This window comes from Myodes glareolus, chromosome 19, assembly GCF_982192425.1.
Source record: "Myodes glareolus chromosome 19, mMyoGla1.1, whole genome shotgun sequence".
Classification (NCBI taxonomy): domain Eukaryota; kingdom Metazoa; phylum Chordata; class Mammalia; order Rodentia; family Cricetidae; genus Myodes; species Myodes glareolus.
In genome coordinates, this window is record NC_142044.1 from 40,022,037 (window position 1) to 40,598,752 (window position 576,716).

The following is a 576,716-nucleotide window of genomic DNA, read 5'->3' on the forward strand; positions in this document are numbered from 1 at the left end:
CAAGGCCTGCCTCCAACTCCCAAGTGCTGAAATTAAAGGCGTGTGCCACCGGTGCCCAGGGACCACCTGCTTTTTATGTTGATTAGTTTACAGTTCTCTATGTGAAGTTGAAGTCAGTCTCTTCATGGCAGGCAAAGCAAACTCAGTCAGCCTTGCTTCTCGCTGATCACACCGAAAGGCTGGTAAGCCCTGCTGAGCTTGGGAAGAAATATGGTATTTCTTTTATTCTCACCTTGTGTGTATGCATGTGTGTGTGTGGTGATGGGCATGTGTGCAGGTGTGAGCATCTATGTATACACATGGCAGGCTAGACGAGGTTAGCATGAGTCTTAATCTATTCTCCATTTTAGTCCTCTGGGAAAAGCCTCTCACTGAACCCATGGATCCTCCTGTCTGTTCCCCACAGTGCTGGGGTTACAACCACATGTGGCCGCACTCAGCTTTTTAAAAATGAGGTACTGTCTGAGCAATGGTGGCACGTGCCTTTAATCCCAGCACTTGGAAAGCAGAGGCAGTCAGATCTCTGAATTCGAGGCCAGCATCATCCACAGAGGAAGTCCCATGACAGCCAGGGAGAGAAAGAAACCTTGTCTTAAAAAACAAAAACAAAACAAAAAGTGCATACTGGGATCTGAACCAGGATCCTCATGCTTGAACAGGACATGTTCACCCATGACCCACCTCTCCCGCCCCAGGACATGGTGTTTTCTGGTATCTTTTGTGACAGATCCCTGTGTACAGCTCCAGATCACTTGATCCCGCAGATGCTCAGGATCTATGCCAGTTTAGACTCTGCTACCATGTTTCCACTTAAGGATATATTTGCAAATAACAGAGATGAGCTTTGATATCAACAAGCTCCCAGCTGTTTGCAGCTGGACAGGAAGCCTGTGTCCTTTGATCTGCCCAACCTCTGGTGTCCGGTGTGATTCTGATCAGGGCTTTCAACACACGCTGATCGTAAATCCGATTTTAGAGAAAGTACAAGTTTTTCTCTTCCGGCAAACCTGTAGCTCCAATTAGACGTCACAGGGGAAAGACTGAGGGCACCTAAGAGTCTAAGCACAAGTGTGTAGTATGTAAACATGGGGAACAAGAGCTCAGGGACACGCAAACCCACCCAAAGTACTCAAGAGAAACAGGCCAAACCAGCCGTCACCACACAAGTCTAACTGAGCAAGCCGATCCTGTTTCCTTATCTTCTGTGAAGAAATTAGCTCAAATCCCTGGCATTTAAGGTCCCCAGAGTGCCTGGTGTATTCCTTGGAGCAGCTTTCAGGGCAGAGTGCCAAAATCAGAGCAGAGATCAAGTTCTTTCTGTAGACACTGTAGTTCAAATGTCAGACAGGGGACTCAACAGGGGCTTCCAGTTTGTAACTGAAGTGCCCCTCCCCCTTATCCCTGATTTCTCAAAATCTCCCTCTCTCTTTTTTTGTTTTTTTTTAAAATATTTATTTATTTTGTATATCATATTCTGTCTGTGTATATGTCTGCAAGCCAGAAGAGGGCACCACACCTCATTACAGATGACTGTGAGCCACCATGTGGTTGCTGGGAATTGAACTCAGGACCTTTGGAAGAGCAGGCAATGCTCTTAACCATTGAGCCAGGTTCTCAATGTATCCTGGGTGACCTGGAATCACTATGTAGATTAGGCTGGCCTTGAATTTACAGAGATCCACCCACCTCTGCTTCCCTAGTTCTGGGTTAAAGTTCTGGACCATGGCTGATCCCCTAATCTTTTTCTATTTTAATTATATTTTACCTATTTTTGTGCTGTGATATGTTTATGTATGTTTATGTGTGCCAAGGTATTCATGTCCAAATCTTCCTCCATGTGGATCCTGGGGATTGAACTTAGGTTGCCAGGCTTGGTAGCAAGTTTCTTCACCCCTGAGCTACCTCACATGCCCCCCACCCCTACTCCTTTTTGAGACAAAGCCCCTTGTATCACAGGCTGATAGTTAGGATTGCAAATGTGTCCCACCATGCCCGGTTTACGCTGTGCTGAGAATCAAACCAAGGCTTCTGGTATGCTAGACGAGTGCGCTATCAACTGAGCGACATCCTGTTTCCCAGGCTGGCTTTAAACCTGTAGCCCAAGCAGGCTCTCAATGCCCATCCTTCTGAGTGGCTAAAATGCAGGGCTCCTTCAGTATCTTTTCAAGAGGAAGCCCTGAGTGGTAGTGTACACAAAAAGTCCCAACTACTGAGGAAGCTGGGTCAGGATTACGGAGCATAAGACTTGGAGACCTGCCGGGGCACCACAGAGACCTTCAAGAGGGAGGCGGAGCAAAAGAAGACACAGCTGCGGTGTTCAAGAGGCTGACAAATGCATATTCTAGGCCAGCGAGACAGATGCTTAACATACAGACACAAGGACCCAAGTTTGAGCCCCCAAACCCACATGAAAAGACAAGCATGGTGGTGGGTTCCTATAATCCAGTGGGGAGAAGACATAAGGAGGGGGGACCCTTGGGCTTGTTGGGCAGACAGTCACTCTAGCCTGATCAGTGAGTTCAAAAAATAAAACGGAAAGTTGGTGACAGCCCAGTAGTTAAAAGCACTTACCACTCTGCAGGGGACAGAAGTCCTTGTGCTCACAGACAAGCACTGGGGAAGCCAGAAATGTTAAATACACAGGGTTGTCTCTTTGAAGATGTCTGTTTTCTGCCCTGAAGACTGGGAATGGACTGGCTAACAGACTGAGAGCCCTGCACACCTGGCTCCCCCAGACCCCTGCGTGTATCTCAGGCATCCTCCCCAGACCCTCATCTTGAGCACTGTTCTCCAGGCAATACAGAGAACCCATCTCTATGGCAGAAGTCACATGAACTTTACAAATAGGACCAGAGGTGGTTCATGGCCTGATGACCTTTGCTCTACTTAAATGATGAAGATCATGCCAGAGACTCCCTAAGACCTTAACATTGAAAAAGAGCCCATTATGTACTTTGTAAAGGTTTTTGTTGTTGTTGTTTTTAATTTACTATTTATTATGTATACAGTGTTCTGCCTGAATGTATGTCCACAGGCCAGAAGAGGGCACCGGATCTCATTACTGAAGGTTGTGAGCCACCATGTGGCTGTTGGGGATAGAACTCAGGACTTCTGGAAAAGCAGCCAATGCTCTTAACCCGAGTCATCTCTCCTGACCTAAAGACTTCTGATGTTGCCATGCTTTAAACTTTATCGTGCACACGGGGCTGAGTTATCGCCAGGAAACTTTTCTAAGCTGTGCTGTACTTAAATATGCCTACGATAAATGGCCCAGGGTCAGACTCGAAGTCTGAACCAACACAGGCTACTGAGTCGTGTTGAAGCGATTTCCTTCTTGCTTCACAGACTGACACTTTGCTGGCCGTGGCGTTTACAGACCCTCCCACACTGTGCGAGCGTGAAGACCTGAATTTGGACCCTCGGCTCTCACAAAAGAGCCAGGCACAGTAGTGTGTACTCGGCAATGACAGGTAGTTCCCAAGCAGACTCTGGGAACTTGCTAGACGGTCAATCAGGGAAAGAGGACAAGCATTAGGTTCAATAAGGCTCTGTCTCAAAAACAGGTGGGGAGAGACAGACACCCAGTGCCAATCACTGACCTCCACACACATGCGCAGCCCCACACCCAGCGCACACAAACAAATCCATTTTCCTGGACGAGCTGAGCATAACTCTGTGGCTCATGCTTGTTGCTCTGAAGCTGTATGGAGACGTCGGTTTGGTGGTTTGACAGCTGCCCCTTTCCTTTCCAATAGAAGCTCTTCACTTCTGGCTTTTATTGTGGGGAACCAAGTCTAGGACCCTGTGCATACTAAGGATCACTGAGCCACCCCAACCAATTTCTGTTTTATTTATTTAATTTTGGCTTTTTGAGACCAGCTGTCTCTGTAGCTCTGGAGCCTGTCCTGAAACCAGTTCTTGTAGACCAGGCTGACCCTGAACTCATAGGTATCCGCCTGCCTTTGCCTCCCAAGTGCTGGGATTAAAGGTGTGCACCACTACCACCCGGTCCCAATCAATTTCTGGCTCCATTTAAAAAAACAAAAACTAAAAACCAAAAAAAACCCTACTGTCTCGCTCTGTATATCATCCAGCCTGAAACTGTCCCCACGACAATCACCCTGCCTCAGTCTCCCAAGTGCTGGATGACAAGGCTGAGTGAGGCAGCATGTCCAGATTCTGGATACTTACAAGCACAACTGGAACGGCCCAGACTTCCCTCCCTCAAACACCCTTGACAACAAGGCTGTCCTCCAGTTCCTTCCTGGACAGCAGGTGGGCTGTGGGCCACTCTCACACAGGTGACAATACTGACCTCAGGGTTTCTTGTTGGACAACAGATCACGATGTCATTCTTCTACTACACAGTATCTAAAGTGTTGATAGCTGGGGTTGTGGCGTGTGGTGCAGCACACTTGCCATCCCCACACCCTGGAGGCTGGGGCACAAGCTCACGGCCAACCTGGAGATGTCCACACACACTGAATCTCGGACTCCAGCGCTCCTCATGAGACGCTGGGGTCTAGAGGCTGGATGTTTCTCTTTAGACATATTTAAGACTGAACATAATACTGAGTGTGGCGTAGGATCTGGTGACCTTTCTGGACACCATTACCACAATGTATCCCAGAACTTAGTTCTGGCTCTTACAGAATTTAAGATCGATTTGTTTACATTTACTTTACCAGATGAAATCTCGGTTATTACCAAGTTGGTTAATTATCCTAGTTTTTGTCAACTAAAAATCTGATAAACAAAATCTTCACGTTTGTTTTGTAGGCAGGGTTCCTCTGTGTAGCCAGGACTGGCCTGACCCTCACTGTCTAACCGTGTAGACCAGGCTGGCTTTTCCTAGCTGAGCATCTCTCTAGCCCTTTGTTTTCATCTACACCAAAACATGCAGCCTGAAGCAAGGCTGCACATAACATTCCCCTTCCGGCCGGGCAACTAAGACCTCAGTCTTTGACTAGCCTGTCTAAACAGCTACCAATCTTCTTAACAAAGATCAAAGACTGGCACATGCCATGACGCAATCCATTTATTCATTAGCACATCCCTGATAAGCAAGCCTCTCCAAAAACTGAAATAGGCACAACCTGAGCTGAAGGGCCCAACAGCACCCATTCTTTCCTGTTCTTTAGCTACAAACATCATGACTTAATCTCAGTAAAAAAAGAACTGAAATCAAGGTATCTGATAATTCTGAACCACTGGGTCCAGGTGATTTTTCTATTTAAACCCATTTTCACGGGACCAGGATTCCTTGCTCCTTTACAATCCACTGAACACCTGAAAAGGACTATAGAAGAAGAGTGTGTAGCTAAGTGTGCCCGCACAGGACTCAGGACACTACACCAGACATCTGACTGTATTACTAATAGGACTTGTGATAGACAATCTTCTCTGACTAAAAGCGACTGTCAGTGTTATGAGCATGTAACAATATTTGATTGGTGAACTAGACTCATGTTTTTACTTAGAAGTTTTTACTTATGGGGACATAGTCTCACAGTAAGTCAGAAAACACTGCAACTGGGAACTATGTGAGTCTAAATTACATTACTCTGCAAGATTATGCTGCTGTAAAGAATGAAGAAAACATTCAAGCATGGTGGTGCACACCTTTAATCCCTACTGGGGAGACAGAGGTAGGGGGATCTCTGTTCCAGGCCAGTCAGGGATACATAATGAGACACGGTCTCAGGAAAAACAAAAACAAAAACAAAAAAACCAACAAAAATGTACACCTGTCTATTGTGAACCCTGGGCAACAACAAATTTAATGTGTGTGTGTGTGTGTGTATATTTTTTTGAGACAGAGTTTTCTCTGTGTAGTCCTGGCTGTCCTGGAACTAGCTCTATAGATCAAACTGGCTTTGAACTCAAAGATCTACCTATTTCTGCTTCCTGAGTGCAGGGATTAAAGGCATGTGCTACCACTGTCCTGCTCTCAATGTATATTCTTGAGGTAAAGGAGGCACTTCAGAATTCAATTTCTCCACAATACAATTAGCGAAGTCCCAATAATCTTTGCATGTCTTCTACAGACTCAGCTCTGCTTTCACCTCCATCACACTCCCGTAGGGCTTTAGCAGGGGATGTACCTCCTCTTCTAGAAATCTGTGGACCTGCCAGGAGACAAAAGGAAACGTTAAACCTTCCTCAAACCAGTCCAAGCCCTAAGGCTGAGCCTGCTAAAGTTGCCTCCACTGAGCATGTGCTGTCCTCAGCTGCCTATTGGCTAGGTCTCCCAGACACAAGCGTGTCTCTCTAAAGTCTGCCAGGCAATCAGATTTCCCCATCCTCTGCCCGAGTCCCATCTGACCGGTTCCCAAAGGATTAACTCTCTTCCCCTTGCCTACACTGACCATTACCTTGGCTGAAGTCCTCCGAGAAATGATTTTGTTTGCATTTAATCACTTGGCTCTCTGTATTGCATGTGGGTGTGGCTGCCCTGCCCATGGAAGCTAAAAATGCACTGAATCCTGTGGAGTTGGACGGGAAAGAATTTGGGCTTTTGTGACATAAGCCCTTGTGGCCTAAATATTCCCACCTTGTTAAACAAAAAAAGCATGGTTCTGATCTTTGAGAAAAACAAAACAAAAACTAACTCTTCATTTCAAACAGCTGGATGGGAGTGTTCTGTTCATGCTTACGGACTGGCTGCCATGCACCGTGAGACAGAATTCTGAGATCCTTGGGGTGGGGAGGTCTCTACTTTTTTTGTTTGTTTGTTTTGAGGCAGGGTCTCTTTACACATCTATGCAACCCCTAGAGCTTCTAGAACTCACTATGTTCCCCAGGCTGGAATTAAAGGCCCAACCTCTACTATACTTTTTAGCCTCTCTAGGTGGCCCCTCTCGCATTCCTCCCACAGCCCCAGAGGCCCAGACTCTGCAACCAGCACTGTAGAGACAGTAGTACTGAGAGTGCCCAACCGAACAGTTACCTGCTGGGGTGCTCGGCCAGTGAAAGAAGAGGGGTCCAACAGACGCTCCAACTGGGAGTGGATGGGGCTGAAGTAGGCATCTGCCCGAATGCGCTCTATGAGGTCATTGTCGCCCCCTTCCTGCTTAACCACGGCAGCTGCTTGCTGGGAGAGCACTCTGATCTTCTCATGGCAATCCTGGGGAGAGAGTGAGGTGGTATCAGCACATCATCCCCGGGTGTTTAGACCTCAGTCGGACTCTTCGCAATAGGACCTCTCCGCCTGCTGAGGTGGCTATTCCAGAGTGATTCCTCCATGGCCTCTACTGTGACCCCAGCTGAAGGACACTCTTGAGACGGGTGCTCCTCCTCTCCACAACCTTGTGAGCCACTGGTTCTTGCTTCCACCTCAGTCCCAACAGATTTAGATCCAATGACAACTTTTTTTCTGAATCACTTCTTTTTCTTTTGAGGGGAGGGGAGTCTATCTATGTAGCCCTGGCTATCCCTGAACTCTCAGAGATCCACCTGCCTCTGCCGCCTGAGCGCTGGGATCAGAGGTGTGTGCCACTGTACCCAGCTTGATTCACCTGTTAGCATACCTGTCGGCTGCCCCCAGCTTTGACCATTGCCATGATGATGTTCTCTGTGGCCATGAAAGGCAGCTCTTGCCGAATGCGCCGTTCAATAACCTAGAAGGGGCAAGACAGATGTTTAACATTATGAAGCCACAGAGTATGCCCAGTAGGTCAGAAAATGCACAGGAGGGCTACGAACTGCCACTGTTTACAGAGATGGGGGGTGCAATGCTTTACTCAGGATCGCATTTCTCAATTTTCTTACAAATTTAGATTTTGCCCCCCCTCTTCTTTAAAAAAATGAAAAAGTCTTTAAGTAAACTCTCAGAAGCAGCTTCATGGGAGACTACCAATCTGGGTGGCGAGCTGGCCCAGGAGTACTTCTTGCTCCTGCACAGGACCTGGGCTGGGCTCCCAGTGGTGACTGGCTGCTCACGACCACCCTCCCTCCACTTGCTGAATTTCAACGAGCATGTGATGGAGAAGACCCCACCTGGTCAGGTACCTAGAACAAAGCAAACGGCCAGGTGTGGAGCTGCATGCCTTTAACCCCAGCATCCAGGAGGCAGAGGCAGGACACTCTATGTGAGTTTAAGGCCAACCTGGACTACATAGTGAGCCCCAATCTCAAAAAATAAAAGCCAACCAACCAACCACGACAAAAAGCACATAAAACAAAACAACAAAAACAAGGTGACTAGTGCCACTGTCTCTGCCTGGCTGCCGCTGCTCAAGTCAAGACAAGCCAGTGTTTTCTCGGTCTGTATGCGTGTCTATGAACTAAACAGATCTGCTTCCCTCTGCTGTTTTGGACTCAAGAACGAGGTCTGGTAGAAGAGCTCCCCTGGGCCAGAGTATAGCACCCCAGTACATTCCTTCCGGAGCACTCCCCTTCCCATTTCCAATGCCTCTTACTTTGGGGTATACCACCAGTCCTTCAGAAATGTTCTGCAGGGTATTTAACACAGTATCTGCAGTGAGAAACGCTTCCGCCAAACAGAGCCGTCTACAAAACAAACGCATTCAGTTAATCAAACGTCAGAGACACACAAGGCGTGTCCAAGAAGCTGCCCTATTGACTTCTCATGCCTTATGTACGCTGGGCAGTTTCCTTCAGTCTCATGATGTCGCTCACCCCAGTGTCCTCACAACGCTCTTATCTTCACTTCGAGTCCATACCGTCTGCACAAGCAGCAGACCTTACACGTGAGGCTCTACCTCAGACTCCAGCATCAACCTAGCCATCCCCTCACTGGCTCTTGCTCACCACTACCAAGCTGCTCCCCGCTGCAGCGGGTCTTTTCTCAGTAGCTATCAGGAGCACCCCACTCACCAAGTTCTCACCTAGGCTGGCCTGTTGGCTGCCTCCACTCGTATCCTTCTTTTCCACCCGCATGGCCACTGGGCCCGGGTGGGCTTGGACCCCTGCAGTGGTCTACCTCGTTCAGTGCCTCCTGCACACAAGACTCGCTAACTGACACTGGGGAATTTCAGCAGGCAATCTGAATTCGGTTTTACCTTCTACCACGGCCTTCTGTATCTGAGAGCTTAACACCCACGCCTTCTCTTAGCCACAGGTTGATAACGTTTGGAAAAATAAACTGCTGGGCAGTCAGTTTCTTTCCCTCCCCAACTACCACAGTAACAGCAATTATTCACCCCGCATTTACACAGGATCAGGTATGAGGTGCAGTCTACTGATCATTTACAGTATACAGGAGATGGTTTAGCTGTTAAGAGTGCTTGCTGCAGGTGCTGGAGAGATGGATCAGTGGTTAAGAGCACTGGCTGCTTTTCCAGAGGACCACAGTTGAATTCCCAGCACCCACATGGCAGCTTAAAACTGTCTGTAACCCCAAGATTTGATACCCTCACACCGACATACATGCAGGCAAAGTACTGATGCACATAAAATAAAATAAATAAATTATAAATTTTTTTTTTAAGAAGTGCTTGTTGCTCTTACAAGAACCTGGGTTCAGTTCCCAGCACCACATGCCCAGCTTCCAACCACACATAACTCCCGCACCAGGGAATCCAGTAGCCTTGTCTGAACTCTGTGGGCACCAGACATGCATGGTGCACACATAACACATATACATGTATGCAAAATACTCATACACATAAAATAACCTAAATTTAAAAAATATAAAATAGACAGGAGGACATGAACAAACAGGTTTTCACAGCAAAGCTAAGACTTCTCTTGGGGCTTTTAGACTCTCCATAGACTAGCTGCTACCTGTGCTCATACCTTAGCCAAAAGGGCTCCGTATAACCTCCTGCTGTGTCTGTGTGTGCTCCTGATCACCCTTTAAGTGCTCATGTCTCCTTTCCTTTGAGACAGGGTCTCCAGGCCAGGGTGTGGTGTGGGAGGTCCTTCTGTCTATGTGTTGCTTTTATTGGTTAATGAATAAAGAACTGCTCTGAGCCTATGGCAGGGAAGACCAGAACTAGGCAGGGAAAGCTAGGCTGTATGCTGGGAGAAAGAAAGGCGGAGTCAGAGAGAAGCCATGGAGCTGCTGGAGATAGACGCTGGGAACTTTATTTGGTAAGCCACAGCCACGTGGCAATATACAGATTAATAGAAATGGGTTAAATTAATATAAGAGTTAGCCAATAAGAAGCTAGAGCTAATGGGCCAAGGAATGATTTAAATAATACAGTTTCTGTGTGATTATTTTGGGTCTAAGCTAGCCGGGCAGCTGCGAACCAACAAGTGGGCAGCTGGGAACCAACAAGCAACCTCCCTCCAACAAGGGTGGACGCTGACTCCCTAGGAGAATGGCGTTCCTTGAATTTCTAATGTTCTTGCTTCCAACCCTGTCCCCACAGAGAGCTGGATCTACAGGTGTGTGCCACCATGTCTAGGTGGTGATGGGAATCGAATCATAGGCTTTGTGCATACTGGGCAAGCACTCTACCAATGAGCTACATCTTAACACTTTCTTCCTAAGTTGTAAGCCACCGCCTCCTTTAGGAAGGCTGCCTGCAGTCTTCAATCACCGCACTAGGGGTGGAGCATCAAGCAAACAGCTCCAGTCGAGGCTTCTTGAGGATACGGAAGAAAGCAGACATGTTCAAATCTGCGTTTTGCTTCTTTCCTCTAGTCTTCCTCCCACTGTGCTGCGAGTGTTGTCCCAGGCACTGACCTGTTGGCACTGTCATCCAGTGTGCGCTCGAACCACTGCACAGCAGCTGTCTGTAGCGGGTCCATGACAAGGGCCATTAGGTGACGGGCCAGGCTGCAGCAACGCTCGGAGCGCATGGGGTTCCGCTTGTATGGCATCGCACTCGAGCCTGCCCAGAGAAGAGGACAGGATGCAAAGGCAGAAAGGCATCTAGGAATAGCAAATGCACAAGCATCTGCTACGTGCACCTGAGAAGTCATGGAGATACCCACACGCCTCTCCGGCAGGGGATACCCACACGCCTCTCCGGCAGGGGAGACCCACACGTCTCTCCAGCAGGGGAGACCCGCACATCTCTCCAGCAGCCGCTACTTCACACTCACCAATCTGCTGTTTCTCAAAGGGCTCCTCCATCTCCTTCAGGTTCGCCAGGAGACGTATGTCAGTGCAAATCTGGGGAGGCAGACCAGGCACCATTCCATGCTTGCTACACAGGGGACCTGGGGTCAGGCCAGGCGCCACACACGTGCTAAGCTCTTTCTCGGTTTGCTTGTTTCTGAGACAGGGTTTCTCTGTGTAGCCCTGGCTGTTCTAGAACTCACTCTGTAGACCAGGCTGGCCTTGAAATCAGAGATCAGCACCTGCCTCTGCCTCCTGGGTGCTGGGATTGAATGCGTGCCACCACTGCCAGGCAGGTAATAAACTCTTAGCATGTGCTGTTGCTGAGTTCAAAGCCAGCCCTACCCACCTAGAAGCCCAGAGTTTCTACTCAGGCTTTGCGCCTAAAAAACAGAGACGACAAATACAAAGAGCAGACTAGGGAAGTGGCTCTGCGCTGCAGCACTTGCCTGGAATACACAGGGTCCCAGGTTCTAAGTACCAGAGAACTGAAACAGAGACATTCTTAGCCAAAAACTGTCAGGTGTCAGGAAGTCGAGTGTGGTGGTGGTTATAACCTCAGTGGCTGGGTCATCTTAGGCTAGCCTGGGCTACACAGCAGCACCCTGACTTGAGTGCAAAAGAGAAAGAAACATGGACAGATCATGGAAAAGCAAGCCGATTATGTGGGGTTTTTTTCTCTTTAAGACAGGGTCTCATAGTAGCTCAGGATGGCTTTCAACTTGCTATGTAGCCAAGGAAGACCTTGAACCAACTCTGCCTCTCCCTCTAAAGTGATGGAATCACAGGCCCATGCTACTATTTGCCTGGCTGAAGAATTTTAATTTTAACATATCCTTCAACAGATGACCATGCTGTAGATGTAGGAGTAATTTCCTTCTCTTTGGCACATCTCAATTTAAAGGCTTTCCTTATAGGTCCCAAATTATCATGACTAATGTACTGAGATACGATTAACTAAAAGTTTGTGTTGTGGAATATTTCTTTATACTGTGTGACTATGTCGCTGGAATTGGTTTAATAAATAAGTGGATAGGCCAATAGCTGAACAGGATAGCTAGGTGGGACACAGGGAGAAGCAAGATGAGCATGCCATACTGAGAAAAGGTACCAAGCCACATGGCAGAGCACAGATAAGAAATATGGGTTAATTTAAATGTAAGAGTTAGCTAGGAACAAGCCTGAGCTATTGGCCAAGCATTTGTAATTAACATTAAGACTCCACATTGGTTATTTGGGAACTGGCAAGTGGGAAAGAAACTTCTGCCTACAAGCCTAGGGCTACTTTGGTCTGTCTGAGGGTCCCTACAAGCTGCCGCCCTTACCTTGTGCACTGATGCCCCTAAGCTGGCCAGCACAGATAGCACTTCAATGTCCACTTTTCGTGTATAGGTCTGTCCTGTGATGATGAAAGCTCTGAAATAAAAAAAGAGATCTATGTTAAAATATGTGACTATCAGGCTGGAGAAAAGGCTCAGAGGCTCAGACCTCTTCCAGAGGTCCTGAGTTCAATTCCCAGAAACCACATGGTGGCTCACACCCATCTATAATGGGATCTGGTGCCCTCTTCTGGTATGTAAGCAGAACACTGTATACATAATAAATAAATAAATAAATCTTTTAAAAAATATATATGTGACTAACACTGGGTGGTAGTGGCACCAACCTTTAATCCCAGTACTTGGGAGGCAGAGGCAGATGGATCTCTGTGAGTTCAAGGCCAACCTGGTCTAGAAAGCTAGTTCCAGAGTAGCCAGGGTCACACAGAGAAACAGTGTCTTGAACAAAAAAGAAAAAATGACTGTCAGTTGGGTATGGTGGTGCACACCTTTAATTCCAGCACTCTGGAGGCAGAGGCAGGCAGGCAGACAGATCTCTGTGTTTGAGACCAGTCTGGTCTACATAGCAAGCAACAGAACAGCCAAGACTACTTATCTAAACAAAAAACAAAAAACAAAAAAAAAACCAAACCAAAACAAAACAAAACAAAAAAAGAAAGAAAGATATTGTGATGTAGACAAACCAAAAATAACCCAAAGTGACGGCTTGGCTTTCCAGGAATCCTCAGGTTGCCCCAAGAGGCAACTGGCTTCTGAATAAAGTTCTTTCTCCTGTTTAATAATCCCCAGCTATGCAGAGGAGGCAGAACCTAGAACATCATGTCCCCTGCAGCTCCATGAGGTGCCCAGGAAAAGGAATCATGGAGGAGCCTGGTAGAGCTCAACATAGGTGGCCAGAGTCACAGCTACTCACTGAGTGTCCCAGGAAAGACAGAACCACTGACACATCCGGGCATGGGGACTGAGGACTGTAGTCCTCACAGCTGAGGCTGGAGGACTTCGGTGAATTCAAGTTCAGTCTGGGCTTTACAAAGAGAGACTTTATCTCAAACAAACAAACCCGCAACAGAAGACCAATATGTGCAAAGCTGCTATAAGGAAACCTAGGGGTTGGAAAGATGGCTCAGCGGTTAAGAGCACCTACTGACTTTTCTTTCCTTCCTTCTTTCTGTTTTTTTTGAGAAAGGATCTTATGTATGTAAGATAACTATGTAGCCATTGTTGTCTTGGAACTCAGAGGTCTGTCCACCTCTGTCTCTTGAGTATTAGGATTAAAGGTGTGTACCATTATGCCCAGTTTCAGTTGCTGTTTTTGAAGGGGACTGGGGTTTGATACCCAGCACCTACACAGCAGTTCACAACTGTCTGTAATGCCAAGTCCCAAGGGATCTGACACTCCCTTCTGACCTCCATGAGCACTGCATACACATGCTATACAGACATAAACACAGACAAAACATCCAGATAAATAAAATAGCTAAGTAAGGGACAGGAGAGATGTCTTGGCAGTAAGTATACTGTTGTACTCACAGAGGATCTGGGCTTGATTCACAGACGATCTGGGTTTGATTCACAGACATACACAGTGGCTCACAACCATCCCTAACTCCAGTTCCAGGGATTCCAAAGCCCTCTTCTGACCTCTGCAGGCACCAGCCACAAGTGCAAATGTGATACACAGACATACATGCAGGTAAAACTTTCATTCACACACACACACACACACACACACACACACAAGCAGTTGAATCTAGAGACCCAGCATTGCCCCAGGAATGTACCTCTTAAACCCTGCCTTCTCTGTCACCATCTTGTCCAGCTGCTCCACCTTTAAGAAAGACAGGACACATCCTGTTAGAAATGCAGCTGTTCAAAAGCTGAACACTGGTCCACGATTTAACCCAGCTCTCGGGGGGCAGAGGCAGGAGGGTCTCTGAGTTTGAGGCCAGCTTGGTGTACAAGGAGTTCCAGGACAGCCAAAGCTACACACAGAAACACTGTCTTGAAAAACTCAAAATAAAAAAAGAGCACTGGTTCCTCTTCCAGAGGACCCAGGTTAAATCCCAGCACCCACATGGCAGCTCACAACTGTACTTAACTCCAGTTTCAGGGAATCTAACACCCTTACAACAATGTACATAAAAGTAAAATTAAATGGAAGGAAGAAGAAAAAAAATGTAGGTGTGCAGCCTGAGTCTACCTGGACTGGTCATCTAGCCGGGCCTTGGGCCGCTTCTGACACATTCTGAATCAGTCCTATCAAGCCAGAGGCAGCCTTGTCTTGTGGGCTGGCACCACGGAGTTAAGCTGTCCCTCAGGTCACTTTCGGACATTAAGAAATGAATGCAGTATGGGTATATTTTTATTATACTGTTTAAATACGTTTATTTTGTGTGTACATAAACACGCACTCACGACACGAGCACGGAAGCAGGCCAGCTTGCAGGAGCTGGTTCTCTCCTCCCACCACGTGGGTCCTGGAGCTGGCTCAACTGTCAGAATACCTTCTGGTGGTCCCCCTCGAAGAGCTGCAGGAAGCTGGCCTGGGTGCCGGTAGTGCCCTTCACTCCCCGGAAGCGGAGCTCATCACGGACACGCTTCAAGTTCTGGAGGTCCACGCAGAGGTCTTGGATCCAAAGGCAGCAGCGTTTCCCAACCGTGGTCAGCTGAGCAGGCCTGAAAGGAGGACAGAAAGAACAGAGGTCCCACATCGAGGCCACCACTACCAGCTGGAGAGGGAGCGAAGTGAAAGCTGGAGAAACTAGTAAAGACAGCAACGGCTAAAAGCCTGAGCAAAGAGGGTGCAGGCAGCGGTGCTACCGCAAACCAGACACCAAGGGCGGCTGGCACACTCCTTCACCAAGACCTTGTCACAGCTGGTGAAACGGTAGGGTGGTACACACCTGGAATCCCAGCACTTGGAGGCTAAAGGCGGCAGGTATAAGGCCAGTATGTCTAACTCAGGGAAACACTGTCTTTAAACAAAACAAAACCATAAACTGAAAAAAAAGGAAGAAAACAACAACCACCACCAAAAACAAACCATGGACTGGTAAGATGGCTCAATGGGCAAAGGTGCTTGCCTCCAAGCCTGACAACACGAATTTGGTCTCTGGGACTCACATGGAGGAAGGAGAGAATCAAGAGTCCTACAAATTGTCCTCTTTCCCCCATCTACATGCCCCAATACAAATGAAAAGAATATGGATTTTTTAGCAGGGTGGTGGTGGCGCACACCTTTAATCCCAGCACCTGGGAGGCAGAGGCAGGGCTCTGTAAGTTGGAGGCCACCTTGGTTTACAGAGTGAGTTGTAGGACAGTCAAGGTTACACAGAGAAACCCTACCTCGAAAAAAAAATTGTTTGGAAGAGGCTATTTTCCTTCTAGGTTCTGGGGATGGAAGCCAGAGCCTCACACAGCGTAAAGAGACAAGATTACTGACTTAAGACTGCGGCGCCTAAAGGTGTTTTAATCAAAGGCTAGGGACAAAGTACATTGTGTAGACGCCCAGATGTTGATAAGAAATGCTTACAACAGCCACTGACACCCAGTCACAGGGAAACCCTAACCAAGACTTCCTGGCTCACTCCTGCAGACTGACCTGTGTGGACATGCCCGTGGCAGCACTATTCATGGCAGTTGTAAAACGCCAACCCAAACCGATGCTCACAACTGATGAAGGGGCAAACAAAAAAAGGGAGATCTATGGATGGGATGCTGCCTAGTCATAAGAAAAAATGAATTCCAGACACATACTACACTATGATTAGATAAATTTTACACAAAATAGTCATCTATGGAAGGTCATAACACTGTACATGATTCCATTTAGATGCAATCTCTGAGGTAAGCAAATCTACAGACAAAAAACAGGGTTGTGTTTGCCAGGGTGGGGAGGGGTGGCAGAAGAGATTGCTGATGGAGATATTATAAAATTAAGGTGTTAATTATCATATACTGTAAATATACTAAAAATAATTTTGGTGCGGGAGAATTATCTGTATTCTGTCAATCATATTTTAATAAAACGCTGATTGGCCAGGCAGGCAGTATAGGCGGGAAAGCCAGACAGGAAGTAGGGGTGGAGCAAAGAGACTGGGAGTATTCTGGAAGCAGAAGCGCTCTCTCAGCCATTCCTGTCCAGACCACCGAAGAGGCAACATGTAAGCTGTCACACTGAGAAAGGTACTGAGCCCATGTGGCTAACATAGATAAGAATAATGGGGTAACATAAGTTATAAGAGTTAACAAGAAGCCTGACCTAATGGACCAATCAGTTTATAATCTTATGGAGTCTTGTGCATGATTTTCTTTGGGCTTGCCAGTTGTGGGGTACTGGGCAGGACAGAAACCCCAACAAGCCGGCCGTCATGTTACATAATTTAACATTCCAAAGGTGATACGGTTTTTAGGGCTGTATTTAGTGATTATAGAAATGTTTGCATATTCTAAAAATAAAAACTACGCAGCTGGGGCTGAGCTCGCCATGCATCACTGGGAGGCAGAGGCAGGCACAGGTCTTCGAGTTTGAGGTTAGCCTGATCTACACAGGAGTTTCAAGCTAGCCAGAGCTACACAGCGAGCCCTGTCAGAAACAAAACAAAGTAAGAAAAGCAGAAAGAACAGGATTCGGAGTGCAGCGCTAGGATAGAGCTTCTGTCAACATACACACAGGCCAAAAGGGGAATTTAAAAGAAGGAAAGAAAAAGATTTCTTGTGTATACAATATTCTGCCAAGAGAGGGCACCAGATCTCATCACAGGTGATTGTGAGCCACCATGCGGTTGCTGGGAATTGAACTCAGGATCTTTGGAAGAGCAGTTAGTGCTCTTAAACTCTGAGCCATCTCTCCAACCCCAAAAGGGGGAAATTTTTAATTATTATGATTTCCCTAAACCAGAGTAATCAAATTAACAAGGTGGTAATTTTTCTACAACATTTTTTTTTCTTTTGAGAAAAGATCTATGTATCCGTGGCTAGCCTCGAACCTGTTATATAGACCAGATTGGACTTGAGCTCACATAACTCCCTGCTTCCCGAGTTCTGAGATTAAAGGCATATATCATGATACCTGGTCTTTGTGTTATTTAAACTTTCTTGTCCCCATAACATAAACCTAAACATACTTTCACAGTGTCATTTTTCTTTTTTTTTTTTTTGAGACAGGGTTTCTCTGTGTAGCCTTGGCTGTCCTGGAACTAACTCTGTAGACCAGGCTGGCCTCGAACTCAGAGATCCACCTGCCTCTGCCTCCAAGTGCTGGGATTAAAGGTGTGTGCCACCACCACCTTTACACTGTCTTTTTTTAAAAAAATTATTTATTTATTTTGTATACAATGTTCTGTCTGCATGTATGCCTGCCCACCAGGAGAGGGCACCAGATCTCATTACAGGTGGTTGTGAGCCACCATGTGATTGCTGGGTATTGAACTCAGGACCTCTGGAAGAGCAGCCTCTTAGCCGCTGAGCCATCTCTCCTGCCCCTTCACACTGTCTTATAAACAACATTCTGCTGGGTATTACTCCAACCTCTGGGCATACTGTACCTTATTTAATTATTTATTCTTTTATACTCTTTTATCTGTCAAGTCATCTAGACTTTTTTCAATGATACCATAAATGACATTCTCACATAATGCTTTCCTCTGAGTCTGGATTACTGCCCTGGGCTAGACACTTAAGAAAATAAAAAATAATAACTAAAAATAAAAAAAACTGGATGGTGGTGGTGCAGGCCTTTAATCCCAGCACTTGGATCTCTGTGAGTTCAAGGCCAGCCTGGTCTACAGAGAGAGTTCCAGGATAGGATCCAAAGCTACACAGAGAAACCCTGTCTCAAAACCCCTCCCCCCAAAAAAACTCCCAAACAAACAAACAAACAAAAATCCCAAACAAACAAAAAAAAAAACCAAAAAAGGAAAGAAAAATAAAAGGAAAAGAATAAAAAGGAATGTGAGTGACTGGAGAGATGGCTCGGAGTTACAGCACTGGCCACTCCTCCAGAGGACCCAGGCTCCATTCCACATAGGGATTCATAACCTGTAACTCTAGCTTCAGGGGGTCTGATGCCTTTTTCTGGTCTCTCAGACATCAGACATGCAAGTGGTAGAGAAACACGCATACATGCAGACAAAACATACACAGACATTAAAAAAGAAGATAAGTTTATGAATGATTCTTTGCTTTTGATAACTACAAACTGCTAATTCTTGGGTCAGTGAAGTAGTTCAGTTGGTAAGGAGTCTACTCCCAGTCTGATGGCCTGAGTTCAATCCCATCATGGAAGGAAAGAACAAACTCTTACATGTTGTCCTCTGTCCCCCACATGTGCACTGTCATGACTGCACACAAATAAATAAATAAATTTAAATAAACGTAGTCATTAAAAAGTTATACTTTTCATTGTTGAGACGGTCTTATTTTGTTGTCTGTCTAGCTTAGACCTTATGGGCTAAGCTATCTTCCCACTCAGGCCATCAGTAGCTGGGACTGCACTCGTGTGCCTCCATGCAAGGTGTCAATGTAGCTTATTTACTCTTTCTTGTCATTCTGGATGCGGACTTAAGAGTTCAATCATGCCGGACAATCACATTCCCATGAGGCAACAGCCCCAGTCCCCAGAAAAAGCTTCTAATCAAAGCTTCAGACACATTTCTAACAGTGTCCCGAGTTATCTGCTTACACTTTGAGATTCTGGCCTCAACAGCACACAGTAAGTTCAATTCTCCGGCAGTCATCTTATCACTTACTGAAAATGTGTGAAACCCAAGGTGGGCAGAGCAGCGTGTTCCTTAGCAAAATCAGCAAGTCTCGAGATCACTCTAGCAAGCTACAAGAAAGAGCATGTGGGGGAAAGAGCGTGAATTCAACTGAGTTCTTTATGTAACTTCAGCTAAATGTTCACAAAATTTAACATAAAATTACACCTCAGCTCAATGAAGAGAGTGCTCACGTCATTTCAGCTTTGTATCCTGAAGTGCCCCGGGCAAGGACCACAGGATCCAACATCTGAAAACTGAGTCGAGTCCCTAACATTTCTCGAGCTATTTTAAGACCATTGCAGAAGAACAGGACCAAGTCATGGCCTAACCCGACACACTCCGGCAATGCGTCTCTGGTTGCACCGACTACATTTAAAAGGTTATGCTTTAAAGCAATCAATCACTTCTACTCTTCCAGGTTGGCCTTTAACTCTGAAATCCACCCGCCTCTGCTTTCCCACTGCAGAGATTAAGGACACGTGAACACCATATTTATGTTTTAATGCAAGAAGAAACAATTAACTCCACAGATGACGTACAGAATTCCTGACCTGACAACATTAGGTACTGACTGCCTGAATTCACACAGTTTCAGGTCATTCCTATTATGAGGCATCTAAACTGGTAGGAAACTCCTGTCAGCATCTTACCTTTGGCAAAAGCAGGTCAAATGCATTTCTCAGAATAATGAGGTCCTGAAAAAGAAAATTCAAAGATTTCACATTAAACAGTCAAACAAGCAGTATTATAGTTTTAATACTTTCTGCCATTACAGCTGGTGTCTCAGCTAGCAAGCAACCCATCTCATCATCAGCAAAAAATGTGCTCCAAAAGATGTCAAGAGGCGGTTTTTCCCTCATCACCATTTAAAAACATAGAAGCTGGGGTGGGGATGTAGCCCGTGGGCAGAATATTCACCTAGCGCATGCAGGCCATGGGCTCCATCCCCAGCATCACTAACCTGGAAAGGTGGCAACACCTGTAACCTCAGCACTTGAGAAGCACAAGCAGGAGGATCGTATATTCAAGGTTATCCTTGCCAACACAGCAGGCTCAAGCTAAAGATTAGGTAGTGTTGGCTACAGGAGATGCTCTTGGGGTGGGGAGCAACATACAGAGCAGCAGGACTACTGGGGTGCGGGGACTTTTATTGGCCACACTGACTCATTTCTTCTTTCTTATATGAGACATTCCATCACTATTCTCCCTACTTTTTCTCACCTGTTTGTTTGCTTGCTCATTCATTCATTCAAGGTGAGGTCTCTCTATGTATCTCTGGTTGTCCTAGAACTCACTCTGTAGACCAGGCTGGTCTTGTCCCTGCCTCTGCCTCCCAAGTGCTGGGATTACAAGTTGAAGCCACCCTGCCCTGGTCATCTATACTTGTTAGCACAGGAAGGCATGATCTAGAACATCAAGGTTTAAGAAGCTGCAATTTCCCAGGGAAGAACCTCGTGTCGCATGTGACTAGACAAGTGACCACCCACTGAGCTCCACCTGCAGGCCCCAAACCGCTCTCACGGGAGTAAGAGAACATATTCTGGGTGACTCCACAGCAGGCCCCTATGTCACAAGGATACAAAGACAAAGCATCACTGCGAACTTTAAAAAAAAAAAGGTTTTCCGAATCAACAAGATGGCTCAGCAGGCAGAGGTGCTTGTCGCCAAGCCTGCCAGACCCGAGCTGCACCTCAAGGGCCTACGCTGGAAAGGGAATGCCAGCTGCCTATGTTGTTCTGACCCCCATGCTTACACCATGGTACACATAGCCCCCCAATAAGTAAGTACACGCAACTAAAGAATATTTTCCAAGTAAGAGGATTATTCTTCCTCATCTGACCCTTACACAGATATCTTTAATTATACATTATTTAACACTAAAGAGGAGCTGGCCCCAGTGGCTCCCACCTGTACTCAACTACTCAGATGGCTGAGGCAGAAAGTAGAGCGAGCGTTCCAGCTGAGGACCAGGCTAGGTAACACAAACATATACTGAGACCCCCATCACAAAAATAAAAGTTGGGGTGATGCACACCCTTAACCCCTGCGCTTGGGAGTCAGAAACAGTGGATCTCTGAGTTTGACGCCAGCCTGGTCCACAGAGTGAGACCCTGTCTCAAAAATATGTCATCTTCAACTGAAATTTATTTGGAATCTAATTTCAGGTCTCAGAGGGGCAGAGTGACAAGTATTAAAGTACTGGGCAGTGTCACTAATGTTTCAAATGGCCCTCCTATTCGGGGTCTCAAGCTGTTTATAGGAATGCGCCACTGCACCCAGCCTACAGAGCGCTGGTTCTCTACTTATGTAATCACAGGTTGCTTCTTACAACTTTCTTTATACACTTTCTCATGTGCAGAAATGGAGATATCAAAGTCACACTCAAATGACTAAATGCTCTGTGAACGCAGGTACGGGTCAGCTTTCTGGAACTAGAGGCAGAAACAGTGGCTGAAGACAGAGATGGTTCACTGGTTAAATGCACTGGTTGCTCTTCCAGAAGACCCGGGTTCAAGTCTCAGCACCTACACGACAGCTAACCCCAGTTCCAAGGGATCCCACACTTTCTTCTCACTGGACAGGCATGACACACACATAGTACACAGACATTCATGCAGACAAAGCACCCAAACACACGGAGTAAATAATAATTAAAAAAAGAACAATTGCAATACTATTCTTTCTTTTCAGAAGCCAACAGTGGTTAGAAAGGCCCTTGCTCAGTTTGGAAAATTAAGAACACACAAATATATTAGAAAGGCTGAATCCCCAGCACAAGCTGCACAGGCCCCTACTGTATTGTCTCCGACGTAACAGGAGGTGGCGCCCAGGTGAATGATGCCCGCAGCTTTCGGACAGCAGTGGCCGAATGTGTGCACGTGAGCCATCACGTCGTGCCGCAGGCGCTTCTCCTCCGCAGCCGCCATCTGGAAGTCAATGTTGCTCAGGTTGGACCTCATCTCCTGGATCTGCTCATCTGTGATCGGCAAACCCAGGGTCTGCAGAGTAGGCAAAATAAAGCTCAGTAACCTTTATGTTCAAGTACGTGAAATGAATTAACTCTTAAATTAAAACCTGGGGCGACAAGTTCAAGTGTACGGGTTCCAGGAGGCGGCATGGAGGAATCTTCTAAGAAAACTCTTGAACAGGAAGCAACAGAGTCTTGGTGTTGACTGTTAACTCCTCCCTCTCTCCTTCTAGTCTTTGGGCTCACGTGTCATTCAAAGAAAAGCCTTCTCTAGTGTCCCTGTCAATGCTGTTCCTTAGCCTGGCTTTACTGAGCACATCGCCGCTGTATGACACTGCCACACTTTAATTAACCTGTTCAGCTCTCTTGAAAGCACACTGCATGAGAAGAGAGCTTTGCTCTATTTATTACTAAATCCTTACGGAACCTAAGTGTACAAAGTGTGGCGGCCTTCCACCTGACTCAGCTGTACTTACAGCAACTAAAATAGCCATTCCACAATGCTGGGCTTAGTGCGGTTCCTGCCATAGTCCCAGCACTTTGGAGGGAGAAGCAGAAGGACCCCGACTTCATGTCAAACACCGTCTCCAGGGACTGGAGAGATGGCTCAGTGGTTAAGAGCATTGCCTGCTCTTCCAGAGGTCCTGAGTTCAAATCCCAGCAACCACATGGTGGCTCACAACCACCTGTAATGAGATCTGGTGCCCTCTTCTGGCCTGCAGACATACACACAGACAGAATATTGTATACATAATAAATAAATAAATATTTAAAAAAAAATAAAACACCGTCTCCAGAGGAAAGCAAGCCCGGCTTAGCCGGTAAAACACTTGCCAGGAAAGCCGCAACTTGTGCACAGGTGGAAGGAGAGAACCTATTCCACAAAGATTGGTCATGTAACTTCCACATGTGTGCCCCCCCACACCCATACAAAGTCATACTATGTATTTCTCCTAATCTTTCATTTCTCTCTCTTGTTTTGTTTTTTCAGACAGAGTTTCTGTATAGTCCTGGCTGTCTTGGAACTCTGTAGAACATGCTGTCCTCAAACTCATAGATACTTGTCTGTCTTTATCTTTAATCCAATGCTGGGATTAAAGGTAGGCACCACCACTGGGTCATTTCTCATTTTTTTTAATTTATTTTATTTTATGTAGATGGGTGCAGTGGTGGTACGAATTTCTCAGTGGTAACCAACAGCTCTAAAACTAGACTTAAGGCCTGCTCAAACAGAAGGGAAATCATGCCCAGTTCTGGAAACTACCTGGGCTAATGAAGTCACGGATCTTGGAGAACCTGCAATGGATTACCTGTAAACTACATTCTAAATATTTGTCTTTAAACCCACAGTTAAGTGTAGGTCTCACTCCCATCAAAGACGCTTCCTGAGTCCACTACAGAGAACCATAACCTATCAGGACAGGATTGTGAAGCCCAGTCCCAACTGATACATTTATAGCGCCACTGCGTATAAGGCTCAGAGATCCTGGCAGAAGGAAGGTCAGAAAGACTGTGAGAGATAGAGGAAAAAGGGATTTGTGGTGAAATTGTGTCTCCTAGAAATGCCAGAAGTTATACCCATGAAGTCTCACCAACACAGCTGCCTAAATGTGAGCAAAACAAGATGACACCAATCACAGACACGCCAACAAGGAAGGGGTGAAGCTCAGGATGCCACAACTCTAGACAAAAAACGACAGCCAACTAAGGAATGCTGAGAGCAGAATAGTTTTCCTCTAGGTTATCCAACACCAAATGGTCAGCCTGGGAAACAGACATGCAAGCAACATTTTACGGACTGAGCAGGTTGTTTGTATATACTTGGAACACACACACCAACAACTATTAAAGAAAAAGAGGCTGTGCATTTTGGGAAAGAACAAGGCGCGCGCATGTGCGCGTACCTGTGTGTGTGTGTGTGTGTGTGTGTGTGTGTGTGTGAGGTTACATGGGAAAGGCTGGAAGGAGGAAACGGAAGGGAGAGAAGCAATTGTAATCTCAAAAAGTAATTAAAATAAAACTTATGTATATACGCGTATGTGCGTGCATGTGGCCTTTCACGTGAGTGTAGGTTCAGTAGGATCTAGAAAGGATGTTGGATCCCCTGGAACTGGTGTTACAGGCAGTTGGGAGCTGCCTGATATCAGTGCTGGGAACTCAAGCCAGGTCCTCTGCAAGAGCAGCACAAGCCCTTGGCAGCTGTGCTGAGCCACCGCTCCATCACCATAGCTTCTCTTTTCCTTTAAATGAGGGGAAGAGTACATGACATTTATACATATTTAAGGACTATTAGACTATCATAGAAGGCCTTAAAGCAGGCTTGGGACCAGAAGGCACTGGAGAAATTGCTGCCATCCTTTCAGTGATGTCTGGAAGCACAGTGGAGGGGTTGGACAGGGAATGCAGGATAAAAGTTTGTGTCCTAGGCACTGAGTTCTTGGTGAGCACACTGCTAACCTGCTCTTAAACTTGAGAAGCATTACAGCTCTCTGGATCACCTTCAGCTTCTATCCCTTCTCTGGAAAACCTCTCCTTCAATACATTTTTTAAAAATACTGGGCTGAGGCCAGACAGTGGTGGCGCACGCCTTTAATCCCAGCACTTAGGAGGATCTCTGGGTTTAAGGCCAACCTGGTCTACAGAGCAAGTAAGTCTACAAAGAGAAACCCTGTCTTGGGGGAGGGCGGGGTGTGTGTGTGTGTGTGTGTGTGTATGTATGTATGTATACATGCATGCATGTATATACTGGGATGAATATATGCAGCCCATGTAAGAGAAACTATTAAAGTGACTGTGTTGTCGAAACCTTTAACCTCACACTTAGGAGGCAGAGGTAGGCCGATCTCTGAATTTGAGGCCAGCCATTGCTGCAAGAGTATCTTCTGCTGCTTCAGCCAATAGTCGCTGAAGCACGAGCCCACGGTGCTGCGGGAGGGCATTCCGCTCAGTCAGCTGCTGAAATACCAGCCCACTGGGGCGGCGTGATATATTTCTCTTTTAAAAAGAGCCACAGATCTCGGCTCGGCCTCTTGGTTCCGGCGCTTGGTCCCGGCTCCTGCTCCCGGCTCCTGCTCCAGCGACTAGGCTCCCTTTCTGACGGTTTATGGTGTATGTAAGTTTTACCCCCCAAAATAAATAACCCCTTAAAACATAACTGGTGTGGGATTGATTCGCCGTTAAGCCATGCTACACAGTGAGACATCATCTCCAAAGACAGACAAACCAACCTCCCCACCACTTAAAAATCAAACCACTACCAAAAAACAATCCTGCATACCCACAAATCCTCTGCAATAAACACTTGCCCAGATCCTCCCTTCTCAGAACAAAATACACACAAAGAAGAAGCGATAGCAGCGCAGAAACAGATTCCAAAGCTGTCACTAACTTCAAGGGCACCGAGGAAGATGGAGAGGCTAAGGGCTCAGCTTAGGCTCTGCAAAGATCCAGGTTCAAATCCCAGCTCTGCTGTCAGGAGCCAGCTCGGCAACCGAGGGCAAGCCTTGCTCCCTACAGACTTGGTTTTGTCCCTCACAAGAAAAAAAAAATCGTGGACTGCAGATATGGCTCAGTGGTTAAAAGCACTTGCAGAGGACCCAGGTTCGGTTCCCAGGACCCACATGGCAGCTTACAACAGGCTGTCAACTAGTTCCCTCTCCAGGCAACCAGGTATGTGTGTGTGGAACATGCATACATGGAGGCAAAACATTTATACACAAAAAATTAAATATATAAATAACGTCTTTTTAAAAAAGGTGGGGGAAATCGTCAAGTTTGCAACGCAGATAAAACAAACTTTTTTTTTAACCATTTATTTTTTGGTTCGTGTGCGTGTATATGTGTTTGCCTGTGTATGTGTGTGCGCGCGTAGAGGTTGGAAGGCAAATAGTATCCACCATGTCAACCGGGGCTCGAACCCCTGTCTGCAAGCTTGGCAGCAAGCGCATTTCCCCCCTGAGCCTGCAAGGATTAAATGACATGTGCCATGAGCTGTGCTGTGGAAGGAAGCTTATTCCCAAAGCCTTGGCCAAACTGAAGTCCTCCAAAGGATGCGCAGGACTCTGGGACTGTTGCCGAGGCAACAGGTGCTCGGGTTGTGACCTTCCTCGCGACACGGGGCACGGCCACTTACCTGCTCAGCCTCCGCCAGCCACAGCCACAGCTGCCGCCACGTCTGGAACTTGTACTTGTCGCTGAATAAGAAGCACATCTCGTGGCTGGCATAGCGGGACGCCAGCGGAGAACGGTAGCTTTCAGGACCGCCGGAGTCCCCGGCTGCAGCCATTTTTAGCACGCGACCGCGGCAGCGACAGACACAAGCAGCATGGCCAAAAGCGGAAGCCTGGGCGCGCGTTGGGCGGGACTTCCTCTCTCGGCTCCGCCCCAGGCGTAGCGTTGACAGGGTGGTGGAAGTACCAGTTTCTCCCATCCCTGCTGCGTCAAGGTGTTTAGCTTGGTTTGTACGAAACACGATTAAAACTTCTTAATCGATGCCCACCTGGTGCCTCCTCAGTGCTCTCCATCTGAGGAACACACATTAGGACCAGCCTTTAATACAGAAAGAGAGGTTCCGGAGGCATTCGCAGGGACGCCGGGAAGGAGCCCCAACGGAGCCTGGAAGTTCTGCAGCCCGCAGGAACCAGACTCCGCGGGGGGGGGGGGGGGGGGGGGGGGGACAAAATCCTAATCGCCCTGCGGGTTTGGTGCTCCCAGAGCTGCCTCTCAAAACTAGTCAACAGTCAACGCGTAACCGCTCTGGAACAAATCCAACCCGAAATTCAATTTTTCTGTGGCAGAATAAAAATGAAAATCATATACATTAAGAAAAAAAAAAAAGAACTAATACTTAATCGGGTGGTGGTAGCACACGCCTTTAATCCCAGCACTCAGGAGACAGAGGCAGGCGGATCTCTGTGAGTTCTAGGCCATCCTAGTCTACAGAGTGAGTTCCAGGACAGACTCCAAAGCTACACAGAGAAATCCTGTCTCAAAATCCCCCTCCAGAAAAAAAAAAAAACAAACAAAACCCTAAAAACTTGATACATTAAAATTCGATTGACTTCTATATTTGCACAGGAAAGGGCAAAGCAATATAAATTGACTTTCAGCAGAAAACAAAAGAATCAAAAAATAACAACAAAAAAGACCTGCCTTTGGGGCTGGAGAGATGGCTCAGCAGTTAAGAGCACTGGCTGCTCTTTCAGAGGACTGGGGTTCAATTCCCAGCACCCACATGACAACTCACAACTGTTTGTAACTCCAGTTCCAGGGGATGTGACAGTCTCACACAGACAGTCATGCATGCAAAACATCGATGCATGCATTAAAACAAATCATTAAAAAAAAAAAGGCCTGCCTTTAAGATTGCTCTGAGACTGAGAGGAAGAGGCTCCTAGGGAGCAGCGTGTGGGGGGAGATGGGGGTAATCACTAAAGTCACTTTATTAGAAAGTGTCATAATGTCTAACACTTTATATGACAATTAAGTACAAGCGTTAGAAATAAAAACCATTAGTAAAAAAGTAAATAAATTTGAAAAAAAAATTGTTTTGAGAAGCCAGGCATGGCAGTACACATTTGTAAACCCAGCACTTGGAAGATGCAGGCAGGAAGATCAGGAGCTCGGTCATTCTTAGCTGCATAGTAAGTTAAGACCCCCTAAGACTCCGGGGGCTACTTGAGACACTGTCTCAAACAACTACATCCCACCCAAACAAAACAAAACAAAACAAACTCGAGTAGATAAAAGGGGCTGCTGCAGGTTGCTGCAGTATGAAGTGAAGCTCCTGATTTGCCCACTTAACACTATTGCTGACAGTTACTTTAATAAAAAATTTTGAGACAGTGTCTCACTGTGCAGCTGTCACTCCCTGGAATTCTCTATGTAGATCAGGCTGACTTCTGACTCACAGAGAGACTCTGTCACCCTAAGTGTTAGGGTTAAAGTTGTGTCCCATGCCAAACTCCAATGACAGCAATGTTTTCGTTTTTATTTTCTGAGACAGGGTTTCTCTGCGTATCCCCGGCTATTCTAGAGCTTCCTTTGTAGACGAGGCTGGCCTAGAACTCACAGAGATATGCCCGCCTCAGCCTCCTGAGAGCTGGAATTAAAGGCTTACTCCCTCACCCCTCAGCTATTTTTTTTTTTGTCTTTTTGAAAGATCTCAGTATGTAGCCCTGGCTCTCCTGGAACTGTTACATAGACCAAGTCAGTCTCTAAGTCACAGACAGCCACCTGCCTCTGCTTCCCAAGTGCTGTAATTAGAGGCGTATGCTACCATGCCTGCCAATTGACAGCTATCTTGACAGAGCTGTCTTTCTTAACCTTCCTAATGCTGCGACCATTTAATACAGTTTCTCATGTTATGGTGACCCTGACCGTAAAACTCACAGATAGGGACAGAGATCCCTTCTGTTTGCTTTGGTCACCTCTACCCAGCACCACAGGTGGCAGAGTACGTACTCATTAAACAATGGGTAGATGAGTAAATACCCACTCAGAGAAGCATAGTTCAGCAACAGAAATAGGCATGATACATTAGATCCGAACACAGTTCCATCTGCCCCAGCCTCTCTCAGAGCCACCTCCTCAAGGCTTCTGTCCATGACTCCTTGGTGTTCTCCCAGAACAGCAGAAGGCTGGACTGGGGTTCTTGGGACAGTGCGCTCTGAATTGGTCTGGGGGTATAGCTGCTTTGATGCACTGTTCTCTTTCTGCAGCGATCCTTGCAAAATCAACTATTCTCGGCCTTCCCAGCCCTCCCTCTGCTTCACTTGGGCTCCTGTTACTTTTCCCTCATCTAACTATAATTTTAGCCTTTAGTTTTCTACTGGTCCTGTTTCCTTCTCTTAGGACTTTTTGAGAGAGTGTCATTTTGTTACCTTAACTGGCCTGGGAACCACTATGCAAATCAGGCTGGCCTTGAATGCATCATAGAGATCCACCTGCCTTATAGGTGACCAGCTGTTTGGCATTTGTTTATTTGAGACAGGGTTTCTCTGTGTAGCCCTGGCTGTCCTGGAATTCAGAGATTTATAGACCAGATTGGCCTTGAACTCAGAGATTCACCTGCCTCTGCCTCCCAAGTGCTGGGGTTAAAGGCGTGCTTCCAACACCCATATTCTCATTTTTCTTTTTGTTATCTTGCTAAAAAGACTGTGTCCTATAATATGTGTTTGTATTTGCATAAAGCATAGGAAGGTGTGGAGGGAGTGCAGGGGCTACAATAGACAGGCTAGGTCTGTAGAAATTCCTAACATACATCTTTATGTTATTTTGATTTTTGTGACAAACAGCTTTTCTTTTCCTATTTCCTGTACTCATTCACCCCTCCAGACTGGTGCAAGCGTTTGGCACTTCCTTCCTGTCTCTCCTTTCTGCAACTCTCCTCCCTTCCCTCAGCCTCCTCCTACTACACACACACACACTACCCCTGGAACAGTGATGGGGGTTGCCCAAGATTCAACCCACCCTTCCTCTCTACTTCCATTGAAAGGCTTACCTTCTGAGTCCATGAGGCCTCCAAAGTGTTGTGTTTGATCAGTGCCTAGATAGGTCCATCTGGCTGCAGCTGTTACCTGAAGTAGCATCTCTTGATTAGTTTTGGCCTTTTATTGTGTGGGGGTCTTATGCCTGTATGTGCATCACATGCATGCAGTGCTCAAGGAAGCCAGAAGAGGGCGTGAGCCACCAGTGGGTACTGGGACTAGAACCCACGTCCTCTGGAAGAGCAGCCAGTTTCTTAATTGTTGCGCCATCTCTCCAGACCAGGATTTTTTTTTTTATTCCCTCCTCCCCCTTTCTTGTAGCTGGGTCTTCAAAATTTAATTAGATTTATTCACGTTTTATGTGTGTTTTGCTTGCATATATGTATGTATATCACATGCATGCATGCCTGATGCCCACAGAGATCAAAAGAGGGCATTGTATCCCCTGGAACTGGAGTTAGGGATGGCTGTGAACCACCATGTGGGTGCTGAGAATTGAACCAAGGTCCTCTGCAAGAGCAGCAAGTGCTCCTAACCCAAGCCATCTCTCTAATCTCTTTTGATTTCTGTTGAAATTGAGACAGGATCTCAAGTAGCCTAGTCTGGCCTCAAATTTGTTGTGTAGCCAAGGATGACCTTTAACTTCTATCTTCCTGTCTCCATTTTCCCAGCGCCATGATTCCAAGGGTGAGTCACTAGCCATGCCTACCTCTGAATGCTAAGTACCTACATCTCCAGCTTTTATAACTGTCTCCTTCCTGGACACTAGACATCAGTCTAGGCCCTGGAATACTATGCAGGAGTCTAACCACTGATCTGCATCTCTAGCTTATAGTTTCCCACTTAAGGTCCTTGTTTTTTCAGCCTGGTTCTCAAGAAACAAAAAAAACCTTGGGTTAGAGAAATGGCTCGGTGGATGAAGGGGTTTCTGATAACTGGAGTTCGATTTCCAGAACCTACATGGTAAAGAGATCGGAGTCCTGAAAAATCTTTTCTTGACACTCCCAATTCAAATGCATAAACGTATAAAAATGTAGACAAAAACTTTTCTGGATATTTGAGGCCCAGGCTGGCCTCAAGCCTGAGGGTATCCTTCGGCCTTTCAGTCTCAGTGGTGGAATTACAAATGTAGATCATTCCTTTTTTTTTTTTTGCTACAACATCCTATCACCCATAAGGATCGTCCATCTTCTCTACACAAAGTAGAGGCCTTGCAACTCAACAGTGAGATGTTACTAGGCTGGAGTGTGGAAAGGACAGGTAGTGGGTCTTGGGGTACAAGTACAGGTACATGAAAGTCATGTGAAAACCTCACTAGAAATAAGGCTAGATGTGGTATTATTCTAATGGGATGTCCCTAAAGGTTGGAACATAACTATCAGATTTGTATTGTGACATGTATCCTATTACATATAAACTGGAAGGGGGACAGGGAACTGAACATGAGAAATCAGTGGGGCCAATGTGGTGGTAAAACCAGGTGTGGTGGTTTGTCCCTGTAATTCTAGCATTTGAGAGGCTGAGACAGGAGGGCTAGTGTATTTGAGGCTAGCCTGGGCTACATTAAAGCATTTCAAGCTAGCCTGGAAGCAGAGTGAGGTCCTGTCTAAAAAAAGAAACCAAAGAGAGGGAGACATTCATGCTGTGTTGCCCAAGCTAGCATCCACCTCCTGGGCTCAAGGAATCCTCCTGCCTCAACCTCCTGAGCAGCAGCAACTTTTCAAAGGTTTCAAATTGAGAACGCAGTGGCAAAATGCGTGGCTCAGAGAAATGCAAGAAGTTGAGCAGTCGGGGCTGGAGAGATGGCTCAGAGGTTAAGAGCATTGCCTGCTCTTCCAAAGGTCCTGAGTTCAATTCCCAGTAACCACATGGTGGCTCACAACCATCTGAAATGGGGTCTGGTGCCCTCTTCAGGCCTGCAGACATACACACAGACAGAATATTGTATAGGTAATAAATAAATAAATATTTAAAAAAAAAAAAAAGAAGTTGAGCAGTGTCTAGGTCTTGTGGCAGGGAGTTAAGGGTACATCTATAGGTTCCATATTTGCCCCCTTTACCCAACAGAAACTGCTTGAAGTGTCAGGCAAAGAGGAGCAGTGGAGCTCACAAACATTGAACAGCATGCTCCTAACATTACGGGATGTAACTTCTGCAAAGCACAGCATCGAAGAACAGGAGCCCGACAGCAGGACAGGAAGTCATGCCATGGTCAAAGATGCGTATCTGGAATCCTGGGAACAAAGTTTCCAGAGTATAGCTGGGAGACAGAAGGAAGGAGTGGAGGTGCCCTGAGATAGGACATGTAAGAGAGAAGGCTCTGTTTGAGCCAGGGTCTCACATAGCCTAGGTCTGCTAAAACTTGCTGTAGAGTCAAAGATCCTGAGAGCTGGGACTACAACCGGCACATCCATCCTGCTGGTTGAAATTTAAAGCTTTTGGCAATGAAGGTTTTCGTAGTCCCCCCCCCCCATCTCTATTTGTCAAGCCAAAACCTAAACAAAATCTGGGGTTGGCATAGGCAGGCCCTCAAGATGTGTAGTTTGGGGCTAGAGAGATGGCTCAGGGGTTAAGAGCAGTGGCTGCTGTTGCAGAGGTCCTGAGTTCAATTCCCAGGAATCGCACATGGTGGCTCACAACCACCCATGATGTGATCTGGTGCCCTCTTCTGGCCTGCAGGCAGACATACAGGCAGAACACTGTAGACATAATAAATAAATAAATATTTTTAAAAAAAGATATGCACTTCATCCCACATTTCCCAATGTTTATATACATTTTCTCCGGTGTTGAAAGTAAGGATTAAAGGCAGGATCTAATACACTCTATCAATGAGCCACATCCACAGGCTTTTTCTTATCTTTGTGAGATAAGGTTTCACCAAAGTTCCAGGCTGGCTTTGAACTTTCAGTCCTACTCGAGATTAAGGTGTGAGGCATAATATCTGGTCAATGTTTACAATCTTCATGAAGAACAAACTGGGCAGTATGTAAGAGGATTTCTTGGCACAGGTAGTTCTGAGTAGCTTTCGTGGTACTTGGTTTTGAACTCTGCCTTGCACATGCCAAGCATGTATGTTACCACTGAGTGGATCCCACCCCACTCAAGTGTTCATGTGACCTGACCACCACCTGAGTTGCTAGTATGATTTTACCAGCGGAAGAGGTGAATGTCCCTGAGTGGGTGCATGCATGTAGGTAGCATGCTCATAGCAGCACACAATTTCTCTGGGCTTCATGCAATGCCACCACCCACTGTCAGCTAACTGGACTATGTCAAGCATGGTTTTGCTGAAGAGTTGGTTGCTGTCTGTGAAAGAGCTCAGTCTCCTTTTTAGCAGCTAAGAGCAGCAGAGGGACATCTTCTCTCCTCTTCTACCCCAGTGTTTAGGCAAACATAAACAAGACACTGGGCAACAGCAAAAGATGACACATAGTGCACCATGGCAGACAACACCAGCTCTGGAACAGGCAGCAAGCAGCAGAAACAGTCTGATCAGCCTAGTTTAGAAGAAGGCTCAATTCAAATAGTGAATTTCTGACATGCTTTTGTGTGGACCCAGAAGGGGATGGGAAGGAAAAGTTGGGGGAGAAAAAGAGGGATATTGAAGAAGTCAGCAAATAAAGCAAACTGTCAGAATAAAGTCAGAAACCACAAAAGTAAATGCTTAGCAGCCAAACACATTTATTAGTCTTTTTTCTTTTTTTCCAGGAACTCAAAAATATTTTGTAGTTATAATGAAGCAACTGAGTTGCACATAATACAATCATATCTTTCCAAAATAAAATAAAAACTAAACAAAAACAAAATAAGCTGTTTAAAAGCCCAAAAAAACCCTTCAGAAACTTTTATATATGCGTTACATCATCTCTCAGTTTTAATGAAATGACTACGACTTTATTCCTTATTATTCAACCTGTCACAATCCAATAAAACACCACCCTTCAGTTTTGTTTGTTTTTGACATATATATATATATATGCTTTTGATATATATATATATATATGTGTATTTTGAAATCCAGCATGAAAAATACAGTACCTGCTATGGCAAAAAATACACATAAAATGCAACTTTTCAGCTTATTTGTACATTAGTAGAGTTTAACTTTTTTTTTTTAAGTGAACCAGTGATTTTAAGTACCACTATACTAAAAAAGTAAAATAAAATATAGAAAGGGGGCCGGCCTGCCGTGCAAGTGAACCACCAAAGTGCCTAGTTTCTGTGTCCACATTAAACCAGTAAGATAAGCAACTTTACCATATGGGAGTCTGACTGAACCTCTATGTTAAAAAAGACAATGCCACATCCTTTTCTCCCCTCAAATATCCTTAAAACTTATCACCTGCATCTTCTATTGCCCATCAGAAGAGAGAAAAGAAAGTCACCAAAATAATATTGTGTAAAAGCGATTTCAAGTATAAAGAAAACAAAACACTTATAGGTAACTTGCAGAGAGCATCAACATGTGCAGCGATTTAGTCCTTTTGACAGGTTGTTTTGCTGAGTGTTTCAAATGAGAGGATTTTCACGGTACCTTCCGTTCATGTGCAAAGATGGAAAGCTGCCTCTTAAAACTTCAGCCTCCTTCTGGTGCCTTTCTCTGAACCTTTTTGATTAAAGGGGCAAAGAGGGCCACTGAGAGCAGAGAGGAAGGAGTGAACCAGGTATCACAATGAGTTAAACAGGATTTCTCTCCTCCTCTGCCACAGCCCCAGGTCCTCTCACCTCTGGTTCAGCCTCAGTGACCAATTACTGAAGGGTCTCTCACTCACTGTTTCCTGATTTGGTAGAATGAATTTCACTATGTAAACATAGCCCCCTAGGATTACAGAACCCAAAGCAGCATTTGTATCTCCATCTAAAGGGAGAAAGATAAAACAGTCCAGAAACCTCTCCTCAGGTTGCTTTTTGTTGGTGGTTTTGGTTGCGCAGAACAGGGCTGGGGCGGATGCAGAATGAGCTGTAAGCAGATGGTTGGGAGTTAGGGAGTGGGCATGGTTGAGCGGTTGGATCTGCTTTATTTTCCCTCCCAGAAGTTTTTTTTTTTTTTTAAACCTGTTAAAAATGTTCCTGCACCTTAAGTCGTGCTGAAATTAAGGCCAAGGGTGCAGAATCTTGTGCACATGTCTGTGAGCACACTAGAGGTGCGTGCACCATTTTGATGTGTTGAGACCACTGCATACACTTTGGTCACTGGTGTGTGCAAAGGGTGTAGTAAGGGGATGCCCAGGAAAGAGGTGCAGACATCAGCGAAGCCCTTTGGGAACATCAGAGAGAAAAACAAGGGCAGGCAGAACCCCAGCGACAAGAGGAAGCACACTGATAGGCAAGGGCCTCCAAACAAACTACAGAAGTAAAATCCCAGGGGACGGTGCCACTCAGAAGATGGGCAGGGGATGGCCATGTACTTTCATCAAGATTCTTCCCTCAAAGGAAGTCGTCATTGAACAAGATCAGGGGGGACACTTAATGAGCTTGACAGATAGGGGTTTGAGTTAAAGTGGGATAAAAGAGGGAGTCTTCTAACCTTGTCTTGTGGGAGCCCAAAGTCTAGGAGGGCAGCAGCAGTCAAGGCCCTCACAAGCAGCATGTGTCAATGTGTTTCCTCTAAGAATGTAGACTGTAAGCAGCATAGAGGAAGATCTTAGTATGCACAGGGCTTTAAGGTTTGTTTGCAGTCCCCTCAGCTGAGTTTCCTTCTAAGTAAGAAACACATTTCCAGAGCATTGCTGAAAAAGCCATAGGATAGACTGCAGTACCAAGGACTAACTCTACTGGGAACTAAAGAACCACACTAAAGGGAAAGAAGTTTGTGCATGTGAACAAAAAGGGGCGGAGAACTCAAGGTCCTGGGTACAAACCTTCTCAAGTCCCTGGAGGGGATGGAACATGTCAAAGAGCCTTGGTGCTGGACTAGATGCACCTAGTTAGGGCACACATCGCCAGTGGTCTGCTGTCCTGTATTGTGGGGAGGAGCAACACTGCGAGAAAACAGCCACAGCCGTCCCACAAACCCAAAGCTACCCCACCGACCTGTTTTGCTTTTTCTTCTTCAACAAGAAAAGAATTCAGATCTGAAACTTCTGATGGCTTAAAATGCAAATATCATATTTTAGGGTTATTTTCACAGCAAAGAAAGTGTTTCAAAGACTTATCTGGTTATTTACACATCCGTATTTTATAAAGAGTAGCTCACTGATGTCAAGAAAGGAGAGAGGAGTGAAGGGGTTACATTGCAGGGGAAATATACCTTGAGGTATCATTTTGTGTCAGACACTTGAAACACCAGGATTTTCTTGTTGTTGTTTTGCTTTTGTTTAAAGGCAATCGAGCAGATTTGGAACCCTGATAAGATCATGCCTGTGCAGCCTTGCACAGACACAAAGAGACTGTGATCAAGTCTGTCACTCATTACAGTACTGTGAACATAACAGAGATTGCTGTGTGGAAAACACTGGATACAGGCTGAACGGCTCTTGCTTCTGATACTGTGTGTTGTAATAATGCCTAGACCAGGGCAATGCAGGTGCCATGATTTATCACAGTCCAACTCCACAAAAGAATTGTTATAACAAAAAAGAGGAAGTACAAAGGCCTTCTAGTGCCCCACACCTCACCGCACCACCAGTTCAGTACAGGAAGCAGAGACAGGGATAGAGAACAGGGAAGGGAAGCTTTTTTTTTTTTTTTTTTTTTTTTGCCTGTCAGTCAACAGCAGGCAACAGCCCTCTTTCTTAGCTCATAATTAGGAATGGTTCCATTCACAATGATTGACAACAAAGAAATGTACAAGAGGAGTTTTCAGAATGATGTAAAAATGAACTCTCAGGTCAGCAGAGTGTGGCATGGTTTCCTGAGCTTGAAAGTGTTCTGAGTTCAGAGAACACTGGAGCATGTAAGCTTCCACGCTGCCCTGGGTTAACACTGCATGGCCAGTATCAAGAGTCCTGCACCAAAATGGTGGACAGGCATGGCAGACCCCTCAGCATTTGCTTTGCAATTAGACCTGCCAAAGAGCAGGATCTGGGAGGTCCCTTTTGCCCTCACTATGCTGACCTGGCGAGCCTCTCCTCCCCTTCCCTCTCAGACATAAGGATACCATGGACACAGAAACTGGAAAAAACATAAAGATGCTAATCGACTTCTTTCCCTTCTTCCCGCCTTTCCCCTTTTCAGAAAATGCATAGTTACAAATTTCGGTTACAAAATGGAGCAAGGATGACCACATATGGACTTTTTGTTGTTTTTGTTGACAAAACAAACAAACAAACCCCCACAAGAACCCAACAGCCTCTAGTGAAAATCACATTTGCATAACAATACATCCCAAGGCAACCAGGAGAGAGCACAGTCTCCCTCTGTCTTCCTGAATGAAGCTGACGGAACTTAGGAGAGTGCTTTCCTCTGGAGAAACTCTGAGGATGATGGACAGGGCCCTTGGCATCTACTGGATAGGGAGTGGGAGAGGTGGGGTTGTTGAAAACCAACATGAAACACACGAAGAAACTACACATCTCTAGATTTAACTACAACAGATCTCAAGAACTACAATATGATTTCAGAGTTTTTTCTATTTTAAACACTGGTCTCAATTCTTTTAAAACCTTTTTTCTTGCATGCAATATATACCCTGTTCACATAAATAACAACATTGCTGTGACTTGCATTTGAGAAAACTGTGGCCTCCTAAGACAGAGGGTGAAAAATGCACCTTCTGCAGCGCAAAGCCAGAAACGCCTTCTTTACATGCATGAACTGGTCACCAAAATAACCTCATTCCAATTGCTCCAGTGCTTACAGAAACTCTCTCTCTCTCTCTCTCTCTCTCTCTCTCTCTCTCTCTCTCTCTCTCACACACACACACACACACACACACACACACACACACACGAAACTAGGGAATGCAGATGTAGACAGCTGACCTGCACTGGACTAACCTGAGCCTTGCTCAAAACCTCCAGGCCCAAGACCCAGAATCCCTTTAGCATGACCACACTATGCAAAATGGACGCTCATAAAAATGCAACAGCTGTCCCTGGGCTGCCAGGAGACTGACAGACCACGGTTGGTCTCTGGACTGACAAAGGCACATTCAGAAGTACTACACTTAGGAGATTCCTTGGAAAGAATTAAAGGGGTAGTGTTTTAAACACAATTATTGTAACATAACCCCAAACTTCTGGCAAAAAGAAGTTTCAAGCTAAAACCTATCACTTGGTGAATGACCATCCTACCTTTACAAGGTATGTGACCTCTCTTGAAGGATTCCCGAGGATTTGTTTAGTTTTGCATAAAGATTCCCCCTTTTGTTTTGGCATACACACTCAGCATCTACCACCTTTTCCTGCCAGTCACGAAAGTAAGGCTGTTCCATCTGCCTCCAGTCCCTTTACAACCCCCAGGAGTGGGGCACCCTTTTGGTGGCCCAAGAAGAACTGAATAACCCACCAGAAGGTCCAGGAAGTCAGGAAGGGAAAGAAATGTAGGAAGGGAGGATTTTCCTTTTGGAAGAAGTCATCCGAATTTACTGATACTGGGTCAACTGCAACTGGGAGTTTATTTCCCAAGTACTGATTACTTATAGTGTGAAAACTAAGCTGACCATACAGCGCTCTTGGGAAACATTTATTTTTTATTTAAAATAGAACACTTGTTTATGAAAGTGTACCTGGACTGTCCCCTACCATAGAAAGGTAAATCTGTCACCATGAGGAACAATGCTCAGCTCTGCAGAGCCACTGGTCCTTTTCCTGCCATGGGCCCACCTTATCAGAAAAAGCTATTTAAATGCCAAGAGGCAAACATCAGCAGTTTCTGTCACTTTGCTACTATCTTAAAAACCATTCAGCAGGGCGGTGGTGGCTCATGTCTTTAAATTGCAGCACGCCAGAGCCAGAAGCAGGTGAGTATCTGTGAGTTTGAGGCCAGTCTAGTCTACAGAGTGAGTTTCAGGTCAGGCTCCAAAGCTTCAGAGAAACGCTGTCTCAAAAAACAAAACAAAACAAAAACAAAACAATGACAAAAAGCCCCAAGTCATTAAATTGATGAAAAATACTTCCTGACTGCTCAGGACCCAGTCAGGATGGCCATACACAAGGGGCAGAGTAGATGCTGACCTGGCAGGAGCTAGCACTCCACTGACTAGTGCCTCTCTGTCAACTTCTTTTATCTTGTTCATGTCCTCCTATGGCAGTGTGGACTGGGGAAGATGTTGGCAGTTTAGTGAGGATTGATATTCAATTTTTGCTTTATGAGACAGAGTCTCTCTGAGACGTGTTATGTAGACCAGGCTGCCCTTGAACTCAAAGAGATCCACTTGCTTCTGCCTCTCAAATGCTGGGATTAAAGTGTGTGTCATCAAACTTGGACCACTATTCAGTTTTTATTATTACTGTATTTTTAGATTCTTGGAGTTGATAATTTCAAATCTAAAGAAGGTATGGTATCCCCTGTGTCAAATTTAAGATTGAGAATAAAAATACTATTGTTGACAATAATCATCTCCGATGACAGCGTAACTTTGGCACTGGCAATAAGCCTATAGGGCATTGTTACATGGAGTATACAAACTCTGGGAACATTCTTGTAGATAAAGAGCGAAGGTTCTCTGCATGGCCATTGGAATCTAAAGATGGACAGTCACTTGCACACGGGCTAGAATAACCCTAGCTGCAGACAGACACGATCATGGAACAAGGTTTCTCTTTGCAGTGACACTGGAAGTGTAGCTAATGCACTGACACAGGCTGTAACTTGGCAGAAACACTGGAGAATAAAGTCTCTTAAACAAACAACCAACCACAGCTAAGACCGTGTCTCTCTCTACTCCTAGTTGAAAACCTTATATGTACAATAAAAAACTCTAATCCAAAGCAACAAATGGCAGGGCTGGATAGGCTGAATTTTAACTCAAAAGAGGGTAGGGAAGAATGGGACCTTCTTTATACAAAGACTCACTTGTGCCTCATCTTAGAGATGGCTATCGTAGCCAGGCCTGCTGAAAATGCCCTATGAAACTGGACAGGAGAGCAGGCTTGGTGCACACGTTTTGTTCAGCATAGAGACACTAAGAGTCAAAATGGCAGAATATGAGAAAATAATTTAGAAAGTACACAGCATCTGAGGTCGAAGTAGAATCTGGCTATTAACCCTACACAAACCACATCCCTTCTAAGAAGAGGGTAACAGTGATAGTAGGGCTGGAGGAACTGTGTGGCTCAGGCATAGAGTGTGCTCGCCTAGCGAAGGCAAAGTCCTGGGTTCTCTCCCAGCACCACACTTTGAGAAGGGAGACATGTTTGCAGGAAGTTGATGTTCAGTCTCTGGTAGGTACACTGGGAAAGCCCTTTTGAGTTCTTAGCAGGAATTCTTCTCCCTCCCTTCTCCCCCCCTCACATTTTATCTTCTAGATCACATTCAATTTTGAACATGCTACATTCACAACAAAGTGGGAAAATTCTTAGAACACAAGTCATTGCAATACAAACCCTGTTGGCTGTAAATAACTAACTGAATGGTGATGTTTTACCAGGGACACTGAGGGAGAATACAGTTTGGAGTCTGTTGTTTTATGAACCAGCACTGCTGTACTGCTAAGTTCATTCCTATGAATGTTGGAAATGAAAAGGTTCAAGGATTAAGGGCTGAGAGAAGAGACTGACTATTCTTTTTTCCTTTTTTTTTTTTTTTCCCCTAAACAGGGTATCAGAGACCTGTTTCTCAACCCTTAAATGGGGTCATGGCACTGGGTCTCATCGGCAGCAGAGGTTCTCCCGAGGGATGGAAGACAACTCTTTCCCCAACTTGTGCTTTTCTTTTGGCTACTCATATGGGAGACAGAAACAAGTCTATGATGCTCATGAGACAAATATATGTCTACCTACCACGAACCAATAATTTAAAAGAAAGCCAGCTGGTGGATCTCTGTGAGTTTGGGGCCAGCATGGTCTACAGAGCGAGATCCAGGACAGCCAGGGCTAAAAGAAACCATCAGGGTGTGGGTGTGGGTATTCATTTAAAACAAGATCAAAACAAAACAAAAACCCAACAAAACCAAAAACACCTAGTATAAAACAGAAAGCTCACACTTACATGCTTAAAATGTGTACAAAACAAATCTAAATAGTGGTGACTAGCAAGCCTCTGTATATATGCCAGAACGTGCTGGAAGGGTATGCTCACTGAATTTTTTCATGTATAACGAAGTCACCTAAAGTCTTGGTAGACAGGATTTTTGCTAAAGAATACCATGGGAAGGGAAGGGCTTTCTGTCTTCCAGACACCCTCACCACATCCTCTTCTTAGCTCACTGCCAATCACTAACAAAAGCTTCCAGAAAGGTGACAAATGGAAGAAGGGAGGGGCAGGAAGAAGACAGGAAAACAGAAGCCGAGAAGCAGGAGCCTTCTTCCACTGGCCCGGCACAAAAAGACTTTCCCCATCACTGGAACTGTCACCCTTCTACACACGGAAAAGTCAGCACCTATGGAGGGCACACAACATAGGAAAGAACTTGGCATCCCACATTATCAGACAAAAAAATGTATTTAACTTCCTCAATTTTTTTTTTTTTTTGATTTAGCCCACTGCCTTTGGGGCCTGTCCAGAAACACTCCAATTTCCTTTACAGGCAGGCATCTTACTAACCGTGGAGTGACTGGACCACGTGCACATACACACTCGTCCCCTACTTAGGATGTCTGGGTGTATGTAAGAAGGCACTAAAGCGGTTTCAGAGAATGCAGGCAGCAACCCCACCCACTCACTTTACCTGTGGAGCTGGAGTTTCTTTCCCACTGGGAAGCTTAAAGTTTGAAAGAAGCTGTGGCCAAGACTTCTGGCCCCAGGAGGGAATACAAAAGGAGAATTCAGTATCACCGAAACAGAAAGGAAACACTCCACATCTCTGCCACCCAGGATGGGGACAGTAAGCAGCAGATCTTCAAAACAGCATTTAAAACAAGCACAACAGTAGCTGGGAGCTAAAGCAAAGTAAAACCACTTGTTCCTTATTAGATTCTTCTGTTTTCTCCTCCTGTAACAGATGGAGGTGAAACAGACATTCTTCATGAACAAAAGAGTCCCTAGGTAATTTTCCTTTAGTAATGCTTATATTTAAGATTTGTTTAAAATATTTCCTAACTCTTTGCACAGATTCTCAGCAACCCAAGAACTGCACTACTTACACAGTTTAAGAGCCAATTCTTTTTTCTTAAGCTGGTTTTTCTTCCTTTATTCCTTTCTTTTGTTGATGGGGCTGGAGAGACAGGGAGAAGGGCTGCATCGGAGAATACAAACAGGACTGGGGAGATGTCAGTCCAGCCTTATAAGAAGTTATAGTGTGGCGGCAATCCTACTCATGTACACCAAACACCCTCCCATTCAGTTATACACAATCTCAAGTGAGGCCATGACAGTGCTCACAAAACCTGATTCTTCTCCCACAGTTGTTAAGAAAATGAATTTACCTGTTGCTGCTAAATTGGTTAATTTTTAAAAAATATTTCTATGTATCTTAAAATGTGTGATCCCCTGTATGATAATTACATTTGGAGACTTTTCTTTTTACATTTTTGTAAGTAAAAATCATTTAAACTTTTCGAAGTTTCAGGAACTTGTAAAAGTTTACTAACGGGAAAGAAACAGCTGTCTATCTAGGATAAGGTATGGTTAAATAAACCATCTTCAAAAAACTGGCTGCCTACCCTAGAATTCCTGAGAATGCTCGCAAATTTTAAAGCAGGAAAATAAATGTTAAAAACAAAACAAAAACACTGTTAAATGCTCCCAGAGTTAGTCTTCATCTAAAATATATATTTATGTGTGTGTGTGTGTATATATATATATATATATATATATATGTATATATATATATCTACACACGCGCACTTTTTGGTCTTTTTTTTAAAGTTTTTAGGTTTTTTTTTCCCTTTAAGCTTATGATGGAAGAACATTTTAGCTTCTCGTGTTTATTTTTACATATTTCAAATCCCTCATTATGTCTTGTAAACAAGAGGGGCTCTAGCACCCGGCTTTCACCGTAGTATCGTAAGGAACTCAACTAAGCCATAGTGCAGGTCAAGGACCCAACAGGCAGAAAGAGGAGGTGGGGGAGGAGGAGAGGGCAGGCAGGGCCATGAACGAACCAAGAGCGGCAGTGGACAATCCCCATAGGCTCTTGGAGTCTGGGGATGCTGAGATTTAGCCTTCAGTCTGCAGATAATCTGAATATAAGCTGCACTTCACTTGGAAATCACCATTCACAACAGAGCTCTGTCCCAACACTAAGCGTCAGTGGGGCTGGAAAGAGACATTTTGTAGGGGCAGAGGTGGGAAGGGGATGGTGGTGATAGAAACCAGAAAGCAGGAGGAAGGCAGAGTCCCTGTGAACAAGGTGTTGCAGGAACAAAGCAGAACTGCAAACTCATTTGCCCACCCTCCTGCCAAGGGCTCCTAGACTGGCAAGCACAAGTGCACAGGAACAAAGCCTGTCAGCCTCTTCTGAAGCCAGGTTTATATTCAACAGGGTAAGCCAAGATGACTACAGAATTTCCCACTCATTGTCTCACAAGGCCACTTACACGCAATTTTGTTTTTTGTTTGTTTGTTTTTTGTTGCTTTTCATTTTTCTATCCATATCACCCTACCCACCTATACAAATACACAAGCTGAAAGTCAAATACATTAGGCATTGTTGTATCCTTCACTGAAGATGCTAAAGAAAGAAAAACTCCCTTGTCCTCAATAGCAGCAAGTCACAAGAGGACAGCAGAGGTCTGCTCCCACCAGGGGTTGGAATGGGCAGGTAATTGCTGGTACAGAATGTCGGCACTTCATGTTGAACAAACAGTACGATGCAGACTGGGATATCCACACAAGTGCTAGCATGTTACCCGCACACATCTCCCCCACCCACCCCCCGCCCACCGTCTATTTTGTATGTAAGGATTCCCCTTCAGGTTTGCTTTCACTCTCTTCACAATAAGCAGTTTGATATATTTTGTTTCCAACATAGTACATACATGTTGTTGATAACTGTGAATTAAACATTGCCTCCTGTTCGGCCCAGAGAACTACTACATTGATGCTTTTTTAAAAAAGTCTTTAAATACCAAAATTAAAAAAAAAAAAAACCAACATTACAAGAAAGAAAGAAAAAAAAAAGAGGTCAAAACCAAAACAAGGTGCAAAATACTTAAGTCTTTGCTAAGTTATTTCTGCCTAAGCAAACCACATACACAGGAAACACAACACAGAGAAACAAGGGGAGAAGCCTGAAGTACACACTGGTTTAAGAACATTCGTTAAGTAAACGTTTCTGTCAGTGATGGCCTGGTGCTGTAACACGCCACGGCCTGGCACAGGTAATGCTCAGCGAGAGAGGAGCAGAGAGGGAGGAGCTGCGATGCTTCCAGGAGGCTGCTCACAATTTGCCGGTTTCCTCAAATGATAACGAGAACCAATAAGAATATTTAATTTGCATTACCTGATTCCTTATAAAAAATTCTCACACTTGATCACTTGTAAAGTGGGAACACAGCTTTTTTGCTTTTGAAACATCACATGATTTAAAAATTACTGAATCTTCTGTTCTCATTCAAAGTAGCAAAAAATGCCTGCTTGGGACTTAAAACTCCCGTGTGCTCAGTGGCCGCTTATTTCACAGCACAGAAGTGAGCAACAGGTGCTCTGAGAGGTACCCCCCACCGACTGCTGGACTTGGCAGTGCTTTGCTCTGCTGCTAGGTCAAGGGAAGGCTGGGGAACCTCACGCTCTGGCTACTGCTCTCATTGAAAAGCACCCTTCGTCTCAGTGCAGCCCGAAGAAGTGGCTTGAGCTGCAGCAGCCCCCTGTGCTCCTGTGTTCTCATAGTTAAAAAAAATTAAAAGCAGATGGCCGGCCAGCCAGCCTGCGAACTGTCAGCAATGCAGCTTTCTGGGAAATCAGGGTTGGGGTGAGATGAGGAGGGCAGGACGCAGGCACACATAGAGACAGAGGAGGATGCACACAAATGCACATGAACACACGTGCACACACATACCAGAACGAGCATGCCTGGGCAGTTACATGTGCCAGAACACACTGGTATTTATCAACCAGCCAATCACAAAATTTTTCCTTTTTTTTTTTTAAAGTTTTTTTGTTTTTGTTTTTAAAGTGAGGCTCCGTCAAGTCTTCCCTCCCCCCTCCCTCAACAATTCTTTTGAATTTCCCTCCCACCCAAACATGGTAGACCTAAGGACGGAAACACACCCAGTGCAAACAAAGTTAAAAAGCTATTTTTTTTCAGTATATATGTTTCTTAGCAACAACTTCCATATAACATGAAAAAAGTGAAAAACTAGAAACTAATTTTTTTAATTTTTTTGTGTTTAAATTTAAATGGTATGTGTACTTGCTTCACATTGTCTTTCTAGGTTGGCGTTCATGATTCAAGTATTTCAAGAGTGATATGTTCTCTTTTTGGATTCATATTCCAAACGAAAAAACTGAAGTTTTAAGGGAGGCAACTATGTGCTCAGACAGTCTGTCAATGACCCACCTTTCTTCTCTCTCCGTTTTCTTTTTTCCTTTTAAAAATGTATTTATTGCAAGTTGAAAAAAAAAACGAAAAGGTCAAGTTAGTGCTGCTGCTGTTCCAAAAAAAGGTCACGAGGTCAGAGTTGAAAGTTCTAAGTTCAGATTGAATCCGACCCTCCTCCTAGAAGGTCACCAGGTAGTAAAGGAGCAGGGCTGCCCATCCTATGGGGATCTTCCACCGTCGGAACTCCCCACAAGCTAGAAGAATAGTTTGGGGGACCCCACAAGGAAGTGCCAGCAAGATCGGCCCCACTGCTGCCACCAGTGCTGCTGCTCCACTGCCCGAGCCCGGTGGACCCACCGAAAAGGTTCAGCGCAGGTCCAACGGGGTCTGCCTGGTTCTGGCTGGTCTCCAGTGACTGCCATCCTGTGGCAGGCGCGCTTGGGGTTGCTGCAGGTGTAGGCGGCTGAGCTTGAGCCAGGAAGCGGCTAACTTCATCTTCAGTGGCAAACTCGGCCAAGATGGTAGTGTTTCCCAACACACACCTGGAGGAAGGAGGAAGAGAGCAATGTGATGTCTGAGACCAGAAGAACACAAGGCATCACTGCTGCCAGCCCTCTGCCACTGCATGGACTACATGCTTGCTTGCTTACTGACTGATTGAGATGGGGGGTCTCACATAGTCCAGGCTGGCCTTCTGTGTCTACCTCCTAAATGCAGACATTACAGGTACGCACCATCATGTTTGGTTTATGTAGTACTGGAGACTGAACCTAGGGATTTATGCATGCTAAGCAAGAACAACTGAGCTACATCTCCAGTCCACCTGTATGAGGTGAGGAAAAAAGAGAGAGAGAGGGAGGGAAGGAGGGAGAGAGAGAAAATCTAGACCATAGAGCATATTTTGGGCACTACTCTGAATGTCATAAAAGTTGTGATGTTGGATATATCAGCATATATTTGTTCATACTAACCACCATCAGTGAGTGACTCAGAAAGTAAACTTAACCCTAATGTGAGCTGTGGACTCTGGTGGATTAGGTACCAATGAATGTTCACAAACTGTAACAAATGGGCCATTCTAGTAAGTGGTGCTCATAAGGGGGAAAGGCATCATTGAGTGACTGGTCAGGATTAATATGGGAAGTTGTTGTCCCATTTTCTCAATTTTGTTGTGAATCTAAAGTATTTTCAAAAAATTTCAAGCTTTACAAAAGCAAAAAGAATGTCAGTTTTTTTTTTTTAAACTCCACATGAGGTAAAGAATGCCACCCATTAATATCAGGCAAGCCAGTGCCAGCACCTGGAGCACCATTCCATCTTAGGGGATGGACTGGCTGCTGGGGCCTCACTATCACTTGTTTATGTTCTCTGGGGATTTTTGTCACAGTGTCTATTGCCCAAGGGAGTCAACACTTTTCTGTCCACCAGGGTAAGAGAATGGTCAGACCCTGATCCACTTCATGCAAAAGTCCTGCTACAAATAATTTCTTTTTTGGGCTGGGTGTGGTAGCGCACACCTTTAACCACAGCACTTGGGAGCCAGAGGCAGGTAGATAGATCTCTATGAGTCCAAGGCCAGCCTGGTTTCTACAATGAGATTCAGGACAGCCAGGGCTACACAGAGAAACCCTGTCTCAAAAAGTTAAACAAAGCCAGGTAGTCCAGGTAGTGGTAGAATTTTCATAAACATTGGCTTTGTTTGCAGTACAATTTACTTACTATACAAATTATTTGCATTTGAAGTTCAGAGTCTGAGCCTATGATATACACTAGACAAAGCAAACAAAGTTAGGAAGAAGGACTGCCACCTCAGCATCTGCAGATGTATACATGACTGAGGTTCTTGTGTGTATGCTTCTGTCATTATTCTATTAAGCAGGGCCAGAGCACTCCTGTGTGCATCATGTGTGCTGTCTGAAGGCACGCAGGGTGCAGTACTCACATGTGCAGTGCAGTCTGGGCCTTGGCTGCCTCTTGTTTGGTGCTGTACCGGATCAGGGCAGTGCCCTGGGTTAGATTCAGATGGAATGTCAGCAGTGGACCATGCTGCATGCAGATCGTTCTCAAGGTTGACCCATCAATCTAAGAGGTAACAACACGTGTGAGCTAAGATGTGGAGCAGGCATGGAAAAGGCAAATTTGAAGACATTTAAAGAAGGAGATTGAGGTTCATTATTCCTATTTTTTGAATAAGATGCTTCTTTATAAAAATAACTAAAAATAAAAACATAAGAGCCATAAAACAAGCCTGTTTTTTAAAAAGAGAGCAACAAACAAGTGTATGCTTGTTTGTAGATCTCAAAAGGCAGAAATAAGAATTAAAGTCAGCATGCAAAGTTATCAATATCATTACTAACATTTTATTTTTTTCTGCCTCCTCATTTAATAACCCCACAGAGACAGACAAGAAAGGCACTGAAGGGGCTGGAGAGATGGCTCAGTGGTTAAGAGCACTGACTGCTCTTCCAGAGGACCTGGGTTCAATTCCCAGAACCCACATGGCAGCTCACAACTGTCTGAAGATCCAGTTGCAGGGGGTCTGGCACCTTCACACTAATGCACATAAAATAAAGTTAAATAAACCATCTCTACCTACCTACCTACCTACCTACCTATCTACTGAAGTTAAAACTGGTCTAGTGCAAAAACAAATCACTCCAACACTGCCATATTCCTCTGGCCAAATAAAGAGGGGAATACTTCCACCTTCTTTTTTACTAAGTTCATTGGACCAAATGCTGTAGGGATTATAGATAACTTCCCCAACACAGGAGTTATATGAGCAAACCTATTTACTGTATGGATTAATTTTGCAACACTATCTTAAATATATTTATTTAAGCCTTAATTCCAATACTTCAGTTCACTTCATTGGAAAATGAATGCTACACCTGGGGATGCCTTAAAGAGCTGTGTAATGTGGTAAACAACGGCCTAACATACGTAAGAACCCAGGTGCCATTTTCAGCACCAGTGAGAAGCCTGAAGAGTAAAACTCAGCAAACCATGTTAGTTCTTCACAGAAAACAACCATGGGTATGTCAGTATATGGCACAAATTGCTTTCCAGGAGACAGATGTTCTTTAAACACATTTTTGGTGATGAAAAGTCAACTGGCCCATGCATCAACTTTGCTCTACCAACAACTTAAACTAGGAATGACATTAATCTGCTTACTAGGCAGCTCTAATGTTAAAAAAAATCAATTCTTTCTGATACAAACACAGCCAATATCACATTCATTTACATATATACATAATGATGCACACTTACTATTTTTTAGTGGCTACAAGCAGTGAAGGATTAGCTAGCATGTCCAAGTTCTTTTCAAAACTAGATACTTCTTATTGACTCTCTCATCCTATCCACATTATAACCACTACAAATTGTGACAACTTTTATAAGCCCTTTGTTTTTTCAAGACAGGGTTTTTTTGTGTAACTACACTCATCCTAAAGACCAGGATGGCTTCAGACTCACCTGCCTCTGCCTCTCAATTGCTGGAATTAAAGGCATGTGCCACTACTGCTTGGCATAAACGCTTAATGCATACATAGTTTTTTTTGAGCATCACCATGCTTGATTTTTTTTTTTTTATATTGGGGCTGTAGTTACAGGTAGAACTCCTGCTTACTGTGTGTGAGCCCCAGGTTTGACCTGCAGTCTCTACCCCTTATAGTTGGGTCAGATATTAGATGAGGGAATGAACTGAGACTGTGATTGATTTTTGAGAGACTAGGGAACCCTGGACCTAGAATTCCCTATGTAGACCATGGGGGACTCAAACTCAAGAGATCTGCTTGTCTCTGCCTCCCAGATGGCATGCACCACCACACCTGGCCTTAAATTGGGACTTCTGAGTTGATTAGACATCGTGGTAAAGAATGCCTTTCTTAAATATGCCTACAAATAGGAGCCTTGTGATTTACTTTCCACAAATAGGTTCACTGGGCAAATAAGTTTACAATGAAATGTATTTCCCCATACAGAATCCTAACAGACACTAGCATGTTAAAGAGTCTAAGAAATTTCACAGTGGCACTTTATCAACTGAGCTTTTTCCAAGCCCGTTCTGTAATATGTTTTTGTATGTGGTTAAAACACATCATCTCATTTGGTTTCAAATTCCAGCTGGCATATCTACACAACATATTTCCTTACCAGTAGGTCAGACGTTTTTACTCTCACCACTTTGTAGAATCTGCTCATCTCTAGCACTACTGAGGGTGAGGGTGAGCCTAGAAGACAGCACCCTATCCTGTCAATAGGACTCCTGTAGTGGCCATGGAACAAATGTGCTTTCTTTATAGGCTAGAAGAGGGCATCAGACCTCCTACATTTGGAGTTACAGGCATCTGATGTGGGTGCTAGGAACCAAAACTTGGGTGTTCTGCATAAGCAGCAAGCTTTCTTAGCTGCTGGGCCATCTCTCCAGTACCATAAATGAGCTTTCATATCTGCCAACCTCTTCCACTGTTTCTCCCCCCTTTTTTGAAATAAGAGCTCCCATGTATCCCTAGAACTTGTTAAGCAGACCAGGTTGGCTTTGAACTCACAGACATCTAGTATCTCGGCCTCCCAAGTGCTGGGGACTAAAGGTATGTGCCACCAGGTCTGGCTCCTCTCTCCTTAAATAAAACCAAGCCCTATCTAGAAAACCGTAAGAAAATAAGGTTACCTGTGGAGTGAGATTGTGAAGAACCAGCCAGTAACTAGGACGGACAGAGCCACCATCACTCCAGGTAGAGGCTGCAAACAGAAAAATGATGAGGAAGACTGATAAAAACAACAAAAAGCACTCAATGAAAGGCAGATCTCCCCCCCCCCACTTCCCCTTTCTCCCTCCCCCTCCCAACCCTGACCTTTCTGGTCTCTTCTGGTCCTTGAACCCAGTGAATTCACTTGCTTTTGTGTGAGCCAGTCTTCCCTCCCACTGGCCGCCCTCTACAGTTGTTCATTTTTATTTCATGTGCCCTAGAGAGGTCCTGGGTCTCTTCATCTGTACTGAGCACAACTTTTCAATCAAAAGATGCCTTTTCTTCTACCAGATAGCTATGCTCTCCTCCATGTTCAGCCCTCCCCATAGTGCTAAATAGCCATTTCTGCTTGGCTGATCCTCCTCACCCGAGGCAATCCGAGAGTCTTGGGTTCCCCACCCCCTGACTGATCTGGGTGCTGTGCTGCTCCAGGGAGATGCCGGTTTGGGGTTGGTCAGGCCAGGAGGTGGGCGGGGCAACGGTGTAGTGTTCCTGGAGGAGATGTGGTTTTTCCACATCTTGTTGGAGAGATGAGTGGGGTTGTGTCCTATGGGATCTGGGGACCACGTGGATTTGTAATCAGGGAACTTTGCTGTGAGAAGAAAAAAGTCAAGAAGCAGCCACATCAGATGGGCACCTGCCCAGAAACAGACACAAATTTTATTTGCACATAAACACAAATATATTTTTATTCTATAACTCTGTTGAAATCTGTCTCAAAAACATCGAAAAGTAGCAGGAAGCATATATTTTAAGAGCAGCAGTATGAGCTGGGCAGTGGTGGCGCATGCCTTTAATCCCAGCATTAGGGAGGCAGAGGCAGGCGGATCTATTAAGTTCGAAACCAGCCTGGTCTACAGAGCAAGTTTCAGAACAGCCAGGGCTACACAGAGAAATCCTGTCTCAGGAAAAATATGGGGAAGGGGAGCAAACAGCATGAGAATAATTGTTGAGTGTGCTAAATTTTAAAATGATTCTAAACTGACAAAGATTTAATAAGGCAACTAATCTCCGACTACTTTCTTGGGTAAACACAACTTGAAAGAGAAGACAAACTCATGAAGAAAATTATTTCTGAGGAGGACAGACAGGGTTAGACTGTTAATACAAACAGAACTAGAGTACTCACTAAATGCTCACTAACTACCATGAAAATCAAAACAAAACTAGAAAATTATGCATTGCTTGTGACTTGATACATGTTAGACACCAACACTGATTTTAAAAATAGTCAATACGGCTGGAGCAATGGCTTAGTGGTTTGGATTACTTGTTGCTCTTGTAAAGGATCTGGGTTCAATTTCCATCATGGTGGCTCATAATTATTGCAATTCCAGGGGATCCCACAACCTCTTTTAACATCTGTGGGCACTAGGCAAATACTCATACACATCCAATAAAATAAAAATATCTAAAAGAAAGTCATCAAATAACCACCACTGCTTACTAGGCTTAAGGTACCTGACAGTAGTGTGGGTAACACAATTATCTTGCAGAGCCTCTGATTCAGATGCGAGACAGAAAAACAGAACTGGTATCCTTGGCAACAGCACATATATTCAATACACAGAAGACAGAAAACATTAGGCTGTCAGCAAAAACTCTACAAAGATAAATCTGAAGTGTTTACATCAAGGGATGGGCTCAGAAAAGCAGGGAAAAGAAAATCTAGGTTCAGCAGAAGTTCTTTTCAGTTTTCATGGGGCAGAGGGATAAGAGGCCATAGGCACACTGTGGCTATGTAAGCTGCAGTAGAGTTTCCATATGACACAGCATAAACCAGAGTGAGAATAGAATGAACCAAAGGGAGTGGAGATGAAAACTATGACTGTCAAATGTATTCCGAGGGACAGGGCTTGGGGTCCAGGGAATGAAGGAGGAAAGGCTGTTCTAAGGATAGGCAAGATAACTCTTAGGGAAGTCTCAGGTCAATGTCCAACTGCAAGAAGATAATTCCTGAGATCTGGGCATTTTTTTTTTATTATTATTATTATTTTTTTTAATAGGAACAAAGGAAAGAGAAGAGTGCCAGAGAAGGCAGCCATGTGGGCAAGCTGCTGGGGAGACTGAGGCTGAGGACTGCTTCAGCCCAAGGAAACAGAGAGCAACCCAGGTAACTGAGATGTCTCAAAACTTTAGCCAGTTGTGGCGGCACAGTCCTATAAGGGCACATGAGAGTGAAGGCAGGAGGAGCAAAGCAAATGTGAGGCTATCCTGAGCTACATGAGACCCCGTGTCAAAAGAAAAACAGTCAAACACATTCCTTAATCCAAAAAAGGGAAGAGTCAGACAAGTTTGTTTTGTTATTCTATTATGGTGTACATGCACAGGTGTGACTGTGGGTATTGGTATGCACAGCACGGAGCATGTGTGGATCTCTCCTACTGTGGGATCTGGGCACCACAGCAGTCCTCAGGTTTATGAATAAACACTTGTACCCACTGTGCCAGCTTGTGCAAGTTTTAAGTAAATGAAGTCCTATCAAGAAAAATATGGGGAAGGTGTTAGGAACACTGACCACTAAGGTGCTTCCTTTAAAATTTAGGCTCAGTCAGTTCTGAGGCAAAATAGCTATTTTTGTTTGGTATATTGACACAGGGTCTTAACCCAGGCCAGACTGTAGGAATTCATTCACAATCGTCTCAATTTATCTACTAAGTGAGGGTAACCCATTCCACAGTAGGAGAAAGACAAAAGGGAGTTTATGCTCAGGCTGACTATGATGCTGGCCTACAGGAGCACTCAGCAAGTGTGCAGCTCACTGTGGCACTGTTTGTGTGATACAACTGCCCCCCTTATTTTTTTTTTCTCCTCGAGACAGGGTTTCTCTGTAGCTTTGGAACCTGTCCTGGAACTCACTCTGTAGACCAGGCTGGCCTCGAACTCACAGAGATCCACCTACCTCTGCCTCCTGAGTGTTGGGATTAAAGGCATGTGTCACCACCACACAGCTAAATTTTTTTTGTACCTTGGTTTTTAAGATAATGACCCTCCCTTAACCTGTAGCACACTGAATTGGCTAGACTGGCTACTAGCAAAGCCCCAGTATTTTTCCCGTCTTTGCGCCCCAGCACTGGGATTACAGATGTATGCATCACACCTGAGTGTCTTCTTTTAAGATAGGATTCACTATGAATGGCTGTCTTGGAAATTGCTATGTAGAACAAGTTAGCCCCCAACTCATAGACCAACACCTGTCTCCATCTCCTAAATGCTAGGATTAAAAGTGTGCTGAGTTGAGCCTGATTTTATTTTTTAAGTTTATGTGCATGGTGTTTTGTCGGCATGTACATCTGTGAAGGTGCCAGATCCCCTGGAACTGGAGCTACAGACAGTTAGTTGTGCGTTGCCATGTGGGTGTTGGGAATTGAACCCAGATCCTCTGGAAGAGCAGTTAGTGCTCTTAACCAGTGAGCCATTGCTCAGCTCTGCCTGATTTTTTATGTGGGTTCAGGGGACTGAATTCAGGTTTCCATACTTGCACAGCAAGCATTTTGCCCACTGAACCATCTTTCCAACTGCTGCTATCTGCTCTATTCTTCATAAGTCTCAACAAACTAACGACAAAACCCAACCAGCCTTCCCTGCCACGCCAAGTAATGAGGAACTCAACAAGTAGTACTGGCAAATTAATCAAGGTCTTCTTTTTGACTCTGGCCATCTATTTTTCATTATGTCTCTAAGTCAGATTTTGGGGGAAGAGTAGGCTATCGCTGGTTGCTTCAACACTAATCTGAATTAAACTGTCTCTTCCTATGCCTTGGCAGGCTGGCTAACAGAAACATATGGTCATCAGGTCATGAACTCTGCCCTCTGAATACCCCAGCTATATGACATTCTGTTCCCATTAGCTTTGACCAATGTAGTCCTATGAGGGACCTACCCAATCTCTGTGAGACTAGGAGCTCCCTGAGTGGATAGTGAAGGCAAAGAAAGGTTGCACCCCCATCTGTGCTGACTAGCACTTCTTAAGAAGTAAACGCCAGTGGAAAAGAAGAACCTCTCAGTCAACTGCCAGACAAGAGGGGAAAAGCCACCAAGTACCTGAAGTGCTATGAACGTTGGTAAAGGAGTTGTCAGAGGCACTGTAGGGCCAGGCACCAGGTGAAGGCAGCGAGGTGTTGAGGGAAGAATTAGACCCTTGAGGGTACAAATGAAGAAGAAATATTAGAAACAAATGTCAGTAGAACAAGGGAAACCTTGTGAGCGTTTTATTTAAACTTAAATACAAGGGAAAACAAAATGCAACCAAACAATAAAGATGTAAAAAGCAGTATTATTCTATTTTCTGTTTAAATTATCGGGTACTACAAACAGAACTAAAGCCATGGTGGACAACTGTAAAAATGCTGGTGTCTGTAGCACTCACTTACCTGTGGTGTTATCCCGCAGCAGTTGATGGTCAGTATCTACAATGGGAGATGTAGCTGTACCCCCCAACACACTTCCTGGAGTTACATAGGGGTCAGATTCAGGGTCAATATTTTGGATACCTTTCCATGGCACTCCTGGTTGGAATTCTGAGACATGAAGAAATGTTAGAGATGGGAGATAGTTAAAAAAAAGAAGTTTACTTTACACAGTTCCTATTTTATTTATTACTATTGTTTTTTGTTTTGAGATTAGAGTCTTACTATGTAACTTTGGCTGTCCTGGAATTCAGAGATCTGCCTGCCTCTGCATTCTGAGGGCTGGGATTAAAGTAAAGGCCACTATGCCTGATTTTTATTTGTTATTATGCTAAAATAACTGTTTAGTAGAAAAAAACATGATCCTGTGAAAAGTCTAAATAATGAATCTATTGTACATCAGATTGTCAACATGAGGTAAAAATACCCTGAGCAAATGCTTTTGCTGATAGCAAGTCTATTAGTATAGTGAACTGGATCATACTCATAAAGGCCTGGCTCCATATATGATTTTTACAGCTACTAGAGCTGTAAAAGATTTTTTCCTTTAAAATCTTAAAGGAAAGTAAGAACCCATGCCTAATGAAGTGAGAGGCCAAGAACTGGGAAAAAAATCTGGGCTTGAGACCAATGACCTTTCCCATTTTTCTTAATTAGGTACTGGCCAAAATGAACTTAATAAAATGAAATATAAGTGATCACTGCTTCACAGATGGTTCAGGAATAGTTGGAAAGAAGTTAACTGATTGTGAGAAAACCTAGACTATATATGGAAGCTTATCATGTTTGTATTGATCCAGTTAAGCTGTACTTAAAGATATGTGATATCATTAACAAACTGGTATTTCCCTAACTGTGTTGAGAAGAGCAATATTTATTGTATAGGAACAGGAGGCATTATTTCATCTCACTCTAATAAAATGTAATTATATACATTTATGTCTGCACTATATAAGGACAGAAGGACAATTACTAATTTGTACTTTTGCTTTATTAAACTACAATGAAAACAGAATACAGAGACAAAAGAAAGGAGAGGGAGGAAGAGAGAGACACGAATCTTACTGAACTCATCACCATGTACCTGGAGCATATTAATGACACATCTGACTAATAAATATATCAATTGATTCAACACATACTTTAAAATAGCTTATGTTATATGGCATCCTACATACAGAACAAATGCCAAGTCCCAGCTTCAAGGCCACTCACTATCACTAACTACCCATTTCTCGAAGATCTTTTATTTTCCTATGGCACAGGTTTCAGGGTGTATGCCTTGCCTTTATCAGACAATGAAGCATGGGGCTTTCTCAGTAAAGCAAGCTAAACAAGCTTGTTCAGAACCTAAATTCAAGAGAAGTACTATTCTAGAAAAAGCATTTTATGAACAATACCTGGAGGCCAACTGGCATTGCTGGATTTACTTCCGATTTTATTAGTCGGTGGAGATTTGGCAGGTAACCAGCTATCACCAGCAGGACCCGTATGGCCACCCAGTGTGTCACCTGGGATTATATCAAACTGGTTGTAAGGTGACCCTCCTCGGGTCTTACCAGGGGCCACTATAGCGCCTGAGAAAAGAGAGAAATAACTGTTTAAGAAAGAGCTCTAGGGGGCTGGAGAGATGGCTCAGAGGTTAAGAGCACTGGCTGTTCTTCAGATGGTCCAGGGTTGATTCCCAGAACCCACAGCGCAGCTTGCAACTGCCTGTAACTCCAGTTCCAGGGACTCTAACACACTCCTATGACCTCTGTGGGGAACAGGCATGAACATGCACATAGCGCACAGACACACAAGCAGACCAAACATCTATACACATAAAAGAGTAAAAACCTAACAAACAGAACTTTCTAAAGACAGGGTTTCTCTGTGTAGCCTTGGCTGTCCTGGAACTCACTTTGTAGACCAGGATGACCTCGAACTCAAAGAGATTTGCCAGGCTCTGCCTCCTGACAGCTGGGATTAAAGGTATGCACCGCCATGGCCTGGCTCAAAGACAGGTTTTTAAAGCTTATAGAATAAAGACTTTGGGCTAATACTTCTAGCAGTATGACCATAATGACTCATCTCACTTCTCTGAGTCTCTCCATTTTTCAACTAAATCCACAGGAGCCTTCTCATTCTACAACAGTCCTTTCAATCTGGAAACCCCATAGTGTTAAATGTCAGAGAATCATACACACTATGAAACATAGTATCTACATGACTGCTACACTAACTCCTCAAAAGTACAGATGGGAAAAACTGGACAACTTTAGCACCTTGGAGAGTATTAAGTGATCTTTGTATTGATGCTTTCTACCTCTGCTCTTAAGGGCTGGTTAAGCTTGGGTTATCTGGAATCTGCAATATTCAGAGTCCATTGGAGAAAAAGCCATCTGCGATTGCTTTAAATTCCAAGGCAGTGAGGTGGAATTCCCATCCAAGGTCTTTGCCAACACACCAGCAATGAACTCTACATTTCGGAGCCCAGGGCCGCCTCACATACAGAGAACAGCAAATCCTTTGTCACTGTATTCCCAGAGATATTCTTGGAGCTTTGTTAGTGCTTCCTTCAAGCATTTTTATGCAGTAAAAGTTGAAAGCTTAAATTCACTAAGTTAACAACAATAACAATAAATTTTTACTTTAAATAAAAATTCAAGAGCATATGGGAGATTATTTCCTTATTTCCCAAATGAAGTTCATATAGTCCGTCACTTATCTGACATAGTCTTAGAGTGGTGGTCATGAACACATAAAATGATTTGCAGGATAATGTATTAAAATGCTTGGATAAATATCGAATAAAGCAATCTGTTTGGTTTGGAATAAAAGGAGTATGATTAAAATTGTCTTCATTCTCTGCTAAGAGGGCATTTACTTTTCTAAGGACAGTGACACTAATCAGGTTCAGAGGCACAGCACAGTGAGGTAGTGGAAAATGAAAGGAACAATTATCTTGGGGATTGCTAAGAAATGGGGAAAACATTATCTATATTAGTTGATGAGGAGAGAGGATACTGTAACTCTGAGCTATCTTCTCACATGCCATTTTATATTTATTATCCAGACCTGGTAAATCACTGGCCTAAGGGAACTGTGAAAGTGCTTGGAGCGACGGAAGACACAGGACTAGGGTTGCTCAGTCCATAAAACAGATTTTAAAATTTCAGTAAATTATTCTTGATTTTGATCCTACTTAACAGGGTAGGAGACCTGGGTGGCTCCTTTCCCAGTCTCTGGATGGGATTACTAAAGAGGTTTTATAATGGGCTTATTAAAGAGGGTTTATAATGGGAACCTGGAAGGCTGCAGGCTGAATGAGTTGACTGGTTAAGCCTGCCGGGGCTCTGCCACAAAAGACCAGATACTTGTTTATATTGACTCTCACAGAGACAACTCTGAGTCCAAGTGAAATACTGACAAATGAAACAAACAATTCATTGAAGGCCAAAAGAAGATCCAGACCTTTTATCTTTCTTCTAGGGAAATAGAGACTCCTTAACGAAAATTATGGACAGGCAAGGTTAATCCACAATCAAAATACAACGTCAATGCTGTCCTGGCGGGACACTAATTCACAAAAAACAAGAGGCGCTGGAAAAAAAAAAAAGTCCAATCTTTATGAATTCTCTTCTACTAGTTAGTAGAACATTTTCTTCTTTTTCTGAGACAGGGTTTCACTATGTGTCCTAGTGTAGCCTTGAACTATGTAGATCAAACTGGTCTTTAATTTACACCACAACTATACCCAGGTTAGGGCAGGAGTTTGAGAGAGGAATGGACTACAAATTCTTAGCAAGAGCTTGTCTCAGAAAACAAAACCAATCAATCAACCAAAACCTCAACACGAGGATTCTGTTTTCTCACCCACTTTAATGGGTTTTAATCTTATGGGTGCCCAAGTTTGTAACTATTATCTCAATCCCATGACAAGTGGGACATTATGCAATCCTTATCTAGAACCATTTAAATACCATAAAATATGAATTGCAAGCCTAATCTCCCTCTGATAGATGATCATAAACTTTGGAAAAATAGCAAGAGATTCATTAACAAAAGCTAAAGATCTGTACTTCAAAAAATTACCAAAGGAGGGCTAGAGAGATGGTTCAGTAGTTAAGAGAACTGGCTGCTCTTCTACAGGACATGGTTTTGATTCCCAGCATCCATATGGTAGCTTACAGCCAGCACCTCCCCCAAGACAGGGTTTCTCTATGTTGTCCTGGCTGTCCTGGAACCCATTATGTAGACCAGGCTGGCCTCAAAATCACAGAGAACCACCTGCCTCTGCCTCTAAAGTGCTGGAATTCAAGGCAAGTGCCATCACAGCCTGAAGGCTTACAACCATCCTAACTCCAGTCCCCAGTAATCCAATGCCCTTTCTTGGTCTCTGAGGTCACTGCATACATGTGGTGCATAGAAATACATGCAGCGAAAATATGTATTTACAAGAGCTTAAAAAAGGGCTGGAGGGGCTGAAGAGATGGTTCAGTGATTAAGAGCCCTGTTCTCCCAGAAGACCTGGGTTTAATTCCCAGTACCCACACGGCAGCTCACAATTGTCTATAATTCCAATGCTGGGGAATCCAACATCCATGGCAAAACACCAATGTTCATAAAATAAAAATAAATTAAAAAAATTGTTTTGTTTTGTCTTTTTTAAAATAAATCACAGCTGGGCGGTGGTGGTACCTCCCAGCACTTGGGAGGCAGAAGCAGGATTACAGTGAATTTGAGACCAGCATGATCTACAAAGTGAGTTCCAGGATAACCAGGACTGTCACACAGAGAAACCCTGTCTCGAAAAAACCAAAACCAAAACCAACCAACCAACCTACCAAACAAACAAAAAGGGAGCAGGACTTGTATGAGTTAATTGCAATTAATCATTTATTTAACTAAAGAATTCTTTTTGAAACAAGGTCTTATAAATCTTATGTAAGTTGGCCCGGTACTTGCTTGACTAGAACTCACAGAGATCCACCTGGTTCTGACTCCTGAGTGATGGGATTACATACTAAACCCCCCTGAGATACTGCCTTAAAGTGTGGTTGGAAATATCTTCAATATCAGCACTGTGAAGGCAGAGGCAGGCAGATTTCTGAGAGTTTTAGGTCAGCCTAGGATACAAAGAAAGACCCACTCTTAAAAAAGAAAACACAAGCACACCCATGAAGCCAACAAAACATGCAGGATACTTGGTCAAGGACTGAGTAATCACCAGAAGATTCTGCTAGCAACATGGGACTGCTTGCTCTCTCACCATTTTTGTGCATGGTGGCTTCTTGTGTGGCCACAGAAGGCAGCCCTTCCATCATGGAGGTCCACTGTTTGAAGCGAGACTCAGTCCCAGCCTCCTTGCCACTAACCATGCCATAGTCCATGCCGCCAGAGCTGAAGCCTGGAAAGAGATCACAGTTATGTCTATATGCTTCTTGAATCAGAAATTGAGTACCCAAAGCCAGGGGGTGGTGGTGCACAACTTTAATTCCAGTGCTTGGGAGGCAGAGGCAGGTGGATCTCTAAGTTTGAGGCTAGCCTGGTCTACAGAGGGAATTCTTCAGTCCTGCTTGAAAGAACTGTGCTGTCTCGTTTTCATGGTATGAAAATGGGTGTCACTGTCATCTAATTAGGTACATGTCAGTGCCTACCTACACCCACATTTTTACTGAGCAAACAAACATTTGTGCCTGACAGCTGGCCAGATTCAACCACTCTCCAGCCATATCTGATACCAACATGGAAGAGCAAGTTGTCTTAAGGCTGCCAGGGGAGGAGAAGAGCTGCACAATCTAGGGTTTAGGAAACTGGTACAAGGTCTGACTCATGACATTCAGGTATGCTTAGAAAATGGCAAGAAGCCCAATGCAGTGTGTCCCTGTCTGCCAAGCAGTTAGAGTCTTTTAATTTCTTCCTCTAAAACAGAAAAGAATTTTGGGAGAAAGGGGGGAAGAGGGGAGGAGGAAGAAGGAAGACGATGACGATGGGAAAGGAAGAGAAAGAAAAAGAGAAGGGGAGGGAGAGAGGGAGAGAGGGGGAGAGAGAGAGAGAGAGAAAGAGAGAGAGAGAGAAAGAGAGAGAAAGAGAGAGAGAATGCCCCAGAAAGAGTGAGAGCGTATGTATGAGAGCACTGTTTTAGAATAATTAAGACAGATGCAGGTAGATCTCTGCGAGTTCAAGGACAGTATGAGCTATGTAACAAGTTTCAGGACCCAATTTCAAACAAACATTCCACAAAACAAAAATAACAACAACAACAAAAAAAAAACCCTCAAGAAAATACTATGAAGGATTCTAAGAAACATTATTCTTGTTACCCTTTCATCCTGAAGTATTTTATATATTATTTGATATATTCAGCATTAGAAAAACCCAAAACATTTGTTATTATTTTTTGGTTTGTTCTTTATGTAGTCCTGGAACTCCCTATGTGGACCAAGCAGGCATTAAAGGCATGTACTATCATGCCCCGCACATTTTTGCTATCTTTACCTTTGGTACTTCTTCTTTTTTTTTTTGGGGGGGGGGTGTCTAGAAACAGGGCCATCCTGGAACTTGCTTCATAGACCAGGCTGGCCTTAAACTCACAGAGATCCACCTGATTCTGTCTCCTGAATGCTGGAATTAAAGGCATGTGCCACCACTGCCCAGATGACACTTAATATTTTTGCAAAAACTCAAACCCTATATTCTGTTTTTTGTTTTTTTTTTTTTGATTTTTCGAGACAGGGTTTCTCTGTAGTTTTTGGTGCCTGTCCTGGAACTAGCTCTTGTAGACCAGGCTGGCCTTGAACTCACAGGGATTTGCCTGCCTCTGCCTACCGAGTGCTGGGATTAAAGGCGTGCGCCACCACCGCCCGGCTCCTATATTCTGTTTTAAAGACATTTTTTAGGAAAATCTTACTGCTCTAGGCTTAGCACAGTACTCGGAACAGTTAGGCACCCAAATATAGAGATAACATGCCAACATTTGTGGCATTGAGGCAGAATCAAGTTCAAGGCCAGTTGGTTATAGAAAAGTTCCAGGTTAAGTAGCAAGGCTTGTCATAAAACACATTCATTATTTAAAAAACAGAAATAGGTCAGGTGTGGTAGAGCAGACTTTTAATCCCACGTGTAAAACTGCACTCTACTACTGAGCTACATACTCAACACTACTGTACTTTTTGACAAGAAGGTATGAGAATAAGTTCAGCATCACAGACTACTCTAGCCAGGACTTCACACAGACAATGCACTTTCCCATTACACAGAGACTGAACAACAAATGATACAGCTAGCTTTCCAAGGACTTGTTCATTATCTCAATTTTCTCAGGGTCTCCTAAAGATGCTGTTGCCACCAAGACAGCAGGAAGTAACTTTAAGAATATGACACCCACATTTTCAAGAGGTGGGATGAGTAGTTTTTGGTTATTCGGTGGGATACGGCTGTTTGTCATCATTTAGGGGGGCTGGTTGCAAATTGCTGCTGGTCATGTTAAGGGAGGAAACTAAATAAGGGAGGCTGGATTCAAGGATCTCTGTCTGAGAAGAAAAAGGAGGGATATAGGAATGATAAGATAAAAGGGTAGATTATTGAATCTACTTTTAAACTAAAAACGAACTATTAATCCCAAATATTTTACATTAGTATGAATTTTTTATATTGTTACAAATTTAAAGGTTATTTTTGTTAGAACATACTGTATATGTGTTTCTAGACTTATTTAAGGTACTGTACCTATGCAGTGCATTTAAAAATGCAATAAGTAGTTCGAGTCCTTGAAAATTATTATTACAAACTATTTAGGCTACTGAAGAAATGCAGGTTAGTAGTTAAGTCATCTATAACAATCAAACTTGTAGTCATATTAGATATGTTTTCAAGGTTAAAAATATTTTAGATAGGTAGTCTTCAAACACTTCAGAGATCTACAGAATATGAGCATTCATTTAAGATGTTTTAATAACAAGGTTTTTCATGACAGTGAGACAGATATGTTTCTGGCAGCATCAATCTACTTCAAAAAAACAAATAAATAAAAAGGAGGGGGGATGATGGGTAGCAAAGATCTTCCATATGGAATTTGTTTTCAATGTGGCAAAGCTAGCCACTGGGCAAGAAACTGTACTTGCTTTGACTGCTGACAATATGCTGTACAAACTGGACAAGCAGGACACAAAAGAAGGTGACTGCTGAACTTTCTGCAAAGACAAGGTAGGATAGTCCTTTAAAATTGCTTCACAGAAAAGTCTGTCAGATATTCTAGGCCTATAGGTCAAAGATGGATGCCCCAATGTTGTAGAGGAAACTTGAGCAACTGTCCAGGCAGCCAGCTGCTTCTGTCATTTCTATAGTTTTGGAAGTTGCTTGCTCTTCATTTCCTGCTTATTCTGGTAGCATTATATCCTTCTCCAGCCTCTGATGGGGTTGAAGAATAGTTATAGTTTTACAATTTTCCTTGTTACCAAATTAAGAAAGGGAACTTAAGTAAGAGATGTAAAGTTTATAAGAAACATAAAAGTTTAAGTTGTTTATCTAAGAAGACATTATAAGGTCTAAAAAGATATTTTTAGGATGGTAATACAACTTATGATAGAAAGTGGCATAGATATAAAATTTTAGACTCACTAGGATAGGACAGATAATACAGGACTTTCTCTGAATTTGCAAAATACATATGGACTAGACATTGTGAGTGTAATTCTTACCTGATAATTATCCTTACTGTACACAGTTTTACTGTTCAAGTTAAAACCTTTCCTTTTTATTTAGATAATACCTGACAATTGTTCTCATTGTATATAGTTTTACTACGTTTGAGTTAATACCTTTCCCTTTTGTTTAGACAAAAATGGGGGAAATGCTAAAGGATAATCTTTTGTACACTGTGACTGTGCCATGTGTCTTTGCTAAGGCATCTTCTGATTGGTTTAATAAAGAGCTGAATAGTCAACAGCTAGGCAGGAGAGGATAGGTGGAACTTCCAGGGAAAGAGAGGAAGAGGAGAAGGAATGTAGGTTTGTGGAGAGCCACTAAGATACAGAGCAAGTTAGACATATGATACAGAGGAAAGATAATTGAGCCATGCAGCAAAATGTAGATTATTTATTTTTTAAAATATTTATTTATTATGTATACAATATTCTTTATGCGTGTATGTCTGCAGACCAGAAGAGGGCACCAGACCTTATTACAGATGATTGTGAGCCACCATGTGGTTGCTGGGAATTGAACTCAAGACCTTTGGAAGAATAGGCAATGCTCTTAACCACTGAGCCATCTCTCCAGCCCCCAAAATGTAGATTATTAAAAGCAGGTTAATTAAATTATAAGAGCTAGTTGGGAAAAAGCCTAAGCTAAAGGCTAAGCTTTCATAATTAATATTAAGTCTCTATGTCATTATTTGTGATCTGGTGGCCCAAAGAAAAGTCTGACTACAGAAAAGAAGTCCTTTCTCGAGTTTAAAGTCTAAAGTCAGAAGCACCTCCACATCTACTTACCCAGCCTCATCCCTCAAGCTCACCCTTTATAAAAAACAAGACTGAGAAGGTAACAAAGTTACCACTGTACTTTACTAAGTTATTAAGGGAGGCCCTCTTGACAGGCCACACTGACCAAGAGAGGAAGGCAAACACAGGAAAGCACAGGAAAGGGCCTGTCATATGTCAAGTAGAAAAAAGGTATTTTTCCTCCCAGCACGGAGAACAAAAGCCAGGCTTTACACTTATTAAGAATTCACTCTACTACATATAGCCCCAGAGAGGCTATTCTGAGTTTAAGTCAGTTCTCAGATCACATGTAGAAGACAGCTAGGGCTGGGATATGGTGGAGCACACCTTTAATCCCAGCACATGGGAGGAAGAAGCAGGCGGATCTCTGTGAGTTTGAGGTTAGCCAGGTCTACAAAGGGAGTTCCAGGATAGTTAGGACTGTTACACAGAGAAAACCTGTCTCAGAGGGGAAACAAAAATAAAAATAAATAAAAGAAGACAGCAGACAAAAGCTGGGACTCCCAGGGTCAAAGACACCCTACTATTTCCTAGCTCCAGCTGGAATTCCTAGTAGGTGGGGGCAAAAAGCAGCCGTCTGTCCAATCAGGGGTTGGTAAAGGAACAGAGATTTCAGGTCTCCTCACTCATTTTTTCTTTTTTTAAAACACAGATTGGTATCTTCTTTACCAAAACAAATTCTAAATGCCATTAAAGAAACAATCAAACCAACAAACCTAGCATCCTGTAATGTAGCTCAGGCTGGCCTTGAACTTGCAATGCTCATGGCTTAGTTTCCAAAGCACTGAAGTAACAGGCATGTGTCACTGTATACAGCCATTAATTTTATTTTTTTAATCAGTATTGTCTCACTGCCTGGACTCTGCTTACAGCATGTTGCCCATTTCTAAAGAGATAAAAGTCTCAATTAATCTCAAAAATTATCCTTATTTGTGCTATACCCTACCTTAAAAAAAACTGCCTTAATGGGGGCTGGAGAGAGATGATGGCTCAGTGGTTAAGAGCACTGACCAACTCTTCCAGAAGTCCTGAGTTCAATTCCCAGAAGTCACACAGTGGCTTACAACTCCAGTCTGACACCCTTACATGCAGGCAAAACACCATTTTGAGAAGGTAGCCTTATCAGTGAAGTGAAACACTCAAACTTATGCATACTTTCACAGATACAACTTCAGTCATGTGCAGCATTCAGAGGATATATAAATACTTAATTGGTTTATATGTGTACACATGAATATATGGATGCTCAAGTCTGAGGGACAGGGGTCAACCTCTAGTATGCTCCTCAGGACATACTCATTTTTTTTGTTGTTTGTTTGTTTGTTTTTTCGAGACAGGGTTTCTATTTGTAGCCCTGGTTGTCCTGAAACTTGCTCTGTAGACTAGGCTGGTCTTGAACTCACAAAGATCCGGCTGCCTCTGTTCCCTGAGTGCTGGGATTAAAGGTTTGCACTGCTGCTACCAACTATCTTCAAAATAAATTTTTTTTTAAAGAAAATAAATAACATTAAAAGAAAAAAGCAAAGGAGAGTAATGCAAAGTCAACCCTTACTACTAGATAGGATTAGCAGATTTAAAATTAAGTACTTTTCACAACATAGAACATACCAGAACCATATCCAGGGATTGGCCCTTTGGTCTGAAGGTCTGGGAGCCCCACATTCAGCGCATTGGGTACCATGTTGTCCAAATGTGGCTTAGGCCCAACAGGATGAGATGGCGAATGCTTCATGCTAGGCTGCCGCTGCTGCTGCTGTTGCTGCTGCTGCTGCTGCTGCTGGAGAGCACTCACCATTCTTGCCAGCTGCAGGTCAGCATCCATTAAGGAAGGACCCAAGAGAAATGGACAGATGATCATAAGCCAGTATCCCAAATCAGCAGTTAAGTCAAAGGTGTTCCTTGCCCAGAACACTAGGGGACCTCCCCACCCACACACCTGCTGTTCTTGTTGCTGGCGCACTGCTTGAGAAATCTTTCTCTGGTTCTGCAGCAACTGCTGCTGTTGCTGCTGCTGCTGCAGGAGAAGCTGACATGCCTACAAAACAATGAGGAGGGAATCAGAGTTTCCTGAGATTGACATGGAGTGTCTGCATGCAAAGCACCCATAACTAAATTCCTAGTCTATACTTAAGGTCACCTTCATGAAAATTGATATATCAATTTTAATTGTAATCGTCTATATAAAAGTTTGAACACAAAGACGTTAATGCAAAGGAGATAAGAAAAGCAAACAACCTTTTTAGCAACAGGAGCAAAACATGCTACTTACCAACTGAAACTGGGGAATCTGTGGAAGCTGGCTCAGCATGGCAATTTGTTGAGGAGATAACTGGGGCCCCACATTAAAGAGACCTGGATTCAGGCCGCTGTTGGGGAACTGCTTGAGCATTGAGGCAGAAACCTGATCAGAAGACAGAGAAAATCCTTAGAATTTATCAAAATAAAAACTTTTGCTTTTTAAAAACAAACAAAAAAAAGACCTGATACCACTAAAGCAAGCATTGTCAGCTTCTTAAAAACCATCTGCAGGATACTCCGCAGGGTTAACAATTGTTATCACTGGACTGCGAGGCTGTTAACTTTTTAGTTCTCCTAAGACTCTCTAATTTCCTGAAGTAAAAATGATGAAATTTTAAGTCAGAAAAAAAGATCTTTAGAAAAAAAAATGATGACAATACGGCTTTTCTCTAACTGAGAAATTAGTATTGGAAACATGCCATATAGCAAAACATGATAAACTGCTTAGAGCTAATAAATGTTTACCAGAAGCCAGAAGTGGTGGCACACACCTTCAATCCCAGCACTTGGGAGACAGAGGCAGGAGGATCTCTGTGAGTTCAAGACCAGCCTGGTAGAGCGAATACCAGAAGAGCCAAGGCTGCACAGAGAAATCCTACCTATCTCAACACCTCCCTCCATCAAAACCAAACCAAACAAAATATGATACTTATCAGAAAGCACTTAATCATACAAATAAGAATATATATATAAATATATATGAATATTTTTTTCATATATTCCAACCAGGGCTACAAAGAGAAATCCTATCTCTAGAAACAAAAATAAATAAAATAAAATAAAATAAATAAATAAAAAACAAAACTGATTTTAAGGCTTGAGACAGTCTACCTTGGCATGTATTCCATTCTCTATCATTTCTAAGCCAAGTGTCTCAGAACAGAACTTTTTTGAATTTTATTTGCCTATCCCCAAAACAGGAATAGAAAGTAATTAATCAACTAAACCAGCCAATAAAAACCTCCATGTGTTGTTCGAGACATTTGAGTTAATCTATGCCAAAGATTTAGAAATGAGCTTCGGAGTATCCATTCTTACATCACAGGATGGTTCTTCAGGAAACAAGACCACAATTCCCTAGTTCCTTGCCTTCCAGCTAACACATCTGCTTCTTTCATCTCTATCTGTTTCTCAGCGCAGAACCAAGTACAGAAAAGTCATGTTCTAGGTACAGTCTAACACCAAGTAGATGTGGCCACCCCTAACACTCTGCTCAAAGTCATACTTTCTTTAACAAGGCCTCAGGTCTCTAATGGTCACATCCCAACTCTCTATCTAACCGTCAGCTCAGTATCAATTATAACCAACGGTATTTTAGGTGTTTTGCTTCCCTGAGTTCTCTTTACCTTTGCAGTGACGAGAAACAAACCCAAAGCCTGAATCAGTGAAAGGCAAGCAAGCAAGCAAGCACTCTATCAGAGTCACAATCCTAGCTCCACCCCCCACAACACTGAACCCATGTGAATGGGTCTCTAATTTTTATTAACTGCATTTATTTTTATGCAGATACTCTAAATGCTTATTAAATGAACACACTGTCATTATTATTCTAACTTAAGAGTCATTTACCAAGTTATTTTCAAATAATTTTTGTCTACTTATTGCTACTCTGCTGCCCCATGGGACTATAGACGGAAATGCTAGGTAGAGCTGAGAATAATCTAGGAGAATGCAACTAAAACTTTTGCCCAGCCTGAAGCTGATCAGTCTGAGAAGAGCCCCTTACTTACTAAGCCAAACAAATGTCTTAGCATTTATCTTTCTTTTTATAAATTCATTCTCTGCTGTAAGATTTGTTAAAGCTCCCAATTGTTAGCTGTCCTCCCATCCTGCCTCAGTGCTAAGGATGAAACACTCTATCACTGAACTACATCTCCTCTCACTCCTTCTTTCTTTTATAAAGCAGGGACTAACTTTATTGACTTGGCTGTCCTTGAATGTTATGTAGACCAGAATGGCCCTTTTTATGTTTGGTTTTTTTTTTTTTTTTTTTTTAAAATAAAGAAGGCTCTTTGGGTTGATCCTGGTAGTGTACACCTTTAATTCGAACACACGGGAGGCTATTTTATTTGAATGTGTGTGTACCTGTGTGTGTATGTATATGCACCATGAGCATGCAGGAGCTCAAGAAGGTTTGAAGGTGGCAGATTTCCATGAAAGCCAAGTACAGGCACCTGTGAACCACCATATGAGTGCAGTGCTGCTGAGCCATCTTTCCAGGCCCACCCCTACATCCTACTTAAGACAAAAGAATAGAAGAAGCACTACTTAGTCACCAGTAGGTGCTACACATTAGTGTAAGAACTAAGTCATGGCTGAGTGGTGGTGGAACATGCCTTTAATCTCAGCACTTGGGAGGCAGAGGCAGAGGCAGAGGCAGAGGCAGGTGGATCTCTGTAAGTTCAAGATCAACCTGGTCTCAAAAGATTTCTAGGATGGCCAGAGTTATACAGAGAAACCCAGTCTCAAAAAACCAAAAAGGACAAAAAACAAAACAAAACAAACAGACAAAAAAAGGGGGGGTCACAAACAAAAATGAAAAAAAAAGAAGAAAAAAAAGGCCTTTTTAGTATCTCCTTACTTTTCCCCTATTGTGTTCTAATCTTAGTGTCTCTGACTTTCTTCACCACATCTACCATTCTATACCCCATCCATTGCTTTTCTATTAAGTGTTCTGATCTTACCTTTCCTTAGCACCTTGATTGAAGTCAAATTGCTCAGTTCCCTATTAATTTCTTGTTTTGTGTTGAGACAGGGTTTCTCCTCACAGACCCGGCTATATTGGAACTCACTATGTAGACCAGGCCTGTAGATCACTATGTAGATCTACCTGTCTCTGCCTCCCGAGTGCTGGGATTAAAGGCATGTATTACCACGCCTGGCAGTCCCCTATTAATTTCAAGTCACCACCTCTGAACATTCTCAAGAATGAATTTTTTTCCTATTTTTTAAATGCTCTCTAGTATACAAATATCTGATGAAGTCCAGACTTGCTATATATATGGTCCATCAACTCATTTTTTAAAAAACTTTTTATGATTTATTTATCTTTTATTTTATGTGCATTGGTGTGAAGTTCAGATCTCCTGGAAATGGATTTTCAGACAGTTGTGAGCTGTCATGTGGGTGCTGGGAATTGAACCCAGGTCCTCTGGAAAAGCAGTCAGTGCTCTTAAATGCTGAGCCATTTCTCAAGCCCCCATCAACTCATTTTTTTCAAGATCTCAAACATATCCGGTTACTCAACCAATTCTGCTGTGAGGTTGGTTGCTTCCTCTCCATCCTCTAAGAGACACTGGTGATGTTGAGTATTACGAACCAACTTAAAACACTTATTTGACCTCTTTTTGGAATGCTGAATTTACAGCACAGCAAGAACATGCCTGTGGGATTTGACTCCTACCCCAGTCTTATAATAAGTATGTTGAACACACTTTCTAAAATTTCCCAATATACTTCATATATACTACATATATACAGGATTTGTGTAGCCCTGACTGTCCTGGAACTCAATCTGTAGACCAGGCTGGCCTCAGTGCTGCGATTAAAGGCATGTGCCACCACCGCCTGGCTTTGTATATTCTTTCACATATACTATATGGTTTCACTGCCCAAAATAAAAAAAGACAAAATTAACACACCACTATTTAAAGATGTCCAAATATAGAAAAGCACACCAATATAAGGTATCCCTTTTTAAAAAAAAGTAAATTAATTCTTTTATTTTTTATTTTTTTGTTTTTTTGAGGCAGGGTTTCTGTCATGGAACTCACTCTGTAGACCAGGATGGCCTTGAACTCACAGAGATCTGCTTACCTCTGCCTCCCAAGAGCTGGGATAAAAGGTGTGTGCTACCACCCAGTCATAAGGCATTCTTATATTTACATTGCACCACCGCACATGCTCCTTAAATTGAAAGTCTTAGACTTTAAAGAGTTATACTCAGGCTGGGTGGTGTGGCACATGCTTTAATCCCAGTACTTGGAAGGCAGAGACAGGTGGATCTCTGTGAGTTGGAGGTCAGCTTGGTCTACAGAGTGAGTTTCAGGACAGCCAAGGCTACACTGAGAAACTCTGCCTTGAAAATTTGCAAAAAAAAAAAAAAAAAAAAAAAAAAAAAAGCTATACTCAGGAGGAGAAGGTCGTTCTATTTACCCTTGCCTCTGCAGGTTGTAGATACAGTGCCTCCTTCCAAGAATTACTAAGGGACCTGAAAGCATCACTACTATGCTCTTGGCAAATGGCTGTTCAAACCTAGGATGCAAAGTAATTAAAGTGCAGGCTTGCATATTCCCATTGTGGGGAGTTAATTATGCTGGCTTAAAAGCCCTCGGTCTCCAGCTGGGCCGGAGAAAGTGAAAATCTTGCTGCAATCAATATGGCTTTTAACAAACCACTGCAGGTGCAAAATGGCAGAAATGTAAAAAGGCACACAAAAGCCACCAGAATGTTACTTTCTGAATAGCCCAGTCAGGAGGGAAAGGCAACTGTAGTAACAAAGGCTGTAACAATTCTTTCTTTTTTTTTTTCCTGGCTATGTTGGGAAAAGAACCTAGGGCCTCACACAAGCCACATGAACTTTTTACTAGTGTAGCCTTGTAATAAATATTAAAAGTTAGGTTTCTTGTCTATGCTTAATAAAACAAACAAACAAACAAACAAATAAAAAAAAAACCCTCAAAAACTGCATTCGGGACAGCTAAGTTTAGAAATAATGTAGGCCCATACCTGTGATCCTAGCAATAGGGAGGCTAAGGCAGAAGGATCAGGAGTTCAAGGCTAGAATGAACTACATAGAAAGAAGCTAATATGGATGAAGGTTTTTGTTTAAGAATTTCTTTGCGGATGATTTACAATAGTAAAAATTTAGAAACAACTTAATATCCAATAAAATGGGAAAGAGAGTGATAAGTACATTAAGGTAAATATATCTAATGAAACATTCATTAATAGTGATTAAGATTGCCAAAGTATGGTGGCCCATGCTTTTAATTCCAGCACTGGAGAGGTAGAGGCAAGAGGATCTCTATGATTTTAAGGCCAGTCAGGGTTATAGTGAGACCCTATCTCAAAAATACAAAACCAAAACCAAAAGAACAAAACAAAAACAAAAACCAAACCAACAACAACAAAAAAAGCCCAAAGAATGATCAATATGGGCTGGGGTATAGCTCAGTTGTAGGTTATTTACTTAGCATGCCCTGGGGTCCATTACAAGACTGGAAAGAGCGAGGGTAAGTGGGGAACCAACGTGGAGACATTTGGTGACAGGAGACAACACTAAGACACGACGTTAACAACAGCAGGTGAGAGTGACCTGCAGTGAGTACATATATGAACAGCATGCCTGCTCATGCACGAAGTCAACAGGCTACATCACAATTGTTGTGATCCTGCCACTGTGAAGCTTGACTCAAGAAGCAGAGAGGCAGAAAGACAAAGACAGATGAAACCTCTGGAGGGTAAGGAAACGAGCAGTCTGGAGGTACCATGAGGTTCAGAGCTGAGCGTGAGAAAGTACCTTGGATCAAGTAGAGAGTCAAGGAAGTAAAGACTGAGCTGACTGGCAACCTGAGACAAGAGTGTGACCGGTGTTTTGGGGTTATTTGGCTGGAGAGACATAAGTAAACAGCAGGTATAGGTTGGGTAAGATCACCAAGAACCTTAAACATGGCAGTAAATACTGCATTCTAGGTGAGTGAGCAAGCCAGGAGAGGAACTGCAGCCAAGGGACAGCATGATGTACCCTATGTTGTACAGCAAGGCTGCACATAGCTTTCTAAGCTAGGTGTAGCTACTTAAACGTAATGTTGATGAATAGCTACATTTCAAGTGCTCCCCTCTTAACAACTACCAGAGTGGACAATGTGGCTGTAGAAGTGGACTAGTGTGACTCAGACTACAGAAAGCAACAACTGAACGAAGCAGAATGGGACAGACAGGCAAAAAGACCCTAGACTATGATGGCATCCTGCTGGGGACTGCATAGTAGAGGCGGTAAACAGACAGAGCCTGGATCAAGGTGGTTGTTTCTTTGTGAATATTTATTTGTGTGTATCTGTGAATGTGCACAGGTAAATGTGTGCCTACATGTTTTCGTGAAGGCCAAAGAGGGCACTGGGGTTCTTGGAGCTAGAATTGTAGGACATCAACTCATTATGTCATTATTATCATAGCATCTGAACCTTGGTCCTCACTGTTATGCAAGATGCCATATCTAGATCAAGGTTTTTATTTGTTTGTTTTACTTGAAACAGGGTTTCTATGTGTAGCCCTGGTGTGTCACTCTCTCTGTAGACCAGGTTGGCCTCAAATTCAGAGATCCACTTGCCTCTGCCTCCCAAGTGCTGAATTTAAAGGTGTATGCCACCATTGCCAGGCTTGGATCAGGTTTTGAAGGGGAAAATTTACTGAACAGAATGTGGGGTGTGATGTGGGGAAGAATCACAATTTACCTGGGGATCTTTGGTGCAAGCAACTGTAGAATAGGAACACATCTAGCTATAACAGGGGATTTTTTTTTAAAATTTGGATATATCTAACAGTTTGTGGAACTGAAAAAAATGTTCACAGCAGGCACAATTTTGGCACTCAGTATCAAGGTCACTGGAATAGATGAAGTCACCTACTGGTGACTGTATGATGTAGGATGCCTCTCTGCATGCTGTGAATATGTTTTATTATCATTGGTTGATAAAGAAGCTGCCTTGGCCTATGGCAGAACAGAATATAGCTAGGCAGGAAATCTAAACAGAGATACAGGGATAAAGAAGGTGGAGTCTGGGAGATACTGGCAGTTGCTGGAGAAGCAAGATGTGAGGTAACAAGCCACAAATTTTGTAGTAAAATATAGAATAATAGAAATGGGTTAATTTATATGTAAGAGCTAACCAGAAAGAAGCCTGTGCGAATAGGCCAAATGGTTTGTAATTATTATTAAGCCTCTGAGTGGTTATTTTAAAAGTGGCTGCAGGACCAGATGGAAAGAGAAACCTTCAGTTATAATGAGAAGTTTGAGAATCAAGCACCAAGACAGTATGATGATGCAGTATTGGGAGGTGAAGGAGAGGCAGAGACCCATCGTTAAGGTGCTTGAGAGAAAAGTGATCTCAGTGTTTCAGGAGGAGGAAGGGATAGGCCACATAAAGATAGGTGGTCTGGCTTCCACTGTCACTACTTTGCTTGTGCCCTTGTGCCAGCCCTGCTCCCTGCAGTTCCGGTAACTCTATATGTAAACACACCCTGTCTTACTGCCAGTGTCATCCCCAGACCATGCACTTTCCTATCATCTCTGGAAAACCATGTTTAACGTTCCATTGTCTGCAACACCACCACACAAAAACAACCAGCCAAGTGGGGGAGGGGAGATAGGACATAACAGAGATGGACTCATATACCTGGGGTTTGGTTCTCAGAACATAGGTCGTGGCTAACTGTTTATTACTCAAGTTCCAGAGAATTTAATGCTCTTTTCTGGCCTCCATAAACACTGTACACATGCATGCACACACAAGCAAAAATCTGTGTATTTGTTTTTTTATTATATTTAAACAGTGCATATATACTAAAATAAACAAAACAAAACAAAACAAAAACTACCTAGGGGGAGCAGGCCCCAAATTCCAAGAATTCTGTCTTAATGGAGTGAGTGAGGGAGACCTTTAGTAGTAGCCCAGATCCTGGTTATGAACAAGCTGACAAAGACTGGCCTACAGAACAAGATCCAAACTCCTGAGTAGTGCAAACATAGCTTTGCCACATTCTGTCCCCAATCCCTTGTCTAGTTTCTCCCCATCCCACTGAGGAATGCATCCATCTCTATTAACTGTTCACACCAACCATTCAAACCAACTCCCTTTCCTTAACACACCAACTACCAGCTATTATTGAACTGCCACGAGGCTTCTGGGCTTGGAAAATCTTTTTTTTTTTTGTGGCTAAACCTAGAATTTTGAACTTATACTTCAAGGTTTGAACTTATACTTAAATTTCACTGCTAGTGATGCTAGTAACATTTAATCAAGTGAAGCATCACCCTCGCCTCCAAACTTTGCTGACCATCTATGACATGTATCACACCAACTGCTGCCTCTGTACAGTCCAATCAGACTGGCCTCTTCACCAGCTCAGGGCTCTCTGAGTAGGAAGACAGTATTTAGCATACAGCTCCTTAGAGTTATATAGAAAAATGAAGAATCTTATAATTCTGTTTATCTTCAAGCAAACTTTCTGAATACTGTTACCTTAGAACTTATAAATTGTTCTTTAATTAGGAACAAAAAAACACAAACCAAACCAAACTAATACAGTATTAGGCAGTTAGCAGTTGCAAAGCACCTACTTTGTATGTGTGATGTAATTTATAAAGGGGGGCTGATACTATGTTCTAACAACCTTGCACTCGGCATCTGGATTTGCCAAATGGCCAACTGTAACCACTCTCCCTTTCATGTTCACCAACCAGGAAGTAACAATGGGCCACCACCTGAATGCTCTCTAACTCCAAAAGGTGGGAACACAAAACTTACCTGGGGGGAGATAAACTGGGGAGGCACTTGCGCCCGGAGACCAGGAGAAGAACTCAGTGGCTGCACTGGAGTGTGCAGGCCTCTCGATTGTGCTGTGCTGTTTCCAAACAAACCGTGACTGCCGCCCTGCAGAGGGAACAGTACCAGTCAGGATGTTTCTATCGATTCAAGAAAACAGTCAAACAGCAGTTCTAGTTCTAGTTTCTATTCCTAGAGAAACAAGATCTCTAGTCCATGGAATGACAGCATTCACTTTAGAACTGAAGGGCTCTTCATGTTAGGATGCCGGGGGAAAGTTACTCAAACTGAGTCACGGGCACATCATTCACCACAGGTGGTCAGGTAAATTCTATAAACTGAAAGAGTTAAATTTAGTCACATTTAGAAGTAGTACTACATTCTTTGTGGCTAAAAGGAACAGGCTGTGTAAAACTTCAAGACTGCTTTTTTGAGACAAAGTCTTACTATGTAGTCAAGGTGAGCCTCCTAAGTGTTGGGATTACAGATGTGTGCCATCACAAAAATCTGGGTTTATCAAATTTAATTCTCAAACTCCATAATCTGAGACCCATCTTAAAAGGCACCTGGGTAAAAATATACACTATAACCAAACTATCAGTTGTAAAGTAACACTCTGATATCACTTCCCTCAATCATTTGGCGTAAGTAATCATAGCTATCCACAGGGACCCCGCTCTAGCTCTGAGCACATGTTCCTGTCCTGAATCTGCTGGCTTTCTTTGCTACATGCTAAATGCTAATCAATCTTACATCGACGTAAGAAGAAAAAGATATATGGAATATCATTCCAGGTCATGGGAATAAACATTACTCACCTGTAACTTATTAAAAAACATAAATATTGCCTAGTCTACAGAAAAAAAAGCTCCAATTTCATGATTTCCAAGCAAACACTTCACTGAGCTCATCTCTAATCTTCCAACAAGAGCAAGAGGAAATTGGGCTCCCGGGACCCTACCTTTCTTATTTGTTTCTAGCTAAGGAAAATTTTTTCAGGAAAGGAACTGCATCTGATGACTTGCTGCCTGAGGGCTGCTCCCCCACCCCAATAGTGTTTCACTAAGCAGTTCAGGCTGATCTTGAACTGTTTTTGTCTCCAAAGTACTGGCCTCCTGAGAGTCTCTACATTATGCACTTTTTGTCTGTTTAAGGCCTGAGTTAAAGGACCCATTAAGGGTATTGTCCGCAAAGCCTCCTTCCTTGTTCCACAAACAAAGTAACTGAATTTCCTTCCATGCTAACAAAACACTAAAGCTCTCTAATGATGTTCACTGAAACCATGATAAAGTCACTGTCTATGTTTTCTGTTTTGTTTTTTTCTTTACCAGTTGAATCCTTCCTTTTGGCATTCTCAGAATTTCATAAAGCCTTAGTCTATAGGAGGCACACACCATTTGCAAATATCCATGTCCCATCAATCATTCATTTGAGAACACCCCACTGAGTATTTGAGAAAAAGACAGCTAATAATGTTGTAAACTGAGGTTGCTACTTTCAGTCTAACATAGGGATAAGATAATCTTAAAGAATTTAAATAGCATCATTAAGTTCCAGGAACACTAAAGAGACCATGATGGCATTAATGATTCAAAATTAGATTAAGAGACTGCTACAGGCAAATAAATGAACTTAAAAAGCACTAAAATGAAAAATGATTACAAACATAAAGTAGAAATGGCATTTAAAATCTGAATATATCATAAAAAGATCAATGATCTACCACAAACTTTATTTTCCCAAGGGTGTTTAACTCACATCAATGCACCTAGTTTAGAGTCATTTAGTTTTAGTTTAGTTTTGTTTTGGCTTTTTAAGACAGGGTTTCTCTGTGTTGCCCTGGCTGTCCTGGAACTCACTCAGTAGACCAGACTGGTCTGGAACTCCACCTGCTTCTGTCTCCTCAGTGCTGGGATTAAAGGTGAGAGTCATCGCGCCCAGCTAGAGTCATCTTAAATTTCAGTCTTTCCTTTTATAAGAAGATTCTCAGCTTTCTGAGAAGCTTCAATACTGAAGGGTGTCTGAAGCCACACACAACATTCTAATGTTTTTAAAGTGGGTACAAGCAAGCCAATAGCAGTCTATAAAAATGCTGCTATCTTACTATGGCACTTAAACTCATTTTCTTGGCTCAGTTTTGCTGATTTTCAGGGATTTGCTGAAGACAAATATATGTGGCCTTCAAAAACATTAAATCTAGGAATTAAGAAGACAGTGATTCAAAGGCTGTATACATGCAAATGGTGGTTTATCTGACTATTGTTCAAGCTTTTCAGGTATACGTGGAAGCTCTAGGATGACCTATTTCTATGTCTTCTTAATTGGAGTTATTTGCCTCAACCCAAGGCTTATTTCAGAAAGGTATATAAATTAAAAATAAAACCAGCAAATTGAGTGAAATGCTCTGTGATTCAGGAAAATATTATTACTATTTATTATTATTAGAGACAGAATCTTACACTGTAGTCCAAGCTGGCTTTAAACTCCTGCCTCCTGATCCTTCCACCTTGGCCTCCCAAGTACTGGGATTAAAAGTGTGTTACCATGACTGCCTTAAGTTTTATCTTTTAATTATGAAGTAAATGTGATGAACTCCGCATGACAGCAGTTTGAAACAGAACTGGATTTGGGTAGGACATATGCACCAACCCAATACTGGTAGACTTTGCAGTAATCCACCCAAGACAAGGAATTCCCTTTTTAAAAAGTCTAATGCCAAGCTTGTGGCTGGTCTATTAAACTTGAGTTCACCTACTAGTAGCATTAGATACTTATGTGAGCCCGAAACCACATTTTGTATTTTATATTTTCTATATCTCAATATAAAATAAAAATTCTCAAAACATTGTTCTTCTCTGTTCATGTAAGCAATATAGAGCATTCCCCTTTAGGAAACTATAAAACAAACAAACAGGCAAAACACTGAAATTAAAGGAAGAAAACAGAAAAACAGTCTGAGTCCCCCAATCCAGAACTAACTAATCTGAATACATGGGCACAGCATAATCTCCTTTACGTCTGCACGACTGGCTGTGCACAACTTGACTATGGTGAGTGATCCTGCTTTTAATGCCCATGTAAAAGTCATCACATGAAACAGAATGGACTGAACCACACATTGTATAATTCATGCTTTTGGGCTCCATCCTGACGTGAAAGGCACAGTGACAAGTGTGGGGGCACAGAACTTTGGTTGGGGAAATACTACTGTTGGGAGTTGCTGCTGTAATAGCATTGGTAGCCCCAGATTCCTGTTTTTTTTTTTAACATAAAACTACAAGATCCCCTGGTAGCCTTGCTGCGTGCCCTGCAGGTCTTTGAGTGAGAACGCATCATCTCAGATGGCCCTGTTAGCTCAGAAGCTACTATGCGGCCCTTGCTGGGGGACTAGTTTTGGTGACTGCCAATGCTTGAGCAGAGCCACTCTTCAAAGTTTCACTCCTAAGGCTCTCCTTCTCTATGTGAGTACTGTGGTTTAAGATGGCCACAAGAACCTAGATTTTCTTAAGATACTGTAACCCTCAAATATTTACTCTTATTCTTACTAATTTTGCTACCCCAGGAATAGTACTTATATCTTCTAATGGCTTTTAAAACATTTACTTTTATTTTATGTATGAGCATTCTGCCTGCATGAATGTCCGTGTATCATGTGCATGCACGGTAACTGCAGAAGCTAAAAGAGGGTATCTGATCCCCTGAACAGAAATTATAGGAGGCTGTGAGTTGCCATATGGGTGCTGGAAACAAAACCCAGATCCTCTACAAGAACAGCAAGTGCTCTTAACTGCTGTGCCACCTCTCTGGCCAAATATATAATCTAATATTAAAAAGTATATAAAAGTATCTTATATATCACTAGATTATATAAGGTCCCTATAGAATCTCATTCGTATTTTCCTAAACCAGTTATAACCAAAAATAAAAAAGATAAAAGAAACAGATTTAAAGTAAAATCCATGTTGAGAAACATGAAGAGAGATGGTTTCTATGGGCTAGAAGATGTACAACCTATACTTAGTATCATTCTGTGCATTCAGTAATCAACAAGTTTCCCAAGACAGACAAATGATGAAATAAACTGAAGACCAGGGCCAAGGTGAGGCCACAGCCAAAAAATTACAAATCTGAGAGGCCTCCTTACTTGTCTAGCAGCGAAGTTTTGGGGGTTGAGCCCTGTGCCGATTGCTCCAAGGCTGACGTTGGGTAGTGTGGAACCAGAGGGAGACAGCTTGTAGCTGGGAGAAGGGGAGAAGGGAGAGCAGGGAGCCTCATCCCCAAGGCACCCATCTTGATTGGAGAAAGGCAAAGTCAGCTGAAAGGTAGTAGGAGTTAGCCAATCACAATGAGTGTTGGTTAGTGAAGCAACAGAATGCAAGAAGGGAAAGAGAGACACACTAGGAATAAACAAAGTAGAGTGGATTAGCAATAACCCAGGATGAAATTTGGATCTGATAATAACCATTGCACTTTGCCCAGCAGACATCACCTGTCATCCTCTTCCACAGAGACTTCCTCTTCCTCTAAGTCAGTAACCCAGTCGGCCCACTGCACCAGGAAAAGGGTTGCTACTTTATTTTTATGAGTCTATTACTGATTACTCTGGTGGTAGGGCTCCTGAAGCAGAAGTCAGGCAATCGTCTTGTGAATACGATGTCACCTAGACCGGCAACAATATGGGCCTAGATCTCCATGTTTTGGTTTTAAATGTCTTAAGGGGACCAGGAACACTATAAAACAATATTCTGAATCAAGGAATAATTTCATTTGAAATATTAAAAATCAGAACAAGTGAGTAAAACTTACTTGTTTCAATCAGGAGTGAGAATTTGAAGAATATACCATTTACCTAAAAACAAGCAACTAGGGAAGTGGGAAAGATGGAGAGTTTTTCCAGACAAGACTCCAAGCTCATAGGAGATACATGTGTTCGTACAAAGCCCAGATTTCATCTGTCGCTGGCACAGCAGCAGGAACAAGAGTGCACAGTAAGCTTATCTCTAAGTGTCCATAACCTCCCTCGGAACTCCACGAATATCTCAAAACTTAGAGCTTTGTCACAAAAACAGTACGGACAGAGGGCTCTCGTTCCTGCCCAATCACCTGTTGACATCAGCTATTTTCATGTCACCACATTAGCGCAGGTGATATTCATGTTCTACCTGCTGAGTTCAGTAAGCTTATGCTTTGTCTAGAATTAGCTATCAGAAGACAATAAGAACATAGCAATTCTCATAAACTTAAACAAAGCACGCAGCTCACCTTCTCAAAGTAAGGCCCACTGTCTGCAGTGCCCAAGTCTTTGGAATTAGGTGGACGGAAGCCAGGTCGATCTTTCCTCATGATATCATTGAAATCCCCGAGATTCATTGTTCGTTTGTCCACATCAAATTTCTTATCTGAAAGGACATAAACAAGAACTTAAATAAAGAGAATCAATGTCTCCCACGAGAGCCACATGTGACCTGGCCACTTGTTCTTTGGGGTCCTGGGGACAAATTCTCTCTATTCTTTGGAATGAGACCAGAATTCTCACTTGTTCAAGGCTTGTTCTACCCCTGGAGCACATACGTGTCCACTTTTAGAAATTAAATATAAACCTGCTACACTTGTCTGCCTTGGAAGACTGGAAAAGAGCCTTGAGGCAAAACTGACTAAACAATATTCAGATCACGACTGATGTGTTGGATGAATACATCTTAATCATGAAGCCAGGTGTTCTCAGTGAAAAAAGCTGCCTGTTTTGCTTGCTAGCACCTGCTAGAAATACACAGTAGGAGTTTTGAAGTAGTTATAGGAAATAGAAAGATCATAGAGGCACACCTGTTCCCCCAAAATTCAAAGTTTAAGAATTTAACACAGTGGATCATGTCAACAGTGTCTGCTCAGTCAGGGCTGCATGTGCAATCACTGTTTCCTCCTTTCTTTCTCAGTCCTAGAGATCTGTTCTAGGACATCATCAGGTCACAACTTAAACACTATTTATCACTGCTATCCATGATTATTTTCTTACTTTTAGTTTGACTCTTTTTTTATGTTCCCTGGGGTGAACAAAAGCATTACTGAGAAAATTTCTACAGATGAAGGGCTGTCCCTCCATTTGCTCCAGTCACAATGGAGAAGTATGTCAATGATGAAACCCTGGGGTACAGAGAGTCAACTTAAGGGTCTAGACTAGCAGTACCACAGACATATTAAAAATAATCCGAATTTAGTTTTCAGTACTTAAAAAAGAATCTGAGCCGTGTGGTGATAGCACATACCTCTAATCCCAGCACTCAGGAGGCAAAGGCAGGTGGATTTCTTGAGTTCAAGGTCAGCCTGGTCTAGAGAGGGAGTTCCAGGACAGCCAAAGCTACACAGAAAAACCCTGTCTGAGAAAAAGAACAAAACAAACAAAACCCAAAGCAGTGAAAAACAATCTGGATGCTAATAAGTTATAGTCCAGTCAAGTTTCGATTTTATGCAACAATTGCTTCAGGTAGAGCAAGGTTGGCTTTTAAGGCACATAGGCCTTCTTCACAGTTAACCAGTTCACCTAGAACACAACATTCCTTTACATTCTTTCCTGGCTGTCCAGTTATCTGAATTTTCAACCTTCATATTGTGTCTGGCATGAAATCGTATATAGAGTTAAGCGTTCAGTAAATATCTATCCATCTGGTTGCCTGAACTCAAGCAGGGCAGGAGAGCCTAAGGGCCTATCATAGCCGTGACTACAAACCGAATCCTATTTGTGATCTGATACACACCTACAGACAAATCCATTTTGCTGCTTGGGTTATCTTCTGTTTGACTCTGAATAAAACAAAGCACACAAAGTGAGAAACAATTATCAATCAGAGAAGAGGAGCCATTTTTCATGTGAAAGCCATATTAACCACAAGCACCAGACAAGACTTTCTGCAGTAAATATTAAAACTGGAGCAAAAGACTGTAATATTTCTGCTATCATAATCTGATGGCCATTCATGCTTAATTAAATGTCTAGCATTTAATTCCACATGCAATCAGTCTCAGTACAACTATGGACAGAGGACTAGTTTACCAACTCATTCTTAAGTACACAGGACCAAATTCCGCAAGTGCTAGCCAAATGATGACAGCTTCTTCTTGTGACTTGTCAAGTCATCAGTCTTTTTTCTTAAAGATTTATTTATTTATTATGTATACAACATTCCTTCCATGTATGCTTGCAGGCCAGAGGAGGGCACCAGATCTCATTACAGATGGTCGTGAGCTACCATGTGGTTGCTGGGAATTGAACTCAGGACCTCTGGAAGAGCAGTCGGTGCTCTTAACCTCTGAGCCATCTCTCCAGCCCCTCAAGCCATCAATCTTGAACTGTGTAGCCATGCTAAATCATTTGTCTTTTGGCAACCAGGACAGGATGTCCCCACAGTGTTCCCAAGAGACAAGAAAATTAGAGATTCTGCAAGAATTATTCTTTAGATAGTGAACCCTAGCAGAGTTTCTCTGGCAGTTTTCTTTTTGGAAACAAGGATGCAAAGACTGGTACAAATGTCATTTAAGTGTCTTCTTTATCCCTACCTTTCCAAGGAAAAGGACACAAAGACAATTCACTTTTAATGTTGTCATATAATTACTTAATAAAATAGAGAATAATATTAAATTGCTTACCCCGTATTTAAATCTGTAATTTTGTAGTGGTCCTTAAATTTATACTAAGCCTGAAATTTGGTATATGTTTACACATGAGAAAAATGAAACTTACCAGCAGTCCCATATTTGAAAACTGTTTGGCAAGAGGATTCATCCAGGAATCATTGTTTCCTCCTTTTAGCGAGCACTACAGGAATGAAAACGTAATCTCAGTCATAGAGCTTATCACAGCCTCCCAAGATACACCTACACTGAAAATGCAGAGCCAAGAGTCAACCTTTCTGAACCTAATGCTTGTCATTTTGATATCTTACCTGTTACTGTAATGGTTAATAAACTCTAGGTTCAGCCATTTTACTTTTCAGTTCAGCTTGTACTCCTACTCATCAATGAACTGGAAAACGAAGTTTATTCTTTACATGGAAAGAGTCAGCATCAAACTGTGTACAATGTTAACCTCTGCATGCCACCATGGCCACTTCCAGGAAGATGCTCTCTTGTAAACCCCAGCAGGACTCTATTGTGGAAAAAACTACTACTGGTGAATGCTGTTTGAAAGTCTGTTTCAGCTGAATATCACTCTCCGTGTGGAAGTTCTAGGGAGTTCTTTATCTCGTTCACAGTATAATAAGGGTCACAGGTTCTTAGTGGGAAAGAGGCCTGGACAAAGACACTGTCCTTGAGCTCCAGGCATAATGGAAGGCATGGTAAGTCTATATGACTCTTAGGATGCTCTGGTTTCTCCATCTGCTCCATTCCCACCCCTGTGAAGGCAGGGATTTGTGGGATGGGGTTTAGGCTTTGTGTAGCTGTGCATTCTATAGGTAAAACATGTGCTATGTATATTATCATAATGTGTATTATTGTTGCTGTTATTTGAAACAGGATGTCCTTAAACTCACTATGTAACCTAGGATAACCTTGAACTACAGCATCTGTCTTCAGGGGCTTTGATTACAGATAAGTGCCACCACATCGGGTTCAAGCTATATATTTTTAAAGTAATGAGATACTTATATTTAGCCAAGATATTTTTCTTAAAAAAAAAATCCCTCTGAAGGAAGGAGGCAGTGAATTTACAAGTGCAGAGATTTCAGCTTTAAGAAGGAAACAATTCTGTGAGAATTGACTTAATGTCACTGAACTGCATACTTAAAAATGGTTAAGATGACAATTTTACATTATGTTTATTTTATGACACTTAAAAACTATCCTTAGTAAGAATCACTGGCATCAGAGCCGAAACATTCAATTCCCAAGTAAATCTTGGTTGCCACCTGAGTGGGAGGATTTAATCAGGATCTTTCACTCAGTCTGGATCCACTGTTAATTTGTAAGAAGACTGACAAGGCAGACCAGACAACAGGAGAGTACCAAGATGCTGAGCAGCATAGTGCAAATTCTTTAGTGACTAGAGTAAGGAAAGTAAAGGGAAACCCAGGAAGAACTGCTTCAACCAATGTCTCCAACAGAAACCAACTGCTCCATGCTACAGAAGAAAGTTAGGGTACTGAAATCCCCAGCTTCAGTCCAAGGGGTGAAGGCTACCAGAAGGGAGTATGAGGATCTGAAGCCCAAGAGGATATTGACTAGGAAGCATAGTCACAGGGTAGCAAGGGGTTTCAGGGTGAAATTAAGCATATGGGTGTGTGTTCCTTATTTCTAGTGTGTGTGTGTGTGTATAAAAGAGAAGGTTACAGTGAAAAGAGGTATCTATCAAGAGAGTGGCTCAGGTGCAAAGATCATGGCTGCATCTGCAATTCCAGTGTCCTATACAAAAGCAACAGCTGAGTGCTTGCCTAGCACTAGCAGGTCTCTGGGCTCCATTGCCAGGACTGTAAGATAATAATAAAATCATGATAATACAAGAGGAAAACTGGTTGTTATATGGAAAGTGAGGTGTTTGGAAGGCACAGAATATGAGGAACGCATTTAGTTATGGCAGTGCTAAAAATTGGGCTGGCTTACATTTTACTGAAAGAAAGGCTCTGGGCCTTGGGATGAATCAGGTAAAATCAAGACCCACTGATCACCATGGGAAAGCCATTATTATATCTTCCTTTGGTGTCTTTTCTACATTTTCAAGGAGATTTACCCATAGGACTTCTTTGTCGTTAATTGTAAAAGCACAAAACATTTTTAAAGCAGCCTCAGGAACTTAAATTATAACATGGAAACCAAAACTCAATTACCTTTACCTTACAAAGTTTATTTTACCCACAGTGCCAACTCTATAGTTCAAGATTTCAAGGCCATGGGATAGGAAGGTGAGGGACACCAGGGAAGTAGTTATTAATTTATAAAGAAATACTTTCCCCTTTCTTTAGGATCTCAGTGACTCCAACTGCCTCGTACCCTCCATCAACAATTCTAGGAATGAATAAGCAAGCTGAAGCATTTCTGAAGCACTACCTTCATTTGTTTCTTTCCTCCTTGTCCCCAGCTTGCTGAGTTGTGGGAGGAAGTGCTTCCCTGAGAGCCGGCGGTGTTCCAGACTCCTCCGTCATCCTCCTCTTCCCAGCTAGGATGGCGAGTTCCTGTGACCGGACCATCACTCTCACCCCAGCCGTCTTGCATAGATTTGGAATCTTAAGGAAAGAGTGAGTCAATTCTTTGAAGTAAGTACATGTGACAAAACTAGAGCCATTCCTTGCAATGCAGCACTGTCTGCTCTATCTACATGGTAAGACAAATGCATTATACTTAAAGAAAGCAGACAACAAACCTTAGATCTTTTGACTACTTCTATGGATCTTCCTGAAACCAGGGAGACGGTAATTTCAAAACTAAAAAGAACTCATCACTATTATAAGAAATTTCAGAACTGGGAGGTGGTGCATACTTGCAACCCCACCACTTGGGTAGCTGAGGCAGGAAGATTACCAGGAGTTTGAGGACAACATGAACTACTTCAGACACTATCCTAAACAAATCAGCAGAAGGTGTGTGTGTGTAGAGAGTGAACATGAATATGAATTTCACACCTCACTGAGAAGAAACTGGTCTCTCTTAATGAGCATGGCTGCGGAAGTCTAGTACTTCTTTGTTTTACACTACCAAACATAGGCATTTCAAATAGGCATGGCCAAATAAACAGTTGTCTACCTTGTTTGGGATGAGGCCAAAATAAGAATGGGAATAAAAAACACAAGGCCATGAAAACTTACAGCTTATTAGGTTCATAACTGTAACTGAAATGCATTAGCCAAGGAGGATCCTAGATGTGGCTTCAGTTAGAAATGAGAAAATGTAGAAGACAGAACGGGAGGAGAAAAAAAAAAGATGGGATAGCCAGAGAGGAGGGCACTGGACACCAGTCTCCAGTCTGTTCTACTACCATACCCTTTTTTGTTAATTGTTAATTAACCAAATATTGTTAATATGAAGCTTGTAAGAAAACATTCATTTCCCTCCAAAACTACTGTATAGAACTGGATTTGCCTTCTTCAAGTGAAGTAGGGAGTTGGGAAATGGCTCCTTTTTTTTGTACTTTTTCCAGAGATAGCTGCTATCCTTGAGACCAGGCCTATCAGAGTCAAGTTCCCACTTGCAAAGCACATGGCGCTGGCTCTTATAACTGTGGCATGCCATGCTAAAGCAGGTCCAAGTGAATGTTATAACTCTCTCATGGAGTTCATCCTAGCCACACAAAGTGACCTTCTAGTGGAAGAGCAATTGGTAGGACTGTTATTCAAAGTATTGACAGTCAGATGGTATAAGGGGTTACAATTTTATAACACACACACACACACACATTAAACTTAGGATTTATATCACCTACTGATAAGCAATAGGAATTTAAAACCAAATATATATAGCATATTGATGATCTCTTTATAAAAATGGGTTGTGAGAGATGGCACTGACTGCTATTTCAGCAGACCCATGTTCAATTCCTAGTTCACAGCTGTCTATAAACTCCAGTCCTAGGGAACACAATGCCTCTGAGGGCACTGCATGCTGTGCAGCACATATATACATGTAGGCAAAACACTCATACAAATAAATAAATAATAAAAGTTAAGAAAATGGGAAGCCAAGTGATCGATTCTTTCAGAAAAGAGGGGAACATTTAACAAATGTTTTGCATAAAAAAAGGGACTGGGGCCAGGCGATGGTGGCGCATGCCTTTAATCCCAGCACTGGCGAGGGAGAGGCAGGCGGATCTCTGTGAGTTCGAGGCCAGCCTGGTCTACAAGAGCTAGGTCCAGGACTGGCTCCAAAGCAAAACAGAGAAACCCTGTCTCAAACAAACAAACAAACAAACAAAAGCAAAAAACAAAACAACAACAAAAAACAACAACAAAAAAAGGGACTGGGAGGCAATGTGGACATAACACCTTTAATTCCAGCACTTGGGAGCTCTAAGTTCCAGGCTAGGCTGAGCTACACAGGGAGACCTTGTACAACAAAACAACAACTTAAAAAAACATATATAAATATATAAAAAGCAGGGTCAGTCGTAAAGGTGCTTGCTACTAAGGCTGGCAATCTGATTTGTTCCCTGGAATCGCAATGATTTTTAATCGTTTTTTTTCTTTTTCGAAACAGGGTTTATCTGTGTAGCTTTGGAGTCTGTCCTGGCACTAGCTCTGTAGACCAGGCCTGAGTCACCACAGCCCGGCTCAATGTTTTTTTAAAAGTAGAGAATCCACTTGCTTCTGCCTCCCAAGTGCTGGGATTACAGGCGTTTGCCACCACCATCTGGCTAAGCATCTGATTCTTAATTATGGGACTCAGTACCAAGTATAAGGGATTTTTGGCTGTGGAAGATCACACCTTGCCAGAGTCAGCTGAATGATTTACTCCTTCCTCTGAGCATTAGACATTCAAGCCATCCAAAAAAAGGACATGAGCTACAAATGATCCTGCCAACAGAACATATTACAGAACACAGGAGGGAAAATGACAGATTTGTGGTAGAGGATAGTGATTCTTAAGCTGAGAAAGGCCCATAAAAATCCTTCATTCCTGCTAAACAATCTGTGTCAGGCCTCGTAAGCAATCTGGATCTATTTCAAGTTAACTAGATCCTATTTCCCATGATAACAAAACTGACTTCACAATGGAAATCTGAGAACAAGGTCTTCAGAAAACTCCAGAAGTCTATGAAGTGGAGTAGACTTTTAAAATATAACAAAGTCCCATAGGCAGGGTTGTGAATTCTAGATTAAATCTAATATATTCCTCACAGAATCCTCGGTATCATGGATATACTTATCCTTTTTCTTACCTTGAGCATTCCATAAAATTACAGTATTTAAACAAAAAACCTTAACCTTTAAGCCTGTTATACCGTAGGAAAGAGATGTTGTTACATGTTTATTTGATCAGAACTAATACTGAACTTTTGTCTTTTGTTTTGTTTTTCATTTGAGACAAGGTTTCTCTCTGTAGCCTGGCTGTCCTTGAATTCTTTGTAGACCAGGCTGGTCCCGAACTCACAGAGATCCTCCTTTCTCTGTCTCCTGAGGGCTATGATTAATGCATGTGCCACCACTGCCTGGCTGTAACATGTTTAAGAAAGTTACAGTAAAGTAGAATGTGCACCTGATACTAAATTCTCAATTTAATCAAAGAACAGCTTGCAGATTACAGTGACTACAAATTGCCAGTTACATCAAGTGTAGCTTATTTTTCATTTAAAAACCTGAAGACATTTTTGTCAGATTAAAAAAAAAATCCAATACAACCAACCAAACATAAAAACCAACAAACCAACCAATCTCCCCACCTAAAATTCTCCTATGTAAGCAGATGACTGATAAATCATGTCTTAATTATATGAAAAAAAAAAGGAGGAGAAACAAAGTAGTTACAATGACCATATTTACTTTCTGGGTAAAAATACACAATATTCAAATTATAGTTCTAGATACTAAATCCATCCTGTTTCTTTTTCCTTACATTCATTTACTGTTTGTGGGTCATGTGCATAAAGATGTTGTCAAAGAACAACTTGTTTAAGTTGGTCTCTTCTTCTACAATGTGGGTTTAGGGAACAAACTTAATTACACATGAGGACAAGTGCTTGAAGAGCCTGCATTTGTTTTTATTGTGTTATATTTTATTTTTTGAGACAGGGTCTCACCATGAGCCCTGCTGTCCTGGGACTCACAATGTAGACCAGGTTGGGCTTGAACTCACTCACAGAAACCAATCTGCTTCTGCCTTCTGAATGCTAGCATTAAAGGCATTAAAGGTGTGTACCATTATGCCTGGCCATTCATTTGCTTTTAAGTCAACAACATAAATGACTTTTAGCTCACTGTAAACATCTGAACACATGCCAGCAACGTTCACTATTTGCTATTTAATATTACAGGTTATGAATTGCATTGACTCAGCACTTGAAATAAAACAGCCCTCACCAAAATGCCTTATTTCCTAATTAATAAGGAATTCCTCAAATTACTTACTGGGTTTCATGGCATTGGGAGCGCTGGCAGGTGTGTTTCCCCAGCCTGTGGTCGATGCTCCTGCATCATCCATCTCACCCCACCCAGGACTGCTTTCATTTGGCTCACCCCAGGCTGAAGTCCCGTTATCTGGAGCTGGTGGTGTGCTTTTGCTCCAGACTGAAAAAAAAAATGTGTGTCTCTAAGTATCCATTGAATACTTAAATCCAGTGGAGGTGAAGTGAGTATCTCTTGGCAGAGATAAATTCAAACTTAATGGAGGGCATCTGGCAAAGTCACTTTTTTCAAAGGTCTAATATAAATGACTCCTGACCCAGTAACTCCACTGCCAGAAAAATTTGCCCTAGATATATGTACTAAAGTGATGAAATTACATGTACAACAATGCTCACTGTATTAACTCTAGAAAAAAAATGGAAGCAATTTAAATATTAGAAGGAGATAGGTTATATCAAATGTGGGTAGTATGGTACTAAAATATCTACCAGAGGGGACAGGTTAGACAAATACTGGGCTCATAAAATGAGCACTACATATAAAGCAATTAAGAGAAAGAACTGTATTGCTTTATATAGGACATAGCTACAGGAATATTGCCTGCCTACCCAGGATCCAATCTCAGGATTCCTGCCTCTTCCCTTCAAAAAGCCCACATAAAAAACAAAAACAAACAAACAAAAAACAAAAAAAAACAAAAAAAAGATGAATACTACAGAGATGTAATTCCTTCCCTGTTTAAAAAAAATTAAAGCTTAGGTATATTTGTAATAGTTAAGAGCAAGATTTATGAATGAAAGAAATTCTAAGAGATTACAGTGAGAAACCCAAGAGGCTAAGAGTCTCTCATTTATGGTGTCTTTTGCTTTTCTGTACAGCAAGTGTGATTCTAGAGAAAAAGTTAAAGAGTAATCTTTTATTTCTGTCCTCATTTTTAATTCTTAAAAAAGAGCTAGTTAAAAGCAGTCACTTTGAATGGTAATTAGTGTTACTAATGACATTTACTTAAAAACTAGGTTTACTTTGAATACTGGGAAACTAAACATGGTTGATTTTAACTAAAAACAAAAACAAACAAGGTGCATTTTCTAAATTGGTAAGTTTTTTAAAGTGATATTCAGGCCAAACTGAGAACAGAATTAAGAGTTGTTGGAACAGTTTAATATCTGATTGTCCTGAGATCATCTTTTAAGTATATTACAGCCAACCATTAAGTCACCTGGAAGGAAGTGAGAATTTCACTTAGGATAGAGTGCTTGCTTAGGATGCAAAAATATCAGGTTCTGAGCCCCAGCACCATAAAAATTAATAAATTTGGAGACTCCAGCTGTCCAGATACCAGCTGTGATACAGCATTGTGAAGGCTCCTGGGAGAACACCACACAGTACTCTCCTTTGCTGGGGGAAAAGAAGCACACAGGGTGGGTTCAAGTACAGTCAGGAAGGAAAGAAATAAGGTAACTTTCTTCATTAGTTCTTAAATGGGGACTTAGCCAGGTAGTGGTGGCATAAGCTTTTAATCCCAGCACTTATGAGGCAGAGGCAGGCGTATCTCTGTGAGTTTGATGCCAGCCTGGTCTATAGGCTAGTTCCCGGACAGCCAGGGCTACACAGAAAACCCTGTCAGAAAAAAACCCAATAATAATTGCTATCTTTTTCTTGTACCAAGAAAGACCACTGTAATGTACTAGAGCAGATGCCATCTCTAGTGCCCTACAGAAAGAGTCTCAGAACAACAAAGCTGGAACTGAAGGAATAATCCTCAGAGTAAGTTAAATAGATGTACCTTAACAGATAGTGGACTAGGATTTCTTTTCTTTACTAAAACCTTTGAGAAAAGAGTGGGTGCCTACCTGATGCTGATTTTCCGGTCATTGGGGTAGGCAAGTTTGGTTCTCGAGGCGGTGGGCCCCCTTGGGAATTCTTATCCCATAGGTTCACATTCTTGTAGTTATAGCTGTTAGGGTCTCCCCAAGCTGAAGTGCCATCATCGATGTCCATTTTTCGACTAATTGACTGCGGGGATGGCTCCTCCCAACCACTGGGTTCATCATCCTTAGGGGTTGCAGGCTGGGGCCCACTGCTCCAGTTGGAATTAGAAGGTCGAACACTGCCTGAAGGTGGTGGGGGTGGGCCTCCCCATGAACCAGAAGCCTCTGGTTGTGGTGGTGGCGGAGGCTGCTGCTGCTGCTGTTGGTGTTGTTTACTCCAGGAATTGGGCTGTCTGCCTGTTTCATTCCACGCAGGCGATCTTTTGCAATCTTCCCACCCACCTTTTGAAGCTAGGTTTGCATTCCCACCATTACCCCAAGTTCCAATTTCATTCTGCCCTCCTTCACCCCACCCAGGCACAGGTTTACTTGTAGAACTTTCCCAATTGTTATTCTTCACTTGATCAACCTCCTCGCCCCAACCATTCTTCCCAGAAGTCCATCCTTGGTTGGGCTGACGCCCACCTCCCCACCCCTGATCCTTGCAGGAACTCTCATTCCAAGAGGAAGGTGTCTTTTCATCTGCTCGTCCTCCTCCCCAGTTAGAAGAGTTGTTGTTCTTATAGTCATTCCAGCTTCCTGTGCTCTTGGGGTCCTTCCACTCGGTCGAGGCTGAGAGCTCCCCCCATCCAGACTTCATTTGATTGCTTTGGCTGGGTGCATCTCCCCAGCCCCCTGAGTTCTTGGTCTGTGTGGCAGCGCTCTCCCACCCCTCAGTTCCTTTGTCAGATTTCCCCTCAGGCCTTGGCACCTCTTCAATATCCCACACTGTGTCCTGCTTGATTTGAGTTTGGCCCCAGCCAGTGTTTGAGAGCACCCTAGGGTCCAAATCAGTTCGGCTCAAAAGAGTCTGCAAGACAGCCTGGCAATCAGGATGTGTGGGCCTGTATGACCGACGACCAGAATTATGACTGTCGCTACTTCCTGCTTTGTGGTTGCTTCCAGTGCTTTGACCTCCAACTTCACTTCCTGCGGAGCTGGAAGACCTTCCCCAACAGGGAGCCTGGGCATTGCCTTGGTTTTCAGGGAGGGGGTGGCCCTTTTGATTGTCCCATGCTCCAGTGCTAGAATTTGGTTGGTTTGGACCACTCCATTCTCCAATTTTCAACTCTTCAGACCCAGTCGGCTGTTTCCATTCTCCCTGAGAGACCCCAGATGTCATTTTGTTCCCTTCACCCCATTTGTTGTCATTAGAGTCCTGAGGGCCAAAGTTCCAGGACCCACCCGTAGACCTGTTATTGTTGTCCCAAGAGTCATTTTTTGACCCAGTTGATTTTGGAACAGAAGCTCCTTTCCAGGAGTCCTCTCTGTCTTTTCCATTGTTCCCATTATTTCCAGAATTGCTTTGTCCAGAGACTGTGTCAGTTCCAGAAGGCCCCCTAGCTGCACCCCAAGACCCAACACTCCCAGTCTTTCGATCTCCAGTGCTTTGTGAAGGGGCATCAGTGCTCCTGGAGGTGTTCCCCAAGCCCATCCCAAAGGGCATTCCCTTATTTTCCATGGGGTTTGGTGAACTTAAGTTCAAGGAGTTAGTGTTTCCATTTTTTGGTCCATCAGTGTTATGAATTTGAGCCTGTTCTCTGCCAGAGACAACAAAATTAACACCCGCATTTTCCATCTTTGACTGCTGTTCCCTGGATGCCTGACCTACTGTGCTCACTTGTGCACCGGAATTACTATTTTCTGCTTCCAACGTCCCTTTCCTAGAAGTTCCTTCTTGGACCAATGCTGGCCAGGCAGATGGGTTGCTATTTGGGTTAAAGTTGCTGAAGCCAGAGCCAGGTCCAATTCTATCTTGACCACTCACATTCCTCCAGTTTCCTAGTCCATTGTTGCTGTCTGAAGTAGAGTTGGAAGATTGAACAGATTTAGCCTTAGGGTCAGACTTCCAGACCCCAAGATTACATTCGTTCCCAGAACTTGTAGACTGGCACTGGCTCCCTTTGCCTTTGTTACTAGTGGTGCTTCCTGGCAGAGCACTCTTCTCAGAGCCAGGGTTCGAGGCACTGTTGTTATCGGTGGTGTTTTCGGAAGAAGATTCAGTGTCTTTGCTGGCAATGCAAGGCCACTCTTCCATGTCAGACCCGTCTACAATCACCTTGTCCCAGATGTGAATTGGGTTGGGGGAGGTGCCGTTGTTGGAGGAGGCTCCCGGACCCCAAGTGGAATTTGCATAATTTGAAGCAGCAGCACCTCCAAGGGTTGACTCTGGGAAAGAGATCATCTGTCATCCATAAGCTGTACATACATCACCATCAATACCCCAAGAGAGCTCCCTGCATCTTTCCTAGACTGGCTTGTTCACCTGGTCAGTCTTCCTATATGATTTTAACACAGCATCTAGAGTCACCTTTTTATCAAAGTATGGGTGTGTGCATAATATGTAAACATGGCATGGTGCCAGTGTGGAAGTCAGAGGACAAATAAGTTGGGATTGGTTTTCTCCTTTTACCATGTTCTAGGAACGGAACTCAGATCACTGGGTCTTTCTGCGCTGAGCTATGAGAATATACTGGAGTTTCCTGTTACTGGCTATTGCTGTATGTACTAGTCCATACCACCTCTCAAAGTTACCTACTTGCCACTTCTGCTAACACAGAAGGACCTTCTTGTATCCTAAGAAAATGCGACAGACCTTAAGCGTGCTGTATTTCTTCAATCTGTTCTAACACTTGTGGCTGGAGTGGTTTTCTAAAACACCCTTTTGGTTCTCTCAGTGCTCTCTGAGAGCTTTGAACAATTACTTAATACACAGAAAAGTAAAACCCCTCAGATGGCTTCACCAAGATAGATGTTTTAAGGCCAATCAGTCCTACTGGTTATATCCTTTACAACATCCCACAAAGATGCCAACAGTGCATAAACACACCTCTGACCCCAGCACCACTCTAAGCTGGACCTACTGTTTTCTCCTCCCAGATCTGTACAGTGAGACTAATTCATCTTTATGGATATTCTTCAAGTGCCACTCCATCTGTGGAGCTCCTTCCCAAGCTTGCCAACTGAAAAATCATCTTTCTTCAGCAAGGGACATTTTCCTCAGTGTGGTAACCCTCTGTTTACATCTTTGCTTTCCTACACTAGTGTTTCCATGAAAGCCTATGTTGCTAACGTGGAAATTCTATACAGTGTGGCCTGTGTGTTCTGTTCTATAAGCCTCTGCTGAATGACGACTGTCCCCAAGCTAGCCGTTGAGATACAGGACAGGTTTAGACTCCCAAGGAGAGTAATCTGATGGATCAGATTACTGCTCAGCTCATATTTCAGTAGAATGTACCATATTTAGTAGGGTGGGGGGAAATAATGCTTACAATGAATTTTTTTCTAAACTAATTTTTCCATTAACCAAGCAGTTTTCAATTACTATGAACTAAAAATAACACTACCTAAAACATTTTAGCCCAGTGGCAGTATTGCACACCTTTTATCCTAGCACTCGGGAGGCAGAGGCAGGTGGATCTCTGAGTTTGAGGTCGGCTTGGTCTACAAAGTAAATTTTAGGACAGCTAAGGCTACAGAGAAAACCTGTCACTGTGTTGTGTGTGTATAAGTCTGTGTGTGCATCTGTGTATATGTATATAAAATTTTAATTATTTATATGTGTATATATAATTTTAATTATTTATAATTATAATAATCATATACACAAATATACTAAAATGAGGACGCACAGAATCTTAACACCTTGAGACTGTGCTGGTCTTGCCTATGCTTAATAATATTCAAAGTTTAGGGTTTTTTTCTTCAAAATTTGTTTTTAAAGTTACCTTTATTTACTTATTTGTATGTGTGCTAAGATGCACATATGGAGGTCAGAGGACAGTCTTTGGGAGTCAGTTCTTTTCACTATGTGGGTAGAGCCTCAAGATGGAACTCAGGCTACTGAGTTTGGTGGTAACCATCTTTACCTGTTGTGTTCTCTCTCTCTAGCTCAAACACTAAATTTTAATATAATCTAAAAAGACACATTAATTTTTTTAAAAAGGGACTGGAAACGCTTTACTATTTATTGACACAATATTTATTAAAAACTCTTGGTGGAACATGTTCTAATGAAGCTGAGGCAGGAGGATCATGAGTCTGGTACCAACCTGGGCTATATCAGAGATCCTTAAAACTTCTAATGGAACTCTTGAAGGAAAGATCTCTCACATCAATATTACAGTCTTAACAAAGCTCAAAATCCAGAGTTCTAAAATTAAACACTGTTTTAACAGGAAAAAAAAAATACTACTTAAAAACTATGTAACTGTATATCTGGTGTTCTCTCCAGATTCTATACAACAACCTACGTGATCATTCTGGAATATTTAGAAGAAGTCCCATGTAAGTCTCACTTCCTGAACATAGCTGGGGAACTACAGACCCTAGGAGATAAAGCATGATCTTATTCTTTCATGCCAAGACACCACAACCCAATTTATGTTGTGTTCGTGCACATTTTATGCTGGGATCCTCTCCCATCTTTTGCATAATACAATCTGTATCAACAATGACTTTCACGGAATTGCTATCAGGAAATAAGCACAGAAAATGCTTTCCCTCTCTCTGAAGCTGGCCCCAGTGTCCATCTTACCTGGTGCAGTCCCACTTTCGTTCTGCAGCAGCGTTCCTGTCACTTGTGCGTTGTTTGGGCTTGCTCCAGGTGCTGTGCAGGGAGGAGGCCCTGCTCCACCCCCGAGGAGCATGCAGGACGGTGGAGGGGGCTGCCCACGTTTTAGTAACACTTTGTGGTCCTGCTGGCAACGGAATCGCGGCGGCACCTCCCGAGGCATGTAGCGGGCGGCGCTTGGCGGTTGTCCGTTCGGCACTGCCACCCTTTTGGCATTGTTGCCACCATTGACTGGTGGCGATGGAGAGCTGCCAATTGGGCTGGCGGCCGTTGGTTGGCTTAAACTTGGTTTCGTCACTTCGGGCACTGAAAGACAGGAGTTGGGAAAGTCTTTGAAATTAAATCTATTTTTCTAAAGTCTGTTTTTAAGAAAGTTCACAGAAAACTATTTTAACAAGGCAAATTGCTCTGTTCTGAAGGGACTGCCTTTTCAAATTCCTGTCAGGATGTTTACTTTACTAAGTAGGAGTGGTGACAGCAGGTGACAGAAACAAAGAATCAAAAACAGTACATTCTATCAATTAAGAGGAGAATCACTCACCTAACCAAATCCTGGAAAGTAGAAATGATTGTGCCTAAGTCCTCAGTAGCCCAAGACCTTCCCTTCCTCCAATTTCTCAAGGAAAGGAAATTTATTATTTACATTTACTTATTCTGTGTGTACACATGCTATGGTAAGCAAGTGGAAGCCAAAGGACAATTAGAGGGAGGTGGGTCTTTCTATCATATGGGTTCCAGGACTGGAACTTAGGTTGTCAGGTTTGGCAGCAACTCCTTGAGCTACCTTGAGGACAATCAACTCACTTCTTTGAAGACCTCTGTGAACTTTTCTGAAGCTCCCGACTGGACAAGTGGAGCACGCTTTACCCATGTTCCTGCAATATAGTGATTACATCTGGTCTCTCTCTCACTGGCCGTAAGTCCCTCAAGAATACAAACAGGCACCTACAGAGAACTACAGACCTAGAGAATCACAAAATTCCACTTGCCTTTGGTTCCTACAGCCACCTGGATGCAAAGGCTTTTTGGTGGTGACTGTTTATATAACAGTAACATTACAAATCTTTTAGCTTTTATTTTAGAAAATCTATTTCAGCTTTTTCATTGACATAAAATGTTAAACAGCATAGAAATATGCACAGCAACCATGAAATTACTACCCCTGCTGGACCTGCTGAGGTAGGACCTGCTGCTTCCTACCTCAACCCTGCCTACGGAGGTTCCTAACTCTATGCCTGTCTTTATACTAGTAAAAGACCACAACTCTGTATTTCTTCTTTTTCTTTTTATAAACCCAGTGCTTATTCTTGAACAATAGTGTCAAATACCTTCTTGAAAAAAAGATCATTCACTTTCTCCCAAGAAAATCTGCCCCCCCACAAAGAGGTTAACAGTATTACAGAAATTAATCTGAGGTCCAAACCCCTGCTAACCATCTCTGGTAGCAGTATTGCTTTGACTGCTGAAATGATGCTGGGCTAGCATGTTGCCATTTAGCTGGCTCCTTTATAAGAAGAGAGATACATCATCAGAAAACAGGGGCCCAGATTAGCCACCACTGGACATTACTGAATACTGTGAGTGACAGGAGAAAAGAATAGTTGGCTAAAGTAAGTTCCAGGCAACTCATATATCTATTCTTAGCCAATCACAAGATAGTACTGGCCTCTTAGTAAAAGGGTGGTGGCAGTAATGTGATGAGCAGAATAAAAAACTAAACCAGTCATTGTCTAATATTAACATAGTGCTCTCTGCAGAACCTATAGGAGACATTGGACAAATAACTATTAAATGAAATATTTGTTTCTGGAATATTCCACATGCCGTACTAATCTTTGTTGCTCTCACGGGAATAAAGCTAGGTGGATTTTCCAGCTAGTTTGTGAGGCTCCTCTTCTACAATTGGGTTAGGATCTCTACTCTAAGTTAACCAGGTTGCCCACATGCCTTAACTTGTTCTCTTAAATAAGACAACGACAGAGCAGCCTCAGCCTAGAAGGGTCTGACTAACTTTATAGTACACACAGTTGCTTGAACCCAAAACCCTGGTGCTGTATACTGTATAAAAGTCCTTATACAACCCCCTTGTGGCATTTTCTTCCAGTTATACTAAAGACAGAATAGATGTGATGAGAACACAGCTCCATTATTTCTCCTCTGACACGGTGCTGTCTCTGGAGTCCAGCTGCTGAAAATTCCAGGACATAGCTAGAAAAGCTAACTGTGCTGGAAGGCATGGCCAGATTTTTCTTCTTTCTCTTTTCTTTTCTTTTCTTTTCTTCTCTCCTCCTCTCTCTTCCTCTCCTCTTCTCCCCTCTCCTCCCCTCCCCTCCTCCCTCCCTCCCTCTCTCTCTCTCTCTCTCTCTCTCTCTCTCTCTCTCTCTCTTTGGTTCAAGACATGGTTTCTCTATGTACCCCTGGCTGTCCTGGAACTCACAGAGCTTCACCTGTCTCTGCTGTTGTAGACTATTATTTTAAGGTGTGTTACTTTTGTTTATGCTATGGGACGTTCCTGTAAGGGTACAAAGATATGTTTGATTAAATAAAATTCACCTGCGGTCAGGAGTCTGCGTCAGCAACTAGCTGACTAGAAGTTGTAGGGAGGAGCCAGGTGGAGAAGGGTTTATAAGGTGAGGAGAAGCATGAGAACTTCTGGTGAGACACAAGGAGATGAGTTGCTTCCTATTCAGCCTCTCTGGGGAGCAGAATTCTACCTCAACCTCTGAATCTTGAGTTCTTTTTTTTTTTTATAAATATTCTCATGGTTTATTTAACTTTATTTTATGTGCATTGGTGTGAAGATGTCAGATCCCCTGAAACTGGATCTTCAGACAGTTGTGAGCTGCCATGTGGGTTCTGGGAATTGAACCCGGGTTCTCTGGAAGAGCAGTCAGTGCTCTTAACCACTGAGTCATATCTCCAGCCCCAAATATTGAGTTCTTTAGGACAGAGATTTAGGTAAGTTCCTATTGTAGCTTTGAAAGAGTCGGTACCCGAGGAAACAGAATTTTCTCAGGCTGAGGCTCTTGTGTGGTAGCGAGGGGTTGCAGCTGCTGACTAGGATAGCCTTAGCTTAAAAGGCAGCAATAATTAAAAAAGAGAGCAACACTCTGCTTCCTTAGTGCTGGGATTAAAGGCATGCACCACCACCGCCTAGCTGATTTTTTCTTTATGAATTTTAAATAAATAAGGGACAGGAAGATGGCTTAATGGGTAGGGGTGTTTGCAACCAAGCCTAAAATACATGGAGCCCACACACTGGAATGAGATGACTCCTGCAAGCTATCCTCTGACCGCACATACACACATGATAAATTAAGTTTGAAAGGCAAGCAAAACCCTTGACATCTACTGGAGGAACTGTTAGGTGGAACACAAACATTTTTACAGATTCTTCCAAGTTCAAAGCTAAGACATCAGAACCTAGTGTACCTCCGGAGTGTCAGGTCTCAGTCAGAGAGGTGCCCGCCAGGTCTCTCTTCTCAATGTCAATGACTTGTAGGCTGAAGCATAAATAGTTCTAAAATGAGCTACTCTAGCCTCTGAACCAGGTTTATTTGGTGCTGGGGTTCAAAAGCCTCAAGGTCTCAGTTTCTTTGCCAGAGAAAGTCTACATATGCTTTAGGGGCTGATGTGGCTGCCTAGCTCAACTCTGGTTGGTTCAATCCCACCAAAATAACCACCAAAGGTCTATGCTTCAAATAAACACTGTAGAATACTGTGTCCTATTTTCTAATTTCTATCATGTACTTTAGAAATTACATACTCTATTGACTGAATCATCCCCCTTTCTACTCTCTTAACTTAGAACATTCTTGGTTTGCAGTTTTAGCCTCATTAGCCTCATTTCTGAAAGCATCAGCAAGGTGCCATTTTTTTCTAGGAAGAGTTCTTTAAAAAAATGTTTGAACTTGACAAGCTTCTGAATTGTCTATTTACACAACAGACCCAGCAAGTGCACAGAACCAATACAAGTTACTACTTCCTTCATCTTAACAGGACCAAACACACACACACAGACCTCACCTAGAAATGTTTGTAAAAGGGCTAGGGATGTAGTTCTGTGGTGAGCAAGAGACTCTAGATGCAATACCCAATAAAACAAAAATTAAAAATAAAATTAAAACTAAACAAAAGCATTTAAAGTCATAGAAAATATTCTATTTTAGGTTAAACAATTTAAAACCTCGAAGACTGTCTCATGCACAGGTGACCTAACCCACACCATGTGATTCTCAGTGACCTCCACATTTATCTCTACTTCTTCACTTTCCACTAACACACACTGGCTTCTGTATCCAACATCTTCCTCCTCCAGTCACCAGGGTCTTCACTGCCAGTCTAGAGGGCACTGGGCACTTGTCATCATGCCTGCGGCTCCTGACTACTGGTTCTTTTGAATTTACTCTGGTAGCTCTTCAATTCTTCCTCATTTCCCTTTGGGGTCCTCCATATTGTGGAACAAGGGTTAAACAGTAAATATTTAGGTTTCACTGGGCATAAGGTTTTAGCTTCAGCAACTCAAGTGTGTACTAGAAGAGTGAAAGCAGCCATAGATTATGGCTGTGCTTTAGTAAGGATTTATTCGACAGTGAGCCAGGAATTTTACATTCTCACAGACATTGTACTTTGAATCAACTTAAGAATTTAAAGAACTCTCTTTGCTCACAGGCAGTATAAAAATAAGCAGGTCAGATTTGGCTTGTAGGACACAGGAGCAGCCCCTGCTTTTGACCATTCTTTTAGTTATAATTACAAAAGGGCATTTACTTTGGCCATTAGCTATGCGTGCATGTATAGACACACACTCCCTCACTTGGGAATTCTGCAGTTTTATTCAGACTAGCCTCCAGCTCATGACGATCTTCCTGACTCAGTCTCAAGTCTGGGTGAGATTACAGGTATAAATCACACCAAACACTGAGATTACATCTTTTAAGTTTTTTTAATTACATATATTTGTGTGTGTGTGCACACACGCTTGCACATAAGCGTGTGCACGTTCAGGTCACTGTATGAGTGACCTGAGGACACTTGCAGTGGTCAATTGTCTCCATCTACCCATAACAAACAGGTGGGGCTGCCTACTTCTCACACTGAGTTGTTGAGAATTAAACTCTTCTGCAGAGGCTTTAATTATCACTGTGTAACTTTGTTTCCTTTATCTCCAACTTAGGTCTCTTTTATTCTCTCTGCTCCCCTCAAACTTGACCCCCAGCCCTAAGCTCCATTAACTCCTAGCATTGTGAAGTTATCACCAAACCTGCGTTTCAGCCTAGAGGTGTTTAAGACTCATTATGTCCTCATCCCAAACACACACCATTACCTAGGAACCGACGCTGAACTCTACTTCCTTCCTCTTTTTCACCACTGTTTTACCCAGGTACTGTCCACCCTCATTCCCTCCCACATGAGAATTTGGCTCACTTATCTGAGTGCATGTTTTGTAACAGCTCATAATCACTCATCTTAGAGACAGCTAATTCTCTCCGTCTCCCTATTTATTCATTTATTTATGTGTGTATAATATCTATGCGTGAGAGATAATACAGGTGTATACATGCTACAAAATGTGTAGAGATCAGAGGACAATTTCTGAGTGTTTTTCTTTTTTCCACTATGGACCTAGGGATTGAACCCGATCATCAGGCTTGAATGGCAAACAATTTCACCCAATGATCTCACTGGCCCTATTTCCATTCCTAAACAAATGCTACCACCTATTAGAGCACACAGGTGCCTCTACAATGTGGGGACCTTGTTGGTAGTCTATTTGAGCGACTGACATGCACACACTATAATATGTTTCCTAGAATAAACTCAGAAGTCAATGTAGTAAATGACCCACAATCCCAGATATGGTTATGGGAAATGCTTTCCTTCAGATGTGTGCCAATGGGGTATGGGGCAAGGTTATAATTTAGTACTTTGAACCACAACATTTAAAAACTGATCCACTTTCTCCCACTTCTTTGACTCACCCTAAGCCTCACTAGAAAAAAAGCAGATAGTTACTGTGGACATGTTCAATCTTAGCAACCAGAGCCCTACCTGAGGGTCCTCAGTTAGGAAGACATGAAAACTAAACAACCCCACATTATTTAAATCTGCCTGAAGTGATAAATTCCTGGCCAACCTGACCCAAACTGTGCATGGTCCATGGAGGCTTCCCCTTCCATACTGATGTCTACAGACCTGCAATTCCCACTCTGGATACTTTCTAGCAGCTAAAGGTCATGCTAGTGTTTAGAAATCAGTCATTTCATTCTATACTGATAGCTCTCATTAAGGCAATCATCATCCTATAGCACACTTCAGCAAGGCTAAATTGTTAAGGCCAAATTCTGCTATTATGTAGTTTGTATAATTGGGCTCTTAACCCTAGCCTTACCCTTTTCCCTGTGAAATTTCACTTAGTTAAATCTGACCTGGTGCTGATTTTACAAACTGTTTTGTGTTTATTTAATATACACAAAAGAGTATCTAAATTTTTGCCTAAGTGCTTTTTCTTCTTTTTAGCTGAGTAGGCACAGCTAGCACATGTCCTCAGAGGACTGGCTGAAGTCCCTGTCCTACCCTCCTTTCCGGGATTCTCACCATACGATTTTTAATGGTGGAAGATGAAGGAAGAACATACAACCGATACACTGTTTTTCTGAAATACAGAAAAATCTTACTTCAGTCCTTGTACAACCCAGACTTGGCACCAACACAGTCTTTTCTTTTTTTCTCTGCTGGGAAAAGAGTAGATTCAGAGTTAAGGGCAGATTGCTTAAGAAGATAACTGTCATTGGGGAGAGGAACAGGAACCAGAAATGTCAGCTCAGACAAAAGAATGAGGTGGAGGGTGCTCAACAAAGACAAAGACTTGATCACGAAATGGAACAAACCTAGCAAGGCTAGTGAGTCTGACACACCTCAAAAAGAAATAGGAATATACATATTACATATGTGTATGCGTATTTAAACTTCCTGTCTTCTCTCTGGTTCTAAGAATTAAATCCCTTGGAGACCCAAGCTAGGCCCTCATCTCCCTTTAGGGATTATCTGACTTGATTTTCCAATTGAGGGAGCAGGAAGAGTAAGGAGACAGGGAAGTACGATTCATCTACAGTAGGTATGAAAAAGATCCAAGTAGAAGGGTACATAGGAAGGAAAGTTTGATTTTTAAGACTTTGGCAGAAGAGAGAACATAGTGTGTGTGAACAGACCTGGTATTGTTATTACCATTTGGAGAAAGAATGCCTAGTGGATTTTGCTTTTCTATAGGATAGAAGCAGAAGCTGGCTTCTACCATATTCTTTATGTTCTACTAACACAGAGTCTGGCTTGTCAGGAAAACACCAATTTTCTCACCTGATAACCACTGCAAAAGTCCTTTCATAAAGCCAATAGCACACGCCTGTAATTAAAGCACCCAGGAGGCAGAGGCAGGAGGAGCATTGCAAGGTCAAGGCCAGCTTGGTCAACATCATGAGGTCCAGTTTAGCTATCGCTATACAGTGAGACTTCCTGCCCTGCCCTGCAAAGTCTGATAAATGTTTTGTTCCCCAAATTCATTCACAAAGTATACTTCTAAATAGGCTTAGGAAAAATACATATTGGATGGATATTTCTAGAAGAAAGCCTACTTGTGGGTTCGGAAATGGCTGAATTGGACAAGGGAAAGAACACTATTCTCCTAACCAATTAAGATAATAATAATAGCATTTAATAATAATAGATATAATAATAGCAGTGTCTCACAATTTACTTTCTAAATCACAACAAAGGCCCAGGACATAGTCTCCTTTGATATGCCTTTGATTAGAAATATAATAGATTAATATGTATTTATTTGAGAATTTATTTTTCATAATTATGTTTTCTAAGAAAACTATCTTTAGATAAAACATCTATGAAAATCAATCATTAAATTCATTAAATGGCATGTTTTTGCCTGTTAGTCATCAAACTGACCATACTGACCAACTAAACCAAAGTGAACTCAAACTACCTCACCATTAAAGGGACTCTTATCAAATCCAAATCTCCAACCCTTATATGATTTTTTTTTTTAATCCAGGTTGATGGTTTTCATGTTCTGAGGCTGCACAGACACTTCAAGGTACATCTCTAAGAGCTTCAGCCTAGATAAGACAAGGTCTAGCAGCAGCCTGGGTGCATATAATTTGACGACTAGGTCAACTGTTTTAATATACACTTAAATGAGAACCACATGTTTAAGTGCTCAAAATAAGCATTATCTCAAGGAATTCTCTCTCCCACTATTAAGGCCTGCTATCCAACAATGACCATTATCAAACAAAATTACATAATTAGAATCAGGAGAGCAGAAAGAACCACAGAAAAGGATAGTATCAGACTGAGAATGACCTAAGGGTCATTTGCATCTGTTTGCAACACATCAGATTTTTTTTTCAAGCAGAGTTAACTTATTCAAAATTTGGTATCTTAAAAATCACAGTCCAGGCTCCAGTTCAGAAGGCTGTTGAACATTCTAGATGTGACATTCCAGTTCCAGACACAATGCATTCCATGCACCAAGATGGGTAAGGGCTCTCAGCAACTGTCATCTAAAACTAGGAGTTGGCAGTTTGTCACTGTCTACTAAAAGTTCTGAAAGAGGTTAGTTCAAAATCATGATTCACACACTTTTAAACAAAGTATTTACTCTTTTGCTCCCTAAAAATGTAAGGCCAAACTAGAAACACAATTCTGAGTGCTTTTTGTTTGTCATTACTGCTCTTCAGTGACTGCAAACAACCCACCTTAATTATTGTACCTACTCTCTGCTGAATGGATTGAAGGCTGAGTCAGCAGCATCGTGAAATCTAAACACAAAAAGAGAATAAAAATCTTACCTTTGGTTTTTTGTTCCGTGACCTGCAAAATAAATAACAGATATAAGTAAATAAAATTTGCTTTTTAAATTCAGTACTGTGTTGTAAGACCATTTTAACTCTTTTAATGCAGGCAATTCAAATTGTCAGAACACATAGTATCCAGGCTTAGTTGAAATCCAAAACAGCTGTGAGTCAATTTGGACATCTTTCTAGAAGTTATGTCCATATGTTTAGTCATACTGACACAACTAGAATTTGAAGGAAATCTAAATTTAAAACAAACAAACAAAAATCAAAAACCAAACAACAACTTTAAAAAAAAAACTTTCTACTTGTTGAATGATGTACTGGGAATAGTTAGCTATTCTGATTGCTCTAATTCCAGAAAATCCAACAGATGTGGCCAGAAACTAAATTACCGCAAAAAGATTCTACCTGAGTATGAACTCACATACCTTTGAGCTCAAACTTAAGAAGCACAAGAGGCACCCATCCTGAATTAGGAATCATGGTTGCAAGGAAGATTTGATACCAAGCCTGTATGATCTCAATTAACCATTTACCTGGGGAAATAGTCATTTTCCCTACCAGGGTTTTGGTAAGAATTACATCAGATAATCATGCCAATGTTCAACTGATATCTGCTATCATCATCAAAGTTATAAAGGAGAACATAAGACTGAATTATGCAAATTTTGAGCAAAATTTATGAGTGCTTTGTTAAAAGTATTTCAATAAGTAAGAGTCTATGAAAAAGCCTAAAATGATGGGTAGTTAAATATAGCAATGGACTTGTGGGGTCGTGCTGGAAATCTTTCTAAGACAGAGGTAAACTACTTCTGATATTGCTACAAAGCAGTGTGGAGTGGGGGCACAATGACACAGCGATATTCATCATATACTTCCTGTAATATAAAAGCAAAACCACAAAAGGGCCACCAAAAGAAAAACATCCCAAAGCAAGTAAGCCAGAATCCTAGCCACAGATAAATCACATTGTTAATACCATATCTGACCTACTTTTCCAAACTGTCAATTTGCTAAAGCACTTTCACACTGACTATCTGACTTTGAAAGAAGTTATTAAAAAATGAATGCTATGCTTCAAGGCTCAGGGACCACAGAGGAAGAGGGGGCAGGAAGACAGTACGAGCTAGAAGGTAGGACCAAAAAAGGTCTGGACCAGACAGAACCATCGCACTCATGAATTCATAGCAGTTAGAAAAGACCTGTACACAATCAATCCAGCTAACAATCCTGCACAAAGGGGGGAGGGGTCTTGAAGCCCCACCTCTAACTGAGGATGACAGCTGATGGCTTCTGAGGCAGAAAAAGCTTTCTTTAAGGGTTAGGCCCCTGGTTCGGCTTTACTGGGCATAGTAGTAGAAGGCCCCACACCCTGGACTACATGAGCAGCACAAATTAAAATCAGTAGGCTATTTAAAAAAAAATGTACAGAGAAACCCTGTCTCAAAAAACAAAACAAACAAACAAACAAAAAAACGAAGATGACAGGATATTGGGAGTTGCTGATGGGGTAGATCTGGGAGGAGTTGGGAGAAGAATGGGAGTAGTAAATATAGTTAAAATATATATTGTATGCAAGTCTGAAATTCCCCAAACCAAAAATATATTAAACAAAATTATGGTGGGAGATAAACTCATATATAAAAGGAAATATATTTTCATTTAGGCACTGTTTTATATACTTTCAAATATTACCCAAAATGTCATTAAATGAATGGTTAATTAATTTAAAAATGAATGTTACAATCGTCTTTAAAAGACATGTGTGGCTGATAATCATTCCAGTTTACTGCTATTCATGAAAACATGGACATCTTTGAAGTGCATGTCCGGTAGCTAACCGGCCCACAAATAGATCCTAGCACACTTAGACTCTGAATCTGACCTAAACGCTCTATTCTTAGGACTCCCTGGAGCTCTTCTTACATCTTTGTATTAAAGGACAGGCTAATTGTACTACACTGAAATCTGTGGAAAAGTGTCTTAAAATGAACCTGCTCTACACTACTAATTGCTCAGGTTCAATTCTAGTGAAAAGTCCTTGTACATTTTTCTACAATCCCCAATTATCCAAGAATGAATGGTTTGATTCACACACCAATTCCTGATGGCAATTTAGGTTTTATTCCATTGTAACTATTTCTTGGAATGCCACTTTGAAGATTAGTTGAATAAAAGTCAATACTTCCCCCAGTTGTAAGCAACAAATCTAAATCATGTTGAATATGTCTTATAATGTGGGTGCTGTTACAACAGCCAATTCTCAGATGTTGGAAAGCTGGACAGTCAGAGTCCATGTCCTGCCAACATTACACAATGCTCCTTTCGCAGCATCAGCCTAATGAATGAATGGAGTCCTTCTTTACACCTCTCTCGTGAATGGGAATTCAACATGGTTTACACAGGGATGGTTCTGGAAAGGGCAAACTGCCACTGAACACGGTGGAAAGAGGTTCATGTTTAATTTCTGTGTGGAAGAAATTTAATTTTAGCCCTAAATGAAAGTCAATGTTTTAATAACATTACACTGGCATCATTCATTCTTCTTCTCCCTGCAGGGCTGAGGATGGAACCCAGAACACTCTTCCACCAAGTTACACAGTCAGCCTACTACCACCCATTCTTGAGCATTCCATCACTCAACAAACATTCTGAGCAACTACTGGGTCCCAGACACGTGAATGGTTAAGAGCACAGACTGCTCTTCCAGAGTTCCTGAGTTCAATTCCCAACAACCACATGGTGGCTCACAGCCATCTATAATGAGATCTGAGTGCTCCCTGCTGGCACGCAAGCATACATGGAAGGAATGTTGTATATGTAATAAATAAATAAATCTTAAAAAAAATAAATGTAAATTTTAAGAAATGTATACCTTGTTTAAAGAGGAAGACAGACACAAAGAGGTGGTTACAAAATTATGAGGAAAACAAGAAAGATGTGGAAGCCAACTAACAACCACAGAATAGAATTTCTGGCATATTCTCTACAATTCTTTCTTCCAGAGCACATTTTATGACTTTGAGCTGTCTTTACAATAATGCTGGAACCACTAAAGCAATCTTTTGTGCTCTTTCCTTAAAACTGCTAAATTGGAATTTAATTATAAAATTATACAGTGGTTCAGCATAATAAAATGTTGTCAAAGACAAAGTGTCAGCCTAGACTTTGTTAGCTGATCTGAAATGTTTTTTTTCTTTCTTTTTGGCAGCCCTGGCTTGAACTTCTTTCTAATACTTTTGCCTAGACCCAAGAATTGGGGTTACAGGCAGGCATCACCATGACCAACAAAAATTTTTATATTAGTCATGATTAATCCCTTCAAATTTAAGGTTATTATTATCTTTATCATTATTTCTTTTTAAATTTATTTTTATTTTATGTACATTGGTGTTTTGCCTGTATGTATGTCTGTATGAGGGCACTGGATCCTCTGAAACAGAAGTTACAAACAGTTGGGAGTTGCCATATGGGTGCTGGGAATTGAATCCGACTCCTCTGGAAGAGCAGACAGTGTTCCTAACCACTGAGCCATCTCCAGCCCCTGTCAATATTTCTTAATTGGTCTTCAATGTAGATGCACACACATGGGGAAGATTGCCTAGCTGTACAGACTATACACTTTTTGTAAATAATCACTTTCCAATGTAACCAGATTCTCCTTTATTTCAAATAAATTTTCTATTTGTACAATACATAATAAAAGTCTGCAGGTGCATATTTGATTTACAAACAAACATTTATGTTAAGAATGAAGACAGAATATATACTTTCTGAAACAATCACTGTCTACTTGTCATCTAGTCAACAACCCCTATTCAGATCCTTGGTGTCCAGCCTATTAACTCCATTCCCAAACTGTGAAATTCTGGATCAATTTAGTAGATGAAATGTGTGAAAAAGACAAGATCTCCTGAGTAAATTGTGAGCATGGGGATCATGGGAGAGGGTAGAAGGGGAGGGGAGCAGAAAAAAAAATATAGCCCAATTAAAAAAAAAATGTGTGGACGTAGGGGGAGAAAGTTCTCTCTAAGTTCAATCTAATTATTCCACTTGAGTTCTTTTTTTCATTTTGGGCGGTGGTGGAGTGTCAGCAAGGTCCAGGGCAGGAGTTCAAAGGCCACAGGGCAACAGAACCAATATGCTAACACCAGTGCACCTGCATACTTCAGCCTCACTGACAGGGAAGGCGGCTCTACATTCAAAGTGCTCTCTCGCTCTTTTGTGAGACAGTTTTACATAAACCCACTTGGCACAGAACTCTTTATGTAGCTGAGGAACACCTTCAATTTCTAATAATTTTGCCTCCACCTCTGAAATAGTGGGATTATAGGGGTACATCACCACACCAAGCTCATTATCTGCTTTTTAAAATTCATACTCCTTATTCTAGAATTGCAGGTAATTCTGATAGGCTAAGATTGGCAGCAAGTACTCTGACAGCATGAAGATATGATAAAAGATGTACCACTATCAACATGACAGAAATACCATTAAAAGCAGACAAAAATTTAAATCACACAGCAGTCTGATGCAGTACTAAATAATAACTGCCTGTTCCTTTTAATTAAGTCATAAAGAATGAATTACATTCATACACTTGACACACCAAGGTTATCTGCAACCCAATTCACAAAGTCTTTCCAAGATTTTTCAAATGCTGTTCCTCACAAATGTTCTATTTAAATATGACTTCAAATAATAAAATTTTAGGACATGCATCCTCAGTGATGCTGGGAAAACTTGCAACGTGGCCCTTCTGCTTCCCATTAGGTCTGATAGCCTTTTACTGTTCTTTGTGAACAGTTCTCTCTGAAGCTCTAACAGTTTATAATACCTCTACAAACTTAGCTTTAGAACCAGTAGGGACCCTCATGCTGACTGACCTCAGTGAGGCTCCGCTTTCCAAATCTCCATGTAATCATACAAGACCTGGCCAGCAAATCTTGTCTTCAGAAAAAGAACCACAGCAACCCTCAAGAGCCAGAGCCCATGACCCACGTTACTACAGGAATAGTGAAGAAGGGAAAAGCCCGGCCAGGCAGGGATAGTCTGTGTGCTGGGGTAGGAGCAATGCTCTGAAGTAAAAGGCTGCACCTGTCAGGACGTTCTCACCACTCTCAGCTTCCAACAGTCCCATCAGACAAACGTTTTCAGCGGAGACCTGACAGCTGTCAGCTCTGTCTTTTCTCTCCAAGCACATTCCTTGCAGCTATGTAATGCTCTATTCTCCAAGGGACTGTGCAAGATACCATTTCTTTTTCAGTGTTTCTGAGACAGGGTCACAATATGCAGCTCTCACTGGTCTGAAACTTACTATGTAGCCCAGGATAACCTCAAACTGAGCATCTTCCTGCTTCTCAACACATGCCCCTAGGGCAGTTCACTGATGGGATCATTATAAAATAAAATTTCCTAAACTATAGTGCCAGGGACAGGAAAAAATAAATAAATAAAATAAAAATAGGGCATACTCAAGCAAGTTTTAAAAAGTTTGTCTGGTTGGATGGTGGTGGCACTGCGTTTAGTCCCAGCACTTGAGAAGCAGAGGCAGCAGATTTCTGTGAGTTCAAAGCCAGTCTGATCTACAAAGCAAGTTCCAGGACATGCCCTAAAGCTACACAGAGAACCTGAGAGAGAGAGAGAGAGAGAGAGAGAGAGAGAGTTTATCTATAAACTTGGAGAGAAGATGGATACTAAATTGTGATTCAGCTATTGAAGCACAAGTAGGGACTTTAATATTCTTTACTAATGTTTTCATGCAATAAGCTGAAGCACTATTAATCATTCACTGTATAGTAATATATATATATATATATATAAACTTCAAACATTTTTCTACTTTCAAATAAACTAGTATCTTGGGTAGGTATTCAAGTAAGGCAGTCATTAATTAGGGAGGACCGGCAAATGATAGACCTAAATGCCTAACTCACCTTCTGAGTGGCTTCTTTTTTCTTTTTATCCTCTTTCTTCCTTTTCTTGTCTTCCATTAACTGTTCTTCCCTTTCTTGCTCCTTCTCTCTGTAAAAGAAATAACACCAGAAAGGTTACACAGTACACCCACACCCCATAGAGCTATGGGTTTCTTCCTCCATCACTCTGCCTTTTCTTTTTTTAAAATTTCATTTTATTTTAGGGATATAGATATTTTGCCTGTACTATCTGTGTGCATGGTACCTGAGGAGGCCAGAAGAGACAGATGGCTATGAGGCATCACTGAGCGCTAGGAACTGACTTGGGTCCTCTGGGAGAACAGCACACACTCTTAACTACTGAGCCATCCTTTAAGCCCTTCCACCTCATTTTTTTTTTTTTGGTTTTTTTTGTTTTGTTTTGTTTTGAGACTGAACCTACAGCTTGCTGTTTCTAGTAGACTGAGTGGTTGATACGCTCCAGGGATTCACCTGACTCTGATCCCTAACCCCCTGCCCTAGAGCTGGGATTATAGGTGTATACCACTAACCTGGCTTGTTTGCTTGCTTGCTTGCTTTCTTTTTTTTTGAAAAAACAGAAACATAAATGAGCCAGATGGTGGTGACAGTGGTGCATGCCTTGAATGCCAGCACTTGGTAAGTAGATTCCTGTGAATTTGAGGCCAGTTTGGTCTACAGAGTGAGTTCCAGGACAGCCAGAGCTATACAGACAAACCCTGTCTCACCTCAAACTCCAACAAAATAAACCACAAGTGCTGGGGATCTGAACTCCTCAGCTATCTCCTCAACCCCACTATTTGTGTTTTTAAGGAAGGTACTAAGAGTCCTAGAAATCAAAGTGGTCTCTGTTGGGTGGACTCATAACTGCATCCTTTTCCTACAAACACAAATCAGGTCAATAAATCTGCTTCACTCAGCAGAAAAAAAAATACACACTAATAGTCCTCTAGTTGAGGAACTGTGCTAAATCTTAAGATTATACAATTTATATTACTAATTCAAAGTAACTCTGAAATGTACCATTTATTCTAACTATGAGAGTTAGGATCTTAGGTAATGACACATTGGTGCGGGAGAACTGTCTGTATTCTGTCAATCATGTATTTTAATAAAACGCTGATTGGCCAGGCAGAAAGTATAGGTGGGTCAACCAGACAGGAAGTAGAGGCAGGGCGATGAGAACAGGAATAGTCTGGGAAGCAGGAAGCTCCCTCCCTCCGCCACTCCTGCGCAGATCACTGAAGCAGCAACATGTGAGCTGACAACTGAAAAAGGTACCAAGCCACGTGGCTAACATAGATCAGAATAATGGGTTAATATAAGCCTGAGCTAATGGGCCAATCAGCTTTATAACTTATAGAGATCTCTGTGTGATTGATTCTCTGGGACTTGCTGGCTGTGGGGTACTGGGCGGGAAGCAGCAACATGTGAGCTGACAACTGAAAAAGGTACCAAGCCACGTGGCTAACATAGATCAGAATAATGGGTTAATATAAGCCTGAGCTAATGGGCCAATCAGCTTTATAACTTATAGAGATCTCTGTGTGATTGATTCTCTGGGACTTGCTGGCTGTGGGGTACTGGGCGGGATGGAAACCCCAACAAGCCGGCCCTCCTGCTATAACACATCAATTCATGGCTTCACAGACATCATCTACAAAATGACTAAGAGAAAAAAACAAGATTAAAGAAACAACTAAGGAACTAACAAGTTTGCAAATGGCAACCCCACAAAAAAAGAGTTCCAGAGGGACTCGGGACTAGGGAAGAAGGCAGATCTAGTCAAATGCAATCAGTTTCTTTGGTTTTGTTTTTGTTTTTTCAAGACAGGGTTTTTCTGTAGCTTTGGAGCCTATCCTGGAACTTGCTCTGCAGACCAGGTTGACACCAAACTAACAGAGATCTGCCTGTCTCTGCTGGGATTAAAGGCGTGCACTATTTTTACCCATAGAAAACAAGAATTTTCTACATCAGACATGGCAGTGGGCAATCCCACCATGTGGGATGCTTTGGGAAGTGGAGTGAGGGGGATTGCTGAGTTATAAGCTACCACTGGCTACATAGTGACACTTCATCAAAAACAACCCACAAAGCAAAATAGTATTTTAAAAAAACTATCTACTTTACTGTAAACTATCACTAAATCCACATACACAAATATTAGACTTTTTCTCCTACACGCCTGGGCATAAATACACAAGTTTTATATGCAAAACTCAAACTCCAAATTTAGCTTTCATATAAAGAAAATACAACCAAAGGCAAACTTTTCTTGAGCTCCTTTAGGTCCAATGACGGTTTTCCCCAGCTGGCACTGTGTGTGCTGTGTATATGAATCTGCAGCAGTACAGTTCAGTCAATGCTGGACAGAGGGTTCAGGGCTTAAGAGCACTAACTTCTTTTTTGAAGAGGACATGAGTTTGATTCCCAGCACCCATACAACAGCTCACAACCAATGCCCTTTTCTGGCCTTCCTGGGCACCAGGTACTACTCATATAATACACATATATATACACAGACAAGACATCTGTATGCACCAAATTATAATAAATTTTTGAAAAAGAAACTGGGACGGATGGGTGTGGCCATCTAAAGGAGTTGCCCAGTCCCTGTTACAGTTGGCTTTAGCGATGCCATTCTTCCTCTCATCAAGCGGAAGGAGAGGATGAGATTCCCTGTCACCACAACTTAGTTCCCACATTTTATAGTGAAAACTGGCTACAGAAGAGGAACAGCCATAGTCTGAACATCTTCTGCTTAAATATTTGGTGCTTTGAAGAAGCAAGTTACCATTTATCCTAAATATAAAACTTTCAAAATTAAATTTATATTAAAAATGCCACACTAAAATAAAAAGGTTTTAATGAGATACATTCTCAAAAACACAACTAACCTTTTTGAATTCTTTCCTATAAACAGGTAATTCAGGGAAAAGAGTGAAATTCATGCTCAAATAGAAGGATACTTCTTTCCAAAGCAAATACTTTCAAAGTTTTCTAGGACTCAAGGTTTGCTTTCTCCATTTTTCTTTTCTTTTTGTTTTTCAACAGCATCTTGGCAGAATTTAAGTCTTCTTACTTTTCACCTTCTTAGGGAATTTTTACTTTGCCAAATTGTATTTAAAAGCCCACCAGACTTGCTTGTAGCACAAGGGGCCGGCTTGTTGGGGTTTCTGTCCCACCCAGTACCCCAACAAGCCGGCAAGTCCCAAGGAAAATCAATCACACAGAGATCTCTATAAGTTATAAAGCTGATTGGCCCATTAGCTCAGGCTTCTTGTTAACTCTTATAGCTTATATTAACCCATTATTCTGATCTATATTAGCCATATGGCTTGGTACCTTTTCTCAGCATGGCAGCTCACATGTTGCCTCTTTGGTGATCTGGGCAGGAGTGGCGGAGGGAGCTTCCTGCTTCCCAGAATACTCCCAGTTTCTTTGCTCCACCCCTACTTCCTGTCTGGCTTTCCCGCCTATACTGCCTGCCCGGTCAATCAGCGTTTTATTAAAATATGATCGACAGAATACAGACAATTCTCCCATACCATTTCCCTCTTTTTTTTTTTTTAAACAAAGGAAAATATCCATAGTCCATTTGTTGGGAATGTGGGCATAGTATTTCAGGCTACTTCCTGCTGGTTGGGGGCGCTGATGATCTTATGGGGACCTAAAGAAAATTTAGAGTTATAATCAAGTCCTGATTGGAGTATTCTGTGAGTCTTGATCATCTCAGGCAGCAGTCTTGAATCTGTTCTGGATGTAGAACTCTGTCATCTGGGCCATCTGTTCCTATCGGAGATTTCTCAGGTGGTCTTCGTTTTTCGAACCTGATTTTTCGCTTGAGTCAAACGGTGTAGGAATTGCCTCTTAATTCAGGTATTTCCCATCTAAGCTGCACAGAAATGTCATTTTGGGAGCTCTAAAAGATCCCTGTGCTGACTCAGAGCCCAAGCAGAGTGAAGAGGACACCCACTCTGGCGGCAATGGAAAGGCACTTACATGCCGAAGGGCAACAATAAAGAAGGGCAGTAAGACAACATCAGCCAGATTTCTCAGCCTCAACAAAAAGGAGCTACAAAAATACAGTGGGGGAAGAACAAACACATGGAGTTGGATCTAAATTGGTTATCAGCAAGTACTCATTTTCAATAAATATAGACATAACATATACATGTACCTATTCTCTCCTTTCTCACACCCTCCCTCTGTGTATCTGAAACTATGAGGCTACAAAACAAGGAATACTCAAATAGTGATGAGCCTACTTAGCACACAGATTTGCAGCTTTTAATTACCATTCTTTACTAAAAGAACCACAGTTATTTGTGGGGAGGAACTAAAATGCTAATTGGAGGGGTTAGGTCCAGGGAAGCTTACTATGAAAACAAACTGCCTGCCACAAAGTAGAAATCCTTACATTAGAAGACAGATTGAAGGGGATTCTAATATATGGGATGGCATAAGATCACTGTAAGTATTGCTAAAAGAGGTTATAAATCATTATGTAAATTTGTAAAACACAAAGGAGAAATAAGAAATAAATAAATTATGAGAGGTGAATGGAACATTCAAAGAGTTTAAAAGCACCTACCCACAAAATACTTTTCAGTTTTGAAGGGGAAGAGTAATAGTAGGCGGGGAGACACAACCTTAACCAAGTACTCTATCACCTGTTATCACCTATCATCATGGGGACTTACCTATCAGACAACTGCACCGTGAAAGCTAAGAGGCAAACTACAAAACAAAAGGCTGGAAAGCTTCCCAGGGTCAAAGTCAAGGAAAACTTAAAAACCTGCTGTGAGTAAAGGGAAACTGAGGAGCTAACACCAAAACCATCAGGCAGTCCTTTTGCTACAAAAGCTCAAAAGCTGCATTTAGGAGGCAATAATGGGAGGGATACGCCTTCAATGGGGGCTGAAGAGTCAATGGCAGCAAGGAACCAATATTGACTTTGCGTTTTGTTTTCGTTTATTTGAAGCAGAGTCTCACTGTAGCAGCCCAGCCTGTCTTGGACTCACTATGTAGTCCAGACTGGCCTCAAATTCAAGGCAATTCTCTGGAGGACTGCAATTACAGGTGTGAAGCACTGTGCAGGATTAGACCTTTGCTTCTGGCGGTCATACTGCAGGAGTACAGGAGAATGTTGTTTGCCAAAAAAACTCTACAGCACTGGTGAAAGAGCTGCATGTGCCTGGGAACTCAGGAAAAAGAAAAAAAGGCTTTTCAAAACCATACAGACTTGAACTCTAAATTCAAGACTGTTACCCTAAACAACAAACACAAAACTACTGCCCAGGCAGCATTCCAGCTCAGTGACGTAAGATCGCTAGGGATTTCTTTAAACCACCCCCTCCCAAGTGTTCTAACACGTAGCCAGACTTGAAAACTGCTGATACAAATGTACTCATTAAAATCGACATATTAAAACTTTACCAAATGTTGGGGCAGTTAAGAGCACTGGTTGCTTTCTCAGAGGACTCAAGTTTATGTCTCAGCACCTATACAGCAGTTCACAAATGTCTCTAACTCCGGTTCAAAGGAATCTGACACTCTCACACAGACACACATGCAGGCAAAACACTCACACACATTAAAAAAAAATAGTGGGCAGTGGTGGCACATGCCTTTAATCACAGTAATTGGGAGGCAGAGACAGGTGGATCTCTGAGGGTTCGAGGTCAGCCTGGTCTACATAGTAAGTTCCAGGAGTATTGCAGAGAAACCCTGTCTCGAAAAACCAAAAAAAAAAAAAAAAAAAGAGTAATAATACAAACTTTATCAAGTGTGCAAACTAACAAAGGAAGGAAGGAAGGAAAACAGAGAGAGAGAGAGAGAGAGAGAGAGAGAGAGAGAGAGAGAGAGAGAGAGAGAGGTAGATGCCAAGTGAGGAGGTGAGCTACCCTTAACCATCCACAGTTTCTAAATATGAAGGCCAGGTGGATGTTTTTTTTGTACCTACCTCTTCCCTTCCAAACTGCTATCGAATCAATTCAGCAGACTGTATTTACTGAGTTCCTATGACTTGCTAGGCAATAGTGTCCACAGGTGACTCACTTTCCAAATATATATGGACTCGAGGGCCCTTCAAATCCCTCACAGCCCCCAGGGACTCTCATCTGTTTACCCCAATGTTCTGCACACATCTCTTTCATGTGGGTCTGGACATAAAAGGTGAACGGCCATTGTCTAGGAGCTGGATTTACTAGTAGGCAGCAGCACTTGCCTCTGTAGGAGGCTAATCTGTGTTATTTCTGCTTTCATTTGTCAGTACTGAAAGAACTGAAGTATAGTTGTTTGAAGTAGGCAAACAAGAAGATACAACAGGGAATAGACATTTTAATCTAAAATAAATCTAGAAAGGTAAGAAGTCAAACTATATTCCCTCTGGCCCCTCTTGTCACACTGAGCATAGAATTCAAGGCCTCCTGCATGCCAAGCACAGGTTCTACACTGAGTTACAACTATAGCCCCAAACTACAAGAGACCCCAAAGGGAAAACCAGTATTGTTCATCATTTTTGTAATAGTTATCAGTTGAAAGAAAACTTTTGAGAATGGTAATTCTGGTCGGTAAGCTGTCTTAGTGTGTAAAAGGCACAGTTGTCAAATGTGACAAGCTGAGGCTGATCCCTGGGAGCACACTGTGAAAGTAGAGACCCCACCCTTGCAAGCTGTCCTCTAATCTACACACCTTTGCACACAAACACACAAAATAAAATGTATTATTTGTTCTAAAAGACACAAACAAGGTCGTGCATGGTGGTATATGCCTTTAATCCCAGCACTTGGAGATCTCTGTGAGTTTGAGGACAGTCTGGTCTACAAAGTTCCAGGACAGTTAGGGCTACACAGAGAAAACTTGTCTCAGGAAGAAATAAAGAAGAGGAGGAGGAGAAAGGGAAGAGGAGGGGAGGAGAGGAGGAGGAAAAATGCCAAGTGTGGTGACATGTACTTCAAATCTCCATGTGTATTCCTAGGACTGGCTAGAAACAGCCTAGCCTAATTGGCAAGCTCAAGGTTTCAAAGGGAAACTGTCTCAAAACCAAATTGGATGGCTCCTGAGGAATGAATGACTCCTGAGCTGACCTCTGGCTTCTAGCTACATGCACATTAGCATATACGCCCCCCCCCCAATTGGTACTTGAATAAAAATGAAAACATCCAATAATGTCTGAGTTGCAGCACAGGAAGAATCCTGCTCTACAAGAAAGTTCACAATACTGAAGAGCAATGGAGCAGACATTCCTGAAAACCTGCCCAAAGGCTCCTGTAGCCTGACACCAAACAGAAGAAAGCTAACAACAGCTGGTCTGGACTACAACTCCCCAGTGATGGCACTCAGGGAGCAAATACAACCTTTACTTCCCTACTCATCCATTCTGCACACTTTACCACCACCAAACAACAACAACAACAACAACAACAACCCCTCCCTTTTATTGTTCACTGTCAAATTCTAGCTCTCATACCCACTTGCTTCAATGAAATCTTCCTTACCAACTCAAATTCCAGAGAAATTTGCTCTCTTCTGTACACAATACAACTGTTGTCCTGCATGTGTTAAGGCAGACACTATATCATCATTAGCCTCAGGGCCAACACAATAGCCTTCTGTAGTGTACCTGGTCTTGTTAGGGATGTCGCTTAGGAATTCCTCTCTGTGTTTTACACATGAGGCCTGGAAATGGATCTTGTTCTTTAACAAACATTAGGTGTCTCTAGCATGAGCCAGGCACCTTCTGAAGCACTGGGATAAGGCAGAAACAAAGCCAAACTTCAGTTTGCTGAGGGAACAGGGAATAGTGTCTACAACAAATAAGAGCCGAAAATAAATGTTTCAGGTGGCGACAGGGCAGGGTGAACTGACAGAGAATGGTATGGCTGTGAAGGGCCTCGGATAAGGTGGCCTAAGAATGGAGATCATTGAGGCAAGACATCCTTTGGTCCCTGTGGATAGCAAGAGAGCACTCTACACAGGGAATAACAAGTATCAAGGGGCAAGATAAGAAAGGAGTGCTCTCAGAATAAAAGCATTGTAAAATCAGATGGCATATACATCTTCCTACACTGGACACAGAATCATGCTCACAAAACCCTGTAGTATCCCCACTTCCAACCAAAAGGCTGCCTCTCCCAGTGAGTATCAATATTGAGATCTCCTATAGCAGGCCTTATCCAGAGCATCCTGCACACTTCAGTACATGGATGGGTATGGAGAAGCTATCAGCCTGATTGTTCTTGTCACTTGCCTCATACAGGTACTGAGAACATAAAAGGGGTTCCATGTAAATACCTTTCAATGAAAGAATAAGCACTAGAGGTGTGTGTGTGTGTGTGTGTGTGTGTGTGTGTATAATTCAGTGATAGAGCACTTGCCTGGCACATGCAAACCCTGGGTTCAAGCTGAAAAAAAAAACAACAACAAGGAGTGAACAATGCTTTCTGTCCTTTAGATGGGAGACATGTTTAAAGAAAAGTCTCAAAGCCAACAGTGGTGGCACATACCTTTAATTCCAGCACTCAGAGAGGCAAAGGCAGCCAGCCTGGTCTACAGAACAGATTCTGGGACAGCCAGGGCTACAAAGAAACCCTGTCTTGGGGTGGGATAGGGGGAAGCTTCAAAAGTACAGGATAAAATCTAATAAGTACACTTCATAACTGTGACGCACAGTTACTGACCCATAACAGTAAGCAAAAGAGACAGTCCGTGTCTTTAGAGTGTTGACATCCTAGACCAAGGACAGGAAACACAATGCCAGGAAGTCATGACAAATGCCATGAATAAAGCTGGTGAAGGGACAGGCAATGTGATCTAAATGGAGAATCCTATGGGAGAGCACGATGGTGTGCTAACAGTCTAGCCATTTGGGGAGCAGGAACAGGAGCACATTGGGGTCCTGGAGTTTGAGAGGAGCCTGGGCAACACTGTGAGCTTAGGAGGGAAGGGAAAAGAGGAGTAGAGAAGGAAGAAAGAAAAGGAGAAGGGAGAAGTGACAAGATTAGTAAAGTGCCTGGTGTTTGTTTATAGGCTTACTTTGTTGGAGGGAGGGAGAGAGCCAGAGCCAGCATCCTGTTGATATTCTCACACTTTCCTGTGCTTACTATGCGACACTTCAAAAGTCCCAGACTGCTATTAAAAATACTCTCTTCTGCCTCATTCATTTATTCCCATAGTACCTGCTCGATGTTGAGCACTATGCAGAGGCCAAGCTTCTTCTGGCCTTCTTGGAGCTCTGGGCCAGACTTGTTAATCATAGAGGCAACACAGGGGAGGAGCCTATGTACTTTATGTTCAGTTCTCCATCTCCAATGATACTCCTGAGTACTCTGAGGAGAGCTTGGCAGTGCCTTTGGTGTTTCAAAGTATGAGCAGAAAGTACAACCACCACCTAGATAAATTGCCAGGGAGTTATGCTGAGTGACAAAGTCAATGCCAAAGGCTGTGTACTGTATGAAGGTACATGTGTAACATGCTGTGTTAAGCCAGTTAAAGAGATCGCCCATGAAGGACAGGAGAGGAAGGACTGTCAATATCTTGGCTAGTACAGTAAAATGAACTGTTTAAATGAAGGACCAAGGCTCAGTTGGACAGGAAATGGCTGCAGATATTCAGGAGAATCTTCCCTTTCTTAAAGGTCTGGATAATTGCTCACCAGTAGCTTCCAAGACTGCCCACACCATGGCTATCTAAGTGGCAGCTCTTCTACTCCCAGAGTTTACAAGCAACTCCACAGACTAGTAGACAGACTTGAACAGATACAGTCACATATCCAACACGGAAAATGTACCAGAGGCAAACTGCTATTAATGTGTATCCAGGGAATCCTGACAAGTGAAAAAGTCAAATTCTGTACTGTTGATGGCATTTCTGACAGGACAAGTGGTTGGTGCCACAGGCTGCAGGTGAGGACATGACAGATGAGGTTATAAATGTGCTCTTGTCTCCAAAGTGATGGAGATGTGACAGAACTGTGTAGAATTATTTATGCACATACACATAAATGCAAGTAAAAAAAAAACCTTGTAAATCCATGGGTTATATTGATGTTACAATCTCGGCTGTGATTCTGTACTGTGTACAGTTTTACAAGCAGTTACCATTGGTGGAAACTGGGTTAAAGAGTATGTGGAATTCTTTTGTACTGTTTCTTACAACTCCACATGAAATCTACAATTATCACCACAAAAAATTCAATTAAAAAAAAAAACAGCTTCAAACACTGACTCATCTTTTTGTCTCCTAATTAACACATTTCCAAGGACCCATACTTTAAAATTTTTATTCACCTTATTTCGTGTGTACTGTTTTGCAAGCAAGTATGTATGTGTTCCACGAGTGTGCTTTGGTTCTTGCAAAGATCCAAAGAGGGCACTGGACCTCATGAAACTGGAGTCACAGATGGATTGTTAGGAATTGTCTCTGCATGAACAACAAGTGCTCTTAACTACTGAGCCATATCTCCAGTCCATACTTTAAACCATTTTGAAACTAGCTATTTATAAAAGTCATATCTCAGAACTTTAGAAAAATTTTAGTCGACAGTCCTAGACAATTCCAAAATATTCTAGAATCTGCACTTCACCCTGCTACATTTCAATCATTACAGTTTTCTGCTAACCAACTGTTTCTTATCTTAAGCAGATCAGATGCCACAAGGTCATTTAGAATGCTTATCTACCACACTGTTCACAGTAATTCCTTTAGCTGTTACTCCATTTTCTGGTAGTATGTACCTCAGCTCTGTTATTACCAATGCTAATTCCAAATCCCATCAGGCCTATTTCCCAGACTTCCTTATGACCAAAGACAAAGTCATTTATGTTGTCATAAAGAGTACCTATGAGCAATTTCAATGGGGAACACACAAGGTTCTCATCCTGTCAGAGAGTAGGACAGGGATGATGTGGTCCTGAAGCCTACAAAGGTGACAGCAGTTTCCTGACTGTGCAAGAGGAGCCTGGCTCTCAGATCCTCACAGACCCCTAAGATGGCATCACAGTTTAATTATCTCTGTCCATCAAAGAAGTGCATGCCACTCACTGTCTGCCCACTGAGAACTCTCTTCAACAGATTTAGACAGAATTTCCAAACCACATCTAATACCTGTGATTTGTCAAGTACGTATGTCCTTAAAAGACAAAAGGTAATCCTTGCAATTTATGAAACAGAAAGAAAATAACTAGGCACAAACCATTACCAATCAAAACCAATTAAGGATTAATGATACCACATGAATACTTAGGAAGAGAAAAAGTAACAAAAGGGTGCAGTGAAGAGTTAAACAGACGTTCCAAGTACTCATTGAAAGTGTTTTTCATTTCAAATGCATAAGAAAAGGAGTCTGCTGGAATACACCAATTTAGACAGAGGAAATTATATAGTAGGGCACTCCAAATATCTGTGTTGGATTTGTTCTTAACATTATTTCATTTGTTGAATCTGATTGAGGGAATTTAATGGGATGTTAATGCAATTTGTACATGATATTAAATTAGAAGACACGGCCAAACACTAGAGATAGAAATCATTTTTGAGACTGAGTGGCTCACAGGAAGAAAACATAACATTACAACTACAAAACTTTAGTAATACATTTCTTTATTCCAGAAGGGTACAGACATTTCTCCTGTCTTCAGCTGCATCTTGTGACATGATAGGCAATATGTCAGTTATATACAGTATCTTCAAACTTCCTTTGGAAATGGTGTAAAATAATGCACAATGTTGCATGTATCAAACATCAGCAGCACTCCACTAATACACTCTGGTCATGCTAAGCATTAGCAACTGGACTGTCTCATTGTGGTGCTATGGAACAGTAAGATCACTCTGCAAAGCACTTTGGCTCTGAAAGAGTGAAACATACACTTGCCTATGACCCAGCCACTGAACTAACAAAATGTGTGCCTCCAACAAAGACTTTCAAATAAACATTCACAACAGTTTTCTTAGTAATTGCTGGAAACTAGAAATGTCCAAAAAGTGAATGGATAAAGTAGAATACAGAACATAACAAACTGTTGCTCAGCAATAAAAGGAATGAAGTACTGATGTACACAACACAAATAAACCTCAAAATAATAACGATAGGTAAAAGAGGCCAGACTAGAGGAGCTGCTGAATTATTCCATTTGCCTAAAATTATCAGGAAATGCAAATTAATCTATAGCGACAGAAGGTAGACAGATAGGTTTGGGGAAAGGTGGGAAAAGATGGGCAGGAGGGTGGCAAGTGGGCAAAAGGAGATTTTGGTGGTAAAGAACATATTATCTTTTGTATACATATCAAGATGTATCAAATTGTACAGCTTAAATACAAGCAGTATATTATATGTCAATTTTATCTTAAATACAAGAAAAACAAAAAGTCTCTTTAAAAAGTTCTATGGGTAGTGGTGGCACACACCTTTAATCCCAGTACTTGGGAGGCAGAGACAGGTGTATCTCTGTGAGTTTGAGACCAGTCCGGTCTATAGAGCAATTTCCAGCACAGGCTACAAAACTAGAGAAACCTTGTCTTGAAAAACCAAAGCAGTTCTAGATGAAAATCCTAGATGACTTTCGCTTTCATGACAGTACAATACTCCTTAGTCCTGTGAACAAGTTCTCATTTTAACAAGTGAGATCCCACCTTCAGTGTGCATGATATTTGCCAAGATCACAGACTTCTAACATGGAGTTTCTGCACCAGCAGCAACCCTCTGATGGGTAGGCATTCTCATCTTTCAATACAAATTCAATTCTTTCTCTAGTTTTACCTTCCTATCTCTGGATTCTTAACTTGCATTTGATCAGTAATGCCTACATGAAGTTATCAAGGCTGTTTATTTTTCATCCTTGTGAATTTGGCTGTTTTAAAATACAAAGGTTCTTCATATTCAAAAGGTCTCTTATGACAGGCGTTGTGGCACATGTCTTTAATTCCAGCACTCATGGGAGACAGAGGCAGGCAGATTGCTAAGAGTTAAAGGCCAGCTTGATCTACATACATAGTGACACACCAAGTTCTGAGCTAGCCAGAAAAAGGGGATTGCGAGGGAGAAAATAAGGGCAGGATGGAGGGAAAGATAAACATGGAGTGGGGATATCTAACCTTAGATTTTAACGTAAAATTTGATAAGTGAAACTTTGCTAACATTACTTCCTATTATACTCCCCAAAGTTATTTTCCATATATAATGAATACGGCAGGCACCTAAAGGCAGCCTAATAGTAGCAATGCTACTGATATCCAAGTAGGCTAACAAACAGCACTATGATAAGAGCTATACCACATACTCCAATATTTATAATATGGAACCACTCAGGGACTAGAAAAACCCACAAACAAAACCTCACAAACAAAATCTCACAATTCAGCAAACACTCTACCCTCCATATTTGACAGCAAGAAGCTGAAAAAAGGAAGCTTTGGGAAGAACTACTCACTACAAGAGTGATAACTATGTTCCTACCCAGGCAAGAAAATAAACTTGTCATTAAAACCCACAGCACCAAGGCACACATACCTAGAAGAACCTGAACACATTAACAGTAGATGGAGGATGCTGTCACAAACACTCAGGTGTGACCATTTGGGGCTCTTTGTTGCCTCTGGGCATGGCCTGATGCACTTTTTAAACAGGGCTGATGAGGTGACTTAGTAAGTAATTAACCTACATTACATATAGTGAAAGGAAAGGCAGGCTCCCAAAAGCTGTCTTCTGACTTCCAAATCCACTCTGTGGCAACCACATGCCCACAAACACAATAATAACAAAATAATTAATTAAAAAAGACTAAATAGCTGGGTGTAGTGACTCATGCTCATAATCTCAGCACTTCAGAGGCTAACGAAGGAAGACTACCCCAAGTTCAAAGTCAGCCTGGGCCACAGAGCAAGATCTCATTTCAAATAACACCACTAGTAATAACTGACTTTTGAAATACATTAAGACTGTCAGCAATTTTATTCATACCAAAATTAAGTTGGAACTCCCCTCTGTGGTAACTGTAAAGCAATTCAAGAGTGGAGTCTGACTAAATTCATGGTATTCAACAGCATCAGTGGCCAAGACCTGGAAAAAAGAGTGCTTTACCATGGCCACACACACAGGGCCTCTTCTCTTCAGGTGCTGATTGGAAGCTAAAAGCTGAGCACACCCAAGGCGGAAGGAGGTCTGTGGTTCTAGGGCACTTCTTGCCGCAGCATCAGGAGTCTTGGCCCTCCTCTACATCTCCCAAGGGCTACACTTGCACACAGAAGAAATGAGGCTTACTGATGTCATAAGATTCTTTTAAAGCACCAATAAAGTTTATGGAATCCATGTGAAGTAAATGATTCGAATAGTACACTGCACTCCTCTCGAAACTCTAAGTTCTCAATCCAGCCCTGAGAGGTACCATGGAACAGACACAGGGAGGATCAGAAGAGTCCAGTTATGTTTGGCCTTTAAGTAACTTAATTTACACATTCCTCTAGGTTTGTACCTTAAGGAGAAACAAGCAAACAAACATAAGCTTTATGCTAGATATTGAACAGAAGAGATTTGAACTTTATGAAGGTTCATGGCAAGTGAGCTAGGCAGACAGACAACAGAGCACAAACTTCTTTGGTAACCTTGGAAAGTGCATTGTGAATGATCTACCCTTGTAACTTTCCGAAGACAATCTCAGTCACAGCTCATTTCCTGGTGGTACTGCACTATTCCCATTTAGTTTATATCTGCTATTCTAATTCGGGAAATGCTACGAGAAAGGGTGCTATTTGTGACACTTATCTTGGTATGAAAAAAAATTAGCACAGAAGAAAAGCAACCCTGAATTCAAGATTCCACAGGTGACAGTTGTACCCTACTTCTCAATGCTTATAATTTGTTCTCTATTTTCAGAATGGTAAAAATGGAAAGTCATGTTCTTGCGCGCCAGTAGTTGTTATGTAAATTTAGAAAGCAGAATAATTGAATTACTCTGAAGGAAATGTATATTTCTGAAAGATAAGCATGTTTAGTAGTAATAAGTAATGAACTACAGAATAAGGCTGACTTGTGAACTCATATGACCCAGTTCTTCAACCAAAATTACATACCAGGAAAATGACTTAAAAATCTAAAATACGAATTCTATATATAATATAGTCTTTTGTAACAGTCATAGCAACACTTAAGCTGTGAGATCAGATAGAGGATGTCTAACCCATTCAAAATGACACCCAAGTCTCCACAAAGACACAGTGCAGCACCTAATTTCTACTTAGGTAACTGAACTATGTTTAAAAAGAATGAGAGAAGGCTGGGGAGATGGCTCAGAGGTTGAGAGCATTGCCTGCTCTTCCAAAGGTCCTGAGTTCAATTCCCAGTAACCACATGGTGGCTCACAACCATCTGTAATGGGGTCTGGTGCCCATTTCTGGCCTGCAGGCATACACACAGACAGAATATTGCATACATAATAAATAAATAAATAAATATTAAAAATAAATTCTTTTTAAAAAATGAATGAGAGAACCTTGTTAATTGTCCACAATCTCAGTAACAGCTATGTATACACTTTATGTTTTTCTGAGAGATACTTTTATACTACTAAGAAGGACTTTTCCCTCTTTTGAGGAAAATATTCTTTCTATGAGTATTAGTTACACTTTACTGCTATGATAAACACGTGACCAAAAGCAGGAACTTAAGGCAAGTACCTGGAGGCAGGAGCTGATGTAAAGACCATGGGGGAGTGATTCTTACTGGCTTGCTTCTCATGGCTTGCTCAGCCCGCTTTCTTGCACACCCCAGAATCATCTACCCCAAGGGCAGTACTGCCCACAGTGGGCTGAGCCTTTCCACAACAATCATCAATCAAAAAAGTACCCCAAAGGCATTTTCTTAATTGAGATCCCTTCTTCTTAGATGACCCTAAGCTGTGTCAAGCTGACATAAAGACACACTATGTATTACTTGAATCTAAAGATTCTATTAATGAATACACACAGTAATTCTTTAATTCTGAAGTGTTTCAGGACTCCAAGGGTCTTCTAAAGTCTCTTGAATTTCTAATACCCCTATACCCAAATATAGCCAATCAAGACAAGCATTTCTTCTCCCAGGTGCCCTCCCCTCTTCAATACCGTAGTCAGGGGCGAGGAAGAGAAACTCAGTTTAAGATAACATTATAGGCACTGGAGAGATGGCTTGGTGGTTTAAGAGCACTTATTCTTGTAAAGGACCTGGGTTTGATTCCTAGCACTCAAATGGCTCACAGCTATCCATAATTCCAATTCCAGGGAATCCAACTCCCTATTCTGATTTCCTAGGACACCAGGAATGAATGTGGCACACAGACATACATGCAAACAAAACATACATATAAATCTTAAAAAAAAAAATCACAGACTTGTCTCAGTGGATAAATGGTGCTTATGCTAAGCCTGATGATCTGCATTTAACCTCCAAGATCCACACTGATGGAAAGGAGAACCAACTCCTGCAAGTTGTCCTATGACATGTGTACCATGATATTATACACGTGTGTGCACTCATACACACTCACCACAAATAAATGGATAAGTAAAATGTGATATAAAAAGACTACTACATTATATTTTGGACATTAATGGCAAGAATTCTGGCAAGTTATCCACCTTTTAAATCAGTTTTGTATCTACGAAGTACTGACTGTGAAAACAGCTGTGCTGAGCTAGTACGCTATCACCACCCAGCACAGGAGTTGTCCCTTAGGCCTCTCCCACATCACAAACTCACCTGCAGAAATCAAAAAAAAAAGCAGTTATCAAAGGTACTCCACTACCAAAGAAAGCACTTGTATCTATAAAATGAGATCTATACATCGCACTCTTTACACCAAAGAACAAATTCCAGATGGGGAAAGAGGGAAGAGAAAAAAAGAAAAAGGAGGAAGAAAATCACACTAGGAAACAGTGCATAATTTAAAAAATATAATTTGGAAATAAATAAACTTTTTAACTATGATACAAACTCAGCAGCCATAACAAACGACAACATATCTGACCACGGAAATTTTAGCACAATTATCAGCTATAAAATTCTCCGTGAACAAAGTCAGTATTTTGAGAAAACACCAGTACTTTATATTGCTAAGAGCTAGATTCCACATTCTTATGTATCAATGAGTAGACAACCCAGTGGGGAAATGAAGAAAGCACACCCGAAAAAGGGAACATATAGAAATAACGGTGCTGTCAACAGTGAAAGCAAGCATTCACAGACACCACTGTTGGTGAGAATGTAACCTGGTAAAATCTCTATGCAAAACAACCTGGCAGTTATTTATCAAAATTAAAGTACATACTTTGACCCAGCTATCTTATTTTTTGGAATTTATCACAGGAAAATAATTGTTCATGATTATACATGTGGGGAAGTGTATATGTAAAGAATACACATTGCAACATTGTGTGTAATATCAAAGATTAGGGGACCAGTTAAATAAATTATATCTTATCTACTCAGGGAATACTATGTCATTGTATAAATAAAGAAGCTCTTTCTGCACTTCTGCACTAACAAAGCTAGTCTCCAAGATATATTGCTCAATTTAAAAGGCAAGATCCAAAACATAGTTTATGCTGTGGTATATATAAGTAAAAGGGAGTTGATACATAATCTTTAAATAGGGATAGATACCTTTGGAAGGAAACAAAACTACTACTTCTACAGCTACTGCTACCACTGTAGACAATTATACAGTCTTAAAAAGTTTGTGTGACTGCTTAGGCATGTGGGGAGGTCAAAGATCAAGTCTCCAGAGTCAGTTCTCTTCTGTTTTCTTGAGAGATCCTGGGGTCCAGCTCAGGTTTCTCTACTAGATGAGAAATATTGCCAGTGCCAGTCTGTACAACCTTGGTATGTTTGACTTTTATTTTTAAATTTTATTCTTAAAAATATTTTTCTCAAAAAGATCAAAATATTTATTTTTATTTTATGTGCACTTTGTCTGCATGTATGCATGTGCACCATTTATGTGCCTGGTACCTGTGAGTCACAAGAGAATATTAGATTTCCTTGAACCGCATTTAAAGATGGCCATAAGCCACCATGTGGGTGCTGGGAATATTAGATTTCCTTGAACCGCATTTAAAGATGGCCAATAGCCACCATGTGGGTGCTGGGAATTGAACAAAGGTCCTCTGCAAGAGCAGCCAGTGTTCTTAACCTACCACTGAGCCGGCGGGCAGTGGTGGCACACACCTCTAATACCAGCACTTGGAAGGCAGGGGCAGGCGGATCTCTGTGAGTTGGAGGCCAGCCTGATCTACAAGAGCTGGTTCCAAGACAGGCTCCAGCTACAGAGAAACCCTGTTTTGAAAAAACAAACAAAAAACAAAATAGAAAAAAATAACCTCTGAGCCAGCTCTCCAGACTCCTAAATATTAAATACCATAGGACAGAGGTCAGAGGACAACTTGCAGAGCTCCTGTTCACTCCCTCCACCACACCGCAGACTGAACTCAGGTTGTTGGGCCTGGCAGCAGGAGCTTTTACTACTGAGTCATCTTGCCAGCCTAAGTTCAAGTTTTAAAAAGATAAATTAAAAGAAGACACCACTAGAGACACTAGGTAAAAGGCATATAAGATTCTTACCACTGCATGCAAGCATACAATTCTCTCAAAGTAAAACTGTAGACAAAGATAATTTGCTTCATTCAAGTTAAATTAACTCAAAAGCTGGAAGTCAAAGGAGTGGTCAGGATAGAAACTCCACGTTCATAAGACCCCTGAGGTTACACCACAGAAGATGTTAGGTTCCTGAAGAGACAGGTCTAGGCCCTATTCAATACCCACACCTCTTGTACTCTCCTGGCTCATGCAGACACCATCCAGGCAACTTCATTCCTCCTTTATTCTCACCACAGTCAAAGTATCAGATAACTAAGAAGGCTCCCATTCATCTACCCACAGCTCAGCACTCTGTCTAGTGAGTGATTCACAGGGGTAAATGAAAGTGCTTCAAACATGAAAATGCAGACTGTTCACTCAATCAGCCAGGAGAGAATGAAATCCTCTTCTGCAACAAGCTGCCAGTAGAACACTAAGAGGTTCCACTGACTCTCTAAATCACCTGCAGGAGGGGTATGAGGAAGTGTAAGAATAAAACATCACAAACAAGCAGACAAAGGTTGAAGGCATCTCTTAAGAGCAAGACTCCTGAGGCTGTCTCCGTTCTTCCCAGGGCAAAAAGTGCCTCTATTACTTGGCATAAATCACTGGTCTCCTGAATATACCTTAAAATGGAAAGAGTTGGCTGGGCCAGGACACTATTAAGAAACCAGCCCATAAAAGGCTATCCTGCTCACCAGGCAACATCTAATTCTCAAGCACAGTACACCTGGGCTAAGGCAGAACGTCCAGTGGGACACTGAGCAGGGGACAGCAGGAAGGCAGAGAGAGAGAGAGCTGTCAAGAAAAAACTCTAAACAAGGTAAGTCTGCATGTACCTGCCTTCTTAGCGCTCTGCTAAGGCACAATACTGTTCCTGAAACACCAGCTGGACCCTCACACTGTACACTTGCGGTTTATTTAGGATGGAGACTAGGTGTTTACTAGACAAATAAGTAAACAGGGCCTCTGTCAGAAAAGAAATCTCTTATCATGTTTATCATGTATCACAGAAAACAGCAAAAGAACTACTGTCTTCCACGTGTTAGCTTGGCCTACATTCTGGTAGAATGGAGAGTGGGAAGGTCCCAGGCACTCGAGGCTGCTCATCAGGTAACCCAGGGCCTTCCAGAAAGCTTCCCCTGGAGATCCAGAAGATGGGAGGAATATCCAAGGCTTTGCTCCCTCCCAGCATGCCTGCTTCAGCGCTAACTTTTCTATTCATTCCATTCGCAACTCTAGGTCCTTACCAAATTAGACTAACAAGTCTTGTCATGAAAGCCAACAACTGATCTCCAAATACACCAATTTCCTTTTGCCTAAAACAAAGGCTTTAAAAGGGAAGGGAAAGTGAAGAAAGAAGGTGTGTTTGCCCTACCAATTCTGGCCAACTTAGGGCTTCCACAACACTGCTTTCCACTTCTAGGTGTGCACTTTTTGCTATTTATAGAAATCTTTAAATTTTTAAAAAAAGGTTAACAAGAAATTTGGCAGAAAGCACTAAAACCAAGCCATAAAGGGGCAGCCAAAAAGGCTAAGCAATTTCTAAGAGTGTAGCTCGCTTGCTCATACACTAAGCAGCATCAGGCCGTCCTCCTCCCAACCCCACTAGCCTCCCACTAATCTCAAGCTGACAGTGACAGAGGTTTCTCACTCAGGGTGAGATGGAGAGAGCCAGAAGAACATAATGTCCCTCACCCCCAAGTAAAAACTGCATCTGATACACTCGATGGTGTGCCTTCAACCTTGGCTCTGGGTCACACTGTTATTTTGGACCATGGTTCAGACAGCAACCTGTGTGTAGTAGCTACCAGCAATGGGATCCTCCAGTGAGCATTCCTACTAAAAACCCTGGAACGCTCACAATTAGAAAAGTTCAAATTCTTAAAATCCTTTACATTTGTGATATCTTTTTGCCTGAGACATACCAAGCAACCCTGGGTACATAAATAAATAAAATAGGCATACTAATCAAACATTTACCAGTAATAAATCACAGTAAAATGTATTTAAAAGCAATTCTTTGAACGTTTTTCAAACATTTTTTTTATTTATTGGGATAGGGACACACAAGCCATGGCAAGTGTGTGGTGGTCAGAGGACAGCTTGCATGACTCTGTTCTCTTCCCCTACTCTGAGTTCTAGGGATCAAACTCAAGTTGTCATGCACCTTTATCAAAGAACAATCTTTCTGGTCCTTTGTAATACTTTTTAAAGACAGGAAGCAAACTTGCATACTTATGACATGGGGTGTGCGTATTTATTTTTACAAAATGAATTAAATCTTGGCTGTATTTGATCTTCAATGTTTTTCAGCACTGACTGACATCTTGACTCTACAACCAATAATGCTGAGAATGCCGCTTTGCACAAATACATATTCAATATGGCAGAGGAATATTTAGGGTCATTTTAGAAATTGTAGGAGGCGGTCTTAGTTATAAGACAAAATTCACTTGGCAAATTCAAGTTGTGTATATGAATGTGGTGTATTATGTATACGGTGTATTGCACACATGTGTGAATATGCATGTCCACCTACACACTCAAGAGGTCAGGTGAGCACATCATGTGTCCTACTCTGTCACTCTCCAACTTTTTCCAATGGGACAGGAGCTATCACTGAGCCTGGGGCTAAGCTGTCAGGCCAGCAAGCTACAGCAAAACTGATTGTCCTCAGAATTTTTTTTTGTTGTTGTTGTTGTTTGTTTTTGAAGACAGGGCTTCTTTGTAGCTTTGGAGCCTGTCCTGGAACTAGTTCTGGTAGACCAGGCTGGCCTCGAGCTCACAGAGATCCGCCTGCTCTGCCTCCTGAGTGCTGAGACTAAAGGCGTGCGCCACTGTCTTGTCCTCAGCATTCTTAAGTATGCATGGCTATGCCCTACATTTTACACAGATGCTAGGACTCAAACAAGTCCTCATGCTTACAGAAGAAGCACTCGTCACTGAGAAGCTTTTTTTTTGGGGGGGGGTGTTGAGACAGGGTCTCTCTGTGTTGTCTCTGGCTGTCTGAAATTTACTTTATAGGCCACATTGGCCTGAACTCACAGAAATTCACCTGTCTTTGCCTCCCTAGTACTAGGATATATAGGCGTGTGTTACCACCCACTGCTCAGCTAAGAAATTCTTATAAAACCCCAGTTAGAGATTCAAACAGTAATTTTGGGAAGGGGAGGGACTGAAACATGGCTTACACTGTATCCCAGGCTGCCCAGAACTCATAACAATCCTCTTGTTTTAGCCTTCTGAGTGCTGAGATTACAGCTGTATTCTATTCTTTCCAGCTTTCAAACAGCAAATTTTTAAAATCAAAAATATTTTAAAATATTGCAATTCAAATATATACTAATTTGACAGTTACTGAGAGAAGATGGTAAGGAAAACACTAAAAGTCTTTGTTTTCTGCAATTAAGCCATTATGTTTCTGTAAGAACAGGAGACTCTACATAGTAAAAATACTGTAATTCATAGCATAAACAGTCTCAAATAGGAGTTGAGGTGTTTTAGGCAGCATCTGAAGGTCTGATGGCATGCCCAGTACAAAGTGAACATGTTGTGTGTTCAGGACCAAGGCTGAAGTCCGCAGTCAAGTTGTATAAATGTAACACTGATGAACACTGCCAGAAACACTTGAAATATGTTATGTGTTTGATTCTGGGCTAATTTTTGGTCACTGCAACTTCAGAAACCTTCCTACTGCCAAGCTTTTCACAACACCCATATTCTATTACATGAATCCTATGTGGGGTCATGACCCACAGTTTAGAAAGGCCCCTTAGCAGTACAGCTGTCCTCAAGAACATCAGTTGTGAACAAGATCTTAATCTATTGCTCAGAAGGTTCCCGGAGTGATTAAAACAAAGGTAGTAACTGTTTCGTCACCATCCCTGCCCTGACACTCTCAGGTCTCCTGCAGCTCCCAGGCCACAACTTGGACACAGATAGAGTAGAACATGACAGAAACTGGGCTTACATTCCAGAAAAAGAAAACAGGCAAAACTGACAGTTTCAGCAGGCATTGATATTGTGGCGAAATGCACTAGGCAAGGCAGAATGTAGGCGGGGCAGAAATCTTTTCAGGTAAGCAGTGAAAAAAAGGGCTTTGGTGGAGGCTCATATGAGAGCGGAAAGACAAGGACAGTCCTCTGGGGAAAGACAGCTGAGAAAGAAGGAAGAACCAGACCAAGGACACAAAGAGTAAGTCTGGGTAACTGTTGAGGACACCAGCTTTCCCAGATAAGTCTGAAGTAGAAGTTGCTGGTTAGAGAAGCTAGTGGTGTGGGAGGTCACAGTCACGCCTCAACAATACAAATGGGTAGAGCATCCTCCTGTATTTTCACTTTCCTGGAAGCAACAGTGGAAGAAGTCTCTGGCCTCCTGCTAGATTACTTCATCTTCATTCCCCAGCCCTCTATGCTGGAGTTCCTCCCATCCAAACCTGCTTCTCTTCAAAAAGTGCACCGGAGGACCATTGTGCTTAATCCTCTGGCTCTGGGGAAAGAGAGGTGAACCACACACAGCCTGTCTTTCAGAGGCTCAGCCTGGTCTCCCTGGAAGGACAGGTGTCCAAACACATCTCTACAATTGGGGACCCTAACAGCATAGGTGCACTGATTTTTCTGCCTTTGACAACTGAAGCACGATTAATAAAAGCTCAGGGTCAGAAATTGGGGTTCAACTTGAAGATCTGAAAAGCAAAACAGCCAGCCACTGGCTCTTACCTCGACCTCAGTCTGAAACGGGGATCCCACCTCCCGGTGGGACTCTTCTACTCTCAGATCTCAGGCAGTCTTTATTTATTAAAATACAATTGAAATGCCACTACAAACAACTTCACTCAAGCATGATGTCACCTGTCCAGATCAGTCTAAAGACTCAAAAGGCAGGCTAGACTACTTCCCAGAATGCCTTCCAAGATCAGACTTATGCCTGTGACTCCCCCAAAATATCTAGGGGTCAATAGTAACACTGTCTTCCCTATCTAAACCAAGCCTTCACTCCCGAGCCCAACTCCTGAAAGCCTGTCATTCATGTGGCGTCTTACTGCTATCTCCTCTAATATGTCTCCCTGAAAATAAAAAAAAAAACAAAACCCTTCAACTACTATTACCAAAACCCAACTATAATTTCCTACCCTCTTCCAGTCACAAACACAAGTTTGGGCCAAGAAAGGTACTTAATAAATACCTTTGCTTCTTAAAGGAAAAGAAAAAAGGGCACTGTCCATTCAAGTGCACTTGGGATAGAACTCTCTCACCTACAATACTCAGCCAGCAATGCTTCCTCTTTATATCACTACCGCTTAGAAACTACTCAAAAAATAAGGTGCTGTATTACAGGAGCTAAAAATCATTTCTAGGGTTGGGGCGTATCTCAACAGTAAAATGCTTGCCTACCATGCAAAAGGTCCTGAGTTTGATCCCCAGTATGGATGGTATTGAAGGCAGAGGTGGTTCTAATGTGTGAAGTCACACTGTCCTGGAATATTACAAACAGCCTCAAAACAGCTGTAGTCTGTACACTAATATACAGAAATAACTCTACTAAGATATGCAACAGGCAATAACTTGGGTAAAACTTGCAGACATGATGCTAAATGAAATAAGCTCAACACAGAAAAACACCTGGCATGATTCCAGTGTCACAGGCAAATCCATGTCAACCACCAAAGTGGGACAGTGGGTGTCAGGAACTGGGGTAGAAACGCAGGGGAGATAAGTTCTAGAGATCTGTTATCTGCACTGCATACTAAATGCTGGCTGACAGTAACTATAGAAGAATTTATTGAGGTGAGTTTGGTTTCTTTCTATCAGTTGTCTTGCAAACTTACTCCTGTAACATTTTCCTGGCTCAGTCCCTGGCACCCCCTTAGACTATACGGTGCTAGAACACCTTTTTTAGTAATCTGGAAGCGGGTGCAAGTTCTAGAACTTAGATCTAGAAAGAATGATCTCACATGCATCCTCTCTTAGCACTGTCTCACACGTGATGGGTTTGTGGTCTTTATAATCATCAACAAACACAAGGGAGGTGTTGCCACTTCTGGCTCTTCTTGGACACCCTCACAGGATAAGGCCACCCAGATAAGGCTCTCATTCACCAAGCTTTCTCCAAGGTAATTAAGATATATGCCACTCCACTTAGAGAAAAGGAACAGAGCTTTTGGCCACAACATGAGAGTCTGAAAGAATTTAGCGTAAAAGGGAAGCAGCAGTTGCTCCAGGAGTAAAAGTTCTGGATGATCAAAGAAGAACCTGTACACTGTGTTCACGCTGCAGTAAAATGTCACATTTGGGACTAATGGCAACTCCCAAGAAGCAAGCCAGGCAACTCTGTGTCCGTTATTTAAAGAAGACAGTAATACAGCCTCAGAGGGTGTGTATGTAGAGCTTTATAGTTCTTTTCACGTAATTATTACAGAAGGCAGCAAATTGACATACCATGACTTCCTTAATAAGTGGTCTCTTTCTCATGGTGAGATGAGACAGGTCCAGTAGATCTAGCAGATGGGGCTGGACAACTCATGGTTCTGTGGGCCTCATTAAGAATGTTCTTTTGCTGTCAGCACAGGAGCCTACTGATGGTTAACTGGGTGACTCTCACGTTTACATTTCAAAAAGTCACTGGCAGCAGGGAACAGAGAACCTGTGAGAGATGCACAAATGCAGGGCAAGTTCAAACTGGTGGCCCACGGAGCAGCTACCAGTCAAGGTCCACCCAGGAGACAGAAACCACACTCATTATTTTAGCAGAGAAATTTTAACATAAGGGATAATATAAAGAATTTATAAGTAGGTATAAAGTTATTAACTAGTCACTGACAGGGATGGGGAGAGGTAAGTCAGAACTTCCTGGGGTGCACAAGGGGGGCGCACATGAGGAAAGGCCATGTGCCTTTCAGTAGGGGATTTTGGTTCAGTGCCATCACTGCAGAGGGTGCCATGGTACTGATCCTGCAAGCCCAGGAAACTAGAAACTGATTCAGGAATGCTGCTGTTAGAGCAAAGAAATGTCACCCAAGTAGCCCTCATGGGCTTAGGAAACAGCGAGGGCCTTTTTTCTTCTCTAGCCATGCCCCTTCTCAGTACTGCACAGCCAAGAGCCAGGTGATAAACTGGCTCACCTGATAAGAGTAGAGAGGTGGGTCTGGAGCTGAGAAGTCAACTCCTGATAACTGGCAAACCAGAAAGCATTGCTAATACTCGTTTTGCCAGTTACTCTTCTTTTCCAATGGAACCAACAACTCACTAACCAAATGTATCATGAGACCTCAGTATTTTACACATCACTGAGAAAAAAAAAAAAGATACCAATCACACTGACTCGATGCTATGTCCCCATGAACTATAAGGTATATCCCTATTTCAAAATTGCTAAAAGGTTAAAGGTCTAAACAACCACACATTCTGCAACAAAATAACAAAGAAAACATAATTTCTAGAGCTGGGGATGGAACTGTCAATAGAGTGAACGCTTAGCACACGCACAGCCTAGGTTGGATACCCATTACCCCACTACCACATAAACTTCCAGTTGAAGGACAGAAGGCCAGGGGTTGAAGGTCATCCTCAGCTATCTAGTGAGTTCAAAGGACAGCCCATCATATATAAGACCTTCTTAAAGCTTATGAACAAAACCCAACACCCCTTCTATGTAAAATTCTATTAAAGAAACAAGTGGGAGAAAAATACTTGAAATGAGTGTATCACTCAAAAGTATTAACATGTGCTAGTTAATTAGTATGTGTGAAGTTCAACCCCCAGTAGAAAAGGAAAAAACAAAAAAGAGAAAAATATTTAAAAATAGGAGCTCCAGATAAAATTCCTTTGTTTGTTTACCTTTTTATTTTTGAGAAAACTGATATACATGTGGAATTTTAAGAAATACCAGAAAACGAGCACATGAATGACTGCCTAGTCTCTCTCCCAAGTATCACAGACAGAATACCAGAGTACATCAAAATCTAGCAGTGTTCATATTTCATATGTACACACACTCATTGGTGTGCTGTTCTTCTGAACTACATTCTGCACATTTCCTCTTGTTCACACTCACACACGCAGTCACCCACAACAGTGTCATCACATGCTGCTATTCATACTAGTCACCTCTTTCCAAGACTTGCCCACCCCACCCCCACCCCCAGGAAAAGTTTATCTTATTCTGCCATTATTTGTCATATGATCCCAGCATCCTTTTCTCAATATAAAGAGTGATTAATGACCAAGGTATCTTACCCAGCTTTGGGGATAACTATTTCTATGTAGCAATGCAATGCAATGGAAAGAATTCTCCAAACGAGAAAACCTCTCAGAGACCCCTATTTCCTAACGACCACAGTCTGCATGGTAGCTGCTGCTGCTGCTATCACTGTGACTTATTAGCCTGTCTGTCTGTCCTGTTCCAGAGAAGTCACTGCCTGACAGATTTTCCACAGAGTAGTCAGTGACCTTTATAAGATGAAGTAATGTGCTTACTTAAGATCCTTTATGGCCTTTCATGGCTTTCCCAATCAAGCCTCCTACATTTGGCCTGCAATAGCAGGTTCTTCATGATCTTTCAGGCCTGCTCTCTCTCAGTTCCCCTCAGTCCCACCCAGGAAGCTATAAACTACCTGTTTTCCTGGGTATTTGCTGGTTACTACCAGACTTAGGATACTGCCTCCTCTGAAAAAGCCTCTCTGATGGCCTTTCACCACAGATTTCATTTCCTTATCATATGTACACACTACCATTTTGACAAAATGGAAGATAAAAACTTTATCATTTAATTGTTTCGGTGTATACTTCAAAGCCACCAAGAGTCATTTCTTTTAGGCTAAATTTGAACTTTATCTTACGTATGAAACACAGAGAATCTACTGAAAAAGTAATTACAATTTACACTTTAGAAAGTGAAGAAAAGCTATGTGGCAAAAGAGGAACTCAAAGGCAAGAGAGCAATGGAAAGAATTTAAGACTTTGGAGTCAGAATCTACTCTATTCATTCTAATAAAACCTGGGCACAGGGTCCCCCTCCAAGAGCCTTAGTTTCCTTCCATGTTAAATGAAGTATGTGGCCAAACATTTCTTTCTGTTGGTGATGAAAGACTGGCCAAGCAAATCTGGTTGTGTTCTGGTGTATCCTCCTGTTGTACCTTTCTAGGATGAAGGACTGGTAAGGAAAAGCCAGCTTGGAGCAAAACAGATTGAGCACAACCACCAAGTATGGTTTTTAAGAGCTCAGACACCTTCTGTTAAGTAAACTTTACAACAAACCAAAGCTGTTGGTTTGGCCTGAGTTCTGTTCTCAGTCCACCTGACCACCAACATCAAGTTAGTTTCGCCACAGTTCAAAACCCTAATTAGTCTGTTTTGGGACCTGAGAAGCCAGAGAGTAAGAGGTTAGTAGCCAAATCTCCACATGGGCTAGTACTGGCTGGAAGGGTAAGAAATTTCCTCTACTATTTTGGATACAAGGCTTCACTGTTGCCCAGTCTGGCCTCTTAACAATCAGAAATCCTCATGCCTCAGCCTCTTGTCCTTCCAATTTAACCTTTACAGGAAAAGTAACTTTGAAACAACCAATATGCCCTTTGCTCTACTTCTGCCTTCAGATCATGAACCAACCTCTGCTCAACTTATCAGACACATTCTATTTGTTGGAATGAGGTATTGCTTGGTATGGGAGGTCCTTCTGTTTTGTTTTGCTTTTACTGGTTAATGAATAAAGAACTGCTTTGAGCCTATGGCAAGGGCAGAACAGAACTAGGCAGGAAAAGCTAGGTTGTATGCTGGGAGAAAGAGGTCAGAGTCAGAGAGACACCAAGGAGTAGCCGCCAGAGTCAGACCTGCTAAAACTTTAGCTGGTAAACCACTGCCACGTGGCAATATATAGATTAATGGAGATGGATTAAATTTATATGTAAGAATTAGCCAATAAGAATCTAGAGCTAATGGGCCAAGCAGTGATTTAATTAATATAGTTTCTGTGTGATTATTTCAGGTCCAAGCTAGCTGGGAGGCTGGAAACCAACAACTGCTGATTCTAGAATCAGACATGTGCTCAACTATGTCCATAGCAGTATTATTTGTAATGGTCAGACAACCTAAATGCCCCTTGATCAAAGAATGGGTACAGACAATATGGTACATTTATACAATGGAGTACTACACAACAGAAAAAAATAATGACATCTTGAAATTTGCAGGCAAATGGATGGATCTAGAAAACATCATATTGAGTGAGGTAACCCAGACCCAGAAGGACAAATATAATATGTGCTAACTCATAATTGGCTTTTAGACATAAAGCAAAGAAAAACCAGCCTATAATTCACAACCCCAGAGAATCTAGATAACAAAGAGGATCCTAAGAGAGACATACATGAGATCTCCTGAGTAAACTGAGTGCATGGGAGCCGTGGGAGAGGTCAAAAGGGGTGGTGGGGAAGAAGGGAGGGGAGCGAAGAGAAAATACAGCTCAAAACAAACAAACAAGTTAACAAAGATCTTTAAATCTGATGCAATTACTCTTTCTCTTCTCTTCTGATTAGGGTCTTGCTGTGTAGTGGCCAGGCTAGTCTCAAAATCATTATCCTTCTACTTCCGCCTTCCAAGGGCTGGAATTACAGGTGTACAGACACACCATCATCTCTATTATCAAAGCTTAATCTTATCTTTTGATAGTTCTGACAGAGCAATCAGTACAGATGGGACTTGAAGGAAGGTAATGTTGAGACTACCTCTGAAAAGGTATTCCTGGGGTTAGCCCTGCAGGGAGCAAGATCTAGCTAACCTTTCAAAATTCCCAAGAATTTTGACTCTATCTTTGTTGTTTCTTTTTCTTGCCTGCTTAGGTAAAAAAAGCCTTAGACATATGGCTTAGGGAACTGGGATATTATTGGTCAAAGGAATTTCAGAGCGAAAACTACAACTTGAGAATACGCAGTTTAAGTATGTAGCTATTAGAGCACTCACCACTAAAAATACATACCTGAACACAAATAATTAAGACTTGGTGTTAGGACAAGCTTGGCAATAAAATGTGCTAGTTTACATAGTACCATCTAACAGCCATGAAGAAGTGCCCATGTAAAAACATGAAAGCATGCCACCACCCAGCCCTGTGGTATCTGATCTTTAGGTTCCAATTGGAGAGTGACCCTTCAAATTTCTAAAAAAACTATGTTTCATCTTCTGGCTATGTCTGCTCCCCACCTCCTTTCTTAAAATGTGTAAGCACGTTAGGTCCCCAATGCTACAAATACTTACAAAAGTGACAAAAATGTTACTGTAGTGATTTAATCTTACTTAAATCACTGAATTACAACGATTATTATTATGTATTCTAAATGAACATCTCTGTAGTGATTCTCTCATACAGACTGATACTGCTTCCCTGTCTTCCCTGTTTGTCCTGGTTTTTTTTTTTTTGTTTGTTTGTTTCTTTTTGGTTTGGTTTTATTTTTTGCTCTGAAAACTTTGTCTGCTTAGGGCAGACAGTTTATCAGGCCTTCATGTGTAGATTGACTAATCAAAAGACTGGGGACCCAAGAACATGGCTAGGTGGTAATTGACAGTTATACTGGTGGTTACTTTTAATTATCTAGAATCATGTGGGTCTGTGAGCATGCTTGTGAGGGATTTTCTCATCTAAGTTGAGGTGGGAACAATCATTCTAGTTTGGTACCATTTCTCGGGCTGGTCCCTAGATTTTGATGAAAAGGAGAGAGCAAGCCAAGGCTCAAGCTGGTACGTATTCATTTTCATTCTGCTCTGGACTGTGAATATGACTAGCTGTTTCAAATTTCTGCTGCTGGCTCTCATCTCCACAACGACAGGCTGTAACCTGGAATTGTGAACTAGAACAGACCCTTTCTCCCTTAAGTTGCTTTGGTCATGGTGTTTTTTCACACCCAACAGATAATGAAACTTAATACCTCATTTGTGGTAATGTCCAGACAAAATGGACATTGTAAACCTTTCCCCCCTTTCTTTTCTAAGATTTATTTATTTTATGTGTATCAGTGTTTTGATTTCATGAATGTCTGGGTACCTGGTGCCCACAGAAGTCAGAAAAAGGTGTTGAATCCCCTAATACCTGAACTACAGACAGTTGTAAGCAGCTATGTGGATACTGGGAGCTGAACCTGGGTCCTGTAAGAGACAGTGCTTAACCACTGAAACATCTCTCTGGTCTTTGATAGCACTCCCCCTGCCTTTTAAAAAAATCATATCAACTCTTTTTTTTCTGGGATGGGGAAGACACAGTGTCTCATGTATTCCAGGCTGGCTTCTAACTTTCTACATGGTGGACCCTGAATTTCTGATCCTCTTGCCTCCATTTCTTTCTTTCTTTTTTGGTTTTGCAAACAAGGTTTCTCTGTAGTCCTGGCTGTCCTGGAACTCACTCTTTGGACCAGGTTGACCAACCTCAAACTCAGAGAGATCCACGTGCCTTTGTCTCCCAAGTGCTGAGACTAAAGGCATGCACTAGCACCACCCAGCTTGCCTCCATTTCTTAATTGCTAGGACTACATACAGGCACCATGTCCAGTTTACTCAGTGAAAGGGACTGAACCCAGGGCTTCATGCATATTACACAAGCACTCTTACCAACCGAACTACATTTCAGCCTAACATAAACTCCTACCAGTTCTCAAAATACTTTTTCTCTTAGTTGTCTTTGGAAGTGATTCTGGGTCACTGAAAGGCTGGCATGGATTGACTCAAACCACCCTCATTCTTCGCCATTTTGTTTTAACTAGGACTCACTGTGATTTTTCCATGCTGTTTTCTTTGATAAAGGTTTGGGGCTTTTCAACTACGAACTAGATGAATACCATCCTCAGATAGGCTTGGATGAAACAGAAACTGGTTTTATTTATTTCAATCTTTTTAATAACTATGTGACTTTAATAGGAATGGGCAAGTATAAGGTATTATTAAGAGAATTTCATGGAAAGTCAATGCTGTAAAGCAAGACTGCCCTGAGAATGGCCTAAAATCAACTTTGACTGGAATAAATTGGAATTTTAGTAAACTACTCACATTCTGAAGTCTTAAATTAAAAGGCTGACATGTTGCAAGAGAATCTAATGTTGGACCATTTTCCATCTGGTTCAAATACTTAAGATGCCAAGGAAACAAAATGAACAAGAGATGGGCATATTGTTGCTCTGATGAAAATGTGACTAAGCTTTGAATTCAGCTAACCTCCTACAACTGGCTTTTGGACGTGTCAGTTCTACAGTGGCAGAAACTACTTCAATGCTGAAGGATGGAAGAACTGTGATCACCAGACCTTTCTTCTTCCTGTTATGTTTCTCTCATCCTTAAAGAATGCAAAACATATTTTAAATTAAGTATTCAGCACTTGAATTACTTCTGGACTGAGAGGACATTTCTGTTATTCTTCCACTCTTGAAAACAATTTCTAAACATATTTGTTATTAAGTATTTAATATATACAAGAGAAATTTGTGCACCTTCCACTCAGCTTAAGGAACAGAATGATTCCAGTATATAGAAGCCCCATAATCTACCTTTTCAGGCTAGAGAGATGGTTCAATGGTTAAGAATACTGACTGTTCTTCTAGAGGTCCTGAGTTCAAACCCCAGCAACCATATGGGATGGCTCACAACCATCTATAATGGGATCTGATGCTCTCTTCTGGCATGTGGGGATAGATGCAGATGGAGCACTCATACCTTAGAAAATACATAAATAAACCTTTAATCTACCTTTTCATATCTCACTCAAGTTGCATACCCTTTGATTTACCATATAATATTCTGTATTTTCATTTTATATTTTATTCTAATATTTTCATTCTATAAATGGAATTATATTACTTTGTTCTTCTACAATTAACTCTTCTCAATCAGCTCTAGATCATTCATGTAAATGCCACAATAAGGATACCACAGTGAAGATGAGCATGGAGGTGTAATCCTAATACTTGGGAGATGGAGTCAGAAGTATCAACTGTTCAAAGTCATTCTCGGCTGCATAGCTAGCTCAAAGCCTACATGTGCTACAGTACAGCATGAGACACCTGTCTGTCTCATTCCCTTGATGGGCATCTAGGTTTTTAGTTTTTACCACTACAAGTTATGCTGCCATGAACAACTTAGTCCATGCCCTTTGTATATATATATATATGCAGGGCAGTTCATTTCTTGGGGGACAGGTACATGCCCAAAACTGAAAATGCTGGACACAAGGTACCCACACTGTCCTACTTTGCTTCCTATCTAATATAGTCTATGCTGTTTTTCAAAGTGATTATGTTTTATACTCCTGCTAGAGAGTTTAAGTTTTCATTGCTTCACAGGCTCAAGCAAAACTTGCTATTTTAACACTTTTCAATTTTTGCGAGATTGGTGAGCATAAAGGCATTCATTGTGGTTTAATTTACAATTCTTTGGTTACTAATTAAGTTGACTTCCCCTAACCCCCAGTTTATTTGGCCATTTGGAGTTTCTTTACTTTGAAATTACTATTTGTTTAACTTTGTGTTTCCTACGAGCTCTTTTTAATCATTAATTTGGAGTTCTTTACTACAGTATATAGATTGCACAGATATAAATCCTTTGTTAATCATATGTGCTGAACTTTAATTTTCTAATTTCTCTATTACTTTCATCAGTATTATTTAGTGACTCTTAAGTCTTAATTATTATTATTTTTGTTATGTTTTTGTTTGTTTTGGTTTTTTGAGATAGGCTTTTTTCTATGCTGCTTTGCAGCCTGTCCTGGACCTTGCTATGTAGACCAGGTTGGCCTTGAACTCACAGAGATCTGCCTGCCTCTGCCTCCCGTGTGCCACCACCACCACCAAGTCTTAATTATAATGAGCATAAGTGGATCACTTTTTCACTGTTTGCTTCTTATTATATTTAAATAATTCCTGCTTTAAATTATAAATATCCCTTCCATACATATTCGTTTCCTAGGACTAACAAAAAATTTCCTATTTACCTCCATCCAGTTGGCATTTATTTTGTATATAGAAGGCATTGTTGTCAATGGGGGCAGAAACTGAAGTGATCCAGTTATACGGCAAGGACATCAGAAGCACCAGACAAAGACTAGATGCAAGGAAGAGAAGAGGACCAATTCCCCCCTGGACTTCATAGGGAACAGAATTTTCGACTGCTAGCCTGCACTTTGAGAGTATAAACTTGGGATGCTTTAAGCCACCCAGTTTGTGATATATTGTATGAAAGCTCTGACAGACTAATGCAACTCATATTTCCACCATTTGTGGGAAAGTCTGTTGTTCCTTACTCCCTAATCTTTGTTGTCAACTGTTACCTTTTCCCAGGGAACAGCAGGCAGGGGTAGATCTGTTATGAGGCAAGATTGCACACACACATGGAGGTCCAGAGTCTACACTGATTTACCTCTGCCTTCCTCACTAGAGCTTTGACACACAGTGGTCTCGGTCCTCCTACCTTTATTCCTTTTCCTTTCTCTCTTCCATTTAAATTTTAAATCACCTCATCAAGTTTCAAAAAGGTTACCGGAATTACTGAAATGGGTTTGAGTTTATGTACCATTTCAAGGAAAAGTGACACCTTTAAATCATTGATTCTTTTTGTTCATGAACTGATAGATTTCTGTTATTATTTAGGTCGAAATTTAGTACTTTTACACATTCTCCATGGATGTTCCATTAAGTTTAATCCCAAATGTATTTCTCAGATTCCTCAGAATAATATTCTGTTGGTTATTATCATTATTGTATCTGTGCAGCTATGCATATATGCCACAGCGTGTGTGTGTCTGCACTCACACCTGTGTGTGTGTGTAGGTGGGGTGTCAGAGGACAACTCACACTATAAGTTCTAAGCATACAATCAGATATTCATCAGACTTTTGTGGCAAACGCTTTTACCTGCTGAGCCATCTCACTAACACACATATACTGCATACTTGAATGGGAAATTGTTTAAAAAAGATAAATTTGCTGACTTTTAGAAATAGTTCATGGTCAATACATTCCTGAGTGTGCAACTTATATGGAAGTTTTGCTTTTTTGAGATGAGGGCTCACTATGTAGCTCAGGCTGGCCTCAAGCATCTGATCCTCTGACTCTACCAGTACCTAAGTACTGGTATTTTAAGTATGTGCCAGCATGCTGTGCCTCTAAAATTCAAACCTAAAAAATTATTTTTATTTATGTGTATGTGCACTTGTATACAAATACAAGGGAGCATTGGATCCCCTGGAGCTTGACTTTCATGCAGTTTTGAATCACCCAAGAGGTTTTGGCATCTGAACTCCAGCTACCTCTTAATGAGTAGTAAGTACTTCTAATCACAGACTCCTGATACGGGTGCTAGAAACTGACCTTCAGAGGGACTGCAGAGATATCTCTCCAACCCTAATAATTATGACACAATATAGTAAATGGAGATCATCTCAAGACTAGTATTTCTGAGATGGGGTATAGTTCCATGGTAAAGTATGTGCCTACAAGTACCACAAAACAAAACAAAAAAACCCATTTATTTCTGTTCCTAACAGTGATTGTTTTCAAATCATCTACAATTAATCTTTAAAAATTACCCAAAGCTTGCGGAGTAGCTGTGGTGAGTGCCTTTAATCCCAGTACTCAAGAGGCAGAGGAAGGTGGATATCTGAATTTGAGGTCAGTATGGTCTACAGAGTGAGTTCCAGGACAGCCAGTCTTGGCAAAATAAAACAAAATCTCAATGCTTAGCTGTTAATTCTTGGACTAATGATTCTTCAATAGAACTCACCCAGTCTCGGGCTCCTGGGCTGATGACGCTGCTTCTTTTATGAGGAACTATCATCACTTGATTGTGCTTGTGATCTTTCAGGGATTATATTACTGTACCTCAATTCTTTGTAGTGCATGTCAGAATCAGCACTCTGGAGTACCAGCAACTGCCTTTTAATCAGCATCATCAAGCAACCCTCTTCCATATTTAGTACAAATTGGTACAAAACTATGGACTGTTCACAGACACTAAGTACATTTGTTTTCTTGCTACAACATTATAAACCCACTCTACTACTAAGGACATGGGCCACATGAGTGAACAAAATAGCTAAATTCTAACAGTGTGTCCTATAACAAAATACTCAGCAGTCAGAACAGGCAGCCTATTCAAGGAGGATACCTAAAATCAACATTACTGTTAAAATACATGAAGAGGGCTGGGGAGCTGGCTCAGTTGGTAAAGCGCTTGCCATGTAAGCATGAAGACCTGCATTTGGATCCTCAGCACCCATGCAAAAGTCAGGCACATATCTGTAATCCCAATGCTGGAGAAGCAAGAGAAGGGCAGCTTCCTGGAGCTTGTTGGCCAGCCAGCCCAGTCAAACAAATGAGCTCCAGGTTCAGTGAGACCCTGCCACAAGAAACAAGGTGAATAGCAACTATTTAAGACATCCAATACTAACCCTCAGACCTCTACATGCACACATGTGCACACACACAATGATCCGTGCACACCTAAAAGAACATGTGTATGTACCACATACAAAACTGCATGCCGAGCAAAACTACACATTTTCACAATCCTTTCAAATTAGTGATGAAAATGGAACTGAAGATCATGTGAAATAAATTAGACAAAATTTTCTGTCATAGATTTAAATATGAATATGATTACATATATATACATATATACACATATACATACACATATATGTGACATAAAAGTAAAATGGGGATTGAGTGGAGAAGTGCTGGTCTAAAGGTAAAAGCAAGAGAAAGAAAGGGGAAAACATAAAATACTGCATGTTCTATCTCACATGCGAAAACTAGATTTGATTATATAGAGACATATATTTCAGATATACACATGAAAGCAGAAAGGGTACTCTTGGGGGGCGAAGAGGACAGAGAAGGGTAGTAAGAGTAAAGGGTATGACATACATATGAAAATGTCATAATGAAACTCATTATTTTGGGTTGGAGAGATGGCTCAGTGGTTAAGAGCTCTTCCACAGGTCCTGAGTTCAATTCCCAGCAACCACATGGTGGCTCACAACCATCTATAGTGGGGTCTGAAGCCCAGTTCTGGCATTCAAGCATACATGAAGATAGAATAGTCATGCATAAAATACATAAATAAATAATATTTTAAAAAAGAAACCCCATTATTTTGTATGCTAACTAAAAAAATTTAAATGATGCTGAAAGAAATGAAAAAAATGCAATAAACTCAATACTGCTGTTTAATAATGTAAAAATGCATCATATTTTCAAAATAATAACTGTTGAAAATTTTTTGTGTTAATTGCTCTGGTAAATGAGAACAAAGGTTAGGAACCAATTATTTTTTTCCTGTGCTATTTCAGTGAACTACTTGCATCACTATAGGAATCAAGTAATTAGCAAAATAGAAAAAGCAGCAGCAGCCATAAATGACTGGGTACAAGAGCAGGTTGTGTCAGTATGGCTGAGCTTCTTGATAGCCGCATGCAACTCAGCAGTCACCAAAGTCAATTATTCTCACAGTAGAGTATCAAGGAGGCCTTGCAGTCCCTCCCCCCATTATACAGCCAGAGAGGTGTTTCTCAACCTGTGGGTCACAATCCCTTTCACAGAGGTAACCTAAGACCACTGGAAAACAGATATTTACATTACAATTCATAACAGCAAAATTACAGTTATGAAGTAGCAATGATATTAATTTTATGGTTGGGAGTCACCACAACATGAGGAAGTGCACTGAAGGGTTGTAGTACTAGGAAGGTTGGGAACCACTACTCTAGAGACACACACACTTACAATCACTGTTGCAAACATTAAAACCCAAATTCCACAAACAGCTCTGAGCTGTGGAGTATTAGTTGAAGATGTGTTACATTTGTTTATGCTGTAGAACATTTGTTTAACAATGCAAAGATGTGTTGCATGCTTTTTATGTTACATTTGTTTAACTCTGTGAAGCTCTTCCGGTGCCTGCCTAAACACCGGAATGGTCTAAAAAATGAGCTTGACCAGCCAATAGCTAGGCTGGAGAGGGATGGGGGTGGGGGGAGCTGCCAGGCAGAGAGAATAAATAGGAGAAATCTAGAAGAGTGAGGAACAAGAAAAGGAGGTGAGCAGGATGCCAGAGGCCAGTCACCCAGCCAGTCAGAGAGTAAGAAGTAAAGAAAGATAGACAGAATAAAGAAAGGTAAAAAGCCCAGAGGCAAAACATACTTAAAAAGAAACAGGATAATTTAAATTAGAAAAGTTGGCTAGAAACAAGCCAAGGCCAGACATTCATAATTAAGAATAAGATTCCATGTACTTATTTGGGAGCTAGGTGGTGGGCTCCCAAAGAGTACAAAAACCAACTACATTTCTATAACACAGAAAATCTACTCTAGCTAGTCACTTCTTAGCACCTTCTGAATACAGTAAGATACAGGAATCAAAACACCAGGTTGTGCCAGGAAAACACACTGCTTGGGCTCTGCCAATCTCTGGTAAGCAATGTGGCTGTGGAATGACTGGCTTGGCTACTGGCCACAGCATCCTCATATGTGTGTGGGCGTGCGTGCGTGCACGTGTGTAGGGGGGTTTCAACTTGCATGCCTACGACCCATGAATAAATAGTAAATGGCAACATTTCATAAGATTAACTGGATTTGCAGGTAAAGCTTGCATATGAAAGTTCCCATCCCTTTATCTACTTCTTATGATTAAAAAACAAAGCCACCAGTCGATGGCTTATGAAATATGAAAGTATCCAAGAATTCTGAGACTTTAAGAAAGATGTGGCAACACAAAGATAGTAAGGTACCAGAGAGATAGTTCTACTGGCCAAGTGCTTTCCGTGTAAGCATAAAGACCAGCACTGACTGCATGCCTGTGATTCAAGTGCTGTGGAAGCAGAGACAGGAACTTGCTGCAAACCATTCTAGCTGCAATCAGTGAACTCTGGCTTCAGTGAGAGACCTTGTCTCAAAAAACATGAGGTGGACAGTGAGGAGGACACCTGGATCAATCTCTGGTCTCCACATGCACAGGCAAGTGCTCTCAAAACCCCAAACCAAGCAAAACCATCAAAACCAAACAAAAACCAAACCAAACCAAACAACAACACAGTTAGGTTAAACCTGAAATCAGGAAGATAGTGAACTCAAGGTCCTGGGGCTGGGCTACGTAACACAGCAAGACCTTGTCTTGGGCTGGAGAAACAGAATAGTCACCCAATGATCCAAGTCTAGTAAAATGAGTTGATACTCAGAACCCACATAAAGGTGGAAGAACCAACTCCAACCTCTACATGGGTGCCCACACACAGATCACACACAAAATTAATTTTCAAAGGACCCTGTCTCAAAACAAAACAAAGTATTTGCTAAAAGCATTACATGATAAAATGTCTCTCCTGCCAGGAATGGCTGTGCTCGCCTATTTTATACTAGCACCTGGGAGGATGATGTAGGAGGACCTTGCTTGAGTTTGAGGTCAGCCAGAAATATAAAGCAAGGCCCCATCTCCAAAAGTAAATAAAGTATAGTCTCTCTTCTCTGTTATTTCCTTTCTTTTTTTCTTTAGATTCTCCTTTATTTATAGAAAGACAAATAGAGGTGAGAAGTAGAAGATGTTAGAGAAAGAACTCTAGATAGAAAACTAGAAAGAAGCAAGCCTGAGGAAGGAAAAGAGAAAAACGAGACACACAGAGCAGTAAAAGAAAAGCATGGGGGCTGCAGGTGATGTAGCACCGTCCTCCCACCCTGTGACTAATAACTCTTCTGGATTCTAGATCACTGAACCCACACAAAGATAGACAAGGCTGGATTTTTCACAATTTCTAATGGTACGTCTCAGTTGCTCCCGCCACGTGCAAAGAAATCAAAATAAAACAAAACAGCAGCAGCAGAAGACTTCATACTATACACTAATCTGCTGACTGAACCTAAGGCTAAAAAAATGAAGAAACCGAGTCTCAAATTTTCTTAAATATGGAACTTTCTGGAACTGAAGACCGGGGGGGGGGGCCTCAGTGGCACAGTGATTTGCCTAGCATGTTTCAGCCAGGTTCATTCTTAACTCCCAGAACTAAGAAAAATAAAAACGAAAGAGCAAAGAACTGCTAGAGCTATAAGGGGCGCCATAAGTGGCATTTCTCAAAGTAATCAAAGACGGTCTTCCCAATTCTATTTTACCAAACGACTGTACATATTTGCATTTCCACGACATACCTGAAATGACAAATGGTAAGACATGGGTGACGCAAAGAGGAAGATGGGTTATACAGCCCAGAGGACCCTGGTGGGAATCCATTAAGGGGGCAAGTCAGGCACGGGGTGGATGAGAAACCTGGCCTGCTGTGTGACATGTGAGGTCTTTGTGATGTGCTAGAGTACCTGGGCACCTGGTTCAAGAGCATTAATAGTCCAGGACTAAAAATGTATTTTGTTTTGAGCTGCTTGTCAATCCAGAAAAAAATGTTTTTATACTCATATATTTTACATTATATTTATTGTGTGAGAAATGTAGAGATCAGAGGATAATTTATGAAACTCAATCTACCACATGAATACTGGGGATTGAACTAAGACAGTCAAGCTTGGTGGCAAATGGTATTACCAATGAAACATCTCACTGGCTCTTTTTGTTTGCTTTTGAAATATGGTCTCATTTATCCTAGACTGCCCTTCAACTTGACATACAACCAGAGATGATCTTAAATTTCTGATCTTCCCGCATCTAACTCCCCAACTGCTACAACAGGTATGAACCAACATGCCTCATTTATACAGTTCTAGGAATCAAACCCAGGGCTTCATCCATCCATACTACCACCTGAGTTTTGGCCTCAGCCTAGTGGTTGTAGGTCAGTGACAGCCTCAAAACTGAAGCCCATTCAGCATATAACTTGACCTCATCACAGTCTAAGTCCTCACCAAAAGACTAACTCATGGGGAATCGGGGACGGAAGCTTGTTACAGGCTGTGATTTTTGAGACACACAGTAGATCCTCAGACCTGTGATTAGACGGCCTAGGACTGCAATTACCCTCTCCATTCAGGTCTCCTGCCCCTACGTTAGCACTCACTGAATAGAAGGACCATGTTAGTGTCTTTAAGGATTAGGGGTCATATGAACCAAGGATACAAAGAAAACATTTTGGCTTTTACAAAGCTACAAGAGTTAGTATTTTATACTAGGCTAAGATATGTCAGTCACTACTTTGATGAAATACCTCAATCAGACTCAACCAAAAGAAATGGCTTCTTTCTTTGACAGACTTCTTCACCTGGTGATTTTCTGGTACATCTCCTATTGCACCTGTCTTACATAGCCACAATACAACGGCTTACTTCTAACTCTCCACTGGGCACAGGCAAAGCAGTCTATCTGCAATTATAATACTCTAAAATAGTTTATTTTTTCATGTAAAAGGTAATAAGACACAAGATTCTTGCTAAAAGCTCAAAAATAAAAAGTTGGTCATTTGCAATTTTGCGATAGCGTCTTATGTAAATATCTCAGGTTAGCCTGTACTTCTTATAGTCTAACTTTTAGTTACTTTGGGGGGTTGGATGTACTGGCACACACCGCTAGTCTCAGCAATCAGAAGTCAAAGTTCTGGACTAGTCAGTGCTACATAATGAGAGTCCCTCTTTCTTAAAAACAAAAACACCACTTTAAAAATTCTTTTAAAGTTTTTTAATAATCACAAATTTATATAAAAGTTGCAAGAAAAGTACAAAGCAAACAAACAAAAACTTTCTCAGACTGCTATGGCAAGTTGTCAGTTTGATGCCTTTCCATTCCAAATATTTTAGTAGATGTTTTCCACTGTCCTATATGTCTGCAATACATCTGTCAGGTTCAGAAATTAACACACACTCTACCATTTATTCTTCAAGCTCCATTCAATTTTTGCTACAAATGTGGCCCTCATTCTAAAGTCCTGGGGTCAGATTCCTGTGCAACATTTCATTACCTCTTTAGTTCAAAACAGTCTGCAAACTTGCTATGACATTTGCACTCTAGAAACAGTTTTGAAGATTATACTCAGTTATTGCACAACAACCCTCAAACTAGGGTTTCTTCATGATTTGATTCAGGTCATGCACCTTGGCAAAAGTATCAGACGTAATGTTGCTTGTCTTTGCAACCAAACAGATGACACAGTTCCAACCTGTACGCCATTGGTAATGAGGCGCTCAGTGGAAAGGTAACTTCCAACTTGAAGTCTATTCCTCAAGCTGAGTCTATTCCTGAGTTCACACGTAAGACTTCTTGCAAATGTATATGTGACATTCTATGAGAACTCTTAGTTTTCTCTTATTCAACAGGTTTTAATTCATTAACTGTCATTTCTTAAATTGAAAATCAAGTTATATCAAAGTTAATCACTGAGAGCACCTTCAAACTGGATTCCACATTCTCCTGCCAGGTTCCTATTACTCTTCACAAACTTTACTTGCTTTTTAGTATAGGATGTCCCAGATTCTCTTTAAATATAATCACAAAGCCATAACTAACCATTTTTCCAAGAAGCCAAGGTTCTTTTAGGTGGAAGTGGTGAACAGAAGTCAAGATTCTCACTGCTACTAGATGACTGCTGCTTTTAGGAAGTATTCCCACCCCCCGATGACAGGGACAGGGCACAGATATAGGTGTGTATGTGCGTGCACATAGATACCCATCACAGAGATGCATGTTCACACCAATATTATTCTGTCTTCAGTGATGCTTATTAAAAACCATGGACCCGCTCTTCCGTCCGGACGCGGGGCGGCGAGCGGCCGGCGTGCTCCGAGCGCTCGGAGCGAAGCGCTGCCTGGCGGCCCTCGGTGGCCCCGGCCCCGGCCCCGGCCCGCGCGCGCCCCCGCCGTGCGAGCGAGCGAGCGGACGAGCGAAGATGGTGGGCCGCAACAGTGCCATCGCTGCGGGCGTGTGCGGCGCCCTCTTCATCGGCTACTGCATCTACTTCGACCGCAAAAGGCGGAGCGACCCCAACTTCAAGAACAGGCTGCGAGAACGAAGAAAGAAACAGAAGCTTGCTAAGGAGAGAGCTGGGCTTTCAAAGTTACCAGATTTAAAGGATGCTGAAGCTGTTCAGAAGTTCTTCCTTGAAGAGATACAACTTGGTGAAGAGTTATTAGCACAAGGTGAGAACGGTGTAGACCACCTGACAAATGCGATTGCTGTGTGTGGGCAGCCTCAGCAGCTGCTGCAAGTGTTACAGCAGACTCTTCCACCACCAGTGTTCCAGATGCTTCTGACCAAGCTTCCAACCATTAGTCAGAGAATTGTAAGTGCTCAGAGCTTGGCTGAAGATGATGTGGAATGAGCCAGATATCAACACTATAAAATCTGTTAAAAATGATTTAACCATTAGCTTGGAAACTGCTCGGCTCTGGGGGAATAAGGGCAAATGTGCTTGTCATGAACTGTCCTACACTGAAGTCTACCAAAGTGAATGTGTGCTTTGAGTAGATCCATTGTCTGTTCTATTTATTTTTTCCAGTGAAAAGTATTTTGATAGGACTTTTCATTTTATAAATACACTGAGTTAACCAAAATATCATGGATTTCGTTTATTCTTATGACATGGAATTCAAATGTAAATACAGTAAGTGGAGTATTACTGAGATAAAAACGCCCGGTGATGAATTTTGAACGATTGGAAGAGAACATGAAGGATAGTTGGATAATACCTGTTTTTAAAGACTAGTGCATTTTACTGTACGTCATAAAATTGGATCGAAACGTGTTTGTGAAAACTGAGCATTAAAATCTTACAGAGACCGTCAAAAAAAAAATAAAAAATAAAAATAAAAACCATGGACCCACCAGTTCTTTTTTCTTATTACTAAGGATCTAACTCAGGGCCTTGTGTATGAAAGGCAAATGCTCTACCTCCGAGAAACATCCCCATTCTCCCATACAAGCATTTCTGATTGCTATTTAACATTATAGGATCCATTCAAGTTGTCTTTTTGTGGTTTCTGTAATACCCTTCACCACAGTGAAAGCTGCTGGCTCATGTTAACTTATATTTAACCAGTCTTTTACTGTCTCCACCTCTCTTAGGTTCTGATATGCCATACCACATTCTTCTATGTGAAAGCTTCCTCAGTCTACCTGAGCTCTGACTAGGCCTCCTACATCTTGCTCTTCTTTCTTAGTAGCATTTAGGACTGAACTACTCAGGAAGGAAAAAAAGGGAAGAGAAGAACACTTTTAAAATTAAAAGAAAAACTCTCTAAAAGTGCAAAAGAAAAAATTAAAGAACACCCATTAAACTTGTGATTGTTTAGAGCCAAGCTGAAGTTCACATTTACATCATCTATGAAGAACAGGTTTGCTAAGTAAATTAACAGTATTAACAAGCTAGTAACCCAGATGTTTAACCTACTTAAGGAAACTAATTGTTTTTCAAGTACTTTAAAAATCACTGGGCATATACTGGCCTTTAATTATTGTCTAATTACAAATGATTTTTATTTTCTTCATTATAGCTTTGACAAACCCTATTTGATTAAATCTTTTTTTAATTTTTTTTCCTCAGAAACATGTTTTTTCCACATCCCAGAATTACTTATAGCACTGGAACTTTATTTTTTTAATTGATATTTATTGAGCTCTACATTTTTCTCTGCTCCCCTCCCTGCCTCTCCCCTTCAACCTTCCCCCCCAAAGGTCCCCATGCTCCCAATTTACTCAAAAGATTTTGTCTTTTTATACTTTCTACTTCCCATGTAGATTAGATCTATGTAAGTCTCTTTTAGTGTCCGCATTGTTGTCTAAGTTCTCTGGGATTGTGATTTGTAGGCTGGTTTTCTTTGCTTTATGTTTAAAAACCACCTATGAGTGAGTACATATGATAATTGTCTTTCTGTGTCTGGGTTACCTCATTCAAAATAATGTTTTCTAGCTCCACCCATTTGCCCGCAAATTTCAAGATGTCATTATTTTTTTCTGCTGTGTAGTACTTCACTGTGTAAATGTACCACATTTTCCTTATCCATTCTTTGGTAGAGGGGCATTTAGGTTGTTTTCAGTTTCTGGCTATGACAAACAATGCTGCTATGAACATAGTTGAGCACATGTCCTTGTGGCACGATTGAGCATCCTTTGGATATATACCTAAAAGTGGTATTGCTGGGTCTTGAGGAAGGTTGTTTCCTAATTTTCTGAGAAATTGCCACACTGACATCCAAAGGGGTTGTACCAGCTAGCATTCCCACCAGCAATACAGAAGTGTTCCCTTTTCCCCACAACCTCTTCAGCATAAGTTGTCATCTGTGTTTTTGATCTTGGCCATTCTTACAGGTGTAAGATGGAATCTCAGTTGTTTTGATTTGCACTTCTCTGATGACTAAGGATGTTGAACATTTTCTTAAGTGTCTTTCAGCCATTTTAGATTCCTCTGTTGAGAGTTCTCTGTTTACGTATGTACTCCATTTTTTTTATTGGATTATGTGTTCTTTTGGTGTCCAATTTCTTGAGTTCTTTGTATATTTTGGAGATCAGACTTCTGTCTGATGTGGGGTTAGTGAAGATCTTTTCCCATTCTGTAGGCTGTCATTTTGTCTTGTTGACCGTGTCCTTTGCTTTACAGAAGCTTTTCAGTTTCAGAAGGTCCCACTTATTAATTGTTTCTCTCAGTGTCTGTGCTGCTGGGATTATATTTAGGAAATGGTTTCCTGTGCCAATGCGTTCAAGTGTACTTCCCACTTTCTCTTCTATGAGGTTCAGTGTGGCTGGCTTTATGTTGAGGTCTTTGATCCATTTAGACTTGAGTTTTGTGCATGGTGACAGATATGGGTCTATTTTCATTTATCTACATGTTGATATCCAGTTATGCCAGCACCACTTGTTAAATATGATTTCTTTTTCTTCATCTGGTATTTTTTGCTTCCTTGTCAAAGATCAGGTGTTCGAAGATGTGTGGATTGATATCCGGGTCATCCATTAGGTTCCATTGGTCCTCCTGTCTGTTCTTATGCCAATACCAGGCTGTTTTCAGTACTGTAGCTCTGTAGTAGAGTTTGAAGTCAGGGATTGTGATGCCTCTAGAAGTTCTTTTGTTGTATAGGATTGTTTTGGCCATCCTGGGTTTTTTGCTTTTCCATATGAAGTTGAGTACCGTTTTTTTGAGGTCTTGACGAATTTTGCTGGGATTCTGATGGGCATTGCATTGAATCTGTTATTTGATTACATCTTAAGAGAGGCAACTTAAGCCCAATACTGTTAAAATTCTTTTAAAAATGTTCATTAATCAGTTTGATTTTATAATTAATCCTCTAAAATCAAGTTTTGTTTTTACCCACCAGTGATTTCTCTTTTTTTGTTAACCTGATATGCAGCTAGAAACAAAAACTTTCAATGACCACACACTTGACACCTCTTGCATGGAAGAGCCTCCTTTCAATGAAGCCTCCTTTCAATGAAGAGGGCACCCATAAAGCATCAGTACTCAGAAGGTTTATGGGTTCCTACCACTGCACCCTTATTTTATCTAAGATGTTCCATTTTACAAAGCAGGATTTTCTCCAATCAATTAATATATTTTTTACTAAGAAGGGCTCAGAAAAAGTGCATACCTTGGAGTTACAGCACCCAGTTTCCCCATTTTCTTGTTTGTGGGGCCTTGGCCTGATTACTTGGCTTCAGCACTCCATTTTCCTTAGGAAGATAAAATCTTCCTGAAAGGTTTTCAGGAGGACTAAGAGGTGAGGGAAAGTACCTTCTCTAAGAATGAATAATTCATATTACTCAGTGTCCTTTCATCAACAGAACTTCATGAAAACAACATGATTCAGAAATGGAGAAACAGTCCATAACTACCAGCATTAGCCCTCATCGCTGATGAAGGCAAGAGAAGACTATAGAAAGTGCCATGAAAGGCTCCATGACCTATAATGAACCAAGAGGACAGCATCAGTACTGTGGGGGAGGAAGAAAAGAGCAATAAACATGTTACACTGTCTACCTTGACTTTCACATGGAGATGCCAAATGGTCCCAGAGACCCATTGAGAGCATGAGCCTCCAGACCACCTGATGCAATCTCAGGGATGGTTTTTAACCTCTTAGCTCTTTCAACTTCTAGTGAAGAAATTATTAGTATTTTTTATCTGGCTGAGATCACACTTAAAACCCGCCAAAGGCAAGCAATTTAAAAACCAAAGATATTAAGAATGTAATGTACCACAAACCATTCAAGAACCATAAAACATTGAGGCCCATGACTATAATCTTAGCACTTTTACACAGGCAGTACAATTGTAAGTTTGAGGTGAGCACGGCCTACACAGTAAGTTTTGGGTCAGTTTGAACTACAGAGTTAATAAACTGTCTCAAAAAACAAAAATATCTGATTAAAAAATAAAAACAGCTGGGCAGTGAACAGCACTCAGGGAAGCAGGGGCAGGTGGATCTCTGTTGAGTTCAAGGCCATCCTGGTTTACAAAGTTCCAGGACAGCCAAGACTACACAAAGAAACCCTATCTCGAAAAACAAAACAAAACAACAACAACAACAACAACAACAAAACCACAAAATGGGACAGGGACAATCCAAGCAGCTATTTCAAGCACATAACCTCAACAAAAACCACTAGAATCTGGAGTGAATCTGAAAACTGTAAGCATAATGCTACATGATCTATTTGCACTATATTTCCAATATTTAACTAAAGTTTCTTGGAAAGAGTAAGAGATTATGTAGTTTCTGTTTGTTATTTCTTTTAAAGCCATGTAGTCAGGTATGGTGGCTCATGCCTGCAATTTCTAGGAGGTAGAAACAGTATGGTAGTTTCAAGTTCAAGGCTAATGTGGTCTACAAGAGAAGTTGTGGGCCAGCCAATGCTACATAGCAATAGAAGACCCTGTCCCCAGAAAAGGGAACAACACACAATGCAAAACTTTTATGTTGAAGGCCGGCCGGTGGTGGAGTACGCCTTTAATCCTAGCACTCGGGAGGCAGAGGCAGGCCTCTGTGAGTTCGAGGCCAGCCTGGTCTACAAGAGCTAGTTCCAGGACAGGCTCCAAAGTTACAGAGAACACCTGTCTCAAAAAACCAAAAAAAAAAAAAAAAAAAAAGAAAAAGAAAAAAAAGAAAAGAAAAGAAAGAAAGAAAAGAAAACCTTTTATGTTGAAAAGACAGAAGAATGACATTCCTTCAAAATGTCACAGGAGTAAACTCGAGGATTAAAAGAATGCAAACAGCCAGGCAGTGGTGGCTCACACCTTTAATCACAGCACTCTGGGAGGCAGTGCCAGAGTTGTTACACAGAGAAAACCTGGGGGAGGGGAAGGTGAGGAGATGGGGAGCGAGACACACAAGATGGGGAAGGACAACAACAAAAAAGAATGCAAATAAAATACAGAGGGTACCAAGAATATCCATTGTTGGCTACTGGTATCTGTGGGAATTGGTTCCTGTGCCAAAATTCAAGGACTCTCAAACTAAAATTTGGTGTAATATTTGTATGTAACCTATGATGTAGTAGTACTTACACGTAACCTATGTTCAGTACGTCTTCCTAACAACCATCTCTAGATTATTTAGACACAATGTAACTACTATGTAAACTGAGAATAGTTGTTATATCATATTGTTTAGGAAATAATGATAAAGAATAAAAAATTCGGTACATGTTCAATACAGCTGTTAATTAATTTCCATGGCTAAACAGGGCCACATATGCACTGTTGTCTAAAGTGCAGACCGTGAGCCTGGAGTGGTGGTGCAGGCCTTTAATACTAGTACTCCCCAGGAAAAGGCAGGCGTATTTCTGAGTTTCAGGCCAGTTTGGTCTACATAGTGTGCTCCAAGCCAGTCAAGGCTACATACTAATGATCCTGTATCAGAAAAAAGAAAAAAAGATATTGATACATGTTTCAAAATACAGAGGGGAACAGTCTATGGTCCCGTTCCACATCCTTCTAAATATTTCTTTTAGAAGAAAAGCTGGCCTGGAAATTTTAAGCCACTAAAAAGTTACTTGGCCTGGCATAGTCCTCTCCAACTGCCTTCCTCTATCACAGAATATCAACGCTTAAGCATCCAAACTCAAAAGCTAATGTTGGGGTCATTTCCTACCTAGCCACTTGGAAGGGTAGCTCACCAGATCTTCAGGAAAAGCACAGGAGTTGTGGTACATAAAGGCCTGTTAGAAACAGCTTGCCTGGTTCACACAGTAATCACTGGGGGAAGCTCTTGAGCTTATCCTTTCAGTATATGAAGTTCCACCTCCTGCAGCCCAGCCTTCTTTCCTAGTCCTTCAGGTTATTGCCTACTCCTGGTTTCCAGTTTATTCCTAACTTGTCCTAAGCACCCATGAACACACTCACACACCCCAGCTGCCTATGCTACTTTTCCAAGCAGATCTTCATTGGGATTCAGATAATCCCAAGTGTTTTTCACCTTGACACATCAGCAGAGAACAATCTACACGTCCACAGCAATTACCAGTAGAGCATCTCCTCCTCAGTGGGGCTTTGAAGCTGGCAGATTGTTCTTACTGTAGTCTTTTTCTTGGCAGGGAGAGGGGCAATCCCAAATGTCATCTTTCCTCTGCCTCCCTTTTCCACTGAACAGGTAACCTTCTATTTAACAGAACTAGTGAATGTTCTGAGGGAACTCTCAATATCTCTCCCTGGTTCCAAATTTACATTCTTCTCTGGGGCTAACTGGTCCCATGACTACATCTCTCCTCTGACTCATTCTCTCCTAGGCACAGGTTAATAGCTTCACATCCATTTTTTTTTTACGTGATCATTTGTGTGTGTGTGTGTGTGTGTGTGTGTACATGCAGAATCCAGAAGAAGGCATCAGATCTGCTGGAATTACAGGTGGTTGTGAACCACCCAATGTGAGTGGTGGGAACCAAACTCATGCCCTCTGGAAGAGTAGCAAGCCTGATTAGTAACTTTAACAAGTGCCTTTTGGGGGATGCAGGTTCAGTTCATGGATGAAAACAGGTATCTTTAGTGCCTTCAGACTTTCTTTTGGTGTCTGTCTACTTTCTTTCTGACAGCTTTTCCATTCATAAAAATTAAAGTCCTATTTTAATTATTTAAAGGGCAGGGACTTTTCTTTATTTGTTTTTTGAAACAGGGTTTCTCTGTAACAGCCCTGGCTGTTCCAGAACTCATTCAGTAGACCAGGCTAGCCTCAAAGTCACAAAGATCTGCCTGTCTCTGCCTTCCTAGTGCTGGGATTAAAGATGTGTGCCACCATGCCTGGCTTGGGCAGGGATTTTTAAAAACCTATTTTTGCCCACTGTTTTATCCTTAGATACTAGTGTAGTTCTTGGCATATATGTAACAATAAACACAGATGAGTGTAAGTCATCCTTGATTTGCTTACCCACACAACAACACTGAGAACTCACTGGGTGTCTGAGGCTGCGTAGGTGCTAAGGTAGCAGAACAAGTTCTAGTTCTGAACTTGCTCAAAGTACTGACAGGGAAGCAACGAGAATGTGCTGTGACAGACAATCAGCAAGCATGGTGCACTGTGTGTTTGGACTGTTGGATCCCCAGGTGCACTCAGAGCTTAGCTTGGCCTGCTCCTAGGCACTGGCCTTGAAAGTTTTACTTCCTTAAACCCCTTCCTACCTGGGCTTCTCTTAAACTAGTCTTTTTCCTTTTCCCATCTGTCTGTCTCACCTAAACTGAGAGTTCCTAAATTTGCTCCAGCTCCAGCGCCTTCCTCAGTCTCCCGAGGCTACATGCACCAGACAACAAATATAAACCACGTCCAAAGCACAATGTTCATCTCTTTCCCCAGATCACAACTTGATTCCTTCCTTGGCCTGGAGGATGCAGATCCCACCCTTGTCCCCACTCTACCCCACAGACTGCGCTCCCCAAGCGCCTCCAGAACCTGGTCTTTTCCATCGTTCTAGTCGCTGCTCAGTCACTCCTCTAGCTTTCTCACTTGTCTTTCCACAATCCAATTCTCAACAGGGACATCAGTTTAGGCAAGCTAATTAAAAAAAAAAATCTAAAATCTGCTTTAAAAATCTATTTTTTAAAAAAATTGATTTATTTATATTTTTATATGTGTTGTTTTGCATATGTACATGTCTGTGTGAGGGTGTCAGATCCCCTGGAACTAAAACTACAGACAGTTGTGAGCTGCCATGTGGGTGCTGGGTCCTCTGGAAGGGCAGCCAGTGCTCTTAACCACTGAGCCCTCTCTCCAGCACCAAAATCTAGTTTTTGAAAATGATAAAACACATCAAGACACAATGTTAGCTGGATGGGGTGGTGTATACTTGCAATTTCAGCACTCAAGAGTCACAAGTTCTAGGTAGCTTGGGCTACAGTGTGTTCTAGGGCAGCCTGAGCCATAGTGTTAAGATCCTGTCTCAAAAAAAAAAAAAAATGGGGGCAGGGAAGATAAACACGACTCTAAACTATTGTGCTATCCTCCAGATAGCCAATGCTGTCCCACAAAGCTTACTATTCCCCACTCACTACCTTAACTTCGTTCCTTGTTTTTAGTACTTCCTCTCTGCCTGATAAGCTACCAATACACAGAAAAGAGAGCCAACAATGTGCAAAGCACTTTAAAACAAGCTCTTATGCAGCTCCTGGAGCAACTTCCTGAGGAAAGTATTATTGCCCCAGTACCTTAAGAAAGCTGAGACAGGCAGCAACATGACCTGCACATACAGCAGCCCTGACTTCAGAACTCATTTCTGTTCATCAGTTGGAAAGGCTGAGGCAGGAAGATTCTAAGTTTAAGGCCTTGCTGAGAAGCAACCCCACAAATGGCTAGCAATATCAGCATGGTAGCACAGGCAAGTGAGCTGCTGGCTAGGGCCTCAGTTACTGGAGTGAAGTGTATCTAAGAAAGAGTTTATCCTTCAGAGGGATACAATTACAACTGATGTGGAGTTGCCAGAATTAAGGTCTTTGTCATTAAAAATGCAACAGTGGAGGATGAAAATTACAACTAAGATGTAATATATTAGAAACTCTGTCGTGCCATTACGCATACTCATTCAGAGCTGACAAGCAGGCTGGCTAAACCATACATAGGTACAGTTAGTCTTTCATGCTAGCACTAAGGAAGCTGAAGCAGGAGGAACTTGGGAGACTAACCTATGATACAGAGCGAAACCCTGTCCCCAAAACAAAAAAAACTTAAGCAGGTGAAAGGCTTGGTAGTTAAAAGCACTTGCTATAACACCTCACTGACTAAGTTGGATCCCCAGCGCCAACAAGATGGAAGATAAGAATTTACTCCTGCAAGTTGTTCTCTGACCCCACATGCATGCCATAGCTGGAATATGTTTGCCTGTGTGCACACACACAAACAAAATAAAGGAAAGCTTTTAATTGGGACTGGCTTACAGCTTCAGAGGTTTAGTCAATTATCATAATGACCAGGAGCATGGCAGCATGCAGGCAGACATGGTGTTGGGAGAAGAAGCTGACAGTTCTACATCTTGATCTGCAGGTAGCAGAAGTGAAGACTGAATCCCACACAGGGTATAGCTTGAGCATACGAGACCTCAAAGTCAGTCAACCCCAGCAACACACTTCCTCCAACTAGGCCACACCTCCTAACAGCGTCACTCCCTATGAGCCATGTATTCAAAAAAAAATAATCACAAACTCTGTCTCCAAACTAAGGAAAAAAGAGAGAAAGAAAGTAGTTCTAGAGAACTTGAAAAAAGATGTATTCCTATGAGTGAGGTTAATAAAACTATCAAGCACATAGTTAACTGTGATACACCTTGAGATCATTAGTGATTAAGATGCAGTTTCCAAATACTTTAGCTCCTATGCTAATCAATAGAGGGAAGGAAGAAAAAAAACAATACAAAGATTTCTTTACATTACTACATCACAAAGTTATATTTAGTTTAATGACATGCCTCTTAATCTGAGATTATCCACACCTTTTTGTTGTTGTGATTATTACTGTTTATTTTTAGATGATGGTAATAGTGGTTTTACTTGGAAACTTCAATACCAGTGACTCATGTTGCAGTTTAGCATAGTCGTTTCCCCTCTCCCCCGCTTTCTTCGCTAGAGACAAGGTCATATGCCAATCCAACAGCAGTGGTGGCATGTGCCTTTAAATCCAGACCTCTTGAGCTTGAAGCCAGCACGGTCTACAGAGTGAGTTTCAGGATAGCCAGGGCTACACAGAGAAACCCTGTCTGAAACATCAGACAACAAACAAAATTCCAGTTCAAGTACACTAAAGCTAGGAAGTATCAAATTAAAATATTTAGGGTAGCTCAGAAACTACCAAATACAGCTTGTTTCAGAACAATGTAATTTTAGAAAAGAGTACTAGAAATGGAATGTTCCAGGCTGGAGAAGGCTCAGTGACTAAGAGCACTACTGCTCTTGCAGAGCACCATTAGGGCAGCTCACAACCATTTGTAACTTCAGTTCCAAGGTATCTGATGCCTTTTTCCGGCCTCCAAGAGCTCCTGCATACACGTGGTACACATATACTTGTGAGAATTACACATATACACATAAAAAAAATTTAATAGAATAATGCTAGTCACACCTTTTTCCAACTAAACGTCCCCCCACAAACACACACACACACACATACACACAAAAAAATGTGAGCACTTTAAATACCACTTCACTTACACACTGCCTATACACTGTCATGGACACTTCAGCAACCATAGGCTACTTTAATTCAGCTTAATTGAGAGCCCCTTGGGGAAGGCTCAGCAGATCTCTAAGTAGCAATGACAACAAAAATAAACTAGTGGAGAAAAATGAAGAGTCAACCTGAATGGATCTGAAGACAGACTGTCTTCTGAGAGATGTGTTCTCATAAAGTCTGGGAAAGGTAGCAATAGTGTCTTCTCTCTTCCCAAAACCACTGCTTTCTGCAAGGTTTTCCAAGAAAATACATGAGTAGTATTTCCTACCTAAATTTCTTTTAAAAATAAGGCTGGGAGATATAGGATCCCTTTCAGCTACTATGGATATTTTGTATTACTCATATAAAATGATGCACTTGTATATAACCCACATACATGCTCACGCATTTCTGTAAATCACCTCTAAATTACAAACTTGCTTGAATGCAATTTCTTTAAAAAATTATTTTTGATGCACAGATTACTGAATCCAAAGGCGTACAGTCCACAGCTCCAGAGGACTATCTATATGTATTTGTGTTTGTGTGTGTGTGTGTGTGTGTGTAACTGGCCTGCCTGGCAAGAATGACGGTATTTTAAAGAGACACTGTGACTTTCCCTTCAATTATTCCTTTAGAAAAAGGCACTCTAAGAAACAGAGGTTTCCACCAGAAACTTCATGTTGAGAGAAGGGGAAAGCTAAAGTCTGGTGCTCACTAGATGAGGAATTTATCTCTAGAATGGATTTCACACAACACTTGCATACAGACTCACAACAGACACTGAGGTGCCATGCATGGTTAAAGCCTGGCCAAGTCTGCTTAGCTATGCATGTTTCTGTCTCTCTACCTAGACCTAAAACTTCAAGTAAAGCCCTGGAAGAGGAAGGGGCTGAGGATGGGAGAGGTTTCCAGATCTCTCTGTCCCTCTTTTCAAAGTATGCACATTGAATGTGTCTACTTTTTTTGGCTTTTCAATATTAATTTGGCTCTTTCAAGTGGCTTACTGAGGACAGGTGATCAAATTTGGCTTGTGAGAGTCACCAGGGCATCTGCTAATGTTAAAATGTATGTGTAACTATCCATCTCAATATAGGAAAAAAAAATAGTTGATGCCCCTGACCTGGACACAATAGACAATATTCTGGCCATCAAATATATCCCTCTTTCATAAGTTGAGGTAAAAAATTAGCACCTTTAAAAAGTTACTTATGAATTTGGTTGGTGTGGTAATTGAGTGAACTAGTCAATCTGATTGTCTAGAATAGCAAATACAGGGATGCTACCCCAGAAAACGGTAACCTAAAAATGGTTCCCGCAAAAACTTTTTCAAACTGCAGTGATGATTATTTATTAATAGTCAATCTGATAGGAAGGAGTTTCTAGTTTTTGCAAACTGTAGTACTTGTATAATAATATATTTAAGTACATTATATATTATATTTAAAAGCAAATACCCTCCTGCTGTCTCGGAGAGGGGTGTTTTTCAGACAGGGTCTTTCTTTCTGTTTGTTTTTTTTTTGGGGGGGGTGCGTGTGTGACAGGGTTTCTCTGTGTAGCCCTGGCTGCCTTAAAACTTACTCTGTAGACCAGGCTAGTTTTGAACTCAGAGATTCACCTGCCTCTGTTCCCAAGTGCTGGGATTAAAGGTGGGCTCCACTGTGACCAGCCAGCCAGGGTCTTTCCATGTGGCTCAGGCTATCCAGGAACTCACAATGTAGAGAAGGTTGGCCTTGAATTTGTGGCAACCTTGCTATCTCTCCTGGGATTCCAGAAGTGTCACCAGGCACAAGAGAACAACTACTTTTGTGTAATATATGTATTCATTTTTAACACCTCAATGGATGTAAATTGTGTCACCTTACAATACATCCAACCAAAAAGCTTAAAAGCCACTACTCTAAGCTGCCCAATTATCTACCTTCAACTTATAAACACCATGGCATAAAAGAACAGAAATTACTTCTGTAAGTAAAACAGTAGACGAAACAATGACATGGAGAGACAACTATTAAGCACAAGTCTACTGCTTTTGACTCCTGGAAGGTAGCAATCATGAGCTAGCTCTCCAGATCTTATGGCGGCAGAAGGCTTTATTTAAGCCCACCACTATACAGTCTACTTTTTAAATTTATTTTGATTTTATGTGCATAGGTGTCTCATCTGAATGCATGTCTGTGTGAGGGTGTTGGGTCCCCTGGAACTGGAGTTACAGACAGATGTGAGCTGCCAATTGGGTACTGGGAATAGAACCTGGGTCCTCTGGAAGAGCAGTCAGTGCTTCCAACTGCTGAGTCATCTCTCCAGCCCCCCACTATAGAATCTTAACAAAAGCATGAATGGATGAATGGGTATAGAGCCCTTGTGGGTAATTCAGGAACCTAAAGGCTAAGGTAACAGGGTATCTCACGCTAAGGAATTCAAGGCCAACATGGACAACAGGAGAAGATTCTGTCTTTTAAGAAAAAAATTAGCTTGCTGTATATTGCCTTTATTACGTTTAGGTATGTTCCTTGTATCCCTGCTCTCTTCAAGACCTTTATCATAACAACATTATTTGTCATAGCCAGAATCTGGAAACAACCTAAATGCCCCTCAACCGAAGAATGGATAAGGAAAATGTGGTACATTTACACAATGGAGTACTACACAGCAGAAAAAAAAATAATGACATCTTGAAATCTGCAGGCAAATGGATGGAGCTAGAAAACATCATATTGACTGAGGTAACCCAGACCCAGAAAGACAAATATCGTATGTACTCACTCATAAGTGGTTTTTAGACATAAAGCAAAAAAAAAAAAAAAAGCATACAAACCACAATCCCAGAGAACCTAGACAACAATGAGGACCCTAAGAGAGACATGCATGGATCTAATCTACAAGGGAAGTAAAAAAAGACAAGATCTCCTGAGTAAATTGGGAGCATGGGGACCACGGGAGAGGGTTGAAGGGGAGGGGAGAGAAAAAGAGGGGAGCAGAGATAAATGTATAGCTCAGTAAAATCAATTAAAAAAGAAATTCATAAAGAAAAAAGGAAAAAAAGCTGGGTGGTGGTGTTGCATGCCTTTAATCCCAGCACTCAGGAGGCGGAGGCAGAGGCAGAGGCAGGGAGATCTCTATGAGTTCGAGGCCAGCCTATGCGAGTGAGTTCCAGGACTGGCTCCATAGCTACTGAGAATCCCTGCCTCAAAAAAAAAAAAAAAAAAAAAAGATTAAAAATAAAACTAATAACTGATACCCCAAACTTTTAGGGTACTCGGTAAAAAAGTAAGCTCTTTGTGTCAACTGGTAAGAAAATTCTGTATGGCTAGGCATGGTAGCGTAAGTCTTTAAACCCAGCACTCAGAAGGAGGAGGCTGGAGAAGAACCTCTGTAAGTTCAAGGCTGGCCTGATCCACCCACCAAATTATAGAACATTTAGTGTTATATAGAGACACTCCCACTCCCTGTGTCTCAAGGAAACAAACAACATACAGACACAAAGAGACAGACACACAGAGAATTGTGAAGAGTAACCAAGGAACAATAACTTTCCAGTGTTATTGTACAAAATAAGGCTCCAAACAGAATTCACGACCATTTCTGTCCTTACTGATCGTTATTTAGAAGCTCTCCATAGTTAACAACTACGAAGCAGCCTAAGCCGACGATGATGAATTTGGTCTCCGAACCTGCTTTGTATAAACTCTTTTTTTTAATATTTATTTATTCATGTATTTATTTATTATGTATACAATATTCTGTCTGCGTGTATGCCTGCAGGCCAGAAGAGGGCACCAAACCTCATTGCAGATGGTTGTGAGCCACCATGTGGTTGCTGGGAATTGAGCTCAGGACCTTTGGAAGAGCAGGCAATGCTCTTAACCACTGAGCCATCTCTCCAGCCCCTTTGTATAAACTCTTAAGAACCACCATCTCCAGTAAATATTAGATCTACTGATGTAGGAGGGCAAAGAACACAAAACACAATCTGCATGATACTCAAGGGAAGTGAGGCACAAGTACAAATTAAGCCTGTAGTACCTTCCTCCCTCATATGGATCATGTCTCTTTCCCCACATGCAGCTGCCATCTCATCTAGGCTCAAAGGAAGCTTAAGGAAAGGGGCTGTTCTCACCTTCTCAAGTTTGTTTCAATGTAGGCCTCCATATGGCATTTCAGAACTACCATACAACTGGTGTGTTTAGGTACTTCTACCAATGTAACTGTGTTAACCTTAACTAGAGCAGCATTTTAAAATGTGAAATTTGTATACTTTGATAAAAAGTTTGCTTTTTTACATGTAAAATTAAGATTGGACCCCCACCATTCTAAGTCTCCTGATAGGTTAAGCCAACAAGTGTCAGGGTAGTACTTACCCTGTGAAAGGCTCTCTGCCAGGTGAAGCCATTTTGGGTATTTTCAAAGTGCACAGTACCACAAACAACCTGGTTTTACTTTGCAGAGCCTTGAAGTAACTACTATGGTATCCACGGCAGTAGTAGTAACATATGGCTAGAGCCACTCAAACACTGACAGTTATCTACATTACTGAAAAAAACTTGGTATGCTTGGAAAAGTCTTGGGCATGTGAATTTACTTTTTCATGAGAAAGTAGTGAATTTTATGGAATCTAAATAGAGACCAAGTATTTCCAATGAAAATGCTACGTTCAAATTGTAATGTGTTCTAACTGTAAAGCACACACCCAGATATCAGACTCAGTATGAAAGGAAGTAAAACATTCCACTAGCTTTAGCTCAATTATACATTAAACTGATAATATTTTTTCAATAAAACACTATTCAAATTAATTTCACTTTTAGATGGCTTGTTTTCTATTTCCCCTGAACTGTGCTGGCATTATCTAATGGTTCCCCAAGTGTTTCAGCCAGAGAATATCTTCTTTCAGGACCAGCATCTCAAACTGCTGGACACACCTGCAATGAACTGAAAAGTCCTTCCCTCATCCCTTGGTGCCTGTAACTGACTGTCTACCTTTCTTTTAATTCTTCCCAGGTCCTCTTTCTCTTCCTGTCCTCTTTCTCATTTTCTTTTCTATTGTTCAGACTCCAGGGTGACCTCATCTACTCCTAGGCATCCACTATCACTTCAACACGGAAGCTATCCAACTCATCTCCATTCTGACCTCATTCCCAGGCTGCAGCTCCACAAGGCCAGTTTTCTGCTCAACCGTTCCACCTGAAGTTCCACTTCTTCAACTCCCTATGTGTGAGGAGGAATTCACTGTACAGAGGACTCCTCCTCACCTCAACAATCTTTTATCAATCTTCCTGGACAGTCCTGTTCCTGCTAATTTAAATTCTGCCTAATTTAAAGGGTCTGCTCATATGCAAAGTCTTCACAAGTCCTTCCTTGTTCAATCCAGGTCAAATCAATGTTTCTCCTCTCTCGAAAGTCCTTGGGCACTAGATGTGGTGTGTGCATTGGATCCCCAGCACTGGGAGGCAGAGGCAGGTAGATCTGAGTTCAAGGCCAGTTTGCTCTACAAAGTGAGTTCCAGAACAGCCAGGGCTACACAGAGAAACGCAGTCTTGAAAAACAAAACAAATAAAAAACCAAAACCACACACACACAAACAAAAAACTTGACATTACTATTACCATTATGACTTTCTCCTTCCTCCTCTTCTTCTTTTTGGTTTTTCAAAACAAAACCTAGAACTCCCTCTGTAGATCAGGCTAGCCTCAAACTCAGAGATCCACCTGCCTGATTCCCGAGTGCTGGAATTAAAGGCGTGTGCCACCACTGCCCAGCTGGCTTCTCATTTTATTAAGGCCATGCCATCTTTGAGTAGCTTACCATGGAAACCAATTTAAGAAGAATTTTGAAAATACAAAGGATTCTTAAATTTTTACCTCAGAAACTAGATCTCTAACTTCTGCAAATATTTAAAAATCGCAAAGTTTAATAACTCCAAAACTAAACTCATGACCTCAACCTACATCCTCTTGTATCATGTATGCAGGTACAAGCTTCCTTCCATTTGAGTTGGGTGATCTTCCTTTGTAATCAAACAAGATCCTGAACCGGTCAGCCTCCTCACGTTTATATTCTAATTCAGCAATAGTGCCTAGAGGAGAATCAAATATTACTTTCTTTTTTGTTGTTTTCTTTTTATTAGTACATACTATTATATAAACTAATGGGTTTCATAATGACATTTCACACATGTTCATGACATATTTAGTTCATACTCATCACCCCCTCTCATCTTGCTCCTACTATGTACATAATTTCCTTCTTCTTCTCAACCATCTCTCCATCTACTTTCACAGGCTGTTCTATTTTGAAACTCAATGGATTTGATTTGGATTGCTCACAGGAACAAGTGTGAGGGTTTGTTTACAGACATATGGGCAGCTTATTAGTGGCTCCACCCCCCCAACATACACACACTCGCACAGGTACACATATCTATATATCAGAATGTGTGTGTGTGCACATAAGTCTTCAGGGAGGGATGGGGCCCCCAAAAGTCTCTCCCTAGTCCATATCAGGGTATCCTCAGATCCAACCTTGTTCAGGTATTCACATGTTCATACACTCTGGGAGTTCAACAGGTAGCCAGTTATGTCACACCCGGAAGTCAGCATTCCGCACTCTCCCTGCTTCCTCTTCAACTCTTTTTGACTATTTTTCCAAGATGTTCACATGTTGGAGGGTGGGATATAAATGTCCTATTTATGTTTCTGCATTCAACAGTCATTTCTTCTCAGGACTCTCACCCGTTATGCATCTCTGCAATCACTACAGACTGCTGTACAAAAGTAGCTTTCCTACCAGAGCTGCAAGCAGCACTCATCTACAAGGATAAGCCGTTATTAGAAGGCAGGTTTGCTAGGCATACCATGTCTACTTAGCAAGCAACAGCAGTGGCGATGACCTCCTCAACCACATTCTTTTGACCTAGTTTTGATCAGATATGAATTCCTCCCCTGTGGACCAGAGCAGGCATCATATCAATCAAAAAGCAACTGGTTATCCCATATGTTTTATGATGCTAATATTTAACACTTGGCATGTACTCACTAATTTGCTGTTTTATTGCTGTATTTGTTGTATTAATGATTAAAACAGGCAATAACATTCTCAAGTTTAAAAAAAATCAAAGATCAAAGAGTGAAGGCCATTTCTATGTCATTTGTATAAATTCAACAGTATTCTGCAGAGTGGACAATTGACCTGTATTTAACACATCTTTTACTTCATTCTTTGAGTTAAAAAAGTTAATAATGTGATTAAACATAATTTCTACGTATGGGCCCAGAACATTAAAAATGAGAGGAAATACTGTATGTATTTGTATATGTATATATATGTATATGTATGTATACTCTTCCTTTGTCTTGTTAACTTTAATTCATGTAAAATTACCTAGAAACTTTTGATAAAAAAATATGAAAAGCAGCCAAAAAATATTTGCAGGCCAGAGCTGGAAGAAAACTAGTATGGAACTGAATTGGGCAAGTAAGTTGGCACACACCCATAATCCCAGCAATCCTGAAGAGGAAGGCAGACCTCTGAGTTTAAGGACAGACTGGTCTATATAGCAAGTTCCAGGTCAGCCAGAGGTACATAGTGAGACCCTGTCTCTAAATATATAAATTCAACCATCAATAAAATATAAATAACAGATTACGTTAAAAAAAAAGGAGGGGAAAAAAATCAAAACACAACACTGTGGACACTTTATTAAAGAGAAATGCCTCCAGACCATTTTTGATCTCATCCACACCCTAAACAAGCTCAATGACCCTGGTGGCCATAAGAAAGAATAGAAGAAGCCTTCACCAGGCCATAAGAGCTTTCTTGGTTTATCTGAGGGCATGGTATCTCACACTTGTAATTCCCACACTGTGGAGGCTATGGCAGGAAGACAGTCACAAGCTTCAGGTCAATCTGGGCCACAGATTGTGACCCTGTCTTTATTTAAAAAACAAAAAGAAAAAGAAAAAGATTTTCTGGTTTCTCAACTAAGTCTCTGTGAAGATGAAAGAAACAAGACTTGGTAACTGCTGTCATACAGCATTTTCTTGTACTTCATCACCTCCCTCACTCCCTGCCCTTTTCCCCTTCCTTCCTTCCTTCCTTCCTTCCTTCCTTCCTTCCTTCCTTCCTTCCTCCCTCCCTCCCTCCCTCCCTCCCTCCCTCCCTCCTTCCTTCCTTCCTTCCTTCCTTCCTGTAGCTTTGGAGCCTGTCCTGGAACTCAGATCTGTAGACCAGGCTGGCCTCTAACTCACAGAGATCCCCATTCCTCTGCCTCTGCTAAAATTAAAGGTGTGTGTTATCACGACTGGGTTCTTCTCCCCATTTTTATACAGAAGGAAGCACACTTCGGTCCTAGGTTAGACTGAACTCAAATAATTACAACAAACAAACAACAACAAAAACACACACCAAACAGTCTACCTAAGAAGCTACAGCTGCCTGTAAGTTTTTAATCCTCCTGCCTTCCCTCTGGGGTGCTGAAATCATGAATATGTGCCATTATGCCTGCACTCAAATATGTTTAACCATGAGCACTTACATCCTCTTGGTCTAGGCCCTGGGAACAGAATAGTAAGCAGGTAACGTCTCTACTTACTGTTCTGGCAAAGGTTATTGTGTGTAGAGAGTATTCCATACACAAATAGTATATAATTTCACAGTGAAACGATTAAGGGGGATTTAAAAAGTAAAAGGGATATTACAGAGTAACTAGGAAGGCAACTGATGTCAGAAGGTTCTCAGATTCTCAAAACGTAAGTTTAAAGAGTTTTTGCAAAAGTGGAAAGCTTACCACGGCAAACCTTAAATTTAAATTTCTAAAACAGTGATTCTCAACCTGTGGGTCAAAAACCCTCTGGGGTGGGTGGTGGTGTAAAATGTCCCTTTCACAGGGGTCACCTAAGACCATTAGAAAAATAAAGATACTTCTATTATGACTCACAACAGTAGCAAAATTACAGCTATGAAGTAGGACCAAAAACACTTTTATGATTGGAGGTCATCACAACTTGAGGAACTGTATTAAAAGTTCAAAGCATTAGGAAGCATTGTTATAGAACTACCAGAAACAAAAATCACCATTCATTCCCAGATTATCAGTAAAGAAAATTACAGAATTTTATTCTACACATAACCCAAGGTTATTAGTCCCTACTGAGTACTTCCACAGCAACCAAGAGGATGGCTATTCAGGGTGAATAGCAGGTTGAAATTCATAGATTTTTTTTTTCTTTAGCATGTACATCATGATACAGTGAACGATTGCTGAAAAAATATATAAAGGAAGGAAAAGCGTCCTGGGTTAAATCCTTCTTTAGGCCAAGTGACTTCAATTCACTCCAGCCACTCTGTGGTCTTAATCATAAGAAGCAGGTGAGATAAGGGGGATTAGAATAAATCCAGGAACAATACTATACCAGGAAACAATTAGCATATGGTGCTAGCTCTCCAGGCAATGCTTAAAGACCCCCATGTTGAAATAGCCAATTCCATTTAAAGTCTAATATCTAAATGACTAAATATTATCAAAGGGACAATTATTTAAGTTCTCCAAATAAGGGTTTTCAACAAAAATACTCAGGATACTTCTTGCTGTCACGTACTTGGTTCTGAATGCCGCATGTATATAACCAAGCTGAGATGATGTGTTTAATAACCTTACTGGTGGAGACGGACCAAGTATATTCTATATTCACCCATGTCACTTAACCAGAACAAATTAAACCCTTATAAAAAAATAAATTTCTCTCATCTTTTCAGTTATGTTACTATTCAACCTGCTCTGTAAGTCCTGAGTGGCTCACATTTCAGTCTGGTAAAGTCCAAGAGTGCTTGGTTCAGTCTGCTTCAATTTTCAGAAGTTTCTTTTTAAAGGACTGTCCTAGCAGTGACAGCAAACAGAAAAAGGGCCTCTCAGAGCTGAAGAGCAGCGTATTTGTACCATCTATCAAAGATGCCAATGCTTTGTGCAGACCAGATGGAAGGCCAGAGAAACTTCAGATAAATATTATCAAATGCTGTGATGGTTCAGCGGGGAACCCAAGCTTCCTGGAGAGCAGTGCTGAGAATAATGACTTAGAGCTACAAGCAACAAGTAGCACACAGAAAAAGAAATGGGGGCTGCAGCTTAAGTTATGTTTACTCTCCAGTAAGACACTTCCTCTGCGCACATTGTCATTTTAAAACAGAAAACCACAACATTCCAGTTCTAATACGACTGACTGGGGTTTGCTCCTTATAGCACCAACCACATCTTTACAGTTTTTAACCCAACAATTCATACTACAACAAAAAACCTTAAGCAGGACACAGTTAAATACTATTATCTGTACACTGATATGTTATTCATTTTTATTTGCTCTGAATTCTTACACTTTCTTTGGTGAGAATAATGTTTGGCTCTACAGGAACTTAGACCCAAAATGGCAGCTGAGTTTCAAAACCTCAGCAGAGCCATCATGCTTCCACTCATGAGACCAGGTCTTGTTCATTTCAGGCCTCCACTGTCTCTCGGAAAGAGTACTTTTAAAAACACGCCAGCAACTGTGATGGCATTCTGCTAATGTGCTTAGCACCATTCTCCCTTTTGCCCAGGAGATCGGGCACTGCTCTGCTTCCTCTCTGCAAGCGAAATAAACCTGCCATTCACATGTTTACAGTCCACAAAAACAAGCTGGAGGCAAAACATGGAAAGCTGAGTATTTTTTTTCTCTCTCATCCTCTTCAGCCACAACTTAGGAAACAGGAGTAAAATGAATCACCCAACAAGTGAAGCTCTGAATAATTGCTTTCATTTTCAGAGACAACAACAAAAACCAGTTCTAATTCTCCTCAGACCCAGGACAATGTAACCCTTCCTATCATTGAGGTGATTTCTACTAATTCAAACTGTAAAGATAATTCCAAGTGAAATTTGTGTCCCTCTTTAATGTAATGTTTCCAATTCCTCTCACACAAAAGTGGAATTTATATCACCATAAAATTTCCATGGAAGCCTTTAGCACTTCAGGCACTTCTCTGCTTAGAACCATTACTAATATAACAACAACATTACTTTAAAAAATAATAAAATGATTGCTCTTCTGAGACAGAAGACTAATTATCCTTATGTATTCAAATGGAAAGTCTTTTGTTAAATTAGCGTGAAAAGTCCCTTCATCTACACACAATTGGCCCAAAGAAACAGGCCATTTTCAGCACGAGAGGCCAACCCATTTTAACAGTGAATAAAAAGCTTTTGAAAGCACTACACACCCTCTTCCACATTGTCAAATTTTCAAAATGGTCCAGCAATTTTCCCATTTTATTTTTTAACACTTTAAGCCCCAGCTGGTTAGCATCTCATAATTAGATTAATTAAAAAGGAAACAACCAAAAACAAAAACCCAAAACCAAAAAAATCCTGTTCCCTTTTGATCAAAATTATTCCATTCACGCTTAATTAGCTTTAATCCAAGTCTATATATTTAATGATGGGATATGACAAGTCAATCATTTGCATATTTAAAACGTCTTTTCTAAACTATGTAACAGATTTAGAAGAACGGTATCTTTCTCTTGCCAATATGCCACAGCACAAATCAAGAGGACACAAAATTAGGAGAAAAGAGGTAAGAAAACAAGGCTTCTCAGAGCCAAGGATATGCTTGGGGGAGGGGGAGGGATTTTGTCGGGGTGGAGGTAATTTACCCGCCACATCACAAACTACAGTCCTTTCAGCACACCAGACCGAGAGGCATTACATCACACTCTCACAATGATAGGGGGAGGTGGCCCTGAGAAAGCAAGTTTTCGGCTTTCTTTCCAGCCTCCTCAGGCTTCTAGAATCCTGCATTAGGAGTAAAGGAATTTAACTTGAGGCACTGCACTTTCAGGGTTACTAACAAACTCAGACATTCATTTATATGATCCTAAATGACCACTTTACTAACAAATACATGTCCAAAAAGACACACATCACGCACACTCAACTGGCACTGAATACCTAACATTAAACAAGATATTTTATTTCATGTGAAATGAAGACCAATATACACTGAGAACTGGAAAAGAAACGATTTCTAAACGGAGTAAAGAGCCATTTATATCTTTAAAATAATCGTGTTTACAAGACAGACCCACCATTTGGTTGAAGACACGATCAAAATAAAAGCGCATCTGGCTGCACATTTGAGAACACACACTGGGACCCAGTGCAAAGGAGCGCGCGCAGAGGAGAGGGTGAGCCACATTTTGCTTGCAAGCAGGGGAATCTATAACCCCAAATCTGGTGAATTCGATCACCCCCAGCACCTAGTATCTGGTCTCACTTTAGGCTTGCACATCTCCAAGAAGCACAGCCCGGTGTGAGACGGAGAGAGAGAAAAAAGCTTTCCCATTCCAGGGCTAGTCCTCCCGGATCCTTTGTCGGCCTTAGCAGTCGAAAGAATGCAAACCCATTTATATTTATGCAAATTTTTGCAGCAGATTTAAAGGGGGGGAGGGAGAGGTTTGTGTTTTTTTTTTTTAAAAAAAACCTCTTCCTAAATATCAAATTCCAATTACTCACAGCGTCGTTTATTTGCATGACAGAAATGATGAAAAGGTACATATAAACTAAAAGTGCAATTAAATCACTTCAAAATTTAAATATTTTACCAAGTCTTTTCCATTTCTAAAATGCTGAGCCAAAAGTACATCACGGGTCTGATTTACAGATTCGCGAAATGTCTGAAGCCAGGCTCCATGCTAGAGAAATGTCGATTTGCGACACGACTAGTGAAAACGGTTAGACACGATCCATATAAATCAATTGGTTTTTAAAAATTGAAAATATTTACCAACCTCATAAAGTGCAGCAGTGCTTAAATCCAGCAAATTGAGGCATACAAGGTAGAAATGGAAATGAAAAAAGGTCCAAAAAATGAATTCTTTTTGTCTATCTGTATTTTGTATTTTAAATATTCAGAAACCAGCAGAGACTCTGTCGGCCATTTTGGCTAGAACTAACTCTCTCACTCACTCTCCCTCCTGCTCTCTCTCTCCCCCTGTCTCTAAAGGAAGCAGCTTTTTGTGACCTTCAAATAGAGGCGGATCACGTGACTTCGGGTAGCTTTGTCAATCAGGAAAAGGGGAGGGAGCTGAAGTTGAAGCTGCCTTAAAGGGAAAGCAGTCCTTTTTCACCGGCTTTCATTTGTGCAATGCTGTTATCTTATACTCCCGCCTACAGTCACTGCATGTGAAAGTGGCAACACCATAAGGGTAACAGATGAACAAAATAGAAAAACCTTTATTGGTTTATAGAAATATGCTCAGTTGCTAACGATGCTTGCAGATCCTGGATCTGATCTTGGCTCCTTTGCTAGTTATTCTCTAGATGTTTGGGCAAGAACAGACTGGCAAACTGCTCTTTAAAAGGGGGCTTAAACAAAGCTTTACCTAAACAAAAAGAGAATTTATTTTTTAGATTAAGATGAAACACAGGACACGACCGATTTCTAGCTACCTCACAAACACACTAAAAGCCCTGTAATCACTCTTAAACTGACTGGCAATTCAGAGCAGCACACCAAATCACGCAGCTCAACAGGGGGCAGAACGGGCTGCTTTCTGCCCTTGAACTTGGTGCCTATTGTGTGAGCACAGCACTCACTCTTCCCAAAACTAAGTGAAAACTAAGAAAGGGCTTCGCAAACTGATCCCTCCAGGCTGGGCAGCACTGAGTCATCTTTAATACCCACCCACCGCAGAAGTAGCTCCGAGTCTAGGCACTCAATTAAAACCTACAAAGCTTCCTTGCAGCCCCAGTCCCTCTTCCTGTGACATCTTGACTCCTCCTGCCTAGAAAACCCACCTTTGGCAGACACCGTGTGGAGATCAGGAAGTGAGGATACCTTGATCTCTCTCTCTCTCTCTCTCTCTCTCTCTCTCTCTCTCTCTCTCTCTCTCTCCCCCTCCCTCCCTCCCTCTCCCTCCCTCCCCTCCCTTCCTCTCTTTTCTTCTTCTCCTCTTCCTCCTTATCCTCATTCTCTTCCTCTTTCTTTTTATTAATTTTTATTTTATGTGCATTTATATTTGTTTTTGTGTGATGGTGCCAGATTCCCTAGAACTGGAGTTACAGGGAGTTGTAAGCTGCCCATGTGGGTGCTGGGAACTGAATCAGGTTCTCTGCAAAAGTAGTCAGTGCTCTTAACTACCAAGCTATCTCTCCCGGACCTGGTTTCTTTCTCTTATCCTGATCAAGTTAGTCCCAGGCCAGGAGTGGTGGTGTGTGTCACTAATCCCAGTGCAGGGGCAGGTGGATGGTGCTCTACATAGTTCCAGGTCAGCCTGAGATGCAGTGGGACCTGTCTCAAAAAGTCAGTCACTACCCAAAGCAAACATCTTGAGCCTCCTACTTCAATCCAGGCACAACTAGGACACACTTGACTACTTCAGAGCTGTTTGTTTTATGACAGAAACTGCTTATTAATATTGGTCTTTCTCTATAACTGTCAACTGTCTGTGGGCAAACACCACCATCTTCCTCATCTTCAGTGAGGTATCAAAATACTGAACTCCAAACAGCAGCTAAATCAATCAAATCATCTGGAGCTCTGCTTAGAACGGCAGGCCTCAACACAAGGTTACAAACAGATATAAGTAATTTAAGGGAATGGATGTCACAGATATCCAGAAACCCCATCCATTCTATCTATTTTAAGGATTCTTTTTGTTTTTTGAGACAAGGTTACACTGTATAGCCCTGGCTGTGTTTTAAGGATTCTTTAAGGACAAAAAGAAAGAGTAGGCTGGCCAAGGTGGCTTTCCCAAATTAACAAGGCTGACTGGCCAGTCAGCAGAGAACCAAGGACTCTGCAGACCAGGCTTTCTTTACAGAAGAACCTGTTAATTCAGCCTAAAGCCTACGTGTTTGTCTTTCTGGCTTTCTAGGCCTTTACACTGTCTGCCTCTGATTTTCCACTTAGAAAAGGACAGGCAAGGAACTGCTTGGGGCAGCAGAGGCCACTGTCCTGTCAATGTGGCCGCTTCAATTCTCTGGTGTAAACTGCATCCACTGCACTGCACCGAGAATGGCCAACCCTTGAACTGACAATTGATATGTAGGCAAAAGTAGAAAACTCCTAGGCTGGAAATTCTGAACATTAATCTATTTTTATCCTTTCAATACCTTCCAGATGAGTTACGGAAACCTTATGTGAAAATATGGAGACTGACTACACAGTCACCTTGTTTCAATTTGTGATGGTTGAAAATTTTTATTCTGCTGTCGCTGTTCTCCAAGACACACTATTACTGTATAGATGTTTAAATCTATTTCCTGTCTTATTCAAGACTACACAGAGCTTCTTACACCTTTTTTCCAGTTATAACCTTTCTTCACCTAACCAATTTTTATACAACCTAGGTCTATAGATATAGTTACATAAAATGTGGTGGTGGTGGTGAACACCTATAATTCCTATATTCTGGAGTTCAAGGCCAGCATCAAGCAACAAGGTGACTTTGTGGCCAGCTTGAATTACCTGAGACTCTGTCTCAAAAAATCAAAAATGGGCTACGAAGAGAGCTCTGGCAGTAAAGCATTTGCCATACAAGCCTAAGTGAGTTCAGGCACCCATGGGGAAAAGGGCACTTGAGCACCAGAGGTTAGCTTCAGCCCTCAACATTCACAGGCACATATGTAAATGCACATACAAGAACTAAAATAGGTATGCAAATAAAATATTTATTGATACTAAATCATGAAAAATATTTAAAAATAACTCTGTGGAATATTTGTAATATCACCATTTATTAAAGACCAAAAGAAATAGTCATGCTGATGAGGTAGACATGCTTATTTTATTTTTACATGAATTAAATCTTGGTCAAATATTTGATGCTGCAGGGCATGACAAATCACATTTTCTAAGCTGATCAATATTTTGATTTTATAATCATCAACTCTGAGAATATCACTTCATATAAATACATAGTACAAAGTGGCAGAAATATATTAAGGGTCATTTCAGAAATTCTTAAAATTCTCTCCTAATCACAAGTCAAAATTTACCCAAAGATACATATTATCAACAGCAATTTAAGCAGCAATCTTTAAAAATCAAACATTCTGACACAGAACAATCTAGAGATACACTAATTTATAGTTAATGCTGAAAAACAACAACAAGGAAATATATTAAGTCTTTATTTTCCATAATTAAAACTATTATGTTCCTGTAAGAGGAAAACAGTTTGTATAAAATGGAGGACACAGCAACTAGAACATACAATAGTCTGGCATCTGAGCTAAGGTGTTTCGGGCAGCATCTTCTGGCATTGAGAAAGCAGTGCAAAGTGCAAGGTTACAGTGAAGGTTCACAATGTAACATTGGTGATCACTGCTGCAAATACTTCAGACTAATTATGTATTTCATTTTTTAATCAATTTTTAGTCATTGTGCATTCAGAAACGTTTTACTGCTGCCCAGTATTTATGCAACCCCTGTAGCATTCAGTTTTACAATCCCACATAGGCTCAGAACCCACAGTTTGAAGGAGCTAGGGCTTGGAAGTGAAGAAATGGCTTGGCAGTTACCGGTAGTTGCTACTTTTCCAGAGGACCTAGGTTTGATTCCTATCACCCACATGACAGCTCACAACCTTGTGTAACTCCAGTTCCAGGAGTAACATAATAATAATTATAAAAAGTAACATAATAATAATTTTAAAGAACAAAGGGCCATGCCGGATGAGCATATGTTTAATCCCAGCTCTCAGGAGGCAGAGACAGGTGAATCTCTGTGAGTTTGAGGCCAGCCTGGTCTACAAAGTGAGTTCCAGAACAGATAGGCTACACAGAGAGCCTACCATAGTAAGACCCTGGGTTCAAAAACCATTACCAATGGAACACACCTGCAGCAGAGACAAATAAAAATGCATCTATGATCATTAAAGTCAGGCCAGCCAGGTTAGCCAGCCTGACATTAAGGTGCCTTCAAAACTAGGACTCTTAGCTTTTTATACATAGATTCTGGGAACTTAACTCAGATCCCAAGCATTACTTGCTAAGCTATCTTCTCAGATCAATTATTAATTTAAAAAAAAATTTAAAATTTGTGCGTACTTTTAAAAAAGTTTTATGTGTATGAATGTTTTTCTTGTATGCATATCTGTGTACCATGTCTGTGCCTGATGTCCTCAGAAGCCAGAACAGGGTGTCATATCCCGTGTATCTAAAGTTATGAACAGTTATGAATTGCAAAGTGGTTACTGGAAATCAAACCTGGGTCCTCTGGAAGAGCAGCAAATGCTTTTAACTGCTGAGCCATCTCTTCAGTGTCTGGACCCCCCCCCACACACACACTTTAAGAAAACCAAATTCTTCAGATCCAAATTTCAAAAGTTAAATTCCAATATTTTCCTCTATCTCCATGGTACCATATAAAAACTTCCATGGCAGTATCTTCATACTCACATTGTGGTATTTATCAAATTTTTTGCTTTTGTTTTGAGTCTGAGTCATGTTAAAAAACCTAGGCGAGTTCCAAACTCACAATCCTCTTAAACTATCAAGATCTGGGATTACAGAAGTATACTAAGAAGCCCACTTTGTCAACTTTTAACTAACTAAGTTGGCATTGCTTGATTTATACCCTCAATTTAAATAAATATTCATTGATATGCATACCATAAAAAGAAATTCTGTCATTTGCAACATGAGTAAATCTTGGAAGACATGTTAAATTAAGTAAGCCAGTGTGGTGGTTTGAATGAGAATGGCCCCTATGAGATCATATAGTTGAATGGTTGGCTCAAAGTTGGCATAATCCTGTTTGGTAAGGATTAGGAGATGTGACCTTGTTGGAGGAGATGTGCCACTGGGGTGAGTGTTGACTCCCAGTTAGTTATACTCTGTTTCCTACCTGAGGATAAGAATGTGAATTCTCAGTTACTGCTCTAGCACCATTCCTGCCTGCGGGCTGACATGGTCACCACCATAATGGTAATGGACTCAAACTCTCTGAAACTCTAAGCTCTGATAAGGTCTGCCTTCTATAAGTTTTCTTGGTCATGGTATCTTTTCATGGCAATAAAAAGTAGCTAAGGCAGCCAGGCACAGAAAGAACAAATACCAAACATACTCAATGGTAGAATCTAAAAAACTGTTTAGAGTACAACAGCAGTTACTAGAGGCTAGAAGACCTACAGGGAGTGGGAGATGGGAACAAGCTAGCCAACAGGTAGTGTTTCCAGTTACACAAGAAGACTACTTCTGATGTTCTACTATATAGTAGTTTAGCTATAGATTCAGTAGTAATATATATATATATATATATATATATATATATATATATATAAATAATATACAGTCAGTGCTGGCAATCAAACCTAGGGCCTTGTACATCCAACAAGTTCTCTATCACTGAATATCCCCAGCCCTTGATTTTTAGAAACATTGACTCCCCACCCCCTCGGTATTTCAAGACAGGGTTTTTTTGTCTTTAATAGCCCTAGCTGTTCTGTAATTCTCTCGGTAAACCAGGCTAAGTTCAAACTCAGAGATCCTCTTGACTCTGCCTTCTAGGAGCTGGAATCAAAAACATGCACCACCATGACATGCAACTCTGAACTTTTGATCCTCCTGTTTGAGCCTTTAGAGTGCTGATATTATAGGTATATATCATGTTCAGCTGTACTTTATGTTTCAAATATCTGAAACAAAGGATATTTAATGGTCTTATAACAACAACAATAAATGTTTAAGGTGATAAGTATACTATTTATCATGATTTGATCACTACATAATTTATCAAAACATACCGCACCCATAAATACAACAATTTTAAAGTAAGCATTTAACTTTTGAACCCAGTTATTTATTTGAAACTAATTATCCTTTCTTAAAGAGCATCTTTATAAAACCTGACTTATTACTGGCAAGAAAGCATCATGTTTTTACCTCAACAGAGGCAATGGGAGGTGTACCAACTGTGCAAGGGGCAGCACAGGTCCTAAAACTGCAGTGCAGATCTGTGGGCAGACTAGATATGTCTGAAAGAGGCCATTAGAAACCAAGAAATAAGGAATCAATTCCTTAAAAAAAAGAGGCAGCCAAGAGGCTAGACAAACATTTTCTGCAAAGTAAACAATAAGCAATGATGGGCTTACCAGTAGGAACACTTGAAAATAGTAGTGCTGAGCTAATCTATCTGCTGGAACAGTCAAGAAAGCTCTGGATATAAATGCCAGCTTGGAGGTGGTTAACACACATCTTTGGTCCCTTGATCCCAGCACTTGGGAGGCAGAGACAGGTGGATCTCTGAGTTAGAGGCTATCTGGTCTACAGAGTGAGTTCTAGGACAGCCATGACAACACAGAGAAACATCATCTTGAAAACAAAACAAAGGGGAGGGGGAGTCAAGCTCTGGTTATCAAGTCAAACAGCATGTTATCTGCTACTTTTCTTTTGCCATCAACAAATAATATGTTAGAATTCCAGGGTTCTTGTCAACTTCCCACCTTAGATTTTCGAAGTGGATGTGTGGAACAGGGGTGGAAACTTAGAGTCATCTTCATCCATTAAGTATGTATTTATTGGTGCTTTTCGTGTGGTAGGTACTTCTTAGGTAGAGTCCAAAGCAACCAAAATCTCCATCCTTGCTTGCAGAGCTAAGGTCTAACATAAAGCCTCACTGAACTGAACCTTTTGGCTACATATCCTCAGGCTGTATCTTCCTTGCATCCCTACATCATCTACAGATTCCTAGAGGGGAGAGGAATCCAAGAAAAGTGCTGAGGGCAGAAGTGGGTACCCACCCCATACAGTGATCAAAACCATGTACTCCTCTAATCCCAGCACTCAGGGGGCAGAGGTAGGAGGATTTATCTCTATGTGTTTGAGGCCAGCCTGGTCTACATAACGAGTTTAAGGCTATCCCTGACTACATAGTGAGACCCTGTCTCAAAAAAAGCAAAATAAAGTGCAACTTCTGTTAAACTAATCACAATTCTCTGTAAGCTATCTGAGTCACTGTATCTAACTGTTGGTTAATGTCATTACCTGAGTGTCACAGGTATCCGATGAGAAACTTAAAAAACAAAATCCAGAGTTTATTCATTTTTAAGAGACATTTGGACAAAAAGATATTTTTTTGATATCTGGGAAGTCATTTTTTTAAGCAATTTCAATGCAAATTAGAAAATTTACTAGCATTTGAATGTTTCCCACAGACAATACACAGGTATTGATGGTTTCAGTCAAATTTTTAAAAGCAAAACTTTCACGATTATAAAATAGCTATTAAACTACTATGGCACTTAAAAATACCAATCAACTTGTAAACAAAATTCATAATTTTCCACAAATATGAATAGATTATCTAGAAAAGCACACTAATCTGTTGTCCAGCTCCTGGGTAATTACTGAGTCTACAGAGAGTTCAACTTCGTATTTCTTTTTTTTTTAGATTTTTATTTATTTATTATGTACATAGTGTTTGTTTGCATGTTTGCCTGCAGGGGTGGGAGAGGGCAACAGATATCATTACGGATGGCTGTGAGCCACCATGTGGTAGCTGGGAATTGAACTCAGGATCTCCAGAAGAGCAGCCAGTGCCCTTAACCTCTGAGCCATCTCTCCAGCCCCTACTCTGTATTTCTTAACACAGTTATTTCAACATTCTCATGTTCTTACGGCTCAAAGAAGGGGAAGAGTGGGGGTAGAGGAGGTAGAGGCAGAAGCAACAGTTTATGAATACCTGGTTATACAATACACAAAACAGGCTTGGTTTGATGGTGCACATCTTTAATCCCATCATTTGAGAGGCAGAGGCAGGCAGATCTCTCTGAGTTGGAGGCCAGGCTAGTCTACAAAGTTCCAGGTCAGCTAGGGCTGCACAATGAGACCGTCTCAAGCAAGCAAGCAAGCAAACAAACACAAAATGAAAAATTAAAAAGACAAAAAAAAAAAACCTCCCTATGGGGCTGGAAAGTTGGCTCAGCAGTTAAGAGCACTTGTTGCTAGAGAACTTGGATTCATTTCCCAACATCCACATAGTGGTTTTCAACTGCCAATAACTCCAGTTTTGGGGGGAGTCCGATAATTTCTTCTGTCCTTTGCAGGCACCAAGCACACATGATGCATACAAATACATAATTCTTCTGTAAGTAAACAGGCATACATATAAGATGAGAATAAATAAAATTTTAAAAAGCTGTCTGGGTTCAATTACCAGCACCCACATGGCAGTCAGTAACTATCTATATAACTCATCCAGTTCCAGAGGATCTGATACCTTCACACCAATGCACATAAAAATAAAGTTAAATAAACTATTTTTAAAAAGCTGTCTGTTAACAGTATATACATTTAACCTCAGCAGAGGCAGGTAGATCTCTGTGAGTTCCAGGCCAGCCAGGGTTAGTTACAAAGTGTGACCTTGTCACCAAAAAACCAACCAAAAACAAACAAACAATTAAAAAAAGAAAAGACCTTCCTATGGCTAACTAACAAGTTTAGCATCTGAAGATGAATTAACTGTTAATTTTGTGATTTGGGAATATTTTCATTGTTTCTATATTAGGAGGTGTCATATAGTTGTTCAAGGCTTTTAAACAACCACCAAAACAATTCTAAAAGGCAGTGTTGTTGGGTCTGCACAGACCTGGACTGAAGCTACTCCAGAGACTGAGGCTGAAGAATCACAAATTCAAGGCCATCCTGGACTACACAGTTAGTTCTTAAGACAAGCCCATGCAATTTAATGAGTCCTTGACTCAATATTTAAAAGGTAAAAAACTGCAGAAACAGTTTCGATGACAGAGTGCATGGCTAGCATGTGTGAGGTCCTAAATTCAATCCCTAGTACTATAGGTTAAAAAAAAAAAAGCAGCAGCAGCAGCAAACAAAGAAAGAAAACAAAAAGGCAAAGTTTTAAAGAGAGTGGCCAAAAATAAAACAAGGAATACCACAGCAAAAGAAATCTTCTTCTCCCTTAAGCATACTGAAGACTGAGCTGAGGACGCTGTGTGTGCTAGGCAAGTGCTCTACTAGTGTGCTCACGGCCACCCTAGGGATCTATAGTCTGACCCAGGGTAAACTTCTAAATTTTTATCTATTTATTAAAATGTGTACAGTATGTGAGTGAATGTGGATGTGCACAGAACACAACTCCACGTGAGGGTTAAAGGACAATACTTGGGAGGTCATTCATTCCTTCCTCTTACCTCTGCATGGGTTTCAGGGATCATACTCAGGTTACGGGAATTGTGTGGCAATTGCTTTTACCTACTGGGCTCCCTTGTAGGAAACATACATACGTTTTTATGAGTTGTTCTGTGTTATAAGATAAATACATTCATAAGCTAATAAGATACTTTTTTGTTATTAGAGACAGGACTGTCTATATGCCAGAATGGCTGTGAACTCAGCATATACTTGAGGATGACCTTGAACTTCAAATAATTTGTCTTCATCTTTGAGTGCTGGGATTCAGGTGTGAGATGCATTATCCTACCCAGTTTATACTATGTGTGACCAAATCCAAGGCTCTGGTGAATACTAGGCAAGCACTCTACTTACTAAGTGCCATCCTTGCTGTTTTGACCATTGTAATACAGCAATCTGCAGTGAACAGTAGACTGTTCTTTCAGACATGTGGTCTCTCACAAAATCAAATGATCCAATCAATAAAGTTTGCTAGAAAAACAATCACTTTAGTAGATTAAAGATATGTATCATATATCTTTTGAGAATGGGAGTCAATTTCAGCATAGAGGTTCAAAGTATCGATTTATTATAAAGTAATAATAAAAGAGGAAGCCGGGAAGTGGTGGCACATATCTTTAATCCCAGCACTTGGGAGGCAGAGGCAGGTGGATTTCTGTGAGTTAGAGGTCAGCTTGGTCTACAGAATAAATTCTGGGACAGGCACCAAAGCTACACAGAGAAACCTGCTCTTAGAAAAAAAATACTGAAAGAGGAAAAGGAAAGGACAGAATGAAAGAAGCCAAGCTCATCACCACATTTAAAACTAGTATTCAGCTTGAAAATCACTTATAATAAATCTTTTCCCCAAGGGTGTCAAGGAAAATAGTATCAAGCCAGATGGTAGTGGCACACACCTTTAGTCCCAGCACTCAGGAGGCAGAGGAAGGTGAATTTCTGAGTTTGAGGCCAACTTGGTCTATAGAGTAAGTTTCAGGACAGTCAGGGATACAGAAAGAAATCCTGTCTCAAAAGGTCAAAAAAAGAAGTATCAAAACTCAATCAAAAGTCTTTCTGAATGAAGTATTTTATCTGAAATGAGCTCTCCAAAAGCACGGTATGGTGAAACTTCATCAACTTGACTTGGTTTATATTACCTAGGAGTGAACTTCTGGGAGTACTGGAGGTGTTCCCAGAGATGTTTAGCTGAGGGAAAACCCATGCTAAGCCATGGGACAGGGTCTTACACCAGATGAAAATGAAAACAGGTGACAACACGAGCACTGGCATTCATTTACTGAGTGTGACACAATGCGGCCAGCTGCCTCACACTCCCCCACCACACACCATGATGGATTCCCTCACACTATGAGCCTAAATAAACCCTTCCTTCCTTAAGTTGCTTCCGACAAGTATTTGATCACAAAAGTAGGTAAAGTAACTACTACACAAGGTATAGCACAGTATATGAACAAGTATCTATCTGCTACTTTGAAAAGCCATCACACAAGGCATAGTGGTTCATGTCTTTAATCCCAGCAGAGACAGGGTGGGGTGTGAGAGGGGAGTCCTGAGTTTGAGGCCAGCCTGGTCTACAGAGTGAGTTCCAGGACAGCCAGGACTACACAGAGAAACCCTGTCTCAAAAATTAAAACAAAATACAAAACAAAGAACAAACAAAAAACAAAGCATCATAGTTTTTATTTATTGTTTTTAGTTTTATTAGGTATATGAATGCTTTAACTACATGTACAACTTTATGCCAAAATAGGGAATCAGATCCCACTATAGCCACTATGTGACTGCTGGGAACTGAACTCAGGATCTCTGGAAGAGCAGCCAGTGCTCTTAACCTTTGAGCCATCTATTCAGCCCCCTTGGTTTTTATTTTTACTCAACCATTAAACATATTGTGCAACTAAAGTTGTGTGATTTAAATGTAGCAATTAAAACAATAAACTTGGCTTATCTGATCTGCTATAGTAACTTGCTTAAAGTGGATATTATTTAAAAAACCTATCATACTAGACATACTAATAACAAAACTACACTGAAAAGAGATAGAGAGAGGGTTCGGTGGGTAAGAACATTTGCTACTTTTCTAAAGGACTTGAGTTTGATTCCTAGCACCTACATTAGGTGGCTCATAACCACCTCTAATCTGGCTCCTGGGACTCTGACATTCTCTCCTGTCTTCTAGATATCCACAGACATGTGGCATACAAATATGCAGATACACATATAAATAAAAGTGAAACAAACCTTTTAAAAAGCAGTATTGAAATATATATAGTATTTATTAATCTAAATATTTATATAGTTATAAATATTAAACAATAAACTAATAATTTATAGATATTTAATAATAAACTAATATTAATAGTTTAGCACAAAAATTCCTCAATATCAGAAGTCTTTTTTTAATTTTGCTTTGTTTGTTTTCAGGTGTTTGGAGTGTTTTGTTGTTGTTTTGAGACAAGATTTTAAACAACCCGGGCTAGGGGGCTCGAGAGATGGCTCAGCGGTTAAGAGCATTGCCTGCCCTTCCAAAGGTCCTGAGTTCAATTTCCAGCAACCACATGGTGGCTCACAACCATCTGTAATGAGGTCTGGTGCCCTCTTCTGGTCTGCAGGCATACAAGCAGAAAGAATATTGTATACATAATAAATAAATAAATAAATAAATAAATAAATAAATAAATAACCCAGGCTAGCCTAGACCTTCACTATGTAGCTGAAGGTAACCCTGAATGATTATCCTGACTTCATCTCCTAAGTGTTGAGATTACAGACATAAATCATCACATTCAATAAAGTCCATCTTTTTTCCTTTCTTGAAGCCATGGGGAACTCACACCCATAATCTTACACACGATAGGAAGCAACCTACCACTAAGCTAAAACCCCAGCATCAGAGTCCATTTTTCTTAACAGTGTATAGAAACCTAAGTCTTCCTGTTAATAAAACCTAGCTGTATTGAAACATGCATCACAGAATATAATGCTGTATTGAGTAATTGTTGTCAATAAATTAAATGGGAAACAAATAGACCAGTAAGTTTAGTCCTCATTCTTACAAGAATTTTCTCTGTAATCTTGAGTAAATTTTATAACTTTTGTGCTTCATGTGCCCTTCTTCTATAAGTAACATAAGGTGTTTTATCCAATAAATGAGGGGAAAATGTTAAGTTAGAGTCTGTCCAGGAGCTGAGTATTATTGTGGGAGTATCTTCCGCTGCCTCAGCCAATAGTCGCTGAAGCACGAGCCCACAGGGGAGCGCCTTCCACTCTGTCAGCCAATAGCCGCTGAAATACCAGCCCACTGTGGCGTGGTATATTTCTCTTTTAAAAAGAGACACAGATCCTGGATCAGGCTCTCTTGGTTACGGCGCTTGGTCCTGGCTCCTGCTCCAGCGACTAGGCTCCCTTCCTGACGGTTTATGTTGTATGTAAGTTTTACCCCCCAAAATAAATAACCCCTTAAAACATAACTGGTGTGGGATTGATTCGCCAATAGGGTATAAACCACAGTGGCAGAGCATTTACCTGAGTCCAATCACCAGTATCACGGGATGGACAGACAGTCAGACAGACAGACACACACACACATGACAGGGGACTACAAGACAGAGACTATAAAACAAACAAATAAATGAAAACTTATTTGCTCCTGATTCTCACAGAGGGTAAACAGATTTTCAGGAAGAAAAGATATATTTCTTCTTAATTACTTCAATATAGGATAACAGAGCAGACCCAGAATGAATGAATCAACTAATGAATGAATGAGCAAAAAAACAAAACAAAAGTGGGCTGGGACTATATGTTAGTGCTTATCTAGCAAGCTGCAAGGGCTTTGATTCCATCCTTAGTGCCAAAACCAAACTACAACAACACCTCAGGGTTTAGGTGGCTTCTAGAGAATGGTAAATATATCACACAAGATACTCCAATTTATGAAACTCTGTAAAAGCAGAACACACTTGTGTAGTAACTGGCCATCCCGTCCCCCGCCCTCTTCCTCCCTGCCTCCCCCCTCCAGGGCCCTGAAGGATTCCTGAGTTCTAGAAGAAGCCAACTCAGGGCAGGTGTTACCAGAGAGGGCCTCTGAAGATAAAGACAGGTTTGTTTAGGAAATGGGAGCCCTCTAAAGAGCAGAACTTTCATTGGTGTCTAGGAAATATCCTTAAAGCCCTTTCATTGTTTTCCCCAACTTCCTATTACTCTAGAGACTCTGACTTCTGTTACTGTGTAAACCATAGTTCCTTTCAGGAGCACTGCTTCAGGGAGAGCAAAAGAAAGCAGAGAATAACACTATAAACACCTCAAACTCAGCAAGACCGGGGATCAAATCTTAAACTCTACTTTGAGTTGTATGGACATGGGCTGATCTCTGAGTAATGGAGACAAAATGCTACAAGTGGACATGGCACTGGGGCTGAGGAGATGACTCGGTGATAAAAAGAGGATCAAGGTTTGATCTCCAGCATTCACAAAGCAGTTCACAACCATCTGTAACTCCAATTCCAAGGGCTCTGATGCCTTCTTCTGCAGCCATGGGAATCTGGTATGTACATACATGCAGGCAAAATCCATACACATAAAATAAAAATAAGTAAATCTTAAAAAAAACACACACCCATAACCTAGACATGTACCTACCTTGAATACAGAAAGCCCTTGACAAATGCAACTGTGATTTTTATAGAACAAGACTGCGGGGTAGGAGAGTGGGTGGAGGCCATGGAGAAAACTGCCTGAAGTACTTCTCCTGCCTTTTCACCGAGACCAAATAGATGTCTGGCATTCTAATTCCCTAGAGAGGAATGGATGCCATCAACCCATCTAAAATGAAAGTGCATTAGACAGATCAGAGCAAAGTTAGAATTTATACTGTGAGCTATTTTTAAAACTGCCAGCTTAGCAAATTAAATGGCTGCGAAGATCTCCTGGTTTCCATTCACAACAAACACAAGACAAGGCACTCTCCTTTAATGAGTCTGGCCTCCTGGCAGCACAGTCTAGTCTGCATAATTCATTCCTAAGGGTTTAGGAAACATCGTTTTCTTAAGATATACCAAAATATTTTCTAGGAAAAAAAAAAGGAGAGAGAAAGACGAAGAAGAGGAGTTTTTCTTTAGAGATTTTTGGTAAATCCTATGAATCACCTTCCCATTCAATTTAGGAAACTACTGTCTAAATAAAAATGGAGTTAGGTCAGTGCTTTAAGCCTGTCTTAAGAGTTTTTCCTTTAAAAGGGCGTATGAAAAAAACTGGTCTACTTTAAAACACAATTTTCTAAATCCTACAACAGATTAAGGGAAATAAAATCTATTCATCCCCACTAAAAAGCCACACCATAGGTGCCAAATGGAAGTTTAAAACCAGTCACCTTTTCAGAAGTTAGAAGAGATAAATCCTGAACTACTGAGAATGTTGGCTAAGTTATGGTATTTACAGCCCCGGTTCCATTAGATTAAAACGTTAAAATGTTAAATAATGATAGATGTTTCAATTACCACTGGAATTGAATTTCAGGAAGTACTATGCACATACTTGGGGTGTGCAAGCAGCCCATTAATTGAGCCTCCTTCATGAAGACACTGCTAAGGAAAGGAAGCACCATTTCATACTTTTTTTGGAAAACACCCAAACTTAATTAGTTCAATTTGGAACATCCTGAGCCTTAAAGCCTTTACTCAAGCATAACATAAATTTTGATTAGCCAAGTGTGAAAAACAACAAAGCCAACTTTCTTGTCCCTCTAGTTGGTCTATAAATAGAAGCAATGAACCAACAAAGCAATTGGTATGCTCTACTGTATCTCAGCAAACTGTAGCCCAGCAAACTTGCTCTCAGCACACTGAACCAAGTGCTTCTGAGGATCTGTGATAGGACCCTTTTAATAAACTGTGACTCACTGTTTGTTTTCTTCTCCAGGAGGTGGAGTCTTGCCATGCCCTTCCATTACAAAATCCTCCTGTTCCACCTGCAAAAGCAAGCACCATGGGTCAGCAGTAGTCAGTACTATGATGAGACTTACTCCAGTGCCAGGCCCTGCTCTGTGCACACCCAGAGGGCCATGTCACTACAGTGTCTAGAACAGAAGTGAGACTTTTGTTCTCCAGGTGTGCTCAGGATGAAAAAGGAAAAGTGTTGATAAGCAACTCACACAACTGTGACAAGTGATTAGTATCAGGAACATAACAGATTGTCTAAGAGTCAATGAGAAAATACCAGCCCATGAAAACCCTGCAAAACTATTGGGTGGGAGTGTCACTGAAGAGAAGACGTGAATTGTCCCTAAACACATGAAAAGCTGCTTAATTTCATGTCAATCAGAAAAATGCAAATTAAAACCACAAAGAGATACCTTTTCACAACCACCAGATTGGGTAAAATGGCAAAGCCCAGCAGCATGGAGTGTTAGCAGAGACGAGGAATATGGCAACTCTCCACTCATAGTGGGAGGGAAAACTGGTACGACGACTTTAAGAAAGTTTGCCCTTACTTGGTACATTTGAATACACACTCATCATACAAACTTCAAATACATATTTCTAGGTGTATGCTCTAAAGGATCTTTTATACATATACAAAAGTATCTATTTGGTATTATATTCTCTGTCCCCCCCCCCCCCACCCTTCAGTCTCAGTCTCTCTCTCCCTTATACAGGGTTTCCTCTTCATAAACTAGGCTGGCCTTGAACTCACAAAGGATCACATGCTGGGATTAAAGGCATGCCCAGAAGGCAGTAACATTTTTAACAGAAGAAAATGCAGAAATAAATATCCACTGACAATAAAATAGGTTATGACATTTTTTGCGACATATTCAACCAAGCTAAGTTACAAATATCTAATCTTTGTTGAGAGAAGCAAATCATAAAAGAGTACCTTCATCCCTTGGTATCAACAGAAGACAGGCTCCAAAATTATCAAGGAAACCAAAATCCAAGGAGGCTCAGTACAAAGTGGTACAGAATTTGCATACAACCTATGTTAAAATTATATGTGTATGTATGTATGCATACACATGTACACATACCGCTTGGCCCAGAAAGTTTTTTTTTAATTTAAAAATTTTAGTATTTGTTTGTATATCTATATACATACAGACATATATGAAAAGGTCAGAGGACAACCTGTGAGAGTTGGTTATCTCCTTCTACTATGTGGATCCTGGGGATTGAACTTGGTGGTCAGGCTTGGCAGCAAGAGATTTTACATACCGAGTCTTCTCACCAGACCAAGATATTTTTGTTTAGAATAGATTTTCAAGTAGTCCTGGTTAGAACTGAAGATACTATGAACCTGAGAGTGACCTTGAACTTCTAATTCTGCCTCTACTCTCAAGTGATGGGAAACATGATGCAATCACACATGCATCAATATTTAGATGCATTATATTGAGTTAGAGCCCTACCTATTTCCTCTCACCCCAAGTATTTTCTTCCTTTCTCTATTTTTTTTTTTTAAAAAACAACTTGGTTTCTTGAGACAGGATTTCTCAGTGTAGTCTTGGCTATTCTGGAATTCACTCTGTAGACCAGGCAGGCTCTGCCCCCTGAGTGCTGGGATTAAAGGCATACACTACCACTGCCTGACCCCAAGTATTTTCTAATTATATTGGCTGAGTGTTTAAATGAGGATCTCATACAGAGAGAATGGTCTATATGCATTTGCTATTACTATTTATGAATACATACAAACACATATGTATATACAAACTCTTATTATATGTAGCCCAGGCTGGCTTCAAACTCACAATCCTCCTTTCTCAGCTTATATACAACTATTTTAAAATTCATTTATTTTTATTTTATGAGCATTAGTGTTTTGTGATGGAGGAGGGTTAACTGTCTATGTGTTACTTTCATTGGTTAATAAAGAAATTGCCTTGGCTTTTGATAGGACAGCAGCTTAGATAGGTGGAGGAGACAGAACAGAATGCTGGGAGGAAGAAGGCAGTGAGGCAGTCGCCATGACTCTCCTATCCGAGACAGCTGCAGGTTAGAACCCTCCTGGTAAGCCACCACCTCGTGGTGCTACACAGATTATTAGAAATGGGTTAGATCAATATGTAAGAGTTAGCTAATAAGAGGCTACAGATAATGGGCCAAGCAGTGTTTAAAAGAATACAGTTTCCGTGTAATTATTTTGGCGTAAGCTAGCCGGGATCCGGGTGGGAACGCAGCCCGCCTTTCCGCTGCTCCTCACCACTACAGTTTTGCCTGCACATATGTCTGTTGAGGGTGCTGGATCCCCTGGAACTGGAGTTACAGACAGTTATGAGCTGCCATGTGAGTGTTAGGAACTGAACCGAGGTCCTTTGGAAGAACAGTTGGTGCTCTTAACCACTGAGCCATTTCTCCAGACACAAACTATTTATTTAAAGATTTATTTATATTTTACGTGTATGGGTGTTGTGCCTACATTTATATCTGTATACCACACGTTGCCTGGTGTTCATGGAGTCCAAAGGTGCTATATCTCCTGGAACTGGAGTTACAGATGGTCTTAAGTTGCCATGTAGGTGCTGGGAATCAAACCTCGGTTCTCTGGAAGAGTAGCCTGTGAGCTTAACCTCTAAGACATTTCTCCAGCCCTGTTATACACAGTTTTAGACGCTGAGAGCTTGAATATCCCCAATCTGAAAATTTCATTATGCTGAAACTTGTCAGTGTTGAAAGCACTCCAGATTTCTAGATTAGGGATGCATGATCTGTAAACTATATACATATCTCAAAACCCCAAAGCTCAAAATCTCAAATACTTCTGGTCCTAAGCATTTAAAGACAAAGGAAATTCAACCTGTATATTTGTAGATATATTTACATAAATAAATATTAAGAAAGGTAATGATTAATATAAAATCTAGGGCAGTGGTTATTTTAGATAGGGAGAGATGATCAGGGAGGGGATTCATTCAAGGAAGAAACATGGGGTTATCTAGGGTATCTAGGTATCTTCTATTTCTTGGCTTAATTCCAGCACTCAGGAATCATAGTCATGTGAATCTGAGTTTGAGGCCAGCTAGAGTCTCAGGAGGATTCTAGGCATCACACAAAGAGACAGGCTGAGCAGCAACGATGACATTAAGAAACATCTCCATCTAGAGAAGGAAATAAACTACAGGATACAGCAACAGTGCTTGAGATACTTCGGCCATGTTATGAAAATAAACCATGTCAAATACCCAAAGATAGTATTTGAGGAGTGCATGGGATAAGGCGAAGAGGAAGGTCCTAAAGACTCTGGATAGACAGCGTAAAAGAAGACTGTGGAACCTTGGTGACAATAACACAAGTATCTAGGACTGCCCAGGATAGGAACAACTGGAGAACCACAAGAAACAAGCTGCCCATGCATGCTTAAGCTTTGCAGGGGCATAAATGATGATGAGAACTACGGTATGGGGGGTTCTTTGTAAATATTCTTTCAACTATATATACTTATATATACTTGATATAGTTTCTATAAATTTCAAAGAATTTCTTCCAGTAAACATCTGGATCAGGCATTTTTACTGCTCTATTTGTTTACTGGTAAACAAAGAAAGAGATAGAGATACTCTATTAATGGGCTTATCCGTCCTGCGAAAACTATCTCCCAAAAGCATAATTTAAAAACAGCAGAAACAAAACTAAGGGGCAGGGTGATTGCTCAGTGGTTAGAGCACTTGCTGTTTCTATAGAGGATCTGTGTTTCTTCCCAAGTTCCCACATGGTGGCTCACAACCATTCCAGGGTATCTGATACCCTCTTCTGGCCTCTGCAAGCACAATGAACTCACATTGTATACATGTAGATAGACATCCAGGCAAAAATTCATATAAAAATTAATAAATCTTTGAAAACAAACAGATATGTCCAGAGATAGGGGATATGGGATGTCCTTCGGTATGTGTTGCTTTTACTGGATAATGAATAAAGCTGTTTTGGCCAATGGCTTAGCAAAGCAAAGCCAGGCAGGAAATCTGGACAGAGATATATAGAGAGAGTGTGTGGAGTCAAAGAGATGCTATGTAGCTGCTGAAAGAGAGTAACACCAGAACAGAACCTTACCCAGTAAGCCACAGCCTCGTGGCAACACAAAGATTAATAGAAATGGATTAATTTAAGATGTAAAAGTTAGTTAATAAGAATCCTGAGCTAATAGGACAAACAGTGTTGTAATTAATACAGTTTCTGTGTGATTATGCATGCCTGGGAGGCCAGAAAATGAAAGAGCAGTCTCCTACAGATGGGATCACTCCCAATTTGGAAAAAAGAGAATCCATTTCTTAAGGGATCTGGTAATGTGGAAGACAGACAAGTATTATGGAGTGCTCAGGGTTAGGGCACTTGCCACAAAGCCTGACAATATGACTTTAATTCCTGGAACCTACATAGTAGAAGGAGAGAACTGACCAGCAAGTTGTCTGATTTTCACATACACACTGTGGCATGCATGTAACCACACCACACACTACATAAAAACAAACAAACATAAATGCTTTTAAAAATCACTAGCCAGGTATGGTGGCTCATGGATGTAATCACGATACAAACTCAGGAGTGTCACTGCAAGTTCGAGACTAGCTTGGTCTATACAATGAATTCCAGGACAGCCATGGCTATAGAGTAAGACCTGATCTCAAAAAATAAACAAAAAGTACTAAGCTGTGTATTTTGTGCATTTAACCATTCAAATGTCATCTTTTAATCAGGTGGGAAAATGGTGTTTTACTGCTAATTAATACTATAATATCACAATGATACTAAGCAACAATAATGGAAATATCTCACAAACCCTGTATCAGATCCAGATCTTTACTTCCAGCCCTCATGTTCAAGCTTGTTGGCCCAATTCAAAATGAAACACTACCTTAGTTTCTAAATTTCTTCTATTTATATCCTTCAATTTTCTTTGTCCATTTGTGCATGCTATCATGTGTATGGTGTGCACAAGAGTGTGGTATTTGCACATGTGGGTACATATGCAACACTGTATATTCATGTGAAGGCCCAAGATCAATGACAGGAATCTTCCTTGGTCACTCTTCCACCTAATTCACTGAGGAAGGGTTTCTCTCCATCAAACCCAGAATCTGCTGAAAGGACCTGTCTCACTAGCCAGCTTCCTATGAGGATACGTCTTTTTTTGTTTGTTTGTTTGTTTGTTTTTGTTTTTTGAGACAGGGTTGTGTTGCTTTGGAGCCTATTGTGGAACTAGCTCTTGTAGACCTCAAACTCAAAGAGATCTGCCTGCCTCTGCCTCCTGAGTGCTGGGATTAAAGGCGTGCACCACCACTGACTGGCAAGGATCCGTCTTTACCTTCCAAGGCTGGAATCACAAACAGGGTGCCATGCCCACCTGGCATGTATGTGTGTGCTGGGAACCCAATCTCCTGTTCTTATGCTTGTGCAGCAAGCACTTCAGCCACTGAACCATCTCCCTAGCCTCCTTTATTTCCTAGTTCTTATGTGAACAGTATCACAATTTACTATGATCCCTTAACAAGAAACCTTTAGTTATATAAGATCCTTAATTTCTCTTCCTTAATCTCACATTCAATGAGACTCCAAGACTTACCTATCCCTGGGGCACTGAGCAGGTGTTATGCAATGTTAAAGCACTTTTAAAATGATTAAAATCACTTAGTGTTGCTAAGTTCTTTCAAGTTCTTCTGAAAAGCACTCCATCTGAAGTTCATTTTCTTGTAATAAACAAATATGGGGGGGGGGTCGTGTGACTCACAATTGTTGAGCTATTGTAGTCTCCCTTGCTGCCCCATCTTCTTTGAGCAAAAGGATTGTCAGTCAAACAGTCAAATGCCTGCTCTTATTCTAGCACCAGCTGTTTTAAACACTCCTCTGACACATTCAGGCAAACACATGATAATCCAGCTGCTTGCTTTGGCTCCTGAAAGTAAAAGGCCCAGCGAGGAGTGTTTCAAACAGTTTGTACCAGATGTTTGCTATCAGAAATCTCAATGTACCGGAGATGACTCTGCAGCCAGAGAAGGTGCACTTTCCTTAGTGACCTACTAGAGGGAATTGAGTGATTGGTGGGAAAGGGACACTGCTGACTAGTGCAAACACAAACCCTCATTTGCACAAGAGGTTTGCTATGATGGGTACAAATACCCCTTCTCTGGTTATATAAGCAAGCAAGCTTGGCTGTAACATTATGCTCAAAAAAAGGCTTTTCTCAAGCAGTTTTTCTTTTGCCTTTTCAGGCTCAGTTGGAAATGAGAAAAACAACAGACAGTGAAGCAATGGCAGAGACAGTAGAGGACAGCAATAGCAGAGCAGCTGGAATGCAGAGCTAAGAAGCCACAAGTAGCTAGATGCTTGAAGATGAACAAAAGACAGAGCTGAGCAGTGGGTAGGCTGACCTACTCACACAGGAAATACATGCACATGCATACACCACACACATGCACAAAACAACAACAAAAAGTAGTTGTCGTCTGAAGAATGACAGCTGAAGTTATTCCTTTGCTTTTCACATGTACTCACACATATGTTCCTGTACACACAAAAATAAGACACTGCAATTCATAAAACAGTTTCCACCTCAGGTAAGGTGTTTCAGTAAGTACCTGTAGGTGTTACATGCTGTGACAGCATCTGTGATTCAAAGCACGCACAATGTGTGTGAGAATCCAGGCTGCCCTGAATCTGGGCAATCTAACACTGGCAAGCACTGCCCAAAACACCTTGTGTTCATTTTACATTTGACTTTGCATTAATTTTGTTTGATACATGTCCAGAAATCTTTTATTGTCAAACTTTCACAACCCTCACATTCTCAACCTGTCTCAAACAGGTAGCCTATCTCTCTTTTACCACAGCTAGGAGACAGGTAGACTGGGCTCTGGGCCTCACAAACAAATCAGACTACTTCACCCCAACATCCACTTTGAAAATAAAAAAAAAAAAATCCTAAAATTTGACTTTGCCCATAAAAATTCCCCTACTTTTACCTTCTGATGAAACCTGCAAGACATCTCCAAAATTTCTGTTTTCAGGGTGCTCGTTTCCAAAATCCCTTTGGATCTTTACACACAGGAACACAAAATATTTCCTTCTCAATATCCCGAATTTGCTCCTCAGTTGACTTGCTCTTCAAAGATTCCAGTTTTGCCAACCCCCTTGCTTCATCTGCAACATCTGTCCCTGGGTTGCAGAGCAATGCTCTGGAAAGTGACAAAGTTGGTCCTTTACCGGGAATATATAAGCTACTTCTTCCTCTTCCCATTTCGGTGCTGCCTCCCTCTCTGAAGCCTACTCACCTGTCATTTTCATTTTCTAGGAAGTGGCTGCTGACATCTAGCACTTCCTTCTCTGTCCTCCACCTACTCCTGTACCTCTACCTGTAGAGTCTCCTAGAGGGTCTTCTATGACCCTTTGTTCTATTCCCCTTTAGGTGAGCCTGGGATGGGCAGAAACAATGTAATCTTTGTGGACAGAACACTGCTCTCCAACATGGCATTCATTCATTCATTCAATACACTTTCCAAAGCCCTTTTTCCAAAAGGAAGACACTGGGTTGAAGGAATGAATGAATGTCCCATCTATACAAAAACATCTCTCCTACACAGTCAGAATTACTTTTCTGTAATTCCCACCTACTAGGCAGCTATTCTTGAGAACTTATTCCACACAAAGCCTCTTTTATTCCTCTGACCATAACTGTAAACCTGTGTCTTTTACTCATCCCCCTCCCCCTCCTCTATTGCTTTGCCAGGTCAACTTCATTCACTGTATCCTAAACCCTTGATCTACACTAACTTCTCCACTCTCTCTGGGTCTTCCTTCCTATCTAAGGAATTCTTCTTTCTCTTGCACCCATTCCCCATTTTCAGGAAGTCTGTCTCTTCACTCGACATATATTTTGCAATCTCTCTTAATCTGAAAATGTATTGTGGCCTTTGTAGACGCCTCAAATATCCCTCTATTAATTAAAAATAAAAAACCTATTCCATCTTTTAAAACCTGCAACTCAAAATCTTCCAGCCTCCCAAGTGCTGGAATTATAGGTGAGTGTTATCCCAGCCAGTTTTTGTTCTTTTTGAGATTTATTTATTTTAGTCAGCCATGGTGATATACACCTTCAATCCCAGCACTTGGGAGGCAAAGGCAGGTGGATCTCTGTGAGTTCAAGGCCAGCCTGGTCTACAAAATGAGTCTAGCACAGCCAGTGCTGTTATTCAGAAAAACACTGTCTCAAAAAAGACAAAATATTAAAAAATATTTTTTATGTGTATGACTGTTTTGCTCACATGTATCTAAGCATACCACATGTATGCAGTGCCTGCAGAAGCCAGAAGGAGGGAGTCTCTGGAACCTGAGTTAGTCAGTCAGCTGTGAACTGCCATAGTGCTGGGAACCAAATGCCCATACTACAGTCAGTATTTCCATTTCTTACTAGTAACCTGATTTTTTTAAATTATCTAAATTTGCAATGAAGACTTCATGATTGCCTGATTGATTTCTACAATTCTAGGCAAGTGTTCTACCACTTAGCTACACTCTAACACTTATACACGTTTTTAAATATCAAATAAAAAAATTCTCCCCAATCTTTACCTCCCTTCCTTTTCTGTCCTACCAATGTTAAGTCACAGTTTCTCTTTAAATCAGTATTCACTTCAAACATTGTTACTAGCAAGTAAATAACACACAGAGCTGAATCACATGGAATGGTAGAACTCAATTCTTTCTGTACAAGCCTCCCTCCCCCAAAAGCAGCACAGAAAGCTTGTATACTCCCATAGTTGCTATCCAGAAGTTACATGTCATTCTAAATTCTGTTTAGGGGGTACACTGTTGTTTCTCTAAAGCCTTCTGCAATTTTCCATTGTGCTTAGTTTTCTTAGCCTGCAAACCACTAAGTACAGCTCTTTTCACTGGTTGAACTTGTACTGGGCAGGTACTGCAATCTAGAACCTAGCTCTTTTAGGTGCAGGACATTTTCTCTACTTGACAATTTCCTCTCCTCCAATTTCTGTTCTCTATTCTTAGAAATCCTGTCATTTAGTGTTCAGTTCTGGGGGTTGATCTACTTTCTTTTTACTTCTCCATGTATACTTTGCCAATATTTTTCATCTTTCTTTCTGAGGAATTCTCCCACCCTTATCTCCCAACACATAGTAACTGTATTTTTCCCAGAATCTGCTACAGGCTAGTTAGGCACTCTAGTACTACAGTCGTGCACTCTCAGCCCTCATAACCATGAACTGTACAGCTGATTGGCATTAAGTATATTTACACTGCTGTTAACCACCACTACCATCACCAGAAATCAAAAAATGTTTCTCATCTGAAACCCAGTACTATTTAGTAACAGGGTCTCATTCTCCACTCTTGGTCCCTGGCAGCAGCCATCTACTATGCTTTGTGTTTCTATGAATAAACAACTCCAGGTTATGTAGGATGATGCATTTGTCTTTCTGGAATTCCTTATTTCACTGTATCACCAAGCTCACCTATATTGCAACACATGTTGGGATTTTCTTCTTTTTTAAGGATAAATCGTGTCCCATATGTATATGCCATATCTTTATCCATTCACCCATTAATAAACATTTTGATTACTTTCCATCTTTTGAACCTTGTGAATGATACTGTTACAAACACAGGTAGACAAATATTGTTTGCATCCCCCTTTTCCAATTCCCAATAAATTTATAAGACAATGATTACTTTGTTTGTGTGCATATGTGCACACCATGGTGTGTATGGACAGGTCAAAGACTATCCTGTTGAGTCAGTTTTCTATTTTTACCTTTCTGTGGGTTGCCAGGTATGGTGGGAAGCACCTTTACTCACTGAGCTGGCTCCCCAGTGAATTTTTATTACTCCTATTATTCCCTGACCTCTCCTAACATTTAACAGAGGAGCCACTACCATTTGAAATTCTTTTCTGCCCTGTACTCCCATATAGACTTCCATTCTATTGCCTTTTGTCTCCCTCATCCAATATTGGGGCCTGTGAATTTACTATTCAGACTCGGAATGCTTTTTCTCCTAATATTGTTACTTGAAAGCTTTCATCCCATCATTTAGAGATCCACTCCAGTACCATCTCTTTGACTGAAGCTGAAGTACTTTCCACAGTCAGCCACTCTCTTGAGTAACACAGATCACTCAGAAGGACCTCTTTTGCTGTCTGGCTCTGCATCAACAATGCAAATTCCTGAGTCAGACACTCTGAATATCTTCTTCATTGTAAGCCTGACACAAATAAGATATCTGATAAAGCTATGCTGACTGAATTCTGTTTCTTGTTTTCCTATTCCATAAGCATGCATTTCTCCCAACATCTGCCCTTGAACTTTTCTCTCCACATTCTGTCACTGCAATTTAACGTAATCTCACAAGCTCAACTATTACATTTGGGCCATTCCTAATTATGTCTTGTATCCTGAACTATCCTGTGTTTAAGCCAAGTATCTTTACCTGGAATGCAGATTCAGCAATAAGGATAGTATAAGACATCTCAAATACCATGCAATCTCCATACATTCTCTTCATTTCCAAACTTGATTTTCTTATGGGTCTTATTGTTATTGGAGGTGTTAGGGACAGAGCTGGGGCCTTGTCAGCCCTACTAAGTGAGGCTCTGCTACCAGTCCTCAATAAGCCAATCAAACAGGTTAAATAATGGTGAAAAGCAGAGAAAAGAGATTTAGAGAATACAGTTCTCTAATGGAAAGAGAAGCAAAGAGGTTTAGTGACCTGATTCATCCAACTCCAGTGCATCTTTGGGGTACTGACATGAGACAAGAGTTTAAATAGAAGGTCTCAAAGTTCTACCTCTGGCTGGAATTAGAGGCATATGCCACCATGAAAGTTGAAAAATTGATGAAATTCAATTTAATAATTGTTCTGCTGCTTGTTGCATCCTACTGAGGAACTTTCATAACCTCACAGGGCCATCAAGACATGCGCTATGTGTCTTTCAAAGGCTTTTTATGCTTTTGGTGCCAGACTCAGATCTTTGAACCACCTCAAATTAGGTTTTATGTATGGTATGTAATATGAAGACCCATGCATTCACACATGGTTACCTACTTGCTCTAGCAATCTTCCCTCTCCTGTTTTAGTTGCTGTTGAGAAATGGTTTCACTATGTAGCTCAGGTCAACTTCAAACTCATTACCCTCCTATCTCAGCTTCTTGAGTTCTGAGATTACAGTTATAAATCACTACATTTTGCTTTCTTTTCTCTTATTGAATCACATTAGTCTTTGGGGTAATTTTTTTTCATTATGAGGTCTTATACTTTAGTTCAATGAATCAATAGTACAACTACCTGAGAGACAAGGCCAGTATAAAAGCAGTGTGTTGGACAAAGCAACTGGCTTCTTAGACAAAGAAGCATTACTGTGGTAGTCTGAATGAGAATAGCCCCCATTAGGCTCGTATATTTGAATGCTTAGTCACCTCATAGAAATTTTGAAAGGATTAAAAGGATAAGGAGGTGTGGTCTTGTTGGAGGAAGGCTTTTGAGGTTTCAAAAGTTCATGCCAGGTGCAGTAGTTGTCTACTACAGACAGTTACCTGTCTGTCTCTCTTCTCCCTCCCTCCCATTCTCCTCACCTCTTTCTCTCTGCCTGCAGATCAGGATGTGAAGCTCTCAGATAATTCTTCAGCACTGTGTGTGCCACCATATTTCTTACCATGATGATGATGAAATAACCTCTGAAACTGTAAGCAAGCCTCCAACTAAACACTTTCTTTTGTATGAGCTGTCTTTCTCATGGTACTCTTTACAACATTAGAACACTGACTTGTGTTTCTCAGTGCTGGGAATAAACCCAGGGTATCTTGTAAATGCTTAGCTCATGTTCTATCACCAAGCTATACTCCAGCCCAAGAAGTAAATTTAGATAAGAAACACAAATTTCAGTGAAATAGCCATTTAAGATCACTTTGACATTTCTTCTTAGAAAGAGGAAAGAAGCTTCTAATACTTAGGAAGTAAAGTAAATTAACCCTGAGCTTCTCAGGAAGCTCCTGGAATGTACACTATGAACAAGCTCATTTCCCAAGATCATGTAAGTAATAACTAGTGGAGAAGAACACACTCTTACATAGAAGCCGCCTGTAGGTTGCCAAAGAAGCTCCACGGATGCGGTTTCATGAGCTGTCACCAGGCTTGGCTTTTTGGTGATGTAGGGACCAGCAAGTCACCCATGCTCTTGTAAACAACCCCAATAAACTAATGGTTCACTAAGAAGGACTTGGATGAGCTCATTTACTTGGTCCATTGCTTGTGCCCTATTTGTGGTAAACAGGTGTTTGTTTACATTTCCCCAGGAAGTCACAACAACAAATTTACTCATTCTTCTTCCATTGACTGCTTCCCTAGCCCAGTTGCAGTTTACCTATAACTTGTATGACATTAAGTACAGGATGACAGGCAGTCACCTTCATTAAAAAAAGAAAAAAAAAGCATGCATGGAGTTGTGGAAATGGCTAAATGGTTACATGGTTAAAGCACTTGCAGAGCAAGCATGAGGACTAGAATATGGAACCCACGTAAAGCTGCTATAACATCAGCATGCCTACAGCAAAATAAAGGCTTGGACAGGAGAATTCCTAGAAGTACATTGGCCAGTAAGGATGGCATTCTCAGTGATGAACAAGAGAGTATTTCTCAAACAAATTAGTAGGCAGGGACTGACACTGTAAGTTGTCCTCTGTCCTCTACACGTATCCCATGGCATGTACATGTATATAAATGGGATACACACACACACACACACACAGGTATGCAAAGTGTAAATCAAAATTACAAACCCTCACACATTTGTAGTAGAATATAAAATTTAGAAGATAGGCTATTCCTAAAAAAAAGATAAATGTAAGCCACACAGCTAAAGATCCTACTTCTAGATATAAAACTAAGCTAAAAGAAACTGTTTACATAAAAGCTTGTACATAAATGCTCACTGAAACAGTATTCATAACAGTAATAAAGTGGGAATAATCATCTGATTAATACATAAAGAAATTTGTGTGTATAAATTATTCAAGCAAAAAAGTAAAATACTAATAATATGCCACAATATGAAGGACTACTTAAAGCATGTATACTAAGTGAAAGAAGTTTTACCCAGAGGAAAAAAAAAGATTTTATGTATATAAAATATCCAGCCAGGTAGTGGTGCATGCCTTTAATCCCAGCACTTGGGAGGCAGAGACAAGATAAGTCTCTATGAATTTAAGGACAGCCTGGTGAGTTCGTCAGGGTTACACACAAAAAAACCTGGCCAGTAAAATAGAAAAATTCCAAAACACACAATTCCATTTAGTCAGGAAGTTGAATAATAGTTGCCTTAGGCCAGAGAAAATGAATGGGGAAGGATGGCTAATGGACCTAGAATTTCTTTTGGGAGTAATAAAAATGTTCTGAAATTGTACTAGTTGTTTCTCTTGGTTTTTTCCTTCATTGTGTTTTTCTTTTAAAATTTTATTATTTAATTTCCTGGTTAATTTTAACTGTTAACTTCATATAACCTATAATCACCTGGGAAGAGAATCTTAATTTAGGAAATGCCTATATCATATTTGTCTCTGAGTCTGTCTGTGGGAGATTGTCTTCACCGTTAACTGATGTTCACTGTGGGCAACAGTATTCACTAGGCAGGAAGTCCTGAACTGTGTGAGAAAGTTATCTGAGCATAAATTTGCCTGCCACACAGCAAGCAGCATCCTCCTTTTTTCCTGCCTTGCTTCTTTGCCTCTGAAGTGAATCTCTTGGTCAGAAACAATAATATATGGACTAGCAAGGAGGTCTACTTTCAGGATCCTGCCTTGGTTTCCCTCAATGATGGATAGTGAATTGGAGTTATAAGTCAGAAAGTTTTATCACAGCAAGATAAATGAAACTAGAAAGTGTCTGTGTAATTCTGTGAACATAGTAAAAACTACTAAACTAATACTTTAAAATAGGTGAGGTTTGTATGTGTGTCTGTCATTGGCATGCAATAAGAACTGAACTCAGGGCTTTCTTTACACAGATAAGTACATGCTTTACCATAGCCTCAACAAGTGGGTAAACTTAATGACTTATGGAATAGACTTCAAAAAAGTTGCTTTAAAAATTACAGAAAGCCACCCAAGGTAATTCTTGCCTATGCCAAAGTTTGACACAGTCTGAAATAGTTCCTATAGTTCTACACTTGGAGCCTGACACCCATCTGTTCCGACAGGCTGAGAATGCCCAATATACCACATATAATTGCCCTCCTTCCCTTCCTCTTTGCTCTCTGTTCCTATCTCTACTGAAGACACATATATCTACCAAATATTTTCTCTGGAGTGCCTTCAAGCACCCCAATATCTCAAATTCAGAACCCACCCATACACACTTAAAGAAAACTAAACAAAACAAACAACTGGATGGTGCTACAGCTTAGTGGCAGCCACCTGACTAGCACACAGAAGGCCTGGATTCAAGCCCAGAATCAAAAAGAACAAACCAACCCAAAGCACAGTAACAGCAAGAGTAACAACAACACAATCCTCTCATCTATTACTTCTTACCAGTCAAGCCATCCTTTCTACATTTGTCCTAGCTGCTCCCATCCTACTCCTGAACATGTTTCTGTGTCCCCTCAGTCTTCAGACCCACAATTATCACCTGATTTCAAGACCCATAAAGTCTTATTATAATTTGCTAATTAATACAGACTCAGCCTAAGGCAGAGACAACCAAACTTATAAAAAGCAGAGGAGTTCTATTAAGGTGTCTGAACTTTTTAAAAGACACTAATAATGTGTATTTATGTCCATATCATCTTGATTAACTGTCATTAATGATAAGCAAATCAATAGGTCACTGTATTCACTGTAGAAAAAGACTAAATTTACGTTGGGAACTCTCTATGTAGACCAGGCTGGCCTTGAACTCACAGAGATTCACCTGCTTTGCCTCTGCCTCTCAAATGCTGGGATTAAAGGTTAAGTCACCATTCATGAGACTAAATGCTTTTATTTGTAGTAAATAGTGAGATGCATAGCTATTTAAATCAATAGTTATAACTTTCAGTTTTATTTTCATTGTTTTTTTCTTTTTTATTGATATTTATTGAGCTCTACATTTTTCTCTGCTCCTCTCCCTGCCTTTCCCCTCCCCTCTTCAATCCTCCCCCAAGGTCCCCATGCTCCCAATTTACTCAGGAGATCTTGTCTTTTTATACTTTCTACTTCCCATGTAGATTAGATCTATGTAAGTCTCTCTTAGTGTCCGCATTGTTGTCTAAGTTCTCTGGGATTGTGGTTTGTAAGCTGGCTTTCTTTGCTTTATGTTTAAAAACCATCTATGAGTGAATATATGTGATAATTGTCTTTCTGTGTCTGGGTTACCTCACTCAAAATAATGTTTTCTAGCTCCATCCATTTTCCTGCAAAATTCAAGCTGTCATTATTTTTTCTGCTGTGTAGTACTCCATTGTGTTAATATACCACATTTTCCTTATCCATTCTTCGGTTGAGGGGCATTTAGGTTGTTTCCAGGTTCTGGTTATGACAAACAATGCTGCTATGAACACAGTTGAGCACATGTCCTTGTGGCACGATTGAGCATCCTTTGGATATATACCCAAAAGTGGTATTGCTGGGTCTTGAGGAAGGTTGTTTCCTATTTTTTTCATTATTTTATTATAAACATTTAAACAAAAAAAAATCTCAGACATAAGTACTCAGTGCTATAGTGATTTTTTTTCTATATTCACTTTAGATTTCACTCAAAGAAACCAACATTCCAAATCACACATATATTTTTATAATCACTAAGCTAACATCAACTTCTTTTGAATCTCAACCTAAATTATATTAAACTTAAATAAGAAATGAAGGTTGGGCCTGGTGGCAAAGGCCTATGACCATGCACTTGGGAGACTGACAGAGAATCACTGAGGCAGGAGGATTGCAAATTCAAGGTCTGCCTGGGTAACTATGAGGCTGTCTCAAAAAAAAAAAAAAAGTAAGAAGTAGTTTGGGGACATAACTCAGTGGTCAAGCGTTTGTCTGGCATGCATGAGAGCCAGACTTCCAGTCCCTAGTATAAGAGATGAAGGAAGATATGATTTATAAAAAAAATACCCACAGAGTTGAAAATGATCATCATAGTCCATTCTTCAAAAGAAACATAAGGAGGAGGCCCTCATGGTAGCACATACCTTTAATCCCAGCCCTCAGAGAGCACAGGCCAGTCTGGTCTACATAGTGAGTTCCAGGCCATCCAAAGCTACGTAGTGAGGCCTTTTCTCAAAAATAAATAAGTAAATGGAAGAGCATAATGACATGTACCTGTAGTAGCAATTATTCAGGAGGCTGAAACAGGAGTATTATGTGAGCGCAGGAGTTCCAGGCCAGATTGCGTAATATATCAATATCTCTAAACAAAGAGTGGCAGGTTTGGTGATACACACCTTAAATCCCAGCACTTGGGAGGCAGATCTCTGAGTTCCAGGACATCCTGGTCTACATTCCAGGATAGCTGGGGCTACACAGAGCAACCCTATCTCAAAAAGTCAGAGAGAGAGAGAGAGAGAGAGAGAGAGAGAGAGAGAGAGAGAGAGAGAGAGAAAGGGATGGAGGGAGAAAAAATATAGGGTTGGTGAAATGGTTCAGCTAGTAAAGGCATTTGCAACCTAGCCTGACGATATGATGGCCTGAGTTTCAGCCCTTGAACACTAATGGCTGAAAGAGAGAAATGACTCTGGTAAGATATCCTCTGACCTCCACAAGCATGCTATGGGGCACACAGGAGAGACACACAGAGACACGCACCAGGAGACTACCACAGACACCAGACTACCTCCCCAACAGACAGGCAGACAGACACACAGACACAGACACACACACAGACCACACACACACAACCAGGGAACTACACCCCAGAAAGATGATAGCTGTTTTCTAATCATGTGCACCCTCCTCATACCTCATATTAGGACCAACTTTGAAAGCTCAAGACCCAAATGAACTCAGTATGCAAGTTAAGTTGGGTCAGTTATTCTCCCTTACTTCCTGTCTTTCTGAAATAGAGTCTTACTGTATTGACCAGGTAGACCTTGAATTTACAATTGTCCTGTCTTAGTCTGAGTGCCGAGATTATGGTTTTATGCTACCATGTGGGGCTCAGAGTCTTTTTCTTTGGAAACCTCAAGGTCAAGATACAAATATTTTAGTCTATCTCCTCCATCAAGACTAGTCAAAGCAAACTGTAAAGTAAAATGAGGATTTCATTTCCCTTTCAAAATGTGCTGTCTATTCTGGAAACTGCAGTCTAAATACAGTCTCTGGTCACCCCGTTTCTTCAATCTGGCATCTAGCACTCTAATCACTGTGTAGTAGATTAACAATAGCCTTGAGTATTTTGTCAGTCTTCTCAGTGAGAGATAGAAATGCTGCCCTTGCCCTTTAAATCTGGAGTCATTCTGTGACTTAGTTTAATTTGACAGAACATGGAGGACTTCTGAGGCTGGGCCTTAAGGTATCTGTGGCTTCTGCATTCTTGGATCATACCCTGGTGGATCCCAGCCACCCTAAGGCAAGTAGAGAGGTCACATGGAGATGCACCTCAAAGCTCAGTCAACAGCTTCAAGCTGAGCTCCCAGCTGGCAGCTGACACTGGCTGTCAGCCATGGGTTGAGTTGTTCTGGACATTTCTGGACAACTGGGCATCCAGCTGATTGCAGAGCCAGCCAATACAATATTGGAGCAGAAGAACTGCCCTACTCAGCTCAGCCAACCACCAAGTAACTAAAAACAGCACAAGGTTGTTGGGCTAGAGTTTTAAAATATGCAAAGAAATTTCATAGTTTTTAAGAGCAAATTAGAGCTTCAAGAAAGCTGCAAAGACGGAGAATTCCTATATATACCCTGAACTTAGCCTATGCTCATCATTATCCTGCTCCTAACCTGGTCCATTTGTTACAGCTAAAGTACAATAATGGCACATTATCATTTACCAAAGTGCATATTCCACTGAGATCTCACTAGGATTTACACACATCCCTGGAACCCACTTAGGACAACACACTGTATATAGTCATTGTGTCGCCTTGAGCTCCTCTTGGCTGTTTCTTGGCTGTTTCATTTTCCTTGGTAACTGCGGTCAGGTATTTTGTAGAACACTTTTGCAATGGGATCACTCTTGTATTTTTTGAGTAGAGTGAGGCAGCAACAGGTTTAAAGGAAGTGCTACTTTTCACTACTTGAAGAGTGAAAACATGACGTCACTGATGATGTTGAACTTGATCCTCTGGCTGAACGGTGTTTACCAGGTTTCTCCAGTAGGTTAAGCCACATTAAATGAGTGGGAAGTTACTATCCACATTCTTTAGCATGGAGTATCTACATAAATCATACGGGATTCTTATGTTCTAGAGACTGAATTGATTTAAAATGTTCTGGTGTAGATTTAACACATAGTAGGATACCTGAAACACTCTATTCGGCACCTTCTGCCATATTTTACTATTTACATGCCACACAGTTATGTCTACTTACAACATTGTTCCACCTCTGTCTACCTACACACAAACAAGCAAAACAAAATCCTTTTATTCTTCATCAAAAGCCAAGTCCAAGTATTCCCTCTTCACCATTGGAACTTCCTTCCAGGATGAATTCAATGCTTTAAGAAAGATACACTTTTAATAACAGTACCATGGCCCATGTATGACTCTCAAGTAGACTAAAAGTTCTCAGCATACAAAGATCATGTCTTATATAACTTGATGCACCTATAGCTAGGATACAACAAATAGTGAGTATTCAATAAGTGCTTCTAAACTTAATTAACTAGATGCCTATAAAGTGCATTATTTTTGATAGAATCTTAATAAAAGGAAGGATAACACCAAACAAGTAAGGTCCAAGATATGGAAGCAAATATACAACAGAGTTTAACCTCTATTAATACACAGTTCTACTGTTGTAGCCAGATAAGGCATGAAAAAAAAAGACCATTACATTCCATGAGTAAGAGCCACATATGACAGATAAAATATATTTCAAGTCAACAGACACATAAATGTCAAATGAAGTAGGTCAAATGCGCCTCTAAGGGAATAGGGAATCAAGCACATACCTCCTACCTTTAATATTTTCAGATGTGCTATTAAAGACTTTACAGAGCATAATTCTCATAATTCTCATGCTTAACCTCTGCAAGTGTAGAACAAGACTGACTCATGGTAACTGTTAGCTGTATTCAGTATTATCTCTTGTATACAGCAGGGAAATTCACTAAGAAGTGGTCCTGGGGAAAAATATAAGAAATAATCACTGTGCATCTGAAAGAAATATTTAGGGGCTTCTAGAATTTTACTATAACAACTCTGCTGATATGTATACTTTGAGCATTTATAACAGACACTTTCACTAAAAAAAAGCATAATTTCAAGAATGTAGATTGCCATATAAAATTTCATACCAGTCAGGGTAAAGATAGGCAATAGTCATAAACTAATGTGAAATTAACATTGTTCTTGTTTCCACTTCAAAAACTAGAGCATCAATCACTAAAAAACAAATCATGCCAGGCAGTGGTGGCACATCTTTAATATCCCAGCACTTGGGAGGCAGAGAAAGGGCAGATCTCTTATGAGTTCAAGGCCAGCCTAGTCTACAGAGATAGTTCCAGGACAGTTAGGGCTATAACACAGAGAAAACCCGCTTTAAAACACCAAAAATAAACAAAGAAATAGACATCACTATTTATAACCTGTCAGCACCCAGACAGTTCCTGGCACACAACAGTTGATCAGTAAATATTTGCTGAATCAATGAGAGAACGAGAGAGGAGGAGCAAGGAAAAGAGGTAAAAGTAAAAAAGTAAAGAAGTTAAAAAAAGAGAGACGGAGGTGTGGCATGTGCCTATATTTTATCATTTAGAGGCTGAGAAATGAGAACTGATTTTGAGGCCAGACTGGACTGCCCAGTGAGTTTAAAATAACCTGGGTACAATAGCAAGATGATACCTAAAAAGAAAAGAAAAAGAAAAAAAGGTAGTAGTAGGATGGGTGAGAGAGATCAGCAGGTTAATGTGCTTTCTGTGTAGACTTGCTGACCTGATTTCAAACCCCAGGAACCCATAACAAAGTGGCTGCTATAAAGTTGTGCTCTGAGTAGTGTGTGTCCACATACACATCCTGTGATGAGAAAATAATAATTTTTTAAAAATTCAAAAATACAGCAAGCAATAATGGAAGGAATACATTTTCATAATTTAAAAATTATCTATGATTTACCTACCATGGGTCTTTAAAACTATTGTCTGTTTTATCTTTTTGGCAGAAAAAAAGAATCTTCCTTAAACTCAAGCAATCAAAATCTACAGTTCCCAACAAATATATAATCTCTAAACATAAGCATCTGTCTCCAGGAAAAAAAAGTCTAGAAGATACGGCACAGTTCTAGAGTCTTTCTTCATGAGGAACAACCATGCTCCAAGAAGCTGTCCTGCCTTAGGCCCACACTAAAACATCTTTGTTTCCATTTGCACAGACTCTTGGTATCTTGTAAATATATCTGGCCATCATACTCATATATAAATACTCTTAACATCTGCTCCATAATTTCAACTCCAAACCTTTCCCCTCAAGAAATCTTGTCATTTCAAGTCCTCGATTAACGTATTCCACTCTCTGGATCAGTGATTCCATTTCCAAGGCAATACAAAGAAAAGCTAAACTCACTTTCCTTCCTCTAGATATATGCAGCCCCACCCCCAGCAAGCAGCAGCAGGATCTGGCCTGAACTCAGATATGATAGCACACTGATTCCTAGTTTCCATCAAGCTTGCAGATCTGATGGCCCTTTAATATTTCTGCTGTTTCTTCCATGTTGGGAGCTGTGAACCCCCAGATCCTGAATTTCTTGTAAACAGCTTGTTTTCCCCTGCCCTGAGACAGCTTGTAGCTGCTCTGAGCAGGAGACCCTCAGGAGTTCCTGATGGCAGGGAGGAGGGAGGCAGAGAGGGAAGAAGATAGGGAGGGAGGGAGGAAGGGCACAAAAACAAACACAAAGTTTTAAAGCTTTAAAGTTTTTGTTACAGTAATTTTTATATAAGTATAAAGTAAATATGAATGAACCTCTACACAGCCATCCTCAAGCTTCAACAGCTGTCCACAGTCTGCTATTCTTTGCTCATATATACCTCAACTCATCTGTCACCATATTCAATGACTACTTTAGTGGGGGGGGGAGGTTGTTTTGTTTTTTGAGACAAAATTTCTCTGTGTAGCACTGCTACACTATTTTTGTTTGTCTTCTGAGACAAGGTCCTGCTATTTAGCTGAGACTGACAGAACTCCTACGTAGTCAGGCTGACCTCAAAGGCACAATCAATCCTACCTCAGCCTCCCAAGTGCTGGGATTACAGGTGTAAGCCATTATACTAGCTTTAATAAAAAAAAAAAGTAATAACTTCCTTAAAAAATTATCCAGGACTGGGGATGTAGCTCAATTTCTGGGTGCTTGTCTAGCATGAATGAAGCTCCAGTACCACAGAAACCAAATGTACCTATGATTCCAGCACTTAAAAAAGGTTTGGAGACAAGAGAACCATGGCTCTCCAGCAGTCTCCAGGTGATCAGATTGACCTCTCAAACACTCATTGGATCTTGCTCTTCCCAGAGGCAACACTTGCATTAGGCTGCCCAGTACAAAGAATATGCCTTTGAGGAGCACAGTCTCTACATCCTTTTCTAACCTGTTATCACACCAGGCCACCTGGGCATGTGATAGTTCCTGGAACAGGCTGGGGCCACCACAGCCCTTTCTTCTGTCTAGAACACTGTTCCCCTCACTTTTCCCACAGCTGGCCTCCTGGTCCTTTGGCTAAGATCTCGTCATAGAGGTCTTCCTCAATAGTCTAAGCTCCTCTTTTCCTAGTCCCCTTTTAATCTATGCTTTATTTTCCATTCTTCACAGTACTTACAGTGTTTCTAACTATTATCTTTATATTTATTTGTTTCTCTTTAGAATGTGGTCATCTTGAGAATAATCTCTCCCTGTTACATCACCATTTAACATATGATTAAAAATTATTTATTGAGACCTGAAGAGATGGCTCTGTGGTTAAGAGCACTCACTACTCTTGTGGAGAACTCAGGACTGGTTCCTAGCACCCACATGTGGTTCACAACCAGTTTCAGGATGTCATACACCTTCTTCTGACCTGTTTATGTACCAGGCACATTAGGGATGCACATACATGCTTGCAAGCAAAAGTATACTTATTGAAAAAAGAAACAAAAGCCGGTGGTGATGACACACACTTTTAATCTCAGCACTTCGGAGGCAGAGGCAGTTGGGTCTCTGTGAATTTGAGACCAGCCTGGTCTACAGAGTGAGTTCCAGGACTACACAGAGAAATCCTGTCTCAAAAACCCAAAAGAAAAAAAAAAAAGAAATAGATTAGCTCAAACCACATATAAAGAAAATGCTACATTTCTCCCCGGAACCAGCTTTCTATTCACAGATATCCCTAAGTTAAGTTAACATAAATAAAGTCCTACATTAACAAAAAATCATTACAAATATAAGATTTTATATAAAAAAGACAAGGAGATAAATTTTTTAATTAAAAAGACTGACGAAAATAAAGTTAAAATCCAATTTCTTTTTTTGTTTGTCTGAGGCAAGGACTTGCTATGTAGGCATGGATGGCTTGCTAGTCACTTGATAGCCCAGGCTGGCCTCAAATTCAAGGCAATCCTCCTGTCTCAGCATCCCAAATAGATTACAGACATGTGTCGCCATGTCCAGCTTTGTCCCCTTATTTTTAGTCTGATTTTGAAATAATAATCAAGCAACTACAAACCAAGAAAGCCAATCTTTCCTTCCATCCTACAAAATTTGCTTCATATATTTCTGGTTTGTTTCAAATTTCACAAGTATAAACAACTTTCATAACAGAATTTACAATACTAGTATTTTAAGAATGAATTGTAACTATTACCCAGTCTCGTACGAGGCTGAGGCTTTAGGATCGCAAATTCAAGGCTTGTCTAGACTGTCGAGTCCAAGGCCTGCCTAGGTGGCTTAGGCAAACACTGTCTCAAAATAAAAATTTAAAAAGGGATAGGAGTATAGTTTAAGGCAGAGCATTTGCCTAACATGAGCCAGGCCTTGGGTTTAATCCACAGTACCACATATACACACACGCACAACCAACCAATCCATCAATCTGGTAAAATTTGTTTTTAAATTGTCATGTAGCATAATGAGGAAGTATACTGAGAAGAAAGATATCATCAATCTAATTTCTAAATTCACCCACAACAAAACACCCACTCAATCCATCCACTGGCACTAACTGTTCAGTTGCTACTCCAGGACTCCTCTGTTGAGTGAAGTACTGACCTTGGAACTGCTTTCTTCCTCTACTTCTCCCTCATTGGTTTGCATGGGAACAGACTCTGTGCAAAACTCTGCAGAAACACAGACACTGCCTGGAAGGTAAAAGAGAAAAACATGTGCAAATGAAAAACTTTGTTTTTTTCAAATATTTAGATGAAAATCTGTCACGTAGATCCTGGATGCTGTGATGCAATGGTTTTAATCAGGTGTACCTCTTGATGTGTATGTGTGTATGGTGAGGCATCTGAGAGAAGATGAGAAAGAGGTGGAGTGGCATCTTCCCCATCTCGAAGGACAGATGGAAAAGGTTTGAGACACTGGGGTATTAATAGCTTTACATTTCTTGACCTATTTGTTTGGTTTTTAGCAAAGGTGATATAGAAATCTTCAATGACTCTTACAGTGGACACCTGCCAGAAAGGATGCCGATGAGCAAAGAGGAGAAACCTGTACAAGGTCTTGTTTCCCGGGTATTAGGCTATGCTACCTTTCTTGTATTTATAGCCATGTTGAACATTGTAGGCTTTTGTAACTGAGACACTCTATCAAGAAAATATGCCTAAGAAACTAAATGTCAGCTCACTGATTTTTACACAAATTGGTTATCTATAGAATAATACAATAAAAGTGGTTTATTGTTTCCTACAATATTATTTTTTTTACAAATAACTGAAAGTACTTTAAAAATTTCCTCTACTTTAATCCCAGCACTCGGGAGGCAGAGGCAGGCGGATCTCTGTGAGTTCGAGGCCAGCCTGGTCTACAAGAGCTAGCTCCAGGGCAGGCAACAAAGCAACACAGAGAAACCCTGTCTTGAAAAAAGCAAAAAAAAAAATTCCTCTAATAGTAAGAGCCAAGGCCTGTGACATGAACTGTCATACATGTGCTGAGAACAGATCTAAGTCCCCTGTAAGAGCTAAGTATAACTGCTGAGTAAGCTCAAGCCCTCAAAGCTAACTTTTAAAGTTTCCTTTTAACATTTTTTATTTTTCAATTTTCCTCAAAACTAACTGCCATTCATCCTAGCCCCATTCTTCTTCTTTTTCTTTTCTTTTCTTTTTTTTTTGTTTTGTTTTGTTTTGCTTCTTCAGACATGATTTCTCTACGTAACAGCCCTGGCTGTCCTGGATCTCACTCTGTAAAACAGGCTGACCTCAAACTCACAGAGATCTGCCTGCCTCTGCTAGGACGTGTGCCAGCACTGCCCAGTTTAGTATTTTTTTTAAATCTAGATTTCCCATATGAAAGAATATATGCAACATTTATCTTAAAATCTGGCTTATATTTTAATGAATTCAAATATATATTTATTTAGGAATAATTAGTCAAACCAACTGAAAAGAACCACTATGTCTGACCATCACAAGGGACACTATAAGTGACCATGACATTGACTACAACAGTGACTATAATTGACAATCAGAACAAACACTACAAATGATCATCACAGTGACCATGGCTATAACCAATATGACTAACCACATCAATGATCACCACAGCAACCACTACAATTAGCCACCACAGTGAGCACTAAGATGACCATCACAGTGAAAAATACAAGTGACCACCATAGTGATGACAGTGACTACTACAGCTGACCACACCAATGATCACCACAGTGTCCATGACAGTTACCATCACATGTGACGATGGTTGACCATCACAGTGAATACTACAACTGACCACCACAGTAATTATGGCAGTGACCACTTACAATTGACCACATCAAGGACCATCAGTGTCCACTATGACCAACCCACAGAGGATACTATCATAATGACCACCACAATGACTACTATGATTTACCAGTGAACACTACAACTGACCACCAAAGTGCCCATGACCATTACCATTATGGCTGACAAATACAGTGGACACAACTGATTAGCACAGTGATCACTAAGTAACAGTTAAAAAGATGCTTATAATGCATGCTTGTATGCAGGAAAACTCTTTGGGAATGTACCCAACCCTGGATATCTGCTCTGGTGCAGGCATCTCTCTACCCAAGCCATAAGACCTGAGGCCAAGAAGGAACTTCTACATTTCCACGTTGGTTATGTGGCAAAGGGGTATCAAAATATCTATTGTACTCACTAATAAACTTTTAAAGGAAAAATATATGTTGATGTAATGAGAAATGTAAAACTGACATAGTAATAGCTGTCACTCACCCTCTTCTCACTCAGGTCCAGATGAGCCACCATTGCTCAGGCTCTCTGTGCTCACAAGTGAAACAAGCTTCTTGGAGTTGATCATGTCCTTCACTTTTTATGGCAATTAATGCAGAAATGGAATTGTTTTTTCTATGCCAATTAAGTTGGTGGAGCTGGGATTTCAGCTCAGTTGGTACAGTGCTTGCCTAGCATGTTTGAAGCTCTGAGTTCAGCCCTAGTATCCTATAAAATTAGATGTTGTGTGCACACCCATAAAATCCAAGCACTTGAAAGATTGAGCAGGAGGATGCTTTAAATCTGAAGTTAACCTCAGAGACAGAGTGAAGCCCTGCCTCAAAAGCAAAATAGAAAGGGGAGGAGGAAGAGAAGACAACACTGGAAAAATTCAATAACCTATCCAGAAAGATGTGGCATGCACAGTGCTTCACAACTGTCTCCTCTTGGTTAAAGTGAAGATTACAGTCAGACCATGTGTCAGCACACTCACCCCTTGTTCCTACTCCCAGGCCTCTGCAGCTCACAGTTGGATGCTGTTTCTCCCCAAGAGTCTCTAGGATGCTTGCTTCCTCGGCAAGGGGCTCTATCCCTGGCCTTTCTTTAAAAAAAAATTTACATATATGGGTATTTTGTTTCCATATGTCTATGTAGCATGCATGTGTCTGGTGTCCAAAGAAGCCAGAATAGTATCAGATTCCCTTGAATTAGAATTACAGATGTTTGTCAGCTGCCATGTGGGTGCTGAGAACTGAACTCTGGTCCTCCAGAAAGAATAGCAAATGCTCTTAACTGCTGAGATATCTCTCCAGCCCTATCTAGGAGGTATTATCCTCACCTCTCTTTGTTTTTGTCCCCATCCCCAGACAGGGTTTCTCTGTGTAGCCCTGGCTGTCCTAGAATTCCTTCTGTAGACCAGGCTGGCCTCCAACTCAAGAGATCCGCTTGCCTCTGACTCTCTAGTGCTGGGATTAACGGCATCTGCCACCACCACCTAGCTCTTCACATCTTTTTAAAAGATGTGCATAAATGTTTTGCCTGAATACATGTATATGCACCACATGTGTGCCTGTTGTAGCCCTTGGATTTGAAGTCATAGATAGTTATGAATGACCATGTGGGTCCTTTGCAGTGTTCTTAACCACTGAGCCATCACTCTAGCCCCTCCCTGGCCCCTCATATCTTCTGGCCACTGACTAAATTCATGACATGAACTAGGTTCACGCTCACTGACAAAAGACAGAGACTGGAAGTTGCTGAGCAGCTATGACCACTAGCTCTTGTCAGGTGAACTTCAGCTACAACTTTACTTCCTTCACCCTTCAGATCCACCTACTAGATTTTTTTTTCTTTCTTTCTTTCTCTTTTTTTTTTTGTTTATTCAAGTATCCGAAAACACTCTTTCCACTTCCTCCCCTCCTCCCAATACTCTCCCGCTCCCCCCACTCACTCTCCTCCTCCCTCACCATTCCCAAGAGCAGTCAGGGTTTCCTGTCCTGTGGGGAATCCAAGTTCCTCCCCCCTCCCTCAGGGTCCAGGAAAGGTGAGCATCCAAACAGGCCAGGATCCCAAAAAGCCAGTCCATGCAGACGAAATAAGACCCAGTGCCATTGTCAATGGCTTCTCAGTCTTCATTTGGACCTCGGGGGCTCAGTCAGCCCCCATGTCAGCCACATTCAGAGAATCCGGTTTGATCAAATGCTCGTTCAGTCCCAGTCCAGCTGGCCTTGGTGAGCTCTCATTCGATCAGTACCCTTGTTATCAGTGGGTGAACGGACCCTTCGCGGTCCTTTGTGTATAGGAGGGCAACTGATTTTTTGGAGTTGATCTTGTATCCTGCCACATTACTAAAGGTGTTTATCAGCTGTAGGAGTTCTTTGGTAGAGTTTTAGGGTCGCTTATGTACACTATCATATCGTCAGCAAATAACGAAAGTTTAACTTCATCCTTTCCAATTCGAATCACCCTGATCTCCTTATGTTGTCTTATTGCTATTGCTAGAACTTCAAGCACTATATTGAAGAGGTATTCAACTCCAAAAAATCAGTTGCCCTCCTATACACAAAGGATAAAGAAGCAGAGAGGGATATCAGAGAAACATCACCTTTCACGATAGCCATAAATAGCATAAAATATCCTGGGGTTACTCTAACCAAGGAAGTGAAAGACCCATTTGACAAGAACTTTAAGTCTTTGAAGAAAGAAATTGAGGAGGATACCAGAAAATGGAAAGACCTCCCCTGCTCTTGGATTGGAAGAATCAACATAGTAAAAATGGCAATTCTACCAAAAGCAATCTATAGATTCAATGCAATCCCCATCAAAATCCCATCAAACTTCTTCACAGACCTTGAGAGAACAATAATCAAGTTTATATGGCAAAACAAAAAACCCAGGATAGCCAAAACAATCTTACAGATTTTTTTTTTTTAAGCATCTTGTTCTAGCCTGACTTGCTTGACTCTTATCAGTCCCCGGTCTGTCAGTCATTGCTCCTCCCCTTCAATGATTGCTCTTCCCATCCCCAGAAACAAACATTCATCTGTCTTCCACCCTTCTTCTACCTTCAAGGCTTTAACTCCAACTTCTGCCCCTGTACTCACTGCTCAATCCATTATCTCTTCACAAGCTCTTGCCCAGTCATCATGGTCTAATTGGGTCTGGCCTGTTCTATTCCAAACCTCAATTTGCTAATGTGTAAGAGTAGAAATGGTTAAAGCAGACCAATAAAGGATACCGAATTACCCAGCAGCTGGGGTGGCAGCAGACAACCTTACCATTGCTAAGCATGAAGGGGCAAGAAGCAGTGACAAACATGCAAAGATTGCTGTGGCTTTAAGCACAGACTCAAACACTAATGCTTATTTATGTGTGACCTTGAGAAAATTACTGCTTGTCTCAAGCTTGATGTCCCTAAGGAGATTTGGGAAGAATCATTTTCTTCTCAGAATTAGTGGCAAAACATTCGCACTTAGTACACAATACTGACAGCCACTGAGGAAGCCCCTCTACTCTAAATCCCCACTTGCCCACGGATTTCCACTCTCGATTACCTCTTGGCCTTTCCCTGTGACTGCGCACCTGGACAGGAAGGCTTCCTCATCTTTCTGCACCCCTTCACTTCTAGCTGCTCACTGTCCCAGAGAAGGCATAGAAGCTTGCCTGAGAGCTCAGAAAGACAAGATATGTGATTCTCGACCCTTTTTCTTCAACTAGTAGCTGCCCAGGAAGCAGGCGTACTCCTCGATTCCTCAGAAATGTGGGACACCTTCAGAATGCCCCTCAAGGCAAGTCTGGCCTCGAACTCACAAGAGATTCACCCACCTCTGCCTCCTGAGTGCTAGGACTAAAGACATGTGCCACTATCAGCCGACTAGTTATTTGTTTTAATTATGTAGCTGAGGTTGGTCTTGAACTGCTGATCCACTTGCCTTCATCTTCTAAAGGTATTATGACTATAGGCATACACCAACACACCTACAAAGTCTGTTGAATTCTGTGGTTTTGTGCTAAGAAACTCACTGCTCTGTATATAGGTGTAGTAACAGAAGCATCACCATGGCCCCTTCCCCTTGGATGACAACATCTTTTATTTCATTTTCCATCAGAAGGACCGTGTCATTTCTGTGCCCCAACCACCCTAACCTTTGGTGTATTGAACTAAAATTTATTTTTTTGTCTGATGTTCTCAGAGGTCAGAGCATCAGATCCCGAGACTGGAGTTACAGATGGCTATAAATTGCCATGTGAGTGCTGAGAGCCAAACCTGTGTCCTCTGCAAGAGCAACAAATGTTCTGAACCATTGAGCCAACTTCTCAGCCCTGAGATTGAAATCTCGATAAAAGACATGGATTAAAATTTTAGGGCATTTTACATGTGGGATTTTTGAGGTTTCTGTTAAACTGGACTTTAGGGAGGGACAAAGTGTTTTCCTTTACATTGGGCAAAGCGAGTGTTTGTAGCTGTACACTAACTTTTAGCTACTGAGTATTATAAACTATAGGCCACCCAGCATTTTGACCTCAGCAGTGACTGTAGTTATGGCAACTTTGTTGTTAGGTAAGTGGCTGTTTCTATAGAGACAGGGCTGCATGCATTAGGCTCAGAGCCTCAGCAAAAGCTTAGGGGTTTTTAGGTCTCACCAAAAATAAGCCACAGCTTGTCACAGTGGTTGGTAGCATTAAAAGCTTATGTAAACTAAATGTCAGCTGTGCAGGTAGTCTCAGCATATACTGACCACTCTGGCCTAGCAGGTAAATGCCAGCTCTGCTGGCCTCAGCAAAGAGAACAGGGCATTAGCAGGCTTGGGTGGCTTCAGTGTACAGAGATTGCTGCCTGACCTTGAATTATGCCTGCCCAGCTTTTCCTAAGCCGGCTGGGCTGAGGCAAAGATTATATGGTGGACAAGAGACTTCCTTCACACACGTCCTTTAGACATCAGAAAGTGAGACAATTATTTGGTGCCTATATGCTACAAGACAGTTGAACTTCAAACAACACAAGCATTACAAAGCCGGCGAAATTCTATGTTTAAACTGTTTGTGCTAGACACACATGGGTGTTTCAAAGAGGAAATGGAAATGAAGAGGTTTCTGACTGTAACTCATGGGAGATAGGAAGGAAGGGTCTGGGCATACCTTGGCAGACCCAGACCTATTGGTTAAGACTGAGAGACAAAGAGCATGAAAGAGAAAGAAATATCCCCGACCAATACTCTTGATATTTCCTTCCTCACGATACAATATCAACGTTTTATTATTAGGGATGTAAATTCCTGACTCATGTTGTCAGGGTGAAGTGCTTATCTGATTAGTGTGTCTAGAAGAAACTCAGCCTCAACTTGCGCAATCCAGCTCTTCTGCTACTCCTTTACCTCGCAGACACCCATTCTGCTCTGTTCCCACTCTTCTAAGAGGCAGGCTTACCTCAGACTAGGGTTGCCATCTCAATATACCTGTGAGGTCCTAGAGTTAAGAATAAGAGGCCTACTTGTCCTCAGAGAGAAGCCAGTTCTCTAAAGCCAATTGTACTCATAATGGAAGGGAAATTTTGATCCCTACTTGTCTTACTCCTTGGTCCTATGCCTCTATTGATTCAAGACTTGGTAGGTGGAGTATTATTTATTGAGTCCTCTTCTGTCCTAACTTATGTAAACTTATTTTCCAAATTAAGTTCACTATTCTGTATCAACCTTCCCTTCCTCATATCCCCATTCCCATGATTCTAGTAGCAATTTTTACCTTCTCAAACTCTTCACTAACCTCCTTTCTTCCCATACAAACCCTTTTCTGCAAGTCACACAGGGAAATGTCCCTATTCTCTCCACATAACACACTATCTCTCTGTGCATCTCCAGGTCACACCTGCCTGTTTGGATCTCACATGCCCCCAGGGGTCTATATAGTAAGAGACTGTTTCTGAGACAGACTTGGAAGGTGTTTGGGTCTAGAAACCTTTGGGTCTGTGAGAACATGCTTTTAGAGTGGAATGGGGGAATACTGGTCTCTTCCTTCTTTTGTTAACACAAAGTAAACAGTTTTGTTCTGACAGGAGGTATTGCCACAATATACTGCCTTACTCAGAATTCATGGGCTAAAAATTCAAAAACCCTGCATCAAGACAAATCTTTTTCCTTTCCATGTTAATTACCTTGTGTATTTGTATGGTGACAGAAATCGAACTGTGAGGGCCCACATGTGTGAACCTGTTCCACCTTGACTGGAGGTCAGAGAGTTTGAGGTTATTTTTGCTCTTTCAAAGTTGTTGAGAACAGATGTGGTTACAAACGAGAGATTCTGACCTAGGGTGTGGTTAATTAGTAATCTGGGTATGGAGGTAGATCTGTTCTACCTGGACCAAATTCAAGTCTATTCCTTACATCATGTTAATAAAGTCTGTTACTTCTCCTTCCCCTTTTGAAGTAAAGTATATAAGCATGTGGAGAATAAATGAGGACAAATTCAGGATTCAGTAGCTATTTTCTTTCCCTCCTGATGATGTTCTGTGTTTCTGCCTTCCATTTCTATTATATCTCTGTTCCTTTTACTTAATAATTCTAATCCTCACACTCCTACCCTGGAATGTATGGGTTTCATAAAGGCTGGTCTTCGACAGACTCAACATGGTGATTTCGACATCGAACAATACCCTTGCATTTACCCACATCCTTTTCTTCTAATATCCTTAAATTTTATTTCTAAAACTCTTTCCTGATTTTTCCATTAGTGTACTTACTTATTGTATCTCATCTACAATCTGTCTTCCTCTTTGTTGTAGCGACACTGTATTTGTATTTTAATAAATAAACCTTGCCTGAAGATCAGAGTGCAAAGCTAAGACACTAGAAGCCAGGGAGAGGTGACACATCTTTAATCCCAGGATTTGGGAGACAGAGACAGCTCTCTGTTAGTTCAAGGCTACCCTGGGCTACACAAGATCGATCCAGAAACAGATCTAGGTGGCGGCTGCTCACATTTTTAATCCCAGCACTAGGGAGGTGGAGACAGGAGCGGTATGATTGGGCAGAGAAAGAAATACAAAGGGGGAAAAGACAGAAACTCACTGAAGTATGGAGTCTGAGGTTTGGTGGAGACAGTGCAGTCTAGACAGTCTAAGGATCACCCTTCGGTCTGAGCACTGGTAGACTCTTTAATGGCTTATTGCTCTGTTTTGTTTCTCTAATCTTTAGCATTAACCCTATATCCATCTCTGGGTTTTTAATATTTGTGCTACACTGTGTCCCTTATTTTCACTCAACTTTTGTTGCTCTTTTGGAATTAATCTTACTAGTTTTAAATGTGTTTCCTTTAGTCAGGTGTGGTGTTCAGGAAGCAGAGGAATACTAATCTCTATGAGTTGTAGGTCAGCCTGGTCTACATAGCTAGTTCCAGAGCACCTAGGACAAATGATGAGTCCCTGCCTCAAAAAACAAAACAAAACAAAAATGTGTTTTTTCTTTTAAGTCTTGACAGATTAGGGGTACAACTCAAAAGGAGAGTGTGTGTTTAGTAGTCACTAGTGTCTGAGTTCAACTGCAGAACCCAAACAAAATCCCACACCTAAAAATCCTATACATTGAGAGATGGTTGCAGAAAACCTGAATCTGACTCCCTGCACCAGAATTGGGTTGCTGACAACCACCTACTGCAGCTGCAAGCAATCCTACACATCTACACTTCTGGTTTCTGTACACACATGCACACCCCCACACAGGCATGCACACACACATTCATTATTAAAAAGAAAAAATAAATATTTAGAAAAAAATCTACCTGCAAACTTTGATGACATTCTTGCTTCAAAATGTAACTTAAATCATTCTTAAGGATCCAAATCAGTTTTACTGTCATTTTGACAAAACAGAATGCAATACTTAAAAGTACATAGTGAACTAGGGCTGTCATCTGTGGACTACTGAAGGGTGTGTAAGGTATCAGTGGCTGAAAAATCAATATAAAAATTCACCGGAAGGGATAACCAGAGGTAGCAAAGTTGTCCTGAGAACTTGCTTCAGCAGAACATTCCATCTTTTTATCATACATTTAAATAATGGATAGTCTTGAACTGGCACTATGCTCAGTACTCACAGAACAGCAGCTTAGTAACTGATAATTACTATGTGAGTAATGTTATACACATTCTGTGAATGTCTTCTATAAAAGTAAGCAAGTATGCTGGAGTTGTCAAAGCTTTTTAGGCTTCAGCCTCCACTCTCTCCAGCCTTACCTGCTCGCTTTGTTCCAGCATAGTGACCTAAATCCTCCATCACCAATATGCCAGCTACATTAGGCTTCCATATTTCTGTTCATATTCTTTCCTCTGTCTCTCTCCCCCATCTTGTCACCAATACTTATCATCCAAAGGCCAACTTATGTAAAGTATTTCCTGACCCATCTCTGGGTAGAAAAGATGGTTGCCTCAGTAGGGCCTGTCTGAATTCTTTATTTGTTTTTCGAGACAGGGTTTCTCTGTGTAGCCTTGGCTGTTCTGGAACTCACTCTGTAGATCAGGCTGGCCTCTGCCACCTAAGTGCTGCAATTAAAAGCATGCAAAACCACTAGCCAGCCTGTATGAATTCTATTATCAACCTTTAATACCGTTTTAGATTTTTTTGCTCATAGAGATTCTCTATGTAACAGGGATGTTTCTAAACCCTTAAAATCAAATATTAGAACTTGTTAATCTCTGTACTAAGTTTACTTAAAACTGTACAACTGCAGCTAGACAAAGTGGTGCACACTTTGATCCCAGCACTTGGGAGGCAAAGGCAGGCAAATCTCTAAATTCAAGGTCAGCCTGGTCTACACAGAATGAGTTCCAACTAGGGTTACATAGAGAAACCCTGTCTCAAAAAACCAACAAAACAAAACACCAAAACCAACAACTAACAAAAACTGTACATTTGATAGATATTCAGTGAGTTTCTATGTAGGCACAAATGAATTAACCAACTGAAGTACTTTTTATTTAAAATGTTAATATATAGGGCTAGAGATAGGGTCCAACAGTTAAGAGCAACCATGTGGATATTCACAATCAGCAATATCTAGTTTCAGAGGATCCAATTCCCTCTTCTGGGCTCTGTGAAAGCAAGGCATACACATGACATATTTGCAAGCATGACACTCATACACAAAGAATAAAAATTCAGTTTTAAAATGTTATTTCCTAGCTCTGGTGTGCTTTTGTGTAGCAGGGTAATTGCAGATGATGATTATACACTGTATATTAAAAAGCTAGATGGGGGCTACAAAGATGACTCAGAAGTTAAGAGTGCACACTGCTCTTGCAGAAGACAGGAGTTAAGTTCCCAACTCCCACGTGGGCTCATGAGCACTTGTAACTCCAGCATTTGCCTCAGACCTCTAAGAGTACCTGCATCACCAGATACCCCCCAACTCATAATTAAAAATAAAAACAAATCTAAAAAGGAAAAAGCTAAAGAGAAAGATTTCCAATGTTTTCACCATAAAGATGAGAACTATTTGAGGAGGTAGATTTATTTATCCCGACTTAAACAGTGTACAATGCAAATATATATCAAAACAGCATGTGTACCCCTTAAGTATGTATGATTTTTTCCATTTTTATATTATCTGTTAAAAAACATCCAAAGTTTGTAAGAAGTTTATAGACAAGACTGTAGCTGCTGAATAACATCAGTAAGACAATGGATGACTACTAGTGCAGTGACAGCAGGCTTTCTCAGTTCAGATGAGAAAAGACCCTGGAGAGGACACAGGAGAAAGGACAACAGGGGAGGTAAAGCATCTGTGTCTCCTTCCTCGTCTAAATGCTGAAAGAAGAGAAAAAAAAAAGCAGCAACAAAGACATAAAATCACAAAAACCACTGTATCCAGGAAACAAAAACAGTCTTCTACAGTGGTGGCACAGACCTTTAATCCCAGCACTCGGGAGGCAGAGAGGCTGGCAGATCTCTGTGAGTTCGAGGCCAGTCTGGTCTACAAGAGCTAGTGCCAGGACAGGCTCCAAAGCTACAGCGAAACCCTGTCTTGAAAAAAACAAAAAACAGTCTTCTAGAAGAGCAGCGGCAAAGTTGATACAGGGTTTGCCTAGTATGTGCCTAGTTTGCCTTGGGTTTAATGCCAGCACCACCAAATAAGATAACTCAAGACGAGACTTACACAGGGATTTACTATGGGACAATGGTCTTTATAGGTCTACCCTATAAAGATGTGTCACTTGTATGATTGGCCAGTATCCAGGCAGGAAGTATAGGTGGAGCAATCAGAACAGGAGAATTCTGGGAAGAGAAAAGACTCAGTCTACAGTCATCACCCAGATGCAGAGGAAGCAAGATGAGAATGCTTCACTGATATAAGGTACCAAGCTACATGGCTAACATAGACAAGAATTATGGGTTAATTTAAAATGTAAGAGTTAGTTAATAAGAAGCCTGAGCTAATAGGCCAACCAGTTTATAATTAATGTAGACCTCTGTGTGTTTCTTTGGGACTGAATGGCTGAACCAGGCAGGACAGAAACGTCTGCCAACAGTAATTCTGTATTAAACAATACTGACTGAAAGACTGAAATTAAGCTGTGTTTTATTTATCCATTTATCTATCTATCTATCTATCTATCTATCTATCTATCTATCTATCACTTACTTATTTATTTATTTATTTATTATACACATGCCATAAGAGGGCACCAGGATGTCATTACAGATGGTTGATAGCCACCATGTGGTTGCTGGAAATAGAACTCAGGTCATCTGGAAGAACAGCCAGTGTTCTTAACCTCTGAGCCATCTCTCCAGTCCCCTGAAATTAAGTTTTGAAGGGGTCTATAGTTCACTAGATGCCACAGGAGCAGATTCAGCAAAGTGACTTGTTAAATTAGAACACAAATGTGGGCTGGAGCAGTAAGGACTGCCCACTTAAATCTTCAGTTGCTAATCCTAATAACTAACTTCACACAAAATGAATCAAATATCAGTATCAATCTGAATGCCAGTGCATTTTATGAGTGTATATGTGTATGGTATTAGGGACCAACTTGGGCATCAAGCATTGAAGGCAAGCACTCTACAACTGAGCTACGTCCCAGTCTCAGTACTAGTGTATTTTAAAAGAAATAGCTAAAACAAGAATGCAAAAAAATGTTATTATGAACATATTTGCGTTTCTAAAAGGATGTAGAAAATTCGGGGTTGCAGAGATGGCTCGGTATTAAAAGAGGACATAGGTTTGGTTCCCAGAACCCATCTAGCAGCTAATAGCCATCTTTAACTCCAGTTCCAGAGGATTAGACAGCCTCCACCGGCACTACATACATCAGCACAACAGACACATATGCAGGTGAAACACCCATATACAAGAAATAAAAATGAATTGTCAGGCATGGTAGCAAATGTCTTTAATATGAGCACTTAGGAGGCAGAGCTAGACAAGTACTTGTGAGTTCGAGGCCAGCCTAGTTTACATAGTGAGTTCCAGGACACCCAGATTTATGTAGAGAGACTCTTGTCTCAAAAAACAAAACAAAAACACAACACAATTAAGTCTATTTTTAAAAGAAATGCTGAATTATAAAATTTATTTTTTAATCCCCCCCCACCCAATCTGTAAGAGTGTTTGCCTACATGTTCATATCTATACCACATATGTCTCTGGTGCCAGAGGGGATGAGAAGAGGGCATCAGGTCCCCTGCAACTTGAGTTACAGACAGTTATGAGTCAGACTGTGGGTGCAAGAAACTGAAGCCAGGTCCTCTCGAAGAGCAGCCAGGGCTCTTAAACACTGAAGCATCTCTCCAGCCCTTAAATAAATCTTCTTTTAAAAAAAGAATTCAAGAAAGAAGTCTTCCCATATACTTTAAAAAAAAATGAAATGAATTACTAAAGATAAAACTTACCTTTGACAGTGTTCTGGGGCAACACAAGCCCGAGACGATCAGTCTAGGTTACATTCAGTGCAAAGAGCCAAAACCCTGAAAAGAAAAAACTGGAAATGAACCATACAGACAACGTAAGCTGCCTAGAGTAGTAGCAGAGTAGGCAATTTCCTATGAATCCACTCTTCCGTTTACAGTTTGTGGGCAGTGGCCTAACTCTGCAAACGTCTTCCTCAAGGCTTCTTTCAAAGTTAAGTAAAAAAAAAAAAAAAAAAAAAAAAAAAAAAAAGTAAACTGTAAACTGTACATGTAACACAAAATGCTGAACACTCATTCAATAAAGGGCAAATTGTGATTAGAAACGCAAAGGCTGGGGAGAATCTCCCTGGTGCAGCACTTGCCTAAGGTGTGAGGTTCTGGTGCCATCCTATCAACGCATGAAACAGAACAGTTTCTGAAATGGCAACAAAATCTGTGTTCACTCTTTACTATTTTCTTTTTAAACAGACTAAGTTTTTGATTATGTGTTTACATGAATGAGAAAAAGCATGTTTACATGAATGAAAAAAGTGCTCATGTGGAGGTAAGAGGATAATTTTCAGAGTTAGTTCTCTCCTTCTATCTTGATGTAGGTTCCAATTAAACTCAGCTTGTTAGGTGAGCACCTTTATGTGCTGAGCATCTCTTTTTTGGTTTGTTTGTTTACTGATAGCATTTCCCCATATGAACCACAATAATGACCATCATGGCATAATAACCTGAGGGTTCAATAGTAGCATGCATACCTTGGCAGTAACCAATAGCCTGTTAATTTTAAGGCATGGCCAACAAAAGGAAAAGTCATACCTGGTACTGAAAACGAAGCCAACTACCTGGAGTTACTAAAGTCATGGATCTTGGAGAACCTACAACTGCCATTTTACTAAACAAGCATAAACCCTCCTACATTCTAAATATTTATCCTATACCCACAAGTAAATATACTTCTCACTCCTCATCAAAGAAACTTTTCTTTGCAACTGATGGAAACCATTATAAAAAAAACACAACTAATCAAAATGTAGAGAACAAGACAAGTGATGCCCATTCCCAACTGATACAGTTACAACACAATTCTTGTACCTAAGGCTCAGGTCTCATTTCAGAAGAGGGGTTGGAAAGATTGTAAGAACCAGAAGAACAGGAAATTTGCTTTGAGAGTGCTTCTTCTAGAAATGTCAGAGAGGCTACACCCCTTAAGTCTCATCAACATGAATGCCTAAAGATCTGCACCATGATGGCACCAATGGTCACACTAACAGGGAGTGGGGAAAGCTTTGGGAGTCTCAACTCTAGACAAAGAGTTATGGGCAACTGGGGAATGCTGAGCGTAGGAGAAATGATCTTCCCCTAGGAAGAGCTCCATATAATACCAAGTGACCACCCTGAGATCATATACATATACAGATAGCATTATATGTACTAAGCAGATTGTATTTATGTATTTAAGAACACATACATACACACATGCAGTAATAATTAAAGATACAGAAGTCATAAATTTGAGAGCAGGGGGCATGCACAGATTGAGGGGGAAAAAGAGAAGGTGGGAAATAATGGAACTGTGTTATAATTTCAAAGAATAAAAAATGATTTTAAAAAGACAGTGCTTCCCTATACAGCCCTGGCTGGCCAAGAATTCACAATCCTGTTTCAGTCTGTCTAATGCTAAGATTACAGGCATACCACAATGCACAAATCATTACTATTTCCTATTTTATTTGTCCTATCTCCCTCAAAAATTGTCCTTTCAATGTCTTCATCTGAATGTCTCATAATCACCAGACTCAACTGGACGCAAACTCTACCTTCACCCTGTCTAGACTATTCCTCTCCTTCTTCACTGTCTTTACCAAGACCCAGATGAGAACCTACATTCATTTCAAGTAATCTCACCCTTCCCAAGGCCTTCATACAAGTCCATCAATAAGTTCTGCTTTCAATTTTGCACTTCAGATCCACCCACAATTCTTCATTTTCACTGTCATTACCTCTTCTCAAAGACTCTGTTCCACTCTTGCTCCTCCCCAATACACTGCCAAATAATGGTTGGCATGGTCTCTTCAGTTTAGTTCATTACTAGGAGCTAGTAAATGCAGTGGTGACTATTTCATGATGACAAGTCTTTCTCCTACTCAGAATGCAACTATTGTGTGTGTGGAGAAGGGCAAAACAAGGGCTAATCCAGGCTATCAGAAAACTGTCTTCACCTGGAAGTTGTCCACTTTGTTTCACAACCAACCATATGCTCTGTCTATGAGAAGACAGCCATTCCCCATGGTTATACACTATAAGGGGTCGCTTTAGGACCCCAGTATATCACAGTGGTTGAAGTAGTACTTTACCGAATGACCGTATCTAACGTCACCTCTTTTTACTGTACTTAACAACTGTTTGAATCAATGCACCAATAAATTATTACTCTCACACTTCTGTTATACACACTGTTGTTACAACAATCTCAAAAGCAAATTTGACCTGTGTGTATGCTATGGCTTAAAATGAGTAAGTAAGTATCTATTACCTTTAGTGCAGATTTTTAAAAGAGAACTGGCTAGATCCATTTCTCCACTGTGCAATCCAATTTGCATCTGTCCACCACACACAAACTAATTGCTGCTGAAGCCTTTTGCTGATTCTCTTCCTCTCCTTTGCCACTGGTGTCCCCTCCAGAACTTTCCTAGATTTTCCTCTGAGATAGATATATTGTATTATACTGGTAATATACAGGAGTCTGCTTTCTTTTCCCAACATGAGCTCCCTGACAGCAAGGATTAAGTTTTATACATCTTTTAACTTGGTGAGCAGACATCCAACAAATGTGCTGAAGTGAACTCCAAGAATTTAATGTTGGCAGTTCCCCATCAAATGGCACTAAAGAAAGTTAAAGCAGATGGCTGCACCTCTCCAGACAGATTTGGTCTTCCTGGGAGACTCAGGGCTACATAGTTACATGTGACCCTTGCCACTTCAGAGAAGGGTCAGATTCTTAAGTTTGTTGTCACCCTTTAATTCTCAAAAGAACAACACTGTCTCATTTTAACTCTCTATTCTGATTTAAGTTTCACCCAGACTGACTCATTACTTCTCTCTAGATCAGTCCAAACTCTACACCAGTGTCACAGTGTTATCTCTCAACAGACAACTTTAGGTGGAGATGGTAACCAACAAGGTCCTTTGCCTGTTTTGCTGTCATCTTGGATACTTGCTGACACTTGGTGAGGACAAAAAAGACACTGTGTGTGACAGAGAACAGACGAGCAAGGGAAACAGGTAATTTTCCAGGTACATTCTTTTTCTTATAAGGGATAGGGCATCTTTGCACTCCTAGGCTCAAGTGACTGTGCCACCTCGGCCTCCCAAATAGCTGAGATTACCTGTACGTTCTGCCATGCCTAGAGTGCAGGTATTCTCCAACTGGGTTTCTTAAAAAAGCTTCTTTACTTGATCAAAATCAAGCATATGTAATGATTCTAAAACCAACAGTGTAATTTACCTACAGCAGTATTTCCCTTCTCGGAGATGAATACCAGGAAGATTCCTTCAAATGACTTATTTTAAAATGTTCAGAAGTAATCTAATTCTACCACCTGGTCACACACTGTCATGGTGGCAAGTTACCAACCACTGCAGTTTCCTCTCTCTTAAGGAGCAACTAGAGTAATCTTGGGACCTATAATGACAATCTGTAAACCTCAGACTAATCCATTTTCAGGTCTTATTAAACTGAAATAGACTATAGTCAAGTATTTAACTAAACTTGCACGATATAATTACAGCTAAGTGTTTCCTAGAGAATATGGCAAGGTGAAAGACATATATATTCAACAAATGACACTTTTCTACTACCACCACTAATATGACAGGGTTTTAATTTTCAAACTTACCTATTCAGTGTGATTCAATTTAATTTTCATTAAAAAAATTCAAGCAGCATAGAAAAAGTCCTTCATCACTCCAGTACAGCCTCTCTCCTCACCACCCTTCTTAGTTCTCACTGCTGTCACCAGCATATTTATCTAGTAATCTGGAAATGCAACCTGCTAAGGAATATACTATACTCCAGCACTGTCAAAACAGAGCAATAAAAGCACCCAAACAAAAATGCCAAAACAACAAAACACTACACATTTTTGTTACTATATATTAGTTTATTTTCTGAGACAGGGTCTCACATAGCCCAGGCTGGCCCCACCTCCCTCTATCGGGGAAAATGACTTGAATTTCTGATCCTTCTGGTTCTACCTCCAAGGTGCTAGGGATTGAACCCAAGACTTCATTTTGTTTTCAGAAGCAGGGTTTCTCTGTGTAACCCTGACTGTACTGGAACTTGCTCTGTAGACCAGGCTGGCCTCAAACTCCATCCACATGCCTCTGCCTCCCAAGTACTGGAATAAAGGTATGTACCACCACCACCTGGCTGAATCCAGGACTTTGTATGTACTAGGCAAGCATTTTACTGAGTGAGCGATATCTGAAACGCCTTATTTTTGCGGGTTGCTTTTGTTTGTTTGGTTTTTGTAGGGATAGGGGTATGAAAGACAGAGAGTCTTCCTATGTAGCTCAGACTAACCTCAAATATCCCTGCTTCATCCTCCCAATTACCAGGATTACGGGCCTGTGAAACAAAACACTTTAATTGAGACATAGATGAACAATGAAAACCCTGACTGCCTACATTGACAGCAACTGGCTATCAAGCTGTCCAGGGGGCCGGTCTGTGGCTTCGTAGGCCTTTAATCCCAGCACTCAGGAGACAAAAGTTGATCTAGTGCAGGTCTTACAGAGGCAGCCAGAGTCGCTATGATTTATGAGTGCAGTGGTATTGTAATGTCCACAAGGCATCATTTTGCACCAGTCTCTTAAAAATTTATCAACTCGCCTGATGGTGGTGGTGCACACCTTTAATCCCAACACTTGGAGGCAGAGGCAGATGGATCTCTTTGAGTTCAAGGCCAGCCTAGTATAAAGAGAGAGTTCCAGGAAACCTAGAGATACACAGAGAAAGCCTGTATTGAAAAACAAAAACAAACGCACAAAAAAAGATGTCCAGAGGTGGTATCTAAGGTGAAGCTGTACATAAGGGAAGTACAGAACACTAGCAAGGAGGATGGAAAGCTCTTTTCAGGCCAATTTGTGAGACCATACCTAGTCAAGGTAGAAAAAAGGTTACCTGCTAACTTAAATTCAACAAATAATAACAGAAGCCAAGGAACACAGGTGCAAGCAGGCAGAATGTTCAGCTACCCAGACACAGGGTTTACTTTACCCCAAGATTTGGAAATGCCACCTTCACAGCTTCAATTTAGGTCAAAATTTCAGAAATGTTCAGGTCTGTTCATTCCCAAACACATATCTGGTGTAGAATATTAGTTGAAGATGTGTTACGTTTATGTTGTGGAATATTTATTTAATGATGCACAGATGTGTTGCATTCTTTTATGTTGCATTTGTTTAACTCTGTGAAGCTGTGTTACTGTGCCTGCCTGACATACCTGATTGAGCTAATAAAGAGATAAACAGCCAATAGCAAGGCAGGAGAGGGATAGGCAGGGGCTGCCAGGCAGAAAGAATAAATAGAAAGAGAGAAAGAGAAGAGGGAGGAGTGAGAAAAGAAGAAGAATAAGAAGGAAATAAAAGATATACAGAAATAGAGAAAAGTAAAAGCCCAGAGGCAAAAGGTAGACAGGATAATTTAAGAAAAGCTGGCTAGAAATAAGCCAAGATAAGGCCAGACATTCATAAGTAAGAATAAGACTCCATGTATTTATTTGGGAGCTCAGAGGCAGCCCCCATAAGACTAAAGACAAAGGAATAAAAACAAGCCGGGCAGTAGTAGCACACGCCTTTACTCCCAGCACTCGGGAGGCAGAGGCAGGTGGATCTCTGTGAGTTTGAGACCAGCCTTGATCTACAGAGCAAGTTCCAGAATTGGCTCCAAAGCTGCAGAGAAACCCTGTCTCAAAAAAAAAAAGAAAGAAAAAACAAAACAAAACAAAACAAACAAAACAAAAAAACAAAAAAGGGGGGAAGTAAAAACAAATAAAACAAAACAAAAAAACCTTATACATATTCCTTTAATCCTAAATTCTGTGCCTGTGTCCCTCTTTCTCTGCTATTTATATTTGCTGAAAAATGTTTATCTTTTAATTATAGTCTCATATAATCTAGGCTGGCCTTGAACTCGTGATCCTCCTGCCTCAACTTCCTGATGCACCACTAAATCCACCTCTGAAAAACCAGCTCCTGTTTGTAGTTCCAATGTCCTTATGTCTTTTCACAGATAAAACCAACTCTGTGCTGACCTTTCTTACCAACCTCTAGAACTAGATAGGTCACTACCTACTGCCAATAGACTTCTCTATCTCCTATGCCACAGATCCCTCAAACTCAATACAACTACAACTCAGACAGCCTGTCCCCAACATGTCTTCTCCCTTCTGCCTCATCCCATTTGAAATGCTGTCATCCCACTCAGATAAGAACCCTGGCAACATTATCAGCTCCTTCCTAGCACCAAATTCTAATTCTAATCTCTAACATTCCAGTGTGCTTTTTCTTACCTGTGTCTATTTCATGGACTTTATCTATCTGGTTTTACTAGCTTTATTCCTTTTTAAAAATTAGTTTTCTTATCCTCAATACCCACCTACATCCAATATTAGATGACATTTAGAAAGTACAAAATCTTGACTAAGAAAATATAATTTCTCAATACCAAACAGCCCTGAAAAAAATGTAATTTCTACTCCATGTTACACCAGGTCCAGTACTTGCTCACCTCTCTAGCCTCATCTTACAAAGCTACATTGTATTCTGTTTCTCTAGAGCACCAGTGGTTTCATGTGCCTTTGTACAAGGTATTTCCTCTTACAAGCACCCAGAGGCCAAACTTCTCAACTTACAGACAGATTCAAGCTTAGGCAAGCTTTGACACAATCTCATCTCATAAGTAATCTGGATGTGCCCTTCCTCTAATATAACTGTTCAGGCAATACTCCCTAAGCTTGCTTATATATGGACTACAAGGTTATAAGCTTTCTGAAAGTATGGTCTGTGTGGTGGTTTGAATAAGAATGGCCCATGGTTCATATATTTGAATGCTTAGTCATTAGGGAGTGGCACTATTTGAGAAGGATCAGGAAATGTGACTTTGCTGGAGTAGGTGTGGCCTTGTAGGTGAAACACTGGGGATGACCTTTGTAGTTTTAAAGGCCCAAGCCACAGTGTAGCTCTTTCCTGCTGCCTGCAGCTCTAAGTAAAACTCTCAGCTACTTCTCCCGCACTATATCTGCATATGTACATACCATCATGCTCCCTGCCCATGATGATAATGAAGTAAACCTCTGAAACTGTAAACAATTCCTTTATAATATGTAAATATATGTAACTCTGATTGGTTTAATAAAGAAGCTGACTGGTCAATAGTTGGACAGAATAAGGTTATAGGGGGAGACTCAAACAGAAAATGCTGGTAAGAAGGGTGAAGTTAGGAATCACAAACAGGCACAGAGAGAAGCCAGATGGGCAAGCTATACTGAGGAAAGGTACCAAGCCACATGGCAAAGTACAGATCAAAAATATAGGTTAATTTAAAATATAAGAGTTAGCTATTAACAAGTCTGATTTATTGACCATTCATTTATAATTTATATTAAGCCTAAATAGTTATTTGGGAAGTTGCTGCTGAGACACAGAAAAATTCTGCCTACAAAAGATGCCTAATGTGTAGGCCACAATTTCCATGTGTAACCTGACAAGTCTTGAGGGAAGATTCTAAAAACACATAAAGCCAAACACAACTTTCTAGTCTTGTGCCTCTGATGCCAGCTGCAGTATAAAGATGCTGGCATCTGCCTGTGGGCTTGAGCTGCCAGTGTGAGCCATGCCAACAGACCAAGAGTTAAGTTGTATTGTGGGTTCCTGCAGGAAGAACCAGCTGCCATGTACTATCTTAAACTTCACTGGTGGCAGTTAACATAGCTGTTTAAAATTTGTCTCATGCGATCAAAAAACAATATAGATGCTGTGTAAAAACAGATCTAGACCTCCCCCACCCCCCTGCCAAAAAGCCTCTGAATGGATTACGGTGTGTTTAAAGATAAAAAATAGACAGTCAGTCTGGATACTGTATGTTATTGTGCTGACCTTGAAGTTTTTTGACTGCTAAGAAAGAAGAGATAGCTGCTAAGAGACACTGGATTATAAAAGCTTTTGGATTAAATCAACCTATATATTAGATAAATGTCTTGACTTCAAAATGGAAGTCAAAAGATGTGTTACTTTGGGGAAGAATTTATGCTCTTATTTCCACAGGAAATAAAAGGCTATGGATTTAAGGATGATGATGTTTGAACGAGGAAGACCCTCTAAGAACTCTGGCTACAAACAATAAACCTAGAAGAACTACAAGACTCATTATATATATTTTATCTGCTCAAACATAAAACAAAAAAATCATATTTGGATGACTTGAGTACAATGGACAGTCTGTACTGTCCATGGACATGTTAGGTATGTTTTCAGGGACATGAAAAGATATATTTAGATAGGTAGATAGTCTTCAAACACTTGAAAGCCTACAGAATATGACATTTAATATGTTTAATAACCTAAGGCTTTTCATGACAGTATGACACGTATGTTCCTGGCAGCACCAATCTACTTCAGAGACTATGACAGGACTCTATATGGAGTTTGTTTTCTTTATGGAAAAAAAACTGTCCTTGTCTCAATTGCTGACAGCATACTGTCCAAACTGGACCAGGGTACCATAAAAAGGTGACTGCAAATTTTTTCCAAGACAAGATAGGACAGTTTATCAAAATCCCGTTTCTCAGAAATGTCTGTCAGAAATACTAGGCCTGCCTATAGGCCAAAGTTAGATGCCTCACTTTTAAAGAAGAACCTGTAGTGACTATTCAGGCAACCAAATGTCCCTGTCATTAGTTAACATTTTACCCTTCTGGGGTCTTTGATGGAAGTGAAAACTAGATGGTCATAATTAAAGTTTTCCTTAGTTATGATAAAAAGTAAATTAGATATAAAACTTTAGAGTCACAAAGATAAATAATAGAGTATTTTCTCTTAATTTGCCAAATTTACTATATACAAGTGGACTGGATATTGTTAACTGTAATTCTTAATAACCGTTCTGTTGTATAAATTTTACTATATTTTTAATTAAACAAAAAGGGAGAAATGTCCAATATTCCTTTATACTGGTGAGTATATTTCACTATGACTGGTTTATTAAGAAGCTGACTGGTTAATAGCTGGACAGGATAAGGTTACGGGGAGAGCCAAACAGAAAATGCTGGGAAGAAGAAGGGAGGAGTCAGGAGTCACAAGCAGATGCAGAGAAAAGCAAGATATGCATGATGTAATGAGGAAAGGTACCAAGCTATCTGACAAAGTGTAGATAAAAAATATGTGTTAATTTAAAATGTAAGAGTTTGATATTAACAAGTGCTGTATGATAATGCTCTTGTACCCTGTAAAGATCTGTCACGTGTACTAGTTTAATAAAATGTTGATTGGCCACTAGCCAGGCCGGAAGTATAGGCAGGGAGATCAGACTAGGAGAATTCTGGGAAGAGGAAAAGCTCAGTCTGCAGTCATTACCCAGATGAGAGTAAGCAAGATGAGAATGCCTTGAGTGAGTAAGGTCCAATCCACATGGCTAAACATAGATAATAATCATGGGTTAATTTAAGTCATAAGAGCTAGTTAATAATAAGCATGAGCTAATAGCCAAACTGTTTATAATTAATATAAGCCTCTGTGTGTTTTATTGGGACTGAACCACTGAGGAACCAGGCCAGACAGAAAACTTCTGTCTACAAAAAAGCCTGAGCTAATGGCTGAGCATTTATAATTTATATTAAGTCTCTAAATGGATATTTGGGAAGTATCTGCCAAGACACAGGAAAATTCTACCTATACCCCAATTAAATGCTTTGTTTTATATGATTTGCTCTGGTCATGGTATCTCTTCACAGAAATAGAATGCTAAGACAGTCTGCATCAAAGGGGTCACTTAGCACTTCATCAGCATCATTAAATACCATGCCAGCCCAAGTGACATTCTCAATGAACCCTTTTGTGGGTTAAGCACACATTTTTAGGAAAAAATAAAGTCAGCTCAATACAATATTATGAACTTACTCATATAAGGATTCTACTCGCTCATTTCAGCAGGGAAGCATGCTATTCCTCCATGGTACTTGCAGCAGTAGAAACCTTGGGACCGGTTTGGTAAAAATCTAGAACTTACTATGTAGATCAAACTGTCCTAGACTCATAGAGATCCAAATGCTTCTGCCTCCCACACCTGCCTAAAAATATTTTGACTTTCAAGTGTTACATTTACTCTTTTGTCTGGGAAATCAGGGACGGCTAACTGGTATAGAAGGGCAGTCTAAACAAGGAATGATGAGAAAAATAAGTATCCCACCTTGGGCTACTAAGCCAGTTTGTTCAATTGTTAGATCCTCCAGCCTGCCTCCAGGACAAGTGGTCAATTCTTTAACAAAAAGGCTTCAGAAAATAAGGCTGTCTTCTGAACACCTAAATACAAGTCACTGTAAGTCTCTTTGAAGTAGGGGCAGCATGGGTGGGGGATATAAGTACTGCACATAAGGAAGAGTAGTAATTCAGCTTTTCAGAGTATTTGTGAAGTACAGCACACTGTGCTCATCAAGCTTCTGAGAAGCCAGGTTTCACTGTAACTGTTGGTCACATAAGAATGTTTTATTTATCTGTCATGCCTGTTTTGGGGAAATGTATGAGTGTGTGTGAGAGTCTGCGTGTGCACGTGCACGCACGCGCATGTAAGTTAGAAGACAACCTTAGGTATCATCTTCAGGACCACAGTCTACTTTTTTTGAGACAGGGGACTTCACTTAATCTGGAGCTCATCAATTAGCCTAGACTAGCTGGACAGTGAGCCTCAGAGATTGTCTGTCCTCTACTTCCTAATGCTAGAATTACAAGCACACAGTACCCTACCCAGCCTTAGGTTCCAGGGATTGAACTCAGGTCTTCTTGCAAAGACTTTACTGACTGAGTCAATCCCCTAACCCTGACATTTTTTATGTTTTGTTTTGTTTAGAGGAAGAGTTTCATTATATACCCTAACCTCTTACCTCACACTGTGTAGCCCAGGCTGACCTAGAACCTGCAATTCTCTTGCCTTAGTTTCCCAAGCGCTGATTACAGGTGTCTACATCCATATCTGGCTCAGTAGAATGTTTTTGTAACCAATTTATAATGAATATAATTCATTTAAAATGAATTAAGAAAAGTCTTTACTCTCCTTTCACATGGCACATTAATTCTGTTTACTTGAGTACTTTGAGACAAGGTTTGCTATGTGAACCAGGATGACCTTCAAGGTTACAGTATTCTCTTACCATTGCTTTCCAACGCTGAGATTATGACATGACCCATTATACCAGGCCCCCTCTTTTTTGGTGCAATGTATCAGACCTAGGGCTTTGTTCATGATAGGTAAATACTCTACCAACTGGGACACATCCTAATCCGTTTGTTTTTTTGAGAGTCACACAGTCCAGGCTAGCCTCTAACTCATGGTGATCCTCCTGCCTCCGCCTTCAGAGTACTTGGATTGAAGGTTTATTCCAACAAGTCCAACTGTTGCCAAGTTTCTAAATGTACACTGCTTTTCAGATAAACCAGTGAGCTGGACATTGATATTGATAACAATGATGCAAATAACTGTGAACAACTGTTATACTACACTGGGCAGAGTATACCCTGGAAGTCTTAAAGAACTCTTACCTAATATAAAGCCTGTCACTTACATCATATATAAAGAAAACTAAGAACTAAGCTGTATGACACAGAAGTTTACAGAATGTACAGAAAGTGGAGGTGTGTCTTAGCTAGGATTTCTATTGCTGTAAAGAGACACCATGACTACAGCAATTCTTTTAAGGAAAACAATTAATTGGGGCTGACTTACAGTTTCAGAGATTTACCCTATTATCATCATGGAGGGTAGCATGGTGGCATGTAGGCAGACATGGTGCTGGAGAAAGAACTGAGAGTTTTACATTTTGATCCACAGGCAGCAGAAGAAGGCTAGGCGCCACACTGGGTGTAGTTTAAGCGGATGAGACCTCAAGGCCCACCTCTATAGTGACACACTTCCTCCAACAAGGCCACACCTACTCCCAGAAGGCCACACCTCCTAAGAGTGCCACTCCCTATTGAGTGCCAAGCATTCAAACACTTGAGTCTATGGAGGTCATACCTATTCAAACTACCACAATGAGAAATCTATGCCTCCTTCAGGAAGATGAACTGTGATTCCATCTTAAGTTGATAGAATTTAAAGCAATGGTCATCAAACCTATTCATCTGAGGATCTCATTTCATCAAAAAAAAAAAAATCACAGAGGACTCCAAAGAATGGTTTTGTGTTACTACAATATATCACTCTAAACAGCTAAAAGTATGAAACATTTACATATTTGTTAGTTTATTAAAAGTTACCAACTACAAAGCCAAGTGTGCAGTCCACACCTTTGATTCCAGCACTCAGGCAACAGAAGCAGACAAATCTCTGTGAATTCCAGGTCAGTCTGGTATATATAGTGAGTTCTTGTCCAGCCAGGGCTACATTTTGAGATTCCTGCCTCAAAAAAAAAAGAAAGAAAGAAAAGAAAAAAGCTACCAACAGTAAGTCATAACGTTTTCAAAATTCAAATTATCATATTTCAAAGGATTAATAATATGAGGAAGAGTCAGTGTCTTACATTTTGGCAAGGTTCTTTAAAGACTGGCTTAAGAGATGACAGTTGAAAACTAATGTGTACTTTTACTCTTAGTCTTGGGTGGTAGCGAATGTCCTGGATCCCCTGGAAAATTCTACAGTGTTCCCAGGAAAGAATGACTTAAAAAGCACATTACAGCCCAGTAGAAAATAAATTAGTTGAGTCCTAGAGACCCCTTGAAAGACTCTGATGTTAAATATGCTGACTAGTTATATGTGAACTTGATATAAGCCTGAGTCATTTGGGAAGAGGGAATGTCAAATGAGAAAATGTACTTACTAAATAAAATAAGCCCAAGGGCAAGCCATTGGTCTCTTTACTTAGTGATTGATATGGGAGAGCCCAGTCTATTGTAGGATGTGCCAACCCTGGTCATGTGGTGTATAAGAAAGAAGGCTACAAACACCATGAGGAGCAGGCCAGTGACAGTACTCCTCCATGGCCTCTGCTTCAGTCCCTGCTTTGGGGTCGTCACTCCCTTCGATGGTGGACTATAAACTGTAAGATGAGATAAAATCTTTCTTCTCAAGGTTGCTTTTGGTCACGATATTTACCACAGTAACAGGAACCCTAACTGAGACAGTGAGCAAGGGGATATCCCTGGACCACACTTTGAAAATCATGTAAAAGGTAATGAGTATCGTCTAAGCAGCTGTGCAAGAAGGAAGTGTGTGGCCATGGTACAGCCTAACATCTAAGGGCAGCTCAAGATCAACAAAGCTAACTCTGTTCCTGGTAAATCTTATAGTCCAAGAACACCAAGGCAAAGCAGGGTCACACTGACAGCACCATGGGCCAGCAAGAAAAGTCTCTAGCATGGCAGCCTCTCTGCCTTCACTGCCTTGAGTAACATCCCCTGAAGGCCATGTCAAGTTTTCCTCTCTAGAGTCTCTCAATTCTGTTGCTCGGAGCTGCAAATGGCTTACCAGCAAACTGCCTTGCCACAGCTTCCTGCAGTTGTTTACTAACTGCACAATCCTCTCCCTGCTGCAGCCTCACAGTCTTCAGACATCTCTTGATCTGACTGCCTTCAAAAGCAAATTTAACATCAGTCACGTAGCCAGCTTTTCCTTTGCCAAAAGATCATGTGAGTTACTATTCTGTCCTTGTGCATCGTGAATGCTGTAAAAAAAAAAAAAAAAAAAAAAAAAGCCAAACCAAAACAAAACCAAAAAACAGTTCCTGGAGCATCGTATGTCACTGATCTAGCTGCCATCAACTGAAAACATTTTCTTCATATTTTGCAGTACAAACTAAAATCCTTTTGGATGTGGTTTGCATACAGTCCATCTTTGGGGAAAATAAAGGTTTAAATTCCAGACAAACAGAGAAATGGGGGTGACCACTGTGCCACTGTGGATACCATAAAGGTTAAACTGCTGTACTAGCAAAAGTTCATGTTTGAAGGTATGTATTTAAATTGATTAGAGTTCTGAAATTATTCTACCATAAAAACAGTCCTGCTCAGTTAATGTAGCAAGTTCTCTGCTAAGAGAATTTTAAGCCCAGGAAAAATTCTGAAGAAACAGAAGCCTCTTTTGGGCTCATAAATGAAAGAGTAATATACAAAAATAGAAACTGGCATCAATCTATAAAATAGTTTTTCGGGCCTTTAAAATTGTTTTAGTAAACACATTCAGTGAGGCTCCGTAACAAGGCAGAGCAGAATTTTTGTTTTGTTTTGCTTTGCTGTTGCTGTTTTCTGTATATGCTTCAGAGTGAGCCCAGTGTCTTGCACAGAACAGATCACTTTTAAGTCAAAATGAAACTAAAACTTCAAAAGATATTTCTGATACTGAGAATGTAAACTAGATGATACAGACCAACTGCCCTGCTAAGGACAGCCAGAAAATATAGATAAAACATTTTTTTTAAAAAGCCCTGAAATAAGAGAAGCACTAATAAATCAGTCCAGAATTACCAACTACAAATAGCCAATTCCAGGAGCTGGAGATGGCTCAGTCATTAAGAGAGTATGTCACTCTTGCATAGAACCTGAGTTAGATTCCCAGCACCCACATCAGGCAGCTCACAGCAGTCTGATTTCCAGCCCTAGGGGATCCAATACTCTCTTTTAGACGCAACGGGCATCTGCACTCACAGCACATACTCACACACACACACACACACACACACACACACACACACGTAATTTAAAAGTAGTAATAAAAAGATTTTTTAAAAACCAATACTAGATAAGTTACATACTCAAATATAAAATATAAATAATTTTTTCAGAAGATATTATGGAAAAATGCTTTTTAAATTTAGAGACAAGAAAGAAACATTCAAAACAAAATAAAAGCTACTGGTTGAGTATTAAAAACAGATATGGCCTGGAAATACAGATCAGTTAATATAGATCAGTTGTACTGGGGTGTAGCTTACCTAGCATTCATGAAGCTCTGGGCTACATTCTTAGCATCAAAGGAAAATTAAAAAAGGCAAAATACAATAAAGCTTATTATTATCTTTGTATTAAATTGATGTTTTTTTTCCCCTTTGACACTCTCAGCTGTGACTATCCCAAATATTCCCAATAGCAGAACAGTAAAAACACCATGGACTGTTCACCCCACGAACAACCACACAGTTTAAACATAAATCTTGAAAGCACAATGGTTAGATAAAAGGAATTCAGCATATGGTTCCATGCATTCAAATCAGAAGTGTTTGTTTAGAGGTACATAGGTGATGAAAGTAGAAAGGAAAATAAAACAGGAGAAAATAGTTAACCTGCAGGGAGGAGCCCAGACACTGTGATTGACAAAGGTTACAAAGGAGCTGCTGGGTTACCACAACGTCAAAACAGTGATTATCTTAAAATAATTCACTAAATTTTACATTTGCATTTTACACACTTTGGGTGGAGGGTGCCTCCTGCATGTCATGAAAGCCCTCTACCACTGAGTCATACCCCATATCCTTTTGCAATTTCTGATTGTGTGATATACTTTACAATTTAAAAAAAAAGATAAAAATCAAAACAAAACTTCTTGAAGTCTGAGGCAGTCGGATGACAAGTTTAAGGACTGCCTGGACAATATGGTGAGACTCTGCCTCAAAACAGAAATGAATAAACAAATGAAGGGTAAGTGGGATGTGTGGTAAAACTCTACAATTAAATCACAGAACCCAAATTCTCCACCAGCTGGCTGAGCTCGTCCTTCAGGTGCCCAGACTGTCTCCACTCACCTTTTTCACAACTAGTCTGCCACACTCACTCCCACCCATGTGCTTCTTCACTTTCGGTCATGTAGGCCTAGCAATTATGCTCTGGTCCGTGTCTTTCCTATGAAAAATCTTTCCAGGAGAGACTGAATCAGACTGCCTGTCCAAATTCCAGATCTGCCATTTTACTAGTTGTGTGACTATGGTAAGGGGCATGGTGGTGAACACCTTTAGTCCAAACACTCAGAAGGCAGAAGATCTCTGAGTTCAAGGCTACCTTGGTCTATTGATCAAGTCCCAGAACTACACAAAGAAACACTGAGGTCAAGTATTCCCCGTCTCAAATAGTAGTGGTGAAGGTTAAATAGGTAAATATAAGTAAAGTTCTGGAACTGTACCTGGGTCAGAGGAAGCACTTGGGTATTGTGGAACCCTATCGCCAAGTATAACAGTCACCGCCGTCTTAATCAGAGCAGCTGTGATCACCTCAGCGGCCAGTTCCTGTGCCCTGATCCACCCCAGCTGCACCTGGTCTTGGGAGGTGCTAGAGTACAGTGGGCTGAAGGTTAACTGAGGAAAGGCTCCATCTATGCAATTGTGGGGAAGTTGCCATCTTTGGTAGGGTGAGACATTTTGGTGATAGAGCTATTCTGGAGAGCCATTCATTCTCTCATAAGCAAACCCAATAAACTAGCTTGTTCACTAAGCTAGACTTCGGTAGACTCCTTATTTTACTTTTGTTTTTTGAGATAGGGTCTCACTATGTGGCTCACAACTCTCTATAACTCCAGTTTCAGAGATTCTGACACGCCCTTCTGGCCTCCAGGGCACTGCATGAACAAAGTGCACAGACATATATACAGGCAAATACCCATAATACATAAAATAATAAATAAAATCTCAAAAAAATTTTAAGAAGAAAATAAATCTAAAATTTCTGTCTGGTATGGTCTACAATAAGACACAATTTTTAGTTAAAAATGTCTTACCATAAAACTTTCTAATTTTTACTTTTAAACATTTCTCATTTGGCTAATTAGTGATTTATATAATGTTAAGCAAATCCTTATAAATACATTAAAGTTCAAGCAATATTATTCATGACAGTCTAGGAATGTAGTCAGTTTAAACGTCCATCAGCTGGTGAAAGGACAAACCCTGTTCTTACTGACACAAACTCTCACATACTTTTGAGGCTAAACCTCAAAAATATGCTGAGTAAAAGAAGGCTTGAAATATTACATATTATACAATTCCATTTATGTGACTATAAAATCAGAACATGAACTAGAAGTTTCTTGGAGCAGGGAGTGGGAACTAAGACAGACAATGATGGGACAAAAGAAATCAATTTTGGGCAGACAGAAATATTCTAAAGTTGAGCTGTGATGATTACATCTGTGCAGATTTACTAAAAATCAAGGTGGGGTTTTGTTTATTTGTTTTCTTTTGTTTATGATAGAGTTTTGCTATGTAGTTATGGCTGGCTTGGTACTATGTAACCAAGACTACCCTGAACTTATATGGCAGTCTGTCTCCGCCTCCCTCATGCTAGGATTATAGGTTTGTACCATGATACTCAGCTCTTAAAAAAAATTTTTTTAGTGTATAGCTCAATAAAAACAATTTAAATATCTACTAATTAAAAAACAAAGTTTTGGGGGGTGGGGTGTTCAAGTGTGAGGGAGTCCATGTGTGCCATTCCTCGGGAGTTCCCACTTTGTATCTTTGGAAACACAGTTTCCTTATTAGGAGGTGGGGCTAGCAGGCCTGAGAGCCCCTCAGAGCAATCTGAGCCTTCCTGGCCCTGGGATTACAGATGGATGAAGAATACCTGGCTATTTTACACGAGTCTGAGCATGGTACTCACTCAGTTCCTGGTGTTTTACTGGGACAGCTTTATAAACCATGCTTTCCAAACTGTTCATAATTTTACACCTAAATGGGTGAATTTTACAGTATGTAAATTACATCTCAATGAAGTAGCTTTTAGAAGCTCCAAATAGTTGATATTCTTTCAAAACCTCCCTTAAGTCTGATATCCTCATAATCTCACCAACACATAAGGATAAAGTACAAGTACTCAGCTTTTAAAGTAAGTTAAAATGGCATGTATTAAATACCTTAACAACCCCCAGCTGAAGCTGAAGCTGTACCTCAGTGGTGAATCATATGCCCTGAGGGTTCAAGCCTCAGCACCAAAAAACAGAAAGTGAAAATAAATATAAGCCCTCAGACTTCCTCCTAGCAATTAACAACAAAGTTGATAAACAGGCTTTCATTGTCCTTCATTTCATCCTCTTGTAAAGACACACACTCTATCTTCATCTTTATAAAGAAATGCAAGAGTGGAAAAAGTTTTTAAAGGTATGATTTCAAATATATGTCACACAATGCCCTCTTCTCTTGGGTTTTTCCCAAACAGAAAGCAGGAAAAAAAAAAGTTAAGATTCCTGGTTGTCCTTTGCACAGGTTCTGGGTTCTATTCCCAGCTCCCAGGGATCTGATGCCTTCTGACCTCTGTGGACACCATGCATACAAATGGTATACAGACACGCACACATGCAAGCAAAATACTCATATATATAAAATAAATAAAGATTTTAATTTAAAAAGGATAAATAAACTGGGCAGTGGTGGCGCACGCCTTTAATCCCAGCACTCAGGAGGCAGAGGCAGGTGTATCTCTGTGAGTTCGAGGCCAGCCTGGTCAACAAGAGCTAGTTCCAGGACAGGCTTCAAAGCTACAGAGAAACCCTGTCTCAAAAAACCAAAATAAATAAATAAATAAAAATAAAGTGTAATCTCACTTCTTTCATGTTCAGAAAACACCTGGCCTGTGTCCTGCCTTTGGACTGCTTATTTACTGTTGTGCTGTCAAAAGCCCACTAGTAATCATTCTCTGTCTGTCTGTCTCTGTCTCTGTGTCTCTTGTCTGAGAAGATGCAAGAAGAGAGGGCATGGATCTCCTAGAGCTGGAGTTAGTTGAGCCACCTAACATGGATGCTTGGAACTGAACTTGGATCCTTTGCAAGAGCAGTAAGTGCTCTTTAACTGCTGAGCCATCTCTCCAGCACTGACATGAGTTTTTCTGTTTGTTTTGTTTGACAGGTATCTTTAGAAATGGGTTAGAGCTGAGGTGATACAGTGGAAGGAATTCTCAGCAGACCCCCAAATTTTCTCATCTTGGTATATGTCTTCTACTGCTTTCCCAGAGCACAATTATGATAACATCTACTAAAACTACACATTTATTCTCACGGCTGAAGATAGTTCAGTGGTTAAGAACACCAGTTGGTCTTCCAGAGAGCCTGGGTTCAATTCCCAGAACCTACATGCTGACTCAGAACTGTCTGTAACTCCAGTTTCATGGTATCTGATGCCATCTTCTGGCCTCCTCAGGCACCAGGCATGCACATGGTACCCGTGGTACATGGAGACAAAACGCTCGTGCACATAAAATAACAAATGAAAAAAATTTTAAAGTAGTCTGGTCATTTTATATATTTTTCTAAGACAAGTCATCAAAGTATAAATACTTAGTTTAACATGAGAGGGGTACAAGGGGGCTGTTATGTACAGAAGGCCTTGGCTAGAATTACCTAGGGATGACAAGGATGAGCCCCTGAAATCATCAATGGCATCTGCTTGGAACATGAGGGTTAGAGGTTAGTTCTTGCAACCTTTGTTACTGTATTATGTAGTTTTGTTGTTTGTTTGTTTGTTTGTAACTCAGAAAATCACTGTATAGTCTAGGTGGGCCTTGAATCTGCTATGTAGTCCACCCAGTCTTAAATTTACAATCCTCCTGTCTCAGTCTCCCAAGCGCAGGGAGTATACGTATGTGTCACTAGATCCAGCTTGTAATCTTTGTTTTTAATTTTCATCTCCCCATCAAGTGGGATGTCTGGTACTCATAGAAGGCACTCTGTAAGTGTTTGTTTAAAAAAGGAAGTGTGTGTGTGCACATGATAAATGGGCACAAGGAAAACTGGTACTCACAGATACCTCCTACTGGGATCCAGACTTGGTTAGGGTAACTTTGTGTTCAGTCAGAACCTTTCACATTTCACGATCTTTCTTATGAATAGGGTTAACCACAAGACATAGCTTTGGCCAGTGAGAGATGCACATTTAACAAGCCACATTGAGAAGGTGAGACAGATTGAGACTGAAGAAGAGAAACTGCCTTGCCACTATCAAGAGATGTAACCTAAGAATGAATTAAAGGAACACAGGCAGCAACAAACTGTGGAGTTTCTACATCTGCCTTTCCTTTACTACTTACTTCTCAGTTTTCTTATGTGCAAGAGAAAATAAATCTTAATTAGGCTAAAGCAAAGTTACATTTCCATTATAAATTGTCTTAATTTATTCCTCCTTGGTAAAAGCACATGCAAGTGGGAAAAAAGAGTTTGAGGCTGCTGTAATAAGCCAAAGAAGATTTCTTTTTCACTAACAACACAGTAGTCATCTGCCTTTGTGGTAGCGTAAGTGGGAAGGACTTCTGGAGTATATGATATCATTAACTGACAACACTCTAGCTAGCAGTTCAGCAATGATTTAAGATATTCTAACTAAATCAAAATGTTTGGAAAGAGTGTTTATGCTTATAAACACTCCAAAACGTATTTCAGTATCATCAGCAATAAGACCAACTAAAACAGATCAACATCTATGCTCACATAGTTAGCAAAAATTTCTTAACTACATGGAAGTGTTAATCAAAACTGAGTGAGAAGGAAAATGTGAAACATTTCAGAAGGCACCTGCAGAAAGCAGCTATTCAAACTGCATATTAAACTTCTGTCTTGTCAACTGGGTTCCACGTTTACAATCTGGCTTTGCACGAGCTGCTTTCTAATGTGATATTTTGGATTTTTGTTTTTCATTTTCTTAATGTTGTATGTATGGATGAAAGTGGGTGGAAGATGGAGGTCCACTGGGTGTTTTCTCTCTATCATTCTCTACCGTATTTTTGAGACAATATCTGTCACCGAGCCAGGAGCTCACGGACTTAGCCAGACTGATGGGACAGCGAGCCTCTCCAGAACCCACCTGTCTCTCCCATGCACCCAAACACTGAAATTACAGATGCACGTGGCCACACCTGGTTTTTATATGGGTACTAGGGACCTGAACGTGGGTCCTTTAGCTTGTACAACAAGCACTTTACTCCAAGCCCCTACAAATGTGATACTATAAAGATGCTTTAAGTAACAGTGGCTGGGAAATTTTAACTCAATAAAAGGAAGTTTAGTTGTAGCTTAGATTCACTACAAAAAATGAAAGCGAAGCAGCTGTTTAATCCCCTTTTCTACCTCCATAGTCTGCTGTTTGACTTTCTAGCTGACTTACTCAAATGTCCCTTGTAATTGCCATGACACTAGCTATTCCTTGGCCCCATTTTCTCTTCCTTCACTTAATAGTTTTCTTAAACTTGTATTTCAGTTAATCAAATAACCATTCCCATAAAGAAACTCCCAACTCTCTTCCAGGGTTCCTCCTCTCAAATATCACAATTCTGGACTCAGCAAAGTAGGGTTACTTTTTCTTTTCTGTCCCAATGCTGAGATCAAACATGCTGGCAAGCACTCTGCTTTGCTACACCCCCAGTTCTATAACCCCAGGCTTAGGAAACTGCTTTTTCTATGCCAAGGGCAGCGATAAGCACTCAGTTCAGTTTACTATATACTTTACTGTATAATTCAGTGTTTACTATATACTCAAGGTTCCTAAAAGGATACTCAATCTTAATCTGTAGTCTTATCAGATTTCTCTAGCAAGGTGGCTTTTCAGTTCCTTTATTCCCTATCCTTTCCCCTGTACCACACCACCCTCCTTGGCCTTTCAGCTGATATTGATCCTTCACTGTGAACTAAAAAGCTGTAACACAACTAGTGTGGTCTGTCTTCTACTCCTGACCAGTTCTGTGACCTCACCAAACAGGTATCCTTTCTTCCCTTTTTATCTTCCTCCTTCTGAAGACCATGGATACTCCTGGCCCTCTCTCATGAACTCCAATGTTGTAATCAACGAAACACTCTCCTCTGCAACTCTGAAGCTGAAGAATGTCTCCTCTATACAGACATGGTACACATCCCTGTAATCCAAGCAGTCAGGAGGCAGAAGCAGGATTGAGAATTTGAGGTCAGACTGGGCTACAAAGTTAGATCCTGTTAAGAAAAAGAAGCAGGAAGTATAAAAGGAAAAAGAAAGGAAGAGTGGTACCTATAAGAGAGAGGGTGAATATGAATTAATGAGAATACCTACTTGGGGAAAATTCTTTAGCCCTGTGTCACCCTATATCACCTTCAGCTAAAACTCTTTCTCTGTTCCCTTCACAGCCAAACTGTCACGTCAGAAGTCTACTGCTACCTGCACTTTCTCACCTCCCATGCATACTCTGTTCAATGCATTCTACAGCAAGAATTCTGCCTCTATCTCTAGCAACATTTAATCCAATAACTAGCTCATGACCTCATCTAGAAGCATTGTTCCCTCTTCTTTAAATGATCATTCTTTAATTCACTCAACCAAAAAAAGTACAAACAACAGTCCTGACCAGGCATCGACTGAGAATGCAGTGGCCTCTATGATCCTTCATTCTCTTGATTTTTTTTGTCGTTTTTTTTCTCTTTTCTTTTTCACTCTCCTCTGACTTTATCCCTAAACTTTAACAATAATTCAGAACTCAGTTCCAAGCCCCTTTTTACTTACTTCCTCATTAAAATGGCACCATCCACTCCTGTGTTTTAACTGTGACTTTTCCATAGTGAAAACTTTCACATTTGTACCTGTAGCTAGAAACTTTTTAGCTCCAGTTCTCCTATGCTCAATTAGTTATCTGACATCTTCACCAGGTGCCTCAGAGCATCTCGGACTTAACATGATCAAATTTTAACTCTGATTTTCCCCACAGTTAATCTCAGTAAACAATACAATGTGTAGCTTTTCAAGTCAGAAATCTTGATTATTTGTTTCTGGGTTTGAAGCAGGGTCTTCTTTAGCATAGACTGGCCTTGAATCCACTATGTAATCAATGATGACCTTGAAATTCTGATATTTACCTGTGATTATGGGCATACACCACCACACAAGACTTTCAGGCAAGATAATTTATTCCTATCCCCTCTTATCTTATTTACAATCTATCAGTAAGTTTCACTGAGTCTATTCTCAAAATATGTTTATCTCTCTCGATATTATCATTTCTTCCCCAAACTACTCTAAGTTTCTCACTGGCCACTCAATTTCCACCTTTGTATCCCTCGAGTCTTTTTGATACATACTTTACAAAATATAAACTGGTTTATTCTCTATTTAAAGTTCTTCAACAGAACTGGGGTATAGTTCTATGGTACACTGAGCTCTTAACATGCTCAAGGTCCTGGGTCCATTCCCAAGACCAAAAGAAAGAAGAAATCTTGCAGCATCCCGAAACTGAATCACCCTGTCAGCCCCTCCTTTTTGTCTCCCAGGTCCTGGTTGGCACAGATGCCGCTTACCTGTTCTTCAGAACCAGTTCTCCACCCTTTTTCACTTCCTAGACTAGCAGCACTGGAGTTTCTTGACTCAGCCAAGGCTCTCTCCCATGGCATAGTACTTGCTACTACCTCTGCTGAAAACATCCTCTCCTATGGTTGCTGCTTCTCAATTTCCAGTCTCAGCTTAAAGGTAAACTCCCAGGGTTTCCCTGACCACTCTCTGATGTGGCTCCCTGATAGTACCAAACACAGACTTTATTTACTTTCTTCACAATATACAATATTTTCTAGGAACTTACTTAAAACTTATTTTGAGATCTTACAAATATGCACAGAAGTAGAACCATGAGTGTTCCTACTTTCTTTTAAATGACTTTCCCCTTTCTACTGTAAGGTCCAGTGGGTAAAGATTACATGTTTCTCTTTACAGAGCAAGGGCCTGACGCAGTGCCTAGTTCATGATAAACTCAATTTTTGTTTTGACGGAGAAGAAAAGTCAAGGACGGCACTGAAAAGGATGGTACCACCAAGAAAGTGAAACAGGATGGGGGGAGTTTTGAGGACAACTGGTAATTTATTCATCAGTCTATTCCCTGCCAGACTCTGGGTGAAGGATTAAGTTTCAGAGATAAATAAAAGCAAGTCTTATACAAAGTTTGGTGGCAGCAGATATAATATGCAGTGCTTACTAAGGGCCCTTGGTGTGTTGAAAGAGGGCTAAGCATTTCAGAGATTCTGTCTTATTCTCACAACAACCTTATAAAGAGGGAATCACAATTATTATCCCCATTTTGTACCTATAGAAACTGAGGCTTAGAAATATTAAATAATGGTTGCAGGCCACAAAGTGTGATGAAATAAAGCCAGGTTGTACACTTAGGTAATATAATTTGAATGCCAAGGCTTAAGATATCTGTACCTCCAGATGTTCGCTGTACACTATACTGCAGACCACTATGAAAACAACGCACTAACATGAGCACACACACAAGGGGAAGAAACAGGGAAGTCTAAAGAGGAGACAAGGAAGGAAGGCTCCTCCACAGGACACCCTGGAGCTGAGCCTCAGAAGTCAATTCAGGGACACAGGATGAGCAAAACAACATGCAGGCCCTGAAGGAGGATCAAGAAACCAGGCACTTGGAACTATTCCAGACTAATTTATTTTAGTTTATTATTTTATGTATATGGGTGCTTTGCCTGCATGTACATCTGTGCACCACTTGCATGCCTGACACTTGTGAAGGCCAGAAGAAGGCATCAGATACCCTGAAACTAGAGTTACAGACAGCTGTGAGCTACTATATGGGTGTTGGGAATGAAACCTGGGTTGTCTGGAAGAGAAGAACTGCTGAGCCATCTCTCCTGTCCTTCAGCCTAAGTTCTGAAAGGTGAGCATGGCTGTATACTCCTGTAGTCCCAGCACTGGAAAGCCTGAGGCAGTATTGATGTGGGTTCCAGGCAAACCTGGGCTACATCATGGGACCCTGCCTCAACCCTCAAGTCCCCCAAACTGAGTGATAAATAACACTGTGTCAAGTGCTAAACATGCCATGTGGTGGTGGCATGCACCTTTAATACCAGCATTCAGGAGGCAGAGGCAGGTGTGAGTTCAAGGCCAGTCTAGTCTATGGAGTGAGTTCCAGGACAGCCAAGGCTACAATGAGAAATCCTGTCTCACCTTCCCCCCCCCCCCCAATATTTTTAAGGGAAGCCTCGTGTAGTTCAGACTAGCCTGGAACTCTGTTACACAGTAGCTCTACCCAAGTGTGCAGAGACTGCACTACACTTGCCCTCTTCTGTAAGGTATGTTATAGACCAGCAGAAAGGAGACAAATCCACTGTGTCTGTGTCAGTCTTACTTCACGGTTTTATTTCTCCTAAATTAATTTTAGCTGAGGGTGTAGCTCAGTGGTAGAACATATGTTTAGCATGTAATAAAGTCCTGGGTCTACAGCACCAAAAATAAAAACTAGCTGGGTGCTGGTGGTGCACACCCTTAATCCCAGCACTTGGGAGGCAGAGGCAGGCAGATCTCTGTGAGTTTGAGGCCAGCCTGCTCTACAGAATGAGTTCAGGACAGGCACACAGAGTTCAGAGGTACACAGAGAAACCCTGTCTTGACAAAAAAAATGAATAAATAAAGAAATTAATTAAATGAAAGGATTATGGTAAAGTTTTACATCATCAATGAAGAAGAGGTTTTTTGTTCTGTTTTTTTTCTGGTAATGTTAAAGGTTATCTCCATAGTTTAATCTACAGAATGAACACAAAGCCAATCAAGAGGATTACAATCCCCAATCAGACTACTTGGGGCTGAGAAGATGGCTCAGCGGGTAAAAACACTTGCTACTAAGCCTGAGGACCCGAGTTCCACTTACAAGATTCACATAGTACAAAGAGAGAACTGACACCCTTTCTCCAACTGTACACTGTGGCACATGTGTACCCATTCTTTCTTCCTTTCACTCTCTCCCTCTCTGCCTGTCTCTCTCTCTGTATCACACACACACATAAAATGAATGAATGAAATGAAATGAAATGAAAAAATATTGTGGCCAGCACAGGGCAGGAAACCCTGACTGCCCTTAGGGACGAAGAGGGAGGAGGAGAGGGAGTGGGGGGAGTGGGAGGGTGTTGGGAAGAGGGGTGTAAATGGAAACTTTTATAATTTAATAAAATTACTTTCAAAAAAAATATTGTGGCCAGGAGGTGGTGGCACGCCTTTAATCCCAGTACTTGGGAGACAGAGACAATCTGATCTCTGAGTTCAAGACCAGCCTGGTCTACAAAGTGAGTTCCAGGATAGCTAGGGCTGTTACATAGAGAAACCGCCATTTTGAAAAGGTAAAAAAAAAAAAAAATTCTTCGGGGCTGGAGAACTGGCCCACCAGTTAAGATATTTGGTGCTCATGCAGTAGACCCAGGTTTGATGGAAGATTTTACATACTCTTCTGACCTCCGAAGGCCCTAGGCACACACAAAGTACACACACATATATACATATGCAGGCAAAACAGTTAAACACATAAGATAAATAAATCTTAAAATTGTTTTTTCCCTCAAACTGTCCCCTACAAAGTCTGAACAAAAGAAGAAAGAATTGGTTAAAAAAAATCCTACCTGGTGCAAAAATAAATGGTCCAAAATGAATGGGGTAAAGCCAAGCATGGTGATACATGATTTACTCTCAGCACTTAGGAGGCAGAAGCACACAGCACTGAGTTCTGGGACAGCCAGGACTACATAGAGAAACTCTGTCTTGAAAAACAACAAAAAGATGTGGGATTTTTATTATATTTCTATACTACTTAGAATTTTACCCCAGCATGAATTTCTTTTACAAACATTTATTTGCAGTGCTATACCCAGAGCCCACAAATATTTATTTTTAAGCTACTACATGGACTGACAATAGGAAAGGTAAGTCCAGAGAAAGTCGGCCACTCCTGCATGAGAAAGAAAAGCTATTAGGTGATGCATGGGTGCTGAAAATCTTATTTTCTACTATTTATTATTTCAAAGCACCTCTAAAAGAAGTATGCAGGAGAGTGAACCAGGAGTTCTTGCACAAATCAGCCATGCACAAGAAGGAGCCGGGAAGGTGCCGCATGCCTAAGGTATCAAGCTTTGTGAAGAGGTTTCCTAACTCCTATTAACTTCACTGTAGAGAACAGATTTAATCTCATATCCTACCGAAGAAAAAAAGAGATGCAAGCTTCACTTTCTAAAGGTGACAAAAGTAACCAAATATGAGAGCTAAGAAGATAAACACAGTCCACATAATTCCCCTTATATTAACAATCCCAAAAGCTAAAAACCTGTAGAAACAAAAAGTTTTCTGTAAATTTACTTATTGGCAAAACTCAATGTGAATTTGACTAGCAGCACAATCTGACCTGAACTGACATGAAACTATTTATAGTCTACCCAGTTTATTAAGAAAAGCTACACTGTGACTGCCAAAATATTAACATATTTGAGTGGAAAGACCCGACCTGACCCTGTAGGGCACACAGTATTATGTATGGTCCAGGCTTTTGATTTCCTCTCCTGGGGAGCAAACCCAGGGCCTTACATATGGTAGGCATGTGCTCTACCATGAGGCTGCAGCATCTCCAATCCTAAATGGAGGATTATTAGCTTTCCAAAGTTAAAAAGACAAATTCTGAATTCTAAATACATAGAGATTTTAGTTTCCAATAAGGGACTACTGACCTGAATAAGGTTTTAGTAAAATGGGCAAGAGATATAAGTGGTTAGAAGCATGTATTGCTCTTGCAGAGGACCAAGTTAAGTTCCCAGCACAAATGTCAGGGGGCTCGCAAACACTAGCGTGTTTAGTATCCTCTGATCTCTATGGGTATTGCACGCACATGGTGCACATAAACGTATCCAGGCATACACCCACACACATAAAAATTTTAAAATCTTTAAACCTTTGTGCCTACAATTGGTTAATTTTTAAAACTATCTCTCACTCCTCTCCTTCCCCTACACTAACATGCCAGAAATGACGAAGCCAAATGTGAGTCTCACATCACCACAGCAAACATGAGGACAGTGAACATCTCTGGGATGGAAGAGAGACCCAAACTACGTATGTTTAAAAGCAGTCATAAACAAACAAATAAAAAAGGGCTGGAGAGATGGCACAGAGATGAAGAGCACTCACTGGCTGTTCTTCCAGAGGTCCTGAATTCAATTCCCATCAACCACATGGTGGCTCACAACCATCTGTAATGAGATCTGGTGTGCAAGCAAAATAGGCAGACAGACAGACAATAGATAAAATAAAAGTAGTCATGATGAATGGGCAGTGGTGACACACACCTTTAAACCCAGTACTTGGGAAGCAGAGGCGGGCGAATCTCTGAGTTCAAGGCCAGTCTAGTCTACAGAGTGAGTTCTAGGATAGCTGGGACTACACAAAGACACCAAGTCTTGAAAAACCAACCAACCAAACAAACAAACACAAAATTTATCAAACCAAATAAACAAACACTCAAAACATAGCCAGGCCTTGTGGAACAACCTGCAATTCTAGCTACTTGAGAAGTTCTGGCAGGAGGATCACAAGTTCAAGGTCTGCCTGGGCTATGGAACAAGTTCAAGACCAAAGGCCTTCTTAACTTACTGAGACCAGGACTTGAAATAAAAAATAAATAGCACTAATGATACAGCCCAGTGGCACAGCACTTGCCTAACACTGAATGTCAGTGTACCTCATTTTATTTTAACATTATTATTACTTTATGTTTTTTAGAGATGGGTTATCACTGTATAGCCCTGCCTGTCCCGGAACTGGCTCTATAGACCAGGTTGGCCTCAAACTCAGAGATCTCCCTGCCTCTGCTTCTGGGAGCTGGGATTAAAAGCATGCACTATTACATCCAGCTCCCCAGTACCTCATTTTAAAGAAAAGCAATACACTAAAGCTTTAGTCCAGAAGCAGAACATTTTCTTACCATGTAGAGACTGTGAATTTGGACTGCTGGGAAAAATATCAGACTTCATATACAAGAACTGAATACATAGTTAATTTTTTTTTAACTGAGACAGGATCTCGACCGGCAGTAATAGTGCATGCTTTTAATCCCAGCACTTGGGAAGTAGAGGCAGGCAGCTCTCTGAGTTTGAGGTAAGCCTGGTCTACAGAGTGAGTTCTGGGATTACATGGAGAAACCCTGTCTTAAAAAATCAAAAAATAAAAAAAAGGAAAAAAAGAGGCAGGGATCTCAACTCTATAATCTACGTTGGCCTCAAACTTTGATACACATTAGGTAGATTATGTCTACCTGACAAGATTGCTAATAAAAAATCTGTGGGTTATTTTTATTTTTTGGGCATAAGGCAAGCTCCCCAGGTAGATCATACCTCACACAATCTGATCCTAGAAGAACTATATATGCTTTATCTGAATCCACTCTTGGAAGCCTTTGCTGATTGTGCTTTCCACCTTTGACCTAATTAAATCTTAGTAAGTGTAGCTGCAGGCTTAGACTTGTGAGTTCTTCCAGAAGGCATCAAATCTGGAGGTACACTAGGAAGACTGCACACAGACACAGAATGTTTTCTAACCACAACAGAATTAAAACACAAGTCAACAGTAGAGCCAGGCGCAGTGGCACACATCTTTGATCCCAGCATTGGGAGGGCAGAGGCATGTGGATCTATGAATTTGAGGCCAGCCTGGTCTACAAAGTCAACTATTCCAGGACAGTCAGAGCTGTTGCACAGGGAAACCCTGTCTCGAACAACAAAAACAAAACAAACAACCCCCAAAACAAATAAAAAATCAATAGTAGGAAAATATGTAGAAACCTCCATATAGTCTCAAAATCAAACAACTTGTCGGGGAGAGAAAGGTTAGGAAGTATTTTAAACTAATGAAAATCAAAACTCATTAAAATTTTGGGAATAAAACTAAAGTAAAATTTAAGAGTGATTTACAGCACATCCAATGTGAGTTCTCAATTAAGTTCAGCATCTACCCAGAAAAATGAGAAACAAACAAAACTCAACCCAATCACAAAATGAAGATATTAAATATCAGAGTGGAAATAAAATAGGAAAAAGTTAACCAAGTTCTAAGTCCACTAATCTGATGCCATGTGTAACAAAGTCACACTGCTAAGTTAAATACTCCTAGATAAGAAGTTCACATTAACGCTGGGCAGTGGGGGTGCACGCCTTTAATCCCAGCACTTGGAAGGCAGAGATAGGTGAATCTCTGTGAGTTTGAGGTCAACCTGGTCTACAGAATGAGTTCCAGGATAGGCTCCAAAGCTAGAGAAATCCTGTCTCAAAAAATTAGAAAAAAAAGTCACACTAAAGCTGGCCTCGTTTCACAAGTGTACAATTCCAGCTACTTGGGAGGCCTATGAAGGAACATCACAAATTAAAGGCTGCCTACTAAGGGAGTTAAAGGATACTCCAGATTAATGAGATCGTCTCAAAATAAAAATTAAAGAAGGGGCTGGAGATATGACTCAAGTGATTAAGAGCACTTGCTGCTTTTCCAAGAGCTAAAGTTCAGATCCCAGAACCCACACTGGTGGCTCACAAACACCTTACCTCCAGCTTCAGAGGACAGGACACTCAATTCTGGCATTCCTGGGCACCTGCACATACATGGTATCCACTCACAAAAACACAGACAGACACACACTAATAAAAATAATCTTTTTTTGGTTTTTTTTCAAGACAGGATTTCTCTGTGTGTAGCTTTGGTTGTCCTGGATCTTTCTCTAAAGACCTAAAACTCAGAGATCAGCCTGCCTTTGCCTCCTATGTTCTGGGATTAAAGAGGTGCACCACCACCACATGGCAATAAAAATATCTTTTTTTTTTGTGGTTTTTTGAGACAGGGTTTCTCTGTGGCTTTGGAGCCTGTCCTGGAACTAGCTCTGGTAGACCAGGCTGGCCTCAAACTCACAAAGATCCGCCTGTCTCTGCCTCCCGAGTGCTGGGATTAAAGGTGTGTGCCACCACTGCCCGGTAAAAAATCTTAATAAAAAAAAAAAAAAACGACTGGAAATTTAACTTAGAGTACTTACCTAACAATCCCCAGTATAAATAAAAACAAGTGATGACAAAAAAATTATCAATGAAATTAAGTAGTGGCAGGCATGCTCAATGAATAGTACAGAGACCTGTTCTTTATGGAATCTTTGGTGTATGATTGCATGGAGATGACAGCTATGGGCAACAGAACACTACTGGAATGCAGTGAGAAAATAGTAGCACATTGGAAATCTTGGAATGAGACTATAAATGGCTGTGTTCAGCAGAAAAATCAATTGCTTCCACATGTCCTCTCCTCAGTGCATCTGTTTTATTATGATATAAAATTCATGTCATGTAGATTTTCATACTGAATCTCTGGTCAAATAAAAAATTTAACCAAGTGTTGGGGGGCACACCAGAGGTAGAGGCAGGAAAATGCTGAGTTCAGGGTTCATCTGGACTATACAGTAAGAACCTGTCTCACAAAAACCAAAACTAACTAAATAAGCATTTAATAAATTAAGTCAATGAAAACAAAATCTGGTTCTTTGTGAAAGGCAATAAAATTAATGCACATCCAGTTAAATAAAGTGTGCTATGCCTATACAAATTGTACTGATCTATTAAAAGACTGATAAGGTAGTCTAGAGAGATGGCTCTGCGGTTAAGAATGCATAGCATGCTTGCAGAGGACCTGAGTTCAGTCTCTAACATTAAGGTTGGGTGGCTCACAACTGCCTGTAACTCTAGTTCCAAGGAATCAGATATTCTCTTGATGTGGGATTCCCTCTGTATGCTGTGACTATGTTTTATTACCATTGGTAATAAAGAAGTTGTTTCAGCCAACGGCTTAGCAGAGTTCAAAGCCAGGTGGGAAATCCTAATCCGAATAGAGATATAAAGAAAGAGCAGGCAGATTCAGAGACACCACGTAGTTGTCAAAGAAGAAAGGCGCTGCCAGAACCTTTAAGGTAAATCACAGCCTCCTGGCGATACACAGATTAATAGAAATGGGTTAATTTAAGATGTAAGAGTAGTGGTGGCACACACCTTTAATCCCAGCACTCGGGAGGCAGGGGCAGGCGGATTTCTATGAGTTCGAGGCCAGCCCGGTCTACAAGAGCTAGATCCAGGACAGGCTCCAAAGCTACAGAGAAACCCTATCTCGAAAAAAAATAACAACAACAAAAAAAGATGTAAGAGTTACTTAATAAGAAGCCTAAGCTAATTGGCCAAACAGTGTTGTAATTAATACAGTTTCTGTGTGATTATTCGGGTCTAGGCACCTGGGATGCAAACGAGCAGTCTCCACTTACCTTCTCTTCTGGCCTCTGTGAGTACCTGCATCCAAAAGCAGGAACAAAGCCACACATAATCATAAATAAAATAAACCTCAAAGGGAAAAAAAGACTGGTACGAGAATGTTGTAAATAGCGTCACAGCAATAAACTTAAGCAAAACAGAGAAATACCAAGGCTCACGTAAGATGGAGAATATGAACACTATTTTTTTTTTCTTTTTCCGAGACAGGGTTTCTCTGTAGCCTTGGAGCCTGTCCGGGAACTAGCTCTTGTAGACCTGCCTGGCCTCGAACTCACAGAGATCCGCCTGCCTCTGCCTCCTGAGTGCTGGGATTAAAGGCGTGCGCCACCACCGCCCACCCTATGAACACTATTATAATTACTAGATAATCTAAATTTGGACTAAAGCATTACCACAAAGAAACAATCATGTCAAGATGGCCTTAATGGGAATCTCTCAAAAACCTAAGAAAAAAAATAGAGAAAGAGAAAAGAGAGTTAAAGAAAGAGGCAGAGGGAATGACTTGTGGGAGGAAGCGGTTAATTAATTCTGTGGGGCATAGTGGCCAGTGCCTTTACTTCTAGGAGTCAGGCAGTAGTGGCAGGGGACAGGCAGGTAGGAAGAACTCAAGTCCAGCCTTGACTATACAGTGGGTTCAAGGCAGCCTGGGCTTGACTAAATGATCTTCACCAAAGACTGAGAAAGAATGTTCAATCTCACCACTTCTGCTCAGCATAATACCTCAAGTCTAAGCTAGTATAATAAGAAATGAAATCAGACTTGACGAATGGAAAATAAAACCATCTTCCTTTGGTGTATATAAATGGTGTATTTATATTTTTAAAAATTTTTATTACATTTATTATATTAGGTCCCTGTGTGTAGGGCAAACTATGGGATTCAATCCTCTCCTTCCACCCTGTGGCACTCAGAGATTCCTTGAGATCATCAGCCTTGATGAGTACCTTGACCTACCATCTTGCTGGCCCAGTATTTATATTTATAAATATAAAATCTGTAGGGGCTGGGAAGATGGCTTCATAATTAAAAGCTCAGGTTGCTCTTCCAGACAACCTGTGTTTGATTCCCAGCACCCACATGGCGCAGCTCACAACCATCTGTAACCCTGTATATGGCACACAGACATACATGCAGGCACTCACAAACACACATAAAATGTATCTTTTAAATATATATTAAATAAAATGTCATTAATAACAATGAATTAAATTAACAAAGTTTGCCTAGTTCATTATACTCTCATTATATCAATTAAAAAACAGACAAAAAAGCTGAATTAATGGCTCAGAAGTTAAGAGCCCATAATACTCTTGCAGAGAACCAAGTGTGGTTTTAAGTACTCACCTGGGGCAGCTCACACCACCATCTTCTGGTCTCCACCAGGCATTGCATTCAATGATTCAATGTACACACACACACACACACACACACACACACACACACACACACACGGTCTTTTTAAAAGCCTATGGATACTTCTCAGCATAGAGTCCTTGTTGTGGTAACCCTTGGGTTCAAACCTCAGTACCACAGAAAAGAGTTAGAATTCAAATACTCAGTTCTGAGCAAAACTATGTTTTGTCACATGCTCATTTCTTTTTTTACTATTCTTTGGAGTGCCTAAACTGTCTTCTCACCTGACATCAAACAGGCTCTTCATATTAGTCTAATGTGACCTCTAATAGTGACCACAACATATAATATCTATCACTTTGTATTATCTTATAAAATCGTATTTTTTCTTTTACATATATATGGAATAATAAACTGCACCTATTATCTTGCCCCCCCAAGAAAGTGCCTCTGGATGCAAAATGAAGAAGGCCTTTGGTTAAGAAATATTTCAAGCTAAGAGGCAGTAGCACATGCCTTTAATCTCAGCACTCAGGAAGCAGAGGCAGGCAGATCTCTGAGTTCAAGACCAGCCTGGTCTACAGAGTGAGTTTCAAGACAGCCAGGGCTACACAGAGAAACCCTGTCTCAAAAAACCAAAGAAATATTTCAAAAGGAAGACAAAGTTTACAGAAAATTTTGCATATGTGTGTATGCATGCTTACACTAGCCCATATGTGCACATATAGAGGCCAGAGATCGATACTGGCTATCTTCCTCCATTGCTCTCCACTGTTCTTTTTGAGACAGGCTCTCCCATTGAACCTAGAGCTTGCTATTTCTGCTAGACTGGCTGGCTCATTAGGCACGGGACCTACCTGTCTCTGACTGCTCAGTCTTGCAGTTACAGGTGTGTGCTATGCAGCTGAACTCAGGTCCTAATGTTTGCACAGCAAGCACTTTACCCACTGAGCCATCTCTTCAGTCCCGGAAAACTTGAGAGTAAGAGAAAAAAAAGAGACTGGTAGCAGACGCGGGGAAAATATTTTACATAAATCAAGCCTTCAAAAGAAAGAGAGCCAAAAGGGAAAAAAATATCATATGGAAAATAGAGCGAAGACTGTATCATAAGTCAGGGATGGAAAACTAGAGAACGAGAATTGGTATATTTGGAAAAGTAAAGGCATCTGGCTCAGATAGGTGTTGATTTCCTAGAATGAGAAAGTATACAGTTTTGAATGAGAGAAAAGAAAACAGAGGGTAGGAAATGTTTTCTGAAAAAAGGAATGGGACAACAGGCAGACAGCTACTTGAATAATCCAGACATAGCCTGAAGATGATGGCTTGAAAACAGAAACCAGAGGTCCGCACCAAAGCTACTAGAGTGCAGTGGTGGAATCCTAGCCACCTTGAGGCTGAGGCAGGAAGACCTCAAGTACAAAGCCAACCTTGGCAACACAGTGAAACCCAGTCTCAAAAAACAAAGCAAAACAAACACAAAAACAGCCTAAAGCCACAGGAAAATGAACTAAAGGACGGGACACCATTTCAAGATCAGTATCAGCAGATTTCAGGATCCTGATACTGAGAAGACTGATGACCAGTGAGGGCACCTAAGAGAGTCAACAATTCGCAAGAGGATGTACTCTAGTCTCTGGAGTTACCTTTCTGAGAGCAACCCGAATGAGTCTTCAGACTCAAGGATGGGAAAAAGGGTAAAGGCAAACAAGAAAGTGCCATACACATTCCTCAGTACAGTAAATATGCTGAGTGCATCAACTTTCAAAGCAAGCATGGCATCAGTGCAGGCCCTAGCACAAAGTGCTGAGGCAGAATCACAAGCCATGCAGGGAGCACAGGGTCCCATTTAAACATTTCAAATCAGACCTCACTGATTTGAAATATGTCTTTCATTTTCATTCTTGTTTTGTTTTTGTTAGTCCTACAAAGAGTCTTTCACTGTGTTTTGGGGAGAAAGAGAGAGAGGAAATGTGGTGTGTGTGTGTGTGTGTGTGTGTGTGTGTGTTTTACAAATAGCATTTCCCCTTGACCAGCCAGCCATGTATTAGGTGCACAGAATACACACAGACCTCTCTGTAGTGACTTGTGGCTCCCAGTTCCCCAGACTGTTTAAGTATAATAATGAATGTACTGTTTTTTTAAGGGGACTGGGACTGAGCCAAAATGCAAATAAAACATCATAAATGTTAAGCATATTGCTGTAAAAATACAAAACTTTTGGAGTGAAACACAAAAATGTAGGTGGTGAACGAGTATTTTAAAGTGTGTAATCCATGGTTCATCTAACCAGAGACTATATTTAGAAACTCGACAGAGACATACTCCTGGGTAAAACATCTCATGGAAAGGATATCACTGAACCCGATGCACCATCAGCAGGATTTGTACAGGAGGCGAAAGGCAGTTCCTTCAGAATAGCAGTCTCGTTTCTTACTTGGATTTCTTTCTCCAGATTAGAACCATGTGCCTAGCAGTTGCTTTAGACATGTTTCCTGATCTGCTGTGAATGTTAGCCAGGGTTACTTTCTACTTTTATACACTAGTGGTGCATACATATATGCACATGTGAGGCGTGTACGTGCATGTGGAGGCCAAAGGTCAACTATGGGTATCCTTCTCCATCACACACCACCTTATGTTGTGATAAGGTCTCTCACCTTTTGGTTAGATTGGCGGGCAGTAAGCCCTGGGACCTCCTGTTTCCTCCTCCCAGTTCTGGGTTAAAGGCACATTCTGTCAGGCATGCTCTTATATGGGTGCTTGTGATCTGAACTCAGGTCCTCATGGTTGCACAGGAAGCACTGACCTATTGAGCCATCTCTTTAGCCCCACTTCTAATTTTTTTTTTGAGACAGGGTTTCTCTGTAGCTTTGGAGTCTGTCCTGGTACTAGCTCTTGTAGACCAGGCTGGCCTCCAACTCACAGAGATCCACCTGCCTCTGCCTCCCAAGTGCTGAGATTAAAGGCATGCACCACTACCGTCCAGCCCCCACTTCTAATTTTTTTTCTAATTTATTTTTATTTTATGTACATTGATGTTTTGCCTGCATGTATGTCTGTGTGAGGGTGTCAGATCTTGCACTTATAAACAGTTGTGAGCTGCCATGTGGGTGCTGGGAATTGAACCCGGGTCCTCTGAAAGGACGGTCAGTGCTCTTACAGCTGAGCCATCTCTCCAGCCCCCCACTTCTAATTTTTAAGTTCCCAGATTATCTATTTTTTTTTAAATAAAGACACTATAGAACAGTGTTACAGAATAAACTACACTCATTGCCAATATTCTCCTTACCTAGTATCTCTTCCACCCTTTTCAATCTGGGTCAATAAATGAGTACACAGACTACATAGAAATTTACGTTAACATCAGCCAACTACCATCTTTTGAGTGTAATCAGCACTACCTTAGTCACCTACCATTCTGAAAATAACTGTTATTCCACAAATGCTAAGATTACACATGTGTGCACCACATCCCACACCATGGTTGTTCCTTTAAAAAATGTAGTGATTATAAAATGAAAGAAGCAAAAGATGGTGTGAGCGGGGTGGGAGCAGTACCTTCCCCCAGTGGGAGAGTAAGATAGTCAGAATGTACTGTAGATTGGCTTGTTGAAGGCTGTCTCTAACCCACAACACTATTAATAGGTGAGCAGTAAGTTAGGTCATGGGGAATGTCCCCTGGAAGGGTACACTGTGGTCCTGGCCCTCTTCTTCCTCTACTTTCTATTTTCAGCCCTCATGTAGTGAAGGCTCCTTCTACCATAGGCTCCCTCCATAATGTGCAGCTTTGTTTCAGGACAACTGATCAAGGACTAAAACTATGAGACTGTGAGATAAAACAAACATTTTATTTACCTTCAGTACTATTTATCTAACCCAGGACTTTACACATCCTAGGTTAAGTGCCCCCCAGTCCAAACCTTTCCTTTTTTTTTAAGTTGATTTATCTCCCAATCTTTGGATCTTGTTGAGGTGATTTGTTAACAATAATTTAAAGCTGATGAGCACAGAAGGACCAGAAAAAAAGCTGTTGAAATTGAACAGGAATTATTGAAGGAAATAAACTAACTTTCTAGTATTACCTCCATTTCTTCAACTCTACTTGGGAAAGGAATCAGACTAAAACAGCTTGGGAGACTTAGGAGATATGCAAAGACCTTCAAGCTGGGAATCATCTTCCCCAAGACATGTGCCCAGAGGCCCTTCTGGATAGTCCTTTCTGCTCAACCTTTCACCGCTTCCCTGTTCAGTGGCTGGCCCTTCAGAGATGGCATCAGTACTCAAACAGATAACCTAGAGGTCACTTCTGTGCACAGCTCCGACAGATAGGCTGATGTGAGTCACCACGTTCTAACTCCACCTGACACTCGGCATGCTTTATAGGCCCTCACTTCAACTGCATTAATAAGAAGAGACCAGCATCCTTCTCACTTGTGATGATTATCTTCCCTGAAGAGGATTTCAGAAAGTCTTTCAGAATTCTTATATGGGGAAGGGGGCTAGAGGAATGGATCACCAGTTGGCACTTGCTGCTCCTATGGAGGACTGAGCTCAGGTCCCAGCAACCACATCAAGTCTCCAAGGGATCTAACACCCCTTCTGGCCTCCATGGGAATCCACATTCACATACATACCCACACACAACTATATGTACATACACACACACACACACACACACACACACACACATGCACACACACACATAGGTTTTTCAAGACAGGGTTTCTCTGTGTAGCTCTGGTTGTCCTGGATCTTGGATCGCACTCTCTAGACCAGGCTGGCCTCTCAGCGATCCACCTGTTTCTGCCTCTTGAGTGCTGGGACTAATAGTGTGCACCACCATCACTGCCTAGTAAAATATTTTTTTTAAAAAAAAGGTAAAAGTTGGTTATGGGTAGAGTTTAGTGGTAGATGCTTGCTTTGCAGGTATAATGCTGAGTTTGATCCCAGCATTGAAGAAGTAATGAAGTACTGGTTCAGTGGTTAAAAGCACTTGTTGCTTTTGCAAAGGACTTAGGTTCCGTACCCAGAACCCACATGGTGTCTTGTAACCATTTATAATTTCAGTTTCAGGAGGCCTGATGCCTTCAGCTGACCTCTGTGAGTACTAGGAACATACTTGATGCACAAACATTCATGTAGGCAAAACATTCACACACATAAATTAATATTTACACTTTATTTTAAAAGGAGTAATAATAAAAGAACCTGGGACCTGGGTGTGGTGGCAAATGCCCATACTCCCAGCATTTGAAAGGTGAAAATAGGAAAGTCACCAGTCTGAAGCTGGCCTGGGCTCTGTAGTCAGACCCTGATCAAAACCAAAGAGGAGTTAGAGATGGCTCAACAGCTGAAGGCTCTTGCCACCAAACCTCACAACCTGAGTTCCATCTCTGGGATCCACAGGGTGGAAGAAGAGAAACCAACTTCTACAGGTTGTCCTCTGACTTCCACATGCATCAATACCAAAAAGGTATACATGTAACGAAGTGGGGAGGAGGGAGGGAGAAAAGTGGAAAGTACTTTCAGCTGCCTGGAGAGGTTTAGACCAACTCTCCAACCCGAAGAAGTGCCTGCAGGTTGTACAGTGTGCTCCGGGTTTTCCACCTTTCGTGAGCTGTCACTCATGCTGGTGGGGAGTGATGGTGATGCAATTGCTATTGAGTCATTTCTGCCCCTGTAAACCCAATAAAACCCATTGGTTCACCAAGCTGGATTTGTGTAGTAGCCACACTTTGGTCAGTGGTGGAATCTTTATTCGGGGTGATATGTGTGTGCTGCATTTCTCCAGGAAAGTTTTATCATACAAGCATGCACTCCTCCTCCTGACTATACTTGATTTTCTAGGTAAATGTTTTCTGTTGATTGAAAACACATTCAGAATAGATGTGTAGTTTTAAAAGATTATTCTTACTACATCTACCTAGTACAAAATTCTCTAGCTGGTGCCAAAATAAATGAGGGCATTATAAAACTAAGCAATTTGGTTATTGGTTTTGTTTTTGAAATAGGGTCTCCAAGTTTCCTAGGCTAATCTTAAACTTACCTCATAGCTGAGGATGACCTTGAACTTGTAATCTTTCTGCTTCTACCTCTGAATTCTGGGGTTACAAGCATAAACCACCACATAAGACTTTTATTTTTTTTAATTTGTGTGTATGTCTGTGTGGGTTGCACATATGTATGCATTGCTGGCAGAGGCAAGAAGGTCATGTTTGATCCTATGAAACTGGAGTTACACACAACTGTGAACCACCATGTTTGTGTTGGAAATTGAACTCAGATCCTTTAGAAGAGCAACCAGCACTCTTAACCACTGTGACATCTCTTCAACCCCCACACCTGATTCTAGGAAGTGCTAAGAATCAAACCCAGGGTTTTGTGTATGCTAGGCAAGCGCCCTACCAACTAAGCTACATCTAGCCTCCAAACTCAATCATTTGTTTGAGGCATCCACTAGATCTCTGAATGCCTATAACACGAGAGGCACAGTGCAATGTGGACTTGGAAACATAGAGATAAATGGTCTTGGTCTTCGGAAGCTTAAACTGGGCTGGCATGATGGGTCAGTGGGTAAAAATGCTTGCTGCACAAGCTGAACAAACTGAGTTCAATCCCTAGAACAGACATAAAGGCAGAAGGAAAGAACTGACTCTACAAGGTTGTCCTCTGACCTCCTCTCGAATGCTACGGCAAAGGTACACCCAAAAACACAAAATAAGCTTTATTTTTTTAATTTAAAGCTTACAATCTAGTAGGACAGACAGACCTAGAAACATGGTATGATATACCCTAAGGTATAAACGAGTAAAGAAAGTATAATGGTACAGTGAGAAATGAAATCTTCCTCAGAAGAATAATCACCTCACCTCTGTGTGAAGGGGGCTTCTAAAAGACTTTTTATACTTCGTTCACTCTAGTTTTTGAATTCTCAGACATTTCTGTGCTTGGAACCCAGCTGGCACTGAAGCAAGTATCAGCACCACAAACAAACCCAGGACTTCTGACTTCTAGTTCAGACTTTGCATCTTGGCTGTGGCTCTTGATAGGCATGTGCACGGATGCCAATACTCATGGAACTACTCTGGAGCTCTGTCTCTGAAACTGCTTTCACAGCCAGTTTACAAACCACAAGGGAACTAAGTCTCAGGAAAGTTAAACATCTTTTGGGGGGGGATGGGCAGTTAGACAAGGCCTCCTTATAAAGCCCAGAGCAACTTGTAACCCTCCTGCCTCTACCTCAGAGTGCTGGGATTATAGGTGTAGACCATCACACCAGAATGCAAATAACAACTTCTTCTACTACTTTATCATTCATTCATTTTGAGACAGGGTTTCACTATGTTGCTCTGGCTGGAATGGAACTTGCTAGGCAAACCAAGCTAGCCTAGAATTCGAAGATCCTCCTGCCTCTGCCTCGTGAGTGCTGGGATTTAAGACACACCACACCCACTTGCTAACTTTCTGATCAACATGAAAACTGTAATATATATAAACAGTAGCTTGTGTGTTTTATTATTTTGTGTGAGGGAACTGTGTATACATGTGGTATATATGTACAATATATACAAGTCGACATCAACATGTGACACGTGTGTGTACTCATCTGTGCGAGTATACACAGCATGTGAGCACATGTGTAAGCCTAAGGTCACTGTCAGGTACCTTTCCTATCTTGCCCGCCTTTGCTTTTTCTGATAGGGTCTCTACTGAACCCGAAGCTTACTGATTCAGTTAACCTGGCTGGTTGGCCAATGACCAGTGATCCCTTTTTTCAATCTCTCTCCAAGGTTGGCGTTACAAGCATGCACAGCCAAGCCCAATTTTTTACATGGGTTCTGGGAATCCAAACTCAGGTCCTTATGCTTGTAAAGCAGGTACCTTTCTAAATGAGCTGTCTCCCCAGTCCTGCACAGTTTTTTGTTTTTGTTTTTCTTTTTGTTTTGTTTTGATTTGGTTTTTGGGTTTTCAAGACAAGGTTTCTCTGTGTAACCCTGGCTGTCCCGGAACTTGTTGAATTCAGAGATCCACCTGTCTCTGCCTCCCAAGGGTTGGGATTAAAGGTGTGAGCCCCTATGCCCAGCTGAGTTATTTTTAATTTTTTTGAGTATTGTATATCCCAATGTTCTAGAACTCACTATGTAGACCAGGCTGGCCTCAGACTTACAGAGATCCATCTGCTTCAACCTGAGTGCTGGGATTAAAGGCATCCATCACCATGCCCAATATAAACTTACTTTCTTAAAAAAAGCAAATCTACTTCAAATATACCAAGTTGTATACATTAAATATCTTAGCTTTCAAAATGTCAGTAATACTTCAGTGGGGCAAGAGACACAAATATACACTTAAAGAAGGAGAAATATAAAAGCATGGCAGAGAACTGGAGATTTAGCTCAAGGGTAGAATGCCAGTGCTCAGCATTTACAAAATCCCAGGTTCAACAAACTTTGAATTTGAGGTTAACACCGGCCTCAAAATCCATATGACCTTTCACAATTCATGATCTGTTGTCTTCAAAGGACACAGTATTAACTACTACCTAAAGATTTCAAAAGTACATGTAGACCAGGTATAGTGGTGCACACCTTTAATTCCAGCACTCAGGTTGAAGCAGATGTATCTCTGTAAGTCTGAGGCCAGCCTGGTCTACATAGAGAGTTCTAGAATAGCCAAGTCTACACAGATACACCCTGTCTAAAAATAATAATAAATTAATAAGGTGGCATTTGTTCAAAATAAGTAGATTTTCTAGCACATGCCAAGTCAGGAACAAAAATTCCTGTGTTTTTTTTTTTTTTTTGTTCTCAAAAAAAAACTCGGTTCTTAAGACATGTAACGGGGGAAGATGTCAACACATACACAGTCCAGGGTAATCACGCTGTTACTCAGCAGGTACACAGGAATGAAAAGAGGGAGGCTATGTGCTGCTGGCACTGGTTCTAATTCATCAAGTAATCATGAGTTAGTGCTTGTGCCTTATCACTTGTGATTACACACAAATTGATTATAAACAGTTGCATTCTAAAAAATAGCATGAAAAGAAGACATTAAATCAGATATGGTGATGTATTATGTGTAGTCCTAGCTATGCTGCAGGCTGAGGGAGGAGAATCATTTGAGCCCAGGGGTTCCAGGCCAGCCTGGACAACAAAGGAGACCTCATCTCAAAAAAAGAAAAACAATAATGTTAAAAACTTCCATATAAGGGGCTGGAGAGATGGCTGAAAGATTCAAGCACTCACAGCCTTCCCAGAGTTCAGATCCCTGCATCCACATGGATAGTTCACAACCACCTGTGTCTAGCTCCCAGCTCCAGTGCTCTCTTCTGGACTAGGTGGGTATATACTACATACATTCAAATACACATCTACACATCTGTACACATGTGCACAACTAGAGATGTTAAGAATTAAAGTCTAGAGTTCTCAGGTTTCCCTATGTTTCTCAGCAAGGAAATTTAGCATGTTTAGATAACGAAGCTGTTTCTAGGTGGGGGGGATCTAGTATGCAAAGGATGGTGGCTGGCACTACCTAGGTCTGAATAATGATGCTGAAGGCATAGTTTAGATCTATTCTGTTCAATGAGGTAACCACTACATGTGGTTATAGAGCACCTGAAATGTGATTAATGTGAATTGAGATGTAATAAGTGAAAAATACATTCTAGGTTTAAAACATTAAACATGAAAAAAAAGACTGTTAAAATATCCCAGTACTAGTTTTTTGAACTTTTCTTTTTTTGTAATTACATATTTAAATACTAAGATTTTGGATGTTTTAAAGTGAATAAAGTGTTACAAAAATCAATTTTACCAGTTCTTTTTACTTTTTAATGTGGCTACTAGAAAAATTTAAATTATATATGTGATCTACATCTGTGGCTTGCTTTCTATTTCTATTGGACAGTAGTAGTCCAAAGATCTGTAAATAGCAGGCTAAAGCACTTAAACCCTTTAAGCAATCAAACACCATTGAGGATTTCCAATCTAAGTGTCTGTGGTGGATTTGGGAGGGAGCAGAAAACATAAAGCAATGTTTCAGGAAGATTAGTGTGGGGGCAATGTGTAGGGGTGAAACACTAGAGGCAATTGTCAATGTCAAAGGCAGCAAATGTCAAAGGGCAAGTAGGCTACTCGGCTGGAACCTATACGAGGACTCTAGAAACAACATGCTGAAGAGAGAAAGAAATCAAAAGCAGCTGAGACAAGGGAAGAGTAACAGGTGCAGTGCTGACCCAGGCTGAAGGACCAGGATGCAATGCTCACTCAACAGGTGCAGTACTGACCCAGCATGAAGGACCAGGATGCAATGCTCACTGAATGCAGCAAGATCAACACAGGATTCTCACATCTATCTTTACGTGGCAAGCTCTCTTAAGAGTGGCATTAAGGCAGTGGTGGTGCACACCTTTGATCCCAGCAGGTTAAAGCAGAAGAGACAGGTGGATCACTGACTTCGAGGCCAGCCAGATCTACAGCATGAGTAGGTCTACAGGGCTACAAAGAGAAATCATGTCTCAAAAAAACAAAACAGCAAAACAAAACAAACCACAGCAACAGAAAGAGTGCTATCAAATCCCAGACACTACCAGGAGGAGGTAGGCAGACAAGGCTATAAGAAATCAAAATATAACAATAAACAATAAGCGTAAAAGCCAAAATCATAACATAACCAAGAAATACTTCCAGGACTCTGCTGTATGCCTGACACTTGGACAGGCTCTGGTGACGGGGCAAACAAAACAGACATGGCCCTGAATCACAAGTTGCTAACAACAAAAATGAACAGGAGCTCTCAGAGATCTGAGCAGGAATAAGGAATCAGTGGACAGAGACAGGAAGAAAAGGTCTTCAGAAGCTGGGCATGGTGGTTTACACCTATAATCCCAGCATTCAGAAGGCTAAACCAGGACAGTGGCCAAGAGTTCAAGACCAGCCTGGCCAACAGAGTAAACTCCAGGACATCTTGGGATATAGAAAGAGAAATTTAAAAAACAAACAAACAAACAAACCACCAACACCACGCAGAGGGGAAAGAAGACGATGAACTAGCTCTTGAGACATGGTAGTAAAGGTCTGTAATTCAGGCACTGGGGAAGTTGAGGCAAAAGGAGCATTAGTCTGAGGCCAGTAAGACCACATAGCAAGACCTAAGGAAATAAATTCTTAAAAAAAAAATGAAAGAAAAAAAGAGCTTCGAAGAAACAAAAGTTAGATGTACTTCTGTTTTTTTTTTAAAGGTGCTTAATTCTAAAACAAATGGTCTCAATTTAACATTAAATTCTTAAGCCAGGTACAGGCAACTTTATATTACCAGTGGATTCTCCTTTCCTATCTTTCTCTGCTTCTCAGTGCTCCTTTTGCCATTTTCCCTCTGGATAATTTAGGAGGCAAAAATAAAACAAGCAAAAAACAAACAAACATATAAAAACCAAACAGACCAAAGAGTAACCCTAGCTGTATAGCTCTTGTCCTCATCCCTGTAACAGTGAAAGTGTCTGCCCCTACGTCCAAGGTAAGGATTTCAAAAGTAACAGAGAAGGTGGAACATTGTAAGCATGCAACAAATGTTAGCCAATTCTGACATTCGAACAAAAGTATTGCTCTGATTTTAAAACATTTAAGAACTTCTATTTGAGGGTAAGATTTCAAGGGTATGATGGTTTAACACACATTCAGCGTAGACCATTTCCTTACTCCTTTAAGTACCATCAGAAACTACTGCTCAAATAATCAAGTTACGACATCCCTTAAAAATTGGTAAAGATCTAAGCCGGGCCTCTTTAATTCAGCACTCAGATGGCAGAAGCACACGGATCTCTGTGTTCCAGGCTAGCCTGGTCTACGTAGCAGTTCCAGGCCAGCCAAGGCTACACAGTGAAACCTTGTCTCAAGAAACGAACCAAACAAAACAGGAAAACACAGGCAGGCATCCCAACCCTCACCGCGGCATACCAAGTGGGACAGAACCGTCTCACCTGTATTCTGGATACTGGTAAATGTGCTTACCTGGAGGGCCAACTACACTGATAGCCCTCCCACCTACTACAGCGATGCCTCGCACTGCACAAGTGCAAGACAACGTCCACTGTCCACGTCCTCTCTCTTTACGACTCGCCATAAACACATACAGTTTTAAAGTCAAGAACTGAACTCTCACAAATGGAGAGAAACGGTATTAAACCTTGACAAAGGGCTAGGATGTGCGACTTTTGCTTGCTGCTGTGTTTAACTGTTAAGAACATACTCATGATGTTTTATTCACGGCGTTTTGGTTGGTACTCTTTACTCACTGAGTCAAAAGACACATGAGAAAGCATGGAGCTAAAAGTCCCAGATGCACCGGTGAGTTGTGTTCAAGGCTGCTGTTACTGGGGGTCGTTAGCCACTGCAGTGAATTTCGCTGGAGCAGATAGCCATTGGGGACTAAGAAATCCGTTAGTTTGAAATTAAAGGGCGCTGGAGCAGCGGAAGGTGGCAAACCCTCCCCGGTGCTGTTTCCAACCCTGTCATCCCTCCGCCACTCATTTGTTTCTTCCTCCAAAGTGAGCTTGGCCTTTCCCTGCAGCCCCTCGCGCAGCTCTCGCGGGATGGTCATGGGACCCCGCCATCAGGTCCCGCACACTAGCCTGCGCGCCCGCTGCGCGGGGACACCGGATGCTCGCGCCCCACAGCCTGGCAGACTCAGCTCCCGAGGGCCCCAGGCGACGCGAAGCGGTCGGACCGCCGCTGGCCCACCCGGAAGCCCTTCCTCGGCTCACACCTGCCGGCGCGTGACGCCGGTCTGTCCCTGCCCCGCTACACAGGACGCCCGGGCCGCCGCGACCGACGTGACCGCGCGTCCCTCACACACCCCTCCCCCGCCTCGCGTCTACACTACACACGTCGCGATCCCCACAGCGCGGCCGGGGCGAGCGTCCTGGCCCGCCGCGGCCCACCCCGGCCCTGCTCGCTCCTGCCTCATCCTCCCCCCCCCCCCCCCGCCTCCCGCCGCCCGGCTCGCTCCCGTCGCGCGCGTTCGCGAGGACACGCACGCGCTGCGCCTCACCGGGCCCCGCCGCGTCGCGCGCTCCCGAAGGCGTCCTCGGTCGCCCACCCTGGGCAGCCCCGCGCGGCCCGGCGGCTCGCGAGGAAGAGGAAGGCCCGCGCGGCCCACAGTCCTCACTCACCGCTGAGCCGCGCCGGCTCCGAGTGTGCGTCGTTCCGCTGTGGAGCCCAACGGTGACCGCGGTCTCCGCTTCTCCGCAAGCTGTGGAGGCGACGTCGCGGGGAGGCTGAAAGGCGAGGGGTGTCACGGTCGCTCGCTTCACCTTCTCGAAGCTCGGGGACCCCAGAAACTAAAAACAAAATAAACAAACTTTCCCCTCCGCCTCCCTCCCCCAAAACCACAACACAAACACTCGGGGGCCCGCCCACAGTCCCACCTCATTGGCCACAGGCAGGATGCCTCTATCGTTCACTGGCTAACTTTCGTGCCCATCAAACTGCTGTTCCTCCTCTCTTAAGTCCTCGCCGCTGCCATCTCCCCTCATTGGCTAAGTGCTTCCCGTTTGCCGAGCTGGGGTTGGCTGAGCGGCCTGCGCCAATCATGAGGGGACACACCCCCTCAGCATCCCAGAGGCCGCTTCCTCGGTCGCCGACCCAGAGAGACGAAGGGGAAAGTAGAGCATGATGGCGGCCGAGCTCGCCCAGGGCAGTCATCATCTTTTCCGTTTTTTAGCTCATTAGTGCCTCTCTCCGGAGCTATTTCTCGCAAGCTCCTTTCTCCATTCGAGACTGCACTAATAACGGAATCTATACGTGCCGGCTCCTTGATTTATCCCCTCCGAAGAGCTGAAGTGGGTTGGTTGTGCGTCATTGGACTGTCAGGATGTCGCTCCCAAGCCACATCTTTAAACTATTGGTGGAACAGCCAGAAAGCGGCCAACAACAAGGGCCCATGCCATTGGTTTGATTCCACTGTTTGTTTGTTGTTGTTTTTTTTTTCCTGGCATCTTATTGGGCACTTCGGTGTTGTCCGTCAGATCCGGATTCGCCGCCCTACTGTTTAGCTGGGGTGTGGGGGTGTCTTTGGTCCTTGGTAGCTGACAGTAATAACTACTATCATTTATTGTGGATGTATTTTATGCCAAAAACGGTGCTGAATTCTTTACAGAAACTATCTGATTACACCCAAATTTTTACAAAAAGCAAAGCCAAAGGAGGTTAAAAAACGTACCCAAGGTCACTCATTTAGAAAGGAGTTGTTGGGCCATACATTGATGCCTGTCTGACTCAACAATCTTCACTCGTTTAGCTATGCATTAGTGCCTCTGAATAGTACCTGCTAGTCAACCCAACATCATAAAACTGTTTCTTTCAGAACGCAAGGTCCTTATGCAGTTCCTGGCAATAACATTAATGGAAACTAACAATGGAACGGTTGTCATAAACATTATCGGAGACTGTAACTTTGGAGAGATTGTCATTTTCTCTGTGACATCTTCTCCTAGGATCTATTCTTCCTCTTCTCAGTTAAACAATAAGTATTTCCCGACAAGAAGCACATGTAAATTTATTTTCAGTTTCTTTGGCTTTGTAAATGACGATTTTTACCATTCTTATGTGCCAAAGCAATCCTCACACCCATCGCTGACCATCTTTAGCATGTTTCTTTGGGAAAAAAAAATCCAAGAGTTGGAAATGATGAGAAATTAAGTCTAGAGTGAGATACAGAATAAATCCCTTTAGAAATAATTCATTGCATGCAAATGGAAGAATCCTCTGACTCCTGGAGAGCTTCCAGAGTTGCTGATGTCGAGCAAGCCATGCGTGCACTCCTGGCTTCTGGCCACTGGATTCTTTCTCTGTGACAGCTTTTATGGAAGTGAATCCACATTTCGACAAGGGGAGGGCAGGATGCTCAGGACCCACACACTACGAGAGTGTCAGCCCCAAGCCTCCGAGACTGAATGATCTCCACGAGCACACTGATGGACTCTGGCCCACATTTCTTCTTGGGTAATTAACATTTTACCATCCCAAATCCCTGTCCCTTGTAGCTGAAGGGGGATCACAGCCCTTGTTTCCCTTTCCTATCCAAGCTGTTGTGTAATCTCATTGGCACTATTTAGCAATAAAACAGCCATGTAACACAGTAATAAACTCAACACTTACAGCCTTTCGGCAGAGAAAGACAAGGTATTTCACAAACATCAATTAAGAGTAAATGGCAGGTTTTCCTAGGATAATTCGAGGACAGGATGGAGATCATAAGTCACATTCTAAGAAAGGACTTAAAGACATGAAACCTGATAACTCCGCACACAAAATGGGGATTAAGAACCAGAAAACAGAATGAGAAATGTCGAGGGTTCAGAACCTTCTAAGCCCTCCAAGTCGATTTGTTTTTGTATCACTTGAAAATATTTATTTCTTAGCCAGTGGGGAGGGTGGCAGAGGCAAGTGGGTCTCTGTGAGGTCAGCCTGGTCTACAGAGCGAGTTCCAGGATAGTTAGAACTGTCACACAGAGAAACCCTGTCTCGAAAAAACAAAAATAAAATAAAATATTTACTTCTAGGGGCTGGAGAGATGGCTTGGTGGTTGTGATCACCGACTGCTCTTCCAGAGGACCCAGGTTCAATTCTCAGCACTTATATAGCAGTTCACAATTGTTTGTAACTTATGCATGTGGGGTACAGATATTTTCAGGCAAAACACTAATATACATAAATAAAAATATTCATTCACATGTATGTAGATCTGTATCTGTGTGAGAGTATGTCATCATGTGTGCATTGCCCATGGAGTTTAGAAGAGGACTCCAGGTCCCCTGGTACTGGAGTTAGAGGTCACTATGGACTGCTCCCAGCATTGGTGCTGGGAGTCAAAATCAGGCCGCAAATGTTTTTAACCACTGAGTTGCTATTGCCATCCCCTGTACCTCTGTCTTAACCCTCAAGATAATGTTTGGTTTTATATGAGTTATTGGGCAAATCTCAGCTCTAAGTTCCTTGAAATAGTTTTATTTCATCTTTGTGTCCCTTATATCGAACTGTCTATAAAAGATTCCCCAATAAATGATTGTTCAGAAATTACTTAGTGAGTTTATTAAGAACTTTCCTAAGGCCAAAGGATTGCTCCACAGAAAAAAACACCTTGTTTGCTGTCAGGGACCTCAGTGTTGTAGGGTAAATAACAGAAACACAGTGTAGTGCTGTGATACAGTGCCCTGAAAGAACACTGGAGGGATTGGGGACCCAATCTTGGAAGGATAGACATGACAACTATAAGAACTACAGGACAGTTAGGCAATGGTGGCACACACCTTTAATCCCAGCATTTGGGAGGCAGAGGCAGGCAGATATCTGAGAGTTTGAGGCCAGCCTGGTCCACAGAGCGAGTTCCAGGACAGGCTCCAAAGCTACAGTAAAACTCTGTCTCAGAAAAAAGAAAACAAAACAAAAAACTACAGGACAAATGTGCTTAGCCAGGAAGAGACTGGTGACAGGTGGTGACCTACTATATCTGCGTGGGGAGGGTGAAGGTAAAGAGAACTATTGGAACATTCAGGAGTGGCCCAAGTCTGTTCTTCCTATAATCTTTGTCTTTGTCATTTCTAAGTAAGATTTTTTTCTGATTATAGAATTAATGTTAAAAAGCTGACTATAAAGGCACATACCTGTAATCCCAGCATTTGGAAGGCTGAGGCAGGAGAGTAGAGAGTTCAAGGACAGCCTAGACTGCATAGTAAGACTCTTGTCTCAAAAAAAGTCTGAAAAGTAACACTGAATAAATGGAACATTTGCTCTACACAATATGGAATGTTTTAAAGTAAGAAAAAACCACTTCCCATAATCCTATCCTATCCTATAGCCACCCACCCACAGAGGAGCATGCCTTCCTGTGATCTTTCAGGAACAGAGGCACACATAATTTTCCTTTGAGCAAAGAGCGGGATATGATGCAGTCTAGTCTGGGTGCTGAGACCCCTCATTCCTCCAAACTACAGCTTTGGCCAGAATTTGTCCTTGCTTTCTATACAGATAGGAAGGAAGCCAGTAAATCAATAAAATATTTATGATGGAAGACGAGGGTTTCAAATTCCTGCTGGAGTCAATATCAGGATTTTTGGGCTTGCTGAGCCTGGTGTGAAGGTAGAGTTAATGAATTGGTCCAAGGTGTTTCCTGAGCTCACTGTTATCGCCAGAGGACTTCCCAGCATGCTTTGGTGACTGTGGAATCAACTGGAGCCCAGAAAAGCAGTCCAGGCTAGCATATTCTATGTTCTCTTCATTTCCTCTCAGCATGCCACTTGGAGAAAATAATTTTTGTTTGTTCCAACCCACCCAGATTTGAAGGCAAAAAGAATCCTTAGCCTTGCATATTTGTATGCTGGCCATGTGCACTGTGCTCTTGGAACCCTGTACTATTCTGGGAGCTTTTGTATATGGTGTTCTATAAGTTGGCTTTCTGCTGGAGGAGAAGGCAGATTTAATGAGTGATAGTTTCCTTGGATGGCTACCAAAAGTATTCCCAGCCACCCCAAGCAACAGACTTCCTTTATGTCCCTTGAGAGACTGTGCTGTGGTCTCTGCCCTTAATCTGGACAAGATCCAAGCCAATAGGAACTTTTGCAAATGATTCTGCAATGACCCGCAGGCTTGGGACAGTTATGGCCAGCTGGATGTACTCCAGTTCTGGCTTCTGCGGCACAGGCAAACACCCTCCAATACTTTGGCCTTTCAATGCTCTGAGACATTTGGCAAAGTTTGCAAAGCATTCCCAATTCTCAAATCTCATAACAATGAGGTGATCTCTGTAAAGGAACCTAATCCAAAAGTCAAGGGGACAGCTGACAGCTGAGGCTGATTACTAGAGCACAGGAGTGTGGTAACCAATAACCAGGAGCAATGGGGGAGGGGAACATGCTGGAGGGTGTGGATGACAGAGGACATGCTCGAAGGTATTTATTACATGCCTAGTAGCATCTATTATGCAACAAAAGCCCTCAAGGTAGACGCCGCGCAGCTTCCAAATCAGCTGTAGATTTTATGACTGCATTTCTTGAAAAGCTGCTCAGCCAAGAAGGGGACAGTGAACCCTTCCGGTGTGTTGGTCAGTTCTAGACACAGAGTAGTTCACAGAGAACCTGAAGATATAGTTATTCATAACACCCTCGGCATCGACACATGCCGCGAGTTAGTCGTTGTACTAAGGGCTTCACTTGGATTACAGCAGTTAATCATCCCCTACAACAATAGTTCTCATTTTCCAAATAGGAAAACAGAGGTACTGGAGGGCTAAGTAACTTGTTCTAGTTTACCGCAGGCAGTAACTGAAGCCAGGCAGTCTGACTCAGATAGTGCGCTCTTGCCCATAATGCTATGGTGATCTGAGGACTCACAGTGCAGCTGGAGAGATTTCCTACTGGAATAGTTGACTACCTACTCCCCAGCCCCTGCCCCCCACCAGGCCCCAACTCTCAGCCAACCTGTTGTTTCCCCATCTGTAAAAGTCTTGCCGCTTCCTGGCTAAGTTACGCCCTCTGGTGCCCTTTTCTTGCATTTCAACTGGGACCCGGCTTTCCTTTACAAAGACTCTTCCTGCCTTCCTCTGTGTCTTTATCCCAGCTTCTTAGTACCTTGTGACCCTCTCCACCTCCACTGCCGTTCCTTTCTTCTCTATCCCTGGCTTTCCCTAACTCTGCTGAAGCCAGTTTTTCTAAGCCCATCTATAACCTGTTCCGTGGCCAAGATCCAAGAGACTTTCCCAGTCCCGTTTCCATGGCTTCGCCACTATGTTTTACTCTGAGAATTCGCTCTTTCTTCACTTCCCAAAATAGCCAGCTTTCCTCCCACCTCTACAACTGTTCATGCTCTTTTTTTTCTGCCATCTCTTTCTGTAGGCTCTTTCAAAGGACCTGCATGTTCTTCAGGCTTTCTGTGGGCAAGTGCTTGGTCCTTATCCTCCCCTCCCCTCTAAGGTCATCAGCCTCCTTGTGCAGGAGTATATTAAATCCAATTTGTTATTCTTGACTCTAAGATAATGATATGACCTAACTTTTAAAACTTTTAAATACAGGGTCTCATATATCCCAAGCTGCACTCTGATTGCCCGTATAGTAACTAACTGAGAATGACCTTGAACTTCCGAGCTTCTTGTTTATTTCCTGAATGCTGAGATTATAGGTGAAAGCCATCACGCCCGGTTTATAAAGTGCTGGGGATCAAGCCCAAGGTTCCATGCTTGCTGGGCAAACACTTCACCAAGCTCCATCTCTAATCCCAAACATAGCATTTGAAAACGAAGATTTTGCCAGACAGGGCTGCCTACATAATTTATAAGGAAATTTCATAATTTATAATTATAATTTCATAATTTATAATGAAAACTCAAGGATTTCTTTTTGAAAATTAAGAAGTTTTTCAAGATAGCGATGGCAGGATATTAAAGAGGAACACATCACTTTCTGAGTGTGGGGCTGTGGGGGACATGAAGCTGGCCATCATGACAAGCATGGGTCACATGAGTTTGTCCATTTGAAGAAAGAAAGACAACAAAGAGAGATTAAATAATTGTCAAGGACACATTGCTTTTAATTAATGAAGGTGGAAAACAACCATCACCACCACCACCACCACCAAAACAAAACACACTAACCATGTCTGCTTGTCCAGGTTGTGTGAGACTCATGAGAAAGCATCCGCCCCAGAAGTCCTCAGCCTGGTCATGGCATCCTTTCCTCTAGTGTGGTGTCTGTGTTTTCCCATAGTTCATCATGTTTTAGCCTCCTTGTCCTGTGAATCTGGACTTCTTTTGTTGTTGTTGCTGCTGTTTTGTTTGCTTTTCAAGACATGATTTCTCTGTAGTTTTGGAACTTGTCCTGGAACTAGCTCTTGTAGACCAGGCTGGCTGTGAACTCACAGAGATCTGCCTGTCTCTGCCTCCCAAGTGCTGGAATTAAAGGCCTGCGCTACCACCTCCTGGCTTGTTTCTTTCTTTCTTTTTTTTTTTTTTTTTTTTGTAAATGTGGACTTTCTTAAGGCTTTGTCTAAACAACCCCACCCCCATCATTATAAGGGGCTCCCCACCTCACTCCAGCTTCGCCCTGCACATTCTTTGTATCCCTGGGTGGAAACAACCCCATCCACAGGCTGGCCACAAGGGTTAGTTAAACCCAAAAAGCACTCAGCCTTCATTGCTCACTTGAGGCAATCACTTGAGGGAAATGGCTTCATATCCCTTCTACCCAAAGCAGCTTGCTGTCAGGAACAGAGAAGTCTTGGGGATATATACTGTGTCTGAGTCTTCAACTGTGCTTCCAATTCTAAAAGATTTTCTCTAGGCTTTTCATGGTTCCCTCGGGAGTATTTCAGGAACCACTTCCTCCTTCACAGATTCTCCTCTGAACTCTACACCCAGGTCAAACACCTTCTCTGTCTTCTACACTCCTTCAGTTTCCCATTGTAACACTGGTCCTCCTTTGTCCTTGGGTCCAGACCAGTTTGGTCTTAACAGTGCCTGAGATATAATGAGTTCTTGGTGAGTTGTTTTTATTTTAAACAAATCAAAGTAAATATTACAGCTCTAGGCTCTTGAATGCCCCTTAGCACAGGGCAATGGGCATATCTGCAAACATATGAAATGAAGAAAAACCAACAACAGCTCTTGAGTTTTCTTTTAGAGAGGAAACTAGGGAATTCCTCTCAAGAGAACAATGGCACAGACTTCAAAGGTGGTGACTGAGAGTCAATGGGGACGGGGTGTGCAGGAGTGCCCTGGGTTAGGTGCCAGCAAAGTAGAGTTTGTGGTCCCAATCCAGCCTGCCGCCTGTCACCACAGCCTATGACATCAGGATGGTTTGAACATTTTTATTATTATATTTCTGGTGCTGGAATTGGGCCCAAGACCTGTAGAATGTCAGGCTCATGGTCTACGGTTTAGTTTTATATCCTCAGCTTGCGTTTTTACATTTTAATTAAATTTTTAAAATTTTTAATTACATATATGTATATGTTTGTACAAGTGTGTGTGCAGGTGCCCGCAGAGGCCAGAAGAAGAAGTCCAGTCCCCTGGAACTCTAGTTACAGGTGATTGTGAGCCACCTGATGTGGGGCTGGAACTCAATCTTGACTCCTCTGGACGGACAGCGAATGCTCTTAACCAACAAGCCATCTCTCCAGCGCTGAACTTCTACATTTTTAAATGACTAAACGAATTACTGTAATGATCTATTTCATGGCAATGTGACAATTGTGTGACATTTTCAGTTTCCATAGTTGTACAGAAACTGTTGTGTCCATTTTGTTTGTGTAGCAGCTTTAGTGCTACTCTGGAGCCAAGACAGGCACAATGTCTGAAAAGCCTAAAGCTTTGTGTGTGCGCGCGCGCGTGTGTGTTGGGGCACAGTCTCACTGTGCAGGCCAGGCTTGCTTAGGACTTGCAGCGATCCTCTCAGCCGCGGCCTCATGAGTGCTGGGATTAGAAATGTGTGCCATCAGGCTCAGTCAAAGCCCAGAGTATTTACTCTGACCCTTTACAGAAAGAGCCTGGCCATCTGCGCTAGAGAGGCAGGATGCAAGCTGCCAGTTGGCCACAAGGTGTCAGCCGTTCTCCACCAGTGCTGCCATCCACATGGCTCCTTAGGAGTCACCCAGGGCTCTTGGGGAAGGCTGGAGGCTCCTCCCTGTATAGTAGTTGTGGGGCAGTCTGGCAGCCACTGGCAGAGAAGCTCGGCAAGTAGATAGATGCCTGAGAGTTTGGAGTTTATGGGGGAGGGGTGAATGCAGGGCTGGTATGGTTCTGAGTGGGCAGGCTTCTTGAGTACAGAATACTGTCTTGGGTTCAAGCTTTATTTGTATTTTGTATATTTACAGTATTCTCCAGACAAGTTAAAATTGTCCGTTTCACCCACAACTATTAGTCAAGAGAAATGAGATTTTCCTGAACCCGCTGCCTTCTGAGGTGGGAGCGTGGTACACTCGGGTCCTTGTCCAACAGTGCACAAACAGAAGCTTTGGCAGTTTTCTCCACCCCTGGGCCTTGAAACTTCCTCCAGGTGAACTAGTACTCAGCCCAATGTGTCAATCAAGCACCCTGAGTTTAAATATTTGCCAGGGTAGGGGAAAAGGAAGACGTCACAAAATCCTTCTGGAAGTTCCAAGCCTGCACCTTCTCCTGCTAGATGTTTTATCTTGGTGGGTGTCCTCCATGCAACATATAAGGAAACCCAAATTCTAGAAGTAAGCCTGCTGGGCACCTAGCCATGTAGTGGAAGAGCCAGGATTCTGTCTGGGACAACCTAGTCACACCCTCATTAAAGTCACCGCAAGCAGCATGCATTCACTCTGCTTTCTTTTCTTGTTGGTTTTTGGTTTTATTTTATTTTTTTAAGACAGGTTCTCACTACGTAGCTCTAGCTGTCCTAGAGTCCTAGAACTTGCTCTGTAGACCAGGCTGGCTCTCAAACTCGCCGAGATTCACTTGCCTCTGCCTCCCAATTGCTGGGATTAAAGGTGTGCGCCACCACCTCCTGACTTCATGCACTCTGCTTTCAAACCTTGCCTTCCTCAGTCACTGTGTGTCACTAGGCCTGGCACCCAGTAACTATCCACTTACTACATAGCTCACTGCAGACAAGCAGTGAGTTGCCCTTCCCTATTCAGTCGCCTAACTGCCAAGCTGCCAGTGTGGAAATGTAAACCACAAAGCAAGGTCTTTGGCATACAATGGATTCCTTTAGGACCATGGGCACTGTGGACATGCCGGTCTTTGCTTTTTGTGCTTTTCCTTCTGCAGGCTCCCACATGCTTGCTGGCTTTCATGGCAGGCCCTAGCTCACTTCCTATGCCATAGGCATCTGTTCCTGAAGCTGCTTTTGGGCGTCTTCAGACTGCCTCAGCTTCTAACCACTTTCCTGGATAAAAACTTGTTTCTGAACGGGTATCACGGAAAGGTATAGAGACAGGACGTCACTATAACTGGACTCCAGTCTTCCCCACGGCGTGGGGGTAGATTTGGATTAATCTGCCAATTTCAAGGTCTTTCTTAGTTTCTCTCGGAAAGGACTCAGATATGTAATGTGAATGATGATCATACACATGTCACCACAGAGCATATACATATGGAGGTCTGAGAGCAACTTTAGTAGTCGGTTCTTTCCTTCTACCTTTAGTTCTGGGATTGAGTCCAGGCCACCACCCTGTACAGTGAGTGCTTTCTCTGATCAATCTTACTGGCCTTGGCCCTCCAATTTTCAACCATTTAACCAACAGATATTAAGAAGATACTACGAGCATGACATTGAGCCAGACAGATGTGGCCTTTGTGACTAGAGCCTGGCCAAGGAATAGGCACCTATCATACCAGATGGTAGAGTGTGTTATCTGGAAGCAGCGCCTTCCCTGCTCCACAGCTGGGCAAGCGGTGGGAAGCATGGGGCCAAATCCCATGAGGCCTCCGGGTCTGCCCGGGATTTCTTGGCCTGTGAACACTTGCTCGTCTGCACCTGCCACCTCTTGCTTTTCTCTGGCGTGCATTTTTCCTACCGTAGTCAGGTTCAACTCACTGAAGCAAACTCTGAAGCAAATCTTGTGTCTTTGGAAAAGCAGCACATGATTCATGACACTCACTACTGGGCCCTGTGGGGAAGAAAACATGACGGCAGGGAAGTGCCAGGTGATACGCTGCAGCCATGGCACAGACAGGGCTCGCTGGCTGCACACGGGCTTTGTGATGTCTCCTCAGACTGTCTGCCTCTCTCGGGTCTGGAGGTTCTTTTGCTGTCAGCGCTAGCTCTTTTTGGAGGGGGCCATTCCTGGGCACACGTAGGTATGTCCCATGTTGCTTATCATGGCTGAGACTGAAGGAAGGGGAACAGATTGGGAGGAAATCTGACAGAGAGCGGAATGGAAGGCAGATGTGTGTATACAAACACACCTGTTCTTGGGAGAACAAGGCAGTGAAGTGTTAAACAAGGTAACTAGGACAAAGGTGGAAGACGTAGCAGAACGGAAAATCTTAGGCAAGTCAGCCAACCTCAGAGTCAAAATTCTATGCCAAAGCCACACAAGGTAAAGTTGGGTGCAATGTTACACACCTGTAACTCAGCATTCAGGAGAACTGGAGCGGCTGTTGGAAGCCAGCCCGGGCCACATCCTATGTTCCCAACAGGTTCTGCAGCGCTGGCCACGAGTACGCTTGTGACACGGACTTGGGGATGGTGGTGAGCCTGCACGAGAGACTCTATCTTCAGCCAGCCTCTGTAAGGCTCATGACCAAAGCACGCGGTGAGTGGCTCAGTGACAGCAAAGCGGTATGGTAGGGAAGAGCACTCTCCCTTCAGCTGCCTGTCCAGAAGGGCTGGCTCAGGGGACAGGAGTGAAATAGGCTAGCTCCCCTCACTGGGAAAAGAGAAGATGGCCTCAACAGAATTGCTTAGGAGCAGGTCTCTTTCCTGGTCTTACACGACCACTCTCTACACGGTCATTTCTTATCCCCAATGTCATTTAGGTGCCTTGCATTCCATGTCTTCAAGGTGACAAGCACAACAGAGGTGTAACGGGCTACTTCTTATGTCACCTGATTCCCCTCCCCCGATTTCCTCTAGAATAAGCACATGACACACTGCCAGCCTTGTGTCAGAAAGCACTTACCAGAAGTGTTTAATTCTCACCAAAGCTTGGGAAGCCATGGTGGGGCCCATTGCCCACTCCCGGAAGCTAACCTCATGAACAGAGTGGACACTGGGCTGAGACCATCCATATTTTCTGCTTTATTCCCCACCGGCGAACAGAGTGGACACTGGGCTGAGACTATCCATATTTTCTGCTTTATTCCCCACCGGCGAACAGAGTGGACACTGGGCTGAGACCATCCATATTTTCTGCTTTATTCCCCACTGGCCAGGAGGCCAGACACAGGCATAGGTCACCATGTATTGTCCCACTTCTACAGCCACAGTGCCCCCTCCCTGCCTCTCACTGACTGTCTTTGCAGATGCCTGTGTCCTTTCCCAGTACTAGTGGTACCCAAGGGCTTTTCAGAAAGAAAAGGGGACATAAGCTTGGTCTAGAGGAATGGAAAGGTTTCTGTGTGGCCCTTTGTCCCTCTGTCATTCTGTCTGCAGTTAGATAGTGTCTTCTGTGTCAATGTTCACTCTCCCTCAGCCTAGACGGTTCACTGTGTGGGGAGGTGGCAGTGGGGTTGGTTGTCCTGGCCTAGTACTGTGGCAAATTAGGCCACCCTGTTTTAGAGAAATCGAGGCGTCTAAGAACAGTCTGACATTTCGCAGGAGGCTAAGGCTAGTCTTTGGCTGAAATTTCTCTGAGGAAGCCCTAGTGTGTGAAGGCCACACAAATGCTCAGGGAGGATCCGTCACAAAACACAAATGCTCTTGTCTCCTGGGTCCAGCCTCCTCCCCTGCACCCCCATCCTTCACACGGCCTGTAAACAAAAGCCAGTTGAAAGGCGCAGGCATGGGGAAAGGCACTCTATGGAGCCCCAGTTTTCCACAGCACCAGCCAGGGAGGCCCAGGGCACTCAGGCCAGGCTGGCTATGACAGTGCAGGAGGGAAGGGGCTCTTCACCACCATCAGATCCTGCCACTACCAAAGGAGGCCAAAATAGCACCATCCCCAGCCCATTCCACTCAGAGACTAGTTCAGGAGCCAGCAGGAATAAGTGTCCCTAAGGTCGCAATAGCCAATGTCCCCACTGTTCCAGCTGCATCTGGAACACGGCTAGAGCAAAACTGGCTCTGAGTCCTGTCTTCTTCCCTTTTCCACCAACCTCTGGGGTATGGGGAACTGGACAGCACCAGAAGTCCAAGAAAAAGTCAAGTGGCTGGGGCTGCCTTGGACATCCTGTCCTCCTAGGTAGGAAGAATGGCAGTTGTCCTACCAGGGGACCTGTAGGACAGGGCTGGCCCAGTGGAGGGGAGGTTGGCATAAAGGAGAACAGATGCTAGCCAGGCTTCTACTTCATATAAACAAGGTAGCAGTGTTTCTTTTCCGGCCATAGCAGTCTGCTGGAGATGGTGATGGTTGAGATCCTGACATCTGGGATTCAGATCTTAAGACCAGGGTGGAGACTGCAGGGTAGGAGACCTGGTTAGGTTCTGATGTGTGAACCAGTGCAAGGTATAGGCCATGCTCTCCCCAGCATAGGACAGGATGGGTGGGCATCTGCAGGTTCCACCCACCACTACCCTGCAGCTCAGGAGATCACACAGTTGTTGGACTTGGTCATCCTGGGAGTCACTTTACCTGTGGAAATAGGGCACAGATGTGGAAGGCATAAGTAACAAGTTCAGTGAATTTGCCACAAGCCCAACCTTGAGCCACCCCAATAAGCAAGCTGGGAGCCAAGGACTAATGCCTCTCTGCCAAGCTGCTGGTCCAGGTCAACAAGGCACCCAGGAAAGCAAAGGTACTCTCTGTTTCAGCAGCCTTGCCATGACTGGAGGATCCCCATGACTGGAGACATTAAGTGGTCTGTGTCTTCTGACCAACGATGACAGAGACTCTGGAGTCAGTCAGCATGACTTAAGGAGTCCTATCACTAGCAGCTGAATGCTGTAGGCAGCTTCAGACTCTCAAAGTGAAACCAAGGGCACATGCAGGGGTCCTAAGTAGAGGACATAGGGGCAGCAATGATGAGAGCTGGAACCACTTGCCTTATTGCAGAGCTGAAGCAGTAGCCCTGTCCCTGAAGTGGTCAGTGACAGTGCCAGCCCCTGGCCTTCCTGTCCAGTGTCAGCTCCTTCTGCCACTCAGGTAGCTGAGTTAGAGAAGGAAAGTTATGCCAGGGGAGGGCCAGCTGCCCTGGTGGGCAGTGTGGTCACATGCTGTGGGGCGACCAAGGCAGAGGATGGAGCAGCACAGTCCTGGGCTGCAGAGGCTGCCTTTCTCTAGGCTGCCCCTTCCTCCTCTCCCAGGCCTCTACAACTACTTCTACCTCCTTCGCGATTCCAGGAAAAGGTGCCAGCCATTTTCACAACTGAATCCTGCTCTAGACTCTGGGGCAGGGGGGAAGGGGAGCTGTTAGGTCAACCTGACACCTCTGACTGGCCCTGGAGCACTGGGTAGTTGAAGGTAGAGTCCACATCTTCAGAATGCAGGCTGGCTGCTTTCTCCCAGGTGGAAAGCACTGTGTTACTTCCTGCCTACTCCCCTTATACAACAAAGACAATTTCCCCGGTGCTCTCACCACCGTCCCTATCACTTCAGCTGTGAACTTAATTAAGGTGACTACTGCCTCTTGTGCGTTGTAGTAGCAGAGAGACACTGGGCAGGGCTAGACCTGGAACTCTGGTGCTGCAGCCCCTCCGTGAGTCCCCACACCTGCTGAAGGCCACACTGTCCAGGCACACTGTCCCTGATCTACTAGCCACTGCCTCACTGGGGCGACAATGAACTCACTCCTCAGGACTTACTGCAAAACCAGCTAAGCCCCTCCTGGGTATGCCTAGAACAAGGGAGAACAGGAAACCAGTGGCCTTCTGTGGTGGTGTGGAGGCTGTGTCTGGTGCGGGTCTGTGAAGGTCATTAAATTCTACCACCCCTCACTGCTGTAGCAAGAATGGATGCATGACTTCCATTTGCTCTCCTCAGTGGCCTTTTCTGTTTGGTTGGCCTGCTAAGTGGATACCCAGTGCCTCCCCAGAGACAGCAGCACTTGGGGGCAGGTAAGTCAAATCAAGCTCCAGATTCAGAAGCAGGGCAGGAGTATGGGAGCACCCCCAGAGCCTGTGCCTGCCAGGTTCTTCCTAGAGGAAGCGGTCTTTAGCAGGCCCTGGCCCTTCCATTTGTACGGTTGGATGCCAGTCTGGAGCTACTTGTTGTCCTCAGGATTCATTTCTAGGACTCTGACAGAGAAACAGGCTTGAAGGGAAATTCTTATTGTTTCATCCTTCCTTCCATGCTCATTCATCAGAAAACTGCCAAAGGCAGATGCCTTGGACCCACTCAGATTAATGTGGAAGAATTACACCAAACGCCCAATTTCTTTTTATAAAGTATGTGTGGCAGGGAAGCGAGTGGCCCAAAGAAGACTTATGTGAGAAAGCCAACTGCAAGGAGGATTAGCCCTGAAGACCGGAACAGGAGTGAAGAGCGGTAGGAATGGGCCATGGCATGCAGGAGAGTGGCGCAATAGAGGGACTGGAATGTGACAGCCTGGGCAGGTGGCACAGCAGAGGGCAGGCAAGGTGCTTCAAGAGAAGGGGAAAGTCCCAACAGGACTGTGAGGACAGTCCTTTCCCCGACGTCCATGTGCCCATCTGAGGCTTTGCTCCAGTGCTCCTCAACCAGTGAGGCCTCCTCCGTTCACCCTGTATAACAGTCACGATACTCCCTGCCTCAACCGTCTCCAGGGTAATGGGCGCCACAAGAAAGGGCTTTCGTTCATTCCATTCCCTGATTAATTTAGGATGGTGCCCCACAGAGCAAACATTTCAATACCATATTCTTACTGGACAAAACAAGTAAGCAGAAGATGGTTAGCTCTTTGGTGCTCACAGCAATACAAACACTGGGTGATGCACGCTCACTTAGTACCATTCTGAGAGAGCGACCAGAGGCTCAGACAACCTTGGATGAACTGGGAAGACAGACAAATTGTTTGGTCTTCTAAGAACAGCACAATCCAGATAGAGAGCTAAGAACCCTTTTTCTTTCAGAGAACCGGAGTTTGGTTCCCAGCACCACATGATGGGTCACAAACATCTGTAAATCCAGTTCCAGAGGATCCAGTGCCCCTCCTTTGACCTATGCAGGTGCCAGGCACACATGCATCTATACACACAGACAAAACAGTCATACACACAAAATGAAATAAATCATACATATATGAACTGTACAGCTGCCTCATCTTTGAAGCAGAGTAGCTTATCTCATCCATGTGACCAGAACCCACTGTTGGTCCCAGGACCCAAGATAATCACATCTGACTATAAAGTCCACACACCAGCTGGGGCCTGACCCATGCTCCTCAGGAGCAACACTTGATAGTTGCAACAACTTGATAGTTGCAAGAGCAGGCCACAGGTCCACAGCCTGAGAGCAATTCCCCACTAGTCCACCCCCGGTGAGGACTCAGATTTCAAGGTAAGCCAGCCAAGATCACCTGCTCCACAGGCAACATAGAGGAGCCTGAAGTCCCCATATCCAGGAGCCTTGCAGCCACAGGTCTAAAATCCGAGATGGCATCACAGGCCTTTCAGTCTCCACAGAAGCAGGAAATGATACCAGCACTAAATGTTAGAGGCAGCTGCAGCCGCTTTGAAGCGGCGCTGGGAGGAAGAGACCCTGCTGCCCCCTTTCCTCCCAGCCTGTCTGTGGACATGAGGTTGGCCCTTCTGGAGTTCAAGGATCTTGTAGGTGGGTCGCCACCATCAGGCAAACACTTGCAAAAACCTTCTGAGTTCTGAGTGAGAGCATTTCACTCCATGTCTCCTTTAACACTTGAAAACCATTATCCATTTTCCAAGTATGTCTCAGGAGTTCAAGAACAGCACCTAGAACCTCCCCTCAGCCTAGTGACTCCCCAAGGGCAGGGCTTTGCCTGAGTCTCCTGTAACTAACTGCATTGGTGCTGGTCTGGAGACCCCTCTGCATTGGAGAGCTTTGTGGGAAAATCAATGCTCCTGTTCAAAATGCAATTATCTACATTCAGTGCTTCATGACCTGAATCATGAACACATCGTTACCATGTGTTGTATGAAGCAAACACTGAGCCGCTGCTGCCACCATATTCTAATCTAACGAGAATGTGTTCATGTGTTGAAGATTCTGAAACCCACTATTTTGTTACATGAATTTCTTTGATACTGGCATTCCTATGTTATGCTTCTGATTTAATTTAGTGTTTAATTTTAAATTCTTGGCAGTGGGGATTGGTTAAAAGATGAAATGGATCTTCATGGCAACAGCTGTGATAAAAGCTTTCGTTTCCAAAGCTGTTTTTTTACTGTCAGCACCACTAGCACTCCACATTTCCTGAACGTCATCAGTTCCTTAGTCTTTACCAATATGGTGAACGCCATCCAGAGAATGATCCATTTAGTTGACTAAATCCTGTTTCATAGTGGTTTTTTAAAAAATGCAGATTTCTGAGCCCAGCCCAGTAGCACAGACTCTATATCCCAGCTGTGCTCTCCTGAGACTGGGACATCTCTGCTCCCAGAGAGCCTGCCCAGAGGTCCTATATGGGCTCAGGTGGCAAGTGGCCGGAAGGCAGGAGCTCATAACCCAGTGCGGATTCGGTTTAGAGAAAAAAAAAAAAAAAAAAAACAAATGGCAAAGGACACCCAGCTTCAGCCACTAGAGGGGGCTCTGGGTCTTCAAACTGCCAGGCTGATTCCATTGTGCACCCTCCCACCCGAGCCCCAAAGGAGGCGATTCTGTGAGATTCTCCCCAGGGCCACACCTGGGTTTGCAAAACTTTGCATGCTGTTTGACAACTATATACTTCTTATCAAGCAATTTTACAGGCTGTCAGCTCTTGGCTTTTCCTATCTTCCTCTCTCTCACCCACCCTGTCATCCACCCACGTTCTCTCTGACAAGACGGAGCAGAGACAGATAGGACAGTCAGCATCAACTCAAAGGGACCTCAGAAAGCCCTCCCTAGTTTACCCCTCCTCCTCTAGAAGAGGAGACAGCCCTGGAGAGGGAAGGGCAATGTGTCAAGAGCTAAGATCATGCTACCACTGTCTGTTACAGCTTGAGTGCTCCCTGTGGGAAGGGGATTCCTTCCCTGGATGGGTTCCTTCTCTGAGGAGAAAGCTGAAGTGGTTCCAGCCCATCGCAAGCTCCAGCTGGCCCAGGGTGGGGGCCCATGCTGCGTTGTTAGGTGTACAGTCAGCAGCTCAGTGGCTGCCACCTTGAGGGAAGGCACCAGAGGTCCATGAGCCTAGGGCTTGGGAGGTGTAGGTGTAGAAGGGTCTTTGGGAGAAGAAACTCAGCTTCTCAGCTCTGCCTTTGAGCAAGAAAGAAGCAGGGGCCAGAAGTCTCAGTAGAGAGCTAGAATTTCAGGGCCTTGGTGGGGGTGGCAGGATGTGAGGGTGTGTGTGTGTGTGTGTGCTGCCTCTGCGTTCTTCCCCAGGATGGAGGAGGGGATGACACAGTTCAGACTTTCCTATGTGTGCTAGCCACTCTTACCCTAGTCCTTCTGCTCAGGGGGCTGGTGCACTGGAGCAGGCGCTCCCAAAGGCACAATGGGGTCTGCTTGTTGGCTCCAGGGCACCGTGTACAAATGCTCAGAGATAAGGAGCTGTGGCAAACACTAACTGCCCAAGTCATCTAAGCAGGGGAATCTGGCACCAGAGGCAGTAGGAAGGGACAAGACAATGGTCTTTTTGTTTCTATGGAAACAGCACCTAATGGTAAGGGGCAGGAAGAGAAAGCCTCCACCTCACTTCCAGTCAGGAGTTGGGAAACAGCCCCTTTGTGCTTGGGCTCACCCCCTCCTCTTCACTGCCAGGTGTTCACCATGGCAACCTCCTTCCAAACAAGAGGCACAGAGCACATCAGCATCTGGTGTTGGGGAGCCAGGGAAGCCCAAAGGGAATGGGAATGGGGACCAGCCACTCCTCCCTTGACAGGACAAGGCCCAGGCCTGGCTTTGACTCAGGTTTACAGTCACTTTCCACGCCCAGCACTTAGTGCACTTTCCATGCGCATCTGGACTCGTGAGGGTCATCACAAGGATGAAGGGAAAGAAAGTGGCCATATGGAACCTGGCCTGCCAAGCTGCTCAATCAGTGTGGGTCCACTGGAGGCAGCAGGGTTGGAGGGTGGTCCTGGTGTTCATACTGTGCCTCACTACAGAGACCTCCAGACCTGTTCTATGAGGGAGTGACAGCCCTGGGTTCAACAGGACATGAAGTGCTTCTGATCAGGAGAAAAGTAGTAATTTCCCTGCCCTAGGTCATTGATTGGGTACAAAGCCAGGTCTATAGGATACTGGAGTCCTGGAGCCGTTGTGCTTCTCGGGACAGATATTTCACAATCAGCTTTCATATAGTGAGCCAGTCAGGAAGCTCAGTTCTCATCACTGCAAAGCCCTGCAACTGCACAGGGAAAAATCCCAGCACAGAAGTCCTTCCAAATCAGAGAAGCTGAGATGAGAACGGCCCCACAGCAGCCTGTTCATGTCACTACCAGACTCCTGAAAGGTCATATCGGAGACCGCTCTGGAGAAGGAGGAAAAAGACTTAAAAAAAAAAAAAAGAAGGAAAAATATAAAAAAGAAAAAAAAAGGGGCTTCAAGGAGATCTCCGAGAGATGGTTAGAAAAGATGCTCCTGCTCCACATCACCAGTCTCTCCCAGAGGGCAAATCTGGCTACAAACAGACATGGGGGAAACAATCTAATTATTATCACAGAAACCAGGAAGCTGGTCAGGGCATCAGTGGGACAGGGTATGTCTGACCAGGTGAGTGCTGGAAGACAGCAAGGAGCAGGATGGCCAGATGGAGGCCTAGACTCACAGCCAGTGCTGTGCACTGTTCATTTATAAAAGGAAAACTTGGGGCTAGAGAGATGCTCAGCAGTTAAGAGCATCGCCTGATCTTCCAAAGGATCTGGGTTCAATTCTCAGCACCCACATGGCAGCTCACAGGAGACCTGACACCCATGACAAAACACCAGTGCACATAAAATAAAAAAGTAGAACTTGTCACACTTTCTTCTTTGATTAGAGCTACTATAGTGGTGACCTGAGCACCATGGAGGAGACGGAGTCCTCACAGGTCATCCCGTGCTGAGCTAGACACCAAGTTACTATAACGGTGACCTGAACACCATGGAGGAGTAAGAGAATTCTTACAGACGATCCCATGCCTACTGTTGTGCTAAACACCAAGCAAGGTGTGTATCCCTCAGAGATGAGGACTCTGAAACTCGGACCTGAGTGACTTGCCCAGGTCACCAGTTAGTTCACCGGCAGGAGCTCACCTGATATGTTGGCACTGGAACCCTCGTTGGGCCTCTTCCCCAGAGGAAACTCCCCATCAGCAAAAATGTCTGTGGAGGGGATGTTCGGCTCCACAGGCCTCTTCACTCGTCGGCTGAAGAACCTGCTGCTGAAGCGTTTGCCCTCCTTGGCTGGGATGGCATCTCCATTAGCAGCTTCTCCCTTGCCATTCTGGGATTTGTGCTTCAGGTCTCCGTGCACCTGAGAGACCGTCCTGCCATCATTTGATCCCTGCAATCTTGAGGGAATGGGCTCCACGGCGGGCAGTATCTGTTCTACCGTAGCCAGATCATTGAGAAAGCTCTCCAGACGCCGGGCAGACTCACCGCCACCACTGCCCTCCTGTCCCTCTGTGTTGCCATCAGTTTCCCGCTGCTGTCGCGCCGCCCAGCGCATCATTTCTCCTGGAGGAGGGCGGCTGCCTGCCACTAAGGAGTACTTGGGGTTGATAAGTTTTCGAGCTACAGTGGAGGAGTAGTTGAGGCCAAGCCTGCCTGCCAGACCCAGGTGCTTGTGCAAGTTCACCTCCTCAGAAATGGCATACAGCTCCCGGAACTCAACGTCAAAGGGCTCCACGTTCTGCCCTGTCAGGAGCAAAAGAAGATTCCTGTCCACATATGAGGAGCTCCAGGTAAAGCTGGGGACAGAAAGCAGAGACATGGATGGGCCCAAACTTCTCCAGTGTCCTACTAGTAGCTCCTTTAAACCCTTCAACCTGCTTCAACCTGCTCTGTCACTATGGCCAAACTGCCTGAAGCCTGGCAAAAGATGCCTCATGCCCTCACACTGGATTGCTCTCCTTTCAACCAGGTCAAATTCTCCCCCTCTCCCTTTCCTTCCCATGGGGCTTGAGAAGTCAAACCTGGATCCATGTCTACCCTTCCTGTGTGCCTTGTACACACAATGCAGCTTACAGGGCTTAAGGTAGAACATTCCATAGGGAGATGGCAGGTCTTAACGCAAGGCTTTGAGGTTCAAATGAAATAAGCAGCCCAGTACCTGGTACAACACACACAATACGTAGGAAATAAGTTGTGCCATTTCTAGCATTGTTCCACCCCTGCTGAGTCTTCCCAGAGTGCACAGGTCTGCAAAATCCCACACTTTAACTGCAGAAGAGGACTCAGATAATCTATTTATTGTTACATCTGCTCAGGTCTCACTTAGACTTCCACTTTTTCAAAGAAAAAGGAGGTTCTCATGTACCTAGTACTTTACTTTCAGTTAAAATTCTGGAGAGCACATCTGTGGTGGTTTGAATGAGAACGGCCCCCACAGACTCATATGTCTGAATGCTTAGGCCCCAGTTGGTGGAACTATTTGCAAGGATTAGCAGTGCACTCTTGTTCCAGGGGGTGTGTCATTGGAGGTGGGCTTTGAAGTTTCCAAAACCCATGTCATTCCCAGGTAGTTCTCTTTGCCTTGTGCTTAGGGATAAGATGTGACCTCTCAGCTACTGCTCCAGCATCATGCCTACTGTCACCATGCTTCCTACCACCATGGTCATGAACCTTCTGGAACCACGAGTCCCCAGATGAAATGCTTTCTTTTATAAGTTGCCTTGGTCATGGTTCTTTTGTTACAGGAATAAAAAAGTAATTAGATAATATTTCCCATTGCTTCCCCAGATCTTCTCCCTTTTACTTCTTGCTTATTCCACCCAAAAACCAGCCTTAAGATACAGCCGGCTGCTGAGGACCATTACAAGCAGGCAATGTTTAATGCCTACAAAGGGTTGATCTTCTCTCTAGAATACTCCATCTGTCAATAGAAAGTCTGAGGAAAAAAACTGGGCAGGAGGCTGTTTCTGACCTGGACAGACCACGCCTCTCAAAATCATGATTGTTGGGCCTGGAGAGATGGCTCAGTGGTTAGGAGCACTGGCTATTTTTTCAGTGGTTTTGAGCTCAATTTCCAGCAAGCTCACAAGTATCTATGGTTGGATCCAATGCCCTCTTCTAGCCTGCAGGCATACATGCAGATAGAGTACTCATAGTCCCCCCCCCCCCCAAAAAAAATTAAAAAACCAAAAAAATAACAACCATGATTGTGGAAGCTCCAGGCTAGCACATCCCTGAATAATTACCAATTACCATGAATACAGGTCTCCTGGGCCCTCCCCTGTCCTGGTCCAACACACCTGTAAGATCCAGTGGCTACTTTGTCTCCATCCACCATCAGGAACCTGGATGAGAGAGTCCCCTTGATCTTCCCCATGGGCATGTAGAAGCCAACTCCTGTCACAGAGCGGACACGGATGTTCTGTAGAGAAGAGAAAGACACCATTGCCCTGTCTGGGGAGGCCTCGAGACTCTGTACCAAGGTCTTGCTTTGGGAGAGGTCCACAGATCCTGACTGCTGCCCAAGGCTTTCCAAAATTCTCTGCTTCCTTCAGCCTTACATGTTTTACTTTCAAAAGTTCAGGAGAGTACTTGCTCAAAGTTCCCAACCCTATGCTGAACCTGACCGTGAAGCCGGTGGTTCCACAACCTGACCACCCCAGGACTCAGCAGCTCTAGGACAACAAAAAGTATTAACAATATGTAAGTAAGCAGTTACAAGTTCCTGACTCATGACTTTACATAGAAGGAAAAATATTGGGATCTTGAAGTCAGTATGAGCCCTTGGGCTTGGGAGGAGGAAGTGGAAGGAGCCCGAGGAAAGGGCAGGAGTCTCCCATTTCATCTTAGGCCCATAGCCTGTCCCAGTGGTGCAACTCACCCGAATGCGGAAGTCAGCAAGTTCCAGGCCCTGACACATCTCCAAAAAGTACTCCACTCCTGCTTCATCCAGGATGATGTATACAGGGACCCGGCGCTTAGAGGCAGCATCTACGATGTCTTGGAATATATCCCCATCAGTGAACAGATCCATGACGATGGCAATGACCTGGACAGAGAAGGTGCTGCTGAGACATGCTGTGACTGATACATGTTCTGAGACAACCTGCCCAGGGAGGACCACCTTGCCTTGGGGCAACTGATGACCAAGAGTAAAAAACACTACCTGACACCACTCCTGGGTTCTCCAGGCACCCACATTTTAAAGCACACTGAATTCAGGTAAAGGGTCCAGGGGTGCAGGCTCTGCTGCTGGTACTTCAGCCCACTCTGGAAATTTCTAGAACTCTTCAGAAGCCATAACAGGAGAGGGCTGGAAACCTACAGAGAGCTGCCCCTGCTGCCCCAAGGAAAGGCAGGTGTAAGGAGACACTAAGGCAAGGGTGTATTTCCATCAGCCACAGGTCTATAGAAACACCATTCTCTCAGCAGGTCTGCGCTCTCTGTCTCCCTGCAGCTGTCCCTGATGCTGATGTTGACAGAGCTAGAGTTGGCCAGGTACTCCTGACCTCTGATGCTTAGCCTTTTCCCTACCTCATCATCAAATTAAGAGCAGTGCTCAGGAGCCCTCACTGGTCCTGATTGTGTTCCCTTAGAAGCAGAGGCCTTTTCACCCCAGGGAAGACCAAGTTTTCTTTTTTTCTTTTCTTAAGATTTATTTATTTATTTTATGAATATGAGTGCTCTGTCTGCAAGAACAACTTTATGCCATGTGGTTACTGAGAATTGAACTCAGAACCTCTGAAAAAGCATCCAGTGCTCTAACCTCTGAGTCATCTTTCCAGTTCCCCAGTTTTGCTTTTTTTTTAAACATTTATTCTTCTCTCATATATTACATCCAGACCACAGTTTCCCCTCCTTCCACTCCTCCCAGTCCTTTTCTTACCTCCCCTCTCCCCCAGATCCACTCCTTTACTGTTTCAAAAAAAAAATAGAGCATGCCTCCCAGGGATATCCATTAAACAACATAGCCTAACAAGATACAAGAATAGGCACAAGCCCTCACATCAAGGCTAGACAAGGTAACCCAATAGGAAGAAGGGTCCTAAGCACAGGTAAGAGTCAGAGATACCCTGCCTCTCATTGTTGGGAGTCCCACAAGAACACCAAGCTACACGGTCATAAGGTATATGCAGAGGACCTAGCTCAGACATATATGGGATCCATGTTTGTCTTTTTGGTCTCTGTGAACCCCTATGAGCCATGATTTTGTGGGTCATGTTCTCGTGGTGTCCTTGGCCCCTTGGCTCCTACAGTCCTTCCTCCCTATCTTCTGCAGGGTTCCCCTGACTCCGCCAAGTGTTCAGCTGTGAAGACCCAGTTTTCTAATTTGAGCTACTTCCATTTTCCTGCACAAAATAGAAACCATCCCATCTTGAAGGGTTTTCTTATGAACCCCAAACACTGTAGACCCCACTTCCTACTTATATGACCTTAGGCAAGATATTTGACTTCAGGGAGCCTGCGTCCTCCTCTGCAAAGTGGAGATGCCCTGTACTTTATCATTTGCCATGAGGAGTAGAGATAAGGCCACACATACCCAGTACACAGTGAGTCCTCAGTTAACAGTAGTTGAAAATACAGACTCTACAGTCAAGTCAACTCCAGCACCCTGGATTCCTTGGCAGGAACATAGAGCTAATAATGGCGCCTAACCCAATGTGTGGAGGACTCAATGGCACACATTGACACAGAGCAGTGCTGGGGAGTGTTACGCTCAGCAAACCTCTGTCACCTATGACACCATCACTTCACATTCCACTCCACCACAATCCAGCCTCTGCGGGCTCCTACTTCCTCACTTCCCACAATATCACTTATTGCTCTCTCTAGTTCTTTTCTTCTTTCTTCTTCCTCCTTCCTCTTCCTCCTACTCTTTCTCCTCCTCCTTCTTCTTCTTTGACAGGGTTCTTTGTGTAGCCTTGACTGTCCTGGAACTTACTCTGTAGACCAGGCTGGCCTCGAACTCACAGAAATCTACCTCTGCCTCCTCGGACTCCTAACTGCCGGGATTAAAGCTGTGCACCACCACCACCTGGCTTTCTAGCTCTTCCCTTTGCCAATCATTAACATCCACGTGATGATTACTGGGCCCTCATAGGCACAGTGAGGATCTAAAGACAGATAAGTTACAATTGCCACACGGATGATAAGCCACTTACATGAAATAACTAAGGCGTAAGGTGAAGGAGATAAACGTCTTAAGAGTTATACAAGTGACATGTGATGTGCGGCGGAGATAGACAAGCACTGCTTTTAGCCAGGAACGGGAAGAATAAAACAAGCCTTACAATGAATAGGGTGTTTTGGGGGCCTGAGAAAGGAATGAGGAAAAGAAAGGGGCAGGGCAAGAATTGAGCAGGGAACTTGGCTGGGCTGATATGTGTGAGTGTGCCCTAGCCAGGGGAATTGGGCTGAGACAGGGGGATTGTGCCTTCCTTGCTTTGAGGGACCTACAAAGTGAGCATTTCTGACAAAAGGCACAGCTCCAGCAAAGACACTCTGAGGCACTATGGTTTTTAATTTCACATTAACTTGGCTGGGCCACAGAATCCAGATATTTAGTGAAATACCATTCTGGATGTTTCTGTGAAGGTATATTTTGGGCTTCAAATAAAGCAGACTCCCCTCTCTTGTGTGTGTGTGTGTGTGTGTGTGTGTGTGTGTGTGTGTGTGTTGACTTTCTCCAATCAGTTAAAAGCCTTCATAGACAAAGACTGACTTCTCCTGAATAAGAAGAAATTCAGCAGGTCATATGCTTTTGAACTTGGACTACAGTTCTCCCATAGGTCTCTAGCTTGTTGGCTTACCCTGAGGTTTTAGACTTTCATCTAAAAAGTAATCTCTCTAGCCAGGTGTAGCGATGCATACCTGGATTCCTAGCATTTGGAAGGCGGAGGCAAGAGAAACAGGAGTTCATGACCATCTTTGTATGTACAGAAAGTTTATAACAAACTGGCATTATCACCATCAACATTCAATCATACCACCAAAAGCCAAGAAAATCAACCTTTTTTTTTCCTTTCTCCCATCACTGTTCACACACACACACACACACACACACACACACACACACACGACTGATTCTATTTCTCTGGGGAATCCTGACTAGTGCAGGCTGAGGATGGGTGTGGACATGCACTAAATAGTCCCCAAATACTCATGCATTTTGGGTTACTTTTCTAATCTGATTCTTCACAATTGCTCTACTGGGAAGGACCATTATTCCCATTTCACAATTGAGGAAGTGAATACATAGGTCCAAATAATATGTCCAAGGTTACACAGCTAGTACACAGCAAAACAAGAAACAGGTATACCCGACCCAAGAGCACATCTCACTGCTGCATGATGGTTTAGAAACATCAAATTAAAAAACTTATTCTTGGAAAGGACTAAAATCAGACAAATATCTAGAAAGACTGACAGAAAGAGGAGACACAAATAAAATACAGAATGAAAAGGAGAATTAATTACAGATGCAGTAGAAATTTAAGGAAGAGTAAAATAAGAGCTAGGTGTGGTAGTGGAACTTACTAGAGTAAGTGTGATTCAAGTGTGTGCTATGGGACAGCAGAAGCACTCCTAGCCAACCACCAGGGAACCGCTTGGATCTTGGCACAAGTCTATAAGAGACAAGGGAAAGAGACACTCACTACAGTTTCCCTTGGGAAAACAAAGAATTGGCAACAATTTCAATAGCTTTCTCTGGAAGAGGAGGATGCTCCATAGCAGACGAAAGCAATGAATGAGTTTTATGCCTGGTTCTTAGTTCTTAGAGCTTTTCCAAGACTTATTTTATTTGTATATGTGTGGATTTAAATGTGTGTCACATACATGTGAGTGCTGAGGAGGTCAGAGAGGACACGGTTTCTTCAGGTGGTTGTGAGTTGCCTGATGTGGGTTCTGAGAACAAAACCCAGGTCCTCTGCAAGAGCAGCAAGTGTTCTTACCTGCAGAGCCATCCTTTCAGATAGTTGGCTTGCTTCTGTAATTCCAGCATTAGGATATACAGAAGGAGGATCAGGAATTCAAGGTTCTCCTTGGCTACAAAGCAAGTTCCAGGCCAGCCTAGCGTACAAGAGAAGCTGTCTTAGCAGGGCGGTGGTGGTGCATGCTTTTAATCTCAGCACTTGGGAGGCAGAGGCAGGCAGATCTCTGTGGGTTTGAGGCCAGCCTGGTCTACAAGAGCTAGTTCCAGGACATTCAGAGCTGTTACACAGAGAAACCTTGTCTCAAAAAAGAAAGAAAGAAAGAGAGAGAGAGAGAGAGAGAGAGAGAGAGAGAAAGAGAGAGAAAGAAAGAAAGGAGAGCTCTTTCTCTCTACATATATATATATATTGTATACACACACACACATATATACACACACACACAATGTTGTAGTGAACTCTATAGTCTAATACTAGTTACATAAAATAGTTGTATGATACTATATATTTTTCTACAATACAAACATGTCCAAGGACTTACATTGAGCATAGGAGAAAGGAATGGGAAAATACGAGAAAGAGAAGATGAGGGGGTCTTTTGGTAGATTGATGACACCAGGGGATTGTGAACTATGGACAATGTCAGGTCTTTTGTACTTGAGGCCAACTAATCAAACAGAACACATGCTCAAGTCCCCCAGTGGGACTGGCACAGTCCGCTGTAGGTATGGAGGGTACAGTGACCTTTAGCGGGGGGTGAGGTGCATGGCAACATGGTCCTACAGAGTACTCTTCATTTCAGGGGGATACAAGCTTCCCCACACCCATGCAAAGGTTGACAGAGAGAACATTTGACCACCACATCTGTGCCGTAACTAAGCACTTTCTCATCCCACACTGACTGAAACCACAGTCCACTGCCCTCTCTCATTTCTTTTTTCTTTTTTTTAAATATTTATTTATTTATTATGTATACAATATTCTTGCCTGTGTGTCTGCCTGCAGGCCAGAAGAGGGCATCAGATCTCATTACAGATGGTTGTGAGCCACCATGTGGCTGCTGGGAATTGAACTCAGGACCTTTGGAAGAGCAGGCAATGCTCTTAACCGCTGAGCCATCTCTCCAGCCCCCTCCCTCTCTCATTTCTAAACTCTCCCCAGTGTCTGGCTCAGCGTCATTGCACGTCACCTAGGACAGCCTGGCCAGTTTCCAGGTGACTTCTTGGATCCCCATTTTTACTAATTTTGTACCTGGAAAAGCAAGCAGAGAAGTTAAGACTTGCCCTGGCCCCCACCTAAGAATGTGAGAGGCAGAAAGTTCCCAGGACTATCTCATAGGAGGCCTAGACACCCTGGTGAGAGTCAGCCATCTGTGTCACTACCAATTAAACAAGGAAATATCTGTAGTAGGAAGAAAATCAATTGTACACTGGCTCTTGCAATCTAGCTGGGGAGCGGTGATAAGCACCCTGTGCTTTGGTCTCTGAGGGTTCCTGCTTGACATTCATCTTCAGCATCAGGCCCAAGGAAACCAGCTCCATACCTCATGCTGCAGCACTGAGCGTGCTCATGATTCTCCATGCCGAGTCTGACTTCAAGGCTCCTGGTGAAGATGGAGGCTTGAAGCTTACCAATAAGAAAGTAAGTAAATAAATAATAAGAAATAAAATAAGACTTTACAGGCTCAGAATCCAGGGAAACAGATTTGATCAGGCGAGAAAAACACTGCCCCTTCTGGCTGGCTCTATACCCAGCACCCTTCACCTGGTTACCTACTGAGGCGTGACGCAGAGAGAGAGGTTAATGTGAGCTGGCAGTTGTTTAGGAACTGTTGCGGGCACACTGGCAAAGAGGCTCTGATGCTGTAGGACTCCTCATGGGGTGTTTCCTTAGCTCATCATCTCTCCTTTGATAGCCTGCCCAGGCAGTAGGGGCAGCTGCCCAGGCAACGGGTGGGGGAGTGAGAAGGAGGTGCTGGGAAGCCCTAGAATGCCCTTCTATCTGCCATTCAACTTTAATGACTCTTCTAGCTTTCCCTAATTGCCATTTGCGAGTGGAGATGAGGAGGGCTCTGCCTTGCCCTGCAGTCCTGTATGTTTAGATGACCCAGACTGCAGAAGGCTCTGACAGATGTCCACACCCACAGAGCTGCTGGCTTCTGGGACAGATTCCCCTAGCCTGCCCCATATCCTTCCGATCACAGGCAAAGCCAGAGTCTGTTGGGTTTTCCTCCTCACTGAAGAAATCTTATCAGTCCTCACACCTCACTGTGCCCCATGAACCCTCTCTGGGTCATTACCCCTTGCTGTTCTCACAAACACTACCACCCTAGCACAGGGGCCCCTAACTTCTGGGATAGCTTTGTGGTCCCTCCTGTCACCTCTGCCCTCTGATTTCTTCTCCATAGCCTAAGACAAGGCTGATGAACCAGTTGGTCCCACGGCCCTCAAAAGGTCCAAACTCTTAGAGACCTGGCATAGGCAGGGCCAACGAGTGGGGCAAGCCTCACCTCTGCCCTTCTGGGTCATTCAGAATGATCTACAATAACCTTAACCCTGGGTTTCTCTGTTGAAGCACTAGTGACCTCTGTCACTGTAGGGAATTTAACAGCATCTGAGTCTCTACTTACTGGGTACTAGCAGCATCACCCCCAGGGTTAAAAACCAAGTATTGCTATTTACGAACAAGTAAATGTCTCCTTGAGTATGTAATATTGAGTGGTTCATCCTTCTGTTTCTGAACCTTCTATAACCTGATGAAGCATCCCTGCACTTTTAAAACTCGAAGAACTTTCTGAGTTCCTTCTCTGAGAAATGTTACCCACATTCTGCTTCCTGACCGTCTGTACTCTAAGCAAATGACAGAGGCTCTGGACACTCCAGTGTCCACTTCCCCCAGGCTGTGGGCTTCTGATGGCTGACACAGGCAGATTCCTTTCAGAATCTGTCCTTGGCAAAGAGCTCAGGACAGGCCATTCTCTGTATCTAAACAGAGATGTGTGCGTGTGTTGGATATGGCTATGACTTTGCAGTTTCCTTTACGTCATTAATGACTAGGCAATGGGTTAAGGGTGGAAACAGACATGGAATAAGAGTTTTGGTGAGGTAGTTTTGCTAGAAGGCAGAGTTGAAGTTCTTCCTCAAGGGCATGGAGAATGGTGCTGTTGCCTAAGCGACAGCTCACAGGTCTGTGGCTCTGCTTTCAGTCTGCTTACTGAAGATCCTGAAGGAGCAGCCAGCCCTGACTGAGAACAATACTTAACCAAGGGGGAGAGCTCCTACACCAAGGAACCCAGGCCAGAATGCAGGGCCTTCCCCAGCACACACAGCAAGAGCCTTTGTGCAACTACAAAGAGGCAGCCTCCTCCCTATGACCGAGTGCACAGCTGGGGAGCAGAGAGCATCTGCATGCCAGCCCCCACAAAGCCGCTTGACCGCATCCACATGCAGGCTGCCTTTGTATTCGGCCCCTACGTTCAGAAATATCTCAAACTCAAGAACTCTCTCACAGTCAGAGAGAGACTTAGACAGCAATTAGCCCAATTCCAATCTTCAAGTCATCCAGTGGGGTTCTGGGACAGCTGAGACTAGAGCTCAGGGTTTTGACTCCAGACCTGGACTTTTCTGCATCAGGAGTGGTACAGTTTCCCCAGGCAATATGGACATAACAAGCTACAGAACCCCAGGCCAGCCGAGGGCACACAAAACCAGGATGCCAGTGGAGACTGTGGGTAGAGACAGACAACACAATTGTCCCCACAAGCCCACCCAGTTCACGTGACATGGAACCAAAGGCTCTGTGGGCAGGTACGGCTGCAAGGGCTGTAAGATCACAATCTGCACCACTTCTCTGTGGAAGGAAAACCAAAGGCATGGGACCAGCCTGTTGACCTCAGATGTATGTTGAAAGAGAAGTGAAAGCCACTTCTCTTGCTGGAGGAAGGAAAAAGAGCTGGGGGGTGGGTACTTTGCTGCTAGCTCCCTATTTAAGCCTGGGGCCCAACTTTCAGCCCACATGACTGCCTTGCAGGGATGTTGAGAGGTTTGGATAAGGTCATGACTGTGAAATTCCAAGATCACTTGTGTAGTTATGAGGACTCATTAAATTCACTAGCTATCAAGCTAACTCCCCATATCTTTAGCCTTCTGGTTAAGGAAGGCAGAAGCTGGGCAAACAGGTCCAGCTGCTGCCTCCCAGAATAGCCACCAATCTGGTTATTCTACACAAGGTGGAAGGTTGGTTTGCCTGGGTTCACAGAGCAGCCCTACCCTTTCCACTGCCGAGGGCCATGCTAGCTGGGTCTGATCAAATAGCCTGTACTCAGATACCCCTGACAGTGGAATCCTATTCTATGCTATCCCCTGAGAGGTCAAGGTTAGCAGGGCAGCACCCACAGTTATCAGCTTTTAGTGTGTAAAGAATCACTGGGAGACACACCAGGGATGGAGGGGGGGCGGGTCCAGAATGTGGATCCCACGCCCCAAAGATTCTGATACATGGGTCCTAGAAAATGCCCTGGATCGGCATTCCTATCCTCCCCATATAGTTTGAGTGTAGAGTGAGTTGGTCACCTTGACTGAAGGCTAGCTAGTGTTTGGAAAATAATACAGAACCTGGAGACAGAAAACTTTTTTGCTTGTGTGGTTTGGGCCATTTACTCACTGTTAAATGGGGAATGGGACATCTTCGCAGGGCTCTTGTGGTATGTAAGTGACATATGCACATGAGTATGTGCATGCCCAGAGCCTGTCAAACTCACCACACAGTTTAGGAGACTTCCCGTATATGGAAACGATTCTCCTGGGCACGGAAAGCACTTTGGGTCCATAGCAGGGACTTTCCTTTGTCATCCACGCTGCAACAGGCCCCATCTGAATGACATTTCAAATTTCCAGTTTATGTAACCCAGGGCAGCCTGGTATAAAAGAGGTAAAACAGACTGAGAGAGCCCCAGGAGGGAAGGACTCAAGTTGCAGGACCTCACACAAGAACACTCCCTGATCTGAACCATAACCTTTGCTTCCTTCCACCCTAGCCCTAAGTCTTTATAGTCCAAAAGCATAGTAGGGAAAACAGACTTTGAAGCTGGGGGTTCCACACTGGCTGTGAGATAGAGACAAGTTGCTTAATTTCTCTGATGTCCGTCTAGAAAATGTGGCTATTTCATGGTCATTAGAAAAGAAATATGATACCTGGACAGAACTGTCTGATCTGCTACAGAGGGCCCCTTCCTACCTTTCCTCCATGGTGGAGTATGGCACGTGCAGTTCTCAGCACTAACTGGTTACTAGCTTACCCTGTCCCTGCTGTTCTTCCTTCCTGCATATGGATCCCATGACACAAACCAAAATATGCTGTCTCTACCCAACACTCCATAGCTCCCAACTGCCTACAGCAGCAAGCCATAGCCCCTCAGACTGACTGAAGGTGTTCCACATTCCCAAAGTTTGTTCTTCTACTTCCCCCCAACAATGAATTCACCGAGATGATCTGCCTTCCAGACAGTTGAGCAGGCTAGAGGCCCTACACCTCAACTCACACTGTCGGCACCCTGTCCGTGTGGTGAGGGGACTGTTGTATCTCCATTCAGGCCCTTATTTTAACCTTACAGAGGCTGTTTCAGGATCATTCTCTGTCCCTTGTCCCCAGTGCAATATGCACCCTCCCTAGGATGCATGTCTGCTCAGATCTACCCATTATGGTCATGCTGGTGTCTCTCCTTGTGCACACAGCGTGTGCCTAAGCAGGATTCCCTCTGGAGCTGATGATGTGGTTTGGACCTGAATTCTGCCCACCAAGAAGACAGAACCAAAGCCAGGATTTCAACAAGATCCTTTTCCTTGTGTGGCTGTCAGGCTGTCTCCACCCTACCAGTGGGACATCTGAGCTTTGTTGAGCCTTAGCTTCCCAGCTGTCTGGAGCCATGTTACGTTGCTTTGGACTCACTAATTAGACATTATTAAACACGAGGCTCCCTGGTTACATTGGCAGTCACTGGAAGCCAACTATGCCCAGGCAGGCCACTTCCTCTCCAGACACCTCAGCTTCAGTTCAGAGCCCTGTCTCTGAACCTGCAGGGTGGGGCTCATTGCTTGCATGCTGGAGATCACTTCCTACTGATCTGATCCTGTAACATCTGTACTGACACAAGGCTGAATGAAGGGGGCATACAAGGGAGGCCTGACCCAAGCTGTTGCTCCAGAGAAAGAGGACATACAGACTCACATGACCAAGATCACCTCATTCAACCTCCAAGAAGCACACGTGACCTGCTGGGGAATAAGCACAGCAATTTTCTTTTTTTTTCCTTCTTCTTCTTCTTCTTCTTCTTTTTTTTTTTTTTTTGAGACAGGATTTCTCTGTGTAACCCTGGTTGTCCTGAAACTTCCTCTGTAGAGCAGGCTGACCTCGAACTCACAGAGATCTGCATGTCTCTGCCTCGTGAGTGCTGGAATTAAAGGCATGTGCCACTACCACCCAGCACAACAGTTCTTTTTAAGATCCTAGGCCAGCTTTTCTCTGCCCCAAGACATGCTTTTGGGATGACTTCCCCTGCACTAAGTTGGTGTTAATTAGTGAAAATTATCTAATGCAAGCTCATTTTAACATTAGCTTAAAGCCAAACATAATTAGGAAGATAAATCAGCCACTTTTAAAAAAAATCCAAGGAAGATACACAAACGAGTTTTTGGATCATCCACTAGTTTGGGCAGAGCAAGGCACTGCAGAGTAAGGCAGGTCTCAAGAAATGCTTGACTAGGTGTTTGCTGATGGACCTGCTTGAGTGGGACAACAGGTTGGCAGCTTGCCTGGAAGGTTCTAAGGAGTAGCAGGAGTGATTGAGGCCATTGAGAGTTGATATGGCCTTGGGAGGGCTTCCCCAGAGGGGTGTGTGTGTGTGTGTGTGTGTGTGTGTGTGTGTGTGTGTGTAGATGTCTGACTAAGGGGGTTAGGTGAGGGAGGGGCTGGTGGCTGAAGGCAGTCAGGCTATACATTTGGGGGAGGGGAACTGTGAACTCACAGAGCTCAGGCCTTCAGCCTTACACAGCCCACCCACTGTCTGCCCTGCCTTAGGCTCCTTGGGAGCTCAGCATACACGGGCAAGCCTAGGTCTCAGGCTCATCTCAGCTCCATCCAGTTCCACCACTGACCAGCAGAGTGACTTCATCCTCTCTGATCCGCAGTTCCCTCATCTATAAAATGATGAATTGCTGTGGTATTATAGTCTGAAGAGCTGTTGGGGCTGGAGATGTAGTTTGGTGAATTAATCACTTCTATAGCACACACATACAGACCTGGGTTGGATCTCCAGCACACACAGGGTCCTGGTTGGATCTCCAGCACACACAGGGTCCTGGTTGGATCTCCAGCACACACAGGGTCCTGGTTGGATCTCCAGCACACACAGGGTCCTGGTTGGATCTCCAGCACACACAGGGTCCTGGCTGGATCTCCAGCACACACAGGGTCCTGGCTGGATCTCCAGCACACACAGGGTCCTGGTTGGATCTCCAGCACACACAGGGTCCTGGTTGGATCTCCAGCACACACAGGGTCCTGGTTGGATCTCCAGCACACACAGGGTCCTGGTTGGATCTCCAGCACACACAGGGTCCTGGTTGGATCTCCAGCACACACAGGGTCCTGGTTGGATCTCCAGCACACACAGGGTCCTGGCTGGATCTCCAGCACACACAGGGTCCTGGCTGGATCTCCAGCACACACAGGGTCCTGGCTGGATCTCCAGCACACACAGGGTCCTGGCTGGATCTCCAGCACACACAGGGTCCTGGTTGGATCTCCAGCACACACAGGGTCCTGGCTGGATCTCCATCATTACAAAAACCTAGCTTAAGTACCCAGTATACAATAGCTATCAACACCATCTCCCAGTTCTCACTGCACTGAAATGGGTTTTCTTTTTGCCTCGGCCATTAGACCTAGGAAAGGCTCGCATTTAATTCACCTGTCAATTTCTTGAAGCGGGCGTACAGTATGTTCTTGGTAAGACAGGCTGAGTGACCACACAGATGGAGGATTCTCTGGACAATTTTAAAACCCCTTGGGGGGAGAAGTTAAAGTCTTTCACAGTCTGTCTTCCAGAAGCCACAGAAAGGAAGAGCCCTGGGTCCTACCTGCAACCCACCATCTTCTGACTTATTAAGAAGAGACAGAGACAGAGAGAAAGGAGAAAGAGGGAGAGAGAGAGAGAGAGAGAGAGAGAGAGAGAGAGAGAGAGAGAAAGAGAAAGAGAGAGAGAGAGAGAGAGAGAGAGAGAGAGAGAGAAACCATTTTCCCGGAGCCTCCCACGTGTCCGGCACAATGATGACCAGCCTACAAACTGTTCCCAGGATGAATACAGATCATCAGGAAGCTGGGCCAGAGACTAATCATTAGAAAGCCATCGGCTCTCTTCCAGGGCTAAGATTCTGGGATCATTAGCAAGAGTGGACTCCATGGATTTCGGGAGGGAAAGGGAAAGCTGGAGAAAGCAGGAACTCCAGCTTAGCCTGGCTGCTCAGAGCACCTGCGGGGGGAGGGGGTTACCTAAGTGCCAGTTAGTGCCAGGAGCCATGGCAGGCAGGCAGCCCTCAGGACCTCTGTTTTCTGCCTTGCTTCCTCCCAGCTCAGATTGGAGGCTGGCCCCAGAACAGGCTCTGTTTGTATATTCTATGAGGGAGGCAGGGCTGGCCAGCAGCCAAAGGGAGGCAGCATCCTGAGGGCTGAGAACATCGAGGGGGAAGGGTATTAGTATGGGAATCCCTAAAAGGGTCCTCACCTTCTAGGGAAAACACAAGTCTAGGAGCTATGGCCTCAAAGAGGACAATCTAGGGAATCTACCCACACCCCTATGTCTGTGGTACCTGCCCCAACACTGATCAGGGCAGCTAACAGCCATGGACTTGTCTGTCTCCAGAGCCAGTTTACAAGCCTCCAGGGTTGAACTGGCAAAGCATACTGATGACAAATACATTCTGAATGTTTCTGGAAGTTTCAGAGGGAAGAGATGGCCCCAAAGTACAATTTCTAAGAATAACATACATTTGCCCAAGGACACGAAAGAGTTTGATCAGGGTGGGATTTTAATCAGTCTTGCCCAAGTCCTAGAGCCTCATACCTCCATGAGCCTCAGGATGTTAAAGGAAACGGGCACTCTCCTTTCTCAATAGTTTTAAGCCGGCCTCACAGAAATCCTGTCTGCCCGCATTACTCCCTCTTTTCAAGGCACAGTCCTTGTGATTCTTAGCACCATCTTGTAACTGTAAACAACACAGTAAAAATCACCCCCATGTTACAGAAGCAGAAATAGGGGCCAGGCTAAATCGAATAACTTGCCCAGGGACAACCAGTAAGCAAGGAAAAGAGACAGCCAGAGTAGGCAAGAATTAGGACTCTTCCGATCCCGGCTTCCAGCTTTGGATGCCTTTCTCTGGTAGAGGCTTGGACCATCTGAGATCTCTGCCCAACAGACCCTGCTTTACAACCACGAATCCTAGAGAAAATCGTGAACAAGCTTACCAAGGCCCCACTTTCTGTGTTCTGCTCTGGGGTTAGTGGAGGGGTACACATCTCTGCCAGAATTTCAGGAACCCGTAGTGTAAGATTTTTGACTCCCCCTCCCCCCCCACACACACAACAAAGAAAGAAATGGTCCAAAGCTGCATTCAGCTCAGAAGTCTAGCTCACTCATGGCTGGTGACTCCTCCCCAAAGGAAGCTCTAGGTCTCCGCCCTCAAAGGATGTGGGGAATATTTCTAGCTAGTCCAGGGACCGTGGCTGAGCCCATGCAGGTAGCCAGGCCTTCCGGGGACGGTCCTCAAGCGTGCCTTCCCTTCTTAGTTTAGGAGGAGGGATGAGAGTGGGGTCTTTCCATGCTTTTCCTTCTTATTCCTCTTTGCCCATAGCAGAGTCCAAAGAGATCCCAGCCTAAGGGTTTGGATGCCACAGGATGGAGTCGGGCAAACTGCTGGCTTTCCATACTTCCACCAAAGCATGGCCAACAGATGAACAAAAAGGGGGATGTGAGTAGCTCTCTGTAGGGAAACAGGAAACACACCTGCCGCTGCGAGCCTCAGGCCCCCCAGTCTCCCAACTCTAGCTGCAGTTTCCCTCTCCCTCAGAGAAAGGAACATTAATTGTTCCAGAACAATTAATACGTCTGCTTCCGGTGACCTTAACTTCCACAGATAACCCCTCCATTTCTAAAGCCCCTATACACATTGTCCCCTCTATTTTATTGGTCAGCAGACTCAAGTGGGAAGACATTTGTCCAAAAGATCCCAGCTTGGAAGAAGAAGAATGGATCAAGACAGAAGCTAAGACCCTTCAACTCTAAAGCCTGGTTCCTGTTACTGTCATGGAAGTTGGGTTTTCATTACTCAAAGAGATCCCAGTTCTCAGGAACAAAACAATGACTGAGCAGAAAGACAGACTTAGAACTCCACAGCTAAGATTGCAGATATTGCCCAGAGATTGCAGGAGAAACCCAGACAAGCTGGGGCAAGAATCAGCAGGGTTGTGGAGCTGGGACTGGAACTGCAGCTGGGCCACTAGCTACCAGCCCTCATGGGACAAGGACCCCAGAACTGCCCAAGGGTGTCCGAGACAAAAATCGTGCAGAATAGTCACTTGTGAAAGGGCAGAAGAGTTGGTAGAGGGGACAATGTGGAAGGCCTGGAGATCCCTGGACTGTTCAGAGGCTGTCTTTGGCTCTTGTATTTAACTTAGCTTCTAAGAGCAGCTCAAGCTGGGGCATGGTGGCACATGCCTATAATCCTAGTACTTAGGAGGCTGATGTGGAGGATCATTGCAGGCTCAAGAACAGTTTGTACTATGTAGTAAACTCCAGGCCAACCTAGGCTACATAGGGAGACCTGGTTGTCTTGAGGGTGGGCAGGGGGACATTTCAGAATCTCCTATCAACTGCCCTGCTGAGGTGGAAAGGGAACAGAATGAGACAAAGGAAGCTAGAAATAGAATCATCTCTTCGCAAGATGGGTATGGTATCAGTGAGCATTATTACCTGACTCTACAATTTTATCAGCCAGTAAGAGTTGAAAACATTATGTAAACCTTTCCCCTCTTTTCAAGAATGTGGTATGATGTACATGTATACTGACACGTGTGTGGGTGCACATGCGTGTGGCAGTTGATGTTGAGGATCATTCTTGACAGCTCTTCCACCTTATTCATTGAGGCAAGGTCTCTCAAATGAACCTAGAGCTTGTCAATATGTTAGTCTCGCTAACCATCATGTTCTGGGGATCACCTGTCTCTACTGTCTTTGGTTGAAATTACAGGTAGGTCACCACAGTCACCCAGCTTTTACAGGGGTTCTGGTCATCTGAACTCTGGTCTTCATAATTGCCTGGCAAGTGCTTTAACCACAGTCCTAACTCCTCGAGGGAGTGACAACATCTCCTTCTCTGTGTGCCGATGGCTAGCACAGGACCTGGACAGAGAAGGCACTGGACTTGGTATAATTTGCTGGATGTGGCTGGCGACTGATGTTCATGGGAAAAGACAGGGAGCCTTAGAATACAGACTGCCACCTGAAAAACCAGGTCTCTTGGTGACATGAACTGGTGGCTCCAAGACTTACTATATTCCTTGGGCACTGCACCCCAGCTCTTCACCTTTGCCTCCCACCACTTGCCCAGATGTCTGGTCAAAGCTGCTGTATCTATCACACTTTGTGCTTTGGAACCTCTCTCCAAATCCCCTCGGCCTTGGTCTAAAAATGTTACTTCATTTTTGGGACCTTAGGGTTCCCCTTTGACATGAGGACAATGGCCAGCCTTACAGTGCCAAGGAAATCAAGCAGCTCACGGAGAAGAGGGGAGAGCTGCATAGCTGGTGTGTTTGGAATGCAGGACCCGGGGAATACAGGAGTCAGGAGTCAAATGGATGCCACTGGTCATAAGGACAGGCAGAGACTTGGTACCTTCTCACCCTTCCTGCTAGGTCAGATGTTCAGACAGCTTCAAAGAGCCTTCCCTAACCTGGCTTATGGGCGGGACTAGTGTCTCTCCGGCCACACCTTCTCTCAAGCATTTGTCATACTGAATTATAAGGATGGATTAGCATGCTATTAGGCTACTGAAGAGTGGTGGAGTGTCTCACTCATCCCTCCATGATCAAAGGGATGCAGGCCCAGGGGGACCAAGGTGCTTGCTCCTCTTCCTCTGGCTTCCCAGCTTCCAGAGGGGTCTTGCTGACAGATGCTCCCTGGCAGTTCCACAGGTCTGAGCTGCCCAAGCCCAGCAGCTGGCCCTGGTCATCCTTGTTGGCGTGGCACAGGCCAGGGTTTCTAAAAGGCTTGGATTTCAAGTAGACAAAGAAAATCATTAAGGACCCTAATATAAGCAGATCTCTCAAGGTGGGAAAAAAAAACAACAACAGAAAACCCCACCCCACAAGCAAGCATGGCTGGATCTTTGAATGCTGGGTACTAGCGTAACTTGCGAAGGAGTTTCTGCCGTTTGCAGAAGCTCAGAGGGTGACTACTTAACACGTAACTCCTCAGAGGTTTTTCTTCTATGACCGGGTACCACCTCCAAACTGACCCAAGTCCTCACTGGCTTCCTTCCACACCTCCCCAAGCCAAAATTGTGTTTTCAAAGTGTTCCCTAATTAGGCTCCTTCTCTTTCCCTGAGGAAAAGTTACAGCAGCTCGCTTGTTCCTATTTGTCTTAGGGAACAAAATAATAGCATCGTATAAGATTATTCTAAAGATTAAATGAAATGAAATAAAACCCCCAAACCCTGGCACCCAGGAAGATGCCTTCCCTCCAAGGCCATGGGATTTCAGCAGTCTAATCCAGCCTCAAGGCAACCAGACACTCCCTGGAAACCAGGGAAACTCCCTCCCTCAGGGTGAACAGGGAGGAGAATCTCATTTGATTGCCAGGGAAATGTGCTCACCAGCGGGATGAGCCAGAGGCAGAGCCAGGCAGTGGCCAAGATGTGCCATAACTTGAATAAAAAGTAGAGATCTCGGTCTTTCTATAACTAAATTTCTTTTCTGCTCCGTGCCTGTTTCCTTATCTGTAAAAGAGGGCGCTGTACACACCCCTATCAAGCCACACAGTCTACTTCAGCTCCCTCCAATCAAACTTTTGCATTAAAGCAAAAGTAACCTCTCATTTCCGGCTCAGTCACCCCCTCTAAACCTGCAACCTACCTTCCACAGGCGCCTTCCTAAGTACAACCTCAAAACTCCCTTTTCTTTCCAGCACAGCCTTGGCATTTAAGCAAATGCTTGAAGGGCAGAAAAATCCACAGCTTGGCTATTTAAGGCTAGTGCCTGGCACACAGCAGATATCCTGGAAATAAGTATCAGGTCAATCTGCACACACAGGACTGGTTCACAACGGCAAAAGATTCTGCTAAATATTTATTTAAAGAGCTAAGAAAGCCCCACAATACTGGACGGACCTGTCATAGAGGTTGCAGTGGAGCAGGGAGGGCCTTGTGTCTGCCATCTTCTAAGAGGGGCACATGATGGATACCACAGCTTGCGACCATACTAGATCCACTCAAACTCCTCGCAGAATCCTGCCACAGCATGACAAAGGATAGCAGGTCAGGGAGGCACATTGGTTCAGAGCCAGGGCTTCAGCGTATGGATTCTAGCTCCGCTATTTACTAAGTGAGGCAACGAACTTAACTGTCCTGCATCTTGATTTCTTTTTCTCCAAAGACAAGGAAAACATCTGTCCCATCTAGGGGTGGTGAAAAACAAGGGGTCAGAGTGTGAGATGACTTAGGAGGAAACAGTGTTTGCTGACAACCTCAGTGCTACCCTTGCTCTGTGCCTCAGTTTCCTTACTGTGAAAGAAGGTGCTGACACAAGCCTACTAAGCCTCAAAGACTCTTCAGCTCCCAGCAGTCAAACTTCTTTGCATTCTGACGCCAAAATGATAATAATAAAAAAAACCACTCTCACTTCCTGCTCCAACCAAGAGACTGCCCATCCCAGGTTTTTCTCCCCCTCTGCCATTCCAAACCTACAACTCACCTCCCACAGAGAGGTAGAAACAAATTCCTTCAAGTTATCCCCCCCCTCTCTCTCTCTGTGTGTGTGTGTGTGTGTGTGTGTGTGGACACACACACAAATAATAAATGGATATTTTTTAAGCAAATGAGAAAGTCACTAACACAATGGGTGATGTGTCACAAACACTAAGTAAATAAATTTGGTGAATATTACAGCTCCCTCCAGCTGTAATCCTGACCTTTGACCCCAGCTACAGTCTGTTGCCCAGCACTGCCACCCACTTCTTTTTCCTTTTCTTTTTTTTTTCTTTGTATCCAGCCTTGCCGTTTTCTTCAGCACAGTGTAGTATACAAAGAAAGCTTAGTTGGACAAGGAACAATAATTCTAGAAGGAAGGTGGAAGTCCCGGCCCTGAAGAGCTAGCTTCCCCTCTGGCAACCCACCTTAGCCCACAGCCTAGGTCACTCCCACGAAGAAGAGTCCCTCACTGCCCTTCTAGTATCTTTTGTCCTGTTCGGCCTCCAAGAAAAAGATGACTCTAATTACACTCGTGAAGTTGAATTCAAACAGTGAACCCAAGCCTCTGGACAGCAAGGGCTATTGATGTGGCTTAAGAAATCCCCGTGAAGGGTTGACTAAGCAGCTCAGGGGGCGAAAGGACTTGCCACCAAGCCTGAGTACCTGAATCCAACTTCTAGAACCCACATGGCAGAAGAAGAGAACCAACTCCCCAAAGATATCCTTTGACATCCCTATGTGCCATATACCCTAACACGATAAACACCCATGATCAAAGTATATCACCGCACAGTGTTTGGCAAGTAAAAGCATAGGCTGTCCTATTAAATCTGAATTCAGGCAAACAAAGAGCCACTTTCGGCATCAATGTACCCCATGCAGTATTTGGGATAAACTGATACTAAAGAACTAACTGAAGTTCAGATTTAATGCAATAGCCCACATTTTACCTGGAAACTACCCAAGTACCCGAGGGCACAGAGGAAAAGACTGGTCTTTCACCTACCCTACAGCCAGTTGTCCAACTTGTATGCTAACCAGGCTCCTTGGAAACATCTTTTAACACCCAGGCAAAGCAGACGGGCTTCCTGAGCGGCTGAGTCCAGTGCCTGCCTTGTGGGAACTCCCAGCTCCGGGCCAAGCCACAGCGAGCCCAAAATAACTTTTCTCATTCATTCGAGCCTGCTTGGGCTCTAGTACGAAGCCCAGGAAAGGGTGAGAATGTGAGAATGGGATCGTTCTGGGGAGAGGGGCTCCCAAGACAAGTTCACCTGGCGCGGAGGTTAAGAGAGATCAATACCAACCACCCACTTCGTGAGGCTGGGAAGATCAAATAGGGAAATGGCCAAAGATAAACCTTGTAAATAAATCCCTGGGCACAGGTCATGATCAAGCCCTTTGAGAGACCAGTTTAACACAGGGCCTCACAACCTCTTCACTGCCCAAGAGAGAAAGATGGGACAGAGGTGCATGAACACAACGCCGGCGCCTCCGGACACGGTAGGAAGAATGACTAACATCCGTCCAACGCTTTGAGATTTGCCACAAACGTTCACATCCATCTTTCAAAAGGTCTCAGCCCAGCTCCACGAGGTGAGGGTGAGCTGGGGACCATTTCCTGGACAATAGTGAGAGCGGCCAGGAAGCGAGACCAGGTGTACGTGTGGGGTTGGGAGGTGCGGGTGTCCCACTGGTGCAGGATTAGGGCCGAGGCCTACCTTCTGCGCCTGCTGGATCATCTGTCTGACCACCTGTTTCAGGTGCGGCGCCTTCTCCTCTTTGGGCGGGTGGGTGAAGAGCGTGACACGGCTCACGCCGCGGTAGAAGCTGGAATCCGTCCATCCCAGGTCCAGCGGGGGCACTTCGGTGTCCGAGCGGTCTGGCCAATAGGCGAGGGACTCGCTGGGCTCAGCCGGGGCCTTGGACTTGGCCTTGCCACCGGCCTTGGAGACGACTTCCTCGTAGGGGCTCCAGGCGGCGCGGAGGGCCTGGCGCTCCCGACTGGAGAGGAAGTCCCGCAACCGCTCCTTCTTGACCCGCTCGCGGTAGGCCTGCTCGCCTCCACCCAGCAGTGCCTCCAGCGCGGCCCGCCGCCGCTCGCAGTAGTAGAAGGCGGCCTGCGCCTCGGTCACCTTCTCGTTCACGTGCGCGTCGTCTAGGCAGCTCAGCTGGGACTCGGCCATGGCGCCCCAGCCCTGTCGGGGGACCCCGGGCTTTGGATCCTGCCGTCCCCACCGCTGCACCTGGAGCGGTCGAGGGGCGGGGCGCCTCACCTGGCGGCGAGGTCCGCGTTGGCCCGCCCAGCGACCGCCAGCCGGCCAATCGGCGCGGGCCCCGGTGCGGGCGCGGCCGTCGGGCGGAGAGGGCCCGCCGCCTCTGTTAGGCTTGCGGGGACCTCCGGGCAACCCCGTCGACGCCGTGCGATTCTGGCCTACCTAGCTTGGTTGGGACACCAGCCCCTGAGTGGAAGTGAACTTGGAGCCGGGCCGCAGTCGGAGCCACGTGCGAGCCACGCCCACTTCCCAGCCACGACACCTTGGTGCAAGAAAGGTCTGCGACTTGACCCTTTACGCAGCCAGCACCCTCCGGACTCAGTTCCGCTGGTTCGAGCTCATCTTTCCTCAGGCAGGGCCCAGAGCACACGTTCTGGCCCGGATGCCTGCGGGGTTTAGCAATCTGACCCCTCCGGCCTTCAGGGTTCGGGTGCGTATGCTATTGGGTGAGATCGTGTCGACTGTGTAGGGGGCAGTTGGTGTGGGAAAGGAAAGATGCTAATGAAATCCCTATTCCTCCGCCCACACGTCCCAGTTCTGAGACCAGAGGCCTCCAAGGGCTGTCAGTTCAACACCGTCACTACAAAATTTTTCTTCTAAAAGAATCACCCAAACAAAAAAGATGTAAGCAGGCAGCAGTGAATTTACGCCTCATTTTAATTTGAAGTGGTGTGTGCGTGTGTTTGGTCCTGATAGGCTGCCAGAGACCTGATTACTATATTAGCGATTAAAAATATATGTTTGAGCTCAAGGAAGGAAGCTGAGCACAGACACACGCGTGCACAGCACCACCAGAGGCTCTGCTGTTTCCCATTGGATTAAATACAATCTTCTTAGTCATTAACATATTATTTTGTTCGTGTGCTGCTGTACAATTTTGATTCTCCACACTCAAAATATTTTCAGATCATAGCAACCAAAGGTTCACATTTCTCTGATTTTGTAGCACAGCGTCTCGGAGCTGGAAGGAGCTTTAGAAATGAATCCAACCCCCTCATTTCACAAACGAGGAAATTGAGGCCTAGAAATAAATGCTTTTCTATATCTCCGGAGAAAAGGGAGATTAAGCTGGGGAACGACTAGGCTCTCTGCAGTCTAGGAGGCCCCTCTCCTACATGTGGCCTCCCTTGCGCTTTCTGTTCCTGTGAAAGGACCCGGGTTGTTGGGGACCTGGTTTTAACCTGGGGGGATGTGTGTGTGAGGAGGTCAAGGACTCCCTTGCTCTCACTCCCTCCGTCTCTCTCTGTCTGTGTCTCTGTGTCTCTATGTCTCTCTGTCTCTGACTCTGTCTTCTCTCTCCCCTCACTCCCTTCTCTGTACTTGAGATAAAATTCAGTACTTTGCCAAGCTAGGCAAGGGCTTTCATTGATCTACATCCCACAGCTCCACTGATGGTCTGGGGAGAAAGGGGGTGACTAGATTGTCTTCAGGGGCTAGAGAGATAAGTGCCCTGGATGCTCTTCCAGAGGACCTGGGTTTAATTTCCAGCACCTACACAGTGGCACCCAACTGTCAATAACCCCAGTCCCAGGGGATCTGACACCCTCTTTTGGCCTCTGTGGGCGCTAGGTATGCAGGCCATGCACAGACATAAATGCAGGAAAAACACCCATACATGTAAAATAATTTTTTAATTAAAAAATAGATTTTATTAAAAAATAGATTGCAGAGTTTTTGACAATAGTCACTGTCTAAGATCAGGGATGGTGAGCAGCAAAGGTGGCTGTCACCTCACTTGTTCCTCTCCACTCTTGACAATCAGAAGGCTTTACTTCTGGTAACACCCCACTATAAAAGTACTATAGTCATAGTCTACTTTTAGCTGGGACAGCATTTGCTTTGCTTTGGAGGCCCTGTGAGATGCCAGACCCTATGCTTAGAGAATACAGAGGAGCTTGAGGCAGTGAAAGGAAGGGACAGACAGTTGAGAATAATACAACTGAACGAAGACAACCTGAGTGTGCCAGATTGCTTTAATAAATGCAGTCAAGCCAGGTGTGGTGCCATACACTGCCATCCCAGCACCGGAGAAGTTGAGGTAGGAGGGTGGTGAGTTAGAAGTCAGCCTGGGCAATGTAATAAGACCCTGTTTCAAAAAGCAAACCACCAGCCCCACAAAAAGCAGTCACATGCTCGAAGAAAAACTGATTCAATAAACATTTACTCGGTGCTTACTGTGCACCTGGCACAATTTATACTCAGTGTTTTATTTCATTTTTTTTCTTTTTTGAGACAGAGTCTCAGATAGCACAGGGTCTCAAATGCATTGTAGGTAGAAGAGACTTGCCTTAAATTCCTGATTCTCCTGCCTCTACCTCCCAGATGTTAGGGTTGTAGGCATATGCCACCGTGCCAAGCTCAGTGTATATTTCCTAAGAGAATGAACCAGAGATCTGGGCATGGTGGCTTATGTCTGTGTTTTCAGTACTTGCTGAGGCAGGAAGATTGTTATGAATTGAAGGCAAATCTTGGACTTCTGTGGTTGTTTGAATGAGAAATGCCCCCTATATATAAATATTCAAATGCTTGGTTCTCAGTTGGTGGCACTGTTTAGGGAGGCTATAGAACCTTTAGGAGGTATGATCTATCGTTACTTTCCTATTGCTGCAACAAAGGACACCATGTCCAAGACAACTTATAGAAGAGTTTATTTGAAACTTGTGGTTCCAGAGGTGAGTGTCCGTGAGGCAGAGCAAAGGCGTGGCAGCAGCAGCGGGAAGCCGAGGGCTCATATCTTTAACTGCAAATGTGAAACAGAAAGCAAGCTAAAAATGATGGCAGTCTAAATTCTCAAAGCTTGCCCCAGTGGCATATTTCCTCCAGCAAGGCCACACCTCCTAAGCCTCCCTATCAACTGAGGACAAAGTCTTCAAGTGTCCAAGGCTCTGGGGGACATCTCAGTCTAAGCACACATAGAGCCTTGCTGGAGGAAGTATATTCCTGTGGGTGGACTTTGAGAATTAAGAGCCTCTCCCTACCTCCAGTTGGCTCTCTCTGCTCTGTGGTGGTGGCTGAGATGAGATCTCTCAGCTTCCTGCTCAGGCTGCCAGACCTGCTAGTTGCTGCCCCATATCCCTGCCACAGTGGATTCTTGTCCCTCGGAACCTTTAACTGAATACCTGAAACAGAAAATAAACTCTTTTTTTTTTCCTGTAAATTGTCTGTGTCACGGCATTTTATCAAACAGACAGGAAAGTAAGTAATGCGGAAAGTGGGCGGTGGCTGCCAAGAACCTGGCCATGTTAATTTTTGGAGGAATGTGGAAGACTTGTCAACTTTGGCTAGAAAAGCAATTGAATGCTGTAAGCAGAGTTCAGTGGTCTGTTCTAGTAAGAGCCTGGAAGACAAGAGGGCTGAGAGGTTTAGGGATGGCAGAGGCCCAGCTCAAGAGATTTCAGACGGTAACACTAGCAACAGGCTATAGCCCATTTCTGTAATACTTAGGCAGAGAATCTGACTACCATCTACCCTGTCATAAGAACTTGTCTGAACCTAAACTTTGAAGTAATAGCTAATTTATTTGTCACGGGAAATTTCTTAAAAAATATTTGTAAAATTATATTATTACTTTGTGGCTACGGGTATTTTTGCCTGCTTGTATGTCTGTGTACCATGTGCATGCATGCCTATGGAGGTCAGGAAAGGGTATTGGACCCCTTGTTAATGGAGTTACAGATAGTTATGAACTGCCATGTGCCTGTCCTCTGTCCTCTGGAAGAGCAATCAGTGCTCTTAACCACTGAGCCATCTCTCCAGCCCAGAATGGAAGAAATTTCACGACAACATAATGTTGAGTCTATGGAATGGTTGTTACTGATAACATTCATATAAGTCCGTAATGACAAAAAGCAAAGGACGGGAAGAAATACAAAAGGTAAGGTTTGGAGGAAAAAGAGCGCAGTAGGAAATTTCATGCTCCAACCAAAGGGACGTGTTGGAAGAGAGGCTGTAATTGTTAAGGAGAGCTGCAGCATTAAAGAGAGGCCTGCCCTGCATGGAACAGGGTAATGGTGCTGACCTTTCTTGACCTGGGGATTAAACAAGGTCACACTTTGACTGACAGGCAGTGATTTATAGTGATGCTCAAAGACTTCAGCATGTCCAATGATCACAGAGGCAAGGAGTATCTGGTTGGAATACGGGTTGAGATTCGGTCGGTCTTGGATCTGCACTTCTAACTCCCACGCTGCCTGACAGGTGGAGCCTTTTGCAGTTAGGGTTTCAGAGGGGGGTGAATAAGAACATGGATGGAACCCAGCTTTCCTGTGTGTCCCGGGGAAAGTGTTTTCTCCTTGCTGAGCCTTGGTCTCATCATTAGGTAAATCTGGGCAAGAAGTCCTAGCTCGCAGGAATCCTAGAGAAGGCAAACAAGTTAGCGGAGATGCAGCGCTTAGAAGAGCCGGAGTACAGAGAAGCTGGTGAAGGGAGTTAGCATGAGAGCATAGGAAGAGGAGGCTAGAAAGAGAGGGACACTGGGCCCAAACTGAGGAGACAGAAGCTTTATTTCTTCATTTATTTATTTGAAACAGGGACTTGCTAAGTGGCCCCAGCTGGCCTTGAACCCAAGGTCCTCCTGACTCAGCCTCTAGATTGATTAGATTGATTAGGTTACAGGTAAGCCACCTCACCTCGTCCATCTGGGATTTGAGTTTAGTAGACTCTATGCTATAGCTACAACGGAGCCACTGAGAGTTGAGACTGACAGGGTTATAACAATATAGCAGTAATTGCTATGCCAGGCACCATACTAAGCATTTAATGTTTACTTCAAATGAACTGCAAATCCTATTGGAAAAAATCCTATCCTCATTTTCCATGTGAGTTAATGGAACACATAGATGTTCAGCGTTCACTTCAGGCCATGCATCTAGTAAGGAAAAGAGTCAGATTCAAACCCAGACTGCTCGACTTCAAAGCCCGCCCACCTCCTCAGGTTACTACACTGCTCTTGTTGAAGATAGTAGAAAAGGACAGTAGAAGGGGAAAGTGTTTGCCTTGTTTGGCAGTTTACCTATCCGATAGAAACTCGCTAAGGGCTTAGCTTTGTGCTTAGAGTTAGAAGCCATTCTTACCAGCTCTTTATTGAGCCTTACTGAACATCAAACCCTTGTCCACCTAGAACAGGGAAGCAGCTGTGAGTCAAACTAAACTTACTTGGGGCTTACATTGAAGTAGAATGATCAAAATATCCCCCCCACTCCTGTTCAGGAGGTACAAACATTATGGTATAGGACTCAGGATTGGACAGAAGGTTAGAGCAGAGTAGAATATTTTAGAAACAGCTCTCATTGGAAAAGATCTTTCTACATCTGATGGGAAACACACTGGTTATTTAGTAACACTCACGTTTACATACATACCAAAGACTTGCTTATTCCGTCAACATTTTTGAGAGTTTCTAAGCGCTAGAAAACATACTTACCACTGGGAATAGGAAAGATGAGTGGGACATCACAGGTGGCTTCTCTGGTGGCTCCTGTATATGGTTCAGACAGATGTCAAATATTCACGACAATGAAGATTGTTCATTGATGAAGGCTGTAGCTAAGTGGTAGGTTGCTTGCCTGGGATGTGTGAGGCCTCAAGTTCTATCCCCAGCGCCAGACTTTACAAGGCAGGGTGTCAAGGGGACACAGTGGCAGAGAAGTTGTGGGTAGGGAGGCAGAACGTACAATTATGTAATTGCATTTGACCTCGTTAAAGTTGGTTCCGGATGGGGTTGTTATGAGAGGCTACTGGTGAATAAAGCTAGGCTCCTAGCCGGGTGGCCGTGGTGCATGACCTTAGTCCCAGCACTTGGGAAGCAGAGGCAGGCAGATCTCTGAGTTTGAGACCCACCTGGTCTTCAGAGTGAGTTCCAGGACAGTCAGGACTATACAGGGAAACCCTGTTTCAAAAAACTAAAACAACAATAACCAGTACCCCCCCCCCAAATGGTTTCTAGGAGTGAGATGTTTCTTTCAAGGTCATTACTGCCAACTGGAAATATTGGGACACTTATTCGTATGGCCTCACCCCCAGACTTTCCACCCTACTCTATAGCTAAACACTGCAGGCTATTACATATATAAAATAAAACAAATATACACCTTGCTGTCCTTTAGGTACCTACAGATTAAGCTATATAATTTAGGTTCCTCTAGGCCCAAGAACACCCTGGGAAAACCCTTCACTCTCTATTGGTCCCCCTAGTTCTGGGTCTGGAGTTTCCCTGAGTTAGCTGGGATCTACTCTGGTTGCATTTTCAGCTCCACAGGCCACCTTGCCCAAGGTGACTGCTGCCTTCTGAGAACTGTGCATCCCCCTAACAAGTCCCTTCCCGCTGACTCCCTCCTCCTTCCTCTGAAGGACTATCCCCCTCCTGCCTAGATACTTGGCTCCACTTTGCCTTCCTCTCACCCTCCACAGCACTTGCTACAGGCTGTGCTTTCTGCATTTTGTAAAGATATGACACCTTATAGTTAACATTAATTGTAGCTGTGTTCAGCCCCATGCCTGCCTATTTTCCTAGGCCCTCCTGTGTAATTTGAGTCCCAAAATAACCCATCTCATGATATATTCTTAGATAAGTTTCCCAGGGGTGACTCTTTTTTCCTCTGTAGCAATTTGTGTCACGAACGGCTGCTATAAAACTTTGGAGACTCACTCACACCTTGCTAACATTTTTCCCTTGCTGCATTCCCAGAGAAGGTGAGAGAAGGAGGGGAAGAGGTTCCACTTGCTTCTGGAGGAGCACAGATCCCAGGACCCCCGTGGAGGGGCCTTCTCCTCCACCCACTCTGCGGCTCCAAGGAACAAACACATGGAGACCTCTCACCTGTCCCTAAAGTTTTGACTGTCCATTTGGAAAAAGAATGTTTTTATGTGTATGGGTGTACGTGAATCCATGGAGCCAGGATCCCATTTACCAGTTATCTCGTTACCTGCCATGTCAGTCCGCTTCCTTGCCCCTTCACCAGCCCCCAGGTGATGCCCTTGGTCTTCGATCTGCAATAATCCTGTTAGGCTGATTTTCTCCAGGGCACCACAGCCTCCACACACACCACCTAATCATTTCCTCTTAGTTGTTTTCACCCCCCACCCCATTACTTCCCATCCTCCCCACCTTCCTAGTCTGTTTGGAGTTCGGTCCAATCCCTCCACCCTTGTACTTACTTTTGCTTCCCGAACTTTTCTCTGTGCATATACCCTCCCTTAGCATGCTTTAACTAGTATCTGGGAATGATGTTTTCTTCAGCAGATGTCAGCCAAGTGAGGGGATTGCTCTCAAAGGGAAAGCACCATGCTGGGTCACCAGTAACTCTATGATTTTACAGAGTGTCCCACCCAGACCAGGCACCTTCTTGTCTAAGCAGCTTTCCCCCTGTTATCCCCGTGGGCCACTTTCTAGAGACTGGACTGGGTGGAGGTGGGTCATTGGGATGACTCTTGACCCCTGAACTTCGCCATGTATTATCCTTCTTTAGTGACTGGTTTGACACGGGTCCCCCCAGCTGGAGGGGGCATTCCTTTCTTTTTACTTCCATCCGCATCCTAGCCAGCTCCCGAGGCTTCGAAAAGTCATCCTTGATCGTATCCTCACCCTAGGGCAGCCCTTCTATCTGAGCCGACTTCCGGAGCATACTCTGCTGGTCCTAACCTACAGGTTGTGCGCTCAGGGCCTCTACCGTGTGACATCCAGGTTCCAGGCCACCAGGACAGGGATCAACAAGCACTAAGGAAGTAATAATTCTGGCATAGGATCTTTGGTTGGTGCAATGGTTAATCTTCAGTGTACCCAAGAGTCACATCTCTAGGCGTGCCTGTGAGGACATTTCCAAAGAGGTTTAACTGAGAAAAGAAGACAACTGAATGTGGGTGCCACCATTCAATGGGTTGGTGTCCAAGAAAAGAAAAAGGAAAGAAAGAAAGAAGAAAGAAAGAAGGAAAGGAAGGAAGGAAGGAAGGAAGGAAGGAAGGAAGGAAGGAAGGAAGGGAGAAAGAGAAAGAACAATATTCCCTGCTCTCTGCTTCCTGAGTGTAGATGCAAAGTGACCAGCTGCCCCATGCTCCTTCTGCCATGTCTTCCCTGCCGTGACAGACTATACCCTTAAACTGGGTGTTAAAATAAATTCTTCCTTTTGTAAGTTGCTTTCCTCGGGTGTTTGGTCACAGCCACAAGATAAGTAACTAATGCAGCTGGGAGCCACAGCTGTTTTAGAAATTGTCTCCAGATGTGCTCATGCCCACCAGCTTTCAGGGAGGGAGACGCTCCAGGACAGCAGCTCTCCGCCAGGTCAGGGTAAGGGCTGGTCTCCACCTGAGCCTCTTGTTTTTGTGTTCCTGCCTATGGGAGGGAAGAGAAGACCCTTCCCCTCCTGGGGATTCCATCTTAACCACTGCCCCCTAATCTCAGAAATGGAGACACCCTCATTTTGTACCAGTAAAGTTGTCAGGGTCTACCTTTGACTCCCCTGCTTCTGTTCCTAAGCGCCATTATTGTTGTTGTTGTTTTGGGCTAAGATCTCACTATGCAAACCAGGCTGGCCTTGAACTTATAGTGAGCCTCCTGTCTTCGCCTCGCAAGTTCTGGGATTACCAATGAATGTTACTACACCCAGTTCCAAGCACCATTTAAAAAGAATTACTTTCTCTCCTCTCTTCTCTCTCTCTCTCTCTCTCTGTCTCTCTCTCTCTCTCTGTCTCTGTCTCTGTCTCTCTCTCTCTTTCTCCCCTCTGTCTCTGTCTCTCTCTCTGTCTCTGTCTCTCTCTCTCTTTCTCCCCTCTGTCTCTCTCTCTCTCTGTCTCTCTCTGTGTATGTGTGCGCTTGCATGCACATGTGTGCACACAGGTACCTGAAGAGGTCAGAAGAGGGCATCAAGTTCTCCAGAGCTAGAGTTACAGGCAATTGTGAGTCACTGGACATGACATGGGTGCTGGGAACTGAACTCAGGTCTTCTGGAAGAGCCGCAAGTACTCCTAACTGCTGAGTCACTTCTCCAGCACCTCCAAGCACCATTTTTATCCTGCCATTCGGTTCCTAGCTCTCAAACAGCCTGCAATTTAAATGCAGAAGCTTTCACGAGGCCAAACAATTTTCTTGACCATGTCTTCTCTCTGTCATTTCCCATCCCTGAGACACACAGTGTGCCTATTTAGACACATGTGCATACGAACACATAAATTTTACATACACAAACACTGTCATGAACTGTACTAGACGGTGTGGAGTTCCATTTGTTCACACATTCACCTGTTTGACACCCTCTTAGTAGCCTGTCTATTTTGGAACTGAGCAGAATTTTCCTGCTTCCTCATCATCAGCTACCTCTAGAATGACTTCCACTTATTTTCCAAATCTCCAAGCCCTTTAAGAACTAGCTTGAGCCAGGCAGTAGTGGCACACACCTTTAATCTCAACACTTGAAAGGCAGAGGCTGGTGGATCTCTGCGAGTTCAAGGCAAACCTGGTCTACAGAGCAAGGTCCAGGACAGTCAGGGCTGATACACAGAGAAACTCTGTCTTTAAAACAAAACAAAACAAAACAAAACAAAACAAAACAACAATGAAAAACAAAACCTAAAACAAAACCAAAAAGAACTAGCTTGAGATGGGGTTGGGGTCTGCGAGTTGGTGGGGCTGTACACCGTTAATGCCAGTATTTGGGAGGCAAGTGGATCTCTGAGTTAAGGCCAGCCTAGTCTACAAAAGTGAGCTCCAAGGACAGTCAGGGCTACACAGAGAAACCTGTCTTGAAAAAAAAATACATACATAATATATACTACGTACATACATACATGCATACATACATACATACAATAACTAACTTGAGGGCCGCCTCCTTGGAAAAGCCTTCCCAGTTCCCTCTTCTTCGGAGTTTCTGTAACGGTCAGTGCTCTCTAAAAGAACTTTCTGTGACAATCACATGTTCACCATCTGGAGCCTCCCGATACTCAGCCAAGCAGCAGTACCCATGCAAGAAGCCCTGAAGCCCAGGGGTTGAAGTTCAGGCTAATAACTTATTCCTTTTTAGCGAGTCCACCCTGACTTAGGGTCCTGCATTCAAGAGTTCATGGTGGGCTGACTCCCGACAAATAACTGGAACTGACTGAGGAAGAGGCAGAGGCAGGGGACCTATAGAAGGGCTACACTCCGTCCTTTTCTGATCCTGGTCCTCCTCTTCCAACTGTGGGAAGAAAGGCCTCCTTTGCTCTGTGCTTTCCACGTGCTTACTGCCTTTCTTTTCTTTTCTTTTCTTTTCTTTTCTCTTCTTTTCTTTTCTTTTCTTTTCTTTTCTTTTCTTTTCTTTTCTTTTTTTGTTTCTTGCTCTGGTTTAGACAAAGTCTCGCTAGGTCACTCTACCTGGGCTTAAACTCACGGCCATTCTTCTTCCTTCTCCCAAGTGCTGAGATTACAGATGGGAGCCACCCTGCTCAGCACTTGTTTTATTTCTTTTTTGTTTGCTTGTATTTTGTTTTTTCGAGACAGGGTTTCTCTGTGTAACAGCCCTGGCTGTCCTGGAACTAGCACTTATAGGCCAGGCCAGCCTTGAACTCACAGAGATCTGCCTGCCTCTGCCCCCCAAGTGCTGGGATTAAAGGTGGGTGCCACCACCGCCCGGCATCAGTACTTGTTTTCTATAAAGATAATTAAAAATGTGCACCATGTTGTATTCCTAACAACATAGCCTTTCTAAATGTGCATGTGCAGGTATGTATGTGCATGCACACGCGCACACACAGACACACTGTTCACCCAAATGGCTGAAAACACATATTCAGTTGAGTTGTTTGCCTTCCATGTCCTCATTATGATAAGCATGCACTCTGGTACTACATCCCAGTCCCCTAGGTTGACAGGAGAGAGTGGTGATGGCAGGGATGGATAGGACACTGTTCCAATGGATAGGGAATGAGACATCACTTGCTGCCTCCCCTGGGGAACATGACAGACTAAGTCTCTTTTGGTCCAGTGACTGTGAGGGGGGAAACATGGCAGAAAGGAGATGCTTATGTCATTTTGGATGTAGGAAACCTAGAAGAACCAGGAAAGGAGTCAGGAGATCCGTCTAGAACATGCAATACTGGATACTGCAGATATCCATGGGATATCTGAAGGGGCCTCACCCTGATACACTGGTATGGGGTTGAGAAAGGTGTCCTGGGAGTATAAGAGTCAATGAAGCAGCTGGACAGTGGTGGCTCACACCTTTAATCCCAGCACTCAGGAGGCAGAGGCAGGAACTCTGTGAATTCGAGGCCAGCCTGGTCTACAGCATGAGTTCCAGGGCAGTCGGGGCTACACAGAGAAACAAAGCAAAACAAACAAAAGAGTGAATGAAGCAGCTGAGGATGTGGCTCAGTAGTAGAGCACGAACCTGGTCTGCACCAGGTCCTGAGTTCCATACCCAGCACAAAGAGACAGAATAAAATACATAAAGAAAGGAAGAGAAAGAAAAAGGAAGTCTAGGTTCAGAAATAGAGCCACAGAGCCCCAAGGTCTTATGAATATAAATCCTTGAAGTTAGGAGAGCACAGTGGTGCACTCCTTTAATCCTGGAACACGAGAGGCAGAGGTGTGGATCTCTTTGAGAATTTGAAGGCAGTCTGGTCTATCTCTACATAAAGAGTTCTAGGACAGTCAGGGCTACATGATGAGACCCTGCCTGAAAATAAGCAAACCAATAAAAACATTCAAAAAATTAAATTACCAATAGAAGGCAGAATTTCCCCAAGTTCTGTTTGTCGTAATGGAGATACACACTTACTAACTCCTCTATTTGCTTTTTAAAATGACACACTTCATCCTGTCTGCATCTTCCCTAAGTTGAACCCTGCCAAAGAGGGACTGTGCACCAGTTGTTCACTGAGCATATGCTATCTGCATGCACTAAGTGTTTAGAGCAAGAAGTGTCTTGCCTTTTGTTTACTGATAAAGACATTGAGGTTCCGAGAGACTGAAGCATTGCCCTGAGCTTCAGTACCTCTGGAGAGAGTGAAGACAGTCAAGGCTGCTGTTCATTCCCCTCCCTTTCTTTTGCACCCCCCCAACAACCCATCTGGACTTGCCATGGTAACTAAGCCTCCTCCAGCGTGGGAAGCAGTTACCTAGCAACTCCCCATAACCAGGTCAGAGCTGGGGAATGAGACACCACTTGCTGCCTCCCCTGGGGAATTCAGAGGTAGAGAAATGGGATGGCCACAAATGACCTGCATAGAGGCCTAACTGGGAGCACCTAGGTATAGGAATCTCACATCAGGACCAGCAAATGCTGGGACTATAGCACAGCTCAGAGCTAGCCTGGGCTTCGTCCACAATGCAAACATAAATCCTTCTCCCTGTGTGCAGCACTGATTCTTTTGCACAACATGGAGCCCATCCCCATTGACTTGCTGGCCTACTCTGGATGGGGGAGTCCGCCAACAAAGGCTGGCAGAAGGCTACACACATACATCTGTGTAGACATTTCATTTGTGGAGGGAGCAGAGGATTATTCATTCAGCCTCCTTCTTGTCCCTTTTTTATGCCAAGATAAGTTTATGGAATGACCTGTTGGTCATAAACAAGCTGGTTCTTCCTCTAATATTCCTTGTAGACCTGGTCTTAACACTCATCCACATCTACTCCTTCCTGTGGATGGAACCCCACCTGCCCGGCCCAGTTCTACCTCCTATAGGTTTCTTCCTCAAGGGTTTAGCCAATGGTGGTTGGCTCATTCTTTTGGATGTGGCAGGTTGAGGAGTGACATATGATCCTATCTTGGCCATGGAATCTGGGATGGGGGTGACTGCTGAGAATTTCACTAGCTAAACTTGTGTGTGTGGGGGAACTCATCTTCCTCAGACATTGCCATGTCTGCATGTCATGCTGGGAATTGCAACAACCCCTGAGAGGAGGCACTGATGTTGCTCAGGGGGGTAGGGGATGACATTGTTGCCTCCATGAAGCAAGCAAGCTAGGCACTGCCCACTTTTGCACCCCTCTTTCTGGTAGACCATGACACCCTGTTAAGGTACGTCTGGTCAAGCCTCCGTCTTCACATCTCAGGTCCAGGCTGAATGAGCAACTCAGGAGATGCCCGGGGCAATTCTTGATACAAACAAACAAATAAAATACCAAACATATTTCTTTCGGAATAAATCAAAGATCTGCCAGACTCCCCAATCTTTAACTCCAGGCTAGGACCATGATCTACCTGTAGTTGCATGCCCGGCCTCTTGCAGGTCTGACTACCCCTCCACGCCTTCCCACGCCCAGGATGCTCCATTTGTACAGGAATGAGGTCATCCTGGAGTGGGTTTCCATCTGTTCCCTAGAGCCAACCACACAAGTCTCTTTCCCACTGCAAGTTCCGTAAGTCAGACATGGTGGCAGTCAGGTTGTTATTATTATTATTTCTAACTGGAACTTTCTTTTCAGCAATTTTAGGCTCACAACAAAACAGGAGATACAGAACTCCCCAGAGACATGCACAGCCTTTCCTACTGTCAACATCCAGTGACAGAGTGATGTGTCTGCAACAGTTGATGAATCTATACCGAAGCATTGTCACCCGAAGTCCACACTCATCCTGACGGCTGCACTTTCCATGGTCTCAGCAGACAGACTTGCACCAGCTCTGTGTAGCACACAGAGTATCTGGCCTGTCCTAAACAGTCTCCATGCTTGGTCTATCCATTCCTCCATCCCTCAGAAATTTTTACTTTATTAATTAAAACATTTGGGCTGTTGTTTGTTATGAGAACAAGTCTTTCTATGTAGCCCGAGAAGGAGTGGAACTCACTATGTAGACCAGGCTGGGCCTCAAGCCTGTGGCAATCCACTCACCTCTGCCTCCTAAGTCATTTTGTTTTATTTAAAACAAAACACAACGAAGGCTGTTTGGGGGGATGAAGATGTGGCTAAATTGGCAAAGTGCTTGCAGTGGGCTCAAGGCCTTGGATCCTAACCTCAGTGTGCCATAAATGGAACACAGTAGTTAAATCCTGCAATCCCAGCACTCGGGAGGTAGAAACAGAAGGACCAGAAGTTCAAGTCATCCTCCACTACATTCTAAGTTGGAGGCAAAGCCAAAAGGCCTAAGACCCTATCTCAAATGAAACAATAAAAATTTGCTTTTGAGATGTAGTTGTACTTTGCAGCTCTGGCTAGTCTTGAATTCATGGACATCCCGTCTCCCAAGTTCTGGACTTACTTGTGCCCAGCATCATACCTGGATGTGACCCTCGTCTTTATATTCTTTCCAACATCTTAGCTTGTTGAAGATGTAAGGTTGCAATCAGACAGTATGCAGTCTTTCAGAGAGGGTTTTTTGTTTTTTTCCCCCTTAGTAATATGCATGTGATTTTGGTTTTTTTAAGCCAGGTTTTTACACTGTCCAGTCTGGCCTGAAACTCACTCCTGAGGACTGGGCTTACAAGTATGAGCCCCTCACCTAGCAATTGCTCACTTAAAAACAAAGCACTGAAATAAAGTTTCTTTTCTGTACCTAACCCATTTACTTACTGAAGGGCTTTGTACTTACTTCCATTTTGGAAATTCTGAATACAGCTGCTAAAATGTATAAGATTTTGAGTTTATAAGTTTCAGCAACCACAAGCAATGTGGGTGCTGGGTCCCATGGTAAGAGGCCACCAGTCTGTCTTTGAATGTGACCTTGCATGTTGCATTTCTACCAGTGCCAAGTGCTCCGATGATTTCACATCTTTACCAGCGATCGCCGTCTGCAGTGTTTTGAACTGGGTAGTGTTAGTTCACTGCTGTTTTATACTGTAACTCCCTAAAGGCATATGATCTCAGGCATCTCAAAAGGATGCTTGTTGCCCTCTGGACTTGTCTTCAGTGAGGTCTGTTCAGGTCTTTTGACTAGTTTTTAACTAAGTTGCTAAGTTCTTCTAATAAAGTTTCAAGAGTGACAATCCTGGGGACTGGAGAGATGACTCAGCGGTTAAGAGCACTGGCTGCTCTTCCAGAGGACCCCAGTCTGAGTGCCAGTGCTCATGTGACTCACGGCTGCCCATAACTCCAGTTCCAGGGGATCCAGTGCCCTCTTCTGGTCTCCATGGACACCAGGCACCCACACGGTACACAGACATTCATGCAGGCAAAAACTCATACAGACGAAAACATAGCAAAATAGTTTTTAAAAATTATATTAAAAAGTGGCAATTCTCTCTCTGCACTGAGCTCTCTTAGGTAAAATTTGTGTAGTAATGCCATATCAGATCTTTCTTTCTTTCTCTCAGTCTCTCTCTTTCTTTTAAGGCTGGGCCTCACATAGTCCCAGGCTGTCCTCACACCGACCATAGTTGAAGATAACCTTGGATGGTTCACTCTCCTGCATCTATTTTCCAAGATAACCTTGGATGGTTCATTCTCCTGCATCTGTTTCCCAAGTGCTGCGATTACGATCACGTATCACCACTCCTGTTTATGTGGTGCTGGGGATTGAAGCCAAGGCTCAAGTATGCTAGACAAGCACTCTAACAACTTAACCTCAGTCCCAGCCTAGACTTGCCCTTTTTTTAAACATAATTTTTGGTTAACTTACAAAGAAATTGGTTTCATTGTGACACCCTCATACATAGATACTACCCTTTGCTCTTAGTTCCTTCTCCACACCCCTCCCCTTTTCCCTCTCTGCCCCTCTTGCTGGTCATCCTGCCTCCCCACACATAGTTCCCCCTTTAGCCTTCATTGTATATATAAACATGATATTGAAATTTATATAAGATATTTTATATAAAATTATAAGTTTATTAACTGCCTTTTCTTGTTCCTCACTCCCCTAAATATATTAACTGCCTTTTCTTGTCCTCACTCCCCTAAGATTTGTCTTTGGCAAAGGTTTTCTTGAAGGCTGGGGCTTGTCTTCTCATTCCTTTAGCATGCAGAGTCTACATCACAGAATGGGAAAAGAACGCTAATCAGGGCTTTTCTCTCAGAGCCTCTTGTTAAGCCCTCACCAGCACAGCCAGCCTTCATGTATCAACCGCTCGCTGAGTGAGCTGTTTGCCTTGAGCCATCCAATCTAGGTGTGGAGCAGAGCAACAAATCACTCAATACCGTACAGTGTTTTCAGTGTTGGAACAGAATTGGAGCGATGATGCTTTAGGCATGTATATTAGGGAGGGGCATGTGTATTAGCCATGGCAATGAGGCAGTTCCTAGAGGGTAACTTAAATTTTGAGCTAAGAATTCGTGTCTGGATCCATGCTACCAAGTAAGGTAGCACTAGCGACATACGAATCACTTGTTTTAGCCATATTTTAAGTATCCAGTTGCAAACTGGGTGTGGAGGCACATGGGTATAATTCCAGCACCCAAGAGGTGGAGGATCAGAATTTCAAGTTCATCTCCTGCTATGTATCCAATTCAGTGCCTACCAGGGCTACATGAGACCCTCTTCAGACAATTAAATAAAAAATTCAAAATGTAAGTGGGTAGTGGTGGCGCACACCTTTAATCCCAGCTCTTGGGAGGCAGAGGCGGATGGATCTCTGAGTTCAAGGCCAGCTTGATCTACAGAGTGAGTTCCAGGATAGCCAGGCCTACACAGAGAAACTCTGCCTCTGAAAAAAAAAAGTAATAATCAAGTATTTAATAGCTACACACGGTGAATGGCCGCCACACTGAACAAAATAGCTGCAGAACTAATCCGGCATCACTCTAGTCTAAAACACAACAACAACAACAACAACAATGTTGGAAGAAAGGCATTCCAAGCGAAAGGAACCGAAGGTAGGAGAGGTGGAGGTTGAAGACAGTATGAGTCACTCTGGGACCACAGTGGGGCTGACTGAGAAGGCTCAGGAGAGGAAAGCTGGGGACGTGACTGAACAAATACGCAGCAGGCAGATCACAAATGCCTGGAGTGGAATGCTAAGGACTTGAAGCTGAGAGCTATGGGAGCCCCTGAAGGATTTGAATAAGAGCCTAATGTCATCTGCTTTACATGTTCATAAGATCTGTCTGGCAGCCATTCGGGGCTAGATCAAAGGAAGCCTACGGCGGAAAGGAAGCAAGGGAACAGTGCAGAGGCCGGTGCGGTCACTGGGGAAAAAGTGACAACGAGACAGTAGCTGTGGTGTGGGCATGGATTGGGCAAAGCAGGAGATGTGAGTGAGGAACCTCGTGACTGATCTTACCAGACCCGTAAGAGCTGCTATGCAAACACTTGCTGATTTAATGACCTAATTGTAGCCAAGCTCCAGCATAGAACTGTGTGCCACGCATTGGTCCCTATGTGTTATTTGCTGCACAAATAAAGCAGTGTGGTGTGGCTCTCTTTACTCGAAGAAGAGACATGCACCAAGGAGAGAGGAGACAACATGGGGGGAGGGGAAGGCTGTCATTCCCATTTTGTCTGATGGAGAGAGAGCTCAGGTGAGAAGGTACAAGCAGAGCTCATGGGAGACTGTGAGGGACCCTGGGCCCAACTGTGGCATGTTTTTAGCACTGGGCACTGGCCATCCTCCAGCCCATTCCCTCCCCCTTTCTCCTTGACACATGGATCCCGGGGCAGATTCCATAGCCTGAAGAGTCAGACCATTTCACCAGTTGACACACGTGATTCAGAGCAATCCAAAACACAATGAGCGGAGCATGTTGGGCACAATGGGCATGAGTAGACAGAGTTTCCCAGAAAAACCCAGCGGAGTATCTGAGGGCAGAGGCAGAAGCCTCAGTCACATGAACATCACAGAGAAAATCCCCTACTTTACACCCGTAGGTCTGGAATGCTTGAGGCATTTGGGATGAATGAATAGACGAGATGGGGCAGCTGGTACTTGTTTATTGCGGTGTGACTATTCCTGAGAAGACATGAAGAAATGTCTTCTCACCCCAGGCAGGGAACCAGCGGCAGGCCAAAGTACGGATACCACTGAAGTCCCATGTGGCAAATCAATGAGGTTACTTACAAGGGTTTGGGAAGGGGTAACTTACGGGAGCAAATGACTCAAAGATAGCTGTGTCACCAAAGCCCACCCCAGTGTGGGTGACATGAGAAACTAGAAACCTGGAGCTCACTGCACAACTGGCAGGCAGCTCACCAGGTTGGGGAGTGTCCTTACTGGTGGCTTGATTGGTCTGAGTCTCTTCCTGGCAGTTCAGCAGGTCTCTGCTTTTTCCAGGTTTCTCTGAGTCTCTTCTAAGAACCTTGGCAGTCTTTACTGCTTACATATGATTGAGGAGAAAGGGGCCCCATTAATCTAGTCAATTTCAGGAACTTCCAGAAGCTATTTTGAGTTGTTTACTTCCCATCTTAATGAGTGTTCTAGGAAGCGAGAGCGTTTCACCTCTCTCTTCTCATCCTATACCTGAAAGAGTTTCCTTACAAGATGAAGGTTTTAAGCATGGAGCAATAACATCATTCATTAGACATGTATTTCTGACACTCCTCCCCATGTACCATGAACAGCGTGAGATGCTTGGCATACAAGGATCCACAAAACACAATGATCCCTGCCCCGAGGAGCATACAGCCTAACAGCCACACCACACTCTAGTGTCCCCATCTCTGTGCACGCTGTTCAGGAAAAGCATGGGACTCATGAGGTAATCTAGAGGGATAGATTATTTCAGATGAGGGAGTCTGAGAGGAAGTGATATGTAAACCCATATCTGAACAGCAGTTAGCCACAAAAAAAAAAAAAAAAAAGAATGTGCATTCTGCAGGGTACCCACAATTACGAAAGCCCTGGGAATAGTTCTTAGCCAGTTGGAGGCTGAAATAAGAACAGTGGAGAAGGGACATGAAAACAAGAGGCGGTTAGAGAGAAGATCCTGCAGGGTCAGATCTTGCAGGATCAAGTGCGGAGAAAAGTGGTGTGATTGGATTTGTCTGTCCAAAGATTGCCTTGGTGTCAGTGTAGAGTGTGTACCAGGGATAGGAGGGAATGCAGGGCCACAAGTACAGAGGATGGTGCAGTTGCTATGGGAGACAGAAGAGTACCATGGAGGGAGATGAAGTAGAAAGACTTGAAAAACATTAACGAAAATAAATTTGTTTTTAAAAAATTGCCATGGTAGATTTTAATCACACTCCTGTCTTACAGACAGACACGCAACTAGACAAAGAGTCCTGCAATTATTTTGACCAGGCCAGTCTGCCCCTGGTATGAGCTGTTAGCTGAGATCTAGTGACGACCCTGCCTTGCCCATAGCCCAAAGTGATGGACATTGATTTTTCTCTTTAAGGATTTTCTGAGAAATCTTCTGTACCTTCCACAACTTCTGCTCTTGTTTCAAGTGGTTTCTATTAGGGGATTCCTGTTCGTGTCTCAGCTAAGTGCCTATCACTTGGACATTTTCTGATTCCCGATGAAGATGCAGAAATATGACACCAGGCCGTGAAACAGAAAGGATGTCATAATGACAGTAACGAGTCGCGCCTGTCCCAAAGTCAAAGTGACTTGTTCGTTAGCAACAAAGAACAGTGACTGAATAGCTCCACACAAAGAATCCAGTTAGATCTGTGTGCCTGATGCCCTTGCGGATGAAAGCACCTGGGAGCTTGTTAGGGATGGAAGGCTGAGTCAGAACCCCACGTTTTAACACGGTCCCTAGACAACGCTCGGATTCTTAAGACTTCGAGAAGGGCTTCCTTCAATCACCCTGAGACCAGCTGAAGGTGAGTGGGCCACGGCAGCTTCTGGATATTAGAAATGACGTAATTTCCAGTAAGTGGGGAGGAAACCACAACTGGTTCGACAGGAACTGGCTTTTCTCTGGAAGTTCTCTGTTCAGATGTCACGAAGTCACCTAGGGTGTGGCAGTCAAAATCAGAGGCAGTGTGTTGGCTGCTGGCTGTTCTGCTGGTGAGAAACACTAGGTAGATATACTGCCTTGGCTCTGAGAAGCTGGCATGTAGAATGTAGATAAGGGATAGAATAGATAGGGATCCTCGTGCCCGTCCCCCACCTCCCAGACAAGAGCAGCAGAGGCCAAGGAGATTTGAGCCCCAAGTGAACAGTTTGGTCTTAATCTTCCTGGCCTAGTCTCCATGAGTCCCTGTTCTCCCTTAGGGTTTTGGGTGACTCCCCTGTTCCCTTCTGAATTGAGCCCTGCTGATGGGCACAGCAATGCACCTCAATAAAAATCCCTCACAATGGCTACTAGAACAGGATGCCCATTCCAGGTGTTTTAGGAGCTCTGTCATTCCAGGCCTAGCATCCCTGCCTCCCGCAGAGAGGGAGTACCCACTCCTCCTAGGGCCAGCCACAGACACCAGCTCTAGACCTGCAAGACTATGACTGTCTACTTGTACAGTGCTTCAAGGCATAGCATCTAGACCAGAACCAAGCTAGTCATCTCTGCCTCAGCCGGGGCTGCTCCTCCCACGGAATCAGCCAAATGGATGAAGTTTGTGGGCTGTTTAAAGCATATGGTTTGCAAATACTGTAAAACCAAACATCACTTTTGGCTTTTATTTACTGTAATGTTTCACATCTCCCACTACCAAGCTTGCTGATCGGGCCCACTTGGCCTGGGCTTCCGTTCTCATGCGGAAGGCAGGAGGAAGACCTCCTTGGGCCCTTCTCTGCTCTGAGTCCCTTTCTGATGTGGTCCCACTTGACAACCCCCCCCTTGTCTCCGCTCTGCCGCTCATCTGCTCGCCATCTTCTGACCCCTCCCCTGCTTCCCCTTCCCGAGGCTGCAGCTGCTCCTCAGGCATGCTCTGTTTCCCTGCCCTTCCTGGCTATTTTCTCTTCCCTCTTAGTCTCTTTCTTCCTCTCTTTCTCTAAAGGGAACCCGGGGATCAGAGAATTGTTGAATCAGAGTCACAAGAGACCGAGTGTATGCCACACGGCAATGACTTGTGAGTCACACTGTTCTTTTATCGCTTCAGTAGCAGATGCCCTCCAGTCCCTCCTTTAAGCAGGAGGGGACACAGGGGAGAAGGCCCCTTGTCACATACACCCGCCATCACTTGCACCCCAGTGCTTCTTTTCCTGCCTCAGAACACACATCCACACGTGACTACACCAACACCCTTGTAAGTGCCTTCTGTTGTGACATGTTTGCTTCCAGGCTCCACAAAGGCACTGAGCTTCTTCTTCTCCAGTGTCCCTCCCCTCAGCCCGCCTTCTCTGAGCTTTCTTCTCCAGGGTAGGCACCAGGACACACAATTCGAGTTTGAGGTGACAAAGAAGGACAGTGGCAGTGGGGTTCCTCCTTCTAGAAGGGAGGCCCCCAGAGGCCGACCATGCAGACGGAAGAGGAAACTCATTTTCATGAAGCTCCTGTCCAGGGTTAGAGTCAATATGTCAATCTGTTTATTGATCTGCAGTCTTGGCTTCCCTCTGGTCCATTGGCAAAGACACCCCTCAGCCACAGAAAATCAAGAGCAAAAAACAAGAGCGCTCCACAGACACAACCCTTGTAACCACAAAACGAGGCTGCTGACACATCCCACATTCTCAGCCAGGGCTTCTCCATGCACTTCGCAGAATCTAGGCTACAGCTTTCTTTGCAGCTGGGAAAGCAGAAGTTACATTCAAGCAAGCCACAGGGGCTGTGGAGAAACCCTGTGTTCCCTAGCACTTGTCTCTGTGGTGTCTCCATGTTAGAGACACTATCTCTCATCCGCTACAGGGGAAGGGGATCACAAAGTGGGCAGTCACTGGTGGAAAAGTATAAGTTTCTGTCAGGCATTAACTAGGCCTGAGGTTTGCAAGGCTCTCCCACACCAAGCTGAGCAGACTGACCACGCCCTTGCCAGCTACCTGATCAGACTTGCTTGGTGCCTGTGGCCCTGGATCTGCTAAACTTTGGTTCTCAGGGTGCAGTGCCTGCCCTGTGGAGAACAGGAGGGAAGCTCCCCTGTAGATGGACGGGGCCAGGTGAGCTACTTAGCATGCCTCGCCAAGCCCAGCCCCGCCCTGTGCGTCCATTGCTGGGGTGTGACCTCTGCTTAGCTGCTTGCTCTCTTGGAAAGTTCCCAAGGCAGGAAAGAAGCTGTGAAAGTTCAAGGGTTGGGAGAAGTTCATTTTCCTGCCCTACTCTCAGCCCCCTGCTGCCCTCTTGCACAGAGAAGAGCTGGAAAAGCATTCTTCCCTCGAGTTCCTTCTCATGCCAGTCAATGGACCAACCCAGCTGCCAATAAATTACTATTAGAAAATGTTGTGTGTAGCCATCAGCATACATATATGTGTTTTGTGTACACACGGGCACATGTGTACATCATATGCATGCATGTGTAGTTTATAAAGTCCAACTTTTTCCCCCTTGTTCGTATTTTGCAGGCAGCTTCAGACAAAAAGTCTCTAGTCTCCCAGCGGGACTCATCGCATCATGGGAGCCACATAGTTGGCAGGGAAGAGACCCAGTTTGTTGTGTAGACGGCCGGTCCACCAAGATGGGTTGGAGCTATCCAGGACTTCAACCACTTCCCCGCTTCGGAATCCCAGCTCATCCTCTTCCAGAGCCTCGAAGTCATACAGTGCCCGGGCCCAGCGCACTCGCTAGAGGGGAACAAGAGACAAGCTGATGAGCTCAGTAGGCTGGTCTCTGGAGCAGCTGTCACACAGGGGAAACATGACTCTATCCTGAGTCCCCTGAGTCCTTCCCAAAAAGCTGACCTTGAAGCAATCTAAAGTAGAGTTGTGCACAGCCCTGGGCCCTAAGGTGCTGGGACACTCACCAGCTTTGTTCCTGATATGGTCTTGGTTTGCTTTGGTGGAAGCTGGGCCCTCACATATGTCAGGCAAGTGCCCTAATACTGAGCCTGTCCTGAGGCCAAGTGCACTGGGTCACAGGGACAAAGCTCACCCATCTCCCGCTGCCAGAAGAGCAAGAACAGGGGCAAAGTTCAACAGTCCGACTGAAAACGGCAGCCTGAATGAGCCAGGCTGAACCCTCTCCTGAGATGCCACCTTGCACTCTCCGCTCACTCACCCCTGCCACCTGGAGTTGCACAGGGTCCGTATGTCTCCGGTGCATCAGGGTGGCATTCATCTCACTGCCGATGCTACAGTGTCCATCATTTATGTCCAGGCTGCCTCCACGGCGGTCCTAGAGACATGCAACAGAGGGTTGTTATATTGCCAACAGGGGCGTCTCTCACAGCCTGTCCCACCCTTGTGCCTTGCTTGGGTGCTGTCTACAGAACTCACACCCAAGAACTAACTCGCTGACCCTCACCCTTCATCTTGGAAAATGGACAGGAAGGAATCTGAAGGGATCTTAGATTTTAAAGGCAAGAATGATGGATTTTATTTATCCAATCAAACAGCAGTTATTTGGGGAGTTGTGCACCCCATGCTTCAGGAATTCAGTCAATTGTCATCATCATCATTTGTGTGTATATATGTGTGAGTGTAGAGGCATGAGGTTGACATTGGGCGTCTTCCTCTGTCACTCTCTATCCACCTAAGGGACGTTACTGGACCTGGGACTCACTGATTCAGCTAGACTGGCAGGCCAATGATCCTCCGGGATCTGCTGTTTGTACCTACTCACTTCAGCAGTGCCGGGTGGTGGAGCTACCCACCTTTAATTCCAGCCCTTGGGAGGCGGAGGGAGAGGCAGGCGGATCTCTGTGAGTTCGAGGCCAGCCCGGGTTACAAAGTGAGTTTCAGGACAGGCTCCAAAACTACACCGAGAAACCCTGTCTTGAAAAACAAAGAAGCAAACAAAAGTGTGTTCCCCTATGCTGGCATTTATGTGGGTGATGGGAATCTGACTTCAGGCCCTCTTGTTTGCCTAGCAAACCCTTTACTCTCACCCCCTTCTTTTCTTTGATTTTGAGACAGGGTCTTGCTTTGTAGCTCAAGCTGACTTTGGATTCACTAGGTAGCCCAGGCTAGAGCTGGGTTCTTAATCCACCTGCCTTAGCCTCCTAAATGTTGGGGTTATAGACAGGCACCACCACAGCTAGCTTGTATGGCTCTTGTCTTAGTTAAAAACAAAAATCAGGAGGAAGGATGGATATGGGATCAGGGGAGAATATATTTCAACTAAGGGAGTCATTTTAGGGTTTACAGGAGACTTGATTATATATGGGATCCCAGGTCCAAGGAGAGATCCCCCAGATTGTTCTCTGGACAGAGGAGAGAGTGCCTGAATCGGCCGTGGCCCATAACCATACTGATGTATATTTTGCTTATCACCATAGATCCTTCATCTGGCGAAGGACGGCGATACAGTCGGAGACCCACATTGGAGCACCGGACTGAGCCCCCCGAGGTCCAAATGAGGAGCAGAAGGAGGAAGAACATGAAAAACGAAATCAGTACTGAGAGGGATGCTATCACCCACTGATACAAGGGAACGGATCTAATGAGAGTTTACCAAGGCCAGTTGGACTGGGACTGAACGAGGAGGTGATCTAACCAGATTCTCGGAATTTGGCCGGATTCTCTGAATGTGGCTGGCCCGAAGTCTTTCTGAAAAGCCATTGACTATGATACTGGGACCTGTTTCCTCTGCATATACTGGATTTTGGGGATCCAGTCTGTTTGGACACTCACCTTCCTGGACCTGGAGGGAGGGGGGAGGAACTGGAACTTCCCACAGGGCAGAAAACCCTGACTGCCCTAAGGGACAAAGAGGGAGGAGGAGAGGGAGTGGGGGGAGTGGGAGGGTGTTGGGAAGAGGGGCGGAAATGGAAACTTTTATAATTTAATAAAATTTACTTTAAAAAAAATCAGGAACATTTACTAGCTTAGAGGAAGAACCATATACAGTAATGTGCTAAGAGAACAGAGGGGGAAGTGCCCAGGCATGCCTGGGTAGGTCAGGGAAGGAGTCTGGGAAGAGGTGACGCCTGGGCTCCAGCTTGAAGGAGGAGTGGGACTGACCAGGAAAGATCCATCAGGCAGACAGACGGCTTATAAAACGTCAAAAAGAGAAAAAATGCACTGAACCATGCCAATGACAAGATGTGGTGCCAGTTGCTGGATTATGTGTTTGCATGGTAATGGGGGTGATAGCAGAATATGGACCTGGGGAAGTAGATACAGGCAGCTCACACAGAACCCTGTGCCCTGTAGGGGAATGTAGGACCAATGTTGTCTTATTGCATTGTCCATCTCCATAAACCAGCTGCAATCCCATCTGGAACAGGCAAAGGGAGATAAACAAGGCTGCCGCAGGTTTTAATCCAGTTTTCTTTTTACGGGTTAACGAGAAAGAATTGGAATTCTGCTGACAGAATCAGTCGTGTGTGTGTGTGTGTGTGTGTGTGTTGTGTGTTGTGTGTGTGTGCGCCCGCATGCACACACGCTGATGGTTTGTGGGCAGTTTCCATCGTGGAGCCTAGAATCTTTCAGGAGGCTGGGCTGGCCTGGGCCATGGGGTAGGCAGGTCCTCCTTCACTCCTTGCCCTGCCCCTTCCTTCTCTTCAGATACCTGGTGAAAATGGTGATGCTGCAGATACCGCTGCTGTGGAGGAGGCTGTGACCCCGGTGGAAACGGAGGAGGTGGCTGCTGGTGCTGGGGGTACTGCTGGGGACGGGAAGGAGGGTTGTCTGACAGCTTCCGGTTCATCAAAGGTCGGATTTCTTCTCCTACATTTCCACTTGGGTGAGGGCCTCCCTGGGACCTCCTATCCAGACTGTTGCTCCGGTGACCCTGGAAAAGAGAACAGAGGCTCCAGATTTGTTATTCCCCTAGACTTTCCGTCCCTGTCCCTGTTCTGGCAGGAACTGTGTGGTGGTGGTAAGCCTGGAAGGAAACCTAAGGTTTGGACCTCCACATTATCAAAGGGGGTCTCTGCATTCTCAAGTCTTCCCTAGTTCGTGAGTTCGGGCCTCTGGTTGGCAATTTCCATTTGGTCTAACCATTTCCGTGTGGTCTCCACTCAATCCATTCCTACTGGGTTTGTTTTTCTCTCTGTAATTAAGTTTAAATATTCTACTGCACAGGCAGAAAGGGAGAGGTGACTTGAAAAGGACCCGTGTGCTTTGGGGAAGTCAACGCTCCCTTCTGAGCCACCAGCTGATTTGAAGGTTGGATTCTACAATTATCAGAGCAGAGTGTGTTCCCATCCAGAGCACACAAAAGTGCAGAAGAAAAAAACCCCAAAGGTCAACTGAGATCCTGTGGATTATTTATCCACAAGACAAACAACCGGCATGTTGCCAAACTGCGGGATACCCTGCCCTCCGGATGGCCCTACTCTTGACTTTGCATAGTCTGGAGCTGTCCTTTCCAGCCTGGCAGCAACATTCTGGCAGAGCTATGAAAAACAGGCCTGATGCCCCGTGAACCAGGAAGGAACAAGGCCTCTCTGCTTCATATTGTGACAGCTCTATGTGAACCAGAAATACTTTATTGTTATTTTTATTTAACAAACAATTACATAGAAACTTGGGCTCAGTATATGCTCGCACTGTACAAATATTAACTCATTCAATCCGGTTTAAAGGAAACTTTATACTGTCTCTCTTATCTCTGAGCCCTGAATCCTAGAGAGTGAATACTTCTTTCCATTTCCTGGTTAAAATAAGCCACGAGAGCTCCGCTGACCTTTGTTTTCTGAACTTCTGTGTGCTCTGGATGGGAACACCCTCCTCTCTGATGATTGTTGCATCCCAGCCTTGAAAACAGCTGGTGGCTTAGAAGGGCAGGTTGACGCCCCCAAAGCACACGTGTCCTTTTCAATCACCTTTCCCCAGGGTTCCAGCTATGCTAGTGCATGGTTTTTCCTTTATTACACCTCTCTCTCTCTCTCTCTCTCTCTCTCTCTCTCTCTCTCTCTCTCTCTCTCTCTCTCTCTCTCAAGATATGGTTTCAAGACAGCCCTGGCTGTCCTGGAACTCATTCTGTAGACCAGGCTGGCCTCAAACTCACAGAGATCTGCCTGTCTCTGCCTCCTGAGTGCTGGGATTAAGGAACTGTGCCACCACCGCCCTGCTTATTACACCTAACTCTTACAACCATGCTCTTTTCCTTGAGAAGCAGTTTGTACTTTGTAGGTGTGCCCATGTGCACACGTGTGTGTGGGTTCCCTTGTGGGAAGCTGATTATCGCGTCTTTGGTGCCTGTCTGCCATGCACCAGACTCTGTGGCAGGGGCTGTGATTATGCCACTCAGTCGTCACAAGGGTCCAGTGAGGGAGCGACTCCATGCCAAGATGAGAAAACACATTTTAAAAAGCATCTTTTTTTTTTTATGTTTGTACGTTTGATTTGGCAGGGGTGGGGGTGGGGAGCAGCGTCTTGCTTGCCCTAGCTGTCCTAGCATTTGCTATGTAGCCCAGGCTGGCCTTGAACTTGCAATCCTCTTGCTTCTACCTCTTAAGTGCTGGGTGCTGCCATGTGCTACCATACCCAGCTTAAAAAATGCTCTTTGGGGGAAAAAAGTTATTTTATTTGGGGCATATGCCTGAGTATGCCACATGGGTTCAAGTGCTCAAGGAGACCTGAAGAGGGCATCAGATCCCCTGAACCTAAAGTTAGTGGTGGTTGTGAGGCACCTGACATGAGACTGGGAACTAAACTCAGGTCCTCTGGAAGAGCAGTAAGTGTGCTTAACTCCAGAGCCACCTCTACAGGCCTCAGAAAGTGTTCTGTACTTGCTTAGGTGACACAGGTAGTTAGGAATGAAGTGGGATTAAACCTGTGCAGTCCCTGGGCTCCTGGAGGCCATCAGGAAACTGCCTGGTGCTTTAGTCCTGGCCTCTAGGCTATTCTCCAGTACTGCTGCTGTCTGTTACCCTGACCCCTGAGCAGCTCCTGAGCTGGGCTGAAAACAGTGATGTAAGATCCACGAATCACTGATCAACAGCCCCTCCAATGTGAGCTAACATATATAGTACATTTGTAGTGTGGTTAGGAGTGAGGGAAGAGATGGGGAACATTAGATTATCTTACGCTCACGACCCCCTCTCTATGCTATCTCAAGGGATGAGGAAGCACAATCTGGGAGTCTTCCAAAGCCGCCCAGCTAGAAGTGATCAGCTGGATTAAAAGTGAGATCTGATTTCGGATCAGAATATCATTCTTTTGGGAGGGGGTGACTTACACAGGAATTCAGGCTGCCTGAAGTCCCTGACCTGGAGTCCTGTGGCCCTGAGGCGTACCTGATCTTCTTTGGTTCCATCCCGAAGGAAGATCTGCTTCTGTCTGGAGATGGAAGTCGTCCTGTAGTAGTCCACCAGCTTATTTAGGGATGGAAACTTCTCAGTCCACAGGAAGTAATTGCCCTTGCTGTCTCGCATGACTTTGAAGTGCTGAACATCGTCCTCGTGCCTGGGGATCAAGCAAACTCAGTGGTGACCATGCCCCTGCTGGGTGGTTGTTTGCAGCCAGAGATGACATTTGTTTGAGCAGGCATTGTATGAACATTTTGGCAGGGGCAGGGGGAGACAGAAACAAACATCTGTCCTACCCAGGTAGGGAACCAATGACAAAAGAAAGTAAAGATTCCACGCAAGTGGTGAACAAGTGAGTTTAACTGTGGCAACTTATGGTACCACGGACGACGTTCAAGCAGCTCTGCCACTGAAAGTGTTTCTTTCCCCCAGTCACTGTTAACTGCCTCCACATCTTGGGGTGGACCTTGTGATCTCCTCCCCATTGCATGATGAAACCTTACTGGGCCTATCTTGTGTGGGTCTCACATGGGTAATCAGAACTGTTGGAAGCTCAAGAGGGCCGTGGCCATGGTAAGCCCTACAATAGCTGCTCATTCTACAGCAGCAGGAGAAGCAGATATGGGCAACCTGAACCAAGCTCTAGTAGCAGGCCTGTGGGAGGGATTATCCACAGAAGACTGGGTAAGTATGCTGACTGCTTCAAGAACAATGCCTTCACTACCATTCTGGATCAGGTGACCAGGCATGTCTGTGCTGGGTTTGCAGAAATTGAATTTTAGCCATCCGAAAACAAGGGGAGGGGGAGCTTTTACCCTCAGCTCTGGACTTACTCCATAGCCAAGTCATCTTTCTTGGTTATAAAGCTTTGGTTTCAGGGGTGGCATACGCCTTGAATACGCCCAGGAGGCAGAGGCAGGTAGATCTCTGTGAGTTCAAGGCCAGCCTGGTCTACAGAGTGAGTTCCAAGACAGCTCTCAACTACTTCTCCAGCACCCTGTCTACCTGTACCTGCTGTGCTTCCTGCCATGACAATAAAGGACTAAGCTGCTGAAACTGTAAGCAACCCTCTATTAAATGCTTCCTTTTATAAGAGTTTCCTAGGTCATGGTGTCTCTTCACAGCAATAGAACAGTGACTAAGATAGCAGGTAAGGGTGCCTGCCATCGAACTTGGTGCCCTAAGTTCAGTCCCTGAGACCCACGTGGTGGAAGAAGTTCTGACTGTCACATATGCGTAGACAGCCCTCAGCCACCACATGCATACACGTGCATACACGTGCACACACGATAAATAAATACGTTCTTTACATTTTAGCAAGGAGTCACGGTAGGTGATATTTGCAAGCATGCTTGAGGTGCACATGTCTACAGATGACTGGCCCATCATTTATTAGTCCCTCCTACCTACTTGTTAAAGATCTTTCCTCTCTAAATAACAAAGCAGCTATGGTTTATCACCAGAGATTAGATTTCTGCACAGGAAGCAATAAAGCCTCACACCTTTTGAAACCCATCAGCGAACGCAGGGCAGTGCTGCCTATCAAGTCACTGGGCAGGAGGTGTGTCCTGCGCAGGCTCCAGCCTCCTCCCCTGCTAGGAGCTGCATTTCATGCACTTTAGTCGGGCGGTCATCAAGTCTGACCTGCAGCCTTTGACACGCTGACCACACTCACTGGGTTCAGATCTGGGGTTTCTCAGTGTAAGTCTGTGTCATATCTTTGCCTGGATTGAGTCACTTCCTGTAAGAGTTACAGTGTCACAGTTCTTTCTGATTCCCCTCACCAGGGGCCTCCCTCAACTCGGCCCTGCTCTTCTCAGTTTTGCTTTGCCAGGACCTTGCTGTGTGAAAGCAACCTGGCTCTGCCCAGCGGCTTCCCACAGCAGTAACTGGGGATTTCTGCTTTTCTCTCTCCTCTCTTCAGCCCTCTATTGACAAGGTTTGAACTTCCAGACAGACAGTTAAGTGGGCGTTCCGTTCCCTTCCCCCTTCCTTCCTTCCTTCCACAGATCCTCCTTGACATCTATAGACTGTGCTCTGTTCAGGGCACGCATATAAAGCAGAATGACTTGCTTTCTGGAAATATCTGGGCCAGACAAGGAAGCACATGAAGCACATAAATACCTTTTTTTTTCCCCCTTCTCCAAATAATTCTTAATATGTAGCTCTGGCTGTCCAGGAACTCACTCTGTAGACCAGGCTGGCCTTGAACTCACAGAGATCCGCCTGCCTCTGCCTCCTGAGTGCTGGGATCAAAGGTGTGTGCCACCACTGCTACTACACTACTACATCACTCTGAACAGAAATCAGATTATGGAGGAGTTGAGAACACACGTTCTGGGGAGGAAATAGTAACATAGTTAAAGGGATGCCACCAGGCTTCTGATCACCGGGTAACCTCCCAACTTCAGTAGGGGCAGACTGAGAAGGGTCAAGGTGGGCTTCGGAGTAGCCAGTACCTGACCGAGATGGAGAAGTCTCCTGGGGAGCTCTGGCTGGCCCTGATGATGAAGAACCCGATTTCCTTGCCCATGAGTAAGTTCTCTGCTTGATGTCGAGAGAGGCCTTCATGGAACCACCTGCAGCAAGAGGGCAAAAGAGTTCTCTGAGACACATGCTGGTGGTGGGGAAGGAGAAGGGACATGGAAAAGAGGTAACTCAAGGGGCCTTGACTCAGAGTTTGCAGCACTCGTTCTAAAACCTAGCAAAGGCACTCCTCAGCTCTCGGGGAAGCAATGAGCCACTCTGCTGGACTTGCTCTCCTTCCTTTCTTCCTTCCTTCCTTCCTTCCTTCCTTCCTTCCTTCCTTCCTTCCTTCCTTCCTTCCTTTCTTCCTTCCAGAAATTTCTCTCTAGCTTGCAAAACTTGAATCCTGGAAGTCTGATGCTGCAGAGCAAAATGGGGCCACATGGGAGTAACTCCCCACGGAATGCAGCCACCTGCCACTAAGAAATATGAGCAGAGGAGTGGATGTATGGGAAAGAGAAGGGCCGCTGCAGGTCTGAAGGCAGGGCTCCAGGCTAAGCTAGTAGACAAGACCTGAGCACCCACTCCTTTCCTGAGATGGCAGAGGCAGGGCACTTTCTGGAACCAGGCGCATTCAGACAGTTCCAGCTCAGGGGTTCAGGCTCTTTGGGCTAACATGGGAGCTTCAGGGGCTTTGACTGCTGTGTCCAGCAGAAGCTGCCAAGTGTCCAGGAAATCTTGCCTACACTTGGAGATGAGAAAGTCTAACAGCAGCTCCAGACAGCTTCTTAGACTCTTTGGCGAGCCAATCCCTGTGCTCTTGAGGTCATCCCCTACAAAAATCCAGGCTGGAAACGTCTTTACTGAGGAAACAGAAAAGGAAGAGAAACCAAATTTCCCAGAGCACAGTTAGGGTGGCAGTGGTTGGAATGTCAAAAAAAAAAAAAAATCAAACACACCAGGTAAGGGGAACAGCGGCTGCAGTTGCTGGCAGGAGATCACAAACTCCTCTCCACGCTAGAACGAGGGTTTCCATCACAGCTGGCAGAGGTGGGACCCCATCAAACTGCTTCTACTCTAATTACTGCCATCAGAGGGCTAATTAATGTCCAAGTCCCTTCAGGACACATGTACGGCAGGCCTCAGCTTCCAACTCCTTTGTGCGTTATAGAATTTGAGATCCTTGACTCCGGACCCAGCTAGCAGGAGGGACACTCTTCTGCCAGACCTGAGCAACGGCAGATGGTTGGTGGTGCTCAGAGGGCCTGAAGCCTGGGGTTTCTGGTGTCTTCTACCTCTTTAGGGCTGAACAGCTGACTGTCACATGTAGAAGACACACACTGACGGGAGGTGGAGGCCAGTGCGCTCCGCGGTAGGAAAGATTTTAGCAGAGGCAACAAGCAGGTAGGAATGTTTAAGAAAGCTACATTCTCTGACTAGAATTAGCATGGAATTTTTTTTAAAAGATTTCCAAAATTTTACATACATTTTGTATCAGACACAGGAGGCCAGGGTTTCAAGCTTCCTTGTTATTCAAAAGCTACCCTTTCACTCATTTGATATTTCTTATTATTTGTTTTATGTTTTTCTTCTGGTTTGAATTGGTTAATTAATTACTTTGAAATAGGGTATCTCTATACACCCTGGATATTCTGGAATAAACTAGGCTGCCTTTGAATTTAGAGATCTGCCTGCCTCTGCCTCCTAGAGTGCTGGGATTAAAGACGCGCGCCACCACAGTCCCGCAGTCTGACAGCTTTTATTGACCATCTTGGAACTCATGGGACCGTTTTCTTGGTGCTAGGAAAACAGTGGTGAACAGAACAGACAAGCGACTTCACTCTCAGGGAACTGACATTCTAGGTGACTCCGGAGACACAGGATAAATAACAGAATAATCAAAGCAGCAAGCCTGGGGATTGTGAGCCAGGAGAGAAAACAATAGAAACAAAGTGGACAGGACACTGGGGTGGGAAGTCCTTTAAAATGGTCAGGGGAGACAGCCCCATCAGCAAAGTGCTTGCTTTGAAAGGGCGACAACCTGACTCTGATCTCCAGCACCCACATAAAAGCCCAGTGTCATGATGTGCCCCCGTCATTCCAGAACTGGGGAGGCTGATACGCGATGTCCCTGGGGCTCACTGGCTAGACAGCCTAATCTAACTGTCCTGCCTCAAAAGAAATTAATGATATTCCTACAGGTGACACATAAGGTTGTCCTCTGGCATCCACATGCATCCATAATCACACACACACACACACACACACACACACACACACACACACACACACACACACCTATTGGGAAAAAAATGGTAGTAAGAAAGGCTTACTGGAGAAGGATGGGGGTGAGGAGGACCTAGCAAAGGAGACTGAAGAGAAGCAGCTAGGACACTGGAGGACCAAGAGGAGGGGGCCAGACCAAGAGGAACTGCGGATGTCACAGAAGATGCATGGGTGGGAAGGAAGTCCCATCGTGCAGAGAAGATGGCTGAGAAAGTACTGCAGCTGGCTGGGGCCTTGCTGACAGGAGGCCTGGGGGATGGACAGGTGGAGTTGGAAACAGGGAACCCAAACGCTTTTGAAGAAACGAAAGGAAACCTGGAAGGGGTTGGAACCTGCTGTTCCTTGGTTTTGTTCCTCATTTGTATATCTCACTGAAGACATGCGCGATGGCCGCAAGCCTGTTGGTTGACAGGAACGCTCCAGCAGAGGGACAGAAAATAGATGGGAGGAAAGGGGATGTCTCTGCTGGAGGCCGGACAGCTGCATCCGAATGTGGCTGCAGGAGGCGCTGGTCCAGCAAACGAGGTCCCGAGGGAGGGGCAGGGACCCAAGGAACTTCTCTTTTGGTGCTCCTCTCCCCCTACACACACACCTGGGAGGAAGGTGGCAGAGCTGAGAGGTAGGGAGAGAGTCACTGGCGTGCAGGGGCCACCTAGCAGATTATAGAGGCACTAAGGGCCCATTGGAGGTCAGTGGTCAAACTTTTGGTTCAACGGTCTCTCCTGGGTCACGGAAAGTGACACCCGGTTAGAGTCATCAATATTACTACGATGTTTTATAAAGGCTATACTCTTGAGACTAGACCCTGGCTCTAAGACAAGATTAGATTTCTATCTAACCCTTGTGGTCAATTCTCGAGACAAACACAGCCCAATCTCAGTGTTTCACTTCCTCTTTCTGGAGGGAATCTCCCTTCCCCCTCCCCCCTCTCTGACTGGGGTGAGCAAGCAGAGACTGTTTGGGATCCCTGCTTAGGGTGGAACACAACGTTAGGCAATCATGGAGAAGAGCTATGCAAGAATGGCTTTTGAAATGGGATGTCCAACAGCGCCCCCTGTGGAATTCTTGGAGGTTCTGTCACTGCGTTCATTATAGGTGATGTTTAACTTAGAAGTTCATTTTTTTTATATAATTTTTTTAAATAGGCGATCCATGCACGCGGTGTAAACCTCAGAAGGGACTGTGATGCCATGCAGATAAACCTTCCTCCCACCCTGGCCTTCCGCTGTGAGGTTCTGGAGGCTGGGGAGGGAGATCTCCAGGGGCAGCCGTTTCTGACAGTTCCTTGGGTATGCATGGATAATTTTAGTGAAGACTGAAAAAGTAAGGGGAGCATGTGTGGGTAGACCCAGCTTGGCAGGCTGGAAATACTTACTCAGGAAACTGGATATCTATAAAATTCTTAGGCACATATCCTTCTTGGCTTCCGAGCTCCGCCTTGAGCCACTCCTCTTGGTTACTTAGTATCTGGGGGGGGGGGGGGGGGGAGACAAAGGACAATGGTGATGAGAGGACACAAAGGGACAGCAGGGCAAAGAGGAATGAGCCTAAGGGACCGGATAGGACATCCGCTCTAGGACTTAGTGGGGAAGGAGGGAGCACCACGGGTTAATTTAGCCTTTTTTTTTTTTTACTCCATTATTTTTCTCCGTTCAAGGCCACTTACATAGGTCACTCCATCATAGCGCAGACCAAGCACTCAGACCACACCCTGAATCCTTTCTTACAATTTTAGTTTTTTTGCATTTATTTTTTTATGTGTGTGCACGTATCTCTGTGTGTGTCCACAGCTTGTCTACTGGAGTCAGAAGACAGCTTTTGGCGGCCTTCTCCTTTCTTGTGGGTCCCAGGGAATGGATTCGGACTCTTGATTGTCCTGCTTCTACCTTTCAAGTACTAGGATTATAGAGGTAGACTACCATGCCCGACCAAAGATTTATTTTTAACAAGGGGATTAAAACTTAGATATCTAAGCGAGACCAGCTTTCTAAACTATAATGCTTATATTCCCATTTTGAATTTTGAAAATGGTTGGGATAGGACTCACCATACTTGGGATGACAGTACAGGTGTGGTGTCCTGTGCCTGTCATCTCAACACACAGGAAGGTGAGGCTGGAGGATTCCTGTCACTTGGAGGCAAGCCTGAGCTATGTAATAGTGCGTTCCAGGTCACAGAGTGAGAACTTGAGTGGGTGGGGGGGTTCTCCACAGAGACACTTTTGGGATGCTTTCTATAAACTCAGACTCAGATCCTGAACAAAGCCAAGACAAGAGTTCTGTCTCCTCGACCGCTACCCACATGTGGTCACCTGCCTTGGTCACTCAGATTACTCAGCAGACGTGACTGTCTGTGTATTCATTGATTTCAGAAAACGAGACACCCTTGAAAATATTTGCTATCTTCACTGGGAATGTTTCTAAAGGATGTGGGCCTAGACTGGACCAGTGGCTCTACCCAAGGGTGGCCACGTAAGAGACTGGGAAACCCAGGTGGTGCCACCAAGACGCTGAGTCTCTAACAGCCCCTCTCCCGTTCCTGACCTGAAGGAACATTAACTCTTTGCTATGGCTTAAGTCATAGTCCTGTTCTTGTAGTTGAACATGTTCTTTTTCATGGGTGGAGATGCCAGGGTGGGGGTCGGGGGGAGAGCAGAGGGAAGACGGGAAAGATGGGAGAGGCCTCTCCAGACAATGCAATGAGCTGACTAGATCAAACGTGATGGCTGAGGAACCACTTCTTGGAGTTCAGCATCTTCATTCGAGCTGGGGTTTAGCTGGAGGAAGTTAGAAGAAATACAGGGCCTTGCGGTTCATGGTTGAAGATTCTGGATTTTCATCTTCAGATTTATAGAGAACCCCCAAACGATTTTAAGCCAGGAAATGACAGTAAGAATGAGAGTGAAGGAGGACTTTTTAAGATGAGATGGGGGTGGGGTAAAACCAGGGGAGGAACAGAAGGAAGATGGGTGTCGCCCACCAGGTAAGGGATAATGGGGTCTGAGCTAAGAAGAGTCAAGGACCTAGTTCGGAGGATTCGAGGAAGTAAAATCAGGCAGGGTTTTGTAACCATTTGGGGTAGCTGAGAGAGAAGGGGATTCTGGGAAAACTTTGGATTTCTAGCTTGGGAGACTGAGTGGGTGGTGATGTCTTTACTGAAATAGAGAGGAGAAGGAGGAGCGGGAGGGACTTGTGGGCTTCAGCTTGTAGTGGGTGAATTCCAGTTGAATTCTTCAACTGAGAAGAAAACCTCAGTGAGCTGTGGATGCATTTACTGGGCATAGGAGAGTCATCCAGAAGGGGTAGGACTGGAAGTCCTGAGTCCCTTGGATTTCTCTCTCCCATAGCAAAAGCCAATTTTTCCTCCCTCCCTCCCTCCCTCCCTCCCTCCCTCCCTCCCTCCCTCCCTCCCTCCCTCCCTCCCTCCCTCTCTCTCTCCCTCCCTTTCTTCCTTTCTTCGTTCTGTTGACAAGGTTTCTTATACCCTAAGCTGACCTCCTGATCCCTATGTAGCTGATGGTGGTCCTGAATTTCTAATCTTTCTGCCTCTATCCTCAGCATTCTGAGATTATAGGCAAACATCACCACACCCAGCTTCTGCAGTGCTGGGAATAGTCTCCAGGGCTCCCTGCATGCTAGGTAAGCTCCCTACCAGTTGAGCCACACCCCCAGGCCTAGGGTCTGCTTATTTTATTTTATTTTTCTCTTTTGAAACAGGGGCTTACTGTGTAGCCCTGGATGCCCTGGAATTCACTATGGAGACCAGACTGGTCTTGAGCTCACAGAGATCATCTTGCCTTTGCCTTCCAAGAGCTGGCATTCAAACTGTGTACCAACATGCATGGCATTGCATTACTGCTAAAGTGGAAGGAAAGGGACCGTGCCATCAGGTTTGGAACAAGAAAGCCTAGTTTTGCCAGGGGGTGGGGGTGCAGACCTTTAATCCCAACACTCGGGAGGCAGAGGCAGGTGGATCTCTGTGAGCTTTGAGGCCAGCCTGGTCTACAAGAGCTAGTTCCAGGAGAGCTAGGACTATTACACAGAGAAAGCCTGTCTCGAAAAGCTAAAAAGAAAAGAAAAAGAAAGAAAGAAAACCTGGTTTCTAGCTCCAATTTTGTCACTAGCTGTGTAGCTGTGTGACACAGGACAAAACAATTAGCCATTTGAAAAGTGGGGGTAATAGCAACCCACTTATGCTCACAGAGCTGAGGTGGGGACAGACCGAGTTCTGGCACGTGATCATCCTTCTGAAGGTATATATTCTTTTTTTTTTTTTTGGTATATATTCTTTTGATGTTGTTTTTGTTTGTTTGTTTCAAGACAGACAGAGTTTTTCTGTGTAGCTCTAACTGTCTTGGAACTGGCTCTGTAGACCTGGCTGGCCTTGAACTCAGGGATCTGCCTGTCTCTGTCTCCTGAGTTCTGGGATTAAAGGCAGGTGTCACCACCACCTGACTGGTATATATTCTTTTAAAAACTATATATGTACATGCATATATACATACATACACACACATATTATTTTGCTCAGCACAGTATCTTTATGAGGGAGAATTCCAGTTCTGAAAGACATGAAAGGGTCTGTAATTCTTGCAAGCATTGTACTTGAATGTTTGGGCTACAATCATTTTCTGTAGCAGTAAAAGCATGGCCCATATTTGAGCTTGAGAATTGCTGAGAACAGAGAACTTTCTAACATCAAATGGCTCTGGGCTTTGCCGAGGATGGGTGTGGGTCTGTGTATGCTGAGGGGAGTGAGGGGGAGGGGAAATGCACAATCTAGGTCAGGGGAAGGCGAGGAGGCACAGCAGTGGCGTCTTCTATCCACTTAAATGGTACAAGAATGCTTCTCTCCGTACACTGCTCCCGAATTGACAGCTTTGGAATTCGTTTCTGTTATCACAAGGGATAGTGGAGGCAGGGAGGTGGGGAAGCGGGAGAAGAGAGGTGGCTTGGCGGGGGTAACCAATGTCAGATCCAAAGTGAGCAGGGGTGAGGTGAAAGACGCCATTTGGAAATTGGCTTATCACAGTGCGAATCACACCCCGTACTTCGCTCTCTGACCCGAAACAAGCCGCAATCTGAGTAATCAGGCCTGGTGCTCATCTACCTCCTCTAGAAACTAAAGATTGTCCCTGACAGCCAGCCAGCCATTTGTCTCCACCACCTGGGGCTTGATCTGCCTGAGACTGTGTTTCCAGAGAGGTGATTTACAGGCATTTTATGGTATATATAAGGTTTTTTTTTTCTTAATCTCATTTTTCTGCAAAGAAAAGTGGTGGCTTTTATTTTATTTATTTATTTTTTTTTTGAGGGGTGGTGGCTTCCTTCTGCTGCTGCGGGCCCTGAGCCCCAAAGCTTCCTGTTCTCATCTCTCCATCGATTCAGTTCCCCCTATCTCTTGTACCCATCACGTAAACCCGCACAAGGAGTTCAGCCCAAACACACGAAGTTCTACACTTAAATGGCTGTATCGTCTTTCTTAAAATGTTCCCTAAGAGAGTAATTTTCTAGGTTACATGGTCTGAGCGTAAGCTAGATGTGGGAAGAGAAAGGCCAAAAGACCAGCTGGGAACAAAGGTAAAATTGGAGGGAAGTAGAGCTCAGGGGCGCGGCGGGAAGCTGAAGCCTTGCGGGAGTTAATTGTGTGGGATTAGGCTGGCGCTTTTAGGCCTCTTAGTCAAAAGAAATGGGGTCGACTTGGACACACTACAGAAACAGGGACAAACTGGTATGAGCATGAAAAGTGTGACTCCCAGCGTCCTTTCCAACTGTTTATTTCCCTGAAGAGCACAGATCAAGCCTCTCGGCCGAGCTTCCTCCTCCACCATCTTGTCTGCCAGTCCATGAAGATCAGCATCCAGGAAGTGCCTACTGTGCTAACCAGGAGTCCAGGGGATAAACTGGAGAGACTCACTGGTAACCTACCCATGTGCTTCTTTGTACTTCTCTAATGAGGAAGTTTGTTTAATCTTGAGCACCAAAGGCCAATCAAGAAACTTGAGCACCTCAAAGTGAACTTTGAGGGCACTCAAGAGCTGTCCTTGAGATGGTTTGCAGTAATCCCTGGGCGTGTTTTTCCTGCCTCAGGATGGGAGTGACTGACTTGGTCACTCACGGCCACCATTCAAAATGAGAGCTCTCTGTCACAGGCTCTCTGTGCTTTGTTCTCTACCACTATAGCTGCGACGGGCGGAATCTGAAAGGGTGGGCAGGGTTGGCTTTCTGAGGGAATTCTAAATGGTCACATAGATGCCATTTCCCAGGTCAAGACGTATATACTGGGGTCCCTGTTTGGGGATGTGACTTGTGCTAGCTACTGAGAAGCCACAAAGTTGAGCTGGAGTCTTTCTGCTCTCAGGGAGCTCACCAATGGAAGAACCCACCATCCATCCATCCATCCGTCCATCCATCCATCCATCCATCCATCAAACATTAGTAAGAAGTAACTTTCTGCTCCTAGAGATGCAGAAGTATGTGTGACCCTCATCCCTCCAAAACTTTGGCTAGTGGGGTAGCTAACAGGGAAATGGACAACTAAGACTGCATGTGGTAGGTAACGGTGGCAGTATAAGATGACCCTGGAAGTACAGCCTGCCTGGGGCGAGAAGAGGGCTTAGTTTTGCTTGGGACAGGGGTGGTAAGGAAGGGAGAGGATCAGCGAGGGGGTCTCTTGAAAGATGGTCATATATAAAAGGACACTTGGAGAATGATGAGGAGCCTGAGACAGGCTGATGTATACTATAAGGGGGTGGGGCAGGGGCAGTGTGTCCTCAAAGATGTGCGTGTGTGTGCACACATGTGCTTGTGGGTGAGGGTGATGAGACTAGGAGGAAGTGTGTTGGATCAAATGGTTTAGATTTCAATCCACTGTTAATAGGAACTCCTGGGTACTTTTGAGCCAGGAAATGACACAGTTTGATTCATCTTCTAGGAAAGTCCTTCTGGGACCAGTATGCAGAATGATTGAACAAGGAAGAGGCAGGAGGCAATGAGGTCAGGCAAGGGGCTGTGCGATCATCTGTGCAGGCAGAGAGAGAAGGAAGGCAGGGACTGGTGATAATATGGCCATCACTTGCTCAGTATCTGTTTTGGGCCAGGGCCTTACCTTTAATTACTTTCCTGGACTCTGCAGGATAGGTAATGTCTCCATAGATAGAGGCAAGCACTGATGCTCAAATCGGCAGGTGCCTAGGCCCAAGCCACATAACTCACAGGCTGGAAATTGAATCCATATTTATATGGTTACAAAACCTGTGTTTCTTTTTTCCAGCATCACACCTTCTTTTTTTCCCCTAATGGAGAAGCTCCTTCCTTAGGGGACTTGGAGAAAGAAATGTATTTAGAACAGAGATTGTGCATAGGGAACAGAGAGTCCCACCCAGCTGCTGGAGCAGTCACTGTCTGCCTGTGTGATCTTGACACATGGTTTAATCCCTCAGCCTTGGTTTCACACCTCCAGAGTGGAGAAAGCAACCTCCTAGGTTTGCTGAGGTGCTGCAGGGTACATGCAGCCCCTGTGCCAGTTCTGGCTTGCGGCAGGAACCCAGCTGGTGACAGCCCTGACTGCCCAGATTTGGCAAGGGGATTGTATATTGACTGACCTGTCATGATACTTTGATCACAGGCAGAGGGATAGCTTGGATGGAAGTTGGGGTGAGGTTGGTATAGGGGTTGTACGAGCCTGGTGCCAGGGGCTGGAGTCCATCAGGTAGCAGCCAGCAGATCACTGGTTCTGAGGTTCAAAGCAGAGGTTAGTGAGGGAGCAAGGTACAAACTGGAGGATCCTTAGCAGAGAGCCAGAGAAGGGGTGAGGTGCTTCAAAGTAAGAAGAAGAATCAGGAGGTCAAGAGCTGAGCTTCAGGGAGCTGAATATATCAGCTTAGAGAAGGGGCGGGAGTGCTCATGAACAAGACCCATAAGAGAACTCAGGAGAAGAGAGGGAGAGGAAGTGGGAGAGGGATTGGGAGAGAGAGGGAGAGAGATAGGAGTGCCTCTGAGCAAGGGGAAAGAGCTCCAGGAGAGGGGCAGCCAGTAGAGTCTCTTTCCATAGGTGTCTTGGAAGAACATTTTAGCCGCATGAAGGGGGTTGCAGCATGTGCTGGGAGGTGTTTTGTTAAACTGACACAAGTTAGAGTCATTTGGGAAGAGGGGATGTCTCCATCAGACTGGCCCATAGGCAAGTCTGTGGGGGCATTTTCTTGACTAGTGATTGATGGGGGGGGGGATCCAGCCCAGTGTGGGCGGGGCCATCCCTGAGCTTGTGGGTTGTATAACAACAGTAGCTGAGTAAGCCATGAATCAGAAAGCGGCATTCCTCCATGATCTCTGTTTCAGTTCCTGCCTTGAGTTCTTGTCCTGGTTTCCCTCAGTGATGGACTTTGGTATGGAAGTGTGAGCCAAACAAAGCCTTTCCTCCCCAAGTGCCTTTTGGTCCTGGTGTTTGTTACAGCAACAGGAAGCAGATCAGGACACAAATAAGGGCAGACTTCAAAGGGCCCTGGAGCAAAGAGAGAAGTGGGGGGCATCCAGGGCAGGGAACCGCTTCCATCTGAGCAACAGAGGAGAGGAGATACGTAAGGATCTGGACTGGGAAGGAGAGCTGAGGGGATGGCCATTTGCTTGTCTTTCCTTCCACTCTTCCGTATGACAGAAGATAACAGGGGAGCCTGAGCAAGGCTTCGGGTTCTAGGCGTGAGCAGCATAAGGCTGGGAGCTGGTTGGCATCTGAATAATCACGATGCCCCACAAAGGAGAGAGGGAGGAACTTTTCATCACATGACATATATCTCTGTGACCTCTGTAAAAGCCACCTTTTCTTCAATGAGTAGCCCAGACATATTTTAGCTTATAAAACTTCAAACTTGGGACACTGCGGGTCCACCACGTCATTGAATCTTTCAAGCTGAAAGCAGTTAGGAGGTTACGCACTGTGTGCAGGAGGCCTGGGGCATTAAGTGGCAATTGAAGCCATTCTATTCTACATGCATGTGCTCTGGGAACAGTTTCCAAGTTGTCCTCTAACACCCCAACGAGGGCCTTTGTATAGCCCATAATTCTCTGTGGCGAGATACAACAGTGGTCTTGGTGACAGTGGACATGTGAGAGGGTCAGGGGGAGACTGAGGACGAGAGCAGAGGGATGCTCCTGGAGGGTGCCCGAGGTCAGACTGGGGTACACCACCACCATGGGCTCCTGAATATCCTATGGAGAGGTTCATGTTCTTTTACGAATCACAGGGGAGTATGCAGATGGACGCCCGAAACACAGGAAGAAGTCCAAGGTCACTTCAGCTCCGCAAGTGGCCACTACACCTCAAGCAGGGCTTGGAAACAATTTTTAAGGAGCCTCTTAGTGGCTGGGTGTGCACAGCCGCTGTCGGGTAGCCTCAGGTCTGCTGCCTCTCTCTCTGGCTACCTCCACCTGCGCCCTTATCATCTGAACCAGCCTTGCCCTTCTGTGAGCTCGATGACTCCTGGCGTTCACATTGCCGCTCTTTCCCATTCTCTACCCTTCAAGGCAGAATCTCATGCTCCCCACCTGTGTTCCCGAGTGCTGAGCTGACGGCATCTAGGATAGCCCGTCAGAGGCTTGTGTTGCCCACTCCATGCCACAACTATGGTGGGAGAAGGAGCGTGACTTATACCAACTCTGAATTTCTGTCACCTAACCCGGTGTCTAGCACTTAGGTGCCTTAGAAGGAATGCTTGGTGGGGATGTGAACTTCTGTTTTTACGGAACTGCATCATGCTGTGCTCAAAGCCAGACTTCTTCAGAATGGCTGCTCTGGGGCTGGCAGAGGGTGCAGGCAGTAAATAGCCCACCGTGCCAGAGCAAAGAAGAAAGACACCCGATGCCAACTCCTGGACTCTACACGTATGTGCATACATGTACATGGGCAAGCATATACATGTGCACATGTACACATATGCATGTACACCTGTGTGCGTATGTGCAATGCACACGCAATGCACATATACACAACGACTCTTTCACTTGCCCAATGGGAATCTGGGATGCTATTGTGTCCTCTATAGCGAAGGCCCTACACGTGTCTCTCCTGTTCCTCTGAATGTCTTCCAGGGCTAAGACTTGATATCGGCTAAAAAGCTGTCTATGTATGGGTGGTTAGTAGGTGACCCTGGAAATAAGCTTTGAGACTTCCTCTTCTTCTCCTTTCCCTCTCCTTCTCTCCTTTCTCTATTTCGTTTTTGTTTTGAGATAGGGTCTCATGTAGCCCAGACTGACCTCAAACTTCCAATGTAGTCAAAGCTACATTGAACTCCTAATCCTCCTGCCTCCACACCCTGAGTGCTAGGGTTGCAGGCTCTTTTAAAGAAAACATGAAGAGTAAAAAAAGAAAAAGAACAAGAACTGTGCACATTCTTTCAGAGACAAAGGCACAGGTTGTTAAAGAGCCTCATGGGTCAGACTCAGGAACCTCAGCCCCTTCTCAGTCCCCTGGGTCCCCGCATCACCTACCTTCAGAATATCTCCAGTGTGAAAGCTCAGTTCATCTTCCCCAGAGGCCATGAAATCAAACTTGGCAATAGCTTCCATGTCTTGACAAGAAGCTGGAAGAGAAACAATGTGGTCATTGTGCCTTTCCACCAGGGACCGGTTGCAAAGCAGATGGCACTGCCTGGCAGGCTCAGCAGTGGGCAGGAGGGTGGCCCAGTGAATGTCTGCAGGCTGGAGAGCTAGGCTCAGGCAGCCGAGAGGGCCGTGCAGGGCCAGAGCTCATGATTGCAGCAAGAGCGGCTGCAGCCTTCCAGATCTGGTTCCCAGACTCATTCTCTGAACCTCTAGACACCAGGAGTGGGAACTGCAGCCAGCCCCTCTCCCTCCAGCTCCCTTGGCCTGCTGTGGCTGCGGCTGCTTCTGGGGGGCATCTCTGTTTCTCGCTGATAAGGACAGAAGGCTTGCTATCAACTGGACCTTGAGGCCCGGGGGGCTAGAAAGCCTGCTCAGTAAACACTGTCCCTCGGCTGTCCCTTGGCAGCTATATTTAACCAGGCAGTGTTAATTAGACAGATGCCATTTTCCCTTTTACATCTGAATCATTTAAGAGAATTAGACAGTATTGGCCAATGGGGACTCAGCGTCCTTCTGCCCAGTTTGACAGTAGGAAGCATTTCGGTTTTTGAGCTGGGAAACTCAGTCTGTCCAATAGCTTATCTTAACATCATGATGGAACTCGAGTACATTTCAGAAAATTCAATTTTGATATTAAATTACCAAATTTAATATCAAGTTAACTTTCCTCTCAATAACACTCATGTACTGATCACTGTTCCCACCTATATATACTACATTAAATATGGAAAAAAATTGAAGGAGCTGTAAGGGAATGTCACAAAGAACAGAGTGGAATACTGGTGGGATGTGTGTGTGTGTGTGTGTGTGTGTGTGTGTGTGTGCACGCATGTGATCTTGGCCAAGTAACTAAATCTCTGGAAATCTATTTCCACATCTTTACAATGAAAAACCTTAATATTCAGTGGATCAAATTATGAAATGGAATTAAATGATAGTTGCAGATACTATACACAGTACAGCTAGAGAATATTTATGTTTTTAAATGATTTATTTATTCCTATTTTATGTGCATTGGTGTTTTACTGGCATGCATGTCCATGTACGGGTGTTGGATCCCCTGGAACTGGAGTTACAGACAACTGTAAACTGCCACGTGGGTTCTGGGAATTGAACTCGGGTCCTTTGAAAGAGCAGTCAGTGCTCTTAACCACTGAGCCATTTCTCCAGACCTTCAAGCATGTTTCAAAACAATTTTATTGGCTAGAGAGGTGGTTCTATTGATGGAGTACTTGTCAGGCATGCATGAGAAATTTGATCCTCAGTCTTACATAAACCATCTATGGCAATACACCCCCCGTAATCCCAGTGCTCTAGAGGCAGAGGCAGAAGGATGAGAAGTTCAAGGTCATCCTTGAACTTGGCTACTAGAGAGTTGGAGGCCAGCCTGGGCTATACGGCATCCTGTAGCAAGATAATGACAACCCTAATTTTAGGGGACAAATCTCTCCCCAGCTAAGGCAGTCTGAAGTAGAAAAAAAAAAAAGAAAGAAAGAAAATAAGACAATGTCACCTGTCTCCTATAAACTATTCTCACCGACTGTGGCACTTAATCAGCAGGACTGTCACATTCTCTGATCCTCTGCTAAGACAGCTTACTGTCGGGGCAGCTGTCTGGAAAGCTGTGGTTTGGCATTTATGCTTTACAAATTTTCACTAATTCTCAAGCCCTTTGGGTGAGCGAAAAAGCCAGCCCTCAGACCTAGTGGGCTCTCAGTAATCAGGAAACTGGGACTACAAATAGTTTTCTCAGAAAGTCTGTCCCTCTCAAGATCTGGGGATGTCAGGAAGGTGGCAGCAGGTAGCAGGGTGCAGCAGGGAGCCCTTAGCAGATTAGAGCCACTGGCAGGGTGATAGGGAGGGGCCCAGGACGCTGACTTCCTAGTCTGCTTTGTCCCCCCCACCCCCCCCCCCCCGCTCCCCAAGGCAATTTGTGAGATGACTATTTCCAATCTCCAAAGACACAGAGCAAGGGAAGCATTGCTCAGGAGCCAAATAAAACACCATCTTCGACTCTCTGTGCGCTCCCTCCAGTCACAACTTATCTCCACACAGCGACAACACAGAAACGTTCTTTTTCGTACACTTTCTTCAGCATCCGTCCATCGGAGGCAAATTAACTTGGTGGTCTAGGTCAACCCACTGAACAGGGAGGAGTATTCTGCCCTTCTTCCTTAAGACAAATGCTGTTTGCCGAATTGATTCATCCCATTACCTCACCACTCAAACCTTTCCTATTTAAAGCCTTGCCTCTGGTTTGCAGGGGGACGGGACTTTTGTGGGTCACCCTCATGGTATTCACAGTAGACACTGGTCACCTTAAGAGATCAGGTGTCGGGTGAATGGTCCTGAAAACCACGGTCCCATTTCCATGGAAATTTATCTTAATAAGCAGAATGAAAACAAGTGTGTGTGGGGAGGAGGCAAATACTAAATATATTAGAAAGTCACGTAGATTGGTGGTGAGAAAAGCATGCTCTAGGTGTGACCTTGAGCTTGTGAAGATCAAGTCTGTGTGCTTGGTTCCTGACAGCTGCAAATCACTTGGGTGAGAAGGCCCAGACAGAAGTAAAATTGCTACTGAATAGAGTCACTTTCCTGCCTTCCCCCAGGGAAGGCTGGCAGTGTGGTGGAGCCAGAGGCACAAGCAGATCACACAGCTCCCCAGTTTGTAATATTAATTCTGGCTCTGAAAACCCAATTAAACAAGCCTGCTCCTCAGGAGATCCACTTCCACTTCCATTTGTGAAATAGAGTCTGTTTGGCTGCTATTTGGTAGGAGGGAGATGTTCAAAGTGGGGAGGAGGGGCTTTGGTTGGGGTCAAAGGGCCCTGCACACCCTCTCATCCCTTGTGAAGAAGAGGACAGTAATATGTCATCGTCAGACATGTGGTTCTTCTATGTTTGTTAGTGTTGGTTTGTAAAAGTTTAACAGGGGACCACTAGGGAAGAAGAAAATTGAACTATCAATATAGTTTATTCAGTAAATATCGATTTGTTTTTTATTTATTTATTTTTTTGTTGAATAATCTGCACCTGCCACCACTACATGTTACATCTGGGAAACAAATATATATGGATTAAAAATTGGGTAGCAATGATGAAGGAAATGAGGGTTAGAAGGAAGGGAAGGAGGAGGGGAGATCACGGTCCTGAACATACCTTCAGGCTGTTCTTTGCCATTTCTGTGCTCCTGACCTCTGGGACCCCTTTCCAGACTCCTCCCTCTTCACAGATGGACTCGGCGTGCCTTCCCTGCCAGGGACCGGCTTTAGAAATGGCTGAAATGCCACCTGCCACACAGCATGAGAAGCTGCAGCCTCCAGGGGCAGCCAGCCGCCTCCAGCAGCCTTCCCCACAAGCTGTACCCCACAGATGATGCCATTTGTGGGGGGTCTAATGCCAGTCTGCTTCCCACAGCCCTTTGCGGCTCTCTCACGCATAATCCATTAGCAGCTCTGAGACACAGATCAGCCTCACCCCAGGGTGACGCCACACAGGAATGCCTGGGCTGATCTTCTCTGTCCTTGAATTTCCCTGTAAGCTGCTTTTACTAGGGGAAAAAAAATCACCCTGGAAAATAGTCAAGTTATATACAAGGAACGTTTGCCTACTTTTAAAACATCATCACCGTAAGATAAAAGCAAAAGGCACGAGGCAGTTCTTTAACATGATTCCGTGTAGAAGTCAGTTGAAATAGATTTGTTCAGAAAACCAGTTATCACCAAAATGGCAGCAGGCAAGAAACTTCTTGAACAATTTCAGCTCCTCCTAAGTTGGCTATGAATAGCCAAGACTTCCATTTTATGTCTTTCTTAAAAGGAGCAATTGCATAACAGCACAAAACTAAGCGAGACACGGGCTCAGGACCTAACGAAAGAGGAAGCCGGGTCCTAAATTGAATCAGCCATACCACTTCCTATTTTGCTGGGGACAGCGCTAATCTGAATGCCTGCCCCAGTTTGTGTTGTAATTCAGACAGCATAATGTCCTGCAATGAAAGAGAGAGAGAGAGAGAAAGAGAGAGAGAGAGAGAGAGAGAGAGAGAGAGAGAGATTGCTTTTATGAGTATTGCTGACTACACATTTATCAGAACATTAGCCACAAATATAATTTTATTTGTTTATTTATGTAGGAAAAGAGAACAGTGAAAAGTTAGCCATTTTGAACTTTGGGTTCGGGTTCAAAAAAAAAAGCTAGAAAACCTGTAAAATTATCACACACACACCCCCATTCCACGTAATACAGACACTTGAAAAACTATAAAATTATACCCCCATGCCACATAATACACACTTAAAAAATTATAAAATTATATCCCGAATGCCACATAATACAGACACTTGGAGGCCACAGCCTTCACACTGTTGTTGCTATTATTATGTTACGATACAGACCCTGAAGTCTTGCTGTGATCATCAGACCAGTGTGGAACACCTGGGCTCAAGCAATGCCCCTGCCTCAACCTTCTGAAGGCTGGGACTACACGTCAAAGCCCCTCTTGGAGACACTCAAAGGTCAGCTCAGTTACTTTCCAGAAGAAGGAAGCCTTCTGGTGCTGTAGGGCATGGGGTGATTACAGCTAATTCGCACCGTACACAATAGGAAGGTTCTTAGAAAGTTATTCTGAAAAGAGTGTTTGTAAATGGAATCGTGTTAGCATGTATTATAGAGAGCCACTCCACAAAGGAGCCCTGCGGTGAAGCCCTTAGGAAGTGAAAAGGAAACTTTGTTATGCAAATAACTACCTTTTAATTGATCCATTTTCAAGTCTGCGTTTGCAGGCCTGATATCTTAAAAAGAACACACCTGTACATCACCTCTAGTTCCCACACTGGGGGCCAAGTAAATACTGCTCTCCACTGTGCTCAACTCTGACAGTGCTTTAAAAAGCCACTAATTTAAAAAGCCAGACCATTCTGCCTGGGAGTGTAGACCGGGGTCAGGAGGCCCTTTCTGGAGAGGGCCCTGTCGTAAATACCTTTGGCTTTGGGGGTGGTAGGGCCCCTGTACTGTACCATTGTGGCCCCTAGGACAGCCACAGAGGACAAACGAATGGGTCCATTCATACTTTATTCATGCACACTGGCATTCCTTTTTCTTCGTTGTGTTTTTGAGACCGGGTCTCCTGTATCCTAAGCTGGTCTCAAACTGGCTACGTAGATGAAGGTGACCTTGAACTCCTGATTCTCCTGCACGGACCTCGTGAGTGCTGACGGTACAGGCTTGTGCCACCACGACGGGCTTGGATGCAGACTTCCTGAAGGGAGGATTTAGAGCTGAGGGAATGAGGATTAGGACTCACAGACACGAACTGGAATCTGAAATAGGCCGTTTGCCTCCTGGGTGTCCTGTTGTCTCAGCAACCACAGATCCTTTGTGTGTAGACCCTAACCAACATGAGTGTTATTCTTAGAGTCTCCACAATCCCCAGGCAATGCTTCGTGGATATTTCATAAATGTTTGTGGCATGCACAAAAGTATAACAAATGACCTGCCACCAGAGTTACAACTACATTTGATTCCATCGAGGTAAGGGACCTAAGTATCTAAGTTTACAAGGCCTAATTAATTTCCCACTCCAAGGTGCCATGACTTTTCAGCAAACCTAGCCAGAGACAGAAAAAAAAAAAGTCTGCCTTATTTGATCCAACAGAGGGCAATGGTGCACCCCAAACTATAGCTTGTTCTTGGAAATTTTTATTTTTTTCTTTTTCTTTTCCTTTTTCTTTTTCTTCCTTCTTTTGTTCCTCCCTTCCTCCATTTCCCTCCCCCTTCCTCCTCCTCTTCCTCCTCCTCCTTCTCCTGCTCCTTCTCCTGCTCCTCCTCCTCCTCCTCCTCCTCCTCTTCTTCTTCTTCTTCTTCTTCTTCTTTTGTATTATAATCTTATAATCTTTATCCAGGCAGGTTTGGTAACTGTCCTCATTGTCCGTTGTGAGTTGTGAGCCTTATAAGCATTAAAGTATTAACCTTTCAGAGTCTAGCACCTATACAACACAGGCTTGCTTAGATGGAAGAGAATTAGGTGCCATCTTCTCCCACACTTTCTGGGCTTTAAATTTCTTCTGAACAAGATGGTCCCTTTTGTCTCTGGGTCCGCTTTCTCTGTCTTTTTTTTTCTTCACTTTAGAGACAGCGTCTTACTTTGTAACCCAAGCTGGTCTCACACTTGCACAGTCCTCCTGCTGCAGTCTCGGGAATTCTGGGATTCACTCTGCTTTTGAGTACAAGGTAAGGATCTTCTGTTGAAATCGACCCTGTGTCATTTCCCCCCTCTCTTTTCCATGTGTTCATGTGGGTGTGTGTGTGTGTGGGGGTGCACGCATGTGCATGTTGATAGGTATTTAGGCACGTTTATGTGCTTGTGGAGGCTTGAAAACAACCCTGGATGTCACTCTCTTGCAGAACCCAGAGCTCACCAATTCTGGCCAGTCTTGTAGGCCAGCAAGCCTGCCCCAGGGAGCATATATCTCTTCCTTCCTAGAATTAGTGGCAGCAATGGTGCCTGTCTGGTATTTCAGTGGGTTCGGGGATTCAAACTGTTTCTCATGGTAAGTGCCTTCTCCCGTGAGCCATCTCCCCAGTTCCTTCTGAGTGAATTTCTTTACTCTGACTGCTACAGCTGTGTCTGGGACCCTTCTGCCTTTGTGGGCATTGGGCATATCAGGAGAGAACAAAAAGGCAAAGATAAATGGTTCCTGAAAATCTGTAATCATTGGCTGGACAATGGCCGCTCAGCTCGCCTGTCAGCTTCTGTTTCAATATTCTTCTTGAGGCACAAACCAATTTATTCTGGAAGAACATGTGAGATGTGGAAGGCTTCTCTACATTTTGGGCTCTCCGATAAGAGAAATGTTAACCTGCTTGCCAAATGTCTAACAAGACATACACGTTTCTTTACTGTGTCTGTTCTCGGATTGTCTCTAACACATCCTCTGTAGCCTTTAAAGCAGCGACCCGTGAATCCCTTTCTAGTAAGATTCCATTTCTGTTTCGTCAAAGATCTGCATCTAAGTCAGGTCCAGGGCATGGAGCGGGAAGTAGAATAGGAGCAGCTCTAATCAGTTCATGGAGGGCTCCCTGGTACTCCTCCCTGCTCCATCTGTCATCATCAGAACCGGGCTGCAAGTGGCCCTGCATCTAGGGGTGGCCCTCCTTCATTAGATTTGCAGCCAATGGTTCCTCTAGATATTGGTCCTCCTAAGTGAGATTCTCCATCATTTCTTTTGGCTCAGGATTTTAGGTGAATAAACAACTCAAAATAAATAAACAGTGGAGACAGGTGATCTCTCTCCAGGGACTAGAAAACATTTCTGATTTTACTGCAACCAAAAAAAGCAAAGACTAGCAAAGGACATCCCACCAAAACCACTTCTATCTGGGAGGCTGAGATTTCCCCTCCTTCTAAAGTGACTCTGTGCACACGGGAACATTGGAACATTCTTATTTTCCCCTGCCCTCAGGTGACTTGTTTATTTTCTATGCCCCAGGAAAGCACAAATCCCCCATAACGACTGGCAGGGGTGAACACATGGAACTCAAGGGGGCCCTCTGCAGCTTATCTGAGAACAATAATTTATCAGCCTGGAGCAGCTGCTGCTAGACTTGGAGACCCTGTGGAAGTGGCTTATGAAATAGAAGCCTCCCGGCCCCGCCCCCACCTCCCATCCATTTCTGTCCTGTGCGCAGGTGTGTTCCCCGAATAACAGTTCATCTTCTCATTGCCTCTCTTCTACAGGAAGTCACCAACAGAGCTGTCTCTAATGACAGGCGACAAAGGGGCTGCTGGTTCAGCAGCGAGGTGCTGAGGGGGCAGGCAGAGAAGCTGTTGCTCTCCTCATCTGGAGAAGCCTGGGGCTCTCTGCCCACCACCGTCCTGGCAATCATTACCTTACATTTCACTGCTCCCTATTACCAGGGCGGGCCCCTCCTGGAGACTCTTCCCAACCTGATATTGGGGAGCCTCTCTGGATTTGCTGACCTCTCTTGTGATTTCCTAATTTCCAGGTGGGAAGCTTCTCTGGTTCCAAGGTATTTGGTGTTCAGGTTTGTGGGAAACATATAAGTAGGATTTTTTTTTTCCAGACTTACACACGGGGAGAGTCCCTAAAATCCCCGATATCCTTATTTAATCAAGTTGCAGTTCTGCAGGTCCCTGTCACTGCGGATTATGGCAGCTGCATTACTCTCAGGGATGCTGCATTCCTTTCATTTCTGTTTTTTAAATTAGCTCCCCCACCTCACTCCTCAAGCCTTTTTTTTTTTTTTTTGGTTTTAGAGGAAGGAGTGGGAAGAGCAGGAAGTAAAAGGAGAGATGTGTGAGTGAGGACACTGTCCCCAGGCAGGTCCCCTCCCCTCTTCTTCCCAAGTCCCAGTTTCATCGTTCCATCGCTTTAATCTGTTCAGCCTGTCTTACATAATAAACTATTTTTTATGCTTATCACATAAAATCTCACACACCCCCAAACTTTATCGAAGAAAACTACCCTTTTCTTCTCTCTCTAACTGTAACACGCATGTTCTATTAAACTCAGATGACTCCCACCCCGTTTTCCTACCCTGTCAAACTGTCAGGCGAAGCTGCCTCAGTGGAATGGGGGCTCATGGAGGGTTGAGGGCCAGGGTTCGGACAAACCTGCGTTCAAACCCCTGTTTGCTCACTTGATGGTCAAGGAATGTTAGGTCTCCATGCCTCAGTTTTCCCTCCGAGAATTCAGATGGCAGTCCTCGCTCCATCCCCTTCCAGCGAGAGCAAGTGCAGAGAACTCCACCCAGCCCTGGCATTTGCTTGCATACCACACCGTCTTTCCCCCAAAGCGTTTTGGCATCTGAGTATGCTACCAACATTCCTTGTAGAGAAAAACAAATGTCAAAACTGCTTTTAAAAGTGTAAATCCACCAAACATATGCTCCTTTTTTCCCCTCTCGTTTGAAGCCTCCATTTCCCCTGGGCAGGTGCTAACTTCTTTCTCCTGGCCATGAGCCCCGGCTGTGGTGTTAGCCAAAGATACAGCCGTGGCGTGGGATGAAGACCACTCAGTAGAGAATAAGAAAAGGCCGACTAACCAAGCAGAAAGGGGGAAACCGATTTGACTTCTACACTCTGCTCAACCACCCAGAGTGAGACCGTGGTGTGGCTGGCTTAAAACAGGAAGCCCCAGGACAGTCAGAAAGGGAAAACACCACCCAAGTTTCACCACTGCCTAGAGACCAGAGCTGGTCAAGACTAAGCTACCTTTGCATGCTGTGGTCTGTGATGTGCCAAGGCCTTTACCTTTGTAATCTTGGGGGAGGGGACTGTGCTGGGAACTGAATCTTCTGCTTTCAGGCATGTAAGGCAAGCTCTCAACCACTGAGCTACACCCCCAGGGTCAACATTTATAATTGTTGTTAGCACCCAGACTGGGAGAAGGAAGCAAGATGTCAGAGTCTGTGTCTGGTAATTCCTAAGGATCTATATGCTCTCTGCTTGGTTTCTGAGTCTTCATTGGTACTAGCAAAAACCACAGGTCCTCCGCCTACCAGATCAGAGTAATTGCTAACTAGCTTAGGCCTGTCGAACCTTCCTGGGTGACTGTCTGTCAGTCAAGAAATTGACAGCAGCAATTCTCACATACCATGGAAATTCAAGCCCATTACTTCTTGGTCAAAGAGGCAATGACTGCAATAAACTGGGCTGACCTCAGAATGGGCAATCATGGGCTCTAAGGCAATTTCGGAAATGAGAACCATACCGCCTCACATACTCACAAATGGCAGTTCCTTCCCCGTCCATCCCCTGCTCTCCCTCCCCTCCTCTCCCTTTTCTTTCTTCTCCTCCTGCCTTTCCCCTCCAACCCCCTACAATATATTCTCCCTCTGAAATATATTCAAGGGTTTCTAAATTCACTTTCTCCTTTGAGTATAGTATAGTCACTTACCAAGGCTATACTTAGGATGTATGTTTTTAATTTCTCCTATTGTTTTATTAAAACAACACCATGAAAACCTTGAAACAACATCAGAATGCCAAGAGCCCACCGTCTCCACTAGAGAGATCCCCCAAGAGCCCACAGGCCCTACTAGAGAGGTCCCTGACAGCTCCGCTGTGCTGTGAAGCTGACTTCAGATCCTGTGCTTCAAAGCAACTACAGGAATGGGAGAGAAAGGCCGCTGCATCTCCGGCCAACCGTTCATTTTATCCTTAGTGTTTCCTAAAGTCATAGCAATTGTCTATGGACACAATGAATGTTGCGGGCAAATCCACATGGGAATGAAGCATGTCAAACACCACCCTGACTCAGAAGGGCATGGGGAGCGCCTGCGTAGACGAGAGTAAAGGACAAGAAAGGGGCAGACAGATTTTTACACAAGCCAGGCTTTTTTATCCTTCCTCTCCCATTCTCTACTCACATCACGATTTCCCTTCCAATTCATCACTAGGATTTTATGGGGCCTTCATGCTCTTTTCTCTTCTCCCCTTCTGTTCACTTCATGCTTGCTTTTATTGATCTGGGCTCTGAAAATTCGCCATATTTATCTTGTATTTGAAAGCTTCCATCTCCTTGTTCTGTGGTCACCCGGGCGGTAACAATGCTGGCACACATAACAAACACACTCCCTGGTGCCCCCTCTCTCTTCCCTCACTCTCTGTGCCTGAAGTGCTTGTCAACCTTATTTGACCAACACACACACACACACACACACACACGTGCACACACACAGACACACACACACGTGTGGCTCAGAAGACTCCGTGATCATAGCCACCTTAATCTTTTTGTCACTTTTACTTGTGTCATCAAATCCCCATTTATCATCAGAACGCTGGCCAGTGTTTAGCTCGCTGGTTTCCAAGCATGCAAAAGTGAACATTAACTCAGACGGACGGTCACTTATTTGCCTTCCGTCCATAAGTCTATCCCCGGAAATCTAGAGGAACTGACAGCTTCATGCAACAAGTCACCCAGGAAAAATATTAAAAGTCATCAATCAAAGGGATATTAATGGGGTGTGGTGGAGGCACATGCCTGTAATTCCAACACTTCGGAGTCTGAGGCAGGGGGATCACAGTTTGCTATTACTTTGGAATACACAGTGAGTCTCTGTCTCAAAAAAAAAATTAGAAAACAGAACAAGCAAAAATCAAGCAAAACCCCAGACTTAGGGATGATATTTTGAATTTTGCTTGTAAAGTAAATAATTAGAATTTTCTCATTTAGGAAAACACAGACTGTTACAGTAGGTCTTTCTAAATTGAGTTTGGTTAAAGAAAGCCACACCTGCATTTGTCTTGTAGCTCGCTTTCTCTCTCTCTCTCTCTCTCTGTCTCTGTCTCTCTCTCCAGGCAGCCCACACTGCCTCGAATGGGATACATAATCAAGACTGTCCTGAAACTCCCCAGTGGTGAGATTACCGGTGAGCACCACCACAAGCAGCCAGTTCTCTGTCTTGTCGGTTTTGATCAAGGAGGGCCCCTCAACCCTGGGCCCACCGAGATGGAAGCGTTCACAAAGTTATTGGGTTTTTCCTCTGAGAGTCCGTGGGTATAAGGATAGTGGCCTGGTTGGAAAGAGTAAGCGAAGCACTAGGCAAGTCTGTTATGCTGAATGAAAGTGTCTCTCCTCATTTTAAATATTGCTCAAAGAAGAAGAAAACCAAACCACCATAAATCCCGGATTCTTGTTCCTAAACCCGACTGTTCCCAGGGTCCTTCGTCACCGTCCTTGATCTCCAAAGGACACATCCCAGTCACCGTCTAGCTTCAGACTAGCCCTCTCAACCCATGCTCAGTATTCAGGACGTGGCCTGAGCGGACTGTGTGGAATAGGATGATCAAATTACTTTCTCTGCCTGCCAGTGTTTGGTAATTGTGTTATATGTTGCTGCTGGCTGTTCCGGAGGTAAAGCCCTCTAAGAACTCAGGTGTTTTAACAGGAAGATGGCAGAGCTAGGCCTCTCCATCTCTTCTGTGGGGGTTGTGAAGCAGAACACTGGGCTTCACATGACCCCTGAAACTTTATTTTGTTTCTCTCAGTTCCTTTGGCTAACTGCCAGCCCATCTGGCATGCAGGCGGTTTGATTTCTTTCGAGTTGCTTCCTTCAAGTTTTTCTTCCTCCTCCTCTCCCTCCTCTTCCCTGTGCCTCATTTCATGACACAGTCCTTTGCGGGGTTGGAGGCCATCAATTAAGTAGGCTGGTTAACCAGAAAACCAAGGCACACACAACCACACTTGACTTTTGACTTTTTAATGCAGATTCTGGGGCTCAAACTCACGCCCTTGTACTTACAAGGCAAGCACTTTACCTACTGCCCCCAGGCCCAACTCTTTCTTCTTAGTGAACTGCATGACTTTGGGTCTTTATTCTGTAAAAAATGGATATGATCTGTAATAAATAGATGTGGACTTTGGAGCTAGGCACAGTGGGATTCAAGTCCTTGGTCCTTCCTTTGCCAGCTGTGTGACTGCAGCCAACTGGCCATCCCTGAACTCAGTTTCCTCACCTAAAACAGCTTTCTGTTGATAGGAACCCATTAATTGAGATTATCTGAGTATCAGGGACAAACACACTAGAGAAAGTTCTCTCTCTCTCTCTCTCTCTCTCTCTCTCTCTCTCTCTTCCTTTCTTAACAGGATCCCAGGTAGCCCAGGATAACCTCAAGGTCGTGATGTAGTCAAGGATAATCCTGAACTTCTGATCCCCTTGGCTCTATCACTTGAGTGCTGGCAATAGAGGCATGCGCCACCATACCCAATTTTATTATCATTTTTAAAGTTTATTCTTCTCTCAAGCATTACATCCCAACCACAGTTTCCCTTCCCTTCACTGCTCTGGTCCCTCCCACCTTCCTCCCCCCACCACCACTCCTCTTCTGTTTCCCTTAAGAGCAGGCTTCCTGGGGAGAGCAACCAAGCACGGCATAACAAGTTACACTAAGACTAGGCACAAACTCTCATCTCAAGGCTGGACAAGGCAACCCAATAGGAGGAAAAGGTTCCCAAAAGCAAAAGGGTCAGAGACAGCTTCACAGCCACTGTGAGGATTCCCTCAAGAACACCAAGCTACACAAACCATAGCATATATGCAGAGGACCTAGCTCAGACCCATATAGGCTCTGTGATTGTCGCTTCAGTCTCTGGGAGCCCCTATGAGCCCTGCTTAGCTGATTCTGTGGGTCGTGTGCTCGTGGACCACACCCAAGCACTGAGAACCAAACCCAGGGTGCATGCTAGATAAGTCCTTTACCAACCAAACTATACCCTCTACTTTTTCATCCTTCCCTACTCCTTAGACTAGAGCAGCTACAAGCCTATCTTCATTTTGTCCTCTAGAATCTTGTGTCAGGTACAATCTAACCAAAGTCCAAGCAGACCATGCCTATGACCAGTATATGCCATGACACCCCTGGCCCCTGGGAAGAAGCACATGGCCACACTGGGGGGGATCCCAAGTGGCAGACGCTCATCTGCTTTCTCATCTGTCCTCCCATTGGGCCGTTTTGTTTCCCTGTCCTTGTGTTTCTTTGCAAACTGCATGTTTACTTTTCTGGCGTCCGAGAGGGCAGCTGCAGCCTTCCATCCCCCTACATTCCATTCTTCTGGCCAGAGGGTCCAAAGACCTCCGTGTGCTGACACTTTCTGACGTGAGCTCTCTGAGGATCATTTTCCCATTCAGATCCTGTCAATGTCACGCTGTCATGTGACCTCTCCTAGCCACTCAAGCGTCTCAAGCCTTCGGTCCTCTCTCCCCATCCTATCTTTCACAATTGACTTCAGAATTCCAACTGCCTGAAGCAAACATGTCTTGGCAAGCAGTTTCTCATTCCCCAGGCACCCTATCTACCCATAGCCTCTTCCCCCATCATCCTTCTGCAGTTTAGCACAGACCACCATGTAAGGTTGTGCAGGCTGTGCAGGCTGTGTACCACGGCACAATGGCCCCAGGCTCAATGTGCACCACGGCACAATGGCCCCAGGCTCAGACTATCATCCATGCATCCCTCTTTTAAGTAAGCTGGAAGTTCTGGCATGGATGTGCCTGTCTAAAGTTAACAGTGCTTTCTCTATCTGGGCGTGGTGGCACATGCCTTTAATTCCAGCACTCAGGAGGCAGAGGCAGGTGGATCTCTGAGTTCAAGGCCAACTTGGTGTGCAGAGTGAGTTTTAGGACAGCCTGGACTGTACAGAGAAGGCCTGTCTTGAAAAAAATCAAACAAAACAAACAAAAATGTGCATTTTCTTAAGGATATCAAGGCTCCTAGTCTAAGATCAGCTGTCTTGGGGCCTGTCCCTGTCACATCAAGTGTCCTTACTCTCTGACTCTTCTGTGAGACTTTGGTGTGTCTACCCTTCGCCGGATGCTATGCAAACCTGGGCTCTTCCAGTAGTTCTCTGAGTGATATGACCCCAAGATAGTTATCCGAGTGCAGTGAGCCTCAGCTCCTTCCTGTCAGGGCCGTGCTGGGTCATACAAGCTGACTCCAAGTTCACAACTGTCCTGACTTTGCTTCTCAACTCAACACGTGGGTTACATTTGTGTGCCATGGAGCCTAGAGGTTTCTTGGTCTTAAAAGTGTGCCTAAAGTCAGACATGGTGGCTCACATCTGAAATACTAGCATTTGAGAATATTTAGTAGAAAGATTGCCATGAGATTGAGTCAGAATGGGCTACATAGTGAGTTCTAGGCCAGTCTGGGTTATAGTGTAAGACTCTTAAAAAACAAAAACAAAAAACAAACAAAAAAAAAAAGGAAAGAAGGAAAGAAAAACAAAACAGGACTAACAGTGCCATCTTCATGGTGTTTTGGTCGATAAAACATAAAATGTTCTTCTCAACCATTTAGAGAAGTGCCTGGTACAGAATAGGCTAACAGTGAGTGAATAGTTATGGGACTTTGAAAACATTAACATATTCATTTTTCTCAGCAGCTAATAAGGAGGTAAGAGTGTGAAATGTACCTCCTTCAGCCAGGTTTCCAGGTAAGACACAAAGTGCCCAATTAAACTCCCATTTCAGATAAATAAGTTGTTAGTACGCACACACATTGCAAATGTTTACCTTCGCCACAGGAGTCTCTTAAGTGGTAGACTGGAGTCCCGCTGGGAATAATGGCTAGGAGCCCTTTGCTCCTGTCTCCCTCTCAGCTCCACTTGCCTGCTATTCTCCCCAAATACAGAGTCTGCCCCTGAAGCCTGGGGAGAATGCCAGCAATCAGAGCAGCAGCTGTGGAGGGAAGTCTCTGGGATTCTTATTATAAAATATTCTGCATCCTTGGGACAGAACTCAGGGTCTTGTGCACACTAGGCACATGGTCTGTCACTGAGTGACATCTCCAGGTGCGTGGGGAGGGTTGTATGCAGAGGTCTATATCCTCATCCATGATCCTGTGAGCCACAGAAGGTCATACCTCCTAATGTCCCCACCTTTGGTGATTTGCTACTTTTAATACTTGTGGGTCAAAGTTGAGCGTTAGCCATTCTTGGTAGGTTTCCTGTATTCGAATTCCTGCTTTCTAAGTGACTCCTCTCGTAACCCATCGTGGGCAGAGCAGGAATCCTTCAGACCCTCTCCAGCATTCCGATGCTTCCGCTGTGATTATTCTGGCATTTCATATCATCATTTCAGGATCACCACTCGCTCTTTCACACCTATAACTTGTTGCAACAAGTTTCCCACTTGGCATTTGCATCACAGCCACCATGAATGTCGTCCTGGTGACAAAGACCCCTTGAATGGCTGATGATACCGCATCCTTTCTGTACGTGATTTGGGCCTTCCTAGAACCTCACTTCTTCCTGGAACTGTCTCAGAGGAAGTTACAAAACCACCAACAGTCCCAAATGTGCCACTGGTCGCTCCCTTTGTCTCGGTCTCGGTCTCTCTCTCAGTCTCTCGTTCTCCCTCCCGCCCCACCTCTCTTGACCCCACTCCCTGCGATATTCTTCTTTTTATATCCTCTCATTTCAAATCTCCTGTCCCTGACCCCTGCCCAGACTTCTCCCTTCAATTGAGAAAGTGGCCTTTTCTTCCCAGGTTGTCTTCAGTGTCTCGGTTTCACTAAACTTCCACTCACTTTCTGTCTCTCCAGGGCATCCTCACTGTTATTGTTATTAATTTTGGTTTTGGGGGAAGTTTGATACAAAGTCTCACACAATCACCCTCTCCGAACCCAGCACTCACTCTATAGCTCAGGCTGACCTCAAACTTGCTATTCTACTGCTTCCTGAGTGTCTGAATTACAGACACCCCCAAGTCCAACTCTGGGGTGTCTGGGAATTCAGGCCTGTGCGCCTCCACACCTTACTTTAGGTGGTGCTGGGAATCACAACCCAGGGTCTCTGAGCAAAGACAAGCTGGGGACCCAGTCTCTTCATTGCAGGTCTCTGACCAACCCTAAGCTATATCCCCAGCACAGGGGCATCTGTCTCAACACCTTATGCATCTATTTGGCAACCCCTTCCCAGCCTTACTCTGCACCAGACTCTTTGTTGAGCATGGAGACTCAGAATGGACTAGAACTGCGGGGGAGGGGCTGCCAGAAGGAGAGATTAGTCAACCAAAGATGTGGGTCATGTTGACAAAGGAACCAAACTGCAAGTCGTCAGGTTCAAAGGAGACTCTTTCTCAGTCAAGCAGCAATTGAGCCCAGTCTTGCAAAACAGAAGGTAGGCAGAATAGAGAACCCAGCAGTGTGACGTATGCACAGAGCATGCCGTGAGCAAAGGCAAGGTGGGGACCCAGTCTTTCCGTCACAGTTCCTGTGGAGTGGCAGAGGATGGGATGAGTGACTCGGATGGAGGCAGCTCACAGAGTGTCTCATCTGGCTGTCAGGGACTTCGGACTTCATGGAAAATGTGCTGCAGACACACTGAGATTCCATTTAATGCCGTCGGGGGCGTTACGGAGATCAGAAGGCAAGGGCAGCTGGAGATGGAGAAACTATTCAAGCAATTGTGCCTGGACATGGTGACATGGTAACACCACCATGGGGACATTTCAGTAGATGGCCCTGGTACTTCCCGGGTCAAGGATTACAGACAGGAAGTGATCCGAGAGAAATCCGAAATGTGAGACGCCAGTCAAAAGTTAGGTGGGTAGGTGCATCTCTCAATAACAAACTGTATAGAGGGGGAAATTTGGGGACTATTCCAAAATAGATGAGTGTTGTTAAAAATCTGAGTAAGTGGGGTTTCGTTACTGTTCTTTCTCTGCCATGGAGAACTCTATCCCCCATAACTGTAGTCCAAAACAAACCCCCTTTCCTGAGCTGCTTCTCGCCAGGCAAGGAGAAGAGTAATGAGCACACCTGTCCTTTCCAGCTTCTTCCAAAGGTGACATCTTGCCCCAACAGTGCAGTATCAAAACTAGAAAACTGCCACGGGTACGCATCATCTCTGTACCTCCATCTGCTCATTTATTCCTCGATAGCCAGAGTATCATGACTAACAAGAACCAAAATGCTGTAACCTGTAAGTAAGGTTTAAGGGTCAAGAGTTTAGTGTGTATTCAGGAGGTTTTCTGGTTCTTAAACCCTTAGGCCAAAAGTCTTTTCTGACCACATATTGTCTGCACTAACATTTGTGATCAGACCAAGCTCTTCACTGTTCACTTGGCTTTCTTCTTGTCAGGGAGAATGGTGAAGGTGTGCAGGCTGCTCTCTCTACTGTTCCCATCAGTGTCATGGTTAGGAGGCAAGGAACAGAAAAAGGAGGCAATGTATTATTGGTCACACCGCCTACCATCCTATGTCTTGCTGACTTCAAACCCAAGCTCCTGTTGGGACATTACTTTTGTGATAGGTAGTTCTTGCCTTTGGTTACACAACAGAAAGTCAACAGGTTAGGAAGGAATTGGCATTCCCATCAATAACTTCATTTAACTTGGACGTAGAGAGAATTTCAGAGGGATGGAGAACCCCCAATACAGTAGATCCTTCATAAATGCCAGGGATGCAGTCAGACCAATTTCCAGCCAGCTACATTTCTCAAAAGCATAATCACACAAAACTGGTACCCGGAAGGCTCTTTGCTTCTAGGAAACAAAATGCCAGCATAGAAATTGACGCCAACTTGTTGGTAACAATGGCTGTTCATCCACCATGGTTCAACCAAGGAAAATAACCCACTGTTAAGGAGGGAGAGAGAGAGAGAGAGTTCCCTGTGTTTCACCTTTAAGTGGCAATATGTTAACGGGTAAACATAGAATGACTTTCTTTCTCCCTTGGAGACAAATGAGTTCTGGTTCTCAAGAACCAATACATCTGGTAAAAAGAAGATAAGAAACAAATAAACTAGGTATTTCACTTGTTAAGATTTGCTAAGAAAAGGGAACATTTATTTTGGACAACTTGGAGAGAAGGGTTGGCCTGGGCAGTTTCTGAACTGCCAAAGGAGGAGGCTAGACATGGGCAGCAAGATGTTTTTAGGTATAGTGAACCGCATCAGTGAAATCTCTGCTATTCAAGCTCCTAATTGGTTGATTGATTGAATATTGATTTTAAGTTTTTATTTACTTATTTATTTTGTGCATATGTGTGTATGTATGTGCGTGTGTGCCTGCTTGTCTGTTTGTGCACCACATGTGTGCACTGCTCAAGAAGCCAGAAAAAGGTGCTGGACCCCTTAGAGCTGGAGGCACAGGTAGTCCTGATGTGGGCATCATGAATGAACCCTGGGTCCCTGTCAAGAATAGTAAGAGTTCCTAACTGCTGCGTCACCTGCCCAGCCCCTAAATATGAGTTTGTTTGTTTTTGTTTTTGTTTTTTGAGACGGTAGTTCCAGGTTGACCTCAGACTTAATATGAGGCTGAGGATAATCTTGAACTTCTGTTCCTCCTGCCTCCACTTCTCAAATGTTAGGATCACAGACATGCACCACCATGCCTGGTAAGGTGGGGCTAGGGAACTCCCAGAAAGAAGCTGTGTCTGCAGAGGCTGATTGGCTGTTGAGGACTGCAGTACTGTGGAGACTTTGGAATGCCACGGGCCCAGAGACCAATTCCTTTATCTTGGCTAATTCTAGCCCTCTGCAATAACCATTCCTTGCCCATCCCTCTGTCGGAACTAACACCTTGTGACTAGTAGATAAAAACTTTTTAGAATCCATTAATTTAGCAGACCTCTAGTTTCCACCAGTTCAAAAGCTCAGCTAGCATCATGGGCCAATAGAAAAGTTTTCCCCATGTCTGTGTGCCCACCTCTCTCTGATGTACCCATCAATTCATTTTATATCTATTTGTCTTGATTTGTGACTTTCTCTGTCCTGTAAAACAGTAAGACTTCATGAAACTGCTTCCTTGTTAGAACTTGGATTTGGGGTAATCTAAATCTGTGTCCCCAGGCATGCTCACTCAAAATGGTTCCAAAATAAACTGTCTCTTGTTTCCTTTAAGGCGAAAGCTGTGGTTTTTGCATCCAAGTAGGCAAGCACCCTGCCAACTGGACCAATTTACTTGGTGTGCCTACACCTTCCCACTGCTGTCCTCACACAGAGGACACAAAATTCAGGAAGACAGGCCTGAGAGCAATTGTAAGGACAAACTTCAGGCCAAACATGACAGGTCTGAGTCGTGGGGTCTCCTTACACTGGTGGTACCACTGCAGAGAGACATCAGCTATCAAAGGGCGAGAAAGAACGGTGCACTTGTGACAAAGGTAAAGAAAATAGCTGAAACTAAAGGGAGAGGAAAAAAGTCACGCCTTTGATTGACTGCATTGCGGTACCAGGGCTCTGTCCCTGCTGTCCTTCCCAACAATGCAACTGCGACATTTGCATCTGACCCCAGCCATTGGTTGGGGGAGGGAGAGACACAGCCTGAACTTGGAAGTGTGTGTAGTGGTCTATCCAGAACCCACTTTCCAGGCTGACAGGAATGCCACCAGATGTGGCAAAAACGAGCCTCCTTTCATGAGCCCTTTAAATTCTGGAAACCCCTCCTGAATTTAGACTACTGCAGGGGGTACTATTTTTATCAGGGTCAGTCAACCCCAACTCTAAGATGCACCAGAGGTATCCCCACAGAAGTCTCACAGCACTGAAAATCTTCAGCAGTGCCAGAAGCCCAAGGCCACATGGTGGCTGAAAGAGTGGGGCTTCCTGCGTGACCATGTTCCCCCGCCCTCCCTTGAACTGCGGAGAAGCTAAACAAGCAGCGGGGTCAACAGGGCAGAATGAAAATGTGCTCAACTTGTCATCTGCTTTCTCTTCTCCTTCCAGCTTTCATGGGGGGGGGGAGGAGAAAGAGAGAGAGAGAGAGAGAGAGAGAGAGAGAGAGAGAGAGAGAGAGAGGTAAGAAGGAAAAAAAATGACAAGAAGGAAAAAGGAAAAAAATGTATTTGTCCTGAATTCTCCCTGTGCCTTCTACCTCTGGAAGCCAGTGCCTGCCTTTGCTGAACCGTGGGTGACACACTGGGCTTGATTCTGGCTGGGGCCAGACACGGGGTGGCAGCCTCTGCTTTAATCTTTCTGCACCCTCCCTTCTCCATTCCAATCACAATAAATATATTTATACTCACTTGATTATGTCAGCCAGACAATGCTACCCTAATTGGCAGTGATCAGGGTTCCAGAATTGCTGGGGTGAACCTGCTGTCTCTCTATCAGGCAGAGCACTAAGGGGCCGCTAACGCAGTTCCCATTAACGATTTCCCGCGGCATGAGAAGCAATCCCCGACTCATGCATGGCAATGCATTTTCCAAGCAGCTCCTAAGAGCCAGCCTGTGAGGGACTCGGAGTCACAAGGATCCGCCATCTCCCCTCACTCCACCTCTCCCCACTCCCCACTGCACCCCCTTCAACCCCCCTTTACCTGCTTCCTACCCCCCTTCTCACCACCTCCGCTGGTGCACTTAGGATAGAAAAACAAACCCAGAGCAACTTCCTTTGCTGGAGGTTCTTTTGTTCTTGGTCTTTTTCATTTTTTTTTCTCCCCTTTTTACTGGGCTTCTGGAGCTAACTGTCATTTTTTGGTTCTTGGGTCTTTGCAGATTTCAGGGACATCTGGCACACACTTTACTGTTTGCTAGCTCTGGTATCCGCAGCTCTGTGCGCCGTGCTCCATGCGCTTGTTACTGTGCTACGTACATAATTTATACATGCATAATTTGGAACTTGAGTGCCTAGGTTTATTTTGACACTTGAGGAACTTCGCAGTGCCCATCATAGGTAATGATGCAATACAGAGCCATGGGAATGAATGAAACACCAAGGAGGCACAGCCAGCCAACCATCATTCGTTCATTCACCGGACACTAATAGGTACCAAGCACTGTGGTAGACACCGAGAATTTAATCACACATGCCCAGGGTCATACCCCTCAGGGAGTTAGTTCATTACTGAGGCATGGCTGGCAGACATATACGTAGGTAATGTTATTTTATTGTTACAGATGGATCCAGGCATAGGGGCACACTTGGACTGGTAGCATTTAGGAGGCAGAGGCAGAAAGATTCTGGGTTAGCTTGGGCTACACAGTAAGATGCTATCTTAAAAAAAAAAAAGACAAAATAAAGTAATAACACAGTTCTTGGGAAGTGGAGGCAGGAGGATCAGGAGCTCAAAGCCAGCCTCAGCCTCACTCTTCAGAAGCAGCCCCAACTATGTAGTGAATTAAAAGCCTGGGCTACATAATGAGGCCTTGCCCCAAACAAACAAGACATCAGTAAAAGCCATCATAGGGACACAGTGACAGCACCCTGTGCGGGTATTTTGGATGCCAACAAGGGAGGCCTCAGTTTGCTTACCTAAGGAGGAAGGAGGCTGAGATGATGGAGGGTGTTCTAGAGGCAGTGAGGCTTAGAGGAGGGACATGAAGGCTTCCCAGGAGGACAACACAATCGAGAGCAGGACATAAAAAAAAAAATCAAAGAGTGTTTTGAAAAAGCTGTTAGGAAAGGAATTGGCATGCTGGGATGGGAGATTCGGGCCAAAGCGTCACCAGGGGAGTCCAGGGTGACAGAAAGGGGAGGAGCTTTAGTTACTTCTGTTAGGTCAGGAGGATGAACAGCTGCTTGTCCAAAGTGACCCTGGGTTTGTACTCAAAGGAGGATTTGGACAGACCACTGGGAAGCTGCTGGGATGGATGTGCATTGTAGAGAGGAGGTCCGAGCCGCGACTTGGGTCAGTCTAACGGCCACGCATCTGAGCACAGGCTGGCTTCTCTATCAGTAAAAGAAAGTGGAGTTCAGGGCCCCAAGGTGGCTTGGAGATTTTACAACCCCAGTTGCTTGGATTCTCTGAGGTCTGTGGATAGCTCATCCTGGTACCTTTGCTATGTCAGAAGCTCAAAAAATGAGATTGGTCCCCAGCAGCACACAGTATCCCAACATGACAGGGAAGAGGCAGAGAGATACCTGTATGTGCATATATATATGTGCTCTTGCCTATGTGTGTGTGCTTGCTGGGTACATGTGTACGTATGTACAGAGGGCAACCTTGAGTGTTGTTTCTTGGAAGCAGTTCACCTTGCTTCCTTTTTGAGACAGGTTCCCTTGCTGGCCTAGGTAGACTGGTTTGACTGCCAGAGAGCCCCAGAGATCCTCTTGTCTCCAGGACACAGTACCATGCCCAGCATTCCTATGGGGTTTTAGATTTGAAACTCAGGTCCTACTGACTGAGCCATCTCCCCAGCTCAGATAGATACTTCAAGGCACAACTCTACGTGAATCCTTAAGGTGTATTCCCAGGGACTTACAAATGATGGCAATGCTCCACTGTTCCCAGCCCAGGTCAGGGTCTCAATTATATAACACCCCTCCACAGTCAACTCCTTCATCCTGTTAGATTTACATTCTATAAAGCATTGCTCAGCTTACACCCATTCTGCTAAAAACATCAGTTTACGTGTAGACCTACATCCAATGTCCTCATGGTGGCATCGTAGATCACACCCAGTCTACTCCAACCCTGCCTGGCATAACCCTTACTTAGTCGGTTGGGACAATGTACATGAATGATCCCTCCATCCTGCCTTGTCTCACTAGGTGCCTCCACTAAAGAGCCGACTCAGATTCAAGGTTATCTCCCTTAGGACTGCCGTCTAGGCAGCCTGCCTCCTTCTGAGCCCTGTGTTGCATTTATTGACCATGCTGTTTATGAATAGCTTGTTCATTTTACTTTGGAATTTATTTTGTTTCTTCCACTAACTTGTAAGAGGACAGAAAGCAAGGCATACCCCTCCCCATAGTCATGGCCCCGCACAGCATCCCATTCAAGGTATATGGTTGACACTGAACTTGTTTATAATGGGATAATTATCATTTTCTTAGTATCATAGAGTTGCAGCCCAGAGTTCTCTTTTTCCTCTTCTTGGAGAAAAAAGGAGGTTTGGAGAGAGTGTGGCTGGGTGCAACCATTTTGGCATAATGACAATCTGAGACATCCCTCCCACGATTCATAAACAGTATTTCACACGTGTTTCTGGGGAGCTTCACGTCCTCTCAGGAATGAGCTATTTCACAGATCAAAAGGAGCATATGTGCAGCCCGCCATGGGGGATAATCACGCTGCTATGTTTGAAGGGAGAATGATCGAACATGCCAGCCTGAGAGTAGAAATGGCTTCGTAGCACGTGGCTAGAGAGAAACATGAGCGACTTAATTCCTGGTCTCGGGGCACATGTGCTGGTGAGCGGCACACCGGGTTTTCACAAGGAGGAACTGGCAAGAAATCAATACAGAGAAGCAGCGTTTCTTCACAGATCTAAGGATGTTTAAGGAAGCTAGCTCTGCCAAGGTGCATAACTCTCTGGAATTTGTAACTGGGCAGTTAAAACCACCATCTAAGGTGGCAGCTGGGATTTTCTCAGAAGAACTTGGGGTGCGGGTGAGGGTGGAAGTAGCTCATCGTTTCCATTTGTGGTGTGTGTGTGTGTGTGTGTGTGTGTGTGTGTAAAAGCTGTGTTCATGTTTGCTGCTATTGGTTTTCTATTGCTTTCCCTCATGGTCAAAACAAATGATTGCTTCTTTTCAACTATGTGGAAATCTACCAATAAATGTTATTGATTATCCATCAGAAGTCAAACGTGGGTTCGGACCCAGGTATGGCACCACGGGTGTGATTCTAGCACTTGAGAGGCAGAAGCAGAGTTATGAGTTTGAGGCAATCGTGGGCTGCCAAGCAAGATCTTGTCTTTTTTTCTTTTTGTGAGGTATGGTCGCTAGCTCAGGTTAGCCTCAAATTTGCTATATAGACAAGAATGACATTGAACCTCTAAGCTTCTTGTCCCCACCTCCTGAGTAGAATTATGGATATTACCATCATGCCAGATTTTATGTGGTGCAGGGGATCAAACCTAAAACTTTGTGTATGCTAGGCAAGCACTCTATCAGTTGAGCTACATTCTCACCTTGAGACCTTGTCTTAAAAAGCCAAAAACAACACCCCCACCAACACCTCTATGGTTGTCTGTATTAGGAATGCAGATCGAGGCAAGAGAGACAAAGTCACTGACCTCAAGAAGTTCATGTTATAGAGTGTGTAGGCATATTCATGGCTGTATGGGAAATCCCATGCTGGGCACCGACAACCAAGGTACTGCTAACATCTTACTGTATTTGAAAATGTAACTCCAGGAAATCAAAATGCCTGCATGCGATTATCTGAGCTCATGCATGCTACAAATAGTGAAGGGTGTTCAAAAGGAATGGCTAGTAGAGACACAGCCCTGCTACCGCGTGCTCCCTGACTGCCGGCAGGAGCAGTGGCTTTGAGTGCTTCTCTAAGGAGATGAGCTTTTGCCAACTCGTGTTTGTTTACTTCTGTGGCACTATATGGCAGAATCACCGACACTGGAAGTCTGAAATTCCTTCTGGATTCGTCTGTCTTTTCTTTCTGTCACCCAGATCTGGCACTCAACTGTAGTAGGTTCCTAGACACTGTTGTATGTATTTATTTTGTCTCTCTGTGTGTTTGTTTAGGCTGAGATCAACCTCGGGTGTTATTCCTCAGGTGTCATTTACCTTGTGTTTTGAGACAGGGTCTCTCATTGACTTGGAACTCATTGAGTAGGTTACATTAACTGTCTCCCCTAGTTGGGAACGTCTATGCCACTAAGCTAGCTTAGAAGTCACTTAGTAGTCCAGATTGTCACTAAACTATGTCTTCCTGGGACTGTAGCAACTAGTGGCTAAATATTGTGATGTCATTCATTGTCCCCTACCACTGACTCCTATTCAGGGGTTTGAACCAATAGCCTTGTACATTCTGGGCAAGCACTGACTGTATCCCCAGACTTAACACTGTCTTTTAGGCTAGCTATTTGTCTCACGGTGTAGCCCTGGCTGGCCTGGACTTGCTTTCTAGAGATCTACCTGTCTCTGCCTCCTAAGTGCTGGGATTAAAGGTGTATGTCACCATGCCTGGCTTTATTCTACTTTAAATCAATTGTTTTCTGTTCTCTCGCTCTTCAAGTCCCCGATTCCACTCCCTGATCTCCCGTTTCTCCTCTATGACATTTCCCATCTTGCTTGTCATCACATCCAGAGTGACTTGTGTAAGGCGTGCATCACATCAAGCCATGGCTCTGCCATGCTTCTGCTTCCCCATGTTTCTGTAGCTCCACACTTGCAGGATGAAGCTTATGCTTCTTGGCTCAGAGTCAGCTGAGATGAACAGCTGCATGCATCTGCTCCCTTCCTAGACCCGAGGCCCCAATCATACCAGACCCAGTCACAGGACACATCAAGGCCAGAGGTCATACATATCAACCCTCGGCTTTTCTCCCTCCCATACTTTCTTCGTTCTCCTTAATTCTTTCCATCCTTTAGGTAACTCAGCTGTCAGTTCCCTGCTCAAGATTGCTTAATCCACACCCGCTTTGGCCTGAGAGAATCCTGGCCTTACTTTCCTACCTCATGAACAGTCTAATGGACAGGCAGTGTAATGCTTTGCTTTCTTGTGTGTCTCCCCAACAAAGGGCTCCCTTGTGAGTACCTCTGAGTAGAGAGTAACTGATTTGTGGTCTGAGAGCCTAAGTACAGAGCCTGGCACATAGTAGGCACTCAATAAACAGTGAATAAATAAATCACCCAGTCTTTTCTGGTTTGGCTGCGGACCTACATGTTTGTGAATCAGTTGACTTTGACAGCACAACCATGGCCAGCGTGACAAAGAATTCAACTTTGTCTTTAAGAACAGTGAGTTTTAAACATTTGAACTAATGGACTGCAGATTAAGATATTTTAAGACCACGTTTTCCTTGACAATGTTTCTGTGTGTTCTGCATCTTGGAGACGGTTGGGAAGTTCAAATAAATGATTAGCGCTTGTAAAACAGACCCATTAAGAAACCTGGATCATTTCCTGCAGGAGAGAAACTCGAAGAGACTTAGCAATGGTTCTCAAGGAAAGGAAAGGATGTGCGCTGAGGACGGCTGAGTCTCTCCATGGAGACAAGGGAAGGCCAAGACTGAGTGCTTGCAAGGCACAAATTAAAGCTTAAACAAAATAAGTCAAAACAGCAGCAGCAACAACAATAACAAACAAGCATCCCCTTTCCCCCCCAAAAAAACCAGAAGGCTGTAGAGATGGCTCAGCGTTGGCTGCTCTTCCAGAGGTCCTGAGTTCAAGTCCCAGAAGCCAAATGGCAGTTCACACCTGTCTGTAACTCCAATCTCAAGGTTTGTGACACCCTTAGACAGACATACATGTGAGCAAAACATCAATGAACATTATATACATATATATATATATATATATGTATATGAATATAAACCCTCACTGGTTTTCTGTTGGGTTATGTAGCCATTTCAGCTTACTATTATAAATTACTCCCATAGGACCAGCAAGATGGCCTGGCAGGTAAAACTACTTGCTACCAAGCCTAATAACCTGAATTTGATCCCTGGGACCTACATGGTGGAAGGAGAGAACCAATCTCTTGAGCTGTCCTCTGTTTATATGCATGTATATTCATTCTCTCTCTCTCTCTCTCTCTCTCTCTCTCTCTCTCTCTCTCTCTCACACACACACACACACACACATACACACACACACACAAAATACCATTTTAAATGAAATAAGAATAAGTAAATAAGGCTAGTGAGATAGGTCAGTGAGAGAAAGCACTTGCTGCCAAGCCTGACACCCTAAGTTCAATCCCCGAGACCTACACAGTAGGAGAGAATGGATTCCTGCAAGCTGCTGTCTGTGCTCCACATGTGTACTGTGACACACATGTACAAAGAAACATCAACACACACAAAAATGGATGACTAAGTAAATAAATCCTCACTACACTGCAGGCTGGCGCTGACTGCTCCCCATGACATCATCTGATCTGTCAGTGGACCCACAACAGCGCTTCTTTTATTATCTCCATTTCCTAGGGACGGGAATGCGAGCCCAGATTGGCCAAGCAGCTCACTCGGGTCACAAGTCTTAAGGTGGGTATTGCAGCTTGACTCTGTGTTTTTCTTTATTGCCTTGCTAGAGGCCGAAATGGATGTCATTTCCACTGATGGGAGCCTGAAGTTAAGCTCCAGAAAACTCAGCAAGTCCATGTGGCTATTTTAAGTCCACCTTCCTTCCCTCTCTTTTTCTCTTTGTTCTTGTTTAGATTTATGATCTCTCACCATGTAGCCCAGGCTGGCCTCAAACCTGCAGTGAAGCTTAGGTTAGCCTTGGACTCTTGATTGGGAGCATGTACCACAGCAGTTGGCTTAGCTTAAATTAAACAAGGAAATCCAAGAGTCTGTCATTGCTAGAGTAATTATCTCTTTTCTGGTATTCATTGTGTGTGTGTGTGTGTGTAAAAATAAGAACAGGCATTCTTCTACTTTCTGTTGGATTCCCCATAGTTTGACTCAAACTCCTGGACTCCAGTGGTCCTCCTGCTTCAGTGCCTCAGTCTTCTGAGTAGCCACGCCTAGAGATGCATGTATGTGCTCTCTTCATGGAACTCTATGTCGCCCTGCGCCTTTTCCCTTTCTTTATCCTGGAGAGTTGGCTTTACCAATTCTCATTTTTCTAATAAGACAGAAGTTTCCTTTCTGTTTTGCTTTGTGCTGTCAGGGCCTATATGTTTCAGCATCCACGTGCATGCATGTGTTTATAAGACTTGACATCGATCGGGTCCTATTTCGTTATTCTGACTTTCCCTCCAGAGTGATAGTACTTACTGCAGGGGCCGAAGAGCCAGCATCTTCTTCCCTGTTATCTGTTTTTTTTTTTTTTTTTATTTGCAAGGCAACCTTGTTTATCCTGCCTTGGGAATACACACAGGGGTGGGGGGGTCACAGTCAGTACAGAACAGGGCAGCTTGTCACATAACTCACAGGCAACTCCGAAGTCTATGCCAAAAAAGTAAGCATTTATCAGCTGGGTGGAAGCCAGAGTGATGGAGCGCTGAGCTGCACCGAGCTGCAGAGGCCTGGGGCCAGTTCTGGAGAACTGCAGCAGCCCACAGGAGCCCCTCCAGGAGGCTGTGAATGAGTCACCCGACTTCTCAGGTTGACTGAGACAACTTCTGTCGATTTTCTTTGAATCAAGTCTCCTCATCAGCACTTGCATATTGGGCTTAACGGGAAGAAGTGGTGTGGTGGAGGAGACCGCCTTCTTGACAGTGTCTGGACCTCAGCAGGGTGGTGATAGGGTTAGATGTGACTTTGCAAAAATAGTTCAAGCAGTAGTGCATGGGACCCTTGTGTGGGCTGCAGGTGCGGTGGCAAGTGGGTCTTCGCGGGAGCAAACAGTGTTCGTGGAGCATGTGTCTTTTGATAGCCCCACTGGGACCTCAGCAGGCCACACTAACTTATCACACTTTGACCTTACGTTCTGGGGAAAGCACTGAGTCCCTAGGCTAATCGCATGAATTACCGAGTTTAAAGCCTTGAGTTTTAGGAGTTCACATAATTTCTCTGACCTCAGTTTCTCTCTCGCTCTCTTTCCCTCCGGATTCTCATTATGTAGTCTATGTTGGCCTCAGTTCACAGAGATCCGCCTGCCTTTGCCTCCCGAGAGCTGGGATTAAAGGTGTGCACCACACTGCGCGATTGTTTTCTCCTCTTTAAAATGGCTGTAATAGCAGTACTGTTCTGTAGGAAAGATTAAAAAGGTCAATGCACGGGAAGGGCCTGGATGGTATCTGATAGTCAGCCTTAAACTTGTGTTTATGTTAATGTGCACGTTGTGAAGGGAAGGCAGTTGATAAGAGCTTCGGGGGGGGGGGGGAAGAGCTGGTTCTCCATTAGGGTATTTTCATAATCATGGTCCTAAGCAATCCTAAATTGACAGCCAGGAAATTCAGAACCCGACACTACAAAACTAGTGATCGAAGTCCACAAGCAGAACTTAACTTTAATCAGCCAAGACTGCCTTATTTTCATGGTTCTGACTTGCATGCCAGAGATTATGTAACAAGAAATTAGGAGCCCAGCTCATCTAACCTTCTAGAACTGTCACCAGTCAATGTGGAGTGTTTTCTTTCACATGGCACAGGCTGCATGCCAGGGAACAATGCAAAAGAGACGCTGACTTAAAGGACTTTTCTCACATGGAGACCCCATGGCCCATCACCCTGTTTTAACATAATCCGTTTCCTATAACCTGACCCTCGCAGAGCACTCAAGGGAGTTTTGATTCACTACTATACGATTCTTCCCTAGTTGCTGTAGTAGTTGCTCTCAGCTGGATGGATATATTTTTTAATGAGATAATCTAATATTTGCTAGGGGGAACATCCCCAAACCTACTAAAAACAGATGCTTGGCACTAAAGTCTCCAGTAACCCTTGAAGGAGCTGAGAGGGTGCACTTAGCAGAATACAGGGTTTAATCTCTGAAGAGAGGCCTTTCAGGAAGAGCATCTCTGCACACTGGGTGGAAGGGGGATGAAGGTTATGTGTGACAGCAGCATTAGCAATGTCACTGGAGAGTCAGGTTGGGGAGTGCCACCCGGAAGGCAGGTAGTAGGAGCAATAACTCTTAAATAGAATCAAGAGATGGGTCTAATGTAATCAGAAACTTTAAAACTACATAATGTATGCTATTAGTGACTCAGTACTGAATAAATATAAAAAGACATGAGCCAAATCCCTGACCTGTGATCACCTTCTAGCCACGGCTGTTCTTACAATGGTGGCTTCAACCAATAATGAACCATTTAGTATAAAGATATATAAGGAAAATAAAAAGAGCTTAATGCTTTCGGCACTGGGACAGTGTGTCGAAATATCTTTGTATAAGGTTGAATCCTGGCAAATAGCTACTTTGGGGGGGTGTTAAAAATTAGTCAGATTTTTATCAATTTCATACAGTTCAACCCAATACATTGAACTTAATTGACACTAAATCAAAACACTTATATGACCTCATCTTTTATTGCCTTTTAACTATGACCATAAAATTAAATTGGCCAATTTTATGTCTTAGCCTCTTTGACCTTCCAGAATTTTTCCACACTAGATGCTAAATAAGTGTTTTGTTAATTGCGTGATATTTTCCGTTATCTCCTCTCAAAAGCTAAGTCTGAATTTTGCTGTGCTATTTAAATTCCGAGACTGTCCCTAAACTATAATTAATAAAGTGTTGGCTTTATTTCAGTTTCCATGATTTAGAAAAATCTTTCCTGTTCCTTGTTTGGGCAGCTCTGGGAAGCTAATTAATATATTATTAATATATTTTACAGGCAAACAAGACTCTGCTTGCTCACATAGCCATGACAAGAATAAATTCAGGTCAGAAATATTTTTGCAATTATGGGAAAATGTTATTATAATAATGAAAAATTATTGTTTATATAACACAACTCTGCATATTAAGACACATTATAGACTGACTAACCAACAAGGTGAATGGCGACCAGGCAAGCTCTTTCCCAAAGGTGCCAATTACTCAGAGCCCAGCGGGAGCATCAACGTGCCTGGCAGTGAACCCAGTAAGAGAACTTTTGGGCATCTCAGAAGTACTTCATTATTATCATCTGTTATTATTTGCAGAAGGTTTCATAAGAGTTGTGGTTGACTGCAAACTTAGCAGAAAATTCTGAGATAACTGAGGTGATAGTATGGATTCATTCTCCACTCACAAAACGAGCTGCTCCAGGGGCTGGGGAATGTAACTCAGTGGGTACAGCGCTTGCCTGGCAGGCATGAAGCCTTTGGCTTGACCCCTAACACCATAAAACTGTGTGATGGTGCAGAAGGATCAGAAGTTTGAGGTTATCTTCAGCTATATAGTGACTTCCAGGCTAGCCTAGGCTACACGAGACCTAGTCTCAAAAAGCAGGGGTGGGCTGGGTGGTAGTGGTGCACACCTCTAATCCCAGCACTTGGGAGGCAGAGGCAGGTGGATCTCTGAGTTTGAGGACAGCCTGCTCTATAGAGCGAGTTCCAGGACAGCCAGGGCTATGCAGAGAAACCCTGCCTTAAAAAAAAATGGGGGTGTACTGGGAATACACAGTGAGTATCTCAGCGGTAGTATGCTTGCTAGTATGTGTGAGGCCCTAACTCCAGTTCTCAGCTCCAGGGGGTAGTCTAAGAGATGGGGGCTAGTCAAGGAAGGCTGAACACCCCATGAGTGATATGTAGTACCTCTCCTAGACTCCAGTTCCCCCTTATTTGTTAAGTACCTCCTAGAGAATATTCATTCTTTGTAGCATTTGCTGTAGTGTGGATGAATAGACAGCTTAAATGCTGTGGGAGCCTGAGACAGAAAGGAGATTCTTGGGGTTTGGTTGGCTGAGAGCTGGGACAGCAGCCATGCCGCACATGCAATTCTGAGAAAACAGAATTGCTTTCAGTTTTGAAGAGAACCACAAACCCCTCTATGTCTGAAACCCATATATGCATCAAACCTGTGAGCAAGGGAGGAGTGGAGATACCATCAATCTACCCATCTGAGCTTTTTCCTCAAAGTCAAGGGTGTTCCTTGGAGTTCTCTGTTCTTTTTTTGGGCCGGGCATTCACAATTCTGCCTGATTTGTGCCTTCCCATGAGATCACAATCTCAGGCGGTGAGCTCTACAGCCACAGGGCAATGAGGACAGCTTAGACTATCTAGGGCAAGAACAGCTCCAAACCCACCTAGAGGTGAACAGTGAGAAAAAAATTAACATATCTCAAGAAGCAAGTTCCAGTGGTTTGCACGTCACAGGAAGCAAATTCCAGCGGTTTTGTTCAAGAGTCCTGATTCAAGTCAGCAAAACTATGGAAAATACTGAGAGAACTAGGTAATTCTGCATTTCCCTTTTTAACTCACTAAAAGCTCCCTGATTTGAGGAGTTTGGGGGAGTGTCAGAGAACAAGAAGCTGCTGGCAGATGGTGGGGAGAAGGTGTGTTGTTAGGAAAATTGGCTGGGGTTTGCGGTTAGGGGTGCATGCCAGGACTGTATTACATGGAATTATTGAGGGTTGGGGATGCTGCTGAAAGGGCAGGAGCCGTGCTTCAGAAGCTGGCTCAGGATGAGGGCTCTGGGCCAATCCTTTATTACAGTAGCGACACAGTTCTAATCCAGTATAACGATAAATCCCTCACGTGAGTGTGCAGCCCATCGCTACCAACGTAATGACAATCTGCTCTCAACAATGCCGGTACGATGATACTTCTAGATCTTTTCTCCAACTTCCCATTTCTAAAAATGATTTCTAATGTGCAGCAAAAGAGAAGCAATCAGAAGCCATTCTTGCCGATGGCTGTTTTAAGTAACTGAGGTTATCCTTTGTTTGGGAGTACGCAGGCATGGAGCACGCATCAGGTACTTGGCAGTCACTCTATGATTAATCTTTTAAAAGAGGGTTCCTTCAAAAGTCACCTGGCCAAAATAAAACATCTGCTTTATCAATGCATTAAAATAACAAAATAGGGACCGGGGACGCGGCTTAGTCCCTAAAGCGTTTGCTACACAAACATAATGCCCAGCACCCATGTTAAATCCAAGTGTGCCAGTGATCCACCAGTTGGGGAGGTGGAGAGACAGGAGTCTCCTTATGTCTTACTGACCCTCAGGCTAGCTCAGTCAATGAGTGCCAGGCTTAATTAAGGACTCTGCCTCAAAAATAAGGTGAAGAGCCACTGAGGAAGACTCTCACCATCTTCTGCTGGCCTCTACTTATACCTGCATATACACACTTACACACTAACGACCAACTCCGGGATTTACTCTCACGTGTGCGTGGAGAGAATCTTGTTATTTAGTCCAGGCTGGCCTGGATTTGTGATCCTCCTGCCTCTGCCTCTCAAGTGCTGAGAGTACAGGGGTGTACACCCAGGTAAGGGGTGTGTGTATGTGGTGTGTGTGTGTGTGCGTGTGGTGTGGTTGTGTGTGTTGTGTTGTGTGTGTGTGTGTGTGTGGTGTGGTTGTGTGTGGTGTGTTGTGTGTGTGTGTGCATGTGTGTGGTGTGGTTGTGTGTGTGTGTGGTGTGTGTGTGTGCATGTGTGTGGTGTGGTTGTGTGTGGTGTGGTGTGTGTGTGGTGTGGTGTGTGTGTGTGTGTGTGTGTGTGTGTGTGCATGTGTGTGGTGTGGTGTGTGTGAGAGTAGGAGACAGCAAGACACGGAGACAGAGAGTATAGGTCCCCCTCAGAGGCCAGAGTTGTCAGACTCCTTAGAGCTGGACTTAAGTGACTGTGAGTTGTCTGACGAGGGTGCTGGGAACTGAACTTGGGTCCTCTGAAAGAGCAGTCCATGCTTTTAACTGCTAAGTTGTTTCTCTAGCAACAGGATTTTTTTTATGTGCTAAAAAGTATTGTTTTTTTTTTCCCCCACATTCTGCACAAGTTCCTTTCGATAAGGCTGCAGTGCAGCCTCAGAGCCCATGATCCCACGGGGTGCCATGTTCAGTTAGCTAAACCAGCCTGGGAGGCAAAGAATGACATTTACAATTCAAACTTGGGGAACTTTTAAGCTGAGAATCAAATAGCAATAAAAAAGAAAAACAGCAACAAAACAAACAAACAAACAAAAACATGCACAACTTTGACTTTTAGATCTGATATGGTCTTTTTATGCTCAGTCCAAAAATAGAAAATGTACAGACAAGCACAAAGATACATTTTTGTCCATGATATTTTTGTTTGGTTTTGAGACAGGGTCTTGCTTTATAACCTAGGCTGGCTTGGAACTCACTACATAGCACAGGTTGACCTTGAATCGATGTGATCTTTATGTTTCTGTCTCTCAAATGCTAGGATTCCAGGTATGCACACCACCACATCTAGCTTGTTTTTTTTTTTTTTCCCAGACAGTCTTCCTGTATAGCCTGGATTGGCCTGTCTCACCTTCCCTAGTGCTGGGATTAAGGTATACACCACCATGCCCCACTATTCATAGGGTTGTAGGGATCTATTTCATAGACCCAGCTTGTTTCAGAGGTGGGGTAAAGGTAAAGGCTTTCAAATCTAGGACCAACTCTTGGGGACAAGCCCTTTAGTAGGACCTTTTTGGTCACACAGGTTTCTCCTTTTACTGATTTGGGCTGTTGTCTCTACCCCCATTGGAGGTGGCACAGCAGCCCTGGGGGGGTGGGGTTAAGGGCTGTGGCAGACGCAGAGACCTCTGTGAGCATCAGTAGTTCACAGCTGATTCAGAAGTGGCACGTATATGCTCACCTGCCACCTAAGACTGACAAGACCATCAGGACAGAGAATCTTTCCATCTTGGAGAGAATTGGGAAGAGGGCTTGAGGCTAGCTAGCCCTGAAAGACTGGCAAGGATTGGGGGAGGAAGGGCTGGGGGAGTTCAAGCAGGAGCAGAGGTCCTTTGTTCTGCCCATGAGTTTCTTGGGACCGTGTGTCCTCAGCTCCGTGGGTGTACCTTCACTGTAAAAACTGTTGAGAAGCCTGCAGCTTATGGATGGAAAGGTCAGTGTCCCAAATTCCATAATTTTCTATTTCAATTGGGCTATGGAGGGAGCCTTGCTGAATTTTATATATCATCCAGTGCCCTTCTAAACCGTAAAGTTGTATAATACAGCAATAATTTTTTTTTTGGAGCTCATGTTGCAGTTTTACAAATTGCTTTTTTATACCCATTATTACATTTGCTCCATCTAACAGCGCCGCGCCGCGCCATCCCAGGCGCACCCTCACAAGCTCTACCCTTCGACAGCACTGCTGGTTATAAACGAAAGCAGCAGTTGCATTGCACTAGAAACATGAGCTGGTAGAGCCAGCAATTCAGGAGAAATGGAAGGAGAGCACTCAACACAGACACTGCAAGTCCCCTGAGCTGACTGAGCTTACTACCTCAGGCTGAACTTGAACTCCTGATCCTCCTTGCCTGTACCTCCCAAGTGCTGAGATTACAGGCGCATACCTCCACTAAAAAACTCTAAAAAATAACAACTTTTTTTTTTTAAATCCTATTAGGGGCCCAAGGACTGGACCTCAGGATCTGCCCAGAGAGGTGTGTTCATCTGTTTGATGTATCTGCCTTCTGTCTTATTTCAGAACATTTCATCTGTCATTAAAAGCCCATCCTAAAGTGGTGCACTTTGGCAAGTGCCTTGTGGAAGGGAAGACAATCAGGACACTGTTAGAGTTGCAATTTAGCCAGGATAAATCTGATGGATGCTGGCAGCATCAACATACCATTTAGACTGCTGAAATCAGTTTACTTTCCCACTTAGAGACATGATATGAAATGAGATTAATCCAGTTGCCGTAGAGTGAATTCAGTCGAACAAATCCCTCTGCAGCTCATTTGAATCAAAACCCACATGGTAGTGAGCCGGAGTGTTGTCTCCTGAGCCTGAGCAAATGCATTGATCTCGGTTTATTTACAGCGAAATTCACATCAGAGCCTTTGTTGAAGACAGCGAACTCTTCCATCCTTAGAGGAGGGTCACAGGGAAACATTTGCAGGACAATCGAGATGTTGCAGTGGAGTTTAGCCTAAGGATGACTGTACCGGCTAGACTATAAACTCAGCCAGGAGCCACAGCTCCCTGGAGGAAGACTACAGAATAAAACCCAGCAAAACTGTGAATGCTCCTTTCCTTTTTCCCTTCACTTTCCACGGCCGAAGGGGCGGTCTGCACACAGGATGCTTTTATTAAGTATGTTGTGGTGGTAACATTCATACGCAGGCAAAACTCCGAGGGGGCCCAGAGGGTCACGAAGGGGTGCAAAGGTTGCCGAGAGACGCTTGGGGCAGCAAGGAAATGGCACTGTGATTCTGTAACGTGAGGAACGGGCTAGGGGCTGCTGGGTGGGGCGTAGTGGAGGTGGTGTTGGCAAAGATGAAAGAAAGCTGTTCTGGTGAGGGGAATGTGGGGGTTGGAAATGGGAACATCGTGGTGACTTGGATGGATTCTAAGGAACCCACGGGTCCTTGAGAAATCATTCTCAGCAAAGTTAAAGGCTGAAGGGGAGACCATCTTTGTGAAATGTCTTAGCTTCCCTGTTGAAGGGAAACGCCCTGGGGGACCAGTTCTCTCTGGGCTCTCATCCCGTGGTTTTGCAGTAGCCAGGGTCGGGATTCAGCTTGCGTCCTGGCTGCCTTTCTCCATAGCTGGGAGCACTCGACCACTTCCTGCAAGTCACCAGTACTGTGGACTCAGCAGAAGCCTCTCGTTGATGGGGAGGGATTTAAGAAGCTCACTGGAGCTGAACGCGTTGACCCTGCCACAGGTCACTCTCTGCAGCTGGTGTGGCTTTGAGGTAGCCCAGTTTTAGCCAGTGGATTCTGCCCTCTCCTTGTCTTTTCTTACTGGATTTATCTGAAATCCCTCCTGCTGTTCCCTGCTAATGCTCAACACACTCTCTTGTCTTGCAGGCCTTACAAGTCGTTGGGATCATAAGAAAGTATCCGCTTTACTACCTGCACCCTCTCCATCTCTCCAGCTCACCCCACCCCCAGCCCTTCTGTAGCAATCCCCTGGCATCTAGTCCCTGAACCCCAGCCCTGCTGCCTAAACTGATTGTGCATAGAACACTGGGTACCACCTGTCCTAGCCGCCTCTTACCTGGAGTAGGATTCTCCACTCTCCGCCTCCTCCCCAGGCCCCCAGCATTACTCTGGCCACTGCCAGTTTGTTTTTCTTTACCTGGTCACAGCATGCACCCAGGAGTGCCCTAGAAACCACACACTTCTACAGAAGGGTTTCTCAACCTTGTTGCCATTGACATCTAAGCCAGCAACTGGGGTGGGGGGACCATTTTGTGCAGTGCAGCTTCACAACATCCCCAGCTTCCACCCACCAGCGGTGTCCCACGTCCGGATGACAACAACCAGAAGGTATCTCCTGTCATTGCCAAGCGTCCCTTCCAGGGCTGCGCTGTGCGAACAGGTGATCTGCACAGACCTAGTAGGGCAAGGAGATTTGAAAGCCAGTGATAGACACCCTGAGAAAAGGCTGTGTGCACTGGAAACATTTAAATCTGGTAACATTGTATGACTAATGACTCTGTATACTCTCAAAAATGCCCAAACTGTGTCAGAATGCAGTGTGGGCAAACCCAGATGAAAATCTCTTCTCCCTACCTCAGGCCTTCCAGACGCTACTGTGCGCAGGAGTCAAGGCGAAAAGGTTTTTGAAACTCAAAGTCAAATTCAGGAGGTTTAGAAAAGAGACGGAGAGCCTCTCTTTTTATTTATCTTTTTATTCATTTATTTATTTTCTGGTTCATTGGCAGGAACTAACTTCAGATCTTTTCCCTCTGGCTCACGGGTAACTAATGCTGCATCAAACACAAAGGTTCTGGGTCCCATCTCCTGTGAGATCTGAAGGTGACTGTCGAGCTCTTCAAGGACACAAGACCAAGGTTAAAGTGTGCAGAATGACAGGCTAGAGAAGTGGGGGTGTTCCCTGCACCTTTCTGCCGTGAAGTCAACTGTTCACGGGACGTTTTGCAATTGACACTTGCATTAGCTTGAATGTATATTGTATAAGTTACCCATGAGCTCTGTGTTTCAGCCTAAAATGAGGATCTTCAAATTCCTAGTTTGCTAAGATTTTCAGAGGTTTCCGGGAGTCTGACAGTTCCTGAAGCTCAAGGTGTTTGTTGTCCATGTGTTGAAACTCACAGAAGATGGCAGGCTTAGGATGGGCCAAGAGGGAAAGGAATGGAGAGAGCCACTCAGTTTAAAGTTTGTATTATTTAGTCCATTTTTCTGTATTGGTGTTTGGGTGTTTTTTTTTTCTTTATCCTTTTCAGCACTGAGGATGGAATCCTAGGGCCTTGAACATGCTAGGGTGGTGCTCTGCCATGGAACCACATACTAGCCCAAGGAAAGAGCATACATACCATACATACATACATACATATGTGTGTGTACATATGTTTTATGTGTATGAGTGTTTTGTTTGCATATATGTCTGTGTGTATGCCTAGCGCCTACAGTAGCCAGAAGAAGGCACTGCATCCCCCTGAAACTGGAGTTCCAGATGGTTGTGAGCTGCTATGTGGGTGCTGGGAATTGAGCCTGGGTCCTCTGGAAGACCAACCTCTTGACTGTTGAGCCCTCTCTCTAGCCCAAGTCTAGATGTTTCATTGCTTAAAGTATTACAGTTGTTGGTTAGAGCCAAGTCTGTGAAGCCCTTGCTGCACAAGAGTGAGGACCTTCGGTGGGTCTCTCAGAACCCATGCAAAGGACTGGGCATGGCGGCCTGTACTTGAAATCCCAGCATTAGGGAGGTAGAAACAAAAGAACTCCAAGGGTATGATGGCCAGCCAGTCTAGCCAAGTTGGTAAGTCCAATTCAGCAAGAAACTGTCTGAAACTATAAGGGGGAGAAGTCAACTCAGGAAGCCATCTGCCATCAACCTCCAGCCTCCATAAACACATGCACATCTGCAAATACCTGGACACTATGTACGTATACCTGGACACCCATGTACGTACACCCGGACACCCATGTACACACATCTGGACACTTGGACACCCATGTATGCATACCTGGACACCCATGCATGCACACCTGGACACCCATGTATGTACATCTGGACACCCATGTATGCAACACCTAAACACCCACATATGCACACTTAGACACCCATGTATGCACACCTGGGATACTCACATATGCACACTTGGACACCTATATATGCACACCTGAACACCCACGTATGCACACTTTGACACCCATGTATGCACACATATGAGAAAGAGATTGCAGTTCTCTTACTTTTCACACAAATCCAACCCCATCTTTCTTTCCTTAAATACAGGGTCTCACTGTGTAGCCCTGGCTGGTGTGAACTTGCTATGTGGACCATCATGCCTCTCCTTTCTGGCTGCTGCCCATTTTCTTGTAAGTCTAGAATCCTCAGTAATGTGGGAGAGAGTCTCCAGGAGCCTGACAAAGAAATTCATCATGGAAATTAAAGAATAGAGAGCTTGTGCTTTTGGCCCTGGTTCAGTGAAAGTCATTCCTGATTCACGTGTTCTTTCAACTATTCAAGAGTCACCTCCAAACGATCTGGTAAAGAAGAAAGGCCTTATGGCCTTTAGTCAGACAGCAGGTGATTTTACTCAGAAACAGTATTAACCCCACACAATGTTATTGCAACACCAAGTCGGATAACCCAGTCATCTCTTTAAAATGGTCACACAAATCAGTGCCCACTAGCTGTAATACGTCATGATAAGGGTACACGATTTTTCCTCCTATCATACCGTGCTGCCTGAGTTAACATTGACTTAGGGTTTTGTACACACCTAAGTCTTTGCGTAACCTCGGGAAGGAAATGGCCCCTCACATTTTGTACTGTTTTCCAGTGAGGTCCCAGCATGTCTAAAGGTAGCTATTTCTCCAGGGCTGCAGACGATTTACGGAGAGGAAAGAGAATACAGTTTTAACGCCTTTGAGGCCAGGGATCAGCATGAGATTAACCGTGCTGCTACACTAGCTGGTGAGTGTTCTCCTCCCTCGAGGGAGGGAGGGCTAATCTACCCATTCTGGAATGTTCTGACAGGCTGCTATCACTATGATCAAATGTAATAAGGATAAATGTCACTTTTAAACCTCTGTGCCTAGTGTTCATTCTCTTTATCTCTCTCTCTCTCTCTCACACACACACACACACACACTCAAAGGGAGAGGGGGAAGCGGGGACAAGGAAGATCACAGCAGCAGCACACGAGAACTCGGGGCTTCTAACTGACCACAGTTTCAGTATGAGTCAGCAGTGTGACATAATTGCCACCGAGGCCAATGCCGTCATGGGCCGTATTAATAGAAGTAGAGGGAGAAGGTTCAGGGAAGGATCACCCTGGGCTATTTGTACTGTCAGAGCTCCATTCCATTTTGGGCACCTTGGCTAAAGGAGGGTTCTAAATTGGAATCCTTGTGGAGAGGACCACTTCAAATGACGGCAGCATGCAAAACTGCATCCCAGGCGTTAGAAGAACCAAGGATATTTCTGTCTGAAAAAGAAGGCTCCGAGGGACACGATGGAGCGGGAAAGAGAGGCTTCTCTGCGAAAGAGCTCCAGGTTGTTTACAGGCGCGGAAACCTAATTTCTGGATCCCCAATGCAAAACACCTCATGAAGGCCTTCTCATATTTTGCTTGCAAAACAAACATTTTCAGCAAATTGCACTGTATTTTCCTCATAAATCCCTTGATATGTAAAAAGTTCTGGGTGAGGCCAGGGCAATGGCTCAGGCAGTAAAGTGCTTGTCTCTCAAGCATGAGGACCTGAGTTCGGATCCGCAAAAAAGCCAGGCCATGGAGTCTGTAATTCCAGCACTGGGTGGAGCAGAGGCAGGGGGATGCCTCGAGCTAGCTGGACTAGTCAGTGAGCTCCAGGGATCTTATTTCAAGAAATAAGGTAAAGTGGGTCATAGAGATGATGACTCCGCGGCTAAGGGTGCCTTGTTGCTCTTGCAGAGGCGTGGGGTTCTGTTCCCAGCACCCATGTTGGGTGGCTCACAAGTGCCTGTAACTTCAACTCCAGGGCTCCTCTTTTGATTTCTGTGAGCACTATATACATGTGTGCACACCTGGAGACACACACACTTATGTAAATAATTAATAAAATTTTAAAAAATGTAGAGAGCAACTGAGGAAGACATCCAATGTCAACCCCTGACCTACATGCATGCACATGCACACATACAGACACACAGACACACACACGTGCATGCACGCACACACATACACACACACACACACTCACACACACACACACTCTTCTAGATACATCAGTGCCTCCTTCTGCCCTCAGGTATGCCTCCTAGAAACCTTCCCTAAAAATCCCCACTTCAGCCATTTTCTCTGGTCTCCTTGTCAGGGACTTTGCCCTATGATAGCGGTTTCTTCCACTTCTGCCTTCTTGGGGATTATTCGTTCTTCAGTGAAGAGGACTCTTTCATGGTTTTGATTTTTATCCTCCTAAATTGTCTCAGTTCATCTGGGTCCTGTGCAACAAGAGACTGAGGGAATTTCTGCAGACAGCAGCCAAAAGATGAATTGAAGTACCTGGACAGGCATCTTTTATGACATCTACATGACAAAGCATCGCAGCTACTCTCTTGATGCTAATAACCAAACCAGCCCTTCGGTTTGTGGTCTAATGTGAGCTGACAAAGTTGGCTGTGGCGTACATCTTACTCCCTTACATCTTCATTTTCAGATAGAAGTTGCCCATCCATGCTACAGAGAACTAGTCTGTCTAAAAGTTGCCTCTCTCTTCTTCCAGGCCCCAGGCAGGGACTTCTCTCTAGCTAGGAGGCTACTTCACTTCACGGTTGCCTTTATTTATTTGGATATTTGTGGGGTACTGAGTGTTAAAGTGCTATATGATCCTTGGGTCATAAAATGTATTGTGGTCTATTTATAAATATTGATCTAAGAAATCAAAATGCCACAGAATGAGTTTGTTTAAATAGGAAAGTAACGTCTGAGGCATTTTTCCAATGAGATGTTTCTTGTTTTGCAGTCTAGAAAAGATACATAAAAGCTTTTGGGAGGTCATGCATGAATTTGAATCTTCCAGAATCTCCCATGTGTTGGGCTAAATAACAGTGTCACTTCGTCCAAGGACCGAGAGCAATGGATGAGGCACCCTGAGCCATCTGAGAGGCTGAGAAAAGAGCACAACGTCCAGGAGCTTCATTCCGGCTCCGCCGCTCTCATTGTAGGGTGTAGTGTCTCTCCCATAGGCCAAGGGCCTGATACGGAACAAATTACACACCTTTTTATTTGGAAGGTGTGGACATGACCCCACGGCCTAAAGCCACGTTAGAAACTTTGAAAAGCAGGAAGACTGAGAAACACAACCTCGACTTCTCACCATCAATGGCAAATCACAAATATAGGCAGTCACCTCTGTGGTCAATCAGGCTGTCTGTTCCAATGGCCCTTCCTTGGGGAAGGGATCTCTAGGGATTTTTATGTCCTTTCTTGTCTCGGGGCTTTTAAGATGAGAGTTCATGACTCTCCAACTGCCTAGAACATTTCAGAGATATTAAAGGATATATGTGTGTTGGGGGAGCATGAACATGTCCAGGTTTGAGCATGTGCGTGTGTGTGTATGTGTGTGTGTGTGTAGGCCAGAGGTCATTGTCAGTGTCTTTTTCTTCACCTTACTTTTTGAGGCAGGGTCTCTCAGTGTGTCTAGAGACCATTAATTCAGCAAAACCAACTAACCAGTGAGCTCCATGGCTTCTTTATCTCTCCTTCCCCAGAACCAGGATTATAGGCACAGGCATCTACACTTAACCTTTTTCAGTGGGTCCTATGGATCCGAGCTCAGGTCCAGAGGCTTAGCGTGGTGAGTACTTTACCAACTTGAGCCATCGTCACAGCCCCAAGGATATATATCTTAATGAAAAATCATGTGGAAGGCACTGTGTCCTTCTAGAGGAACAACCTCTTTATCAGGACAGGGTCTATTGGCTCTAAATAAGTCCATCAGCATTACTTATGTCCATGTTGCCCTCTGAACCGCCCATGAGGGATAGCAAAATAGTATGCTACAGAGCACGGGGTCAGAAGATAATTGCTGGAAAATAGCCCTGTAGCAAATGAGGTGCCCGGCAGAATGACACACAGTGGCCTGCAAAGGCACTACTGATATTTATTGTTCCTAATAAGATCCAGATCTTGCAAAGGAATCCATCAAGACAGAAACAGACAACAGCTCTCAGGACTCACATGGAAGGGTTGAGGGATCTTACCGTGTAGAGCAGAAAGAGTCATTTACTATCTCTTCCCAGTGGAATACTTAATTCTCTATGGAAAATCAGAGGGTGCCAGAGACCACATGCTATGCCCTCTCCCTTGACTAGAGGGGAAACTAAGGCCCAGAGAGGGGAGGTGTGACCTGCTGAAGGTCAAATAGCTGGTTCTCTTAGGTAGAGCCAGTTCAGATCTGCAGAAGCTGGGCAACGGCTCCTGCAACAGGAGAATGACATGACCAGAACAATGATGGGGAAGAGTGTAAGTCCCTGTAGATGTCGGCCAAATCACCTTGAGCAAGACGCTTAAACTTTGCTTTTCCGTCTCTGCAAAGTTAGAGGTAAGACATGTGTTTTATCTGCCTCGAAGACCTCACCTAGATCAAGTGAGATAGTGTTCAGAAAGCTGTTTTTAAAATCCTGTTTGGCTCAGAGTAAAATAAATCCAGAGTTTTCTTGTTGGGCTTCTACGGGTGGACACTAGGGAAAAATCTGTGTGAGCCAGCAGGAGGCTGAGTGCAACATGGAACCCCACCATGACATGTTGCTTCCCTGCCTCTCACACCACCAAGAAGCTGGTGCTGTGGGTATCAGAGTTATTTACAGGCAATTAAAAAATTTGATACATAAGGTGTTGAAATTCGTTAGTTTTCCTAGTCTTAATGTATGTTTGAGTTCTGCTTGCTGCAACCACTTACTGTTTAAATAAAACGCCTTTTGGTAATAGTTTTATGCAAAGGAAGAGAGACTTTTCAGTTGAGTGTGTGTGTGTGTGTGTGTGTGTGTGTGTGTGTGCGTGCGTGTGTACAAACATATGTGTGGTTTACAGAAGTTAACATCAGGTGCCTTTTTTTAATCAACTGCTTTTCTTTTTCCTTTTTATATTATTTATTTTGAGACGGGGGTCTCTCACTGAACCTGAAGTTTGATTCTGATAGGTTGGCTAGCCAGCAAGCCCCAGGGATTTTCCTGCCTTGGCCACCCTAACCAGGCATGCTGGGAATCCAAACTCGGGGCCTTAGGCTTCTCTAGCAAGCAGTTTACCCACCAAGCCATCTCCCTCACGTTGACTTCACACTTTACCCCTTTACCGAGGACTAAATCTCCCACTTATAAATGATGAACAGAAATCTCCAGCTACAAATCAACCAGATTCTCCCCCCCCCCATTCGTGTTCTCCCCTGAAAATACATCTTGGTTATTGAGGTTCTTCCTGAAATTCAGATTTAAGAAGAGCATGATCTCCTCATTATTGACTGAGCTCTCACACAGTTCTCAGCAGTTGTGTCTATGATTTTCCCATAAAGCACTAGACAAAAAGACTCAAATCATAAACCATTTCTACGCTGACACATTTAACCTGTGGTCCTGGAAGGCTGAGGGGTGGGGGTGGGGATTGCAAAGCCCAAAACAAATGGAAAAGTATTCTTTGTGACCAATTGATCAATTAGGCTGCTTTTCATTTAAAAAACATGAAAATGCAGAGGCAGCTTAGCAACGATGGTCCTAGGAACGCAGAAAAGCTTTAATAATGCTGGATTCCATCTACTCGCTTATTTTTGGTTCTCTGTAGAAAATTACACTTGAGAGCCTTCTGTAACAGCAATTAAGGGGCAGATAAGACTGACACAGCCCTGGAGCCGCTCGTAATGCTAATGAAGGACTGGGACCATTCCCTAGCCAGGGAAGCTTTTTCTGGATAAAACTGCGTGTTTCTGAAGTCACAGACTGTCGTAGGCAAAGTCTGAGTGCCTGAGATAACCAGCCGCCGGCACTACTACCAACAGCAGACATCCATCTTCCTCCGAGGAAACTCAGTGTGGCCTTTATGAATTGGACAAGGCTTTTACATCAGTGTTTCAGGGGTAAACTCGTTTACAGTACAGCAATGTGAAAAGTGAGAAGGACTCCCCCCTCCTGACTTTATCAAAATACCATGTTCTGCCCGGCGGCTCCGAGGTTTCATAACTCCTCTGCTGTATTGGTCTTTTCATCCTTGCCCCTGCCCTTTGAGGTCTCCCTTCCTCACCTCCAACTCTTCCATGGTCTCAAGTTTCTTGAAGAAGTTCCTAAGCGATGGAAGAATACAAATCTATGCTTCCTAGAATGCTATTCTTATTAAAACAAAACAAAACAAAACAAAACAAAACAAAACAAAACAAAAACCCAAACTTGCAATGTGTTTAGGTAGCCATGCTAGATTTTCAACTTCAACCCTGAGTACGGGCGGCCCTTTTGGCTGATTTCCATTTAATTCTGTACTGTCATTCCTCTTTCCGCATGCCAGGCTTCGCAGAGAATGCTCTGGAATCAGACTGCTTGGGATCAAACCCCGGCTCTGCTGCGAGTGGCCTCCTGTGAGGTACTTTGACCTCTTTGTACCTTCATTGTCTTGCATGTGAAGATATGATATTGCTAGGGCTGTCTTGACCGTCACAGGAGAAGTTAGCGATTCCATGCCTGTGAAGGGCTAGACTGGCACATGGGTTCCTGAGGTGGAGTTTACAAGCAATGTGAGTGGTGGGGTAGCCGATCAGCCATGAGGCAGTAGCGGCAACAGCACCAACGACACACTGGAAACGTGGCTAAATTATCCAGTCCTCAGACAACTCCATAGCATCCTCATTACAGCTCAAGAAACCAAAACAGAGAGACCGAATTTTGCTCAGTTCACTCAGCACGTGGCAGCCTGGCTCAGGTTTAGGCTGTTCGGCTCTGCAGCAAGCATTCGGCCAGTGTAACTTATTATTATTACTGCTGTGTGAATTTATGCACGCAGCAGCTCTACAGCCTCTGTCAGGAGTGTTAACTGCTCACGTCTTACGCATATTCAAAGTATATTAAAAATAGATATGAACACTGATGGAATATTGATTTAGGCAAAGACTAGGACCTAAATCATCGGAAGGAAGCAGTCGGGACTAGGATGTCAGCACAGCACCAGAGAGTCAAGCCCTCTTGATTCCTTGTTAATTGTCAGATGGAACAGGCACTTTTATAATGAGAGAGAGAGAGATCCCTAGAGCAAAATCAATGCCCAGAGCCAGGATCAGATTTGGCATTGTAAATGGTGAAACAATTCAGAATTATGTGCCTCCTGATACGATGCAATAGGAGCACCTCGTGGCACCTTATGAAAAAATGTCCAACCAGAATCTCGCCATGAGCCGGCTAGAGCAGGTAAAGACGCTTGTTGCCAGACCTGACAGCCTGAGCTCGATGCCCGAATCCCACTTGCTAGGAAAAGAGATCTGACTCTCGCAAGTTACCCTTCGGCTTCCACCTGTGTGCTGTTACACGCGCATCCACACATGTACACATGGAGTAAATGAGTACATGTAAACACCGGTCTCACTGTGCTTTTAGTCCTAAGATGGAGATTATGTGAAAAGCAAGAAGCCAAGAAGCACAGTGCCAGACGAGCCGTGAGGCAACAGCCAATTCAAAATGTGGGGTATTTCTGCAAGATCGCTGGCCTAACTCAGAAAACAAAGTCCAGTGCTGAGTCGAGAGATATAAAGGATGGATACTGGTTTTTGGAAATAATGTTATAGGTATCAGCTGGGGGCATAATGGGAGGGGTACTATGGACCAGTCTTTAGGTAGTAGATATTAAGAATGTCTACTTTGTAGCCATAGTGATGGCACTGTGGTTATATAGGAGAATGTTCGTGTTTTGGGTGTAAACTAAATTATTCAGCAGGGAACTGTCATCCATCTGCAGCTTACCAGAAATTCAGAGAGCATCACAGCAGACAGAACAAGTGTGGAAAAGGTTATGTTAGTAAACCTAAGTGGGGCGTGTTTAGAATTTTAGCTTTTTGTTAATTTTGTAAATTTTCTTGATAGGATCTTGCTGTGTAGCTCTAGCTGACCTGGTGGCCTTGAACTTGCACCAAGCCTCCTGTCTCTGCTTCCCAAGTGCTGGGACTGTAGGCACATGCCACCATGCCCAGCTTAACTCTGTACGAAAATTCACTTGCCTCATGAGTCATGTGCCTAACGTCTTTGGACAGCAAAGGAGGTTTCCATCCTTGTGTATGCTGTTGCGGTTTCATTAAATTCTCTAAAACTTTGGACTATGCTTATATACTTAAAAAAGAAAACTACGTTTAAAAATTATTTACTGAATCCTTATTGGCCCAAGAGTATTGAAACCCAATGTGAACTTTTTAGATATCTTGGCACCAGAGTGCAGTACTAGTACCGACCCAAAACAATTGCTCAATAAATGCTAGTGAAATGTTTGCTGAATGAAGCTGTGATTTCCTGAAAATTCTCAAACAGTATGAAAATACAAAATGAAAAGAAAAAAAACCAGACACACGAGATTGAGACCCTTCTATACAAGGAGATAAGAGGAGCAAAGATTTTAGTGATACAAAATGGGGCTAAACCTTTTGATTCAAATAGTTACACTAAGTGATTACTCTTGGACTTTTAAAAATATCTGTTTATTATTATTTTACACTATTATTTACACGTGCCCCACGTGTCAATTCATTGCATGAATGTAGCATTGGAGGACAACTTGTGGAACGGGCTCTCTTCTTCCTCCATGGGTGTCTGAACTCAGGGTGTTAGATTTGGTGGCAAGCATCTTTGCTTGCTGAGCCTCCTGGCTGCCTCCCTTCAACAAATTTTGAGCTTGCCTTATGGGAGCCTGAAGATTCTGTCCCTTGAATTGACCCAGCAGCAACTGTGACTTAGTAAAGAAACCCCAATGGGATCACACTTAATGACATATTTGTGAACAATTATAGTCTTTTCTAGAGCCAGGAAAAGGGACAAGTTTGGCTCAAGTTCAGGCATGAGCCCTTTAAACCCCCAGCGCCAGCAGGTGTTACTCTCTGGGAATCAATAAATACATGGAAATCAGGGTCACCAGCCAATGGTTTCAAAAGAGATGGCTCTGGGCAGCAAAAGAGATGCGTTTTGTACAAGAGAGAGAGGAAGAAAAGTGACCAAGATTTAGAGAAATAATAATGCTCCCATTATGCATTTTCATAGTGCCTTTCCCTGAGGTACATGGTATTTACGCTAACTCTTTGATTTTTATGGTGCCCCTATGTGGTAGATATAAAACAACTGAAGGTCTCAGACAGGGAAGCTATTGTTAGCACCAAAGAATACTTCTTCATATTGAGTAGATCAATCACCTCCTTCCCTCGGCTTCAGTAAAGTCATTTATAAAGATGAAAGCTATTACAATCTTGGGAGAATCAGATTACAGCTTACTGTGTGGGAGACTGTCCGAGTTGAGTCTCATAGGGCGGCTTTCTTCAGTGATGTGGGGCTGCCTCCTTTTTACAGAAAACCATAACAAAAATTCTCAAAACTGCCTCAAGTCAGAAGTGTAAAAGCTTGGCATGGAAAAGACACAATTTAATAGTGACTGCTCTATGTAAGAGGCCTCTCTAAAAGTATCCCGTGAATATCAAGCTTTATAGGCCATGTTGAGACACTGAAGGAGACCACGTTAAACTAAATTCTCTTTCCGAAATCAAAAATGAAGAGAAAAATAAAGCAAAGGGACTCACTAGAGAACCAGCAGTTTATGATAAATGTCCCCAGATGTGGGACTCTTCCACTGATGTTTCCCACCTTCTGACACTGTGGGCTCATGATTGCTTTATTCCTATGGTGTTTTAGAGCCTCAGTAGTCCCTTTTAATTTGACTATGGATATGGACTTTTACTAATATGCAAATCGTTACATATGCTTTATTAACGAGGTCGCATTTGAGGTAAGTAGATGCGGTCATTTTTTAGGTTAGTGGAAACCTGGTCTTTGCATCCCTTCCTCGTATTCTGGAACAGATGGGGACAGGAGCAGAAACTAGAGATGGCCGTAAAGATGCCACAAAACTATTAATGAAGAGACAAAGATAGACAACATCTTGTCCTTATAGCTTCCCACGGGAAGTTTTCTTTCATTAAAGGAATCCAAACCAGTGTTCTTCATAAAGAGAGCGAACACCACCAGAACTAGGATTGGAACTGGTGGAGAAATTGAGCAAGAGGCAGCTCATGCCCTCAGACTCTGGGCTCCAGCCACTGATGCTCACTCCTCTGCCACCTCCCACTCCGCAATTTGGATTAAACGCCGATCCTTTACCATCGGAGGACGAGTTTGCTTCTGTGACTCCAGCATCCAAAGTCTTTTCAAGACTTGTTTTTAATTGCTGCGAGCCGAGTAAATACCGAGTTTTCTCTAGTTCATTTGCCAGAAGCTGAGTCCTATCACTACCAGCATAGCCACCTGGACGAGACCTGGGCTGACCCACTGAAGTATTAACAGCAAAGTTTAGAAAACCAGTGAGACTAGCTCTCGCTTGATTCGTTTGGCTCGTAGAGAACAGAACCTTACAAGCACTCAAGGTTTCTAGAGGGTGTGCACCCGCGCCGCATGACATACCTTTTGGAAACGAAGAGGTTGAGTGTGTATCTTCCTGGCTTTGACAACAAGTTATTAGAATCGCCTTTTGCCAGTGGGAAGATGCATTCAAATGCCAGGATTACTGCACCTCAGTGTACAGCTTGCCTCGGGCTGGCTCCTGAGCACCACACTGAAGCAGGGCGCAAGCCCCAGATCCATCAGTACAGCTTCCTCCTCCCGACCTCTTGCTCTCCCTCCGAGCTACCCCCAGCCAGTCTGTAGGCAAACCACACAGGAACTAGCAGACACCCAGCTGCACAGAGTTGGGCGTGAGTCTTAGATTATGTGGTTTTGTTTTCTTGCTGCTAGAGTCGCACCAAAACGCAAGTGGTTCACCGAAACGCGCCTGCTCCTCCATGTTTCGGTTTTAACAATACCCGTCTGCCCCCAACGCTCATATTCACATAAGAAAGCTTCTCATCCTGGATATGGCCCCTTAGCAGGCTGCCGCTCGCTTCACAGAAAGCCCTAGTTTGACATCCCTCCATCCAGAGAAACACAAAGGCCACTGGGAAAAAGTTAAAGTCACCCTGGTCAATGGCAATGTTAAAACCTCAGAGAAATCGCTTGCTAAGTGTATGCAGTCTGTCACATAACTCTTAGCTTGTGATAAAAATCTCAACCCAAGAAAGAAGAAAAAAAGGGGGAGGGAGGCTCTCAGAGCCAGGAGTTTTGTTAGCAACATGCACTAACCAACTGAGTTAACCAGCCTGTGAGTTAGAAGTTCTAAGCTCGGGTTTGCCACTGTCCTTAGCAAGGGTGTTTCCTTAGACCCATGGGACTTCACATTGAGCAAGGTGGAGCCAAAGTGTCTGGCAGTTTCAGACTCTTCTCCCTCAGCTTCCCTAGTTCTTACCTTTGTAGTTCTAACCTGCCCTTCCCCCACACCACCTGCAGCCTGGGCTGGCTTCCTTTCTCTGTGTTCTTGTATCTTCTGCATAAAAACGAGACATATGTCAACGGGGTGAGCAACACCGTTAGAGTTTGGAGGCTGGAACCAAGGTGACGAGGGAGATATTGGGATTTCGCTGGCATTAATTCTTGGATCGTTTCCTCTATTTGACTCAATTCGAAGTTCTAAAATTTTAACTTATTTTTCATTCCCGCCTTCTGAGGTGGTGTCTCATTGCTTCTTTAAAGGATGAATTTTGCTGAAGATTTACTTCTTAAAATCCCTTTTCTCATTATAATCGTTTACTTTTTTTTTTTTGAGACAGGTTTTGTTATGTAATGTAGCCAGGCTATACCTAGAACTCTCCAACTTCTTGTCACAGCCTCAAGACCTGGGTCCAGCCTGCTCAAGTGCTGGGGTTACAGATTTGCACACTACAGTTGCTTACTTAAGCATTTTAATTGAAATAGGAAAGAAGAAGCCTGGTATAGACTTAGCAAGCAAGCTACCCTGGTAATAGTAGGTGCTCAGTAAAATTCATCAAATGAACTAGAAGAAGTAATTTGCTGCCCCTGACTCTTTAGTAATGGGATTTAATTATTTTTATTTTAGTGTTAATTATGTGCATATGTGTGTAGGTATGTGCATATGTGTGTGGGCATGTGCATGTGAATTCAGTGCCCATGGAGATGAGAAGAGTGCTGGGTCTCCTGAAGCTCAGGTGATGAGGCCACAGTGAGCTGCCAGACTTGGTTCTCTGCAAGAGCAGTGTGTGGTCCTCTCTACCGGGCCATCTCTCCAGCCTTTTTCTTATTAATGGAAGCCTGCACAAGTTTCTTAAAACTGAGTTGACTGTGAACGGGATCCCTGCTATTTTCACATTATGAAGAATTTTAAAGGTAACACGTCTCTGACTTTACAACCGTTACCACAGGCTTCAGGGTCCCGCCTCTGTGATCTAAGAACCTTCTTGGGTCCCATCATTACATTTAACAATTTCACTACCAAGTTTCTGACTCCGAGAGCCTCTGGCCAGCACCCTTTTCAGCAGTGGTTACCAGGTCAGCGGCTTGTGATGGTTAACCATGTGTTCACAGCTGGGGCGTGGGCGGGCAAGGGAAAATGGCGAACGGTTCTATCCAGAACCTCTCTGTGGGTAATTTCAGCGTGCACCCTAACGTGGAAGCTACTTTCCCACAGGGTCCTTTTCTAAGTAAAGGGCAGAGCACAGAGCTAAAGAACCTCAAAGAGAATTAATTTTGCTAGCAACTACTGGCTGATGGGCAGACATGATTGCACACAGGTTGGGGGCGAAGTCACAGCAATGGTTTACTTCAAGACAGCTCTGTGACTGACAGAGGACAAAGTCACAGCTTAGGGATAAGGATGTTATCCGCATTTCAGCTTTCGCCATCAGGAGATACTCAGGAAAATAGCAAGTCACTGAAGTTCCACTTATCCTCAATACAGAGAATTTCCTTAAAAACCACACTTGCTCAAAAAAAGAAAAAAAAAATCCAGCGACTCCTTTGGAAGGTCCATCTTTCATAACAGAGTTTATGCGCTATTGGGCTTCATTTCATTTTTGAGTAAAATGTGTACTTCTGATTCCACAGAGTGCATCCAGACGTTCAGTCTCTCTGTAGAGTTTGGATATTCTCCATGCACGGCTCTAGGATCAGGCTACAAAGGTACTGATGAGCATAATGCAGCCTCTGCCTTGCTGGTCACTTCCTTCTGGTCAAGGGAGAAACAATACCACAGATGGAGGAAGTCAGCCGGGTGGAGAACTGGGGTAGTAAGGACTCACAGCTACAAAACCTTAGGATGAGAACGAAACTGCCCCAGTGAGTGAGGCAGAGAAGTGTGTACAGAGGTCAAAGAGGGCAGATCGCCAGGCGGAGAGTTTGGCTGGCTGTGGCAATGGGAGCCAGTGGGAGAATCTGAACTGAGAGTGTTGGGAACTGTCTTGGGTTTGAAATCTTTCCAGGATTCTCCTGACTGTCCTGTGAACACTGTCTTCTGATCCTCACAGCCATTACCATCTTCAACACAGAAGCTGCAAGCAATCCTCAAAATCTGGCTTACTGGTGTCTCTCCATAACATTAATGAGGGGCAAGGGTGGACCCTCAAACTGGGATTCCATCATTCCTTCTTGTACCCTTCCCCTGAGCTGTGTGTAACCCTGCCTCAGCTGCTCGTGGTCTCAGAAGACGAGAGGTTAATCAAGGGGAACTCCATCCATGCAGCTATGGGGAAATCACGGTGATGTGACTGTTTCGGGAGGGCGGGGTGGAGAGGTTGAAGTTGGTGATCATGTTCCTGTCAGTAACCCCTCACGCATGGGTCTATAAGTCAGCGATTCTCAATCTGTGGATTGTGACCCTTTGGGAGGGTCAAGCAACCCTTTCATGGGGGTCACCTAAGACCATCAAAACCCACAAATATTTACATTATGATTCATAACAGTAGCAAAATTACAGTTATGAAGCAGCAACAAAATAATTTTATGGCTGGGGATTACTGTAACATATATTAAAGGGTCACAGCATTAGGAGGGTTGAGAATCACTGCTATAAGTAAGCCAAATTAACTCACTGATTCACTAAGCTCCACCTGGGCAGGAGATTTACTTTGGTCTGTTGTTGGTCCCCATGTGAGGTAGTAGATATTTGCTTATGTTTTTCAGGAAAGGTTCATACAACAAACACTATACAGTACGGCAGTGGTTTTCAACTTTCCTAAAGTTGTGAACCTTTAATACAGTTCCTTGTGTTGTGGTGACCCCTAACTATAAAATTATTTTAATTGCTATTTCAGAACTGTAATTTTGTTGCTGTTATGAATTATAACGTAAATGTCTTTGGAGATGGAGGTTTGCTGAAGATGCTATGGCCCACAGGTTGAGAACCACCGCTGTAAGGGACCAAGAAGAGAAGCCTGACATTTCCCGGGATGTTACTGTAGCAGTCCAGGTGGGAGCGATGGTGGCTTAGTGAAGCAGAGGTATCTGGGAACGGCTGAACTCTGCATACAGAGGGTGATCGTCACGTTTAACAACCACCACGTGTGGCCGTAATCCCACTATTCAGAAGCCCAAGGAGAAGGATTGCCATGAGGTTAAGGTAAATTGTAAATTCTAGGCCAGCCTGGGTTACAATATGAGCTAATGCCCTAGCCCCCTCCCCCCAAAAGAAAACAACAACAACAAAACAGAAAAGGCCAGGTGTGGTAGACTTTAATCCTAGTACTCTGGAGGCAGAGGCAGGCAGATTTCTTTCTGCCTCCATTCAAGGTCAGTCTGGTAACATGATTGTAACATCTACTGGAGAGTAGCATCGATAACCCATTTATTCAGTAGCCATCTTGTATTTCAAATGAGATCTGATAATTATGACATAAAGTGAAAGACAAGCGTCCAAAAGGACCCCAAGGCTCCCAGCCTGAGAAACGAGAGCAGGGCAGTGTCACTGAGCCGGGAGACGGTGAGAGAGCCTGTGTGGAGGGACAGGTCAGGGTTTGCACACACTGATTTTGAAATGTTAGTGAGACGTCTCAACAGGGAGGTCAGAGCTCTTCACAGACGAATCTGAAGGTCAAGAGAGATCAAGGCTGCCAATGAAACTTCGAGCATTGTGGCTGTAGAAAGGGTTCAAAGCTGTGAGACTACTCACTGCCTCCTGGACCTGGAGTCTAGCCAAAGAAGACGACCTTTTGGAGAAAGGACACCTCCAGAGTTGAGAGACTGGGGAACCAGTAGCAATGAGCTGAAGTCAGAAGAAGTGGTACCCTAGGCACCCTGGACACCAAGTAGAATAAAATTTGTTGACTTTTTCTAAAATTCTAATTTAGAAAATTAAAACCACAGTAACAACAGAACATCAATCAACTCATTATCAAAGTATGACATTTGTACTGGGGGTGGATAGCACAGCAATGCAACTAAATTGTTACCCCAAATGGAGGGACACAGATAACAAAGATCCCCTTACCTAATACTACATCAGGCGAGCTAATTCCACCAGTGTGGGCCCATCCCACACTTCTGTTGAGACTAGACAAGTCCTCTGCAGCTTATAGGGGCTGCAATGTTTGAGCGAGCCTTATCTATTTCCATCTGCCTCGTCAACCACTTTCCCTGTGTTGGTGACCCTCAAGGCTCCACAGCGGGCTGCAAACCTTCCTTGGTCCACTTCTTTCCACCAGCCTGCCTCCCGGTGGTCTTTGATTCACACGATCCTCATATTAAACATTTCCAAGCCAGAATTGATCTTTTCTTTCTGTTAGACCATCTCAGATCATCTTCCTAATCTCGATGAATGACTGACATTTACAGTCACCCCCAAAAGAAACTTGAGAATTGCAATAGACCCCTCCCTCTTTTCTCTCACTCCTACATGACTTTGGAGTCAAGCCTAGGACCTCATAGTTTCAACACAACCCAAACAGTATACACCCCACGGCCATTGCAGCATTGGAACCATTGCCTTTTATCTGGAGAAAACACTCTCAGACTTTAGGTGATGCTTCACATTGTACTTACACCTCACCCTTTATATACTATGTTTTTTTTTTCCTGTACAAGCATATTTATGATACTATTTAACTTACACATTAGGCACAATGAGAGATGAATAATGATGAAGAACAGTGGTAATATGCTACAATAAATGTTATATGGATTAAACAGGCACATCCTGTTTAATATCAGCACTCAGGAGACAGGCAGAAGGATTTCCATGAGTTTCAGGCCAGTCTGGTGTACATACCAAGTTCCAGGTCAGGTTGAGCCACATAGTGAGGTTGTCTCAGAAAGTAAAACAAATCAAGGGGCTGAAGAGACCGCTCAGCAGTTAAAAACACTTGCTGTTCTTGCAAAGGACCCAGGCTTGGTTCCCAACACCCACATGGTGGCTCACAACCCTTTGGAACTCCAGTTATGAGGGATTCAATCCCTTGTGACCTCTTTGGGCACCAGGCACACTTTGGTGCATAGACATACATGTAGGTAAAGCACTCAGTGATTTGGTTTCTCAAAAGTATCTTACTCTACTCTGTTCACTTAAAAAAAAAAAAAAGGCCTGCTTGACTGCAGGAAGAGAGGAGAAGGAATCGCAGAGCAGCCTTAGGGGAGCAGACACTAGTAAGCAGATTTGGACTGCCTTAGTGAGTTACTTGGACAAACAAGTGCATACAACATACATATATTTCAGGTCCCAGGTGGAGTGGATGGGATGCCCAAAGCATTATGCTATCAAAATAGCATCGAATTTAAACTTCATGATTTTGTGGCTTTTTTTTTCTAATTATCCACTTACTATTTCAGGGCTATAGTTGATTGTGGGTAACTAAACTGCATTTGGAGTTGTGGTGAAGGAGGTACTGTGTTTCTGTCTCATGGCCTTCTCCATGTATTCCCAGAACTGCCGCAGCATTCTGTCCCTTCTGAACACGTGCAGAAAAAAATAATCTCATTCTAGAAAGAGAAAATTGAACAGTTCTTAAAAATCACAATCTCAGCCTGGCGGTGGTGGTGCACGCCTTTAATCCCAGCACTCAGGAGGCAGAGGCAGGAGGATCTCTGAGTTTGAGGCCAGCCTGGTCTACAATGTGAGTTCCAGGACAGGTCGGGCTACACAGAAAAAGTCCTGTCTTGGAGCTCTCCCCCTCCCCGCTCCCAAAATTGCAATCTCTGGCCTCACAGTACAGCATGTAGAACGGCGAGTGAAAACATCAGTGTCGCTCACAATCCAAGGTGGAAGAGTGAGGACAGAGCTGGACACCGGTGATTAGGGCTGAGGGGCCAGCGAAAGCTTTCATTTACTGGATATCCTAAGCCATCCTCATCACCCACGTCTTCCTACAAGCACTCCTCCCCCAGGAAATCTTTTCTCTGCTCCTGTTGTACTCTATGGCTGCCTTTGTCACGGCAGTCCTCTAAGCTGGGGATTTTGCTCAGACTATAATCTCCTTGCATTCTCATGGTGGAACATGGTGCCTAGCACCCAGCAGATTCTTAATGGCAGAGAGTGAACGCAGTTCCTCTTATGCAAAATAGGACGATAATGACCAATTTTTAACAGATCTTTGAAATGTACATAAGATATACATTATGTAAATTATAACATAATGTATAAAATACTCGTTCGCTCCCTCACTTCTTCATCGAACGAAACCTAAATATCTTTGAATGACATTCAAGGCCCCAGACAATCTGTTTCCCAGGCTGCCTTTTCAGGCTGTTTTTCCAGGCTGCTTCTGGCTATGCCTTAATTATATTATTTCCAGTTAAATAATATTTCAAACACACCAACTTCTTTCATGCCTCTCGTGATTTTTATTTTATTTCCTTATCAAAATGTCAGTATCAATAACGTTGACTATTACAGTAATTGAAGCCGTAGTGAGGAAAAAAACTCAAAAAACCTTACTTTTTACTATGAATTATTTTCCTACCCTCCAAGTCTTTCCACCCTAGTCAAAATTTCATTCAGTTACCAACGAGCTTAACAACATGGACTCAATTATACTGTCAATGTCCGTTGGGACAAGACTCTTTGGGACTTGCCTGTCACTGATCTTCCTCTACTGTTGTTCCTCTAATAGCTTTTTCCACAGTCACGGTGACTAGAGGACTCGGAGTTTTCCTGAGATAATAGGTGCTTGCTGCTTTTGTGTCTTTATACATGATACGTCCTTTGTCACTGATGCCCTCTTCTTCGTCTGCCCTGCGCACTTCCTTTATGATTTAATTCAGATGTAAAGTGTTCCGTGAAATCTGCCCTTAAATACACCTTGGCAGAATTAGATGCTCTTTCCTCCCTCATTATGCAACACATATCTTGTCACAACCTTCGGTGACTGTGCCTGTCACCTCCACTAATCTGTAAACTCATGCAGTGTAGGGCTGTGCTTTATCCCTGGGTCCTTCCCGCCCGGCACAAAGCGTGTGCTCACTGCTGATGGGCTAAATATATCAAAGACTAGCCCTCGGTGAGACCTGGAGCTGTCCTTGGAGCTGCTTCATCGCTGACCGTTAGATATACCGCTTTACACCTCCAGGCTATTAGCCGCTTTAACCTCTGAGGTGGCAGTCAGGGCTTGTAGGATGGCGTTTCTGGTCCATTTACAATAGTAACAGAAATTGAGAAAATGTAGAAAGCAAAATTAGAACAGTGCCAACTGACTGAGATTGTATAACAAGAACGTTTGCTTTCCATCTGTTTTATCCTCTCAGGCCAGAACGAATGAACCTGCAGGAGACACCCAGCTAGAGGCTCTGCACGTGGCGGGAGCTAAGGGGCCGTAAGTGAGAAAGCGGAAACGGAAGTGGGCAACGGCACGGGCTCCTGGGTCTCTTTGAGGAGGCCGAAGGGCCTGGGGGTTTGATTTTGGCGGGGAAGAGGTTCCCAGGTAGGTGACTGGGCAGTAATCTCTAGTGTGGAGCAAAGAGTAGATGGAGGAAGCCACCAGCAGCCTTCCCGCCTAACTTTCCTGTTGCCACCATTCAGCCTAAGCACAGAACAGGCAGGCCGAGGGTTCTGAGGCTGCCGCTACGGGATGCCATGCGGCTCTGCCCACCTTCCAGAAATTTCCTCAGTGAAGTTGCCCGCCTGAGGAATCTCTGTCTATTTTTGTGCAGTCATCAGACTGGGTCTCCTCTGTGACCCAGTGACCTGGCTCATTGTTCTGAACCTCCTATTGAAAAATCAAAAAAGGGGTGCCAGGAAAGACCCTGCCAGCAGAAGTTGATTCTCTCAGTCTCTATCTTCCATTTTTCAGAATTCTCTCGAAACCTTTGTCTTTCTTCCCCTCCATAGCCCTATGTGTTGTTCTATATGCTGTAAATGAGGGAAGCAAGGTTCAGAGATACCCTGATTTAGGGAATGAATGGACCTCAAATACCTGCCGTTGGAGCTTAAATGCACTGAGGCGACACCTGTCAAAACTGTGGTAGCCATTTCTTTTGGGAGGTAGGGTGGGATTGTGCCTTGTACACCTGTTTCCCTTACCTAACGGAGGTTGTCATGTAATAACCTTTGGGAAATAAGTGGCTCAGAAAAGCTTCTCTGCCTCTTTCAGTGTGGAGCTCTCGCCATCAAAACCTTCTTCAGTGATGCTGTATTCTCTGTAAGGGTTTGGTTAACAATACTGGCCAGAGTCTATTTCCTCCGAGCCAAACTCAGGTCTGTAGGTAGAACTGGAACAAACAAGAATGTGTTTTCCTTCTAGCGCTGTCTCAAATGTGTCCTCCCAGAGATGCCACTGGGTGCTCAGTTTCTTTCTTGCTTTTTCTTTCTTTCTTTCTTTCTTTCTTTCTTTCTTTCTTTCTTTCTCTCTCTCTCTCTCTCTCTCTCTCTCTTTCTTTCTTTCTTTCTTTCGTTTTTTTGTTTTTGTTTGTTTGTTTGTTTTTCTGAGACAGGGTTTCTCTGTAGTTTTGGAGCCTGTCCTGGAAACTAGCTTTTGTAGACCAGGCTGACCTCGAAGTCACAGAGATCTGCCTGCCTCTGCCTCCCAAGTGCTGGGATTAAAGGTGTGTGTCACCACTGCCCGGCTCAGGTGCTCAGTTTCTTAGATGTTATTGTTATTATTGTCCCAAGTGTTTGGGTAGTTCCTCTGGTTGGTTGGTTTGTTTATTTATTTTATAGTCCTTTTTATTTTATGTGTATGGGGTTTTTTTTTCTGCATGGTCGTCTGTACACCTCATCTGTACAGTGCCTGTAGAGGCCGGAAAAGGTGTTGGATCCCTTGGAACGGGAATTACAGATAGTGTTAGCCACCATTATGAGTGTTGAGACTAGAACCCTGGTCCTCTGAAAGAGCAGTCAGTGCCCCTAACTGCTGAATCAGCTCTCCACGCTCTCTGTCTAGTTCTTCAATCCTTTATTTTCGATTGTGAAATCTGAAGTTTCGAAGACTAATTTCCCCTTCTAACTTAGAAGTGAAATCTGAACTGAAACGAGGCCATTTGGAGAACCTCTTCCAAATATCTACATGGTGGGGTTTGTTGTGCCGAGAGTCTCCACCCCTCACTGCGAGTTCTGGAATGTGTGGTAAAGGCACTGCAATACCTTTCAAAACAACGGCAAAACTCCATAGTTCAACTGGCCTCGAGGAAATTGTGTGGGATTGTGGATCACCAATTTAATATAACCTGATAAATGCTTTCCTGTCATGATTCTGACAAAATGGCAGGGAAGAAACAATGTTGGGGACAAGGGCGGATCCAAAAAGAAAACCAAGAGACGTCTTTCAGATCAGGTGCTCACTCGTGTGCACACGTGCATGCAGAGACAGGGAGAGATTTGACTTCAGCATGTGTTTGCTTCAGAAATGTTTAATCAAGAAAGTTCCTCAGCCAGACAGAAAGTTTTCAACCATAGGGAACATGATTCACACTTCTTCACAGAACCATATAAATGGTTCTCAAGAGATAATTACTGATTTCTTCAAAAATATTTGCTCAAATTCTAGGCTTTTGCATACATGACAGCTCCAGGAGCTAGGTTCTTTTAAAATGTCATGTTTGAAAGTAAAAGTTGTCCCAGAGCAGGCTCATTCAGTCATTTGGTCATTCACCCCTCACATGTCATTCACCCCACCATGGCAAGGTAGTCCTTAGGTATAGGATTGCAGTGGTCAGACAGTCAGGTCAAAGCCCTTGGGGAGCTTCTAGTCTGGTGTTATTTGCCATAGCCAAACAACAAGTAGTTAAGTACATATAATTTTAAATGTCATGAAAGAAATCCAAGGGCCAAGAAGGAGCTCAATTGTGTGTTGGAAAGAGTATGATAGGGTGACCTTTATAGTGAGATGGAGTCAGAGGGGTAATGAATCTGGGGCATGAATTGCCTTCTTCCCTCTTATTTCTCAATGTGATGGTGACGTGGGCAGTCAGACAACTGAGAGTCAAGTGTGGAAACTTTGCTCCTTGCCGCTGATTTTGTCTCAGATGCCATATAGTCACGAGCTGCTTAATGACAGGCACATTCCGAGATATGCACTAATAGGTCTACACACACATAGGAGGTACTTACCCAAACTAAGATGGCATGACGTCACTCGGTGATGTAATTTTATGTGACCACAGTCATCCTTGACTGAAGCACCTGCAGCATATGACTTCAGTTACAAATCTCTAGGTTACCTCAGGGTATGAGCAGACAGCGTTTCTCTGTAGTTGAGTGTCTAAAACATAACAAGGTCACATCACTTACAACCGACGCCAATTACTTCATTCCTTATGGCAGAATGGAAACTCACTGTGTGTTCATGTCCCTGTATGTGAGTAAGTGATATTAATTTACCTATCTAGACTTTTTTCTTTGTGGCACTGTAGCAGTTGGGAAAGTATTTAGTTTTGGCATGGTGCTGGGCACATCCATTTTAAATTATTTTGGGTTAGAAGGCTCTTAATTTTTTTTCCTGGGCCAGAAAATGTCTAAGAAAACATTTCAAAAATTTAAGGATGCAGCTTATAGGAAAACTGAATAATGAGCACAATCTTTGCAAAATATAGATAGGTAGCTATAAAAACAAAAGATTTTAACAACTGTTCAATTCCAGCAAGTTATGATTCTAAAATAGTTTTTCTACAACATAGATTTATGAAGGCCCAGATCAATGTTTGCTTTTCTGTGCTGGTGTTGCAGCTCTGCACTGAGTGAGTTCAGTAGAGGAGAAAAAAGGACAGTGGAAACCAAAAGTTTTAATAGCTTATTGGAACCTTATAAATCATGTTTTTGCTGCAGGAGGAAGTCAGACAAAATGCTTGTCTTCAGGGTGCAAAGGAGATAATCAGAAAGTCAGAGACACACACTTCTCTTTTTCTTCATAGATATGGTCTCTTTCTGAGAAATATTAATTGAATTGATTATATTTCCTATCTCATTTATTTGAGAGTGCATGGGTTTTTTTTTATCAAAAAGAGACAGAGCAGAAGGGCTAATGATCTGTTTTTAAAAAAGGTTATAGTTCATTTACGATGCATCTGAAAATTATGTCTTAATCATGCACGAGCTAGGAGCCAAGGAGGTCAAGGAAACAAAACTAAAAATAACAAACAGTCGTTATGAATTTGATTTTTTTCTTTTGTGTGTGTACAGCTTCGATAGTAAAATCTGATTATCGTTCATCTAGGCTTCAGTGGGTCTGGATGCTCATCAGGGCTTGAAATCAATTTGGCACAGTGCCTTGGTCGCTGTCGGAGGTGAATCACCAGAGAAACTGCAAAAAAGTGACTCACCTTCCTGCAGAGTAATGAGAAAGAGGAAGGGAAGAGCTTCATGTAAATTATGAACTGCTAATTCACAAGCATCCTGCAGATTCTTGGGGTGCATACCCCTTTTAAGTTTTGGTGTGTAACCTAAATACCTTCCTTTTCTGTGTATTTGGGAAGCTGTCAGACATGGTAATCCCTCCAGGTTTCAGGGAATTCCACCACTTTGGCACTGTTGAATTTAAGTCCCTCATCTTTTTCCTGAAAGTGAGTAAAGAAAGGAATCGAACCTTTCTCTCTAGTTTGCTAGCCTGTCTAGGCTAATACACTGGCTTTGGGTACCGCGCGTTAGTTGTAAATCCGAGGAGGTAGAAGTGTTTGTCTTAGTGCTCGCTCCCTAGATGGACAAGAAGGTAGAATCTATGTAGGTTTGATTTAGTGCCTTTTAGAGGGAGCATGATTAGGGCACTAGGACGGTCTCACGCCGTTTTCATCACCATGTAAATGATCTCAGGACACAATGTTCGTATAATGGCAGAATATGTTAAGATGCCAGAGTGCAAAGTCCCCCTCAATACTAGTTTGCCTATTTCCCATGCAAGCCTTTATACTCACTGTATATTTATTTCTGCAGGAACTTTTGGGAACAGATACACTACCTATGATTCTTTGGATAAAGTAGGTCAACCCTGTGAGGGATTTTGTCGTGCTTACCCTAAGAACCTTATATAGTCCCCTCCTCCGGACAGGCTGACTTGGAAACTAAATCTAGATTATTTTTTGAGACTGACTTGGTCTCCTGTAGATATTTTTTTAAAGGAACTTACATATTTTTTTCACTTCCCTTGCAGGAAATCGATACTGTATCGCATGGAGATGAATCATTTGTGCTTGAGAGCCACAGAACCCGGGACAGATCTCCTGTGGGGAGCCCTGTAAACCAGCCATCCGGTCCCGTCACTCTCACCCCGCTTTACCTTCAGACTCAACTCTAGCTATGGCTTTCAGGAGGCAAGTGAAAAACTTTGTGAAAAATTACTCAGAGGCTGAAATAAAAGTCAGGGAAGCAACTTCCAACGAGCCCTGGGGTCCCTCCAGCTCGCTGATGCTAGCCATCAGTGACATGACTTTCAACACGGCCTCCCTCTCTGAGATCATGCACATGATGTGGCAACGACTGGGTGATCATGGGAAGAACTGGCGCCATGTGTACAAATGCCTCTCCCTGATGGACTACCTCATCAAGAACGGCTCCAAGAAAGTTATTCAGTGTTGCAGAGAAGGGTTGTGCAACCTTCAAATGCTAAAAGATTTCCAACACATAGACGAAGCTGGAAAAGACCAAGGTAACCAACAGTTTGTAAAAAATTAGACAGTGCTCCATGAAGACATGAGTGCAGGGCAAACCATTTTAAACCCTGAACTGGAGCAAGGTGGCTCTTGATTTTCACAGTGTCTTGTTATGTAGTCTAGGCTGTCCTAACTTCTCACCTCCCATGTGCTAGGATAACGGGTGCACACCATCGCATTGGGCTTGAACAGTTCTTAAATGTCCCTGCACCCCATTTCTTGACAGTCTAGCTCGCATTTCCACCCTCTGTGTTGAATGTGACACTGGAGAACAGTGCTTTTCCTAACACCCTGATCCAGTGGCACCTCATAGAGAAGCAGACACAGCACGTGAAAGGAGGTAGCACAATGGTTTGTATAATGATGTCACCATAACTCATAATTATAATTAGATTGGAATTTATTCATAATTTAGAGAAGTGTTTCTAAGGACTTTGGAATCTTCAAAGACTATTGAGGTGGACATACTTAACAAATATGTAGAAATTCAGGTCATGAAATAATTCAGGGTGTGGAGAGGAGATGACAAAGGGCTATACAGATACTGAAGTAGATTGGCACCAAAGTATTCGCAAAGGTGACGAGCCAGCATTCCTCTCCTTTGCATTAGAAACGTGAAGCTATAATTTGTGTTTAAAGTGATAGACTTTAAATCATGAAGAGAGAATAAAGTTCACTGTACTCTATGGTTACTGCATTTTAAAACTACATTTTTTTTTTTTTGAGCCTGTCCTGGAACTTGGTCTGTAGACCAGGCTGACCTCAAACTCTCAAACTCACAGAGATCTGCCTGCCTCTGCCTCTCAAGTGCTGGGAGTAAAGGCATGCATTACACTACCACCTGCCCTAAAACTACATTTTTTAAAATACAAAAATTATACAAAAAATTTCTATGTACCTTTCTGCACCTACTTAGTAATAGCAGTCTTTCTGTTACTAACATCAGTGAAAGTTCATTTGCTACAGGTGGCAGCCAGTGTTGATAATGTTCCTAGATCATATGTGTCACACAGTTCTGTAGATTTTGGAAAGACATAATGTCCCGTGTCTACCACCCAGTACTAAACAGGGTGCTTCCACTTACTTAAGTGTGTCTTACCACCCACCCTCACCCTCTTGGACCTGGGTACCACTGGGCTTTATAGTTCTTCCTTCTCTAGATGTCACGAGCTTAGACTCATAAAGCTTCTTTAGATTGGTTTCTTTCATGGGCAATATACCCCAAAGTTCCTATATATTTTTCCATAGCTAGAGAGCTTGTTCCTTTTCCTTTCTTCTTTATAAAAAGTTTTGTTGGCATATAATATATATATATATATATATGTGTGTGTGTGTGTGTGTGTGTTTTATATAGGTATATATAATACATAATTATAAGGTTGTTTATTAGATTATTTTAAAATAAAAATTGTTTTAGAACATTAAAAAGATTGCTTTAAAAGATATATGCATATTTTTGTCATTTGTCTTTTATGTTCCATTTGTATAGATTTTTGAGTCAGAACCTCAAGCTAGTAACTGAGTTGAGTTGACCTTGAACTCCTGATCTTCCTACCTCCACCTCCCAGGCATTGGGAATAGTGGTGTGTGCTAGCCAGCTCATATTTACACTTGTAAGTGTGAAGTTTGGTGGCATTAATTACATTTACTGTGTTGTGAAGTCACCACCACTCTTGTTTAAACCTTTTTCTAAAAGTCACACTGTCAACATTAAGTAATAACTCCTCATTCCCATTCAATTAAGCTTCTGCTTTCTATCTGGATGCACTTGGCCTTTAAGTCCACTATGTGTGAGTGGAATTTTACTGTTCCTTCCCATCGGGCTTATTTCTCTCACCCTACGATCCTTGGGGTTCATCCAGGTGGTAGGATGGATCAGAACTCCATTCTTTGATGGCTGGATACCATTTTCTTTTCTATGCTTACCACATCTAAACACATCTATTCACCTGTTGATAGGCTTGTGGGGTGTTCTCCTTGTGAGCGCTTTGGAATAACGCTGCAGTGAACATCAGTGTGTGTCAGTGGGTCTCTGCTTTCAGTTCTCTGGGGTGTATACAGAACAGTGGGATCACTACAGCATGTGTTAATGTCAGCGTTTAGCCCTTTGAGGAACTGCTGAACCTTCGAAAGGAACTGAACCGTCTTACATTCCCATCAGCAATGCAAGAGGGTTTCATTTTTCCTGTATCTTTGTTAACACTTGTTACTTTGTCCATCTTAAAATTATGGTTAATCCTGCTGGATATAAAGTTGGACCTTGCTGTGCTTTTGATTCATGTTTGCCTGTTTTACTTTATATATCATATATAAAACAAATTATTGTCAAATACAAGACCATGAAGGTTTATACCTATATTTTCTTCTATGAGTTTTGTAGTTTTAACTCTCTGTCTTAATTAGAGTTTCTATTGCTGTGATTAAATACCATGACCAAAAAACAAGTTGGTGAAGAAAGGGTTTATTTGGCTTACACTTCCTTGTCACTGCTCATCATTGAAGGGAATCAGGACAGGAATGCAAACAGTGCAGGAACCTGGAGGTGGGAGCTGATGCAGAGGCCATGGAGGAATGCTGCTTACTAGCTTGCTCAGCCTGCTTTTTTATAGAACCCAGGGCCACCAGCCCAGGGTTGGCACCCTGGGATGACCCACAATGGGCTGGGCCATCCTTCATCAATCACTAATTAAGAAAATGCCCTACACCTGAATCTTCTGGAAGTCTTTTCTCAATTTAGCTTCCCTCTTTTAGATAACTCTAGCTTGTGTCAGATGGACATAAAACTAACCAGAACATTCTCTAATTCAAATCTTGGATTTTTGTTTAGTTAATATTTCTGTATATGAGAAAGGAGCTGTCTTAGTGTTTCTATTGCTGTGGAGAGACACCACAGCAAAAAGAGTTGACCATGGCAACTCTTATAAAAGGAAACATTTAATTGGGTCTGGCTTACTGTTTCAGAGGTTTAGTCCATTATCATCATGGTGGGAAGCATGGTGGCATGCAGGCAGCATAAGGTGCTGGAGAAGGGGCTGAGAGTTCTACATCTTAAACCATAGGCAGCAAGAGGAGATGGAGTACTGGGCAGTGGTGCTGTTGGTGGTGGTGGGGAGCTTAGGAGGTGTGGCCTTGCTGGAGGACGTGTGTCACTGGGGGAAGACTTTAAGAGCTTAAGACCTCACTCTTTGTCCAATTGACTCCCTCTGCTTCCTGCTTGTGGTTGAGGATGTGAGCTCTCAGCTTCCTGCTCCGACCACTGTGCCTGCTTGCTGCCATGTTTCCCCATCATGGTGGACTCTTACCCTCTGGAACCATAAGACAAACAAGCCCTTCCTTCTGCAAGTTGTCTTGGTCATGACATTTTCTCCAGCCATAGTGGTGAGAGTAGGCAGCCCTCGTTTTTTCTTGCTTCTAGGAGGAAAGTTTTCAGGCATTAAAATGATATTAGGTATGAATTTTCTTACTTTCTTTTTTGTTTTGAGTCAGGATCTCACTATGTAGCTCAGGCTGACCTGGAACTCACAATCCTCCCAAATGCTAGGATTACAGGTTTATGACAATGTATTGGTTCACTGTGGGCTTTTTATATTTGCTTAGGTCAAAGAAGCTTTATTCTGTTATTCTGATGTATTTCAAATTTATTATTATTAATGCTACTATAGTGTGTATGTGCCTGTGTGTGTGTGTGCTCACTCACATAAACACAGGTGCTTGTGTGTCATAGCATATATGTGGAGGTCTGAGGACAGTTCTCAGGAGTCAGTTCTCCCCTTCCACCATGTAGGTCTGGAGATCAAACTCAGGTCATCAGGCTTGGTGGACAGCTCCATTACCTTCTGATCCACCCCACCAGCCACCCTTGAGTTAACTAAGAAATGTGTTGACTTTTGCCAAATGCTTTTTATGCATCTATTGAGATGATTAAGTGTTTTTAAAATCTTTTCATTTTGTGAATATGGTCTAAGACCTTGATTTTCTGCATTGCTTGCAGAAGTCAGATTTAATCTTGGTGCATATCTTACTTTTTAAGTGTTTATTTTAGATTAGGTTTTAGGCTTAATGATGAAATTGGAGAACTCTTCATGAGTTTTCATCCTGCTGTGCTGATTCATTCAGAAATTTTTATATAAATCAACTTTTAAGAAGATTAAGTTTTTATTTGTTTATTAGACAAGGCCTTGCTATCTCACTGTGTAGTCCAGGCTGTCCTCCATCCTACAACCGGCCTGCCTTTGCTTCCTGAGTCCTGATAGAAATTTATTGTTACAAGGTAAAACAATACTAATTAAAATTTGCAGGTTTTCCCTTGAAAATTCAGAGCAGCTGTTTTATCACTGGCTTAAGAACTTGGATGTCTCCATAAAGCAGAGAGGCTAGTCCCTGCTCTAAGTGCTCATGAGCTATTCTGGAGAAGGGAACTGAAAAGAATAGAATTACAAATGTTCAGACAGATCTGTTTATGCATTCATTATAGCCTTTCCATAAGCAAGGTATGAGTGTGTTTAAATCCACCTTTATAAAGGCGTTTCAGATTCTCTAACACTTGAGCTCAGGACCAAATCTGTGAGCCACGTACACAACAATGTGAGTTCTCTCAGTGACTGGCTACCATTAAGACAGCAAGCAAAGCACAGAGCGGTCATGCCCACACAGTGCGTTGATCTATTCATTTTGGAAGGGGCACCAACCATTGAATGATAGCATTGGTGCTCGTCACAGTTATTAATTGAATATTTACCAATGAATGAAAATAATTACCTTGGGGTATTACTTTATCTTTTACATATCTCTCTTTTTATGTTTATTTCCCAATGAATGTTGTGTTGTAGAATAGTAGCTCTTGGCCCAATTCAGTTTTATTGAAATCTGCCTCTGGGAGGATGGTGGATGTGCCGGAAGGTGTCAATGATGGGATGTCTAGCTGAGAGTTTGGCTCCTAATCTGTCTTTGTACTTTTATCTAATTAGGCTTCAGTGTAGGCTACTCTCTCTACTAGCACTGCCAATGTATTGCTTTGTACTGTACTTAAGAAGTTCTTTTCCAGCCATTGACTATGACACTGGGACCTGTTTCCTCTACATATTCTGGATTTTGGGGATCAAGTCAGTTTGGACACTCACCTCCTGGACCTGGAGGGGGGGGGGAAGGAACTTGAACTTCCCACAGGGCAGGAAACCCTGACTGCCCTAAGGGATGAAGAGGGAGGAGGAGAGGGAGTGGGGGGAGTGGGAGGGTGTTGGGAAGAGGGGCGGAAATGGAAACTTTTATAATTTAATAAAATTTACTTAAAAAAAAAAGAAGTTCTTTTCCCCTCTAGAATATTCGTTTCTTGTTGTAGTCTTCAGTGCCCAGCTCTGAAACCTTTTCCTGTGTGTGCCCACTCTTCTTTCCCTCACTAAGAAATAGCAATTGCTGTACTGTTTTATTCATATCAGTGTGGTGCCTTTTATGATATATTGTGTGTATATATGTGATATACATGTATATATAATTTCCTTAGCCAGATTTTGAGAGCACATGCCATGTGTTAGTCATATTTTTACAACCAGACCTTGGAATATTAAATAAGAGGAAGAGAGAGAGAGGGAGAGAGGGAGAGAGAGAGAGAGAGAGAGAGAGAGAGAGAGAGAGAGAGAGAGCTGAAAAAAGCTATGTGATCACACAAAAAATGCTGATAAAGACAGTGTTGCTGGATTAGAGAAGAAAGGAGCTATAGTGTAAAGTCACTGAGAAAGTACTAGAACACACCTTAGTGATCCATGCCATTTACACTGGAAGCCTGTCCTATACACGAATCATCAAGAGACCAAATTCTGCTGGGAAAAAACAAAGACATCTAGCTTTCTTGGTTGGCCCTAAAATGTGCTGTTCTCTTTGTTCAGTGGGCGGTAGGGAAAGCTGGTGTCTCTTGAGGTCTCCGTCCTTCAGCTCTCTTCAGAAAACCTCCAGCTTCCTCCAAGCAGCACTTTGGCTGCACCCCACAAAGTTTAATAAGCTATATTTTCATTTCATTCGATTAAAATAATTGACCTTTCCCCACTCTTTATTCCTTAACCCATGTATTATTTAGAGGTGTGCTGTTCAATTTCCAAGATATTTTTGGGCTTTCTTAGCTATAGTTTTACTAATGTCTAGTTTAATTCTGCTGTAGTCTGAAAATAGATACTGTATGATTTTTATATTCTTCTAAATTTATTGACCTGTGCCCTATCTTGGAACGTGGCCTGTCCTGGTAATGTTCTGTGTGAGCTCGATGAAAGTGAAGTCGTCTATAAATGTCTGTTACATTAGCTTTTACTATGTGGATTTTGAGGCTCTTATTTGGCGTGTAGACACTAAGGACTGTTAGGTCTCCTTGGATAATTGCCACCTATACTGTCATGTATCACCCTTCTTAACCTTGGATAAATTTCCTTGGTCTGATGTCTCATGTGTCTGAGATTAATTATGCTTTCTAGAGCTGCTGCTCATGCTTTGATTAGTGTTAGTGTGGCACACATTTATATGTTTGCTCTTTTTTTTCTGATCATGGGGCATGAGTCTTTGAAGAGGCTATTTATAGACAAAATAGTTTTTTTTAACCTCCTCCCGTGTATGTTTACGTGTGTGTGTGTGTGTGTGTGTGTGTGTGTGTGTGTGTGTGTGTACACTAAGGCGGGGTGAGAGGTGGGATTGGGGACAGTGTCAAGTGACCTCCTCTCTCAGTCTCTGCTTTATTCCTTTGAGGCAGTGGCTCTCTGAACCTGGAGTTCTTGTTTTTTCAGCTAGCCTCTGTTCTCCACAGTGCTGGACTATAACCTTTGAGAGACCACATTCAGCTTGTTCTGTGGACACTGAGAACTAAGCTCAGGTCATCATGGTTGTTCAGCAATTGGTTTCCAAATACTGAGCCATCTCTCCAGCTTCTTCAGGAACAGCCATATCAGGCCTAGCTCATCCCTCCCACACCGGTACAACCTCACACTTGTCCTCCTGTCTTAGTCTACCCAGTATCTACAACTACAAGTGCTGCCACCTTACCCAGCTTCTCTGTTTACTTTTTTGTTTGTTTGTTTTTTTGAGACAGGGTTTCTCTGTGTATCCTGGCTGTCCTGGAACTCACTTTGAAGACCAGGCTGTCTTCAGATTTACAGAGATTCAAGTGCTGTGATCAAAGGCGTGCGCCACTACTGCCTGACCCTCTGCTTACTTTTAATTCTCAGTGTACTTTCATATTTAAAATGAACTTCTTGCAGACAGCATTTAGTTGGGTCTGGTTTCTTGGAACTGATGCTGCAGGGCAATTGGTAATGAAAAGTCCCCAGACTATCTTAATACAAAATATACAGCTTTAATAAACAGAAGTAAGACTTACAACAGCTTACACCAGAATCCAAATGATCCCGTCTGGATGCAGGAGCCAGGTGAAAAAGAGCTAGCAGGAGTGCGCTTGCTAGGTTTATAGGCAAGCTTTAGCCTAAGGGCGGCACGCCCCCAAAACAGAATGTGATTGGCTGAACTCCCCTATCATGGAACTATTTCCATCTTTAATAGGTGCATTTAGCTCACTGGTACTCAGATTGATTTCTGATAGTTGGATTAATAGCTGCCATATTTCTCATTGTTTTCAATTTGTTGGCCTTGTTCATTCATTCATTCGTTCCTTCCTCCCTCTCTCCCTTCCTTCCCTCCTCTGTCTCTTTCACTGGTGCTTCTTTAAACATTTGACATCATGTACACCAACTACTTGCTTCTTTGTGGTTTAATTGGTAGTTTTATATGACCTCATTTTTGTTCTTTTCTGGTGTTATACATCATATATATATATATATATATATATATATATATATATATCAGTTATACATCATTTTCCCTCATTTTTGTGCATCTTCGGGTTTTCAGTGTGTGTTTATAGCCAGTCTGGGCCCATTATTAAACAATACTATGCTATGATTTGGTTAAGTCTCTGAAAGGGTTGGTTCCTTAATGGTGACACTATTGGGGAATAGGTGGTAGACCTCTCAAGAGGTAGAGCCTAGTGGGAAGTCTCTGGTCATTGATGGCACAACTTTGATAAGTATTATTAGATCCCATTCCCATAATCTCTTTCATGTCTTAGCCATGAGGTCCACATACTGCCTTGTTCTAGGCCCCAAAGCAACAGGGCCAGTCATTCATCATGCCTGAAACTTCTAATAGCGAGACCCAAAATGAACCTGTCCTCTTTGTAAGTTGGTATCTGTCACGTCTAGGGAGAGCCGTCTAATGCCTGCTACACAACCTCATGGCTAGTGCTGGCATCTTATAATAACAAAGTAATTCTAATTTATACTTCCCATCCCTTACATTATTGCCATCATTCACCTTGCAGCCACACATTTGGAATATACGCATTCCAAAGACATCACTGGTTATCACCATCATTACAATAGGGCCTCACATAGCTCCGGCTGCACTGATCTCACCATGTAGCCAAGAATGACTTCATACTTCTGATCCTCCTGCTCCCACCTCCCAAGTGCTGGGATTACAGTCATGAGCCACCACCAGGCCTGGTTTCCCAAGTGCTAGGGATCATACCCAGATTTCCTTCATGCTAGGCAAGCCCTCTACCTACTGAGCTACATCCCAGCCCTACTGTTACTATTTTGAACAAACTGCTATGCTATTCACAAAGAATAAGGAAAAGAAAAAATTTTGTTTTACCTTTCCTTACACCAATTCCAGTGCTTTCTTCTTTCACAAAGATCTGTTTCTGACCTTTGCTGTTTTACTTCTTATTAAAGAATTTCTTTGTTCATTCCTTGCAAGGCAGAAATTCTGATAGCAGATCTCTTAGTTTTGGGTGAAGAAAGAATTTCTCCTTCTCATTTGAAGGACAATTTCACAGGGTACAAAATTCTAGGCTGGTCGATTTTCTTCTAACAATTTTGTTATTTCTCTCCAGTCTCTTCTTGCCTGCATGGTCTGTGAGGAGATGGTGAATACAGGGAAATTCTCAGTGCCTATTGTTTCACATGTTTGTCCTGTTAATTTAATTCCCACGGACATATTAGCTCATGGCTGCCCTTCATGTGCAGATATTCTGCCCCATTTGTTTTTCGTGTATTTCTCTTTAGGTTTCTACTGAGATGTCCCCAGACTTGAAGGTTCTTTTCTCAGCCATGGCCTGTCTAAAGTCAGCCCACTAAAGATTTTCTTTGGTGTTTTTCATATTCATGTTTTCTTGTCGGTTTTCTCAGCTTTTCTATCCCTCTGCCCATGTTGCTTATCTATAATTTGCATGCTGTCTGTGTTAGCCATCAGCACCCTCAGCATCTCAGTCATCACTGTCTCGCATCCCTGCCAGATCTGCCTGTGCCCTTCATGCCTGCTCTGTCTCTTCAGACCATGCTTGTTGTCTTTTAGTCTGTCTTCTAATTTTCATCCAATCACTGGGCTCGAGGAACAGGACTGTGGAAAATAGGCTTTTCTCCAGTGCTGTCACGGTAAGGAGAGGAGACAAGTTCTAGTCTTGTGGTAGGGCTCCCTGTTTTAGTGAGCCTGCGCCTCTAGGAACTTCACATGTGCTTTTCATTTACCCCACCTGTCCTCTCCTCAGTGGCATGGATTGTTAGAGTGGATCGAGTTTGGGTGTTTCACTTCTACCTGACTGGTGGTGAGACTCGGCATATCCCATCAGATTAGCTCTAGTTAACACATTTCTCTGAAGGCAGAGCTTGTTATGAAATGTAGGATGCTGTGGTATATTTAAAAAAATAGTTCTTACCCCATCCTTTCTCCATCAGAAAGGCTGGATTTCCTGTTTCTGATTTATAACTGTTCATCACCGTAATGCATGTCTGTAGGAAAAGCATAGGATCTGCAGTGTTTGGACTCCCATAGCAAGGCGCTTCTGGGCACCTTAGAGATGTTCCATGGGGAAGAGGGCTGTTGGGAATATTATCTCTTACAGAGACAATAAGCTCAAACCCAGTGGGATGTAAGTTACATTTGTAAGGCCTCACACCAATTAAACAATTGAATACAGTTAGAACTCATATGTCCTGATACTATTTAGTCATATTCTGTTAATATACTAATCATCCTCTCATAACTGAGCCTGTAAAAGACCTTAACAAAATGTTATTGAACTTCTACAATGAGCTTAATTAAAATTGTTTGGAAAATGCTGAATTAAATGTGAAACTGTCATATTATTAAACATACATTTAAACAAAAAAAAAAGCTAGATTTAAGGAAATGTGTTCATTATATGCTGATAAGTGCCTTCTAATTCTGGATTAAGTAAATTGTGAAATTGCATTTGCTTTTATTTACATAGCCATTTTGTGCATGTATCCACATATTTAAATGAAAGGCATATTTTTAAAAAGGGATACATTTTAAAAGAACAACATTTCAATGTCATTAGAAAGCTATGTTAAACCATTTTCCTGGAAGTAGCATCCTTTGCCATTTTGGCGTTCCAGGGCATCTCACATCCATATATATGGCAGGCTTCTGCACAGGGTGCTTCTGCCACTCTGTCCTGTCTTCTAACAGAGTGATGAGGCCACACCAATCACTTATTGCCCACCAGATTTTAAACAAACTAAGCCTTTTAAACCCTCAATCGCAGCTGTGCGTTAAAATGTAGAAGCAAATATTCTAGAATCACAATGCATTTATTTATATTCACATAGGCTATAAATGACTAAAACATCTTGTGGTAGGGTTGGCTTAAGAATCCCATAGAAAGAAAGAAGACATAGGTATTTGATTCCTGAAGGGTTTCGACAGAGAGGAAACCCAGTGTGGGCAGGAAGGAAAGCCATCGCTAAGATTGCATCCTTTCCGAGCAGCTCTAAGTAACTCAAAAGACCTGGCCTGTTTACAACAAAGTTCAAGGAAAGATTTTTTTTTATTGTTTGTTGTTGTTTTTGTTTGTTTGTTTAAGACAGGATTTCTCTGTGTAGCCCTGATTGTCCTGGAACTGGCTCTGTAGACCAGATGGGCTTTGAATTCACAGAGATCCACCTGTCTCTGCCTTCTGAGTGCTGGAATTAAGGCTTGCACCATCACTGCCTGGCCCCCTTTTTCCTTTTAAGACAAGGTCTCTCTACATAGCCCTGACTGCTCTGGAACTTATAATGTACAACTAGCTGGCTTTGAACTCACATTGATTACCCCACCTCTGCCTCCTGAGTGCTGGGATTAAGAGAGTGTGTTGCCATGCACAGCAGAAACATGACTTGGCTGTTAAAGGCTAGGCCCACTATCAAAAAGGCAAGAAAAATATCTTTCAAATGCAGAAATATTTTCTTTAGATGTGATTAGCCAAGTCAAGGCTATAAAATCAAACAACTGCAATTTGGGAATATTGCTCCTAGTACAGAGGAATCTAGACTTGGGGTTACAGGAGGCTGACAGCTCCCACATGGCTCCCAGCCAGTTTGATGCAACAGCTAAACACTGTGTGTGTGGAGGGGGACTATCTAGCTTCAGAGTGGAATGGACTCCATGTCTTCTTTTTCCCCTACTCCTGTCAGACAGCAGTAGTCAAAACTTTACTCAGAGTACACCTGACAGTCCGAGGTTACAGACCAATAAATGTGGCTGTAGGTGTGCAGTGGGCTAATTAACACTGTAGATGTGCAGTGGGCTAATTAACACTGTAGATGTGCAGTGGGCTAATTAATACTGTAGATGTGCAGTGGGCTAATTAACACTGTAGATGTGCAGTGGGCTAATTAACACTGTAGATGTGCAGTGGGCTAATTAATACTGTAGATGTGCAGTGGGCTAATTAACACTGTAGATGTACAGTGGGCTAATTAATACTGTAGATGTGCAGTGGGCTAATTAACACTGTAGATGTGCAGTGGGCTAACTAACACTGTAGATGTGCAGTGGGCTAATTAACACAAGCTTCCTGAGTACATTCATACCATAGATTAGTTATGTGAGTTTCTATAACAGGCATTTTTTTTTATGAACAAATAATTTCCCTTAACAAACACATTATAGATTTTAGGTCATCATGAATCTGTGACTTTAAGTTTATCACTGTGCATTTAAACAAAGTACCTTTACTTAACACTGTGTTATGTTTTAGCCCTTTGTTTTCCTTCAACAAATATAGTTGGATTGCTAATTGCAAGAGCAAGAAGCAAGACTTGAATTTATTTAAAGGTAAATGTGACCTTCGCCCAACTGCTTAGTCTTCCCTTATTTATTGTGCCCAGCAAAGACAGAGAAAACAAACAAAAAAGAGAGAGTGAGCAGGCGGATGTTGCTAGTGCTGTGTCCACAGAGTTATTCACTTTAGATTCTCATCAAGTAAAATAGCGTTGGATCCTATGCCAAGGGCAGTCAAAGAAATTGAGGTGTGTGCTTGTCATTTTTCCAGAGCCTGTCTCCACTCGCTGACTCACTGATGCTTTGACTTTGGGCAAACTTTTTAAATCACCTTAAACCGTGCTGTTCTCTTTTGTAAAGTGAACTTCATAATGAGCTCAGAGAGTGGTAGTTAGGATCAGAGACGTGTTTGAGGGCCAACCACATGACACGCCGTCAGTCTAATACCTTTAGGGCTGAATCTTTTATTATTTTGTTCCCTGGGATTTGTGCTGTCACTGCAACAGCTCAGTGCAGGTATTGACTAGGAAGGCCTGCCTGTGGTCCTGGAGGGATGCGATTCTCCAGGCCTGCCTGTGGTCCTGGAGGGATGCGATTCTCCAGGCCTGCATCCGTCCTGGAGGGATGTGGTTCTCCAGGCCTGCACTGGACCTGGAGGGATGTGGTTCTCCAGGCCTGCATTGGTCCTGGAGGGATGCGGTTCTCCAGGCCTGCATCGGTCCTGGAGGGATGTGGTTCTCCAGGCCTGCATTGGTCCTGGAGGGATGTGGTTCTCCAGGCCTGCATTGGTCCTGGAGGGATGTGGTTCTCCTCTGCCAGCCCTAGCCCTGTCTCCATGCCCATATACTCTTTATTACAGGCCCAAAGAAGGGACTGGGAGCTCACAGGAGTGTGTATGGTGGGTGGGCAGGGGAAGTTACCTTTTAAAAATTATTTTCTTATTTATAATAATCTAAAATTACTATTGTAAATTATGATATGAAAAAGAATAAAAGGAAAATGGAGGGAGTATTAATCATTTATTATTACAATGAAATACCAAGGGCAAACAATTTTATAAAGAAAAGAGGTCAGTTAGCTCACAGTTCTAGGGATACAGAAGTAAGGTACTAACACCCCTAGAGACAACTTTGTGGAAGCCGGAATCACAAGACTGTGAGGGAGAAATCCATTTCAAAGTAGGAAGCCAGAGATTGCTGGGTTCCTTGCAAGGACACGTTCCCAAGTTAACCTAAATCCTCCACTTGGCCCACGTCTCAGAGATCCCACCACATCTGTATATGTGCCATATGAAGAAGCCGAGGCAACATACTAGTGCCCAGGGAACAACTCCACTCAGGTGCTAACTGCAGCAGAAGGGTGGCAGGAGCTGATGGTGCTGGTGACTTTTTTCCACATTTGCCAATCAGTTAATGCCAGTGACCGAGGCCATTTTGTTGTTGAGCAATTTTTCTTTTATTCTAAAAATTTGCTTAATTATTTTCTCCTAGTTTCTGCCAAGACTATTAGGGGTTCACTTAATTCAGATTTATCTAATTTAATTAGCAGTTGCAAATTTTATAAAAAAAACCTTCATTCATACATAGTGAAGAATGATCTAGTGTATAAAAAACAAATAGCATTGTATAAAAAACAAAGAGCTAAGTAGCAAGCAGTCAACATTTAAATGTTCTAATATCATAGAAAGGACTTTACAAACGAAGGCAAGAGCATGGAACTTTAGTAAGTGCATCTAGGGCTGGGGATTTGGCTCAGTGGTAGTAGACTATTTGCCAGCATGCATGAGGCCCTGAATTTGATCCCAGTACACAGAAAGAAATACTAATAAAACCATCTCCCCTATACCTACCTGGTCAATTGATGCCATGGACAGATTCTTGGGATTTAGAGATTAAACAGCTAAGATTTATCAAGTAAAGTCACCTCCAAAGTTTAAGTACATAAGCATGAGTATGTATCCCAGTAAAAATGTCAAATAGTGTTTTGCAGAGAGTATTTGTTGTGCAAGCATGAGAACCTGAGTTCAATCCCTAGTACCACATAAAAAGTATCTGTCATATCTGTGATATCTGCCTGTAAATCCCAGCACTGAAGAGACAGGAGGACAATTCCTGGGCTCACTGACCAGTAAGTCTAGCCTAGTCAGTGAGCTCTAAGTTCAGTAAAAGACCTTGTCTCAAAAAATGAGGAGGTGGAGAGTACAGGGATGATAGTCATGAGTCACATACGTGGCATAGAGAACACACTGTAAAGCTAAGAAGGTATTGAGATGTGGAAGTAGAAGGATCAGGAGTTCAAAGCTAGCCTCAGCTACATAACAAGTTTGAAGTCTGTTTTGGCTATATGAAACCCTGTCTCAAAAACAAAACAACAAAAACCAAGTACTCTTGGAAAGCTGACATTAAAAATTAAAGGGCATAAGGGCTAAGAGAGAACCAAGAAACCTCAGAGCCTTCAGTGCCTTCATTTCTGTCCCCTGCATTCTGTAGGCAGGCTCAGACATACTCCTGACAGTATGCGGAAGGTCCAAGGCCGGGCCACTGGAGAGGTAGGGGGGCCAGCTTACTAGCATAGCGCTGCATGAAGACCTTGAGCCAAGGTGCTAAAGGACCTGGAAGGGAATTTCTGCAGTTTTCCAGGTCCTCTCTCCTTACTGGTGAGCTGGGCACACGAGGGAGGACAGACAGGGTACATGAGGACACATGGATATGTAACTCCACGATTGGAACCTGCACCCTAAGCGAACCCCTCTTTATGAGTCCAGTTCCTCACCTTCATTGCTTCCTTCTCCAAGAAGAATACTACATAACTCCTCCCCAGAACCTTCTTCAAGGTGGAGCTAGCCAGACCACATTGACTCTGCTCTTAACCCTCACAACTACGGCAGTGAAGATGGAGAAGACACTGTGAGTCTTCAGTTCTACTCAGTTATGTTTCCATCAGGTAAATGGAGGATCAAGCAGTTCAGGGTTTGGCTTACTTTTCCTCCTATTTTATTTTATTTTATTTTATTACTTCAATTCTCTTTTTATAATACAATACTAACAGAATTATAATCTGTCACCTATAATTCCCTATCCTCATTTATAGAAGAGGCACCTGCCTTGGTACTTTCTCAGCAAGAAGACATATTCTAATGGACTCCCATTGCTGTACCCAGAAGCACAGTTTTGATAGTTGATAATAATTCTGAGTTAGCTGTTGCCTGATTCACAATGCTTCCATTATCCTGTCACAGAATTATCTGGATATGTTGTCCAAAGACGTTATTCTGTTTTCCTATTCATGGAGAGCACTTCTCAATCCTACAGAAACACAGTACACAGTCATGTTTGAGTTTTCGTATCCATCCACTGAACCCTAGAAGATCAACTCTGAAAATGTTAATGTGTCATTGGAGCTAGGTGTTTCTTGTAACCCAAGCAAAAGGGGTTGATGAGTTGGGAAGGCAGAAGGCATCCCAGCTCTCACCCCACAGCCAAATCCAAAGCCTCATGTCTAGAACTGACTGGATTGTTAGCTTCTAAGCTAATCTTTATCTTAAATATGGAGACTCTACTGAGTAGACTATCGAGTGTCCACTCTAAAAAGGAGGCTCAACACAAAAGAATAACTTTGTCCATGTTTCCAAACAAAGTAAGTGAAGCAAGGCCTTGACTGGGAGAATGGCTCAGTGGTTAAGAGCACTGGCTGCTCTTCCAGAGGTCCTGAGTTCAATTTCTAACAGCCACATGGTGGCTCACAACCATCTGTAGTGAGATCTGGTGCCCTCTTCTGGCCTGGCATACATGCAGGCAGAACACTGTATAATCAATCAATCAATCATTCTCTGACTACTTGTGAAAGAGACTGGAGGAGCCAGAAGCTCTTCTCAAGTCAAGTGACCCCAAGAACCAGGTTCTCAAATTGCCTTGACAAGAAAACAAATATGTTAATTTTGGTCATCTACATGGACAACCAACAGGAAACTATAGCCAAGGACTATAGTGATTGATTTAACAGTCTAAGGGATCTCACTCCACAGACAGTAGGTTTAACCATGAAATATGTTATTTAGACAACTATTCATTACTAATAAGTTTTCTTTTTAAGAAAATATGTGTATGGGTGTGTTGCCTGCATTATATCTGCAAACTATGTGGGTACAGTGTTTGCAGAGGTCAGAAGAGGGCATCAGATCCTCTTGAATTGCAGTTACAGACAGTTGTGAACGCCATGTGGATGCTAGAACTCAAGCCTGGACCTTTGGAAGAGTAAGTGCTTTTAGCTGCTGAGACATCTTTCCAGCCCCATAATTTATAGTTTTCTTAATAAAAATGCTGCCCAGATATAGGGCATCAATGACCTTGACTTAATTCAATCATTTCTTCTTTCTCGGTCTCTCGATGCCATCTGGGGACCTCACACTGTGCTTCTCCTATTTTTGTGCATTGACTCTAGGTATAGATTTCTTGTTACTAGCTTTGCATGGTGGTTAATTCCCCCACTCTCCTTCTGTAGTGTAGGGGCTGGAAGTAAAGACCTCAAGCCTGCTGCAAACACTATCATTAAGCCTTTGGACTTTTCTTCTCTCCCCACCCCTTTTTTCTTGTTTTGTTTTGTTTTTGTTTTTGTTTTTTTTTTTTTTGAGACAGTTTTTCTCTGTAGCTTTGACGCCTGTCCTGGAACTAGTTCTTGTAGACCAGGCTGGCCTTGAATTTACAGAGATTCGCCTGCTTCTGCCTCCCGAGTGCTGGGATTAAAGGCGCACGCCACCACCACCCGGCTGGAATTTTTTTAATTAAAAAAATTTTGGGTGGTGGCAGTAAAGTAGCTAAAGTGCTTGCTGCCAAGCCTGATCACCTGGGTTCAACTCCCAGATCCCACATGGTGGGAGGAGCAAACTGATTCCTGCAAGTTGTCTTCTGACCTCCACATGCATAGCATGGCCTTTGGGCATGCGTATATACACACCAAATACATATAATAAATGTGTTACTTTTATTATTCCACCATGTGAATCCTGAGGCTAAAACTCAGGTTATCAGGCTGGCAACAAGCTCCTTTACCCATTGAGCCTTCTCACCAGTCCACTTTCAGATTTGCTGTAAGTCTCCTGTGTCACCCTGGTTGGTCTGAACTTTTGATCATGTTGGGATTACAGATATATACAAGTATGCCTAGAAGAAGACAATTTTTTTTTTGTTTTTGTTTTTCAAGACACGGTTTCCCAGTAGCTTTGGAACCTGTCCTGGAACTTGCTTTGTAGGCCAGGTAGGTCTCAAACTCACAGAGATCCACCTGTCTCTGCCTCCCGAGTGCTGGGATTAAAGGAGTGCACCACGACTACCCAGCAGAAGACAATTTTTAATGTTCTACTTTATTATTTTTTGAATCCTTCATACATACAATTTATTTTTATCATAGTCCCCCTTCCCTTAACTCCTTCTAGATCCCCTCCAGTCACTTCCTTCCCAACCTCAGCGCCTTTTCTTTTTCTTTACTAGTCCACTGATTCCAGTTTGTGCTAGGTGTTGGGTCTTCCACTAGAATGTCTACCTGCAAGAGACCACACCCTCAAAGCAAACTGACTCTCCTTCCCCCAGAAGTCTTCAGCTCTGCATAGCTCCTCAGTTAGGGGTGTGGCCTCACACCCTTCTCCTGCCTCTGTGCAGGAATGACTGGCTTGATCTTGCACAGGTCTTGGTCAGGCAATCCCACTATTGTGAGTTCAAAAGTTCACCTGTTGTGTCCAGAAGGCAGTGTTTTGTTCTCCGGGTCCTCTCCCCTGTGATGGTCCTTGGGAGGAGAGGGATGATGCAGATGTCCCATTTATGGCCAAGCCCTCCAGAGTCACTTAGTCTCTGCTCTTTGATGAGTCCTTCATCTCTGCATGGAGAAGCTTCTCTGATGAGGCCTGAGAACTGATCTGGTCTATGGCACAGGCGAATAAACTGAGAAGGCATTTAGATACTGTTGTCAGTTTAGTAAAATAGTAGGAGTAGGTTCTTCCCCTGGGGCCTGTGACTCCCAGCCAGGGGTTCCTGGCCAGGTCTGCAGATCAGGACTTACCTGTAAATCTCAGCACTTGTCTTTCTGAACACTGTTTTTCTAAAACTGTCTTCTTTGAAACTTCTGGATGAATATTGGGGTCTTTCTATCTGTCCTTTGTGACTTTTAATTACTCTTACCTTGTGCCCTCTGCTGTGCTTTGAATACTTTGCTGCTGCTTACCTCCATCAAGGCTCTCCTCAGCTGTCTAAGTCTAAGATGTTGAGGGCATTTTGTTTTTAATTTTAATCCCAATTTTGATTGTAGTTTCGTAGCTGAAATGCTTATTATTCTATTCCATCAGATCATCTGTTCTCATTTATGCTCATTTTTGTTTTGTTTCATAACTCCATATTCTTATTTATATTTGTGAGTCTCACATTTTTTTAATGTGTGTGTGTGTGTGTGTGTGTGTGTGTGTGTGCGCACAGCATGTGTATGGATGGAGGTCAGGACCACTTTTGGAATTCAATTCCTTCTTTCCACTTTGTTTGAGGCTGGTTTCTCTTGTTTCAGTTGCTCTGCCACTCTGTGCTAGCTGGACCATGAGTTTCTCGTTGCTTCTCCTGACTCTTCCTCCCATCTCACTGTGAGAGTGCTGGGATTACAGATGTGAACCACCGTATGTTGTTTTTTGTGTGGGTTCCAGGGATCAAACTCAGGTATCAGGCTTGGGCAAAAACAAAACAAAACAAAACAAAAAACACAACACTTTTACATACTGATCATCTACCCTGCCCTGCATTAATTTCTCAATGGTTTACTTAAAAATCTTTTAAGGAAAAATTTAAAATCCTATATAATATTGATTCTGTAGAAGATCTTATGGACACATTTTGTCTGTAGTAGGATTAGTCCTATTGACTATCTAATGTGGTACAGAGTGATAGCTTCCGGCTCATTGAGTAGGAGGCTCTTACTATAGCTGTGCATGCTCATGTTGCCTTCATCTGAGCTGCTCATTCCATCCACCCTGTTCCTTTCTGGCCTCCAATAAAGACTTTATCAAAATGACTTGGAGTTTGAGCCCTGCAGTTAAAATTAAGGTGTTGCAGACCCAGACTTGAGCCAGTAGGTAACTTAACTTATTTCCATGTGTTAAGACTGTTCATGTGGCCCTGCTTCTAGGTCCAAATAAATAGAAATGGCTGTATCCCAGAGAGCAGGGGGATCTCACTTTCTTTTTGTAAACACGAACCTCTCTTATCAAAGGGAGATCAGGTCTAGATCTCTGACACCCAAGTTGCTGAAATCCTATTTGCCAGATCAAAAGCCCAGCAGCCCTGTGACTTCAGCCACACATGTGACTTTCTCACTTGTATTTCTCTGTGGAGTTTATCTTTTTTGGAGACTGGCAGTGCTTGTTACTGCTGGCTGTTTTGAGCAGAGCAGAACAAGGCTTTGAAGCATGACCTTACTGTGCCAACATCACAGGTGGGGTTTTGTTTTGCCTATTTGCGTTTGCAGTGCTGTGGACAGAAGTCAGTACCTTGAGGATGCTAGGCAGGTGCTCTACTCAAGATACCCTCCTAGCCCCTGACTGAAGGGGATTTTGTTTTTAAATAGAAATAACCTGGTCATAAACTAAAGTTTAGATGCTTCTTATTTCCTTCCTGTCCCTGCTTGCTTGAGGCCTGTTAGAAGGTAAATTGGAAAGAAGATGACTAGGTACATAATTTAAGCTACTATAAGCAACAAATAATTTGAACCAAGGGAGAGAAAGGATAGATTTAGTGGATTTGGTTGGTAGACCTGATTACTGCATGGAGGCGTGGCATTGTATGTTTATATTCCCCACTTAGAATGAACGTAAAATTTGCTACAGGAAGAAGAGTAGATTTAGGTAGGATAGTGGCTCAGGAAGGAGACAGGATTATTAGCATGTTTTCTAAGTGTTGTTAAGGTAGACATGTCTTTCTATAGCTCTTATCACACATTCTTCTAGTAACAGACCTTAGTGCCCAAGACCTCTGAGACTCTCCCCCTGGCATTTGGGGAACATTTCCTTGCCATGCTCATCCGCCTCACACACTTCTTAAGTGTCCTTCTGGCCTTTGTGGATGTTGGAGTCTGACAGAGGAAAGGCATGTGTCAAAGGAGCAGCTCCAAACTGTGACAGAACACTAAATGACACGGAAGGAGGGCCTGGCCAAGTCTGAGGCCCAGGTTTCACCCAAGAGAACCCTAGTACATGTGTGCACTTTTACCTTGTATTTGAGAGGATACCTTCTGCTTGATCCTCCTCTGCCACATTGATTCTGCCCTCATTCTAGGTCTTTTTTTTAAAAAATCTTTATGTGTTTACTTATTAATATTTTTGTTACATGTTGTACTTTTATTTTCAAAAATATTTATTATCTCTAGTGTGTGCTTTGCCTGCATGCATGTATGTATGTATAACATATGCAAGCCTGGTGCTCACAAAGGCCAGTGTGGGAGTGCTGGATTCCCTGGAACAAGAGTTAATCATGGTTTTGGATGCTGGAAACTGAAGCCGGGTCCTCTACAAGAACAACCAATGTTTCTAACCACTGAACAATCTCCCAAGCCCTGTGCTGTGCTTTCCTGATGGCGGGGAGGCTACAATACGCATTGCCACCCTGTCATAACAACACATGTGACTGCTTCAAACTGGATCAGTCAGTCATTCTCATGGATCCTTTCGGTTCAGAGGAAGAAGAGGGAGCCCTCCGATTGCAGAGCATGGAGTGAATCTTATTTCAGAAAACCCATGTTTTCTACCGTGCCCCATTTCTTTCATAGTTCAGACATGAAGCTGTTGCTGCCTGAGTTTGTCCTTCCTGTACTGTTCTGGTTTTATGTTGTGCCCTTCTTCATGTCGTCTTAGAAACATATTGCTTAGAAGCAAACGGATGCTGCCCTGCTATTGTTTGTTTGTCTCTGCCATGAAACAGACTTAGGGCTCTTCCCTGCTTTTCTCTCTTTTCGCTGCAGTGCTGTAGAGTGGCCAGGCAGAGGAATGTGAGCCTGGGGAAGAAAGCAGAGTTAAGTGAAATGCCCACTTCTGGGTGATTTCTTCCTTATTTTGGCTAAAATGCAGTGACCTGGCCTTCCTGAAGCTACTTCTGTTCCCTGGGGGAGTTTGATGTTCTGAGGAGGAGGCCTGCACCAGTGCAAATAGCTTGTCTGCTTGTTGTGCCTGTGTGCCACTTGGAGCCAGTTAGCTGCCCCCACATCCCACCAATCCCCACAGACTCCAAGTAGAATGTTCCAAATCTAGCCCATAATTTCTAGTTTCTAATTGGGGGTATTGCAGGAGGCTATTTTAAGCCAAGCAACTTTCTGAGGCAGCTAAGTTGTAAATTGGCTCCCAGCATCTTCCAGCAATCTGCTTCATTTACACCATAGCAAGGAGAACATTTGAAACTTTTTGATGGTGTTTCTTTCTTGATTCATTCACTCAGTAAATATTTATTGAATATATGTTATATGCCATCAGTGTGTGCAATGAGACTTCTCTCACGGGGTTTATATTTTAGGTGACAAAACAAACAAGTGACACACCGGTGATAGTAGGTAGTGACAGATGCCACAGAAGAAGCAAAGCAGGATGAGGAATAGACTGATGGGGTGGGGCTTCTTCAGAGGACCGCAGGAGGAGGTATCTGAGGAGAGACCAAATGAGTCAGGGATCCAGCCATGCAGAGTTCCTGGAGGAGCCAACAGCTGCCTGGAGTTTGGTGTTGTTGGCAAGAGGCTTGGGACTACAGGGTGAGGTACTGGTGGAGGAGAAAGGAGAGGGGGCGAGCTCCTGAAGATGCCAATGGGAAGACATGGGATTTCCACATCTTCAAATCTAAACTGTGCCCTGTTCCCAGGGAAAGACAATGCCTGACGTCACCCCTAGGGTTAAAGTTCCAACCACTTTTGCCTTTCATATGACACTGAGTGGGTCCAGCACATAGTGTGCCTCTTCAGTTAGGGCCTGAGTATACACCATAAATTAAGGGTGTTTAGAACAGAGTTTGAAGTAATTACAAAAGAAATTTGAAAGGAAAAAATGGCAAAGAGATAAGAGTAGAGAAACTAATCTTTGTGTACATACTTCTTGCTTATCTGTGTAGGTGCTTGTGGAGGCCAGGGTTGGTGTCAGGGGCCTTCCTTACTTCCTTCTCCACTTTTCTTTTCTTGAGCTAGCACCTCTTATTTAACCTGGTGCTTGCTACTTTGGATAGACTGACTGACAAGCGAGTCTCTGACCCTCCTTTTCTAGGTCCCCAGCACTAGGGTCGCAGGCACCCACTGACACTCCTAGGCTCTGGGAGCTCATGCTCCCAGAGCGAGCATTTTACCCACTGAGCCATCCCCTGACCTCATGCTTAAACCTTCCTTCTGTGCCTGTGCTAGTGATTTATTGCAGAGTATGGGTGGCTTTCCAAAGAAAAATCCAATAATGCATTTAAAATGAAAAGCATAATGCCAGATAAGATGCAATTTCATCATGTATTGATGATTTGTTTGCTTAGTTGACACAGAGAGGAATGTGTTCATCAACAGTCTTCTACTTGTCTTTCCCCTTTGCTACATTTCAGCTTTGCCTTAATTTTATTTAGGATAAAATTAATTACAGTTTTAATCCATTTTAAAGCAAATTCTTGGCTGTTTTTCAGGTCGCTATATCCGGGAGAAGTCTAAACAAGTCATAACTCTGCTGATGGATGAGCAGCTGCTTTTTAAAGAGAGGGAAGTGGCGAGCTGGACGAGACAGCGGACCTCCTACTGCATGATGTTTCCCACCAGGTTACCTGCCACAGGGACCTCGCCTGCAGCATGTGCTTCTGTCCTCATCCCGGAAAGCCTTCCCTCTGAGAAGAAGCATTCGCTCCTGACAATTGCGAGTCTACGTAATAAAAGTATGTACATAAGCAGTGGCCTAGACCATGACAGATGTCCACTGAGAACAGCTCGAAACACAAGACACCAGGCTCATACCAAATCATCAACACCATGTCAGCAGGACCGTCCCACTGTTAGACTCCATACTGCAGGGACCAAAGATGAAGGGGGATATTCAGTGGACAATTCTGAATTCACATAAACTGGTTTTAAAACTGTTAGCCTAGCGGCTATGCTATTTGGCATCTTTATTCAGTTTAATATTTTTTTTCTAACTATAGTATGAAGGAGGTTTACTTTCTGAGAGTAGGGGCCTGGGTACATGGGCATGTTTATTTAAATGTGTTTGGAGATTCTAACATAGTTAAATATTCTTCTAACATGATTCTTTGTAAGGCTTTCCTTTGTCTAAAACTTTAACTCTGGATCACTGAACTTTAAAACAAAGGTTGGGGGAGATATAAGACTATCAGGGAAATGGAACGATCTTTCCTATTAATCTTGTTAAATCATCAAAGAATGATATCTTGCTGTAGCTTCTCCAGCACCCACTGATGAGCTGCGCATAAAGATGGGCAGTTAGGAGAAGAAAACCACAGATGCAATCTGACTTAGTTGCTTCTTGAAAGCAACTAAACTCGGGCTGAAAGTGCATCCCAGGATTTTCAGAGCTTGCCCCCAGCCACAGCATCTATGTCTGTGGCCATGGACTGAAGGCTTACACCCACCCCCATGGAACTTTCACAGTGTGCTGACAGCTGGAGGTGTGGGCTCTGAGAGATGATTAGGTCACAGAGGTAGAACCCCCACCCCCTCTCCAGACAGGATTTGAGTCCTGAAATCCTAGGAGTTCTCTTTTACCTTCCTGCTACTATGGGAAGAGGCGGCTTTTTAGGACCTGACCTTACAGACACCTTGATTATGGAATTCCCATATTCCAGAGCTGTTTGAAAATGATTTCTATTGTTTCTGAGTCACCCGTTCTGTGGTGGTGTTAGCAGCCTGAACCCCATCAAGATATCTATTAAACAAAGCCCCATAAGTGCTACAGGAATTCAACATAAGCAGTGAATTTCAATTATCAATGAATCACAGAAATTTAAAAATATCAGCAATAATATTAACACAACCTGGTCCTAAATCATCCTTCCCTATCTTTGTCCAGTGTTCTTAAATGTTCGCTCAGTTTGTACCTGTGATGAAGAAAGGCATTAGAAGGGTTCTTTGTAATATAACAGCAAACACCAAATGCTTCCAGAATCAGTGGATTCTCTTTTTCAGGGGACCCTTTTATTTTGGAAGAAGTCCTCCATAGCTGACACTAAGAGCACAGTACTCAGCTGTGACTGATCTTCAGAGTTTCTTCATCCCCTTTACTGTTTTCTATCACCTTTCTTGCTCGTGTGTGTGTGTGTGTGTGTGTGTGTATGGTGTATGTACATGTTTATGTAGGTGTGTGCATGTTGGGGGTACATGTGAATGTGGAGGCTCGAAGTGAACACTGATATCTTCCTTAATCAAATCCCACCTTGAATTTTTGAGACAGGGTAGCTCACTTAGTCTGGAACTTGTCTCTTCAGGTAGGGTGGCTGGCCAGGGAGCTCCAGGGTCCACTTGTCACCCCCTCCCCACCCCCACAGTGTTGGGATTACAGATTGTGCTGTGGCAGCTGGCTTTTCCCATGACTTCTGAGGCTCCTCATGCTCAGTAGCCAGGTACTGACCGCTGAGTCCAGCTTCAGGGCTGTTGGTATTTGGCCCTCTATCCAGCACTGTGAAGCAGAGGTGGATACTTGTAACTAACGTATTGCATAGGTCTCATGCTTGCATGGTAGACCCTTTACCGTGGAGCCATCTCCCAGGCTCTTTCGGCCACTTTCTAACTCTCTTTCTTCTTGAGCTTTTTTTACTTGAAATTTGAATGGCCAGAAGAAATTTGGAGCAACAACAGTGTGGGAGTCACTGCTCCCTTCACCATGGAACTTGTAACAGAGGCCAGCCCAGGGGCACACCTGCACAGAATAGCATAGACCATGTCAGATGGTAATTCGTCCTTTACCCAAAGGGAAAGCAGTCAGGGACAGAATGACAGGGATGACTTTATTTGGGGACAGATATAGGGTGGGGCAATGTTTTGGAGGAGGGGAATTTAAATAGAGACCTAGCTATGGTGCTGAAGCAGGTGGCCTGGGAAAGGAGCAGAAAGGTCACATGCTTCTGCCCTGAGCCAGGCACAGTTTGGGTGACAGCAAGCTAACGAAGTGAGTCTCTAAGTCACTGCAAAAGTAACTGATCTCTGAGCCATATTTTTGAGGCACACAAGAAATTTCAGTCTGTTGCTTTATATTCATAGAGTAAGTTGTTTTTAAATCCAAGTCATCTAATGCTATCACACATCTCAGTCACCAGGAAGAGCTCTGAATGGCTTTTTTTTCCCATCATGAACCCAAGGCACAGTGACCCTTAGCTGAGCCTCCAGTGTCAGGAGCCCAGTGAGGAGAACTGAGAGTTTGAGGCTAGCCTGTGCCACACAGGTGACCTGGCCTCAAAGGAAAAAAAATTCAGGAGCTTTGTTAGAATGCACTTAGTAGACACATATATCTAGAATGGCCTGACATCTTCCAGGCCCTGCACTGCACATGGTAGGCAACCCCTGTGCTCTGCTGTCATGGGAGTGACATTGCGAGATACGCTGTGCTCTCAAGTCAGCTTAACAACAACGGGCTCCAGGAGTGAGGCTGTGGTGAGTACTGCTTGAAGTGCGTGTTTAGATGCTGACACTGCTGGAGCCCTGGTAAGAGAAACTCGGTTAGATTATTTTTGTTTCTGTACTAGATACATAGATGTCTGTACCAGATACATAGATATATGCATTTATGTTTAGAAAGGAGCAACTGGGTCGAGTAAGTTTAGCTGTAGTATCATCTTCATAGTCACATTTTCATGAAGGTGTCAGATCTCAAGCTGTACTTTAAAGGAAGAAATAAAGCAGACATTTTGGGATAAAAATAAGAAAAAGAAAATTAATTGGGCAGGGACCTCCCTAGCGGGACAAGGGAAGTAGCAAGTGGAAGCCCGGAGGTGGAGAGATGCATCTAAAGTGGGTGGTCACAAGTCTTGAGCAATAGATGGAGCCACAGAAATCCTAGTGCCTTAAACATAGGAGTCAGTTCTTTCCTTCTATAGTAATGCAGAATAGGTGTTTGAGGACAGATATGGTTTCCTGTAATGCTAGGAGCTTCAGGTTCTGTCTGTTTGCTATACCAAACTCATGCATAGCTACCTGAGTGCCAGCCACCGCAGCTGTATTCTAACTAGATGGAGGAAAGAGGTGTTGAAGATAGGAATGCTTTGTCCTGCTAAGTCACATTTAACATTTTGGCTTACATGTTGCTTATCACTTAGCCACATGGACACTCCTAGTTGCAAGGAAGATGGGGTAGCTGTGTGTCAACTGTACTTATTTAGAAAGAAGTCAGAAGAAGGAGGGGAGAGTAAGTAGAGGAGACAGTAGAGTAATCTCAACCACAGTGGGGAAGAGTACAAGCAGAAGGTGGATTGAATGTGTAAGACCTGCTTGTGTACTAAATGGAATAGAAACGGACTTTGAATATGCAGAGAAATGTGGGCAGATGCTTGAAAGCTTCCTGAGCAATTAGCAAAAGGCATAATAAATAGTATTTAGAAATTTCAATTTGCTAGAACTTGCACCTAGGAAGCAGTTCAGTACTTGAACAGGAGGGATGTTCAGCTTAGTCACAGAACTTCGCTTTCTTATTACAGAAAACAGCTGTTTTGGGGAGATAATTCTTACTGCTTTGTGTGGAAATGAAGGAGGTGTGGGTTGTAGGGAGGCTGTGAGGATCAATTGTTTCTGTCTGGGCACAGGACTTGCTCTGGGCAAGAGAGATGAGGGGACAGTCATGTTTGAAGACAGCACCACATAAAGAGGCAACAGGCTAAGTGGATGTCATACTGGAAAAGAAAGGAAGAAACTGAAAATGACTTCCACATCTGGGTTAGAGGGAAGAGAGGTAGGCAATGACATTGTGCAGGTAAATTTCCATCCATGGGAGTTTAAAGATGTCTCTGCCTTATTTAGTTACAGCGAGATGTGAAATTGAGAGCATCGCTAGAAAGCCTGGAGCTGAAGCAGCTGCTCTGACTGCTTCCAGGTAAATTTGCAAGGGAAAAGAGCGCTCTGAAGAAGCCTTCGCATATCACCACTTCTTGTTCCTCATTCCTACTCTTGGATGTTTCCCTAAGTTTTAATTCTCGTCAATTGCTTGGGTGGTTTTTGTTTGGGAGGTTTGGATTTTGCAGGCTCATGACTGTGATGGCGAGCAGCAGGCTGCAGAGAGCAGCAACCCGACTCTGGCTCTGCAGGTCACTCAGGGCCGCTCTCTCCAGAAGCGTTGTAACTCTCTGGGAGGTGTGGTCTTTGTAGTGGTTTCCTCTGTACCCAAGGAAGATTTCTCTGGGCAGCGGGGAAAGTAATAGCATTGCATGCCTTGAGAGCATTCCTGTGCCAATAATACATGGTGGCTGTGGACTCAGTCGCACTGCTGTCACCATGCTGCCAGAATCATGGATGCCACCATCTGTACTGGCAGCCTTGATGGGGAGTCAGGCTTGCTCACCTCTGTGCACATAACAACAGATGAGGGTGCTCATAACACACACTGGGTGCCACTGAGACACTTAGGTTGATGAGGCCTACCGTTGAACTTTGCCATTTTAAAAGTAAGCATCAAACCCTATAGTCTATACCCCTGCCTTCCCAAACCAACAGATTTTATTAAGAGTACTGACTTCAAGTCTGCCTTTCTTTGGCTTTTGTTTTGGAAAAGATACTTTGTTCCTGTAGAATGATATAGGCTCATTATAAAGATCTGGTCTCTTCTAAGTAACAATCCTAAATTGTATAATGAACATAATTCTAGGCATAGGTACACACAGAGGTGTCAGTAATGAGAGTTATGGAAAGCCTAAAGGAGTGTCTTTCCTTTGAGGAGGAGAGGAGCAGGGTCTCACTGTGCAGTTCAGGCTTGCTTTGAACTCAGCTCTCCTGTCTCAGCTCCCCAGTTCTGAAGTTACAGGTGTGCACCAACCCAGTATATTATATGCTAACTTATGATGAAACCTTTTCAATGGCTGCTTCTAGCAATAGCCCCAGGGCTCCTTTTGTTGCATGATCACCAGTGCTTATAAAAGATGTGTGAGAATTCACTGTCCCCAAGGACTACTTCTTCCAGACATTAATATAAAATAAGAAGAGAATGTGTGAGCTGAAGTTGGCAGGACTGGCATTTGGTTCCAGTGGCGCTTTAGGGATTGACTCACTTACAGGTATCCCTGGTGAAAACAGTGAGTTCTCCATGTCTCGAGCATGGGAAGGGGAGTCTTGAATGCCTTCTCAGGGAGGAGAGAAGTGCTGAATGCAGGCCCTTAATAGGAGTTGACGTGGGTCTTGCAGTTCTCTGCAGAGAGAAGCCACCTCAGGTCACCAGTGAGTCCCTGGGATTTTCACCAGGTGAAGTTAAGCAGCGAGCTCATAGGCCAGCATCACCACAGCAGAAGGACATAGGTGAGGAACACACCAGTCCCCTAAGAATGGTCAGATATAGAACACTGTGCAGACACATGTTTAAACGTGTATATAAGTAAAGGATAGAATCAACACAACCAGTTTTAAAGAAATTTTAAGTACTAAATGGATGAATTTTTAAAAAGAAATTAGAAAAATTTAAAGAGAAAACTACTTTAACAAATTAGAATATATGTCCAAAAATAATTATTTCAGAAGCAAGTTTGGAAAAAAGAGAATGATGAATAAATGGTAAACATGTACACAGGACTAAATATTTTCAGTATAAAATAATGTTGCTTAACTTTTTAGTTAAAAATGACAGCTGAGACCCAGCATGTGAGAGCCTGAGGCAGGAAGGTTGCCAAAAGTTTAAGGCCGGCCTGTGCTGGTAAGTGGCTCTAAAGGTCCTTGCATTGTTCTGAGAGTTGAGACTATCTGACTCCAAACCTTCACCAGTGAGAGTGTAGGATAAGCTTTCCAGGAACAAGTTTCAGACAGAAACAGAATGCACAAACTCCCACATGAAAAAAAAGTAATAAGAAAATATTTAAATTTTTACAAATATGAGAAGCATACTTTAAATCAAGTAGAAATTTAAAAAGTAAACTGATGAGATTAAGCCCAGATCTATTAATCAGACAGACATGAGCAGATGGAACTCCTATGAGAAGGCAGAGATTTATCAGATGAGGACAAAGAGATCCAGATGCACGCTGCGAGTCTAACTTCATGTTGAGGGTGAAAATGGGGATAGGGAACAATGTCATAACCTAACTAAAACAATATGATCATGAAAGCAGGAGCCATCGATATGGCTCGATGAGAAAAAGTACCTGTCAATCTGGTGACATATAAGGAGACAACCAATCCGTGAAAGTTGTCTCCAACTCACACACACACACACACACACACACACACACACACACACACACACACACAGAGAGAGAGAGAGAGAGAGAGAGAGAGAGAGAGAAAGAGAGAGAGAGAGGTAATAATAAATAAATGTAAAACAATTCAAACCAGTATAGTTATAGTAAGATCTGACCAAACAGAATAAGAAAGGTAGTGAAAAAATGTTCAATTCCCCAAGAAGATAAAAAGCTTTTAAGCATGAATATTTCCAGTAAAGTAACTTCAAAAAAATGGGATGCAAGCTTTGGCAGGACTGCAGAAGGAGACTGAGCTACTGTCATGGTAGATAATTTCCAGACATACCTTTCAGTTCTCACAGAGGCCAGAGGAGGGCACTGGACTCCCTGGAACTGTTGTTACAGACAGTTGGGAGCTGCCATGTGAGTGCTGGGAATTGAACCCAGTCCTCTGGTAGAGCAGTCAGTGCTCTTAAACCCTGAGCCATCTCTCCATTCCCAACATGTGTGGACCTGCAGCTGCCATGGTACATTGCGAGGTCAGAGGGAGGACAACTTATGGGAATCAGCTTCTGTCTTTTCACTGTGTGGGTTTCAGGAATTAAACTCAGGTGGTTAGTCTTGGTGGCAGGTGCCTTTATAGATGGCCCAATACACATGTTTTTTAAGATGCCATTTATAATTTAAAAATCATGACTACTGAGGAACAAATCTTAGATTGTATGAGATCAATACATTGTGGATTATGATGCATAATTGAAATACATTAAGGAAGAACTGTAGATGGAAAAATAGTCCGTGTTTATTGGAATAATTCAAGTATGTCAGTTGTCTCCAAATTGAAGAGTTGGTGAGGGTTTTTCTTTCTTGGTACCACTGTTGTTTTGACCAGGTCGATTCTCTTATGAATGCCGTACACTGTGGGTATTCTCCTTGCCCCCTCTCCCCTGGTGACAGTGGTACATTCTTTACCATTGTGGGAATGAATCAAAGACGCCTGCAGACATGGCCAGATGTCCCCGTGGGCCAGAATTGCCTCCAGTGGAGAACTGCCGATTCAGTGCAATTACAATCAAAATTTCCAGAAGGATTTTTAAAACTGAACATGATGGGCTGATAATAAAATGTGTTTGGAAAAATCAAAAGTCAAGAATAATACATGCCATGTGAGCATGTACACACACACACACAAACACACGCATGCATGCATGCACACACACTCACATGCACACCAAGAATAGTCCAAACAAACTGTGGTCCATAGTAGTTCATATCACATCTATAATTTCAATGCTTGGGAGACTAAGGCATGAATATCTTGAGTCCCATAGTGAGTCCCTGTCTCGGAACAGAAAAACTGAACATTCCCAAAGAAAGGTGAAGGGCTTCCTTCCTAACTAAAGCTAGAAACATGGTAATCACAGCATGCTATTGAGGCAAGTGGGTATGTATATGAATGGGATAGAACACTGTGCCCAGAAAACAGCTGTGCATTTTGCAATCCTAATAAAGTGACAGTGATATAATTTCAGAGTTATGAGGGAAGGATGAATTGCTCGATAAATAATAGAACCCCACACACACACTAAAAAAATGAGATTAGGTTTCTGTCTCAAATCTTGCATGCACACAAAAATTGTAGATAAATTAAGGACTTTAAGACATAAAAGCAAAATTTAAAAATATTTAGAAGAAAATTTTGGAAAATGTATTTTCTGTGATATTAGGATAGAGAGATACTTTTGCTAGACATAATAAAGAAAGTGGGAATAGGGTCTTACTTCTACCACATGAGTCCCTGGGATTGAACTCAGATACTCTGGCTTGGTGGCATGTACTTTAACCCACTGATAGACAGATAGACAGAAACTATTTTTTTCTTCTTCTGTGTTTCTGGGAGTTGAACTCCAGGCCTCATCCATGCTACACCAGCACTCACCTCTGAACTATGCCCTCAGCCCTGGAGACAGCACAGATCGTAAATAAACAACAAAGGAGCTAGTGAGTGTGTCCTGTGGTAGGCAGTATTCTGTTGCTAGCACAGTGTCCTGGGTCTAACCTCCTCCCCACCAGGGCAGAAGCTGTGGATGATGACCTGTAATTGCTACATTACATGGTGGCAGGTCGTTTAGGTGGACTTCATCTAATCACAGCACTCAGAAACATAGCGCCTTCTCCAGCCACTGTCAGAGGACAAAGTGAGAGGTTCGCAGTCGGAGCAGGACATAGCACACTGCTACTGTTTCTGAAGATGAGGCATGAGGAAGGTAAGTGGCTTCTAGTAGCTGCAAGTAGGCCCTAGGTACCAGCGACCAAGGAAATAGGACCCTCAGCCAGGAGCTTAATTCTACCAAAACCCTAATGACCTTGGAAGTAATTCTTCCTCAGTTCTCAGACAGGAATTCTGACACCTTGATTTTGGCCTCAGGCCCAGAAGCAGTTCAGTGTGAGAAAGTGTCTCCTTGCTTTCTTCCTTCTGCTTTTGTATTTAAGTCTGACTGGTGTTGACTTTTGCACCATAATAAAGTCAGGGTCTTATTTCGTTCTTCTGCCTGTGAATATCTGGCTTTCCCAGCCCCTCTTACGGAAGCACCCATCTGTCCTCTTTCTGCCGTGCGTTCTTGGCACTGTTGATGCTCAGCTGACCGTAAGCGTGTGCATTCATTTCTGAGCTGTCTGTTCTGATCCACGCGTCTATATGTCTGGTTTGTTCCAGCACCAACTGTTCTGATCGGTTTTTGTAGATTTTTCTGTTGTAGATTTTGAGATCAAAACCCACCATATAGAGAGGAGAAAAAGATCAGAAGACTGAGAAATTTCCTAACACATACAACTAATGAAGGATTAGTGTCCAGAGTATATAAAGAATTCCCATAAATCAGTGTAAAATAGGGCAAGATGGACAGAAAAATAGGCAGGGAGGACATTTTCTATCCAAGTGGAGGAAACATGTAAGGAAACAAGGAACACTGTCCATGATGTCAGCCTTGCAGTGTTATGATAGCAACAACAGCTATGAGAGGAAATTGTGAGCGAATATAATTTCCGACAGCTTTAGAACCCCTGGAGCCGTTCCTCTCTCATGGCTCCAGCTGGGCTCCTTATCCACTGTCTTCTCCATCTCTCCTTCTCATTTCCTGCTGTGTGAGGAATGCATTTGTTTGTAACATGAGGGGCCGGCTTGTTGGGGTTTCTGTCCCGCCCAGTACCCCACAACCGGCAAGTTCCAAAGAAAATCAATCACACAGAGATCTCTATAAATTATAAAGCTGATTGGCCCATTAGGTCAGGCTACTTATTAGTTCTTATGACACATATTACCCCATTATCCTTATCTACATTAGCCATATGGCTTCGTACCTTTTTCAGCATGAAAGCTTACATGCTGCCTCTTCGGTGGTCTGTGCAGGAGTGGCTGAGGAACCTTCCTCCTCCGTAGCCTTATTCTATTCTCATTGCCATGCCTCTACTTCCTGTCTGGTTGACCTGCCTATACTTCCTGCCTGGCCAATCAGCGTTTTATTAAAATACATGATTGACAGAATACAGATAATTCTCCTGCACCATTTCCCTCTTTTTTTTTTTAAACAAAGGAAAATACCCATAATCCATTTGTTGGGAATGTGGACGTAGTATTTCAGGCTACTTCCTGCTGGTTGGGGGCGTTGATGATCTTATGGGGACCTAAAGAAAATTTAGAGTTATAATCAAGTCCTGACTGGAGTATCCTGTGAGTCTTGATCATCTCAGGCAGCAGTCTTGAATCTGTTCTGGATGTAGAATTCAGACATCTGGGTCATCTGTTCCTACCAGAGATTGCTCAGGTGGTCTCCCTTGGCCAAAGATGATTTTTCTTAACTCTGAATAAATCCAGAGTATCTCATTTTCTGTGGAAACAAAAGCAAAATCTCTTCTCCAAAGTAACATACCTTTTGACTTCAATTTTGAAGCCAAGGTATTTTCAAAATACCTATCTTGGGTTAGTTCAGCAGTATTTATAAACAACAGTCCTTTAGCAGCTGTTGCTCCTTCCTCAGCATTCAAACAATTCAAAGAGAGCATAATAGCATACAGTATCAAGATTCTCTGTGTATTTTCCATCTTTATGCAGCTTTATTTTAACCTCTATTTCTTTTATTTTTACTTTTACTTTTTGAGACAGGTTCTCTGTATATCTTTGTCCTGGAATAAATCTGTAGACCAGGCTGTCCTTGAACTCACAGAGATCTGCCTGTCTCTACCTCCCCAGTGCTGGGATTAAAGTTGTTTGCTACCACACCTTGAACTCACAGAGATCTGTCTGTCTCTGTCTCCCAGGCATTGGGATTAAAGGCGTGTGCTACCACACCTTGAAGTCACAGAGGTCAATCTCTACCTCTGTCCCTTGAAGTCACAGAGGTCAATATGCCTCTGCCTCCCAGGCATTGGGATTAAAGATGTGTACCACCACACCCTATTTCTCCCTTTCTTTCTTTTATATTTTTAATGACTTTAACCTTTAGCCTGCATATATTTTTAACACACTGTAAACTCTTGAGATGTTTTCTTCATCTTTGAACCTCTCTTTACTGTATCTTTCTTTCTTTTTTGACTACATGAGTCTTTAAGGAGAGGACTAAAACTGTGGCTTTTACGGTTGGAATTAGCCCATTCCTTAGCTTTCCAGCCCTGTGGCTGAGATACCAGCCAGAGCTGTGTTCACTGCCACAACTCTATGGCGTTTCAAGGTCCTTGCCAGCAAACAAGCTGCAGCATTCTGCTCACAGACCACACTCAGTCAGACTGCCTGCCTGAAAGAGTCAGAGTTTGTCCTGGCAGGACGGCCCAGAAAGCCGACATTTTAAAACAGCACATATTTTTTCCTGCTACAGCTTAAAACCGAAAAGCATGCATTCAGCTTTTCATCAACACCATTTAAGTGTTTCGTGGCAGGACCTCTTAATGAGCTGCAAGGTTTTGCAGCGAAAGCTGAGTCAGGAAGCCTCTCTTAGATGAGAGCACTTGCTTGCCTCTAGCAAGCACAGCAGACCTGAGAAATTGCTGCTACCAAGAAAACATGCTTTACTCTATTCTTTCCCAAGCTTTCTCAAGCTTTCTGTGGATTCAGTTATCCACGTCTGGGCGCCATATGTAACATGAGGGGCCGGCTTGTTGGGGTTTCTGTCCCGCCCGGTACCCCACAACTGGCAAGTTCCAAAGAAAATCAATCACACAGAGATCTCTATAAATTATAAAGCTGATTGGCCCATTAGGTCAGGCTACTTATTAGTTCTTATGACACATTTGTTCACTTGCCTGGTTATTTACTTACAGTCATTAAGGATGACCGACCTCTTGACATTTCGACATGCTACTGTCATCTACGAATTCACTGGCCCACAGTCATAGCTCTTCTGAGAATGCACGTGGCCCATGGGCTACAGGTCAGACATGCTTATTGAAGACAGTGACATTAATGGCTGTGAGTTCTGGCTCAGGAGCCACGTGAACTGGTTTGGGTGTCATCTTGGATATATTGTTTAAGTCCTTCCCTTGCAAATTGGCCTTCCTGATGGGAAGATAACGTAGACTCTTGTGGAGTTGGCGCGTGAGGTAGACGATCTGACACAGTTACAGTACAATGAACTTGGCTTTCATCTTTTTCATTCTTCCCATCACATCTGAGTCCAGCTTGGTTTCTCCACCAAGTCAGAGTTTGGGGGTATTTCTTACTGTGTTTCTTTTTTTACAGAAAGAAGGATGGAAAACTGAGCTAAAGCCATGTATGTTTTCTCTAGAACACCCAGACTCTGCTTTGTTTCTTGGTCTCTTGTGAAGGGTTTTTTCATTCAATCCGCTTGGGATTTGTGACCTGGGTCCACAGGGCAGGGAAGATATAGCCTTATACTTTAGATAATGTGGCCAACTCAGTGTGAAGTCAGTTGTTCCTACTCCCAGTGTGGCAGCATCCGCACACACCTCTAGCTGTTTCCACTCTCGTGGGTAGACAATGCAAAAAAGCAACACTGTCCTTTCAATTTCCAAGTTCCAGACAAGCACATGCTGCGAGACCCAAACACCACATCTCCCCATACAGGGTTTGGGGAAGAATATCATTCTGGGCTTTGTTTCTTTTCTTGACCATCAATCTCTTATTTTCTTTTAAAAGTTAGTTACCTTTAATTATGTATACTTGCATATAAGGTTCTTGTTACTTTTTGTTTGTTTGCTTGTCTTTGTTTCTATATCTCAATCAAAGTTTCACCCCACTGCCCTCTTCCCAGTCCCCCATCCCCATCCACTCCTCCTCCACTGATTCTTTTCAGATATAACCAGGCCTCCTGTGGATATCAGCCATGGTATATCAAGTTGCAGTGAGACTAGGGACCTCTTCTTCTATTAAGACTGGGTGAGGCAATCTGGTAGGAGGAATGGGTCCCAAAAGCTGCCAGCACAGACAGTGACAGTCCCTGCTCTCACTTTTAGGAGTCTTATACACCTAGTTACACAACTGCAATGTATATGCACAGGGCCTAGGTCAGTCCCATGCAGGCTTCTTGTTTTTTGGTTCAGGCTCTGTGAGCCCATGTTAGTTTGTTCTGTGGGTTTTCTTGTGGTGTCCTTGATACCACTGGGTCCTATAATCCTTCTTCCCCTCTTCCACATGGGTCTCTGCCTCTGTTTCCATCAGTTGCTGGGTGAAGCCTCTCTGTTGACAGTTATGCTAGGCATCAGTGGGTTTTCTTTTTTTACTTTTAAAAGTTAGTTTTGTTTTAAAAATATCTCACTGAGTGTTGCATGTTGAGTTATGGAAATCTTGTGTCTCTATGTGTATGCATGCATGTGCATTCATGTCTGTGTGTGTTCCCACGTGCTTTCTGAGGATTGAGCTTCTCACGTGTCAGGTAAGCATCCAGCCTCTCAGCTACTCCCCAGCTTGGGTACTGGGGACCCCCACTGCAGTCTCACTCAGCTGTCCCTTTGTACCGGAACTGAGCATTTAACAGTTTGTGAATTTTCTCATTATTCTTGAGACCTCTTGGTAGCTGTGACTTGGGTTACATGTGTTTATGGACAAAAGGCTGAAATGAAATTGCCTTAACTCCCTCTCTAAAGATCTCCAGTAATAAAGCAAGCCCTTCCTTCTTATCTTATCTACCCACTTCATTTAGTTTTTTTTAAAAAAAAATCTTTCTAAATGCCTGTTTTTCTTGTTTTTTATTCTTCTCACTCTTAAAAATTGTCTTTCTTCAGCAAACCCAAAAAATTCACCTTTTAAGAAAAAGATATATTTGTATACCCTGTCTCTCTGGTAACAAGAAGTAGCCAGAAAGCAGGACAACAGGGCAAAAGAGAAGTGACTCTGGAGTGGGGCTTCTAGAACGTTTCCTCCAAGGTCATGGTGCTTCATTCCCTCAGTTGCTGGAACGTTGGTGGCTGAGGTTCCCACACCTGTCCTCCTCTGGGAAATCCTTATAGCAGGAGAGAGTCTCTCTGTCTTGGATCATGGTCCCTCCTGATCTGGTGTACAGATGGGCTATGGTCCAGCTCTCTTGCTTCATGACAGTAACTGTGAGGAGAGTCTAGCTTGACAGCTTCTAGAAGGATCTACCAAGTCCTCTCTTGCTCTAGTCCAGTCCTGCCTCCCACACTCCTCACAGCCCTTGTTCCCAAGAGCTCCCCCTGGTGAACCCCCACATAGATGTGTACCTTAGAGGGTGTTTTCTAGGGAACTCAGCAGTAGCTTTCTCTTCAGATAGAAAACAAAAGACAGTTATAACAGGTGAATGTGAAAGAGAAAAGAGAAAACAAATGCAAGAAGCACTGATGGCTGCTGAGTTTGGGTGGTGCGCACATGAGTACCGCATGTTATTCTGCGAGTTTAAAATTGTGAGGAAAGTGGAAGTTTTAAAAAGTGGAACCGAGGTCAGTTGCTTGGGAATACTCAAGTATAATAAGGATCCAAAAGGATGAAATGGAGCAGTGTGGTGGCTCATCTGCAATCCAGAAGATTCGCTGTGAGTTTGAAGCCAACCTGGATCACACAGTGAGAGAAACTGGAGTCAAGATTCCAAAAATGTGTGAGTTTGAAAAATTACAAACTCCATCACCATGAAGCTACCTTTATTCCTTCCTGGTTCTTCAGCAGTTCCCTGAACCTGTCTTGCCTTGCTTCACCTTCTCTCTTGTGTGTGTTCATGTGTGTGCATGTATGTCTGAAGATGTGCGTGTGTAGAGGCCAGAGGTCAATTTTGGGTGTCTTTCTCAATGACTCTCTACCTTAGTTTTTGAGACGCAGTCTCTCGCTGAGCCTAGACCTTGCTGATTCAGTTAGACTGAATGACTAGTGAACTCCGGGGACCTTCCTATCTCTGCCTCCCCCGCTAATGCTGGGCTTCCTAAGTGCACACCACTGTGCTTGGCTTTTTATGTGGTTCCTGGAGATCCCAACTCAGGTCCTCATGTGGATATAGCAAGCACTTTACCAACTGAGCCATCACTTCAGCACCTGGGTGTTTTCTAAGGTAGAATATATTATCTTTTATGAAAGCTTTTTTTAAAACCAAGTCTTACTGCGTTTCCCAGAATGGCCTCTGGAGCTGGGCCTTAGCTCTCCTCGTTCAGCCTCCTTAGACTGCAGTGTATGCCACCATCCTGGTTCTGAAGAATGATTCAGCGTGACTGATAAAAGTTTACTGATAGGACACTATTGATCTACGACTACAGCGTTTGTTAACACTAGGGGACAGCTTGGATTTGTTGGTTTACGGGGCATCTCAAGTCCAGGGTTACAGTTGTGCTGATAATATCTTGTAGCCGTTGGTTCCATATCTAGCCTAAGAGCTGTCACGGGGCCCACCAGTTCTGCTTTGAGGTATTATCTGAGTGCTGCAGGCTCAACAGGATCTCCAGCCTCTCCAGAGAGTCTCCACACAGTTCTGCAGCTGCAGTGCCTCCCTGGCATCACTTCCTGTGGCATTTTCAGGCTTAATGACTGGGTTGTGATGACACCAGAGGGACTTCATTTCTGATGAGGATCTAAATGTGTGCACACACCTCCTTCTTGACTTGTGGAAATCCAGAAGTACATGTATAGGCACCTAATCTAATGGAGCACACCTCACTTCCAGTGCGTGCTGTCTGGTATCAAGCAAGGAGGACCATGGATGTCCGCAGGCTCTCTGCAGCTGACTGCTCTTCTTGTCCATAGATAGAGTCGTCGCACTTGAGCCATTGTGTTGCCTAGTTGTAACTGTCACCTTGACACAATCCAGAGGTGCCTCACTGAAGAATCTCCGTGAGGGATTGTCTAGAGCAGTAGGCCTGTGGGTGTGCCTGTGCAGGGCTGTCTTGCTTGTTAATTGAGGGGGAAAGACCCACCCTTGTGTGGGCAGTGCCGTGGCCTAGGCTGGGTTCTGAACTCTGAAAGAGTAAAGAACGCGCGCTGTGTACAGCAACAAGCAAGCAGCGTGAATGCTTTCATTTCTCCGCTCTCAGCGCTGACTGTGGTGTGACTAGCTGCTTGACTTCCTCTTAGTGACGACTGTGATCTGGAATTGTAAGCCAGATAACCCTTTCTTCTTCTTTTTTTCCTCAAGGTTACAGCAAGGAAAGTGATATGACAGGGGTGATTCTGGGCCAGAGTGCATCTCAAAACATTCATGAGGGTTCCCCTGTGTGAGTCGTTCTGTGCTTGACTTCTCCCACAGTTTTCTCAGACGGACCTTCTGAGGTGCTTATTAACTGACCCCTCTGCTGTGAAAGCCCAGACCCATGTCATTTCAGAAATAATTTTGCTGCTGACTACTGAAGGAGCAATCATTATAGTTTCTTGGGAGCTCTGAGTCCCACTGTTTGCCAAGATTAATTAGAAAATGTCCAAGTCAAAAATAAACCCATTTTAATTACTCATTTTCATGTAAGGTTACAACAAAATGAAAAGCTACAAACATAGTTTCTGCAGGATCTGGCACCTACTGTCTTTGTGCCTTCTGTCCAAGAGGTTCCTTCTGCCAGACATGATTTCTAACTTCTCTGTTTTCTGGGATGTATACCACCCCTCAAAAACCCTTCAAATTTACTTGAGGATGTTCTGTAGTTACTTAGGAAAGCCAGTTTTTCACTGTAAGCCTGTCTGTGTGCAGGGCTTAACTTCCTGTCAGGCTGTGAACTTCTTGAAGGTAGAGCCTGTCTCATGAAGACCTGTTGCTTCTAAGGTGTTTTTCTTATACGATCCCAGACTTATATACTTCTCACAAATTTGGGGGCTTGAAAGTGAAATTTTTTAAAGGTAAATAACTTTAAAGTCTGGCATGTTATATATAGACATAAAAGAAAAAAACCAAACCAAGCCTGGTATGATGGCATATACCTCTTGAGGTTTGAGAGAAAATGGCTCCCATAGGGAGTGGCATTATTAGGAGGTCTGGCTTTGTGGGAGTAGGTGTGGCCTTGTTGGAGGAAGTATGTTACTGTGGAGGTGGGCTTTGAGGCCTCCTATGCTCATGTTATGCCCGGTGTGGAACATGGACTCCATTTGCTGTCTGCAGATCAAGAGATCATGAAGAACTCTTAGCTCCTTCTCCAGCACCATGTCTACCTGCATGCTGCCATGTCCCACCATGATGATAATGGACTAAACCTCTGAAACTGTAAGCCAGCCCCAATTAAATGTTTTCCTTCATAAGAGTTGCTGTGGTAGAGGTGCCTCTTCACAGCAATAGAAATCCTAACTAAGACATCTGTAATCCCAGCTATACTTAGGAGGCTGAAGCAGGGGCATCATGAGTTCAAGGCAACCTGAACTACAAGTGAGAATGTCTCAAAATAAAATACAAAGAGCTCATGCCTAGTATGCATAATATCCAGTTCATTGTCGAGTACAAAACAGAGAGAGAAAGAGAAGAAAGTTTTGCCATGTGTATGTTGTCACTTTTTTATTTTTAATTATGTGTATGTCTATATGTGTGTCTTTGTGCAGGTTTGTGCACATGAGTGAGTGCTAGTGGAGATCAAAAGAGGACTTTAGCTCCCCTGGAGCTGGAGTTCCAGGCTGATGTGTGGCGCTGAGTGCTGACGGTCAAACTCAAGTCTTCCGCAACAACAGTGCGTGCTCTTACCCACTGGCTGCTCTCCCACTCCCTTCCACATCTTAAGGAGTGTAAGCACCATTAGGATTGAGACCTGCAGGCACTCACTTAAACACAGGGTCCTTATCTGTGGAAACTTTGTGTTATTCCTTTCTCTTGGGGAACTCTGATTTGATTTCACAACCCTCACTGAGTCTTATCTTCATATGTAGTATTCTCATGTTTGAATACATACATGAATAAATTGTGGTTTTGAAGTAGAATCTCACCGTAGAGCCCAGGCTGGATATCCAGGCTGACTTCAAACTTAGTCGTTCTGTCTCCGCCCAAGTGTGGGCTTACAGACATGCAGCCATCATGCCAGGCTAGATTGCTTTCTACTACACAATCTATCAAAAGCACGGAATTCATAGTACATTCTTATAAGTACTTATCACACATAAAGAATCAACTTAATTGAAAGCATATGCTTTTATGAGCAAAGAGGGACTATTTACCCACATGAATACCACTCATTGCTCACTGTAAGCACGATGCTGCATCCATTTTATTTCATGATTTTTATAGATAGAAATGCTGTAAAAACTTGTTCACATAAATCATAGCCAGGACTAGAAGGTATTTTATTGTAGCACTGTCAATCAGTCCTGTGATTTCCTTTCAAGGAATGTGCCAACAATTACCTAGTGGCTTACTATAGAAATATTTCCTATCTCTTGTCAACTGTAACTTGATGAAGTCTTTCTTCCATGCTATTGAAAGCAAAGAGTTGGGAACACATTGTTTGGGGAAAGAGTTTTCTAAACACTCATTAGCAATAATTTACTTTTTCAATTTCTGGGAATAATACAAAAAATCCACTGTACTAAATTTTATCAGCTATTAATTACACCTGTTGTCTAACCTAATCAAACATTGCAGGGAAATGAAAATACTGACTGTGAAACTGTTGATGTATTTTTCAGAAGCTGATTTTATAGTTTATACTTGAAATGTTTTCAGTTTTTCAGAACAGCAGATTTGGTTTATGTAATTTTTAGAAATATCTCTCATAGAATCTACTTGAGAAATGCAGCCTTCGTTGTGAAAACAATACATTGAGTGGAATTTCAAGTGGCCTTTTCTCCACAAAGTGCCTTATTTATTCTAATAAATATAAGCATCTCTCCCATTTCTTTTGTGGTAGTTTGAATAGGAATGTGTCCCCATAGACTCATGTGTTTGAACACTTGACCCATAGGGAATGGCACTATTAGGGAGTGAGAGAGTAGGTGTGGCCTTGTTGGAGGAAGTGTGTCACTGTGGAGGCGGGCTTTAAGGTCTCATATGCTTAAGCTATGCCCAGTGAGGTACATCGTTTCCTTCTGCTGCCTGTGGATCAAGACATAGAACTCTCAGTTGCTTCTCCAGCACCATATCTGCCTGCATGCTGCCATGATGAAAATGGATCAAACCTCTGAATTGTAAGCCAGCCCCAATTAAATGCTTTCCTTTTAAGAGTTCCTGTAGTCATGATGTCTCTACACAACAATAGAAACCCTAACTAAGACAACATTCAAATCTCTATATCCTTTACAATTACATTTTTATTTACTTATGCTGGGTGCATAAGTGCATGTGTATGTGTGCCCATGCATGCCATAGCATGTGAGTGGAGGTCAGAGAACAACGTGTGGTGCCTTTACCCACTAAGTCATCCTGCCTACCATCTGTTTGGAGTTGGGGGCTTCTTGTGGAGCCCAATCTGCCCTTAGAATCTATATGTAGCAGACACTGGCCCTGAACTCAGGATCCTCCTGCCTGTGCCTCCACAATTCTAGGATTTCAGGTGTGCACCACCATGCTGCCACAGGACTCTTAAACCTTTCCTAAGGTGGCTAGCTCAGGCTCGGAGCCTTGTGAACTGCTGCACTGATAACATAAAGACTTCCCCTTGCCCCCACCCATATATGCCGGCTTTCATTGCTCTGCTCTCAGGGAATTCTTCCTTAGGAGTGATGTGTAATTTGATCATAGCTGAGGATGGAAAGCACATGAATGTTAAATAAAATTGACCACCTGTCCTGCTGCTCCATGCTGTGTGTAATACAGTTTTTCAGAATATCAGGTGTCCTGGTGTAGACCAGCGTAAGTATCCCATATTGCCATTATTTTGCTTTTCAAAAGACTATGTCTGGGACAAGATGCCGGGCCTTTCCTGTCTTGACTAAATGAGGTCTCCTTGAGGTGGCTTGCTTGTTTTCTGTTCCTACTATTGGTACCTTATGTTTGGGGAAGAAGACCCGTTCACAAAGTGGATGGATGATAAGTCTTTGATTTGTGGAGTAGGGGAAATTATGAATGACAAAAAGGAAAGAGCTGGCCAAGCCCTCTCAGGCAGATGAGCTTTTGGAAGAAAGATCTGCAGATGCTGCAGAGCTGGAAATTGATTCCTTTAAAAGGGTCAGTGTGATCTTAGGCCCCAGGAGTACTTAGGCTCCCCACAAGTGTACAGACACCAACATGAAGACAGTGGTCTTATACCTCTTATTGTCTACCACAGCATCCTGAGATAGAGTATCACTAATACTTTTAGAGCTCATGTATGCTGAGTAAATGCTGTACAACTGAGCTGCGTCCTGACCTAAAGTTTTACCGTTAGAGCTGGTACTAATAGACAGTAACTAATCTAGGAAGATGAAGGATATTAAGACTGAAAAATATGTCAAATGTCTCCCATCCAAGTACTGACCAGGCCCGATCCTGTTTAGCTTCTGAGATCAGATGAGATCGGGCACATTCAGGGTAGTATGGCCATAGACAAAATATGCCAAATGTAATATACCAGTTTATCTTCTTTGGTGTATTTTCTCTTCTATGCTTAATTTTTGTTTTATATTAAAGGATTATTTGCCTCCTCAAATAATCTATACATTTATGATCTGTTCCTCCTACACAAAACACATGAGATTCACTTTTCAGGATTAAGAATCCTTAAATATTGTAATACTTATTTTCATCATTCTTGTGATTCTAAGATTCCCAGTGAATAAACTTTGTAAGTTCTGGTTTGTTGTATGATACTATGTGCTACACTATAATTACCACTACATTTTACGCTATTTTCAAAATACTTCAGATAATAAAACTACAACATAATTGCTGAGATAAGACAGGACCATACTTCACACTGTAGATTTTGAACCCCTCTAGGCTCGCCAGTGTTATAAAGTAGTGCATCCTCAGAGGTGGATATTGGTGTGTGATGTGAATTTAATAGGTGGAATTAATCTTCAAAAGTAATTAAAGTTATATACAAATACAGAAATAATACTTTTTTTCCAAAGTAAAGCTTTGTTGACAGTTTATGTTGTTGGCAGAAAACACCTCCAAGGCAAGGCTGAGGCTGGAGCAGTGCCAGGATGTCCCCTCGCCTGCTGGACCCTCCCTGTTCAAGGACTCTCCTCCGCTCAGGATGAAGACATGGAAATCAACAGAGGTGAGATGCTCCAGTTCCCTTTGCCACTGTGCCAGGTAACCAAGCACATGCATTAAAACCTGAGTGTGTTCCTTTGCAACTCTGCGGGTTATGTGCTAAAAGATGCATCTTGACATTGGCGTTTTATGTTATTCAGGGTTTTAAATATCAACAAGGCAAAATCATGTTGAGTTTTCTTTTAATTTGTGCTGTTTATTTTTTTCTATTGCTTTGGAATTCTTTCTGCTTAGTATCTATTAAGAATGCATTTGGACCATTTAATCTGTCAATTATTTTTTGTCTTCCATCATTCCTGCTGCATTTCAGACTGTCTTCCAGTCCATGTGTCCTTTCATTTGTTGGTGCCTAGAACTGTCCCTGCCCTGGGAGTTGTTTGCATTTCAGCGAATGCCTTCTCTCCCAGGACCTCGGATCACTTCTGTTCACTCAACGTTACTTAGTTCTGTTCTTGTGCACTTTTCTCTAAGTGGTAATTGTAGTACTAAAGAGTTTCCCCAGATTTGATGGAATCACAGAGACAGATGTTAGGTGAAAAAGTCCTTTAGAAACACATGGCAGTTAGAGTGGGGAAGGCTGGGATAGCAGACACAGTTGCCCCTGCTTCTCCCTCACTGGCTATCCTTTAATGTATGATGTCCTTTCAGGGCATCTGCACGTATTTTATTCTGATGTTTTTTAGATCTGTTTATTTTCATTTTGTCAAGAGTGAACTTTTTGGTTTTAGATGATTAGATCTTAAGTTTTTCTTGCATGGGTCATGTGTGCATTTGTGCGTGTGTGTGTGTGCGTGTGTGTGTGTGTGTGTGTGTGTGTGTGTGCGCGCGCGTGTAGGTATAGAGTCCCTCTTAGCCTCCCTGATTAACAGGTCCTCATTTGCCTGCTCCTGCCATTCTGCAGTGTTAGCTGCAGGACTCACACTAGCATCTTGAGGTTCCCCTCTTCCACTGATGTCAGAGATATTGCCCATCTGGTCCGTAGAGCCAGGGCGGTGTGTCCCATCATGTGACCCGCTGCTGGGGAAGTGTGTCTGTCCCCTCATCCCCTCAGGTGGCTCCTGCTTCCTTCCTGTATGAACAGAGGTCGAGTGTGCTGCCTGCTCTTCCTTTCCTATGAATGCGGCTCCTTGACCATCTACGGCATTTCTTGGGAAGGGGTTTTGGAATCTTGACTCTTTCCTTAGCCCTTTTAGGTACTGAATTTAATGGCTTTCCTACAACTTTGAAAAGGGATTTATATAGTTCAATTTTACTGTCCTTTAATGTACAACTTACAGATTTTTAAAAAATAAAACTAGATAATTTTAAAAAATAAAACATGAGGTGAAATGATCTTAAATTTTACTATTGCTTTGATGCTGATAGCTTTTCAGTAGAACAGACTTGAATATCCCTCTATGTAGTAGAACCAGAGACATAAAATGCCACCTGATTTCTTATTTCAGCCTTTAGGTCCTGACACTTTTGTCTGGTTTTAGAGGCACCCTCACTCACTGGTTTATATAGTATGGTATTTTGTGTCAGTGAGAAGATGGTAGCTGTTTTCACGGGAGTGTTCTAGAAGCTGAGCTTCCACTTTCTAAGGCTTGGTTGTGTGTTAACCGTCCTGACAAGCATGGCCTCCTGTCACACCAGGACATTCAGTGCAGTCCACTGTGTCTCCTCTAGCTGTTCCTGTAGCAGAACACAAACTCTAGCAAGCTGAACAGTAAAGCTGAGTGTTGTAGTGAACTTCCTGGAGGGCTCAGCTACATGACCAGCCAGCCCCTGCTTCCCCGTGCAGAAGGGAGCCGTGTCCAGGGCTCAGGCAGAGTGAGGTGCCTTTGAAATATCTCTGAAAAAACTCAAATAGAAACCTTGTTAACTATTCTCTTTCTGAAGGCGTAAGTCACAGACAATCCCACACCAGTTTGGAATTATGATTAATAGAATGGTTATTTATTCAAAGGGGAAAAAACTTACAGATTACCGTCCCAGACAACAGCCCCTCCACGCGAACAGGAAAGGAGTCCAGGAGCCGGAAACGGAGCCGGAAGACAAAGACAGAGTGGAGGACAGCCGCTGCTTTTTTTAAAGGGAGAGAGACCACGCCCCAATGGGCTGGTAACTCAGCGGCGATTGGCTGAAGGAGCTGAAGGAACTCCCACAGCATCTCCCCCTTTTGTTTAAGTAAGAGAGTTCTAAGCCTACTACGCAATTATATACAATAAGTACAAACCTACGAAATTATATACAATAAATACAAATATCCTATTCTAACTAGCTTAAGTCTTGTATAACAAATAACTTGGCCAAGTCATGAAAGGAAAGTAACTACATTTATATAATCTTCAATCCCATCGAAGATCTGAGAAGGGAAATAATGTTATCTGAGTAATTAGGAAGTGCAATCAAACAACTTCCAGAACATATAACAAATCGCAGAGACGACTGGCTACCTGGACAAACACCCAAAGTCACATTTGCAGCGTTGAAGCAACCAACTTTGGCTAAGGCCTGATGTAACTGACATACCATTTTCAAAGGCAAGAAACTTCAAAACTATCTTACCCTGTCTTGGCAGGATATGACAGTCTTGTTTTATCCATTTACGGATATTCTGTAACTCTGTCAGTAATTGAGGTATGAGCATTTCTTTACCCAAAGGCCAGTTCTGCCAAGAAGAAAGGCTCCAGGTGGAGTGTCTTTGGTGCTCAACATTCTCTCGGGCATAGATCAGTGTTGCCAGGAGTGATTGTGTCTCCCTACCATAGAACTCTGAATTAGATTAAAGGCCATTTTCTACAGCTCTTTGAAGAGGTTGAAGATTATCTATCTATACTGAATATAATCTCTATATATCTAAAGAACCTGATTAGTCTAATTATAAATGACAAACTTAGATGACTGTTGATCTATATAATTCTCAATATCTGTCTAACTTAAAGACTGAGATAATAAACAACTGTGCAATAAATGAGGACAATGTGACCTCCAAATATAAACAATGTGCAAGTATACATTACAATATGGTAAATATATATTAATACATAAACAATATATAAGTATCTTAATCAGAGGTAGAAGTGTACAATGCAATATGGTAAATATACATATATCAGTACAATATATATATACAAATACATAAAAATGTTTTAAACAGAAGTAGAAGCATGAAGCATGCATGCATAAAATAATCAACATAATTTAACTTTGTATCAATATATAAGAATGAATACCAATACATTTGTCAAAAACAATAACTCACAAGTACAAAGCTATTATCCCATAATCCAATTATCCCTTTTTTTTTTTTGGATTCCTGCACTTATAAAATTCCTCCCCCAACCCTCAACCCTATACTAATTATAACCAACCCCTAAATGATGTCCCTAAACCCAAGGACAAACTTTACTGGGAGAGGGGACGTCGTTCTCTAGAATTACTTCCAGCTGTCATGGGGGCGACGTTCTTTCTGGGGGATCCTGTGAAAGTAAAATGATGGTTAAATTTCAAGATCAATGTCTTTTAAAATTGCAAATAGTCTCTGAGTATTTTGTGGAGGTCTGGCCAGAATGTTGTACAAGATGTACATCATTTCAGCTAACCACGTTGGCATCATCTTGTGCAGCTGGTACCCAAAACAGGTCTTGTAGTAGCGCTATCAGTATCATGATGTCATCTCAACCAGGTGGAGTTGTTGTTATGGGGCCCCATCTTCTTCCTGGAAACTTCAAATGTCACTGTAGGAAAAACTCATTGTTCATTGTGGAAAACTTAAACATTAATTATATAGACATATACATGAATACCTATATTCAATGAGAGACATGATAGATATATTTAATGAAGGTATGATAGATATGAAGAAAAGTAAAGATGTTTTCTAAACTCATATTTCTTTCTGTCCCATATCATGGCTCTTGACATGAGACAGAAACTCCAGAAACTCTGGGTTTTTCTTTAAACAACAGGCTTGGAATTAGAGAGGGACTGAGCCAGAGTCCAACTCTAAAACCAGCTCTATAAATTTAGAAATATAATTTAGTATGGTACTTACAGAACCTATTCAGTTTTCTTGATAGTCCCTATTGGGCCGTTATTTTCCATCTGTCAGTATTCAAATATCCAGGGTCCCTTGAACTTTTCAAAGATCAGTGTTTTCCTGTGGAGATAAGAACAGAACCCTGCCCACATTCTATATGCTTTTCTTACCACCTGTATGGTTATCATCATTGTAGATGCTGTCATTTCTCCTTTCCAAGAGGTTTCTCCTCTTCAAATCGAACCTTTATTAATTTTGATGGTATCCACAATTTTTCTTCTCCTGTGGAAACAAGAGCAAAACCCCTTCCCCAACGTAGCACATCTCCTGGCTTCCATTGAGAGGTCAGCACGTCTTTGAAATAAACAGGTTGGTTTAGTTCAGAAGTTTTTTCCATTATCCAATGCCTCTCTGCTGCTGTTGTTCCTTTCTCATTAGCATTAAGAAAATTCAAGGTTAATAAAGCATTATGCAATCTATTTCGGGGTGTATCTTTCGTCCCTTTCTGTTTGTTTAGCATATCCTTTATAGTACGATTTGATCTTTCTATAACTGCCTGACCTGTAGGATTATTTGGTATACCTGTAACGTGTTTTATATTATAATAAGCAAAGAAGCGTTTCATTTTCTTAGATACATATGCTGGACCATTGTCTGTCTTTATTTGTGCAGGTATACCCATGATGGCCATAACTTCCAATAAATGTGTGATTACCGAATCAGCCTTTTCTGAGCTCAGGGCAGTTGCCCATTGAAAACCTGAATACGTGTCTATGGTGTGGTGTACATATTTTAATTTACCAAATTCCATAAAGTGGAACACATCCATCTGCCAGATTTCATTCCTTTGAGTACCCTTTGGGTTACTCCCTGCAGGCAACGGTGTTTGATTATAGAAAGAACAAGTAGGACATCTCTTTATAATGTCCTTAGCTTGTTGCCATGTAATGGAAAACTCTTTCTTTAAGCCTTTACTATTGACATGATGTTTTTTATGAAATTCTGAGGCCTGCAGAACGCTTCCAATCAATAATTGGTCAATTTCAGCGTTACCTTGTGCTAGAGGCCCAGGCAGACCGGTATGGGACCGGATGTGTGTTATGTACATTGGACAAAGCCTATTCCTAATTATGTCCTGTACCTCGATAAACAATGAAGTCAACTCTGTGTCATCTGGTATGAATTCAGCGGTTTCAATATGCAAGATAACTCTTTCTGCATATTGTGAATCTGTAACTATATTAAGAGGTTCTTTAAAATCCCTTAACACCATAAGAATGGCATATAATTCTGCCTTCTGGACAGAATTATAAGGGCTTTGTTCCACCTTACTCAATTCTTCCGATTTATAACCTGCTTTCCCTGATTTATTTGCATCGGTATAAAATGTCCGAGCTCCAGTTATTGGAGCATCACGTACAATTCTAGGAAGAATCCAAGAAGTTCTCTTTATGAGGTTAAGTCTATCACTTTTGGGATAGTTGCTGCTAATTTCTCCCAAAAAATTAGCACAAGCTCTTTGCCATGGTTCATTATCTTCCCATAACTTTCTTATTTCCTCAGTAGTAAAAGGCACTATAATTTCTGCTGGGTCTATACCTGCTAGTTGACGAAGTCTCAGTTTACCTTTTATAATTAATTCTGAAACCTTTTCTACATAAGTTTTTAATTTTTTACTTGGTTTATGAGGTATAAATATCCACTCTAAAATAATATCTTCCCTCTGCATTAAAATCCCTGTAGGAGAAATTCTGGAAGGCAGTATGACTAGGATGGAACTAAGATTCGGGTTGACCCTATCCATATGTGCCTCCTGTAATTTTTCCTCAATCATTGTCAGTTCCTTTTCTGCTTCAACTGTCAATTTTCTGGGACTATTCAAATCCTTATCACCATCTAAGGTTTTGTTTAAATGAACTATTAGATCAGGTGTTATCCCAACAGCTGGTCGTAGACTGGAAATATCTCCTAACAATCTTTGGAAGTCATTAAGAGTCCGTAATCGGTCTCTCCTAATTTGTGCCTTTTGTGTTCGAATTTTTTCTAACCCTATTCTGTAGCCTAGGTAATTAATAGAATCTCCTCTTTGAATCTTTTCAGGGGCAATTTGTAATCCCCACCTAGGCAAGACTTTCTTTACTTCTTCAAACATACTTTCCAAAATATCTTTATTTGAATCAGATAATAAAATGTCATCCATGTAATGATAAATTATGGACTTGGGAAATTGCTTACGAATTATTTCCAGTGGCTTATTAACAAAATATTGACACAATGTGGGACTATTGAGCATCCCCTGTGGGAGGACAGTCCATTGATATCTCCTAGTAGGCTGAGAATTATTATAAGTAGGCACTGTAAAGGCAAATTTTTCTCTATCCATTTTTTGCAAAGGTATAGTGAAAAAACAATCTTTCAAATCAATAACTATAAGAGGCCATCCTCTTGGTAATAGAGAAGGCAAAGGAATTCCAGATTGTAGCGGACCCATAGGCTGAATTACCTTGTTGACAGCTCTTAGATCTGTCACCATTCTCCATTTACCAGATTTCTTTTTTACAACAAACACAGGAGAATTCCAAGGGCTGGTTGATTCTTCAATATGGTTAGCATCTAGTTGCTCTTGTACCAGCTGTTCCAAAGCCTGTAACTTATCTTCAGCTAGAGGCCACTGCTTGATCCATATTGGCTTCTCAGTTAGCCATTTTAAAGGTAGGGCTGTTGGTACCTCTAAAGGTTTGCTATTGGCTGTGTGTTCTTGTACAGCCTGAATGGCTGGTGACCTTTTTCCATAATACCTCATTATATCCTTCCCAGAATTGTGAGTTCCTGGAACTACAGGAATGTTAATCTGGGTATTCCATTGCTGTAGCAGGTCACGGCCCCATAAATTTATTGCAATATTTGCTATATATGGCCTTAATCTTCCTATTTGCCCTTCAGGCCCTATGCATTCCACCCATCTTGTGCTTTGTTTTACACGAGATAGGGTTCCAATTCCCAGGAACTGAACATCTACCTCATGAAGAGGCCAATTCGGATGCCAGGATTCTGGAGTAATTATACTTACATCCGCACCTGTGTCTAATAAGCCTTCAATAAAAATGCCATTTATACAGACTCTTAGCTTTGGCCTTTGATCGTTAATATACGTTTGCCAAAATATACGTTTACTCTGTCCTCCTGAATTTTTTGACTCATTCTCCACATGTAATTCATCATTTAGACCAGTATTACCTTTTACGGCAGACATTGGAGTTTTTAATTTTCTTGGTGAGACACATTTTCGACTGTAACTGGGAATGACTGGGCCACTTTTGGCTTGGGGGCCTGCGAGAGGCCCCTCAAGGAGTTTCCCGATGGTATCGGGTTGCCTTGTCTGTCTGTTGTTGACCTGCATTCGTTGGACCAATGTCGGCCTTTACCGCATCTCCTGCATATACCTGAAGGCTGAGATCTCCTACTTTTGTCATTCCCAGAGGAGATATTATTCCTAGGATTTCTTTGCCTGCAATCCCTTTTCAGATGTCCTAATTTACCACAATTAAAACACCTGGTAGTTTGATGTCTCCTCATAGCTTTGGAAATCGCTTCTCCTACCCAGGATTCATCATTATAGCTAAACATCTCAACATTCATTGTATGCTGTATCCATTCTTCCATTGGTGCTGATCTAGATCTTAAAGGCCCAATTATCTTTTTACATTCAGTATTTGCATTTTCAAAAGCTAGAGATTCAAGAAGTATTCGTCTAGCTTCTGGGTCTGTTACCCCTATGTCCAGAGCCTTAATTAATCTTTGCACAAAGTCAGTAAAGGGTTCTCTCTGTCCCTGCCTAACCCTGGTATATGATTCGACCCTTTTTGCTGGATCTTGTATTCTATTCAAAGCATTCAAGGCTGCTTTGTGACATAAGGACAGCACTTCTTCATCATAAAGAGCTTGGACCTGTGGATCAGCATATGCTCCTACACCAAGAATTTGATCTTGGGAAACCTCCACACCTTTTGCTCTTCCTTGCTGTTCCATATGTTTGGATTCTTCTCTGAAATAAATTCCAAACATCAAGGAAGGCCCATCATCTAAAACTGCAGACACTAGCTGAGAGAAATCATGGGGGGTAGCTCTGACATTAGAAGCCCAAGTCCTTATCATTTCCTTAACAAATGCAGAGTGCAAGCCAAAATTAACGACAGCTTGCTTAATTTCTTTTAAATCATTCATTGCTATTGGTGTCCATCTAGCTTCTTTAACTCCCTTTGAGCCTTTGGAAGTTAACCCTTTGTCAGAATAAATTACAGGGTATGTTGTTAGGACCCTGGGTAAGCCAGTTCTAACAGCTGGTGGTGGCATTGTATCCTGTCCTTGTGCCTTCTTACTCTGTTCACCAGCTCCAATAGTTTCTTCAGTCATTTCTAATCTTTTTATCATTGTATCCCTTAAATCCTGAATCTCCTGACCTACCCATGTTTCTAGTAATTTCACTAAGGTATCAGTTTTTTGGTTCCCATTCTGGAGGTTCATTCTATCTATTACCTTATCAAAACTTTGTGGTAACGTCTGAACGTCAAATTCAACAGCCTGTACCCTTTCAGGTAACTTCCTAGTACCCTTGGACATGGAGTCAATTTTGTCTATCATAGTATCCACTTGTTCAGATAACCCCTGATTTTCAATAATTTTAATCCTTTCAACTAGTTGTTCAATATTAGTCCGTAAAAATCGTATCTTTCTTAATGATAAAATATTGAAAAGAAAACTGAAACCTAGTAACAAGTAAATTAATATATTCCCATAGTCATATAAACCTTGCATGACATAATCCATTGTATTAATAAAGAAAACAGTAAAATTGGCGTTGGAAACAAAAACTGCCATATTACCTCTTGTCTAGTTGGCGGCGCTGTTGCCAAGTTGCGACTAGAACCACTGCAAAGGTGACTTAAACAGGTCCTGTTTCAGTGTCTGCCTTAGTATTTGTTAAAAACTAGGAAATATAAGTTGCTCAAGAAAGAAAGTTTAATTAAATCAATTCCATACACGGAACCAGAAACCCAGAATCCAGGGGTAGAAAAGAGCAACCCGGAAGCCGCGTATGCCTCCACGTGACCGAGTCGTTCTGATTCACGCCACTAAAGCACCGCACTTACAAGGGAAATTTAAAAACAACTCAGAAAAGAGCAAACCAGGCTTGCAGAGATTGTCCCGAGCCTGTGGAGCTTGGGAGGCGTGGGGTTTAATTGAACTGCTGGCTCCACATACAGGGCACAGGCTGCAGCTGAGGGAGGTCTCGTGACTAGCCGAGCTGGTAGCAAGCAGTTGAGTGGGGGGGAAGGGGGGGTTCTACAACCAAACGTGGGGCGCCAGATGAAGGCGTAAGTCACAGACAATCCCACACCAGTTTGGAATTATGATTAATAGAATGGTTATTTATTCAAAGGGGAAAAAACTTACAGATTACCGTCCCAGACAACAGCCCCTCCACGCGAACAGGAAAGGAGTCCAGGAGCCGGAAACGGAGCCGGAAGACAAAGACAGAGTGGAGGACAGCCGCTGCTTTTTTTAAAGGGAGAGAGACCACGCCCCAATGGGCTGGTAACTCAGCGGCGATTGGCTGAAGGAGCTGAAGGAACTCCCACAGCATCTTTCCACATCTGAGAGTAAATTATCTTAAAAGAGACAAAATTATTTTAGAATCTATTTTTAGAGATTTCTTTATATGGCTGTGTATGCCTATATGAGTGAATGTCTCCTGTGTGCAGTGCCTTGGAGGTCAGAGGTGTTACCTAGAGCTGGAGTTACAGACAGTTGTTAAGCCAACAGATGTAGATGCTGGGAACTGAACTCGGATCCTCTGGAAGAGCAGCTGATGTGCATGGTCACACCCAATTTTTTTTTTTTTAACATGGGTGCTGGGGATCTGAACTCAGGTCCTCATGCCTGTGCGGCAAGTGCTCTTGCTGACTGAGCCAGTGCTCCAGTCACAAGTTTCATTTTTATTTGGTTCTGTTCATGTTTCATTAGTTTTCATTATGTAAACTTAAGTCTTCTAATAAAAATAGTGGAAAAAATTAAAATGAAATAAAAAGAAATGAACCAGTAATCCATAAAGGCATGGAGGGAACTTTAATACCCATTACTAAGTGCAAGAGGTCATTGACAATGTATGTACCACAGGAGTCCAGAAAGAGGGGTCTGGAATGGGCAGACTCTGAGAGTACAAGGATTGGAGTCTCTGGGGTGCAGGAAGGGTCATTGGCAGCTCAGGGAGGCTTTTGGGGAAACTTCTCTATACAGTAATGATCAGCATGTGTCATTAGCCCTTTGCCAGAACTCAAAGCATGAATGGCAGCAGGGGTATGTCCATGCTAACTACAGACCTGAGTGAGTATGTGTCTGCAGTCTGCTGCAACAGCCTACCATCAGGGACCATGCCTACAGTAACGCTGCAGGTAAGATGGACAGTATGCACAGAGAAACCGATACCCTCTGCTCAATTAGTCTGTAAAGCCAAAATAGCACTGAAATATATTCTGCTTTCTTAGAGGAGACTTTTTATAAAGTCTTCAAGTAAGACAAATATTTCTGAGAACAGTGAAGCTCCAGGAGTAACAATGGAATTGGAGAACTGATTGACTACACAAAAGTTAAGACTTCTATAAGGTAAAAAGATAAAGTAGAAATTCTTAAGAAGTTAAAAACTAAGCATGAATACTATGCTGTTAATGATATACTTTTTAAATGCATTGTCGGTTTATAAATTGATAAAGAGGGCAGTCAGGATGGCTCTGTGGGTGAAGGACTTGCTGCCAATCCTGTGGACCTGAGTCCAATCCCTGGGACCCATGTGGTGGAAGAGAAAACCAACTCCCACAAGTTGTGCTCTGATGTCTGTGTATGAACTGTGGCGTGCGTGTCCCCTCCCCTACACCCCAAAAATGAGTAATTAATACATTAAATTTCATTAAGAAGTTGATAAGCGGGGGAGGGGGGGGGAACTGGGGCTGCAGCTAAGTGGCAGAGAGTGCTTTATGTACTTAGGGTCCTGAATCCAATCAACAGCACCAAACATATACACCTGAAAGTGTGAAATACCTCACAAAATGTTACTCAGTCTCATATATAATTAGGTAAAATAAAATTGTATGCCTTTACCACTGATGGAAAAAATGTTTAATTGCTACCAACCTGTATTTACACTGAGAGGAAGAATCTCTCCAACACGCTGCTGGATCCAAGCAGGTGCCACTTCTGAGAGCACAATTTGGCACCGTTCACACTGAAAAGAAACCCGTGTGAGTACTCAGCGATGCCACTGTGAACGTACAGCTTGAAGAGGTGGCTGTATGAAGCTTTTTATTGCAGCAATTTTAATAGATAGAAACAAGAAAAATCTTGAAATGATTATCAGTAGGGGATGATTAAGTTAATTTACACATCAGGAACACAGCTCAGCTCATCCTGAAAGAAGCACATTTGTAATGTGTACTTCAGTGAAAGAAGCCTTTGTAGGGACAACACACGATGAATGATTGTATTTATTATGTAGAAAGATGGACAAGGTAGATTGCTTGCTCCTGGGAAGACTAGAGAGCTATACATACATGCATGCATATATACATACACATGAACAAGGTAGAGGGCAATACATACATGCACACATACATACATGTATACATATATAGTGACTCCATTTAGCTTCCACTAGCTGCCCCAGGAGAGGCACCCAGCACTCAGCACTGCCTTTGGAGGAATGAGCAGGAACTTCGTTCTTTATTCTTTGCCATTCATGTTGTTTGGTGTTTTGCAGTGAGTATTTTCTCTAAAAAAATAATAATAAAAGCACAAATATAGTCATTAAATGGACTTTTAAGCAGAAGCAATGATGTTGCAGAGATGGGAATGATGAGCAAACATAATTAGATTAAGCATAATTTCCACTTCTCTAACAACTCTGATAAGTTCAAATTTCTGCAAATAGGACAAATTGCACAGAAATAAACCAAAGGGTAAAATCTGTATATTCCTCATTTTGCAAAATACTAAGTGGAAGCAACAGAACAGACATTTATCGTCCATCACTATTGATTTAGGAACTCACAATGACATAGAAGCTTTTGGTCAGCTTTAATTTTGTGTGAACCACTTCACAACATCCCTATCAGTTGCTATGGAAACAGCTGCAATCCCCCTTTCTCCCCAATCGCAACCTTGAGTCTTTCTTTTTTTCTTTCAGTTTCCTCGGACAGCAAAGAAGGGTTTTTTGGGTTTTTATTTTTGTTTTAGTTTTTGAGGTAATAAAAGCTACAAATAACCTTATTATCAAATTTAATAATGAAAACTATGGAGAGTCTGAAGAAAGAAAACAGAGCAGTGTCAATTATAAACAAATGTTTCCTTAGTTTTGAAAGTAATACTCTAGTGAGCCCTGCTCTACTTTTGAAAGCTCTGTTCTGCTAAGAATTTTATTTGTGAGGCTGCAGAGATGGCCCACGCGGTGAGAGCACCTGCTGTGCAGGCCTGAGGGCCTGAGTTCAGAGCCTGCGGACCCGTGCTAAGAAAGTGTGTGTGACCGTGAGCATCTGTGACTGCAGTGCTGATTGGAGGGACGGGGACAGGGAGGGCAGAGACAGGAGTATCACTACAAACCACAGCGAGCTCAAGGTTCCGTGTGAAGAGACCTTGTCTCAGGAGAATGCGGCATAGAGAGAAAGAGGGCATCCCATGTGATCCCCCAACCTTCAAATGCTTGTGCAAAGGCATGTGTTCTTGCACGCACACACACACACAACTCAATGGAAATGGTTAACGATGTAGAAGTTTGCATTTCTTTTTAGCACTAAATGACATTCTACTGATTCACCCATTTATCTACCAAAGCTTGCTTCCAAGTTTTGTTCATTATGAATAAAACTGTCATGAAAATCATGGTGAAATAAGCCAGAATCAGATACCAGATACCACATTTTCTCATCAATGAAGGACATAGATTTAAACACACACACACACACATACACACACTCACACACAACTATGTGTAGATTTTTGCCATTGAGAACCTGGAAAGCTTTGTATCATTATAAAATGTAATTACTAAAATATAAAATGAAATTAATGTACCTTGCATTCATTTGGGGGTTTTCTTCTGATGTTAGTATTTTTGCTCTGAAGTGATGATGAGTTTAATGTGTGCAAAATCCAACAGGTAACCATGGATACACTCTGTTTGCATTATCTTTTATAGCCTTTGCATGGAAAGAAAGAAGATACAGATACAAAATAGAAGAGGTTCTCATAGTCTGATAGGCTTGACTTGAGTTGGTGGCATGTCAATCTGAGCTCTTGTAATTTGTCTTGTTAGCAAGCTAAAGAAAAAAATGATAAGATAATTTCACTTGATAGAGTAATGTATTTGATAGAGTCCAGAGCCCATTTATGGAAGAACTCAGCAAACTTGAAGTCAGATGATGGGCAAATAAATTGAATAATATTTCAGCAAATATGGATAGTAAAGAGATGCTGGGAGAGATGGCCAGCATTGTCAGCCTGGAGGCACACACAGTGAACTCTCAGAATGGCTGAACCAGAAACAGTGACAGTACCACATGCTGATTAGGATGTGGAGGGATCAGACTGCTCCTGTTCTGCTGGTAGGAATTTAAAAAGGTGAAGTCACCCTACAACTGGTAGTATCTTATAAAATGGAACACATTTTGGGGATATAGGGCTTGTGGTTAAAAGCACTTCCTGTTTTTGTAGAGGACCCAGGTGTGGTTCTCAGCACCCACATACCAGTTCACAACCACCTGTAAGTCCAGTTCCAAGGGATTCCATACCCTCTTCTGGCTTCATTGGGCACTAGGGATACAATGGTACATAGATACACATGCAGGCTAAACATTCATAAACAATAAATAAATAAATCTTAAAAAATAGAACCAACTGAATAGGTGTCTGTGCTGGGTACAGTTAACCCCAAACTCAGGAGACAGAAGCAGATAGATCTCTGTGAGTTCTAGGCCCGCCAGGGCTACATAGTGAGATCTTGTCTCAAAAACAACAAAACCTGAATGCAACATCCATCCATATACCCCAACAATGGTACCCATAGTATCTCATAGACATGGAAATTTACTTATAGCATATAAAAGCCTACACCCAGAAAGTTTATCTGTAACAGCCCAAATCTAAAAGAACCAGATGTATTTGAATGGGTTAAACCTCAGTGTCTGGTGTGCACCTCAGCAGGGAAGGGTTAGGGACTTTTGGTGCACACAACAGCTTGGGTGAGTCTCAAGGAACTATGCTAGATGAAAAGAGCCAGCCATAAAGGGTTGCATACTGTGTGGTCCCATTTATATAACACACTTTAAATGTCAAAAGTACAGACAGGCCTAACAGATTTGTAGGAGCCTGGGATAGAAATGCTGTGTCTCCTGACTGAATTCATGTCAGATCCCAAACACGTGAAGTCCTAGTTAGGTTTACTGTTGCTATGATGAAACACCATGACCTAAAGCCACTTGGGGAAGAAAGAGTTTATTTTACTCACAGTTCCATGTTATAGTTATCCTCAAAGCACTGAGGGCAGGAACCTGGAGGCCGGAGCTGATGCAGAGGCTATGGGGTATGATACTTACTGGCTTGCTCCACCTGGTTTCCTCAGCCTGCTTTCTAATAAACCGGTGGTGGGGGGGGACGACGGAACCCACCAGCCCAGGGATGGCTCCACCCATAATGATTTTAAAAATGCCCTACAGCCTGATCTTATGGAAGCATTTTCTCAGTTGAGGCTCCTTCCTCTCCAGTGACTGTAACTTGTATCAAGTTGACATAAAACTAGCCAACACACCTGATTTTCTTTTGATCATATGTCTGGGTATGTGCACGTGAGTGCAGTGCCTTCCAAAGCCAGAGGCATCAGATCTCCTGGAACTGGAGCGACAGGCAGTTGCGAACTGTTGGATGCACATGCTGAAACTCAGCTCCAGCCTTTCCTTAATGGCTGAACCATCTCTCTGATGCAGCTTGTGGTTTTCAATGCATGTATTCTTTCTTGTTTCTGTCAGGACCTAACATTATTGCATGACGAGTGTCCGAAGCAACTTTTGCCTGCGATACCTCCTTCCATTACCTCTCCTACTTCCTGGATGTCAGAAGAGGAAGCGGAAGTCTGCAACCTCTGGGATGCAGGTAATTTGGTTATGGACAGAAGTTTCTCCAGAAGCATGTGTAAGATGCACTAGAAGGAAAGTCTGCACAAATATAAGATTTGATTTTGAAATATAGCAACAGTTGACTTGGTTTGTTGCTGGTAATCCAGGACAGGACTGTATGATAAATCTATCCAGCCATGACCTTAGGCTCCCAGTTTGTCAGTCACTTGCTTCACTGACTTTTGCTTCTTTCATTTCTTTTTCATTTTGTCTAAAAATTAACTGTAAACCTTGAACTTTTTTGAAAGCTTTAAAGAGCAGAACTAATTTTCTGTTCTTAGAAAAAGATTTATTTTTATTACTTTTTAATATGTATGAGTGTTTTGCATGCATATTTGTCTGTGTACCACGTATGTGCCTTTGTGCCATGGAGGTCAGAAGAAGGTAGCAGATCCTCTGGAACTGGCATTATAGACAGTTGTGAGCCACCATGTGGGTGCTGGGTATTGAGCCTGTGTCCTCTGTAAGAGCAGCCAGCTTAACTGTTGAGCCATCTCTCCAGCCCAGTTTTAGGATGTTTAGTGTAATTTATTTTTGATGAAGTTTAATGAGGGAGCGCCTTCTAAAACAGGCATTAAATGAAAATGTGCATAAGCATAATGCACAGCCTCAATCCCACAGCCTACTTAATCATCTCGTGAATAATTGACATTAGAAAAGGGCACAATATAGATCTGGGTGTGGTGGCTCACACAGCATGGTGAGACAGAAGGATTGCCAGCCACATCCATGCCAACCTGGACTGCAGTGTAAGACCCTGTCTCAAAAACCTGGAGGAAAGGGCACAGGATAAATACACAAAATGACACCAAAGTCACCTCCAGTAAATGACAATATTGGGTCTCATCTGGGCTCTGCTGCTGTCAGGACCTTGTGGTCTGGCTCTGGTTGAACCTTTCCTTCCAGTCTCTGCTCTACATGAAGTCCCAGTTTGTGATATACTTTGGAGCTGAAGATGGAGCCCAGGCCGCATGGCATTCATGCTAAGTGCATACTCTACACCATACTGCATCCTGGCTGCAATAGGCTTTCCTCTAGGTTTGCTCAGCAAGTATGGTGGACCATCCTTCCCCAAGATATGAATGAGACATCTATCAGGAGCATTTATTACGAGCTATTGTGGGCCATGACACAATTACATCATATAGCAATCGATAATTCAGATGTCAACCTAGCAGAGGAAGTATTCCCTGGTGGGGTACCCTGTCAGCAAGGCTGCAGACCACTGACTCTGAAAACTGCTGCTTTCCTCTGTAATTTCCCTTGTGCAATAACAGTTATGATATCTCCCCACTACCATGCATTTTCATGTGATGTGTATATGTAATCTCATGATTGCATCTCAATATTATGGGCACATATATCTATGGATGTTCAGAAAGATGACTTTTCATTTAGTTACATAATTTTGTGTATAGAATATATGCTGGGACATGCTTTATAACTAGATCTATTTGTCCCACAAGGGCTGTGGACACTTAAAAGCCTGCTTTGTTCTTTTGCTCAGACTAACTGTACACAATTAGCTCACTTTCACCTCAAAGCAAGTTCAAACGAGACTAGAGACTTTTTGTAAATGGATCATAAGTTTAAAACCTTACAACTGTGCACAAGGTCACTGTCGCAGATGGCCAACCTAGGTTGCTACACAAAGCACTCTAAGAAAAGCATACCAGTTCTTTACTTGCTAGTCTGCTAACAAAAGACCTATATCTCAAAGTTTGCTATTGGGCACTGTGCCCCCCAGCCCAAATCTGGTTACTGTTTCACTGCTGAAACCTTGAAACCCTTGTGTTGCCATGGCAATGGCTCAACTCCTTATCACTTACCCTAGGAATGTGCTTATGACCAATGAGAGGTAACCCTTGTAATTTCCTTATTAAGTCAATGTTCCTGGGGGAAAAGAGTTTTGAAGCCAGAGAAAAAAATCTAGAGAAAGAATCAAGGAAAAGTTAGAAGTAGGACATGAGTATTAGAAAAGAAGCAGAAGAATTAAAAGGCTGATTCAAAAAAAAAAAGAAACAAAAACAAAAACAAACATGTGTGAGTTTGTTCATTTGCCCTCAGATCTTCACTGGATGTTGCTTCCTCTGTAAACCCTGAGAGGACCTTGGGCTAGAGTGTCTTGGGACTGGACCCAAAAGCTTTCATTAGATGTCTTCAGTACCCTCCACCTTGTCTCTCTGCTTTTCTAGCTTTTAGTAGTCCTATCCTGTCTCACAGAGGTGGCTCCTCGTGGCCCCCAGTGTGCTAGTGTGGGCTCACTTTCCTTACAAGCACAAGTGCACCTTCATAAATGGTTCCTTCTAAACGCTTGTGAGAAGTTAAAGAATATTTTAATAAATGCAACAAAACTTGAGGTTGTGGTAATACGTGTGTGGGATAGCATTTGCACAGGTAATTGCTATAAATGGCTATAATCCAGGGACAGTTTGCTTGACATTTAAATTTTAATTAATTAATTTTTGAGACAGTATCTCATTCTGTAGCTTTGACTGGCCTATAATTCACCACGTAGACCAGGCTGTCCTGGAAATAACTCTCAGATCCACCTGTCTCCGCTGCCTGGGTGCTGGGATTGAAGGTGAATGCCACCACATCTGCCTTGCTTAGTGTTCCTGTGACACCCTTTACAGCAAGCAGCCCAAATCCGAAAACTTGAAGGCAGAGCAGTAAGGAAAACTTTCTTGTGTTCTAACATCGCCTAACATTTCTGCTCCGAGCATGTCAAATATAGACTTTCTTTCTGAGAGCAGTTTTAGATTCACAGCAGAACTCAGTGGAAAGTGCAGCGTGTCTCTGCTCCTGTGCAAAACAGCCAGCTTGTCGCTTGCCACGTTTATTACAGTCAGACTTGTATTGATGCAACGGTCATTCTAAGTCTGTAGCTTTGTCCCAGTTCACTCTTGGTGTGGGACATCTGTGAGCGTAACTGGCATGGCATACATCCACTGTCACCATACAATGTAGCCTTACCCCACGCGCCCTCTGTGCTCCACTGTTCACCCCGCCCCCCTCAGTCCTGTCAGCCACTGACCTTTTTTCACTGTCTGCATAGCGTTTCCTTTCTTATAATGCCGTAGCACTGGAATCATGCATAAGCACCTACTTTAGATTGGCTTCTTTGAGGTTCTTACCTGACTGAAAGTTCTCCTCTTGGCAGGATCACTCCTTTCTCCTGAGTACAGAATAAGATCATTGATTTGCCCACTATAGAACATTCTGGTTGCTTTTGATTCTACAGATATGGGGTTTTGTATGAATATGTTTTTCCCTCTAACACTTTAACACAAGTGAAGTTGAGTATAGCTTCAAGAGGCCACCCTGAAGATGAGAAGCCACAGAACGTGCTACACAAGGGAATGCCTCCACTGTTTTTCTAAGCCAGAGGGGCTCTTCATGTTATTTTTAATATGTGAGTATGTGGGGTGTGTGTGTGCTCATGTATGGATGTGTATGTGCAAGTATATGCACATGCCATATGTAGAAGAGACTCGGAGTTAATGCCAGGTGTCATTCTCAATGGCTTTCCACTTTGTTTACTGAGTCAGACTCTCTCACCGAGTCCAGAGCTCCCCAATTCCTACTAGTTGTGTTAGCCTGCCTGCCCTGGAATCCTGTCTTTGTCTCCTGAGTGCTAGGGTTGTGTCAGGCTCCACGCCTACTCTGCTTTTATGTGCAACAAGCACTTTATCTACTGAGCCATCTCCCTAGATCCTTTTCCTATTTTTAAGCCTTTCTCTTCTCCAGCCTTTCCCTGGCTTGCTAAAATGCAGATCCTAGCATTTCACTTCCCATCTTCACAACTGTCAACAACTCTCTGCTGCCAGTGAGATAAATCTAATTTTTTCATATTGTCATATGAAATTTCCATAGTTTGATCCCAGCTTATCTTTCTGATCCCATTACCCCAAACAGTCAGTACTCTCAGGACTCTGCGACATTCCGTGTGTAGTCCCTTTTCTTTATACTGCCTTTGTTCCAGGGTGACATGCCGGTCTAAGTTTTGTGGTGTAAATACCATTTATTATGTTCATGGATTCTCTGGGTCAGGAACTAGGACAAGGCACAGTGGGGATGGCTTGCCTCTTCCATGATGGATAGATGTCAGAGCCTCAGCTGAGGAGCTCAAAGGCCAGGACAGGAATCTTCTGAAGGCTGGCTCCCTCGTGTGTCTGGCCGTTGCTGCTGGCTATCCACTGGGGACCTCAGTTCCTCTCTGCATGAGCCTATTTAAGTGGTCTTTCCACGTGGGCTAGCGAGAGCTTCCTCACAGCATGGTGACTGGGTTCCCAGGGTGAGTATATTCTGTCCAGTAGAAGCTGAATAATCGATCCCAGAAGCCATGTCATGGTGCTACCATTATGTTCAGTTCATCCAGGCAGTTGCAAAGTCCTGCCAAAGCTCAGCAGACAGGAGAGAAGCCCTCTACCTCTCCATGGATACATGGATTTCATACAATGCTGAAAGGAAAAAAAAAGCAAACATTGGGTTGGATGCACGTTGGCATATACATTTATGTGCCCGTTTGTGTGTTTGGAAAATGTCTATCAACTTTCTATCACTTTATAAATATTTGACAAAATCCTATTCAAATAGCAAGGCCCAGAGAAAATGTCATGACTGTTATAAAATCCTTCTTTGTGCTAAGTAATTTCTCCTTTCATATGGTCTCACATGACTTTCCTAATACCTCTATTATAGGTTTCTTAAATTTGTGGTTTAAATTTATGGTATAAATTATACTTGATTTATAACTGCCTAGCTAATAAATTGATATATTCATTAAAAACATTTGACCATTGGAAATAAAACCACTCTGCATTCTCATTGTCTTTATCCAGCACAATCATCTAGCTCCAAAGGGTAAGCAGTTAACAAATTGGTGGGATGTTTCTACACCATTCTCTGTGTATTTATACATATATATTTTGAATTATATGCAGCTAGCTTTATTTTGTTTTAGAACATTATTCTTAGTTTTTCCTGAAACTATGTGGCATGTAAGAATACCACTTTGGCAAGACCCAATAATACCACTTTTGGGTATATATTCAAAGGATGCTCAATCATGCCACAAGGGCATGTGCTCAACCATGTTCATAGCAGCTTTGTTTGTCATAGCCAGAACCTGGAAACAACCTAAATGCCCTTTGATTGAAGAATGGATAAGAAAAATGTGGTACATTTACACAATGGAGTACTACACAGCAGAAAAAAATGACGGCAGCTTGAATTTTGCAGGAAAATGGATGGAACTAGAAAACATTATTTTGAGTGAGGTAACCCAGACACAAAAAGACAATTATCATATGTACTCACTCATAGGTGGTTTTTAAACATAAAGCAAAGAAAGCCAGCCTATAAACCACAATCTCAGAGAACTTAGACAACAATACAGACACTAAGAGAGACTTACATAGATATGATCTACATGGGAAGTAGAAAGTAGAAAAAGACAAGATCTCCTGAGTAAATTGGGAGCATGGGGACCTTGGGAGAGGGTTGAAGAGGGAGGGGAGAGGCAGGGAGGAGAGCAGAGAAAAATGTAGAGCTCAATAAATATCAATAAAAAAAGAATACCACTTTGGTGGGGGAGTGGTGAAAAGATTTAGTGTTCAGAACACTTGCTATTCTTTCAGAAGATCAGAGTTCAGTACACACACATACACACAGTTAAAATATATAAGAATAAATCTTTAAAAGACAAACAAGAATACTGCTTGATTGTCCTTCCATGTTGGTCACTATCTAGAGGTTTCTCCTAATCTTCTATAATATCTGGGCATATAGTTTATTCCCCTGATAGTGAGCATTTTGCTGTTTTATATTTTTCACTCATAATTATGACTTTGGTGAGTAACCTTGTAAACATATGTGAGTGTTCTTCAGGGAAGATTTTAGAAATGCTTTCCTATGCTGTATTGTCTGCCCATTTTCGTTTTCATTATTGCTATCTGTTAGCTCCTCAAATATCAGTGCCAATCCGAGCTTGCAGTAACAAGAGCCCATCCCCTCACACCCTCACTAGCACTTGAGATTTTCAAGCCTTACATTTTTATCACTTGTAAGAAAGTTGCATTACATAGCTGGTATAATTGGAATATTTCCACATATTGATTGGATGTTTTTATTTCCTCCTCTGTGGCTTGCCTATTTATATAATTAACCCATTTGTCTTGTGTATTGTTTGTTGTTCATCTGAATTGATTTTGTAGCATTACATATATATGCACATATAATTTATGTCTGTAATTTGTGTTGCAAATCTCTTCCAGGCTGTGGCTTGTCTTTCAACTCTCAGTGATGTGTTCAGAGAAGTTTTAGGTTTTCTATCTTACTTTTTTCCTTCATAGCCAGTGAGTATGTGTTTCACACATGCACAAAGACCTGAGTTCAGATGCCCAGAGCCTGGCATAGAATAGGTTATCTAACAAGAACCCCAACAAGGCATGAGAAGCCCTCTTTTGAGTTGTTGGTTAGGGCTGTCCAAGAGAATCCCAAAACATACAACCTATTGCTGCTACCCTTGATTACCCGCAGAGGTAGAAGGTAAATCCCTGTTGCTGAAGTTGCCATGCATTTTAGACATAGGGTTCAGAGAACCCCACCTGGATCTGACCTGAAAGCCTCCACCTTGGCTTTCATGCATCTTCCAAAGGAGAGAAACAGTCAGCAGTGCTGCCCAGCTATGCCTGTGAAGCATCAACAGCTGGCATGCAGCAATACTACTAAGGGTGTAGAAGTGGCATGCATCTCTTGGCAGTAACCAGTAGCTCTCCAGTTGGTCTTAAGGCCTACTCAACCAAAAAAATTTTTGTTGCCTAGATCTAGAAACCTAGGCAACTTCCTAAGGCTACTGAAGTCATAGATCTTGGAGGAGAACCTACAACCGCCATTTTACTAGAATATTTATCTTCATGCCTACAGTTAAGTGAAGTTCCTCATCAAGGAAACTTCTCTTTGCAACTGAGGGAGACCATTGCAGAAAACCACAACCAATCAAAATGCAGAGTTGTGAAGCCCATTCCTAATTACTACACAACTCCTGCACCTAAGACTCAGGGATCATAACAGAAGAAGGGTCAGAAAGATTGTTAAGAGCCAGAGGAGCAGCCCAGTGGTGGTGACTCATGCCTTTAATCTCAGCACTCAGGAGGCAGAGGCAGGCAGTTATCCATGAGTTCGAGGCCAGCCTGGACTACAAGAGCTAGTGCCAAGACAGAGGAGCAGGAGGTTTGCTGGGAAATGATGTCTCCTAAAAATGTCAGAAACTACACCAATGAAGTCTCACCAGCATGGCTGCCTAACCAGGACTCGAACATGGACAATACCAATAGCCATGCTAACATGGAAGGGAGAAAGCTTATAAGGCCTCAGCCCTAGACTAAGTAACTAAGGAATGCTGAGAGCAGGAGACACAGTGTTCACTAAAGAAGAGCACACCAACTGGTTATCCAATACTAAATGGTCAGCCCTGGAAAAGTACATACGAGTATCGTTACACAGTCTGAGCAGGTAGTAATTGTGTATTTAGGAACACATGCACACACACACACACACACACATACACACACACAGAGAGAGAGAGAGAGAGAGATCAACAATGAAAGAAAAAGAGGTCATGAGTTAGAAAGAGAATAAGGGGTAGGGTGATGGTACATGGCAGTTTGGGGGGAGGGAAGGGAGAAATATAGTTATATTTCAAAAATTAAATTACTTAATAGAAAAAAGCCTGGTATAGTGTGTGCATTCTTATAATCCTAGCCTTAGGGAAAGGGGGTTTAGATAGACGGATCCTTAATGCTTATTGGCCACCCAGCCTAGACTGGTAAAGGTGCTTACTGCCAAGCCTGACAGCCTGGAGTTTGATCCTGGAATCCATATGGCAGAAGGAGAGAATAGACTCACACAAGTTGTCCTCTGAGCTCCACATACATGCCAGGATGCTCACACCCATTTGCATTTTTAAACATAAAAATTTGTACAAAAATACAGAAGTAGAGATGGCAAGAGACTGAGGAAAGACTAGACATCAACCTTCAGCCTCCACACACAAGGACATGAGCCCAACAGCCACACACCACACACATACCCAATACTAAATATACACACTCCAAGACAGTTTTCCCCAAGTTCATAGGATATGTTCACCCCATTATATCTTCATGGCTTGAGTTATGTAGTCCGTCTTCATTCCAAGGGTTTGTGAGCGGTTTGTAGACAGCAGCTTGTCCAGACAGTTTTCTCACAGTGCTATGGATTAGCCTGTTTCACTCATCCTGTGTCTGTGCACACACACTCACATGCCCGTATGTACTTGTCTGTGCATGAACACAAAGAATCCAGATGTCCACATTGGGTGTATTCCTCTATGTTCTCTACCTTAATTTATTTGAGCCAAGGTCTCTCATTTAACTTGGAGCTTGCCGTTTTGGCTAGTCTGGCTGGCCAGTGAGCCCCTGCAGTACACCTGTCTTACCCTACAATGCCATGGTCACAGACAGATGTGGGGACGCCTGACTTTTATGTGGGTACTGGGATCTGAACTCAGGTCCTCATGCTTGCGTCCCAAGCATTTACTCACCGATTCATCTCCCCAGCTCCCTGGTCTTGTTCTGAAATTGTTCTGTAAGAGTTAAACCACTCTTCCTGGTCCTCTCTCTGTGCAGTGGTTAAGACCGAACTAATACCACCTTAATAATCCCTTAATGTTCTTGGGGTGACATCAGCACTTTACTGTTATATAAATGATGGTGGGTAGCACCATTTCTCCCCACTAGAACAAAGCAGGCTTTTATTTCTGTTTTTTATTCTGTTTCTGTCATTTGATGCAGATTTCAAAACACTTTATTCTGAGTTTCTTTCTGTCCAGTTCACTTACTTATCCTGTCAACAGATGGTTCTGATTTCCATGTTCTGATTTTGGTAACTTCAGCCCATGACAAAAATAAAATAAGAAAGCTATTCTGGCCAGGCCTTCCATTCTGTTCCTTTCTTCTTGCCTTTTGTCCTGGGTATTTCTTTTCCTCATAACCTGGTATTAGCCCCTCAGGATTCATCTGCATATGTGGTCACCATTCTCTTCCCTGCTACATAGTGTTTTCCTACAGGTACACTCCATCGTTGGCACTGTGTGTCATGTTTGCTTGTTTGTTTTCTGTTTTGTTTTGTTTTTAATTACACCCTGGGCTTGTATGAACTCACATAAATTGCCCCAAGACTCCTTGACCTCATGGACAAGAAGTTCCCCAAGCCAGTTATTTGTCAGTTAGATATTAGCTCCTTGAAATCACCTAGCATGCCAGATTATTTTCCAAAGATGTAGTTGCTACAAGTCCCTGGCAGCCCCGATCTTGTCATGTTTGAAAAGTTGCCAGTCTCTCATTTGTTCTAAATTGTTTTTTTTTAATGAAATTGAGCATATTTTTGTGTGTAGAAACATTCCACAGTCTGACTCACTCGTGTTTTCTTGTGTAAGGCATCTGCACATCTCTCTTGGCCATTTTTCTCCTTGGTTGTTTGTCTGTTTCCTAATTGATCTGTAGGAGTCTGGATCCGGGCGGGAGGCCGAGCACGCCATCTCATGTGTGGTTCTGCAGCTCACGGGTGCTCTTTACACTTCAGATGGAGGGCTTGCAAAACAGAAGTTCTGAATTTTAATGAGGAAGAACTTTATTCTTTATGATCTGTGCTTTTGTGTCTCCTCTAATTTGGGAAATGTCTTCCTTGTCCTGAAAGCACAAAGATAGCTCTATAAAGGATATTTTAAAATTTTTTTCCACAGTTAAATCATTAACTGGTGTGTGCTTGAAGTAGGAATTCAGCTTCTTTTCTCCATAAATGGACAGCTGCCCAAGAATCATTAGTTGGAAACTCTGTCCTTTCCCCCAGTGAGCTGCAGTGTTGCCCACACTCTAAAGCATCGTTCATGTGCACACAGATGTGCTCGTGGGCTCTGTGTACAGCCATCGGGTGTGGGAATGCACTTGGACAATGAACGGCTTTCATTACACTATGTCTATAGCAACTCTTGATGGACTTTCCTTCATCCTGGTCCCACCCTTCTACTCTCCTGCATGAAAGCTTGACGAGCCCCTTAAAATCCCACAGAAGTTTTAACTGACACAGTATTGAATTTTTAAATCAGATTGGAAAAAGGAAGACTTTACAACAGCAAATCATCCCATTCACTTAGTTCTGACCTACTGCATTTGTATTTTTTACATGCAGTCTTGTAATTTTGGCTACATTTGGTCCTGTGTGCTTGATATGTGTGTGTTGTCCATGAAAGGTGATGTGATTATGATTTTTCAACTTAAGAAAGTGTAAAACTTTGTTTACAGTGTGGAATTGTGGTCTGGGATCGCAATCTGCAACTTACTTGGTGGTGGTGCTGGCCAGCAGTGGGACCCCGAGTCCCCAGGGAGCCCTGTGATCTCTCGGGCTATCCCTGGTGTTCTGCCGTGTTCCAGGATGTCAGGTCAGCTAGGCATATTAATGAGTTGTCAGTTTGCTGTATTTTCAATTTATGCTGGCTACCGCCTCAGGAATTACCTCGAGTCTTGAGACATGCCTTTGTTTTCATGGCTGCTCTATGAAGCTGCTTTTGATAGATTTCATTTTATGTTTGTTGATGATACAGATGAGTGGAATTAATTTTTTGTATATTGATTGTTATAACCAGCCCCTTACTGAACGGTGTACAAATTCTTCTGAGTTTCTCATATTGAAAACCACATCATCTGTAAATAATGGCAGATTTAGATTTTCACTGACAAGCTCTATATCCTTTGTGTTTGGCTCTTCCTCCTTCACACACTACTGGGTAACAGCATGGCCAGGGGCTTCTAAGACCTCGTCCATATCTACAAGAGGTTGATGCCAACCCCAGCTAATAGGAGGTACGCACTGTAGGCTTTTGCTGATCCCCATCACTAGTTTACTAACAACTTTATCAAGATCACATTTCAAATTTTCTACACTTAGCATCTGTATTGATACCTGCAGATTTCTTTCCTTTAGACTAGTAATTCTATAACTTATTGATTTATAAATATTTAGACAACCTTGAATTCCTTGGTAAAATCTCAACTGGCCTGGTATATTCTCTTTTTTGCTTGTTTCTAGATTTGGTATACCAGTGTTTTGTTCAGGAGTTTAACATTTGTGTTTTGAATGATGTTAAGATAGTCTTCTCTCAAATTCTTGTTGTTGTGTTTTGATACTGAAACTTTGCTGCACAGGACTTGGGAGGTGTTTGCTCCTTTTTATCTCCTGGATGGAGCTGTGCAGTGCTGCAGGTGGGGTGCTGTGAGATGGATGGGAAGAACTGTAAAGGCAGTGACAGTGTGGTTTGTCCTCAAGACTGCAGGCAGGGATAGCAGTCAAGGAGTGGAAGGGGTCCAGGTGAATCAGTCCTGGCACCAGGTGATTAACTGTTTTCCTCTCTTGAGGTGTAGCGTTATCCTCTACCCTGAACAGTTTGGGCAGTCAGCATTCATGGTCAGGGGATCACCCTTCATGGTAAAGAGATCACCCCAATGAGGGAACGCTCCTGTTGTTGAAGCTTTACCTGCTGGGCAATTCAAGGTCATAACATCCCTGTTTCTCAGCCGTAGCCCACTGAATGACCACTGCCTCTGACTAAACAGAGAATTTCCCCACTGATGTCTGAGTACCTCCTCCACAGTGGATGCATTCTGGCAGGCATCATAGAATTCTGATGTATTTGCCTCAAGTATATGTCTGCAGAGTTCTGTCTACCTACCTTCTTGTCACTAATCTTCTTCTTCTTCCCAAGCCCCTGATGAGGACCCTGTAGTCGCTGCTCATGAGTTCCTGTTGATTTCTCTTAGGCATCTTACCTTTCCCCTTGTATCATATGAAGATGTACTGTCTGCAGCTCTGTCTAAGGAGAGGACTCTCTGCTGATGCTCAGGGTACTCCGAGTGGGGCTGTAATTTGGCCTTCACTTCTGAGCAGCGCTTTGCGGACTTACTTAGAAACCTGGTCTTGTCCCTTCCCTGAACTGTAGCGAGGAGCTAGCCGTGAATCTGTGGGTGTAAGCTGAAGGAATGGAAGCTGTAGCATGGTACCTTTGCCACCTGCCTGTGGTGCTTTCAGTACCTGACTTCACCTTGCGTCATATGAACCAATCTAATTTGACAATGGGGTGCTGCTGTATGCCTTCATCTCTGTGCTCTGCAGCTTAGATGAAAGTCATTATGTGAGGGGACACCGCTGCTTGGTGTTCCGTCGTCAGTCAATCTCTTATCAGGTCCGCATTATAAGCCAAGCGTTGTTTTTCAAGTGTATTGTAATCAAGGTGTAAGGCATGCCCTTGGCCCAGTGCTAGAGAGGCTAGCACTCTGTGATTTCCTACCGGGGAAGGAAGAGCGTCCCGAGAGCACTTGCAGTCCCACTGGCTCCACTGGGCTCCACAGCTCAGCAATCAGTGTGGCTTGTCTAGTAGCCCAGACTTGCTGCTGAGCCTCGCCTTGCTGAGTTCTTCACTCAGAGCAGGCAGTGACCGGGGGAACAGTGCAGTGTGCCATCAAAACCCAGCCAGCCTGTGGATGGTGTGATTCTTCCTTTATGTTGGACAACGGAGGGTGCTCAGTTTGTCTCTCACTCGGAGGGAGCAGTCTTCTCATTGTCCAGACCATTGAACGCTCTAAACCTTTCACAGGCATGGCAGGCCCTGTGCAGATAGCTCCGGGAGTGCCTGCTACTGGCTGCACACACTGAATAACATCATGCCATCAGTGGAGTGGCCAACATGATGCTTTATGAATCGTAAGGAAGGAAGTGCAGCCCTTAGAAGACTCAGCAGAAACTGGCATGGTGTCTCTGCCCCGTAACCCTAGTTCCCAGGAGGCTGAAAAGGTAAACGGCTGTGAGATTGAGGCCAGCATGGAATATGGAGCAAGACCTTGTGTTGAAACAAAGAACAGAAGGCAGCAGAGTTGGCGTGGCTCTGAGGCAAAACAGTAATAGTATGCTCATTGTCTCTGTCACATGAAGGCTGATAATTGTGTTTAATGGGAGGCTAGCAGCTGAGCGTTAAACACTAAGGCTGGGTTGGTCTGCTCTGGTGTGAACTGAGCTGGAGCTCTGATGGGCAACACGACCCGATCAGTGAGTAGCAGCCACCCCACCCCCCACCCCGTCCTCTGGCTTCCCAGCATACACTCGTTGTACTGGATTATGTGAGACTTGCTACTACAACTTCCACATCTTTGATGTCTGCACTAATTTCTGCAACTGTCCCAGAAACATGGGATGGTGTAATTACAGGTGTCTTCTTGTGCTCTCTGACCACAGTAGTCTGCCTTCCGTGGGCAGTTGAACCACCATAGGGGTCAGTCCATTATGAAGCATGTATGTTCCCTCTACGTTCTGAGACCATGCAACAGGTCTTGTGGTGAGGTGGATCCCAGACTAAGGTTCCAAAGCTACCCATAAATCCCCTGTGTTCGAAAGACTATTGGGGCTTCAGAAACCAGTGTCCCTTCAAAGACAGTAAACAATAAGATTTTAGGACAGCTGTAAATGACTCCTGGTATCTCTGGGGAAGGCTGTGTGTGTGTGTGTGTGTGTGTGTGTGTGTGTGTGTGTGTGTGTACCTACTCCTACTCATGCAGCATAGTCTCACACTTTCTTCCCACTGTGATGTTACAGAGGCAGAGAGGCCTTCCTGTATATAACAAATCACCAGTCACCTCCCTATCATTAGTGGCACTTTTCTGTCTCCCATGAGTGTTCTTTGTAGCACACCTCAGTGTCTGGCACACTGATTGCTTTTGAGCCCATCTAAAAGCACATGACCTCAGGTATCATTGTGAACCTGCCACTAGTACAGCACCAGGTTTGGACTCTGCTCTTAGGCAATTCTGAGTATGTACGCTGCTTTTCCAAACAGCTGTAAGAAATTTGCATGTGTTTCTCATGACCCAGTGCATTTCCCACTGCCTTCTATTTGAGGACAGTTATTACGTTCCTTCCTCTCTTCCCTGAAAGTGCCATTATGTCAATCATCAGAACTTAGTAAAGCATCCCTGGGATTATGAACTGAAGTTAGTTAGGGTTTCTGTCTCTATGAAGAGACGCCATGACCATGGCAACTCTCATAAAGGAAAGCATTTAATTGGGGCTGGCTTACAGTTCAGAGGGTTAGTCCATTATCATCATGGCAGGACGCACAGCACCATTCAGGCAGACGTGGTGCTGGAGAGGGCGCTGAGAGTTCTACATCTGGATCTGAAGGCAGCAGGAAGTGACAGCAACATTGGCCAGGCCTGAGCATCTGAGAAGTCACAGCACTCCCCCAGTGACACACTTCCTTCAACAACACCACACCTACTCCAGCAAGGCCACACCTCCTAATAGTGTCACTCCCCATGGACTCATGGGGGCTATTTTTGTTCAAACCACCACAAGTAGAAATATGGGAAGTTATCGACATAGTAACTGTGTAATGTGGTTGGCATTAAGAAATCCAATTAAACCCATTTAATACTTACCTTTTCTTTCCTTTCTACTTCAAAAATATGAGAATGGTTGACTTATACTGCAAAATGAATATAAATTGATTAAAGGCTCTCATTGAAATGAGTGAACAGGCAGAACAAAAGCCCAACCACCTGAGTACAAGATAAGGGCAGTAACTGCTTCAAATAGAGGACTTGCAGGGGTGGATGTGATCCAAATACACCGTATTCATGTGTGAAATCACCAGAGAATGTAGAATACAAATTTATTTTAGAATGGCAGTTTTTATTACCGTGTATGTAGTGTTCAACCGTCTTGCCAAAGAAGCACTGAATGATGCTGACTTCTGAAGTGCTTAGGAACTTTTAGGCCAAGAAGTGATCTAACCTAGATCACTTTGCTGAATGTGTACATTAGAAAAATGTCATACAAGCCCCAGCGACAGTTCCAATCAGGAGAATCAAGTTTAATATAAACTAAGTTGACAGGCTTTTTATCAAACTGACCGTGTTCTCCCAGGTGTGTAGGTCCCAAGCTGACTTTTTTTGAATGAAACACATGGCTGTATGTTTATTATCAAGAGTGAGGAAATTACCCACCCCACAAAAGTTACAAATACCTACTGTATGTCAGGTGTTGTACACCTGCTAAATAGCCTGTGATTAGCAAGAGCCCTGCTGGATGGCACTGTATATCTGTGAGCTAGCCTTGAGAAGCAGAAACAAGAGGGTGGTCTGATCTACATAGCAGGTTCTAGGCTAGCCAACGTTACATGTTGGGGTCCTGCCTCAAAGAACCAAATAAAAATACACAAGGTCTTTGCTTTCCAGAAGCTTTGGGGCTAATGGGAAATGACAGTCATCATAGTGGACAGACGGGCATCAGAATAGGAGGGGACACATGTAGTAGCCAGGAGGACATCCAACCTTGTGTTCGGAGATCATGGAGGTTTTCTGGAGGAGGTGCTGTCCAGGCTAGAACTAGAAGGGTGGACAATGGCTGAAAGACCGGCCAGCAAAGGCATTGCCTTACTGTAGGCTTCAAAATGTCTTTACTTTTCATCTGCACAACAGTTTTCTGAGATAAACAAGGAAAATCCATACAGAAGGTTTAAATAACCTGACCAAGGTCAGGGTGAAGATTTGGAGGGGAGACTGCCTCAGGCAGGGGAATAGTAGGTGAGAGGCCGGAGCAGAAGGGCAGGGGTCAGGGAGAGCTGGCAGCTCTGAGAAACTGGAAGCAGCTTAGGGAGGCCCTAAAGATTAAGTGCATGGCAGGAAGGGTGCCAGGCAAAGCCAGAGAGTTGAGCAGGGCCCTAGAAAAAAAGGAGCCATATATTTAGTGTCCAAACTGGGACACTCTAGACAGTGACAGAACACAATGAATAATCATCTTGGCCTTGGTGTTGGCCAGGATAATCATAAATCTGGATACTCCTGGGCAACATGGCTTGGATGCTCAGTGTCCTGATAAGCCACACTGAGGACTTCCCACACTGTGGAGCCTTTCAGGTTCTTCAGTCGGAGACAGGATACAGCCTGGTGCTTGTGCTGGAAGAAGGCTCCCTGCATTACACAGCAAAGGTGGAAAGCTAAGTGAGTTAGACAGACAGTGGGATAGGCTCCTGGTTGCATCCTGCACTGGCCTCTGCTCACCTGCCACTGCCTTCCTCCTTATTCTACATGGAGGTCCAGCTTGGACACTGCTTCCCAGACACTATAATCTCTGGTCTTGTCACTATCTGCCATTCCCCTTCATTTGTCTGATTCCTACTTGTCTGGGTTCAGCTAGGATGCACCTCCTCCCAGGAAGCCTTCCCAGGCATGCAGAAGGCACAGCTTGCTACTGTTCCTCTCTAGGCTCCAGGGAGCAGTCCCTGCTTCTTCACACTAGACTGTAATTCTGGGAGCTAGGTCACATCTTGCTTAGCAAGACACTGTACCTATGCCCTTTGCTTAGCATATAGTGAGTACTTCCTTAAATGCTTCCTGGTGAGTAAGTGGCATTGAAATGCCCCTAAGTAGAATGCAGCCATCCTTGGGGTTTTCATCCTGTGCTTTCTGCATATGCTTTAAAAGCATCTTCAAAGAACATCTATCACAGCTTTAAAAGGAAGGTGGCCTGTGCCGCACAGTGAAGTGCTTGGAGTTCACGGCTGGGTTCATTGCCTGCAGAGTTGCCTTTTAAAGCTCCTGAGAATTCCCCCATCCCTGGCTGACACCTGATTGTTATGCCAGCTAAGGTTCTGTGCGAAAGGAGGGGGTGCACAAACACAGAGAGCTGGAGAGAGTGTCTGGAGCCCAGCGAGGTTATGTGCTGGGCCTTGGCCAGACCCAGGTAGCACCCACTGAGCTCTTCCTTTCAGTCCGCTTGCAACCCAGGAACTGTCCCTGAGTGGCAGGTGCCCAGAGATGTCTCATCAGTGTCCCTCTCTCCCCCGACCCCCAGCATACCAGTTTCCAGATGCTGGGCAGTCACTCAAGTCAACGGGGCTGGAAGGACTGCAAGTGAGGGAGGGACAGCATCGCTCTAGCAGCCAGGGGGACAGGACAGTGCTCATAGCATGTTAGCAGAGGCAGGGGGCCCCTCAGAGGCCGGCCCTCATGCCTTGTTCACGCTTGAGTGGTAGGCACGGTATTTTCACGCAGGACTGTTAATATGCAAGAGGGATGGCTGTATTTGTCTGTATTTCAAGATAACCTTAAATCTCCTTGGTTTCTCGACTCTGGGAGTTTATCTATAGCCATGTAGAACTCAGATCCATTTAGGGGCTCCCTACCTCCCTCTACCTCCCCAAGGAGGCTTGACACTGTGGTTTTGCGGGGAGGGGGGTATTTGGGCATTTCTTCAGTGTGGCCTCTGGTGAGCCCAATCTCATGGCCCTGCCCTAGTATTGCCTCTCTCTGCCCATATCCACTGACCTGGTGTAGGTTGGCAGGCCATGCAGGTCCTGTATCCACTGACCTGGTGTAGGTTGGCAGGCCATGCAGGTCCTGTATCCACTGACCTGGTGTAGGTTGGCAGGCCGTGCAGGTCTGTTTCCCCCTTGCCCCATTGTGAGGCACTGTCACTTATGCCACCCCCTCAGCTAAGTTGTCAACCCCAGGAGCTGCCGGAGCTGCTCCTACATCTGAGTGGTTCAGATGCCACCCTCCATCTCCCTTCCCTTCCACCAGTGACATTTCTTCCCTACTGCCCTGCCCTGTTCTGCTGAGGGGTGAACAGGGTGGGCACAGCTCACTGTCCAGGCGTCCCCTGGAAAACAGGCAGAAATCCTCTTTGCCCTCAGAATGAAGCAGCGTGGGAAGGAATTTCCCAGTTATGTGCCCTGCTGAATGCTCACGTCCTAGAACAGTAGCTAGCTAATGGACTGAAAGGTGCTGGTTGACCAGGTCCTCGCGTCTCTGAGGCTTCCCTGGGCTTGCCCTGGATAGGTTTACCGCACCCCACCCCACTCCCACTGAGGCTGCCTGACTTCCCTGGACAGCTCAGGATAGGTTAGGACCTTAATGTTAGGAACACTTGGCAGAAGCCAAGCCAGTCCGCTTCCTTGGAGCCTTCTCCATTACTAGGCTGGCTTGTGTTTGTTCTGTTCATTTGTTGTGGCAGTGCTGGGGTTGAACCTAGAGCCTTGCACACGCTAGGCAAGTGTTCCTTCGCTGAGCGTCAATCCTCAGCCTGTTTGTTGTTAGTTGAAGACTTCTACCATCATGCTTCTGTTTGGGCAATAGTGATGTCATACAGATGGTTGTACTTGGGGGAGGGCTTTGTGGACCCAGTGCTCCTTAACCTTCCTAATGCTGCACCCTTTAATACAGTTCCTCATGTTGTGGTGACCCCAGCCATGAATTATTTCATTACTACTTCATAACTGTAATTTTGTAAGAATCTGATATTCGACCACTGTGAAAGTTTGACCCCCCTCCCCAAAAGGGGTGGTGATGCACAGGTTGAGAAACACTGCCTTAGGGATTCAGCGGTATGTAGCACTGTGGGGTAGAGACCACCTGGTAACACGTGCTCATTCTTCTCCTGCCTTTGTACCCCCAGTTCCTAGCACATAGCACCCAGAACCCAGCACACTGTGCCTGTTTTGGGGGTGTCTGCTGTGTACAGAACTGATGAGAAGAGAGAGAAATGGAAGCTTGAGATGACCCGATGGTTAAGACAGACTGGGACTCAGAGAAGGAGTGTTCAGGCTCGTTAAACCCTACTCAGCAAAGCTGCATGACTTACTAACTGAGATACTATTTATCGGTGGGCAATACGGTAAGAGCTTTCCCCAGGCTAATATTCTAAATTAAAGGCAAAGCCCAGAGATCGTTGCCTTTCTGTAACCATAAACTAGAATAGTTATCAACTAGATACCAGTTGCAAAACAGATATAAAGTTCCAGAAGGAAAGATTAAGAAATTAGATTTTGACTCAACAATAGTTACTGGTTCTTGCCGTGTTTGTGTCAGGTGCTGTGGTGGGCCTGGGTGTGTGGCGGCCCCTGTCTGTCCTCTAGGACTTTCTGTTCCGGCTGAGATAGCAGACAATAGATAAATAAAGTACTTATAGCTGTGCCCTGAGGGATGGGGAAAACAGACCAGAGCTTTGTAAATCAGCAATGGCTTGCACTGGAGCGCTTCTTTGAAGAGCGAGCTCAGGAGCTGAGGTGGGAGGGTGGAGAGGCCTGGAGAGGCACTGTCTGAGTAGAGAAAACAGGAAGCGTGGACGCCCAGGTGGAGAAGGTTAATTTTCCCTTGAGGAGCCACGTGGCTGCAGTGTAGCACAGGAAGCGGGTGGTGTGACAAGATTTAATCCTCAGCCCATGAGGTGTGTGTGGGTTGGACCAACTGCTGAGTGCAGAGGGGAGAGTGAAGTAGCGGGAGAGCAGAAGCGGGAGGGAGCAGAGGAGCACCTGTGCCCACCCTGGCAGTTGGGGTAGGACAGAGCCAATGGCTGTGGAGAAGGGGCCGGGCTGGAGCTGTGTTCTGAGCACTGTCAGGACTTCCTGATGCTCAGGTGTCAGAAGGATGACAAATGAGCTTGCCTTGTGGCCTTTGGGAAGGGAGGGTATGCTGGTGCCCTTTACTGTGGAGGAGGAGGCAGCAGGGGAGGGGGTTAGTGCGGACAGTGTGTTCGCTGTGCCAGGAGCCCTAAGAGGCCTCTCTTCTCTGGGAGGACTGACTAGAATTGAGGCACTGGAACAACCAGACCAGAAGGAAGGCCGTCGTCAGGCTCTCTTTATTCTAACTCTGCTTCCTGGATGGGACTGTCTGCTTCCTGAATGGTGATTTTCTGCTTCCTGGATGGGACTGTCTGCTTCCTGAATGGTGATTTTCTGCTTCCTGGATGGGACTGTCTGCTGTGGGTTTAAGAAGTTTGATCATTCCATTACACCGAATGCAGGCCCTCGCCAGACATGCTTAGCCTTTTAATAAAACTCTGGGAGAAAAACCTCTAGTAGCTGACCCTGTCCTTGATGATTACAGTTGTGTTCAAGCTGTTGCTTCATTTTTTTCAAGCTGGCGGTTTCAGCAAATGTGGTCCCTGGCTTATTCATCTTGGTATTGCTGTCTTTCTCACAGCAGAGAGTCCAACCAGCCTTCCGTCACTGTTCCAGACCCTGCAGGTCTCACAGAGAGACCTACTTAGGATCACAACTTTGCAGTTTCAGTCCATGGTCAGTTGTCTCTGTGACTTCAGGGCCTGTGGTGAGATGACACATTATGGTGGGGGCACATGGAGTGAAATGTCTCACCCTCATGGTCAGGAAGCAAATGAGAGGAAGAGGAGGGTGAGTCCCACAGACCCCCTTCAAGAGCATGCCCCCAGGGAATGAGGGTCACCTAATAGGCTCCACCTCCTAGAGATTCCATCACCTCTTAGTAATTCTACTTAGAACACATGCCTTTAAACATCTGGGCCTTCAGAAGACACTTAGCATCTCACTGTGGCCAAGAACTAAGCCGCATACATAGCTAGTCTTTGGAATGTTGACTAGGCTCACACAAATGTGGGTTTTGTTTGTTTGTTCCTCTCTAGAGTGTGTCAATAACACAGTGGCATGCTGTGGCTCTCCAGAGCGTCTCTAGATAACCCTAGCGAGTTCTGCAGCAGGTTCCCGTGCATTTCTACACGAGTAGAAAAGCGACAAGCAGAAGGTTGCAGTAATTACACCTTGGTAGGCAAAGGTGGTGGCCACAGCAGAGCTTGACTGTGGCTCTTGCCAAGGTCAGCTGCTTCCAGTGACTGCAGATCAGAAAGGTGCCTTGCTTCTAGGCTGGCGATTGATTCATTTAACTTAGAAAAGAGAAACTGAGAGAGGAGACTGTCACAGTTAATGCCTGTTGCCAGTCCTCTCCCCCTGTAACCTTGGAAAGCTTAGTTATCCATAAATTTTCAGCCGTGGACTGTGACAGTTCTCTGCTGATCACATCTTCAATGCTATCTTCCTGTCTCTGGGGAGCCTGGCCACTCCTGCCTGAACTGTTAAGATGTCTCTTCTCATGCCCTCCCTCCCTGAGCCTTCATCTGCCCATCATCTTGTCACTTACTCTTCAGAGCAGCCTTCCTGGCTCCTCACAGTGAGGACCAGACACCGGGTCTTCCCACTGTTCGAGCAGGTGAACAAAGCAAGGCAAGGTCCCAAAGCACATTTGGGGGCTAAAGGAAAATTCTAAGGGCAAACCAGACGAAAGACACAACTGAGAACTGAACCATGATTGGAGCATTAACTACAAATGTGTATAAAACAAAAGACAGGTTCCCCCAAGCCAGCATCACAGGCCAAGAACTACACCTTGGGCAGGGAACAAAGGCAGACACGGGACCTCAAATTGCCTTACACTGGAGCGCCCAAGGGGATCGTAGATCCATATGTTTAGTTCCCAAAATAACTCAGGGCTTTTGGACCTACAGACTAGCTTGAGCCCAACCTGATGTCATAGTCAGTGACCACCAGCCAGAAAATGGAGTAGGACTATGTAAGTGAGAGTCTTCAAAAGTAGACCAAGGGTTCACCTCCAGGGACTCTCTGGACATGGGTTACCTCTTGCAGGATGTTAAGCAGCTCAGTGTAGAATACTTTAGTTTTGTTTGTTTTTTAAAGATAGAGGCAAAGGGCTAGGGAGATGGCTCAGCGGAGACGTGTTTGCTGTGTGGGCAGCGAGACCTGCCTTTGAAGCCCCAGCACTCATGTAAAAGCCAGGAGGGTGAGTGGCACATGCCTGTAAGCCCAGTGCTGGCAGAGAATGGTAAAGACAATGAATGGGTAAGGCAGGATGATTCTGGGGATTTGCTGGCCAGCCAGTCAACCCAATGTGGCAAGCTTCTGAGTCACTGAGAAACCCTGTTTCAAAAAATAATGTGGAAAGTGATTTAAAACAAATAAAAAATACAAAAGGACACCTGGTATCAACTCTGACCTCCATATGCACGTGCATTGGTGAGCTCACACAGGTTCACGTGCATGTACCACACACGCATGTACACAAAGGATGGAGTCGGTAAGTGAAAAACGTCTAGAGAGATTTGAAAGTAGCCAAGGGAAACTTCAGAGAGAAAAAGGGAAAATTTGGCGGACCGGCGAGGGTTAGGCAATGTTAGCATGGAACCCAAGTGAGAACTGCAGATTTACCTGCGGACGAGGAAGAAGCCAGCATGCAGTGGAGGTCGAGGAACTGGGAGAAAAGAGAGCAAAGACACAATGAAAAGCGTGTTTTTCTCAGCAGAGCCAAGGAGAGAATCCCAGATAGAGGCAACACTGTGAGATGGCAGCCGGTAATGTTTCCAGAATTGGTGAAAGACATAGGAAGTGCAATATGCAGCAAGGATGATAGATAACTGGAAAAACCACTGACTCACACGTCAGGGTACAGGAGACAAAAGACAAAGACCCAGCAGCCAAGTGGAAGCTCTGAAAATTTGCTAGACTGGGAGCAGACTTCCTAGCAGCCGCCACAGAAGCTGGGACACAGGTGTCTTCCGGGCACAGAGAAAGATCCCTGCTCTCCTAGAATGTGCAGTAGGGTAAGGAGTGAAGAGAGGACTTTGAAATGGACAAAAATGTGTTACCTATTGACTCTCAGGACTGTGTCACTCTGAATTTCAGGAAGAAGGGGATTACTCCAGAAGGAAGATCTGAGATGCAGGACGCAGTGGTGAACTTAGGAGTTGATAAGAAGTTGCTAAGTGTAGACACTGTTTACAATAATGACAGCATTTGAGAGAGCCAAGCAAGGAGGTCACTGTGTGCCTGGAAGTGACTTCAGAAATGAGTAGTGTTGAGAAGGGCAAGGAGAGATTCGTTAAGCACTGTGGGAAAAGAAGGCCAACAAGATAGGGCCCGGTCTCCAGGACCAGACCCCCGAATTCTCTAACATGGACACCAACAAGAACAAAGACATCTTTCTGAAGGGGAGACCTTGCTGGAGACTTGGGGAAGTGCCTCCCTGGAGCAGAAACCATCTTGCCTGGTTTTAGGAAGAAGGAAGAGAGGCAGGCTGGAGAACGGTGTGTGTAAGCTTGCTAGTGGTGTCCCTGCTACTCAGAAGAAAGGCTAGAAAGACACTCAACATACATCTGTAAAACACATGATCAAAAGGCTTAAGGTAATTAAAAAGAAAATTTATCAGTTGAAAAATAATTATAACATCTAATTTGTGGTGTTAGAGTGAGAATCTATCTGTCAGATAACCATAGCATGCAACTGTTTCAGGACCCCGAAGACTCAGAAGGTGGGTTCATATTCAAACTTTAGACACCCTAATATGTATGTTAGGATGTTAAAGCGGGACCCTTTCAGCCTGATTTTTCTTGAGGGGCTAATAATATACTAGACACCAAGATATCAAGTCTTTTATATGGAGACTTCACAGAAAGAGGAAGGGAGGGGGGACGGAGAGAGAGAAAGAGATAACAGGGGGTACAATGTGGTGGAAGAGGAGGAATCCAATGAGGAGGCCATGGTAAGATTTCCTGAGAAGGTGCTGGATCTCATCTTCCCCCTGAGGCCATTGTCATCATGTTGGATCTACTTGCAGAGGAGATAACTCAGAAGGATGCCAGAAGTCTGAGAGGACATTCCTCCAAGAGATGCCTAGAATGGTGGCAGCTACCCCAAGCCTCATTATAATCCCAGACTCATTTCATCGGGCAGACGGTCATAGGCTGACCTAGCCTTATAAGAGGCTTTGAGGGCTGTTCTTTGGGTTGGTGGCCCCAGTGCTAGGAACCTGACTCATGCTAGATGTTATAGTCAGGCTCCAACTGCAGGTGAGAGACAAGGTGGCTGGTAGCTGTGGTGGTGAGCCTCTGTGGCATGGTGAATGGGACTGCTCTGTGCCCCAGGGTGAGTCAGAGCATGACTGCACCCATGTGAACAGCAGGGTGGGGGTGTGGGGAATCACAATTACCTTGGGTCTTGTCTCCGAGAACAGAGAAAGACACCAGAGGTCAGAGAAGAAGGTGCCACTTACAATTAGGTTGTCAAGTCCAAGCCTGCAAGTCATCTGTGACTCTTGTTATCTCATATCACCTTTGCTTCCAAAGTGGAAAATGTATTAGAGTCACATCAACACCAGCATCTGCTCCTGTCCCACCAAGGTCCCTGTGGTTACTGTGGAAGCCTCTTCCCTTGTGACTTGGCTTCCTCCGTGCTCTTTCTTCTCTCCCCTTTCCTTCCTGATCACTCTGCCATGGCCATCTCAGACCACTGATATCCCTGGAATGTGGCAAGCATCTGTAGGGCCTTGTCTCTCACTGGAATGTTCCAGACTTCTCTAGAGTTCATGATCGCTTCCCTCACCTCATTTGGTTTGCCATTCATGTGTCACCCCAGCACCAAGGCCCCTCTAATGGTCCCCACCAGTCTGCTCATTCCCTGGCTCTGCCTCTGCCCCTGAATGGTTTTATTTTCCTCCATAGGATTTATCACTGTCCGACCTGCTAAATATAAATCCTTGTTTAATTATTCATTTCCCCTCCCCCACCATATAATATGAGCTCCAAGGGGGTACAGACTTCATCTTTTTGTGCACTGTCATATTTTTAGTACCCAGAATAGTGTGTGACACGCCATCTAATAAATATCATTTGAATGAATGAGTGTATGTAATGAAAGGAGCTGAAAGAAGAGGGGGGCTCGTCAATCTTAAATGCCAAAGAAATGTCCTGAGACAGGACTGAAAATTTTCCACTGACTTTAGCAATGAACAGGCCAGTGCCAGTCACCCAAGGGCAGCTCCATCAGAAAGGAATGGACCATGATGTGAGGAATCAAACAGCAAAGAAAAAAATGAACTCAATACAAGTGCGTATTGTTACCACTTGTTTGGGTGAGTGGCGCAAGAGGAAGATAAAGCACACCAGCAGAAGGGGCCCTCCGAGGAGGTATTTAAAGTGGAGGCAACTAGCCTAAAGCACAGAACTCTTCCATGACCTAGCAGTCACACCCCACAAAGGAAGTGAGATTGCTGTATGTGCAAGAGATGTGCTCCCATGTTCACTGCAGCCAAGGTGTCCATCAGCAGAGGAATGAATACAGAAAATGTAGCCCCTGCGCACAATGGAATCCTCTCAGCTTCACAGAAGAGAGGACTCTTGTCCCTTGAAATAGTGTGGCTGAACCTGAAGGGTGTTGTGTTACATAGGATAGGCCAGGCACCATAGAATAAACCTTACATGATTCTACACATATTTGGAATCTTCCAAAACAGAACTCCGAAGCAGAATGGAATGATGCTTCCTTGGTTGTGGAGATGTTGGTCAAAAGTAATAACATCTCGGCCAGGTACAGCATGAAGCGAGATAAATAACAATGCTATATGGTGCGGGAGAATTGTCTGTATTCTGTCAATCATGTTTTAAATAAATGCTGATTGGCCAGGCAGGAAGTATAGGTGGGTCAACCAGACAGGAAGTAGAGGCAGGGTGATGAGAACAGGAGTATTCTGGGAAGAAGGAAGCTCTTTCCGCAGTCCTGTGCAGACCACCAAAGAAGCAGGATGTGACCTGCCCAGATGAGAAAGGTACTGAGCCATGTGGCTAACACAGATAAGAATAATGGGTTAATATAAGTTATAAGAGTTAGCAAGAAGCCTGAGCTAATGGGTCAATCAGTTTTATAACTTATGCAGACTCTCTGTGTGATTTTCTCTGGGACTAAATGGCTGGGGGATCAGGTGGGACAGAAACCCCAACAAGCAGGCCCTCATGTTACAGCTATACTTGAGGATTTCTAAGGGAGGAAATCTTAAATGTTTACAAAATGATTAATATGTGAGGTGGTAGGTTTGTTAATTAGCTTCCTTTAACTTCACATTATATCTCTAAACCAAAACATTACATCATATACCATAGACATACACAGTTCTCATGTGTTGAGCATAGCTTAATAAATATGGAGAGGGCCAAGCACCTCCATGGGCCAGGGAGCAGCTAAGACAAGACTGAAGACAGGAAGAAGTACTGGCTAGAATGAGTCTCAGTGACAGACACCAGACAAGGAGTGATCTGGGAGCATTGTTCCTGACCCTCCAGGCTGAGCTGGAGTGCTGAGTACAGCTGGCGTGCAGCTCAGCTGCTTAGCATGAGGGGTGCTCAGTTTAAAGTCTGTCTTTCCCTGGTGCTTGGGGCAGAAGGTCAACTGCTAAAAAGCGAGTGGGAAAGGCCGGGTTGACAGAGGTTCCTGAAGACAGCAGGGAGGGTTTGGGATTGTGTGAGAGAGAATGAGAGCTGAAAGACCAGCCAAAGAACTGACCTCTGGCCAGGAATTTACAGTGCTGTGCTTCCTCCAGCCAGGCTCAGGCACAAGTCGGGGTTCAACATTTACACTGCAGAGAGTTGGAGGAAGAGGTCTCAGGCCTGGAGTCCCATGCAAGGGAACCATAGCAGAGGGCAGATTCATGAACTTTAACTGCCAACTCGACACAGCCTGGAGTCACCTAAGAAGAAAATTTTAAAGAGTTACTAGGATCAGACTGGCCTGTAGGCGTGTCTGTGGGGTCTTGTCTTGACTGTTAATTGATGTAGATGGGCCCTGCCCACTGTGGGCATCACCCTGTAAGAAAGCCACCCGAGCATGACTCTACAGTGAGCCGGTCAGCAGTACTCCTCTGCGGTTCCTGCTTCACGTTTCAGCTTCAATTCCTGCTTTGACTTCCCTCGGGGATGGACTGTGATGTAGAAGTGTAAGCCATCATTTCCTCCCCTATGAAATTAGAACAGACTCTCAAGGGACCCTTAAGGAACTCTCAGATTCACTCCACTAGAGGGCGACTTGGGGAGGAGCCCCCAAAGGGCCTTAAAAGCCAAAGCAGCCACCACCAGCAGAGGGACAGTAGCAGTGACCAGGTGGGAAAGGCCAGACACCACCTCTTCAGCACTTTCTCTGGGTTCTGACACCCACAGGGCAGAACTCGGGGACAAGAAGAGATCAAGACAGACGTGAGGATGAGGAGGGAAAGGAGGGAGCAGTGGTGAGGGCCCAGGTACACGTAGGGATCTCAGAGAGGCCGGCCTGCAGTGTTCAGGCCCATGAGGCTGGAGGAGTCAGGCACCAATCCGTGATGGCAGAGTCACACTCAGCCTGCCGTCTCTCGCAGACTCAGACTCGCTGCTAGATTTCTCTCCTGTTGACTCCAGCCATGTTCCAGCTCTCTATTTCCTGCCACCCACGGATTCATTAACATTTCTTCCAGTTTTGAACGAATTTTAGATACTATATTTGGGTTGTTTTTTTTTTTAATGAAATCTGCTTAGCTTAGGTTTTATATTCCCTCACTTTTCACTCATCTTTCAGAAAAAATTTTTCTCTTAGCCAGTGTATCTGGCATTTTATTTCCATGCTTAACAATTCCAGTGACTGAAGTCTTTCCTGGCTTTTGCCTCCTCGGTACAGAGTCTATCCGAAAGTGATATTTTGTGAATGAAAACATGTAGAGGGTGCTGGGATGAGACGGAGTAAGCAAAACATAGATAAGCTACGAACTTGTGCTGCAAACCATGCAACGAAACCGAAGAGCAGAGAGCTGTAGGATCAGCTAGGTGAAGTCACTGTCTAGGTGAAGGGACTGGGTTGCATTGTCTCTGGAGGTCAGTAAGGGGATCACAGGAGGACATGATCGGGGGTAATGCTGCTGGTTTTATTGGGAATCTTCTTGGCTTGTTTTGAATAAATACACAGTCATGCTTCATAAGAAGTAGCATTTCTTCTTCACTCACAGTGTAAACAGTATTTAAAGGCTGGTTGTTGTGCTGTGGACCTACCCAAGATTTGCTGTTGAAGTAAGAGTTAATTATTGGTGTGCATGCTTGGGAAAGTGTTGGAGAGCTATCCTTCTGTGTCCTACCTTTGTTCTCTGCGTCTCAGATGCCACCTGCTGAGACGAGTGGGCATGGGCTTGCACCACACCTGAGGTCTACAAGGGTAGGGCTTGCTCAGGCTCCGATCACTTCCAGGCAGAGCCGTGGCCAGAGCTATTGTAGTTCTCTGCCCCGGCTGGCTCCTAATGACAGTTCTCCATACCTGGTAGTGAGACTTTGGGCCTGGCAGTTTGAGATATTTTGCAATTTAAACTATTTTAATTCTGGCTAGAATTAAACCCCTCCCGGGTTGAGTTTAACTTCTTCTGGGGTCATTGTTTGTCCTTGTACACTGCGGGTCACCACCACTTACGCCTTTGTGCCCCTGCTTATCTCCCAGAGCCTGGTGCATGCTGGTGCGTGCTCGCCGTACAGGATGGCCTTTACATGCAGATGTCGCCTTCATTTCCAGTGCCTGAGAGATACAGCTTCTGAGATGGGCAGGCATCCATTCTCCTTCCTATAGTTGCAGCCTAGTGAAGGAAAGTGTGATTTGTATTACTAGTGGAACCTTAGCTATGACATAAAACTTAGTAATGAGCACTCTGTGCCGATTTTATAATCCAATCATTAAGCCCATTTTCATGGCATGAATGCTGTTAACTGCTCTACTTGAAGATGCTTTTTCAAAGTCCTTTTCTGTAGGTCCCTCTTTCTGTCCTCCTCTTAGAATGGAACAACTATGCCAACTCATATTTGTGGGTCTTGGGGCTGTAGTTCTGAATGTGTTTCTTCTTCACACTTAGCTGTGGTTGTAGCACGGTTGGATGCGATCATGCACCTATTTCACCCTAGCACAGACCCTAAGGGACTGGTAGCTGTTCAGACTTATAATTATTTAGGATTTTGTGTGTGCACCACAAGAAAAAAAAACTACGATTTTTTTTTTGTGTCATGCATATGATTTAACTTTTACATTCAATATCCATTTTAGGTTAATGACCTGCCTGTTTTAAACCAATATATTAGTAAGCAATTTAAATCATTCCTGTGTTAATAATTTGTAACTGTGGCCTCTTAGCAAAATGACCTCATTATAATCTTCACATCCTATTTCCTCTGATTAGCTTAATTACTGAAAGGGAAAAAACCTTCAGTTACGCCTTTTTAAACTACAGAAAGCTGTATCTTGGCATCCATCTTCAGCCATGTCTGCCAGCTCTCTCCTTTGTAGCCGTAATTGGATCCTATGCGTCAGACCCACAAGAGAATGGAGCACAGCGCCGGCTCTGTTGGACTAGAACGCCCATTATTAGATTTATAATAACAAATACATAATAACACACAACAATTATAGTCCCTAGAACAAGCCCACTGAATTGCTGAAAAATGAAAAAGTGAAGTCATGTGGGGTATTCCTGTCTGTCGACAAAGTTTCCCCACTCTGAACCCAACTGAAGTCTCTGTCAGAATATTCGCGCTTGTGCACTAGCCGGGCCACTCCTGACCCACTGAGCTGGCTGGTCTCTTTGGCCTGGAGGTTGTTTGCTGTTTTCTGGCCTCGGGTGTGTTCATGTTGGTCTGTGTGGAATGCAACCTGCTTTCTTCCACAGCGAATATGCTGCTTCCTGAAGGATAACTATCAAGCCTAGGACAGCCCGCCTTCCAGGGTCCCATTTTGCATTAATCAGGTATATTGGCAGGTGACTAAGGCGAGCTGGTGCCGTCTCATGATTTAATACTGAGCCTCCTATTGAGGAGTCGGCTGGATGGATGCTTGAGAGAAAGCTCTGACATTCAGGTTTAAATGGAAAGAAAATGAGAAATCAGATAAAGCCAGCCAACCAAATTAATTCACTCAGAACTCCTCCCTGTTCTTTCAGTGGAATTCACAGAAATTCTTTCCTGGAAAAGGTTGGGAAGCCTTCTGGAACAATCACATTGGTGTTTGCCATGTATGCAATGACGTATTTATCTTCCAACTCAGAAAGGCAGCCCCAGTGTTACACTCCATCAGAGTCCTCACACTCTTGAGAGCTTTAGAGAAACATCCGTGAATGCTTCTTTTCTTCATGTGTTCAGCAGCCATCTTCCCAAAAATCCTCTTCCCAGGAGATGATGAGCAGGCTCAGACACATATTGACCAGCATGATCCTGCTCACATGCCCTGCATCCCACAGACGAACAACGTAAGCCTGAGGTAAGACTGAGTCACGTGGCAGTTGCAGACACAAGCACACATCCCGGGCATAGGTTTGTTAGTAAAGAACAGCCCTATGGGTACATCTGGATCTACCAGCTTCCTTAGTCCCTTCTTCAGTTCCCCAAGGCAGAAGAACATTGAACTCACGAGTCTGGCATCTATTCCTCTGCCCTTGAAACCCATGTGATCCCTGAATAAGCCCCTGGACCTCCAGGTATCTCAGTGCCCTGTGTCTGAAAGGACTGCATCAGGATCCTCTCTTCCTCCTTCTGACTCTGCAGATGACTTTATTTTAGTGTCCAGATCTTTGGGACAGCAATGACTATCGACACTCTGCCAGTTGCCTGTGGGCTGAACAGCTTCAGTAGGATTTGTGCTCTGCAGGATATCACTATACTAGAGGTGACAAGAAATTAGGATGAGTTAGAAACAACACATTTGTTTAGTGCTGTGATCCAAGAGCTTAGGGTACTGCTGGACACATTCTCATACTTCATATGTGTTTGTCAAGTGAATGGATACATTTGAAATAATGAGATTTGATAGAGAAACGTCAGTATTCGTATGGAATTCATTATGCAATAATGAGTAAGGAAAACAGATTCATTTTAACTTGGAAGGTTAAAATTTTTTCATCAAGAAATTTAGATTGGGTCTTGAAGAAGAAAATCATCTTTGTCAGAGTGGGAAAGAATCCTACAGGCTGAGGCTTGCCCATGAGCAAAAGCATAGCCCCATCTGAGGGGTGCCAACCTGGAAGGTGGCAGTCCTTGGCCAGATGTAAGAAGGGAAGAGAATTTCAGGAAAAGGGAACAGCTGGGTGGAGGATTAGCAATGGGAGGGGTGTGGGGGGTGAAGACAGGAAAGCATTGGTGGTTCAAAGTTTCATAAGGGTAGTGATGGAGATACAGCAAGAGAGGTAAATTCATGCAGAGCCGTAACTGTGTTAGATAGTTTGAGGACCAGTCATTCTGGCAGGCTGTGTGGAGTGGACCAAGGGGGCAGATGGGAAGATTCAGGGTCTGTGGTGGAGGCTTCCACAATACCCAAGTGCTGGGGAAGTTGAAAGGCCATGTCAACAGAGGAAAAGTAGAGGTCAAGAATAGAGGTCAGATCTCCCCAAATGAGCAGCAGAACTCAGCAGAGACCAGGGTTAAAAATGTGTGAATGGATTGCACACAGACCTTCCTAGTTCTAGCTGAAGTCTGGCAGTAAAGGATACTTTATTATAGATCAGAAAAGTGAAGTGTTGAGGATATGTTGCCTACGTTTCAGAGGAAAAGAGGCTGGAGAAGAAGACAAGATGGTTGTCTGGAGAACAGGAGCGCAAAGTTCCATCAAGGTGACAAAGTAACAAGCTTCCAAAAGTGTCCCACACTCTGTTTCCTTCCTCCCAACTCCTGCCTGTCAGTCAAGAGGTCCACAGCCCTGGATTTTTCCTTTCTTTCTTCTGAAGCACGTCCTCTCTCTGCCATACACTAAAAACTAATAATGCTGAATGGCTTGTGCCTGCCCTGATGATGCAACACGGATGCCGGTTCCAGCCTTCTTTCCTTGCTGAAGTTCCATTTACTTGGACACTTTCCATCTTTCTCCTCTGCTCTGACTTTTTACTGTAGTTGTACTGCTAGATGATTGACCTGCTTAGTGTCTCTCCAGAGCCTTTACACAGCCCAGAGTAAATGGTAGGTATCAGTTAGCCAGCCCTTTCTCTCCTTCATTGCTCACTCCTTTCTTTTCCCTGTTCCTGCCTTATTATTTTTATGGTACTCAGTATCAAACACAGAACTTTGCTTATACTAGACAAACACTCAACTGCTGAGCTGAAGTCCAGCCTCAACAGCTGCTGAATTGAACATTCTTGATTTTAGGTTTCACATACAGCATGCTTTAGTGTCCAGGGCCAGCATACAAAGCTGATGTCAAGGAGAGGCACATTAGGGACTCATTAAATTTAGCAGACACGTGCATTCCTTCCCTATGCAAAAGCATCCTGTAGGCTGTAAGGTCAGAGTGCAGGAACTTCATATATGATCAGTGCTATACTGTATCTAATTAAGTCAAATAATGAGTTCATGGAAGTATGTTTTATCATTTCAGAAAAGGCATGGATTAGGGTGGAGTGTTATCTATTGGAAATAGCTTCTAGAAGCTATAATTGATTGATATGGGTCTTGTGGGGTTGGTAGGATTTAGACAAGTGAAGCAGGAAGATGTTACCTGGTGGGCATGATGGATCAGGAGCTCTGGGTCAGCCTGAGAATGCAGCCCAGCCTGGCTATGGGTCCTTTCCTGGTAAGTAGCAAGTAAGCTGTGGAGAGCCTTCAGAACCCATGGAGTGCGGAGTTGGTCACTGGCATAGGAGGGGACTTCCACATACAAACTATAAATAACTAAAGTGGTGATTACAGAGAGTTAGTTTGGCATGTTGCACAGAATGGGGAGTGTGTGGAATTGGGCTGACAGCACAGAAGCCCAAGGCAGCTTTGTTCCAGAACCTTCAGAACGCTTTCATTTTCTGTTCAAGTAAAGATTTTTCTTTTTAAGATAAAATGTGCTATGCATTTGAAATCATTTTTTCCCAAGCATTCTACCATCTGAGCTGTATCCGGAGCCCCTGTCATCAGGATTGGAGATACGTCGATTCAATCCCTGACACAGTTTAAAAAAACTAGTTTTAATAAAAGCCCTAGCAACCAGTTTGCAGTTTATTCCTCCTAGACTGTCAGGAAAGGACTGATAGAAATAGAGAGACTTTAGTCTAACTTGTCTTGTTGAATTTTAAGATATTTACTTATTTATTTAGGTTCTTTGCAATAGGGTTTCATGTAACTCAGTCTGACCTTGAACTCTCCCTGTAGCTAAGCCCTAAACTCTTGGTTTTCCTGCCTCCGCCTCCCGTGATGGCAGAGCTTGCATCACGAGCCCCTCACTGGAAGCCTCTCACTAGACCCTGCCGTCTCATTGAACGCTTAAGCTTGTTTTCAGTTGTAAGCTTTTGTATTAACATGGCATCTCAAGTCTTCACCCGTGACAATGCTGTATTTGGGTTGAGTGTTCTTAAGATATTTTCGTGGGGAAGCCGTGGTCATCCTCGGCTGTCCTATTTTATATATCACTGAATTTTAAAGGAAATTTCATTACATAAAGAGCAAAACATTTTTCTCAAATATAATGGAGAATCAAGAGAAATATTTAACTAAAATTCCCTTTAAGGAGTGCTTTAAAGCAAATATAGTAACATGCATTCTGAAATACCAAGAATCCAGTTTCCTACTAGGATATATTAGTGCTTCTAACAAAGCCTTTTACCAACTAAATATAACTGGGTCATATGCAAATTAGTAATATTTCAGAAGAGGTTATTTTCATCTACCAATTTTCTGTTTCCTCTTATTGTTATTAAGTTGTTAAACTATGTTAAATTTAGAAAAACAAAAGCATTACTTTCTCTTTGGTTCTTGTGTCTGGATTTTTCCTTCCATTGAAAAGACATTGATTGAGTACATCCTCCAGGACTGGCACCGTTGGGTGCTGGGACACAGAGACCACTCAGGGTGACTGTGCCATCCTGGACAAGGCTGACTGGATAGAATATCACAGCTGCTCATCAGGCTCCAGTCTTTGGTCGAGGAGGCCATAATAAGACAAGGGATAGACAGAAGGGCCAGGGCAGGCTTTGAAGAGGAAGTGGTACCTGAGTTGAGTTTCCAAAGATAGCACAGTAGAAAGCTGGAACCCCAGGACTCAAGAGACAAGGCAGGAATTCCAGGCCAACCTCAACTACAGAGTCACACATTGTCTTAAAACCCCAAAAAGTAAAAGATGTGACAACTAGAAAAAGTGTGATTTCTGGTGGAAAGCAAAATAAATTTCCCTTTCTCACCCTCTACTCTCTCTCTCTCTCTACACACACACACACACACACACACACACACACACACACACACACACATATATATATATAAAATCTGTATTTACCTTTTAAAGCAAGATGTTACTGGGTACTATATTTTCATTCACAAGCCTTGCTGAGTTACAAGACCTCGAGGAGCTTAGGGTGGACTTCTTATTAAGTTGTTTCAGCTTGAGTTCTTACCTATAAGATTAGTCCTTAACTAAGATAAGTTAGTACATGCAGAATTAACTACAGGGAAGAAAAATTTTCAGAAGTAAACTCTAGAAGTTGACACTTAAGGCGTCTTAACAGCTTTTTTCCCTTTTATATATGAAGCTCTATCTCAGGACACTTCAGTGACAGGTGATTTGGTCTACTAAGGAATCCAGCTCGACAGCTTAAACAGTTCAGATTGCTTACCTTATGTCGTTCAACAAATGTTCTCCCAGCCTGCTGAAACAAGTCTGCAGCACCACAGTCTAAGAAGCAGAAAGCAATTTTATCTTCCCCTTAGTTTTCATGCCGCACAGATACTTTAAATCTTGCCCAACTCCTTGAAACCGTGTTATCAGGAGGAATAAAGGAAGCGTTGAGCACGTGGTTCTGGTGAAACTTCCTTAGTCTGCTCCTTCTGCGGGCCATGTGTCACTTTCTCCTTCGAGGGGTGGCATTTCTCCAGCTAGAGCAGCAGTGGTATCATCCGAAGTGGGATCCTCCTCATCAGTTCCTAGACCACACTTGATCACCCCGTGGATCCTGTTACCATGTGTCTAGGGATCTTCCAGACTGAAGCCAGAAGACCGGGTGCAGCTGTACACAGGATGACCTGATCCTTCACACACTTGTCGTTCTTGTCAGTCTCTACCTTTTGCCTGCAAGTTTCAGTACTGGAGTGGTCAGGGTTTATCTCCGGGTGTTTCTCTGCTGCCATGTAACCTGTCATTGAGTTGTCTCTGAGGGCCTGGGCTCACACGACCCCCTCCACGTTTGCTGTCCACCCATATGTTCTGTGGCGATTCCGTGGGGGTTTCACCAATTGCTTTGACTCTTCAACCTTTCCCTTTAAGATGTCTTTTATAATTGTGTAGAAGTTTTCAAACATTGTCTTTCTCTTGCTGTCTTCCTTTTCTCCTCTTCATCTTCTGGAAGTCCCAGTCCTTCTTTGGTAACGGACACTCCAGTCTCGCCCTCAGGTCCTTCAGCTGTGAGGTCCTTCACCGTGTCAGCCATGGGCTCAGTTGTACGGACCACTTCTCAGTCGTGCTGTCAGAGATGTTTCCAGTTAGCTACTTGGTCGTCAGTCTCAGCTGGGGTAAAATGGATGTGCTTCTGGTTTTTCTTCACTCTGGGGCCATACTCCCTGAGAGAAACCCCCTCATCCCCAGAAGCAGGTGTGCAGCAGCACAGCCACTCTGGAAGCATCTTCCAATTTTGAGAGGCTCCATGAATTCCGAGCTTTATATTTTTGAGAAGCATTCATAAAACTTTCTGTAGCTCTCTGCATCTTCTTCCGGGTCAATGGGCGGCTCACGCATTTTTTGACCAAATTTTTTCTAATAACTTTCAAGTTTCTGCTTTGTTGCGACATTTCGTGGAAAATACTTAGAGGGAGAGCCTTGGACTCCGCCACCCCTCTAGTGAACTTCAGATACTCAGAGATTAACTCCTCACAGTTACCCATGCTGGAAACCAGTGTATGTACAACTTGATGCTCTTTTTCTTTTTCTTTTCTTTCTCTTTTGTTTCCAAACAGATCAAAAGGAGCAAATCTTAGGACAAAAAGAAGGGCTCAGAATTCCAATTGTCCTTCATAAAAAACTGCTTTACTGCCAGTGCCCTTCCCAATCATTGCTTATGCTCTTGCGGACCCTCCGCAGTCTTCATTAGCAATGTTATCAGGATCTCTGGGCCAAGTGTCTCTGTTCTGTTTAATTCTTCCTGACCCATGCGCTCCCTTAACCTCCTTCTTGTCACCACCTTCTCGTTGTCACTGGAACCAACACCTTCTTTTTCAGGCTTGTCATCAGACTCCTGTTCTTCTTTATCTTTCTCCTCCTCTTTATCTCCTTTTTCTTCAGCCTCATCATCACGGGCTTCCTTATCTTGTCTCCTTCCCCACAGAGAGAGTGATGGAATAGCCAATAAGCTAAGAATGTTTCTTCCCAACTTCCTTTATTCTCATTTCCTCCGAATACTCAGCTCGGCCTTCTTTCACTCAGCCATAGGATACCCTTTGGTTCACTGAGTTGGTCCTCACTGGGAAGATGCCCCTGCTGAGGACTCAGGCACACTGCTCACCATTACTTTTGGTGACCACAGTCACTTTTCTGCAACCAAATACCCAGAGTGGAAAGTGACACCAAACTGGCCAGTTGCAGAGATAACTGCACCAGTCTGCAAGGTCTCCATGAAGCCTTTGCCAGTCTGGGCAGTTCAGGCTATTGATCAAGTCAGTCTTGGCCATTCTAATTCTAGTGTTGGTTTGATCTTGTTTGTTGGTAAAGAGATTAATGTGCAGCTCCTTCCCTGCGTAGTTTACTAGGATCTGTCAAACTCTCATCTCTGATCTTACCCAGAGGGTCTAATGAATTTGAAATGAGCTCCCTCAGAAAGATTTCTTCATTCAAATAGAAACTATTGATGATCAAGGATGTTACCTGGAAATTTTTTGCCTTAAAGGCAAAAGTCCTAACTTCTTCCTCCTCCATTGGTTGGTCTTGGGTCTGAATTTCCTCAGGCGTCTTTGCTGAGTGACCACACACAAACCGAGACTAGCCGCACCAAGACACTGAAGTGACTCGTATAAGTTTCTTGAACTTTCTACTCCTGGGTAAATATCAGAAGTTTTCTACAACCTCTAGAGGTGCTGAGAGCCTACATGTGTGCACTCTGAAGAATCATACAGTGTACTTTGGGATGTGTTTAATTGCCTGGCAGTGACCTCCACAGACTCTGCATCCTCCTCCCTGGTGGAAGTGCCAGGGAGTATGCACACCCCTCTCACTGTGTTGTGATTCTAATTGCAAGAACTCAATCTCTTAAGAAACATTTTTTCTGTCCATGTCTAGCTTAGGATGAAACTCTCTGAGAACAGTCTCTCATACTGAGAATTGGGATCCAGTCCATCTAGAAATTCAGTCCAGATGTGTGGTTTCAGGCAGTGATTCCAGCCCAGGTGCACCTGAGGTTTTGGTTTCTTACACTGCATCAGCCCCTCCTGTTCCAGGCTTTCCTGGTGCTTTGATGTATTTGTGGCTATTTAGTGACAAGATGGACAGAAAGTTTACAGTGTAGTAACCGTCAAAACAACTCTGTAAAAGAATGTGTTGTCTTCTGCATAGACAAAAGATTCAATAAAATGATGCTGCCCCTGAAGAGCTTCTGAACGTGCCTCCTGGGAAGAGACAACCTTCATTCCAGGAGAGATGAAGGGTTCCATAAGGATAGAATGATGTATATTTCATCTAGTTTATCATGTAAAGGATGAAGGCTTGAAGGTACTGAAAATATAGTAGCTCAGAGACAGATGAGTGGGTGAAGGGAGAAAGATTTAAAGGGAACTTATTGGAAATCTGTGCCTTGTGTTTCAGTGCCGCTGAGAGAGGGAGAAGCAGCCACCAAATGACTAAGGCATCAGTTATAGCTCAGGGGTACTTGAAATAGAACACACCAGCCTTGTAGGAAAGCAGAAGACCAAATAAGAAAGATCCTGTTTATTAAAGTGGATTTTAAATGGAACTTTTCAGTTTTAATTTGGGGCTACTTGCTATTTTACAGATGCCATGTCTATTCCCTCAGAAAAAAGACCATCAATGCAGACAAATATGAGTTTAGTCAAGACACTGGAGGAAACCATCACAAATACTACCACAGGAAGTCCCCCACAAACTCCTCAGGAAAAGCAGCCGGCTGTAGAAAGCTTTGACACACTGGCACCTTCCCAGGCATTTAGGCCGTCTGGTAAAGACGAGTTTGTCAGCCTGGGTCTGAGGATGTTCAAGTCAGAGTCCATGTTCCACAACCAGTCCTCTGTGGAGACACTCTACGTCTCACCCTCATTCAAAACTGTCAGCCCAGAGAAGGAGACCAGAGCCAGTGAGGACGTCCAGACCCCTATGCAGTCCAGAATCTGCTGGATGGAAGAAGATGTGAGCCTCAAGCCCTTAGCCATGCGGGGTGAGTGTGCCCCCAAACAAGCCAATAATGCTAGTGAAAATGCTCTGCAAAGGCCTTCTGTGACCTCTCTGCCTTCTGTCCTTTCCTTGTCTCTTCTGCACACTCCTCGTCAATTCTATCAGGATGTACCCGCCACTGAAGGTCTTCTTGGGTGGTCATGTGTCCTTTTTATTAAATGAGTAGCAGACACTTCGAGCAAGTACTTGATCGAATATATTAGCATCAATTCTGAATAATTGTTATGTAAACCAAATTAGATGTTACTGACATTCACTGAAGTTTCCAGTTAAACATGTAGGTAACTCATGAAGAGACTGTGTGCAAGAGAAGTGGTTTTGTGTGCGGACACATATACGTACACAGCTGTGTGTGCATTCTCTAAGGCTCTATCATACATGCACCAAAGGGTCAAGGAACCATGTCTTTTCTCTGTCTATAAAACACCACAGGGCTGGGCACAGCAGGATGAACCCTTTATCCTTTATCGCAGGAACCGAGGAAGAGGATTGAGTGCAAGGTGAGCAGGGTTGTGTAATGGGTCCCTATGTAAAATAAAACAGGATGAAATGGGCTACGGTTTTATTTAGACTGTGGATAGAGAATCAAGTCCGGCTATTGACTGTCACCTATTAAATCTTGCATTATGCAATTAGACTTTCCTTTTCAAAGTTAATTAGTAAAAGAATAGTTTGTTTGCACATGAATTTTTAAAAAACTAAGTGGTGGCTTTGTTGGTGCTTCTGGATAATAATGCTCACCAACTTGTGTAAGTTCAAAGATTTCAACATAAATCTTTTAAACTGCTTCAAATGCAAATCAAAAATGCATATAAACAAAAGTAATGGAAGCCAGCATGTGAAAATACATATCAATAAGAACAATGGGACAGTGCAGGGGGGGTGGGTAAATGAACTGACCTTGGTCTCCGGCAGTGAATAGTAAGAGATCCTCTTTTAAAAAGAGGTTTCAAAGATTTCTGTTTAAAACATTTTGGTATTAAATAGCCTAAAGGTAGTAAAACTGAATCTTAGGGCTGCCAAGGTGACTCAGCAGGTAAAGACACTTTTTACCAAACTTGATGGCCTGAATTCAATCCCCAGGACCCACACACTGGAAGGAGAGCATCTACTACATGCTTTCTTTTGACTTTCATGCACATTATGACACAAGTATGCATGCACACACACGGACAGACGGACGGACGGACAGATGGGTGGGTGGATGGATGGATGGACGGACGGACGGATGGTTGGATAATACATAAATAAATGTACTTTTTAAAATGAATCTTCGTCTTGTCCTCAAATTAACTTTCTTGCTGAGACTACCTGCCAAGGAAGACACCTCCTGCTGGGCTGCGGTGGCCTCTAGGTATGGCTATGCTCTGGGAAGCTGCTATGGTTGTAATGACATTGATGACCATCTAACACCATAACACCACCTCTTTTTACCAATCTAGAAGCAGTGGGACCTGGAGAACAGAGCTGACGAGTAAAGTGGACTCAAGCCTCATGCAGTAGCTGCTTTAGTTAGAGCACAGGCAGTTTATATTCTGAGGGCTAAAGAGAATCACACGAGTAAAGTGTGCAATCACAAGAACAAGCTGCATGTGGCCAAAACATGTTTTCCTATAGAGACATTTACTTGAATAACAACAGCAAGCAATAACAAGTAATCCTAAGTAAACTACCCGCTACACCTGGGAGGGGCATGAGAAAGCATTCCAGGAACAATTCTGTGTTTTGAAGAAACTGGGGTCATAAGGCTCTTGTCTTGTTTTCTTGGTGTTTTCTCACAAGCACTCAGAAGTCTCATACGACTCCATTCTTGGACCATTTTATGACGTACCTCCCATAATATTAAAGCTGAAAAATTACTGGAAGCTGGTTTAAGTTACCAGAAGACCACCAAGGGAGAAACACAATGGATCCGGACCCCAGGGAGAAGAGTATTTTGACAAGTCCCAGTTGACCTCAGTCATCCCCTCCTTGGGTCAGAAGTGGCTTCCCAGTCTTGCTGGGCTTTGGAGGTTGAGTTTGGGGTTCCAGTGAGAGGCTGAGGAGCCCCAGGGAAGCAGTTCTTTGTGTCTGCAGCTGCACGCTGGAAAGCTGAATGTTCTCAGAGAGAAAGAAACTAAAGCAGGGAGCTTCTGAGACACCAGCGCGCTAAGCAGAGCCTCTGATACCCGTCTGATGTCAGGAAAGAGACAGCATTCCATGAAGATGCTCCTCTTATTCAGCTGGGCCAGGGGACCTGACAGATTCTGCCATTCCGCCACACTCTGGGAAGGGCATGCCAGAAACAGCAGCGTCCTTATATGCAGAACATCCATGTAGAGTCTAGACAGAGTGCCTGCCTCGGGCTCCATTCGGCACCCAGAAAACAGACCTTTTGTGAAAGCTGCTATGATTTCTCACAAAAAAACTTATGCATTTAACCAAAAATTTCTAGGTGTAAGACAGAATGATCAAGTACACAGAAATCCCGCAGGAGCAGAGTCACAGATGTCTAGAATCTAAAGTCATCAGGCATATAAGGCAGAGATTTTCGAATAGAAGATAGACTTTTGTTACACTGCCACCCTCTGTGTTGTGAAAAAGTCAAGTGGGCATTTTAAAGCTCAAAAAATACCGTCCTGAAATGAAGCCCCCCGGCTACTCTGATCCACACGGCCTAGCAGGCATTCCCAGCCTTTGCTGTGGTCGAGCGACACTGTCTGCAAAGTGTACACATAAGAACCAAGGTCGAGCCACCAAAACCAAGACCAAACAAACAAAACCCTCAAAAACTCTCATGTTAAGTTTATGGTTTGTGTTGGGCAGGATTCATAGATGTTATTAACTGTGCGTGGTCACATGCAGCTTAGATCACATGTCTAATATCTCAAGTTGAGCAATAAAGGACAGTTCAGTGTACAGAGACACGGGTGGGGGTGGGGGGAAGAGGTAATGACGAAAGTCTTGAGGGAGACCGAGAAGGGTGAACACTATACATTGTGTATAAATTCTACCCAAATCCTTGACTGATCACTAACTAAACTTGTAGGGAGACCCCCTAATCCCTGCTGGAAACCAAACAACAACAAAAAAAGCCTTCAGCTTCTATGCACTGAATGGTCGACAGTTGGAAGAGTCGGGTCAGTTATCTGCCCACAGGAATAAAATCCAGTCTTCAGGGGACTGCCAGGATCAAGGGGCTCCACAAACATATACTACAACATTTGCAGGGGATTGTCACAGAATCAAGGGGCTCTACCAACATGTACTATGATATTTATTAAATGCCCAACATGGAGCTGGAGATATGGCTCAGTGCTTACGAGAATGTAGTGCCCTTGCAGAGGACCCAAGGCCAGTTTTCAGCAACCACATTGGGTACCTCATAGTGGCCTGCAGCTCCAGCTCCCGTGCTCCCTTTGGCCTCACAGATACCTTCACTCACATGCATAAACCCACACAGACACATAATTAAGAAGAAATAAATAAGTTGCCAGACTTTGAAATTAATAAGAAGCCGTGACCCATAGTGAAGACATGGAAGAAGTTGCTAGAAGCTGACCGCTAGATGACAGACATACTGTGGTTAGCACATGAGTTCATGAAGCAGCCATTAAAAATGCATTCAAGAAGTTGGCCTGACATGGTGAACACTTGTGTATGCAGCATTCATGAAGCTAGGGCAAGAGGATGATGAGTTCAAGGCTAGTCTACACTACATAGTGGTTTGAGGCTAGCCTTGGCTACACAGAAGGATACTGCTCAGCAAACAACATAAAAATGTACCCCAGGGCCTCATTATTCACAATGAGTGAACAGAGAGGGCTGTCTCAGAAGACAAGATGATGAAGGAACAAAACGGACACTGCAGGGAGGAAAACGAATGGAAATGACAACTTCCCTGGAGGTATTTAGCAGTGGACTGGAGATGAAGGAAGGATAAGTAAGGGAATCTGAAGATAAATTAACAGAATAAACTAATCTGCAAATATAAAAAACTAGCAATATGTTTTTAAAACTTTAAGTGTCTGTTCTCCAGCTACAGTAGGGCTAGGTTAGAAAATGCTAGTAAACTACTCAGAAGAACCCTAAATTTGGGGCCCTTACTGGTACCCTTCTAGATAATCTATGAGACAAAGAGGAAACCACAAGTTAAATAAGGAAACATTTCCAGCAGTGACTGATTATAAGAAAGACAGTGGGAGGGCGCTGCTCCGCCTGCACCAGCCCCAGGTTCAAGTCCCTGCAGCACCAGGGAAAAGAAGGATGGGACAGCTACGGACGCTATAAACACCAACAGCAAAGCAGGGTAAGAGACTATTGTGTTGTCGTGGGTTTGGCCCTTGGTGGAAGGGTAAGCTAGCAAATGACTGAAACTGACCTGAGATAACCTTTGTGCTCGCCAAATGTCCCATGTTAAAGGTGTATATTATAATATGTGCATTTATACCTATGTTAAGGGCATATGTATATATAATATGGGAGTGCATACATATACAAACATATATACCTGAGTATATTACCAGGACGATCTTACAAACAATGCCTTGGTCCCATGGAGTTTTGCTGGCCTATTGTAAGGAAGGCGAAGCATCAGGCTTCCTCATTCTTTCTGAATACTCCCAGGGCATTACCCCATCATTTCATGAAGGTGGCTAACCTGCCATCCGTGTCTGACATACAGTGCAAGAAAGATAAATTAGAGAGCAACATAGATTAACATCAAATGCAGAAAGTCTTAATAAGATGTTTGCAAATCAAATCCAGCAAGATCAAGAAGTGACAATGTCCCACAACCCAGTGGGATTCTTCCCAGAGCTGTAGCGTGGGCTTGACGTTTGAAAATGAATCTCTGCAATCCACCACATTAATAGAATAAGATTTAAAATGATATAATTATCTTGATTCATGTAGAAAATTGATACAATTCTACATTCAATTATGATTATAAAAAATGTAAGCAAATTAGGAATAAAAAGAAACTTCCCTCAAGCTGATAACAAGCGTCTTTTAAAATTTGACCGCAGACATAATTAATGATGAAAGAGCGAATACCGTCCAGACTGGATCGGCAAGCGAGCAGGGACGAGTGTCTTCTGAATCAGTTTTCTTCAGCAGTGGGTTAGAGGGCCCAGCCGGACAAAATAGACCATAGGAAGAGATAGAAGATGTGGATACTGGAAAGGAAAAGATTCCTTGCCTTTGTTCAGTGATAACATGACTCTCTATGTAGGAAATTCACACACACATGGTGTACATACACTGCACATATATACACAGACATAAAATCTTTTAAAAATTAATTAAAAATAACTGGGTAGTGGTGGTGCATGGATTTAGTCTGAGCACTCAGAAGAGAGAAGCAGACAGATCTTTGTGAGTTTGAGGCCTGGTCTACAGAGTAAGTTCCAGGACAGCCAAGACTACACAGAGAAACCCTGTCTTTGGGAAAAGGGGGAGGGGATAGTATCATATATCATTTATAGTAGTAGTGCTTTAAAAAATCTTGCACTGAGACCCGGGATGTGACTCTGCTGGTAGCATGCTCATCTAGTATATAGGATGCTGAAGCCCTGAGTTCCATCTTGAGCCCTGCATAAACCAGGCGTGGGGGACACACACCTGCAAGCCCAGCCCTTGGGAGACATAGACAGATCAGACATTCAGGATGGAGGCTACCCTGGAATACACGAGACCATATCTCAGAAAAACTAAAACAGCCTGCCCTGAGACCTAATAACCGTTTCTGAGAACAACTGAGGACCTGACAATTGAGGGGTGCTCTAACATTTCAGTATAGAAATGCGGCTCAAGCTGCTTTCTCTCCTCTCTATGTCATGCCATTGACTCGGTGCAGCCCCAGAAGGGGGCCGTAGAAATTGACAGGTTGAGCCTTATGTTAATCTCCACGGGAAATGTAAAGTATGTAAAACAGCCTAAATCTTGAAAGCAGAACTATTCAAGATGCATCATAAAGCAAGATGCCATAGTGCATATATTCGAGAGAACAAGAGCCTTGATTTTATAGTGTGGAACTTTCCCAGCTGTTGGAGTCTGGCCCTGGGTGGGAGTCCCTGGACTGTCAGTCAGGATGACTGGCAGAATAACAAAGTTAATCTTTCCCTCCAGTCGACACCACAGTACTTAATCTGCCTACTCCGTTTCTTACCCCATTCTTAGCTGTAATCTATATTTGATTTCTTTAAAAATTCATTTGGACCTTAATTTCTCTTTCCAATTTTGTTAATAGAAGGGAGAGATGGATAAGTAGGTAGATGATAGATGGAGAGATAGATAATATATTTATGTGACATTGATAGATTTTACACTTACTGCAAATTGTTAAAACTTCTGTTACTAAGCCCTAAATTATGTTTGTGTGGGTTACTACTTCCAAGTTATTGCATACATTTATCTATTTACGCATTTGTTGTGTGTGTGTGTATAGGTGTGTGTGTGTGTGTATAGGTGTGTGAGTGTATAGGTGTGTGAGAGAGATTGGAGACCTCATCATGAAGTCATCTTAGGTGTGTGTGTGTATAGGTGTGTGTGTAAGTGTGTGTGTGTATAGGTGTGTGTGTGTAGGTGTGTGTGTGCCATAGCTCAAGTCTGGAGGTCAGAGGACCAATGGCAGGAGTCTGTTCTCTTCTTGCACTGTGTGGGTCCCAGGGATGGTTCTCAGCTCATCAGGCTTGGCAGCAACTGCCTGACCCGCTGAGCCATCGCAACATCAACCCAATAGAAGCGACTCTGTGAATCTGATAGAGCGTGATGGCGGAGTTCCCAGTGCTGGAGAGAGATTGGAGACCTCATCATGAAGTCATCTTAGGGCCCCGCAATTGGCTGACCAGCATCCCTGTGACAGCACAGGCTCTAGAGTCAGAAAGGTGGGGCTTAGGGTCCCAGCTCCTCTGCCACTCACAGCGTGGCAATGGGAGAGGCCCCTGGCCTCTGCATGTCGGTGCCTGGTTTGTGAGGCAGATGAGGATGGCTCTGCCACATGGGGTCACAGAAGCAAAGCCCTCCGAGTGGGACTTGGGACTCAGCACATGCAGTCACTGCTGCGCTTTGTAGCCGCATGAGTGTTAGGAGTGCACACCTTCAGCCCACTGCTAGCCTCGGGATCTCTCTGTCGGCATCCTTCTCATGCCTTCTCAGGAACAGGTACACACCTGTGAGGGTTACTGTTGCGGCGATGAAACACCATGGCCAAAAGCAAGCTGAGGAAGAAAGGGTTTATTTCAGTTTATACTTTCAGGTAACGCTCCATCACTGTGGGAAGTCAGAGCAGGAACTCAAATAAAGCAGAAGCTGATGCAGAAGCCTTGGGGAAGTGCTGCTTAATGGCTTCCTCAGCCTGCTTTCTTACAGAACCTAGGACCACCAACCCAGGGATGACACTACCCACAATGGCTGGCTTCTCCCCTGTGAATCACTAATTAAGAAAACGTCTTACAGCCAGAATTTATGGAGGCATTTTCTTGAGGGTCCCTCCTTTCAGGTAACTCTACCATGTATCAAGTTGCCATAAAACTAGCCAGGACAACACCTTCCTCGCAGAAAAGGCATTCCCACTGTGGAATACTGTGACTGAACACAGAGGTTCTGGAGAGCTCCAACTCATCCCTCAGAAAGCAGCCACTCAGCTGTGGATTGGTCACCATTTTCTTGTAAAGAACAAACAGCCTTCCAAGTCTGTTTGTTCCTCTCAGCCTGGCTTCTTCCTCTCAGCAGCCCAGGTTCTTTTTATCAGACAAGTCTTGTTTCACCCTGGTACAGCTCCCTCTCACCGGCATTCTCCTGCCCCTCCTGCCTCACCCCCTCCCCGTCCACCCTTCCAAGAGCATCTCAGCACGTGACCTTGGGGTGTAGACGCTCTCACTTACCTTTCCTCTGCCTTCCACGACACCTTCTGTTGTTTCCGCTAGACAATAGCTACACATAGACTTGAAAGCTGAGCGCATTCCTCCCCGACTATTAGCAGCGACCCTGCCTGCCCTGTTTATGTTTGTCTGCCCGCACCAGGCACAGTACCCTGCACGTCGTAGTTGTTAGTGTTTTGTTAGTGAACTAAAACCAGCTTAGAAGTGGCAGAAATGGAGCAGGTCCATGAAAAGCATAGAAGGGGGATGCTGGTGCATGGAGCCAGATGGAGGATGTGGAGCCTGAGGAGCAGATAAAGAAGTTTGAACTTCAAAGTTGGAGAGATGGCTCAGCAGTTAAGAGTCTGTACTGCCGTTACAGAGGACCTCAGCTCAGTTCCCCACATCCACTCAGAGATCCAGGGCGGCTAGAGACCACAGAAGTGCAGAGAGGTAACCAGGGATCCTTGTGGGGCATGACCCTGGGAAAGTGGACCTGAGTCTGGAGCCCAGAAATAAAGGGAAGAACCTTTTAGGAGGAGAGAGGCTGTTTCACAGGTCTGATTGCTGTCCTGAAGCAGCAAGCCTCTCTGCACCGCTCATCCCAATCACAGCCTCAGTTGCTTTGCTGGGGGACGGCACCTGTGATTAGTGACTCACAACTGGACAGGATCTAGGATCACCCAGGAGACAAAGCTCTGGGCACATCTGTGAGGGAGTCTGTGAGGGGTTAACTGAAGTGCAAAGACCCATCTTAATTGTGAGTATAGCCATTTTGTGGTCGTGGCTCCTGAATGAATACAAAGGGGAAAGTGTGCATCTCGTTCTACTTCCTGACTAGGAACGCAGCCTGAGCAGCTGCCTCACACTTCTGCAGCCCTGACCGCGCCACCACAGTGTGCCACTGAACTGTGGGCCAAGACGAACCCTTCTCCTCTTGAGCAGTCACAGCACCAGAAAAGCGACTACAGACTCCTGCATAGCCTGGAGGGCCTGCAGGGACCAGACGTGAAGAGCTGAGGCCTGGGTGCCGGGCCAGAAGGATGGAGATGTAACTGTCATGGAGTCAAGATGAGGCCAGCAGGAGACAGTCTCTGGCCACTGCCTGTGGCGGGAAGAGCCTACCTGGCATACAGCCTGCCTGGTTGCCTTACCGGCAGATTTTAAAAGCTTTTTGTACCCCAGTGGCAGCCAAGGAGAACAACAATAACCCAGGCCACACAGGGCTGGCGACCACAGTACTTAACATCCGGGCCTTACAGCAGAGGAGTGCGGTTCAGCAGATGACAGAAGTCACAGTGGTGTGGCATGGGAATGGCAAGGTGGCGGGAATCTGACGAGAAAGGAGACAGCTGATACTGGAGGGAGCAGAGAAGGGCCGCTGTCTCAGCAGGTCCTCCGGATGCCCAGGAGTGACGGGAGGGCTGGCTGTGAGTGAGAAGTCAAACACTCTGGGAACCAGGACTTGAGAGCGGGGCCGTCCTGAACGCCCACTTGTTGCAGGCGCAGACTGAAGTGGGCATCTGATCTCCACCGCCCGACACTGGGGATGATGGAGAATGCAGACGCTCTCATCTTCCGCTTTCAAGAAGGGTTTACACGAAGGGTCCTCGTCCGACATCATGAACTCCCTGGAGTAATGAGCTGATCAAGTTCAGAAGCACTTGCACATGTATGTCTTGGTGAGGTGACCTCAAATGCAGTGGAGGGGCCACCTCCATGCTTCAACACCCTCCTTAATGCAGCTCCTGTGACCTTTGATACGGAAGAATGACCCCGGGGCAGCCCATTGCCTCTCCTCAACTTGATTTTGTTACTCTCTGTAGCTCAGACTGTTGCTTTCCGTCATTATCTGTTTCCTCATCACACGGGACAGACAGGAACTGTAGGTGCCAGGACCCCACAGGCAGTGTTCACTCCTGCTCTCAAGTCCCCGCTGCCTGCTGTGTAGTCTTTTTAGAGCCTGCTTTCCACTCTGATGGGACACAGCAGTGGTGCATGCTCCAGCCCCCGCCTGTTTCTGTCCTTGGTCCACAACTGTTTTGTGCAGTTCTGTGCTGGTTCATCTCTGCTGGTGAAATAACCAGGTGAGCACAGCAGACTGAACTGTAAAAGCCAGGGGCTCTCAACCCCTGGGTCTCCACCCTTCCCAGGGTCGAATAGCAGATATTTACATTACAATTCATAATTGAAGCAAAATTACAGTTATGAATGATCAATAAAATAATTTTATGGTTGGGGGTTTACCACAAGAGGAACTATATTAAATGGTTGCAACACTAGGAAAGTTGAAAACCACTGGAAAAATCCTCAGAGCCAACAAAAAAATTGAAATTTTCCGTTTAAAAACCTAGGAAATGTGGATCTAGGGAGATGATTCTGTGGGTAAGAGCACCTGCTTGCTACATAGGCATAAGGACCTGAGTTCAAATCCCTCGCGCCTGTGTAAACAGCCAGGTGTGGCCACATTCATTTGTAACCCCAGCCCTGGAGCAGCAGAGACCGGGATGTCTGGGCTCCCTGACCAGTGCCCTTCAGGCTCAGTGAGAGATTCCGTCTCAGATATATGACAGAGCGCCTGAGAAGAAGCGTGTGCACGTCCACTGACGCATGAGCCACATGCACGAGCATGCACTTCAGTGCATTTTACGTCCTCCCAGAGTTCCACAGTACTTTCACTGCCTCAGCAAGCCCTAGACCCAACCTCTCTGCCTGTGTTCTGCCTTTCCTGGACATTTCATCCCAGATGAGACCCCTTGTCAGCTTCGTCCTCTCAGCGTATTCTCAGAATTGTGACATGCATCAGTCCGTCCCTCTTCATGACCAAATGATATTCCATGGTGCAGATACAAGATGCTGACACATTAGCCATCAGTGGACATTTTAGCTGTTTCTACTTTTAACATTCTAAATAAGCCCTTTACAACCATTTATATAAAAACGATACATTGGAGGGGATGACGGTACTTTAGTTTTTGTGTATTGTTCATTTGGAAGTCACTGTATGTCATCGGGGAGCATTGAAATAGATGAATTAGGGAACGAAAGTGAGATATCTGTGTTTAGCCGTCTGGGGGTCTGCTGCTCCAGATAAAACACATGGACACCAAAGGAAGATTGCAGTGTCCCTGGAAATGTACCTTTTTCATCTTTGCAACATAGTTCTAAATGGCATTTAAATCGAAAGCTATTGTATCTTAATTAGCAGGCCTTCTGCGTTTGCAGTAGAAATGTTAAAGATAACGCATCAGCATTTGGGATGAGTTTGTCAGTGGTGTCCTTGAGCAGCTGACAACTGGCCTGTGTGTACCACAGGACGAGCATTTAAAACACAGCCACTTCCTCTATCTTACTGCGGTAGTTCCTGCACAGAGGGGATCGGTGCCAGCAGGATGCCCACATGGCTTCTGCGGGGAGCCAGCACGGGGAAGAGAAGGGGCAGTGCAGGATGCCCCAGGAGCAGATTGAAGGGTGCGGCGCAGCTGCACAGTGTTTGGAAACAAAAGGAAATTGGCGCGTAGCAATTAGCGCTGAGTGGCTTTTCACAGCGCTGAGCCTGCAGATCAGAGCTGGAGCCCACACCACACTGTCACTCAGCAGTGGTGGCACAAAGCCAAAGGAAGGTGGCCAGGGGAGGATTTCCTGGTTCCTATTTTAGAAACACCTATAACCTGGAAGCTCAGTTTTTCTGGACCCAGCCTTGCCTCTGGTTCACCAGGTCTCGGGAAGGACCAAGACCCACACTCTAACAAGTCCCCAACATTGCTGCCAAGAACACAAAGCTAAGTACGGGAGAGGGGATTTAGTGTCCTCATGTATGTGTGCGCCTACCCGTGCCCTTGTGTGGGAATGGTTCCACACTAATGGCTGATGCCTGAGTTTGTTTTCCTCTTGGCTCCTTAAGGTTCCTCTGAGTACCTTCTTTTTAAACACTGCAGGCTCCAAGTCTCCGAGTCCCTTTTTGCCCATATTCACCCTAAGTCCCCCTTTCCTTTTCTAATTTTGTGTTCTTTCCTACCCCTGCCCCCATTAAGGACAGTGTGTGCTGCCCAAACATTCTTGGATGTGTTGTGTGACCCTCCACTGGGGCGTGGTTGACTTAGCAGTCTCCACTCTTAGAGAAAACTGACCTTCCCTCTCCCAGCAGTTAAGAATTACCCTTAGGGACGTCAGAGGTACTTGAATTTGTCCTCTTTGTAACTTTCTGATCTGGGAAAGATTTCTAGCCACTGAATTTCTTTGCATCCTGATTAAAATGAGGTTATCAAACCTATTCCACATTGAGGGATTATTAGTCAGTGTTCTGTTATTATAACGCAACACTGGAGAATAGATATTTTGTCAATAAAAGGAGATTTACTTTGCTCAAAGTTTTGAATGTCTAAGAACATCTGCTCAGCTCTGATGAGTGACAGCATCATGTGAGAGAAAGGTCACATGATAAGAAGCCAAAGAAGGATGTGAGGGTCAGGCTTGCATTTTATAATAAGTCACTTTCACAGGAACTAACCTGAGTTCTGTAAGAAATTCAACAATCTTGTCCAAGGGTAGTATCCCCAATGACCTGGTGACCTCCTACCAGACCCAAGCCCTTAAAGCATCCACCACCTCTCATGACCACATTGGGAAGCATACTTCCAAACCATGAACGTGTAGGGACAGACCACATATAAACCAAGGCATGTGCTAAAGAGAACCAGGAAGCAGTTATTTAAAAATGGGTTCTATAATCCCAGCATCCAGGGCACAGAGGCAGGTAGGTATCTGTGAGTTTGAGGCCAATCTGATGTACATAATGATTTCCAGGACAGCCAGGGATACATAGAGACTCTTTCTAAGAAAAATACAAACAAAAAGCACCACTACCATCATCATATAAAAAATAAAAAAGGGCTGGAGAGTTGGCTCAGTGGTTAAGAGCACTGGCTGCTCTTCCAGAGGTCCTGAGTTCAATTCCCAGCACCCACGTGGTGGCTCACAACCATTTGTAATGGGATCTGATGCCTTCGTCCAGCACACAGATGTACATGCAGAACACTCATACATAAAATTAAATAAAGTTTTTTTTTTTAAAAAAAAAGAATAAATTGAAACTGAGTTCTATCCTTGGACTTCGCCTTGAGGCGATCAGTTTATCTTGAATAGCCACCCACCCCTATAACTCCCGGGAGGAGGGGGGTGTCCTGGAAATCAGGAGGGAGTACTTGGTGGGTCTCTGAAATGAGAGCTCTAAAAGGTGGGTCAGCTTGTGTGAACTGTAACCAGAGCAGCTGTCAGGAGTGAGTGAACAGATCCAGCCAGCACCTTTCCCCTGATGGCTGCAGGAAGGCTGGTAACCAACCCTTTCCTCTCCCGGCAGCAAACAGGAGGCTGTGCTGAGATGCTAACCTGCCTCAGAAGGAAGAGCTGCTTCACTGACGTCTGCTGCTTCAGTCAATCAACCCGCCCAGGCGACTTTTCACTGGGCCCCAGAGTTGGCACCTCATTCTCATTTTTGAAGCTTCTGCCAGCTTTTACCCTCTGTTCTTAGCCACAAGCGACACGGAGCCGGAGCCTCCTGGAAGGCCCTCTCGTAAGGAACAGTGTGGGAACACAATGGAGGACATCACACCGTGAAGGGAGAAGAAAACACTTTAAAAACTCTCCAAAAGACAAGAAAATATGACATGTCTGTAAAACAAGAACAGGCTGTTTGGAGAATTTCTGAGAACAACCAAAACCTCTTCAAAATTAAAATCAGCCGGCAGAAACAAGAAATTCACCAGAAGGATTGCAAGCTAAGACTGATGAAACCTCTAAGAAGTAGGGCAAAGAGACAAGATCAGAGAGAGAGAGAGAAGGGGAGGAGAAAGTAGGAAGGGGGCTGGTAAGGTGGCTCAGCGGGTAGACGCTTGCCGAGCAAACCTGACAGCCAGAGGCCAATTCCCTGAACCCACGTGAAAACAGGAGAGAACCAATTCTGCCAAGTGCCCTCTGACCTCCACACGTGTGCTGTGCTGCACTCACACACACTAATCCTAAGCCTGAGGGTAGAAAGAACATTTTCAGACATGCGTATTCCAGCGCCTCTTGGGCCTCCTTGTCATTGGCCTGCTGATGATTGCACTACTCACAAATGACAGCAAAACAAGAAAGGGGGACATGGAGGCTGAAGAACAGAGAGCCAGCCCAGGAGGCGAAGGATGCAGCAGATGACAGTTGGGATGCAGCATGGAGCATGTGAACACGTGGCTTTCATCATCCACATGCCCACTAGCATGGCACCACCCTCCCGGCGCCAGGAAAGAGTGACTGGATTAGCCTGACCCAGATTCTCCCAGGGAGCTCGGCTGGCCTTGGCCACGCTCAGCTGAGTCCCCCTTTTCTTCCATCCCTGTTGCCACATCAGCTGAGAATACTCTTGGCATCCAAAAACAAGTTTTGTGACTGGACTCTTCCCTGAGAACTGTAGATAGGCCCTGAAGAGCTTAGAGGCAAAAAATAGTGAGTGGCCACCTGCCCTGGCCATTTTTATGAGTTCCAGTTTAGTTCAGAAGGGACATGAATATGTAGTAGAATCTACCAACAAAGCAAAGTCCCCGAGTGCTGAGTGGCAGGCTTCAGCTTCCCTGCTGTGTACCTGGCCGAGTAAATCTTTAAAGTAACAAGTTCAGAGCGCATCACACACACCCGAGGATAGATTTCACCAATTTATGCCGTATATCCAAAAATAAATCCACGTAGGTATTCCAAGAGAGAGGAAAAAAAAAGCCCTGTGTCTAAAGAAGTTTGGGGAACAGTCGGATAAGATGCTTTAGGGCTGGGGACTAACTCAGTGAGCAGAGGGCTCGCCGAGCATGCATGAAGCTCTTGGTTTGGTTGAGCACATGAACCTAGTGTCGTGACACACTTGTGACCCCAGCACTTGGGAAACAGAGGCAAGAAGATCACGAGTTCAAGGTCATCCTCTGCTTGATAGTGAGTTTGGGGCCATCCTGGGCTTCATGAGACTCTGTAAAAGAAAGTACTGTAGATTCCTCATCATTTTAAATGCGATGGCACTGTCAGTCCTAATGGGAGGGGCAGTGTGCGGTGACCGAAAAGCCGTTTTTTACAAAACACCAGCTGTTTCATTTTAATTTTTTAAGATTTATTTTATTTGTGTAGGTGTTTTGCCTCAATATATGTATGTGTATTGCACCACATGTATGCCTGGTGTCCACAGAGGTCAGAGGAGGGTGTCAGATACCCTGGAACCAAAGTTACAGATGGTTGTGAGCCGCCATGTAGGGGCTGGGAACCGAACCCAGGTTCTCTGCAAGAGCAGCAAATGCTCTTAACTTATGAGCCATCTCTCCAGCCCCAGCATCTGCTATCTTTTGTCTTATTTTATTTTTATTCATCTATTTCTTTTATATCCTAGCCACAGCCTCCACCCCCCCATCTTCCCCTCCCAGCCCCTCTCCCCCGTTCCCCCTCCAACCTCCAGCCCCCTCCTCTTCCGTTTCCATCCAGGAAAGGCGTCTGTTCTCTTGAGGAACACACTCATAACAGTTTGGGAAACTAGAATGGAATAGATAGACAACATTTAGTATGCTTTTGTGTGAAAGGAAATGAAATTGTTCTCAAGTCTTTAATTTTATGAAATGGGTTTCAAGTACGTTTTTATGCTGCTTACAGATCCTTGGTAAGAAAAGTGGGTCCGTGTGCTACAGCACTCTGGATCCAAGCTGGGCTGGGCTTAGTCTTAATTATATTTGACCACAGAGAGGAAAAGATTCATTATACTGGGTCACTGAAGTTTATTCTGTTATAATAATATCCGTATGGGGGAAAAGGTGGAAGACTAAGTTAGGACTTTCTTGGCCTTCCTACTTTAAACGCCTACATAAAACCCCAGCAGGCAGATTTAATACTTTCCCCTCAGGGGCGAGGCCTACAGTAGCGTAAAACTATGCTGGGTAGGGTTTAGATGTCATGGTGAATATTGATCGTTCTATTTTAGGTTCATTTCCACGGCATTATTGGTATATAACACATCTGTAGATTTGTCTGTTTCCTGCTTTGGGGTTTTCAGGTTTGTGAATTTTTAAACTTATAAAATTCAGACTGGTTTATATTGAGACCTTCCAGATAGGTGTTTACATGACACAATTATTGTAGCCATTATTCTTGTTTGCATGTTATATAAATCTCTCTCTTCCTTCTATTTCAGTCTCCACTGCCTCTGAGGTCACATCTTCTTTTTCTACTTTGTCTGTGTCGTCTCCTGACTCGGCCCATCCAGAGAAATCAGCCCATCACTTTCCCCTGGTTTTCACCAGCCCTTCCTTCTGGATTCAGCCCCATCCACAGACATCGTCTGCCCCCTTCACACACAAAGATGAGGCAGCCAGGGTTCGCCACCCCTTTGCTCCCAGGGGTACAGCATCTTCAGATGACGAAGAACACCCCAGTGGCCAAGATAACTCCGACTCAACTACGGAGAAGCCAGCTCACACTCCTAGCAGTAATCAGGTAGCATTTCCCTCCCCAGCTAGAACCTGCCTCCCCTCGGTTAGCCTGTCCCAGGCTAGTTTTCAGACAAGCGAAGGCTTGCCCCGAGAACCCCCCGAGTCGAGCTCTCTCCGTGGGCTTCTAGGCGAGGTCAGGGGCGCTGTGCTCAGACTCCATGAGGACCTGAGCCTGGTGATCCAGGAACTTGGTGTCATCAACAGTCACCTAGGCAACCTGAGTGGCAGCAGCCAAGCAGCCAGCGAGACTCTGCAGGACCCCCAGTCTTCCATGGGGAGCTCAGATCCTATCTAGTGGCATAGCCATTTTTCTGGAACACAATGGTTCCACTGCCCACAGACCTGGAGGTTCAACACTTCAGAGGTCCTCACTGCTGTGGAGACAGAAAGGCAGTGACTTATTTTTTCATTTTCAAGTTTACTAGCGCATCTTTCAAACCGACAAAGTCATTTGGGTGCTGTGCTTTTTTTTTTTAAAGAGGAAGAAGTCACTTTTGATCATTTCAGGTTTAGATAGTAGTTCCTTTGAAACTGAGGAGTATTTCTCTCATTTTTTTGCATTTCAGTACCTTATCCCTAGAGGGGTGAGCCTTAGTGAGAGTTGTGGGAGCCTTTAAAGTGCAAATAGCTGTCTGAGGGCTTTTGAGTAAGCAAGGGAGTCAGGGGAAACCCTGGGTGCCCCCACCCCAGGGCTGCTAACAGGCCTCTGCCTGATCACATGCTCTTTCAAGCTGAGGTCCACAGATCAGGAACCAGAAGCCTCTCTGCTGCCACAGGGTCAGGAGTGAAGAGGAGGGAGGCAGGATGTGGAGCACATGTTTTTATATTGATTTTTTCAGAGAATTCAGGTGCATTCCCTTCTCTTGTAGTTCATAAATAAATTCAATATTTTCAACTCACTGTATCTTTTTCTAATTCATTAACTTTTCAAGCAAAAAAAAAATCCCATGTTTACTTTGTAGACGAGAGTGACCTCGTTTGACTATTACAGACCAGTGCTTCCCACCCAGATGCATGCTGGGATCAGTACAGTTTAGTTTGTCATTGAACCCGGAGGCTCACCCATGCCAGGCCAGTGCTCTGCCACCTTGTTTAAGGCAGGGTCTGCTGTGCCCAGGTTAGCTGGCCTGAAGGATTCTGGGTGACTATCCTCTCTCTCCCTCCCATCTCACCACAGAATGCTGGGGTTACAGCAGTGGGGTGCCTCAAAGGGGGGGACTTGGAACTGTCCTTCAACCACTCCGTGCCCATTGTGGTGTGCGCTCCCTCACAGACACAAGGAAAAGAAGCTTTTAAAGAGACCGGTGAGATGGCTCATGGAAACTCTGCTTCAGAGTTTTCTTCATTGTTAATGAAATGCTTCTTGAAGATTTTTTTTTTTTACCGTTTTATTTATTTGCATGGGGAGTGTGCACAGCGCATGTGAAAATCAGAGGACAACTTACAAGACTGAGTTATCTCCCACTATATGGGTTTCAGGAATTGAACTTGCATTGTCAGGCTTGGCTGCAAGCCCCTTTCCCCGCTGAACCAGCTCACTGGCCCTCTTGCAGGTATCTTCAAGCTTTTCTGCACTAAGAAGAGCAGTAACGCAGACATCCTCACTAACAAGTACAGCATTTTTGCGGTTACAGTAAGAATAACAAGTTAACTGGGACATATGCTAATGAGCCAGTAAGTCTGCATCCCACGAAGTTTAAAGCATTGAGATATGTGTTTTATATCTGAAAAAAACGCTGATTTTGCCATTTAAGGGCTACAACTTAACAAGGCTAAATGGGTATCACCTACTTCTAGAACATTTTCCTCACAGCCAAACCCCACGCGGGCCGCGGCAGATGCTCTGCTCGCCTGTGCCCTTCACTTTCCACACTGTTTAGACAAGACACAGTTTAAGGAAAAGGAGGGCTTATTCTGGCTTACAGTTCAAGGGGGTACAGTTCGGGGGTGGCAGGACGGCTGTTCACATTATGTCGGCGCTCAGGAAGTAGAGTGCAAACAGGAAATGGAGTCCAGCTAGAAAGCCTCAAGGCTCACCCCCCACCTTACCCCAGTGGCCCACTTCCTCCTGAAGGTCCCAGCCTTCCCAAATGGCCCCACCATGGACCAGCTGTTCAAACCCCAACTCCCTTCTATTGCATAGCTGCTTCCTCCTAGATAAATCTTCACCTTGTAGGGAAGCTCCTTATCATCCAGGATGTTTTAAGGAGTGGTAAAACCTTCCATCCTCAGGGAAGTTCACTAAACTCAGGAAGTCCCTGAAACTGACCAGATTCACCCCACATATGCTGAGTGGCCTGAAACAGACACAGACCAGCAGGGATGGCTGGAAAGGACACCCCAACTATCCAGACTCCCTGCAGACTGTGCAGTGCATTCCAGGTTCAAGTTTTGTGAATTCTCACCCATGCTGCAGTGGGCCTTGGTCATGCAGCTGTCTTTGAGTCATGTCTGCCTCTATAAGTAATCCAATAAAACTCATTGGTTCACCGAGTTAGACTTTCGTGGCATTCTTAGTTTGGTCTGTTGTTAGGGACTTGTCTGAGGTAAGTAGATGTTTCCTCAGTCTCCCCAGGAATAACATCACACAACACCTGCTCTTCCAAATCCTCGGCAACCAAAATGTATTGTCTACCTCCATGATATTTCACACAAATGATATTTTATATCAACAGAATCATACAGGCATCTACTCAGCCAACTGCACTGCATCCCCAGCTTAGGGAGGAATCATAAAACATGAGGGTCTGTGATTTCCATCATACAGCACTATTTGGGCATCCATCCACGTCAGAACCCAGGTCAACACTTCATTTATTTGTATGATAAAGTATCGTATGTAGATACCACATGTTGCCTGGCCATTAATCATCTGGTTTGTGTTGCTTGCACTTTCTTGCTGCTGTGAATGGTGCCACTGCACAGGCTTTGTGAACATATGATTCAGGTCCTGTCGTAGTTTCCTTTCTGCTACTGTGATGAAATGCTTTAACACCTAGAGATAAAGGTTTCTTTGGCTCATACCAGTCCATCAATGTAGGGAAGTCAAGGCAGGAATTTGAAGTGGCGAGTCACATCCCAGACGAGAGCAGAGAGAGAATGCAGGCAGGTGCTCACCCTCTCTCTACACTTATACAGTCCGGGATCCAAACCCAGGAAATTTTCAGGCTGGGTCTTCCCACATTAATTAAGATAATGAAGGTGGTTCCCCCAAAAGTTTGCTACCGAGCCAACCTGATCAGTCCCTCATCGAGAATCCCTTCCCAGCCGATTCTGGGTTAAATCAAAATGACAAAACAAGCCATCACAGATTCTCTTATACCACTGAGAATAATTGCTGGGTTAGAAGACACCTTCACACTGGTTGGGTAAATCCAATTGAAGTCTCCAGAAAAACCCAGGTTAGTCTCAGACTTAGCTTCCTCACTGGGGATGGTCATTTCCCACCCTGACTGTGTAACTACTGGATGTTACTTTATTAGAAGGACCAGCCACGCTAGACTTCCCACCCTGACAGCCATCTGGTGGAAGTAGGAAGTTGCTAGACTCTACAGCTTCCCTTAAGGAGGAGTGACTTCTGGCCAGTAGTCCCAGTGCTTAGAAGACTGAGGCAGGAGAATCTCAAGTTATGGAGGCCGACCTAGTCTACATAAGTGAGTTCCAGGGTAGTCGTTGCTCCATAGTGAGACCCAATCACAAACACACATGCACACACGTGCGTGCACACACACACACGCACACACACATACACATGCGCGTACACACATGCACATACGCGCAGACACACATGCACACACTCACACACACATGCCTATGTGCACACACAAAGGAAAGGGGAGAGTGAGCATTTACCTGGCAGTTAGCTGCCTTTGAGAACCTGTTTACCAGACCCTGGGAATACACAGGAAAACCAGATATAACACCTGTCCTCAGTTTGAGTTCTAAAGATTGGAAGGAGTTTGCCAGATTCAAGGCCTCTTCCCATATGTAATAGGACGTTACAGATTCTGAGGAATTTGGGGAAATTTTTCTTATGGAAGTAACCTTAGAGCTGAAATATGAAACTCTAGGGCTATTAAAACAAAATGCTCTAAGAATATGTTGAGCACATAGAGTTCTTTGTACATTAAAACAGATTGCCAAGAAGTCATCAGAAGACCTGGATTTCTTCATCTGTGAGCTCCACCATTTGACTTTGGCAAGGACACTGCTCCTATTTGTGGAATCTCAAACACTTCTCAGTTATATATTGTTAAGAGGGGAGAATAGGGCTGGAGAGATGGATCAGTGGTTAAAAGTACTTGCTGCTCTTGCAGAGGACCCAGGTTTTGTTCCCAGCATCCACTTGATCATCCACAACTTCAGCTTCAGAGGATCTGGCACCCTCTCCTGGACTCTGCAGGCACTGCAAACACAATGCGCATACATGCATGCAGGCAAACACTCATACATATAAAATAAAAATGAAATAAATATTTTTTAAAATAGTAGACAATAAAAATCTTCCAAGACACATCATTCCCTTCTTCCCCATTCATATCCCCCCAAAGCTACTGCTGCATCAGGATGTTGACCATGGGACCCCACAAGTAACTGGAGTTTAACTACAACAAAAACTGCTTCTATGTGAAGCTTCCTTGCTTATCACACGCTTACTACATGCATGTTGACACTTCCAATTATAACTAGGTTCTACATAGCTCATATATTTAATACAACCATTTGCTAATTAGTATAATTAGCATAAGTACTTATGTGAATTTCTATTTAGCCAACTCTATTAAACCAGTAGAAAAAACTTGGCTTAAATCAAGAGAGGATCTATTCTGATTGACTTTGCAATTATCTCATATTAAAAATACTTGAGATGTTATTCTCATACTGTTTTAGTCTGAACTGAGGACGGTATTATAAAGTGGCTATAAACATATTTTACAGTTTACTTACTGTCAAATTACTCATGTGTTCATTCTTTAAATATTTATAAAGCACCGTTAGGCGTAGGCAGTTTGCCAGACGTCAGGACACAATAGCGAACAAGATGGATGAGTCCCTGTCAGAGTTTCAGCTCTGTGGTCATGCAAATGGGTGAGTTGGTAGTTGCATGGCACCTGTGGACTTGCAGGGCACAGAGTGGTGGGGTATGGCTTGGCACAGGGCACAGGGCACAGGCAGCACGAGGGAGTCTGGGAATGTCACCTGGAAGTACAGTAGTCCACATGGAAGCAGGACGGTAATAAGCAGAGGTGTGGGGGAGACAACTTTCTGAGTAGAAGGGAAAGGACATTTTATCTGGGTGGGCACAATACATGATACGAGCCTATATGGAGGATTACCAATAGGAAGATCAGGAGTTTGAGCACTTCCGTGGTGGCAGCACTGTTGGTGACACCAAAGTTGGTGAGACCTTTACACATTCAGAAAAGGACCAAGTAACATTTGAAGGGATCATACTGAAGATGTCACAGAAACTGAGGGACAAGTGGGTTCCTAAGACCCATTCTCGCTGACAAAATGGCTCTGAATGTTTGCAGAGTCCTTGCTGAGTGCCTTCCCACCAAATGAACTCACTGTGACTGTGGTATGCCCAAGGCCAGGAGTCCCTCTGTGGGACTTCAGTTTAGAAACCCAGGGACCGTCGGAGACTCTGTGATGTGTTTAGTATTCTGGGTAGGCTTGTCAAGGTCGTACTGTATTTTCAATAAAGTGGATTCTGAGATGTGATAAAATGGGTTTAGAGACTGTGGAATTGAGAGGTTTTTATTTCTTATAAAATACCAAGGAATTTGACGAGGCCAAGCACATCGCTGTTATGGCAGACATATGTACCACCTCTTATCAGCAGGCAGGCCCGGGGAAGAGTAAATTGGCTCCGAAGAAGCTGGGTTTTCAACATGATTTTGTTTGGTAATTTCGAATTCTGTTTTCTCACTGATGGTGCAGAAAGTTCCCAAAGATATGGTAATTACTGCAGAAATACGGCTGCCGGCATTTGCAGCTATTCAAACAGTAAAATTCCATTATAAAATACCACAATCTATGTGTTCGATGCTGTTGCAGTTCAGCACATGTTCCCTATACCATTTCCTATAGATTTATTTGTGCATGCATGGGTATATTGGGGTGAGGTATATGTATGCACATGTAGGGACACGTGGAGGACAAAGATCATCCTTAGATGTTCCTCAGAATGATGTAGGAGAGTCTTCTATCTATCTGTTGCTTTCATTGGTTAATTAATAAAGAAAACTGCCTGGCCTGATAGGTCAGAATATAGGTAGGCGGGGAAGACAGAAGTGAATTGTGGGAGAAAGAGGCAGAGAGCCGCCGCCATGAAGCTGCCAGATCAGACATGTTGAATCTTTCCCGGTAAGCCACGACCTCATGGTGACATACAGATAATTAGAAATAGGTTGAGTCAAGATGTGAGAGTTAGCCAATAAGAGGCTACAGATAATGGGCCAGGCAGTGCTTAAAAGAATACAGTTTCCGTGTAATTATTTCAGGGGTAAGCTAGCCGGGATCCAGGTGGGAACGCAGCCCGCCATTCCTTTTACATCAGAACACCCTCCATCTTGTTTTTTCAGAGAGAATTTCTGGCCAGTGAGCCCCAGGCATCCTCCTGCCTCCCCAAGGTGCACACTGTCACACCAAGCTCTGAATGTTATTAGACAGTTTTATATAAATATATAATGCATCCTTACTATTCTCCATATACCCTCTCCTCTTCTCTCTCTCCTATTCCCATTAACCCTCCCGCACCATCCCTACCAGTTCCTTACCCAGATTTGTGACTTTCAGTTTTGTCTTGTGACCCATTTAGTTTAACCAGGGCCATCAATGTGACCACTGGATGAGAGTCATTGGAGTCTCCTGGGGTCATCAGTGGGTACACAGCTGACAATAATGACTCCCCATAGAGGTATGAATGAGAAATGCCTCCCAGAGGCTCATTATTTGAACGCTTGGTCCCCACGTGGCGATGACATTTGGAGGAGTTAGGAGGTCTGGCCTTGCTGGAAGAAGTTTGTTATTGGCAGCAGGATTTGAAATTTGATAGCCTGGGCCCACTTCTTCCAGTTCTCTCTCTCTCCTTTCTGCTTTTATTAAAACAAACAAACAAAAACCTGATCTCTCAGCTTCCCCCTTCTCTCTTCTGTTACCATGCCTGCAGCCCTGCAGTGATGGACTCAAACCCTCTACAACCCGGAGCCCAAGTAAACTTTCCCCTCTATAGGTTGCCTTGGTCATGGTGTTTTATCAGTAGAAAAGTAACTAAGACATCGCCCTCCCAGCACCTATAATAGGCAATAGTTCAGTGGGGAACTGTAGGGTCTCCTGAGTCCTTCCTTCCATGCATGACTATCGACTAGCTCCTCTGTTCAGACCCAGTGCAGGCAACCTCAGCTGCTGGCTGCAATGGCTGTCTAGCCCAGGAGATGGCATTTAACCACCTTCTTCCTAAGCTCTGGCTCCTACATTTTTTCCACTCCATCTTTGCGAAGCTCCCTGGGCTTTCCAGGAGATGGTGAGACTATCTTATTCAGAGTTGAACACTCATTGGTCAGCTGTTCTCGACATCTCATACAGCCCCAAGCCTCTGCATTCACAATTGCTCACTACAGAGAGGCTTCTCTAGGTAAGGCTGAAGGTAGCATTTGTCTATGGGTATAATCACAAACTTTCAGCAGGCAATTTGACAGTGTGCCAATTTAGATAAACAGCAGTGTTCAGTTTCCCCCTGGGGCCTACGATTTCCCCCATCCTTGGGTTTTTGGTCAGTTAATAGTAATAAACATGGATCCATGCGTGTGGAACAGGTCCCAAATCCAGTCAGAGAGTAGTGGGCTATCCCTACAATCATAGTGCCACTATCACCAATGAACACACCTTGCCTGGTCTTATAGTTCATAGGGGTCACAGCTGGGTAACATAATTGATGTCCTTTCTCTTCCAATAGCCTGGGTAGCACCTTTTGGAACAATGAAAGCTAATAATGCATGGCTTCTTAGAGCAGTTTTTTCCCCAGACACACACTGAAGTGTGTCTCCCTTCAGACTTTAAAAATGTTCTAATAAATCATACTTTTTAAAATTTAGTTCCAAGAGAGTAGGTCCCCATATGGCTTTCCCACACCGCCTTCATTTTGCTTACTCCCCACCCCCAGCCCCTAGCCACATCTGTCCCGTCCTCAGTTAAACCTTTCCACCCCCAGTATTCCCGTGCTTCTTTTCCATGGTTCCGGGGACTGAATGTAGGCTCTCCTACAGCTTTTTATAGCCTGAACCCTTCAGCCGGGAGGAGAGAGATAGCTCTGACCCTCAGCCTCAGCCTACTAGCATTATCAGAAGTGACACACATCCCCCGGTGAATCAAAGACATTAGGTTATACCCACGCATTGGATATATTTATGTGATTATATATTATGTATTATATATTACATATTATATATTATGTCTTGGGTTCATTTGAAGTTCTCAAATTAATTACATGGTCAGAAATCTAATAAATTATACTTTCTTAACGGTCATGTGTCTAGTAGTCACTTTACTAACTGAAAAGTTTTTAGCACATCCCAAAGTGGTTAAAGCCATGATTAGCAGAGGGAGAACCCAGCTGGTCTGTGGGTATGACAAGTATCTTCTGGTGACTGTCACTGGTTCCGTCAGTGCCATAGTAGGCTTGGCACGTCATCAGTCGGCATGAGTGTAGAGGTGAAGACGTGGGAAAGCTGTTTTCAAAGGTGTGGTCATCGTAAAGACTGCTCTGACGCTCAGGACCAGCCCCATGCAGGGAAGCTGGAGTAAGTATGTGAAGGAGGCAGGAAGTGCCTTTTCTAGACCGCACTGGAGCTGGGACAATGGGAAGCTGCGGAGCAAGAGAAGCGGAATGCGCATGCGCAGGCCCAGAGTGCAGTCCCTAACACCTGACAGCGGAAGGACTGTCCTTCCCAAAGGGAAACACCATGCAGTTCCAGGTGGAATAACAGCAGGCCTGGGAAAGGGGAAAGTGTACCTGTCACAGCTGCTTCGGGGATGCTGTCTGGGGGAGCTTTGAATCAAAGGATTGCATCTCAACTACTAAAAATGAACAAGTGGTACCAGGCACGGTGGCTCCCACCTTCGATTCTAGCATTCGGGAAGTAGAAGAAGGCAGACCTCTGTAAGTTCAAAACCAGACAGGGCTACATAATGGGATTCTGTCTCAAAAGAAAAGAACAAAGGGGGGCAGTTACTGAACATGTGTAGATATGGCCTGTCTGTCGGTGTTGATGGACAACACACATCAGCAAATACATTTAAACACCACCACCACCACCACCATGGGGCTGGGGAGATGGCTCAGTGGATAAAATGCTTGTCACTCAAGCATGAGGATATAAGTTCAAATCCCCAGCAGCCATGCAGAAAGTCAAGCATGAGGTCTCATGCTTGTATCCCAGTGGCAGGATCGGAAGCTCCTGGCCAGTCAGTTAGCTCCAGCTTCAGTGAGAGGGAAATTAAGGTGGGGAGCAATAGAGAAAGACACTTGACGTGGACCTCTGGCCTCTACACACACTCACATCCACAGACACACACACACACACACACACACATACACACAGACACCATGCATGCTTAATAAATAAATAGATGTGCCAGTCCTGCTCTGGGCAGCTTGTGTTACGGTAGGAAGAGCGGAAGCACTCCACAATGGAGGTGGTAGGTAGGTGAAAGTTGAGGCACTTTAGATGGGAACACATGCACTGTAAAGATCAGCAAAATTGGGGCACAGAGACTTCCCTTCCCCTGGACGACTAGCAAAGGTTTCAGTTTGATGACATTTGGGTAAAGATTTGACTTAAATGAAGCATGGGGACTGCCAGCAGAGCCTCTGGGACATGCCTTCCTGGTGTCCGGTTCAGCCAGCACCAAGTCCTGGCTACCACTGGTGTATGTGGAACAGGCGATGGAGCAGTGGCCAGCAGGAGTCCTGGAGGCCATGAGAACACTACTGCCTCATTTTAAAGAGGAAGGGGTTCATGGGAGCTTGAGCAGAGAAGCAGCTCTGACTTGGGTTGACTTTGCAATGTCCCCATGGGCCCCTGTGCTGGAATACTTGGTTCCAGACGGTGATGTTATATCTGAAGGTTACAGAACATTTGGAACATTGACCTGAGCTGGTGGATACAGGCCAGGAAGGGCAGGCCTTTGAAGGCTAGTCTTATCTCCATTTGGGTCTAGCTCTTTGCTTCTTGGCCAGCCACAATGTGACAGGTAGCACCCCACATTACCACCATCTCAGACCAAGATGCTCCAGGCATCCTCCCATGATGAGCTGAAATCACAGGCCAAAGCAAACCTCCACCATGCATTTTGACACATCAGTGAAGAAAGTAACTGATACAGGGTTCAAAAGAACCCTTTAGATGCCATTAAGAACAGTGGACGGGCAAAAACAGCAGCTAGGAAAGTCTTGAACAGTGCAGTGTGTGTGAGTGTGTGTGTGTGTGTGTGTGTGTGTGTGTGTGTGTGTGTATACAGGTCCACATGTGCATTGGGACATTGCTTCTGTAAGTGTGGGAACCCACAAAAGTGGATCCACTTCACCTTGACTAAAGATCATAGAGCTCAGACCTACTCTTGCTCCTGCAAGGCTATTGACAGGATATTTAACTTAAGGTGTGGCTACTATTAGGATATCTTGACCTAGGGTGTGGTTACTTGGTGTTTGGGTATTAAGATGCTAATCACTTTGTTCCTTGTATTGTGATTAAAAAAAAAGAATATTTTGCTTTCTTCCCCTTTTTTGGATTGGGATATTTAAAGATCATAAGAAATAAACATGGGTGCATTCAGTAGTCACTGGATTGCCCTCCTGGTACTATCCTATGTATGTATTTCTTTTGTTTTGTTTTTTGGGTTTTTTTTTTTTGAGACAGGGTTTCTCTGTAACTTTGGATCATGTCCTGGAACTAGCTGTTGTAGTCCAGGCTGGCCTCGAACTCACAGAGATCCACGTGTCTCTACCTCCCGAGTGCTGGGATTAAAGGTGTGTGCCACCACTGCCCGGCTCTGTATTTCTTTTGTATTTCTATTCCTCTTTCTAATGTTCACATCCCTACCCTGTAATATATGAACCCATCGAGGCTGGACCCCAACGTATGACTATGACAGATGGCACCCAATATGGGGCTACAACATATGGCACCCAATGTGGGGCTATGACAGGTGGCACCCAACATGGGGCTACAACAGATGGTGCCCAATGTGGGACTATGACATGTGAGCACATACATGTGGAGGACACTGGCTTGGAGTTCACAAACAGGCTAGCCTGGCTGGCCATTGAGTGCTGGGGAACTTCCTGTCTCTACCTCCCCAGCATTGGGACTATAAGTATGTGTGTGTATATGCCCATGCTGAGTGTTGAACTCTGGTCCTTGCATGGCAAGTACCTTACTGATGTAGCCATCTCCCCAGCCCCATGCATTGTCTTGGAAGCATCTTATGTGTGTTATCTCACCCTTCACCCAGGTCCTTCACAAATGAGGAGCTCAAGACACAGAGTGTCTAAGCAGCTTTCATAAGGGCCACCTAGCTGCTAAGTGACAAAGTCAGGACTCTTCACACTGCAGCATGGAAGACAGGACAGGAGTAAGTGCAGTAAGAATTGCTCGGGGGGCTGGGCTGAAAGGGCTTAAGCCAGACCATGAGATGGGTAAGAAACCTGCATTCTGCCCCTGGGCCACCCAGTCACTGCCATGGATGGATGACTGCTTTGTTCAGCTCCTCATGGGACCTACCTGATGGCTATCAATCCCAAAGACCTGTGTCATCACCCAGTTTATCATCGACAGAGGACTGTATTATCATCCGACTGTCAAAAGGACAACCGAAGTTCCCATAGCAACTCACAGGAAGCAGCTTGACAACTGTTTTCTGTTTTGAACCCTGCATTAGATCAGGGCTGTGTCATCTTCCTCCACCTTTCTCACTCCCTGCTTTTGGCCACAGCATGGACACTCCAGAGCTGTGGGCTCTCCTCTTCTCCCAACACAACTGGATGGTTCCCTGCCTCCACTGTCCTGCTTTGTCCTCTCTTTTGTACACACTTGGCATCCCCTCCCTCCCAGTTATAATTCCCCGAATACCTCTAGACCTTTCCAGGACACTGATCAGAATCATAGACGACACTCTGGACCTCCCCCAGCAGCCAAGGCCAAGACAGATGCGTCAGGAGTAGAGAGGAGAGGCAGGAAGAAGTCGTCAGGAGGGAGGGAAATGTGCAAGGCCGGCGGTCTAGACTTCCATGGCTGATCGTGTCTTCACGTGTTTTCACCCTGTCAAAAGCTCCTGAGAGGAACAATGTACATGCGGGAAGGTTTATGTTGGTTCATAGTTCCAGGCTTTTCCATCCAATCACTTCAGACTCTATTGTTCCTGACTTTATGTGCAGTGAAACAAAATATCATGGTGGATGGAGGTCCCTGGGTAGAGACATAGCCCCCCAGTGACCTATTTCCTCCAGGAGACCCCACCTCCAACAGTTCCCATTACCTCCTAACGACATCATCCACTGTGAATTTTATCAGTGGATGCTCCATTGACTAGGTCGGAACCTTTGTGATCTGATCGCTCAGCGGCTAGACTCACCTGCTGGGGAGACGTATGAAATGTAACGAGAGAGACTTTCTATACCAAGTGTAACTGATTAATTGAAACTGGGGACTGGGGGAGGCATGGCTGAGGCCGAGCACTGGCGTGCTGGCTTAGTGATCACGGCTGACAATTGAGAATAACCAGCAAAGCCCTGAGTTCTTTCAACTATCCTCGACAGGCGTGCCAGGAAGGGGTGGGTGTCCCCGTGTCCCTCTGGCAAAGTTAAGAAGAGCTGAAGGAAGCTTTCACGGTCTCACGTGACCAGCTCTTGACCTTGGTCAGTCTTCCAGTGCGGCCTCTCCAAGCCGTTGAACATGGCTGGCAGGCAGGGCCTCCCACACGGTCCTGCTAAGGCAGGGTACCATACACCCTCAAGATTTTCCATCACAGTTCCCCCACCTCTGATTCTAAGGAGCTTTCTGTCCCCACCCATTCACCCCAGCACCCCCACCGCCTCCCTTGGCCCTTTCTTATCAAGACCCAAATTAGAGAGGCCTGGGCAGACGTGGGGGTGCTTTAAGAGCAGGCTCGGAAATGAAGGGGCTGGCCCAGCCTCTCTCTTTTCCACCTAATTAAGCCTCAGGAATGTCATGTAGCCACACACACACAGTTTGATTTTAATTGGGGCCTGTGCGCAGGGCTCGCCCTAACTGCAGAGAACGCCGGCTCACTCTGATGGGTCTTTGCTCCTGAGCTTGTGATGATGAACTCTTGAAAAACCACACAGAACAGCCCAGAAATAGCCAACAGAGCAAAGGGAAAATGGTTTGGAGCCAGATCCACAAAGCGACAGTGTGTCCTTCCTTATTTCTGAAAACAAAGCAGTGGCCCTTAGGCATGACCCCGAGAGGCTGGCTCCCCAGCTCTACACTGCTGAAGGGATGTTTGCTTTCCCTCCACCCACCCACCACCACCACCAAACTACAGGAGTCCCAAGGAGGGCCACCGACTCCAAAGCTGCCTTTTATTCTGCGGCTCCTGTATCCCTTCCCCTCACATCCCAAGCAACTCACAAAGACGGAGCTGGAAGCACGTGTAGGAGAACAAAGACACGGCTTGAAAAGCACAGCCGTAAAGGAGAGAGAGGACTCACAGAGCGAAGAAAAACCAGGGCCGCGCGGGATGAGAGGCCCCGCTTTCGCTGTTCTCACGGGGGGGGGGGGGGGGGGGGGTGCGCACATCCAGGAAAAGCAGGCGGCACCGCTCTGTCCATTTCTAGTTACAGCAAGTAGACAATAAATAACACCACTGCATTCGGCCTCTGCGGCCATCTGGAATCCCTCAGGGAATGGGGCTGTCTGGCTCCAAGCAGTCAGGTGGCAGGGCTTGCGGGCAGGGGACGGGCAACTGGGATCTCCAGGGGTACACAGGACCCACACTGGGACAGAAACATAGGGCCCGCCCCCATCTTGGAGTAACACAGTCTCTGTGTGGCTGTCAGGAAGGATGAGGCCAAAAGCACGTCCAGGAGAGACGGGCGTCTTACAGAGGCAATATCCATCCAGACTTCTGTAGTGTGGCCCTTGGGACAGGCTCTCCATTTCAGAAGTGTCTGCGGACTGAACACGTTTTCCTGCTGAGTGCACCGACTTCTTTCTGAATTGTTATTGCTCTATCTAGGAAGCTACCTCACAGGTCATGGTTCCTCAGAAGGGACAGCAATGGCGTGCGGCTTGGGAAGAAAGGGTCCCAAGGCTGTTTAACCTGCTGTGGAGATAGGAGAGAACGACATCTCACCCCAGGGCTGCAAAGTTCTCCTTTACGGTATTTTAGGGGGCTATGGAAGGAAGCTCTCGTCACTTGGGTTAGCTGTGCTGACATGCTTCTCTCAGAAGCTGTCCCCTGCTCAGTCCACACTGTCCCCGGGGCCCCACTCCAGACCATTGGCAGCACACTTTGCAATGGGAGAAGTCTAGAAACACAGCTCAGCTTCTTCCCACAGCTCTATGAGGAATGGGAGTCTCAGGAAGGAGGGGTCACTGGCTCATGGTCACACAGCTATAGAGTCTGCTGAGATTGCCTGCCCCCTCCCCCAGACACACATACCAGGATTTCTGGTGCTGGAGGTGACTTAGTCTGTTCTGGCTGCCATACAATGGACCATGAACTGGGTGACTGATGAGCAACTGAACTGTGTTCCTCCTGGTTCTGGAATAGTCCTGACTCTATCCACGCATTAGCAGAGACAATATTAAGGTCCTGGAAACAGCCTAAAGTGTGGCTCTTTGATATGCTGAGAATTTGGAGGTGAGGACATTGAAGGCCTCTGAGGGAGTGTGTCTCCCCGACCTTCAACTGTCCTGTCTCCCGTCCACTTCTCCCCTACAAAGCAAACTGTAGAACCCAGAACTCCAGTTCCCCAGGGACATGTCAGAGAACCAGATATGCAAGCCTCCTCTCCCACTTTTCTGCAAAGGAACTGACTGTAAAGACTCTCTAACCTGGGGGCTGAAGAGATGGCCCAGTGGTTAAGAGCACTGGCTGTTCTTCCAGAGGACCTGGGTTCAATTCCCAGCAGCCTCCCGACAGCTCACCACTGTCTGTTACCCCTCTTCCAGACTCTACTGGCACTGTGTGCATGCGGTGTACATACATATATACAGGCAGGCAAATTACCTATACACACACACACACACACACACACACACACACACACACACACAAATCAGATCTTTTAAAAAGTCTTTGGCGTGTCTGGTCATCAGACCCTCATCCTGTGGGAGGAGGAACAACAACCAGAAATGACAAGAAAAATGAGCGTGGACATTCTGGTACCACCACACTGTATCTTACCCATCCAGTGCAGTTTCTATACAAACTGGACAAGTCAAGTCCCATCCAAACAAAACAAACAGCAAAATCCCTGCATCTTGGGACTCCCATGCCACATGCAACTTTGATTAGCTAATAAAATGACACGTATTTCTCTTATTACAGAGGTGTCTGCTGACACACGCAATGGAGAGAAAGGGTCACACGCTTCTACCCCTGCAAGGACAAGAGAACCCTCTGGGTCTCTTTCACAGAAGAACTTGACCCATAGTAACCTCACAACCTCCAGTTATGGTTTGAATAAGTAGGGTCACACCCACCCACGCTTTGGCCTTGTGTCACAGGCTTGGTCACCAGGGTGATGCTGATCAGTCAGAGGTGGAGTCTAGTGGGAGGAATTTGCCCTCACGGGGAATTGTGGGAATTTAGTCTCTTCTCCACTCCTTCTATATCCTGGCTCACAAAGTATGTGGTTTACTCTACCACATTCTCCTGCAGTGAAAGTCTGTCTTTGTTAAAGGCCCAAAGATACGGAACCACTCAATCTTGGACATAAACTTCCAGAGTCAGAGCACAAACAACCTCAAAAAACAAAAAAGCCTCGGCTATTTTTTTTACAGTGATGCAAGACCGGCTAATACATCTCCTGGCAGTGTCCTCTTCACCGCCAACACCGTCACTAACACCATCACACCAGGGGTACAGGACTTCAGCCTCTGAACAGAGTTTGGGAGGTGCAAACACCACACGAGGACTCCTGCCCCCAGGGTTTCTAGCACTTTTCCCCCTCAATCACAGGGAAATACCTGGATTCCTGCCTCCTCCAAACTCAAACCGAGAACTCTGCCTTTAAAACCAGCTGCCATGTTCTTAATCTCCTAGACAAGCCTCGCTTTGGTCATTAACACATTTCATGGTGTCTAATACCGGGAAATTGGTGTTTTTATGACTCGTTGATCGCTGCTCCCGCTCTACAGCGACTGAAGTTACTGGAACAGTCTTAGAGAAGGTGAGAGCACCCACAGGCTCAGATGAGCTCAAGGGGGCAGCAGTCAGAGGTGAATTTCAGCGACTTACCTGCCTCAGTTTACACTGCCTGACATTAGAACATGGTGACAATCACCAGCCTTGGTACATACATCATTATTAACACAGAGAGAGTCAAGTCAGGTGCTTAAATAGTTAGCTCAAGTTGCATGGTTTTAAAAAACTGGGGATATTTCTAAGATGGGACTTCATTACATAGCCCAGTCTAGCCTGGAACTTGCTAAGTAGCCCAGACTAGCCTCATACCTGCAGCAATCCTCCTGCCTCTGCCTTCTAAGTGCTGGGATCATGGGTGCGCTCCACTGCACCCAGTTCAAGTTGTGAATCTTAAAGGAAGTGGAAATAGTCTTGGAACAGTGCTGAGAGTGGGCGTGTATCTCTCTTCTGTCTTCACTGCTGGAGTGAGCAGGGCCTGCTGGCAGTATGCCCACGTGTCATATCTATACTAAGTGTTAACCTGTGCCTTGGTGATACAGCAGACCACCTTGGCCACCGCTCTTCCAGGGTAGAGGCAGGGGACCTCCCTGAGGAACACTTGTATTTCCAGAGGCAATGGTAAGGTCGTCAGAGGAGGGTGAGCTTGGGCTGGGGGCTCTGAATTTTCCAAGGAAACAGAGGCGGACCCCCTCCCACAAAGGAGGAAACTGAGGCCAACGCAGTACTTGAACTAGTTCTTCAGTAACAAAAAAAGACCATGAGCTGAGTGACGTCATACCAGAGGCGTCGCCTCAGCCTCAGCATTTTGAAAGCTCAGAGTCCAAGGTCAGAGCCACAGTGCGGGCAGGGCTGGTGTCCTCTGAGACTGGGAGGCTGGGGACAAAGCAGTTCCTGCCTGCCCAGCCTCTGTGCGTAACCCTGATGCCCATCAGTCCTAGGTGTACGGATGGTCTTCCCCAAGCTCCAGATACCTCTGAATGACCTCCCTGTGCATCTCCTGATTTTCTGTTTATTCGTGGCAACTTCTGTCCCCACGTTTCCCCTCCTTGTGAGAACAAGAGTCAGTTGGACTCGCACAGATGGCCACATTCCATCACCTCTCCAAACACCCTGTTTCCAAACAAGGTCCCACATCAAGGTACCTGGGATTAGGAACAGAAGGTGCCTTTTGGAAGGGGCTCAGTAGTCCCCTCATCACAGGGGCCGTGTTCCAAGATTCCCAGTAGATACCTGCAGCCATGGAAAACAGCGACCATCAGACACGCTGTCTTCCCGATGCAGTCCACCCATGATGAGGGTTGTCGGTTACACACAGGAGGAAACAATAACTAAAAAGACAGAAAACTACAGCAACACATGGCATGAAAGCCATGCAATCGTGGGGCCACTTTCAAAAGCGTCAAGACAAATGTCAGTCCCTTTGTGTTGAGAGGGACCATAGAGAAGCCGGACCCCAGCAAGCAGTCCTGTGGGAAAGGGGAGTGGTGGAGAGAGCTTTGATTGCCATCTTGATACAGCCTGGGAAGAGTACCCAGCACCGGTTGTCTAGATCAGGTCTGCCGGTGGGCACAGCTGGGGTGGAGAGAACTTGATTGCTTTAATGGAGGCAATACCCACCAGGAAGTGAGTGGCACCTGTCCTAATGTGCCTGCTGTTGCTGTGATAAACACCATGGCCAAAATCAACTTGGAGACGAAAGGGTTTGTTTCGCCTTACGGCTCCCAGATCAGTCTGTCACTGGGGGAAGTCGGGGCAGGAACTGAAGCGGAGACCATGGAGAAACACAGCTCACCAGTCTGCCAGCTCACTGAGGAAGGAACATGACTAGCTGTTTGAGTTCCTGCCTTGACCGTCCCACGGTGATGGACCAAATAAACCCTTTCTCCTGTAAACTACTTTGGGTCAGGGCATTCTGTCACCGCAATAGAAATGGAACCACCCACAGCGGTTCCCAGTTCCCACCTGCGGTCTCTCTTGTCCACCCGTGAAAGCCGTCGCCTGGCTCTCTCCAGTCCTGAATTCTAGCAGAACTTCTTCCATCTCTTTTCACTGTGCACAGGCAGAGCTGGAGCCCCAGAGATGGGATCGGCCAATGCAGATTTGAATCTGGCTCCACCCCTCCCTGACTCTAACCCTTAGTCTGAACTCACCCTTTCTAAACCTTCCTTTCTTTCTGATCGTTGGGAGGTCATTACATCAGCTTCCCCTCCTAACTGTGAGACTCAAATGATATCATGTGTACACATGGCTTGATGCAGCAGATACCCGGGAAACCCTCGCTCCATCGTGGAATCTTCCTCACGCCTTGCACAGTCCTGGGATTTGTTGCTGACCTGACCTTGTTGTTTAGACTAGGCTACTCTGCCCATTACTCCTCAGCTGAGTCTGTGCTTCACTCAGCTAACAAGGTAAAACACTGCTCAGTGTCTGAGCTTTCAGAAGCCACAGAGGGGTACCAAGCCAACTGCCGGGCCGCCTCCTTTGAAAAGGATGCAAGTCAAATACCATGGCTAGAATTGATTGACAGGTACAGTGTCTCCAGGTTCCACCGTGCGCAAGCCTTTGTGTCTGTCCTCCAGAAATCAATCACACTGTGCCTGAGAGCCTCTGTCCCAAGGAGCGGCATTCAGCAGGGACAGACATGCCAGAGCAGGTGTCACTCTGCTTGTGGGGAAGAGGGGGTTATCACTCCTCTACCCCTGGCTGTGGCCAGGCAAGATTGCAGTTCACTTCAAAAGGCCACTCCTGTGAGGCAGCTCCTCACTGGATCCCAGCCACTTCAATTTTGCAGGCTCTGGAACTCCAGCTTTATCAGCCCTGGTAGGGTTCATTCTTTAAGCCAAGGCTAGAAAGATTGGCATGGTTTTCCGGTGTGCCTGCTTCTCTGGTGGGCAGAGCAGAGGGGAAGCAATGACCCGAAAAGCCGAGGATAAACTAGAGGGAGATGAGGCTGTACAGAGAAGCCAACTGACCCTAAGCCTGGAGAAGCCTGATCAGCCAGAAAACCCAGGTTCAAGTTTCAGTACACACATGGCAGCTCACAACTGTCTATAACTCCAGTTCCAAGGGATCTAGTGCCCTCTTCTGATCTCAAATAAATATTTTTTTAGGTCCAGGCTGGCCTCGAACTCAGTATGTAGCCAAGGATGACCCTGAATTTCTGGTCTTCCCCTCTCTACCTCCCAAATACTAGAATTACAGGCACCGCCACACCTACTTTTTATGCAGTGGTAGGGGTCAAACCCAGGGCTTTGTGCATGCCAGGCAAAAAGAACTCTATCCACTGAGCTACACCTCTAGTCCCCATGTTTCCCTCTCTAGAGACTTGGTCTCTTCAAGCCTGAATACCTAGGTCAGTGCAGAAGCCAAGAACACCTGTCAGAGAAAGAGAGCCACAGGCCTGGAAGCCCTGAAACAAAGCTCCCCACTCCCGAGAGGCAACTGCAGTAGCTCTCTTTTTAATTCTCCTTGATTCTTCATTGGCTTCTAGAAACTTCTCTGGATGGCAGCATCGCCCCATGACAGGTTACAAGTCCCCCAGCTGCAGCTGATTTCATATTGCAGTTCACAGTGGCTGCTTGCTGACGACCCAGAAATAGTCTTCATTCCTGCGGATCAGCTGCTTTCTGGCCACAGTGCAGGGCAGGAGAGAGCAAGTCCTGTGCCCACGCACTGCTGGCCTCCAGCACAGCCAACAGGCCACGACAGCGGTGACCTTGTCCTGGGTCTCAGGGTGACTTGAGGATCACTCCCCACAAACTGTGGAGACTCCCACAGTAGAAGCTTCAAGTCGTGAGAAACGAAGAACCGGAGTGGAGGAGGAGGGTTTGCCCGACGTCACCACAAAGTCGAGCTGGAAAGAGTGGCCCAGCGCTCCCTCGTGGTGCTTCTCCATGTGGCCAAGCAGGTCCTATTGTCTAACACTGATTCTCAACCTGTGGGTTATGACCCCTTTGGGGGGGGGGGCATCAAATGATCCTTTCACAGGGGTCTTCTAAGACTGTCAGAAAACACAGATATTTATATTACAATTCATAACAGCAGCAGAATTACACTTATGAAGTAGCAATGAAAATAATTTTACGGTGTGGTGGGGGAGTCACCACAACACGAGCAACTGTATTAAAGGGCTGCAGCGTCAGGAAGGCTGAGAACCACTGCTCTAGAAGGTTCAGAGAATCCGGTCCTACAGAGCCAGCTGGTGCTGTACTTTCTTGCCCTGCACCCTGCTCTGGGCTGCTTTGTCACCAAAGCCCTGCCACCCCCTCCCTACCTCCTACCCCCTTGTCTCCCCCATCCACACTTCATCCAGTCTCAGCCTCCATCTCCACCCACTCCTCCAGGGAACAGAGATGACATACTGGACACAATGTGGGGGAGGGGCGCTGTCACAGCAGCTTAGAAAAACCCTGGGGAACATACTAAGCCAGGGGTGCTGTGGGGGGTGGGGGGCAGGTGGTGGTGAAGATGACGGACTGATGGAACGGAGGGACAGATGGACAGAAATGAAACCACACAGGAGGCTGTCTCACTCTATCGATCAGGCACTTCCTTCCCTGGGCTTTAAGACAGAACCAGACTCAGAGCGGTTAAAGTACAGCCCAAGAGCATACAGCCAGTAAGAGTCCGAAGTTGATCTTGGGGTCACCTGAAGTGACAGGCCTGATCTAAAACTACATCATTCTCTCCATCCTACCAGAGAAGAGGGACGGAGAACCATGAGAACTTACAAGAGACCTGCAGGAAGGAAAGAGGGGAAATGGCTGCACGGGCCAAGGCGAAAGGGCTGCCAGAGGCAAGAAGAGCATCCGGAAATGCCAACCTCAGAGACTGACACTAGGAAACTTCTAGAGAGATAAAACCCCTTTCTTGATGAGATAGTTATAAGTGCTGGTGCCAACCTAACTTTGGGGCAGGGCCAGGGACAGGAAAACAGAGGCAGTTAAAGAAGTGCCCCCAAGATCCAGAATCCCCCCCAGAAACCTCCCCACAGCCCACGAACACGGCTCACAGACCCCATGCTCTCACCACCGTCTAGAGGCGCTGCACCTTCCATGCGCGTGTGCACTGCAAGACTTTGCTGTTGGGCTTTTGGGCCCAAGTCTATTAAAATTCTGATGCTTTTGCGGCTGTGGGAACAGAAAATGATAGGAACGTCAGGGAGAGAAAAAAACCTCTGCCAACAGTCCACACCGCAGAAGTCAAATGCAGAGAGGAAGCCTAAAGGCGGGGGGGCTGCTCTCTGACCTTGGCCTGCCTAGGAGAGGTTACCACCCAGCCCACTTCATACCTTGGGGTGGGGTCACAGCCATCGTTGGAGCGATATGATAAAACTCATTATTGCCAGTAGCAATAGCAAATATAATACATTTTATGTGTGTGCGCGCGTATTTGTATGATGCATATAGAAGTCAAGAGTGATAGTGGTGTTTACCTCAATCTCTCTCTGCCTTGTTTTTTGAGAAAAGGTTTCTCACTGGCCCTGTAGTTCCCAATTTCTGCTAGACTGACTGGCTGGCCCCTAGAATCTGCCTGCCTGCACCTCCCAGCCCTGGGGCTGCAGGCACACACCACTGCACCCTATTTTTATAGAAGTTCCAGGCTTCAATCTCGGGTCTTCAAGCTTGCATGGCAAGCTCTTTACTGACAGCCATATCCCAAGCCCTACATTAATATTTTGCATTTGTGTTTTACATCCATAATTTACGTCCGCAGAGGGCCTGGGGTTTTTCAACGTGTGTCATACACAATCCTTTCCCTTCATCCTGACAAGCTAGTGAAGCAAGCAGGAAAAACCCTGTGTAAGCAGGAATGCTGTCATCACATAAACACGGTCCCCTCCTCCCAGGCACAAAGCAAAATAGTACTCCCCACCCCCAGAGGTTGGCTGCGGCTAAGTCATTTTAAAAATGTGGGTGAATGGGACTGGAGAGATGGCTCTGTGGTTAAGACTCACGACTGCCTTAAGTCCAGTTTCAGGGGATCTGATGCCCTTTCCTGGCCTCTCTGGGCACCTGTACTGAATAAATATGCACACAGGTGCACACACACTCATAAATATGTAAATAATAAATATTTTAAAATGCAAACAGGCCCTTTCCTCTGCAAGCCCCATGTCCCCTCCTCTGGTATGACTGGGCTTCTGAGGGAGACTGGGGAGGAATGCCCGATTTTCCAGTTCTCGGTGTAGCAGGCATGGAAGTTTAGCGCTGCAGCAGACCACAGTCACATTGTAGCACAGAAATGGCTCCCATCTCAGGGTGAAGCAGCAGTGAAGCCTCGCACTTAGCCCAAGGCCTCCTAGACGTGAACTTGGAGGGAATCCAAGCCTCGGCTACCTGGGCAGCATACCTAGGCATGAACCAGGAAGGACTTGACCAGTTAGCCAGAGTGGACTCCGAATCCAGAGAAGCTCTGCCTGTTGTAGCTTGAGGCCATGAGTACCACTCATGGTCTGGGACCACATGAGGGTACCGCTCTACAGAGTAGTCAGAGATGCTGGCACGGCCTGACGCGTGTGGCACATTTGACTCTAACAAGCTCTCAATACGCGTTTGTCTCTACTGACCCGTGTTCTAGTCACAGGGGTTTCCATACAGCTCAGGAAGTTCAAAGGTGACTCAGGTCCCCCCGGACTCCAGCTGGGGTGACTCTTCTCCTGCCTTCAGTTAAATGGCGCTTTTATCCCTGCCCGGGCTTGGAGTCCAGAAGGCATTCCTTTTGTGTCCGCCTGGAGCATTCTTCATTTCAAACGTATTGTTGCCCTGGACAATGGCATAAAGCAGAGCCTAGCTGGCTCCCAATAATAAAAGACGACAGTGAAAAGCCCCTCCCCCACCAAACACCTCGGTGTCTGCTGTCTGTCAGTGCCAGTCTCTCTCCGTTCCTCAGGGCTACCTGCTCTTGGTGTCAGCAGGAGAGGGCCCAGTAATTAATTTTTAAATTTGCCATTATCATGCATTTAGGCAGCAGCCCAAACTTCCAAGTGATTTTGACCTTTCAAAATGTTACAAGCAATACCAGTTTTTCTCCTGTGTGAAGGGCTCTGACCCAGAGATGGTGAAAAGAGCAGCATGGAGCTGGGCGGCCATCCCTGTCCATTCCCCTAAGTCCCTTTTACTTCGCCTACCTTCTATATCATAGGAACCCTCGTACCTGTACCTTTTATTTTTCTAGAATGAGATGTTCTTTAATCCCTTCCTCTTCTTAGCCCCTGTGTGTTTGTGCAACTGTGTTCGCGTGTGCGTGCAGATGCCAGAGGACAGCTTCGGGTCCCATTCCTTGGGATGTCACCCACCTTCTTCACTGGGACAGGCTCCCCACTGATCAGAAACTCACACATTAGGCTAGACTAGCTGTCCAGCAAGCCCCAGGATCCTGCCTGTGAAGGCCCATCCTCCTAGCATGGGATCACAAGCATGCACCAGCCCAATCCCCTTTCTCTCTCTCTCTCTCTCTCTCTCTCTCTCTCTCTCTCTCTCTCTCTCTTTTCTCCTTTCTTTCTCTCTTTCTGTTTGTTTTGTTTTTTGAGACAGAGTTTCTCTGTGTAGTTCTGGCTGTCCTGAAGCTCTCTCTGTAGACCAGGCTGGCCTCGAACTCACAATATATTCACTCCAGCCTATGCCTCCCTAGTCCTGGGATTAATGATGTGCGCAGCCATTCCCAGACACGCCCAGTTTTTTTTAGATTGGTTCTGAGGTTCTGAAGGGCTCTAACAGGCCAGAGCATGGCAAAGATGGCACCAACAGGTTTTGCCTTTTACCTTTCTCCCCCTTACTAGAAACTATTAGATTTCATTCCTAAAGGTAGCCCCCATGTCCCGTTCCCTTAATTTAGCCACTGACTCAATCCAAAGACAAAATACTAAGGTACAACAATCAAAATTCATTATTTGGCTAACCTGTCCAATCAGGATTAAAAACAAAACAAAACAAAACAAAAAAAACCACACCTGCTTGCTGCTTACTGTCTGCTGTTTCAGCCTCCCCCTGCTTGTCCCTTTGGGGTAATAAATCTCCTATGCCTTGAGAATATGGGGTCTAACTATATATCCAGTACGGACTCTGAGCGGGCTGCCCTCCCTTACAGGCTCAAATTCAGATTTTCATGGAACCGTTGCTACCACGACCCAAAGAACCATTCCCTTTTACCATGCTGAGAAACTGTAGCTCCCCAGTCCTGGACACGCCCACTCAACAACTAACTCTCTCTCTCTCTCTCTCTCTCTCTCTCTCTCTCTCTCTCTCTCTCTCCCACCCTGAGATTTGGGTTCCTTTAGTAGCTCACAGCAGCAAGGCTGAAGCTACAGACAGTTAGGAACCACCTCATGCTGAATCAAACCCGGGTCCTCTGGAGAAGCAGCCACTGCTCTTAACAGCTGAATCATTGCTCCCGCCCTGCACGTAGTTCTGGTGATTGGATTGTCTCACTCTGCATCTGTCCTCCAGGTCAGCTTGTCTCTGTTCCAATTTTCTTTTTCTCTGAAGTGAATAGGACCCCTCACATGTGAACTGTGACGGAAGATCCCAATCTGTCAGCAGCTGCCCACTGCTTTGTTTAGAAGGTTTTCTCCGCTCATTGCTTTTGCCAGATCCCCCTCAAGACCCAAAGATCTTCCCTCCATGACCGCCATCCTGAGCACATTGTGTCACAAACCCAGTTGGACACATTTGCGTCTTTCCACAATGTCAGAATGTACTAAATCACCATACATTCACAAAGTATGATGGCCTCGTTGGCAACAATTTACCAGAATCCTGTGTTCCTTGGTGGCCTCAGCTGAGGCAAGCACAGATACCTCCATTACAACCTTAATTACTAATTACTAATATTAACTCTCAAATCACACATTACACAGCACACACACATCTGTATGTAAATCTCTCTCTCTCTCTCTCTCTCTCTCTGTGTGTGTGTGTGTGTGTGTGTGTGTGTGTGTGTGTGTGTGCTGTAGAGATTTAAGTAGCCACAGCAGAATTCAAGAGATTTCAGAGGCCTGAGAAATTGGGAAATTGGTAGAGATACGAATGGAGTCTCTATGGAAAACAGAGTAAGTTAACTCACCAATGAGGGCTGCTGAGGCTGTCAGCCATAGTCAGGCTGCATAGCCAGTTGGACTGAGTGAAGGTAAGGGAAGGGTAGGACCAGGTCCAGTCAGATGGAAGGATGGATGGATAGATGGATGGATGGAGGGATGGATGTATGGATGGAGGGAGAGATGGAGGGATGGGATGGATGGATGGATGGATGGATGGATGGATGGATGGATGGATGGATGGGTGGACGGACGGACGGACAGACAGATGGATGGATGAACAGGCGGCAGTTGAATAGATCACATCAAGACCAGGGATAGAGCCAATCTGAAGATCTGGGACATCAGAAGTTCTTTGCCTATTGGTCCTTTAATATAAACACCAGGTGATCAGATGACATAGGGACCATTGTCACCACAGTATTGGGTATCCTCTTCTTTAGGGGTACAGGAAATGGAGACATATGCTTTCCCTGGCATGTTAAAGAAGTTCCTGGCTTCCCTGACATTATTAAAATATGAGCCCCTACACTTCCAATTCACCTTGATGAATTTCTACAGTGACTCTTTCCGCTCCCAAGAAGAAGCCATGCATCACTCCGTGCCACACGGGTGGCTCTGGATCGATGGCGCCATTCACATGTCCACTGGGTGCAGCGTCATCCTCCATCTTTAAAACGGAGTCGAAAGCTGTCTGTAAAATGGAATCTGTGGACAAGGTACAGACTGAAAAGTCACCATTTTACACCCTGTGGAATAAGGTCGAGGCCAGCACAGCCTGATCTCAAAGCCACCAAGAGCTCGCTCTGCCACGGCACCCTGGCACCCACGACCACCTTACTGAGAGCAGAACTGGCTCCACCTTGACCGGGGGGCGATTTCACTCTAGTTAACGACCCATCTGCACCTTCGCCAGAGGCCACCCCCAGAGGCCTGCGGAGCTCAGAGCACTGTGCACCCTCTTATAGGCCTCTGGAAGAAAACGAGAGGGCTCTACCTCAGTCTCCACCACCCTCCAGGACCCCCAGTCACCTCCTTCCCCTCTTCCTTGTAGCATGGAATGACCGCCAAAGGGACACAGCAGAAGCCTTCCATTCATTGAAGTCACTCGTGATTAACCCTAACACAGGCTGGACTGTCCTCACCCCACTGAGGTCATGGGGGTGAGGGGTGACCTACTGGGACCAGAGAGGGGTGTTTCTCTTGCTCTCACATCTGAATGGCGTGTGAGAATCTGATTCTGAAGTTTGCATTTCCTTTCACCTCCCAGGAGTCAGGACTGTGTGGGCTGCAGAGGCAAGATGAAGGAAGACCTGAGACATGGCAGCAACCCAGCTTTAGGGCAGAGGGTCTTGAGAAGGTCCAGGCTTGAGATCTTCCTACTGCTCCTATCACAGCGGGCTTGGGGACCCCTCCTTGGAGTCTATACCCAGAATTGTCATCCTCCATGCTCCATTCCGGACAACTGTCAGGGATGAAGCTGATGGTGGCAGTCTCAAGCTGTAGGAGTTCTCCACTGGAGCCCAATGGCCACTGATGACACCAAGGGAAAGGAGTCCTGGCTGTGGTCCTGACAGCAGGCTAGAAAAGGCCCACCCTGCTGCCGTACAGATTGTTCCCAGGGCCTATGTACGGGAGGTCAGGAGACACGTCTTCCCAAGGTGGAAGGTGGCACACCCAGGAAGGCTGGCCTTCAGGGACAAGCTCTCCAGGCAGGAAGGAAGGGAGACACACCTAGCAGAGAGGATGGGCTGTGCATGGCCAAACAGGATGCCCTTGGGGATCGGCCAGCTGGTAAACAGCAGGAGATGTTCTAAAATGTAGGCAGGTGCCACCATCTGCAAGACCCTGGAGGGCAGCGTGTTCAGGAGTTTAAATTTAGGCTTGCGAACAGCAATGGAAACGGAGAGTTTGAGAAATGAATCAGGGTATCATCCCCCGCTGGGTGGCCATAAGGGACAGGGGAAGGTGAAGCCAGGGGCAGCAGCTGGAAGCCCTGGGAATGTTAAACTTAATTGACTGGAGTAGCGAGAAGATTGGCAGGAAGTACTTCAGGGAACAGATGTGTCCCTAGCTCCGTAGGCCCTCAGAATAGCAGATGTGTTATCACAGACCTGGATGGAGGAAACATCATACCCACCAACAGTTGGGGGCTGGCTTCTTGTCCCCACGTGGTGGGGACATGGGGTGGGTTGGGTTTTTGAATGAACCTGAAATGCTTGGTTGGTCTGGTCCAGTCCACTGAGCGAGTCCTGGGGAGCTCTTCGGGCTACCTGGAACCTTTGCCATGGTCTCCCTTCCATCAATACAGGTTCTTGCTATCGCACTAAACAAGTCCTTTCTGAGTGTCAAACTTTGCAGGGACTTCCAAGCCTGACTCCTTATGATAGCTGTGTGACCTTAAGGGAGCTCTCAAGCTCTCTGAGCATTGATTTCTGTAAGAAAAATGCTTTCTTCAAAGCCAAGAAAACCTAGATCTTTTAAGGAGGTAGGAGGACAATGAAGAGGGTCCCACACTCATCCCGGGAGAACAACTCTTCTTCATAGTTCACCTTGGGGATGGCCTGCTCAACCCTGTTGCCATGGTCACAAATGCTCTGAGAAATACATGTTCCCCTTTTAATGGTCTGGTAAGAGCTGGACAATGCCAGCTATCCTAAAGCCTGGGCTAAGTACCAAGAGCAAAATACAGACATAAAGTATGATACACAAGACTTCCGAGGGCATGCCATATAGCCACCCTCTGCATCAAGAGGTCATGTTCCAATTGCACACATTTCTAAGAAAAAAAGAGACCCATTGGCATTCTTGAGTAAGTTCAGGTGGACTCCAGATCCTCATGGTGTGTATGGCTATGGCAGTGATGCTGGGACAGCTTACACCATGGCAACTAGCTTAGCTCTACAAATCAGGGCTGCTTTTTCTCCCCAGGAAGCTGGTGGTTAAACTAGTTATGTCGGTTAGTTTTTATTGACAACAAGATACAACCTAGAGCTACCTGGGAAGAAGGAATCTCAATTGAAGAATTGCTTTGATCAGATTGGCCTGTGGCCATGTCTTTGTGAGATTATCTTGACTGGTGATTGCTGTGGGATTTCCCTCTGTATGCTGTGATTATGTTTCATTGCCACTGCTTAATAAAGAAGCTGCTTTGGCCTAAGGCAGGCAGAATATAGCTAAGCAGGGAAAACTAAACTGAATGCTGGGAGAAAGAAGGCAGAGCCAGAGACACCACGTAACCACCCAAGAAGCAAGATGTCATGTAAGAAATCACAAGCCTCGTGGTAAAATATAAAATAATAGAAATGGGTTGATTTAAGATGTAAGAGTTAGTTAATAGGAAGCCTGAACTAATAAGCCAAAAAGTATGTAACTAATATTAAGCCTCAGAGTGGTTATTTTATAAGCGGCTTCAGGAACAGGAGGAAGGGGGAAAACTGGTCCAGAGGGACCGGCAGGATGGAGAATATTTGTTGCTATAGATGATTGATGTGGGAGGGCCCAGTCCACTGTGGGCAGCACCACTCCTTAGGCCGATAGATGAGCCGTGTAAGAAAGCTAGCTGAGCATGAGCCAGGAAGCAGCCTTTCTCTGTGGTTTCTGCTTTAGTTCTTGAATAAATTCCTGCCCTGACTTTCCTCTGAGGTGGCCTGTGACCCAGAAACAGATGTTTCCCTAAGTTGCCTTGAGCAGAGGGTTTGATCACAATGGCAGCTATGCCTTGTTATCCGTTTCAATCCCATCTTGGCGGAAGTTTAGGTTGCCTTCATACTTCTGTAAGTATCTTTGTGTATCTGTTCAATAAGTTCCTGGGAATACAATTGCTAGATCAAAGGTCACAGGGCTCCCTGGACACCCCCTACTGGTCAGCTCCTCAACCTGCTGAGTGTCCTGCCAGCCCCAACCACCTCCCCATTTCCTATAAACTTCAGGACAGGCCTCATAGCCAACCCTATTCAGCCGCTCTTTCACTCACTCATTCATTCATTCATTCCCTCACTCACTCATTCATCCTTTCTTCCCTCTGGTCCAGATCCTGACTGCCGCACCCACTCTTCAGAGCCTTCAGCATAGAACTGGATCATCTTCTTCCAGGAGATCTGCTGAGCTCCCTATTCAGGCCTCCAGTCTCCTCTCCAAACCCTACAAAGGCATCTACAAATAATCTACACATCTTCACCAGGGTAGAGACACACAGAGGAGCCTTCCAAAGAGATCTGTTCTACAACCAGAGACACAGCCCCCTCTCTCCATTCCAGAGACCACCTTTGTGCTGTGGGGTAATGCTCTTGTACACGGTAAAGATTTGTCACTAGTATTGCTTTAGTAAAACACCGATTGACCAGTAGCCAGACAGGAAATATAGGCGGGGCAAGCAGAGTAGAATTCTGGGAAGAGCAAAGGCAAAGACACAGCTGCAAGTCAGATGCGGAGGTAGCAAGATGAGAATGCCTTAACTGAGAAAAAGTACCAAGCCACATGGCTAAACATAGATAAAAGAATTATTAACTTGTAATTATTAATTTAAGTTATAAGAGCTGGTTAGCAATAAGCCTGAACAATAGGCCAAACAGTTTATACTTAATGTAAGCCCCTGTGTGTTTATTTGGGACTGAATGGCTGCAGGACCAGGCGGGACAGAAACTTTTGTCTACACTCCTGTCCACCCCCGATGGAAGGCATTTGGAAAGGCTGAGATGTCAGGCAGAGGTTGCTGGACCTGGGAGAGATACAGAGTTGGGAGTTAGGCAGCCTAGGCTCACACGACAGAAGATGCTGTGTGGACCAGCTATGAGAGTCACAGCAGGGAAGCAAACCCAGGCTTAGAAAATGAGATCACCGCAGAAAAGGATCAATGTCAGAAACAAAAGCCCTAGAGAAAGGCCCATGAGCTGCCACCACCACCGCTGCCCCGAGTCTCCTGAACCCTCTCCACAAACCTGTCTTATTTATTCTCGCTCCTTCTGATCCCCACCCCAGGATAAGGCCCCTCCAACTCTGCTCAGAGCTCTCACTCCCCTACTCCCACCCTAGTGTGCTGGAGACCCTCATCGGTGCCAAGCAAGAGCTGAGTATGTCACGCGGTCCTCGCCAGGCCCTTGAGGAAGTGGCACAGTGCACCCTCTGCTTCCAACACCACTGACTTGAATTCTACATGGTCTTCATCTCTACAAAGTTCCCAAAGCTGTGGCCCAAATCCTTGATGTGGTTTTCAAGCCTGTGTCCTAGACAAGCATGGCCACACATAAAGTAACCTCAGTAATGGAAGGCAGAGGGGAGGGGAGGGTGGGGACGAATGAGGCCTGAGTTACAAAGTTTCAAAACCTCAAGACAAAGTCTTGCTCCCTGTTTCTCAGGCATCTGAGAGAGTAGGTCTGCACAGAAACATGACTGAGAAAAGGAAGGCACCGAAAACCCGGGAACAGGGCAGATACAAGGGCATACCACCCAGCAGACTCCGTGCAAGATGAGCGAGCAGTCCCAGATCTATGAAGCCGCCTGCCTATGGGCTCCTTTACTGTCAACTGAGCTTTCTGCTGAGCCCTGGAGGCCATGGGTATTGAAGAGACACCTCACTCTATATCCAGCACAAGTTTACTGTCCTTATGAGGCTCCTGCAGCAGGGGACAGGAACACAACGCCTCACTGAGCACACCGTGGCCGAGGCTTACATAAGTTAGGCAGTAGGAAGGTTTCCTCCCACGGTGACACTGCACAGCCCGCTGGACTCCCTGCTCCACCCTGTCACCATGATGAGCAGGGGCACGGTCAGGGAAGAGGAGCACTTGATGACCCTCATCCTCAAATTGACAGGGCCATCTGCATCCCTGTCATATCCTCGTGGACTCCTGGAATGTGGAGTCCATACTTGTCCAGTCACTCGAGAGCTTTCCAGCTGGTTGGCACCCTGGCACCTTGAGGTCCGACCCCAACCTTACTGCTGAGACAACACGATGAGACCAAGATGATGTCATTCTCTTGGGAGTGAATAGGGACTCTGAGCTGCATGGCCCTTCCACAGATATGATCCACGGATGGCAGCAGTACCCAGCAGGATGTGGGGCAGGCTGCTGGCTGGACAGCCCTGCTCTCAGACCTTCTTGCTCTTTACTAGAGAATCCACGATGGGGATGGGGACCCTTTAGGGCAGGGCAACTGGTCTTGCAGAAGCAGGTTCCAGGAACTGAGGAGCCCGGTGGCTAAGATGCTCCCCAACACAGCTGACAATCTTCTTTTGGGGTCCCCCAGGCACTAGCATGGCAGTCATCTTGTTTAGGGATTGTTTCATTGTTTGGAGTGTTCCATCCAGGTAGAAACAGGTTGTAGCCTGCAATTCAGGCCACAGGAGAGATAGTCAATGAAGCTTATAGGCTGGAATTTGGGGGTGAGCTAGAATTCTGGAGAGACAGGACACAAGTGGCAACTCCCAAATAGCCAAATAGACAATGAATTCATGTAGCGTTGTCTGGGGGAAGTTTGTAGCTCAAGGAGAGCTTCCTGGATGAGGAAACACTGCAGATGCATCTTATAAAAACTGATATCAGGGTTTGGAAGTGACCAAGTTGGTAGAGTTCTTGTCTGATATACTTGAAGTTCTAGGGCCCAACACTGAATAAACCAGGCATAGTAGTACACACCATATCCCAGCATTCTGGACGTGGAGGCAGGAGGATCAGAGACTGTATAGAGTTCAAGGCCAAAGGGTTACATGAGACCTTGTAAATAAATAAATAAAAATAAAACTCGCAGGAATTTTTCTTTAGCGAAGTTCAGAGCAAGGAGAAATAGACCATTTAGGCTCCTTAAGGAGAGGAGCGGGGAACAACAGAGGACACCGTGACTGGGCTGGGACTGGAAGACAGAGGGTTAAGATGCTAGGCACCTTCTGATTGGCACCAAGATCTGCCAAAGATGAAGGACAGGTAGAACAGGCCGTTTGTATCCACCCTAGATTCTGCGTGGGGGATGGACTGGGAACACCCACTTCCCCACTCAGTCCGCAAGCCCCCTACCACGGAGGCGGTGAAGTTCTGAAGTTCTCAGAGCTTAACATCCAGATTAAGCCAGATTCCTTTGGCTCGGGCCTGAGCACAGACAACCACAGGCCAGGGCCAACCTGGTCCTAGAGCCCAGGGACACATCATCCTGTTGGTGGCACTGGAGAGGTAATGACAGTCAAGGGAAGAGGCCTGAGGAGGCAGCAGGCCAAAATCATTAAGCAGAGCCCAGGAGAGGGAGATGCCTCCTGGGGCTATTAAACCCAGTCATTAATTTAAAGAGTGGAACCTTCCCTAATGATAGCCATGGGCCGTCTGTCCCCAGAGGCTTCTGGGAGGCTGGGTGCTGCTTATCAGCTCCAGGTAGCAGAAGTGGCATTAGCGCATTACAGTCTCAGCCCTGAGACTCGGCTGTTGTGTTCTGAAGACAGAGGATAAATGGCCATGATCACTTTTATGACACTAGGGTCACTGCAGAAGCTTTTTGTGAAGGATTTGAGTGTGTGTGTGTGTGTGTGTGTGTGTGTGTGTGTGTGTGTGTGTGTGTGTCTTATTAGGTACATCAAAATCATTCTCCACCAAGAAGATGCACCTGAACTGAGAAATGGTTCTGCCCACCTTGGAGCTGGGTTACTCACTCAGGTCTCGTTTAAACAACTCCATCTCTGTGGGACCCATGGGAAGACCTTGAAATTCCAATTAAAGATGCAGGGGAGAGGTGAGGAGACAGCTCAGTGGGTAAAGGGTTTGCTATGCCAGCATGAGGACCGGAGTTTCTGTCCTCAGCACCTCCACAAAAGCCAGACATTGTAGCACACATCTGAACTCTGAGTGGGAAGTGGAGAGGGGACGATCCTAAGGCCTCACTGGCTAGCCAGCCTAGCCAAAATGGCAAGCTCCAGGTTCAGTGAGAGACCCTGTAACAAAAAAGTTAGGTGAAGCGCAATAGCGGAAGATATTCAACATCTACTTCCGATCTCTATATATTCACACACAGACACGAGCATTTTACACACACACACACACACAATACTTCAGGGGGATGTGGGAAGAGTCCTTGAGCTGGGCTGTCCTTGGCTGCAGCCCCTGCTTCCACCCCACAGTGTCCCATTGGGGAGCAAGTGTCCTGGATCAAACAACAGCTTGGCTTGACAACTGGTCTCAAGGAAGTTGGCCTCTGTCACCAACTGCCCAGGTGGGACAGAGACACTGGGCTTCAGAAAGAGCCTGAACAGCTCACGTTGAGCATCTCTGAGGCTGCCGAGCAGGCTGGACACTAATGGCCATTCAGCAGTCAGGACACAGAGGTTCCCAAAAGAACCAGCCAAAGGGCTGCAGCCACAAGAACACGCCCCTACCCACATCATCTGTGAGGCTGGAGGATCAAATACAGATCTCTGGTAGACAAGGTAGGGACTTTAAAGCCACCCACCCTGGGCAGAGCCTCTCTGAGTTGAAAGCTGGATGTGTTTGGGGACCTCTGTGAAGGTCAGAGCTGGAACTGCGACATGGCGTCAAGTCTCTAGACAGCTAATCAGGACTCAATCTATTTTCTTCATTATGGGCTAGACTCCTAGTTCATCCTTCAAACTAATGAGAAATCTTGTTTGGGCGTGCTGGGCTGCTTCTGCCTTCTCCTGGTGTCATTATTATTACTACTTTCCCCCGTGTGCCCAGTACACTTGCGGCTGAACGTTTCACCCTGGCTCCGTTCGAGCTCTAGGGAGCCAGAAGGTCACCCTGAGAAGCAGGGCTAAGCCTCCTATGCCTGGGCTTGTGGGACTGGACACTTGTGCCTTGGCTGTCCGTACTCCTCCAGCCTGACAGGCTCCACCTTCCCCGGGGAATCAAAAACCGGCAGGTGTGCTGTTGATGCTCCCAGCTGCTGCTCTCTGCCATCCAGAAAGGAATCAAGTACAGAGTGGGGCACCTACGTGTGGGAACGGGGAGGGCCTTCTGGACCTGCTTGGGGGACACTGCCATTGTGCAGGGGGTGCACTTTCCACAATGGGTGTGGCATCCCTGGTTTGCCGCACGGTGACCTCAGAAGGACTCGGGGAAACACACTGGTCCTCAGAAGGGAAGAGGCACATGTGACTATCACCTAAGGATATTGGGATCTGGACCCCTATCTATGTGGGCAGATATTCCTAGAAGGGGTCTTTCTCTCCCCTGATGAGGCTGGGAGCAGTGAAGCCATTCACACAAGGGCTCATGATTAATCGCGAGGCAGGTGATCAAGTCAGATCTGCCTCTCTCGTGGTGAGGTCTGTACCCCCGAGGTTTGAGGAGCTGCAGAAGGAGATGAATAAGAGAATGAGCCCTGGGATTGGATTTGCCAGGGCTCAAGCCCACATAACAACCACATAGTTTGCCTTGTACAAGCCCCCTTTCCCTGCTGTGAGGACGCACTTCTGTCTTCCAAGGCAACCCACGCCCAAGTAAACACTCAGTCAACATGGGCTGCAGAGCTAGGCATGCGTGGTGGGGCCATACCCTTCAGCCCACACTTCCCAGGGTCCCAAATCTCCAGGGAAGGTACCTCAACCAGCACAGCCCACGCCCACAGGCTGGGCATTGAGTCAGAACTCAGTCACAGTCATTTCCTGGGCAGGGACCAGCCTTGGCATACATGGACCAATTAGTCAGAGATGGATAGAGCCCTGTGACAGGGAGTGGGGGTGGCATCTGAGCCCAAGGAAGGTGTAAGCGCTGCTGCCTGGCCGTTAGTTTGAGAAAGTTCAGCTACGTGTTCATGGTGGCTTCAGGGGGTTCCAAGATGCACCCTACTCCTCCAAAAATGACCCAACTCCTCTGTTCCAGAATGTATCTCAGGCAGCTCACAAAATCCTTTCCACGAACACAGCGAAGTGGCCAGGGAGGCTCTCCTAAGCTTCTGGTGCCTTCCCCTTGGGCATTCACCAAGTGGGAAGGAGGTCCTTATTGCAGCTTGTTTAGGGGTCCCTCGGAAGACTTCTAAGCAGAAGGCTGAGCTCTGGAATGGACCATCATGGTGCCTGCATTCCCCAATTAACATTCACCCAAGCCCCAGGTGGTCTCTATCATGGGTGCCCATGCCTGCTGGCCCAAAACGCAGGATGCAGATTAAAGACAATCACGGATAGCTGAGACCCAAGCCACACTGGCAACTTTTCTCCTCCCAGGACTCTCACTCTTGGGAACCCTCACGGTCTCCCCCCACAGACAGCTGACGGGGCTGCCGGCTGGGCCGGGCCCATTTCAGGATTCAGAGAAGAGGATGTCTATAGTGCCAGCAGAGGCTGTAGATAATGCTGTTGGGGGAGTCCGATTCTGCCTCCTTCATGGGCCTCCCAAGCCTGATCCATCAGCATCCATGATCCAAGAAGGCAGGCGCTGCTCCTGCTGCTGGAGTCACAGCCATCCCTCACAGGTTTCACAGCCTAGACATCGTCCTGGTATTCAGCTCTGTTTCAAACCATTCTTCCTCATTACTCCGCTGAGCACTCCTCAAGCATCTCCCTCCTCCGCCTCCGTGCCCTGCAAAGGACTACAACAGGACTCATTTCTTGGCTAAGGGACAGGCCATCCGTCTTCTTAATCTGCCCTCATAAATCAACCACCTGAGCACCTCAGGCTGCCCACCTCTGCTTCCCAGAACTCTCCAACCCTCTGGATACCTCTCAGGGAAACCCCCAGGCCCCAGTTCTTTGTGAAGGGACAGTCATGTCCCCAGGTCACCCAGCAAGCCTCTCTACCAGAGCTCGCCTCACATGACAAGGTGGGGGGCCTGGCAGATGCCTCTCCAGGAGGCTTGCCAGCAGCCACAGCAGCTGCTTCTGCTGTCAGCGGGGCCTTCTCCTGGAACGGGATGTCTTAAGCTTGTTGGGATCAATTGCCCGTGGTGTTCTGATTAAGGCCCCTGCCAGGTGGCTGACAGCTCCGACAGAGAGGGGAAAGAAGAAAGAATTTGTTGGGACCCTGAACAGATCCAAGGGACAATACTTTGGGGTAGAAAGTAGAGAAAGGAGAGATGGAATCCAAGGGCATGGGAGGGGCTCAAAGGTGTTTCGCTGGGCAGTGACTTGCTCTGTAGAAAAAGACCAAAACAAAATGCAAACCAAAACGGCTCTGAGATACCATCTTCCACATGTCAGAATGGCTAAGATCAAAACCACTGATGACAACTTATGTTGGAGAGGATGTGAAGTAAGGGGAACACGCCTCCATTGTTGAAGGGAATGCAAACTTGTACACCTACTTTGAAAAATCAATATGGCAGTTTCTCAGAAAATCGGGAATGAATCTACCTCAAGACCCAGCTATATCACTCTTGGGCATATATCCAAAGGATGCTCAATCCTAGCACAAGACCATTTGCTCAAATATGTTCACGGCAGCATTATTCATAATAGCCAGAACCTGGAAACAACCTAGGTGACCCTCAACTAAAGAATGGATAACGAAAATGTGGTGCATTTACACAATGGAGTGTCACTAAGCTGTAAAAACCATAACCTTATGAAATTTGCAGGCAAATGAATGGAGCTTGAAAAAAATCATTCTGAGTGAGGTAACCCAGAAAGACAAACACGGTATGTACTTATTCGTAAGTGGATATTAGAAGTAAAGTATAGGATAACCAGCCTACAATCCACAGCCCCAGAGAGGCTGGATAACAAGGAGGGCCCAAAGAGGGATGTATGGGTTTTCCTGGGAAGGGGAAATAGAATAAATCTCCTGGGTAAACTGGGGAGTGGTATGGGGAGGGTGGGAGGATGGGAACTTGAGGGAGAAGGTGAGCCAGGCTGGGTGCAGGAGGTGGGTTGTGGTGGAATGGGGGAGGAGAGTAAGGAAAGGGAGGTCTTGATAAGGAAGCTCATTTTGGGGTTAGGGAGAAACCTGGTGCCAGGGAAACTCCCAGGAATCCACAAGGATGACCCCAGCTAAAACCCTAGCAATAGCGGAAAGGGTGCCTGAAGTAGCCATCTACTATAATCAGATTGGTGTCTACCCTAATTGTCATCAGAGCTCCGTCATCCTGTAACTGACGGAAGCAGAAGCACAGATCCACAGTCAAGCACTGGGCCGAGCTCTGAGAGTCCTGCTGAAGAAGAGGAGGAATTGGACGAGCCAGGGGGTGAAGGTCATGACAGCGGAACCCACAGAGACAGCTGACCTGAACTCATGGGAGTTTATGGACCAACAGTTCGGGAGCCTGCATGGGATCAACCTAGGCCCTCTGCATGTGTGTGACAGTTGTAAACTTGGTCTGTTTGTAAAGCTCCTAGCAGGGAGATCAGGACCTTTCCCTGGCTCTTAGCTGGCTTTGGGGAACCATGCTGGAGTACCTCACCCAGCGCTGATGCAGGGGGTGGAGCTCAGTCCTGCTTCAACTTGATGTGCCATGCATTATTCAAGCCCATGGGAGGCCTAGCTCTTTCTGAATGGAGATGAAGAAGGAGTGAATAGAGCAGGGGATAGATGGGAGGGGAAACTATAGTTGATATGTAAAATAAACGGAAAAAATGTTAATTAAATAAATTTAAAAAAGAAAAAGCCCAAAACAAAGGGCAGCAGGACCATCTCGAGTCAGTGCCAGGGTTGGCATTCGGTGGGCATCAGGAAGCTACTAAAAAGCCACAGGAATGTCCAGCTAAATAAGAGGAGAGGGAGACTAGTAAAGAGAAGAGATATGTGTTTATGTACAATATGTGTGTGTGTTTGTGTGTGTGTGTGTGTGTGTGTGTGTGTGTGCATTGTTTCTTTATGGATGGGGAGGCCCAGAGGTGCCTTTAACCTCCATCTCCAACCAAAGTCTCTTTAAGATTCATAAAACAAGCGCTAAAGAGATGACTCAGTCAAGTGTTTGCTGCACAAGCACCAGGACTTGGCTTCTGCTCCTCAGCACCCCTGCAAAAACCCGGGTGTGGTGGTGAGTGCCTGCAGCAACAATGCTGGGGAGGCGATGACAGGAAGATCCTGGACTCGCAGGCCAGCTACTCTTGCAGCACTGATGGACTCCGGGTTCACTGAGAGATCCTGTCTCAAAAAGCAAGGTAGAAGGTTGGGCACTGTAACATACACCTATAAATCCACCATGTAGAGGCAGAGGCAGATGGATCTCTGAGGGCAAGGCCAGCCAGAGTTATGTATTGAGATCCTATCTCAGGGAAGAAGAGGAGGGAGGAAAAGTAGAGAGATTGAGAGATATACCAGAAGTCAACTCCTAGCCTCTACATGTGCACAAATACACCTGCGTGTGCACGCGCGCACACACACACACACACACACACACGCACACACAAATTCATAAATATGAATTTAAAAAAAACAAAAGCAGGGTTGCTGCTCT

At 43.8% G+C, this 576,716-nt stretch overlaps 5 protein-coding genes, 2 long non-coding RNA genes and 2 pseudogenes across 18 annotated transcripts; 4 read left to right on the top strand and 5 right to left on the bottom strand.

The window, feature by feature from the left end:
• Nucleotides 1-5,020: 5,020 nt before the first annotated feature.
• On the bottom strand, nt 5,021-26,448 carry Adsl (adenylosuccinate lyase). The gene is made up of 13 exons (XM_048454723.3): nt 26,237-26,448; nt 21,932-22,135; nt 19,787-19,831; nt 19,125-19,204; nt 14,880-15,051; nt 14,157-14,203; nt 12,361-12,451; nt 11,020-11,089; nt 10,658-10,805; nt 8,421-8,511; nt 7,530-7,619; nt 6,950-7,126; nt 5,021-6,128 (listed from the first exon to the last, which is right to left on the bottom strand). Exons 1-13 carry the CDS (start codon nt 26,387-26,389, stop codon nt 6,042-6,044), a joined length of 1,455 nt encoding a protein of 484 aa, XP_048310680.3. The 5' UTR covers nt 26,390-26,448; the 3' UTR covers nt 5,021-6,041.
• A 6,807-nt stretch (nt 26,449-33,255) lies between these two features.
• Nucleotides 33,256-275,379, bottom strand: Tnrc6b (trinucleotide repeat containing adaptor 6B). Of its 10 annotated transcripts, none has more exons than XM_048454733.3 (26): nt 275,163-275,379; nt 228,331-228,405; nt 214,782-214,870; nt 191,320-191,387; nt 110,064-110,151; nt 104,119-104,140; nt 95,219-95,560; nt 90,505-92,850; nt 88,655-88,813; nt 84,648-84,823; nt 82,348-82,422; nt 81,365-81,410; nt 79,875-80,011; nt 78,757-78,927; nt 74,595-74,720; nt 66,038-66,169; nt 65,705-65,803; nt 65,377-65,572; nt 59,538-59,675; nt 55,684-55,860; nt 54,248-54,394; nt 53,919-54,014; nt 50,242-50,466; nt 49,796-49,866; nt 47,060-47,199; nt 33,256-45,659 (listed from the first exon to the last, which is right to left on the bottom strand). In XM_048454733.3, exons 3-26 carry the CDS (start codon nt 214,824-214,826, stop codon nt 45,272-45,274), a joined length of 5,610 nt encoding a protein of 1,869 aa, XP_048310690.1. In that variant the 5' UTR covers nt 214,827-214,870; nt 228,331-228,405; nt 275,163-275,379; the 3' UTR covers nt 33,256-45,271. The 10 variants fall into 10 exon arrangements, with proteins under 10 accessions (XP_048310690.1, XP_087755070.1, XP_048310681.1 ...); XM_087898944.1 differs by lacking the exon at nt 78,757-78,927 and adding an exon at nt 217,443-217,550 and having other exon boundaries at nt 275,163-275,377; XM_048454724.3 differs by lacking the exon at nt 78,757-78,927 and having other exon boundaries at nt 275,163-275,377.
• LOC148118949 (mitochondrial import receptor subunit TOM20 homolog pseudogene) lies at nt 152,474-153,174 on the top strand (annotated as a pseudogene).
• Nucleotides 275,380-286,841: 11,462 nt separating the features above from the next.
• Nucleotides 286,842-318,022, bottom strand: Sack1f (scaffolding CK1 anchoring protein F). Of its 2 annotated transcripts, none has more exons than XM_085678325.2 (5): nt 317,458-318,022; nt 297,673-297,840; nt 297,092-297,213; nt 294,933-295,588; nt 286,842-288,240 (listed from the first exon to the last, which is right to left on the bottom strand). In XM_085678325.2, the coding sequence occupies exons 1-5, from the start codon at nt 317,920-317,922 to the stop codon at nt 288,191-288,193; spliced, it is 1,461 nt and encodes a 486-aa protein (XP_085534451.2). In that variant the 5' UTR covers nt 317,923-318,022; the 3' UTR covers nt 286,842-288,190. The 2 variants fall into 2 exon arrangements, with proteins under 2 accessions (XP_085534451.2, XP_085534452.1); XM_085678326.2 differs by lacking the exon at nt 317,458-318,022 and adding an exon at nt 316,746-316,767.
• LOC125413379 (uncharacterized) lies at nt 316,767-332,125 on the top strand. The gene is made up of 2 exons (XR_014997861.2): nt 316,767-317,332; nt 331,412-332,125. It is a non-coding gene; the product is annotated as an uncharacterized LOC125413379 (long non-coding RNA).
• A 3,778-nt stretch (nt 332,126-335,903) lies between these two features.
• Nucleotides 335,904-341,270, top strand: LOC146890933 (uncharacterized). The gene is made up of 2 exons (XR_014997863.2): nt 335,904-337,625; nt 340,240-341,270. It is a non-coding gene; the product is annotated as an uncharacterized LOC146890933 (long non-coding RNA).
• On the bottom strand, nt 339,248-411,083 carry Grap2 (GRB2 related adaptor protein 2). Of its 2 annotated transcripts, XM_087898950.1 has the most exons (9): nt 410,831-411,082; nt 361,265-361,356; nt 358,387-358,517; nt 352,159-352,250; nt 348,491-348,610; nt 346,020-346,188; nt 343,346-343,567; nt 340,892-341,008; nt 339,248-340,458 (listed from the first exon to the last, which is right to left on the bottom strand). In XM_087898950.1, exons 5-9 carry the CDS (start codon nt 348,562-348,564, stop codon nt 340,279-340,281), a joined length of 762 nt encoding a protein of 253 aa, XP_087755076.1. In that variant the 5' UTR covers nt 348,565-348,610; nt 352,159-352,250; nt 358,387-358,517; nt 361,265-361,356; nt 410,831-411,082; the 3' UTR covers nt 339,248-340,278. The 2 variants fall into 2 exon arrangements, with proteins under 2 accessions (XP_087755076.1, XP_048310691.3); XM_048454734.3 differs by lacking the exon at nt 358,387-358,517 and having other exon boundaries at nt 410,831-411,083.
• Nucleotides 411,084-419,032: 7,949 nt separating this feature from the next.
• On the top strand, nt 419,033-538,847 carry Enthd1 (ENTH domain containing 1). Its single transcript, XM_048454897.3, has 7 exons — nt 419,033-419,157; nt 423,814-424,308; nt 447,073-447,315; nt 468,185-468,303; nt 483,393-483,516; nt 521,204-521,602; nt 537,655-538,847. The coding sequence occupies exons 2-7, from the start codon at nt 423,960-423,962 to the stop codon at nt 538,245-538,247; spliced, it is 1,827 nt and encodes a 608-aa protein (XP_048310854.3). The 5' UTR covers nt 419,033-419,157; nt 423,814-423,959; the 3' UTR covers nt 538,248-538,847.
• LOC125413453 (heat shock protein HSP 90-alpha pseudogene) lies at nt 518,044-520,134 on the bottom strand (annotated as a pseudogene).
• Nucleotides 538,848-576,716: the final 37,869 nt, after the last annotated feature.

What these genes read in the sequence shown, in the direction of transcription:
- Adsl (XM_048454723.3), bottom strand. Translation starts at nt 26,389, where the DNA reads ATGGCTGCAGCCGGGGACTCCGGCGGTCCTGAAAGCTACCGTTCTCCG. An exon ending in GTTACGTCGGAGACAATACA is followed by an intron (nt 19,832 to 21,931) that starts GTAGGGGCCTGT and finishes TTTCTTTTTCAG; the next exon opens with GACCTCATTATTCTGAGAAA. An exon ending in GAGAAGGCAGGGTTTAAGAG is followed by an intron (nt 12,452 to 14,156) that starts GTACATTCCTGG and finishes TTTTTATTTCAG; the next exon opens with AGCTTTCATCATCACAGGAC.
- Tnrc6b (XM_048454733.3), bottom strand. Translation starts at nt 214,826, where the DNA reads ATGCAAACCAATGAGGGAGAAGTAGAGGAAGAAAGCAGTTCCAAG. An exon ending in AGACTCTCGGATTGCCTCGG is followed by an intron (nt 49,867 to 50,241) that starts GTGAGGAGGATC and finishes TTCTGTTTGCAG; the next exon opens with CCTCTACCTGGAGTGATGGT. An exon ending in GCCCAGACTGCACTGCACAT is followed by an intron (nt 45,660 to 47,059) that starts GTGAGTACTGCA and finishes TCCTTCCTCCAG; the next exon opens with GTGTGTGTTGGGAAACACTA.
- Sack1f (XM_085678325.2), bottom strand. Translation starts at nt 317,922, where the DNA reads ATGGCCGAGTCCCAGCTGAGCTGCCTAGACGACGCGCACGTGAACGAG. An exon ending in GTAGCCACTGGATCTTACAG is followed by an intron (nt 295,589 to 297,091) that starts GTGTGTTGGACC and finishes TTCTGTCCCCAG; the next exon opens with CTTTACCTGGAGCTCCTCAT. An exon ending in TTCCAGTGCCAACATATCAG is followed by an intron (nt 288,241 to 294,932) that starts GTGAGCTCCTGC and finishes CTATTTCCACAG; the next exon opens with GTAAAGTGACTCCCAGGATG.
- Grap2 (XM_048454734.3), bottom strand. Translation starts at nt 361,342, where the DNA reads ATGGAAGCTATTGCCAAGTTTGATTTCATGGCCTCTGGGGAAGATGAA. An exon ending in ATAGATATCCAGTTTCCTGA is followed by an intron (nt 348,611 to 352,158) that starts GTAAGTATTTCC and finishes CTCTTGCTGCAG; the next exon opens with GTGGTTCCATGAAGGCCTCT. An exon ending in TGCAACTCCAGGTGGCAGGG is followed by an intron (nt 340,459 to 340,891) that starts GTGAGTGAGCGG and finishes GTTCCCCTCTAG; the next exon opens with CGAGTGCGCTGGGCCCGGGC.
- Enthd1 (XM_048454897.3), top strand. Translation starts at nt 423,960, where the DNA reads ATGGCTTTCAGGAGGCAAGTGAAAAACTTTGTGAAAAATTACTCAGAG. An exon ending in CGAAGCTGGAAAAGACCAAG is followed by an intron (nt 424,309 to 447,072) that starts GTAACCAACAGT and finishes GCTGTTTTTCAG; the next exon opens with GTCGCTATATCCGGGAGAAG. An exon ending in TGCGAGTCTACGTAATAAAA is followed by an intron (nt 447,316 to 468,184) that starts GTATGTACATAA and finishes TGTTGTTGGCAG; the next exon opens with AAAACACCTCCAAGGCAAGG.